The 435,737-nt window shown below is 34.0% G+C and overlaps 2 protein-coding genes across 3 annotated transcripts; one reads left to right on the top strand and one right to left on the bottom strand.

The window, feature by feature from the left end:
- Positions 1 to 40,568: 40,568 nt before the first annotated feature.
- LOC118185457 (sodium/potassium-transporting ATPase subunit alpha-like) lies at positions 40,569 to 404,625 on the top strand. 2 transcript variants are annotated; one of them, XM_085825310.1, is made up of 21 exons: positions 40,569 to 40,723; positions 237,454 to 237,562; positions 240,003 to 240,062; positions 262,380 to 262,583; positions 263,503 to 263,616; positions 276,666 to 276,918; positions 286,364 to 286,632; positions 289,935 to 290,133; positions 291,487 to 291,598; positions 315,597 to 315,729; positions 317,054 to 317,246; positions 318,035 to 318,210; positions 357,695 to 357,831; positions 358,041 to 358,258; positions 364,039 to 364,140; positions 373,300 to 373,454; positions 374,939 to 375,033; positions 385,298 to 385,472; positions 388,728 to 388,858; positions 396,402 to 396,503; positions 400,455 to 404,625. In XM_085825310.1, the coding sequence occupies exons 2-21, from the start codon at positions 237,485 to 237,487 to the stop codon at positions 400,573 to 400,575; spliced, it is 3,027 nt and encodes a 1,008-aa protein (XP_085681436.1). In that variant the 5' UTR covers positions 40,569 to 40,723; positions 237,454 to 237,484; the 3' UTR covers positions 400,576 to 404,625. The 2 variants fall into 2 exon arrangements, with proteins under 2 accessions (XP_085681436.1, XP_085681435.1); XM_085825309.1 differs by lacking the exon at positions 40,569 to 40,723 and adding an exon at positions 140,847 to 140,994.
- Positions 207,742 to 208,797, bottom strand: LOC118188969 (CXXC-type zinc finger protein 1-like). The gene has a single exon (XM_035359498.2). The coding sequence runs from the start codon at positions 208,795 to 208,797 to the stop codon at positions 207,742 to 207,744; it is 1,056 nt and encodes a 351-aa protein (XP_035215389.2).
- Positions 404,626 to 435,737: the final 31,112 nt, after the last annotated feature.

Here is a 435,737-nt window from a genome sequence, read left to right as displayed (position 1 = left end):
TGATTTTCGGGAAGCGTCTGCAGGATATCCGCTGCGTCTGCTCTCAGAGAAGCGGCGAGATGACAGGCCTTAGCTTGGGAATCCCATCCATTCGCATCCGCAACGATAGAAAACTGGGTCTTATACACTTGCCAGGATGTCTTCCCATCATATGTGGATAGTTTCAGAGATGGACGAGCAGACATCGATAAAAATTTGAAACCTTCAGAATTGTTTCCTACCGTCGCTATGCACTTCTTTAGGCTGTCAACTTCTTTGGCGACGGCAGCAGAAACCCTATCATCAATTTGTTGTTCGACGGCAGAAACTCTTTCTTCAATTTGTTGTTGGAAGGCCGAAACTCTTCCTTCGACTCGTTGCTCCACAGCCGACACTCTATCTTCTATTTCATCTTTGACAGAAGAAACCTTTTCTTCAATTTGCCCGACTTTATTTTCGACAGCTCCTATTCTGTCTTCCATAGCCTAAAATTTACTTTCTATTACGCAGGTTATTTCTCTTTTCATTTCGTCTTGACCTGCTTCAATCTTTTCTTGTACAGCTTTTATGTCTTCTTTAAAAGTTACTTGACCAGCTTCCAACTTTTCGTGAACGGCTTCCATTTCCTTTTTAACGGATCTCATCTCTCCTTTAACGGAATCTTGGCCCAATTTCATTTCTTCCTTAACGGATTCCTGGCCCAATTTCATTTCTTCCTTAACGGAGTTGACGGCCCCTTCCATCTTTTCTTGGAAAGCAGCAAATGCAGTCATCATTTGCCTGAATTGTTCTTCCATCGCTCTTGTTATTGGCATTCAAATCCCACTTCTGACACCAAAAATTGTTGCGTGCGTACGGGTTCGTTATGAAATGAATGCACAAGTCCGATGAAAAATGAACAAAAATTTATTACTATCACAACAAAAATGCTTAAATTTTCTCAAATTATCATGCAGTATTACAATATCTCACAGTAGTTATCTTTTAACTACTCAAATGTCCAATAGAACGTAATTCAAAACAGCTAAAGAACGCTAATCCGCGAATTCGCTACAATCAACAACAGTAGTTTTCTAAACAACAACAAACTAAGCAACTGCTACAAACTGAGATGTTTTCCTCCTTTTATAAGATTTTGAAATCACGCGCTAGAATTTTCCAGCACTTTCTCGAAATCAGAAAGAGATAATTATTTATTTAACGCACGCGCTCTTGTATTTTTTAATTTTTCCGGCTTAGCTTTCTTTTAATATTCGTCACGCGCTGCACTGCGCGAGAAATAAAATCATTTAATTTATAATTGAACTAACATTAGCTTTTTAAATACCAAATTCGTAACACTGCCCCCTTCCCAAAGACTGCACGTCCCGGGCAGTACAATCCCTGGACAGGAAGCTAAACTTACAACTGTGGCATAAACATTACATTACAATATCAAACAATATAAACAATAAATGCAATAACTAACTTAAACAAATCAAATGCTATCAAATACTAAATACAAAACAAATACTAAATACAAATCAAATCAAATACACATTTATAAACAAAAAGGACCATGGTCTGATACTATTTACAATTATTTACATCATGTACTATGGCCATAGTAATAAGCTAACCTGTCGTAAGAGTTCGAAGACTCACGGATCCGAACCACGACGTCATTCGTGTTCAGCACTGTATATGGACCATCCGAAGGTGACTGTAATTTAGGACTCAGTCCTTTTCGTTGAATTAGGTTCCACAACCACACCTTGTTTCCTTTGTTGGATCTATGTCTAGTAGCTCTTGTGTCGCATCTGGTCTTCATTTTCTCCGTCGCCAAGTAGACTCGCTTTCGTGCAGAACGGTGCATCCCCTCAAACCGGGCCTGGGCATCTTGGATGTGTTCCTCATGCGATGAAGGCGCATCCGTAGGGCGACTACAGGCGGTCACAAGGTAGACGAAGGTCTCGACCGAAGAGCTTCTGGGATGGAGGATAGCTGGTAGTCTTGAGTTTCTTTTCGACCCTGGTATGATTTCGGCAGCTTCCCGAGCTCGATCTTTCGGACAAGGCGTCGACATTTCCAGGCGAGGATCCCTTTTCAGGATGGATAGTTATGCCATCAGATGCTGAAAGCAGCTTATTGTTTTTGAAATCTAAGGAAAAATTGTATTTCCTTAAAAAGGCCAATCTGAGTATGCATGGATCTGTAATATCCGCCACATATGCCGTGTGATGGTAGGCGGCACTTCCAAACGTGATGTTTACGTTTAACTTCCCAGTTATGTCGATCTTGTCACCAGACGCAGTCTGAAGGGTAACACAGGATGGCGTCCAAATAAGTTTATCTTTAAACTGTTCAGCTAAATCTTTCCTAATGATGGTAACATTAGCTCCTGTGTCAATGATCATATTGCAAGGAACTCCATCGATATTCCCATTGATGGACAGTCCGTTATTGTTGCCACTCACTATAGAGATCTTAAGCGCTTTAAAACAGGGTTTTTCATTATCTGGAAACCTCCGTTCCTTGATATGGTCATTAATTTGTTTCCTGCGTCGTTGCTCAGAAATTGTCTCAATTTTCGTACCCTGGGGTGTTCTGCAATTCTTTCGTACGTGGCCTTCAGCTCCACAGTTCCAGCACTTTGGTTTCTTGTCAGTCCTTTTCCTTCCCGTGGCATTTAATTGTCTGTTTAAATCGTATGCCTTATTTTCCGTGCTCTGGGGAGTTCTGCAGTTCCTTCGTAGGTGGCCTTCAACGCCGCAATTCCAGCACTTTAGGGTCGGTTTTGTTTCACCACTATTCCGTCTTAAAGCATTCACTGGTCTTGTCAACTCATCCGTTTCATTATTCGTGCCCTGGGGTGTTCTGCAATGCCGTCGTAGGTGACCTTCAGAACCACATCTCCAACATCTTACAGCCACTTTGTTCTCACTGCTACTCCGTATCAAAGCATCGACTTGTCTGGATAAATCATCTAAACGAGCCATCAATTGGTCCACTGGGTCGTGGACTCGCACAGCTCTGACTGGGTAGCGATCCCTAAGAGTTGCTTGCCGGGCTGCCTCCAATTTCACGGCGTACAACAGAGCGCTTTTTACATCCTTTACATCTGCCATTCTCAGTGCTTTCTGTATTTCAGGGTCCCGGATGCCATCGATGAAATATTGCAGCGACAGAATTTCCCTCGTTTCTCTCGGGCACTCCGTAAATGCGAGGTGGGACAGCCTTTCAACATCCTTGGCGAGTTCCTGGAGTGATTCGGTGGGCTTCTGTTGACGAGATTTTAATTGGAGCCTGCTGTAGTCTTTTAAACATTTCTCGCCGAAGCGCAGCTCCAAAGCGCCGGATAGAGCTTCGAAATCTAGCCTTTGATTTTCGGGAAGCGTCTGCAGGATATCCGCTGCGTCTGCTCTCAGAGAAGCGGCGAGATGACAGGCCTTAGCTTGGGAATCCCATCCATTCGCATCCGCAACGATAGAAAACTGGGTCTTATACACTTGCCAGGACGTCTTCCCATCATATGTGGATAGTTTCAGAGATGGACGAGCAGACATCGATAAAAATTTGAAACCTTCAGAATTGTTTCCTACCGTCGCTATGCACTTCTTTAGGCTGTCAACTTCTTTGGCGACGGCAGCAGAAACCCTATCATCAATTTGTTGTTCGACGGCAGAAACTCTTTCTTCAATTTGTTGTTGGAAGGCCGAAACTCTTCCTTCGACTCGTTGCTCCACAGCCGACACTCTATCTTCTATTTCATCTTTGACAGAAGAAACCTTTTCTTCAATTTGCCCGACTTTATTTTCGACAGCTCCTATTCTGTCTTCCATAGCCTAAAATTTACTTTCTATTACGCAGGTTATTTCTCTTTTCATTTCGTCTTGACCTGCTTCAATCTTTTCTTGTACAGCTTTTATGTCTTCTTTAAAAGTTACTTGACCAGCTTCCAACTTTTCGTGAACGGCTTCCATTTCCTTTTTAACGGATCTCATCTCTCCTTTAACGGAATCTTGGCCCAATTTCATTTCTTCCTTAACGGATTCCTGGCCCAATTTCATTTCTTCCTTAACGGAGTTGACGGCCCCTTCCATCTTTTCTTGGAAAGCAGCAAATGCAGTCATCATTTGCCTGAATTGTTCTTCCATCGCTCTTGTTATTGGCATTCAAATCCCACTTCTGACACCAAAAATTGTTGCGTGCGTACGGGTTCGTTATGAAATGAATGCACAAGTCCGATGAAAAATGAACAAAAATTTATTACTATCACAACAAAAATGCTTAAATTTTCTCAAATTATCATGCAGTATTACAATATCTCACAGTAGTTATCTTTTAACTACTCAAATGTCCAATAGAACGTAATTCAAAACAGCTAAAGAACGCTAATCCGCGAATTCGCTACAATCAACAACAGTAGTTTTCTAAACAACAACAAACTAAGCAACTGCTACAAACTGAGATGTTTTCCTCCTTTTATAAGATTTTGAAATCACGCGCTAGAATTTTCCAGCACTTTCTCGAAATCAAAAAGAGATATTTATTTATTTAACGCACGCGCTCTTGTATTTTTTAATTTTTCCGGCTTAGCTTTCTTTTAATATTCGTCACGCGCTGCACTGCGCGAGAAATAAAATCATTTAATTTATAATTGAACTAACATTAGCTTTTTAAATACCAAATTCGTAACAATACATTAGTAGTACATTGTTAACTTCTATACTTTTCAAAGCAAGTGCCAATTCTTTCTACATTGAAATAATACATTTCAAAAAGTCTTTCAGACTAAAACTTCTTTCTTGCCAGAATGTTTTAAATAACATTTATACAATAATTTTTTACAATATTAAAGTCTTTACGCAACGCTATTACACATCAACTTTAGTTTTACGCGCAAGTAATTGAAAAACATAATACCAAAATCGGTAACAACTCATTTCTCGCCCTTTTGGCGATAAAGGTAGACCTCGCATGAGGTAAAACTTCTTGAAATCTGCCACTTGCAGTAAGAATGAAAGATTAACTTAAGTTTGCAAAGTAACATAAAATTTTACTTATCTTTGTGATATTCGGACATTCTTTTCTGGGCCCAGTCCTTAAAGGTAGTGAAGATAGTTGTTTGATTTATCCTCCTTCTTGTACGGGCTCGCCCTTCAGAGCCTTCCTCTAGATGCTTTCTTTTTTCTCTAGTTCGGTCACCCTTGAATACCTTCTTTTTCGCTTCTGCCTGTGGTCTTGGTCGTTTGATGGCAGCTGGTCTTGGCGGAACCGGGAAACTTCTTTCGTGTTCCTGCTTGGACCTCGTTGCTGGCCGTTCAAATTTTCCTTGTAACTTTTCCTCCGCCGCTGATGGCCCTTCCGCAGTTCGGCGACATTTGCTGCGGAGAGTCCTGTCGGATGAGTAGATCTTCCGTTTTAGAGCCGGGTTATATTTGCCGTCATTTCTCCTGGCTCTCTTTGCATACGTCGTCCTTCTCCCTTCTTCATTCTGGGGGGTGTTCGTGAGCTCTCTTTTCTGGACGGTGGAACGGTTTCTTTTTCTTGCTACCTTCAATTTTTCCGCGGGGAAACTTTCTTTTCACTTGCTCCTGCCTCTTAATGGCTTGCCCTTGTACTTGTCGTTTTTCCACCTCTGGAGCTTGTGTCTGCCGGGCCGGATCCTGCAAAAGATCTTTAAAAATTTTCATTTTATTACGATCATAGTAGGGTTTGATTTAATCAATGTTTGCGGAGCAGGTTTTACCATTTCTAGCTTTTAACACTACTACAGAGTGAGTTATTTTTTCTATGACATATGGTCCTTCAAATCGTGGAAAAAATTTGGCAGTTTTATCTTCTGGTGCTGAAGAAAGTGAATGCTTAATTTTTAAAACTTCATCCCCTACTTTATAAGTTACTCCCCGTCGTTTCAAGTCATAATAGAGTTTTTGTTTTCTCTGTGCTACTTCAGTATTCTTCTTTGCTTCCCTAATTAGTTTTTCTATATCACCCATTTTAAATTCTGGGGCTCTTTGTTGCACATAAAATAATTTATCTAACGGCGTTATAATCTTTCTGCCTAGAAATAACTCAGCAGGAGTTTTGCCCGTTGTATCATGTTTTGCGGTCCTAAGGGCGAAAGCAAATTCATTGACATAGTTATCCCAGCTTTTATGAAAATTTTTAACATAACTGAGGATAATTTTCACTATATTTCTATTGACCCGTTCCGCTATATTTGATTGCGGCCGATACGGGACCATTTTTAAATGACGTATGCCCAGTTTTTGGCACATGTCTTCAAATACATTACTTACAAATTGAGGACCATTATCCGATATAACTTTTAGGGGCGCCCCGTATTTTAAAATATATTTATTTAAAATAGAATCAGTAACTAATTTCGCGGAGGCTCGTTTTAAGGGAACAATTTCGGTCCATTTACTAAAATGATCAACCATAACAAGGAGATAGCGAATTTTATTTAACTGACTTTTTGGGAAAGGGCCCAATAAATCGATGCCAATTATTTCATTTGGAAATTCGGATTTAATACTATTTAGAAACCCGGCCGGGCGGAAATTAATATAATTAACTGCTTGACATGTTGGGCAGGACTCGACATACGCCCTTGTTAACTTTTGCAGTTCAGGAAAGTAGACTGCCTCGCGTACGCGTTGGATAGTTTTTCTTATACCAGCATGAGAAGCTAAAGGGCTGTCATGGAGCTCCTGCAGGATATTTATTCTAAGACTAGCTGGGATAACAGGTCGAAATTCGTTGTTGGAATTCGCAGTTTTTGTATAGAATAGTAGACCATCTATTAGTTCGTAATGGGCCGCCCTATTTCTTATCGCCACAATATCTTGGTGGCTAAAATTTTCAGGATCCTTTAAATACTCATAAATGCTTCCAAACTCAGGATCCTTACCCAGTTCGGTTATTAAAGTTTCTCGGGAATTTATTGTACATGCTGTGAGCATTGCCACCTTTTCAGTATTACCTTGTTCATCTATTTTAATTCTTGATAGGGCATCTGCTACGATATTTTCCTTTCCGGGCGTATGCTTGATTACCAGATTATATTCTTGTAGCTTGTGTGCCCATCTTATTAACCTTGGGGATAAGTTTTTCCCTGAGTACAATCTAGTTACCGCCGCATGATCAGAGTACACTGTTATTGGCGCCTTTCCAAAAGAAACTCGGAACTTTTGCATTGCTAACAGAACTGCAAGTGCCTCTCTCTCGGTCGCGGAATAGTTTCTTTGTGTTTGATTTAAAGTTCGGCTAAAAAATGCCACGGGCTGCTGATTTTGCAAAAGTACCTCTCCTACCGCATAATCCGAAGCATGCGCTGAAATTTCTAAATTCTCATCCTTTTCAGGAAATTTCAACACAGGGGCTTGCGTTAACGCTTGTTTTAATTTTTCGAAAGTACTATTGGCTTCGGCCGTCCACGAGAATCTTGCCTTTTTCCTTTTTAATTTTAACAATGGCTCAGCGATAGCTGCAAAATCTTTTATAAAGGACCTATAATATGAACAAAGTCCTAGAAAAGAAGAGAGCTTCTTTGCCGTGTTTGGAGTCGGATACTTTTGTACAGCGATTATTTTTGATTCGTCTTTCTCTATTCCTTTCTGAGATATCTTGTAACCTAAATATTTTAATTCAGGGGCTGCAAATTTGCACTTTTCGACATTAACTTTTAGACCGGCCTCATTTAATAACGAAAACACCTGTCTTAAATCCTCTACATGTTGGTCGAGATTATCACTAGTAATAATGATATCGTCTAAATAGATAAATGTGGACTTTCCAAGAACAGGCCTTAACTCTTTCGCATCGAAGTCGCCCGTAACGCCCTTTCATTCAGGCAATGGCAAACCGCCCCAACACCTCATTTATTTTCTACCTAGTGCCTTCCCCCTCCACGTTAGTGTATGGCTCATTGGTTTCGCAAGTTGTTAAGAGACATGTCAATCATTCTTTTGAAGCAACTAAAGGGGACATACGGAAAGCTATTAACGTTCGCAGGTGCAATCCGGCTCTAAGGTGAAACTGCACACAATGGATGAAACCGCAGAAAAAACCCCAAGAGAGAAGCAGTCATTTCACTTAAGTAGGTTATTGTTAATGCTGTAGCTATCTACCAGGTAGGGGGAAAGGAAAACTATTCCAAGACAGATTCGTAAACACGGGCGTTTTCGATGTTTGATGAAAACAGATTTGGTCGTCTCTCGATGCGAAAGAGTTAACACAATGTCCATACATCGCTGAAATGTTGCCGGTGCCCCTGAAAGGCCAAACGGCATACGCAAAAATGCATAAGTGCCAGACTTGGTTATAAAAGCAGTCTTAGTCACGTCCTCAGGCCTAACCCCTATTTGAAAATAACCAGTCGTTAAGTCTAAAGTCGTCATATATTTGGTGGATGTTATGTTCCTTAGAATTTCTTCAATAATAGGTAACGGATATACCGGATATTTAGTTATGGAGTTTAATTTACGGTAATCAATCGCGAATCTCCACCTTTTTGGATGTGTCAAAGGATAGTCATTATTTTTCTTACATAAAACCACCGGGCTAGCATAACTACTTGAGATGGGCGTTATGATCTTTTTACGTAGCATATCGGTGATATGCCATTCTATAATTTTTTCCTTATTCTTATCATACCGGTATGCTTTGTGGCGAACTGGCATTGAATCTCCGGTGTCAATACTATGGTTAGTAATCTGAGTAAATCCTGGAATATCGCTAAATAACGAAGCAAATTCACTTACCACTTGTCGGATTCTTCCTTGCTCGTCATTAGGCAGGTGGTCAAGATTTAACATCGGCGATTCAGCCTTTTCTCCACGAACTGGTTTCATTGTCAGCTTAAGGGACGCTTCATTAAAATCCAGCGTTGCTTGTGCGTCTGAAAGAAAATCTATTCCTAAGATTATATGTGCTTGCAGATTCTTTACTATAAAAAACATCACCTTTACTTGTTCGTCCTTGATACGGACATACAGCGGTAATTTACCTATACACTTACATTTTTCTCCTTGCGCCGCTAACACTGTCGTATTATCCGAATTATATATGCGGTATTTCCGAAAATACTTCCTAAAAAATTCTTCTGACACACAGGAACACTGCGCGCCTGTATCCAGGAGTGCGGTGGCTGGGATATTATTCACCAACACTTCAATCTTCGGAAGAGTCAAATTTTTCACCATTACTGTATTTAACTTGAAGCTTCCTTCAAGTTTTCCTTCAAGCTTTCCTTCAAGGGGTTTTCTTGGCCTTCGGATTTCCGCACCCTCTCGTCAGCAGAAATTAGTTTTAGTTTAAATTATTTTTCATTTCGGTGCTTTCCTTCTTTTTCCACTGGCCTTGAGACTTTTTGCCTGGATTGCTATTGAACTGTCGACGTTCGCCGGCTGTTTTTGAATGCTCGGGTTTCCTTGCCCACTGATTCGCTTTGCTTCCGTAGCCGTGTGCTTGACTTTGCTGTGGTCTTGGCGCACCAAATTGGTTTCTTTGCTCCTATTGGCGTCTTCTTTCAATGTCCGCCGTTCTTCTACTTTCAAACTGGATTGCTAGCTCAAATAACTTTTCCAGTGTAGTCGGATTTCTTAATTCAATAAAGTCTTGCACTTGGGGTAGTAACCTCGGCAAGATCACTTGAATTATCTCAGGATCCGGACGGTTTCCATACAAGAGTTTGAAGACGTGAATTTTTCTTAAAATAAAGCTTGAGAGATTTTCGATTCTTTGCTGATATATACTAAAAAGTTCCGTTTCTAATTTCGCACGATCCCTTACAACAGGGAAGGCTTTTACTAGGGCAGTCTTGAAATTCTCGTAAGTATAGGTGGGACTTCCTGCTTGACCCAAGAGACTTCTGCCTATACATTTGAACCAGTTAAGCGCTTGGCCCCTCAAAGCGCTGATAGCTAAGGTAACTTTTTGAAATTCGTGCACGGGGTAGAGCATGAAGTGGTCATCCAATTTTTCCAAAAACCTGGTTACCGGTGAGTTTCCGGTAACCAGGTTCCGGTAACCAGAAGCAACATTAAATGTTGCTTCTGGTTTCATCGAAGCGTGCATGGTCTGGACGATGTAACCAAATCCTTCCAGGGCGGCAGCTGGCATTTCTGGATTCTGAGCCGTTTCTGCAGGCAGCACAGGTTCTTCTTGAAACTCGGCCATGGTTATTCTTCTTCGTTGGGCGCCACTATCAGGATCAATGTTCCGTCTTACCTTCTTCGGGAACATGCAAGGACCTGACTCGGAACAGAGAGCTTACTAAAGCTATGTTCAAAACTGTGGGAAGTAGACAGGATACACAAGAAGGGTATACAAAACCCTTTATTTTTCTCTATTTACAATAACTTCCGTACTTCGGAATACACGGACCCGCTACTTGGGGTCTAACGTAAAAATTTTAAAAATAGAACTAAACTCTAATTTAACTTTAAAATAATAAACGTGGAAGATTGGCCTTATATTAACAGGAAGCCGTATGTAGTACAGAGAACTGTGAACACTACAATACGTTTAAAATTTATCAAGAGGATTAAAACCTCTGGCCTGGAAGGCAACCAGCAACTGCGTAAAACTTCTAAGGTAAGCGGCCTGCTTCGACTCACTGCTTCCTCTCTCTCGCTTGGCAAAAAGCCACAACTGAAATACTTGGCGTTCGCCAGACATACTTTGTATAAAAACCTTAACGCTTATAATTCTGGCCGGAAGTAGAAAATAAGAAGTGATAGTAAAGATTAAAAAGAAAATAAACGTTAGTAAAACTTAAGATCCTTACAGTACAATGAAAATAGTAGATTTTATTTTACCAAAATAGCTTAGTACAATGATTTTGTCAATGTATTCTTTATGTTTATTTATGGGAAATTAACAGAATGTAACCTATGTTATGAATATAAAGGTAATTTTTATCTCTCGCTAATTAAATGTAAAACATTTACAAAAGTTTGAATATTTGGTGTAAAATTCGATTTTTCATTATTAAGATTAAATGCCTTTTCCACCGATTACTTTTCTTGATTTAATAAATCTCCTTTTGGTCTTTCTTACACCTTATACGAGTTTCACCCACTTTTGTAATGTATACTGTGTGAGAACTCTGGAAAACTTAAGCGACTTCTCGTTATGTTTTGGAAATTACAACAGAGGTTTGGAATATGTGTAAAAACAGAGTGCACTGCTTGTTCATACAGAATCAGCCAGCATTTATGGCGTAAATCAAAAGTAACGAAATGAATTCAACTAAGTAAATTTTAGTTAGTCCGAATGCTACACAGAAAGAAACTGCACAAATTATCTCAGACCTAATAATGTAGTATGATATTCAAATAGATTCTACCATCTAAAACCTATTCCTTTCAATACTACTGCTTTCTACCTCATTCGAATACACTCAAAATTAGCATTCTGGCAGGAAAATGGAAAGGAAGAAAGAAAAGCTAATTATCATAAAATAGCTGGTTAATAAAAATAAATGAGAACTCTACAACCTCAATTCACTATTTTAATTTAGCCATTTTCATTTTTATGCAGCCTTTATATCGAAGTATGCATTTGTTTTGGTGTCAATAAACTTAATTCTTTCATTTTTTATCCAATTACATAACATCACATGCAACAGCTGTAAATATGAAAAACACATGCATATATCCAGCAGCATGTTAATTTCTTTTGAATATATGGTGTCTGTCATCTACAAAAGAAAACTCTAAATTCAAAATATAAGATGTAAACATAGGTCTCCTGTTGGATAATATAAGAAAGTCACAATTTCTGGTATTACTATTATTTTTTATTATTTGTAGGACCTTAGGTCCTACAAATAATAATTAAAAATTAAACACTGTGTAGAGAGTAAAAAGCATAACGCAGAAACTTGTTGAAAAATTAACATGTATATCACTTTGCTTAAGTGTTATGGTCAGAATCCCATTCTGTATAATAATATATGCATTTGACATTATTAGGTATTGCTAATTAAATTAACATTTAAATACTTCAATGAAATATTAAGAAAATGAGAAAAATTATGAATACTACTTACTATATGATATGAATTTTTTAAAAGTGAGCTAATTAATAAACAAAGAGCAAAATATATAGTTCCATATTCTTTATGCTGAAGTCTACTTCATGCTTATTATATCATCATTAGTTATGAGGGCAGAATATTTGTTGTCTTCACCTTGCAAAATCATGAGGAACATTTTGATAATATAGGAAAATTTCATATAATGGCCAGTAGCTGAACTGAATGAAATGAGTATTTTAAATTCATTAGAAATTTAGGGTCGTGTAATGTTTAAATATTTCAAGTTTTTGGAAGAAATTATTTAAAATGTCTTCTTTTTGGGGGATGGGTTGCTTTAACTGCTTTTGGGCTACAGATTTCAGCCATATAATCTCATAAATAGCATTTAAAGATTAATTTTTTAACCCAGACAGATCATATTTCCTCATATGAAATTACTGTTCAAAATTTATTCACTGCCTTACTTATTCATTACACACAATATACTCATATACTAATTAATCATATATTAATACAATATTCAAATACTAATAATTAAATCCTTAAAAAATGTTCCTCTATTAAAAGGAAAAACATTTTAAAATGTCCAATTGAGCAGCATTTGTTTTACCTCAAAATATGTCACTATTGTATTATTTTTCAAATTCGTTATTAATACATGAATTAAGTAAACTCAAGTATTATTTAGAATCGAGGATTAGTGATATGGGATGTTAAGAATGTTCAGGGTTTTATGGAAAAGTACTACTGAATGGTAAAAAGGTTTATTAAAATTCAAATATAGTGATTCAATGATGTAATATATACATAGATAATTAATATGCACAACAAACGATTATTGTATGAAATGCATGACAGAGCAAGAATGAAAACATACATGAATTTACAATAACATAAGCTGCAAAATAAACAGAATACAAGAAAACTCACATAAATTTACAATAATATGAAACAATTAAGTAATAATATTAGTCAGATTTTTCCTTATAGTTAAATCTTCATTTTCATTGCTCTTTTAATATCTTGTGTTGGTGGTTGGCCTGCACGTATTCTTTAAGCGATAATCTCTGTGGCACTTCATCAAACCCTAAATTGTTGAAACAAACATTACCAAATGCTAACTTGTAATGACATTAATACATGCATCATAACAAATACACAATGAATATTAAGAAAATGTTAATGTACCAATATTTCTTGTTTCAGTAGTATCAATTCTTGAAATATCATAAAAGAGGAATTAGACATTTTTTATTAAACATTCAATTATACATCTATCAATTTAAGTGTTATAGTGTGGCACCAGGGTAACTATGCGAAACACACTAATCCCTTCGAAGATTTCTGATTTACAAAATAATTTTGGCAGTAACTTGTAAAGGCTAAAAAAATATTATCAAAAAGATACAATTCTTAAGTAATTACGTATATTTTGCAGAAATACTTCGGAACTGTTTGAGCTGGTATTCGTGAGAATCCTTGAGTAATTTTTTGAATGCAGAATAGTTTAACTGAGAAACAACAGAATGCAGCCAAATGATATCCCTAAGTATTATTTCATTTCACTTTCTAATGCATGCATAATAGCATTAATTAAGAATTTAATAAAAACATTAAAAATAATTACATGAAGCAAGATCTCTAAAATTTCAAAATTGCATATAATTAAAATCTAGTTTAATATCTGCAATACATTTTTAACTCATCATATTTTCATAAATTTAACTTTACAATCTAAGACTAATTACAATAAAGCATACTTTATGACACAAGAATATGAACTTCCAGATAATGTGTATCATTTAGTCTGAGATTAAAAACTATGGTAGGAAACATTCTAGAAAACCACATTTAATATGTTTTAAACTATTTTAATTTCCTAGATAATCTCATTAAAATTATTAAATGTTCATCAATCTTTTCGTCAATTTCTGTTACCTGCCAGCGAGGTAGAATGTATTCACCAAAACACAAAGCGTATGTATTACATACATGTAAAACATAGAAAATACAGTGGCTTTGCTCTGCGCGAGCATGCAACCTATAATTAACTTACTGCAGTTTCAGGATCTTATCCTAGACCAGTACTTTCGAGAACATTCTGGCATGTTATATAACCGCTAGTACACATACTGAATTCGTCAGACTGCTTTCTTCTACCGCTGCTACAAGACCTTGCAGCTGCTCCTCCCATCTTGTTCTTTCTTTTGTTAAAGCAGATATGACGTAAAGTCTAAATTTAATCTTACTTAGTTTAAATCAATATTGAATATATAATTTTGAGAATTTCATCTAAAAACAAAATGATCTGCTGGGAGAATTGAATAAAGATGTGGGATCTAAAAAGCTAAATCCTTCTTTGTCGTCATTTTGCAACCTTCTATTCAGCCATAACAATGCCCGGCCTATGATGTAGTTATATTGTGAAGCTTTGGTCATTCCTGTGCCTGCCAAAATATAACATATACACGTATGAAAATTACAGTCAAAAGTCTTTAATTTGGACGTCCATAATCCGGACCTCAAAGCTACAAACTTTCTGCGCATGCGCATATGCGTTTACTTGCGCGCATAATACGTTTACGCATGTGCGTTTAATGTATAACGGATGGTACAAGCTAAGCTAAAATTATCTAATTATCTATTTCAGTTAATGTTGCAGATTGCATTGTTCCTTAATCTTCTAATTGGATCCAGCTTATTATTTTTTGAAGACTGTTAGAGCAATTTTATAAAAGTAAGCTTGAACTTTCGATTATGTCAAAAAGAATTTCCGATTCTGGAGCCGCCAAAGGATCTACAAAGCGAAAGCATGTTTCGATGTCCATCAAACAAAAAGTGGAATTGCTGCAAAAAATGGATAAAGGCATATCCTTTGTGTCTCTAACTGTTCTGAAATCTTTTTATCAATTTCACGCTGCTCTGCGGGGGAAGGCAACGTCGCGGCGCGCAATGAACTGGAAGTTGACCTGTCAGCACTATCCTTATCTTCAGGGCAGATGTTTTTATTTTATTCGGCTTATAATTCCTTACGAAATGTAGTATTTCATCTCGATGTACTCCATCTTTGATATGATTTAAATCAAATTCATCGTCATTATAAATATCACGAATACACATCAAATAGTTTTCTGGTTGCAATTTTCTAATTTCGACTATGCGTAATGTATGTTTTACGCATGCGCGCGTTGAAAGAAATGTTTAATAAAGTAAACAAATAAATATTAAGGTTTTTTCTGTAAGTTTTGAAACCTTTTAGATCATAATTGCTCTTTATTTCATAAATTACTGTTTCATATTTTTAATTTTATAATTTCTGCATGCCATCTTACCAGATTTAAATTGATGATCTATAATCCGGAAAAACCGATAATCCGGAATCGCCGAAGTCCCGACGAGACCGGATTAAAGACTTTTGACTGTATTAGTATAAGCTACATAATGTAATATACTACGATTGATTTGTCACAGTAATTAGAATAAAAGTCTGAAATATTGCCGTGTCTAATGAATTTTTTTTAATTTTATCTCTTTGACCTTTAAAATGAAGAGGTAATGTTTCTAGTTGATATTATGTGAAAACCTGAAAAGCAAAAAAAAATTACACTAATTCTAAAAATGTTTCCAAAGTTCACACATCTGCAAGAAACTAATAAGGTCAACAATGCCTGATTAACTGAATTTGTTGGCAGATGATGATTCAAATCTGAATATAGAAGACATGTAAACAGTATAAAAGTATACCAAATTTATATCAGTGTACGAGTCATCATATGAGTGCCTACTATAAATTAAGTACAAGTCTTACTCTGAACTACTTAGTATGCTTATACACTAATTTTTGCATTTTCTTAATTCATATTTTTAATTAGCATTATTACAAAATTAAATAATATCTGTAATAATTATAACTGAAACAACTGTACTTGAAATTTCACCTCTTTCATAATAACCACAATTGCCTAGTACATATTCATTAGCAAAGCATACAATTAAGTGCTTCACAGTATTATTAACAGTAAGGATGCTATCACACGTCGGTTTGTTTTGGAAGAACAACTGTTTGGAACAATTTTTCTGCTTTGTCACAACAGCCAATTATCATAGATCACTTTGGGGTTAACATGGGAAACTGATTCCCCATTACAAACAAGCTGATAGCTGATTGATTGAAAACGAACAATTTGCATTTTTTTAGAAAGGAAGGAAAAAGTCGCATGTCTTTCTTTTAATAGTAAACCAGGCAGAAAAATTGTCCGAAACAAGTTGTTCATGTGAAACAAATGCCGTGTGATAAGGGTCTCAGACATCATTACTTACATCTAACATTTCACTTCCAGAAACAAGAGTCAAAATTTTTCAGCTGCCATTCACTGTGCCAATGCCTGAAATTAAAAAAAAATCATTTTATAAAAATCTTTAAAAGGATAATTCAAGTATTGAAAAATCTTAGATCATAACTTGGTCATACACACAAAATATATAATTTTTTATACCAATAAAATAATATGTTGTTCAGTGCTGAATGAATTATTTAACAATAGGAGAGGGTCAATGGTTGTGAAATCACATCATAATAATAAGAGAATTTTTAAAAAAATGAAATAAGGGGTTTTATTTTTATTTTATTTAAATTTTACTATTTAGTTAAGAATAATTATCCTACTAACTTTAATTCATATATTCAACTCTGAAACACACTTTCTACAACTTATCTTTGGCTACTATAGTCTGTGTAGTCAGCTTGAGAGATACAGTCAGCAAATGATGATTGACAGTCATAATTGTTATCTCGTCTTCCTGGTACATGTGCAGTACACGTACATGTTTTCCTACAACTTGCATGATCGCATACATACTTTTTCACTGCAGAAATATACAATTTTATGAAGAACTAATTTGCAATAATATATAGCACACATGAAAACAAGCCAAGCATACTTTACATTAAAGTGCAATGTTATGTAATCATTGATGAAAATTACATACATCAAAATATACTTTATTGTTGACTTTACTATTACTTTAGGATTATTAAAAATCATCATCAATTCCTACATGCTGTACAATCATCTGCCTTTTAAAAATAGAACATGTTACATTTAATATTTCAACAGGTTTTTTTATTCAATAGATATTTGATAATATAAGGAGTTAAGTAAATTTGAACTAATTATATTTTATTTTTACCAATTCTTTACAGTTATACCACAATTCATTACATTACGAGCTCATTACATTATTTTATATCATATTAACTTCAACCAAAACATTTCAACACATTTGAAAATAAAAGATTCAAGTACCTTGCATCAATTTTAGCTGTAATAAAATTACGCTGTACATACTAATAACTTTCTTCTTGAAGTTTCTCGAAAATGATGTTTCTTTTCGAAAAAATTAAAACAGTAAGGAAACAAATTATTTCTCAAAACATCTTTCTTAATGCTACATTATATAGAAATTTTGGAAATGTTAATGAACTGTATATGTGTTAAAATACAATATATCACATATTGCACACATAACATCAAATTTACTGAAATGGGAAAATATATACATACCTGAAAGCAATCTTGCAATAGCATTTGGTTTGAAGCTCGCGCTATCCACTGGAGCATCTGCATTTACGCTGATTTCCTTTACCAATTTTTTGCACTCATCAATCGAATTTAAACTTGATCGTATCATTCAACTTTCCAGTTGTTGGAGCAGTACAGGAAAAAAATCTAATTTTACACAGTAATTACTTTACATTGCACATATATTCTACGAAGACTTAAATGCCGGATTTGTTTACAATCAGATGGCGGTACATCTACCACATACCGTATTTATCCTCTTTCCAAATCGCGCCAATATAATAATTACGCCAAATTTGTTTCTGGGCATGCGCAGTATGCGACATTCGTTTAACACTGTTCAACTCAATGTGCGGTCTGCCATTACGCCACCCGGAGACCCCGAAAGCAACCAATCAGAAAGGATCAAGGATCAAAAAAGTTAATTTACGGAGTGCGCTAGGCTAGGCCTTTAACTCCACATCATCAGAGATGAAATAATTACATCAAAAGAGGGGTTCATCTAATAAGGGAAAATTTTGAAGCCTAATTATAAAAATAAAAGCTTTTCAGATAATGCCTTCCGCATGAGAAAAAAGGAAAACTAAGCTTTTCAGATAATGCCTTCCGCATGAGAAAAAAGGAAAACTCTTAGAAAGTCTTTAAATTAAATTTCGTGTTTAAAAAGGGCCAGGAATAAATTTTGAGAGAGGAGTCGACATTCAAAAAGTTTTGAAAAGAATAAAAAGGTGCAATACATTTCCTTGATTCTTGATATCAACAGCAAAATAAAATCCTTAGGACAAGCAATCCGGAGAGTTGGGCAAAAAGGGCTGGGGGCGAAACCTGTTGGGCGAGTTCTAGTAGCAGTTCAATGTGATACAGCTGAAGGAGGAGAAGAAAATTTTTGGTCGCTATTTAGTGCGACGTTAAAAGGTCCCCTTAGGGGGTCGAAAGCAACCCGTTTAGCGGGTGGAAAAGAAGCTTTTAAGAAGCTATTGAGAAATTAAGTGCAGTCGCGTGCGGCTGCGGAGATAAGTTGTCCATTGTTAAAGAAACGTTAGAAGACTCTTCTTAAAGAGTTAAAGAACAGGGTTCCTCCTGTCAATGCTCTTACGCATTGTTAACGCGGGGACGGTTGGGGTTTAGGAACGAGAGGTAAGCATCCACTTGGGCGTCTGTATTCCAATACCGACGCCGTTTAAAAGGTAGTTGAGCATAATCAGGTTGTAAGATTGCTCTGGGTCGCTTTTTAGAAGAGGCAACCGCAGGATCATATACCGGCAGGGTATGTAATACTGGATTTCCAACAAGATGGATGTTTTTGAAAAATCTTTCCGAAAGTCGCTGTATAAAGCGATTAATGGGCATAATTTTGAGGTTGTTATGAATGTCATCGTTCCTTATGAACCATGGAGCGTTTAATATCTGCCGTAAAAATTTTGATTTGAAAAATTTGGATGTGTTTACGGTTAGTCAGAGCAGCTGAGCCCCAGATGGGACTCGAGTAAGTGAGAATAGGCCTTATGATAGATTTATAAAGCAAGATCTTGTTATCAAGTGACAGGTCGCTATTTATAGCGAAAAAGGGGCGCAGGTTGGCTTTGACAGCTTCCGCATTCGCAATAATTTTTTGAATGTGAAGTTGCCAAGTTAATTTTGAGTCTAGTAAAACACCAAGGTATTTGTAAGCAGTAACCCAGGGAATAGGTTGCCTTAGAACTCTGGCTCGGACTGTATAAAATCAAAATTAATGTCGCTAAATGTGCTGCCACTTTATTCATCCGAAGAAACATCCCTCGTTTAGACAATCAGAAAGCCGGCACCACTCCAAGCAACCGCAACGAAGCCTATTTCGCCCAGAGATGATCCCAGCACTGCTGAATCCATAGAAACAGCACCCATTGATGATGGGAAAATTGATGCGATTCCACCGGAATCAGTAAATCCTAACAACAACAAGTAAATCCTAACGGACGGCTTCCGCCCTTCATTCTAAGAGATACCAACTTCAGCTGGAATAAAGCTAGAGCGCTCTTAAAGAAGCATGGACTCTGAAAGTGACTACTTCGGTCTGCAAATCCAGGACGGATTTAAGATATTGGTAAAAATACCTACTATTTTTAAACAAGTCCAGAAAATTCTGAAAGATGAAGAGGTGAGTTTTCACTGTTTTGAGCTACCTGCACCCAAAAATTTAAAAGTAGTAATCCGGCATTTACCAGCTTACATGGAGATTAATGAAATTGCTGAAGAATTAGTCGCCAAAAATTATGACGTCATCCGTGTCAACCAATTGAAAAGACGAAGAAATGGTGATGTAATCAACCTCCCCCTCTTTCTCATTACTGTTGTGAGAAATGACAAAAATAAGAGAATTCATCATGAATCTTTCCTTATGGGAATGAAAATCAAAGTTGAGGATTACAACGGCAGAGCGGGACCCTTGCAGTGTTATCGCTGCCAAGGGTTCCACCACTCGCAAACGAACTGCAATCACGAGCCGCGTTGTGTTCGTTGCGCTGAGGCACACGAAACTTTCAATTGTTCAAAAGATAAATCTGAACCTCCGAAATGTGCCAACTGTTTGCAAGTTGGACACACAGCCAACTATAGAGGATTTGAGAAATTTTCACAGCTAAAACGTTCAATGAACGTATAGTGACGAATAAATTATGTGCTCAGGCATTAACTACGGGACTCGCTCCGGAAGCTATGAAAATGATGACAGAGGCCAAACAAATGTTCCAACAACTAAGTATGTTGGTCACCTTCATTAAGGAATCTGGAATTCCTTTTCTGTGCAAGAAATTAATTGATGAAAACTCAACTACACATCAGGAACGAAATCCGGACTCCCAAATTCATGGATAATTACACCAGACGGCTGACAACTAACCGTTTCGTTTTCTGGAACGCAATGGCCTCCATAATCGAATTGGTGAATTCCAACAATTTTGTATTGATCACGATATTGACACTGGCATGATAACTGAGACTCGTGCGAAACCATGCCATCGTCTCAAAGTTTCGAACTATGTTTCATACAAATGTGACTGTACCATCCATAGAGGAGGGGATGTTATGATTTATGTGAAAAGACAATACCCGTCGTGTCTCATAAATTCATGCACTGGTTTTAATTGTGAAACTGTAACTGTTCAAATTACTTTACCGGTGTATAGTGAAATAAATTTCTGTGCAGTGTACAGCCCACCACGAAATCGACTCTCTCGAAACTTTCCTAGACTCTATATTGCCTGAAGACTTCCCTACGATTGCTGCTGGGGACTTTAATTCTAAGCATACAGCATGGAATTGTAGAAGAGGCTATGCCAACGGAAAAATTTTACATGAGTATGTCACAAATCATCCTGTAGTATTGCAGAGCCCAAGTGAATATAAATATCGACCGGACCGACTAGAAAAATCAGATATTCTAGATATTGTTCTAGCGACTAAATCGGTTCCAATGGCATTAGATGTAGTTCACGAACTCGACTTTGACCATCTACCTGTAATTGCTACGTTAGTAATTCCTAAACCCTCGACTAATACGACCAGAACTTACACAGACTGGAGGCTTTTTGAAAATTTGTTGAAAGACTGGACTTTCCCTCAAAAAAGCCCAAGTACTGTTATTGATATTGAAAATGAAATTTCTTCATTAACCAGTAAAATTAAAACCGCCACTGTAGAGGCAAGTGATATAATTAATGATAGAGAGAAACTTTTTAAATTACCCTCAAATATTCGTTAGCTAATGCAGAAGCGAAATAGGTTAAAATAACGTTATCACGTGATCTGGTCTCCACCAATCAAGAGGGAAATTAATAAGATCAGTAAAGAAATAAAGAAACTTATTAAACAACATAAGGAGGAATTATGGCAAGAAAAAATGCTTAATTTGGATGCCAAAAATGGTACATTTTGGAATTTCATCAAAAATCTAAAAATTACGTACACCAGTAACCGACCACTGCACTTCAATAATAAGGTTGCGACTTCAGACCAAGAAAAGGCAGCCATGTTTACTTCTCACCTAGAAGATCAGTTTTCGCAAATTGCTGGCCCATCGATGCTGATTTTGAACTGCACGCGCTCTCCAAAGTGAAGGACTGGCTTAATTCACATACAGCTAATAATTTAATGAAGCTTGCAACTCCATCCGAAGTTCAGTCCCTTGTTAAAAAATTGAAGACCAAGAAAAGACCCGGGGCTTGACTGCATCACAAACACTGTCATGAAAAACCTGCCTATCAACGTTATATGCAAGATTACTTCTATCTTTAACGCTTGCATGACTCACTCTTACTTTCTACAACAATGGAAGACGGCCAAAATTATTATGATCCCCAAACCAGGAAAGATCATATGCAAACAGATGCTTTCCGACCTATCAGCCTCCTGCCTGGACTATCTAAACTTTACGAAAGAATTTTACTTGCCCCTATGAAATTGCACCTCCAAAAGCTACCACCGGAGTAATTTGGATTCCGTGAACATCTATCGACCACCAAGCAATTAGTAAGAATTACTGACTTTGTGGGGCAAGCACTTCACAATAATTTGAATACAGCTGTCCTCATGCTGGACGTGGCGAAGGCTTTCGACCGCGTTTGGCATGAGAGGCTGTTAGCATAAATTTAGGTATTTTGCATAACAAAACTCGAAAGGCATACGAAACGAACGGTGCGCCAAGATATATATTGGCGAGAGAAAGTAATGTGCGCGTGCAATGCAGTATATTTGACTTTCACCTTAGCTACGTATATCACGGCCAAACGTCTAATTCAGTTAGTACTTTCTCTTTTCGGGTACGGTGTCAAAGTATGTTCCTGTTTTTTTCTTATTGCCTAAATAGGTATGCTTGAAGATGTATGACTTATATTTGTGTGTAAGTTATCACCTTTTCGATAATTCAGTGTTTTAATGTCTGTGAAGATTATTACTTTTTGTTATGCTTAAGTTAAGCAAAATTCTTCTATTTTATTAAATAAAGATTTCGTTGTTAATTTTTTGACTTATGATTCTTTAATGAAAACTGCGCCTGAGGAAACTTACTCATTACGCCTTCAGTGCTAATGCACAAACCAACAAAAGATTATGGGACTGAGTAGGGTAATTGCCTTGTGGAAATGCTTATAAAAAATCTAAAATTGAAATTTTGTAATGTTGTAAGATTTCAGGGGCATAAAGTGTTAAAACTCTTTGTTGAAAATACTATTTACAAAGTTTATAAGAATAATTGTAACAAATAATAATGTCTATTCTAAAAGAATCAATTTGTATAGAAAAGTTAACAGATGAAACTTACTCAGTGTGGAAATTTAAAATAGAACAACTTCTAATAAAAGAAGGTTTAGATGATGTTGTATTCGAAGAAAAACCGGGAACTGTTACTAATATTTGGTTAAAGAATGATCGTAAAGCTAAAGCTTTAATATGCCTAAACATTTCGGATTCGCAAATTATCCATGTTTTGCATAGTAAATCTGCAAAAGAAGTTTGGCAGAAGTTAAAATGTGTCCATGAACGTGTAAATTTAACAAACAAGTTATTTCTTCTTAGAAAACTATATTCCATTAGATATAATGAAAGTTCTAAAATGCAGGAACATATCAAAGGAGTACTAGAATTGGCTGAAAAGCTGCGTAGTATAGGTGAAGAAATTAAAGAAAATAACTTAATAGCAATATTACTATGTTCTTTACCAAATTCATACAACTCCTTAATAACTGCAATAGAAAGTAAATCGGAAGCTGAATTGTCGCTAGAATATGTTAAAAACAAACTAATAGATGAGTATTGTAGACGTGTGGAAACTAAGAAAGTTCAAAAATACGATTCAGTTGCTTTAAAAAGTAAAAGAGAAAATAAATCAAAGTATGTTACACGATATTGTACTTATTGTAAGAGAAATAACCATATGATAAATGACTGTTTACATTTAAAACGCAAAGCTAGAACTTCCCCGAAAACAGATGTAAATAACAGTAAAGTAAGAAATAAGTAATGAATGCCAAATAGCAAATACGCAAAGTGTAAAAAACATAACAAAACTTAATAAGTATCTTAAAAGTATTGAAACTGAAAATTCGCAGATTCAGTTTAATCAAGTTCTAAAAGTGGAAAATAAACTTGAAAACACGCAAATGCAAGGATGGGTTATCGACTCTGGAGCCTCAACTCATATGACGAGTGATAAGAATTTTTTCTCTCAGTTAAATGACTCTAATAAACAAATAGTAACTGTAGCGAATGGTGCTAAACTAAATTCTTATGGTATTATTGAAGGCTATTTTAAAGCTCAAAACTTAAAGGGTCAGGTTACACAAATAAAATCAGAAAATGTATTGTATGTACCAGGTTTAGATAGTAATTTACTTTCTGTTCAATCTGTTACGAATAAAGGTTGCATTGTTACATTTGATAGTAATAAATGTTACATAAAGCGTAACAATATACTCGTAGCCGACGGCAATGCTCAGCAAGGTTTATATAAATTGACCGTAAACTCAATTGAAGAGAAAGCATACTTAGCTAATGATGTTTCATGTACTAATACGAACTGTATACTAAAATGGCATCAAAAATTAGGCCACAGAAATAGAGATGCTATAAAAATACTTGAGAAAAATGATTTGGCAGACGGCATTAAACTTGGCAAATGCACTCATAGTGTGGAATGTTCTACTTGTGTAAAAGCGAAAATAACTGAAAAATCTTATCCCAAAACTGGTTTTAGATTTAAAAATCCACTGGCTTCAGTGCACACAGATGTGCGTGGGCCAATTGAAGTCAACAGCTTAGGAGGGAAAAGATATTTCGTAACTTTCATTGATGACTATTCGCGTTATACTCAAATTTATTTTATTACTTCAAAAGATGAAGTATTCAACAAACTTAAACAGTATGTTGCATCGACAACAAATAAATTTAGAAAGAAAATAAAGGTTCTCAGATCCGACAACGGTACAGAATACTGTAACGAAACTACTGAAAATTATTTAAAGAAACTTGGTATTTTTCGTCAAACTTCGGTTCCTTATAGTCTGGCACAGAACGGCGTCGCAGAAAGGAAAAATCGCTCTTTAATAGAAATGACAAAAGCTATGCTAATAAACTCTAAATTACCGAAAGGATTCTGGGCTGAAGCCGCAGCTACTGCCGAATATCTTCAAAATAGGTTACCAACTAAAGCCACAGATAGAACACCATATGAATTGTGGAATGGTAGAAAACCAAACTTAAGTCACTTGCGAGTATTTGGCTGTAAAGCATTTTATTATGTGAACAAACAAAAACGGCGTAAATTCGACAACAAAGCTAAAGAAGGAATATTCGAAGGATACGATTTACGAAGTAAGGGATACAGGATTTATGTAGGTGGAAGGAAAATAATAGTAAGTAGAACTGTTAAATTTTCAGAAAACGCGTCTTTACTGACAAACATGCAGAAAATAATGAAGATTTAGAATTAATTCACTTCAATAACTCGCAAGAAGATGAAGAAAATAATGAAGAAACATCTCTTGGCGATGATTTTACAGAAGATTCAGAAAGTTCTGAAGAGTTAATTAAATGTGAAAAAATGTAGAAAGAAGGGTTTCTAGCAGATCAACCAAAGGGGTCCCACCGGAAAGATTTTCTTATAAAGCAGGAGACGAAGAATCAATCTCACCTAAAAATAAAGATTCAGAAAGCTTTGAAGAAATTCTAAACTTACCAAAACGTGAACAAGAAGCTTGGATCAAGTTAATGCAAGAAGAAATACATTCTCTAAAAGAAAATGAAACCTATACACTTATAGAATTACCACGAGGAAAACATGCAGTAGGCATCAAATGGGTGTTTAAGACAAAATATGATGAAACTGGTAAAAATATAAAATACAAAGCACGCTTAGTAGCCAAAGGATTTACTCAAAAATACGGCAGTGATTATGATGAAACGTTTTCACCAGTAGTGAAACACATTACGATAAGAGTTTTCCTAGCATGGGCAGCGTATAATAATGCCAAGGTACATCAACTAGATGTTAAAACAGCTTTCTTGTATGGCAACTTAAATGAAGAAATATATATGGGACAACCAGAATCGCGTATATGATGAATCGATTTGAACCATTCGTGGTTCCGGAAGAAAGACAGAAGTCGATTTATGGTCTCAAACAAGCAGCTATGTGCTGGAATGCAGAAATTGAAAATACATTGAAGAATCTTGGGTTCAGTCAAAGCAAAGCAGATCCGTGTCTTTTCACAAAAGTGGTTCGTGATAAAAGAATTAATTTAATAGTGTATGTTGATGACATTCTAATAAGTTCCACAGAAAAAGGACTAATTCTTCAAACAATTAATGATTTAAAGAAACGTTACCAAATAACGCATCTTGGTGAAGCTTAATATTTCTTAGGCATGGAAATAAATCGCAAGGAAGATGGAAGTGATCTCTTATCACAGAAAAATAAAATAAATCAACTTGAAGAAGCGAAACCCGCTAGCACACCAATGGAAACAAACTATTATAACCTAAACAAGGAAGAAAATCTCCTAACTTCAAATGATAAATTTCGCCGAGCTATTGGAAGCCTTTTGTATATATCGTCTATCACAAGACCAGATATCACAGCTTCAACTCACATACTCAGCAGAAGGTGTAATAATCCACGTCAAAAGGACTGGAATGCTGTTAAAAGAATCATTAGATACTTAAACACGACAATCTATCCTTACAAATTTCGTCGAGTGAAGAACCTAATATTACAGTTTATTCAGATGCTGATTGGGGACAAGATATTGAAGATAGAAAATCTACATCAGGAAGTGTTATTTTATTAGGAAAAAAACTGTATTTCGTGGTTTTCAAGAAAACAAACTTGTGTTTCTTTATCCCCAGCAGAAGCTGAATATGTTGCACTGTCGCAAGCTACGCAAGAACTATTATGGCTATTAAAATTAACAGAAGATTTCGATCTACCCCAAACTCTACCGATAAAGGTATTTGAAGATTATCAGTCTACTATAAGACTTGTAGAATCTGAAAAATTCAGTTCGCGCACAAAACATATTGTTACAAAAATTCATCATATACGCGATTTGAATAACAAAGGAATAGTAAAACTTGCTTATCTTTCAACAGAGCAAATATTTGCTGATGTTATGACTAAACCAATTCCTAAAGCTAAATTTCAGTTTTGCAGGAATGAATTGCAATTGGTATGAGTTTCATTAGCAAAACAAGGGGCAATGTTAGCATAAATTTAGGTATTTTCCATAATGAAACTCGAAAGGCATACGAAACGAACGTGCGCCAAGATATATATTGGCGACAGAAAGTAAAGTGCGCGTGCAATGCAGTATATTTGACTTTCACCTTAGCTACGTATATCACGGTCAAAGCTCTAATTCAGTTAGTACTTTCTCTTTTCAGGTACGGTGTCAAAGTATGTTCCTGTTTTTTTCTTATTGCCTAAATAGGTATGCTTGAAGATGTGTGACTTATATTTGTATGTAAGTTATCTCCTTTTCGATAATTCAGTGTTTTAAGTTATTAGTTATTAGTTAATTTTTTGACTTATGATTCTTTAATGAAAACTGCGCCTGAGGAAACTTACTCATTACGCCTTCAGTGCTAATGCACAAACCAACAGGGGCTAATTTGCAAATTGATCGATCTTGATTTTGAAAGAGAACTCATTCTTGTGCTACTTTTTTTTTCATATCAAATGGGACTTTTAAAGTCTCCGTTGGAAACTCCCTATCTACTAAAAGAATCATGCTGAGTGGTATTCCTCAGGGATCGTGTTTAGGTCCGATACTCTACTTGTTTTACGTCGCAGATTTCCCGAAAATCCACTGCAATAATAATGCAATACTTGCATGCTATGCTGTCGCAGTGAAGTCAGCGAATCTTAATCATGCAATTAAAAAACTGCAGGAAAACGTCCCTTACATTGAGAACTGGTACAAACGCTGGAAAGTCCGGATTAATGCACAAAAATCCCAACTCCTCATTGTCAGAAAAAGAAAGAGGAATGCCCCCCTTAAAAAGGAACTGTTACTGTTTAACGAACCAGTGCCAATTGTCAATAAAGCGAAATATTTTGGCATAACTACAGTAGACTTTCGATTATCCGCGCCTGCCGCACAATTTTTTTTTTTTCAAGCGTAAACCAAAGAAAATAAAAATGCTCACAAAACTGAGCGAAACGTTAAATTTGCTAACATCGTGCTTGTTTATAGCAAAAATATCCCAGGCCTTCTCGGAACCTTCCCCTCTGATAAGTAATTGATTTCTTACTCACCCTTGCAGAGTCCGCTCCACTGCCCTCTCTCGTCTTAATCTTGGAATTCAAGAAATTGGACTTCATGGGGAGAAACTTAGTGGTGACCAACAAGCAGCTGACGATTTCCACCATGAAGTTGAAGGATTTGTTTTAAAAGAACAGCTATCTTTTGAACAAATTTACAATTCCAACGAATCGGGACTTTTGTGGAAATGTCTACCCACTCGCTCTTTAGCATTTGAAAGTGAAAGTAAAGCGGCGGGTCATAAAAGCAGCAAGGAAAGGATCACTATCATGTCTTGCAGTAACGCTACCGGTAGACATAAACTTAGACTTGTTGTCATTGGAAAGTCAAAAAAACCGAAATCTTTCAAAGGCACAAGGATAGAAAATTTCCCCGTTGATTACTTTAACAAAACAAAACAAACAAACAAAAAAAAAAAAAAAAAAAGGATAAACCGAAACATTTTTCAAAAATAGTTCGAAAAAAATCTTTGTTCTTCAAGTGCGTAAACATCTTAAATCGAAAACCCTGCCTGAAAAAGCTGTGCTATTGATCGACAACGCACCTTCTCACCCAGCAACAAGCGTGCTAAAGTCTTCAATATATGTCTTAAACATATGTTTTGCACTGTATTTAATGATGGACAAATTTTTGCAAAGTTCCTCCCCCCAAACGTTCCTGCGCTAATCCAACACATGGCCCAAGGAGTCATTGCAAGAATGAAGAGAACATACCTAGTGGCGTAGCGAGGGGGGGCAAGGGGGTGCATGATGCCCCGGGCGCCGCTCGTAGAGGGGCGCCAAATGGTCTCCAAACAAGTGTTTCCGAAAAATTTCAGTTTTTATTTTGATCGATTTCTGGAAAATATATTTAAAATTAATAACTATTGTAATATAATTAATTATTTATTTTCTTGATTTGTCTGGTAAAATGTGTAATAAAATGTTTGCAGCACATCAACCAAAACGTTCTTCCTGACCACTTTATTTCTCCAAAGCAGAGATATATTTTTATTTTTTAAACGAAATGCACGTATATCTCCCGCTTTTTATTTTAAAACGATAACACGACCTTGTCCCGAATTTCTCAAACATATCCAGTTTCCAAAATCCGATTCCATAATCTGGAAATGACATTTTGGGAAAATCCTAACGCTTCCGCTACAATGGAGTGAGTTTGACTCTCCTGTAAACGACTGATGGCCTTCCTGGCTACCGATTCAACTAAGTCATCTTGCTGAGACATCGTATATTTACTGCTACGAAGCATTCAACGCATGTGAATTGTTTTTAATCTCCTATTACAAAAGGAATACCGAAGGTCGCTCCTTACTCCTTATCTAAAACGCATAGTTTTCGACGTCACAGACAAAATTTGCATATTCCCATCTTTGTAAACGTTATAATTTTCCTTTATAATCTCTTCTATTTCCTTTTGTTCAAAAAGGTTGTCGATTATATGGTTATTTCATACCGACCCCACAATATCCCCTAATTGTTTTGAGCAGTGAATGTGACTGCATGACGTTACTCCGCAGTAGAAAAGAAGCGGAACCTAAAACTCCACTATAAACCTATAGAGAAAATGTTTTTCCAAACCTAAGAGTCGCACTTCAAATACTACTTACTATTTCATTATCAACTGCTAACTATGATAGTTCGTTCAGCAAATTCAGCATCTTTGATTGTAAATATTTTCACATATTTACAATCAAAGATGAGACAAGATTTAAGTCATCTAGCATTTTTAAGTGTGGAAAGAGAAAAATTTGAAAGGATCGACTTTGATGAAGTAAATAATAAATTTGCTTCATCCAAGGTAAGAAAAATGTATACATAGTAATTAATTGTATTCATGTATTATATTATTATTAATAAATATAAGTGCCCGACCAAGTCGAGGTGCACGTGATTGAAGCGAGATGAGGGCAAATTAAAATTTTTAAGTTTTAAGTTGGCTGGTGGTGTGTCTGACAATTTTAGATCTTTGGCACTCCAAGCACGAACATGCCCAGTTGGCTATGTCCTTTGGCATGCTAGGCCATACGAAACGTTGCTTTATCAGTTTCCTCGAAGCCTTGATGCCAGGATGTGACAGACAATGTAACTGACTAAAAATGGCATGGCGAAATCCGGAGGGAACATAAGGTCGAAATCTTGAATCCTGAACATCACAATAAAGTGATTTTTCAGGTGACAGCTGCATAGGCTGCAAGTTGAGATTGGTGGAAGATTTGCTTTTCAAGGGGGTTTGTAGTTCTGAATCCCGGTGTTGTTCATCCGCAAAGGCAGCAAACTTTATTGGCGAAGGAACGGCTAGTTCTTCAATACGAGACAAAGTGTCTGCAACAATATCCTGTGAACCCTCAATATAACGGATAGCTGTTGAAAATTGCCCTATAAGTCTAGGTGTCTCATTTGACGATGAAAAGCTTTATCCGAACGCTGTTGAAAAGCATAGGTTGTGATCTGTGAAGATCATGAAAACGCGTCCCTCTAGCATATGTCGAAAATATTTGACAGCTTCATAAATTCCTAATAATTCACGATCGTAAGTGCTGTATCTGGTTTGTGCTGGGTTTAGATGCTGAAGGATACTGCAAATTTGTTGCCGACATTAAATCATTTTTGCATTTTTGGAACGTTTCGCGGGATTTTGCGGTCCAGGTTAAAACACGTTTATCGTTTTTCTTGCTGCCAACCAAAAAAGAATTTAGAGGTGCTTGTATCGTCTCTGCATGAGGTAAGAAACGTCTATAAAATTGAGCATAGCAAGCAATCTTCTTAATTCCTTCACTATAGATGGTTCGGGCGTATCTCGGATAGCGGTGATTCTATCTGCAAGGTGTCTAACGCCATCAGCGAAAATTTCATGACCAAGAAAGGATACTCTTGGTTGACGGAAAACGCATTTGGAAGAATTAAGACTGACACCGTACTTTTGAAAACGTTCAGAAACTGTTCGCAAATGTGATAGGTGTTCTTGCTCAGAAGAGGAGGCGATTAAGACGTCATCAAATCATAAGGTACACGAAAGTCGAGGCCCATTCACACCTGATTCATGAAGCGTTGGAACGTTTGAGCAGCACTGCATAGCCGAAAGTCATGACTGGAAACTCAAATAGTCCAAAAGGCGTAATAACCGCAGTTTCAGCTGGATTAACGGGTTAACAGCTGGGAATATCAACTGGGTTAACGGGCACTTGGTGATACGCCCGCTCAAGATCAAGGATTGTAAAAATAGTTTTTCCCTCTAAAACTTGTATACAATTCTGAATATGCAGGACTGGGTAACGATCAGGAATTGTAGCTGCATTTAAACGGCGATAATCGCCACTTACCATTTCGTTTCCAAACTAGATGAAGAGGACTGGCCCATGAACTTTTTGAAGGACGGCAAATTCCCTGTCCCGTCATGTATTGAAATTCCTCTTTGGCAGCTTTAAGCTTGTCCGGAGGTAAGCGTCTTGGTTTAGCAGCAATTGGACGTCCGTTAATTTCAATATAATGTAGTACATCGTGCTTGTGTAACTGGGCGCATGATTGTAGGAAATTCACTGAGAAGTTGATGCCATGGGGAGTTGCCTGAAATCAGTTTAATGCTCAAATCTTGATTATTGCGAATTACTCCCGGATAAGTTAAGTTGGTTGTGGAATCTATCAAACGGCGATTCTTAAGATCGACAAGCCAAGAAAATTTTTTGTAAAAAGTCAGCGCCAATAATAGGACAGTAGTAATAATGAATGGCCATTGGAAGTTGCGGCGCAATCCTAAATCAACAGATATCAGGCGTTCACCAAAAGTTTGAATAGGAGTTCCATTTGCTACATAAAGTTGTAACTTGATAAGGCGCTTTTGTTCGTGAAAATGTGGTGGAAGGACAGAAACATCAGCCCCGGTGTCTACAAGAAACCTTAAGCCTGAATTCTTTCCGATGACGAAAAGGCGTGCAAAATTCCGGCCGCTGTCATTCACGGCTTCGAGCAACGGGCCTTCTCATTTCCCTGGTCGTTATAACGACACAAGGTGGGTGGCATTTTTTTGCCTTGTTTCCAAATTTGTGGTGGTAAAAAACAAATACCCGGAAGAGGGCTTTAATAACGTTTCCTTAGTGGACTATGACGTGTATTTCGACCACGTGATGTGGAGCGGTTACGCTGAAAAGGTTCAGCTTGGATGGCTACTAACTGAGCAACCTGTTTGGACAAATCATCAATTTGAGCCTCTAACGCCACAGTACGTGGACCAGGAGCCTACATTGCGTGTATTTGCGTAGAAATGGCCAACTCGTGAATTTTATCAGCGATTTCAGGAAGATTTTTAAGTGGCTCACTACTGGCCGCTAAAATGGTTTGCATGTTAGATGGGAGTCTATTCATCCATAATGTTTTAAGAGTGTTATCCGTTAGGTTACCGGCGGCTAAGTCTGACATTTTAGACAGCAACTGAGAAGGCCTTATATCACCCGGCTGTAAATCGTGCAACAGCTGCTTGATTTTAATTGTCTCGGATTCTTCATAAACAGAAATTGAATTTTTTTTAAAGATTTGTATTTGTCCGTCGCCGATGGATTCAACATTATTTCACGAGCTGATTGCAGTACCTCTGACTCTAACGCGGCGATCGCTGTATAAAACTGAGTTTCGTCGGCAGTAATGTGACTCAATTTAAACTGCGCATTCAATTGAATGAACCATAACGATGGGTCTCGGCGACAAAAAGGTGGTGCCTTAACTGCCACTCGCGCCAATTGTGAAGCAGCATCGTTGTCAACCACTTTAGATCAATCAAATATGCACAGTAATAATATGTATGGAAAAGTAATCAATATGTATATAGTTACACAGTTTCTTGGTACTTGAAATCAGAGAAATTGGCGGCTCAAATGCAGCCGACGATACATATATCCGCTGAAATTATGACAGAAATATGTTGACTCACCGGAATGCGGCAGAACGCTTGAAATCGCAGGTGAAATGTGTTACTTGCATCTCATCACACTGGATAATTTACTGGTGCTCAGAATTTTGATATATAAACTCCTTATTTGTGCAACATTGAAGGTTGCTATTCTATAACAATTGAATAGAATAAATATTATTTTGTCTTTGGTTGCTATGGGTTACCAGACTGGCAGAGTTGAGTTGTAATAGGCAAGTTGTCACATATCTATTTATCTATAATGTATATTAAACTTTTAATTGTTTAAAAATTGTACTTTTTAAAATCACTTATATAAATATGTAAAATAAATAACACCTCTTTAACAAATTCTAGATCACCGTATGTCTAATTTTTTTCGCCGACACACATGCATTTCCGAATCCAAGGCTTGTGTAGTTAGGTAGTGACTATTCTTAATATATTTTTGAGTATTTTAGGGCAGATTCAACATTTTATTATTATTTGCATTATTTTCTTATTACGTATATATTCTATACATTATATATTGAAAGTTTTTTTTTGTTGGGGGGGCGCCAAAAAGGTATTTTGCCCCGGGCGCCAGTTATGCTCGCTGCGCCACTGAACATACCAAACCAAGCTGCTAATGACCAAAATTGAAGAAGGCTATGATCTGAAAGAGTTTTGGAAACACTACACAATCTTGGACAGCATCTACGATATTGCATCTGCATGGGACTCGGTGAAACCGTCAACCCTCATAAAATCATAGAGAAAACTCATGCCTAATGTTGAAGCCAACAACAACCTAACCTCTTTGAGTTGTGAAGAAGTAAATGAAGATGTAGACACGCCCACGGCGACTCTTGTCCATATGGTGAAAACAGTTCCGGGTGGTGAGAACGTCGATGCTGAAAACATTAACGTGTGATTGGAGTGTGACGTCAACGAACCTGGCTTCGAACGCTTGACAGATGACGAAATTGTGAAGAAAGCAAGGGGAGAGACCGATAATGAAGGACAGCAAAGTGAAGGCGAGCCCACTGTGCAGATGCGGAAAGCTCACGAAGCGGCTTTGCAACAAGTCGACGGACTGCTGAGCTATTTAGAAGAACAAGACAACGCGGAGTTGGCCGAGAAACTTATGCTACGAAAAATGCAATCTCGGATCAAAAGAAAATGCTTCCAAAGCAAGAAGCAAACACAAATGACTGATTTCTCCAAAAAGGTGTATTTTTACAGTTATGCTTTTTGTAATTACATAATATATTACAGTATTAAAACAGTACATATGTATTAATTTTTTTGTGTATCCTTGGCGCCTCTCGTAAGTACAAAGCACTTTTCTGTTTCATTAACAAAATGCATTTTAGGTTAGTTTTCAGTGATACATTAAAATATTAAGCGTTAGTTAAACATTTCCTGCTGTTTATTTTACGTTTTATTGTACATAAAACGAATTTTCAAAGTTGGAATGACTGTTTTCTCTTTTTCAATACCCGTTTTTAGCTTTTTTTCAGATTATCCGCGATTTTTGTTATCCGCGGCGGCCGCGCCACCCAATTCCGCGGATAATCGGGAGTTTACTGTATCAATAATCGACTTACCCGGACTGCACATATTGAGAATGTTCGTAACCATGCACTAAGAGTCATGAAATGTCTCTACCCAATTATAGGAAAATTTTCAAAATTGGATCTGAATAAGAAAAGACTAATTTATCTTAGTACCATCAGACCAATTATGACATATGCCGCGCCAGCTTGGGCTACCGCCACTGAAAAAGGTACAGAGAAACTCCAGAAAGTGCAGAACAAGTTCCTTAGAATTAGCACAAATGCCCACTATTATGTCAGAAACGAAGTATTGCATAGAGACATGAAAATTGAACCACTAAGTCAATTTATTCACAAGATTAATGCAAGTTTCTTCAATGGTGCGGTAAATTGTGAACATCTTATGAACTTTAACTTGTTTCACTTCGAGATACTTGCTGAAGATAGGTTTCTCAGGCCTTATGCTGCTTACCTGACTAAGGAAAATCAAGACTAAATTAGTGTCTATTAAATAATGATCACGACAGTATCTACTTTCACTGACACCAAACTCAAGCAGCAAGCGTCTGAGCCTCAGCTTGGGTGGGTGACTACCCATGTGACTTACGGGCTCTTCTTCCCGTGCCTTGTGTTTATCTCGTGACGAACTTGGACTAATATGCATATGTAAATAATTTAGAAGACTGATTTATGTAATTAATTTTACTATTTCTACTTTCATATATGTTTTGCACTGTATTTTATTGCAATTTTAGCGAGGTATTCCTCAGAAGACTCGCAACCAATAATAAGTCAGCTTGCAGCCCACGTGACAACTGGTCACGCCCCTTCGCCATTAGCTCCTGCCCTTCTGGACTCACACTTCGAACTTATTCTCTTTTCAGCGCCCAAAGAGCAAACATCTGATGACAGCCGGAACACATCAAGCAGAATGCTTGATAATCTCGGCATAAGTGTAACTTGGAGTCAGTTAGTGTCTCAGAGAGTGTGCCTCATCTAGAGTGCGAGATAGTTGGTGTCTCGCCTAGCGAGTCAGTCCGTGCGAAGTCGATCGAGTTAACAGCCGGGCAGCGAGTGCCGAGTGCATCGAAAAATCTTTTAGTGTATCGCGGTTAGTGCACCGTCGAGAGAGTGGGTTAAGCTCCGGGATCGACTGAACCGAAGAGTCGGGAGCTGTGCTCTGTGTGTCGTCGAGTACATCGCGAGTTGTAGCGTGGAGAGTCTCGAGAGTACGTGGAGTTCCGAGAACGACCGAGCAGAGTCGGGAGCTGTACTCTGGTGCTTTACAGTGAAGCTGCCTCCACCGTCATTGCCTGGCAATGTGAAGGCTGTGACGCTGATTGTTCCAGCGTGTTTATAGTAGATCTTCGACGACTGTAAAAAGTGACTTTGGGGTTATTCTGATTAATACCGGCCAAGAAAGTCTGTTTTTAGATACTTCATCAAGTGTCGTCGTTATGTACTCCAAATCCATACGAACCCTGTACGAACGTGAAGGAAGAATATAACGTAACAACTGATGTCAAAAAAGAAAAACGCAACAAATGGTATCAGAAGCAGGATTTGCGAGTGAATGCCAGCGACCCGCCTGCAGAGGAAAGCCATGGCGGAGGAAACAAAGACTTTAATGGACTTCTTAGCCGAGATAAAAACCGGATGTGCTGAGATAAAAGCCGGATATGCTGAGATAAAAGGCGGATATGCTGAGATAAAAGCCGGATATAATATTGTACCAGAGGAAAACATGGCCAAGTCCTAGAAGGTTCTGAGACCTCCCTTTCAAGGTTTAATCCATGCCTCCGGGACTGTACTGAGAGGGCGCCACCCCTCCCGGTCGCTGAAGAGGGAAAACCTCCCTCATAAGTTTTGATTCATCTAGGCAGAGACCGACGGGCGACCATCACGAAGAGATACACAGGGCCGATCTCCACCCAAGCCGGATATGATAGGATGAAATCTGGACGGGAAGAGATAAAAGCTGGATATGAAGAGATGAAAGCTGAAATCAAAGCCGGACTGAAAGAGATGAAAGCCGGACTGCAAGAAAGCCCGACGAGAAGAAATAAATGTCGGCCAAGAAAATATGCGAGAGCAACTCCAACAGCTGAAAGTGGAGCTTACACAAGAAACTGGAGCTATAAAAGACGATGTGGAAATGAGAGAAGTGGCATCTGAAGAATCAAAGAATGAAGAAAAGGAGGAAATAGTAATGAATTGTCTGAGAAAGATCAAGAAATTAAGGATGAAACATCTAACGGGATTGAAGAAAAAGAACGAAAACGTGAAGAAATAAAAGACGGGAAAGAAGCTTTTGATTCTAAAGTGCCAGAAGTGGAAGTGGAAGGAAGGGAAAATGTGACTGTTAAGTTCGTCAAAACTGATAGTGAAGTTACGAAGTCGCAGTTAGCAAGTATTGAACCATTTGAAAATTCATGTGATGCTGAGGTGGAAAAAGACCGATGTACAGCTTACGCAGAGTGCTCCAGTATTGCAAAAAAATTCACCCACTTTGCAAACTATGTGTGCGTCTCATAGTGCAGGTTTTACAGACAAGGACATGATTCTAAACCTGAATACTTCTTCTTGTAAAGGGCCGGATTCTATTCACGGCTATGATGCAGAATTTGGAACTGGTTGCCAGGAAACGGAGGTAAATGGGCATATACCAGCGGCTGAAAATACCGAGGTGAACTATATACATGGGGGGAATAAACTACAGAGTGGCGAACGGACTGTTTTAGATTTTCCTCTGGATGAAAAGTCTGAAAGAACTGAATCTCCAGACTGTGATATGCAAAACAGAAATACATCTGCGAACTGCTGTGGAAAAGTATTCAACCCGGGTATAAATTAATGTAAAGATTGAGACTGAATTTCATTATGAACTTTAATTTGTAAAATTTAAAATTGTTATGTGTTTAATTTGTGTGTATAACTTGTACATAGTTTAAATATTTGTTTCTTTAGTTATGTTATCTGTATGTTTTAAAATGTTTCGTTTGTATCGAATTTGGCTTTTGACTAAGGGTTGTACTGCCCGGGACGTGCAGTGAATGTGATATAAATTATGCTTAGAAGGCAGAATAGGGACTGTAACAGTAATTCATATTGTTAAAGGCAAAAAATGAAGAAGTTGAACCATATAAAAATGTTTGGAAGGAATTGCTTTTCACTGTTATAATCATTAACTGGAACTAATTATCAAAATGAAAAATTGGCTTTCACAACCCTTTCATTATTTTTCTGCACGCTTTATGTGACATAAAGTGTGTTTGCTTTTTATTTTTAGATTCAGTTCAAACATACCATTTGTACACCTCTCTTGCGAAAGAAGGCGGAAATGAAATTTCAAACTCTGTGTTTAGGTGTATAGGTTCGTCCTTGATTTTTGTTTGCCTTTGCGGAATTAACCATTTAGCATCGAATTCCAGAAACTGCCAGTAATTCTTCAAAGACTACGCTCTAAGCATCAATTATGTATCTTGAGTTAAAATAGTGCTGGAAATTTTTAATCCTAAAAAACAATTTCCTCAAGAGAAATCTACATTATTTAAACTGACATAAATTCTGTAAATTTAGTTGGTAAATCAGAACAAACCTAAAAGTGGTTCATCTTCATACATTAGTTTAGCATCAAATAGCTAATAATTGCATTTCAGAATAAGTGGAAAATAAAATCATATTTTATAGATTAATAATGATGATGCGTCGACTCGATCAGTTCAGTTTCATGAAATGATGACTTCAGATTATTCTCTACTGAATCTTTAATAAATTCGCTAGTATTTTTCAGTTTCGCCGATTTTCATGCTTTCCCTGGTAAGGTAATTATGAAAGGCTAACTTCCGCATCGTTAAGATTGGGTTCGAATACCGGGTACAGATATTTCTCACATACCCTCTTTGGTGCAATATCGACCTATGCTGTGTGATGCATCCTGAAGGAAGTTCCCAGTAGCTAGGAAGGGACAGAAACATCAGGTTCAATCATTTACTCATAAACGCTTAATCTACAAGTTTCTGGCTATTATGGAAGGGGATTTTATTAACTTCATCTGTTACTTTAAGAAACAGTATTTCTTCAACTGATTACACAGATAATAATGTTTAGCCTTAAGAATTTGCTTTAAATATTTAATGCGTCTACAAAATTTTAGAATTCAATCCTTAATAAATTGAGATTAGAAGAAATCAACTTTCATACTGTTTAGCATACATTCCATCTAAAGTTATAATTGTCTTATTATGTTCATAGAACTTCTAGATGTCTTCGAAGTTAATTGTTACAAAACTATTTTATTTCTTTTGTTATGCTTCCTGAATTTCCAAATGATCTGAAAATTGCCCTTCAAGATTTCCTTCAAACTTTAGGGAAGTCGCCTGGAATTGGTCCAGTCTGACAAGTAAGGATGTGATTAAAAACTGTTACACCTTTTTTTGGAATAAACTGCTCGAAGATCGTCGACTGCGCAACGTAAATCTTTATTGTTTCTCAGTCTTTTAATCCCATAATATCTTAAGCATATTAAATATTAACAGTACATAAATGGTATAGTGATATTTAATTTCAATACCTACTCTAATAATAAGTCTGTTAGGAATAAATCACACAACCTGTAAATGCCTGTGTGATTCAGTTCTTCAGATGGTCAAAATTACTAATTCTTTCACTATAAACCTTACTTTTCTCAGAGCTACAGAGTAATATGTCTTGTGGACTGAGCTCAAGACTACTTGCAAGCCATGGGATAGGTCCCTTTCTGACTATAAACCGTCTTGGAAATCGACGCTTCAGCTCGTCTAGCACAAGATTCGCAAAGTGGAATGATGCTCTGTTTTGAGAAGATCTTCAACTTAACGTCTTTCATTTCTATGTGCACGAATTCGGAGAATAAAAATATCTGCCGAAGTTGAAGTGACAATGAAAATGATTAGTGGTTTCAATCCCCCCCCAAAAAAAAGTCTTGTTACTTATTAGGCCGGCATCAGACATTGACTTTAGGGGAAATGTGTTCATGCGTCATATGCTGATTCTCAGAGCCTCAAATTCGGCAACAGATAGAACATTGCCTTGTCCGAGAAGAGGAGAAGTTTTAACAAATTCTGGTTCTTTGTCAAGTCTCTATACCATACCAATAACGCACGTACCCTATTGATCCCTAGTGCGCAACTCGATTGAATTCAACATATGAATTTGATGGGGATATAATCTCAGTCTCTTACAATTGGTGTTACACACGACAAAAACACATGAACTAAAACTTAAGTGTTGAATGAAATTTAAGTGTGACCCTACTGCATCTAATGAAATATAAAAAATAAAAATTAAAAAAAATTTTTAATTTCTTTCTGTAAGCAGTAGCGATTTTATAAAAGTAAGCTTGTAGAGCTATAAGGTTATTTTGAAGCATGCGACATAGAAAATAAGAAATGCCCTCGCCGGGACTCGAACCTGGACCTCTCGAATACGCGCCTAGTGTGCTACCACCGTGTTACACCACGAACGCATGTTAGAAAGAGAGAGAAAATACCTTATAAGCTGAGGTATCGCTTTCCTTAATGCGCATTTGGCAGTTTCGTTGGGATAAGAAGAAAAATATAATATTTAAATTCTGCAGGCGCCCATTGTATCTGCTGCACATTACTTGAGTATCTTCAAATTAAGTCTGGAATTGACAAAAAATTTCTCAAAACAAAACTATGTTTTTCTATTATAATTTCTTCTATTTTTAATCTTTTAGAGTTAAGCTGTTTCACTTAATACTCTAATTTAATTAAACTTTTTCATACGTAAACTCTGCATTATACTCTTCTGGTGAGTAAACTTAACAGCATCAGTCATTTGTTCAAATCATCATTTAAAGCCTATTTATTTATAGTTTCGAGTTGGAGGACGATCTATTTCTCAAAACTCTCGTTTAATCTAGTATTTTATCTGAACGTTCTAAGCAAGTGATGTGAAAGCAACCTATCGATAGAATGTTTCATGTATGTTCTATATATAGATTCATTTGTAGCGTACGTTCTTATGTCATTCCTCGAAACTCCCTCTCGTCTTTTGCTTTGTATGATCTCAGCACCGTAAGGATGGAAGGAAAAAAGAATTAGAAAATGCAAACAAAAGAAGATTAAAAAAAAGATTGCCATTTAGTTTTTTCCCCCATACCAAGCACCCTCATCCTTTCAGCTAAAGCCAAGGTAAATTTAGAACTGTCTGAAATAGGACGATCGCAGTTACCCTCTTCACTCTTACGTTCACAAGAGATGGAATTTTTATTTTCTTACTTTCGTCAGTAACATCGTTTGGTTGTCCTTTGCTGAACTCTGTGCAGTCTCGTTCTGCCGCCATCACTGATGATCTCCGTGTTGCTTTCCGCTAGCATTGGATAACCTCTAAATTCAGGTGAGATTTCTTTGTACATGCTTACATCCAGTGTAAAAATAATGTGTACCTTTCATGCTACAGATATTTTTGCAAAATTTATTTGTGAAAATCATCCTCTAGTTTACAGTGCTATAATAATTATTTTAATTTTTATACTATCAAATTTTAAGGTAGTTAGATACCCTTCTGAAACATTATACTTCATATGAGTAATTCATCAGATATCATGAAATGAGCTTAGTTATGTGTTGATATGAGTTCAATATTTTATGTAAGCAGCGATAATATATAAGCATTATGTATTATTACTTCGCAATGGTTGAAAGTGAGTCATCAGATAGTTAAAAAGCACTTAGCAAAACCTATTTGTAAATTTTTTTTTTTTTTTTTTTTTTTTTTTTAATCCTATGAATTATCATCAAACAAAAAAATATTCAGTAACATTTTTCCTTCTATAATACGCGAAAGGGAAACGAATCGTATGAAATTAAAAATTAGGAAAAATTCAGCGTTAGACTAACGCTAGTTTTCTAAGAAAACGAAAGAAATTCTCTGATGACTAGCATTGGATCTTTCTTTTTTTTATCCCTGTAAGCAAAATTATTCTGCACCGTAGGCATTCAAATGGGCAATTTTTTATTACTATTGACGTATTTACCATCTGTATATATGATATATTTCCTGCTTACATGCAGAATGAAAAGCCGGAGCCGAAGGAGAAGCAAACTAATTTGAGTTTAAAAATTTAGTCCAAATTCCAACGTTAAATTAACATTTCATTCAATATGATGTATTTGGAGAAGGAATATCTCGAATCTTTTCTCTTCAGAGAACTAAGACATTCCACACCAGTTAATCGGAAACAATCATTAAATATAAAAAATCAAATAAGAGAAAGAACAATGAACAAATATAATTAAATAAAAATATATGAAAGCTATCAGATTTTATATTATGCTCAAAGGGCCGTTATTTTTTTAACGTTTTGTGTGTTACCTTTATTTATTAAATATCATGTTCTTCACACTTGAACCATAAAATTCAATTCAACAGCAATATCACAAAATATTTGAAAGTGCATATCTTTAGAATTTCCGATACACAGTCTCGCGCGTTGGAGATAATTTTTTTTCTTTTTATTTTTTACCGTACAGTAAATGCTTTACAAAATATAAATAGATAATAAAACAAATTCCAAATTCCAAATTTGGGCTTTCAGATGCCCATATTTGGGTGGAAACGTACGTTATTCAAAACTGGATGGCTTTAGGTACCGTTGTTTTATCACAATGCGATAAACATACATACATTTATTCTTTAATTTCTTTAAATATAATACAGGGTTCTAATATTTGATGGCAACAATTTAAAACGTGATTCGCCGTTTATAGTGAATCAACGCAAAATGCCGAAACGAAACTAATAGCCCTTCTGGGCTAAAAAGTGGCATTATCTTTTAAACAAAATTGAAAATAAATTATTAAAAAGCTTTAATATAAAAAAACTTTAAGCATTTAAAAACCATAATAATAATAAGATTGATTTTGATGACCAGGGAAATATAGAATATCTAATTCACGAAATGAAGAAGCCTTTTCGAATAATTTTAGCGAAACTAGCTTTAAAAGAACAGTTAAAAGATCAACAATAATTAATGATGGAAGGCTAATTATTTTTTCTTTCCTTCCGTTAATGATAAATTTTAACTTTCTTTTAGTTTGGTTGATGTACGTTAAATACTTTGGCAAAAAGTGTTAAATATTCGCTTAGGAATTAAAATCTTGAGATAAGCTTTTAAGGACTGAATAACAGATGAAGAAGTAAGTAATTTAAAAGTTGAATTTATGAAAAGGCAGGGCATCCAGATAATTAACTAAAGGAGAATATGGGATGAAAATGAGATTGTTGGGATTAATTTTATGAGAAATTAATATTTTTATATAGCATTGGTCCTAATAAAATAACAAGGCGTTCAATAAACATGCACAGGGATTTAAAAAATCTATTGATTGTTTTTGCACTCGAGCACATAATCATATTATACTCGTAGTTTTACTTTCTACTCGCTTCCCTCTATTTTATCTTATATAATGAGCGTTTTTCTTCATCAGTGATAAATATCTTTATTATGTCCAATTTTAAAGTTAAATTTAAATCATCGTGATCACGACGGCTAAAATGCATAACTACGGTAGTGAAAACATTTTAAAACTTTCTAGAAATTTTTTCATTACATTCCATTTAGTTTTATCCAGTATTTTAGAGCTACTTAAGTAACCTTCGCAACAGTATGCTACTAATATTCCATTAATTTCTAAAAAAAATGCTCAATAAAATTTTTAAAATGCTTTGATAATAAAATAATAACACTACATAGTGTTAGTTATTAACGTATTTTTTAAAGAATGCAGTCGTTTATGCTTTCGGTCTTTCTCAAATTTTGGAAAATTCCATGACTCGATTTTGTGTTTTAGTAGATACTGGTAACAATCTTCTCTTTTTAAAAATGTGTCAAAAATTCAACGACAGCTAGGGAAATTCTAAACAAAAGCTTTTTGGATTCTAGACAATTTGAAATGATCTGTAATTTATAACAGCGGTCGCCAACCTTAGAACTTCATGGGCCACTAAATGTATAATTTCGTATTTGGCGTATTTGACTAATATGAGTTTAGAAAAAAATGGTAAATACATTTATAGTAATAATAATCAGAAACCTTTTATTTTTTTATTGTGAAATGCACCCATTAAAGGTAACGGAGTTGTGTGATATTTGTTCCTGTTTGTTTAAAATCACTTTATGGATTTTGGGTTATAATAGCAATATCACTGCAAGACGAAGAGCCACGTTTATTTCAAACCGAGAGCTGTAGCGAGTTTTAACAGCTGCAGAAGAAAATGTCTTTTCGCACAAATATATTGCTGAAAATTGAATTAAAATTTTCATAGCTTTTCCACTCAGTGATGAGTATTCATTTTTTATAGCCAGGCAATGATGAAGTCTTTATAAAGATGATTAGAATTTAGTTTTTAAACTGTCTCGCAAGACAGATCTATCTGGCTTTCTTCTTATTCATGCTTAATTTGCTATCGTCACTGTTTGCTGAAAATTTATTATCCACATATTTCCATGCCTAGGATCATCTAGCTTTAGGTAATAAAAACCAAAACATTCTGTCAGTGACTGGAAGTGCTGTTGGATAATGGATACCACTTGCTAGTTGAGATCGTTCTCTCAAACATTTTCGTTAAAATTTATAAGCATTTGTAGATTTCCTTCTACAGCGCTTGCCACAGTGATATTTTTTGAAAAGAATCTATTTTACTTGTACTGTAAACAGGTTCTTAAGTTGTCCTTGCTTATGTTTAGTTCGTTTAACAGAGAAAAACCATCTGGCGGGTATGCAAGCTTGGCTACCCACTCAAATCGATGGACAAAAGTTCTTGAAATTCGAGATTATTTTGCTGCTGATAAACAAAATAATCTCGAATTAGATTTCTTCGCGCAGGACGCATAGTCATGTCAGTATTTTGCCCCTCGAAAGCCATCTCACCTCAGTTTAAAGAAGGTGAGTATACTGGGAACCTTTTTCTTCACGAAGTGTTTCAAATAGTCGAGAATTAAGCACTTCGTGTCGAATTTCATTTGTGATATTAATAACATCTGGTAATACTTGGTGTAGTTCTGGGGACATTTTGTTTCACCACAAGATGCTCACTATGTGTAATGCAGTATGTAGACAGAAAGTCTGGATGCCTAACATTTTTCATCTTTGCAACAACACCTGAGCGATTTCCAGTCATGTTTAGACATTTCTTCAAATTTGTACAGTGTTAGCAGACTTATTACCTTGAGTTAAGAACTACTTTCAGTTTCTGTACAGCTTTTTTTCCCAAAATCTCTTTACAGGCGTGCAATACACAAGGCTTGAATAATTTTTCTCCGATCGTATATGGACTTTTGTTTTTCTGTATTTGAAGTGCTATCACATACAAAGCCTTTGATACGGACTTATGTTTAACAACCATATTTTTAAGGTACCTACTTCTTTTTGCATATTTTCACACATTTTTTGAAAATATTCGAGTAGTTTCTTAGCTAAATCTGGGTGATTTTACTTCAAGTGTCTTTCGAGATTTGGAGGTTTCATTAGACAAACTCTGAAAACAGATAATACAAAAAGGCCGTGAATTCAGCTAACCACCGGATTCCGGAATAAATCACATTTTCTTGTTATTTTGGGTTTTTCGCCTCCAGTTTGAACTTACTTTCGAATACTGTCTGACAGCGACGAGGAATGTGGATGCTTTGATTCATTGATCACCTCTCTGTTCAATGAAGTAATACTATTTTCGTTAGTTTTTCTATCTTCAGTTTTACTAAAGAAATGTATAATTATAAAAATATTCGCTTAAATTATAAAAAATATTCGCTTGCTTTTTCTCGCTCATTATGCGTTTATTATCTATTTTATTTGAATCTGAAAACCATAAAAAATTAAAGAAAATTATTAAAGAGTGAATAATCTGGCTATATGTCAACTATATATCTTAATTAACTATATGTCTGTAAATTATTTTAGTTAATTAACTATTATTATTAATTAACTATATGTCTGTAAAAATGCATAAATTATGTCCTAATTTTTCTGCGGAACATTAAAAATTTTTCACGGACCACTGGTTGACCTCTTAAGTCATCTCTTAAGTGGTATTCGACTTTTTACTTAGTTCTGTATTGATATGTATATTTTCATTTTGTTTATTTTTTTAACAGCTACCCATATGTTTAGATGTTACGACCCCCTACATCAGCTTACGCGCTAGCTGCAGTTTAAGGTTGTTCATATAACTCTGTTACAGTTTTGTCTTTCTCTGATTGCTCAGATGATGCGTGTGATAAAATCTTGTGTAAATCAAAGTGTTCTGTCACATTAATACGTTTCCAAGCGTATATTCGGACAGTAAACAGAACTCAACTCACTGCCTTAGCTCCAATTTCTTCAGATGAGTTGGCATTTAAACTTCGTATAAAAAAATAAATATAAATATAATATATAAACTTCGTAACCTACACCTCGGTTGTAGGCCAGTTCGACCGGTGATAGTGTTCTTTAATTGAGTTCATTCATTCATAATTTCTAGTTACAGAGCTAATAAAATTATCATTTGAGCATTTGCCGAAATCATCAGTAATTATTGACAATGCTTTATTTAGTTGAGGGGGGGAAGAGAGAGAACCATCACTAAGCAAGAGTGATTCATGCTTTGATCAGTTGACGCATCGAAGTCATTCACTTATGTTCTCTAGGAGAACTCTTTTCTGCAGATTTTAGTCTAGTGTATTAGCTTTTAACCCCTTAACTGCCGCGGGCGTATATATACGCCTTGCTCAGCCGATGCGTTAACTGCCCCAGATGCGCAGCCGATGCGTTAACTTTGCGAATAATTTTAGGTGTAGCAGCGCAAAGCAAATGATAACAGTTTGGAAGGACGTATATATACGCCTGGGGCAGTTAACGCATCGACTGAGCAAGGCGTATATATACGCCCGCGGCAGTTAAGGGGTTAATTCAGAGAATGCAAATTTAAAAAAAATCAATACTTTGTATTTTCAGTCGTCACAATTTAGTGTTATATTTATAATTATACATCAGTTAAATTATTTCACAAACACCTCTCCTTAATTTTCATCTTATGTAACAAATATACCGCGTTGTTAGAATTAAACTTCCCCTTTTAACTAAATTTTTGTATGGGCTATAACGAGATGCGTTCACGGAATTTCGAAAAATAAAATTGTCCCAAAATGTCCACCAGAGAGCGCCTTTTCAGAAAAAACATGATAGTTAATACAATAAACGACCAAAACGGAATACAGAAACAATATTTACAATCCGGAAATGCGAAATAGGGTAGGGTATAAAACGTTTGCAGACGTTGTCATGTTTAAGTCGATATTTCCGGGTGTAAAAATAACGGTCTCTTTAGTTGAACGTGCGTTACTGGTTAAGCTGTTTTACGAAAACAAGGGGAATGCTTCTGCTGCAGTTCGTGAATTTCTTCGTAGGAAGAACCTATGGCGTGGACCAATGTCTACAAAACGTATCCGGGCCATGATTAAGAGATTTTAAGAAACAGGGAAATTAGGAGTTCAACCTGGAAGAGGACGTAAATGTGTCACATCGGTACTTGTTGATGCCTTCAAGACAGCTGGTGACGCGCAGTCACAGACATCAGAGTTTGGGGGCAGTAGCGCGCATGCAGTTTCTCAACAGACAGGCTATTCTTACAGCACCATCGGAAAAGTACTCAGAAACATAATGCACTACTTCCCATACAAGATCCGCCATACCAAGTAGCTACTTGAAGCCACAACGTCCCTATCAAGTAGCTTCGGCCGCAAAACAGCGTATATCAAGCAGAGCTCATAGCCATACTAAACAGCATTATGCAACTTAATGACTTACATACAGATACCATCCACGTAATCACCGACAGTCAGTCTTCCATACATGCCATCAAAAAACAGCACACAAATTCTCCTATAGCCCGGCAAATTCAAGACATCATAAGCACAAGTAATAAGAAATTTGTCCTGTGATGGACCAGAGGGCACAACGCCTGTGAAGGCAATGAAAGGGCCGATTATCTAGTAAAACAGGCAGCTCTAGAACAAACAGAATCTCAAATTCATATCCCATGGCCTAAATCAGCATTAAAATACAAACTAAAACAAATGCCGAATGAAAAGTGGCAACGTCAATGGGAACAAGGACCACAAGGACGACGTACATTCGAACTAGTACCCAAGGCTGATGAAAATACCACAATTTCAGCCTACTTCCTCACCCAGTATATCTCGGGTCACGGTCCCTTCCCCAAGTACTTTTATGATCGCAATATGGCTACGTCGGATAGATGCATATGCGGGGAATGCGGAGACCCTGAACATTACATGTTTCAGTGTCCGCTAATGTCAGCCCATCACATTCGCCATCCCACCGACACTGGAATAGAATTTTGAAGATTCATTATGAAGCACCGTAACGTTTTCCAAAACATCAAAAATATTATTGATTTCTTACACCGCCAAGGACTGGACCTATGTCATCCATAGCTTACAACCCCAAATAATTCTCTAAGTTCATAAAACGCAACAATAAGAATATCCACTCTCACCCTCATACTATACAGGAGTGCCTTTATAACTTATAAACTGTGAATCGTGTAACAAAAAAACCAAACAAACAACGAACTACATACCACAAACACTCCTCCCCACCAACAAAGCTCCAAACCGGAACACAAAAGAAATATGTATATACATCTGTAAATAACTTATTGTAATTATCCATTGTAATTATTGTATCAATCCATCCAACTGCAAAGTACTCGTGTAAAAGTATACCTGGGACAATATTGTCTGCAATGCAAATTATGCACCATTAATATATAACAGTGTATTATGAATGCTGCTTGCTGCAATGTAAACTAATTCCCGAACATGGTGTTAGCGTGCCCGGTCAGGGTACACTTCTATAGATGATTAGTGCAGTGGGGCATTACCAGTTTTGCCCATGGCGATGTTTTGGCGCCTCCTGTACTTCTTTCTTTCTGTCTGTCTGTCTGGAATATTCTGTGGAGCGACAAGGCTCATTTCTACTTCAATGGGACAGTCAAGAAACAGAGTTGCCGCATTTGGGCTAAGGGAAATCCTTGATCCACACTGAAATGCGCCTACAATCTCCAAAGGTCACTGTCTGTTGTGGTCACTGTCTGTTCATCCTTGGGCCTTTCTTCTTTGAGGAAATCGGTGAGCGTGGGCCTGTCACGTGTTCCATTGCAGGACGTCTGTATCATGACATGCTGCAGACGTTTGTTGTGCCGCAACTACAGCGAAGGCGGGTTCTTACATCGATCATTTTCATGTAGGATGGTGCGCCCCACGTATCCATGAGTCCGTGAAGGTGCTATTGCTCCAATCCTTCACAGGTAACAGGTGACGGAGGACGAGGGCGCCTGATGTTTAACATAGGTAAACAGGCATATGCCCGCGTCCTCCACTATCTAGTGTCAACAACACCCTGGAGCCTCATCAGGCTGCCTCGGGAGTATATTTGAATCTTAATGAGAAAGTTACATGGCCATACAAGGGCGGTTGACATAGTCTACATTACGAGTGATGTGTATGACATTTGAAAGTTTTAGGATTACAGTGGTTACAGGAAATCTAAAAAAAAGGGGAAGGTGGCATAATAATGTAAGACATAATACACATAACAACATTGAATAACCTGAAACACATAACACCCATAACATTTAGACCATACAGTACACATAAAAACACTTAAAATACACAGAACATACTCACAGACTACTAAGTAGAGTACTAATAATGCATTCATATGATGCTGTTAGAACATATAATGCTGGGTAGATGTAATACTATGTGACATATAAAAACGTGTAATAATACTGGTAAGATCACAGGATGCAGAGCAGAGATAAAGCTGTGATACTAGTGAAAACACATGGTGCATGCCAGATATAAAGCACATGTGTAACATTGCCAGATATAAAGCATGCGTGTATACTAATTAAAACACATGATGCAGGGCAGTTTTAAGACAGATAATAACATACGTTGCAAATAATTATTAGCAATGAACTTTTGGTTTACATATGAAACAGATGGTAGTATATGAGTAATAATACTTATGGGGAGACAATTCATAGTGCATGAACCTAGGCTAACACATGATAGGAGTACATGATGCAGAGCAAATATGTTAATAGTATATACACATTATACAGAGCAAATATAGAGCTAATTAAAAGACTTGATTCAGGGCAACTATAATACTGATAAAAACACATGACTTTGGGCAAAGATGATGCTATTTAAAAGCACATGATGCAGGACAGAGATAATACTAATGACAAACACATGATGCAAGCATATTGGCACACATGGTACAGGGCATATGTTATACTAATAGAAACTCATGATGCAAAGCAGATGTAATACAAATAGGAGCATATGATACAAATAAATATTAGGGTAAACAGTTGGTGTTAGAGCATATGATAGTATGTGTGTAGTAATATTTTAATGAGACAACTGATAGTGCAGGAGCCTAGGCGAACACATGATAGAAACACTTTATGCAGAGCAGGTATGATGCTGGTATATACACATGATGCAGAGCAAATATAGAGCTAATTAAAAAACGTGACATAGGGCAGATATAATACTAATAGAGATACATGAAAATACATTATGCAGTGCAGTTTAAGTTCTAATGAACACGTATGATGCAGATCAGATATGAGAAAAAAAAAAAAAAAGGCCACATGCCGCTGAGCAGGTATAGTACGATTAAAATCATTTGATGCAGGACAGATATGATACTAATGAATATACATGATGCAGAACAGATAAATAGCTTATAGGCTCATATGGTACAGAGCATATGTTGTACTAATAGGAACGCATGATGTAAAGTAGATGTAATACAAATGAAAATATTTAATGCAGATAAATATTTGGGGTAAACAGTTGGTGTTTCACATAATGCATATGATAGTATATGTGTAAAAAAAAAAAAAAAAAAAAAAACTTATGATTAGACAACTCATAGTTCACGAACTTAGGCTGTCATACGACTGAAACACATAATGCAGTGCAAATATGATATTAAAGTATATACATGATGCAGAACAAATATAGAGCTAATTAAATGACATGGTGCTGAGTAGATGCAGTACAGGTGAAGAACGAGTAAATACACTTGGTACAAAGTAAATATGATGCCAATAAATACACATGGTGCAGAGCTGATATGATACTAATAGCAAAGCAGATATAATACGAATAAAACACATTGTGCAAATAAATATTAAGGTAGACAAAGATACATATGATAGTATATGAGTAATAAGTGCTAATAGAAACATATGATACAGAGAGCTGATATGATGCTAATAGGAAGACATACTACAGAGTAGTTATAATACTGACAAAAGCACATAATACTGTGCTTTCCAATCCTTCACAGAGGATCGTGTTATTAGTCGCTTCTTTCCTAATCCATGGCCACCACGTTCTTCGGATCTAACTGTCTGCGATTTCTGGTTATGGCGCTATTTAAAAGGTCTGGTGTATCGTCGAGGTGTTGCGACGTTGAATGACTTAAAGAACACCATAACGCTTCATGTGCGAAGCCTCACAACTGATCAGTTACGATCTGTTGTTGAACACACTGTCCACCGACTTGAAAATCTGCAATGAGAGTGGTAACGTGGAGCACCTTTCCCTACATAGTCCTGGACACGATTAACAACTGCTCCTCTTGTGCAATTTCGTCCTAATCTGTTCTTGCTTCTGCAAACTGAACTGTTTTTGTTTCTCCCTTACCTTTACTTAATGTGGTTCGATGACAAGATGATCAGAAACTACCTAATAGATGTTAATATTGTTTCTGCCAATGCCAATGATTATAAGTTACGGAGTGCCTATGTTCAACCGTTTTGGTCCTTTATTGCGTTAAATTTCATGTTTTTCCCCGAAAAGGCGCCATCTGGTGTACATTTTGGAACTAAAATTTTGTTTTCGAAATTCCGTGAGCGCATCTCGTGTATAGCCCATATACAAAACTTCGTTGCATTCCGTACACCCGTTTGTGCTGTAGGATGCCGTTTATAGAGGAAGTTTAATTATAACCACCTGGTACATCGTATCGGGGGGAGGGGGTGAAGAAAAGAGAAAGAAAAACTGCTGCAATTGTTTTATGCTTTAGCAGGTTATTTGAAAAATGAATTGTAAGTTTTTTAATGTCTTAAGTATATTCTTTTCTTTATATTGTATATTGTACAACTCAAGTTTAATTACGAGAAATTAGTGATACCTTCTGTTGTCTTTATTTAATATATTATTTTTAAATTAATACAAAAATACGCCTTTTCTAATGACCTAATTACTTCTGAAAAAGAAGCTTCCTATAAATGAGTTTAAATAAATAAAGAAAGAAAACGGACAAAAAATATGCGATCGTATATAATCTTTTATTTTCTCGTAACTTCCGCTACCAGAACATAAATTTTAATATCAAGCGGGAAACAATGGGAGGACTGCCAACTGTTCCAAAAGTCACGGTTCTTGACCACCTAAAAATAAATTAGTCATTGTTTTAATTTTCCAAGATTAATGGGATAATTTTAAATTCTGGATAGGTAGAGAAGAACTTTTATTAATAACATATTTTATCTTTTTGCGAGTCAGCCAAATAATAATGTATCTAAATAAATCTAAAATTATCACTAAAAATATTACCATCTCTAAAATTGGCTTAGGATTATTTAGTTCCTCATTATTGTATAGTATGATTTTTTTAAACTGAAACCACATCTTATTTAAAAACTACAGATATACTTATTTAATTTCAGTTTTTCTCTTTAAACCTAAAATTTTGAGTTTCCCCATAAATCTACAGTTTTAAAATTTAAACGAATAACATCTGCTCAGTTTTGTAACTCTCTAGTACAGTCAGATTCTGTAGTACAGTGGTATTCGGATCCAGTGGGACCCCATAAAAATGCAAATAACCCCCCAAAATAATTTCCTCACTCCAAGCAGAGCATCGATCCTTAGCTATATATCATCAAATCAGACTTTTTAAGGTTTTTATTCACCTTGTGAACCAACCCACTATAAAATTTCGCGAACCATAGTTTGAATACCACTGCTCTAGTCTCTAGTAGAATTATTTGTATAACCTATAGCACTTATACATTTTGCTCGACGTAATGTAATTATTAGCTAGTAAAAAGCTAATGTGTTATTCTATGTAGTATAAGTCTTCACTTTCTCTGAATCATTCAATATTTCGGATATATCATTGAGATTCAAATAAATTAGAAAAAAATCTGATGCGTACACCACATGACTTCCTTGTATTGGAATATTAAATTATACGCATTTTTTCTTGCATTTCATTTAAACTTATTGGATTGAATTAAATCTACTTCGACGACAGCGCATAAACCACAATAGAATAAATGCATTCTTTAAAATTCACTCTAGTATTTGTTTACCATAGCGACACTCTGACGCTAGATTCACTTAACAGTATTAATAATTATATAACAGTTAACTTATATAATAATTTTATAACAGAAACTAAGTTAACTGTTATATAATCCAATAATTATATAACAGTTAACTTATATATTTTGTTCATATTATAACTCATAATGTACAAAATTTATATCATTTAAAGAATAGAATTATCTAATCGTTGCCACATGTTCTATTCAAATACTATAATAAAGCTAGAATGATGTATAAAAGAAATTAAGCAAACAAAACAAAAAAGGAACAGTTTTTCACAGACGATTGAGTATTTCTCATTTAATTAATTCAGTTCTCGCTTCGCGAGAAGGCAAAAATACATAAAAACTCAAAATATCTATATTAAAAATTACGAAGTAAATCTTAAACGCTTATTTCCTGGAAAAAATTACAGAAAGGATTAATCATGATTTAAATAATAAATGAAGGCGTTATCTTTGTTTTGCGAAGCTAAGTTTCTCTAGATTGGCAACAAATCCACTAGTCTCCTGTTTCAAATGTAAACATCAATGGCCGCCATTAAAAAAGGCTTAGCGGCAATTAAACAACTTTAAAATTGCTGATAATTCTAAAAATATTGCACACAGATTTACTAAAGGCATAAAATCCTTAACTGGAAAATAAAAACAACATAATTCAATCATTTTTAAAGCAAAAAATGTACAATTTACCAACATATAAGAGTAAAGAAACTGAGATTACTGAGCCGGGTAACAGAGTGGATATATATATAAATATATTTATATACGTTTGGTGCGGCCGATTGCAACCAAAATATGAGGTGCACATCTACATGTTATAGCAGTCCTATATACAAAATTTCAACGTTCTGAGGCTACTCTTTTTTTGAGTTATGCGAGATACGTACGTACGCACGTACGTACATACGTTCGTACCGACGCCGCCACGAAAAATTCTCTTCAGAATTCATTTTAAAGCAGTTTTATAATTTTTTTGAAGGAAAAGAGTATTTTATTCTGTCCTTACGTACAGATATCAGGCAAAAAATCGTTAAATTGCATTCGATAGCGGTCAAAATGGATATTTTCGTTAAAATATGCTGCCTGAAACTTTTCGCGATTACAATACTTCCTTTTTACTTCGTACAAGAAAGTAATAAAACTGTATGTTATTAAAGCAGAAATCTATTTTCATTTTTAAATAAATCACTCTTTACCTTAGATAATTGCATTTTCGCATTCCATTTTTTTTCAAAGCAGTATCTGACAAGTTTTACTGATGTCTTTGGCAAGAAAATTTTCTGTATTCATTTTTGTTTATTTGTTTCATTTTGCTGGCAGCAGTTCAGAGCTGCGAGGGTCAGAAGCAAAATAGCAGCAAAGCTATTAAGTTTTCCAACCGGCCGTAGGATTCTGTTAAACTGCCATCTGTCGGAAACGTGGGTAAAATTGATATAAAATCTCTAGAACTAATGTCAAAAGTCATTATTAATTTTATTCCGAACTAAAATTTTATTTTTGAAAATGGTCTTACTAAAATTATCATATGTATTCATGCTAGGCGTCTCTTACGTGATATAATTTCGATATACGTAATGAAAATGCAATTTTAGCTCACAATATCACCGTAGGGGAAGGGAAAAAGAACTCTAATGCCGGAAAGTTTTGTTAACATTCTTCGAATTGAGAGAAGTAATAGATATTTTTTAAATGACAAAAATTGTCTGCAGCCTTTATTATCTAACAGCGAATGGCTGTGGAAATTAGCATCTGCCATAGACATCGTTCTATATTACAACAAATTCAATTTAAAATTACAGTAATGCCTAAGGTGTAGATACCAATGCGAACAGACATTTTCGAAAATGAAGTTTGTAAAGTCGCAATTTAGATCATTATTAGCAGATGACTATTTGCAAACTAATTTCGAGCTTCATTAAGATAAAATATTATCTCAGAAAAACAATTAAACAATTACATTTTCCGCATTAGAAATTGTAATCTATATGTGTGTGTTAGTAAAAATGTGCATAAATATTATGCAATAATTGTGTTGTAAAGTAAATAATAAATAATAATAAAATAATAACTAAAAAAATCCGAACTCTTTTTGTTCTATGAGAAAAATTACACATTCATATTTTCATGTTTACTAAGCACGTCGAGCCTATTTTTTTTTTTTTTTTTTTTTTTTTTTTAATCTAGCCCTTTCTAAAAATAATTTGACGACTCCTATTCTAGAGGAAAAAGAAGGAATGTTCATCATTAAATCTTTGCATACATCAAAGATAAATTTTGTCATGAACTTGATTTCATAGTAAACTTTTTCGAATATTTCTCATGTTTCTTTAAAATTAACAGAAAAAATTTACAGAAATTTGTCCCGATTGTCATGTTTTAATTACAATAAGAAATCTTGAAAAATTCTTTTGATTTTTTTAATTTTTGATATCATTTGCAATTACATGAAAGGGATAAATATTCTACAACCATTCACATTTCAAATCAGATGTGTAAGTAAAAGATGTCATTTGTTGGATGCATTAGTCCCCCCTCTTTAATATTCGGTTTTTAGAAATTAAGAACATTAAATAACTTATTTATTTCCTCTTCCTACTCCTCTTTTGTGTCTTTATTTTCTTTTACAACTTCCTTTCTCTGGCTTCTTGAGTTGTTTAATTCAGCAAGCCTTTGTTACATTTTATTTATAACTCTTTTTGATTCCAGAAGGCAGTGTAAGAAACTAAGCGGAAGTGTCTCATTAATTTAATCTAATAATTTTTAGTCTCAAGGTAAGATCTGGTAGAATTTACGGCACTAAGTACAGTTCTAATTTCTGTGTTAAAACATGCGATATGTTTACACATTTTTCTCCGACCGGCTACAGTTTTAATGAGTATTTTTCAGCTCATATTTTTCTCCCTTCTTCAAATACTTAATCTATTTATTTCTTTTGATAAGTATAATAAGTTTTCCTTTACTTGTTATATTTTTAAATGGTGATATAATTGAAAGATCTAAAATCTTGCTTTACTCTTTAAATGAAGATATTATTTAAAGAGCTATAATATAAGTTTTTAAATTGTTTTATAATTATTAAATAACTTTAAATAAAGTAGTGCGACTATTATTTTATTTGCATTGGATTTTTATTCATGCAACCTTTGAAGGAAGAAATGAAATTGGATAAAACTTATATTGTTCAATAATTCAAGCAGCTTTTGCAATCCGCATATTAGACAGCTGTCTGGACAGGTTAAATCAAATATCCCAGTATATATGAATTAATGAAGAAGATAGTATTTCTGCGTAATAAAGCAATAGTGATTAAAAATATTATTTATTTAATATTTTATTTTGTTTTTAATATTAAAGCATTTTTTATCGATAACTTGCTACTTCAAAGTAATCGATTAAATGCTTATGTTAGTCATTTCATCTTTTTGTGATATAAGAATTTTATTTCATTATATACTGTTTAATTTTTTAAATACAATTTTTCAAATTATTGGAAGAAAATATATACATTTTCATCTAATAATTTGAAAAGTGATTCCTAGTATGTTACTCTAAAGGGATTCCTTAGAATGACATGTACATGGAGAAAGCCTATTTTTTACAGAAAAATGTAGTTTGGTTATATAGTAAGTTTCCAAAAGTACTATTCTTTTGATTGGTTTTGTTTAGTGCTAGCAAACAACATAATAATGTGAATACAACACGAAAGCATAGATACTAGAGGTAAAGTGTTCAACAAAGCGGGGTACGATGTTATTTCAAAGGCTTCTTACCCAGTAAAAGTTTCACTAAATTCATATAGCATATGCTTCGACAAGTGCAAGATAAAATTTTATTCATGCCTAATCGAACTGCAATCCCTCAGAAATCTGTATCACAGGAATCCTTTATTTAATTTTTCAAAAACTTAAAAATCAATTTAAAGTTTAAAATTTGTAATTTGCCATGTGCCAAGAATGTCGTTTACAGTAAAATATGTTATTTCAGGTATTAAATTCCAAATACTACATAAAATGCACAATAAAAAGTATTTTATTTGGGGGCATTATAATATAAAATATAAGGCGCCGTGCATCTAACAAAGATTTATTGTTTATGCCGCTCAACCGGAAAGATAATGGTTAGCGACACTGCCGTGCCGAAGGTCTCGGTTTCGAATCCCGGAGAAGGAGTGGATGTTTGTAAATGCATAATATCTGTGTAATGTGCAAGCATGGAGGCACTCTAAATATGCGGGGAGCGTGAAGGTCCTCTCGATAACTTGCTGGTAGAGGAATAGGGATTGGAGACCCTCGGACCCGTCCGAGGGTGAATGTCCGCTCTCCATCAAAATTGAGGGCGGAACTGAGAATAGTCGTAGATGAGAATAGTCTGTATGGTACTCAAGGCTCTTGCCGGGGACATTCTGATGTTACTGTCAGACAAGTGAGATAAGTTACAACAACAACATTTATTATTTATCGAGACATTAGGTTTATTTTGATGCTGTAGAGATGAAAAATGAGCAATGCCCTCGCCGAGACTCGAACCACAGACCTCTCGAACTCGTGCCGAGTGTGCTGAGCACTACGCCACGAAGGCATGCTAAGAAGGCAGGAGAAATACCTTATAAGCCTCCTATTGATTTTGCTGCAAATACACCATGTGTGTATTGGGTTATGTGTTTTCATCCGTGCTCTATCCTAAGGAGGGGAAGGAATAGATTCCTTCGTCTATGCCGTAACCGATCTTCGCCGAGTCCGATTTATACTAATCTGAGGCAGAATAAATCGCCCTGAAACTGTAAACGTCTTCTTATAGGAATTACCCCCCCCCCACACACACACACTAAGAAATTTAGGTGCATTTCCGTATTCTTAAGGCGCATTTTTAGAATTATCTATGGAGTTTTGTTTCAGTCATCTCATGTTATACGAAAATAATACCTTCTTAATACACGAACTTTCTTAGTTAACTGAACATTTTGTTTTTAAAGTTCAGTAGAATGTTCGAGTTTATTGTTAAATCTGGATAGACTTTATGAAAAAATATAAAACCAAGATTCCCCCTCTCCTGCCAGAACAGTGTGATTCAACAAAGAACCCCAAAAAAATCAGAAAATTCAACAAATCAGAAATAAGCTGTATGTGAAATAAAGGAAAGCAAAAAACTAGAGATTTTAAGGTGTATAAAGAACACTTATTTCAACCCGACTCTATTTGAATATCACATAGTAACTCTATTTGGCCGTTAGTTAAAAGAAATCTATTTTTGTATATACACTTCAATATTCTCTTCCGCTATGAAACGAGCTGTTTGAAAAAAATTGCCAGTAAAACAATGAATCTATTTAATTGAGAACTGTGATAGAAATATAAATTATTGATTTTCATGAATTTTTGGAAGGTATCACCAGCACATTGACATTACCTAAACATTGTCTGAACACTAAGTTAAAAAGGCAGATCGTCAATGTGATCAACATTTCATACGTAATTCACAGCCATGTGACTTCCGATACTTTTATTCGGATTTAGTTTAGACCCGGAATGGGAAAACTAAAAAAGAGCCTTTCTTACCTACCTTATCGAGAGAGATTGAAATGGGAGAATTTTTTAAAATAGAATTTGAGAGCTGGGAAAGCTTGAAATGAAACACAATTCGAATTGTGTTGCATCCATTCATAAGGCCGCAAGTTGCGCTTTATTAACCCTCCGACCGTTACGGTTTAGCCATGAAATTTCAAAGTTCCTCAAAATGTCATGAATAAGTGATATTTTCTTGATTTTAATTAAAAAATAACTCTTACATTTTAAAGCTTTTTTAATTATCTGGTAAGAAAAGGGTACTGGTCACTTAAGGCAGTAATCTCAAACTGTTGACCCGTGGGCTGCATGCGGCTACCAACTTAATTTTACATGGCCCGCGAACAAATTTCATTTATGCTATTTGTTGAAATACGATGCTTATAATTTTAGAAGCATACTGACTGAGCTTATGCACCCAACTGTTGTGCCGTACAATACCCGATTTGTCATAAAAAGCCGTCCGGGTGTCCGGCCCTGCATTCATTTGTTGAATGTAAAGTTACTCAGACGCTATAGTGATTAATGGCACTGACTGCCGCACAGCCCTCGGGCATTCCCCAGGAAAATTGCATGGATTCCTACCTCCATGGAAAATTGGGGGGGGGGGGAGCTGTGCAGCTAGTGCATGGAGGTAGGAAGTAAGAAGGAGTCGCCCTAAACAAGTTTCTCCGTACCCTGCTCTGAAGCACCGGCGATCCCTACGTGGTGACCAAAACATTGGGTCATTTACCATTGAGTTCTATGGGATTTGACGCGTTCGGGTGTAAATATTTTGTAATTACGTCGCAAATATACATATAAATGTATATATTTTCTTTTTCTACAACACTTCAGAGTCCTAAGTATGTGAAAACAACATATTTTTAAACAGCATTTCATTCTGAACGGAATTAAATGCTATACTTTTCTCAGAATGGTTTAATTTGAATGAAATATTTTCACAAGTTTTCGTGAATTACATTAGAAAAAAAAAAAAAATTGAGGTAATTCGATTTTATTCGGTTAAGGTACAAAAATTAGGATCAAAGTTTATTGTATTATTAATATTAAAATTATGCATTATTTCTTTTCTATTTATAGAGCTTCTTCCTAAAATACTTTCTTAAATATGACATGATTTTTTGGATTCTTTTAAATCGAAAAATGTAAGTCAATTTATAATTAATGCTCTATTCGGTTCATTTTAAATTAGAGAGTTATTAGGAAAATAGTATTTGACTTTCTCTGAACATTTCTAAAAGAGAATAAAATAAGTTTTTTTTTTTTTTTTTTTTTTTTTTTTTTTTTTTTTTTTTTAAGTATTATTTAAAACTTGTAACTGAGTTATTATAAAATGTAAAGGGAATAATTCTTTTAATTATACTTATCAGATTTTTTTTTTTACCCTTCATTTCAACAATACATATTACAAAACTCTTTATTACGTTCTTAAGTGCGCATCTCATAGCATTTGCTTTACAATACCTTTTAACAGATTGCTTTCCAATACGAACAATTCTTGCTTAAATAGTTTTATAACGTATTTGTCATCAGGATTTCAATTTATGTTTACAATTCAATATTAAGGTTATCAGGTTCAATGTTCCGTCTTACTTTCTTTGGGAACATGCAAGGACCTGACTCGGAACAGAGAGCTTACTAAAGATATGTTCAATAACTGTGGGAAGTAGACAGGATACACAAGAAGGGTATACAAAACCCTTTATTTTTCTCTATTTACAATAACATCCGTACTTCGGAATACAAAGACCCACTACTTGTGGTCTAAACGTAAAAATATAAAAATGAAACTAAACTCTAATTTAACTTTAAAATAATAAACGTGGAAGATTGGCCTTATATTAACAGGAAGCCGTATGTAGTACAGAGAACTGTGAACACTACAATACGTTTAAAGTTATCAAGAGGATTAAACCTCTGGCCTGGAAGGCAACCAGCAACTGAGTAAAACTTCTAAGGTAAGCGGCCTTATTCGACTAACTGCTTCCTCTCTCTCGCTTGGCAAAAAGCCACAACTTAAATACTTGGCGTTCGCCAGACAAACTTTGCACAAATACGTTAACGCTTATAATTCTGGCCGGAAGTAGAAAATAAGAAGTGATAGTAAAGATTTAAAATAAAATAAACGTTAGTAAAACTTAAGATCCTTACATACTTCCCGCCAGAGTTAATTAGTTTGAAATTGAGGTCTAAAACGACCTTGTTGAAAACTTTTAGCTCTAGAATCTAACGCGAGGCCAATCTTTTACAAACATTTTTCGCTAGAAACTAGAAATTGAAAAGAAAGAAATTTGTTTTTACAATAGCAGCTCCCAGGACACGCAATTTTTTCATCTGTACTGCATCTAAACAGGAGCTTTTATTCAAATCTGGTTCCTTCCAGAGATCTGGAAAGAAAACTAGTTTAATGAAATGTTACACAATGAAATGGCAAGTAACATGTATAATTATATTTCTCTTAACATTCTTATTTCATTCATGACTATTTTAATTATCTCTCCCCGTGCTCTCTGACATGTGTTGTAAAAGAACACCAAACACGAATGTGTTTATGTCTATGTGTTCAACACTTCCTCCTACAATCAAAGCACTAACGTGTTAAAAATTCAACATACCAAGACCTCGTAACACACCCTAACTTCAACTCTAAACCCTGAGGTACTATTCTGAAAGTGGCTAACTCTGAAGTGTAGCGTCAGAGAGCCTAACTACATTCATTCAACCTTTAACACATATTCATCATAATTTAGTCTTTTTACAGTCACACGAATAAAAAAAAAATTTTAACATTACTTTCACTTTTACCATATCACGGTATTTCTTAACATTTAAAATAACAGTTCACATTGTATATAAGAACATATTAACATGCCGTTAATTTTACGCATTTGACAACATACATTAGTAGTACATTGTTAACTTCTATTCTTTTCAAAGCAAGTGCCAATTCTTTCTACATTGAAATACTACATTTCAAAAAGTCTTTCAGACTAAAACTTCTTTCTTGCCAGAATATTTTAAATAAAATTTATACAATAACTTGTACAATATTTAAGTATTTACACATCGCTATTATACATCAACTTTAGTTTTACGCGCGAGTAATTGAAAAACATAATACCAAAATCGGTAACAACTCATTTCTCGCCCTTTTGGCGATAAAGGTAGACCTCGCATGAGGTAAAACTTCTTGAAATCTGCCACTTGCAGTAAGAATGAAAGATTAACTTAAGTTTGCAAAGTAACATAAAATTTTACTTATCTTTGTGATATTCGGACATTCTTTGCTGAGCGCAGTCCTGGAAAGTAGCGTAGATTGTTGTTTGATTTATCCTCCTTCGTGTGCGGGCTCGCCCTTCAGTGCCTTCCTCTAGAAGCTTCCTTTTTTTTCCAGTTCGGTCACCCTTGAATACCTTCTTTTTCGCCTCTGCCTGTGGTCTTGGCCGTTTGATGGCAGCTGGTCTTGGCGGAACCGGGAAACTTCTTTCGTGTTCCTGCTTGGACCTCGTTGCTGGCCATTCAAATTTTCCTTGTAACCTTTCCTCCGCCGCTGGTGGCCCTTCCGCAGTTCGGCGACATTTGCTGCGGAGAGTCCTGTCGGATGAGTAGATCTTCCGTTTTAGAACCGGGTTATAGTTGCCGTCATTTCTCCTGGCTCTCTTTGCATACGTCGTCCTTCTCCCTTCTTCATTCTGGGGGTGTTCGTGAGCTCTCTTTTCTGGACGGTGGAACGGCTTCTTTTTCTTGCTACCTTCAATTTTCCCGCGGGGAAACTTTCTTTTCACTTGCTCCTGCCTCTTAATGGCTTGCCCTTGTACTTGTCGTTGTTCCACCTCTGGAGCTTGTGCTTGCGGTGTCTGCCGTGACGGATCCTGCAAAAGATCTTTGAAAATTTGCATTTTATTACGATAATAGTAGGGTTTGATTCGATCAATGTTTGCGGAGCAGGTTTCACCATTTCTAGCTTTTAACACTACTACAGCGTGAGTTATTTTTTCTATGACATATGGTCCCTCAAATAGTGGAAAAAATTTGGCAGTTTTATCTTCTGGTGCTGAAGAAAGTGAATGCTTAATTTTTAATACTTCATCCCCTACTTTATAAGTTACTCCCCGTCGTTTCAAGTCTTAATATAGCTTTTGTTTTCTCTGTGCTACTTCAGTATTCTTTTTTGCTTCTTTAATTAGTTTTTTTATATCACCCATTTTAAATTCTGGGGCTCTTTGTTGCACATAAAATAATTTATCTAACGGCGTTATAATCTTTCTGCCTAAAAATAACTCAGCAGGAGTTTTGCCCGTTGTATCATGTTTTGCGGTCCTAAGGGCGAAAGCAAATTCATTGACATAGTTATCCCAGCTTTTATGAAAATTTTTAACATAACTACGGATAATTTTCACTATATTTCTATTGACCCGCTCGGCTGTATTTGATTGCGGCCGATACGGGACCATTTTTAAATGACGTATGCCCAGTTTTTGGCACATGTCTTCAAATACATTACTTATAAATTGAGGACCATTATCCGATATAACTTTTAGGGGCGCCCCGTATTTTAAAATATATTTATTTAAAATAGAATCAGTAACTAATTTCGCGGAGGCTCGTTTTAAGGGAATAATTTGGGTCCACTTACTAAAATGATCAACCATAACAAGGAGATAGCGACTTTTATTTAACTGACTTTTTGGGAAAGGGCCCAATAAATCGATGCCAATTATTTCATTTGGAAATTCGGATTTAATACTATTTAGAAACCCGGCCGGGCGGAAATTAATATGATTAACTGCCTGACTTGTTGGGCAGGACTGGACATACGCCCTTGTTAACTTTTGCAGTTCAGGAAAGTAGACTGCCTCGCGTACGCGTTGGATAGTTTTTCGAATACCAGCATGAGAAGCTAAAGGGCTGTCATGGAGCTCCTGCAGGATATTTAATCTAAGACTAGCTGGGATAACAGGTCGAAATTCGTTGTTGGAATTCGTAGTTTTTGTATAGAATAATAGACCATCTATTAGTTCGTAATGGGCCGCCCTATTTCTTATTGCCACAATATCTTGGTGGCTAAAATTTTCAGGATCCTTTAAATACTCATAAATGCTTCCAAACTCAGGATCCTTACCCAGTTTGGTTATTACAGTTTCTCGGGAATTTATTGTACATGCTGTGAGCATTGCCACCTTTACGGTATTACCTTCTTCATCTATTTTAATTCTGGATAGGGCATCTGCTACGATATTTTCCTTTCCGGGGGTATGCTTGATTACCAGATTATATTCTTGTAGCTTGAGTGCCCATCTCATTAACCTTGGGGATAAGTTTTTCCCTGAGTACAATCTAGTTACCGCCGCATGATCAGAGTACACTGTTATTGGCGCCTTTCCAAAATAGACTCGGAACTTTTGCACTGCTAACAGAACTGCAAGTGCCTCTCTCTCGGTCGCGGAATAGTTTCTTTGTGTTTGATTTAAAGTTCGGCTAAAAAATGCCACGGGCTGCTGATTTTGCGAAAGTACCGCTCCTACCGCATAATCCGAAGCATCCACTGAAATTTCTAAATTCTCATCCTTTTCAGGAAATTTCAACACAGGGGCTTGCGTTAATGCTTGTTTTAATTTTTCGAAAGCACTATTCGCTTCGGCCGTCCACGAGAATCTTTCCTTTTTCCTTTTTAATTTTAACAATGGTTCAGCAATAGCTGCAAAATTTCTTATAAAGGACCTATAATATGAACAAAGTCCTAGAAAAGAAGAGAGCTTCTTCGCCGTGTTTGGCGGCGGATACTTTTGCAAAGCGATTATTTTTGATTCGTCTGTCTCGATTCCTTTCTGAGATATTTTGTAACCTAAATATTTTAATTCAGGGCCTGCAAATTTGCACTTTTCGACATTAACTTTTAGACCGGCCTCATTTAATAAAGAAAACACCTGTCTTAAATCCTCTACATGTTGGTCGAGATTATCACTAGTAATAATGATATCGTCTAAATAGATAAATGTGGACTTTCCAAGAACAGGCCTTAACTCTTTCGCATCGAAGTCGCCCGTAACGCCCTTTCATTCAGGCAATGGCAAACCGCCCCAACACCTCATTTATTTTCTACCTAGTGCCTTCCCCCTCCACGTTAGTGTATGGCTCATTGGTTTCGCAAGTTGTTAAGAGACATGTCAATCATTCTTTTGAAGCAACTAAAGGGGACATACGGAAAGCTATTAACGTTCGCAGGTGCAATCCGGCTCTAAGGTGAAACTGCACACAATGGATGAAACCGCAGAAAAAACCCCAAGAGAGAAGCAGTCATTTCACTTAAGTAGGTTATTGTTAATGCTGTAGCTATCTACCAGGTAGGGGGAAAGGAAAACTATTCCAAGACAGATTCGTAAACACGGGCGTTTTCGATGTTTGATGAAAACAGATTTGGTCGTCTCTCGATGCGAAAGAGTTAACACAATGTCCATACATCGCTGAAATGTTGCCGGTGCCCCTGAAAGGCCAAACGGCATACGCAAAAATGCATAAGTGCCAGACTTGGTTATAAAAGCAGTCTTAGGCACGTCCTCAGGCCTAATCCCTATTTGAAAATAACCAGTCGTTAAGTCTAAAGTCGTCATATATTTGGTGGATGTTATGTTCCTTAGAATTTCTTCAATAATAGGTAACGGATATACCGGATATTTAGTTATGGAGTTTAATTTACGGTAGTCAATTGCGAATCTTCACCTTTTTGGATGTGTCAAAGGATAGTCATTATTTTTCTTACATAAAACCACCGGGCTAGCATAACTATTTGAGATGGGCGTTATGATCTTTTTACGTAGCATATCGGTGATATGCCATTCTATAATTTTTTCCTTATTCTTATCATACCGGTATGCTTTGTGGCGAACTGGCATTGAATCTCCGGTGTCAATACTATGGTTAGTAACCTGAGTAAATCCTGGAATATCACTAAATAACGAAGCAAATTCACTTACCACTTGTCGGATTCTTCCTTGCTCGTCATTAGGCAGGTGGTCAAGATTTAACATCGGCGGTTCAGCCTTTTCTCCACGAACTGGTTTCATCGTCAGCTTAAGGGACGCTTCATTAAAATCCAGCGTTGCTTGTGCCTCTGAAAGAAAATCTATTCCTAAAATAATATGTGCTTGCAGATTCTTTACTATGAAAAACATCACCTTTACTTGTTCGTCCTTGATACGGACATACAGCGGTAATTTACCTATACACTTACATTTTTCTCCTTGCGCCGCTAACACTGTCGTATTAGCCGAATTATATATGCGGTATTTCCGAAAATACTTCCTAAAAGAATCTTCTGCCACACAGGAACACTGCGCGCCTGTATCCAGGAGTGCGGTGGCTGGGATATTATTCACCAACACTTCAATCTTCGGAAGAGTCAAATTTTTCATCATTACTGTATTTAACTTGAAGGAAGAGGGGTTTTCGTGGCCTTCGGATTTCCGCACCCTCTCGTCAGCAGAAATCCGTTTTAGTTTAAATTATTTTTCCTTTCGGTGCTTTCCTTCTTTCTCCACTGGCCTTGAGACTTTTTTCCTGGATTGCTATTGAACTGTCGACGTTCGCCGGCTATTTTTGAATGCTCGGGTTTCCTTGCCCACTGATTCGCTTTGCTTCCGTAGCCGTGTGCTTGACTTTGCTGTGGTCTTGGCGCACCAAATTGGTTTCTTTGCTCCTATTGGCGTCTTCTTTCAATGTCCGCCGTTCTTCTACTTTCAAACTGGATTGCTAGCTCAAATAACTTTTCCAGTGTAGTCTGATTTCTTAATTCAATAAAGTCTTGCACTTGGGGAAGTAACCTCGGCAAAATCACTTGAATTATCTCAGGATCCGGACGTTTTCCATACAAGAGTTTGAAGACGTGAATTTTTCTTAAAATAAAGCTTGAGAGATTTTCGATTCTTTGCTGATATATACTAAAAAGTTCCGTTTGTAATTTCGCACGATCCCTTACAACAGGGAAGGCTTTTACTAGGGCAGTCTTGAAATTCTCGTAAGTATAGGTGGGACTTCCTGCTTGACCCAAGAGACTTCTGCCTATACATTTGAACCAGTTAAGCGCTTGGCCCCTCAAAGCGCTGATAGCTAAGGTAACTTTTTGAAATTCGTGCACGGGGTAGAGCATGAAGTGGTCATCCAATTTTTCCAAAAAACTGGTTACCGGTGAGTTTCCATTAAATGTTGCTTCTGGTTTCATCGAAGCGCGCATGGTCTGGACGATGTAACCAAATCCTTCCAGGGCGCCAGCTGGCATTTCTGGATTCTTAGCCGCTTCTGCAGGCAGCACAGGTTCTTGAAACTCGGCCATGGTTATTCTTCTTCGTTGGGCGCCACTATCAGGTTCAATGTTCCGTCTTACTTTCTTTGGGAACATGCAAGGACCTGACTCGGAACAGAGAGCTTACTAAAGCTATGTTCAATAACTGTGGGAAGTAGACAGGATACACAAGAAGGGTATACAAAACCCTTTATTTTTCTCTATTTACAATAACTTCCGTACTTCGGAATACAAAGACCCACTACTTGTGGTCTAAACGTAAAAATATAAAAATAAAACTAAACTTTAATTTAACTTTAAAATAATAAACGTGGAAGATTGGCCTTATATTAACAGGAAGCCGTATGTAGTACAGAGAACTGTGAACACTACAATACGTTTAAAGTTATCAAGAGGATTAAACCTCTGGCCTGGAAGGCAACCAGCAACTGAGTAAAACTTCTATGGTAAGCGGCCTTTTTCGACTAACTGCTTCCTCTCTTTCGCTTGGCAAAAAGGCCACACTTAAATACTTGGCGTTCGCCAGACAAACTTTGCATAAATACGTTAACGCTTATAATTCTGGCCGGAAGTAGAAAATAAGAAGTGATAGTAAAGATTTAAAATAAAATAAACGTTAGTAAAACTTAAGATCCTTACAAGGTTATTATATATTTAGATAACATTTATAATCATTATAAATTAGATACATTTAATCATTAGATTTCTTCACAGTACTATCACAGTTGTTTATAAGTGAATAAATTCTTCATTTCAAATACATTTATAAATAATTTAATGAATATTTAAGTATTTTGTCAAAGGCAGATACATGCTTTTTGCAAGCACATGCATAAATACCTATACATATTTCCTATTTATCATTTCCGGCATGTGCAAATCTTTAATGTCTGTGCATTCACTATATTTTTCGTGTAAAGTAATTTACACTAATTTAGCATACACCCGAAAGTTTTACATAAAAAATATATATGAATATAATTTGAATGAAAATTATAAGTATTATTTTTAATACCCACTCAAAGGTCAGTTTTTCTTCAAAATTCCCCCACGATGGCATCTCTCTCTTTAGGCAGATAGCCCTTGCATTCGTTACTCTATTTAATAAAAACTTAATCTGACCTATGTGCCTAATTACAAATATTTTAACATACATAATTTTATATTTACATTTAGCCATCAAGTTTCAAACTTTTCAAATCTTCTAGAAAATAAATTTTGGCAGATCTCTTTTAGCAATTTTCTTAAAATCTATATTTTTGTAGTGCAACAGATTAGAATTTTATAAAACAAATTCATAATCAAAATCGCTGTTGTTAGTTATCGAAAAATAACCAAGATGTGATTTTTGCGTAAATGTCAGTAAACTATACAAATTGCTATTATCCATCACACTATGAATGTTTCTTTCATGCGAGAGTGTCCCTTTTTCGATTTCTATGGGACTGTCGTGTGTCGAAATACTATCAGAATTTTGTCAAGCGAGCTTCTGAATGTAAACAAAAAACACCCCGTCTGGTGACCCAAGCTTCAAAGCAGTGCTTCACTTCTAGCGCGGAATGGCCCCTCCTCCCTTTCCTACCTCAATGAGCTAGTGCGATGGGACTGTACCTGTACAACCTTCTGGTGTCTCGTCCTCTTGTATCTGTTGAATAGAGAAGAGATAGAATGAATAGGTTGGGGCTTCGTAACTGTTATGCTTCTTTGCCAGGCTACGTCACTGGGGTAAGGTGTGAGATCTTCTCAGGTCGGTACAATCAATAAATTTAGTTGGCCAGTCGACAGTTTGTTGTGCTCCAGTAGTATTCTGCAGTTTTCGATTTCTCTATAGAACTAGTATTTCTGATGTATACTTTTCTTGAATCAGTTACTAGTTGGGTTGTTTGTAGCGCAACTGCGCAGTTCATGTTTCTATATAGACTGAGGCAGACTAAGGCAAAACGTATAAATCCTGTTTATTGTGCTTTTTGTTAAATCTACCTCATATCAGTACCTATGTTTAGAATTGTGCATAACTTCTGAATGTTGCTTTTGAACGAGTTAAAAAAGTAGTCAACAGAAATTTCTTGTAGGGAGCAACTATTAGTTTTCAGACAAAAAATAAACATAAATTTCAATTTTTCCTTTGCTTTATTATAATTAATATTGTTTACACATTTTTCGATATAAATTTAGTAAGTGAAATTAAAATGTAATTATATATCTTTTTTATTTATTAAGAAAAAACATTTCGTTTATAGAAAAAAAGTAAAAATTTTAGGCTTATCAGCTGCTTTCAGAATGGACATTCGAAATTGAGACCACTGAATTAAGGTAGTTGATTTAAACCATATTCTTCAGGCACTGGTAAGAAAGGATACCTGTACTTATTCAAGTTGATTGCGAGAGAATTTCTATCTGATGCTTGCACTTGCAAGCAATTATCAACAACGTAAAATTTCTGTTTGAGGCTTTAGCTTTTACTACACAAGAGTGTTATAAATAACTTTCTCAAGAAATAGGACTCAGTTGCAAAAGTTAAGATGAAATTGATAACACCGTTGGAAGATGAGAAAAAAAAATCGACAGAGTGAATAATGTATGTGATGAAATATTTATTATATGCGAAATAATCAATAGATGACCGAGTTAAGTAACGTATCTCTGTGCTGCCCATCACGCAATACACATACTTATAAACATAATGTTAAAAGAATAAGGGAGAAAAAAGATAACAGTTTAGTTCATGAAAACAAAAAAAAAAAAAAGAAAGAGAAAAAAAAAAAAAAAAAGAAGACTAAGCCAACTGTTGCAAACTGAAGCTGTTCTTTCTTGGCTATTAAATAATGTTAATCATCTTTTTGCAATTCCCTTTTCACTTATTTGTATTTATTATCATTTTCCTTCCTTTTTCTATAAAAAGATTAAAAAAAATAGAGATTATTAACAAAAATCAATCATTTGTTTCAGCTTATATGGAACCTGTGTACTTCAGGTTAGCTTCTGGCTCCATTGTAAATTAGATCGCCCGGTCTTAACCTTCCACAGAAATAACCATAAACTCAGAAGAACGTTTAAAATAAACCTTTTTATTATAAATTCAACTTAACAAACTACATAGCTCGTGTAAAAGAAAATAAGTTACCGCTGCTTGCAGAATATAACAGAATATAAAATAAGTAATTCGAAGTATACAGTTCCCACTGCAAAGTTCTATTATAAACTTTGGCTGAGGCCCTCTAATCACGTTAGCAAACATTGCTAGCAAAAGGCTAAAGCTGAATGAGATAACTTTAAAAGCTAGATGTAGCTGGTTCGGAGAAGGTCAGCGTTTGTTGCCAAATCTCTTTCTTAACTTTAAGAACTCTCTTATTATATACGCTACTTTTGCACCCTGGAGGGAGCCGGAGAAAGTAGAAGAGATGGTAAAAATGAAAGTAACAAGATAATGGGTTAGTAACTATAAAACCTTACAACTTAAGAGAAAAGAAATTGCATTATCAATAGTACGTACTTGTATGGCCCTATATTATTACTATTTATATAATATAAATGCCTATTGAATTATCATGAATCTTTTCTTCCATTATTACAACCATGAATTCGATTAGGAAATTTCATTTGGCGATCTGATTTAATCGTAATTGTATCGACAGCAGTACTGTAACAAATAATAAATTTGCACACTTTATTAAACATTATGTAGGAACACATTCTTCATCAATTTCTGCTAAGATAATAAGCCAGATTTATGTATGATAAGTGTATATGAATGTAAATTTTTCTTAGTAAATTTTTCTTTTGCGTATTTATTAGGCAGGAAGACTCTCTTAACTAAGTCCTACTTAATTAAAATAGTAAAGAAAACTATTACTGAACAAATAAGCCAAACAAATTAGAATTTAGTTTTAATTTCATATTTTTTTTTATATGTCAGCCGCCTTCCCCCCCCACCAGATGTGCTATTAGTCTTCAAACTCACTTTTTGTTCATATCACTTTTCAAATTGTTGCAACCAAATGTGTTATTGAAATCTATTATTCAAAAACTTTTTTTTTTTCAATTAAGAATTTGTATGCATGTATGTTCCTCTTATTGTGGGAAAACGACGGCACCTAGAGCTAACGAATTTTTCATGCACATAGTCCTCCACCCGTACCTTTAAGCCCAAATTTTGAAATTCGAATTTGTTTTTGATTAATTTCATATTGTATAAATTAAACGAATTTTTGTTTAACAAATTCAGCGATATGAAAGTGAGAAGTGAAAACTTTGTAGAGTCATTAGGTTTTTTTTTGAAGCAGAAGAGGCGGAAAATTACAATGCCCTAGCTGGGACCGAATCCTGGACCTCTCGAATGCGCGTCGAGTATGCTTCCAATTACACCATGAAGGAATGCAGAAAGGAGGGAGAAAATACCTGCTTTTAAGGGGCGACTGGAGATTAGGGAACCAAATTACCAAATCCTGCTGATAACGAATTACCATCCTTTCAGTTCGAGCGCCACTTGTAGAGTCATTAGGTTTTTAGGAGCTGGAGACGTGATAAATGTGCAGTGCCCTCGCTGGGACTCGAACCCTAGAACTCTCGAATACGTGTCGAGTATGCTTCCAATTAGACCACGAAGGTATGAGGAAAAGAGGGAGAAAATACCTTATAACTTCGTTCGAAACACCACACATTTTCATCTCCATTTCGCAAGACTGTGGCTATTCGGTAAAACGTAAAATATTTATCATTCAACTTTAATCTAAAAAATTCGGCTATTTGAAAACAATGTGTTGACACTGCCTCAAATGGAATTCTTATTATCTCCACGCACCAGCGTGTTGCCAATTCAGTAAGGCGTAAGGTATTTAACTTTTAAATTTAATTTTTCTGTTACTGAGTAGCAAAGCAAGTGATTGAAAAGCAGTAGACACAGTTCTTAAAAATATTTTTTCTACTTTTTAATCTGATTTATTTAAATAAAAATTCATTTAAATAATGAGATGTCTAATTAAAAATATTAAATACTTTAATGAAATGACACTATCTGGACTCATTAAAATCATTATATACGTTTTCTTTTTTATGATAAATCTTTAAGGCGGCTGGCCATTTGAGCGGCTAGTTTTCAAAGAAATAATACTGCAAATCTAAAAAAATGTATGGCAGCCCCTAACATTCTATCGGGAATTCTAAAGATACGCTGTTTTTAACTAGTTTATTATTCTGCTTTTGAATTTTGCGTGGCGTAAGTACGAAGAAAATGATGCTTTTAGCCAAGATAAAAAAACAAAAAAATTGTGTTCATAGGAGGGAGTGCAAAACCAGATTGGTAACCTGCAGTGTTCAGCGATAACATGAAAAACCTTAACAAGTCCCCTGGGATAAAGCTGAAATCCGAATCCTTTTATATTTTCTTCTAAAAATCCTTTTAGATTCTCTCTCTTTCTTTTCTTTTCTTTTTTTTTTTTTTTTTTTTTTTTTTTTCGCTTTGTGCAGTGACAACACTTTCTAAAATCTGCGAATAATATAGGGCGTCTCAAAAGGTCGTCGCCAAATTTAGCATGCTGATCTGTCGTATCATGACAAGCGAGATTTGCATAAGAACTTGTGTCCGAAAATGGACTTGGGTCCGAAAATAGCTTTATGGTCTATTTCCCATCCCAGATGCTCAGGTGACTTTCGTCTGCCTTCCGGATGCGCCTGGTGGGTACGTTCAAGATCTCCAGGCACGGTTTGAAGTGATGCATAGTTTTGCGCGAGAGCGAGTCAGCTTGACGTTGAAGAAGATGAAGACCCAATACGACACAAGAGCCACAGGACATCAATTCAACCGATGGTGATAATGTGTGGAAACCATTTCGAAGGAAAAAGCTTTCTCCGAATCTATACTCATCTTGGGAGGTTCCTTACACAATCCTATCATACTAAGCGACGTCGTAGTTCGGATCCGTAAGTTATCTAATTCTAAGTCTAAAATCGTTCGTTACGACAGGCTAGACCATAGTACGTAGCCCTCATAGTGTATATAACGTAAGTTTATATTAAGACCATGATCCTATTTGTATATAAAGATATCAATGCATGCATTTATTTATTGATTTATTACTGTATTTTATTTGTTTTATGTTATTTATTGAAATTAGTGTTTTAGTACTGCATTGATATTTCCTCCTCAGTTGTAAATTTGGCTTCCTATCCAGGAATCGTACAGCCCGGGACGTGCAGTTCTTGGGAAGGGGGCAATGTTACGAACTCTGTATGAACCTAAATAATTTTAGTGAAATTGTAATGTTTTTGCATAATGTAACATGAAATGCTTGAAAAAGAGACAAAGCTGCGCCAGAAAAATGAGATAACAGGAACAAGTCTGTTAATTATGAGTAAATGGCTATCTCTCAAAATTGGCGAGAAGATGTCAAACTTGGCGAGTATTTGGCGAAATTTTGATCCAGTCCCTGTATAACTGTAATTGGTGTTGTAATTAGATAAATATTATTGAGTAACTATAACCGTATCCGCCTTTCATATGCCTTCCAGTAATTTCGAGATATGGAAGGTACTACGGATTTCTCGGCGATTCGGGGAAAACTGTATAGGATCGGAAAGAGCTTCGGTTTCTCAATTAGTTCAGAACTGAAAATAAGTACTGAGATATCTGTATGAGCTTCGCCTTTTAGATGCGCTTTGCATTCCTTTGTGTTTAACATTCTTAGTACTTTGAAGTGTAGCTACTGCTTATGCTCTGTTATATTGAGTAGAGCTGTATGAGTATTTTTTGTGGAAAGGTCTAGAACTGTAAGATGTTTCGTTTGGTAAAACAAATTTTATCAAGGTATCATAGGTTATGTGTGTTTTCAATCTTTTACGAGTCAATATGCACGCAACAATACAGATATTATTTGAATGCTATATATGCGTTTTGATAAAATTGAGATCATAAAGCCTTGGACATTTATGAATTTTTATTAGCAGACTATAGAAAAAAGCAAAGCACATTTTGGGATTTTCAGTGTAAACGGCCAGATAATTTTTATTAGTTTACTACCGTGCCATTTCCGATGCTGAAAATTATCTGTTCAATTATTAACATAGGAAGTTGTAATATCTATGCAATTAATGAACTCGCACGTATTAAACAGTACTTTTTAAAATTAAATATTTATAATAAATTCTTTACTATCAACTCAGATATTTAGTCCTTTTGGAATTTTATTAAAAATGTTGTAAAAAACAATGAAATGAGAGACTATATTTAAACATTCTTATAAAATAAGTTCAACAAAATTTTATTAATAGGATCACACATACTTTATTTAATAGTCAATGAAACAAATATAACAGTATCATATTTATAATATCGTTAAGCATTGATTTTTTTAGTAAATGTAAGTAGAATAGAGTATAAGAACTCTAATAACAATAAAATATTTCAGTTTTTCAGAGAATTTTGAAAAAGATATGCTCATTCCTCTGCAACTTACTTGACATTCTTACGATGTTGATGTTATCCTTCGATTAACAAGTTACATGCTTTTATTTGAGTATGCGCGATTTGAAGATTCTAATAAATGTGCGTGTTATTGTCTGTGTCTGATGCTATTGCTAATAAAATACTCTTGGTCGTCGAAAAGTCATAAATATGATAAGTTCAGCAACATGGTTCCCAATTCTCTAAGCAAGTACATATATAGGATTCTTAAAATATGTCCGTAATGTTAAGGTAGCATATCGGGGGAGAAAGAAGTTAGGTTAAAATATAGGGATAATTTATGAATTATGAATCAGAAAACACGTATTTCTCATGGGCTTTATGAGAACTTCACTGGCAATTTCTTGAAACAAGAAAGAATTAAATAACTTGTCATACTTTTAAAGAAGAAATTTTCTATGCAAAAACATAATAATGAAGTGATTCTATAGACTTATGATAATACATCATTTTATAAAAATGTACTTTCGACTAAAATTCATGTTTTTTAAGAGTGTAATTAACTAACATACGCGTTCTGCAAATTATATCTGCTTTTTATGTGCGAACTGATAAGTAAAAAATCTGATGTAGACATCACATAACTTCCTTGTATAAAATATTAAATTACACGCAGTTTATACTGCATTTCATTTAAACTTATTTCCTCGAATTTCATTAGTTATATTTCTCATTCAATTAATTCAGTTCTCTAGTTCTTTGCGGCAAGGCAAAAATACTTAAAACCTCAAAATATCTTTATTAAAAATTGAAAAATATAGAAATATATAAAACACCAAAAACAGTTAAAACAATTTAAAAAGAAAATTTATACAATTAAAATTAGAGTTTCTATGCAAAGCCAAGCAATTAGGCCAGCGGACAAGAAGGCAGACTTTTCGGTGCAGAAAACTGAAAGTTTGCTTTAGTCCCACTCGGCATAAAAGACACTGAAAATGCAGAAACTTAATTCAGGTGCAAAAACTGACTTAATGACTTAACTGTAAGTTTCAAATGTAACTAAATATGGCTGCTATGGGGGAAAAAAATTAGGCTTAGCCGCACATAAACAACTTTCAAATTGTTGCTAATTCTACAACTATTCCACGCAGATTAACTAAAGGCATTAAAAACTTAACCGGAAGATAAAAACAACATAATTTACTCATTTTTAAAACAAAACAAAAAAAAAATGCACAATTTACCAACATATAAGAATAAAAAAACTGAGCTCACGCAGCCTAGTAACAGAGTGGGTATATATATATAGATAGATAGATAGATAGATAGATAGATAGATACCTTCGGTTCGCAACCAAAATGGGAGGTGCACAACTGCATGTTATAGCAGTCCTATACATATAAGTTCAACGCTCTGAGGCTACTCTTTTTTTAGCTATGCAAGATACATATATACATACGTACGTCACGAAAAAAATCTCTTCTGAATCCATTTTAAATCCTTTTTGCAACCCGTTTTGGGAAAGAGTCCTTTATTCTGTCCTTACGTACAGATATCAGGTAAAAACATCGTTAAATTGCATTTTCTTCGAAATTACGCTACATACAGTTCAACGACGAAACCACAAAATTTTTAAAAGTTACATAGCAGCATATGTTTCAAATTCTCGATGCAATTTTAAGTGTCCGCACACGTTTTTTTCTAGTTTTCTCAGTTTTTTCCGCTTTCATCATATCAATATTCACTTTTCTTAGTAAGATGGCTGGCAAATTTTTGTTTATATATTTTTTATTTGTTTATTTAAGTTTTCTCTCCCTATGCGCAGCTTATAATAGGACAAAATCACGATGAAAGCAGTGAATTAAAATACAGAATAGAAAGCATAAGAATACATGGGTTGTGAGATCTAGCTGACAAACAGTATAACAATTAAGAGTATCAAATTAAATTTTATGCATTAAAATCAAACTCGAAATACACAGAAGGAGTGGTGAAATCCGGTAATCACAGATACTTATTCCTCTTTGCTGAGCTCAATTAGTATTTACGTCCATCAGTTCAAAAGCATGAAATATTTGTATTAAGCCCTTAAAAGCTATTATGAAAGAAACTACGTCAAATCAAGTCATTATAGTCAAATATCTAAGTAACCTTTTGAAAGAACGTTAACGATATATTACACTTCGAAAACTGATGTTATTAATCCTAGTTTTACTTTCTTGTACGAAGTAAAGGAAATACTGTAATTGCGGAAAATTACCCTTTTTTACAAAGTGAATTGTAAAGCGGATTCAAAAAGGATTTGTTTTCGTAACGTCTGTACGCACCATCATTCTTACTTAAAGAAAAGACGAAACACCTTCGCATTTATTAATTATTGTTCATTGAACGGGAGTTGGTTTGTTCCCCTTGAAAAGTCAACTAATTTCCGATCAATAACGATAATTACTTGTTTTTTACTTTCTTTTCAAAGTTTGAAATTTTGTTATTCATGGTTTAAATTCAAGTCCCCTTAAAAGGTTTTTTTCATGATTTACATTCAAATTCTTTTAAAACATAATTTTCGGAATTAAACTTCCTACATGTGAGTTCCCTCTTTTTGATACATTCTACTAAATTTATATTAGGAGATAATATAATCAATATTTTAGTAAATAAATTATTATTAGCTTATTTTGCAGCTATAGCGCAAGTATTAGAAAAACTTGTCTTTGAATTCAAAATATATATATATACCCACCCTCTTACCACCTAAAAAACAGAGCTCGGTAAGCTTTGTTTTTTTATTCTTATATGTTGGTAAACTGTGAATTTTTTGCTTTCAGTGTGGTTGAATTATGTTGTTCTTATGTTCCGGTTCAGGCTTTTGCACTTTAGTTAATTTGCATACAATAGTTGTAGTATCGTCAACAGTTTAAAAATGCAAGTGGCTCTATGCTTAATGGCGCTAGGCGGCTATTTGCTTACATTTGAAATTCTTAGTAATATAGTGTATTATGTCAGTTGATGCACCAACTCAAGTGACTTTCGGTCCAGTGGGCCTAAAAATAAACTTCAGATTTTTGTGCTCAGAACACTTTGTCTTTCTGTCCGCTGGCCGAATTGCTTGTTTTTAAGTAGAAACTTTAATTTTAATTGCCAAATATTGTTTTTTGACTGTTTTCAGCTGTATTTGGTGTTTTAGGGTTTTCGGTATTGTACAACTTTTAATGAAGATACTTTGAGTTTTTATGTATTTTTGCCTTGTCATTCAATGAAAACTGAACTGATTGTATGAATGCAAAAATGAAGTGCAACAAAAATTGTGCATAATTTAATAGGCCGCTCAACGAAGTCATGTGGTGTTCCCATCAGGTTTTTTAACATCATTAAAAGAAAACTCGTTAGAGATGAAACTTCACCTGTTCTAGCTTTTAAGGGTTAAATTTATTGAAAGGACAGATTTTAGCATTTTAATAGTCCAGGAAATTTTAAATGCTGCATCCCTCCCACAAATGCTTTGGGATATAATTTTTATTCTTTTTGATAAGATTTTTAATTTTTATGTTGTTATAGAGTGCTTTAATTTAAAGCTTAAAAGAAAGAAAGTTTTCTATAAATTTTTAAAAGAAACTATGTTTTTTCTTTTAATCAAGATCTGCCTTTTTTTACAAAGCACGATTTTTTAATAACTGTCCGTTTCATTTTGGAGTAAACAGAATCTTTATATATACATAAATAAATATTGTATTTAAATTGTTTTCCAATTCCTTTTTACAAATGAAAAATAAAAGATTTTTGCTTCCAAAATATTTTAAATAGAATATTATAATTCTACATAAAAGTTTTTCATATAATACATAGACTGGATTGACCGGTAAATAAACTGAATGATAAGTAGATAATGGACACTCGCTGAATTTCATTACAGTATCAGAATTACTGTATAGAAACAACCACGAATGTGAAATGCAGCAATTTAAAAATGTGAAATGCAGCAGTTTAAACTTAGGTTAATGTTTAACCTACGCTTCAGTAGCTATAGAATAGTGTTCTAGCCAATATTGTTTCTCTTACGTCATAATAAAGTCCCATCTCTGCATCCTCAGCGAGCTATATTTAGAATACACACTTTTTCCAGTCTTAGATGCATTGGCGCGCAGCCAATTCGGTCACCCTGACACAGTCTTCAGTATCCGAATCCCTCTTCGTAAACCATCATAAATCGGCGTTGATGTCGCACAGTTTTCTCCTTCCTCTAATTACCAACTATTATTATCTTTCTGATTATTAAGGTATAAGACAAAGCTCTTTGCATCTTTTTTCATGCTTTGAAGAAGATTTTCCATTAGTTGCTGGCTCTTCAAAAAACTTTCCTGTCTCCTGTCTGGCTATAACATGTCTGTTGAATGGATTAAAGATGCAAAGGCTTAAGAATGAATCAGGTGTTGTTTCATACTATTATAGTCAGATCGATTTAGTCCTTCGCGGATCAAAACTATGTTTTCATACGTACAGAATAAGTACGATGGAAGGTTTGTTTCATTGCTTCAATATCTTCATAAAATAATAGTAAAAATTACTCTAACTGATGTTCTCAGAGTATTTTACTTAGTCAAATGAGAATGAATTTTTGTTTCCTAAGCAAATGCTTCTGGGAAAAATTCATATGTGCGGAAAGTATTGCACAAGCAGTAAAACTTGGGTTTGAATTTCAGAGACCGAAAACGTGCAGGCGTTGACAAAACAACAAATATAAAAACTGCCTTCCTTTAATTTCTAGAGTGTGCAAATTTTCAGAGCTTCTTCTGCTTACATGCTAACAAACATGGGTCAAAACTACACCGTCTCAAAAGGGTATACATAACGCACATAAACAAAGTATTTATTAACAATATAGCAATGTTAATATTGCGCCTGATAAAATTATAGATATTTTTTAATCCAAAATTTATTAATTAAGAAAACAACATGAAGATCACATTTTTTAGGTGAATGCTGAGCCTTTATTTTTTAATACTTACTGCAGTCTAAAAGATGTATGGTAGTCAGTTCAGAGATAATTTTAAAAGTATTGTCTGTGGATTTTGCTCTTATTTTACCTTCTGTATATTTCACACGAAAGAATATTTATCTGAAATGTATGTGCTTTCGAAAAGAGATGTCAAGAAAAGTGAATATTCGTGAAGTGTTATGAGTTAAATATATTGAAACTAATTTGATGTTTTCTGAAATCAGTGCTAAAACACATCTGATAAAATTTCAATCAATGCCAAATATGCTTCGTTGTTTACATGACATTGCCAAGTAAATATTCCAAAGTGAATTGCGTTGATGCTGTAAGTATGAAATTCTCATGGTTTCAATTTAATTTCGAAACTAGCAAAATTCATCTTCTATTGATCAACATATAGGCTCGACGTGCAAAGAAAAGTATGTTTCCTCTTTTCGACAGCTAAATCAGCTTTGATGAATTCTTATGTTAAAATGTAATTAGAGTTAATATGAATAAAAAATATAGCAATTCCTTTCATAGAAAGTGAATTTTTGCTATTGATTAGAAAGCTTTTATATTCTCATCTCGAAATGTTCTCCAACATTTTGTAGAGACATTAGGTATTTTTAATGCTGGAGGCGTGAAAAATGAGCAATGCCCTCGCTGGGACTTGAACCTCGGACCTCTCGAATGCGCACCGAGAGTACTGATCATTACACCACGAAGACGTGCTAAGAATGCGGGAGAAATACTTATACACTCCCCTTTTAAAGAGCGACTGGGGTTTAGGGGTCCCAGTCGCCAAATCCTGAGGGTGAAGAATCCTTATCCACCACCATTTTAGTTCAGGCGCCACTGTAGCGACATTAGGTTATTTTGAAGCAGGAGACACGAAAAATGAGCAATGCCCTGGCCGAGACTCGCACCTCGGATCTCTCAGTATGCGCCGAGTGTGCTGACCATTACATCACGAAGGCATGCTAAGAAGGCGGGAGAAATACGTTATAATATTATGTCGTATTAACGTCAATTATATTTGAATACTGTAATGAATTTATTAACATACTTTCAATCAATGATGAACTCTGAAAACTTTGACAAAAAGTGCGTCCCTTTAAAAACAAAATAACAACTTAAATTAAATTAAATATTTTAATTTTTACAAAAACAGGAAGCGCAGACAACTGTGAATTGGAAAAAAAAATAATTTAAAAACAATAACTTGAAAATTTTAAAAAATCAAAAATGGAAAAATATCATAAAAATTACGGGCTCGTACAAGCCCTCTATAGCTGACCACTGCTTTCAGTTTAGAAACGATATGAAGCTTTATGAAGTAAATTTAGAAATTTCGCTTCATTATTCCATTGAACTCAAGCAAGATATAGCGGTACACCTTATTCTGCTAAGTTTCGAAAAGCTTTTGCTATATTTGGAAATATGATGAAAATATTTATCTGTAGGATCTCTTGTTTGGAGTGTGATCTTCGTTTCAGGTATTTCATCATTTTAATAAAAATCCGTTATTTTTATGCAACACGTAGTTGATAAATTAGTTTTAGCTATACGGTTACACTGTTAATTTTAAAGTACTGACTCAATGTTTAACAGCCGTAGGAGACTGTTTGACGACGTTTCGTCCTGTTTGTTGTATTTAAGGTATCCAAAGTAAAAGTTTAATAATACTATTTATTACTTGAGGTCTCACAAATTTAATATTTAATTGGTATAAAAACACTGTTGACTCTTGAGTATACAAACAGCTTTTAACATAAGTTCAGGTCAAAGCTAATGTAAGCAAAATATTAAAAAAAACCGAAGTCTAAACTTTAGTTTCCTTTGAATAATCGCTCGTGAAGGAAACCACAGCAGGCAAAAACCTTTGCTGGCAAGCTAATTTGCAACAGCATAAAATCTAATGTAGAACAACTGCCAGCCTAAGTTGCCATACGCTTTCTGATAAATTTTGAAATAAAACACTTATTCTTAGTTCAAAATAATTTGCATTCCTGTAGAAGCCGAAGAAAGTAGAAATTTTATAAAAGCCCCCAAAATAAGGTGAACGGTTAGTTAAAATAAAATTTTGCAGTTCTCCCTTCTTAAATTACTTAATTCGAAAGCGAAGATCTTGATGATTTTGGAAGACAACTTTACTAATATGGAGACAACATTTCTATGCTATTCGAAAGTTATTTCAAATTTAAGTAAAAATAGCATCTTCGTTAACCAGAACTTCCTTAACGTTTCCTTGCTGTAAAAATTAATAAATTTAGCAGGAATTGAATTTTTTAATTAAAAGGACAGAGGCCTGAAATTTAAGAACAGTCACAACTCATAACAAAGCAAAATACACAACGATATTTCTAACTCTGGTAGGGATATTTAGGAGCTCATTTCTTAAAAAATAGCGTTGAAGATGTCCGATTCCCATTTAGGAGAGGAAGTGTTGCAACGGAGTAGAAATGCATGAAGGAGTCTAAGAAGTTCTTACGTTTCCCTTCTTACATTTTGATAATCTGATAACCTTATTTACGACTGGATACTGACTCACACTGATAGGATTATTGGAGCTTGAGAAGAGAGTTGCAGAAAAAAATTATTCTTAGACGAAACTGAGCTGTTGCTGCCTTGATACCAAAGCTGGTGGCCAAAAAAGGAAACGGTTCTTCTTCAAAACTATAAGCAGATTATAAAAGAAAGAAATAGCTGTTGTAGTAGACATGTTGTAAACAGCTGCTTTGCAGCAAGTCTCGGTTATTAACTGGAGTTGGGATATAAACGTAATATTCTCTTTGAAAACCAGTTGCGAAACACAGTTTTAAATTAGACGTTTTCCCTTTAAGTAAGTTTTGATTACAGTCACATAATAATAATAATAGCAATAAAAGGTGAATATTTTATCTGTTTAACCCAATTTAATAGCCCTATATAAAGGTGAATAGTAAAATTGGTTCATAAAATTGTTCCCAGTCATTTCCTGGGTAAAACGGGATCCGAATGTTTTATTAACCAAACCACTACGTTTTTTTCATTACTGTAGAATAATCAGTGACTAGAAATGCATTTTAAAATTAAAATTTCTGAAGAAGTATGAAAGGGAAAAAACTGTAAAATTTGTGGGTGTGTATTAACGTAACTGCAACTTACAGAATTTTTTTTTTTTTTTAAATTACTAGGTGCTGTAAAGCAGGGGCTTCCAACGGGGTTGGTATTGGCCCCCTGCGGGTCGATTAAATTTTAAATTAATTAATTTTAATAAAAACTAAGTTAAACAGTTTTATGCCAAATCTTAAAAAACAAACTTGCACCAATACGTTAAGCATAACCATCACATCAACTAAAATTGAACTTTTGTGCAATTAGAATCTGTAATTTTGTTTATGAAAACTTGTGTATATTTATAAAATAAAAAATAATAATAAAACATTTATCCTATGTCCATTTGATTTTATTTTTTTACTAAGCAACTTACTTCCAAAATGTTAATTAACATTTTTATATTTTAATTTATATACTTATTTCAAGCTTATAATTATTCTGGCATTTTATTCTTATAAAGAGTTAATTTCATTGCCAAACATAGATAAAACATAAGTATATCTAACATTCTTGTCACTAATGGTCTGTTGGCTGGGGTTATTAATATTTCTTTAAGACGAGCTGTATGAAAGGGAACGGCATACATGCTGTTTAAGTAATTAGAAATGTAGGCGTGGTTGTGAAATTGCCCATCCACGACAGAGCTTGAATCTGCAGCAAATTTATATCATGAAAACAGAAACCAACAGTAATGCGTTGCAAGTCAGTGTAATGTACAAAGAAGGTAATCTATTCCGTAAATGAAATGAACGGTGTTTTGTACGCTAAAATAGATTTTATATAACTAACTACATTTCTCTAAAAACATATTATAATTTAATTGTAATATCATCAATTTAGTGCTTAAACGCCGCCTGGTGACATTTTACACTTATTTAATAAAGAAAAAATCTATTTATTAATTTATTAAGATATAGTAGATGCTGTTTTCTCTTAGTCGCTTGCGGATTAAGCTTTCAGTATAGATTTCTCGCAAGTGAAATGAAAGCAATATTTGTTTTGCCAGGACAGGAAATTCATGTGAAAATAATAATGTATTCTTCGAGATGTTAAAATATTATTTGCAACACGGGAAAGTAAGAACTCTTCAAAACTGAAAACTACAAAAATTACAGAAATATTTCTCTTCTTTTATTAAATAAAAATAATATCTATCATTGTCAACTCATAAAATTAACTCTTGAATAAAATTAAAACTCAGAAATAATTTCCACTTTAAACGCTCAGAATTTGTCTTTGTACTTCTTCCAACGTAACATAATAAACGGAAAAATATTAAAAAATATATTAACATTGAATACAAATGATGAAAGCAGTAGAGAGAGAAGGAGAATTTAAATCTGTACGTTTCTACAAAATTTGATTATCAGCAGATAGAGGTTATGTCGGAAGTAGATATTTCGAGGAAGAAGAAATATGTTACAAATTTTGCAATCGCTGAATTAATATACAATGGTATAGTTCCGATCGTCTCAAGCGCAACCCTGGTTAGCATTCTGCCAAAACACATAGACTCGTCCAAAAGGAGCGTATTGCGTATTACTTGCTGCGACGTGAAAGGTCTTCTCTTCTCCGGAAAGAGCTATGTTGGAGGGAAAGGAAGTCCCATCCTTCCACCCTATTTTGAGAATAATTCGGTCCGAATGGCGCATGCGTGTTTGCGCTCATGGTCACGGATGAGGCGGTCGAACTATAACTCCTGTATCATATGCAGTGGTATACGTCCGCTTTTGAAACATATCCTACTTGGTATACGCCCTATTGGACGCAAAATGTATGCTTGGCATACGATATTTGTTCAGAATATGACTCGAATTCTATCAGTCATGACTGCGTACAGTACAGTTGTTTACATCTTTCGAGACAACGTCTACGACTGCCCTAGCGTCTAGATTCATGTTACTACTATTCAGTAAAGAGCCCGTGCTATAAATGGACGTATATCAAACGAATTTTCAAGTGGTTGTGTACTTTTTCGCATGAATATTTTGTAAATTCATTAACAGTGAGTTTTAGAAAAGTCAATGAGAAGAGTTAAGCAACGAATAAATGGTTAAGAGCACATCGCCATGGAGGTGATTGTTGAAAAATAGTAAGAAGATAGCATGACATGCGTCTTCAGGATTTGGCTATTGCATTCGGAACAAAGATCAGAGACGTTAGAGGAGATTGTAAAATTGCTTTTGATCTGGATAGCAGAAAAACATTTGTGTGCGGTTTCACGTGCAGTGCTTCATTTATGTACACTATAGATTTCATCCACTGCATTTGTATGTTAATATAAAAGAGTATAATAATAATAATAGGATTTTTTATACGAATGGATTAATTAATTTATCTTTCTTATCGGAAAGTTCATTTGGTATACGTCCAAAGATCTGGAACGGATTAATGACGGATACCGAGGTACCAACTCTATTAGAAACGTACTTACTTTCCCAAACTTTTTGTAATAACACATAATGCGAAATGTTTTTAAGTACAGATGAAATAACTTTTAGATGATTCGCTTTCTAAACTATTATTTTAGAGCACAGTTTTGTAACACTAATTAATCAGTTTACTACTATTGTGTATTTCATTTGAGTTAGCTAAAAATTAAGTTTATTTTAGACTTTTTCTTTATCCCTCGTTTCGTAACATGCTCGCTCAGTCGAGAGGTTTATGGAGATTTAATTGCAAGTGGCGTAGTTTAAACTGAGAGGAAGAATCACAATCTCATGACTTGTAATAGAGAGGCACGTTTGGTTGCTATTTCGTCGCCAATCCCTTGCATCAGAACCCGCCATCTGAATAAGAATGTTGCCGGGCTCAGCAAAATTCCAAGCTAGTAAGTATGATTTAAATTTCGGTTGCACGACTCAAACCTTGAGCTGAAACACTAGTATTATATCCAGTTGAGTTGTATGTTCCAGCTATTGCTGAAAAGTCGAGGAAACTTAGATTTTGTTTTGTAATATTTTAATCTGATACTCACAAGGAGTCACGTAAAATAAAATCAAGATTTTACTTTCCTGCGTGCTTTTGATTTAACAGTTTGTTTAAGCTAAAGACAGAAACTCGGACTATAGCTTTAAAGTAACTTCTAAGAGATAAGTGTTTGATACAGTACTTAGTTGACAAGAGCCCTCAAGAGTTAGATTTTTATGTTAAACGACTACTGTTTTTGCAACTGTTATGTTATATTATTACTGTTATGTTAATATTTTTACTGTTATGTTTAAAGGTCTAATGCGGCGTCGAATCGTGATACCATGTTTTTGTGTCTCTGATTTTCATTTGTAACTGAAAGTATTAATAACTCTTCGAGAAATTAAAAAATAAAATGAAAGTTTTTTTGTTTTTTTTTTTTTAAATTCATATATTATGATTTATCTCACCGTTCTTTTTCTTGGTTTCTTCTTTTCCCTTTTTATTCGAAAACGGGTCCTTTAGTTGCATCTGGAACTGAAACATATCTTCTTAAGATCTAACTGTAATGACGCTTGATAGAAAACTCCATTAAATAGAAAGACTTGTTAGCTGTGAAAATGTTTGAAGTATCCCATTTCATAGCGTAATATGAATTTGATGCATCAAGAGAGTTTTAGAATTAAAATAGAAGAGGATGAATTTTTGTTCGCTCGTACTTTTTTTTTTTTTTTTTAATTTGTTACGTGCTCCGCCATTAGGTACTACACGGAAGTGAAGGGATGCCCCGTGGAGGACTTTTTAAGGAAAACTGGCTAATTTCCACGTCACACATGGGGCAAGCCGCACCCTTGTAGCCAGCCCGTAACGATGGAACTCGAACCCTGAGCCGAATTACCAGTATTCAGTTGCTTTTACCGTCCGCCGCTGGTGTGCCCTCGTAAATGATTTAAAGCAACTATTTCTTCTAAGCACAATAACCTAGTCACAAATTTCACCTGATAACTAAATTCGGAACTACTCTGATATGCGACCTCAAGGCGCCAAATTTCTCGCCAAATATTTTTGGTGAGAAACTCCACGCTGCCATATTGCTATCTAAATTTTTTGTCTACATTTCGAACTTTAAGCCTAAAATGTCTCCAAAAACACGGTTTTCGCGAATGCAAAAACCACGTTTTGAACACACAATTTAAGCTAAAAATCCGAAACAAAAACAAAAAATTTAGATAGCAAAACCGTGAAGTTTCTAACCAAAATTATTTGACAAGAGTCCATGTACACAGCGATATGTTTTAACTTAAAAAAACATCTACGAATGGCACCATCTAGGCAATGAACGAATTTACGAACTACGCACACCTCGCTTTAATAAATTAACAACAATAAATTTCAAAGAATACCATGCACACAGCGTTCTGTTTCAACTTTAAAAAACATCTACGAATTGTACAATTTAGACGGTACGCACTAATCAACAAAATAACTAAAATAAATTTCAAACAATTCAAAAAAACAACAATAACGACCGAAATTCATACTAAAAAAAAAATGAACATAACATTCTACAAAATAAGAACAAGAATAAAATAAAATGCACTTACCATTAATGCTTTTTCGAACAGCAGAAATACCAATTTCATACCGCCTTTAACATGCCGCCACGTAATCACTATCGTATTTATATGACAGCCAGACACACTATCCAGAAAATTCATACTATGGTTCACAAATAAATAAAATAACAAATAATCACAAATCCCTACTTCTATCACGCACAGCCACTAAAAATAATCTCCCATACCTTCTTTCCACACCTCCAAATACCCATTGCCCCTCAACAGGATGGCCACGACGATATTTCCTTATGCCGAACTTCAATTCAACAACTTTCACCATTAAATCTTTCCCCCCTAGCTTCTCAGACACAAAGCATGGCGGGAACCAACGAACTCCAACGAAAGATTTTTCAACATCACCAGGGTTACCATACAACACGCAATCGCTCCAAAAACCAGCGCAGAACACATATCGCCACATTTGGTGAAATTAGGGCGTATATCAGAGTTGTACCCTAAATTCGAAGTTTCCATTCTGTACTCCTTTTAAAAAATTATCTTTGTTTCTTTTGATTTTTCTCTTTCGGTCCTCTTTTTTTTTTTTTTTTTTTTTTTTTTTTTGTGAAATGACAAATTAGTAATATTTTTATGCTCTGGTCAGCAATTTTACTGAAGTATAATGTTATGAATCTGTAAAGTTATCGTTGGAATCCTAATTTAATTACACGGAGCATGTTATTTCCAGACCTCTTAGCGTGAATAAATTGATGATTTAAATATTCTTAGTTACCCCATTTTTCAGTTCTTTTCTAATTACATAAAGTATATACCTCCTGAGTGAAACAATAAAATGTACGAATTCATGTAGTAAGAGGAAACTGGCGTTTCTAAATGGTTACATGAATTCGTACATTTTAATAATGTTAACGCAGTAAATTAGAGATGACTTACAATTTGGTCAATACGAATGAATGAGCTCTGTATTTTTGTAGACATCTAAATCGACCTACTTCGGTTTGGAAAAAGAACAGTCTTGAAATGAAGTGAAAGACCATGAAGCAGTTCTTCATTTCGTGTACCTGATTTCAATCACACATATATCTTTCAAAATTGAAATATTTTTGTGATTATTCGGCTAATATTATAACTTTGCTGCCAAAAAATCTTTCATTTTTCGAGCATTTGTTATCAAAGTCAGCTTTTAGCAAGCACCTGTAAGACATTTGAATTTTCAAATGCAGCATAACTATTAAACTAACCCTATTACCAGAATATAAACTGTGTCTATAGAAGCCCTTATCCGAGCTTTATTTTCACAACCGTTGGTCATAGACATATGCTTCCGATTACAAAAATTCCTTTTTTTGTGTGTGTGTGTGCATGTGTATTTTAAATTTTAAAAAACTACTTTTGTATAAATTATGAAATCTAACGTTTTTGCACGTTCCTCCGGTTTCTATACTTTTATTCAAGGAAATTTTGTAATTAACCTTGGGGATATTTAAGATAGCTAAGAAATGCACTGTTCAGTGCGACAGTTCTATAGCTATCATTCTACTGGGCCGATTAGCGACATTTAACTTGCGTTTATCATGTCTCGAAAGAGAAACTTTGACTATATATAACGTATATGTATATATAATTATAAAAATACAAATTTAAAAAAAAAATAGAAAATAGTTGGAATTTTATTTAGATTGAGCCTAAATTTCGAATTGTGAAAGAAGGAATCAAGAAAGTTCGATTAAAAAAAAAAGAGGTTTTAAAAATATATATACTCAATTCAATTAACACTGAGAAGCTAAAATTTTGAGAGCTTATTTTTTAAAAACTACTCGTGTGCCTTTTACAAAACATTTTGGCATTATTTGAGTGGTAGAATCGAAATATATATATATATATATATATATAAACCCCATCATTAGTCATTTCAGAAAAGGTCCGATTTTACGTTAGAATCCTGTGTTAGAACGATTGTTATATATTAATCTAATATACATCTTAAGTCGCGCTTTCGAAGCATGCAAAACGCAAGTTAAATTTTGTCAATCGGCCCAGTAAAGTGGAAGGTATAGTGTTTTTTTTTGGGGGGGTGCAAGGTGCACATAAACCTAATAATTTGATTTTGACATTTCATAGTATTTCAATCCATTTCATGTTTCATGTATATCTAACTTTACTTAAATTAGAAATTAATTTCGCAACTGGGAAGTCGTTGAACATTATCTTCGATCTGGATGACCTCATGCACTTTTTTTCCATCCATCTTTAGAGGTCGATAGTTCTTGTTTTATTTATTAGCTGATTAGATAGATAATTCAGATCTACTAGGTGTTATCAGCTGCGTAAGTGCATGTGATGAAATATAAAAGAAACAAAGCCACATAGCTTAATATTTCTGAAATTAAGGAACAGTAAGACTACTCTGTTTTGAAGGGACTCTTAGAATGATTATCCAAAATACGTATACTATAACACAGGATTGCAAAGTGCGAGTCATTGAAATTTGTTTGCAGTGTTTAAGCTGATTGCTATATTATGTTGATTAAAAATATTACTTTTATTTTTTGTCATGTAACCTCTCCCCCCCCCCAAAAAAAAATAGAAGCAAAAGTATAGAAAACATCACTAAGATGTATTTCGGGGCAAAAATACTTATTTTCAGTAAATGCGAAACACTTTTTCATTTATAAAGCAATGTAGTACATAATTGTAAATTTTAACATTGTTCGATTTTTACAATGCCTTTTCTTTTTATCCTGAAATTGCCCCTTAGAGCTTTTCTTATTATTAAATAAATTGCAGCCTTTTATGTCAGCGCTATCTAAAGGTTTCACTTCTTTAAGATCTTAATGAAATCTTTCACTTTCTTGCTCACTTAAAAGTGCAAGAAATTTTAGGAGAAAATCTGAATGGAAGTGAACAAAGGTGCTCTTTCAAGTTGACGAAAGACTCGGAACTTCGACTTTCATTAGCCTATTTTACGCAGAATGTTCCTATTTAAATTTGAATACTCTAGTCTTTACAGTTCTTTTTGCACCTTCTTTACAGCTTTCTATACTTGCTTTGTTTTTATATTTCATGTGTTTGCTTCAATAAATTTCACCTTACATCAAGCTGACGAATATCTGTTGAGTGAACGAAACCTTTTCCTCTTGTTTTATTTTTGAAACTTATTTTTCGGACATTTAAACTCTCTTTTTGTTTTGAAATAACTTTTCTTAACTGCTTCATCATTCTAGTTTAAGATGAAGTCAGTTTGTCATAGTAAATGCGGCGGATGATAACAATATAAGTAGGCAATACACAGTATTGAAAAACTAAGACTTCACCGAGATCGTTTACATGTTTCTTCATAAAACATTCTCTTTTGCATGTACCCACTAGTAGCTGAGCTGTAAGATTATTTAATGCTAACAGCTTATTCTGGGTTCGGGTCTTCGTCAACCTGGTCCTGTGTGAGGCTTTCCACATCAAGGCGAAATCCTCCTCATACGCAATGGCGGATTGGCCAAAGAAATCAGCACTGGAAGGATAAAATATGCCGGCCCTAAGGTCCCAAATGAAATGTCCCTATACATACAAGTTACAAAAGTTATAAAGTCATAAAAATGTCACAAAAAGTAATTTTATAAAATAAAAATATAGCTTTGTGAAAAAGTAACACTTTATTCATATATATATATGCAAATAAACTACAAACAACAAATAACAGTGAATAAATAATTATATATACAAAATAGCGGTTGATTCATTCCATTTAAATGTTTTTTTTTTTTTTTTTTTTTTAATTCCAGGCGCCTGGCAAATATTTTCTCCATGATATCTTCAATTTTTTTAGCCAAAATACCCTTCTCTATGTTCATAAATAGGAATGACTCCAAATTAGCTTGCTTCATAGTACTTCTTAATCTACTTTTTACAATTTTTAATTTTGGAAAAGCTCTTTCACATTCAACTTGAGCTATAGATAGGGTGAGTATAAACATAAAAGGTAAAAAGACATTGGCACACGCGTTTCTATGTAAATTATATTTTAAGAGTAATTTATATGCACACAAGACTCATTTTTTCCAAAAACTGAATTTAACTTTGGATGAATGTTCATTAATAGATAGAGCAGTCTCCTTTTGACTCGGCATCAGATTCAAAGTAATGATTTTCAATTGAAGTTTTTAGTATTTCCCATTTATTTACTAGGTCCTGATATTCATTATCAATCAATCCTGATAATCCTGATCAATTGTTACACCTTTTTTAGTGCCCTAATAATATAGAGAAATAGTCAAAAATGTTCGGTGACAATGGCTTCGAAAGGTTTTGGGGATGTCTTCATAACAACTACCTATGCCCTTTTAAAACTACTTTCCATCAACGAAATGGTGTTATCCATTATCAAATTAAAGACAGTAACTTCGAATGGTTTGAGAGGGCAATTGAAATTATAGTCGGACAGTTTTTCGTCGTCCACTGTTCGGTATTTTCTAGCAAGTAGTTCTTCTACAATTATATCACAACTCAGCGTTTCTAGTTTATTTTTGCAATCCGTTGCAAACGATTTTGATGCGTTAAATATTAAATCAAAGTTTCTAGAAACGTCTTTTTAAGAGCTTCTAACCTCCCTCATCATATTATATGCTAGGATGTAATCTAATCCTTTAGTATACAAATATTTCTTTACTGACTAGTATATTGAAATATTTTTTAATGTACAATGTGAGCTGACAAAATTGCCCTAAAAGCTGGTATTTTGTCCAGAATAGATTTTGCCATTTGTCGTATCTGTGCATTTTGTATATCATTGGAAGCAATACTTTTGAGTGCAACTATTGATTCTACGTATAAACAATTATCTTTGCAATCGAACGTTAAGAGGAATGCTCACACGCTTTCCTCTCAGGCAGTTCTTACGTGCTTTGCCTAATCTGTTAACCTACTAATCAATTAACCTCCTCACGACTACTATACTACCCCAATATTTATTTTTGAAATACAAGTGCAGGCCTCCCTGCTTTATAATTCCCTTTATGTCACCTGGCTTTTATTAAAGATCTTGATTTGTGAAAATTTTTGCGGTTTTGCAGCTGAAGATGATGGTTCGGTAAAACCATCGAAACTAGTCCTGTGAAAATTTTGTGAATTAACGCTGATTTTTGTTGTTTGACTTCTGAATCAGTAACCAAAAGAAATTCGAAAGCGGGATTTTTGTTATTAAAAGCTAAAATGGCAGCAAGCATTCATAAAAAGTGGGACTTTTAACTTCAAAAAAGCAAGAAGGTTTAAAGTAATTTTAATTTCATATGAAGAAGTAGTACAGTTAAAAATATGTGCTGTTATAGGCAGTTAAGTATTATCTCATATTAAAAGTGTTTTGTATTATCTAGGTCGAAAAAAGTCGACAACTCCGATATTCCGATACTTAGGCAAGCAAAGCGTAGATGGGGTGACCTGATAGATACAAATGATGATGACGTATTAAATTGATGTGACTTTGTCCTCTCCCGTCTATATTTTCAGTGCCCTATATCTCTCAACTTCGCGTTCTCCGGCATTTCACTTTAAAGCACCATCGTCGTTCCCATTACCATTAAATCTTGCAATGTATGGCTTCCGGATTTCAGAAAGTGGAAAATATGCTCGATTTATATTGCTTCGATTTTTTATAGACTTATATTTATCATTTTTGCTTTAAGTGTTAAATTTTATATGCAATTTAGTACAGTTTTATGGTTTGCTTTTAAAGGCTTGGAAACGCTTAAAACTAGCTCCCATGTAAATTAATGGTAATGCCTTCTTCTATCTATTCCCTTTCGTCTTACGAAAACTTTAAACGGGGAAGTTTTACTTTCGAAAAACAAAGAAAGCTTATATAATAGAAAGAAAACTTATATAATATTATAGAATAGAAAGAAAACTTATATAATATTATATAATAGAAAGAAAACTTATATAATATTATAGAATAGAAAGAAAACTTATATAATATTATATTCTTTGAAAGATTCTTCAGAACTGCTTGTTAAAATGGTGGGTCATTTCTTGAATTTTGTATTCTGGATAAGCTTGATGTTAACACTGCATGTGCTTCTGATCCTGATGTATGAAATCATATAGTTATTGCAATAATGATTATATTTTTCGTAATTGGCTGTTAGTTAAGTAATAAGTAAGCGATATCAGGTGAATTTCAGGGTTGGCAAATAATACACTAGTTTCGGTAATATTTTGCACGGTTAGAAGCAATGCTTCCTGTTTTTACTTAAAACAGCTCTGTGTAAGCATTTAATCTCATGTAGTCGATTGTGTGTGTAAGTAGTGAAACTGCTGCACTGCACAAAAATCAATGCATTGTTTGCTTGCGTCAGCAATTTGAAGCTATTGTTTCTTGGCTAACTGTTCCGGCTCTTTGTTCCGTTGCAAAAAATAATGAAACCCCTTTGAAGAAATAAACTTTACCTCTCTGCTTCATATCGCTTATATTGCACAAGTGTCAAATTTTTTTTTATCAGACTTCGTATATTTTACTTTATAATATGTAGGCTATAAATTACAATGATCGCCAAGATTCGTACAAAATACTTACAGTATATAAAAAAAATATTTTTTTCTATGTTTGTCGCCCTGACGATATAATGGTTAGGGGAGCCGACTGCGATACCGAAGAGAGGCATGATTGTAAATTCTCTGTCCCCTCATAAGAGATAACGATGGAAGCCTATTTCGGTACCTCCATAATAACATAACTACCACTCCTGGCCTTAGTTGTGGCGAAAGCCTAAATATGGCTAGTGCCCGCCATTAATTTTCTTTTTCTGCGTTGTTTTTTAAAGAAAAATTCACAACAAATGTAACTAAAGTATCAGGTAAATTACGACTATCCATGGTAACCACGCAGATATTTTTAAACAGAATAAAATGTAAATAAAAGCTTTTAAAGAAATAAACAAGGAAAAGAAATTGAGTAGAAACTGCAGAAAAAAGAACGAAACTAATTGTGGCAGAACATTTCCACATAAATATCTAAATATAACTGAGAAGAGTTAGGCGTGTAGAGATGGAAGACAGGTATGTAGTGTGTATGTATCACTCATTGTCTGACAAACTGGAAAAAACTAGATTATGCTGGATTCCGTAATCCTGTCTCTTGAGTGCTTCTGACTAAAGCATTGAATTGACACTGCCAACGTTTCTGCTTAGGTTAAAGAAAATAAGAATACATTTATATTATTCTTGAAATACCGAAATTAAATATTTTAATTTCTAAAAAAAGAAGTATGCCATACATTTTGCCCGAGATAAGTACTTAAAATTAAATAAAAATCAACTATTTACTTTTCAGCTAATTTTTTGATTGTCAGCCAATTAGAAACTAATTCAAAACCTCTGTAAATTTTAAAAACATAGATAACTAAATATAAAATGTATTATTTGCTTTACATTCATAAAGCATACTAAATATGTAATATTTTAATCATTTTAATATATACACACACATACATACATATATATATATATATATAAGTAGTCGTCTTACGGAGATAGCTGCCATAAAAAAATTCGCTATATATTATATACAAATGAATGTTATGTATATATATAAACAGCATGAAACGGAAGCAATATTAAATTCTTGCTGCTTTTTTAAGGTATCCAATCATATACATAAATCTTTTCTATAATTTTAAAGCTGTTGATTTTGTAGAGACAACAGAAATTGCCACTGAGAATTCAAAGAATGTTTGTCAGTTTTCTTTCTGTGTAGGCAAACTGTATGTTACACATTTGGGCTCTAAATTTCAGCTTTCACTGTAATATGTTTTTAAAAAAATTATTGCTTAAGTTTTATACCTTTTTTCCCTAAGATGATGAAATTAATCACTTGTTTAACAAAAATAAATGAGTACCCTGTTTTAGTCAAACCCTAGATATTATTACTCTACATTTTGCACTCATAGGAAGAAAATGATCGCATGCTCTTTATTTTCCAATGATAATGGATAGCAATAATTAGCATTTTTTTCAACTGCATTAATTAAATTAGCCAAGTGGTCCTGATTAACATATTTAATTACATTTTTAAGTATGCTTAAATGTTATTGCAATAAAATGATAGAAAAAACTCTTTATGTGCGATTTTTCGTGAAGTTTAATATTCTGAACCATCTCTAAAATGACAAGCCACAGCTCCAGATGATTTTGGTTTGCTGCGAGTTATAAAGAAGTGATAATCAATACCGATGTTTACTTATTTCTGATATTCTCAGAAGTACTTGTCATTTTAAAAAGTAGTCGTCTTACGGAGATAGCTGCCATGAAAAAATTCTCTATATATTATATACAAATGAATGTTACATTTTTTTATTTTGACAGAGTTCGTGTTTTAGAATTTATAATGAAGTAGCAAGCATCTGTGCTGAATTAGATACCTTTACAAAGATTTTTAAGTATAGAATTTCAAAAATAAACTTCGCAAGTATTTTACTTTGGAGGCTGAAGGGAGAAAAATAATTGTTCCAAATAAGATAAATAAACAGTTTAATTCGCGTTAGAGAGATTTTGATGTTTATGGTGTTAGTTTTCGCAATTTTTGCATGATGTTATATTATGATGTCTTAGTAATTATTAACCTCATGGCTTCGTAAGCGCTAGTCTTGAGGGAGAACATCTTTAATTTATTTTTCAAAATAATTACAGTGTACGTATCAGTGAAACAAACTGCGAATTTGAAAACGACATGTACACATCTCAATAATTTTTTATCTTTAACGGGCATAATTTAATATTTCGTCAGCATTACATTATGCCATATTAATAGACATTTGCCCCATGACCTTACAAATTATCAACTCTCAAAAAGGTATTTGCTATTCAAGATTAAAATTAAAAATTATTTAACTAACTGAGTGTTTTAAAAGTACTTAATAATTTATATTCTTTATTTTATTTTCATAGCGGATTTAATTGGTGTAATTTATAACGCATCTATCTAGCTCTTTTAATTTAAAATATATCAAACTGATTTTTGTAAACATTTACATCTTTATTAATTATAATAAACAAAACATGTATTTTAACGACATATATAATGCCTCTTTGCAGAGAGTAATTGTCTTTTCAAGGCGACTTACCACTGAGTTCCTTACGTTTTATAAATATATTTATTTGAAACAATTTTTAGCATAATCCTTATAAAAAGTATTTCTTCAGTAGGAACGAGTAAGAGATGTTTTTAATGTCATATATTATGTCTGTTTCAGTCGACTTGGGTTAAGCATATGAAATTATTTGCCTAAAGAAAGAAGTGATTCATGGAGAAATTTCTAACGGAAACTTACTGCTACATACTATATCCTCGGTTGTAGAATAATAGCTTGTCCGTCGCTTAACAAGGAGTTTGCTATATTCTTTTAAATAAATATCTCTGTGTATCCTAAAAATGTTTCTTGAGTTATTGATGCATGCATATGAAACTCTCTACTAGAATACTCAACAAGTCAAATAAAATTCAGGAAATATTAAAAAAATCTATTTTATTAGAATTTAAAAGTCAGTATTCTTTATTGCACTTTAATTTTGAATTGGGTTTTGGTTTATGAAAATGAAGTTGCCTGCATATTCAATAGATACGGATTATTTATTTCAACTTGTAAGGATCTTAAGTTTTACTAACGTTTATTTTATTTTAAATCTTTACTATCACTTCTTATTTTCTACTTCCGGCCAGAATTATAAGCGTGAAGGATTTTATGCAAAGTTGTCTGGCGAACGCCAAGTATTTAAGTGTGGCCTTTTTGCCAAGCAGGAGAGAGGAAGCAGTGAGTTCGAAGCAGGCCGCTTACCTTAGAAGTTACGCAGTTGCTATTTGCCTTCCAGGCCAGAGGTTTTAATCCTCTTGATAAATTAAACGTATTGTAGTGTTCACAGTCTCTGTGCTACATACGCTTCCTGTTATTATAAGGCCAATCTTATTCTAAAGTTAAATTAGAGTTTAGTTTTATTTTTATACCTTTTACGTTAGACCCCGAGTGGAGGGTCATTGTATTCCGAAGTACGGAAGTCATTGTATATAAAGAAAAATAAAGGGTCTTGTATACCCTTCGTCTGTATCCTGTCTACTTACTACAATTAGTGAACATAGCTTTAGTAAGCTCTCTGTTCCTAGTCAGTTCATTGTATGTTTCCGAAGAAGGTTAGAAGAAACATTGAAGCTGATAGTGGCGCCCGACGAAGAATAACCATGGCCGAATTTCAAGAAGAACCTGTGCTGCCTGCAGAAACGGCTCAGAATCCAGAAATGCCAGCTGCCGCTCTGGAAGGATTTGGGTACATCGTCCAGACCATGCGCGCTTCGATGAAACCAGAAGCAACGTTTAATGGAAACTCACAGGTAACCAGTTTTTTGGAAAAATTGGATGACCAATTCATGCTCTACCCCGTGCACGAGTTTCAAAAAGTTACCTTAGCTACCAGCGCTTTGAGGGGCCAAGCGCTTAACTGGTTCAAATGTATCGGCAGAAGTCTCTTGGGTCAAGCAGGAAGTCCCACCTATACTTACGAAAATTTCAAGACTGCCCTACTAAAAGCCTTCCCTGTTGTAAGGGATCGTGCGAAATTAGAAACAGAACTTTTCAGTATATATCAACAAAGAATGGAAAACCTCTCGAGCTTTATTTTAAGAAAAATTCACGTTTTCAAGCTCTTGTATGGAAACCGTCAGGATCCTGAAATAATTCAAGTGATTTTGCCGAGGTTACTACCCCAAGTGCAAGACTTTATTGAATTACGAAATCCGACTACACTGAAAAAGTTATTTGAGCTAGCAATGCAGTTTGAAAGTAGAAGAACGGCGGACGTCGAAAGAAGACGCCAATATCAACAGCGAAACCAATTTGGTACGCCAAGACTACAGCAAACTCAAGCACATGTCTACGGAGAAAAAGCGAATCAGTGGGCAAGGAAACCCGAGCATTCAAAAACAGCCGGCGAACGTCGACAGTTCAATAGCAACCCAGGAAAAAAGTCTCAAGGCCAGTGGAGAAAGAAGGAAAGCACCGAAAGGAAAAATAATTTAAACTAAAACGGATTTCTGCTGACGAGAGGGTGCGGAAATCCGAAGGCCACGAAAACCCCTCTTCCTACAAGTTAAATACAGTAATGGTGAAAAATTTAACTCTTCCGAAGATTGAAGTCTTGGTAAATAATATCCCGGCCACCGCACTCTTGGATACCGGCGCGCAGTGTTCCTGTGTGGCAGAAGTCTTTTTTAGAAAGTATTTTCGCAAATACCGCATATATAATGCGGATAATACAACAGTATTAGCGGCGCAAGGAGAACAATGTAAGTGCGTAGGTAAAGTACCTTTGTACATCCGTATCAAGGACGAACAAGTAAAGGTGATGTTTTTTATAGTAAAGAATTTGCAAGCAAATTTAATCCTAGGAATAGATTTTCTTTCAGACGCACAAGCTACACTGGATTTTAATGCAGCGTCCCTTAAGCTGACGATGAAACCAGTGCGTGTAGAAAAGGTTGAACCGCCAAGGTTAAATCTTGACCACCTGCCTAATGACGAGCAAGATAGAATCCGACAAGTGGTAAGTGAATTTGCTTCCTTATTTAGTGATATTCCAGGATTTACTCAGGTTACTAACCATAGTATTGACACCGGAGATGCATTGCCGGTTCGTCAAAAACCATACCGGTATGATAAGAATAAGGAAAAAATTATAGAATGGCATATTACCGATATGCTACGTAAAAAGATCATAACGCCTATCTCAAGTAGTTATGCTAGTCCGGTGGTTTTATGTAAGAAAAATAATGATTATCCTTTGGAGCATCCAAAAAGGTGGAGATTCGCTATTGATTACCGTAAATTAAATTCCATAACGAAATATCCGGTATATCCGTTACCGATCATAGACGAAATTTTAAGGAACATAAAATCAACCAAATTTATGACGACTTTAGACTTAACGAATGGTTATTTTCAAATAGGGATCAGGCCTGAGGACGTGCCTAAGACTGCTTTTATAACCAAGTCTGGCACTTATGCATTTTTGCGTATGCCGTTTGGCCTTTCAGGCGCCCCAGCAACATTTCAGCGATGCATGGATATTGTGTTAAGACCTGTTCTTGGAAAGTCCACATTTATCTATTTAGACGATATCATTATTACTAGTGATAATCTCGACCAACATATACAGGATTTAAGACAGGTGTTTTCTTTATTAAATGAGGCCGGTCTAAAAGTTAATGTCGAAAAGTGCAAATTTGCAGCCCCTGAATTAAAATATTTAGGTTACAAAATATCGCAAAAAGGGATCGAGACAGATGAATCAAAAATAATCGCTGTACAAAAGTATCCGACTCCAAACACGGCAAAGAAGCTCTCTTCTTTTCTAGGACTTTGTTCATATTATAGGTCCTTTATAAAAGATTTTGCGGCTATCGCTGAGCCATTGTTAAAATTAAAAAGGAAAAAGGCAAGATTCTCGTGGACGGCTGAAGCCAATAGTGCTTTCGAAAAATTAAAACAAGCATTAACGCAAGCCCCTGTGTTGAAATTTCCTGAAAAGGATGAAAATTTAGAAATTTCAGCGGATGCTTCGGATTATGCGGTAGGAGCGGTACTTTCGCAAAATCAGCAGCCCGTGGCATTTTTTAGCCGAACTTTAAATCAAACACAAAGAAACTATTCCGCGACCGAGAGAGAGGCACTTGCAGTTCTGTTAGCAGTGCAAAAGTTCCGAGTCTATTTTGGAAAGGCGCCGATAACAGTATATTCTGATCATGCGGCGGTAACTAGATTGTACTCAGGGAAAAATTTATCCCCAAGGTTAATAAGATGGGCACTCAAGCTGCAAGAATATAATCTGGTAATCAAGCATACCCCCGGAAAGGAAAATATCGTAGCAGATGCCCTATCACGAATTAAATTAGACGAACAGGGTAATACCGTAAAAGTTGCAATGCTGACAGCGTGTACAATAAATTCCCGAGAAACTGTAATAACCGAACTGGGTAAGGATCCTGAGTTTGGAAGTATTTATGAGTATTTGAAGGATCCTGAAAATTTTAGCCACCAAGATATTGTGGCGATGAGAAATAGGGCGGCCCATTACGAACTAATAGATGGTCTATTATTTTATACAAAAACTACGAATTCCAACAACGAATTTCGACCTGTTATCCCAGCTAGTCTTAGATTAAATATCCTGCAAGAGCTCCATGACAGCCCTTTAGCTTCTCATGCTGGTATTCGAAAAACTATCCAACGCGTACGCGAGGCAGTCTACTTTCCTGAACTGCAAAAGTTAACAAGGGCGTATGTCCAGTCCTGCCCAACATGTCAAGCCGTTAATTATATTAATTTCCGCCCGGCCGGGTTTCTAAATAGTATTAAATCCGAATTTCCAAATGAAATAATCGGCATCGATTTATTGGGCCCTTTCCCAAAAAGTCAGTTAAACAAAAGTCGCTATCTCCTTGTTATGGTTGATCATTTTAGTAAATGGACCGAAATTGTTCCCTTAAAACGAGCCTCCGCGAAATTAGTTACTGATTCTATTTTAAATAATTATATTTTAAAATACGGGGCGCCCCTAAAAGTTATATCGGATAATGGTCCTCAATTTGTAAGTAATATATTTGAAGACATGTGCCAAAAACTGGGCATACGTCATTTAAAAATTGTCCCGTATCGGCCGCAATCAAATATAGCGGATCGGGTCAACAGAAATATAGTGAAAATTATCCGTAGTTATGTTAAAAATTTTCATAAAAGCTGGGATAACTATGTCAATGAATTTGCTTTCGCCCTTAGGACCGCAAAACATGATACAACGGGCAAAACTCCTGCTGAGTTATTTCTAGGCAGAAAGGTTATAACACCGTTAGATAAACTATTTTATGTGCAACAAAGAGCCCCAGAATTTAAAATGGGTGATATAGAAAAACTAATAAAAGAAGCAAAAAAGAATACGGAAGTAGCACAAAGAAAACAGAAGTTATACTATGATCTGAAACGACGGGGAGTAACTTATAAAGTAGGGGATGAAGTTTTAAAAATCAAGCATTCACTTTCTTCAGCACCAGAAGATAAAACTGCCAAATTTTTTCCACGCTTTGAAGGACCATATGTTATAGAAAAAATAACTCACGCTGTTGTAGTGTTAAAGGCAAGAAATGGTGAAACCTGTTCCGCAAATATTGATCAAATTAAACCCTACTTCGATCGTAATAAAATGAAAATCTTTTCAGATCTTTTGCAGGATCCGGTACGGCAGACACCGCAGGTACAAGTTCCAGAGGTGGGAAAACGACAAGTACAAGAGCAAGCCAATGAGAGACAGAAGCAAGTGAAAAGAAAATTGCTCCGCGGAAAAACTGAAGGTAAAAAGAAAAAGAAGCCGTTCCACCGTCCAGAAAACAGAGTGCACGAACACCCCCAGAATGAAGAAGGGAGAAGGACGACGTATGTGGAAAGGACCGGGAGAAAGGACGGCAACTATAACCCGGCTGTGAAACGGAAGATTGACTCATCCGACAGAACTCTCCGCAGCAAAAGTCGCCGAACTGCGGAAGGGCCATCAGCGGCGGAGGAAAAAGTACAAGAAAAATTTGAACGGCCAACAACGAGGTCCAAGCAGGATCACGACAGAAGTTTCCCGGTTCCACCAAGACCAGCTGCCTTCAAACGGCCAAGACCACAAGCAGAGCACAAAAGGAAGGTGTTCCAGGGTGGCCGTACTGGTGAAAAACGGAAGCTTTCTGAGGAAAGCACTGAAGGGCGAGCCCGTACAAGAAGGAGGATCAACCAAGCTACTATCAGCTATACCTTTAAAGACTGGGCCCAGAAAAGGATGTCTGAATATTACAAAGATAAGTAAAATTTTATGTTACTTTACAAACTTAAGTTAATCTTTCATTCTTACTGCAAGTGGCAGATTTCAAGAAGTTTTACCTCATGCGAGGTCTACCTTTATCGCCAAAAGGGCGAGAAATGAGTTGTAACCGATTTTCTTATTATGTTTTTCAATTACTCGCGCGTAAAACTAAAGTTGATGTATAATAGCGATGTGTAAAGACTTAAATATTGTAAAAAGTTATTGTATAAATTTTATTTAAAACATTCTAGCAAGAAAGAAGTTTTAGTCTGAAAGACTTTTTGAAATGTAGTATTATTTCAATGTAGAAAGAATTGGCACTTGCTTTGAAAAGAATAGAAGTTAACAATGTACTACTAATGTATGTTTTCAAATGTGTAAAATTAACGGCATGTTGATATGTTCTTGTATACATGCGAACTGTTATTTTGAATGTTAAGAAATACCGTGATATGGTAAAAGTGAAAGTAATGTGAAAAATTTGTTATTCGTGTGACTGTAAAGATTAAATCATGGTGAATATGTGTTAAAGGTTGAATGATGTAGTTAGGCTCTCTGACGCTACACTTTAGAGTTAGCCACTTTCAGAATAGTACCTCAGGGTTTAGAGTTGAAAGTAGGGTGTGTTAAGAGGTCTCGTATGTTGAATTTTAACACGTTAGTGTTTTGATTGTAGGAGGAAGTGTGGCACACGTAGACAGAAACACATACGTGTTTGGTGTTCTTTTACAACACATGTCAGAGAGCACGGGGAGAGATAATTAAAATAGTCATGAATGAAATAAGAATGTTAAGAGAAGTATATTCTATATGTTAATTGCAATGTCATTCTGTAACATTTCATTAAACTAGTTTTCCTTCCAGATCTCTGGAAGGAACCAGAATTGAATAAAGCTCCTGTTTAGATGCAGTACAGATGAAAAAAAAAAAAAAAAAAGATTGTTGTATATCCCGGGAGCTACTATTGTAACAAATTTCTTTCTTTTAAATTTTCTAGTTTCTAGCTAAGTTATGATTGTAAAAGGTTGGCCTCGCGTTAGTTTTTAGAGCTAAAAGTTTTCAACAAGGTCGTTTTAGACCTCAGTTTCAAACAAATTAACTCTGGCGGGAAGTATGTAAGGATCTTAAGTTTTACTAACGTTTATTTTATTTTAAATCTTTACTATCACTTCTTATTTTCTACTTCCGGCCAGAATTATAAGCGTGAAGGATTTTATGCAAAGTTGTCTGGCGAACGCCAAGTATTTAAGTGTGGCCTTTTTGCCAAGCAGGAGAGAGGAAGCAGTGAGTTCGAAGCAGGCCGCTTACCTTAGAAGTTACGCAGTTGCTATTTGCCTTCCAGGCCAGAGGTTTTAATCCTCTTGATAAATTAAACGTATTGTAGTGTTCACAGTCTCTGTGCTACATACGCTTCCTGTTATTATAAGGCCAATCTTATTCTAAAGTTAAATTAGAGTTTAGTTTTATTTTTATACCTTTTACGTTAGACCCCGAGTGGAGGGTCATTGTATTCCGAAGTACGGAAGTCATTGTATATAAAGAAAAATAAAGGGGTCTTGTATACCCTTCGTCTGTATCCTGTCTACTTACTACAATTAGTGAACATAGCTTTAGTAAGCTCTCTGTTCCTAGTCAGGTCATTGTATGTTTCCGAAGAAGGTTAGAAGAAACATTGAACCTGATAAACTGAACTCTTTTTCTGAACCTCAAAGTTCCAGCGATAAGTATATCTTTGAATGAAATCAAAAAGAAAGTTCAAGAAAATCCCGAAGCCTGTTATCTTATAGAGCAGTGTCCTTATTTCTTTTTTATCTCGTAAATGTTTGTACTACCCTCACTCGACCAATCTGTAATCGATCTTTTATATAAAGCTCACCCTACTTTCTACTGTCAGATAATCTCGATATGAAAAGATTACTAATTCTTATTGCCTTTTTATTTTATCATAGTTTCGGCATGCATTATATCCCCGCTAATTGACAAGATGCATTCTTAGAAAATAAAGCGACAAGCGAAAGTGCTCGAAAGAGACGCTTAAATGAGAAAGGCGTGTAATCGTACCACTTTAAGAATGTGATAAGTATATTTTAGACACATAATTTTAATGCTCCTACTACACTGCTACTAAAGACTTAACTTTTAAAATTAGAAATGCTGGAATCATATTACAGGCCATCAGGATATTTAATCAAAAATAAATAAAGTAATAAATAATTAAAATGAAACAGACTGCAAAATTAAAAAAAAACTTATCAAATTATATTAAATAAATGATAAATAGTTAAGTAATAAATTAAAATATCGGAATTAACCATGTTTGAGGCTCCGACTGATATTGCGATTTCCCTTAAAAATTAAGAAATACTGGAATGAATATCTCTGTGTATCTTAAAAAATGCTTTTTGAGTTACTGATACATACATATGAAACTTTATGCTATGACGGACTGTAGCTCAATTTAAACCCTGTAACTACGAACTTAAATTTATCATCCTAGTTTTGAAAAACCTTTGTTGAACTACTTTTGCTTAAAATAATACCTGTGTAGAGTCATTAAGGTTTTTGATAGCAGGAGAAGTGAAAATTATGCAGTGCTCTTACCAGTACTCGAATACCGGATCTCTCGAATACGCGTTGAATATGATCCCAATGACACCACGAAGGCATGAGGAAAGGAGGGAGAAAATACCTATATAAAATAGAAATACCTTAATATAGAAAGATATAGAAATATTATAGGAAATACCTTAATATTTTAAGAAATTTAAAATATATTTTTTAAATCATAAGAAAATAAACTACATTATATTTAATATAAAAATGAGCACGATCATAATTTTATTTTAGCTACTCATCTTGGTCAATATGTAGAGATATTTTAATACAGATACAGATTTTAGTTTTTCTTTAAAAAAAAAAAAAGTCTTAAAATATTATTTGACGCATCGTCTTATTTTTCAATATTAAACAAATTAAAAAGAGTTCAAAAGGCAAAGTACAGCCCAGTTAGAAAAGGAATGAAGTGTCTCCCGTCACAAATTTATCTGATCAGTTGAATCTATTTTCTATTCTGTACCTCTAAACGACCTCCCTGTCACCTACATGCCGAATTTTGAGCCCTATACTGCCTGAAATATCTACCCCACGTTTTCCTTTCTCTTCCTCATAAGCCGAAATACAGCTTCCTTATGCTATTGAAAGAAAAGAATGACCTTTCGGAAAAGTGCTTGACCTTCGAAAAGAAACGGTGCATAAATCAGTGAATGAACAACGGATAATCGAAGTTATGCGTCCTATAGAGGAAATATTTCGTTATTAACATGAACAGGAATGAATCGAGACAGAGATGAAACGACGAATCAATGAGAAGCTTATAAACGATGTATTCCTGTATATAGTGATGCGACAAATACTTCCGAAAAGTAAAAGCATGTGAAAAGTGTGTTTCAAAATACTTTTGTTGTTTGAAGAAGAGGGATCATTGTTGCATGATTCTTGAAATCTGTAGAGTTTTCTGATAAATCAATGCCAGATTTTAGATTAAATATTTTCCCTAATTTTAATAAGTGAGTTATTGATACTGTTTTTCACATTGTACTTCGCTAGGTCCTGTTTAACTACGCTGCTCTTTGAGAATAACTTGTACATAAACAGATCACAGAAACAAAGGGAGGGACGATTGCCCTTTAAGAAGGGAATATTGCGTTCCCACCATTGGTGATGTGATATGGTGAACGTTCCTAAATTTTAATATTGCCGAAAATTTTAGAACTTACATTACGTAAATTACTCATTAATAATAAGAAGAAAGGTGTCACATTTATTACCATATTTAGCAATGCATCGGCCCATTTCCATTTTAACTGTGTCAAATGTTCGCTGCTAAGGCCCTTGCTGTAGCAATTGTGTTGCTGACTGTGTGTAATACATATCAGTTTTCCTCGCAAAAGCCTTAGAGGAAGATACTCTTTCTTGAAGTAAATGTATAGCTCCCGAGGCCTTCCTGAATTACCATCTGATTTCGCTGCTATTGCATTTTTTTCCCCCCCGCTTAGATTGAAAATTCTATCAGATTATTGATAAATACTAATAAAATTTTTAAACATTTCAGAATTAAAGTATTTTAACTCTTTAAATATTACTTCTTTTAGTTTTCTACTTTAAGCTTGATTCTTCTCTGAATTAAGTTTTTCTCCCTCTTTTTAATAACTAATATTTTTCATAGAATATTTAGAATAGAAGCACGTGTATGATGTGATTGAATTTAAGGTAACTTGGTTGTCGTGATCTTCTATTCAAGATCATACATTTTTTATTTTAAGCGATATAACTTACCCATACATTATGGAGTACATTTATTTTTAAAATTCAGCACGAACTGAGTAAAAATTGTGAGGTTTTTAAAACATATCTAAATGTTATGTGCTAAATTATTTAAATGTTTTGTATATTTATGTGCTAAGTTATAGAGGATGTATAAATTGGCTCTGAAAACTGACTCAGGAAATAACGTATAAAAATTAGCAGCCATTAATTTAAACTGAAGCAAAATGTAAATAGGTTTAAACAGGAATAGCAGGAAACTGTTTTAATATTGCTTCTTCTTAAGCATTCCTGAAAGAAATGCAGAATTTTTTATTTCTCATTTCTTAAGAAATCCTGCAATTTCTCTAGATATTATCCGAAAAATATTCTATAAAATTTGTAAACTAACTTCAATGTTTTCATTTATTTATGAGCATGTTAACGACGAAATCCTACTTTAAATCAAACATGGGAGATAAATACAAATGCTGGGTCCGAGTTATCGCGAAAAAATATTTTTTAGCCTGCTTTCTAGAAAAAGAATTCTTTCTAGAAAGAATAACGACAACACTTGATGAAGTATCAAAACACACTTTATTTAGCCACTATTAATCGGGACAGCTCCAATAACACTTTTTACAGTCGTCGAAAATCTACTATAAACACGCTGGAACAATCAGCGACACAGCCTTCACACTGTCAGGCAATAACGTTGCTTCACTGCAAAGCATCAGAGTACAGCTTCCGACTCTGTTTGGTCGTTCTCGGAACTCCACGTACTCTCGAGACTCTCCACGCGATGCACTCGACGATACACAAGAGTATAGCTTTCGACTCAGCACAGTCTAAGACAAAACTTGACGATGCACTAATTCTCGATGCTCTAAAAGACTCTCTCGATGCACTCGACGACCAACTCAACGTAAGACTTCGAGACACTCGCTCAGTGACTGACTATCAGCTCGCTAGACGAGGCACACACACTGACTGCGGACCAGCAGGGTTTATATAGCTTTCGGCTTGTGTTCGAGAACATTCTGGGCTAAACCGGTAAGAATTCGTTCCAGAAGGTTCTCCATTCGTCCATGGTATATCGCCAATATTGTCGCCAGATGGACGATTTCTCGCCAAATGTGGCAATCCTGCCTTCCCTTGCATTTTTATGGCAACTCTAAAACTGCTTTGCGGGGAAGCTATCTCACCGCGCCTGTACATTTCGTAACAATATATAAAATTATTAAAAGAATAGGCAATAGTCGGACCTTAAATGCAAGTTTACAATTTCTTTCCTATGAAGGTCCTAACCATTTTGTATCTCGAAGATAGTAGTAACCAAGTAAAAAATTACAAATATGGATACTACACTGAAAGCATTACACAATAAAATAAGTAATAAACATGAAAAGGAGAAAAAATGATGTATTATTTACATATATATATAAATTACTATACCCGTGCCTATAAGGATGACGAAACAATTATTGAGTAATTGAAGTTAGGTTTGGAGGCAACTTCCCTTGATAAGATCTGTCTCCTACCTGCTCAACAATTATTCACCTATGGAAATTAATTTAGTCTTAAATTTTTTTTTAAAATTTTTTAGATTAATTTTTTTTTTTTTTTTTTTTTGATTATATATTTTTTTATGGTTTTAGATACTTGCATTTAATTTACATATGCTCTCAGAATTTAAATGATATTGTAAATTAGTTCGTAGCAATAATTAATCTTTTGTTTGTATGCAATTAAAATTTCATAATTCAAAATTTAAATTAACTTTAAATTAGCTTTATACGAATAGAGAATATTTGTTAAATTCAAATTTCATTCCTTGCAGCATTGGCGCAAGAGAATTATTTAAATTTAATTTAACTTTACTCTTTATTATTAAAGTGAAACTTATGAAATAAGTAAACAAAGATATATATATATATATGTATAGTATTATTTACTTTATATATATATATATATATAATGTAAACAAAGATCTAGATATATATGTATATGCATATATATATGCATACGTACATACATGAAGGGAGATGAAAAATTGAAGACTATTTAAGTAAATTCTATTTATGTCGCCAAATGCTGAGAAATTAATTAATAAATTAAAAAAAAATTAAAAATCTATAAAAGTGGCAATCTACCTAATATGAAAAAGGTACCAATAAAAAAACAGCATGAAACAACAATTTGGAAATCAGTTCTTTTACAGTAGTAAATTAATATAAAAACGAAGCAATAAAATAAAATCGCAAAATTTGACAATTCCTTGGTGTTTGTCGTGTAGCTACCGAGTTAATTAAAGTCACGTTTCTGATTAATTGCAAAATCTGGATTAATTGCAAAAAGAAAAAGAAATAAACCAATGAAAATTGACTAAAATTTATTTTGAATTAATTTCTTTTTATTTTAAACCTTAAATTAAAAAAAAAAAAAAAAAAAAAGCATTTGTCAAGATATAACCCGCTTTGACGCTATTTGGAAGAAAATACATTACATTTTACAAAAATATATACAAGGTAACATAGCGTCTCAGCAATTTTTTTAAAGCAGAATGATCCAAAACAAAGCCTTTTGAAGTACTTATAGATGCTCATATACAAAAATGAAAGGAGAAATCTGATCAATGGCTTTCAGATTCCTATAGTAGGTTGAGAAGGGAAAATGCTGATACTAGAGAAGGTATCTTAAAAAAAAATAATAATAATAATAAATAATGGAAGAGATGTTCTGAAAGGAAAGTGAAACTTAGGGAGTCTTAAAGATAAGAAACTTGTTAATAAAAAGTTAATGGCACTTCAAGAACCTTTCCGCTTTTGTGCCTTTCTTGCAATTTTCTCTTGGTCCTGGTACATACGCAACATCTGATAGATTTCATTTCAGACGTACTTAGAAAATAATGGCATGCATCTGAAATTTTATGTACGTCATTCTCTTTTTAAAGGTAAGATGGGGTCTTTAGGGAGGTAATACCAGTTTTCCAAGCTCTGCACGATTTTTGGAACAACTATTGTTAATCCATATCGCAAAAGATCGCTTCCCTCTTTTCCAAACTATAACAGTGCGTTACTTATGAGCATAACAACATGCGAATTATTGTGACAAACATGCTTTTTGATAATATTTCTTTAATTTTCACTGGCAAGAATATATTAATTTGTTTAGTGAAATATTTTAATAGATTAATTTATAATAATTAATATTTCAATAAAATGTTTTTCATATAATAGAAAAGTTTTAATAAACTATTTTTCTGTTTGGAATGGGCTTTAGTACTGTTGATTTCTGAAAAGTATGAATTTTGAATACAAATATTCAAACATATCTCTTGCGCCACATGTTATGTACCAGGAATCACAATTACAAAATTACAAAATTTCATTCTAACCTACTTCTTGTACATCTTCAATATATTATTGTATTATTACAATATAAATACAATTCTTTGTGGATTAGTAGCTGCATACTTCTGGTCCAGGTTAAAAATTAATCTAGTTAATTTATTTACACTGTTTATCAAATGGATCTACTTGTTAATTTTATTGTTTTTGCTGATTTAAATAGTATAGAATAATAGTATAGTAATGTAATTTTTAAAGAACTATTAAATTAATTTAGATGAATTCGTTCTATAAATACTAAAATGAATAAAAGAACCTCTCGAACACACGCCAGCTATGCTTCCAGTTACCCCATGAAAGCATGCGGAAAGAAGGGAGAAAATACTTTTATAAGCTTAGTGAAAACTTTAGATAATTCGGATAGACAGACTGTGGTTCCTGTTCATTGAGCTATCTGAAATTCTACTGCAATTCGAAGATCTGAAGGAGCACTCCTGCTTAGAGGTCGAAATCTTTAAAAAAAAAACGCGCTCATGAAATCAAACTATTAAATTGAAACCTTCGATGGTGTATGGTGTATTTAATTATGGCAAAGCACACTAGGGCTATCTGCCTAAGGTGAGGGATGCCTTTCGTGGAGGACTTTCTAAGGGAAACTGGCTCGTATGCACGTTACACATGAGAAAAACCACGAAACTACCCATGCATCCAGCCCGTTCGCGGGATTCGAGCCTCGGACCGAACTACCAGTGTTCAGCGACTTTACCGCTCGGCCGCTGGTGGGCCCCTGAAAACTTCGAATTCCAGTCTTTTGAGAAGACACTTTTATTTCAGTTTATAGACCGTCATTATTCATTTAATTAACACAGTTGTGAAATCTAACATTTAATATTTCTTATTCAACTCTGGACTTTAAACTGATGAGTTAGAATTCTGATACAGTGTACCCATTCATAGTACCAACCTCCTTTAGATGATCAATTTTGTAAATGACTAGTATTTCTAAGAATGTAAATAAACATCACAGCCGTGTCAAGCTCATTTTCCACCTGTAAAAAAGGTATATTGTCTTCCGTATTTACACTACAGTCAAATTAACTATCTTGTACGCTTTTATATTTACCAAGAGCAACTATATTAAACTACGATAGCATAATTCTTATAATACTTTCAAATTATAGATTTATATCTTTAGTAAAATAATATTGTTTCATAAGAATAAATTGAGTTTAATTAAAAAAATTAAATTTAAATACATATTTAATTAAATATTCTTTGCTGCAAGGAATGAAATTTAAATTTAAACAAATTTAAATTCTAAACAAATACGTATAAAAGTAAAAAGTAGAAAAGCAAATTTAAATTCTAAAAAAAGGAAAAAAGCCAAAATAATTTAAAATAATTTAAAAATATGCAAACATGTAAAAGATTTAATTCTCGAACTAATCTACAATATCATTTAAATTCAGAAGCATAAGCAAATCAAGTGTAAAATCTATCCATGAAAATAAATCTACTAATTTAATAAATTTTAATTAAATTAAACATTTTTTTTTTAAAATGCATATGTGAATGATCGTAGAGTAGGCAGGAGACAGACTTATCAAGGGGAAGTTGCCTCCAAACCTAACTCTCCAATCATTCAATTCGTGTTTCGTCATTCATGCAGGCAAGGGTAAAAGTCAAAACCAAAAGTAATTCCAATAAAGTGGTACCCTTAGAAATTAACATTTAAGTATTAACATTTAAGGATTAAAGTTTAAAAAGGAAAATACTAATTAAGTCTTTTGAGAAACAAGCAAGTAAAGTCAAGAATTAAACTTTTTCTTAAAAAATTAATTTTTTATAAATTAATAAAAATCTAGAAACCAATGTATTTTAGAAATCCTTGTCTGCAGAATTAAAACTTACTATTTACTTGCTTTAAGTATTTAAAAAAAAATATTTATGTAGTATCTATCTTAGTAAGTATTTTCTAAATATGAAATTATATTTTTAAATATATATTTATTTTAAAAATTGTGAATTAGTTCTTTTTGTTTCTTTTTGTTTTTATTTCTTATTTGTTTATATGGATTATGTATAGTTCTTTTATAGTTTCTTTTTATTGATATGCATATTCGTGTAGGGGAAGTTTCTGTAGACAAGGATTTCTAAAATACATTGGTTTCTAGAATTTTTTTATTATTTTATAAAAAATTAATTTTTAAAAAATTTAATTTTTTAAGAAAAAGTTTAATTCTTGACTTTACTTGCTTGTTTCTCAAAAGACTTAATTAGTATTTTCCTTTTTGAACTTTAATTCTTAAATGTTACTTAAATGTTAATTTCTAAGGGTACCACTTTATTGGAATTACTTTTGGTTTTGACTTTTACCCTTGCCTGCATGAATGACGAAACACGAATTGAATGATTGAAGAGTTAGGTTTGGAGGCAACTTCCCCTTGATAAGTCTGTCTCCTGCCTACTCTACGATCATTCACATATGCATTTTTTAAAAAAATTGTTTAATTTAATTTTAATTTATTAAATTAGTAGATTTATTTTCATGGATAGATTTTACACTTGAATTGCTTATGCTTCTGAATTTAAATGATATTGTAGATTAGTTTGAGAATAAAATCTTTTACATGTTTGCATATTTTTAAATTATTTTAAATTATTTTGGCTTTTTTCCTTTTTTTAGAATTTAAATTTGCTTTTCTACTTTTTACTTTTATACGTATTTGTTTAGAATTTAAATTTGTTTAAATTTAGTAAAATAATATATACAATGATTTATAATTTTTAAACAAAATCTGTATTAATTAACATCAAATAACATTGAAGTAACATAAACTTATAAAATGCTTTGCGTTAATCTGCAGATTATTCATTTATGATCCAAAAGGGCTATTAAATTCGAAACACGATTTTGCGCTGTTTCACTTTAATGCGTTGAGTTTTCAATCGATTCTACTGCCATTCGAAATAAAGATATTATTCTTCATATTTAATCTGCCTGTTATTAATTAATAAACTAAACTATTTAAAAGTAATAGATGCATCTATCTATTTTTTACTTTTTAATCTGATTAATTTTAGTAAAAATGCATTTAATTCATGATATATCTAATTAAAAGTATTAATATTTTTACCGAATTACATTACATATTTCTTCAATTTTTAAAGATACAAAAGATGTATAAAGTTTCTATATTAGGTATAAGTGTATATTCATATAATATCATATAAAATGTTTCGCTGTTTCACATGGGTCATCTTTATCGATAATTCCTATTGATAAAACATATTAAACATTTTAGGCGATGATTTAAAACTTCCTTTCTTTCTGAGCGATCGTCTCTGGCGATCTTCCTTTCTTTCGGGGCAGTCGTGAAGAACTGAACTATTTTGGACTTTTTTAAATTTCTTTTATTTATTTATTTGTTATCGTAATTTAGTTTCTCTTGCTTTTAACACACCAAACTCCACCATAATTCTTTTTAAATCTACTTTATTACTCAATTCATGTTCTACAGAAAGAGCAGATATATTTGAAAATTGTTTGGGACTAAGTGAAGATTTTGACTAATTTTTGGGGTATTTTGAGTTTGTTGAAGTTTTTTTTTTTTTTTTTTTTTTTTTTTTTTTTTTTTTTTTTTTCCACGCTAACGACAATAACTGACAAAAGTCGTAATTTCCTAATTCGCAAACTTCAAATTCAGATACTATTGAAACAAACCGTATTCCTGAATTGTATTGAAAAGATCTAATCATTTTTGTGATTGGAAGAGTTGAAATACGTAATGTTTTAAACTAAATATTTCTGAAACATTTACAGTGTCTCACAAACGTGATAAGACACTTGTGCTTTACAAAAGGAAACTGTAATAAAATAAATTAAAAAAACATGTAAACATTTTTTGTGGGTGTGTTTCATACTTAAATTTAGTAACAATTATTACATAGCATACATTTTCTCAAAATATTAAAATATTAATTTAATAAAAATTCAATTGTTTAGAACGGAGCAAAAAAATGGCTCACATACATAAGTGGTGGGACACCATTAGATACTACTACGTACTACAATAAAATATTTTTGGGGGTTTTTATTTTTACTCAAAAGCAATTGGCAATAATTTATAAAATCGTCTACAGTGTTTCTCTCCAGTCTGTTTTGGAATTTTTGTGTTTTGTAGCTCTGTGCAGCCATGAATGCTAAACGAAAAGAAACTTTGTCTGAAGTTCAAAAATTAGTTATTAATTTGCATATTGAACGTGGAAAATCTATAAGAAAAACTGCTGAAACAGTTAACTTGAGTCATTCAACAGTTTTCAAGATCATTAAACGATATAAAAAGAATCATATCATTCAGTATAAAAGAAGACCTGGCCGACCATCAAAAGCTATCCAATGGAATAAAGCGAATTTTCGTTCGAAATATTAAAAAAAAAAAAAAATCCAAGAATGAGTGCTCCTAAAGTTTTTGCTGATTTACAAGCATTATATGGAGTAATTGTTAATCCTGAGACTATTAGAAGACTAATTCGATCTGCTGGATATCACGGTGGAGCGGCCGGGGAAAAATTCTTCGTAAGTGAAAAGAATAGAAAACTCAGACTGGCTTTCGCAAAATCCAACATAAATAAGAATTCTGGTTACTGGAATGAAGTTATATTTGCTGATGAGAGTAAATTTAATATATTTGGTTCTGACGGTAGAATATTGGTGTGGAGAAAACCCAGGGAAGAATTTCGTAAACAGAACTTGGTGCCAACAGTAAAACATGGTGGAGGAGGAGTTATGGTATGGGGGTGTATGTCGTCCGCTGGAGTTGGGAATCTTGTTTTTATTGACAGTATAATGGATCGGTACAAGTATATTGACATTTTAAATCAAAATTTGAAATCTTCAGCACGAAAATTGAACCTTCATAACGATTTTAAATTCTACCAGGACAATGACCCCAAGCACATTGCTTTCAACGTTAGACTCTGGCTGCTATAACTATCCTGAAATAATAAAATCACCACCACAATCTCCAGACTTAAATCCCATAGAGAATATTTGGCAAGAATTGGATTTAAGAATTCGTAAACACACCATTTCTTCAAAACAACAATTAAAATCTGTGCTTCAAGAAGAATGGGGTAAAATTTCTCCAGAAATCACAAAAAAAATTAGTCGAATCCATTCCAAGAAGATTAAATCATGTTTTAAAAGTAAAAGGAAATCCAACAAAATATTAAAACCTTTTAAAAAGTAAAATTTTTGGATAAATATTTGATGGAAAAGTAAGTGTCCCATCACTTATGTGAGCCATTTTTTGCTCCGTTCTAAACAATTATATTTTATTAAATTAATATTTTAATATTTTGAGAAAATGTATGTTATGTAATAATTGTTACTAAATTTAAGTATGAAACACACCCACAAAAAATTTTTACATGTTTTCTTAATTTATTTTACTACAGTTTCCTTTTGTAAAGCACAAGGGTCCCATCACTTTTGTGAGACACTGTATATCATATGGGTATTTAAGTATTAAATATTAAGTATTTAAAATACCTAAATACAACGACATTAATTTTTCCCTAGTTAGAATCTGGAAATCGAAATTCAATGTGAGTATGAAAAATCCCAAATTTTTCATATTGCCATCTTAGTTGTGAAGTTAAAATATCTATCACTACAAAAGTATATTTTTTTAAGCTTTCTTTTTCGTCTCTCTTCAAATTTTATTGAAAATTCCTTTCTAAAGCTAAATTGTTAAATCTTTCGAGAATTTTTTTAATAATGAAATAATCTTTCTGTTTTTTTTTCCTAAGTTGAGTACATCTAAACATATGAAGAATATCTGCCTAAAAGGAGAATTGCGTTCGTGTAAGACTTTTTGAGAAGATCTCATTTATATCTATGTTACATATAGGGCAAACCATTAAAACACTCATGCAGTCAACTCATTTGCCAGGATCCGAAATAAGAATATCTCTATATTAAGCATGTATCTTTATACACACAGCCCTCCTCAAAAAAAAAAAAAAAAAAAAAAAAAAAAAAAAAAAAAAAAACTGAAAGGTTTCAGATTTTAAATTACGTCCAAAGGGCAAGTTTTTTTTAACATTTTCTGTGTTACATTTTGTGTGTTATTAAATATTATGTTCTTCGCACTTAAACCATAAAATTCAGTTCAATAGCAATATTGCAAAATAATTTTAAATCCAGCATATCTTTAGAATTTCTGATACACAGTCCCACGCGCTGGAGATAAAAATATTTTTTCTATACAACGTTGCCATTGCTCGCTTTGAAATCCTTGAGTTTGTTAATCAAAAATTCGTTAAAGTTTTACAAAATATGAAATCGATAATAAAACAAATTCCAAATTTCAAATTTGGGTGAAATACCCATATTCGCAGTAGGATTACGTTATTCAAAATTTGATGGTTCTAGGTACCCTTGTTTTATCACAATGAGAGAAACATACATATATTTATGTATATTCTTCATTATTTAATTTCTTCAAGTATAATACAGGGCGATAATATTTGGTGCAAAAGTTTGAAAGGTGAAACGGACATTCAGAGTGATTCGACGCAAAATCGCAAAATGAAAATAATAGTCCCTCAGGCACAAAGCCCCTTTGGACTATGAAAAAAAGTGACAGTTCTATATCTCTCGTTCTACTGGGCCAATTGACGAAATTCAAATTGCGTTTTCCATCTATCGAAAGCGCGACTTAGGATATATATTAGATTTATATATAGAATTGCTCTAACATAAGTATTTTGACATAAAATCAGACTTTTACTGAAATGATAATAATTTTTTGTTCATATTTTGATTCTACGGATCAAATTATGCCTAATTGTAATTTTTGATGAGAAATTTCTGGAGAAACTTGGCGAACTTCTCACGTTTGCATTTTTTCTTTGTGACCAAGCGGGGGAAAAAGGTCTCGTTCATATTTTCAAATAAGTTTAACCAAGTGCGTAAACCACATTTTCGTTATTATCGCTTATAATGCACACGCCAAATTTCAAAACGCGCCAAAATCTAAATTCACGTATATCTTAGAAAATTTTGAATAAAAAACTGTAATTTTTTGCAGGTATGCTTAGAAATACATTAAGATGATGGCAAAAAATGTTACAGGTTATAATTCAAAATTTTTTCGAAAAATTTGTAAAATTATTTAAAAATATAAATTTTTAAAAAAATCATAAAAAATTATCGAATTTTGTTTGGCATGAACCTAAATGTCGAAATATGAAAGAAAGAATCAAATACGTTTAATAAAAAAGAGATATCAATAAATATATATCAAATTCAATTAACATTGAAGATTTAAAATGTTGAGAGCGAATTTTTTAAAAATTACTCTTGTTATTTTTACAAAACTTGGCATTTTGGCATAATTTGAGTCTTAGAATCGCAATATGGAAAAAAAATTGTCATTTCAGAAAAAGTCCGATTTTGTGTCAAAATATCTATATTAGAACAATGCTATATGTAAATCTAATACATATCCTAAGTCGCTTTCGAGACATGAAAAACGCAAGTTGAATTTCGTCAATCTGCCCACTAGAACGGGAAATATAAAATGTCCTTTCCCCTTCCCCCCGCTGTGTACCACTACGGTTTTTGAATACAAGACTTTATTTGTCTTTTTTGATTCTTGAAGTATTAAAGTCCTGGATAGTATATCTAAAATTTAAAATTGTTTTGCTCAGCTTCAGATTTATATCACTCCTTACAATTACTTATATTTTGATATAGTATGTGGGGAGGGGGAAAAGTTTTGAGCCTTTCAAGGAAGAAGTAATATTAAGTAGATAAAATTTTATAGAATGTTAGGTTGGAACTTTATGGTAACTGTAATCAAATTTAAGAAGTTGGCACGCTTTCTTTCCTGTGGAAAACGAATGAAGTGTCAAAGACGACAATGGTCACACACGAACGTGAATTAACGACGAAATGGATATCCAGTGAAGATAACAACACAGGAAAACATCAACTCTTTCTGGATATGGTCATGGGCGGTCGTCCAGTGACGGTGAAAAAATGCTTGAACATCTGCAACTGTCTACCGAATGTGTGTGACATATCATTCATCAAGCACTACCCATTAGGAAAATGTTATTTCAAAATGTCCTCAGAAACCTTACTCCAAGAAAAACGTGGCAACTGGTATTCATAGTCCTTCTCTAGCTGATGGAAGCTGACACAGGAGCCTTCAAAAAGTGCTTCACTGGATGGGGGTCTTGAGCAATCCTTTTGAAGATGAAACAAAAAACCCACCCCGATAATGACGCCACTCCTCATCACCGACGCCCAAAAATTCGAAGTGGCTGTAAAGAGAACTGAGAATGTTTTGGCTTGAAAAAGAGATAAATTTAGCTCATTTTGTGACTAAAGGCCAAACTATTTTCTGACTATTAACGAGGAATGTCATGCTAATCTGATACCTAAATTGATAGATGCAATGGAGGATAAGATGCAGAGAAAACTGAGAGAGAAGTCCTGCAACATCAAGACAATACACCGCCTCAGAATGTTTCAGATGCACCATTTTGAGCGACTATGATTTCACCTTATTTCTCCAATTTTGCCCTGTCAGATTTTCGTCTCTTCCCTGATATGAAAAAGACTTCACATCGAGGACGTCTTTTAACACGACTGACTATAAGGTCATTGAGGCAATCAAATTAAATGGTCTGAGATACGAGAAAAATCATTTTATAAGATGACTGTAAAAATCTGCAGCACAGAATCAATAATTGCATTGATACAAAGATGGTTATGCAGAGAAATCGTAATGAAGATCTGTAGATCAAACGTGTGCTTCACCGTAAGGCTCAAAACTTTTCATTCTTTCCTCGTAAATAGGATGCATCATACATATAAAAAGCAGTAATAATGAGTTCAATCTCATATAAATGATTATATATTATGATAAGTGGTAATGATTTCTTTCTTTCACCTTTAAATAATTTAAAATCCTTAAAAAAGAAGTTTTTGATTTAGTTTATTTAATTCATTAAAGAAACGCACGTAAGCATTATCTGCCTAAGGAAAACGGACGCCTTTGTGGAGGAAGCTCTAAATACTTGGATCGTACAGAAATGATTGACACAACGACTCTCACAATGAAACTATTACACTATGCGAAGGGAAAACAAGTGACATAGACACAAGGGGGCATGAGCTACTCAGAATGTGTAGATGGAGCTGGCCGCAAACCCCCCGAACAGTATAAGTCAGCACCCGTCCCTTTCGCCGTCGTCATTGAGAGCTTGGACAGCAATGATGGAAAGTGGTTATCACGATCAGCGTTGGATAGCGTGATTCATATGGAAGGAAGGGATTACAGGGTAGTGACATCCATTGTCACGTGGTTTCGGTTTGCAGGAACAAAGCACCCTCAAGGTGTACCGTATCCCGTTGGTTGGCCAAATTCAGCAGTGGAGTGGAGACCGCAGCGGAAGGTATCAACGCGGGACGACCAGCAACATCGCATACAGCAGCAAATGTAACAGTCTTGTCGGATTTGATAATGGCGAACAGGCGCATAACGTTCAATAAGATGAAGAGACAGGGCTTGCGCAAGGAACATTCCAGGCGAATGTGCGTGGTGATTTGGAATTCACATATGTGTGTGCAAAGTGGGTGGACCTAAGACCTGAAACCAAGACCTCGAATTGCGCCTTGCTTGAAAACAGGAAGGCCGCAGTCAGGGGACAACATGTTGAATCTTCTGCCGAATTGCATGCAGTTGTCCATAGGTGGTGCACGAACACCCCCACAGACTGGTTTACCAGAGCACTTCGGGACCTCCCATCCAGATGGCAGAAGTGTATTGAAATGGACGGGGATTATTTCTAATTAATGTACTATCCATTTTTTGTTAATAAATTGCATTCTGCTCTGTGGCAGCATTTGTGTCATTCATTTCTGTACGACGTAAATAAAACTGGCTCATGTTTACATTATGGGGAGGAATGAAAATTATCATTCTGCCCGCCCCTTCGCCGGATTTCAATATGGTCTGATTGGTGGTTTTATCTGCTCTGCCACTAGTGGGCAAATAAGTCTTTGATCACAGTTATTTCACACAAATCTTAATTAAACTTTTCCTGACATATATGTCCAAAGAAATTTAGTCCATTATTGAGATTTAAATTTTGCTACTTAGGGCAGAACCTATTGATCTGTTTTTTGGTTCTTTGCTGGCTGAATAGCTGACATATGGATTAGAGTACGTGAAATTTAGCCTCTATACATGAAAAATTAGACTACAATAAGCAGGGTTCTGTTGTAACTAGAAGCTAAAGTCTTGGAGACCCTATAAGACTGATAGTGATTTATCGCTACGTTTTAAACAACTCACAAATACTGAAAAAGGTTAAAATAACCTTTTCTATTTAGTCTTAAATTGAAGAGAACAAGCACAGTTTGTGTTACAGCGAGCCTCATTACCTTGCGGGCATTTAAATTAACGTAACAGAACATTAAAATTGCAATGAAAGTTATATAGTTGGAGACTAGACATAATATAGACCAATTGAGCTGGCTCAGAATTTTACTAACGCTCATTAAGCGGCGGCTAGCAAGGCGCTAAGGCCGATTTTAATGAGAGCTGGCAAGAGTAAATAACAAGACGCGATTACGCACCTTCAGTTCATAAATTTGTAAAGCTACTTATTGCGAACCGGAACTAGTCTGAACTTAAGTGGAATTTCTTATAAGTAAATAATAACTATATTTGATACTGATGGGCGATAATATAAAATCACTGATGCCGGCAGCAACGCATTTCGTGGGAAAGCTGTCTTGAAACCTATTCCATAAATGTAAAGCAGCTTCAATACCTTAGTTCCAGCAATAAAGTTTGATGTTAGAAAATGCAATAATATATATATAATAAAAATTTGAATTTAACAAATATTCTCTATTCGTATAAAGCTAATGTAAATTTAAAATTTAATTAAGAAATTTTACTTATTGCAGAAAGGTAATAAAGTAAATAAATTAGCTCACATTTAAATAGTTTTGCTACTAATTACATTAAACTGTACCTTGTCAAAAATATGTTGAGGGATATCACGCTAATCGAGAAGACGGCTACGAAAAATGATTAATAGGAATCAGACAGCTGAAATACATGGCACTTAGAATAAAAGCAATATAGAGAATATAATGCTTTCAAATTACCGTAAGTAATGCTAGCAAAGTTTTACCATTTTAAATATGAAATTTTACAATTGCGTTTCTTGGTGTGTTTTGAAGTTAACAATATAATTTATATTTTAAAATGAATTCCTAACTTTTCATAACCAGTTTAACTCCCTTTTTAGTTGTTCCCCCTGAGACAAATGCCTCATCCTTGTTCTGGCTCTGTTTAGCATCATTTCTCAGAACCAACACTGCAGAAGACTAAAATCACCTGGACCTGTGGATGGTTGTCTTAGAAAGTATTAATCGTACCTTACTTAAGGTGTAACAAACAAGGTACAGTGAACCTTCTCTTAGGCGGCTGCTGTTTCAGATGATTTTGGTTTTCAAGCAACGTGGTCTTCTTTGAAAAGCGATGTTAACTATTCATGTTTCTTTATCTTATTAAAAATGCTGAATAAACTGTGATTTAGTTGCAGACTATGTAGATGTTTAAAAGTAAACAATACAAGCATATCTTGCTTCACTGAGCATTTTTATAAACATGAAGATTTGTTAAAAAGAAAAAGGTTTGTAGAAATTCTCTATGAAGCAAATCACTTTTGTTAATAACATATTTTTGCTTTGTTCAAAGCCGTACTAATAGATTTAAATTCCTGGAAAAAGTGTCAAAACTGCACCGCCTAAATACGTTTTAATCCCTCTTTATGTCGAAAATACTTACTTAATTTACTATATTTTAATTTTCGCTTTCTCTCATGCTTCACTCGAGGTAAGTACATCATTTGCTTCATACCTCGGTACATCTCTGCCAGAAAATACAAATGCAGGACCAGTGGAACAATTATAAAATAAATTAAACTTGTTTTCAAATTATAACTAGAATGCATTTAAATTAATAATTTAATATGATACTCATTTTTTCGACTGAAATTATTTATTGAATGTAATCATTTTCTTTTGCATATAAATGTATATTACATTTGAAGCAACCCTTTAACTCGATTAAAATGTTTTTCTTAATAATACGCATTGAACAAATTAAGATATTTTGATATTTTATAAAAAATTTCATTTCTCCACTTCATCATACCGTATTTGTAGTTCCCCCATATTAGTTTATTTATTTAATATATAATACATGTCGTAAAAAATTCTCAGTGAAAGAAGCGATCATGTTTCGATGACATCACCGCTGAATTGCTAGAGAAAATGCCCTCACTTCGTTGCCAAGGAAACAAGCTCTTTCTTTTATATACGTAAATCCAATTAATTTTATTTCTTTATATCTATTTTTGGAAGTCTACGAGAAAGCTATACTGAACTGTCATCGTTATATTAGAATTAACAAGGAAGTTATTTCAAAACGTCGATGTCAATCTAAGATGACTTTCGCTCCAGTTTAAACCTACAGAACAGCATTGCAAGAATTACGGGTACACTTATTATTCCCTTTACAATTGAATAGTGTCTTAAAATTCAAAACTTCAGTCAATTTGAAAGAAACTTAAGAATTTTCTCCAACGTAATCTTGTGGCTGACGGTCAGTACGTAAATTTTCAAAACTCCATCTTCAAGGGCAAGAAAAATGAGACCCTACAGTGGCGCTCAAACTAAAATATGTTAGACGATAACCCATCATTATCTTAATCCAGTAGAACGGTGCTAAATTAAGGTGATGCAGAATGGTGTTAAATTCTGCCATCAACTGCCCCTTCAGAAGGGGTAACGGATATTCCTTCTGTCAACGAGAACATTATGCTGAGGGGTCATCTTAGTAATATTAATATTGAGAACTTGAATACTTGAAATCTACGGTATTACTAATAAAAATACTAATTAACTAACTTTAAAAATACACTTTGCAGTTTTTCTTGTATAAATGTTAGCATTTGCATTATATTTGTTAACTGTTTCATTTCTTTAATGATGTGATACATCAATCATAAAAATAATTTTAATAACAATCTTAAATAAAAAATCGAAACACACTGGTGTATATAAAAGGAAGAACAATATGAAAAATACTACATAACACAAAAGCCTAATTAATATTCTTTGAAAGTAAGTGACTTCAACCTTGAATCTACCTGTAAAGTTAAAAATTTATCTGCATTTCCATTGACGCAAGAAATTCGAAATAAGGAGAAAATGAACGTATAATGTGCAAACGCTTACTATAATTCATCTGTATAAAAAATTCCAGCTCTTAAGTTTACGAGTTAGTATGTATTTAGATACTACTAACATGTTCTGAAGATATCATTTGTATACATATCAGTGCAGTAATTTAACTGGGTGCACTCGAACATCTTTTTAGTGATCTGAATACCTACAATACATTATCTCAAAAATATGAATATATGGAAAATGTTAACGTTCGGCAAGGTTACGATCTTTCAAACTTCTACCACGCATTTGATCAGGAACTGAATTTATTAGTTTATTGCAAAGCATACCAAGATTACCTGCTTAAAGATAGAGAAATTTTTGTGAAGTACTTTTTACGGAAAGCAGTCATTGTGTTTCCATTCACGTTTTACATGGAGTAAACCAAGAAGACCCCCATATAACAAGCCAGTTCGCCGGGATTTGAACCTGAATCAAACTACTAGTTTCAGCGGTCTTATCCGCTTGGTTTTTGATGAGTCCCCACTCTCAGTTGAAGATCGTTATATGTTTCCTCTCAGAGACATAATTCTTCTGCAGCTAAACATTAACTCACATCTAAATTCTTGCCAAAATAATGTAGAGAAATGTCTTATACACAGGATGACCAAAACTTTGTGTCCTGTCTACTTCATCTTGCACAGAGAATGCTTAGAATAACGTCGTTTGCATGTCAAGGGAGTCTAAATTGTTTTGAGTAAGCCCTTTTCATTGATGAATTAAGATTCACTGTAGTGTTTTATTTGCCAGGTATCTTGAAATCTACTGAAGTACATGCACGAAATCATGCATCGCAAAGTCTAATTTAAGAGGCTTGCTGTATGTCCTGAATTTCTCCTGATGGACATTTGAGCCTGAGCTTATGGATAATAATATACTATATAAATACTTGAAATTGAAGACAATGTTCGATTGCTTTCGTCAGCATATGCCTTGGATTTCAGTTCCACTGTATATATGTTAAACGCCTTAGAACTCCTAACCACCGTAAACTAACTTCTTCATTGGAATTTCCAAAGGCTGAGATCAGTATTCAAAAAAGAATAAACGTTAATGTTACAGGAGTTAGCATACTTGTGAATAGCATGCAAAATTATGATAGAAATATATCACCGTATGTGGAGTTATTTAGAAAAAGGCTGTTAGAAATTTGCCAATGCGATAAATATTTCCAAGTTTTATTTCAAAGGTGAGAGTGAAGATTAGAAAACATTTTGTTAAAAAATCGGAATTCTTATTGTTTATAGCAGTAAAATTTTGCCTCTTCCTATACTTCACATTTATTTGCCAACGATTTTCAATTTTATGCATATGACACTCATAATGAATGTATGTTAACATTACTGCGGTGTAATAATAATCATAATAATAATAATAACAAAATCATCCCTATACTTAAACTCATTCTTTATTTTAATCGCGCCAATTTATATAATGCTGAAATCGTGTTTTGAGTTAACTTTATTCAATAATTTTAATGATTCCTTGATTAATGTAGTAATTATTTGATCAATTAACAGGTATTTTTTGTATCCTGCGTAAGTTTCCATATGAAACATAAAACAAAATCCGTTTTCTTAGAAGTTTGCCAACATATATAAATTTCATTTTTAAGCATATGACTTCAATGACCTACCGCCGATGAAGACAAATACATTTTTAATTTAAAGAACTGTATCAAATTAATTTTTTATTTTTATTTATTTATTTGTTTTAATTTTTATTTTTTCTGCATTTCATTCTAAGGATCGCATGGCTTAAACCCGGAAGACACTAATAGTTCATTATGAAGTCGTATTACCCCTCTCCCTCTAATACCGAGTCCGGCTACAAGTAGTTTCATTGTCTTCGTGTAAAGAACATAAATACGAACTAGTTTTCTTTAACCAATCTGCTACGAAAACTCCTTACCCTTGAGGGGTTCCTCCCTTTTATCTATTAATTTAGTGTTGAGGAACTTAGTGAACAGCTAAGCGAATAAACGCTTAAGTTCAGAAATAGAGACGTAAACTCAAGAAGGGTTAATTACCCTTTTTTGCTCAAAATAAAGATATACAGTCGGCCCCTTTCTCAGGACGTACCGCAAAGCCTCCACTTGGGCTTAAAAAGTGTAATAAATAAGAACTAATTAATGAATAACTAAAGAGAGCCGAAGCTAACAAAAATCTAAACTAGTTGGCCTCTAAATAAACGAATTTAGCGAAGCTGTCAAGAGCACGCAATACGGCCGAGTGCATTAACAGATTAGAGAGACGTAGCCAAGAGGCAAACTCGCGCTATTCAGAAACTCTTGATTCTCTCTCTCGAAGTCAGTAGAACTTCGACTTAAGTACTACTCCTTCTCATTTGCATTAAACGCGATTCTAAAAACTCATTCTGGTAAGGAATTGTAATTAGGAGAGAGAGGAAAAGTGCTTAACTTAAAAATAACTGTTATAAACTTAGGAATCTTACACACTTAGGTAGATGGCCTTCGAGTATTTAGCCATTTTAATTTTTCTGAGTTTTATTATGGGGATGAGAATGATACACAGCAATTCAGAATACTATTTCGAATCAATGGTAAGATGATCTCACATTTTGAAGGTGTGTTTTACAAGTGAAAAAAGGTGTTCCATATGAGCCAATCTCACATAATGGGCTTTATAGTTGAATTTATTCTGCATAAAAGATAACAAATGTCTCGATTGTTATAGCTTAAGATAAAATTAAATAAATATAGAATCAAGGACTATGTAATAAATTACCTTATTATACTTTTTAAACTTTAGACTGCGCATATAAAATGCGCAGGATTTCCAAAAGCCCGTTTTAGGGACAGAGACATTACTTAATTTTAGATCAATTTGGTGATTTTTGTTAGCAGATTTACAAAAACGGCATGTATTAATATTACTGGCATTCAACAGCGGTTTTCTGGAAGTCTTTAAACTGAAAAATTAAAGAAATAAGAAAAATAACATAAAATATAAACCATTTTACTAAAATAGTTTTTTAGTTACTATTACGACTTTGTCTTCACTGAAAATTGGTTCATTACACTCAGGTAAATACTACATTTTTTTTCCTTTGAAATTTACCTCAAATTAGATTTAGAGTAGAACTTTAGACTGTCATTTGCAATAAACTCTTCCACCTTTATATACATTCTTTAGTAGGTGAAAGCTGTATATAATCATCTCAGTTGGCGATGCATTATTGTAGGAAATAAGAACTACTTAAATAACAAATAGTACAATGTTATTACTTCCTAACTTGATTTGAGAAAATAGGAAATATGAAGGCTAAATGTGTATTTTATCTTGGGGCCTCGACTACTGTAGCCTCAATCAGTGAGACGAAACGGCGCAATGATGGTTATTTAGATAAGAAATAAACTTAAAGATATCTCTATCTGTGTGGAGTCTCGTATCAGAATTGCTCTTCTTTAGTGTGAGAAGTTTGATCATGCTTCATGTAATACCGTACAGAGATTTACGGCAAAAGCATTAATTGAGATGCTGCTGATAATTCCGCCTTTGATAGTTGCAAGAAGGATATGAAATACTCAAGTGCATAGGAATGGTTGATGCAGTGTTTGTAATCTTTGCACCTAAAATTACTCATTTTCCTAGTATTAAAGTCGATCTCTTTTTCAGACCACTCTGTCTAACCTTAAACTACCAGCGCGAATTATCGCCTTTGCAAAGCAGAAGTGCTAAGTAAACACGGATGATACAAATAACACGACACAAACAAATAAGATATATAGCATAGCTTTTATTAACAGAATCTGGCTAAAATTTGGCTAGACTTTTTTAGCCAAGTATCAGCGAATATTTCGGACTGGGTTGGTTTAGTTTATTAAGGTTACGACAAATCACACTAGAGCTATCTGCCTAAAGTGAGGGATACCTTCGTGGAGGATTTTCTAAGGGAATTTGGCTCCTATACACGTTACACATCAAATATTCCGAGAAGAAACGCTGAAATAGGAGGAAATTGTGGGGTTCAAAATTTCACTTGATGTTTCCCTGCACTCGATAATTTAGTTCTATTTAATTGATTATATGGCAAAATACACGATAACTATCTACCTAAGGGTAAAGATTCCCTTTGTATCTAAAGGGATTTCTAACAGATGCTGGTTTGTAACCATTTATGCTTTCGGAAAACCATGAAAGCGTCCATGCAGATAGCCAATTTGTTGGAATTAAAATCCGAATTAAACTAAGAGTTATTAGCAATCTTATCCATTCGGTCATTGATAGACAATTTAGCTTTGGGATGTCCTAGAACTATCGCAATTTTTTTTATTCACTTCTTTCACCCTTCCATATTTTAGCCTTTTTGTCCTCAAATTTTCATATCTGGATGAGAATATCTGCTTTGTGGATGCATTATGGCAACTTAATGCAAATGAAAATATCCTTTTGCTAAAAGACGAGTTAACAGTTATCAATTTTCAAAAATGTGTAGACCAAAATGTGTTTAAACGTTCAAATTATAATGTTCAAAAATCAATAGTTAGGATATTTTTAGAGTATTTACATTTTTTCCTGTTGGCTTTACACAAATTTTAATTTATTATTTAAATACAACGCTGAATGCTTCAAAAATTTTTCTACTGAGTCAAAAGAAAAATATGTAATTTAGCTGAACAAATTTATTATCTATTAAATTATTTGAATTAGTTACACAAATTAGTTACCCTAACTCACACTAATCCTCTTAAATTCGGTTATTTAAGGTTATCTTATATTTTGGTGATTACGACTTGAAGTTACCCATTAAGAATATTTACAGCTTGCGTCTTGGTAGTAACAAGAACTTCAACTATAATCTCTTTCAAGCTGAAACATCGATAAAACTTCAAAAGTTTAGCCTAAAGAAATAAACACCTCGATCCAGTCTTTCACCAATTTTTCAACTGAGAAAATGTTTTAACGATTCCTTTCAACTTGTAGTGAGCACATTTTCTACTGTGATTCTTTCAACTGTGGTGAATTCATAATTTCTTTAATGCAGTTCGTGCATTTAATTGATTTATAGTTCATAATTCATTTAATATGATGTGAGAAAATTGTCGTTGAAGAACTTCCTTCTAATGCATTTTTAGAGTACCTGAAATGATGCACTGCTAGAAGATGTAGACCAGTACAGATTTTTAGTGATTGTGGCACTAATTTTAATGGAGCTGATAGAGAGATCCAGAAGTGTTTTTCAAAATATGAACAAGATGAATCAGTTCGAGGTTATATTGACTCCGAAAGTATAAAATAAATCTTCAATCCTTCAGCAGCCCCTCATTTTGGCGGTTTGTGAGAATCGGCCGTCAAGTCAATGAAACATCACCTTCGTCAAAGTGTAGGATCTGCAATCCTAACATATCCAGAATTCACTACACTCATCACTTAGGTCGAGTTCTGCTTGAACTCACGTCCATTGGCAGCAATGTCTGAGGATCCTAGAGATTTTGAAGTTCTCACACCGAACCACTTTCTGATTAGAGCTCCAGTTTCTACTTTACCAGAGCAGGAGTTTTCTCAAGAGCCCATCTTCTGTAGATAAAGATGAAAATTGCGTCAATCCGTCCTACAATATTTCTGAAAGAGATGGTGAAGAAAATACTTTTCCCACTGCAACAAAGTCCTAAGTGGCAAAGACCACAAAGAGACTTTGGGGTCGACGATCTTGTTTTACTTGTAGGGATTTATATTTATATTATAACTAATAATTTAAAGTTTTATTTGAAACTTTCCTATAAGCCTTCATTACCCTAATTGTCAGTTCCAGAATAGTTAAATGTTGTAGCGCGCGTGAACGAATGCAATTTTTCTGTGCTGAACGAAGTAGTTAAAAGCCGAGTTTCGGTAGGAGAAAGAGAGAGTTCAGCTGCCAGCAATAAGCAAACATACCTACGTCTCTGCCGTAGGTATGTTTGTTTATTGCTGGTTCAAGTGGCTTAACTGCATTGCTTTGCTGCCACTAGCTTAGAAGGGGGTTGAAGTTCGGGATCTCGCTGAGCCCTGTAGGCTAATTTATCACTTGTTAAACATTTCAACTTTTAATTTCAATTATCTGACTTTCAGTTACTGCCCAAGTAGAGGCGAAGTTTGTTAGCGTCGAGTTGACGCATTGTAAATTTTAAAGAGTATAAAGGGTTTGAACCCTTCTTCTGTGTAGTTTCCTGCTACTCCAGTATACAGATAGAAGTTAACCCACCTGGACTCTACATACTCAAAGAAGAAAATGTTTCACTACTGCTGTTGCGTATGGAAAGAGTCATTAGACTCCATCCTGGAAGTGACGGTAAGATCTGTGTGGTAACGGTACGAACTGCATACAGACAACTCAAGAGACATATCGTTAAACTTTGTCCTTTACTGAACTATGAAACAAACTCTTAAGTATGATACAAACTATTAGTTGATATAGACTCTTGAGTATGATTTTGATTAGAAGCTCCGAAAATGTTTGCATTCTGTCATGTTTGAAACGTTTGTGTTTAAAACTGTAATTAACTGAAACTGTGTTTCAGTGCTCGGCGGCATGTTTAAGCCCACATTTTCAAAACTAGATAGCAACCACAGGCAGATACAAATTAATTTGCTCGAGCTATATGGCGAGAGTAAAAAAGATCTGCGTTGCCTTTGGTGATTTTTTTTTTCTGTTCTTTCATTTTTTAATAAATATATTTTTATTAATACAGTCCACTTGAAATTTTACTTTATTACATAGGTTCTACACTTTTAGCTTGTGTACCCCCACGATCCACGCAACACTTTTCTAGGCTGCTGCTGCTTGAGTAGACCACGTTAAAAATGTGAGTGCATATTTAGAAATTTTGGGGAGCCGATCGCCCCACTTATACTGTTTTGGTCAATATGATATTTGAAGAGCGAAATCATTAAGTAATAAGTAGTAATTACATTGTACTTATCCAAGGATACTTATCCATTAAGTAATTATATTGTACTTATCCAAGGATTTTATGGTTCTTCTAAAAGTTCACGACATCTGTTGCGGCATCTGCATTGTGTGTTTACCGCTTCGACCATGATCAATAAGTTTATTGGTTTCATCTTCTGTAAAAATTACATCTCCTATGTATATATAGTTGTAATAAAATGACTTGGAGTAAGCTGTAACGGATTGACAATGGTTCTCTCAGTTATAATTCTGGAGAAACTTTACTGCGTAGTTAGTAAGATGACACTCGAAGGAGAGACCTTGAAGACAGACGTGGCCGAATTGAATATAATTTTTATTTCTGCACATGAACTAGTAATCGAAAATACATTTTTTTGTCATACATGATTACGGGCGCAATACGCACCACAAAATTTTATACAGAGTATCACGTTTTAGATAAGAGAGTAGTTAGCAGCACGATAAAGTAAAGAGAGCGAAGTATGTCTTGACTGCGAGAGAGCTGAAGCTAAAGTGCGCAGTTATCCAGTATGGAAGCTCATCAGGAGAAGGCTTTGGTACATTAGAAAGGCTTCAGTTCTCGAAATTTTGAGTTCAAGTTCCGAATTAGCTACGTCACCAGAGTTACACAAGCCATGAAAGATGGACTGATCTAGAAATGACACAGTCCAATAACGTTTTTGCGATTTTTAGAATTATGGTGTTTTAACTAGTTCAAATTATAATTTTGATATACATATTTTTTATCTTACTTATATACACACATTTTGTACTTCTGATTGCAGTGAAAAAGGGAAGCACCCGAATAGATGTTATAGCAGTCCCATATACAAAATTGCACCGTTCTACGGCTAATCTTTTTGAGTTATGCGAGATGTATGCGTAGAAACGTATGTACAGACGTCACAATAAAAGTCCATTTTGAATAAATTTTACAATCCGTTTTGGAAGGGTGAGTCCTTTATTCTGTGCGTACGTAAAGACGTCACTCAAAAAAATAGGCGAAATGGATTCAGGAACGGTCAAAATGAATATTTCCGCTGACATCTGATACCCGAAATGTTTCCAGATTACAGTACTTCCTTTATTTCGTACAAGAAAGTAAAAAAATGGTAAAATGTGTTTAAAAGTAAGTTAGTAAGTTTCTGGAAAGTGCAGTAAATGTATGAGCTTGCTTTCCATTCTGCTTCAGGTACATAAATGCTCTACAGTAACTAGTGTGAAAAAGAACACTTGAAAATTAAGATTAGTAATTTTTTTATATGTATTTGAGAATGGAGTTAATATTGCAGTTTTCGTTGTAGGACTAGTAATATTTATTTCTTTTCCATTTGCAAAAAATAATCCAACAAAACAAAAAAATTAAATAGGAGTTTAATATACCATTTTAGTTTAAAAATTTATGCTTTGTCGATGATTAAAAACTAGTTATATTTTTTTCTGTATGTATTAAATAAAAATATTGAGTGCGTTCCAAAATGATTGATACGTTTCCAGATATGAAATACGAAAAAGCAGCTAAATATGTTCAAATACCACCCGTAAAGTCGAAAGAGAATTTTTTTTAGTGATATAAAAGTTTTTTTGAAGGAATTACTACCGATAATCTCCAAGCTGCCGATATTCCGAACTGGAAAGAGTTATTAAATGGTCGTCTTGCTTTCCAGTCTCTGCATGATATTTTTTGTTGAGAATCTATAAAGGATAAAGCGTTAGTACTATCATTTTCATTGGATAGTGACATCCCCCATAATAATACTGATGAAATTAAGTTGGTAGTCACGGCGTGTATTAAAACGATTGCAAAGGCGTGTTGGAGAAAATACAAAATAAGCTGAAGTAGAAACTGAGCATTTACTAAAAGGAGCTTGGACTGAGCATCTTTAACGTAAAAATAAATCTTCAGTTATAATAATATTAGTAACAATTGTATAACTATAATACTTAACGTTGAATAAAAGTTGAAAGCATGTCAATCATTTTGGGACAGGATGTATAATTTGCTTTCTTAACTGCTGTAATGAATTGTCTGTTTATTATGGAGATTTCATTAAACTCGATATCTAAAAAATAAATTATGTTAATTAAAGCTTCTGTTAACCAAAGAGATTTTAACTACTTGGAAGTCATATGTTGAATTAACCTGAGAAAAGCTGAAAACAATACTTTGAATTAACAAGAAAAAAACCTGAACTAACCAAAGAAAAAATAATTTAATTAATTAAACAAATCATACTTTAAATTAATCACAGAAACAAATCAAAAGGGCGCGGAGGAAGGTTTCAGGTTTCAAAAAGGCAGCAGTATTGACAGTAAGTAACTCTCAAATGATATTATAGTAATAAGATAATATATGCAACATATTTTAATCAATCGTCTTTAAGCTGTTACACGAAAAATAACATTACATTTTGCACTTTTCCTCAAATATCATTCCCAGCTTCATATTTTTAAGGCTATTTTATTTATTTACGAAAAAAAAAATCGCCTACAAATTGTTGAGTCTTATACGAAATTATGCTAGTAACTCTTAACAGTGATATGCCATTAGGGGTGTACTCCAACTGCGCGAATGAAAATCCTCCCCGGGTCCTGCTATAGTCCAACTGCGCCAATCAAAATTTCTTCCCCCTGTTGCCTACAGGGTTAAAATTTAACTTTTCGAAGCCAATTGTAGCCAATAGGAAAATAAAAATAAAGAAATAGAATTACATATCACAAGAACAAATAAAAAATATCTAACAAGCAGGCTAATTACTTGAATAACAGTAATAAATGCGATAGCTAACAAAGAAAATAAAAGGTATTTATTGGTAAACATACATATTAGCATTACAAACAGCTTTCATTTATTATAATAATATCATAAATTAAATAATTATAAAGCATATCAATTATATAAATTACATCAATAATAGTCAAGATGTCTGAACTAGACTGGGAAATTTAATAGAGCTCACTGGCGTGCAAAAGATTATTCCATATCAAAGTGTGTTAAGGTGTGCTAAAAATATTTTTTGTTAATTAAAGTAATCATGTAAATGCTTGCAGAAATTAATAGTTAAATTTAAAAAAAGCTTAGCAAGAAATCTATTATAACAACATTACTATGCGTTTGGAACACTGACGTATAAATTGTCAATACATTTAAATTATTATGGTAAGAAGTTTTTTCTAAAATTTATCTAGAAGAAAAGAATTAGATAAACAATACTATAAATTAATATTGAGAGGCAATCAGGCCTCTCAGTAAGCAAGAGTTTATTTTTTTAACCAAAAATTAAAAATTGGGATGCAAAAGTTTGTGTAATATACTTGGAAATATCTGAACATATAATTAATTAGAAATGTATAATTAAATTAATAACAAGCTAATTAACAGTAACATTAAGCTTAATTTCATTCAATCTAAAACAAGCATTCGATCAGGAGCTCCGCATAACTGAAGTTTTATTGCTATTTTACGTAAATTTACGTATAAAATAAATATTTGCACTTGTGAAACAAGTGAATAATGTACTGATAGTCAATAGGAATTAAAAAACATTGATATAACTACTTGTCAGGAGGTATGCAAAGTTGCCATGGATAGAGAAATTGAATGATTATAGAAAACTCATAAAGTTAAGCGCTACAGTGGGAAAAGAAAATTCTGGAATAAACATGTTAAGAAAATTAGGTGGAGAAATAATTCTTAATTTATTGATATCCATATAAACTCTATGCTTTTGGAAAAAGTTACATATAATTTGCACCGAGGAATCAATCACCGAAAATGAGTTAATTTCTTTCCTTATTTTTTTTTATTAGAGGGATTTGTAAAAAGGTATGCCAAGGTGAAGATTTTTGCAATATTTTTAAATAATAAATTTTAAAAGTATTTTTACTTCATGAACTGAAATTTTTACGATACATTTTTACACAGAAAATAAGTACAAAAAAGGAAGAGCTGGGAGATCTCTGGGATTAGAAACTCGGATCGAACTACTAATGTTTAGTGACTTTTCCGTTTGATCATAAGACCTTTTGGAATTAGGCTGAACAATATATTAACGAAAATAGAAGATACAGCACTTTTGTTCTAGAAAGGCTGAATTAGAGATTTACATGTTTGGTGAATGAGTTAAACTTATCTGTATGCCATTATGAAATATTAGGAATGTAGCATAAAAGCATCAGTGAAGAAGGCAATGGCAAGCTAAATCATTGTAATCTAAATGTATAACATTATCAGTATCTGCTATTAATTTCAATACTGCTAAAAATTATAAATGAATTATATTATAAATCACATGAACTCGTTGCACTATAAATTATAACAGTTAGAAATATCATTAGCGTGATTTAGCGACCATCTTTGTTAACAAATAATTAATTTTACAAATAATTCAATCTGAAACTAGGTTAGAAAATAAGCTGCATGATGAAAATTAAGTTTTACCAAGGTGTTAGAAATATCTTCTCTTAACTAGAGTTATGATGCAAGAATTCGTAAAAATTATCATTTAAATATATTGGCATAAATACAATACAAAATATATAAATTGTACATACATGAAAATTTGAATACAGTGCAACAATATCCGAAAAAAGAATGGATTAAAAGAGAACTGAAAATCCCAAGATATTAATATAAGGGAGTTCTATTTTTTTTTTTTTTTTTTTTTTTTTTTTTTTTTTTGTTATTTATGAAAATTTTGCAGATACTCATAATTATCAATTTATTAATTAAATGTGTATTAGAAATGAAATGTATGTCAAAGTACATCAGGTAGAGTAACTGGAGAACAGAATAAATATTTAAACGTTTCTAGTATTAAAATATGGAATTTGTAAGAAAGTTATATAACCTTAAAATAACTAAAAATGGAAAGCTTAATACGGCATGTATTGCAATAGTATTAGTGTGAATTAAAAAATCGAATTTAGATTTAATAAAGATAATTTTTAAAATTAAATTAGAACTGTTTACCAAAATGACGTTTTGACGCGAAATTTGAAAATTAAAATCATTCTGCAATCTCAGAAGATTTTTTAATATTTATCTAGACAAGAAAACTTATTTAACTTGCGGTACGAATCCGATATTTGATAGATTGATTATGTATCCGTTTTATGTATGCCATTAATCTACCAATTTTATTATTCAAAACTGATATATATGCAGCTAAAATCTACAACTTGTAAAGTGTTTAATTCTTACAGAGAATAAAAAAGATCTGGCTCATTATTCTTTTAAGCATCATAAAACTTTAAAATGAGTGTAAAAGAAATTCATTTTTACTTTAGCACACGCCATATTTTAAATTAAAACGAAAATAGATAGGCTTGCAGTCTCAATAAAATGTCTCATTAATGGCGATAAATGACTTTTTGTAGCATCCATCTTCTTGGGAATCCAAGTTCTTAGAAAGAGGGGGGCAGGAAAACGTCGCGCAGTTCGTGGATTAGATAAGAGAGGGGGAGGGATCTTCCATCAAATTTGGCGCAGTTCGTACCCTACCGCTATTAGTTTTCCATCAAGCCTATCAATCCCAATGACTGAGAATTTTAAAAAAAAACTTGCCACTATTTTATTATTAATAATATTGCCTTGATTTATTATTATTATTATCCTATGCGTGTATATAAGTACCTTACAAAGAAATTTAAATGTTTATTACTTATTCTTTATATTGGTTATTTTTTGTAGAGAAATAATAAATGTTAAATCAAGCGTTCATTTTAGATAATTTATTAATGTTACTAATTACATATGTATAAATAACAAAGATAATAATTATTAATAAAAATAATTTTTTGATATTAATTATTTTTATTACTTTTCCTGTATCTATATGCTACTGTAAGTATCTATATGCTACTTAAGCTCGCTGTACGAACACCTTGCATCATGAAGATAAAGATTATGACGAATAATCACCGTAAAGAAAGTTAATTTAATACACTATCATCGGTTGTTCTAATACAACGGTCGCTACAATGAGAGGTCATTATAACAAGCGCCGATTATGTTTACATATACATACATTCATATACACATGCTAGATGATAAAGAACTTTGCTAATAATAATTCAGAGAAAAAGGCGATGATTCAAAATTGTCTACGAAATATTGATATCAATATAAGCAGAACGAACTTATTTCTTAATATCGCCTAAAAGGAGGAAGAATATTCCTTTTAATATATCCTTGTTTTCTTCGCTCCATTTAGAGACAAATACCAAATGAGATCGATCATTCTCAAGTTAAAGTCATCGCGAACCTAACGAATGCTTTTCTTCGGATGCCAGAAAGGAACGTCTTCACGAGAAACTACTTGTTATTTGCTATTTATTAGTCTCATTGCACATGAAGAAACGAACTAATTACAGCCTAGCTCGTTTCACTGCTATCGTCTCGCACACGAAAAATGGCCAGCTTAGCGTGACAGAAATCAATTCCAAAGCAAAAGAGCTCGGGCTGCACATGCGAAAACAATTGAATCGCTCTTGCAACTAGCATTTTTTGCCGCCATCAGGAATAGAATTTAGGATGAAAGTACCCGCGATTTTAACCATTTGGCCATTAACAGCTCAGAAATTTCGTGCCTTGGTATACCAGAATGGTAATATAATACTAATATATGCTAATATAATGAAAAAAATATACGAAAAGAGAGCAACTGGATTTTCTTGTTTAACAAAACATATATGATTTTGGAGGAATATAATTATGAAGATAGAACTCGTCAGCTGAGACAGCTATCATATAAAAAGAAAATTAGATCATTGCAAACAAGTAAAAGGAATTAAATGCATAATTTAAACGATTGTTCCTATAAATTAGTAAGAAATAGTCAAGCGATTGTTTCTAGAAATTAGTAAGAAATAGTCAAACGATTGTTCCTAGAAATTACTAAGAAATAGTCAAACGATTGTTCCTAGAATTTAATACGAATATCAAATAGCAATCAAATAGCATAATCAAATAGTCAGTTAAATAGCATGAAATGACAGTTGTAAGTTTTTGTCGGCTAAAAATCCCGTCGAATGACTTGCCTATGTTGGCTAAATGTGCCTGTAGGCTAAATGTCCTTTTGGCTCACTGCAGTCGGTTATAAAGCCCATATCACACGGCGTTTGTTTCGTGAACAACTATTTCCGACAATTTTTCTGCCTGGTTTACTATTGAAAGAAAGACGTACGACTTTCCTTTCAAAAAAAAAAAAAAAAAAAAAAAAAAATTGCAAGTTGTTCGTTTTCAACCAATTAGCTTCGAATGCTATCAGTTTGTTTGTAATGGGGAACCAGTTATCCCTGTGTTAACCCCAAAGTGATCTATGGTGATTGGCTGTTGTGGCAAAGCAGAAAAATTGTTCCAAACAGTTGTTCTTGCGAAACAAACCGACGTGTGATAGCAGCCTATTAGTGTCCGCTACCAATAATTTTGTATTTATTTAGTTATCAGTTAAACATGTTTTTGAATTAAAAAAAGGAAGAGAGAGAGAGAAAGAAAACTTCAGTTTCGTGGTGTTTTTTTTGGGAGAGGGGGGTTAACTCTGTTAATTACTGACAATACTGAGCAAGAAACGTTTTGCATACAATTGACTCACAGATACTGAATATTTACAATATTTACATTATATTACAATATTTAATACATTGCAAAATATTTGTTACAAAGCTTGACCAACTGTATAATCCTAAGTGATTTAAAATGTGCAACTATCTATCATGCTCTCACCTGACAATTTTAAAAATTATCTTTAATTTTATTTTAAAAAATAGTCTCATTTTTTTTTTAAATTTCTTTTTTAAGAAAATTAATTTTTAACGTAGAGCATTTAACTGTGCATTATTTTTCTTATTGGGGGGAAAATGGCTAAGACTAGAGATTTGTTTTTATCCATAGTGCTGCATGCTGTATATATCACAATATTATGTGGAAGATAAAACGTATTTCAAATATTTTAATGTTCGAAACATAGAATAAAAGCAGCAAATATACTATCAAGGCCATCGAAATAAGTATACAAAATTTCACACTTATACGTCTGTTAGTTATAAAGATATTGAGCCTTAAAGTGTGTTACATTTTTGGAATATTTGATATTTTAAAGGTACTTGACTCTGTAAGGTATTTATCATTCTTTACACATTTTATTAAGATCTGTATTTACGTAGTCCGGTAGTTTAAAATTTTGTAAAACAAATGAATAATTAAAGTCGCTGTTAAAAATTATCGAAAGATTATAGTTTCACTCTCTTTGGTGACATAAACTGAGTAAAAACTCGGCAGACTTAAGCGACTTCTCGCTATTTCTTGGAAATTAGAACAGAGACTTGGAAACGGTGTAAAAGAGCTTTCATTAACCCGAATAGTTTGACAGAAAACACAGCCTGTGCTTGCAGAAGCAGCCAGCCTTTATTGGAGTAAATAAAAAGTAACGAATTGAACTTACCTAATTAAATTTGTAGTTAGTCCAAAGGCTACACAGACAGAAAACGCGCAAGTTGGCTCATATCTAATCGCGACAAGCCGAGAATAACAAAACGTCGCTGATAGACTGCTCTGAAGAGAATCAACTACCAAAGTGGCCTTCAGCAGGTGGAACTCACTCTGATTCTACAATCTAAAATCTTCCTTTAAATACTCTCTCTTTCTACTTCATTTGATTACACGCGAATTAGAAATTATCATTCTGGCAGGAAAACGGAAAGCGAGAAAGACAGTAAATATCATTAACATAAAGTAACTGGCTAATAAAAATAAATGAATATTCCACAAGATATCCAAAATGTGATTTTTATGGTACTATTCAAATTTCTATTAACCATCCAGCAATGAATGTTTCTTTTTTGTGTGTGGAAGTGTCTTTGCTTTTCTGGAACTGTCGTATGTGTGGAAGTGCCACTGAACAAAACTGTCAGAATACCATGCGCTGGATGTAAACAAAAGTTCTACATCACCGTAGACATGAAAGCTCGGTAACATTATGTCAATCGTGGTGGAGCGAAGGTTTCTTCTTCAGTTCCTGAGTGAATATGAAAAAAAATTTAAAGATCTTATGTTTTGCCGAATGGTAACACTAATGAAATTATATTAGTGAAGGCTTCGTGAATATAATTTGGAAAATTATATCAACGAAGTCTATTAAATTATTAAGACGTTACCTTTCCCTCAGTGAAAATAACAGATGATATTCATGATAGCTTTATGAATTTACAGGTCAAAAATTTTTAAAGATTCCGTTAGTAAAATTTTAACATTAAAATAAAATAAAATGTTTAAATGCGAAGCAGCCTTTCTCTCTCTGAAATCAAATATAGTTATCAATTCTTTCCTTTTCTAAAATATTGATGCAGTTAATTTCTTTAAAAATACAGTGGCTCACGCTTATTTTCGAACACTTGTGTTGTCCAGTTTTATTTGCATATATCAGCAGCTGAATACTAGCGAAATAACTTTAATTTTTTTCACGTTTCACGCTTTGATCTGAAAATGAACCCAGATTAGTATTCGGACTCTTTGAGGAAGAGTTTATCTTTAATAAAAACACGAAAATAACAGGACATTCAGTGCTTTGTTAGATAGCCCCTTAGTTAAAACTACACTCTTCCTACTCTTTGGGATGGATTGAACTGATTTTTTTCGTGTAAAAATGTTCTGTTTTGTACTATTTCTAGGTCAGAATTATTTTTAGTATAGTTTTCGAAGAAATTTCATGTTTTCTGATTTTTTTTAAACTCACTCCATACACGTTCGATAGAATTTAAGTCCTGATAATATGAAATAGCTCAGAACAGCTGTATAGTAACCACAAATGAATACTTACGGCTGTATGTTTAGTACCGTTATCCTGACAGAACTTGAATATATTTTGCATTCCAAGTTTTCTTGCCCATGCTTTCAGGTTTTTGCAGTACAAGATTTACGTATGAGCTACACAAACTATAGCTTAGGGCCCCTCTTCCCCCCCCCTAAAAAATTAAATTAAAATATTTTATAAATATAGCACAACAGACTTATAATGGGCCCCATATCTGAAATAGCTTAGGGCCTTATCAAGTCTAAATACGGCTCTGGATTTTCGTTAAGAATATTTATATATTTATACACATCCGTATTATTTTCTGTTAAACTATATTTCCCATCTCAGAGGCAGCGAAATATCTCCAAACTATTATGGCTTCGCCCTCATGTTTAATAGTTTACAAGTTTTTCGGATTAAATTTTTTTCGGCTTTTACCAAGCAGAAATTCATCCAGCCTATTTAAATGTATTAAACTGTGATGCCTTTTGAAAATATAGCGTTATTTTAATGTGATAAATTTTTATTTACCGTAGGTATTGTAAACGCCAGACGTATATTCCTTGTTTTTTTGTTGATGAAAAATTTTCTTCTTGCCGATCGCCCACTGTATCCATATGCTCTAATGATTCTCCTAACAGGTTCAGGGAAACTTTTATTGCAAACTGTCTTTCTAAGTCCACTGTGAATCTCACAGTATTAATACTTGAGTTTGATTTTATTTTTTGTAGTGCAAACTTCCGACTCCTTTGTGTTAGCCTGGAATGTGGTCTTGACTCAATGTACTTTCAACACTTCTACGCAATTTCCATCGTTTTATAACATCAAAGGTAGCTGAATGCTTTACATCAAAAATTTTATTTTTAAATATGTCGAATATTTTTAGTATCTTTAAAATGATGAATAATTAAATTTCTAACAGATCCTGCTATGTTAAATATTTTGCTAAGTAATAATTTCCAAATGTAGATGATAATTCTTGTGATGTATTTTAATTTAAAACAAGAAGTAATGACAAGAAACTTTATATGCCAAAACATTTCAATAAAAGTTTTAAGTGTGCGAATTATTATGTGAGTTATCGACTAATACGTTCTCAATAAATTATCCTATTACAAAGAGTATTTTGATGATATTCATTTTATGAAAAGCAAGGCTTAAAATGGAGGAAAAAAAAAGTGGCGTTTGTGTTTCAAAATTTAGTACAAAGTCAATGCAAATAAATTTAAAAAATACAAGAGTCCGAAAACAAATGTGAGCCACTGTATTTAACAATATTTCGAATACATATTATACAATTCGCTTTCATGCAATCGAATTTAGCTAATCGCAATGTTAAGTTTATTTCCTTCAACTGCAGATGCATTTTAAAGAACGGTATTTTAATGCATAAAATTGTTTAGCTTTCGAATTTCAAAGACGATTTAAGAAATAAATAATTAAAATTCCTTTCTTAAAGATTGTCCAAATAAGAAAAAACAGGAGCCAAATTAGAGCCGTTTCCTTTCACCATAAATCCAAATCATCATCATTTAATTTTTCTTCGGCATAAATTCAGCGGACTGAAAATATCGCTTTCTTCACACCGAAAGCGCTCTTTCTGGCTGCTGGCGTTCTTTCTGACGCATGCGCGAAAGCCTTTGCGCCTATTAGGCGTTGGCTAGCGATTTCATTTTGGCGAGGAAAAGAAGTTGCAGCTCGAACGATCACACTTCCCAGATCTCCACCAACAGTTTGCGCAGCTGGTTGCAAAGAACACGTGGGATTTGTATGCAGGCGTCGTGAGTGTAAAGTAAGCCAAAACATCGTTACTCACTACTATCCTGTCCCGTGTTAAAAAAAAAAAAAAAAAAAAAAAATGACAGTTTTTTTTAATAATTTTATTAATCTACTTTTTCTTATTTTATTGTCGCATTCTCTGGATGTTGTATTTCGCATTTTGTTGAATCTTTTTAGTTGTGTAATATACTGATACACTGAAATTATGCTTAATTTTTTTAATTATTCGTTAATGTTTTATATTTTTCTCTCTCCCCCTTGTCTTTTTTTCATTTATTATTTTCTAATGCATTTATTTCAGAAACTATGAAATGCCGGTTTTATAAAAATTTTCACGATTATGCTTTAAACACCTATTAGTTGTAACGTATGAACCCAGTGCAATAATATATTATTGATACTAGTTAACCTTCTCATGGCGATCACCTCTTTAAGAAGGCCATCTCTGAATCGGGCCAGACCAGTGGTATTCAAACTTTATGGCAGTGCGACCCCATAAAGTGTTTGTGATCCCAATGCAAAGCATCGACCCTTAGTTACACACCGACAATTCAGATTTTTTAGAAGTTTTATCTACCTTGCAATCACACTATAAATTTTCGCAGCACCAAATGGGCTCGAGACCGAAAGTTTGAATACCATTGCTGGGGATGTTTGATATGGAATTTCATATTTCAGATAATCAATATCTGTAAAGGAGCTAAATTTAAGTAAAAGTAATCATTTAAAATATTTTGACTTTGAATATTTCGAAACTGTATTAAAAGTTTCACCTCCTACTCAGCCCCCCATAAATGCGAGTTTGATTGCCCAACCGGCTTCACTTTAAAGCATCTCTCCTCTTCTTTATCAAAATTATTTAATCTAATGTAACATCAAATTGTAAATTAAATTTTGCCAATGTTTCCGCGATTCAAGAGTATCCAATATGATGTATGATTAACTGATCATTTATCTTTATTCAGTAATAAAATTTTTCATCAGTTAACTTTATGAAGAGTAGTTTTGTTCTGCGTACAGTAAAATTTTCGTTTTATATTTTATTAAGAATGCAGTAATAGCGCATAAATCCGTGATAACGGGTTATCATTTGAACAATTTTATGGTATAATTTTGCGGAATCCATCAGTTGCTTCCTCCTCTTCTTTCCGAGTAGCAAACAATTTTTTGAAGAACGACATATATGCATATTTTATTTATAAATGAGTTATAATATTTATTATATTTATAATGATATTTTATTTATTTTAATAAAATGAGGAATTTTTAATAAATTCTTATCTCACATATGTTATTTTTTTTTAAAACTAAATTAAAAAAGTGTCAAATGTATTTTATTCGATTGTCTTACGCACCATCGGTGATATATCGGTTGAAGCCGAAGACATTTGGTTAGTCTCCGATTACTGGTTGCTGGCTGCTTGGGGTTTTCATCACTTACCGCATGTATTAACATAAAGTAAATGAATTCTGTTGAGAAAATTTTTCATTCATCTATCCCTTTCACCAGAGAGCCTTCTCGTATTTTACTATAATTAGTTAACCATATTCGTTTGTAATGCATCGGAGAGCTGTTCAACTCATGTCAAAGAAAATGTACTTCACTGCAAGTATAAGAAGATTGTTAACGAATGTTTTCTATAAACGATCAAGAACGAGTATTAGTATTAATATAATGAATACGCAGTAAAGCTTCCCTAAAACGATCACCCTTGATCTCAGACGATTTTGATATACGCAGTCGAGTTAGAGATGACGCTCGTAATTACGATGTTTTTGTTCATCGAATGATGCTTTATTTTCATTCTGTACCGAGAGGGGGCGACCATGAGAAATTTCTGTGTATCTTCTGTCTGTAAGGTTTTACGTGATTAAGGCAAGCCTTAGAGCTATCTGCCTAGAGGGGGGACGCTTTCGTGGAGAACTTTCTGAGGAAAACTATGCAGCCAGCCCGTTCGCGTATTCGAAACTCTGATCGAACTACCAGTGGTCAGCGCGACTTGTACATTCTGCCGCTGGTAAGTTGCGATGTGTAAGATATCGAGCAATATGACTGGTGTAGGTGCCGTTAGTCACAATTGAATACACTGCTTTTGCGTACATTTTGTTTTGTAACAGTTGCATCGGGAATTAAATTTAAACTTTATGAATATTCTGGGTTTTTTCTTTATCAGCATTTATTACAATACTTTGTTTTCTGTCATTACACATAATATTTTCACGTAGTCCTCTCTGACTGTGCCTTCAGGTAACCCCCACAGGTACGTGCACCGCAGTTTGGAATCCGCTGCTCTAAAGAATCGTGCATATTTCTAACATTTTTAAACGCAAGACGCGAAATAAATTAAAGAGAAAAAGTTTATGCAAATATTTTTTAATTAATTCAGCGGCACAGCATGTAACGCACTCCAAAACAGGTTAAGCGCGGATCCGAAGTTTCGTAATATTACTTATGCTATCTGAACTGAAAATTCGAAGTACTAACCGAGTGGAAGAATTTATTCCCAGTGCCTTCATTCTGTTCCACTTTCGAGTAAATTTAATGGCGCTAAACAGTGTGGAAGTAGCATAATAAATATTTTCTGGTTTGTTTACCGCTTGCGCATTGTAGGTCAATTTTTTTTTAAGTAATGATAAAGCTATGTATTTTTTGAAAAGGTTTCAAGTTTGAAAATCGTCGCTGTATGAACGTTTCTCGAATTTTGTGGCAGGAATTTGAATTCGCGTATTTTCATAATATGCATAATTTTGCTTTGGAAAATAGAATTTTCATGGGGATTTTTATTTTTCTTTTAATTTAAGATGCGTTAAATTTTAATGTTACTTAAGAGAAAAAAAAAGGAATTCAAATGCCTTATTAATCTTTAAATATTCCGTTGATGTTAAAATATTCTAATTTGATAACATGCTGTGTGACTATCATCCCAAATGTAAATCAACGCCATGTTGTTCTTAATTTTATTGCGATACATTTAAATATATAAAATAGTGAAGAGATATTTTTGCAAAGCAGTTTTCTAGCTACCTGTACTTTGTTAAGACGAAAGTAGCTTTAATTTTTCTAATTTCTTTTTTCCCCAGTTGCATATTCCGCAGCGAACTTGGCGCGGAATTCGGAGCAAATGTTTGGAGGTATTTGCATGTACGATAACCTCACCTACATATATTCGATATATTGAGGGCTTTGTTTGGTTTTATTTGATCACGGCAAAACACACGAGGGTTATCTGCCTAAAGAGAGGGATGCTTTCGTGAAGAACATTCTAAGGGAAACTGGTTCATAACGAAAACACCCATGTAGCCAGCCGTTCGCCTGGAATCGAATCCCGGACCGAATAACCAGTGTTAAGCGATTTAACCGCTCGACCGCTGGTGGGCATTTTCGAACCATAAATTGAACTAAAATACAGTGAATTGAGCTAAGCTTTTTTTTGTCTAACATAAGTTACTGAAAAGTTGATCCTTTATATTAATACACTTAATAAACATTAGGTAGTGCATATAAGACATGTACGTTTTATAAAAGAACATTTTAAAAATCTAAGAAAAACCCATTTTATGTTAGGATCAGTAATAGCAACTGATTAAAAAGCGTTGTGTACTAAATCTCTGCATTTTTTATACGCGTCACTTGCCCCATTGACTGAATTTGCTGTATGATACCTCAAGGCCTTTTTCAGCGCTTTTTCCACACTGCCTCTCTTTCCTCGTTCTCCCTCGCCCTTTGACCTTACTCGTCACTCGTCATTTTATGGCTCACTTTAGACTTGAGATAAGTTTTTACCCCGGAGAACTGAATTGTCTTTCGCAGAGTTCAGCCAAGTCACAAGCAAGAGACAGAGATATTTATTATATGTTATTTCTAGACTGAAGTGCGATGAATAAATTTTTAATTATGCCGTCGGGTGGGAGAGGCACATACTTGGAAAAATGTATGTAAAATACTTTCAGATTACAATTTTAGCACTAGTTTTATTTTTATTTATTTTTGTATTTATATATATATATATATATATATATATATATATATATATATATATAAACTCCCATGTTTAAAAAAAGCTCACAAAATTGCTTGCGGGGCAGTTGCATTTGAAACGGAAATTTGTTACCTCATTTTCGAGCCGATACCCATCATAACCGCACACTTATTTTAACGCGCCTGCCATTTGTAGAATCATCAGCTTCCCTTCAAAACGAGTCCAAGGAAGGAGATTACCCGTATGTCGTTTTCGGGGGGGGGCGTTTCTCATAAACAACAAATAAATAAAGGCATAATTCGCTTTGGATTAATAATGTGTTTAATTTATACGGGGTACTAAGTGTAGTGATTGCATAAAATGCGCAAATGCCTGAGCCTTGCCTACTTCTCTCTCTCTCTCTCTATATATATATTAATATTCATTAATACTGTTGTGGATAGCTTTAATTTGCCCCAAAGATTTGACCCAGCAGAACCATTTTGATGAGGGAGAACTCGGTCAAATAGTGAGAAATCTGGAATATAAAAAGATTTTGATATGGCATTAATCTATTTTTAACAAACTCAAATTTCTTCTTTCGAACGAACTTTGCTCAGAATATGACATCGGTGATTTAACTTCGTTTGTACTGCAGTATGATGGACCAAAAAAGTTATTTATGGTTTGGAGCAATGGTATTCAAACTATGGAAAATTTATAGTAGGGTCGCAAAATGGATAAAAATCCTAAAAAGTCTGCGTTGATGATATTAAATGTCGACTCTCTGATTAGGATCGCGAAATTGTTTTTGGGGGTCGTCTGCATTTTTAATGGGATCGCACTGCCAAAACGTTTGAATACCACTGCTTTAAAAAATTCACCCACCTAATTAATTCTTAAGGTTCCGATGCTTTCGTTCTAAGTGTTCTAAGTGAAGAACGTAAAGAAGAAGTGTAAAATGATTTTAGTGAAAATATGACTTTCTTGCTGTTTCTGCTGTTGTCACCTTTTTTTTAGCAGAAAATAAACAGGACATTATACAATAAAACCTCAGGGAAAACTAAACTTCTGTGTGTTTATATGTCTTTCTTAATTATTTCGATAAGGTATAGTTTTAAATTAATAAATATTATCATAAAATAGATTTGTAGAAGTAAAAACAGCTGCACATTTCAAATAAATAGAATTTAAGAGTTTAAAGAAACCTTCGTATAACAGATGAATAATAGAAAACATATATAATTTTAGTACATACTTATGACAGTTTAAAAAATATGTAGAGTTCAAGGGAGCATATGAATTAATGTCTTTTATACTTTCATTATGAAATATTTCATTCCATTTTGACGTTTTCACTTTTTGTGTTTCTGCCTCATTTTGTTGTACTAGCCACTTTTTCTTTAAAAATGCTTTGAATGACTAGTCAAAAATTTGAGGTACGTAATTCAAAATATATACTACTTTTATTCTTAAATTTTCACTATATACCAGGGGTGGCCAAAGTGCGGTTCGCGAGCCTAATATGGCTCTCGTAGGCAATTTATGCGGCTCGTGCATATAAAATATATGTATTAAACTAAAACTATTCAGTGTCCAAAAAGAAGTAATTAATTAGTTTAGAATCTTCCTACTAAGTTATCAGGGATTTCTTTCTCTTTAAAACCTCCTCCACTACTTCTATAATGATGTAAATTTGAACTCGTGGCTTTTAAAAAATCTAGATGCGGTTATCGCACATTCCTGAATTCAAACGTGCGGCTCTTAATGACATGAAATTTGGCCAACTCTGCTATATACTTATACTAAAACCTGTTAACAATGAACACCTAGAGGTTTGAAAAAAATTTAGTCTGTAGTTATTTTCCAGGAGAAAATTTGGTTAATATTTGAATTATGGTAACTTGGCGATTTTTCGGCGAAAATTTGGCGACCAACCCTGCTACAGCAACCTGCTAGTTTTGTTTTGGACGCCATTTTGTTTTCACGAAGTAAAGGCATTTTTTTTTTAACTCAACATTTTTCCAAACAATCTGGTAGCCGAATTACGCTTATGCTAGAACTTATATGGAACAAAAGTGCTTAATCATGACGAAGATTAGGTGCGAAATTGGGAGAAAGTGCAGAATCGCGCACTGCTTGCCGCGTTTTTAAGAATTGCACATACACGGTATCATCCATGTACACGTCGACCTGTTTTCACTTAAAAAAACATCCCAGAATTGCACAAAAATGGCATTGTGCACACTCTTGACTTTATCCATGTACACTGCTAAAGTGCTAGCAAGTAACTTTTATCGCCTTACCAAAATGTCGCCAAACTACCTGTTACCATATTCCAAAGATTAGCTGAATTTTTTTTAGTTTAAATCATAATGAATGCACAACGTGCATTTTATTATAAAAATAAGTGTGAATGAAAAAGAAGTAATAAAATAAAAACTGATATACTTGTAAGTTAATTCAAAGTTCTATAAACGGTTGTTTGCTTTCAGCATTAGATGCACCTAAAGAACTTTTGGCTAATCTTTGGAATATGGTAACAGGTAGTTTGGCGACATTTTGGTAAGGAGATAAAGGTTACTAGCTAGGACTTTAATAGTGTACATGGATAAAGTCAAGAGTGTGCGCAATGCCATTTTTGTGCAATTCTGGGATGTTTTTTTAAGTGAAAATAGATCGCCGTGTACATGGATACCGTGTATGTGCAATTCTTAAAAACGCGGGAAGCAGTTTGAGATTCTGCACTTTCTCCCAATTTCGCACCTAATCTTCGTCATGATTAAGCATTTTTGTTCCATAAAAGTTCTAGTATAAGCGTAATTTGGCTAGCAGATTGTTGGAAAAAATGTTGAGTTAAAAAAAAAAAAAAAAAAAAACATGCTTTTACTTCGTGAAAACAAAATGGCGTCCAAAACAAAATTAGCAGGTTGCTGTAGCAGGGTTGGTCACCAAAAAATCGCCAAGTTACCATAATCCGAAGATTAACCGAACTTTTTTTTTAAATAACATTTTTGTAAAACCTTCAAATAATATGCATATTGAATATTTTTTTAAACTTTGAATGTAATAATAAAAATTTAAATAGCAATTTACAGCTTTTTATTAAATATTTTAAAGATTTATATTATTCTGAATGAAATAATTAGAATAAAAGCTAGTTTTCGGTGGAAAGTATGTTTTGTTTAAAGTCTCTTCCCCCCCCTCTTTTTTATGGGGAGGGGAGAAAGAAATACGTTTTCAATCAAATTTTTATTCTCTCTTTACGAGGTTAACCTAACTAAATAGTCCTTAAAAGAATATTATTTCATGTAACATTTTACCGACTTCAGCATCGGAAGAGAAGCAGTTTCTCGACTTTCTTTCTTTCTTTTTTTTTTTTTTTCTTTTTTCTTTTCTTTTTCTTTATTTCATTGCTAGAGGCATACTCGGTTTCATTTTCTTTGTTAAAAATTTCATCAGCGATATTTCTTAAATTTTTGGATAACTGTAGCTTGCTTGATGGGACATCACTGTCAACATTTAAAATCATTTAATATTTACAACCCCATTACGTGAATGCGGTTGATCGATAAGACGGTATGTATCAATATCGAGATTGCCTTCAAGTGAAGCACCATCTCTAAAATCGTGAACTTTATCGGAAAAAAAAAAGTGTGTTAAAAACACTTTCATGTGTGCACTTACTTGAAAGCTTCTTTTATCGGTATTAGGATAGCCAGAACACAGACACGACAATGGTATTTGCAGTTTAACGTCTTGATACCGCCGACTAGATTTAAGATTTCTCGTAATAAAATTAGGACAGTAACAAGCAGATGAAATATTGGAGAGGTAACGTCTTCGCTATAGGAAACCGAATTATGACAATAAAAGCATATTCATTGTGTTTAAACATTACATTTTTTCCTATAAACAAAAGTCTACTTTTTCTCCACTTCATGTGCTTGTTACTACTGTCCACATCTATTTGGCTGTTCTCATCTAGGTACGAATCACGTAAATTAAGACTAATTCTGCAGTGTGTTATCTTTTTGTAGAAAATTTGCGCATGTTCTCCTATAAAGGAGAAGATCCATGCGTTTATATCCGTATTATAAACCCTTATAATTTAATATTATGCAAGGAACTTATTTGGTATTAACCATGGATAGCCAAGGTGGGCTATCCATGGTTCCATGAAAGTTGATTTGTTCCTTAACTTTCATTCTACAACGGTAGGGTGTACGGTTTCATTGTCCTATCGTTCGTCCATGCAGTTAAGATTTTGCATCAAAACCATAAATGTGGCTGAAATGATAGATTCATATGGAAAGAATCTTCATGTGATCTGTTTCATTACTTAAACTGTTATCCGTTGAAGTGAGGCAAGAGTACAAGGATATCTTTGCTGACTACTATCATAGTAGTAAGAATCGCCCAGAATAGAAATAATTAGGTGCCAGACATTTGATGAATGACTGCTTTACAGATCGCATCAACTCATGACTGGTTGGTTTCAAAAGGCTTTAAACTGAAATGTCAGTAACTCTTTTGAAGTGGCTGTGCTATCTCTTGATTTTCTTAACATTTGTTAGCATATGCTATCCTAATGCATTTATCCTTATCTAACGTATTTTACCACAGATAATAGAGATTTCAACACGATGTAGAAAGATCCGTAGGACCTTTTAACAACACTTGGATTGATAGTTGCCTGGCCTATAGTTGGCGCCATAAGAGCAAATAAGGTAAATTTCTTAAGATTTTACCCATCAGGCGACATAATTTAACATTAGGCGATTATATTTATTAGTGATATAAACTTAAAGGGAGTGATTCCGATTTTCGGTTGATCGGTACACTTAACATCCTTGATACTTGTCCACAGTAATTTTGAATTATTATAAATAATACAGTTACCTAAGTTAATTTGACGGTTGTGATTGGTCTTAATAGTTGTTAGAATTAAGATGCAAATCAAATTCAGATTGCGCTAGTAGTGCTGGTCGAACTAGCTCGCCCAAATATTACAGTAAAATAAAAGGAAGCAAAACTTTTCTTTCATTGTTTTATAGAAGTGGGAGTCTGATATTGTATACCCTTCGAAAGGACGATAATAAAGTGTCTATATTTTTCTCTTATGCCAGAATCGATTGACAAATCTTGACAGTTAATTTTATTCATTTAAAGCTAGCCCATTGGCAGTTTGTCTTCTGTTCATGCCCCCCCCCGAAAAAAAAATCTGTCACTGAAATGGGAACAGATGCGAAATGAAATATTGATTGATAAAGGTTGCGAGGGCTATCTGCCTAAGGTGAGAGATCCTTTCATAGAGCACATTCTGAGAGAATTTGGATTGCATTTATTTAGGGAAAACCATGAAAATTTTGTGCAACCAGCTCGAATGCCCACCTTTGAATAGGGCTGGAACTACCAGCGTTCGCAGAGCTTGAATTCAGAGGGAATCCACTGGAGCTTGGCTCCGACAACTTTGAGAAAAACTCCGGTCTATGAAAAACTCCGGTCTAACTCCGGTCTTTGAGAAAAATATGATATCTCCTTGCAGTACGAAATAACATGAACGCTGGCATTTTAATTTACTGTTTGTTTTTAATTAATGTATTTAAAAATTTTGTTAATTTACTTTTGTTTACCTTTCCTGCTGTCCTTCTATAAGCCTCCGGTATTTCTAATTTTAGAAACTAAGCCCTGAATACTCAACGTTCTTATTAACTTGGGGAGTGGTAGTCATTCGGAGGGATTAGGGAGACCCTTGGATCCCTTATTGTCTTACATCAAAATTCGGTTGGTATATCAAATTTTTAATCTTTTTTTAAAATTAAATTTGGTCTCACTGTCGTACGTCTGAGCCCATCAAATTTTGATCAAAATTTAGTCCCACCCCTGCACCTATGAGATTATATAGTCGTTCTAGTTATAGCGTCTAGTTCTTCTTGTCCTCTTAAGTTTGTAACACCTGTATGTAAATACTTTATCTAAATTTCAGACATTTTAAATACTTTATCTAAATTTCAGACATTTAAATGTGAATATGCGGATTTTCACAATTGTAAGCATAAGATGATTACAATAATTTATTTTCTTTAAGTGAAGATTGCCAAAACGTAGTTTTAATAACAAAATCCTTTTGCTTTGTCAATCTCAAACACTCATTGTTTAAAAATTTATCATTCTAAATTCTTGTTATTCTGGTTTTTCTTATTCAGAATATAAGTTCATTTTGAAGCTCTACTAGTATCAACGCTTTAAATTTACAAAATCAACATTCTGTAGTATACAGCAAAAAATTGGCATTCTTGGCTGTCGTAGATTCAAAAGCTTTTTCAAGTAACTTCAGCTTAGTTGTTTTTCTTTTTACAATATTTATCGTTAAAATGTAAACTATTTAACTTATATCTAGATAATAATTTGTAAATATTGCTTTCATCAAACAACTCGACAACTTGTTTGAAACTTACGGGCATAAAATTTGTTTTATTGTGACTTATCTCACTTGACTGACAGTAAAATCAGAACAAGCCCACGAAATTCATCGTGGTAAGTAGTGCAAGATTGGACCTGTCGTTGACTAGAACCTTGAGCACCATACAAGTGACAATACGACTTCATTCATATATATATATATTCCTCAGTTCCGCCCCCAATTTTGATGCAAAATATCCCGGGGCCGAGAGTCTTCCGCCCCTCTTCCTCTACCAGTAAGTCAGCTTGCTATCCTCCCGGGTTAGGCGGTTGGGCATAACTTTTGCAAATGGAATTATTTCCCATTTAGGATTTTTAAGAAAAGATTAAATTAAATTAGCATAAATGCTAATTATTTTTCACTATATTAAAGTTTACTAAACCGTAGTAGTTCGTAAATAACCGAATGAAATATATATAAATTTATTAATATTCTCATTCTCAAATATTTGAAATCCTGCTGATGAGTGAAATTACATGAAGAAATTTCAGTAACAAAAGACTATTTTTCCCTTCTTATAAATACTGAAATTCATAATTTTTATATTCGACAGCAGTAAATTAGTTCATAATATGTTGGTTTACTAATTATTAATCTATAGACATCTATAATTTTTTGCGCATGATTAGAAGTTTTCATGCTAAATAAAGCTGTAATTTGTAAAATTTAGTGTAACTCTGTAACTGAATCTATCTTTACACACTGCAGTGGTAATATATATATATATATATAATGATAGTTCACGAGTATTTGAATAGTCGATATCATCTTTTAGAATGATGAGATTGCAGATACTATTTTACAGGAATCCAACTGATGAATAAATGTTCCATTGAGGTTAGTAGCACAAAATCCAATCCTGTCGAGCTAATAAAAGTAATATTAGCACAATTTTGGAAGCATTGATGTAGGAACACTACCTACGTGGAAACGGAGAAATACTAATGGCGTGGATACTTGATGCTTAGAGCGTCCATCCATTCTGAGGCATATGCAGTCGAGTATTTATTTAAATTCGCATTTTGTGGCCACACTTAACACTCCACTCGTGCCCACTTCCAGGACATTCACAATTTTGATACCATACCAGTAGAAACTATCATAGCAGCCCATAGATGATCGCAGCAAAGCGTCTTAACAGAATGAAAGCTCAAGCGAAAAGAGCAAATGTTCAGAATGAAATCTTTATTCAGACAGAGTTAGTTTTGCTTCTCAATGCATTTTGATTGGATAGTTAATATTGCTGTAAAATTACTAATGTCTGTTTTAGTTCCATTTACATCACCAGATTTATGTAAGAGTTATATGACATGGATTAATCTAGAAATGACGCAGTGCAAATAGAGATTACTATTTTTTAAAAGAGAGAAGGAAAATTAATTTACACTGCTAATTTAATCTTTTACATATTCCTTATTTTTCTTACACACACACACATATATATACACTGTACAACACTTTTTTATTTCATATAAGTACCAATAATAATAATAAAATTCTGCGCAGCTATTCCGTCTTCATATAATTCATCATAAATGTATTTATTGAATTTTCATTTCATTTTTATGAAAATTGGTATTTTTTTTTATTTAATCCTATAATTTTGCTACTCTTCTAGAGCTTAAAGGTGTACTGCCTTAAAACTAGTCATTTTATACATGTAAGACATGTATGACGTCCACGTCTTTGAATACGCTAGCTAGGAATTTAGAAGACTATTGATGCTTGCTGTTGCAATACTGAACGAGGGGTGAAACTTCGCAATCGATCCAAAGCAATTTACGTCACTTGAATAGACTATTGTTAACTTTGTCACTCTAGTAGCTTACTTCCTACGGGTATTAAGGAAATAGGAATTTTTGTCGAACAAAAATTCTTAAGCATGGGCGGTTTTGATATTTAAAAAGAGTATATTTTTCTAATCTGTTGATATGAAAAATAATCGGGATTTGAGTTATAGATAAGTTTTCGATCTCTGTTAATATTAATTTTATGACATGATATAAAAAGAAGAATCAAACGAAGTTACTCGGAAATAGGACAAAAATTATCAACGAAGATTGGCTTAATGTATGTATGCGCCAAAACTCTTAATTACTTTTCGTCGGTATTCCAATTAACTAATATAATAAGCTAAACAGAATTTCAAAATTGAAGAAAAGATCTATATTAGACTAGTTGTGGTTACATATAAAGCTCTTTTTCTCAAAGATCGAAAATATTCTACGCCATTTTGCTAAAAATACTTCTCGTTTACATAGGCAAAAAAATAATAATGACAAATTAGTAATACAGAATTCCCACTTATTAATAATTTGAGAAAAAAATATAGCTATTGAAGAATAGTTTTAATCAAATGAATTCACTTTTGTAAAGCTACAGAAGTGGTTTCCCTTCTGCCAGGCCCTAGTGCTTAGATTTTAGCAGACTTTCAAATCATCCTAAAATATCGAGTCATAAAAGTAGGAAAGTGAACACCAATTTCTTTAAAAATGCTTATAGAGATGTTGGCATTTGGATCTCCTACATCGAAGCTGTGTATGAGGCTTCAGAAATTACGACTTATTAAATCATAGGATTACCTAATTCAGATGTTCGGAAGGTAATGCTTTTCATACAAAGGATATTTTCCGTCTTCCTATGAAAATTTTCCGAATGAAGGAATTTTTTTTTAAAGCTGTGTGAATCATCATTTCTTAAGTTTCTCTTATAAGCTGCAAGCTACCTCTTTAATTTCATGCTAATGTTAAATTCCATGCTTAAAAGCTACCTATTTAATTTCATGCTAATGCTCAATTCCATGCTTAAAAGCTACCTTTTTATTTCTATGTCTAAAATGGAAGGGAAGAAATGTGTCCACATTTACAGGTTCAAGCATTTAGCTTGCAGCTCGTTCTTTACAAAATATGTAGGTGATCGCTTTAGGAAACATTTCTCGTACAAACTACTCGTATATGAGCCCACTAGCGGCCGAGCTGTAAAGTCGTTGAACACTGGTAGTTCGGTACGAGGTTCGAATCCCGCTAACGGGCTTGGCTGCATGGGCGTTTTCGTTGTTTTCCCCATGTGTAACGTGTATACGAGCCAGTTTCCCTTAGAAAGTCAATTCTAAAATATGAATGAAAGCAAAAGTCATCCACGAAGGCAACCCTCCCCTTAGGCAGATAGCCCTAGTGTGCTTTGCCATAATTAAATAAACAAAACCATACAAACTATATATTCAGTCTTCTTATGAAAATCTTCCTGGTGAAAGAAAAAAAAAATGTTTAAAGTAGTGCCATTTCTTAAGCTTCTCTTGTAATTGCTGAAATTATAAAGGGTAGCTTAAAAGCTCACTTAATATGTTTAAAATGGGAGCGAAGAAAAAACATGTCCCCATTTGCAGGTTCAAATATTTAGCTTGCAGATTATTTCGTTGTTGTTCACAAAATATACAGGTAATCGCTTTAGGAAACATTTCTATAATTATTTCTTATATGAAGTATACTATAAATAAAGAATCGGGTGGCTACTTTAACCAGCTGGTAAGGTTTCCAAGTTTTAATGTATGCAATTTATTTAACAAGGCCCGATTAAGACATTCGAGGACTTCTACTTTATTAGTTTTTATAAGGCAAATTATTTTTTATGTAGGGTTACGAGGAATTTCGGGATGTTTTAGAGTCGCTTAAATTCTTGGAAAATAAAGAAGTCGGTCATTAGAGGCTGTATGTTCTTTTAAATTTGAATGAAATTTATTGCTGTCATACCCTATGGAGAGGCGTTTACTATGGTAGATACTTTTTCAAGTATAATTTTTAGAAATAACAAACCAATATTAATCTTACATGTTCATTTCTAGATGCTGAATCCATTTTCCGTAAAGCAGTCTGATCAAAATGAACTTAGCATTAAAAAGTGTCACTGAAATTATAGTATTCGGTCATCTATAAGATATTTGACGATAGGTTGTAAGAAAAAAAATGTGCTTTATATTGCAAAATTGATCTCCAGCTTTAATGTCAGTGGCAGAAATGCTTTGGTTTTAGTAAATAAATTAGAAAATCGGAAATATTTCTTTTGATTAATATAACGAACTGCAATAAAACACTGCTATCAGTTCACTGGAATCGTAACTTAAAAAAGACTTTTCCTTAATTTCAGCTAAAATAAAGTTATGCTTGTCAAATTTATGAACGCATTGCAATACTTTCAGATGCATGTTGCATTAATTGATCTTTTATTTTTCTTAACTTGAGGCTTTTAGCTATTTTTTTTATTTAAAATAAATGTAACTGATATTCTGATTTGAATAATCTTTAGAATGATGTGATTAAATTGAATATAATTAATTCTGTCTTACTGTTGTTACAGTAGCTTATATAATATAAAATGATAAAGTCATGCTCTAGGACCGTTTAACTGACGATTGTGCTGTATGTCTAAATTCTATATAAATGTTAATAATATGCACAGCTTTAAAACAAATGGCAACTAAATCAGGGAACCAAAAAATAGAGAATTTTAATGTACTTAATAATATCTCAATAATTTGCTTTCTGCAGTATTTTAATTACGTAATTTCTCTACTATTTGCCTTCTGTAGTGAGTGTAGTGTAGAGTTCTAACATTTTCCATTCAATAATTCCATTCATTATTCAATTTTAATGTAATTTCCTTTCATTAACATTCACTAATTGCGTGATTTAATTTTAAAAAGTTTATAATTTTAATCTCATGAGTAACAGCTGATTTAATTTCTGAAAAGAATTTTGAGGATCTTTCTAAATTGTGCATTATTATAAATATCTTGCATGATGTATTTATAACGATGAAGGTTCCAAGGGGCTATTGAATACCATTTTTTCCATGGTTTTTCTACCCTTATATCTAAACTAGTTATTCTTTCAGTTATTATATTTCTAGCAACTATCCTTCCGCTAATTCTTAGATTTTATAGAATTTATTTCTAGAAACCTTGACGCGATGATAGCCGAGCCCATCACAGTCAGTTCTTTGCCGAAAACCAAATACAATTTGAATTTTAAAGTCATCCCGCCTCACAGACAGATTATTCTCGTGCTCTTTGCCATATCCAGTTAACTGTAATCAATGTAACAGTGAGAGACTATGGACGCAAATTCCTGTTTTGACAACTGCTAATAATTTTAAGCCGTCAAATTATATTCTATGTATGAAGTCTTATCATTGTTTGAAAAGACACTGCATGCGGCATGGTAATTATTTGCGAATGAAGAAGTGCTACGATATGCCATTAGAATACACAGGCTGAACTCGATGGGAGTTTGACCGGTGTTCTAATTTTGGCCAATTTGGTTTTCCTGTTGTTTAATATGAATAGGAGCATATAGTTTCTTTTCTCTGAAAGTGCTCCATGAAGCTATCCATATCGTGAGGCACACATTATAAGGTATTTCTCCCGCCTTTGTTAGCATGCCTTCGTGGTGTGGTGGTCAGCATGCTCGGTGGTTCGAGTCCTGGTAAGGGCATTGCTCATTTTTCATCTACTCCTGCAAAGAATACCTAATGTCTCTAAGTCTTTGTCATATTTAATGACGGCTACCAACGACTGATTGAATAAAACCGCAGAATCCTAGCCCGGGGTTCGAATACCTGCAAATTAAATGGCTGCATGAGTGTCTTCGTAATTTTGTTTATGTGTAAAATTTAAATAAGAGCCAGCTTTTCTTAGAATGCGACCTACTAGCTGCCGAGCGGTAAAACCGCTGAATACTGATAGTTCGACCCAAGCTTATATTCTGGTGACCGCCTGGCTGCATAAGAGTTTTCGTGTTTTTTTTGTTTTGTTTTGTTTTGTTTTTTTTTTCCCCTTTCCATTGTGTAAGGGAAATAAGAACCAGTTTCTATTAACTCTTTGAAATCCAGACTCTTCGCTAATCTGTATCCTCAAAATACCGAACCGCCCGAAATACTTTTCCAGTTTTACAGCAATTTCCTCCCCTTACCGTTCATTAACACAGAAAATAGGTGTGAAGATTTCGAATGGCATCCTTTGTACTTTCTAACAAAGATTCCATTAGCCTTTGACCCCGTTCTTAATAAACCTATACTAAAGGTCGGACCAACAAGCCTTTCTGGCTTTGTTATGATCACGACTGAGATTTTGTTTACTTCCCTTATTTTTATAAGAAGGAATAAATTGATTCAAAGTAAATATAATCCTTAAATTTTTAAATTGCACTTTTATTGCTGTTTAAAATTTATGATAAAATAGCTAAAATGGTTTAAAGATTAGATATTTTGTCATAATTCTGTCAAGTACCGAAACATTCCTGGGTTTTTATAAAGGATATAAAATGGACCCCGCTAAGCAAAGTACATATATTTATTATTATCACGTGTAATACGAGCCAATTTTCATTGGGAAAATCACTCCCATGCCTTCGCCAATCCTCTTGTACTTTGCCACATACAATCGGCTACTTTAACACCCCATGATGAATATAATATAAATAAATAATTTTCTTTTTTAAAATTTCATTTTTACAGGAATTTCTTGTTTTTTCTTTTATTGAATAGAGATTTAAGATTTCACTTCATGTACTTTCTTTTCACGTTAAGTTGCTATTTTTAAGTTAATGTGGTGCGTTATTGTTTCATTTTAGTTTATTTCACTTTGTTTTTCCTTTTGCAAAAATAAAAATAATGAGCGTCTTTCCATTTGTTGATCAGTTGTTTGATCCCATCTTTGTGAGGAATAAACCTTAGTTAGAAAATATGAAAACTTACATTTGGTAATGGCGAATCACGTAAGAAACTATGAAGAAATCGATGATAAAATTAGATATTTACATATATTAGCTAATATTCATTAAGTTTGTAGAGATATTAGGTATTTTGGAAACAGGAGATGTGAAAATTGAGTAAAGCCTTCATCGGGAATCCAACCACAGACCCCTGGAATACGCGCCCAGCGTGCAGACCACAACACCACGAAGGCATGCTAAGAAGGCGGGAGAAATACCTTACAAGTTTATGTGAAATATGCATGATTTATATATAACAAGGTATTTACGTAATTTAAATAAAATAATTATTTCTATTTGCTTATTCTTCTAAATGTTTATATTATAAAATGTCTAACTTATACTTACTACTATTTTTTCTTAACAATTAAAATTGTAACAATTTTTCACTGTATATTCTGTTTCAGTTCCTCCTCTCTTTTTCCTAATTCAAAACGGCCCATTTGTTAATCTTATATAGCAACTAAATCTACACATAAGTTATACAGTTTTTGATATATATATATATATATATATACACCATAGATGTTTTGTTAATTTAAATAATTTTTCTTCGAAAAATTCAATTAGGTGTACGATGTTCAAATCGATTAATTATCGATTGATTAATGTAAGGATATTTCTACGTATTTTATTTACCAGTGGGCTTATTTCCATGTGAGCATATATCTATGAGCTTATTTCTAAGTGAGCATTTTTCTATGTGGGCATATTTCTGTGTGAGCATTTTTCCTGTAACCTTTTTTCCTGTGGGCATTTTTTCGGTCACCCATCCATCCATGCATGCATTTCTGAATCCGGTCCTGATAAGTGAACTGTACCTGAAATTGTATGGCCCTGAAAAGCTTCTTTTTCGTATTTTAGCAGCTGAAATTCGAAATCTAAAAGCATGTTTTGCACAAGCACATTCTGCATATATCACCTCCCAAGAACTTTCAATATACCTCTCCAAGTTTGTCTTTTTCCCTAATTCTTTACATCGAGCATAAGTGCGTTTACGACCATTAATTTTTCGACGTTCTTGATCATGAAATGCAGTAGGCGAAAATATACCTGAGGTTCGTTTTCGAAACATTTTGCGATGCGGATTCTTCAATCAGTTCTAATTTGAAGTCATATAGCTACTTTGGTCGCTTTAGGATTGGATAGTTAGTGACTCTATGAACTATAAAGGCGTTATTCACTGCTGTGTCTAAAAGGAACCAAAATTTATACAGAAGCTGAGTAATATTTTCGACGCAACTCCCATATTCTTATTGTACCTGACAAATGCGAGTGGACATGGTACTACATTTTTTCGGAGCCTTTTCTTCTTGTAGTAAAACATGGTTCATTTTTACAGTTTGTGGAAATGATATGTATCAATTTTTTATCAAGCCAGAATGAATAAAGTAAATTCGGCAGACTTTTGCATTGCATAACAACGCTATCGTATTGATTTCCCAGCTTCATTTGCTTGATGTTCTCGGGCATGTTTTTTCGATTTGTCATCACACTTCCACATGATAATTGTCCAGATTTATATAACTCGGACATCAAGTCTACGCTGGTGAAAAATCTGTCAAAATAGATTTCATGGCCCTTTTTAAGTGCTTTTATCAAGTGCATAACTACGTCATATACTAAACCCATTCCTGACCTTGGTGTCTGATCTTTTTTACCACAATAAAGTTCAAAGTTGTAAGTATATCCTAAGCGAGATGTGCAGAGCATCTATATCTTTAACTGGTTTCATAGGCATATATTGCATGATTCCTAATCTACCTTTAAATTTAATTGGCGCTTCGTCAATTGATACTTTAGCATAAGGCGCAAAATGTTGCTGAAATTTGTTTCTGAAATATGAAATGACGAGCTCTAATTTTTGTGCATATGTAAAGTTCTCTTCGCTATTTTTAACTTCAGTTTTCCTGTCAGACAAATGAAAATAATGCTTGATGATTTCCAAAAATCTCTTTCTGCTCATCATTTTTTTCACCATTTCATTTCCAAGCATTGCGTTATTTGACCACTAATCACTTATTCTTGGTAATTTTACAGCACTCGTTATGAAAAGAACTGTAATGAATGCCCATATTTCTTTTATGGATGAATTTTTTTTCTCATTGACCTTAAAATTTCAAAGTCATATCAATTATCGATGTCCTTCCTTGCTCTTGAGTAGTTTGTGGGAAACAATCCCTCGCTTGTTAGGATGTGTAATTTTCTGTATTGATCTTCTTGGTATACCTATTTGGGATCAGATCTTTGAGCAGTAACCGCTTTAGTAGAAGTTACCTTTGTCTCAAATTCCGAACTACATTTCCGTGGAATTGTGACACTAATTCGATTACTCTGAGTACATTTTGTTATAAAATACCCATTTTTCATGTTAAAAATTTTCATATTAAAAGTTTTGCAAAATAAAAGAAACTCTTAGATTTTAACAGATAAACTCTTAACAAAATTATTAGTTTTAGAATGTTAAGTACAAATTTAAAAAACTGCAGTCGTTATATTAAAATGCGTTATATTATCTTATCTTTGAATCCTGCATTTTTGTGTAATAATTTAGTTCTGAACTATTTTCTGTCAATGTCCGTCTTGATGGCAGTATATCCACTGCAAGTACACTTAAGTACTCTTTCGCTATCCATTACAACATTAATGAGAGGTTATTAGTTAGCTTCAGCAATAGATAGTTTTTGTTGATTTAATATATTTTTGGATTGTTTTTATCTGCTTTTAATTACTGTAGGAATTTTTTAGAAAAATTGCAGTGAACTTTCTATAAGTCAACCATCTTTCGTTCCAAATGATTTTAGTGTTTTCAAGGGGATGTGAGTCTTAGATAAGTAATAATCAATACTTATATTTGTGTTCTCGAAAATAATGGTTACTTTCAAAGAGGAAAGTCTTAAAGTGGTAGTAATCACGAAGAATAGAGAATATGTTAAAAATTCGCTTTATTATTCCTGAACACATTTATATTTTTAGCTTAAATTTGGGGAAAAGAAAATGTTTAAATCTGCATGAAAGTTTGTGCTGATGCTTTGACCGAGATCGAAGTAAGGGTTGTCGCATGAAGTACTTAATTTCGTTTCTACGAATTTTATATATTTTTAATATCCTGTGAATATAAGGCATGAAAATGTCAACGAAAAACGTACGAGTAAGGTAAAATTCAACAGTTCCTACTACTAAATCTTTAGTTTTATCTAGTGTTGGCAAGAAATTTTCGTTTTTTTAGTGTGAAATAAAATTCACTTTTTACTGTATAAAAATGAAATTTAATCTGTCAAATACCTCCATTCTGTTCGATGACATTTTGCCATCTTTTTGGTAACTTCATGGTTCCGCGGTATGACATGGTATGACACCTTTTAAAATCCCACTAAACTGACAGCACGATCATTTTCTGATGTAATTTAGCTTTCGATATGATTTGTGTTGATTCATCTTATTTAACTTTGTTTTTTTCGGTTACATCATCGTGCCTGTGTCTTTTTCGATTAATGTTATTGTAGACGATCCATTTTCCATCACTTATGATAATTCGCTTCAAAAAGAGTCGATTGCATTATGTTTGAAATGCGTATTTCAAATATTAGTTCTCTGTGTTAAGTGAACTTGGTTCAGTTCACGCGAAACCCAAATATCGAGCTTCTTAACGAGTCCAAGACATCTTACGTGATTTTCAGTTCTTACGTACTATACATTTAAACTTTTTGGAATTTCTCTTATAGTTATATGATGATTCGATTTATCTGTGCTTTAATTTTGTCATCATCAACTTCAGAATGTCGGCCATAACATTCGTCATCTTCCAGGGAGAAATCTGTAGAATGGAAATTTTTATAAGCAATCAACACAATAAACTTCACATATGTCTTTGCGAGGCTCAGCCGCTTGCTTGCCTTAGAAAAAATAAAAAAGTTCAAATATGTCGAAATGGTTTACTTCTCACTCCATGTTGAAATAGACCATAAACTAACAGTTGTAAAACAGTACACGGAGTCTACAGCAACCTAAAAGTGTAAGCTGCCAAATCTCAAAAGAAATGAAATTATAAGATTGACAGAAGAATAACAAAACGAACATAATGTTAATCTATATGCGCAAACCGAAATTACTTTCTTGCCAACCCAATGTAATCCAGTCTAAGTTAGTTATATGTTGTACCATAGTCTACACCAGGGGTTCTCAACCAGTGGTACTCAAGAGAAAAATAGGAGGTACGCAAAAGAAGCAAAGTATTTTTAACTATTAAATTCAAAAATTAAAACTCCAACATCCTGATTGAGTTTTTTCTCTAACACTCGTAAATTTATGCGATCTGAGCTTTGTTCAAGAGTGATGGTGGGAGTAGTACTTTGTAGTGGTAGTACTACAGGTGTTCAGATTTTGTTTTAGATGGTAGCGTTAGTCAAAAGGTTGAGAATCGCTGGTCTACACTAATGCCATTCTTCCTCTGCTGAACCTTGTATCTATGATCTTAAAAACAATTTTTGAGGTGTTTGCACCTCGACGACATAAGTTCTGTGGAATTACTGTCATCGTTTATGTTAATTAGAAGTTATATAATGAGGACTAGAATTTTCATGTTGCCTGCTGTATATGTGATTATGGAATTTTATAAATCTTTTTTATCTCATGTATTTTTATGCGTTTGATTACTAACTATCATGATGTCGATTATCTACCATATACCGCAACAATTCAAGCAGCTTCCCTAGTATATGAATCGCTTCCGTTTTCCTATTAGAAATATGATTGATTTTCATTTTCGCGGAAAGTTCTTTTTACATTTATCATCTTTGTTGCTGTTATTTGAATCCAGTTTATGTAGCTTTTTAAAAACTGTTAATTTTAAAATTGTTCTGCCAGTTCAAATTAAATGATATCCTAGGATATGGATTTAGATATTTAAATGCTTATGATTTTGAAAGTTCAAGTATTTTGTGAAAAAATTAACACGTTATGTGAAAAGGATTCTGCGCACTATGTCTTTCAGTATAACTTAACAATTTAGCTAAAAATTTTTCAAAAATTAACCAATTTTAACTATACCCAAAATCTTCACTCCCCTCCCCCCACATCTAATATTTAAATAAGCGTTGTTTTTTTCACGTGTGATTTGTTGTCTATCGTAATATAACTTAGTAAATATTTCTGTCGGGATAAGAATTAAATTATTAAACCGCAGTATCTAAATCCGCGAACATTTGCTAACGAAATTGATCAAATTGATTAGAAGGAGCTGGGAGATCAGGAAGAGAACGTTGACAGCAGGAGCTGGAAGATCTGGCATGCGGCCAAGCTTTTAAACAGATCTTAGATAATGCCGCAAGATGTTTAGTTTGCCCCTTTTTTTACAAGTGATGAGATAAAAGCTTTTTAAAATTTTTTGTAAATCTTCTGACTGAAATCTCCTGTCAGATGGAGAACATAACAAAGAAGCTGCTCAATAAAATTAAAATCGCAGTGAAAGGCATTTTATGTTTATTGCCCTAAAGTCTGCAATATGGTGGCAATATACTTTAAAATAGAAAACGGTACTCAAACGAGTGTCTGTATCAAGGTGTTTAATACATGGCGTTACGTACATGTTTTATTAATTACAATAACCCTGTAGATGTTACTAAAAGTCAGTCGTTCACTATATTATACATATTAAAAGCATTATAAATTATGTAAGTTAATTGTGTTATAAACTAATATCATTTAGGTATTGTTTAAAAAATTAAAGATAAAAATTATTTAGAAAAAACTTTTTTTTGCTTTTAAGTCGCTTAGTTTATTACACAGAACTGAAACAAACTGAAGATCCTGCGAAGAGTTGATCTGCAAAACTTTTGAAAACTGTCTATTTGCCAGGCCTCATGAAAGATAAATTAATGATTATCTCTTATTTATAGATATCGAACATTTATCAAACCGCGTGGGTGATAAATGTTCGAATAGGATACAATTAAGGGCCCCCTATACACACACTAAAATATGAGCCAGTTTCCCTTAGAAAGTTCCCCCACGAAGGTATTCTTCTCCATAGTCAGAAAGCCCTCCCACACATTGCTATATTCAGGCAACCTTTTCCAAACTGAGATATTATTTTTAGCTATGTACAAATACAAACATTTCGCATTTCAGCATGTGTACGGCCCCTCAACATGATTTAATTTAATCCGAATTTAATATCAAATATCTCCGTCAATTTTTGTCGTACTGGAGTCACACTTTTTGTGTTGCATTTTTTATAATGCCCATAAAAGTTTCTTAAATGTAAGTGTAGGGATCTAAAGAACGTAAAAATATTTAATTTTGTAATTTTTACAAAATTTAGCCCTTTAAATTAAAAAATATCCAAACATGAATATTTGCATAATTTAAAACATTTTTGTAAGTATATGTCTACTACTAACGGTCGCGAAAATCAAGAGCGGGTAAGGACATTTGTGGACGCGCTGTATATACTAAAGGGTAGTTGTGTATCTGATCGATCCTTCAAGAAAAGGCTTTATCAAGGAAGATCTTGCTTCTCGAGTGGCAACATTTTGTAGAAATCGTACAGAAGTAGTGCTAAAAATAATTAACTTTTTCGCATCGAGAGAGGACCAAATCTGTTTTCCTCAAACATCGAAAACGCCCGTGTCTACGAATTTCTCTTGGAATGGTTTTCCTTCTCCTCCATGTCTTAATAAGTTGCTACAGCATTAACAATAACCTACTTAAGTGAAATGACTGCTTCTCTCTTGAGGGGGGGGGGTTCACCTATTGTGTGCAGTTACACTTTAGGACTTTGCACCTGCGAGCATCAACAGCTTTCTGTATTTCTTCCCAGTATTTCTAATGATTTAAGTACTTCATATTTATTAAAATAATCAGTTTTAAGATGAGATAGCTTTAATTTTGAGAAAAAATTGTATATATTTATGTGATCAATAAGATTTTTCATTGTATAAATGAAAATGTGGTGTTTCTTATAATAAACGAACATACATAAGGAATTGGTGTACATAGATTTTTTTTTAAATTTTAATTTAGTAATGATTTCTTTGATTCTTATATAAAATGGAAAAGTATGGTACTTTAATATCTATTGTGACTGCAGGAAGAAAAGAAATATTTAGTGCAATAGATTAGTTGTGCAAATAGATTAGTAGATAAAGTGCAAATAGATTAGTTGATAAATGGTGGTTTGATAGAAGTTAAATATTATCAGTTATGTCTTACAACCATCTGTCACGAAAATTAGAAATGTTTTATATTTCCATTATTGTATGCTAGTAAACAGCACATTTTCATTCAGAAAGTTAGTGCTACCGAATAGAAATTTACATCAAAATAAGTGCTATAGAAAATCATATTGCTGTCTTGTATCTTATCTATCAATGGTTTATGAATTAATATAATCTTAGCAGGAAAGTAAACCTTTACTTGTATATTAAGAAATAATTATTAGTGGCACATATTTGAACGTTTAAAAACTCCTGTTTCAAAAGAAATATATACTTTAATATGGACATTTTAAATGATTTTAACATAAGAATTGTAGTTATGCATGAACACTTATAATTATTCAAACTCAAATAACCCTTATCCTTCCTTGAAATTTCAAGTCTAGGATACAAAAAGAGATAAAGGAAAGGATAGTTAAACAGTTTGTTTCTTTACATAAATGGGAATATTTGAATAATGTGTGAAATAAGAAAAATTAATTTCTTTTTACATTTTCTGTTACTTTCATACCAAAAACATGTGATTTATCTTTAAATGTATATAGGTTTAGATAGCAGACAAAAGCTTCCCTTTTACATTTCTCATATAGCAAGAGAGACTGGACTAGTTGTTTATCAAAGCTGCCTTAGCAAAGGCACATCTTGCAGATTTCGCATTCCCATGTGCTTTGGATGGACTTGTGTGCTGACGTTTAATTTCTTTGCTGCCGACATCTAACACAAGTTCTTTTACGTCGTTCGATTTTTCTTCATTTATAAAAATGACTGGGAGTGATTTCAAATATGTTGATGTGTGCTTTGTATGAGAGTACACATTTACTAATTCTTGTGCGAGTTCCAGCTTGAAATCATACAAAGGTTTTAATCGTCTTTGATGGGTATTATTCGTACTAAGCTGAATTATATCGGCGGCATTGATATTGATGCCCAGAAGGAACCAACATCCACCATTTGGATGATTTTCTAGCAACTGTTTAATATTTACGTCTCTGGTCTAAATCTGCTCCTCCCATGTGCGTGTTATATATTGCGAATGAACTCCGGCAAACGACTTCAGTTTTCTCTGCTCCTTTTCTTCTGTTCACATGACACAGCTTATTTGGTGTTGATAGCATAAAATTTTATTTTTTTTTTCTACCCAAGACAGGCGCAACAAATTTGGAAATTTTTGATTCTGAGAAGTCCGACTTTCATATGGGATTTTGAATTTTAATGTTTTAATTTCAATTAGTAAGTGCTTTCTGTTCGGCATAACAGTTCATAAGCATAAAATTTGGATTTCAATAAATCAGCCATCAGCTGAGCGCTGGTGAAAAATCGGTCAAAACAGATTTCATGTCCCTTGCTTGCTAAGGGCTTTATCGAATGTGTGACAGCATAGTACCTCAATCCTTTGCCTAATCTCAAAATTTTATCTCGTTTTTGGTAATGAGAATGAGATGTGCGCAACATCAAAATTTTAAGCCCGCGCATATCTGGTTTTAAAGCTACAGTATAGTACACTTCCTAAACGCCCCTAGAATTTTGCCATAGCGTCATCAACGGAAAGATGTTTTATATGGCTTAAAAACAATCTGAAAGAAGCCCTTTTCTTGAGAAATAATAGGCTCTAATTTTTGGAAAAAATTAAAGTTTTTATTGTTTTCCTTTGCCTCTTTTCTCTATCAGAGATATAAAAATAATATTTACTTTTTAACAATCTATTTCTAAACATTAATTTCTTTATCACGTCGTTGCCAAATATAGAGTTCTAGGACCAATAATCATTCATTCTTGGTAAACGCATAATGCTCATTGCGAAAAAAAAAACAGTTTTAAGAGTTCATATCTCATTTACGGAAAGTATAGGCTGCCAGCTTCACCACGTTTTTTTTTTTTCCACAAAACTGCATATTTATTTGTAGTTTGTCTAATTACTTCGCAGCGTTCATCGGGTAAAAGTAATTTTAAATAATCTAAAGCAGATGATCCAGTTGGCAAATCATAAGATGCTCCATGTGAGGAAAATGTAAAGATCCAAATTTCATGTCCTTGTTATTTATGTTGTTCTTTCAGTCTGATTCGAAGGTATCACAAGAACCAAATTTTCTTCACTTTCTAAACACAGATTGACAGAACAGGATATTCATTTTGTATACTGAGCCAGAAGTCAAAGATTGATCTTTAAAAATTGCTTCTAGAGAACTGTCACAAGATAACTCTGAGTTTTTCTTTTTCCAGTATATTTAGAGAGGTTTCTGAACTTAAATATCCTTGAAATGGATTACGTATCCAGTTGTTTGAGATGGATATGTTGCATCTGTTGAAAAAATAGTCATCGAAAGTTAATCAAAGATAGTTCAGATGTTCGCGTATACTCCTTTTAATGTTTTCGTCAAGTTTAATTGAATTTTCTGATAAAAAAAGTGCTGACAGAATCGAAACATCCATACTCATTCATCTGCAGGCATTGAATCCAAAAGCTGATCTTTTTCAACATAGCTTCAATTCTGTCATGTACACTGAAAATGGTGACACCGTCGCCTTGTAAAGACATATTTAATTCATTCAGTTTACAAAAAATGTCAGCTAAATACGCAAGCTTTTGCAGCCAAAGAACATCGGATATACAAGAAGACAAATGAAACGGATGATCAATAAAAAATGCTTGAACTTCAAACTTCAATTCAAACAAACGCGTCAAAACTTTACCACGGGAAAGCCATCTAACTTCTGTGTGAAGTAGTAAAGAAACGTGAAACTTCCAAAATCCTCACAAAGCCGTACGGAATAGACGGCAATTTGTAGCACGCCATTTTATAAAGTTCACAATTTTCACAGCATCACTTAAAGTAATAGATAACTCTGCAGGAATACGCTTACATACTTAAAGCTTGTCTAAGAATGGAATATCCAGTCCTCACCTCAGTGTTGAGGTATCACCGGAGCCATAGGCTAAATTAATTTATCGATTCAGCAAAAGCTAAAGATATGAATTAATTAATAAAATTCTTGAAATTTAAATCCTAGCAAATTTTGAGGTCCGCTAACTAGAAGATGTGTTGACCTCGCCAACGCCTTTATTAACATAAAATACAAAGATACAGTGATCAAATAATACGTCAAAAAAACAAATATAATACACATGCAATATACAAATACCATTAGTCAGAATATGAATAATTATTAGTTACTTTTGGAACATGATACAAGTTATAGGAATAAACTTATAATAAGATACAATCTATAAAGATAAGTAAACATTAGCAAGCCATAATTATTGAATGTTAAATATATATTGTATTTTCATTAGAATACAAGAATTCCATTAGTTTGGAAAGTAGATGTCGACTTTTATCTAATAGGATGAGTTTACATAATAGGTCGAGATTCAGAGTTTGTGGAAATAGTTCTTTTTCTGTCCAAGCTTGGGCAGTTTAGTATCATATGTAGTGCGTCTGCTGTTTCTAATCCACATATACAGCGACTTGGAGTCTTGAGTTTAAATCTGTTAAAATAACAGGGAAAAGCTCCGTGATTCGACAGAAGCTGGTTAATGAAAAAATCATTGAAGTGTCTTTTCTCAGAAATTCTAGGAAGAACTTTGAAGGTTGATCTGCCAGTTTCTTCTTCTTGCCATCGACGTTGCCACAAAAGAAGAGCTTGTTCTTTAGCTTTACGTACAATATTACTCAGTGGAATTTTACAATCAATTCGCACTTCAGAAGATATTCATTTTTTGACAAGTTCGTCTGCTTTCTCGTTACTTCTGTAGCCGCGATGGCCTCTTATCCAATGCAGTTTGGCTTTAGTACAATAAACGAGCTTTTTAACTTCGATGATTTCTGAGTTTAGAATATCGAACTTTGCCAGTGATTTCAACACTGCTTGGCTATCTGTGTATAAGTGGGCTTTATACTTGTGATCTATTAGCCATTGTAGAGCTGATTTCATCGCTTGTGTTTCCGCTTGATATACTGAGCAATTTCAGTCCAGTTGAAAAGAGTATTCAGCTTCTAAGGTGCCATTCCAATAGACACAGAATCCTGCTCCTGTGCCAACATCATTTTTTGATCCATCCGTGAATATTTCATAACTTTTATTAGATGGAAGATGATCGTTCCATTCACATGTCTTTATCCATGCTGGATGGGTATACCATTTATGCTTGGAGAAATCGAGAGCTTCTTTAGAAAAGTTGAGATTTTCAAATGAGAAATCTGACCAGCCTCTTTTAGTTCTTTGAATTGCACTTTCTTGATCCAATTTAATATCTAAAGGTATCAAACTATCAGGTTCAGTGTTTCTCCTTACTTGCTTGGGGAACATTGAGGAACCTGACTCAGAACAGGGAGCTTACTAAAGCTATGTTCAATAAATGTGGGAAGTAGACAAGATACACAGGAAGGGTATACGAAACCCTTTATTTTTTACTCTTTACAATAATTTCCGTACTTCGGAATACAGAGACCAACTACTTGTGGTCTGAACGTAAGAATATAAAAATATTAAATAAACTCTAACTTAAATTTGGAATAATAAACAAGGGCCTACGTGGAAGATTGGCCGTATATTAACAGGAAGCCGTATGTAGTACAGAGCACTGTTAACACTACAATACGTTTAAAATTATCAAGAGGATTAAACCTCTGGCCTGGAAGGCAACCAGCAACCGAGTAAAACTGCTTAGGCAAGCGGCCTGCTTCGACTAACTCCTTCCTCTCTCACGCTTGGCAAAAAGCCACAACTTAAGTACGTGGCGTTCGCCTGACAAATTTGCATAAATAAGTTAAAGCTTTTAATTCTGGCTGGAAGTAGAAAATAAGAAGTGATAGTAAAGATTTAAAATAAAAAAAGTTAGTAAAACTTAAGATCCTTATATACTTCCCGCCAGAGTTAATTAGTTTGAAACTGAGGTCTAAAACGACCTTGTTGAAAACTTTTAGCTCTAGAATCTAACGCGAGGCCAATCTTTTACAAACATTTCTCACTAGAAACTAGAAATTTTAAAAAAATTTGTTTTTACTATATCAGCTCCATGGACAACCAATTTTTCATCTGTACTGCATCTAAACAGGAGCTTTTATTCAAATCTGGTTCCTTCCAGATCTGGAAGGAAAACTAGTTTAATGAAATGTTACACAATGAAATGGCAAGTAACATGAATATTTATATTTCTCTTAACATTCTTATTTCATTCATGACTTTATTTTAATTATCTCTCCCCGTGCTCTCTGACATGTGTTGTAAAAGAAAACACCAAACACGAATGTGTTTATGTATACGTGTTCAACACTGCCGCCTACAATCAAAACACTAACGTGTTAAAATTCAACATAACAAGACCTCGTAACACACCCTATCTTCAACTCTAAACCCTGAGGTACTATTCTGAAAGGGACTCTGAAGTGTAGCGTCAGAGAGCCTAACTACATTCATTCAACCTTTAACACATATTCACCATAATTTGGTGTTTTTACAGTCACACGAATAAGTTTAAATTTTTTTTGCATTACTTTCACTTTTACCATATCACAGTATTTCTTAACATTTAAAATAACAGTTCACATTGTATATAAGAACATATTAACATGCCGTTAATTTTACGCATTTTAAAACATACATTAGTAGTACATTGTTAACTTCTATTCTTTTCCAAGCAAGTGCCAATTCTTCTACATTGAAATACTACATTTCAAAAGTCTTTCAGACTAAAACTTCTTTCTTGCCAGAATGTTTTAAATAAAATTTATACAATAACTTTTACAATATTCAAGTATTTACACATTCCTATTATACATCAACTTTAGTTTTACTCGCGAGTAATTGAAAAACATAATACCAAAATAGGTAACAACTCATTTCTCGCCTTTTTGGCGATAAAGGTAGACCTCACATGAGGTAAAACTTCTTGAAATCTGCCACTTGCAGTAAGAATAAAAGATTAACTTAAGTTTGCAAAGTAACATAAAATTTTACTTATCTTTGTGATATTCGGACATTCTTTTCTCAGCCCAGTCCTGGAAGGTAGCAAAGATTCTAGTTTGATTTATACTCCTTCTTGTGCGGGCTCGCCCTTCAGTGCCTTCCTCTAGAAGCTTTCTTTTTCCTCCAGTTCGGTCACCCTTGAATACCTTCTTTTTCGCCTCCGCCTGTGGTCTTGGCCGTTTGATGGCAGCTGGTCTTGGCGGAACCGGGACACTTCTCTCTCGTTCCTGCTTGGACCTCGTTGCTGGCCGTTCAAATTTTCCTTGTATCTTTTCCTCCGCCGCTGGTGGCCCTTCCGCAGTTCGGCGACATTTGCTGCGGAGAGTCCTGTCCGATGAGTAGATCTTCCATTTGGGAGCCGGGTTATAGTTGCCGTTATTTCTCCTGGCTCTCTTTGCATTCGTCGTACTTCTCCCTTAATCATTCTGCGGGTGGTCGTGCGCTCTCTTTTCTGGTCGGTGGAACGGCTTCTTTTTTTGTTACCTTCAATTTTCCAACCGGGAAGCTTTCTTTTAAATTGCTCCTGCCTCCTAATGGCTTGCCCTTGTACATGTCGTTGTTCCACCTCTGGAGCTTGTGCCTGCCGTGCCGGATCCTGCAAAAGATCTTTGAATATTTGCATTATATTACGATCATAATATGGTTTTATTTGATCAATGTTTGCGGAGCATGTTTCACCATTCCTGGCTTTTAACACCACTACAGCGTGAGTTATTTTTTCTATGACATATGGTCCTTCAAATCGTGGAAAAAATTTGGCGGTTTTATCATCTGGTGCTGAAGAAAGTGAATGCCTAATTCTTAATAATTCAGCTCCTACTTTATAAGTTACTCCCCGTCGTTTCAAATCGTAATAAAGTTTTTGTTTTCTCTGTGCTACTTCAGTATTCTTTTTTGCTTCTTTAATTAATTTTTCTATATCACCCATTTTAAATTCTGGGGCTCTTTGTTGCACATAAAATAGTTTATCTAACGGTGTTATAACCTTTCTGCCTAGAAATAACTCAGCAGGAGTTTTGCCCGTTGTATCATGTTTTGCGGTCCTAAGGGCGAAAGCAAATTCATTGACATAGTTATCCCAGCTTTTATGAAAATTTTTAACATAACTACGGATAATTTTCACTATATTTCTATTGACCCGTTCCGCTATATTTGATTGCGGCCGATACGGGACCATTTTTAAATGACGTTGCGGCCGATACGGGACCATTTTTAAATGACGTATGCCCAGTTTTTGGCACATGTCTTCAAATATATTACTTACAAATTGAGGATCATTATCCGATATAACTTTTAGGGGCGCCCCGTATTTTAAAATATATTTATTTAAAATAGAATCAGTAACTAATTTCGCGGAGGCTCGTTTTAAGGGAACAATTTCGGTCCACTTACTAAAATGATCAACCATAACAAGAAGATAACGACTTTTATTTAACTGACTTTTTGGGAAAGGGCCCAATAAATCGATGCCAATTATTTCATTTGGAAATTCGGATTTAATACTATTTAGAAACCCGGCCGGGCGGAAATTAATATAATTAACTGCTTGACATGTTGGGCAGGACTGGACATACGCCCTTGTTAACTTTTGCAGTTCAGGAAAATAGACTGCCTCGCGTACGCGTTGGATAGTTTTTCGAATACCAGCATGAGAAGCTAAAGGGCTGTCATGCAACTCCTGCAGGATATTTAATCTAAGACTAGCTGGGATAACAGGTCGAAATTCGTTGTTGGAATTTGTAGTTTTTGTATAAAATAATAGACCATCTATTAGTTCGTAATGGGCCGCCCTATTTCTTATCGCCACAATATCTTGGTGGCTAAAATTTTCAGGATCCTTTAAATACTCATAAATGTTCCAAACTCAGGATCCTTACCCAGTTCGGTTATTACAGTTTCTCGGGAATTTATTGTACATGCTGTGAGCATTGCCACCTTTACAGTATTACCTTCTTCATCTATTTTTATTATGGATAGGGCATCTGCTACGATATTTTCCTTTCCGGGGGTATGCTTGATTACCAGATTATATTCTTGTAGCTTGAGGGCCCATCTTATTAACCTTGGGGATACGTTTTTCACTGAGTACAATCTAGTTACCGCGGCATGATCAGAATACACTGTTATTGGCGCCTTTCCAAAATAGACTCGGAACTTTTGCACTGCTAACAGAACTGCAAGTGCCTCTCTCTCAGTCGCGGAATAATTTCTTTGTGTTTGATTTAAAGTTCGACTAAAAAATGCCACGGGCTGCTGATTTTGCGAAAGTACCGCTCCTACCGCATAATCCGAAGCATCCGCTGAAATTTCTAAATTCTCATCCTTTTCAGGAAATTTCAACACAGGGGCTTGCGTTAATGCTTGCTTTAATTTTTCGAAAGCACTATTGGCTTCGGCCGTCCACGAGAATCTTGCCTTTTTCCTTTTTAATTTTAACAATGGTTCAGTAATAGCTGGAAAATCTTTTATAAAGGACCTATAATATGCATAAAGTCCTAGAAAAGAAGAGAGCTTCTTCGCCGTGTTTGGCGGCGGATACTTTTGCACAGCGATTATTTTTGATTCGTCTGTCTCGATTCCTTTCTGAGATATTTTGTAACCTAAGTATTTTAATTCAGGGGCTGCAAATTTGCACTTTTCGACATTAACTTTTAGACCGGCCTCATTTAATAAAGAAAACACCTGTCTTAAATCCTATACATGTTGGTCCAGATTATCACTAGTAATAATGATATCGTCTAAATAGATAAATGTGGACTTTCCAAGAACAGGTCTTAACACAATGTCCATACATCGCTGAAATGTTGCCGGTGCCCCTGAAAGGCCAAACGGCATACGCAGAAATGCATAAGTGCCAGACTTGGTTATAAAAGCAGTCTTAGGCACGTCCTCAGGTCTAACCCCTATTTGAAAATAACCAGTCGTTAAGTCTAAAGTCGTCATATATTTGGTAGACGTTATGTTCCTTAGAATTTCTTTAATAATAGGTAACGGATATACCAGATATTTAGTTATGGAGTTTAATTTACGATAGTCAATCGCGAATCACCACCTTTTTGGATGTGTCAATGGATAGTCATTATTTTTCTTACATAAAACCACCGGGCTAGCATAACTACTTGAGATGGGCGTTATGATCTTTTACGTAGCATATCGCTGATGTGCCATTCTATAATTTTTTCTTTATTCTTATCATACCGGTATGCTTTGTGGCGAACTGGCATTGAATCTTCGGTGTCAATACTATGGTTAGTAACTTGAGTAAATCCTGGAATATCACTAAATAACGAAGCAAATTCACTTACCACTTGTCGGATTCTTTGTTGCTCTTCATTAGGCAGGTGGTCAAGGTTTAACATCGGCGACTCCGATTTTTCTTCTCGAACTGGTTTCATCGTCAGCTTAAGGGACGCTTCATTAAAATCCAGCGTTGCTTGTGCCTCTGAAAGAAAATCTATTCCTAAGATAATATGTGCTTGCAGATTCTTTACTATAAAAAACATAACCTTTACTTGTTCGTCCTTGATACGGACGTATAGCGGTAATTTACCTATGCACTTACATTTTTTTCCTTGCGCAGCTAACACTGTCGTATTATCCGAATTATATATGCGATATTTACGAAAATACTTCCTAAAAAAATCTTCTGCCACACAGGAACACTGCGCGCCTGTATCCAGGAGTGCGGTGGCTGGGATATTATTCACCAACACTTCAATCTTCGGAAGAGTCAAATTTTTCACCATTACTGTATTTAACTTGAAGGAAGAGGGGTTTTCTTGGCCTTCGGATTTCCGCACCCTCCCGTCAGCTGATATCCGTTTTAGTTTAAATCTTGTTTTTTCCTTTCCATGCTTTCCTTCTTTTTCCACTGGCCTTCAGACTTTTTTCCTGGATTGCTACTGAACTGTCGACGTTCGCCGGCTGTTTTTGGATGCTCGGGTTTCCTTGCCCACGCTTTGCTTCCGTAGCCGTGTGCTTGACTTTGCTGTGGTCTTGGCGCACCAAATTGGTTTCTTTGCTCCTATTGGCGTCTTCTTTCAATGTCCGCCGTTCTTCTACTTTCAAACTGGATTGCTAGCTCAAATAACTTTTCCAGTGTAGTCGGATTCCTTAATTCAATAAAGTCTTGTACTTGGGGAAGTAACCTCGGCAAAATCACTTGAATTATCTCAGGATCCGGACGGTTTCCATACAAGAATTTGAAGACGTGAATTTTTCTTAAAATAAAGGTGGAAAGATTTTCGATTCGTTGCTGATATATGCTGAAAAGTTCCGCTTCTAATTTCGCACGATATCTTACGACAGGGAAGGCTTTTACTAGGGCAGTCTTGAAATTTTCGTAAGTATAGGTGGGACATCCTGCTTGACCGAAGAGACTTCTGCCTATACATTTGAACCAATTAAGCGCTTGGCCCCTCAAAGCGCTGGTAGCTAAGGTAACTTTCTGAAACTCGTGCACGGGGTAGAGCATGAAGTGGTCATCTAGTTTTTCCAAAAAACTGGTAACCGGTGAGTTTCCATTAAATGTTGCTTCTGGTTTCATCGAAGCGCGCATGGTCTGTACGATGTAACCAAATCCTTCCAGGGCGCCAGCTGGCATTTCTGGATTCTGAGCCGCTTCTGCAGGCAGCACAGGTTCTTCTTGAAACTCGGCCATGGTTATTCTTCTTCGTTGGGCGCAACTATCAGGTTCAGTGTTTCTCCTTACTTGCTTGGGGAACATTGAGGAACCTGACTCAGAACAGGGAGCTTACTAAAGCTATGTTCAGTAAATGTGGGAAGTAGACAAGATACACAGGAAGGGTATACGAATCCCTTTATTTTTCACTCTTTACAATAATTTCCGTACTTTGGAATACAGAGACCAACTACTTGTGGTCTGAACGTAAGAATATAAAAATATTAAATAAACTCTAACTTAAATTTGGAATAATAAACAAGGGCCTACGTGGAAGATTGGCCGTATATTAACAGGAAGCCGTATGTAGTACAGAGCACTGTTAACACTACAATACGTTTAAAATTATCAAGAGGATTAAACCTCTGGCCTGGAAGGCAACCAGCAACCGAGTAAAACTGCTTAGGCAAGCGGCCTGCTTCGACTAACTCCTTCCTCTCTCACGCTTGGCAAAAAGCCACAACTTAAGTACTTGGCGTTCGCCAGACAAATTTGCATAAATAAGTTAAAGCTTTTAATTCTGGCTGGAAGTAGAAAATAAGAAGTGATAGTAAAGATTTAAAATAAAAATAAACGTTAGTAAAACTTAAGATCCTTACAAAACCAGCTAAAATCTGCAAAGCTGAGGTAGGGACTGTTTTGTAACATTTAGTCATGGCTAATAAGGCTACTCTTTGAATAGTATTTGCTTTGTTACGCATTTTAACTGTTGGTGGAAACCACCATGCTGCGCAAGCATAAACTGCAGTCCTTTCTATTGTTCGTTTATAGAGTTCCTTCATAACTGCTTTTGATAAGCCAGGAAATTTCATGAGCCGATTAATGGTCTTGCAGACTTTAGTTTTAATATAGTCCAGATGAGGAAACCAAGTCAGACATTCACTAATTATAATTCCTAAGTATTTGATATGTTTGTGTCGTTTAATTGTAGTGCCATTCAACTTTATTGTAGGGGCAGAATATGCTGAGCCCCTCTTTTTAACTGCAATAAACATTGAACTTGATTCCTCCGGGGAGAAGCTTAGTTTGCTTTTCTTTGCCCATTCAGTTATTTGAATTAGGGCGTTATTAGCTCTATTTTGAATCTGTTGGTGGGTCGCTCCCGTAACTATAAAAAGCACATCATCTGCATATGCTTGAATCTGTACGCCTTCTCCATAGTCTATTTGTAGTGCTGTATTCATAACTATATTCCAGAACAAGGGTCCGGAGTTTGACCCCTGAACACATTCTTTTTCTTGAGTATGAGAAAGAGATGCATTGTTTACTTCGTAAACGGTCTATTCTCCAGCATTGATACAGTAGAGATTAATAGGACATAATAGAGTTCTTAATTCTTGTAATAAGAAAGGCCACCAGATATTATTGAACGCGCTTTTAATATCAAGAGATATGATATTCGTATAACAATTATTTCTTCGGTTTTCTTCAACCGTATTAATAATATCTTTGATAGCGTCCGTGGAGCATAACTCCAGCTGTAAAGCCATATTGTTTATGACTGGAATTTATTATTAGAAAACAGATAAAAGTTTAGTCTATTAGTAATCAGTTTATCATAGACTTTGCTCCATATGTTTAAAAGACATATTGGTCTCTATGCTTCGGGTAGTTCTGAGTTCTTACCTTCTTTGGAAAAGAGAACACGTTTTGCGGTTTTCCAGCATTATGGGAAGATACCGCGTCGTAGAAGTTCATTAAACAGTTCAGTGTGCAACATTGGGTTAGCATAGAATGCTTCTAAGATGTTCTCTTTAGGAAGATTATCCAGACCAGGAGCTTTACCAGAATTGAATGATTTAATTGTATATTCTACCTTCTGTTTAGTAAACGGGAGATCCTTTTTGGCTCCGTATCGAATTTTGATCTGTGTCCTGATCAAAGTATGCTCTGAGGTATCTGTGCTCCGGTCATCAGCTGGGAAATGATGTTCTAGCAGCAGTTTTATAGTCTCATCAATATTTTGGGTCTTGGTGTTATCTGGTTTGGGTAGTGGTTTGAGTAGTATTTTGGGTATCTGGTTTGATATGGTATCTGGTAGTATCTGGTTATCTGGTTTGATCTGGTATCTGGTACTGATTTGATCTGGGTATCTGGTTTGATCTGGTATCTGGTAGTATCTGGTTTGAGTAGTATTTTGGGTTTTTTTATTTGGAATGGTAAAGAAATACTTTCTTTCGCCATGTCATAATGTATGCCGAATGGAGATTTAGGACGTAATAGTTCTCGTTTGTATTTGGCTAAGTCTTTCTTATATATTTTCTTATAGATGGCTCTTAAGTTATTGTCTTGAGTACAACGCTGATAGCGTTTTTTTTCGGCTAAATTTCTTTTCCTCATAATAGTGAGGGATTGTGTCTACCATGGGACTCCTTTGTGCTGTGCGTTAAGAAATTTTTCTTTTGCTTTTATTGCCATTTCACAGATATCTTGTATCTTTTGAGTCCAATTTTTAATTAGTGCGTTCAAATCAACGGTATCTTTTATATATTGTGAGTTGAAAGTGGAAAAATAGTTTGCGAGCTTTTCTTTAAATAATAGCCAATCCATTTTTTCCAATTTATACTTCCTTCGTATAAGCTGATTTGTACTTTTGTCGTGAGAGATTCGAAATAAACGTAGCAATAGTCACTTAGCGAGGGATCATCCAACCGCCAGTCACGAATTACATTTCCTCGACATGCTGTGATGTCTATCCAGCTTTTTCCTCTGGAGCAATTGTAAGTTGGAGGACCATTTGGATCGTTTTCAATGATGAATTGTCTTGACACCAGAAATTCTCGAACCATTCTACCTCTATGGTCTTCAAAAGGAGAACCCCATAGTTCACTTTTGGCGTTGAGGTCACCCAGTATAATGTTATCTGTATTGTCCGATAGATTTCTCTTAATCTAAGAGAAAAGTTAAATCTGTGAGGTCCGTGATTGGTGGGCTATAGCAATTAAAGATCGTTAATGATCTTTGTTCAAATTTCAAGTTTATAATGTTCAAGGTTGGAGTGGTCAGGGTGATAAGAACCGTTAGATTAGGATTCACGACCACTATGGCCGTCTTTGGAAGTCCTTCAGTTGTTGAAATAACTTTAGTTTGTATTGGGAAACCAACTGGTTTGTTATCGATGCAATATGGTTCTTGCACGAAGACCAAATCGTAATCAAAGATGTGCACTTTTAGTTGTGCAGTAGCAACATGAGATCTAGCTAAATTTATTTGTAGTGCTCTTATAAAATTTGTTTGATTAGAACTAGCCATAATTAATACGTTTTCTAAGTTCTTCTATTTCTAATATTCGACATGGACAATTTTTATCAAAACTTGAGTGTCCTTCATCATATTGCTGCTCGTTATTTGCATTGCGTTCTGCACATTTTATGCATTTAAGATTTGAACTGTCACAATCTTTGTGGGAATGGCCCACTTCACCACAGTGACCACAAGCTTCTTCGGTTTGGCATTGTTTCGAAATATGCCGAAATTGGCAGCATTTAAAACATTGGGTAGGTCGTAGATATTCTTTTAGGCTGAACCGTTCCCAATTAATACAAACCTTTTCAACTTTTAGAAGTTGAAAACGTCTGGGGTGGTCTCACACACCCAGTGATTTTTATGTTTTTGCTTAATTGGAAATTTAACTTGTAATCCATCGTCCTTCATTTTGAGCCTTTAGGGCTACCAATAGCTCGTCTTTTGCGATATCCTTTGGGATATCATAAATAATTATTCTAGGAGACCGTTTTAATGGCCTTACTATTTTTTGGAGTTCCTCCTTCAATTCTGGAGCAGAACTGATTTCTTTTTCTAGTATCTCTAAGTCATTTTCTTTATTAGTTTCAATTAGTAGACCTCCTTTTGAAACTTAACTCGTTTAACTCCGATGTGGAGTTTAGAAGGATCAATGGACTTCAGCACTTTTTTCTTGAGTGATTCAGTTTTATCCCCTTCCTTTGTGGGATAAAGAATGGTAATGAATTGCTTTTCTTGTCTTTTTCTTGATCTAGAACGATCTCGTGTTGAGCGTTTTAGAACGTCCGCATATGAGTCCTTTTCTCGAGTTTTATTTGCTGAGGCTTGTAACTGGCCTTCTAATTGGGTCTTCTCGACGCATTGTTCCGTGAGTAACTTGAACATCAGTTGAAACTGATGCCTAATATCTGCGGCCACATTTCTATTGAGTCCACTGGCCTTATTTTTCAGAATAGTTTCGAGGTTGGCTATACAAGCTTGACCTTCCTTAAGAATGTCTTTTGAATCCATGAGGCTGGATTGATCACTAGATTTATGCAAATATTATAAAGTTCGAATGCTAGGGTGGTAACTGACTTTGTACCCTGAGGTTCACACCATGTCAGTTAAGTAGTAGGCTCGTATAGCTCAGGATTCCTCGACATGCTGTGATGCATGACCCTCTGAAAAGAGGGAGCCCCCCGACCACGCTAAGGTACCCGAGCTCCTGGGAAAGCACAAGAAACTAAGAAAAAATGAACTATAATCGTAAATTTACGATTTTATTTACAAATCATAGTAAAAATCGCATTTCTAATCGCTTTCCCCGGGGGATCTATGAATACAACAATGAGTCCCTTGAATTTTCTCGTTGATCTTCTTCTCCCGTGCCACAAAACCAGAAAATTTTCCTATCATTGATTTTGCACCATCTGTACACACACCCATACAATAAGACCAGATTATTCCATTCTTTTCAAAATACCCATTGATCATATCGAAAATCGCTTTTCCAGTTGTGTAGGTTTACAAAGGTTTTGCAAATAGTACATCTTCTTGAACAATATTCGTAAAAAGATATCTAACGTAGACAAGCAAGACTGCGGCATTTGTTACATCCGTCGATTCGTCAAGTTGAATTGCAAAATAATTCAAGTTTATTCTTTTTAGAAGTTCGTTCTCCACATAATTAGCCAAGTCATTGATTCTACGCGACACCGTGTTGTTTGATAAGAGAACTAGCTCAATTTTCTTTGTTGCCTTTTCCCCAAGCATACATTTGGCGATATCTTTCGCACATGGTCCAATTAAATTTTCTGCTATTGTATACGCTTTTCCAGATCTTGCAATTCTATAACTTACTCGAAATGATGCTTCGAGGGCCATTTTACTATCTTCGTTTAAAGTCAAGAAAGAAGAAAGGCTACACTTTTTGATATCTGCTAATTTTCTTTTGAAATATTCAAGAGATTTATCTCTGTGTGTCGGATGTTTTGTTTCAATATGTCTACGAAGAAGTGATGGTTTTAAACTGCTGTTGGCAAGAACTTCGTTACATATAACACAAAGCGGTTTCGGTTCCGACTTATCACCAGTAAAATGAAAACCCAATTGTAGATAGTCGCTGTCGTATTTTCGCTTTTTCCCTTTTCTGTCATCATTTCCTTTGTTTTTCGTCTGGTGAAACGGTACCTCATTACAGCTTTCAGTACTATCATCTCAAATGTCATGTCTCGTTTCTAAACGACGCGTTTTTAACTATCGATCCATAATAAAAATAAGCTATAATAATAATTAAATTAATAATTATTAAATTATTTATACGAGAACTTGACAGTCACAGTATCACTATCACTCAAGCTTTACAAGTGCTAAGTCTATGTATGAACGTCGACAGACAGACAGACAAAATAGACATTTAATACAACACTACTCTCCCAGTTTCCGGTTGTGAACAAGTATCTAATTCTAAAATATGTTGTAAACTGCCTTAATTTGATATTTATTTCCAATTGTATTGTAACAAAAAAAAAAAAATATTACATAGAAGGGAAAACTGCTGCAATGATTTTAAATATAAAGCAGATCATGATACTAATCACATTGATAAAATGTTTTAAATATAAATAAATGTTTGTAATAAAAAGAGAATAGTATTTGATTACTTGAATAAGAGAAATAAATTATAACGTATAAAATTGTTGATATAATTTGATATTGATGAAGTAATTTTGAAAAACAAATAAGGAAAAAAGAAATGAAAATATTGAAATTTATTAGATTTCTTAACAAACAGGCAGCGAACAACCTTTTACAGTCGGTGTGTTCTTTAATTTTTTTTTTTTTAATTTTAATGGCGTTTTAAAAAATCCGCCATTACAGTAGGGGTTCGCGAACCACCGGTTGGGAATCACTGCTCTAGACTAATGGTATTCAAACTGTGGGTTAGGATCCACCCCATTTGTGGTTGCGAAAATTTAGAATGGGCTCGCAAGGTGGATAAAAATCCTAAAAAATCTGAATTGATGATATATATAACTAAGGGTCAACACTCTGATTGTGGTCGCAAAAGTGTTTTTTTGGGGGGGGGGTATTTGCATTTTTATGGGGTCGCACTGCCATAAAGTTTGAATACAACTACTCTAGATTATTATTACACCTTAAAAAAAGTATATTTTTTACTTAAAATATAAAAAATCTTGTACTGTCAGAATAAACGAATGAGAAGAAAGAGAAGTATCTAGGACTAGACCTTTGAAGAGTGCTCTGCGCGAAGCATATCTACCACGCGCCTTCACACATAGCATATTTCTAGAAGGTTGTCAATTTGCAAAATGTAAACTTTGTAATTTATCTTTTAAAATTTAATCAATGTGTTATCAATTACAAACAGTTTTAAAAAAAATTATTTAAGTATCGCTTGCTTGCATCAGCGATCGCGGCATGATTCACAGAGGGGGGAAAAATTGATGCGGTCACTGCATGACTTCCTTGTACGGCAAATTAAATTATACACTTTTTTGCTGCATTTCATTTAAACTTATTTCCTCGAATTTTATTAGAGATATATATCTCATTCAGTTAATTCAGATCTCACTTCGCAGTGATAAATCATAAAAATTCATAAAATGTAAAAACACCTTCAATAAAAATCGTAAGATACAAGAAAACATAAACAAAAAAGCAATTCGGCCAGAGGGCAAGAAAGCATATTTTTCGGTGCACAGAACTGAAAGTTTTCTTTTGCTACCACTCGGCTAAAAAGACACTGAAGATTCAGAAGCTGACTTGATTCAGTATTCTATTAAGAGTTAAACAAATGGCTGCTTCGTTAGTCGTAGTAGCACTTAAACAACTTTTAAATTGTTGATATCTACAATTATTGCATCGAGATTAACTAAAGGCATAGAAACCATAACCGAAGCATAAGAACAATATAATTCAATCATTTTTAAAGCAAAAAAGGCACAATTTACCAACATATAAGAATTAAAAAACTGAGCTCATTGAGCCGAGTGGCAAAGTGGATGTATAGTATATATGTCAAATATAAAAAATACGATGGATTTGCTCTATGCGAACAGGCAACCTCTAATTAACTTTCTGCAATTTCAGGATCTTCCCCCCTAGACCAATACTTCCGAGAACATTCTGGCATGTTATATAACCGCTATTATAAATGTAGAGTTCGCGACATTCTTCGTCAGACCGTTTTCTCTCTCTGCTATAAGACCTTTGCTGCCGCTCTTCCCATCTGTCTTCTTTTATTCGAACAATATGACGCAGTAAATTTAAAATTAATCCTATTTAGTTTAAATTACTATCGCATATGTAATCTTGGAGAATCTAAAAGAATTATGATCTGCCATTTGAACTGAATAAAGATGTGCAATTAAAGTTAAATTCTCTGTATCGTGATTCTGCTGTAACCCACTCAGCCACAACAATGTCCGAATTATGATGCTAAACCTTTACTTCGTATAAGGAAGTAAAAAAGCGTATGAAGAGAGAGAATATATATTACTTGAAAAGTATGAAATCTGGCATCCTATAGAATGCCTAGGCATTTATAGAATGTCGAAAACTGGCCGGCAATGTATGAAACGATTAAACATTTCACACATTGTCTGGGCATTTTATAGAATGCCAAATGATAAACCGGCAAAGTATGAAATACGTCTACGATTCTTTTCGAATTATAGAAACTACTTACCAGAAGTTAACACATGATGTAAAAAAGATAAAATTACTGCTAAGAAGGAACCATGAGAGTGCTGGTTCCTGAATCATTATGATGTGATTTTTGTGGAAAACAAAAGTAAACTTATTTATCCTGTTCAAGAAGGCGTCAGTTATTTCACGTACTTCATGAAATTATTTGGCTGTTGGGCACGGAGGACGTGACAGAATGTTAAAGCCACTTTAAACCAAATAGTACCACGGAACGATACTGAACCTTTATGATCCCTGCCACCTATGCGAGCCCTACCAAAAAAAAAAAAAAAAAAAAGTATTAAAGAGGGTGTTCGAGAATAAAAGTACTCATGAAACACAAACACTAAGATTTAATGGACTGTAGCTTTATTTCTTTTAACTTCTGTTTGGATGGACACTCTTGCCATCGCATAGGTGCACCTCCCAGCACGCCATCAAGAACAATAATGGCAGCTAGCTAACCACGTTGTCGTTTTCTCTCATCGTGGTTGCCAGATCACTTCTGCCTTAACATACTGCCCGGGTTGGGCATTTGTTACATAGTTAACAATGACCAAAATTAAACAGTTTTAAATCACCATACAGTCCAAATCATATATCACAAAATTTAAATTGATACACATGAACAAAAGCAATAAACATAATTAACCACAGAACATGAAATGCACAACATCTAAATTAAAATACAATGCATATATATAACAATTTTTTGAACTCAGGAAATATACATGAAATTATGTAACATCTACTGGTAGTACAGCTAATTCAGTTATTGGTCTTTTTAAAAAACATGACTTGGTTCTTACAATACAAACTCTAACCTTTTTATCCTTACCATAAATTATCTCTTCTATTTTACCCAGTAACGAAGTCGAAGTGGGCATGTTGTCTTCCTTTACTAAAACTATAGTGCCCTTTTTAACGTTATCCTTAGAGAAATACCACTTAAATCGTTGCTGTAAATGACTGATGTAATCATTTTGCCATTTTTTCCATAAATATTGCGTTACTTTAGTAGTGCGCTGCCAGCGCTTTAAAGAACTATCAGAAAAATCAGTTAAATCAGGCTCTGTTACTGATGTTAAAGGTCGCCCGACTAGAAAGTGTGCGGGTGTAAGAGCTTCTAAATCATTGGTGTCATTTGACAAAGGGGATATGATTGGACGTGAATTTAAAATTCCTTCAATCTGGTTCAAAATTGTAAGAAACTCCTCAAATGTAAAAATCAATCTCCCAACTGCACGCTTAAGATAAAACTTAAACGACTTAAGACCTGCCTCCCAGATACCTCCAAAGTGAGGAGCCCTGGGAGGGATAAACTTCCAATGAATTCTTTCAGATGTCAGATGTCAGATATTTGGTTAAGAATTCATCAGGGTATTTCAACAAATTGTAGAGTCGCTTCAATTCATTGCTAGCCCCAACAAAATTTCGAGCGTTATCGCTAAATAAGGTTGCGCATTTACCCCTTCTAGAAATAAATCGCTTCAAAGCTGCAATAAATGATTCTGTAGACAAATTTGAAACGATCTCGAGTTGGACTGCACGAGTTAAGAGGCAAACAAAAATTGCAACATAAATCTTGTGCACTACGCTCTTCTTCTGAGTTGTATACTTTATACCAAAAGGGCCACAAAAGTCAACACCAGTATGGTTAAAGGGAAAGGATGGGTTTAGTCTCTCTAACGGTAAATTTGCCATCTTTTGATCCAGCAATACTGGTTTTACTTTGGCACACGTAACACATTCTCTTACTATCTTTCTAGCAAGATTACGCCCACTTATCGGCCAAAATTTTTGTCTCACACTATGCAAGAGCGCTTGTGCTCCAGTATGAAAGTTTCGAATATGGTAGTGTAACATAATTAAATGAGTCAGTTTATGATTTTTTGGCAGGACAGCAGGGTGCTTTGTGTTAAAGGATAAGTTAGCTTCCTGCAGTCTACCACCTACTCTAATAACTTGAGATTCATCTAGAAAGGGACATAAAAATTTTAACTGACTATTTTTACATACTTCCCTTCTCTTACTTAAGTTCTTGAATTTTTCAGGAAAGTTTTGACATTGGACTAAGGAAAGTAATTTATTTTCGCTTAACGAAACCTCATCTACTGTCAGATGACCTACTTGTTTTTCCTTGGATCTACAATTTCTTATAAATCTTAAAACATTAATTAATTTAGCATAACAATTAGTAATACTCAAAACATAATCCAAAAGAGAATTTTTAACAGTTACTGTCAAATTTACATTAGAAATAAGTTTCAGTTCGCGCACATAGTTCTCATTTGAATTTTCAAAGTTATTATTAACACTATAATTAATGACCTGTTGATGCAGAAAATTTGGTCCTTGAAACCACAAAGAGTTGTCAGCAATAATTTCCGGTCTCATACCGCGAGAAATTAGGTCAGCGGGATTGTCTGCTGTTCTGACATGTTGCCAGCAGAAATCCTTGGTTAGCTCTTGGATACGAGCTACTCTATTTGACACAAACACTTTTAGAAGATGAGGAGATGTAGCAATCCAGGCTAACACAATTGTTGAATCTGTGTACAGAATAACTTTGTCAACATATAAACTCAAAGATGTTATTACCTTACACAAGTTTGGAAAGGAGCTCTGCTGCACACAACTCCAGACGAGGAATGGTTATTACCTTGAAAGGCGATACTCGAGATTTGCTGCAAAGTAAAGTCACTTTAACTTCGCCAATTTTAGAGACACAGCGCAAGCAAATTACTCCACCATATCCAAACTTTGAAACATCAGCAAAACAGTGGAGCTCAATTTCTTTAATTGATTCTATTAGAGTGTAACGAGGGACTTTGATTTGTTTCAACTCTGGTAGGGCCTTTTGAAATGTCTCCCATTCTTGTCGCTCTTTGAAAGGAAGTGGATCATCCCACTCTAGATGTAAAAGCCACAGCCTTTGCAGGAATATCTTAGCACGTATGATTACAGGCCCTAGGAAATCTAAAGGATCAAACAGTTTAGCAATATCTGCCAAAACCGTGCGTTTTGTATAGATTTTTGACGAACTAGACGCAGTAAAACTAAAAGAGTCTTCTTCTGGATTCCATCTTAAACCCAGAGTCTTTACGGTGCTTTGTGAAGATTCTCCAAAACGATACTCTTGTTTTTCGAATGGAACTTGTTCTAAAAGAATTGTTTCGTTTGAGCACCACTTGTGCAATTCCATTTTCGCAGATTGTAGCATGTCTATTAACTGCCGCTGCAATTCTACAGCAGAGGTGACATCTTCTGCACCCGACAAAATGTCATCAACATAAAAATCGTTGAGTGTCGTTTTAGAAGCCAATGGATACTTATCCTTTTCATCTAAAGCTAACTGCTTCAACACTCTTGTTACTAAAAAAGGCGCTGATTTTGTTCCATATGTTACCGTAAGTAATTGATAAAGTTTAGATGCATCATTCAACGTATGTTTCCAAAGGATGCATTGAAGTTTGCGTTGCTCAGGATCTATACGAATCTGCCGATACATTTTGCATATATCAGCAGTGAAAGCCGCCTTGTGTTTTCTAAATAGTAGCAAGATAGCAAACAGGTCATCTTGAACTACACCTCCATTCATCAAACAGTCGTTTAATGAAACACCAGACGATGAAGGAGACGATGCGTCGAATACCACTCGTAACTTAGTTGTACTGCTGTCTGCCTTATAAACACCATGATGAGGCATTATGTATTTAGGAGTTTCCGTCACACTCTGCATTTTTTGCATATGCCCTAACGCTTCATATTCACTCATGAACTCACAATACATCCTAGACATGTCAGGGGTTTTGTCTAGTCTCTTCCACAAATTATTTAACCGTAGGGTGGCTAATTGCGAAGAATTACCCAAATGAACATCTTGCCTTAATGGTAGCGTCACTACATATCTACCCTCAATATCCCTCTGATGGGTTTTTCTAAAATGCTCCTCATATTCTACTTCTTCTTTATTTTTTATTTTGAGAGATTCTGTAACAGCCTCAATTTCCCAAAAGGACTTGATTAGTGAATTTATGTCTTCTTCGACTTTCATAAATCCGCACTGAATAGTATTGCCTGAATTTGAACCTACATTTACACCGGTAGCAATGTATCCAAATACGGAATTTTGAAGAGTTAAATGAGAATTTCGTGGATGAATTTGATCAGCCTTCAGTAGTTCATAAAAGCATTCTGCACCTAACAAGGCATCTATTTTCTGGGGCTTGTTAAAATGAGGATCCGCTAGTTTGATCTTTTGCGGAAGCTGTGAAAATGAAAATTTAAAATAATTCACTGGTACCAAATATTAATTTTAGGTACAACAAAGAATTCAAGAGCTCTATGGTAATCACGCTTGTTTGATATCACAGCAGTAAGCTTGGATTTTACCGATAGAGCTTTTCCATTTAAACATGAAATTGATATGTTAATTTTACTCCCTTTTATTCCAAGCCTATTAGCGAAATCATAGGTGAAACACGAACACTGACTTCCGCAGTCAAGTAAAGCTCGACAAGCAATCAAATTCCCCGCAAGAATCTTTAACATAAATAATAGCAGTAGATAGTAATACCTCCTTCGAAATCACTTGTGAAGCAGATACAGACGAACCAATAAATTCCGAATTGTTTATTTGGTTGCAATTAGATAACATTTCAAAACATCTGGCGTCAGGGTTTAGATTCGAGTTGTCTACTAAAGGAGGGTCAGAATTATTAGCCGGTGCTTCCTCCTTCCCCACACAACTCGCTATAGTAGCAGGTGAATGCGAAATGTCTTGATTGGGAAAATGCAGTAAACTATGGTGTTTTTTCATGCATTTTGAACAACTGAATTCTGAACGACAGTTCTTTGCAGAATGAGTCGGATTCAAACCCAAGCAATTAAAGCATAATTTATGTTTCTTAACAAATTCAAGACGTTCACTTACAGTCATTTTCAAGAAAGAATTACATTTATACAACTTGTGAAAATTGATACTTTTACAACAAATACATTTAAAATCTTGACCTTTAACATTTGACACTAAGGCAGTCACCTTTTGAATAGGTTGACCCTTTTTCGCATTAAATACATTAGATGACTTTTACGACTGCAAAGTTCTAGCATGATTTTTTAGAAATATAATAAGCTCAGATAATTTAGGTAACTCACTTGTTTTTGAATCTCTTTCCCACCAAAGACGAGTGGAAACATCCAATTTTTGCAGCAAAATATATGCAAGAAATGTTTCTGCGAATCCCTCTATTTTTTGGTCTAATATTTCCAAAGACCTTACACTTTCATTCACTGTGTCTACTAATTTTAAAATAGAAGACGGGCTTTCATTTCGTATGGGAGAAATTGACATAAATCGCTTTATCTGGGCGAAAACCTGATCACGTTTATTGGAGTATCTCTCTTCTAAAAAATCCCAAGCAATTTTATAGTTATTGTCACAAATTGTGACTGATTGAATAATCCTAGCTGCTTCGCCATGAAGCGATAACTTCAAATACGAGAGCTTTTGGGAATCCGATAATACATTATTATTATGAATGCTTGAAATGAAAAGATCCCGAAAGCTTAACCAATCTTGGATATTTCCACTAAAAGACGGCAAGTTTAATTTAGGTAATTTCATACCTTGTGCACTGGTATTTTCAATCTTTACGTTACTTGCATCTTTAGCACTAAATTTTGACATTTGCCGTTTAACCTTAACCCACAAAGTATCAATGCTGTCTTGAACAGTTTGATGTTCAGTTACATATTTGTCAAACTCTTTTTCATCTACTACTACAAATAATTTATCAAAAATCTCTGAACATTCATTATTAAATTTTGCACATTTATTTTCAAAACGTTGTAACTGAAATTCATCACAAGTATATTTTTCGAAATCTGAAGTTGCTTTCGTTATATTTGACTTTAAAATTCTTTTCTTAATTAAAAATGCTTCCATAATTAACGTTAATTAATAATACCGAACATATATGAGCAAATTCACTTATCTCTGTTTGAGGTAATCCAAATGAACCCGAAATTTGTAAATCCAAACACACACTAATTTTTAATTATCTTGTCGAATGCGAAGTAACATATCATACTTTTTTATCAATTTAACACTTCACCTTTAAGCTTTTTAACCAGCACTTTATCCATAGGCACTAATCTTCCTACCGGGTTGCACGGACCACAATATGTTCGAGAATAAAAGTACTCATGAAACACAAACACTAAGATTTAATGGACTGTAGCTTTATTTCTTTTAACTTCTGTTTGGATGGACACTCTTGCCATCGCATAGGTGCACCTCCCAGCACGCAATCAAGCACAATAATGGCCGCTAGCAAACCACGTTGTCGTTTTCTCTCATCGTGGTTGCCAATCACTTCTGCCTTAACAGAGGGCATTATTGTAAAACCTACGATTGTTCTGAATTCAAGTCCCGTTGTTAAGTAGATCTTATTGATTTCCAATCAGATAGAGAATATTAAACTGGTGTGCAAAACTTAAGCAACAATGTAAAAATTTAGCAGATAGCCATGAAAGGAGGTCTGGAGATCAGTACAATGAACACGTAAGTCAGTAGAAACGTCATGCGTATGCAAATATCAGGAACGAAACGTCAGAAGCGACGTGAGCGTACACAAAACGCGTGATGTCGACGTGCGCAGGTCAACAGTAGAATAAAAGAAAGGACGGAGACGCAATTCAACATATTCGCTGCAAGTGCCAGTGAGACAGTTCGTAAAATATGGCTAGAAGAAATCACCTGGACGACTTCACATGTGGAAGAATGATCGGAAAGCTGGAGGAGGGGCGTACTGTCACCAGTGTAGCTGCAGAGTTCGGAATCAACGAAAGTGTCGTTTCGCGCGCTTGGAAAGCTTTCCAAACCACAGGTACAGCTGGTAGAAAGGTTGGTGGTGGCCGCCCGAGGACGACAACTGCAGGGTATGACCGATATATCGTCTTGCAGGCGAAACGAGGCCGACAGCAGTTAGCAAGCGCCTCTGCTCAGCAACTCTGTACAGCAACGGGGTGACAAGAATCGCGGTTTACTGTGGCCAGACGCCTCCACAACGGGGGCCTATTCGCCCGCCGTCCTGAACGCTGCCCCCCGTTGAAAGTTGGCCACCGACGCCACCGTTTACAGTGGTGCAGAGAGCACAAAAACTGGACAACCGATCAATGGAGTCGTGTCCTCTTTACGAATGAGAGTCGGTTCAGTACCAGAAGCGATTCTCAACGCGTTTTGATTTGGAGAGAGTTCGGAACCTGGTTTTATCCCAGTAACATCAAGGAAAGACATCGTAACGGTGGTCTTGGAGTTCTTGTCTGGGGAGGCATGCTGAACGGGCGAACTGAGCTCCACGTTTTCAAAAGAGGGTCTGTAACCGGGATCGCTATTGTGAGGAGCTACTCCTTCACCATGTGCGTCTGTTCCGAGGTGCCATTGGCCCAGACTTAATTTTTATGGATGACAGTGCACGGCCACATCGAACTCTTGCTGTTGAGGAGCTACTGGAAAGTGAAGATATCAGTCGAATGGATTGCCCAGCGTACTCCCCAGATTTAAATCTCATCGAACATGTGTGGGATGCTTTGGGGAGACGCATTGCAGCACGCTTACATCCTCCGGTGAACACCCAACAACTCAAACAGATGCTGATTGTGATTGAGGAGTGGGCACTCCTACCGCAAGAAATGTTGCACCAGCTGGTTCTGAGTATGCGGAGACGGTGCGAAGCAACCTCTGCAGTGAGGGGTGGGCATATCCCATATTAAGGAACATCTGCTTGTTGTTCTTCCTCTTGAATAGAAAATCATGAGTCACAATACTTATGCGTTCAATAAAGCTTGTTTTTGTTTGATTCCATACCGTATGCATTGTATTCCTTTTTCAGCTCCGATGCTTTCGTCATCCTTTACGTATATAATACTCTCCTTCATTTCTGCATTTCACGTCTCTCAGTTGATTTCTCGTGGAGTTATGGCAAAAAACCCTGCTGTTGCTTAAGTTTTGCACACCAGTGTATTTTTATGGTGTACCAAGATCACCGCACAATATTCTGTTAGCCCAGAAGGGCTATTAATTTCGCTTTGCATTTTGTGGCGTTTCACTATAAACAGCATTTCACTTTTCAAATTGTTGCCACCAAATATTAGACCCCCGCATTATATTTACAGAAATTAAATAATGAAGACTATGCATGAATGTGTGTATGTGTCTCTCATTGTGAAAAAACAGTAATACCTAAAGACATCAAATTTTGAATAAGTAGTCCTCCATTCGAATAGGGGCATCTGGAAGCCCAAATTTGAAATGTGGAATTTGTTAGACCAAAGGGGCAACTTGCCCAAAAGGACTATTTCGTTTTGGCATTTTGCGTTGAAATGTTGGTTCACTTTTCAAATTGTTGCCACCAAATATTAGAGCCTACTATTATATTAAGAAAATTAAATAGTGAAGTATCTGCATGTTTCTCGCATTGTGATAGAACAATGGTACCTACAGCCATCAAATTTTGAATAACGTACGTTTCCACCCGAATATGGGCATCTGAAAGCCCGAATTTGGAATTTGTTATATTATCTGTTTCATATTTTGTAAAAATTTGTCGAATTTTAACAAAATCGACGATTTCAAAATGAACAATGGCAACATTGTACGGAAGGGGGCTTTTTTTTATCTCCAGTCTGCGAGACTGTGTAACCGAAATTATAAAGATATGCTCTTTTAAATATTTTGTGATATTGCTGTTGAACTGAATTTCATCGTTTAAGTGCGAATAACATGATAGCTAATAAATAAAGGTAACACATAAACATTAAAAAACATCCGTTTGGATGTAATATAAAATATGAAAGCTTTGAGTTTTTTTAACGTATTTAGAATAAAAGGTTTTCAATGGCAGTCTTTCATTGTTTTTTCAAAATAACATTTGTATTTTTCATTAATGAACATCTTTTAAGTAGTAGCTTATCATGATCTTTTTTCATACTTTGCCTAAAGCGCATTCGTCATTCTACGTATAAAATGCCTAGGTAGAGTATATAATAATTCTCATATTTCATACTTTATCTGAAAACGGCAGGCATTCGATAGAATTCATTCATTATCAGAAACATAGATATTGTTTGGGAAAAAAAAAAAAAAAAAAATTCTAGATAAGCATGAATTTTGTAATTAACTTTTTTCTTTTTCTCATTACACAAGCTTTTCTTTTTCTTTTTTTTTTTATTTAAATTCTTGGTTTTTCAGTATGCTTTAAATATTAAACATCACATTCATTGCAAATTCAAATGTGTTACCAATCATTTCTTTTCGTACGACTCAGGTTGATACAAAAGTACAAAATGTTCAATATACAGTGAAGTCCAAAATTTAGATCATATCATACACTACCGAGGCTGAAAGAAGTAATTAATTTTTGTATGTGGGGGTTATAATCGTTTCCTCGTAAGAGCAAGAAAATGACTTTCATGAATTACCTACCTCAGTGTCTGTAAATATTAAAAGGAATCGTCAATTATTTTCAGAGAGCATATACACTATTAACTCGTTACTATATTTGGAGTTTAATTACGCCTACAGTGGATATGAGCTTTAATTTAATCTATTTAGAGCATTTCAATGACCTTTCTGTGATAATAAATTCCAGTATTGTTTAGTTAATTATGTATAGGGTATTCGAAAAATGTTAAAAAGTTTTATTTCCTGAATTTTATCTCATATACTGCCGCTTACGACGTGCAAAATTTTATAGAAACGGTTTCAAAACTGAGCAATGAGAAGTTCTTATAAATATGAACAACTCTGGACATTTCATATGGGATATTTCAACTGTGGACATGCGGAAAACCTAATGAAGATAATGATAAAAATTCAGTCACGACACACAAACAGCAGTCTTCTTTATGTTGCACTTGTCGAATGTACGGCTCTCAGGCCAAAATACGCTTTTCCAAAGGTTTTAATGTGTCCCACTTACTGCTATTTGAAATTTTAAAAATTTAAAAGTTTAAAAATAAAGCGTTTTGAATAATAAAATCTTAAAAACCAGTAAAATATTAATAATCAATGTGATGAAACCGTACGATATGTGCTCATTCTGAGCAAAAGTGTTAAATATGTCTTCACACAAGAAGGTTGCACACTTATGGTGTGGTGTTTTTTTTTATTTAATGAAACTAAAGTTCTTTTCTTGAATGTCTAGTTGGTAGTTGATGAAAAGGAAAGATTTCGTGCTGGTCTGCGTTTCAGCTGATCTTCTATAGCACTGAAATAATATACTGTTCAGCACATGTGTACACGGCCTTCCGTATCTTCAAACTACTATTAAGCCCACCAGAAGCCGAGTGGTAAAATCGCCAAACACTGGTAGTTGGGCCAGGAATTCAAATCCCGGTTAACAGGCTAGCTGCATGGGAGTTTTCTCCACGTGTAACATGATTGCGAGCCAGATTTCCTTAAAAAAGGGCTTCCAAAAAGGTATCCTATTTCTTAATCACATAAGCCTTTGTATGTTTTGCCGTCATCTAAAGAAATCCATTCCTATCTAGCTATTGTTCAGCTCATGCGCTCACAGCTCTAGCTGTTAAGCTGCAATCTAATAGACCAGACTGCATTAAAAAAATACGCTCTTTTTCTTTCAATTGTAGCTGGCTAATCTCTTCTAAAATTTAATTTTTTTTTTTGCTTAACTTTTTTTTTTTTTTTTTTTTTTTTTTTTTTTTTTTGCTTTCACCCTTTTTATATATGGATCGTTAGTTTTACCATTAGTATTTAGGTCTGGGAAGTAAGAAGTATCTGCTGTATGTGAAATTCATATTTACTATTTCTATATTTGCTGGGAAAGAGAAAGGAGTTGATTCTGCAAAACATCTTGACCGGGATAAATGGAGAAAGGTTCTTTTGCGGATGTTGCAATCAATGTAAACAGGAAGTGATCAAAAGCTATCAGCTTAGGATTGGATACTTGCCAAATTTGTTTTTTAGCATCGTTCCCGAGATAGAATAAATAGGATGAAAAATTTTTTAATGCTTTTATCAGTAAATGGATTTCTTTCTTCCCCCCTCCTACGTACGAGATTTTAATTCCTTGTAAATTAAAAAAAATAAATAAATAACATTAATGAAGCAGGAAAGTAAATGCATCGCTGTCTCTCTCTCTCTATATATATATACACATATATATAATCATTCATTGACATAGAAAAAGGTATAAATCGATTACTTAACGTATAGCGTTAAAAAAGTCGTAACTTTCTATTAACCCTAGAACGCTAACCTCACACAACAATGAAATGCACGCATAACTTCTAAACCTTGCACACTAGCTCCAACCTCACTCAGAATATACTACTTACGTATTTAAGATGCAGTTGTAAATGAATGTGGGACATTTTCTGTGTTTTCAGGAAATACCTTTACTAAATGTAAAAGGTTAGTATTCTAGGGTTAATCAGATTTATAATAAAACGTGCATTTTTGAGTACATGAAAGAGGGAAAAAAATTTAACATTGTAAATTATGTCAAAATTAATTGCTATAAAATTATATTTTACATATAATAATAATGTAAAATTGCTCTAAGTTACATGCAAAATTTTTAATAATTTTTATATTAATAGGATTCTGTTAACTACAGAAAGAATAAAATATTCATTCTCAGTTTAAAAATCAGAAAATACTTCAGCTGACTTCGAACTCATAATCTGCTGATTCACAAAAAGTTTAACATCTCGGTAAATGCGTCAAGCGCTCACTCCTTGCACCCCCCCCCCCCCACTCCAGCTACGCCACTGAGCTAACAAAAGATTGACCGCATTTCCGTCCTGAAATTATAAAATTACCGACTTGCTGAAACCCTTGCTCAACAACAAAACAAATTATTCTATAGGTTCGTATCATGCAAAATAGCCTTAATTGTTTTAAACGTGTATTGAACCTGTCAGGCAGATTAAAAAAAAGGAAAGGAATATTTTTCCGATAAAGAGAGATCCCTTTAGATTTTGTTGAAGTTTATGCAGTTTTCTCATTTAAAATCAGTGCTTTGCATGCACTGATAGGTCAGAGTTGGATTTTCTCTATTGTTAAAAAATAGGCATGTTTTGTTACATCAATGTATGAATCAATTTTTGTTAAATATGTGTACAGAAAAATCAGTATTAAGTGCTGTAAAATTTATAAATTAAAACAATTTTTAACGGAAAAACGAACTTTTAATAAAACGATCGGGATCATAAAAGCCTGAAAATTGTCTTTTTTACCAGTAAATCCTAGCTTTTGCCATCAAGAAATTGTAAAATCCAAAAACTGCTTGTGAAGAAAGACTATCATTTCGAGCTTTTACCAAGCCATTTCAGCAAATATCGACGTCTACTAACATCAGCCAAAAAGGCCTGATGTACGTTTTTTAATTTTTAATTAGTCTTTGAATATGTAAGTTTTAAAATATGATAACAGTTATTTATCTTGCTTTCTGTGAAACTCGATTTTTTAGTATATCTGTTGCACTGGGCTCATAGTTGTCACAGTTCAAAACTGAGTTAATTCCATTAACACAGTTAAATTAAGAAATTAAATTAACATGTTTTATGAGATAAAATTCTATTATTTTTCACTATTAAATTAAAATATATTACAATAATTTGTTTTTATAATTTTATCTTTGACACCTAGTGTTGGAGTTTATTGGAATGGTTTAGTTAGAGCTCGAAGTCGGAGCGTTTGCAAGCATTTTTGAACTTTCACCGTCTTAGTATGGTAATTTTACCAATAAAATTAAAATTAACAGTTTTCAAGCATTTACGGTAGCGTTTCTGCAAAATGGAATTTATTGAGATCTTCTTTCCTCTTTCAAAAGTTGAGAATGAGCGCAAAATGGAAGGGTAATTCTCTCAGCGATTTTTGCTATAGCATTTCCATTTGACCTTAATTATATGCATCATCACGCATAGGTTAGTGAGCAGGGTAGTTTCAGAACATCATTTTAAACTCATAAAACATTCAGTTTTTTCTTTTTTTTGCTCATAAATATTCCTAGTCATAACTCTGTAGTATAATAGTATTTTCTTTTTATTTTATTGATGGTTAATTTAATTTCGAAAACCAGGGAGCCTTTCAACAGTTCTCTTACAGAGCGGAAATTATGACATTATTTCGTTGATGTATTCTTTCGCATATTTTTCCCCCATCATCAAAATACCAAACCTTTTCCAATCTTCTCTCGAACATTGTTTACTTGAATATCTTTCTACACATTTTTTTTTTCTTCTCTTCGCACAGTTTCCCTTAATTGTTTTTGTTAACTCAATTTCCGTGTAAAGATTTTTGTCAGTAAAGTGTTCTTGTAGGATAACATTTTTTTTACGTGTAAAATAGAAATTAAATAACTTTGAAACTTGAACTAGATTATAGCAGTTACCTTTTTATTTAAAAAATCCGTACGTGGACCAGACGTCCCAGATTGTACAGGATATTCGCAAATTCTAAATGTGGTGCCTCACTTCAGTGTGCACAATGTGTCTACAAAGTTTTATGACTGAAAAAGGGAAACTCGTAAAAAAAGGGAAACTTGTATTTAAATAAAAGAAATGAGTCACTATCTTTTACTTTCTGAATTATCGTTACACAGTTTGTGTTCACACAAAACTGACAGTGTTATTTTGATGGCTTCTTTCAAAGGCTTCCTGCATCATTCAAAAATTCTGCATGAAACTCATTGGCTACAAGTTGCTACGTGTTCAACTTACCATTAAAGTCTTTTATCATAAGTTAACTTGGAGATTTATTAAATAAAGGAAATAATTATTCAAGACATAGCTGGGACATAGACATATTTATTTCACTCGATCGCTTGTGCACAAAGCTTGTAACAAATATTTTTCGTAAGCTGCATTTGCCAAGATATCAGATTTGCGAACTGGAATCAAGAAACTTATCAAGAAGTTTCGTCTAAGGTGTTTACTAAAAGAAAAAGTTACAAATGGACCTTAAAGTTATATATTGTTAATTTACACCCTAATACTGTTGTAATATAAAATTATCTTCTGTGACGAATTAAATTTCTTTTTATTAGCCCAACGCTAGCTTGATGCTTTGCCTTAACATTAGTAGTCAGTTTGTGCTCCTACACTTAATGCAACGATGTCTGGATGTAAGATATTGTGTCAGAAAGATTTATGCTAGACACTTAATTCTTACTATATGGGGCAGAAGGCAATACAACGCCCATTCTTACTAAACATTACAAAATGCTACAGAACAACATCAAATGCGTCACTCTATGCGCTGGCAGGAATAGCTCCTCATTCATAAAGGTAAAAATGGAACACACCAAAAACACGATTTGAAGGCTCAAAAGGAGCTGTGCTGTAAAAGAATCTTCGGCTCAGGCAAACTCGATGAGTTTATCGCAAAGAGGGTCCCCGCGTTACGACGCTATCCCGGCATAAGAGGTGTGCGATTTTCGAGTCTTTGAACGTCGAACAGTTGGATAGAAAATTCGAAAGCACAATGAGCTTCGGACATTTCAAATACGAATCTCTTGTAATCTATACAAACCGCGTCGAGCAGTATAGAGACTACTACGCGTGCGCATACATAGACAGCTCCAAAATGGAAGGAGGAGTTGGATGCGCATGCGTCATTCGTACTAATTTCCAAATTAAAATAATACGAAAAGCTAAACTCGGAAATTAAAATAGTATTTTCGAAGCGAGAATTATCAGCAATAATAATGGCCGTACAATATTGCACGGATTCAGACTCTGAGAAGTTCAAATATATAAGCCAGCCCACGATTCTAGCCATGAAAAATATCAAACATAATTGTCTGATCATCCAAGATATCTATGATATCTCTATCTCGAATCCCGATATACACCCCACTACTTCTTGGGTTAAATCCCATGTGGGGATTTCTGAAAACGAAGAAGCTGATGAGGCGGCAAAATCTGCTATTACTGACCTGAAGCAGATCTATTTAACTCTACTTTGGCCTAAATCCTAACTAAAATATCAACTGAAATGTTTACGGGAACAAGTATGGGAAGAAGAGTGGAAAAATAATGATAAAGGTAGAAAGAAGCCTCTTCCAACTTATACCTGATGTTAATACTGACGGAACCAGTACGAAACATCTAATTACTTGGTCAGGACATGGCCTCTTCCCCACTGATTTTTACAAAGGAAACATAGCTCATTCTGAGCAATGTATATGTGGGGAAGGAGGTGATTCTAACCCACTACATGGTCAAATGCCCGTTAACAGAAAATTATCAATTTCAAACTGCCAGAGACTAATATACATCAGTGCCTGCAAATAGCATTAAAAACCAAACACCTAAGAAGAAAAAGAACTCTTAAATCACATTCCTCAGAGAAGAATTCATAATCAGAGAAGAATTGTGCTGTACAAGCTAAGCAAATAATGAACACTCTCGAATTTCCAATAACTTAAATTAGAATTTTCAAAATGACCTGTTTGACGAAAAAAAAAAAAACTGATAAACAAAATCGACTGTCAAAAGAACAAAAGGATCATACAACAAACTATTTGCATGCCGTCCCCCCCAAACAAATTATTAAAAATAATTTACATGCAAAATGTTCTCTTCATATGTTTGGTAAGTACTCTCTGCACGTATGTGTTAAACCATTGTTATGTAGTTGCCATTATATATGCAGCACTTCAACTTGAACCTGTCAGAAATTTTTTTTTTTTAATGATTCTCATCCTTGACGTTTGTAGCAATATGTGCTCAAAATACTGAGTGGAAGGGTGTGTTCTGAGATTTTTTTAGTCCAAAGGGATTTGAATCCCGAAGGACTATTAGTTTCGTTTTGGCATTTTGCGTCGGACGGATAAATGTCGGTTCACTTTTCAAACTGTTGCCATAAAATGTTAGAGTCCTGCATTATATTTGAAGAAATTAAATAATGAAAATCTGCGTAAATGTATGTATATTTCTCACATTGTCATAAAATAACGGTACATAGAGTCATCGAATTTTGAATAACGTAATCCTCCAACGAATATGAGCATGTGGAAGACCAAATTTGAAATTTGAAATTTGTTTTATGATCGATTTCCTATCTTTTAAAACTTTGACGAATTTTTGATTAACAAACTTAAGGATTTCAAAGCGAGCAATGGCAACGTTGTGCAGAAAAAACATTTTTATCTCCAGCGCGTGAGTCTCTGTATTGGAAATTCTAAAGATATGCTCGTTTTAAAACTATTTTGCGATATTGCTGTTGCACTGGATCTTATGGTTTAAGTGCGAGGAACATGATATTTAATAAAGAAAGGTAACACACAAAATGTTAAAAAACGCCCCTTTGGACGTAATTTAAAATCTGAAACATTTCAGGGTTTTTTTTTTTTTTTTTTTTTGTTTTGTTTAAGTTTCTGGGTTAATACAATTTTACTTCCTTGTAGGAAGTATTGTGATCGCGAATTTCCAGTATTATATTTCAACGGAAATATTCATTTTTACCGTTTCCGAATCCATTTGAACGATTTTTTTTTTTTTTTTTTTCCAGAATAAAGGAATAGTTTTTCCAAAACGGATTGTAAAATGGATTCAGAAGAGATTTTTTTCCGTGATGTCTATACGTATATATGTATTTCGCATAACTCAAAAACGAGTAGCCGTAGAACGTTGAAATTTTACATATGCTTCTGCTCTAAAAATCTATCTGTGCCTCTCCTGTTTTCGTAGCAATCGGCCTCACTAAACGTACATGAATATGCACACATATATATATTCCCTCTGTAACTCGGCTCGTTGAGCTCAAATTTTTCATTCTTATATGTTGGTAAATTGTGTATTTCGTGTATAAAAGTGTTTGAATTATGTTTGTCTTATGTTCTCGTTAAGCTTTTTATGCCCTTTAGTTAATATGCATGCAATAATTGTAGAATTATCAACAGTTCAAAAGTTTTTAAGTGGCGCTACGCCGCCATTTGTTTACATTTGAAACTCTTAGTAGTCTAGTCTTAGTATAATGGATTAAATCAGTTGGTGCATCAACTTGAGTGTCCTTTTGCCGAGTGGGACCAAAAGTTAACTTATTTTTACAATAATTTAACAATTTTGTGCACCGGAAATTTTGTCTTCCTGCCCGCTGGCCGAATTGCTTGTTAACTCTAATTTTAATTGAAAAAATTGTTTTTCACTGTAAAGTTTTTCTGTATTTTACAATTTTTAATGAAGTTGCTTTGAGCTTTTAATTATTTTTGCCTTGCCGCAAACTGAGGACTGAATTAATTGAATGAGAAATGTATCTGTAATTAAATTCGACGAAATAAATTTAGATGATGCACAGCAAAAATGTGTATAATTTAACCGGCGGTACAAGGAAGTCGTATGATTTCTATATCGGATATTTTATTATATAAAATATTAGCAAATTATTCTGTATGAAAGTTCTTTTCGGTGCCACTTTGGACCTATATTAGTTCCATCTGCAACATATTATGTTTATAAATCATTTAAGTTGCAGTGAATCTAAAAACAATTTTACCATTATATATATTCCAAAACCTAGCTTTTTCTTTCCTTGAAATTCATTATCGATATTTTTCTTGTCTCTTTAGAAAGGATAGGAAAATTGATAACTTCTTAAGTTGCCTCTTAACCTCTTTCTTAAGTTGCCTTAAGTTGTAACTTTTCTTATGTTCTTAACTCATGCACGAATGCTTAAACAATGCTTGTATACCTTATTAATAAACTGGTACTCTCCTTGCAGTTTCACTCTTTTGAGGGGTAGACAGTAATTTCGTCTGCTAGATACATATTGTGATAGCTACTAAAAAGACACGGTAAATCCTTTTCATGCTTAAATGATTAAAAGTCAATTTCTGCATTTCTGCAATATATATATATATATATATATATATAGCTGTGCGCGTGTAAGAAGATTAAAAATATGTAAATCAGCTTTGTAATGTAATTTCGCAATGGCCTCTTAATTCCCCCTCTTTATTCTAAAAAAAAAAATTAATAAGATTTCTGAGCTGCGTTATTTATAGATAAATCTATGCCAGAGCTTGCGTAACGCTAATGACGTAGTTGATTTGAAACCTAAACTCTGAGAACTGAAACCTTTCTAACCAAAACCCATCTCGTAACAGACTGCCATACTGGATAAATGCGCACTTTAGCTTCTCTCTGTGTGCTGGTTGTACGCAATTTTGCTGTTCTCTCTTCCTATCGCAACTGTATCAAAAATGTAAATGTTCTGGAAAGAGGCATGATTAGGGTGTCAAGTGAATTGTAGCCACAAAAGTCAATTTAAATAAAAATATAATTAATCCGTCTCGACTGCCAAGTTTCCTAGTCCTTAAGGATTTAACTTTTCTACGCAATCAGAATTCTTCCTCTTCAATATGGATGTACTACGTTATGTGAATTCTGCGTGCTACGCGGTCAACCATTGCTACTACGTCTTTTTCTGTTTTTTTTTCTTTTTTTCTATTATATATATTAAGTAATGAAAATATTTATTTTTCCAGTTTGTTCTGCTATGAATTCTTTCTTTAATTGGATTTATTTTGATACTGTGATAAACCTCTTATACACGGTTGCAGTTATTATATTATAGAGGAATTGCCTTGCTTTTCCAATTTAATTTTAAATTTAGATGTTTTAAGTTTATATATAAATTTTATAGACAGATTAGAACCCATTTTACACAAAGATCCCCTCCCCCCCCCAAAAAAATCAGTGCCAATAAATTTCAAAATCTGCTATAAATATGCAGGATATTTTGAAATTTATTGCTATTAAATTTCCTTTTTTTGGGTCTTCGTGTAAAATGGGTTCTAAAAGAAGCCTGCCAGTCATAATCGATTTTACTATTTCTTTTTATTCTCGTTGACAAACATTATTAAGACAACACAGATAACCTGGGGCAATAAGTGTCTGTTCTTGAAAAACTACATCGGTACCGTTTTCAGTTTTTAAATGCTATTGAAGAAAACGGGATATTGGCAGCAGAGAAGCGATGAAGCGAATCATACCTCTCGATGCAGTGATAGAGGGGTTACGTAGGTTTTGTTGCGACTTCTGAACGCAGGAAGAGCAGCGGTTGCATCTGATTGATGAAGATAAAACATTTCACAAATAATGTTGCTCTGAGGTAAAGTGAGATACTTGTTGAACCCAGCTAACATTAGAAATGCTTTCAGTCCTTTTGAAAATAAAGCAATGGCTTATGATAGAAATAATAAAGTTAGATTTAATTTTTTTATCAACCTCATGTTAAGCTAATGCAAAATAAAAATTTTGGAGAAATAATAAATTGATTAATGATTTTATTTACTGTGCGCAGCAGCGCAATAAATAACAATTTCATTCAATAATGTTTTTTCCAAGGTAAAAATGTATGTTTGTACATATAATATTTATAATATACTTTATTTTAAAGTACTGAGGTTTGACGGTAATGGGTAAAAGCACTTTGAAAAATTTCATTACTGTGCTAAAGAGTTAATTAAATCGATGAAGCTAGAGGTCGAAAAGAATTTTTATATGACCTATATAAATTCTTCACTATGGCAGATGTCTGGAATCTTCGAACAGCTTTTGTGTTTTTTCAGATCTAGACTATATAAGAAATTTCGAAGTTTAACGAGAACATATTACACATTCTTCGGCTCAGCTATTAAAAAAAATTCAGTTCAATCCACACGCCATTAAATGTCAAAAGCGAAAATGCTGAAGACTGTCCATAGCATTCACCTAAAATTCCTACCAAACAAAATGAGAATTAGGAACATGAAAACTGAAGTGCTGCATTCGCCCCTTTCCCTGTTTAAAAATTATAGTAAAACAACAAATATTCAGACTAACTGGAGCTACAGCTCATCCGCATATTCAGGCAATTTCAAATAAGTAGTCTTTTTTTTTATTCCCCTGGTAGCTCGTACCTATTTCATGTAATCCAAACGAAGGTTTTTTTTTTCTCCTGTTGTTGTCACTCACAGTATTTTCAACAAAGATATTTTAGTTATAAAAATCTCCAAACCAAAATACAAAACATTTTTTTCGTCAAAATTATGAAATTTTTATTTGCCTAAACATACAACCTTTTTTTTTTTTTTAATTTCAATATAGATTTTGAAATATAGTCATTAGAACGTAATAGCATTTTCATCAATTTTTATAAAGGCGTATATGGCCTCGGCCTTCAGTGCCGAATAATGCGGCCTGCCTCGTGCAACCGAAAAATGAAAATTCATGCGAAGCTGAATTTGAAAATCCAAGCTGGTCGGATAATTTTAAATGGACGTCTACTAACTTGAATGAAATCGTAAACCTTTAAGGTCAAAAGCTACTAACAGATACGATATTTCAAAAAACACTCTCTTATAATTTAGTTGTTTTTAATTGACGGTAGACTGGTTTATACCCTTGATAAGTCGATTAATTTGCGATTAATGACAACAGCTACCTTTTCATTACTTAAAAAGTTTTACTTTTGATTCTGGTATTTTTGCGCCTAAAGATTTTTCTTTGCAGATTTTTGTGTACTTAAAGCATAGGAGGTCTTTAAAATACTAAATTAAAATTCTAATTAAAATACTGACAATTTTTTTTCTTTGGTGGTTTTAAATTGAATTTCTGTATCGTTTTGGGGAGGGGGTTTGCGAGATACATATATATATATACGTACATACAGGGTAACGAAAAAAATCCCTTGTGGATCCATTTTAAATACATTTCACAATACATTTTTGGAAAAAATAATTCTTTATTCTGTTTGTACGTACAGCTGTTAGGAGGGGGAGGGGGAAACGCCTAAATGGATTCGAGGGCGGTCAGAATAGATATTTTCGTTGAAATATGATACCCGAAACTGTTCGCGATTACAATACTTTCTTTACTTAGTACAAGAAAGTAAAAAGATGTGCTTATTAAGTAATTACTCAGTGTTATAAGCACTCATAAGTAATTACTCAGTGTTATACGTTATTATTACTTGCAGTGTAGGCCGAAATAGGAACAAATGGGGAAACATTTTGGTCGTTTGAATTTTTGGGGCAATTCCTTGTCAAATCCGTTTTAATTTTTAATCAAAATAACGTTTCATGTTTCGAGCAGTAAAATGTTATACCTTTCGAACCTTTTGCTTTACAGTATACTTAAATAATGTTTAGCGGCAATTTAACATGAAAAGAATTTTTTTTCGAATCATTTAGTTCATTTCTACAAAGCAACAATGCCCTTTATTTTTGCCTTTTTTTCCGTTGTTTCATTTTATTTCTCTTATATCAGAGTTACTAAAACTTTATATAAATACATATCTGAAGCACTAAAGTAACCATAAAAATGCAGAGAGCAGTTTTAAATTTAGAAACGTAATTTTACTTTTGAGGCTGATAGACAATAAATCTTAAGATATACATTTTCCGAAAAAATGAAAAACGTGCATGATAAATTGCTTAAATAATGAAATGCACATACTAAATTAATGAACTCCGAAGTAGTATACTGAAAAATCATCGTGCGTTTAGGTTAAAATGGAGTAACATTCTACTGTGTTAAAACAATTTATTGATGTAAATCAAACATTTAATATATTCTTTATATACTCAGAGATATCCAAGATGTTCATCCGTTTACAGATGATAATGAAACAATAATTATTCCTTATAAATACAAATATTACAAAAATTCTTGGGCAGCTTTTACATTATGAAGTTATTACTTTTTGTACTAAAGGAATTTGTATTTACATCGAAAATTTACTCGAACTACATTATTTTCACAGTTTTAAGTTAGAAAAGAAACTTTTTATACTTTAATGAATTTTAATACTGTGCCTTAAAAGCCATAGCAATATTTATTCTACTCGCATCAAAAGGGATGCTGACCTATAATTACCAATTCTGGGTTAATTCCTCGTCATTTAAAAATTGTAATTATTCCAATTGTATTATGCGTAAGTAAATATTAATTACGTGGCTTTTAAAAGAGCGGGCAACACACAACGGCATTTGAGGAATATTGCCGAACAGCCGACAGGTGCTTAGCTTATGCCAAAACTGGATATCATCGGTGATTGTAATCTAGAATTTCGCCTAGGTGACTCCTATAAGTACTTTTTTAATGTGTATAATTAACGCTTGTCCGTTAATGTGTCGCTATTTGACAAACACTTAAGCTAGTCTCTGGATGCATTGATTCATTCAAGTTCATATCTCCTTAAAAATAAATGATTTAGTGTATTGTTTTATATTTATATCACCAGAAAACTTAAAACGGTAAATAACTTGATAAAAAGCTTCGAAGAGCAAGCTATCAGAATAGCTACAGTTCTACTGTACATTAATTGATAGCTCTAAAGTTGGCACTCAGTTAACCTTCTGTAACATGTTAACAAAAGTATGTTACATTATTATTTGTATTAATTTAACAGCAAACTTTGTATTAAAAGAAATATTCTCGTAAGCCCAAGAAAAAAGGAATTAGAATTTTTTTCATAAAACTTTTACTGCATATTTATGAATATTTTATTTGAGCAATTACAAAATTATAGTAGTACTATTCCTCAGATTTAGACCAAGTAGTTGCGAAGGTGAACGTCATTGCAAGTTTAAAGCGGAAAATGAGATTATTTTATTACAATCAGGAAGGTTATTCGCCGTTAGGCTTCTTTTAACTTAAAACGTCCAAAAAATTGGTGACACATTTTTTTTAAAACTTTAGCCAATTTTTATTGGTTAAGAACGTAATAAAAAATTTGGTTCTTATACGGAATAATTACCAACTGGATGTAGTCAAAGAAGACATAATTTTTGGCAGAAACAAACATTTCTACTACTCAGCATTACTTTTAAATTAGTGCAACATTAAAATTCAGTAGATACACGTTTCAAATAAAAACACAATCCCTAAAAGTAATTGAGAAAATAACAGTAAATCAGAAAAAAGCAGTACTTTTGGCAACATTAGTTATATAGCATACCGAAAACGAAGTAAACCGATCAGTACAAGTTAGTTTTGAAACCAGTAGGGAAATATCAGACTTCATATTCTTCTATTTATAAATTTCGTAGGCGTACAACATGAAGACTATCTCAAAATAACTTAGATATACTTTAGCAGCGAAAATTGTCTCTTGATGTAAGTGCAGTCGTTTGAGGTTTCTACTTCTTGTTGATGTACCTTTATATAAATATATATCTGCCTCACTAAAGTAACCATAAAAATGCAGAGAACAGTTTTAAATTTATAAACGTAATTTTACTTTTGAGGCTGATAGACAATAAATCTTAGGATATACATTTTCCGAAAAAATGAAAAACGTGCGTGATAAATTGCTAAAATAATGAAATGCACATACTAAATTAATGAACTCCGAAGTAGTATACTGAAATCATCGTGCGTTTAGGTTAAAATGGTTTTTAAATCAAACAGTATTCATGAAATAAACGCCTTGAAGATTGGAATTAAATACGAGCAAACCAAATGTAAGATGGAATACATCTTAAACTATTTAAAGTTAAAGATACGTTAACTAATGTAGGGATATTTGCTATAGACATATATACTTACATTTGCGTTTCTTTCTACAAACGATAAATGAAAGATTTATTGTTCAATGAACATGATATACAGGTGTTTTTCTCTAGATATTAGTTGCGAAGTTTGAATTTATTTAATTGCTTGTTATAAGAAAAAGAAAATACCTGGTGTTGCCAGAATTATGTGGGAACTGTCTTTTAACGCTGCAGACGAATACCTTGTTAGGATATCTAATGGGCAATTGTCTGGTGACACATCAAACTAAGCAAATTACCACGAGTTGCCATTGCTGTTCTAAGTTTCATTTCCTCCTCTTCCAATTCATCTAACTTAATTAACAGCTGTAGTTTATCCATGTCTAGTTCAGCTCGACGTATTTCTTCCCATCCTACATGTTTTAAACAGTTTTTCTTAAGATGACCACAGAATTTTCGAGAATGGCTTTCTGAATCCGTTAGATTAAGCAATGGGTATCCACATATTTTATCTGCAGATGTAGATTCTTTGAAGTGCAACGGACAAAGTACGCGCAGCTGCTTGCAATAAACTTTACGTGATACTTTGTGATTGCAGAAGATATTCCAGTGCATGTCATTGGACGGTGAAGTTGTACTAATTAACTGGAGTCGTCTTTCCTTTCGCCTATAGCAGTTTTCCATATGTTTAATTGCTACATTTATTAATATTTCTCTACCACATATTTTGCAATAAATCGTGGAAGTACTACTTTCATCGTCAGAATCTACTGTGATCTCCATATCTGCCAAAGTTTTAGGTTTTTGAATAAAGTTAATGAAATGAGTAATTTTTTCTTCAACTGCTTCTAAATCACTTTCAATAGAGCGCTTCTTTTTGCGTATTTCGACCAGCTGTCTTCTATTTAGTTCATCAGCAGAGCTTGGTATTATTTTCCACTGTTCAATTCGCTGAGGAAGAATGGTTAGAATTCGGTTGGTGGCCAGTTTCATTCCGCAACTATCGCTGCAATACTTAGAATGCTTTCGTGCACCTTTAACACAACCTGGTCCATAACACTGCATTGACCTGTTATCTGTTGCCATTTGTTTAATTTTTGGAAGGTTGATTTCTTTATCAACTGTTATCATTTCTTTTTGTGATGCTTTTTTGATATTTTCACTAGCAGCCATCTCTGCTGTTTTCTCTATAGTGTTAACGTCATAAATTCTGCTTCCAAAGATCATTGATGAATTAGAATGAGCCCTTAGCATGCTTGATAGTTGGGTAGATTTCATAATTTCAGTACTTAATTCCTTCATATCATCCATTTTCGTTTTTAAAGGCTAATTTAACACTTTTATTTGTGGTTCTTGAATTACGTCGGGTTTGCTTTGGGGTATTCTGAAAACCGAAAGCTATTTTCTTCCTTTGTTTTTAATCTTCCTATTCCGACTGGGCATATTTCAACGTTTAAATCACGTTTATTGCTCCTAGAACTTTTACACTTTTCATCTTTTATAGATGAAATCCGCAACTTGTATGTATCGCTAAATAGTTCATCAGTACTTTCTCAGATTCGCAACAAACTTTCATTATCAGGGAATTACGATTGCAGTGCCATCTGTTGAATGACAAAAATAATGCACTTGTCTTTCATTTCCTGTTTTTGAAAATTCAACCTTTCAACCTTATTAACGTTTTCTTTCAGCGTTCTGATTGGGTGACAGGTTAAGCAGATGTTCTCAGGAAAAAGAAAGTATGTATGTGTGTGGGGGGGGGAGGATTCATCCAAGGTGCTGCAGTTTAATCCAACGAGATATATACTGTTATATGAAGTCATTGGTTTAATCCCGATAGCCGCGACCATAAGCACAAACACGCATGCACCAGTCGGAGTGATTTATTCACGATGTGCTAGGGTGGATGGAGCGGAAATTACGTACGGCTTTTTCTTCTTTTATTCCTATTTTAATTGCGTTCAAAGAGCGCAGACTTAAGAAGGCAGAAAATCACTTTTAAGCAATCTAATATGCTGATCATCAAGACAGAAAAGAAATACGCCAAAGTAAAACATAAAATTAACAAAACAACAGCTGTATGTAGTCAACCAAATCTACCCCAAAGTTTGTTGCTTTGTTAATTTATATTTATTTTACGCTGATCATTATTTGTAATTGTTTACATTGTATTTAATTTTGCGATTTTATTTATATGCTGGCAAAAATACGAGTTTTTTCATAACGTAATTTTTCTATGTATACATAATTTTATGATAAAGAATTACTATTATTATATAATAATTTTTATTATAACTATTTAATTATATTTTATTGTATAATTTTCATTGATATATTATTTCAATGAGTTCAAACATAATTTTTATAATAATTTTATGATAAGAAATAACTGTTATAATCATATTACAATTGTCATATATTTTTGTGTTCACCAGCGGCCGAGCGGTAAAGTCGCTGAACACTGGTAGTTCGGTCCGAGGTTCGAATCCCGCGAACAGGCTGCCTGCATGGGTGTTTTCGTGGTTTTCTCCATGTGTAACGTGTATACGAGCCAGTTTCCCTTAGAAAGTCCTCCACGAAGGCATTCCTCCCCTTAGGCAGATAGCCCTAGTGTGCTTTGCCGTAATTAAATACACCACACCATCATATATTTTTGTTTATCTTTGAGCTAAAATGTATGTACACTGCGAAAAAAAGGGGGGGGACAGTTCTATATCTCCCGTTTTACTGGGCCAATTGACGAAATTCAAATTGCGTTTCTCATGTCCCGAAAGCGCGACTTAGGCTATATATTAGATGTATGTATAATCATTGTTCTTATATAGGTATTTTGACTCGAAATCGCACTTTTTCTGAAATGATAATCCAATTTTTTCCGTATTTCGATTCTACGACCCAAATTATGCCTAAATATTAAATTTTGTAAAATTTGGTGTGAAATTAACGGAGAAATTTAAAAATTTATCTTGGCGCATTTTTTTCCAGTTTGCGCCAAGAATAATTCTCTTAGCGAACTTCTTAATTTATAGCAATCTATTTTCCCTTTTTTTTTTTTTTTTTTTTTTTTTTTTTTCTCATTGTAACACTAGCGGGAAAAGGGTCATTATCGCTTATAGCGAATAGGCCAAATTTCAAAATGCGCCAATATGTAAATTCATGTCTATCTTAGAAAAGTTTGAATAAAAAACTAATTTTTTGCAAGTGTGACAAAAAATACATCTACTTTAAGATAATGTTAAAAATTTTAGTTATAATACAAAAATGTTTTTGAAAAATTTATAAAAAATGTTTAAAAATACAAATTTAAAAAATAAATCATAAAAAAATGTACGAATCATATTTGGATTAAGCTTAAATTTTGAATTCTGTAAGAAGGAATCAAGTAAATGTAATAAAAAAAGAGTTATTAATAAATATACACTATTTAAAAGTGAAATTGCAACACCAAGAAAGAATTCGCGTAACGTCATGCAAATTGCAGGAGCGAGAGCTGTGAGGTGGATATGCAAATGATAAAAATTATGCACGCATTGGATCACGTGCTACGCATATGCGGGCTTTAAAGTTCAGCCACTTTCCCTTCTCTAAAACAGCATCTGAGGGTTTACGGAGCATTGGAAACTTTAGAAGAAGCATAGAAAATGCCTCTGAGACATCGGCGAGCTCAGTACCATCAGTTAACGACCGGGGAAAGTGACCATATTATCGAAATCCATGATTTTGGTTTGTCGCTGTGCAGAGTAGTCACTCGTGTTGGGCACAACATGAGTACCATCCAACGTTGTGTCACACGATGGATTCAGAAAGGTGTACGTGTACGTCGAAGAGGAAGTGGTACGCACAGGTGCACGTCAGAGCGCACAGACCAGCGTATTCGGCGGTCAACTATTGAAGACCCTTTCTCCACGTCACGTAACATCCGAAGAAGCCGGTTGCCTTTCGGAGCAGGTGGATCTGTGTCCACCCAAACTATACGCAAGAGACTGCATGAAGTACACTTACGTTCACGGGTACCAGCTACAGGGCTACCCCTGACTGCTGAACACAAGACTGGACGCCGTGTCATCGTCATAGTGCGTGGACCATCGAATTACATCGGGTTTTGTTCACGGATGAATCTCTGTCTGTGGAGGAATGACGGCCGTCAACGGATATGGCGGCGACCCGGAGAACGCTACGAAACAGCCCATTTCGCCGAGCGTCATACCGGTCCTGTATCGGAAATTATGGTTTGAGGTGGTATAATGTTTGATCACAAGACGCCCCTGGTACACATTAACGGCAGTTTGACCGCTACGTCATGCAAGTTGTAGAGCCTGCTGTTCTGCCCTGGTTGCAGGACGCCGCCCCCCCCACACGGTATTCCAGCAAGACAATGCCAAGCGGCATGTCTCACGGCATACTCTTAACAGCCTGACCGGATTTGACATCCTACCCCAGCCGGCAGCCGCTCCAGATCTGAATCTCATCGAACACCTGTAGAATGTTATTCAACGTGACATTAACCGAGGACCACGACCGGAAACCCTGAATCTGCGTACAGCAGTAAATGTAGCTTGCAAAGGCTACCTCAGGCAGCCATCAATGAACTCATAGCATGCTCGCCAGATTGCGGCCTGTATCACTGCCCGAGGTAGGCACATTAGGTACTGAATAAATTGGTTTATATTGATTTTATGTGTCTTTTTATTTTAATCATTTGCTTATTGATCTTACAACTCTCGATATTGCGATTTGCATGACGCTACGAGCATTCTTTCTTAGTGTTGCAATTTCACTTTTGAGGAATGTATATCAAATTCAGTTAACACTGAGGAGCTAAAATTTTGCGAGCTAATATTTTAAAAACTACTCCTGCGATTTTTACAAAACTTGGCATTTTGGCATAATTTGAGTTGTAGAATCGAAATATGGAAAAAAAGTTGCATGCCATTTCAGAAAGAGTCCGATTTTGTGTCAAAATACCTATATTACAACAATGCTATATATATAAATTTAATACATATCCTAAGTCGCCCTTTCGAGACATGAAAAACGCAAGTTGAATTTCGTCAATCGGCCCTGTAGAACGAGAGATAATAGATCTATTCCTTTCTTTTTAGCAGTGTACATTAATACACACTGTAAAAAGAAATTTCTTAACAATTAGGTATAATAATTGTACGATAATAAATTATTATTGTAGTTTAATAATAATAATTATCTTATAATATTTTTTCCGCTAAAATGTATGCTTTATTATGCATTCGAGAGAGGGGAAGAAATTTATTTTAGAAAAAGAGAAAAAAACTCTTGCATAAAAAGTCGCAATATTGACAAATGTCACGTTAAATCTACTACAATTAGGGTAGATCCTCCCAGATTGTTGGAAACGGTTAGGGTAGATCCTCCCAGATTGTTGTGTTAACCTATATATATATTTTTTAAAACTGCAGAAAGAATCTGATATATATAAAGAATCTGATATTTGACTTCTGTATAGTTCCCGTATTTTAAATTATCTTGCTTTTAAAAGTAAGCAATGAAATATACACTGTTCACGTAAAATTTATGTATTATGGAAAAAATGTCAATCAATATTTTTAGTTTCTAGGGTTGCAAATAAATGTGAATCTTCGAATTTCTGCTACGGATATGAAACAAAGACGCGAAAGACAACTGACGATCGGATCACCCGATGACCAGGAACTTTCCGTTATTCGGTAGTAAATTCTCTTTACGGCTAACTCTCATGTGAGCCTCTACCCCTGCGGCACGTATAATTAACATCTCATCTGGACGATTCTAAATGTTTCGCAGAATGTCAGCAAGGTTGCGTTTGCCATGATCGAACTATAACAAACAATGTGTAATTTCCTAACTTGAATATCTGAAATTTTTTGCAGTGATGCCATTCCATTTGTTTAAAATATTGCTTATGCTTGGAACTGAAATATCTGTCTCTCTCTCTTTCTGTGAATTATAAATTCTATACTAGCATTCTGTTATTCGCTATCAAAAATCAATTTTATTTATTATTTTTATTTTCAAATGTATTTTAAGTGAAAATTTTATGAACATTTCTTAGCATGTACGCAAAATTTATTAAACTTTCTAAATATTTTTGAGTTATAACCAAAATGCAGTCGTTAGTGCCTATGCCAGATTTTTAATGTAATAAAAATTTTGTTTGAGTTAATATTAAATAATTGAATATTAATAATATTAAATAATTTTGTTTGAGTTAATATTAAATAATGTGAATTTGACATACGGGTAATTTAATTTTTTTAATGCGTTTTGTTTCGTACGCATTATTTTCTGCAAATTAAAGAAAATGTTAAAAATTCTGAGTAGAAAAGCCACCACTATTAAAACTGTTTAATTACTTTTTTTCTGCAAATTTCACTTAATGTGTGTTATAGAAATGAAATAAGCTTTTGCTTATTAAAATTAATCTTCTGAACATGAATATGCACTTTATTTTATTGTTTTGAAGTTACAGCAAAATTCATATTACCTTTTAACATTCATAAACAGCATTTTGTTCTTAATGAGGATTCAGCATAGTTGATACAAAGAAACTAAATAAGCTTTTTCTCACTAAATTTCCTGAACGCGAATTTGCGCTTTATTTTCTGAGACTAATTCTTGTTTAGAAATTAAATAAAATTTAAAAATCAATATTTTTCTTGAACAGTTTTGTGAAGGAAAACGCAGTAGACCACAACGAAATACTAACGAATTACTGTAAGTTTATCTTGTGAAGAACGAATATTTATGTTTTTTTTCTTCAGACCTTAACAAATCTTTTAGCTTTTTTTACAACTCACTTTGCCATCATTCGATGTTCTTAACACAGTTCTACAAAGCAGAATTCCATTAATTCATGTTTTGCAATCAATCAGTGATTTATGATTTGTTTAAAGACATCAAAGTTTGTAAAACCAGTCTGTGTTGTGTCTTGTAATTCTATGTATGCTGTGATTTATGGTGAAATAGAAAATCAGAAGAAAGATGAAGATTTGGTAATAGGAGCTGCAACTACAAAAGTAGTGGAAGAACTTTCAGCAGAAGACAAAATAAGTTTTATCTTCATGTTAGAAATTACTTCTGTCCAGTATGTGATTACACACTACATAAATTTCCAGTCAACGATGAAGTGATTTTGCATGCTAAAGTTGCCGATGTTTTTGCTCTAGCAAATGCAGCTTTTTCTGATATAAGGTACTTTTTGAACAGATTTCCTGTGTTACTTCTTTTAGTCATGAAAGATGATAATATGGATATTGCAGCCGCAATTTTGCAATTTACAATTAGAAAACTTGTATGAAGTTATAAAATCAGCTAGGATTGACATCCAGTGGAGTTTAATTGGAAAACTGAAAGGTGCTGATGGAATTTTAAAATATAGTGAACTGTCTAGAATTATGCTAGCCATTTTGACAGTTCCCCATAGTAATACAGAATGTAAGAGGATTTTCAGTGTTGTTGCGAAAAGGAGGACTAAATTTAGATCTAATAGTGATGACCAGAGGCGTAGCTAAGGTTTTAAGCGCCCAGGGACACCTAAATATTTTGCGCCCCTTTCTGTGTTCCAAGAATAGAAAATAACATTTGTACATAACATAACATTTCATAACATTTGTACGAAAACTGGTTTAAAGTTTTTTTTGTTTGTTGTTTTCATAAATGATGCAAGTAATAAAAATGTTTTTTATGTGTAAGGTATTTTTGTGTTGTTTGTATTTAACAATTAGTAACTATTTAAAGTTAATTCATTATTAAAAACTATATTTTTATCATTTAAAAAGTCTTTTTTAACATTGTGAAAAATCTCCTGATTTCTTAAAAAAAGTCTCCTGATTTTTCAGTGTCATAGGCTGGCAAGTATTCTTTAAGAATTTTATGATAATTGAGCATTGGACTGCGTTGCTATTTCATGTTATATAATGCTACTGGATTAAGTTCACTTTCTTAATATTACGCATCAATTATTTTTAAAAAATCTTTTTAATTTAAATATGTGAATTGGAAGCAGAATCGTTCCTGAATAATATCTAATAACGGAAACACATTTAAATATCTACTTTGTTGTATTTAAAACTAAGTAAAAAGTCGGCTTGTACAGAGAATACTATATTCTCTGTACGAATTTAAAAAAAAGAACTATGCGTAATGAAGTTCTGACTGATGTAAACTGTGTCGCCAGATTTAAAATTATAACAACTAGAAACAAAATATCAAACTTGTCCTGTTCTTTATCAGCATCGAAGAACATTTATCCTAATGTTGAAATCATTCTGAAAATATTACCACTTTCGTAACTTTTTGAAAATTTCGGTGACTGAAGCTGCTAGACCATATGGCATGCAAATAAAATTAAATTTTGCACCTGTGTTACATATCTACCAACATATTTCGATCTAGAACCACCTGTTGATCCCTTCTGAGAATTAGCTTTTGGTGTTTTAAATGCCTTGCATAATTCTTGTCCTATATGTACTTGATATAAAATTTGAGATTTTCTTTGTAATAATAAAAATTTTATAACTTTTAGTAATATGTAGGAAAAGGAGCAGGTTTTCCTTAAAGATCATACGTTGTAGATTAATAATCTGAATATTAAAATACTGTTTTAACTTTAATATATTGATATATTTCATTAATTAATTTTTAATAATTAATTTAACTTTAATATAATAATACTTGTCTGGTCGAGCGTTTGGAATTTGAGAGAGGGTCTGTCTAGCATAATTTTCGCGGATTACAGACCAACCTATCAAGAATGTGTTATTATGTAAAATTCAAAAAATTTCGCAATTAAAAAACTTAAATTTGTACAAAAAAAATAAAATCTCGGAGAGAGGGAGAGGAAAAATCCAGCGGAATAAAAAACTTCGCGTTGGCCTTAAATATATAAATTACTGTTGAAAATGCCAATTTTATTCTACTTTAGTGTGTGTCATTTATTTATACTGCAGAATGAGTTTTTTTTTTTTTTTTTTTTTGCAAAATGATTCACCGGCTCTTCCATGAAATGTTTAGGCAGAATTGTTCATAGAATTTTTACTATGCAAACACTTGGTTTAATAACCAACTTCTGTTTTCATTTTTATTTTGTGCCTTAATTACATATATAATAATTTATATATATATATGTTAGAAATGTCTTGCGAAGTTTGCCCGAAATGTTTTGCCTGTTATGTTAACCTTAAGCTACCATTCCTATATATCACGCATTCACCTTGGCAAATGTTGCGAATTCGGGAAAGGTGGAGTTTTTTTTAATCTTCTACTTGGCCTTGCGTATTGCAGTATCTTAAGACTGCTGCCATTGAATCTTTCTGCCAACTTTAATCAGTCTGTAATTTTCTTAACAAAGTGAACGATTTGAAACTAATATTAAGCGGAATGTAAATATTCGACGTAAAGTGTGATGATCATGAGTGAAAAATACAACAATCTATTATAACATAAAGATAGCCCTAACACAGGCAACTAACGTACGCTTATTGTTGTTTGATATTTTAAACTATGCGGAACAGTTTAAGATTACTTTATCTGAATTATATTTATTCATGTAATTTTATTGAATCTCCATATAGAAAATATGTACAATACTAAAAAATAATCTTGCACTTAAAATTAACTTTGCATGGAATCTGTACTGTCTCTGAAAACTTTTTTAATTTCTATTGCGGCTGCGTAATAAATACATTCCTTAATATTAAATTTCTTTTGATTAAATGTGAACCAAAGTGTGTTTAATTTATAATATCTCTAACTGGTAACTTTTATGGAGCATTTCCGATCTTATAATAAATGAAATAATAATCTAGTATAATAAATGAAATAATAATCTAGTATAATAAATGAAATAATAATCTAGTATAATAAATAATAATCTAGTATAATAAATGAAATAATAATCTAGTATAATAAATAATAATCTAGTATAATAAATGAAATAATAATCTAGTATAATAAATGAAATAATAATCTAGTATAATAAATGAAATAATAATCTAGTATAATAAATGAAATAATAATCTAGTATAATAAATGAAAGATATCTCTAACGTCATCTGTTTCGTACTTTGTACAGAATCGTTAGGTTTTTAGCTTGATTTCCAGTATTAGAAATAATAAGGTCAGTAATAAGTGTGGAATAGTATATCGATATTTATACTTTAAATTTACTGAAATATACAGTAGCCATAGATTATTCTACTACAAAATACTAATAATTTGATAGTAATACATTCAAATCCAATTACTGTAAAAAGTCGCCAGTCATTTTTCACACTTAGGCGGGTAGATTTGTGGAAATTAAAATCTGCTATACTTCTAATATTTTTAGGAAATCTGCTCATAATATGGTAAAAGCATCCGTGAACCTCGAGAGTTACTTTCTAAAATAAGATTGAAACGTCGTTATTCTTCTCTCAAAATTGATTACAATAATATCATAGAAATCGTCATTATATAGAACAGCACTTTTCTGAGTGCTGTTTTCTTTCTAGCATTCATAAGTAGAAGGTTCCTAAGAAATTTTCCGTAAGCTGAAATGTTCTGTAACGAAGAAGCAGTTATCAGTTTATGTGAAAAAATTTATTATGTAGTTTCATCTTCCAGAATCAAATCAATAAGCCTCTGGTGGTATGAGGGAATTTTCACAAGTTGAAGATTAGTTTGGATATTATGGCAAAGCACACAAGGACTATCTGCTTGTGGGGGATGCTTTCGTGGAGGTCTTTTTAAGGGAAACTGGCTCGTATAAACGTTACACATAGGGAAAACCACGAAAATGCTCATGCAGCCAGTTCGTTTACGGGATTCGAACCTCGTACCAAACTACTCGTGTTCAGCGACTTTACCGCTCGGCCGCTGGTGGGACACAAGTTGAAGATAATGAGGATACAAAAGAAACGGGTTTATGTGAAGGTACAGACGAACAAAGATTATCTATTAACATCTTATATTTGTTTAAATTCACTTGAGTAGGCAGGCTGCCAACGAATGTATGCAATTGTTTTTCATGTCTGCATTTCTCAAGAGTAGAAAGTCGTGGTTTCTCATCTTTGAGTGGTGTAGATGACGTGAAATACAGAAGTATATTTGAATGCTTAAATCTCGCTCATTTTTATGTATAAACATATGGAACAATATGCCAAGCACTGAATATTTTACAATTCGAAATATTTACTCTGCGGAGATCATGTAAAACACAGGTTAGATTTCATTTTTACAAAAGTGTATCACTGACAGTGTTGAATTTATTTTTGTAGAAGTCTAATTTAAGAAATTGTGCAATTAGTAATGTGTGTCTGTGATTAATTGTGAAAGGCCAAATAGTAAAAGTGGTAAAGGGTTAAATACTAAAGCGCGAAGCCACCTTTTCTGTAATGTGCTGTTAAAGATATTTCTTATGACGATATGATGCAAAGAAAACTTGCACAAAACGAACAGGAAATGTTTATAGCAATAGTAAGAAAATACGAATAATATTTTAATTTCTTAATAAAATTTCTAAATACATCTTGGCTTTGTTTGAATAAAAAACTTCTTAAATCAGATTAAATCAAATAAATCAAAATTTCATAAAGGAAGATTATTTCATTTGTATTACATCAAAATATGACGGAAATTTTTAACAATGGTCTACTAAAGCTTGAAAGAATTCCAAACGTCCAACGTCTGTGATAAGCATAATTTTTAAATACATCCATTCTCTTTTACAGTCTTTGGAATTTCATATCCAAAAACGTGAAAGCATGACTTCCTGTTGCCACTTTATCGTTTCAATTTAACATAAAACTGTTGTTTTAAATGTTAAGACTACGTGTAACTTCTGATATTCTACAAGAATTCGGCGCCATGAAAGAATTCTACTTGTTGCAAGAAGGAAAACCTGCCATAAATCCCATACGAGGAAATTATTGAGAGAGAGCGTATTTTCGTAGCACGTGATGTTAGGCGCATTTCCCCGTCCAAACTTTCACAGTTCATGCATGGATCTTCACAATTTTTATTTGCTTTAAACGACAGATTTTTTTTTTCAATCAAACAATGAACAAGAATGGTTCTGAATAACGGCCGTATTCGAATGTCAAGAAGCAATCGGGAAAAATTCTGAGAAAATAATTCTGATATGTTTACGATTTTTTTTTTATATCCATTCAATATTTAAGAAAAAAAATCTCTTTTCTCTTCTGTGATGAGGAAATTTGAGTGATACAGAAATAATCGTGCAGAATAAAGGAGTGTCTTCTATATTGGATATGAGAAAGATGTACAGGAGTAACAAGTCATTTTTAAACCTTTTCTTAAAAATATAATCTATACTGTTTTAGCATAGTCGGATAATTTTCGTGTATTTTAAATATGACCTTTTCAGTATTATTGCATAATTAATTTGATAAAATATCATAAGATCTCAATCTGTAAAATATTTTCAAATGTAAAATACTATTCCCTTAAAAATATATTTATCCAATTAATAAATTTTAGCTTAAGATTAATTACCTCTTTAACATTAAAAAAAGGTTTATCAGCTTTACATTAAAATATGGTTTTTAAACGTTTAATAATCTTTTTTGAGGAATTTTCTCAAAATATATAGAACCGCTGTACTAAGTTTTTGCACCTTGATGAAAAGAAATTAAATAAATAAATTAGAATGAACTTTCAATATAAACATAATTCAGGCTTTGGCCATCCTAGCTATCATGGAGTCTAGCAGAATATGAATATCTCTGCTCTAAAGTTTACAGGAAATAATTTCACACGAACCCCACAACTCTATCGTACGTACAAACATATGTATTTTTATTTTAGCGTCGAAGGAATATCTAATAAATAAGAGGTAAAGACTGCATTGTCATTATTTATTTTAAGTTTTGTCCCGCATGAAAAATTTTGTTTGAAAGTTTAGAAAGTTTTCACAACATTTTTACCTATAGCGTAAATTGAAGTAATTTATTTAATGATTGATTGCTTGCTTTAAATAAATATCAGTGTGAAAATGCAATATTTAGCTGATCAGTAGTTTGAACAAAGTGTAAACAACAAAATCATCTTTAGATTTCGGATGCAAAATATAAATGCGAATATTTTTTCTTTGGAATAATATTATTATTGCTTATGTATGCTTTGATAAGTATTTTGTAAACGAAATTGAAAACTTATTTAAAATATTTTTCATTTTGTTAATAAAAAATTTTCATTTACTTATTTCTTTTTTTAAATCGTGCTTGTGAGCTGTCTTCAGATGGTTCATTCGATCTGCATGCATTTGAGTTTGAGAGCGTTGCTCTAGGGTGCTTGTATGCACCTCTATGTATCGTTTACTTTTTAGTCAGAAATGCATAGAACAGAAGTGAGTGAACAACATATCAGGATGTCCTCATTAGCGGCACAAGTATTGTTCTGTCGGACTACTCTATTGCAAATAAATAAAGCGAAGGTTACTTTTTTCTGGAGTACTGTTGTGATGAGATGACTTCGGATATTGAATCACTGAATCAATCTAACAGCACCTCTATAATGGAATACAGTTATGAAGGCCCGACTCACCTGCTTTATCAATGTGCTCAGGAGCACAGGTCGTGGATCTTGCGGGCAAGATCTCTCTTACCTTCATCTCTCCTTTTGCCTCGTTTCGTTCCGAGCTCGCTCTTTCCAGAGATTATGCAGATTTGAGTAAAGAGCAGTTTAGTATAAAGTTAATGAATAGCTCGTAACTGTGTGAAACCTTGGATTAACGTTTGCTGACTGTCAGTCCAGGCTGTCATTATTGCCTCGCGTTAAGACTAGAATGCCAATCTATCTTCCCTCTTTTCTCGTAAAGCATTTTTTAATTTCCCGGTTCATCATTTGGGGCATTACAGCTGTTATTTTTTACAAACATATGAATTCATGAACGTACTTTATTGGCCTTTCTTCGACAAATATGTAGTGTTTTCATCAATATTTTAACCAATACTATTTTTAAAAAATTGTTTTAAAAAAAGTAACTTTTATTTGACCGATAGAAACCACACGTTCAAATCCGTTCAAATTCGTTATTGAAAATAAAAGTAAATGGCTACAAGCGAAAAACTCATAATGGACAACCAGCCAGTTCCTTCGTACAGCTTTTAATGAGTCTGGTCCATCACTGGGGGCTATTCCGTCGTAGTTGGAAGATGGCGAAATGCAAATTGTGAAATTTTAAATGAAATGAAAATGTTAAGTTGTGAAGAAGCTGGTGAAGGGGGGATGAAGAATAAATCGGGCCGCATATTTCACAAGTGCACATCAGCGTAGCCACTGAGGGAGGGGTTTCCAAAAATGGACCAATGAGCTTCTACTGCTCTTGTGATGCTAATTCTTCATGCATGTGAGCGTATGTTATGTTTTAATTTGTATTTGTTTCGTAGTTATAAATAATACTATAGTACAAAATCTCGTAGTGCTTTCGTTTTATGAGTTTAATTAATCGCTGGCATTTCACTTTCGCGATTTTTGTCGCGCATTAATATTTGGATTGATGTTCACGGCATATTATCGCTCTCGAGAAAATGACTCAAGTTACAATTAGCCTCGAATATTATGGATTTACTAACACCTGCTGATTAAGAGAATTCAAGTGTATAGTTTTGTTTTAATTGAGCTGAGAAAGGCTGGAAGTGTTACAATGAATCTAGTGTTTTCTTGTTTCAATGCTTGCATTCTTTTTGTTTGTATTTATTTCAAATTCTTTCAGCCAGGTAGTGAAATCTTCACAGTTGCTTATATTTGATCTAACTTCGCAATGAAAATTTTCAGAAGAAATCGACGATGCTTTAATTATTTAGTACAGAAAATTGCGTGGCAGAATATTTTCAACCATCTTGTTTAAATCTTAAAGCACGCGAAAGATCATGACAGAAATATTACTGGATGCCCATTGGTCCATCCTAGAAGCCACTCCCTCGGTGGCTACGCATATGTGCATTTGTGAAATATGGGCCAAAGTGAATAAAAAAAAATTACAAAGGATAAATCGAGTCAAAGTGAAAAGCGGGAACATTTAAAGTGTGTCGAGAAAAGCAAAAATGAGATTGCTAGCATTTTTTTAACATTTAAGATATCCTCGCAGATTTAAGAATGAAAGAAGGAGCTCTAGCAGAATGCAGAAGAAAGTAATCAATTTCTTTACAACAATTTGGCAAATGATTGCATAAACAAATTCTCTGAAATACCGAAGAATTTTTGTTATTTTTGAATTTCTGTTATTAACGACATAATGTATTATAATAAACTGGTGTTTTGTCAAGTAATTGAAGTGGTACAGGTTATGAAATTTTGGGACATAGTTTGAAATTTTCGCGATTTTTAATACTTTTGCTGTACTTTTAGATTATTTCGTGTAATCCATTAATCCGTTTAGTACGTTTTTAGGGAATAATAGAAACTAATAAAATTCTACTATATACGATACTTAATTTGCCACTAGATTGTGGTCTTCAGGAAAATATGAAAAGAAAATTAGTTACAACAGAACACAAGAAAGAGAAATAATGCAGAAATGTCACCAAAATATTCGATATACTCAAACTTTATATTTAAAATCTTACCTAAAAAGTAGAATTCTGTCCCCCCCCCCAAAAAAGGGGCAGTTTGCCCAGAACGGCTATTAATTTCGTTTTGGCAATTTTCGACGTTCACTATAAAACGGCTTTTCACTTTTCAAATTGTTGCCACCAAATATAGCACTGCATTATATTTAAAGAAACTAAATAATGAAGAATTCTGTATGAATTTATGTGTGTTTTTTGCATTGTGAAAAAACAACGGTATCTAGAGACATGAAATTTTGAATAACGTTGACCTCCACTTGAGTAGGGTCATTGGAAGCCCAAGGAATTGGTTTTATTACCTATTTCATATTTTGTAAAACTTTAATGAATTTTTGATTAACAAACTCAACGATTTCAAAGCGAGCAATGTCAACGCTGGGCGGGGCAAAATAAACATTTTTATCTTTAGCGCGCGATACTGTGTTTCGGAAATTCTAAAGATATGCTCTTTTTAAATATTTTGTGATACTGCTGTTGAGTTGAATTTTATGGTTTAAGTGCGAAGAACATGATATTTAATAAATAAAGGTAACACACAAAAGGTTAACAAAAGTACCTTTGGGCGTATTGTAAAATCTGAACGGCCATTAGTCTCGAAACGCGATTATGCGTTAAATCACTATAAATGCCTCTTTTCATTTGCGTCTGTTGCCATTCCGCGAAATGTAAGATATTTATATTTCATATTGAATCTGTTTCTTGTGGATTAACAAACTAAATCCTTTTTGAAAGTAAAAGATGCAGTTCTTGAGAATATTCTTTGCATTTGAATTGGATTGATTTAAATAATAATTTAAAAAAATCATTAAAAATTTACCGAATTTAAATTACTTCCAAACAGGCGTTTATTTTAACATTTCCTGTGTTACTTTATTTATTAAATATCATGTTTTTCGCACTTAAAGCATAAAATTCAGTTGAAGAGCAATATCGCAAAATAATTTTAACATGAGCATATCTTTAGAATTTCCGATACACAGTCTCGCGGGCTGGAGATAAAAATGTTTTTTCTGTTCAACGTTGCCATTGCTCGCTTTGAATTCCTTGAGTTTGTTAATCAAAATTCGTTAAAGTTTTACAAAATATGAAATAGATAATAAAACAAATTTCAAATTTGGGCTTCCAAATGCCCATATTCGCAGGAAGATTTTGTTATTCAAAATTTGATGGCTCTGTGTACCGTTGTTTTTTCACTATGCGAACGCATTTCTGCAGATTCTTCATTATTTAATTTCTTTAAACAGGGCGCTAATATTTGGTGGCAGCAATTTGAAAAGTGAAACATCGCTTGTAGTGAATCAACGGAAAATGCCAAAACGAAATTCATAGTCCTTCCGGGCAAATTGCCCATTTGGACTAAAAATGCATTTAATTCATGATCTGACTAATTAAAAAGATTCAATATTTCTATAGAATGAACTTATATTTTTATTATTTATATCATATATTATAAAACTGTAAATAATTTTTGATTAACAAACTCGATGACTTTAAAGCGAGCAGTGGCAAGACTGCACAGAATAAAACATTTTTATGTCCAGCACGTGAGACTCTCTATCGGAAATTCTAAAGATATGCTGTTTTTAAATATTTGGTATTGATTTGAATTTTTGTGGCATCAGTGCGAAGAACATGATAGGTAATTAATAAATTTAACACGCAAAACGTTAATAATAAAAAGACATTCCTTATTATAATGGCTTCCAAAATTTAATCGCTATTCGACCAACATGTAATATGTTAGCAAGGTATACACATACTTGATATCTCGGTTGATTAGTGATTCAATCTTGGGGAAGGCTATAATAATAAAGAAGGGAAAAAAAAGGTTTTGCAAACCATCTTACTAAGGAAACTGAACTTTGATATGAAAGATTGATTTGAGAGATGATATATGATGATTGATATGATGAGAAAAGATTGATAACAAATATCGTAAAAAATTATATGCCAACATTTAACACTGCATCGGGAATTCTAAACATATGCTGCTACGTTGCTTTTAAAATTGTCGTAATTTTGTTGTTGAACTGTACATAATAATGCGAAGAAAATTATGCTTGATAGGAAAGCTGAAAAGACAAAAAGAAATGGGTTAGCAGAAGTGAGTGCGATAGAAGACTGGTAGACTGCGAGCTCAGCGGAAGCGTAAAAAACCTTAACTTACCTTTTTGGACCATCGTTAAACTTTGAAACCTTTCAGATTTTTTTTGGTTGGGGGGGGGAGGTAATAACAATGTAACGAAGAATAACCGCGTTTAACGGTTGTATTAAAGAATATTTTTAAAGTCCCCCCTTTTTTTTTCATTCCTTACAGACAGTTGTTCCGTACAGACAGTGTGAATAATACTGTTGATAATGTCGCATGTGCCTTCATGAAATGTGACCAAAATGAAAAAATTCTAAGTAACCTGAACTTGAAGTTAGGATAAACGCAACTTTTGCTTGCAGAATCGCATGGGGAATAGTGTTTCAAGTGTTATCTACTGCACCAGTTTTTTATAACATGAAAATAACTCGTAGTAGCCATTTTTAAAACACTTTTAATTTAAATTATTTGAGATATTTTTGAAAGCTTGGTTGCTTCTTCTAATCCTTGCTTTAATCGACCTTGAAAAAATAAACCATGTTTTCTCTCCATTCGCACGGGTGATAAATGATGATTTCGTAACCTTTGCTTTTGAAGTGTGAGAAAACGAAAATACGTATATATTATTTTAAGTTTACATCACGAAATAGAATAAATATCCTTTGGATGATCAGACTTTATTGGTGCCAGTTCGATAGTGTTGATGACTTGCAAAAGTAAATAAATACGCACTGTTTGGCATACTTTATACTCCATAAAATAACCAAGTGCTCGAAAATAACATCTTAAAGCAGCGTTTCCTAACCAGGGTTCAGTGAAATATTCTTAAGGGTTCCGAAAGAAATGGGGAAATAAGAGGTATGTCATAAACGGAAAAAAAATTTTTTGTCTTGATTCGGAATTGTACTTGGGTTACTTCGGAGGGGAAAGCGGGTGTGAGTGGGACAAATCTAGCCGATGATAATTTGAAAAGTTGACTTTGGCAATTCGGCTATGCTAGGTTAGACTCGTCCGAAGTCGTCAATAGTTGTATGAATTTCTTTGTTACTTGCGTTACCCAAAAAATTAATACAATATTTTCAATGGAAGGAGATAAACTTATTCTTTAGCTATTTTTAATTATACACTAGCATTGCAAGGCTACATATAAGGCATTGCAAGGCTTTGATTAAGTTTAAATAATAGTTTAGTTTTTTTTTTTTCCAGTTATTATATCTTAAACAAGTTGGCTCCGTGTATTAGATTCACAGATTACTAGGGTCAAATTTATGAATTAATAAGTGGCATACGTAATTATATATTATTATTATATTGCATTATATTGCTCGGTAAATAAATTGTTCATAACAATATGGCGTCCTGTGATTACTGAATTTTGCACGAGTTTTTAATGGAATTTTTTTATATAATATTATTTGACAGAAATAATACAGTATTCTTTATCATCCTAACCATAGCACTATCTCGGTGGTTCATAGGTATAAGAAGTTGACGGTTGCTTGAATGATGGATAATCGAGCTTTGCTTGTATTCATGTTTTGCAGAACTAATTTTTTAAAAATTTAAACGTTAAGAACACAAAATGTCAAATTTACAAAAATATACTGGAAAATTTTTAAGGAATTAAAAGAAGAATTATAATTTCATTTTTTTATATAATTTTAAAGATAATCTTCCGGCCAGTTTGAATTTTTCAGAGTGATGGATTATATGGTCTTTAAAAACTGATTACTCTACTGGCAAATTACTTCTTTAAGAAAATAAAGGAAGTTGTTTGATTTATTTGTAATTAAGTTTATTATTATTATATTTAATAATTTATTATAGACGTAAGTTTTATTGACAAAATAAGCAAACGTATCTTGTTTTGATTCTATTGACAGAATTTCAGAAGTAAGTTGCTGCTTAATGTGTACTGGTCTATCAATCTCGGAAGTTTCCTAAATAAAAAGATTAGATATTTTCCAAGTGTTTTGGGGGTAAGCTATCTCTCGCTGTCGGTAAAGAGTCAATAATGCTTTTAAGCTGTATTTCGGGAAAGACGTTCGTATCTCAACTAGGCAAAACTTGCCTGAATTTCCGTTTTAAAACTTTTGGCTGTGTATTAGAAAAGTAATAAATAGTTTCCTCGCAACACTTAAAAACCTTTCTTTTCCATTCTAAGAGCCTCTTAAGTCAATCCCTCATCTTTAAATGTAGACTGTGTATAAAAGCATATATTAAATATATTTATGAAATTTCTTCGTAAAAGTGCAGCGTTTATTAACAGTAATTATCGAGGTTTTATGTTAATTTAGCTGTCAGTTTTCTAAATGAATGTCTAATGTACGTTACAAAATCAAAGCAATTTAGTTGATCATTCTTTGAAAGCTTTTAAGCTATAAATAACGTATTTATAGTACTGATTTTTATTCATTTGAGTGAAGAAAATAAAAGCTATCTGCAGATGAATTTCTAAATGTATTAATTTGTATAAGCAACTGCTAACCGGCTTACATGACTGAAATAAATTATGGAACAAACAAGGTGGTCAACAGTCTAACATGAAGACCACCAAAAAAGATTGTGGTCAACAATCTAGTAGCAACAAATCCAAATTGGATCAGAAACAAAAACAAATCAATAAAATAATACAAAAATAAGATAATATAACAGATAGTTGAATTTTTTTCCCCAGGAAGCAGCCCAAAAATTTTCAACAGAGCGGTGTTTTTTTATTCATATCTGAATAATTATAAAAAATGCAAACATAACAGATTTAAATTAATTTAAAACAAAAAATAAGGTAATTAAATTTTTAAATAAAACTAGAAAAAAATGTTATAGAATAAAGTAAAAATTAAAAGAAATTTTTTTTCATCAATCATCAAGACATCATCTACAGACTATAGCCTAGCTTTGAAATGAAATATATTAATGAGTTCATGGTAAATATGCAAAATTAATTTTCGTGATGGATATTTTTGAATGAGACAAAGAGTATATTTTAAAACGAAAAGTTTGCGATTTATCTTGCAAAATTTCATTGATGCTGCGCTAAAAATACTAAATGTTTCTCAAGGATGGCTTGTTGAAGCAAAACTACTTAAAAAGTCAACAGAAACATGAAATCAGTAGGCAAATGCGTTAAACTCGAAGTTATAGGAAATTACGTTTTAGTGAAAATAACTAGTTTTTAAACAAATTTTAACATTGTATGGTATTCACTAACAATTTAAATTTTTTATTATGCAAGACAGCAGTTAAACTGTTTGGAAAGAATGATTAGTGTATGCAAATAATATACGAAGATTATTTGGCTACGAAAATATGTTGCGTGAATATCTCTACAGACAAACACAAAACACCAGAAAACCATGTTTTCTGTATTAGAAGTTAAAAAAAGAGATGAACTGAAGTTTTCAGTGTACTTATTTTTCAGGCCTGTATCAAAAAGTCACAGACGAAGGCTCGCTTAATTTCTGGGTCTAATATTTGCAACAGTTTTATTCTATATTACAGTATTTGATGAATTCGAGACAAAAACTCACAGGGTTCTGCAATTCGTCTGAAGTGTTAAATTATTTAGCATTTGACCAGGAAATCCTCCTCAGATCTATCGTTTTAAATTTTTGCTTTTGTTTTTTGGCAAATGAATGGTAATGTGTAGAAATCATATTGTTTTTGTTGTTGTTTAATAATACGCATTATTTATAAAAAAAAGACTGCATTGTCCTGTGTTTTTAATCTTCAGTACTAGAACCGTTTACCGAATTAGAAAAATGGTGAAAGATATGATAGTTGGGACATTACATCAGGTTTCAAGAATAAATTCGCAAATAACAGAAAAATTCAATTCAATTTTAAATTGCTGGGAATCTTAATTACTTAGCGCTACTTTTCACAATGTCCGCATTTATTTGTAATGTTTGGAGCAATTATGTGTATTGCAACATGATTTCTATGCTTTTATGTAATATTCTTTGGTGTTCATTTGAGGTTTGTTGTGAAATGTGCTCATTGACGTCACATGCTCATTGACGTCATTAGCAGTCTGAAGTAACGTATACATGTCATAGATTTCAACGCCAATAAAAATCCCGTATCAGTGCTAGCAAGAAGATAAGAGCAATCTTTGTGACGTAGCTAACCTTAAATATAATTTTTGTATTAGCATTAGCAATTCGTTTTATAAGATATCTCAGAGCAGGCGTTGAACTTGGTCTAGGAAGATATACATCTGGAAGTAAGTTAATAGTATAATAAGACGATGCGTTGCTTGAAATTTGAATCGTTTTTCTAAATTAAAATTTTGTATTATCTAGAGCAGGGCTTCTCAACCGGTGGTACGCAAGAGAAAAATATTTAATAAGCAAAGAACCAAGTAATTTTTAAGTATTAAATTCAAAAATTAAAACCCCTAACATCCTGACTGAGTTTATTTTTTCTCCAACACTCGTAAATTTTTGCGATGTGAGCTTTGTTCAAGGTCAATAGCCGTTTACAGACTTAAAACAAGAGGCAACATAGTAATAACAAGAGGCAACATAGAAGAACCACGAAAATTGCCATGCAGACAGATCGTACGCCTCTGTCTGCATGGCAATTTTCGTGGTTCTTCTATGTTGTACGTTTCACAAATATTTTTTTAGCCTTAGACATAACAAAATTTGCCATAAATGATGTTTAAAAGGATTGATAGAAACTGATGCTGTATTTAATAGGAAATAAAAATAAGTTCCTATAGAAAAGATAATAGCATCTCATTAATTCTCTTAGGGTTTATGGCTTTATTAGCATGTCAGCGCTTTATCTCGTCGCTTCCGGGCTCATATTGCTCCATTTTCAATGAGAATAATTTTTTACGTCGGTTTACTGTCTCTAACAGCAGGTATTTGGTCTTCTTGTTGCTTTGTATTCCTTACTTTTCTACGTGATTTGAGAATATCGTCGTCTGTTTTTGAAGAACTCGTAATATATTGTGCATTTAAATATTTTTGAAAAAATAATAAAACAAACCAAGATTTTTGAAAATGGAAAAATGGCTAGGATTGGCTAAGCAGAAAAGTGACGGTTTACAGGTGATGGATCCATTTTACAATCATCTACTAGCACTAAGAATATTGAAAAGAAAAGAAAAATTGTTTCTAGAAAATATAATGAAAGTTATTTATGATTTGGATTTACTTGAAATGGACCCTCAGTTTCAGTGTGTTATTTGCGGTACTCTGTTATCCAATCAAAGTATGAAACCATCGTTTTTTAAAAGACGTCTTGAACCTAAGCATGCCAATTTAAAGGATATATCTGAAGAATATTTTAAGAGGAAATTATCGGAGTTCAAAAATAGTAGACAAGTAGTGAAAGGTTTTGTAACTTCAAGTAAAAAAGCTTTGGAAGCTAGTTACGAGATAAGAATTGCTAAAACTGGGCAGGCTCACACTATTGAAGAAAACTTTATATTACCAGCATCTAAAGATATCATTTTAACACTATTAAACGAAAAGCGGCTAATGAACTTAGTAATATTCCGTTATCAAATAATAAATACTGTGAGTCGACGAATTCATGAAATAGCAAATTCCATAAACGAAGCGATATAGGAGCAGTGAGTAAACTAATTTACTCCTCCATACATCGTGAAGCTTTAGTTGCCAAAGCAAAGTCTGAAAATCGTTTTAAATTAAGCTGTGAAACTTGTTAATCTTATTAAAAGTCGATCTTTAAATTCAAGAATATTTAGGATTTTATGCCAAGAGATGGGCAGTGAACATGAAAAGCTTTTGTTTATATTCCGAAGGAAGTTTGTTATCCAGAGGCAAAATTTTAAATCGTCTTTTTGAACTTCGCTCAGAAATTCAAATTTTCCTCTGTGATTCAAAATTTGAATTGCAAAATTGTTTATTTAGTGAATTATGGTTGGCGCATGTAGCATATTTAGCTGATATTTTTGAAAAGTTAAATGAATTAAATTTAGGATTAAGAGGACAAAATGTGAATTTTATTACCTTTAGAGATAATTAAATGATAAAAAAAACTCGAGCTAATAACCAAAGAATTGGATAATAATATTTTAAGCTTTGTGCCACTTTTAGAAAGTTTTCTAACAGAAAAAAAATTTGGAAATTGAAGAAGATTTAGCATCCGACATTAAAAATCATTATTTTTCATTGATAAATGATTTCAACATGTATTTTCCCGAGGATTTGAAAAAGAAATTGGATTAGAAATTCATTTTGTTCAAATATATCTGAATTTTTATCTCGCGAAGAAAAAGAGCAATTTACAGAAACTCCCTGACTCCCTGTGATCGAACTCTAACTGAAGATTTCAAAAATAACACACTTGTTAATTTTTGTCTTAACAAACAAACAAAACAAAACAAACAAACAAAAAAAAAAAAAAAAAAAAAAAAAAATAGAAGAATTTCAAATAAAGCTATTAAATTTTTATTGCCTTTTTGCACAACCTATTTGTGTGAACAAGGATTTTCTTCCGTGCTATATTTAAAACTAAATGCAGAACAAAATTAAATCTGGATTCTAATTTACCCTTCAAACTAAGCGAAATAAGAGCAGACAAAAAGAAATTGATTTCTCTTAAACAGGCCCAAATTTCGCACTAAATTTGACAATTAAAGTATTAAAGTTAAATTTTGATGTAAACTAATTTTTAATATTTTATGTGTGTATATTAATTCAAATAGTCTATATATAATAATATAGGTTGTGCAAATGGCAAAATATTTTTAGCCAAAACAGCATTTTGCATCGATTCGCTTTTCGAACTGTTGCCAGCAAATATTATCGCTATGTATTATATTTAAAAAATTTAGATAATGAAGAATCTGCATGAATGTTTCTCGCACTGTGAAAAAACAACGGTACCTAGAGCCATCAAATTTTGAATAACATAGTCTTCCAACCGAACTTGACCACTTGAAAGCCCGAATTTTGAATTTCGAATTTGTTTTATTATCTGTTTAAAATTTTGCAAAACTTTAACGAATGTTCAATTAACAAACTTAACGATTTCAAAGCGCGCAATGTACGGAAAAAAATTAATCTCCAAGGCGCGAGACAGTGCATCGGAAATTCTAAAGGTATGTTGTTTTGCTGTTTTTAAATATTTTATGATATTGCTGTTGATTTAAATTGTATGTATTTTAAGTGCGAAGAACACGGTATTTAAGAAATAACGGTAGCACACCATACGTTAAAAATACGGCCTTTGGGGCTTAATATAAAATCTGAAAGCATTCAGATTTTCTTTTTTTTTCCCCCCCCCTTTTTTTCTTTCTTTCTTTTTTTTTTTTTTTTTTTTAGTACAAAGGCCGTTAGCCTAGAAGGGCTGTTAACATTGTTTTGGCATTTTGCGTTGAAAACTTAAATGTCCGTTTCACTTTTCAAATTGTTCCACCCAATATTATCGTCCTTTGTTATATTTAAAGAAATGAAATAATGAAGAATCTGCATAAATGTATGTACGTTTCTCGCATTGTGATAAAACAACGTACCTAGAGCCATCATATTTTGAATAACGTAATCCTCTATCGAATATGGGCATCTGGAAGCCCTAATTTGGAATTTGTTTTATTATCGATTTGACATTTTGTAACACTTAACGAATTTTTGATCAACAAACTCAACGATTTTAAAGCGAGCAGTGGCAATACTGTACAGGAGAGAGAAAAAAAAAATTCGTGCGAGACTGTGTATCGGAAATTCTAAAGATATGCTCTTTTAAATATTTTGTGATATTGGTGTTGAATTGAATTTTACGGTTTAAGTGCGAAGAACATGATATTTAATAAATAAAGGTGGCACACAAAACGTTAAAAAAACAACCCTTTAAGCGTAATATAAAATCTGAAAGATCTCGGTTTTTTTTTTCTTTTTTTTTAATATTTCTATTCGTAAATTGCAAAATAATCATTGTAAAATGTAATAGTAGTACTACTAAATGTTTTCAATTTTGGTTTTGACGGTACGCGTTTGTCAAAAAGTTGAGAACCGTTGAATTAACGCAAAGAAACTCAAGGGCTTTCTGCCTGTGTGGAGAAATGCCGTCGTGGAGGACATTTTAATGGAAACGCTCGTATCCATGTTTACGCGTGGAGAACACCACAAAAACTGTCATGCAGTCAGCCCATTCGCCAGAATTCGAACTCGGCATGAACTACCAGTGTTCGGCGATTCTATTGCTCGGCCGCTGGTGGGCGAGCCACAAACTATATACCGATAAGTGATCATATTTGCTATGCAAGTTAACTTTTTCTTAACTAAAAATTTGGAAATAGTTTTGGCTCCATTTAAGAAACGGATACTTTAAAAATAAGGAAGAACCGTAGTACGCTCGTCCTCTATCCGTAGGATAAGATCCGACTAAAGAAAAGTTTTTACTGAATTTTTGCAAGGGAAAAAATGCTAGTTTTACCACTGTTATAGGGCAATTTCCTTCGACGAGATTCCTGTGTGTTTTTAAGATGGCAATTATAACAAAGTTTCTAAAAACCAAAGAAATTAGACTTAACTGCAGGTTCTTTGTATTAAAGAAGTAACAACACGTATAAAATATCTATTTATTTCCCTAGTAATTTCACAAAATGCTTTTTGTAGTCTTGTTCAGCTTATTTTTCAATAGAACCACGAAGTAGTTTTGGTTCAGTCACAGCTGTGTGGCAATATTTGTTTTATAGATCCTCATTCATCTCGTGTCAAGACAGCATGCACGGTCATATTTAATAATGCGAATTGGTGCTGTTTTATACCTCTTCTCTAACCACTCTCTTCTCCCCGTCATCGATCAGTCCGGCGAACTTAAATTAATTGCAGCGGACAGTTAACTTGTGTAGAATGCTACTCCCAACAGTAAACAAGTTAACCTCCTTTGCTGTATTACAGAAGTCGGCATATGTAATGCTGTAAGACTGTAGGGTTCTGGCCCACTGATGTTGTATGAAGTCTGACGTTTGGTTTATTTTATTTCGTTATGATAAAGCAAAGGAAGGCTACCTGACCAAAGAGATGGATGCCTTCGTGAGGGACTTTCTAAAGAAACTGTCTCGTATCCACGTTACACATAAGAAAAATCACAAAAACATCTATATAACCCGCCTGATCGCCTGAAATCGAATCCAGTTTGAACTAGCAGTGTTCAGCTACTTTACCGCTCCGACGCTGTTTGGCCAAGTCTAGCGTCTTGATACGGTTTTAAAGGTCAGGGCTTTGATGCAGTTTGAAACTCAGCCATCCTGTTCTTTTTAACGTAATGAAAATATCTTAACAAATTTAAGATAAAAACCTGTAAAAAATACCTTTAATTTTCGAAATTAGTCTTTTTATTGATATTTTATTTTATCGTCAATTTAAGCACTGTCATAAATTTACATTAAAAAAAAAACATTATTATATATTTAAAAATGAGCGAAAGGCCTCGCTACTAATCTACTATTATTTAATAAGTATAATATTGACACATTTTTATATTCCTTTGTGCTTAGTTCTTTCTCTAACAAATTATGTCTTTCTTTTCGTATTATTTTATTCCATAAAGATATAAAAAAAGTCTCTTTTATAGTATTAAAATACTTCAGTGTTTCATTACTGCAGCAGCTGTAAATGTTATTAGAGTTAATATGTGCGGGCTTATATGCCGGACAAACTGTGTCTGAAATTTAAAGTTGCTTGTGTATAGACTACTACTATAACCCTTTAACTGCATGTTTGAGTTATCTAGGGTTTCATCAGCACTATACTACATTTAACGGTTATCGGCATTTAATAAAAACTAAAGTTAAAATCCTTTTCCGTTTTTTTTTTTCTTCGATTTCATTTCTGTTTTAAGATGCTTGAATGCCAGGGATGAACTGTGTTGAACCGCCGCTGAATGTATGCATTAATTTGACGGCAGCAATGAAAAATAACTGCTTGGAAAAATATGGATATGTATTCCATGTAGTAGAATTATTCCCGTCATCGATCAGTCCGGGTAGTCGAGTAGTAATTTGACATTCCCCATATCCCATCAAATTTTTCTAAAGGTCTGCTGGAAATTTAAACAAACCCTGGTATTCTTCTGTTATTGGAACCGAATTGAGAAATATATGTATAAATGCACGTGGTGTAACATATGTGTGTGTCTATACAAATCATACATACGTATGTGCATGCCTACGTTTCTCCGGTTCCGATAACAGAAGAATACCTAAACCCTTTTCACACTGTAAGAATTTCTCTAATGACATTTTGTACTGGAATTTTAAAGACTATCTTAGTACTTGTTAGTAAACGTACTGAATGATAGAACTAAATATTTTTCTTTAGAGTGTATCACAGTCTAATCATATCACTCCTATGTTTTCGGGTCGAGAAATTCGGAGGTTTTAGCCTAATTACTTCAGTATTTAGATAAAAAAATCTGTTTGTTTGTAAAAAATTGGAAACCGTAAAAAGAATTTCGTGTCATGTTGTGAACGTTTGTACGGTATCTCATTTTTTATACATATTTTTATGGAAACTTATTTCGCATTTTGATCCTTTTAATCAAAGATGAATATGTGAATGAGCTAGATTTTAATTTTTAACCTTTGAGCTTGAAGAAATCTCCTTTTTATTTGGGGGGAGGAGGGTATATATTTTTGTTTGTACCTTAAATATGTTTTACAAGTTTTGTTTTGAATCATGACTTAAATAGAGTGATTCGTTTGAATGAAGATATCGAATATCTTCCTGTTTTCTAGCTGGAAAAGGCAATCATCAATATCGTTGTCAGTAATATCTAAAAAAGTTTGCAAAACCTTATGCTACGAATTAATGTTGTAAAATTTAAAAAATTGTTATTAGAGTAGGAACTTCAATTCAAGTAAAATTTATAGAGCCTTATTTTTATTATTTGTTCAGTTTATGCCACAAATCAAGTCAACAATCAGAATGAAAACGTTGATTTTTTAGGATAATCCATAACATATTTATAACGCAGATTCTTGCGCTTGCATGTAATAGGATTTGTAAATCACAACCCTTTATTAATTTTTAAAACCAAATGTTACCGAAAATTCATTTTGATTTGTATTAAGTTATTCAAATAATAGTTTATTGCTTTTTATCCTAAAAACAAAACTAAAATTTCGAATTGTTTTTTATGAGCAGGTCTTTGAAAGTAAACCAAACTTTAAGATGAATCAGTGTATGAATTCCAGAAGCTGCCGAATAATTTTCTTGATTGCGAATCCAAAAAACATTTTGAAGCTTTAGAATTTTTCGACGACTCGAGAGATTCGATTCATTATATAAAAAATAAAAATAAGAAAACAAAGGAAAAAAAATTGCGTAACAGCCAAAGCCAAGTTTGAAATCTGCTAATAAGCAGATTTAAGAATACAGTTTTGTAAACTACATCTGTATTCAAGTGGATGACACAAAGGATGTTTACTAAAAGAAGTACTTAATTAAAATTCTTTAAACTTGAAGTATATTTTCTAAATCTTATTTGACATAAGTTATTTTAGTAGCAGTTCACATTTTTTACGTTTTCCCGGAATGATTTTGAATCGAAGTTAAGTACAAGAGGACTTTTTCGAGTAGAATATTAGCGTAGAAGAATGCTGGACATGAACTCTAAATTCGTTCCACAGAATTAAAATTATGGCACTCAGGACTGCCACGAAGTAATATTAATAATCCAAATCTTCTGAAACTTCACGAATCACGTTATTTCGGAATAGATGCTTTTACTAGAAGTCAATGAAACCAACCTTTCTAAAGCTTTTGAATTGAAACGATTAACGCGTATTTCAAGTTAGGATTCGAATGACGGAAAAAAACGCGCATTCAAGTTTTCGAACCTCGAATTTTTTGTAAATTCGGTAAATTCCTCAATTTAAATGTTTCATCCTTAATAAAGTCAAAGATTTAAGATTGCGGGATGTTTATACGGTTATTGAAATATTTTGTTTTCTGAATACTTGCTTGGGTCTTGACGGATAAATAGGCTTATGTTCCTTTTTTGTAAAAAGGTACATAAACTAATTCCTTTGTTAAGATGAATTCTATTTCTATTTATTGAAAAAAAAATGCATTTTGCTTTTATTTATATTTAATAAGGCTTGTTTACAATTATATCATCATAATCTAAAATTTCGACCAGTCTTAAATATTTTGCGAAGAAAGGATATACGAATAAAACTGAAATTTTTATTAACACTTTCTAACCTTATTTAATGTGTCTAAGTGATGTACGGAAATTAAATTTAAATTGTCTACTAATTTTAATAAACTATTTTGTGTTTAAATAATTCATTTTTCTTTTTCATAGAAAAGTGTCAGCATAGAAGGGCGGAATAAATATGGTGCAAGATGGAAAAGCGAAGGCGGTCAAAAAGGGAAAACCCGACTTGGATGATCTCAAGCAGGAGGTCTCTATGGTGTGTACCTCTTTTTAATCTTTTTAGTATTAAAACAGTAATTATAAAAGGTTATCTGTTAGAAATAAAAAGTTTTCTGTATTATTTTATGTTCTTTTGTAAACTTCATGGGAAAAGGTCAAGATCATTTAAGCGTTTACCTCAAAAACTGATAAGTGCCATCATCAGCTGAGATTATTCGATCGGCATTTGCTATCTCATATACTCATATCTGTTGAGAGATGCTTGTTAAGCTGTTCCATATCTTCTGAAGTTTTCGTGTCAATAATAAATAAGCTATATTAAAGTCCTTTTCTTTTCGGTAATTTTAGCAAGTTAATTGTCAAATAATTTCAAATATCGCACTCGCTAATTGCATTATAGGTAGGTATTTTACGAAGAATACTGAATCGGATATAAATATGTTTGAAAACCCTTTTCCATATTTTTTTTAAAACGTGATTCAACTTTAATGCAGCGGACGGGAAAACAAAATGAGAACAATTGCAATTCCATATATTGTATGCGTTGTCATTCTATGGAAAGGAAAATTTAATCTATTTAAAATAATAGTATACGTGATAATTTTTTTATTTGTAGTCGTTGCTGATTAATAGACGTATGCAAATTTGAATGCAGGATATTTATAAAGCGCCTGGACAAATTTAAATGCTCATGAAATTGAGGGCACTCTAAACTACATAGAGGAAGTTTTACTACAAAAGAGCTCATATTTTTAGCATTCAACATTATCATTGAACAAACTGTTTTTCAACATATTGGAAACATTCCTTAGTTATTGCTAAGTGATTTATGGTTTACTTCTAAAATCCTGACCCTAAGCACGTTTAAAAAAAGTGATTTTGATGACCATGCAACTGCTTGACATAACCTCGTAAAAAATAGTCCAATGGTATTCACCTGTACTTACCTAGAAAGGCGTCATGCGCGAAGCATGCTATTGCATAAAAATTGTATAATACTGTATGCAGTTAACATTGTAGTATATTCTTGGCTATTGGTATTTAAAGATTCACGTGGACTTCTAGAACAAGTATATGACTTTTAAGATAGATTCAGGGTATAGGTACAAATAGGTTTTCTCACACAGTTAACAGCTAGTATGTAAAAAAAGAAGAGTGTTTCTTTCTGTAACTTTCTTCTAAGAGAATTAATAATTTAATCGTATCTTTAATTTAAATAATTCAATTCGACAAATTTAGTTATTTAATTTCGATGAAAAATCTGGTTATATTTAAGAAGGTAATACTACCGGGCATTTCCATGTTAATAAATAATATTTGCCTAGTTAAAAATTTAGACGTTATTAAAAATGGGACCTTTTCCTTTAAAGAAATTTTAACCCTTATAATTTTGATCTACCGTATTTACTCGTGTAATAGTTGCACTTTTGGGCCAATTTTTCATTGTGAAATACTAGGTGCGACTATTATTGGGGGGAGGAGTTACTACATAGTATTGTACGATTTTTTTCTGCTTCAAAATGGGGGTGCGACTATTACGCGAGTAAATACGGTATGTATGTTTTCGAGGCTTTGGAATTAAACGTGAAATCTCTGAATAAATTTAAATATTTAATACAGCATAATCCTATGTGTGTAATTTCATGAATAAATTTGCTTATTGATTGGCCATAAAAAGTTAGCTAATCAGAATATTCTCTATCTTTATCTGATATCTTACCTCATTTAGACAGGGTACTAATTAAGACAGGAAACATAACCATTAAAGTAGTAATAATAAAGAACAAATAACTTCCAGGTGTTGCCATTTGGGAAGTATTTAGCGTCGGGTCTTTGGGTAGCAAGCAGCGGGTTTGCATGAAGTAGCTTTTGGAATTAAATAGGTATCCAATTATGACTGTGAAAAAAAAAAAAAAAAAAAGCATTATTTTTTGTAAAATACCTCAAAGTTTATCCCAGCATAGCAGTGAAAGCGCTACAAGTGTACTTGCTGTTTCCAAGCGCTTATTTGTGCGAAAGAGCGTTTTGAGCAGTTGTAGCAATAGAAAACGAAGTATTAGAAGCAAACTAAGTATTGCTAGTGATTTACGTTGCACGCTTTCTTCTGTCCAACCAAGAACTAAATATCTTTTCAATAATATGCAAGCACATCCGTCTCATTGATTGATCTGCTTTTTTTTCTTATCATACCTATGTTAATATAGGTGTAAATCTAAAACAATATATTTCTATAACAAAACCTTTATGAATTATGTTTATTCTTACTACCCTTATAATTAGATAATATTATTATTATCATTAGGAAGGGGGCGGAGGGAAGTTTCATTTTTGGCAGTGTGGGGGGGGGGCTTTGGAAACTCATGGGCTAAACAATGGAAATACTGATATGTTTTAAACGTGATCTATTTCCATTGCCTTAGGCCTAAAATATGAATGTACAAATTTATTTTGTTACTTACAAAAGTCTTCTTTTTTAGGATGAACATACCATTCCACTCGCAGATCTCTATACAAGGCTAGGAACAAACCCTGAACGGGTATGTATACTATTTTATAGTTACTTTTGTAATACAATCAATCCCGATCGGTTATGACGATCATTTCAGACTTGCACCAATTTCAAAATTGGGCCTGAATGAGGAAAAATAATAAAAATTAGATATTTTATCCGAAACTGTTGCTGTAAACCGTAACGATAGTCAGTTAACTTTTCCAGGGAAATTAGAAAAAGTCCAGACCTTGAAAATTTCGTTGCTTCTCATTATAGCTCCAATTAGAAAGAACATATGAACATTAAAATTAAATTGACAGTGACTAGGAACGAAGCCATTTTGTCAGGAGTTGTTTTAAAGAAACTTTGGCCCCATTATCACTAAAATCTTAACAAAAAAGCTGCTGCGAAAAAGAATTATCGATTGTATCTTTACTAGGGCATCTAGGTCCTTAGGTTCCAAATCATCATCATCATCTGGGAATTCAGCTAATTCGGTATTTCTGTTTATAAAAATATGAGCTGTCAGCCCTCATTGCTAGATGAAGTTCAACAAGCTTATTTGTTATCGGATGTCGCTTCATGCACCATTATTTAGAAACATCTGTATCGCAGTCTTATATAAACGGCAAGGGATTAATTAACTATAGACAAATAATATTTTTATAATTTTAATCTAAAAATATTCTCTATTAATTTTAGTCGTAAAAATTATTTTATCATGTTGTAATTAAATACGGACAGTTTACTCCTATTCTACTTTCATTTCGAATGCTGAGTCAAAATGTTTTAACAGAAATTCAGTTTTATTAGGTATTAAAGCTTTTTCCTGCATGTCTGATTTACAGGTGCGTTCTTTCACATTTTTTATGCTTGCATCAGCTTGTGTGGAGATGACGTAGGTTGAAACCATTCTCTGTTGGATGCCCGCCAGCACGGCCCTCGTTCATTGCACTTGTTCTATGAAACTTTAAAATTTGTACTCTGCATTTTTACTGTTATTTAAACAATAATGATGTATTTGGTTAAAATATGGCTGAACTATGTATTCTAAATATAGGTGTAAATATAAAACCTAAACTTGCTATTCTCACGAATTTTTTTCAAGTTGTTCTCATCCTCTCCTTACGTTTTAAGACTTCAAATGCCTGAATCTAATCTTTTCATTTTTTGTAATCATTATATTTTTTGCAGTTTTTGCGGTCTACATTGTCATTTATCACCCACTCGGAATGGCGTGGTTTACACACACACACACAGATATATATATATATATATATATATATAATGATTTAATGCGTAGAAGGAAACACTGGAACTCACAACTTACGATATCTGTCATGTCATGATGATATCTGTCATACCGATGAAGATAAGTGTTGATTTTTCCCGTTAAATTCTATGTAATATATCTGACTTCGAACCTAAAATTTCTGAAGAACACAAAACCTTGTCTAAATCTTAAAGGTTTATTCAACTAGAACTTCAAAAATGATGAAAAACTTAACATCATAAACGAAAACGTAACATCTTAGGTAGAAACATTCAAAATTTCCAGGCAATGCTTTAAACTGTCAGCTATTCCGACACGGTGAAGAACACTCTCTTTAAAAGGACAAAATCCCTCGGCCCCTTTCGGCATATATCGCCATTTTAGTTTCGCTGGATTCAGACTTCAGCTCCTACGTGTTTTGGACTTAAACGGCCGGACTGGAACCGGAACAAGACGGGAATCGGAACAATCATCCCCTGGCTTCTCCTCCGGGCAGGTCTACTCTGGCTCGAACTGAAAATGAACTGCGCCGCTACCAAGGAAAGCACCTCCTTTTATTGACGGCGGTTGCCGTTACTACAGGCGATTATGCAAAATATTTAACAATAATAGTAGATTTTCATAAATCACTAATCTTTATTTTCACACATATCCAATTAATTTGGCAGACACTTATTCAATCATAATTAAATTCCTATGTACGTTGCTTTTTTTTTAAAAGCAAGTACATAGGCATTTGGGACGGGGAAGGAAAGCAGCATGGATGTTGGCATGGCAGAAGCTAAGGAAAGGAAAGAAGTGATGTAGTTTATTGTGCCAAGAATATTTAAAGTAAGTCTGATGTAATTTTAGAGACAAGATATGATTGATTAATTTGAAGTTGTTATATGGCATAAAATGATCTCGAATTTGGGAGAACAGATGAATTTAGGGGGAGAGTACCAAATCTAGAATCGTTAATTTTGAGGTAGCTAATTATTCTTGAAGCAGCTATCGTATTTTATTATATTGTTACGAATTTGGTATTTAAATAGCTAATGTTAGTAGAATTCTAATTAAAATTGTTTTAATTGCCCGTGCAATGCAGCACGTGGCAAATTTTAAGAGAAAGCTACGCCGGAAAGGTAAAAATACAAGAGCACTTGCATTTAATATTGAATAAAAGTTTATCTCTGAAATTGATATTTAATTTGAATAAATGTAATTTATTACTATGTTAGCTGTAACCGTAATTCTACTCTTTTTGTTTTTCAGAAATTGCTAGCACTGTCTCGCGCGGCCGATTTTAAAAAGCTATAAAAGCCGGAGAGAAACATCTCAGCTCAGTTGTTTACTAAGTTGTTATTGAATGTAGCGAATTCGCGGCGAGATCGGATTAGCTTTCTCTGCGCTTTGGATAGCGTTTTATTTAACGTTTTAGTAGTTTAAAATATAGCTGCTGATTATATTGCGTGCTTTTGTTATAAGAATATCTCTGAGGAAAAATTTCAGTATTTCGTTTTATTTCTTGAGATAAGAATAAATTTTATTAACTTTTTATCGACTTTTGCATTCAATCCATTACGAACCCGTACGCACGTAAAAATATGTTGATTGTGTACGCGAAGTAAGTACTGTAGTACAGATTAATCCGATTATTACACGAATTTCGCGTACCAGAGATTGAGAACCTGTGCCTTATTCCATAAAATCAGCTTAAAATTTTAAAACTTTCGACTAAAATAGATTGTAAACTAGAATGAAATAGTGCAAAGGCACTCCAATGGTGGGGTATATGACGAATTTGGCCTAGGGAAATAAGGATAGAAAATGCAAAACTGAAATGCAATAAAACTAGATATTAATGTAACAGCGATTAAGTGCAGTTTTGAAATTTTGTTTAGGTCGTAAAATCTTTTGGCACTGTTCAGATATGAGGAATCTCAATCGAATTGTATTAAGTATTTATTAAGTTATTATTTCACTAGCAAGTAAACCTCTTCAAATGCTTTAAAACGGTAATGCTTTTTTTTAACTTTTCTGCGACTTACCACAACTGAATCGAACCTGGGAAGAAAGCGATTTTAGCTTAATTAGTTTTAATCTCTTTCATATTTTTATCGAACGGTGCAATTCTGGATGCATCATTATTGGTCAGTGCGGGTACCGCAAACGTATAAGGTTAGACATTCCTGACTTAAAGTATCAGAATATTTGCTATAGTATTTGAAAAATTCTTTTTGTTAATTTACCTTATTATGCGTAAAACTGCAATGCTTGCTTGTGTATGAATGCATGTCCAATATTTGAGAGATATATCATGTCTTATTACGATCTCAGATAATCTATAGTTTGAGATCTTAGATTCCGAAGACTGTGTATTATTGAAATTCCTATTCATGAACGTGATTTAGAGGATTCTTATGTATAATTTTTAAGTAATGTTTAGTTTCATTGCTGTAAAATTGAATTTTAGAGGAAGAATATTTCAATTCTGCAGAACTGTAATTTATTCTCCATAGGCTGTTTGATTACATTTTATAGATTATAACTCTTATTTACCGGACTCAATATATTTTCTTCGTATTTTCGGAAATGGAAATATGCGTCATTGAAATCTATAGTACTTCACATGCGAAACGAATGGAAAACTATGTCGAAAGTTTACTGGAAGAGAACAAACGTAAATTTGAAGCGTGCGGAGTTTTTTTTTCTCCCACGACGAGGGTACTGTCTACCTTCTACAATTTAGGGTATAATTTGCAAATGGTTGCAGTGCTTTCTAGCGGTTGTAGCTGAGATAATTAAGTACAGGGGGGGGGGGAATTCCTTCTTCACACCGATACCGAAAGATTAATGGTAAAGGATTTTAAGAAAGAAAACAAAATCAGATCAGGGAAAGTAAAGAAATTTTAACATAAAAACGCGTAATATTTAGCATTTTATTGAGGATTTTGTAGTGGCGAAAGTGTCGTGTTAATCAGGAAACGAAAGCTTAATACTATAAGCTAGCCTTTTCAGCCATCAAGAACTGAACCGACTCGAGTTCGGTTTCTAGCAAACAATATTTTCTGGTTTTAGCCATTTAGGCACCGATGAGCCATGTTGTTTTCATGTAAATATTGTTTAGCTATTTCAGATGTTATCCCTCTGTATATTTCAGGAGAAAAAAAAAATTAAGTCGAAAGATAGCACTTTTCTTGCGTTTTCTGATTGTCACTAATGCTATCGCGTATCGCTATCAATAGAACAAGTTTGCTTAAGCGCAAATGCGCTAAGTAGTTCTTCAAATAGCGTGTCATCTCTTGCACGTCATTTTGTATACTTTGGCTTGGAAAATAAATGACGTTCCCGAAACGTCATTTGACGCTCACAGGTTAACAATGAGCTGATTAAATAAGTGCGCCCTTTCGAAAAACCTTTACCATCTAGAATTTGTTTTCAGCACGTAAACTTTTAGTTTCGCTTTTCTATGACTTATTCTAAATATCTAAATTTTCCAATACCAATTTTGATGTAATTTTTATTTTAACTGAACTTATCTTATGCTAATATCATCATTCTTTTCTGTGTCTCTTTTATTTTCACCGTTAAATTTTGTTTTATTGGAATTAATTTTGCGCTTATTAATGGCCAAGTAGCTAAATGGCACGAAATTCTTTTCACCTTCGGTAGAACAGCTGCTGGTCCACTGGGTTAGATGCTTGTTAGCCCTTGGATCCCGTCGATGGGATGGAGAAAAAAAAAAAAAAAAAAAAAAAAAAACTTGAGCTTAATGTAATGTCCTCTAGGATACAGGGTGTTTCATAGATCATGGGACAAACTTGGAGGGGTGGTGAAGCGTACTAAAACATGCATTTTTTTATAGGAATGTAAGATCTAAAGTGACGGGTTAAGGCAAGAACGCAAAAAAACGACACGATAGGAAAATGCGTTTATTTACAAAATCAACGCAAAGTGCTTCTTTGTAGCAATATAGTATTCACAATAAATGTTCGAAATTGCCACCACCAGCTGTAATACATGCTTGGTAACGTCGCAGAAGGGATTGACGAACATTTTGAAAAACGGCAGGCATTTCGCGCACGCTTGCAGCCGCAATGTGGATAGTCGTGCAACGAGGTCCTCCGGTGAGTCAACGGGAGTCTCGTAAATGATGCTCTTCAGAGGGCCCCATAAAAAAACTGGCGAACGGGGTGACCATCGAACGGGTCCACCACAGCCAATCCATCGGCCTGGAAATGTCCCATACAAGTAATTGCGGATCCGCACATGGTTATGGACTGGTGCACCATCATGTTGGAACGACAGCCGGGTATATCCTGCAGCAATTCCGGTAGCAACTCTTGTAGAAAAATATGATAACATAAGCCATTTGTACGTGCAGGTAAGAGGTATGGGCCTATGAGGTAGTCGTTAACAATACCCGCCCACACATTCACGGAGTAGCAAGTTTGGAGTGCATGTGGATTATGAGTTGCCCACACGTGCATGTTGTGGCTATTGAAGATGCCGTCCTGTGAGAAAGTTGCCTCGTCCGTGAATAGCACATCCGATGGGAAATCCGCCTGCACCGCACACTACCTACAAGAACCAATGACAGAAATGAACTCGAAGAGGGTAATGTGTCTCTTGCAAGGCTTGGACTCTCTGCAAATGGTATGGGTGCAAACCATTTTCATGCAATACTCTCCAAATGGTGGGATGACTCAGCTGCAGACGACGTGCAAAATCTCTTGTACTTGTCTAAGGTGATTCATGCACAATGTTCAAGACAGATTCTTCAATGCGAGGTTGTCTTGCACTTCTTCTTCCACTCCTAGTGTCAGAGCTTTACATGCATAGCCCTGTGTGGGGCTATGCATGTAAAACCAGCATTAAAAATTTGCAAGTTGCACAAAATATTGTACTTCAGCAAGCGGTGAATGGCCGGTGGTTCATTAGGTACTCGGAGATTCACCGTGAGCTCGAAATCCCTGAGATACAGCTTTATATTGCTGAACTTGGTGAGAAATTCTTTGCAAATATTCCTGATGTTAGAAACAGAACAATTCCATTTCTGAATTATGACAATGATAGCCACTCAAACAGAAAACAATCCCTTACGGTCTTAAGGCATCTCACTGCCAAATTTACTGTACCTTGTCACTATTCTTTATCTAATTACTGTTATCCCACTCTGTGGTCCCTTCACATTATTGTTTTTCCTTATGCTGTAAATAACTGTATATATCTTATCATTGTATTATATTTATGTATCTACTGTTAGTATGATTAATTGTATCAGAGTGTTCTGCGTAAAGGCATAGCTTTATACCATCGATAATGCCATATAATTTGTTATGCACGCACTTACTGTTCAACTTCGGCCTGCAGAGCAGATGGTGTTTCTTTCGGACTCCTTATTTGTACCCCGCATCAAAGACTTTACTATCCTGTGAACTGTTCCTTCTAATTCTTTGACACTATTAGGACTTATCATGTGTTCCAAAATCGGCAAATGACTACACCGGGCTAGCGATAACACACGGGAACCCTTTTGCGAACGACTCGAGTTTGCCTGAGCCGAGGTGGCTTCAAATGACCCGTTTTCACAAAAAGACCGATGCAACCTCTCGAACATCGTGTGCTTCGGCATACGCCTTCCTGGTACAACCGTAGCGCTGCTCTGCCGTTTCCATTAGCAGCACCATACATGAAATGCATGTCAGATTTTTCCCTGTGTGTAAATACACCCATCACGCTCGACATCAGAGTTGCGAATGATCTTCTGATGCATCGGATCGTGATTTGTCCGATTCACTACCGCCCTCTACCGCTGCATTGCCAGCCAATCACAGCTGTAGTTCCTATTACTGTTAGTGTTCCCTTTTTTGAACATTTATTGTGAATACTGTATTGCTGCAAAGAAGGACTTTGCGTTGATTTTGTACATAAACACATTTTCCTCTCGTGTCGTTTTTTTTTGCGTTCCTGCCTTAACCCGTCACTTAAGACCCTACATTTCTATACAAAAAATGCATGTTTTAGTACGCTACCCCACCCCTCCAAGTTTGTCCCATGATCTATGAAACACCCTGTATAAAGGGAGGAATATTTGAAGGATCGGAACAAGGAGGGAAAGCAAGTTTTAAAGATTTTTCTCGTATGTAATTTAACAGCGGGCAAGTTACCCGAAGAGTGCCCGTAGAAAGACATTTTTTCTCTTAGGCAGGTAACCCTGGTGTTCTTATACATAATTAAAATAATTTGGTCCATTTGATCTCAGTCTCAAAACTGTCGAATGTCTCTTAAGTTCATCATTCATCGAAAAGTGAATTTAAAGGATTTTGCAAATATACTCATAGCGTTCTTTCAGAAACTTCTTTCTTTTTAGAACCTTTAGTTCTCACTTTTCGGACTTTTATGAAGGGAAAACAAGATCATGAAAATTTTAGGTTTACATCTTAGGCAGTAAACCAGGATCCTATCTAAGGTGTCTAAAATTTATAATTAGTATCAATGAGCAAATTTCTGGATCTTAATGATTATTACGTGAAATGCAAGAATTTATAAAAGGAGGAATTTAAGAATTTAAATATTTTTAAGAATTCCTTCTCAAATAAATATATGAACCCTAATCAAAAGTACTCTAAAGCTTTTCTTTAGTTCCTATTATGTTTGCATTGACTACATTCAGCTAAAATGTATGTTGTACTTCTATTTTTATTTGTAATTATCAGAAGGTTTTATTTAAATACTCCTCTACAATTAAATCACTTTACGATGACCTCCCACAGACTGGATAATTTTGCTCTTCTATAGAGAGACTCAACAGGGTTCCTTGTAATTGAAGTTTTGAGCTCTAATTTTAGCTTGTAGTTTAGTTTTAGAACTATGAGCTCTAATTGTATATTTTCACTTTAGCAAAAAAGTATTTTGACCTCATATTAAGTTTAACAGTGGAATTTAGAATAAGGCAAAAAATGCAACCTATATTGACGTAGCTGAATAAAAACTTTATCGGCTTCAAGAACAACCTGTCATACGGATCTCTTTTTCAAAGGGAATACCGTTTGCTAAGGTAAGAACTACTAATAACCTAAATTCCTGGGAAATCGATCGGCAGAATAAAGAGAAAGAGAAAAAACGTAACGCCATTTATGGAATAAAAGAGTAATGAAACAGGAAAAGAGCTAAAATATTAGAATTTTTGAAAGAAATGGTTTGCGATAAACGTCATTATCTCTAAACAGTTTTATGCTGGCATGTTTCTCTTCCAATTAGTAGAATTTAGTTTTGTCATTAGCCGTAGTTCCGTTCTTTAACCTCTTTAGGACCAAACCTTTTTTAATAATCTGCCAAAAATTTGCTGTTTTTTTTTATTGTCGATTCGGGAAAAAAGAAAAGGGGAAAGAAAAGAAAAAAAAAGGAAGAAACAATGTGTCTAATTATAATTTTTCCCAGTAAGGACCAAATTTGGCAAAAAAAATATTTAACCAAAATCTCAAAAAATCGATAACTCAAACTAGTTGAGTAGGGCAACTCGTTAAGTTAGGTTAAGCAAAACTGTTAAGGTGGGTATGGCAAATATAGCGCATAAAACAGTTTGCTTATTATATTTTATTTAACATTCGTAAACAATTTATATGGTGGTGGTGGTTGATATACGCAAAAACAGGGTACGGCACATAAGGGAACATAGCAGTGCTTGCTAAACTATTCACTTTCAATAACATCTAAAATTTCATCATCCTACAGAATATTCATGTTCAATTTTGTCATCCGACATTTTGTTTTGGTTTGGTTTATTAGATTACGGCAAAGCACTCGAGGGCTATCTGCCTTAAGGAAGGGATGCCTTCGTGGAGGATTTTGTAAGGGGAATTGGCTCGTATACACGTTACACATGGGGAAAACCACGATAACCACCCATGCAGAGAGCCCGTTCGCGGGATTCGAACCGCAGACCGAACTACCAGTGTTCAGCGACGTTACCGCTCGGCCGCTGGTGGGCCCATCCGAAATTTTGAACGTATAAAATAACATTGTGTAAAGAAATGCGCGCAAAAACTCATAACCTAACCAATATTCGTAGTTTAGTGGTACCCATCACTTACCTAATGTCTGTTGCAAATTTGAAATATTTCGAGGATTGTGAGGGAAAATGATTGTTTCTGTAGGACGCCGACTCGCTTCAAGGTTTTCCTTTCAACTGTCCTACAATAGCAGGTATACGGGCTAGGGCGGGCTGAACTCTCTTACCCAACGTAACCCACGATTAGAAATTACCGTAACTTTATTTTCTGACTTTTGGCAGCTTTTGGGGATTTGGCCCCACTTTGGACGTAGCGAAGCACGAGACATTATTCTAGTCTAAAATATTCTGTCGTGCGCTAGAAAATCCCGCGAATTATTTTCGAGTATACTCGGTTACCCGTAATAATTGCACGTCTCTGCTCGAACATAAACGGGTTCTACAAGATTGATGTGGTTAAGACAGCCCCAATTATTTCGGGATAATAGAAATTGCACATATTGCGTATAAGGAATTAACTCGGGTTATGCCCTTAAGTAGTTAATATTTCTGCTAGTGTAGTGAATCCTATGGCGACTTATCTCCTTTCGACGATGCTTATGAAAGTGACCATTATTTCTAAGAAGAACAAACAAACATCGATATTGAACATCACAAATCTGTACGGTGAGGACTTTCACATTACACAGCAGCCACGGGTTGTCGTCTTAAAAAGGTTACATCACATTTAGACTGTTGCTATTTTTTAATATTTTAACTGTGGACTGTTATTTTATCCAGTAAGCTGAATAATATTTCGTACAATGTGATGTTAAAATTTAATTAAAAAGATTCTAAAATATCAGTTTTTGCACTCTCTAAACGATAAAATTTGCTGCTTTAGTATGTTACCAGTCGCAGTATATGCAGCTTGAAAAGCCAAATCGTCTTTTTTTTATATTACTCTTTTACACAGTGTAATGTAACTCTCAAGTCTTTATTGATCAACTATAACTAGGGAATAACTTTATCGTGGCATAAATTTCCGCGATTATTTTAACTAATTTTAAAAGGATTTTCTGTTTTGTGAATTTCGAATAAATCTGGTAATTTTAGATTTTTGCAATTGTTTTAATTCCTGTTATAGCTGTTAGATTATTTTTTTTTTATTTAAATAATTTCTACGCTAGTTTCCTTTGGAATTTCTGTAAATATTTGTTGGAAAATAACCTTATTCCAGAATTCCCAGAAGAACAGGAGATTGAACTTTGAACTTCCAAGTTTGCTAGACTTCTGGAATATGAGAAAGTGAACTTCTCAGGGGTACATAAAGTGGTCCCAAATGAAAGATTGCTGACAAAAGATTTCGAAGACGAATGATCCTTTTTCTTTTAAACGAGTGAATGAAGGAAATCTTTGCATGTATTGGGATGGGGCATTTGAAATCGGTAATAGGTGACTGACATCTTTCCTCATAAAAATAGTTTAATAAATTTAAATAATATTCTGGATAAAGTAATCACTATTGGCATTCAAGCGTTTCTACCTATCTTGTGCGAAATATGCGAATCCTGTGCTTAAAAGAATTGTTATAGCTGTGACCTCAGGAATTTCTCTTCTGCCTGACACACGTCTTTGATTGAGACCGCTGACCGAAAAGAAAGCTGTCTAAATAGTAGCGAAAAAGTATGATCTTTTGGAGATATATTTAGTAAATCTGATGGGTGAGGAAGAGCTTTGTAATACAACTCGTGTAATTTAATACTTACGTAATTTTAGCTGTGTTATGTGACACGTGGGTGCGAATGTTGTCATAAAAATAAGAGCACAGAAAGTCTATTCATGAGTGCGAAGTGCATCAGGTGAAGTTGTTGAATAATTATCCGATATCGTGTTTTATCTTCTCTGACGAATACGTGGTAAATGATGCCGGTTATAGCTGTGTATAGCATGCAAAAGCATCCTTAGGGGAGGGAGACTGCTTGTACCTTTCCATGATTATCATACTATACCAACTTCGACTAATAATTCGATGCGTAATCCCCTCTCTGTTGTTTATGAATATGAGGGAAGTTGTCACCTCTCTCCGACATGTTTTATTCAAATGAGTAAAATCAGGAGACATCCACGCGCTCAACTTCTTCATGTAGCCTGTTGCAACTAAATGCCGAAGACAGTTGAATAACAGATATTATTTAATTATCTCATCTAACATTCTGGCACTTTGTCGGAGCTCAGCTTTTCCATCTGCCTTGGAAGACCGACATGTCATCTTCATAGAACTTCATAAACCAATAATTAATGGTGCGTTCACTAGATTTATGTGGCCCAAACGCGTATTAATATTATATGCTGCAGAATCTATAGAATAATCCAATTTAAACTTAAGTTAAATCACCAATTAAAATCACCATCAATCGTGCAGAGTCTATAGTTTACTATGACTTCTTGTTGCATAACTTTCTGTTCACAGTCAAAAGATCAGCAGACCTTATTATTTACATACAGCTACTGAGCATACGATGTCATCTATGTGACGTAAGCGTTTACTTCATACTTGCTTCAGTGTTTGTTTGAAACGTTACTTGAAATCGTCCATTTGGAGTTTGTACTTACACAATACGATGTATTATACAACACACCGTCCAGATTAAGTGATAATCTTCTAAAATGTAATGCTAAATCCGTTTTCAGAAACTGATAGGTTTACAAATGTAAATGTTAGTTAAAAAATGTCAAAATGTGTGTCGGGCATAATTTTTATTTAATTACATGCTATTCATTTACTATAGTTTCGTTTTTAGTACACCTCTTTGTCCCAAACTATAATGTATATTTTAGACCTTAAAATTGCTAGAATAAATCCCATTCCTTTAAAGTTTCGCTAATTTTGCCGATTTATTTCGCTATCGGCCCCCTTTACTGTTTGTTGATAAAATTAGTGCTTTAGCTATGACTAGAAGCATGCACTATAAATTTTTACGAAAGTCTGCTAAAACTTTTGTAAGACTTTGTATTGGTTTCACTTACATGCATTTCCATTTCCTTTTAACAAATTGTTTTCAACATTCGTATGCGAATGACGAAGGGTGTACTCCAACTGCGCGAATGAAATTCCCCCCGGGTACTGCTGTAATCCAACTGCGCGAATCAAAATTTCTTCCCCCTGTTGCCTACAGGGTTGCAATTTAACTTTTCGAAGCCAATTAGCCAAGAGAAAAATAAAAATAAAGAAACAGAATTACATATCACAAGAACAATTAAAAAATATCTAACAAGCAGGCTAATTACTTGGATAACAGTAATAAATGCGAGAGCTGACAAAGAAAATAAAAGGTATTGGTAAACATACATATTAGCAGCCGCCCAGATGGTATAGTGGTTAGGGGAGCTTGATTGCTATACCAAAGGGCCCGAGTTCGAATCCCGGAGAAGTCATTGGATGTAAAATTGTCTATCCCTTCATAGGAGGTAACGGTGGCCGCCTATTAGGTGCCTCAATAATAAAATGGTCACCGCTTCTGGCCTTAGTAGTGGCCAATGCCGTTATAGGCAAGTGCCCGCCATTTGTTAATATATATATATATATATATTAGCATTGCAAGCATCTTTCATTTATTACAACAATATCATAAATTAAGTAATTATAAAGCAATAATTATACTTTTTATAAATTACATCAATAATAGTCAAGATGTCTGAACTAGACTGCAAAATCTACATACATGAAAACTTGAATACAGTGCAACAATATGTGAAAAAGGAATGGATTAAAAGGGAGTTCGAATTTTTTTTTGTTAGTTATGAAAATTCTACAGATGCTCATAATTATCAATTTATTAATTAAATGAGTATTCGAAATTAAATGTATGCCAAAGTACATCAGGCAGAGTAACTGGAGAACAGAATAAATATTTAAACGTTTCTAGTATTAAAATATGGAATTTGTAAGAAAGTTAAGTAACCTTAAAATAACTTCAATGACTAAAAATGGAAAGCTTAATACAGCATGTATTGCAATAATATTAGTGTGAATTTAGAACCACTTAAGAAATCCAATTTTTTTATTTAATAAAGAGAATTTTTTAAATTAAATTAGAACTGTTTACCTAAAATGGTAAATCTGAAAGTTAAAACCATATTGCTATCTAAGAACATTTTTTAATATTTATATAGACAAGAAAACACTTATTTAAGTTGCGGTGCGAATCCGATATTTGATAGATTGATTATGTATCCGTTTTATGTATGTCATTAATCTATTAATTTTATTATTCAAAACTATATATCATCACCTAAAATCTACAACTTGGAAAGTTTTTACAGAGAATAAAAATATCTGACTCATTTTTCTTTTAAGCATCATAAAACATTTTTACTTCAGCACACTCCAGACTTTAAATTAGTATTTGTTTTGTATGCACAATTTTTACGATATTAATTAACGAAAATAGAGGCTTGCAGTCTCAATAAAATGTCCCATTAATAGCGATAAATGACTTTTTGTAGCACCCATCTTCTTGGGAATTCAAGTTCTTAGAAAGAGAGGACAGGAAAACGTCACGCCTTCATGGATTAGATAAGATGGGGGAGGGATCTTCGATCAAATTTCACGCAGTTCGTACCCTACCATGACGAATCCGTGTTTATGAAATTGCAGTACCTGTGAGACGCACACTGTGTTAAGTGAAAATAGGTCTTATAATAAGCATTTTCAGTCGCTACACATCAAAACAACGTATGCGAGCTCCTTGCTTCTGAAAATGGTTGCTATTCCAGTTTGAAATGAATCCCCAACGCAATTCGAATCCCAACTTTCCGCAAAGAAGAAAATTTAACATGCGGAAGTTTCATGAAAGATTTATTTCATCCCAGCTGCCTTACTTTGAAACTTGCTAGCTTTACTTCTGAGGAAAGAACTGTCAAATTGGGTAGGAAAAAAAGAAATCTACGAGCAGCTTCTTTCTTATTATTTAAGGCTGTGTTTAAGATAAGGAATCATACGACTGTTTTGGTATATCAGTGGCAGAGAATTTGCTTCTGAAGTACAGTAGTTTTCGGAGTTTTTAAATGTTTAGTTTAATATCGCTATTTCTTTAGTTTTATGGCTAATTTTGTAACAAAATAACGTCAGGCAACCTTCTAAAGTAGCTAAGCTTTTAGCAAGCATATTAGTAATGTCAATACGTAATTCAAAATACACGTATTTCCTCCCAATGTTTTACTAATTTTATCGTACGAAAATCAAGAGGAGAAAATCATGTGAATAATTTAAGTTTCGAAGGATGCAGCTACAGCTAGAGTAAAACAAATGAAGTATTCATAAATAATGTATAGAGAACTATCTCAGTATTGTTTCTATAAAAGAAACCTACATTCCTTACACAGTAATAAATATTACACTATCTAATAAGGTATCTTCTTTCTACTTTTTCTGTATCTTATATCTATCCCCACTTTTATTATAATCCACTGCTTATATTCAAGCTTCAAACCAATTAATGCTCCTGGAATTATGCGACGATTCATAAAGTCTTGCATCGCCCACCCGTTGTCGTCATCTTCATCACCATTCAGTCTGTCTTCGTACAATGATCATCAGAATCATGAAGATCATTAGATGTTTCTGTTTTCTTGAAGCCGTTCACTATTATTGCTTCATCAGAGGACATGCACTCAAATTTCGCAAGCAAATCAATTGGTAATACAAAACCAATCACAATGTGGACGAATTCGTTTTAAAATATGGGGGCACTTGCTTTCTGTGAACGTCTTAAGAAAAGAAAAATTACATGAATACTTGAAAAATTTTCAGGTGCTTGTACCAAAAAGGCTAAGGAGAAAAATACTCGAATAAATATGGTAATTTATTTTTATGCATATTTTTAAGAGCGTCAGTGAATAATTTAAAGTAAATATTTTGCTTATTTGAGTGGTTGGTTCTCAACCTGTGACAAATGCATCGTGTATCCTTTCGAGATACTTCGTAAGAGCTCAGAAGTATCTCGTATCAAAGTTACTAAATTGAAATATTGCTACGGATTAATTTCTGAGATTAAATTTTCATCTGAATTTGCTGTAGTAAATAAATGTAGTAGCAAATTGGTTGTTGAATATAATTTATGACTCTACTCTAACAAGACAACTCCAATCACTGATGAACTGTGCAAGTGCAAACAAACGCTATGGTCGCATTAATTATCAACAGAATATTTATATTATTATAACGGGTGGATTTGTTGAATATTTAATTATTTTTGTATTTAATATATGTAATTTATGAATGCTAAATTTAATGTGTGTGTACACATACATGTTTAATTTCATTTCCTTTGTCGTTTCCTTCTCAAAGGGGTACGTGAAGCGTGAGTATTCAAAAAAAAAAACCACTTTCTTAATTGTAATATGTTGTATGCACAAGTAGGCATTTATGATTTATTGTTATATTAGTGAATAACAAATTGGCACATAAATTTATTAAATTGAAAAACAATATGATAATGAAGTTTGGATTTACAGTAGCTTAGCTAGAGGGAGATAGAGAAGCTGATTCGCCCACGCAGCCATTTTGGGGAGCGGAGGGCATTATGTTACGTATAAGGGTTAGTTAATATGGATCGTTGAGGCAGGTGAGGAAAAACAAGATTCCGAATTGCCATATGGGAATAAATTGAGAACGAAAATAAATTTTGCTATAGATGAGGCATTCAGAGAAATCACCGCGAAATTTCTACCTGCTAATATATATTTTTATCTCGTGAAAACGTTCGACTGAAAACTACGGATATCAATTCATTTTTTATCCCGGTGGCATTCACCATGAAGAATTCTTCATTAAGAGAGAAGTATTTGGGAGTTTTATTTATGTCATTGCTAAGGAAAAGAGAGCAGAAACGTGGATGAGCCTTTTGAATTTTTGCAGTTTGTTCTAAAATACAAATTTCCGAATTGTTTATCAAGTATTTAATAACTATAATATTTATTTTGTATAGAAGAAATCTTTCTATCTATAACGGTGTACATTATATACATTATACTTTCTATATTGTATTATCTACGTAGCAGCAGCTGGAGAAATCAATAACCGATAGTTTTGCGGAAAATTTTTTCCCAGTTTATTTAGTTTTAATTTCAGTATTAATTTAATTTCATAGTATTTAGTATTTCATATTATTAGTCTGTTTACATTTTATTTAATGTTTATATATTATTTTAATGTTATTTATATCTATGAGTTTTTTGTTTATATTACCTAACAGCCTTTCACGAGGCTGTGGAACTTCTAATTTTAAAAAATTAAGTCCTGTTATACCTGTTTGTTTCATTTTTGTAAATTTCAAAACTTTGAAAACTTATGAAGTACCAAGTACTTTTAAATTAGGAAACATCATTACGGTAAAAGGGCGAGTTCCAGTATTCATATTTAGTAAAATGAACTGAAAACATAAAAAGTGTTTTAACTTACGCGTGGTAGAGGAACACACTGATGTGAACATCAAAATTTTGCAAAATTTGACCTTTAAATTTGCAACGATTTTATAGAGAAACTCAGTGCATCACGAAAAAGATTGATTCCTCGAAGAGCAAACTTGGCAGTACCCTTCAAAATAGTTATATGTTATAGTTAGACTCTAAATAGTATATTTGTTCTCGTGTGTATAAATTTCTTAATATTAAATACATCAGAACTATTAAGAGCTTTAAACATTATTGATAAATTTTATTCTTTTCTATAAAATAAAATATTTGTCTTATCTAAAATGTCTGAAAGAATGTGCAGTTATGTTCTTCGGATCCTTTACGATGTTAAAATATTACTCATGAGCTCATTAGATAAACGACATCCATGAAATCTTGCACGTATACTGTATTATGCAAATCAAATTATCAGTCGTTGCTGAGATTTCCTTCTCTCATAACTCATTCATTTAAAGTAAGGATGGGAACAAAGCTTTTAATTATATTGAAATATAATCCTTGTAATCAAATAATAATTTTCTAGAATTATTAATGTATTTTTTTCCGTTCTAATGAAGGTATGTTGTAAAAGGAAGTTCTTTATGTGACTTTTGAAACATAGGCTTCTCGTTTTTCCTTTTGTTACTTGCGACAGACGCTGGAATCAGGAAGTAAAGCTGAATAACTTAACGTGAATTTTTATGCAATAAAACTTTCTCATACTTTCACTTGAAATAATATCTCAATTTAGACAAAACAAAGTGGGTTTACAAAATCACATAAATCTTCTGTTGGCTTTTGTGTATTTTTTGCCCTTCACGGTTACATTCCTTCTGTAATAGGTAAATCTGAGATACTTTCCCATTATGAATTAAACGTAACCGTTTTCCGAAGTAGTGTCTGTCGTTCATTCGTTTGAGTTGTACGGATAAGTCTTTCATTTCTCGCCAAACGAGCGATAAGTTAATGTATTATAGATTAAGGGTGGCCGAATTTGTATACATATTAGCGACCCCTTTTTTTAATGATGTATTGCGATCTACCTACTAATCCTTAACAGTTAAAGCATGCCAGCTCGTGTCTTATGTACTTATAAATGACAAGGAAGAAACGGCGATTAAACCAACGTGGTATTTTGTTAACGATATTTATTATTTGAAATGAAAACAGCAAAAAATTATAAATTAAATTTTATTTTATTATCTTTTATCATTAATGAGAAGTCTGCGCCTATATATCTTCAACCAATCTGTCATAATGTGATGTGCAAGCAGAAAAGATAATGAATCGTCAGTATGGAAATCAGTAAATGGGGAACGATGTCTAGCCTTCGTGAATTTTAAAGATCTAAGGCTCTAAGAATAAGATATACTTACTTATCACATAGGTTATAGATCCAAAACAAGAGTTGATATATTCGCTAGGTTTGGTGACATTGGAATATTTTTCTCAAATGACATATTGCCAATGTCTCTAACTTGTAACGCTAGATCAGTTTGCGCGTCAGTGAGTTTTTAACGTGTCTTTTTCAGTATCAAATGTGTCAAAACATTTTCAGCGATACCTTTAATATTTAAATTCTTTTTGAAAGAAAAGACAGATACTGCAAAAGATATTTTTCAAAATCATGAAATCCGACTTCATAATGTTCATTCACCTTTTCTGCAATATATTTTTCAATGTTATAATTACATTGAGGATAAGTAAGTGATCAGACGTATTTGCAAAGTGATTCAAATTGTTTTGTTGAATATCTTATTAGCAGAATAAATTATGTTTATTATGCGTTTATGCTACTGATCATTTCAATTACTGTCTTGTTTTCTCCATGCAATTTTAAATTTAAATCACTTGATTTCGATGAAAAATCTTTACGAAACGTTTAATCACTGCGCCAAGTTTTATTATTTAAATTTGTATATTCTCAATTTCGCTCTTCGAGAAAGATATTTTATCTCTGGTAATAAATCACGAAATCACTACAGAAATTTACTTTTACGTGGCCACCTTACATCGGTTCATCATGTTGCAAATGGAAGAGATGCCGTTTGAGAGATTTCCTCGAATGAAATTAAAAACTTTGAACGTTTTGTCTCTATTTCTTTCGTATTTAATCTTTTACTTGCTAACACTTACTGGTGAATTATACAGTGGCTAACTCAACTTTGGAAATTTGTCATCATTTTGGTATTAGAGTTATAAAACCCACTTATGCGGCCTGTCATTGCTCCTGCTGCTGTCTGTTGATATTGAAATTAATTTAAAAAATAGTAGCTTCAAATTAGTAAGAAAGTTTTAAGAAAGTTAAATCTATCGAGACAGGGCAGACAATATGCGCAAAAAATAATTACTTCTTAGATGTGTAAATTTCAATTCTTTTTATGTCCACAGATGATAATTTATGCCAATAGTTTCAGTTTATCTACCGTTGTATGTATTTTGAAAGAAACAAACGTGGAGCTGACGCGAGAACGTTATAGCGCTATGATTCTCTAAGATTTATAAATTAAATCAAGAGGAATAGCTTCAACGCCTACGTTTAACAGATAGAAGTGTGTAATAGAAGTAATCTTTATCTTGTGCCGCTGTATTCAAGTAGCCTACAGAATTTCGTAGAGGTCGAAATTCTCTCCTGGATGAAGAATAAATATGAAGTCTTTCAGTTGTAATATCAGAAAATGTATCGGCCATAGGAAAAATGTTAATCTATGATAATCTGTTCCTACCAAAAAACTTAACCTTGGATCCGTAGCTATACATAAAATTATTCATGAAGAAATGCATATGAAAAAATTAGTTTGACGTTAGTTCCCACTTAAATTAACAGAAATCAAAAACCAGAGTGACTCCACTAATAAAAAAAAGAACCAAATTCAGTGACCCGTTTTGAATAATTTCATTTAACAAAAAAGTAGTATAAGAATCGTTCATCTCTACAACACAGTACTAATAGCTTCGAATTGAATTAACACTTTTTAAGTATTTTTATTGACTTAAAATACTCGTATATGTATTTTTAATTATAAAAATTCGAATAAAAATATATATATTATGAAATGAAACAAAAGAACAAAAATACACTTTTTGAATAAAGTATTGCTGAACTCTTACAAGGGGGAGGGGAAGTTTGTGTTTATAACAGAGGAATAGCTCTGCCTAAAGACACAGATTCATGTTCTAGGAATTTCATTTTTCTTTTTTCATTTCTTTACTTGAAATTTTAATTTCAATTTGTTTCCTGTACATTGGCGTCTCCATCCTTTTGAAAGCATTGCCTTTGGCTTATCCTTTGGTTTTTGCTGTAGGTCGTCTATCCTTTGACATTAGTGCATCTGCGCTTGTCCACCCACGCCAATTACGATTTGTATAAGATTAAATGAATCGCACTTTTCAAGGTTTGACTGCTCTTACTATCTGGGGTACGTCCTATGGTTTACTTTCTTCAATCTCCTTTAGTTTGTAGAAATCATAATTTTCAAATTTTATTTTTGCATTTTATTGTCTGAAATGACTTTTTTAAATTCAAAGCTCTCCGATCGGGTAGATCGTATACACATGTCCAAGAATATTTTTACTGATACTTTTCAATAATTACATGTACGAACATCTTAAGATTGGTCCAAACAATTAAGGATGTTTATTAGAAGAGAAAAAGTTCAAGCATAAAAAAATAACAGTGGCATTTGAGAATTATGATCAAGAAAATACCTTACGTGATAACGCATTTTTTGAAACTTTGGACTTTTCGGGATTTGAAGGGTTAAGAAGAAAGTTTCGTGTAACCTACTTTAAAACTTCAATTGAGAGACTGATAAGTGAGCCACTTGTAGAATTTTCACTCCTCCTCAAAGACCGATACATTTATTGCTTTGCAGGAATCTACGTTATCCCTTTTAACAAAATCATTAACAGATTTTGGATGTAATAATAAAGGAAATTTGAACACTGATTGTCTTTCACTATTTTTCTTTAAGTACATTTTGAATTAAAATATCCATTCATTTAATATGTTGTATAAATAAAATTTATGTATTGTCATATAAAATATAATTAATTTTTCAGCAATTACAATCATTTTTCTGTAATTCTGTAAAAGTCATGTCTATATTCTGTACATGTTAAGTCATTCATTCTTTTCTTCTAATTTGGACCGTGAAAAAATAACATCACGTAAAATTTGTGGATATTAGAACATGTATGATTATATATGGATATTAGACATATATATATGGATATTAGATATGAAAAAGGTATTTATAATCGAACGTAGCAAAGTACTAAATAATGGGATTAATAAATTTTGGGTGACCCGTCGTAATAGTGTGCATAAGCGAAATATAAACTCGAAAATAATATTAGGAAATAATATTAGAATTTCGAAAATAATATTAGGAATTCATCAGATTATGTAATAAATGTGATTGATAAATATATCTTCAACTTCGTTTGAAGTGATACAATATTGGAAATATATGAGTGATGTTTTAACACTTTGAGCTCGGCGCCGGTGAACTTGCTGTGTGTGGCCTGCGTTGGTCCCTGGGGACAAGCACTGGAATTTTCGTTTGGCCGACGTTAGTCCCTGGGTACCGGCACTAGAATTTTCGTTTGGCTGGCATCGTTCCGCAGGACCGACAGTATTAACATTAGCGACCACGAGCTTTGTCACGCACAGACAGGGCTTGTATGTCTGTAGCCGACAAAGCTCACCAACAGATAAGCTCTACTCAGTGCATGTGTTGCTAGAGCATTTCTCCATGCCTTCATCAGCGTTACAGGTTCATTTCAACAATTCATCTGATACAGTGTGTTTGTACATTTTGGATTTTATTCACCATTCGCCTGGCGCATAACAACCTTCAAAGTTTTGTGCCATTAAAAGTCAACCGACCAACCAACTTACTCAGAGCATGAAGTCGCGGATCACCATGCAACATTGCACCTCTTGATCGCTCGCCCCGGCTGAACGGGAAGGACCGCAAATTCGGCGCCGGGCTCAACGTGTTAACAAAGCGAATAAAAAGAAGCAATTTTTATATCACTTCATTCATCTTAATCCTTTAAATCGCCTATTACGTCAATACTCTTTCCCCTTCCATTGGTGGCCAAGTGGTTAAAACTAGAAAGTTGGTAATTCATTACCAGTTCGATTTTCAGCACTTGTCGAATACGCTGGTTTCATATACAATAGTTTTCATGATATTCTTCATGTGTAAAGTAATTAGGAATGGCTGGCTTAAGAAATTACTTTAGAAAGACATCCCGTCAAACAGCTACCGATCATATGCTTTTCAGTAATTTAAGTAACTAACCAATGTCGTAATGTGTCTTAATTTATTTTAAATATTTATTTTCTGAAAGATGCGTGATAGAAATTTAATTCCTTTCTTTTTCACCCTTATTTGATCGTTTACTTTTAATTTTGGTACGTTTAATACTACTGATGTTCCATAATTTAACTTCTGACGTCTTAAGAAACTATTTGGGAAATTTTATTGCAGTTTTATACGGAAAATTAAAAACTTTTTAATTTAATAACTCCAAACAATTATTCGAACTTTTTGATTATAAAATACGGCCTGTCGTTTATATAAAAGTGCTTCTATTTTGGTAGGCCTTTTTAACTACTCTCCTGATTCTTTTCTTTCCCATTTCAGGGTCTGACGTCGAATAAAGCCCGTGAGGTGTTTGCTCGGGATGGTCCAAATGCTTTAACGCCTCCCAAGAAGACACCTGAATGGGTGAAGTTCTGCAAGAACCTCTTCGGGGGTTTCGCCCTTCTTCTGTGGATCGGCGCCGTCCTTTGCTTCATCGCTTACTCCATCCAAGCATCCACCTTCGAGGAAGCTCCCGACGACAATGTAAGATATCCAATAAAACAAATGCTAAGTAATTTTGACAAAGGAATTGATTTTCAATGTAGAATTAATATTTTGATTACTTGCTATTGAAATTTTCTTTTTTTAAATTCTTTTTTATTGGAAGAAATAAGTATACCACATTCTTTAGAATTTATAGTAATTTCGGAGACTAAACCTACTTAGTCACAGACCAGACCAGACTAAGAGAAGCTGTTTGCCTGTTTACTGATTTTTAAAAGCGAGAAAAATTATTTTTCAGTTGAGAATTACAACTGAAAAACATAAAATAAGTACTCTAAATAAATATATAAATACTGATAATATAAATTAAGTACATAAAATAGGTATACAAATAAAAAATACACTGTATATTTATGTTGTGTGTTATTTTCTCTTTTGTAATAGTCGTCTTATGTATTACAGTTCTTTTGATCTTACTACTGTTTATTAATGTATAGGATATAATTATTAAATCGAACAATTATAAAACTTGTATAGTTTGGCCCCAGTATATATTATATACTCAGTATGGAACGAATTAGCAGTTTAGGATCTTTGTGCATAGTTATGAACCATTTCTTCTGTTATGTCTTTCTGTAAAAATCTTCATTCTGCAAGATAATTTATATGTATATTTGCGTGAATTTTAGTGAGTGATATCAAATTAAGGAAATGTATTTTTAAAAATGCAGTTTGATACTTATATTTAAAAAGCACTTTTTCAAACGCATAAGATTCATATAAACCATCTTAAAAGAGAATGAATGTACTAAATTTCCCTTGAGGTGATCATAAAAACAAGAATTGTCTATTGAAATTGCCAAATATATTCTTCTGATAATCAAAATTTTGTATTGAATGCAGAAAAACATTTTTATAGTTAAGAAAAATTGAATTTTTATTATGTTTTCTTTTATAGCTGTATTTAGGTATCGTATTATCTGTTGTGGTCATAGTTACGGGTGTTTTTTCTTATTATCAAGAAGCTAAAAGTTCTAAAATCATGGAGTCTTTCAAAAATATGGTTCCTCAGGTAAGATTTATGTTATTGCATTTATATTTTCACATACTTTATATAGTGTTGTGTGCATTATTGATTGATTGTTAATAAAGGTTATTTAAAAAGTAACTGAAAATTTGACTTTTCCTTCCATTTTTTGTGTTATAATTCATTAAATTTAACATAAGCATTAATTATATTTTCAGTCATTTCCTTTATGCTAAAGAAATGTATATAAACCGCGTAATTTCAAGTAAAAAATGAAATTCGTATACTCTGACTACAGGAATAAAAATGATCATTCAAGGGAATAAGGTCTTGAAAATGCATCATATTCATAAGAAAACAGTTAATATCTAAAATAAAGTACATTGGAATATTCTAACAATGCAATATTGGAGGAAAAGTTCATGAATATCACAACTTAGAAGCATAGCAATTTATCAAATAGAACGGTAATCTCAGAAATCAAACTGAAAAATTTTTATCAACAAAATAAAAAATACTTTTTTAACAAAATTTGGAACTTTTCTTACTGTATATTTATCAAAGCATACATAAACAGTAATAATAACCAAAAGGAAAAAATTCAAATTTATATTTATTTTCTATCTGAAATCTAAATTTTGGTACCTGCAAGACAGTTTTGTTGCTACACTTTGTAATTTAAGCATACATTTAAGCATTAAAGCTAAATATTAATATTTAAATAGCTAAATATTAATATAGCATTTATTTCAAATAATTTTAATACGTTTAATTAATCATTAAATAGCTTATAAATCTTTGCAACATGCAAGAAATATATAGTTGAAATGTATTCGCTGGTCGCATAAAATTGCTTCAAGAATCACGTGCCGGACTCAGTTTAACACCAAGATAAACAATTCTGATTCTTTATCTCGAGGTTTCTTAAACTTTTTTTCAGTCGCGACCCCTTTTTATCATGGAGATTCTTTCGCAACCCCCCAGAACCTCATAATATTCACGAAACTTTTGTGGGACCCCACAAGCATTGCGTAAATTCGACACACGCGTGTGTGAAATTGTCAATTTTTTCATTTGTACTGTAATATACTATTGCAGTTTTAGGTCATTAACTTTAATTTCTAATTTTAAGACATAGAATAATGTGAACATTTTAAATAAGTAGCAGACGAAATGACAGCGTCACGTGCAAAGCAAGTAAAATGAACATTTCTATTATAAAAAGAATGCATTGAAACGTTTTTCTTTGTCTGTATTGTCTTTATCTATTTTCAGATACCTTGTGTAAAAATATTTGGTAGTTGTAAAATTATTATAATAAGATAAAGAAATATCAAAATCGCTAAATGTTTAGGCGACCCCCCTGCTGCAGGTTCCGCTACCCTCAGTTTAAGAAACGCTGCTTTATCTCATCAATTTATTCACTGTATAGATCTTATAGCATAGGTGTATGTCATTAAGTAAATATTGTGCTTTTGCAGAGTTTATTTATATTAAGCTGGCAACGATTTTGGTGACTAATTTATGTCCTCAAATCGCCAAAAGTCTACAAACTTGGCCACATTTTGGTGCGGTCCCTGTATAACTGTAATGGATATTTTAACTGAATAACTGTAATTATATAACTGTAATTATATATTAATAACTAACTGTTAATATATTACTAAATAACTGTAATTATATATTAATAACTATGTGTAACTGTAACCGTATTCGGCCCTCACATGCCTTCCAGTAATTTCGAGAAGCAGAAAGTACTAGAAATATCTCGGCGGCCGGGTTAAAAACCCTATAAGACCGGAGAGAGTATCAGTTTCTTAGTTGTTTAGTTCAACGTATGTTCAGAGTATTGAGATATCTTTGCTTGAGCTTTCTTGTTAGATGCGCTTTGCATTTCATAGTGTTTACGTTCTTAGAAGTTTGAAGAGTAAATATTGACTGCAATCTGCGATACTGTGAATAGCTATACTACTATTTTTCTAGGAATTTCCACAACTGTCAAGAGTTTCTTTGGATAAAATAAATTTTATCAACCATCATCGGTTCTGTGCGCATTCAATCTATAACTAACTCGTACCCATACAACAATATATATATATATATATATATATATATATAATATAAAAAAATACGATGGCTTTGCTGTACGCAAACACGCAACCTCCAATTAACTTTCCGCAATTATTTAGGGTCTTCCCCCTAGACCAGGGGTCGGCAACCTGCGGCTCTTTTGATGTAAACTTGCGGCTCTCCAGTTCCATAAGGAAAAACGAATAATTTATTATCAAAACCCTTAATAAATAACAAAATATATTTTAAGTACCTAATTTCTCAATAGCTTCTATTTTCATAATCGTTAATTAGGCTTAACATGATCGTAATGAGATAAATTTGAACCATTGTTACTGTACTGTTAATTTAAACTAGCTCCGCCGTCAGCATGGCAGATGGTAAAAAAAAAGAGAACTGAAGAAGAAAACAGAGAATTCAATCAGGATTGGGCGGAGTCATTTGCATTCATATGCAACACAGATGCCTTCCGAGTTCTCTCATTTGCCATCAAAAACTCGCACACATTAAAAAGTTGAATTTGAGGAGACACTTCACTACAAAAGATACCTAGCTTGCTGGTAAATATCCAACTGGGGACGCACGAAAAAAGCTCTTGAAGAGTTAAAAAAAAAGTTACGTGCTAAGTAACTGGATGCAATCTTCCAATAATGTAAATCTGCCAAGCTCTGCAGTATCATTAGAAATTGCAAAATGAGTAAAACCCTTCATGTTAAATACGTCAAAGATTATTTTATATGTGCATCTAAATAACTGTTTCTTGATATCAAAATCAAAGCAGAAATCAGGAAAAAAAATCAAAGATTTGCCATTATTTGCAAAAGCAGTACAAGATAGAACTGCTAAGATGTTTTCAAATGTAACACATATGCAAGTGAAAGACATTCAGCCGGCTTCTGCCTTATCACTTGCTATAGATGAGTCTTGTGACATAAAAGACACGACACAAGTTACCCTTTTCGTAGGGTATATGTCCAAACGAAGAACTGTAGAATTGCTATCGCTCTCAGGACAAATTCTCGTGGAGAAGATATAGGAAATGATTGTGCAAAAATGCCTGGAAGACAATGGAATCGATATAAATAAAATCGTTTCGATAGCAACTGGTAGAGCCAGAAGTATGACAGGAATACATATAGGGCTAGCATCAATTCTTCAGAAAAAAGTAAACCATGAAATTCTAACGTTTCACTGTGTAATTCACCAAGAAGCGCTTTGTACCCAAACATTTCCGGCCGAAATAGTTGAGATCATGAACTTGGTAATTAAGATTATTAACAGCATTTTGTAAAAGCATTCTACCATCATCAGTTCAGAGATTTCCTTGAGAGATAACCAGTTTTCTGACCAACTTCTGCACAATAAAGTGTGGTGGCATTCCAGAGGTAAGTTATTGCAACGTTTTACTTTGTGCTTGTGTGAAATAAAAATATTCCTCAATGAAAAAAGCATTGACCATCCCGAATTGGAAGAAGGCAAAAGTAACCACAATGAAACTAAATGAGCTAAATCTAAAACTGCAAGAAAAGGGCAACCCAGTCTACGTCTTGCTTGAAGAAGTAGTTTGTTTCGAAAACAAATTACTTATTTATGTTTAAGACATGGAGAGCGGTAAATTAATTCATTTTAACCAATGCGACTATTGACACGAATTACTTCAACATAGTTTTAAATAACATGAAGGATGGATTCGTTGAGAGATTCGAACAATTCAAAGCAAACAAAAGTACTCTTGAGTTCATAGTAAATCCTGACAACGCAAATACAAATGATATCAACAATGAGACATTTGGAATTGATGCTGGATCGCTTCAAATGCAACTGCTATATTTGAAAATTAAAGACTTGTGGAGTGGCATGTTCACAGAACTCAAGAGCAAGTTGGAAGAGTTGGAGGTCCAGAAATGCATGCACATCGAGCAGCACAAGAGGGCAGCTCTAAAAAAAAATTCCGCGAGTTGAGGCCCTCATATTCGGGGCATGGAATAGTCTTCCAGAATGGTACAGTGAGGTGAAGAAGTTGGCATAAGAAGTACTGACGATCTTCGGATCGACATATTCGTGCGAGCAAGCTTTCTCTTGCATGAATATAATAAAATGTAACGCTTGAAATCAACTAACAAATAAAAATCTAGAGTTGTGCTTGAAACTTAACAGGTTACAAGCCAGATTAGTCAATCATTCAAAAGGCATGCAAAGCCAATGCTCTAATTGATGTAACTATCTATATTTGTGTTTATATATATATATATTATTCCGTTTTTAAAGCCGTTAATTTGAAGTAAAAAATCAAATACATATAATCAAAACTATAATATTGAAACGAAACTTTTTAGTGGCTCTTTAAAAACTGGGAAATTTTGTAAATTACAACGTTTGGCTCTTCCGTTTCAATAGGTTGCCTACCCAAACACACACACACACACACATATATATATATACATATATATATATGTATATATATATATGTAAAAAAATAAACAATATGTAAAAGATAAATTATAATTTAAATAGCAGCATAACACTGTATTCTAAAAATAATAATCTCTCTCCGCATTACGTCATTTCGAAATTAATCCATGTCATATGATTCTTACGTAATTATGCTGATGTAAATGGAAACTCAAACAGCTAATAATAATTTTACAGCAGTATTAATCATTCAATCAAAATACATTAAGAATCAAAACTAACTCTCTCTGAATTAAGATTTTATCCTGAGCATAACGTACTTTCTTGCTATTCTTCGGCCTAACTGGACTGCTGTCTGATGCTTCATTCTTACTTCAAAGTTATCAAAAATGTAAACATTTTGAAATAGTCACAGATAATGTGCCAAGTTGTTTGTGGCCGCAACATGCTTACTGAAATAAAATGAATATTTTGTCTAGTTCGGCTGCCAGTTTTCTATACATTGTGGATCTTGAGCTAATTTGACGCTGAAAGGTAGGAGTGTCGTTGATGCCGCCGGCGGTGGCAGAACTTGTAGTGTTGGCTGGAGTCACAATTTCCATCACAACTCGAGGAATGAGACTAGAATGTCGTGAGTTTTCTAGTTAGTGTGTGGAGCTAATTCCTTTTTACTAAGGGTAAATATTAGATGGCTCCCTCACTTCTACATAACATATACATTGTAGTTCGGCATTTTCAGTATTCTATGCCATCAAAATTCATGCTGTTCATTACGGAGTTTACCTTCAATGTTCTACACCATCAATATTGCAAAGACCTCTTTTATTGCACATATATTATTTTTCAGTAGGGTACGTCGTAGTAAAGTCGACACAGCAGAAAAATTTACTCAAAATTTCACGTGAATATAGAGTATTCAATTATTATTTATGAATAAAAAATCTTAATAAATAAAGCGTATGTAGCTACATTTATTACAATTTATACATGGAATTTATTTATGCATGAAATTTGTAAATGATTGGATGTACAAACGAATTAGACATTTGTTAGCCGAGAAAATAATATTTACAATAAATCTTACCACTACAAGAAGACACATAGGGTCAACACACACAAAAACGAATAAAATTTACAGTTAAAAAAATTGCAGAACATAAACTAGCAAAACTTTGTAAGCCACAGTCTGTAAAACATTATAGAGCAAAATAAGTTTAGGCGTTAATAGCCTTCAATATAACACGTATAAAAAATATCGTCTGCATTAGTAATGAAATTCATTAATATTTGTATGCGAGTATAATATTGAAATGTAAGTAGGAAACTAAATTTAGTAATGGATGTGAAATCTTTCTGATGTTCATACACACTCTGCTGCAAGGTTCCGTACCTTTGGTTGTAGTATCAAGCATCTAGGTGGGTAATGGGTAATATTTTCCATTCTTCTAAAACGGCAGTTTCTAACTTTTTAGGAATAACTGGACTGAGACGGCATGTTCAAGGGCATCCTAAAGATTTCAGTGGTTGAGGTTGGGTGAATATTGTAGCCATTTCGAAGGAGCCTTTCTTTATTCCCAAGATGATTATCTACAGGTAAAGTTAAAAGTATGGAGGACACCAGCGATGTACCATAGGTCAACTTGTAATGCCTTCCCATACTAACTCTTTAAGAGAGAAAAAAAAAAGGGGGGGTAATTGCAAGTTTTATAAGAATTTGCATAGACTGAAGCTTTTCAAAAGGTCTAAAGTTTACCTATTATGGTACATCGTGCAATTCCACAGTACGCCCCCGCATCCAGTATTTATTAAAAATAATGGTGTAGAGCATAAGTAGATTACAAAATAGTAGGAATACAATTTGAGATTCACAAGATAAATTGAACATCTGATTTGGTGCAACAAAAATAGGAGATAAACATAATTAATAAGCAAATAAACATAATGAGATAATTATAATTAGTACTGGCAACACAATGTTAAATGAATTGTTATAATAATGCTAAAGAGGTTGGTGTCCATGGGGTATTTCAGATATATTGGTTTATTGCAGTTTATAAAGTTCACGAGCAGATCCATTTTGTCCATAATCACAGCATGTAAAAGTTCACCAAGTTTAAACTGTATGTGGATTTACACTTGACAGAGATCTAGGCCGTAGGAAGAGAGTCGTTGCATAATTTTCTGAAACTTTGAATACTGATGTTTATCTTTAATTAAAAACCTTTGGAATGCCAGGAGGTCAGTTCTTGGGGATTTTATGTGAATATCCTCAGTTAAGGGGCATGAGAAAACGTAGTGATCAGGAGTTCCCTGTTCCCCACATATACAGATATCAGAATTTGCCAAATTTCTTGCGTAGAAATATGTGGGGAAGGGTCCATGTCCTGTAATAAAGTAATTTAGGGAAGGATTCGAGTTCAGAGATGCTAAGCTTACATTGGGCATCAAGTTATATGTGCGTCTTCCCTGTGGAGCATTGTTCCACAAATCTTGCTAAGATTTTGAAGCAAGTTGTTTTAGTTGGTACTTGAAATTTGAGCGAGGCCACGGAATGATGATTTCAGTACCATCTTTATTAATAGCTGCTTCTTTGGCTAGTTCATCTGCCTGATCATTACCAAAATGGCCACTATGTCCTTTGATCCATGAAATTTGAATTTTGTAGTTTGGGATTTTGCCAAGAAGAGAATTTATGTCGGATATCAATGGAGAGGAAGGTAAGAGATTTTTAATAGCTAGAATAGCTGCTTGGGAGTCAGATTTTATGCTAAATTCGTTGAGATTTTTGAGAATGGCTATTTCAATCGCTGCTTTTATAGCTGACAATTCCGCTTGGAAAACACTATTATTATTATGGAGATGGCCTTTCCATTTGATGATATTTGAGGGGGTAATTTGACAAAAAGACTGCGGAACCAACTTTTCCTTCAATTTTTGATCCATCAGTATAAGCAATTGGAGATGAACTTAAATTTTCTTCAGACGTGAGGAATATTATTTTGCTGAAGCGAAGCGCTGAATGGATAAGATTGGGGTTAATTTTCTTTTCATAGTTGATGGCCAAAAGGTTTGGTTGTTGAATTCTGCGGCTTGGTTAAGTTGAAGGACTTTCATATAGGTGCATTCCATTTCTGCACTGATTGATAACGGAAGAGTACCAGCTAGAGTATCAAGTGCTATATTTGAAGTTGTGCGATACGCCTGAGTAATGCAAAGAGTAAATAGTCTTTGAATTGAATTTAAACATTTCATCTTTCTCACTGTCATTGGTTGTGCCCAAATTCCGACTCCGTAATTTACCATTTTTGAGATGACTGTTTTTAGAAGAATACGTGTTATATGGGGATTTAAGCCCCAGTTATAACTATGCATACGTCGTAGGCAGTTAGCTATTTATGTTGTACGAAGTTTAATATTTTGTAGATGAGGAATCCAGAAGAATTTCTTGTCGATTGTTAAACCGAGGTACTTGATTGTGTTCACAGATTTAATCTTTTGATTATCAATTTTTAGAGCTAAAGCTTTAGTTATATTTTGTCCTGGTTTATGGATCACTAAGACTTGGGACTTACTATGTGAAATTTGTAGTTTTTGAATTTTGCAAAGTTGGTTAAATAACTGGAGTGTTTCGTTGCAATTATTCTGTAAAATGTCTCTGGTACGGCCACTTGTAATAAAAGCTACATCATCTGCAAAAGCTACAATTTTTGAGTGATCTGGCCATGGATAGGCAATGATGTTGTTGAAGCTGATATTCCAGAGATCTGCACTCATGCAAGACCCCTGAGGACATCCTCGGACTTGATTACGCACAATTTCAGTGTTGTTGTAAAGAATCATACTTTTCCTGTTTCTGAAGTAATCTTGAATAATTAGAAATAAATTTTGAGGGCACTTAAAGGAACGCAGCACTTGTAAAATTGCTGGCCACCATAAAGAATCAAAAGCTGATTTTAAGTCGAGACATATTATTGCAGAATGAAGTTGGTTGATTTTATTGTTTCTGACTTGTTCAAGAGCTGAATTAATTGCATGACGTTTTGAAAGTAGGCTTCGAAATCCAAACTGGTTATTGCTTATTAAGTTTTGCTGTAAACATGAAATTTTAGACGACCAATAATACATCTTTCCAAAACTTTTCCCAGGGCTGGGAGAAGATTTATCGAGATTAAGATTTAGGTTCATCGGAGCTTTTATTCTTCTTATTGAAGAGTATTATATTACCAATTTTTCAGGCAATCAGGAAAGGTAGAGAGCTCTATACATCGATTGCAAAAACTACAGATTATGGCAGGATGGGCTTGATTGATTAATTTTATAATGTGGTTATCGATGCCATCTGGACCTGGTGCCTTTTTTAAAGCTAGGTTTTTAATTATTTGCTTTATTTCTTGTTTTGAGAACGGAATATCGTTGTCTGTTTGTGGAATGTCATCGCAGTTACGGATTCTGGTTTGAGTAGGCGAATCTTCAGCTGGATCATCTTTTAGAAAGACAGAGTCAAGAATCTCATTTAGGGTTGAGAGAATGGCATCCTGAATTTCAGCAGAACTTGAAAGCAAATTTGAGGGAAGTTGGATTTGCGACGGTTAAAATATTTTACTACTGGCGATCTTGTATAAGGTGCCATAAATTTCTTTATTGTTTGAACAATATTTGCGCCAACTTTTTAATTTAGATTCGAGAATCATCTTTTTGTAGTTTGCATTTTCTTTTTTGAATTTGAGCCAGGCTTGGTGTCTTAATTTCAGTAATCGATTTCATTTTCCGTTTCAATGCTCTCGCCTTATGCTTTTGAGCGCGTAACTCTTTAGTCCACCAATTTATATGAAAGTAAGGTTTTGCAGATCGTATTGGAAAGGTATTTTCACATATTTCTTGAATTTTTTTTATAAAATCTTCTGTAGCTTTATTTAGATCTTCTTTTGTTGCACTTAGTTGGAAGGAAGAAGTCACTGGAAGTGCGGATTGTTGAATTTGCTTAATAAAGTTCTTTTCTTTCTTTTTAGTAATTTTAAAACGTTTCATTAAAACTGATTCTGAGTTCTCTTTGATTTCAAAAGTAATATATTTATGATCTGAGTGGGAGTTGTCTTCTTCAATTTTGCGATTTGAAATCGAATTAATTGTTTAATTGAATTGAATTAATTGAATAATCCCATACATTGTTTCGAAAGAAGGTAAATCCGAGGCTTGGTTATGAATGACAAGATTATGTGAATTGAAGAATTCCTCAAGGGACCTTCCTCTTGGACTTGTGGAGTTGTAGCCCCAAAGCTGGTTTTGTGAATTGAAGTTTCCACAAATTATGTGTGGACCTCGGAAGGAAAACAAGATGGATTCTAAATCTTGAAGCAAATGAGAAATATCCTCGGAGGGAGATGCATAAATACTTGAAATAAGAAGTTGAGAGTTGGAACTATTAAGACTGATTGTAACTAGGTCTCTTTTGGCTGTAATTAGAATCGGGTGCCGGCTATGATTAAAACTAATGATAGCTGCTCTGGGATGTTGATTAGGGGACTGAGGAGAATATTGAAAGACATTCCAAGACGTTGGAATGCTACTTACTTTCACCTTCGATACAATAGGGTTCTTGGATTAAAACAAAGTCTTTATGGTTAGGAGTTAAGAATTCTGCTAGATGATCAGAAGCCGTTTTTGCCCTTTGTAAGTTGATTTGGAGAAAACGAATTGAAGAAAATGGTATCGAGTTTTTTAGTAAGGTTGGGGGTAGATTATTTTGTACATCACTGTCCACGTTATAATCTTGAGTTGAAGCGTTGTTCTTTAAATTGCGCTCTTGCATGTTAGTTACAACTGAAGAATTTTTAGTTATGGATGATGGCAACATATGAGGTTGTGGCTTTGTCCGGGTACAATAATTTGTTGAGCTGACTCCTGTAAGTGTGGCATGTTCTTTCATGAGCACCGTGATCAGTTGGCAACGAAGAACCAGTTTCTTGGTTACTTCGCACACAATTTACATAGAGTTTTACGTTTGAGGTACACTGCCTATGGGAATGTTGTTTTGCGCAGATGGAACAGCAGGGAGGATTTTGACAGCTTCGACTGTTATGTCCAAGACCCTGGCAATGAAGGCAACGGGGAAGTGAAATGTAGGGACGGAAGGAACACGAGTTGAATCCAATGAAGACTCTTGACGAAGTAAAACAGTCACTAGAATCTGAAGAAATTTCTACAATCCATTTATTTGTATTTTCAGATCGATGAACTGGAGAACACGAAATATCAAGATTATTATTTGATGTAATTTTCAATACCTTGCAGAACCTCTTGTAAAGACCTGCTGGTCGATGTGGTAGCGAAAGAAAATCCAGCTCATTTTTGGGATTTTCCCAGCCTGAAAGCTTAGTGTTCAATGCTACCACTAGGCTTGTTCTTCGTTCCTCTTTCCTAACCCCCAAAGTTCAATGCAAATCTTAAATCGTTCACTTAAAACATTCAAATGCTTTTCAAGTCGATGCTTCACAGTGCTTCTCTTGCTTTGATGCTTAAAGGGACACAAACTATGGTCCCGAGCATTATAGTCTTTTCACCTGTAATCTTTGCTGCATAGTCACATGCATTAATATTCCAAATATTTTTAAACCATTTCTGCAGTAGTTTACCAATTGTGCTTAACTAATAAGACTATATACTCGTCATCAGAGGTTACGGTACCCGTTGGATTACCGGAAAGAGTTCTTCAGTCAATAACTGAGCCACTCATTGAAAATTGTTTTCAAAGGCAAGACATTGCAGAGTGGTCAGCACGAAAGAAAATAACTTTTGTATACCGCCCTACTTCTAACCGGTTAACAGCTCTCCAGCGTTGAGAACCATATAATCGTCGTCTTTATTGATCTTGTCTAACCATCGTCTTTTAATATTTTTCTATCAACTCAAAGGTTTCAAAAACACGTTGTATGCAGCCAATGCCTGATTTACATATTTATGAGGAGTGTATTGTAAATTCTCACATCATATAATATTTTCATCTTTCTTTTTACAAATAAAATGAGTTTTCTCCAAGAAATTAAAGCACGCATTTCGAAGTTCAGAACTTACATGGCGTGTTTAACTTTTGAAAAGTGATATGAAACCCAGCTGGCAAGTGTACACATATTGATGCAATTCATGTTAGCGCTGTTTTTTCCGAATTTTTCAGAATTGCCGCCATCCACATGCATAGCAATTTCTTATAAAGGCTGGACTGAAAGAAGGAAGGTTTTGCAGAGAAATAATGCAGAAAAATGTTAATGAAGTTTAGCTATTAAACAATAATTTTCATTAATAACTATAAATGTATGTAATTAATCAAGAAAACAAAAATTAAAACTTCATCTTTCCATGAATCATTATTATCTCTGGATCTAGGGATGCTTAAGGAAACATTGGTGTTAATTCCTTGTGTTAGTCATCCTTGCGGACTGTGTGCTAGTTAACGCAGGATGTTTGTTTCTTGTTCTGTTTGGTCTGTGTTTGATAAGGTATGAATATATGTACAGCAGAAGCAGCAGATGTTTCGAAAATAACCTCAGCACTGGGAGTCGCAATAATAAGCTGTGGCATATGAAGCCTGAAGAAACTAAGTATTGGGTCGCGAGCAAAAACCGAAAAGAAATCACTATCATACGCTTATGAATTAGTCATTCTCGGGTTACCCATTAGCACCTGCTAAAAGGCGAGAATGCCCCAATCTGTGCAAACTGTAATGCTATATTATCTGTGGTTCATATTTTAATTGACTGTCGAAGTCTTAAATCCCTTAGGTTAAAACATTTTGATTCGTTCACCTTATCTCTGTTTAAATTAATTGGAGTCAATCTTCATTTTAATCTGTTCGACTTGTTTAAAAGATACAGGCTTTTACCGAAAAGATCAAATAATACACTCTTTTCTGCGTTAAAAATATAATTGTTTTTAACGCTATACAAATTTTAAAGTAGGATAAATTGTTTTTAATTTTTTACACTAGGATATCCGATATTTTGCTCTGCATTTTTCTTAGACAGTTTTCAAAATTTTTGGTTCCAACTTCTTGTTTCTATTATCATGGCACCTCTCTTTTACTCCATATACTCTAATCAAATGCTTGGAGCATTATGACGCAGCAGGTTATAACGCCATAAACACCATCGCCTTCCCTGAGAACTGGTTCTTAGAATTTTAAATTGATTTTTTGTTAATGAAATTATTATTTATTTCTAATCGGAAGAGAATTGCAGGAAGGAAAAACATTTTTAATTTATTTTAAGCATCTTCTGTCACATTTGTTTCTTGGTTCTGTCATTTTTGCTTTCATATTTGACTCTCGCTCGGAATCCAGTTACTATCGATCATGTGAAATGTGTTGATAATTCACATATACTTGACTCCTTTGCGTTTCAGAATGATAATACTGGATTTTTATTTTAAGTTTTTAATTTTTAATTATTTTTAAGGAAATATGCCAAAATAATACTGGATTTGAACTTTTATCATGTATTGAAAATAATGCGTGCAACATTTTGGTTTAGAATTCTTGCTGCCTGTTCAAGTATTTGATATCAATAACACGTAGTTAAATTGTAATGTAATAAATTAAATATTTTCATATTTATTCGTAGTATGCTATCGTTATTCGAGACGGTCAGAAGCTGACGATGCCTGCTGAAGACGTTGTAGTAGGAGATATAGTAGAAGTCAAGGGTGGAGATAGAATTCCTGCCGATATGAGAGTTATTTCATCTCAGGCATGTAAAGTTGACAACTCATCGCTCACCGGAGAGTCCGAGCCACAAACCAGAACACCTGAAGCGACAAATGACAATCCTCTGGAAACTAGGAATTTGGCTTTCTTTTCCACCAACTGCGTCGAAGGTCAGTTGCTTTTCTGAAATTTTCTAACTCAAAGGTTCTTACTGTTGGTGAAACTAGAAAGAGAACACTGAGCACAAAAAATATCAAACCTTGATAAAAGCCTGGTTTTTGACATTTTAATGAGATGAAGGTAATGTTATTAATAATCAGATTTTAGGAGATTTCTCTGCAGCTTTCCTTTTAAGATTAACATCATCTAATGTGTAAAGGTACTTTCAAATTAAAACCATATGTGAAAGGAAATTTTCATCTGCAAAATATGTTACTTAGCTGTTATTTAAAAATTCAGCTAGATGAAACTATGTAGATAGATAGTTTTTAAATTAAATTTATTTTTCATAATGAAAATGTATTTCTGAATTTTAGATCTTTAAATGTGGTTTTTTTTATTTTCAAGTTCAGATTTTACATGACGTGCTTAACTTTTGAAAAGTAATATGAAACTTCCCAGCTGGCAGTGTACACATATTAATGCAATTCATGTTAATGCTATTTTTTCCGAATTTTTCAGAATTGCCACCACCCACGTGTATGAAAATTTCTGATAAAGAATGGAATGAAAGAGGGAAGGTTTTTGCAGAGAACTAATGCAGAAAAATGTTAAGCCTGAAATTAAGTATTGGGTCACGAGCAAAAACCAAAAAGAAATCACTTCATACTCTTACGAATTAGTCATTCTCGGATACAAACTGTAATGCTACGTTATCTGTGATTCATATTTTAATCGACTGTCGAAATCTTAAATCCCTTAGGTTAAAACATTTTGGTTCGTTCAACTTATCTTTGTTTATATTTAATTGGACTCAATTTTCATTTTAATCTGTTCGACATGCTCAAAAGATACAGGCTTTTACCGAAAAGACCAAATGATGCACTCTTTTCTGTGTTAAAAATATAATTGTTTTTAACGCTATACAAACTTTAAACTAGGACAAATTGTTTTTAATTTATCACAGTAGGGTATTCGAGTTTTTGCTCTGCATTGTTCTTAAGTCAGCTTTCAGAATTTTTTGATTCAAACTTCTTATTTCTATTATTATGGTATCTACCTTTTATAACTCCATCTACTCTAATCATACGCTTGGAGCATTATGACGAAGCAGGTTATAACGCCATAAGCACCATCACCTTCCCTGGGACTTAGAATTTTAGGAATTTTAAATTGATTTTCTACGAAACGGCATCGATGGAAGAAAATTGTGTGAAAAATGTTTTTGTGGAGTCGTAAAATTAAATCATTCGTCAACAGGTGTTTAGAAGATTGTTTCGACGCAATCCTCTGTATATTAAGAGCATCAGGAATTGGTTTGAAAATTATTTTAAAGAAACTTGTAGCATGGGTAATCTTTCAAGAAGTGGTGGATCTACTGTGAAAAATGAGACAGTTGACAGCATTTATGAATCAGACAAAAACATATCAAGGACCGAATCATTGCGTACACTAGTTGGTGATGTTATATTCTGAAGGCTAAAATAACTGATGCTGTGTCAAGTGTTACAGAGAAACGTGGAAGAACACGTAGAACTAGAATACCCACTTCACATTTTTCAGGCTGTAAAACTTTTTGAAATTTACGAATGTAGCGCTACTTGTAAAATTCTTAAGTACTACATTTATTTCCAAAAAATCATATAATCTAATTTTAATCCTTTTCACGCAAAAAAATTTTGTTAACTGAGAAAAATGTATATACATATTAATTATAAAAGTATGTATTGATATTATTACGAATTTTGTATATACGCAAATAATTTTAGTGAAATTATACGTGAAATTGCCGCACGTTTTGCAAAATGTAACAGGAAAGGTTTGAAGAAAGGTGATTCGACTAGATTTTGCTTTGATTATCACCGTTTGAACGAGGTCACGAAGAACGACACTTACCGTCTTCATAGAACTGATGACACAGACATTCTGTCTGGAAGCAAGTGGTTTTCGAGACTTCATTTAAAGAGTGGATATTGGCAGGAATACATCCTGATAAACGAGAAAAGACGGCATTTATTACCGAAGAAGGACTTTGGCAGTTCAAAGTGGTGCCATTTTTATTATGTAATGCGCCGCCAACATTCGAACCCCTTATCAAGAACCGTGCTGATAGGTCTTTCCTACGAACCCTGTCTGATATACCTGGATGACATCATCTCCGGAAAAGTTTTGAAGAACATTCGGAAAATATTAGGAAGGTGCTTCAGAAAGTGAAGGAAGCCAATCTAAATGAAGTCTTACCAAATGTACAGACAGAAAGTGACTTACCTCGGATATGTGATTTCCGACGATGGTGTGTCTGTGAATTCAGAAAATGTGTCGGCAGTAAAAGACTAGAAACTCCTTTAAAATATCCATCAGATGATGGATATTTTAAAGGAGTCTGGGGCCACCTGGGGCTTTGCACAGATTATACGAGATTTGTAAAGGACGTTTTCATTGCCTTTGACTTCCTGCGATCTCTGCCATAAGTTGTTGATGGCAATAAATACATACTTAATAATACATAATCTATGATATTCCGTTATCATAGATTACTTGACAAACTAGCTGAAGCTTATCCTGTTCCTGATCACGGGGTTGTCACGATAGCAGAGTTAATGATACAGCATTGGATTTCCAGGTTTGGAGTGCCTTTTCAGTTGTATTTCGATCAATGAAGAAATTTTGTTTCGGCTGTTAATGAAGAACTCTGCAAACTATTGGCATCGACAAAACCCAAACGACACCTTTATATCCCTAGTCAGACTACTTGGTAGAAAGGTTTAATCGAACCATCCTTAATAACTTCTCTTTGGTGGTTTCTAAAAAACCAACAGGACTGGGACAAGAAGTTACCTTTTTTTACTGGCCTATCGTAGTGCTGTCCACGAGACTACCAGCTGTTTACCGTATCAGATATTATTCGGTCGGCTGAGGAGTGCATTCGAGATCTCCAGGTACGGTTTGAAGTGATGCACAATTTTGCACAAGAGCGAGTCAACTTAGCGATGGAAAAGATGAAGACCTGATACGGCACAGGCTGAACGACGTTGTAGTTCAGATCCGTAGGTCATTAAATTCCAAGCCTTTGGTCATTCATTACAACAGGCTAGCTCGTTACGATGTCCACAGCACGTACCCTCCATAGTGTATATAATGTAAATGAACTAAAGCCTTGGTCCTGTTTGTATATAAATTTGTAAATTCCTGCATTTATTTATTGATTTAATATTTGATTAGCTGTATGTTATTTATTGAAATTATTGTTTTAGTATTGCATTGATTTCCTTCGTTCTAAGTATGGCTCCTTCTCCAGGAATTGTGTTGCCTGGGCGTGTAATCCTTGGGTAGGAGGCAATGTTAGGAATTTTGTATATACGTAAATAATTTGTTAGGCTTATCCTAAGTTTATAGCAGTTATTTTGTAAGTTAAAGCTTCTTTCTTATCTCTCTTAAATTCAGCTTATAATTTCCTTACCAGATTAAATTCAGCTTATAATTTCCTTACCAGAATATGTTTTTAGAATTGCTTTTAATGCAAATGAGATTGAGTAGTATCTAAGTCGAAGTTCCACTGACTTCGGCAGAGAGAAGCAGATCTTCTGACCAGGCCCGCGCCGACAATATGTGCAAGGTCGTGTGGCGCACGGCGGCGCCGAGTCAAAAAGGCACCAGGTAATCATTAAAACAAGCATTTTGTCTCGCTGCTTTTATGAACAGGAAAATTCTTGTCTTATTTTATCACCCCTTCCGGCCTCGACTTAGGTAAACTACTGATTAGGGTCTGTATCTAGGCAGTCTTGGCCACGAGTGTTTAAAATCAGTCTCTACAGGACGGCGATGACTACTGTTCATCTACTGTTTCAGGCTCGTCAGGAACCATATGGTACTGTCTTGTGCGTTCCGTTCGTTGTGATGGAGCTATATAGTCACATAGTCATGGTAGTTCGGGGAGAATCACCCCCGTCGATGGAGGTGGCGAATTCAGCAAGCCTTTAAACTGCTTGAGGCTTCCAGTGGGCGCTTGGAGCCTCAAAACTAAATATTCATATCCTTTCCTTGGTTTCTTTCCTGGGGGGCGCCTAAAGCCGACGTCTGTATACCATGAAGTTGCGTTAGCAGGCCGTATTGGTGATCCGATCTGTCTGACAGTGTTTAAGTGACTTCGTTCTGCTGTCCGCGGTTGGAGCTCTTGTTGATGGCAGATGTTTTTGCCTTCCCTCCAGAACGGGAACTTAGAATGTGAGTTGCTGACTATTCCTGTCGACTCAGGTTAGACTTGGCTTGTCGGCTCGGCCGATAGGTTAGCGGCTTCTTGGATCGCCTTTAAGGGTTGGGGCGTTTAACATTGTTAAGGCAGCCTCGACCTTGCCAAGTCTGAGTGCCCCTTCCTCTTAGCACACTGTCTTACTTGATCGAAAGTTATGACCAGGGCAAGAGTTCGTCTCTGGTCTTCTCTTCTGTCTTATTTGACCGTAAAAATACTTGCTGCCGATGCCTCTGTAAGAGAACATGCATTCGATAAATTGCTTAATCCTTATTTTGTGTCTACTGTTGCAATTGAAGTAATTTGTAGCAAAATTTATCTTTTTTGTGATTGATTATCTTTACTTATTGTTTTTCTATATAAAAAAGAGCAAATGCAGTTACATATTATACTAACCCGCGAGCACGCGCTCTGGGTCCAAAAGAACCGATTCGGGATTTTTGAAGAAAAAATTCTAAATCTTCAGAAAACATGTTACATCTGTGCCAACAGTAAATTTTAAGATCAACCATGAAAAAATATGCACATTAAATTTTTTAATTTCTGAAAATGCATTTATGGAATAAAATTTCTTAAAGGAATAGAAATTTATATTATATATTAGCTTATTAAAAAATAATCTCTGTGTCGATTTTTTATTTTCTTTATTAGCACTAAAGGTACCGAGGAAAAAATGCAATAACAAATGTTAGCAGTACTTTATACAAAGTGTTGTGTGTTCCACTTACAAATTTTTTCACATACTTTCGTGTTTTGTGTGCGTTTTCTCTGGTCAAAATCTTAATTCTTTTTTACCTGATAATTTTTTTCTGATAAAGCAATTTGTGCCATTCTCACTTTCGTTTTCAGAATCTATATCAGTTTCTGAGAATCATTATTATATGAACTAAACATTCATGATCAAGTCCATCCTCATTTTCTTGAATATATTTATTCTACTCCAGTTAATGCATCTAAAAACCTTTAAATCTGTTTAAAAAAATCGAGTATTTATGCACAAATCGTCGCTTTTCTGAATTAAAAGGCTAACCTAAGTTTAACAAGTTTAACATAATATGTAACTGCACTTATTATGTAGAGTAACAAGAACAACAAGGAATCACCAAAACAAAAAATCAGAGAGAAGATAAATGTTGCACAAGTTACTACGATTGCAACAGTAGACACAAAATAAGGACTAGGGAGTTTGTGGAACGCGTTTACGGCGCCCCCTGTACCCTTGCATACGCATCGGCATTAAGTATTTTTGTTTACATATCTTTTCAAGATCAGCTCATCTTATGTGTCAAAAACTGCAAAAAGCATTAACTGATAAAAATAAAAGCGATATAAATAGTATAAATCTTATGCATGAACTGAAGCGTTTTGAAACTTTTGGAGGAAATTTAGTATCGCCGGTTGAAATTACGCTATATCGTTGTCAACAACATAGCGGTGTGTAAAAAAGAATTTGGAATATATCCCTAGATATCAGACCCCTAAAGCATTTTTTTGTGCCTTGTTGTAATCATGTCCTGCTGTAATCATATTTTGAACCTTGTCGTAAACTACGCTGTTGAACAACAGTTTATTCAGTGCAAACTTATTAGATATGGATATGAATTTGTTTTTAATTTTAAGATAATAAATATTCAGCGATATATTTGTTATCCAATGCATTTAGTATATTATTTCGCTTCGTTTGTTGCTTTTTTATAACATGTTGTTGTTGACTAATGCTCACTCGTATGACCTATAGTCAGCCCACGAAACTACTCGTGGCAAGGAGCGCAAGATATGCCTGTCGTTGGCAATGGCCTTGAGCACATTACTGGTGACAGTGCGGTTTATCTGAGTTTCGCCTCCAATTCTGATGGAGAGCACCCTGCGGGGACGGATCCCAGCGTCTCCCACCCTTCTTTCTCTACCACCAACCTTTCGAGAGGACTTTCGCCTCGCATATTTAGAGTTCCCCCATGCCGCATAGACACTATACATTTACAAACATCCATGTCTTCTCTGGGATTCGAACCCGGGCTCGTCAGCACGGCAGTCAGCAACGTTAACAACTCTACCGGTTGGGCTGTTTTTTATAACATAAGTGTATGTATCATTCTTCAATAAATATGTCTGAGGGTGGGCACAAAACACAAAAACAAAGCACAAAATGTTTGCATATTTAGACAAAAAATGCAATTTTTTGGTTTTTCATATTATTATGTGAATAATGCTTCATTTTAAATGTTAACCATAAGAAATGTCCCTTTAATATCGTCGCTCCGTAAAGGCGCGCGCTAGACATTTGCACGACGGCGCCGATTAGGCTTGGCGCGGGCCTGCTTCTGACTAGCGCGCGTTTTCCTTTTGGCCACATCTCTGTAAGCTGTTACTACGTTCGGCCGTAGTACAGGCCATTGATAGCTTCGCTAGCTAATTCGATATATAGGACCAACTACTTACAATTGTGTTAGCTTCGGCTAAATATTTTTAGTTGGTCATTAGTTAAGTTCTTATTTTTTATCATTTTAAGGCCAAGTGGAGGCTCTGTGTACGTCCTGAGAAAGGGGCCATCTGTTAACCCTTATTTTGAGCAATAAATTTAATTAACCTTTCATGAGTTTTACGTGTCTGTTACTGAACTTAAGCGATTATTCGCTTAGCTGTTCATTAGGTTCCTCCACACTTAGTTATTAGATAAAAGAGAAGAAAACCACAAATTTTAGTCAAATTGTAGTAGATAAAAAGGAAGAACACCACAAATTTTAGTCAAATTGTAGTATCTTTTGCATTATGCAACTTGATAAGTGTGAAGAGAGCGAAGCTCTGCCGCAAAAATAGAATTACAGAGGTAACATCAGACGCCTCAGAAATTGAAAGCTACGCCAAAAAAAGGGGATTACAATGGTAAGTCCATTTAATATTGAGGTAAATGGCTATCTCGCTAAATTGGCCAATTATAGCGAAGTTGGCGATGTGTTGGAGACTATTTGTCCTATCCCTGTGCAACTCTAATTGTTATTGTAATTGAATAACTATAATTGATCCCTGTATGTAACTGTAACCGTATCTGACTCTTATATGTAACTTTAACCTTATACGCCTTCCACTAATTTCGAGAAATGGGAAGTGCTAGAGATTTCTTGGCCGCTGCGGCAGATTTATATAAGGCCGGGGAGAGAATCATTTCTCAGTTGTTTAGTTCAGCTTTGAGTTCGGAGTACTGAAAAATCTTCATGAGAGCTTCTGCTTTCAGATGAGCTTTGTGATGCATTGTGTTGAAAGTTCTGAATAATTTGAAGGGTTGCTACTGATTGTGCTGTCTGATACTGAGGAGAGCTGTGCGAGTTGTTTTATGGATAGTACAAGAACTGTTAAGTGTTTCTTTTGGAGGGAAAAAAAATTAACTTGCTATTATCGGTTCTCTGTGCATTCAATCTATTACGAACCCGTATGCACGCAACAATACATATCTACGATAACTTTTTGGACTCACACGTTTTTTCCCCAAACCCTTTAAATTATTATTATTTTTTTTTATGCGAATGGTGGGCACTTGGCCATAACGGCATTGGCCACTACTAAGGTCAGAAGTGGTGGCCATTTTATTATGGAGGCACCCAATAGGCGGTCACCGTTACCTCCTATGAAAGGACAGACAATTTTACATCCACGCCTTCTCCGGGATTCGAACCCTGGCCCTTTGGTATCGCAGTCAGGCTTCCCTAACCACTATAACGTCTGGGCAGCTCCCTTTAAATTAATTCTAACATCCCTTTCATTCGATCCAAGAGGCTGAACATCAAACTTTCTTTGTACCATTGAGCCTTCTATAACTCCGATATTTGATGGATTTAACCCTTTTTTTTTACGAATTTTTGAAAAAAATTACCCAGTTTTCTATCCATATGAACAAAATATGTCATAAGGTAAAATTAACAATTTATATTTTTTTGACAAACAGTTTTGAAGCCAAAGGCTGAGACGCATATGTCCGAGCGGTAGTTAATGGTGGGGTACATACTATGTCCTACACGTAGCGATCGACTTAGCGTAGTACCACACGTATCACACGTAGTACCACACGTAGCACACCTTTTATTCTGGAAAACTTTATTATATGAAATAGATTTTACATCGTATGGTACAGGGTAAAGCATTCGTTGCATAACTCAGCATTACACATTCGGCAACTCGTATTTATTCTTTTGTCTGTGTTCATTTGTGTGCAACGAGCACAGTGGCGTCTTAATTTTGCAACTTTTGAAAGGTGATCAAAGACAGATCATTTGTGTGCAACGAGCACAGTGGTGTCTTAATTTTGCAACTATTGAAAGGTGATCAAAGACAGATCATCAGAAAGATCATTGCAAATATTGGAAGATGATGCTCAATGTTCAGGAGCTTCTAAGTGCTTTTTAACCCAGTAGTCATTTTTAAACTTTTAGTGGGATGTGTACGTACCTTTAGTAGTCAAAGTGTTTTGTAAATCCTTTGCTTTAACAACTTCTGTAATTCTAAAGCAAAATTAGTAAATCCAAAACCGTATTCACCTAAATCATGTAATGCGATGTCGGGCAAAAGTAAAGGTGTTTTCCGAACGAAATGTTTAAATTGCAGCTGTGATTTCTCGACCTTCCCTCTGTTTAATGGAAAATGAAACACTGTTACGCATTAGCTAGTCTGCTTATTTCCTGCGAATTTTGAGGCTATAGATTTCATAAAATATCACTTTGTTTTTATTCTTGTGATTTATTGTTATTTCACCTACAGAAATATGTCGTCTAACATAGCTCTAGAGAAAATCACCTTTCGAACAGAGAGCCGTAAACACTAATTTCTTGATGAAGTGTTATGTATTTATTTGCCTTCTTTATACGATATTAATTTATTTAAAAGTTTGCCGTAATCTGCGTGATGGCAGTGTCTTTCATGAAACCGCAAACACGGTTAGTACATTGTTTCCCAAGATTGAGTCATATTCCAGCCGTAAGGAAGGAGGACATTTTTATGGGTCATCAAAAGTTTTAAAGCGCTCGCTATCCCGCCGTAATTATAGCTGTATTGCAATGTAATAAAGCTAACAAATTTCGTAATCACTCTTCGTATGTAATTGGTATTTCTGCCTCAAATAACATATTTTTCTAAAATGTAATTTTTAATAACACTAGTTGATTAATTTAATATATTTTTTTCTTTATTGCATTCACTTAACCTATTTTCTTTTTCAGGTACCGCAAAAGGAGTTGTTGTGAATACTGGAGACCGGACTGTGATGGGCCGTATTGCTAATCTGGCTTCCGGGTTGGAAGTTGGTGATACACCCATAGCTCGAGAAATAGAACATTTCATTCATTTGATCACGGGTGTCGCTGTATTTTTAGGACTTGCTTTCTTCGTTATTGCTTTCATTCTTGGGTATTACTGGTTGGATGCTGTCATCTTTCTCATCGGAATCATTGTTGCCAATGTGCCTGAGGGTCTCTTAGCTACTGTGACGGTACGTGTATTTGTGTTTTGTAAACACTTACGTTGTGTTGTCCTGTTGTTTTAGATTTGCCCCATGTTTCTTTTAGTGCTCCCTCACTGCTTACGATAGTAGCATATTCAGCAATAGCTAAGGGTTTCTTAAGGAACTGCAGCAACATGGCGTGTTATGCTTGCTTCGAAATCAAGCAGAATTCATATGCCGGAATCTCCGCAATCAGAAATCACAGGGATTCAAGTCCAGAGAACAGCGACGACAGACATTCAGAAAACTTCTGGAAATTACTCAGTATTAACTGCTGTATCTACGGCAAAGTGCTCCTCGTCTGACTGCAAAATGTTCCAAGGCCATACATTGTCAGCAAATATTCTTTCCTCAAATTGACAAGCACAATCAGTGTGTTGATGCGATTCTTGAGAGTGCAGCTTTTACATCTCGTAACTCCTGTGCGAATACCACTTTAAAATGAATAGTAAAACCTTTCGTACCCATAGAATGGGATAGACAAGTTGCGGGACTCCGCCCGAGCGTTTGTCAAAAAATATCGAACAGAACGCTTTGTCAACTACAGCGAAAGCAACTTCTTTGGCAGTTTCATTTGAAATCGCTTTCTGCCATCTCTCTAGCAGCGCAACAAACTCCCCAGTCTCTTCAAATTTAGTAATCATCTTTTTCAATTCGTACTTTGGCATAGGTAACGTTTGGGACCAATAAACCTCGACCTTTCTTGTGCAAAATCATGGTAAAGTATAATTTTATGACATTTAAAGAGTTCCTAATTTGCATTTGTAAAATGTATGCGCAAATAGAAAAATATGTTGTCTAAGTTAAAAAAGAATATTACTGAAATTGACAGGTCCATTGAAATATTTAATATGACGATATCAGTGTGTCTTTATATGTACTTTTTAATGCGCTAAGTTTATCCTGTAGTATATCAGGTACACCTCTGTAGTGTACTAGGTGACTACAGACGTTGTTATATTGGAAGAGAACTAATTTTCTAAATACTGCATGCAAGCAGGGCAGAACTACTCTACTCACCGAGAATACAGTTAAATAAGTACAAAGTAAATAATAGTTCAAAAGCTCAGTTACGGTAACTGCTTCAGTATCCCCTCCTCCTTCCCCAAGTACTGTAGGTACTGACACATCATATACAGTGAAGATTAAATATTTCTACTCTACCAGAAAGAGTAGTTTTCTTCGGAGGCAAAGGGGATACTTTGCTTGATCATTCTGCTGAGCTAGTGGTCGGGACTGGTGAATTATCTTTAGGAATAACTGATGCTGTTGATGAACTGTTGACTATGAATAACTGGGTTTGTTGGTGATAACATCGTACTGAGTGGTGATAAAGTAATAGGTAGGTGCTGAGTAGCGAAGAAACAATAGAGAGGCAGAAAGCAATAGATAAATTGGGACTAATAAGATTCAAAATGTAATTTCAAAACGAAAAGAAAATCTTTGTTGTCAAAGAGTTGCATTCTTATTCAGTAAATGTTCGAAGGCTATATGTTAGCCTGTGTGAAACTCAAGAAGTGACTTAGGCAAATGAGTACTGAAATCCAGAATTAGATTTCCTTAGGGATGGGTTGTCTACATCACCAGTTATCAAATTTGTCTCATAATCGAGTAGGCCCAGAATTTTTTTTCGTGATGTAGTGCAGTGTTTAATGTGGATAGTAACGAATTTCTCTCGGAAGTTCCCAACTAGAGTATACTATAAGGCCGACAGTCTTCGTTTGCTTTACCAGGGGCGTAGCTAGAGGAGGGCAAGGGGGGCATCTGTCCCCGGGCGCAGAATCCAAGGGGCGCCAAACTGATGTTACGACATTTTAGAATTAAATTTTTCCATCCTTGGCAAGCAGTAGAGGGCGCGAAATCTTCAGTTGTCCCTGGGCGCTGAAAACCCTAGCTACGACTCTGTGCTTTACTATAATAAATTACTTAGCTATGCGTACCCATTAAAGGATTAATATGTTGTTCATTGAAATACCAGAAATTAGAAAGTTATTACCTTCTGTTGCAAGGTTTAAGTCATTATAATTTGATTACCATTCGGAAGAATGTTAAGAAAACAATATTTGATGAACTCTGTTTAAAAAATAGTTACATCATGCTACTGCGTTATGACATGAATCGAATGAGTTGGATTTAAATTCTCCGATTCATGGAATATCAGTTTTTGAGTTAATGTTCATCATTAATAATGGTAAATGAAGTGATACGAATAATATGACGTACATTTACTTCAATGCAAAGGCAAATCCTGCAGGTCCTTTTAATCCTGAATGTCGAGAAAAATGTGGACTAGTTTTCTTCTTGCTATGATGATACTACAAAGTTGCGCTATGAAGATGTAGTTTTTGTCAGTGTCATGCGGACCAGATGACAGTTCTTTCACAAATCTTATTTTTATTGATCTTCTCATCTTGTATATATTCGAACTACATCGAGCAGTTTTTAATGTGCTTTCCTTTTATAATTACGGACAGTATATCCCTTTTCATCCTAGCATATGGATAGAATTTCCCGCGCTGTGATGTGTTTCTGCACTTACCTAAAATTTAGAAAAAGATCGAGTGTGATCATTGTGTATAATTCATATATTGCGTGAATACTGAATGTGCATTAACTTTCCAACTTTAATAGTTCGCATACTACATTATGAATAAAGATCATGTAACTTTAATGTCCAGCCACTTTTCATAATGAATAAATAGTGCTGCAATACAAATATTCTTTTATAGATTAAACTGTACTTTTAATAAGCAACCTAATTTAGTTTAATGCTTTCAAACTATTTTCGTTATCATTTAGATTTCTATTTCAAATTTATTTCTGCAAGAAAATGGGAATTCTCTATAGATTTTAAATGTATAAGGAAAAAATGTTGTTTCTCTACTCTATAAAATGCATGAAAACTGTAATCCTGTATACAAATTTAAATATACGGTAAGGAAGTATAAAACATGCTGTCCTGCCTCTTAGAAAATCACCTAAATAGCTTTCTGGCCTACAGCAAATCTGCGTGATCGTCCTAATAAAATGAAGCTCATAATGATTTCTTTATGTAAACATCAATATCATGTTTAAAATTTAACAACTGAAAAGAAAACATGGGAACTTTATCGAGGAAAATGCTTAAATTAAATTTGAAAAAGTCCAATCTTTTTAATAAAACTGGAGCTACCATTATGTATTATGTAAATCGTTTTCCCTATTGTAATTAAAACTGAGATAATGATCTTACACTAAAAAGAATCATAATACCTTTCCAGTTCGTTATAACTTACAACATGTCTATCTAGGTATGCTTGACATTAACAGCGAAACGTATGGCCTCGAAGAACTGTCTTGTGAAAAACCTAGAAGCCGTAGAAACTTTAGGTTCGACGTCCACCATCTGCTCTGATAAAACAGGAACCTTAACTCAAAACAGAATGACAGTTGCTCACATGTGGTTTGACAATCAGATAATAGAAGCGGATACCACTGAAGATCAATCAGGTAGGTCTCCTTCCTAACCATTCATGCATTCTTTCTTTATTGTTTCTTCAGTTATCTTTATTTTTCGACAGATTTCCTAATTTTAGAATAAAATCTGGAAAGCGTTTTTTCAAAGCCTATTTCTATATATGTATGTTCTGTTTTCTAGCTTATCAACAGAGAAAGAATGTGGATTCTCTAAGATAAATTTCATTATAATTTCATTTAAGGATATTAAAATATTTTATTCTCGAGAATTTTTTTATTTGAGCGTAAAGTTGCTGGATAAAGGAATACATTTTCTTGCAGTTTGCATCATGCTCTTGATTTTTAAAATTTCTATGGGTACAAGTTTTTCCTATGGATACCCATGGATGAGGAGATTATCAAAAGTATTCCTTTATGTAAACCAGAGATTTCGTACGTTGATCAAGTAGAAAATATGCACCTAGCAGCCTTTTGTGTTGGGAATTTTTTCAATTCTACATTAACGATTGAATTCTCAAGAGAAAGAGTGAATATAGTAAAAACACCATGCCAATATAAAATATGTTAGAAAGAAAAATACTAACAACCCATACATTTGCATTTAACCGTAAAAGACCACAGTCATTTCCGTGGTCGGAAGCCATCTCGGGAGTGCATTCACACACTCACTATCCATGCAGAAGAAGGCATTAGTTTTGAGGTTCATTTAAATCTTTAGTGCTTGTATTACATGCTGTAGTAAAAGCCGGTCTCTACAGTGTTATTTAATAATCATATACTAAAAGCACTAGCCGTCTTCCTAGTTTTACTTAAAATTGCTAAATAAAATATAGTGAATTGCATTACCTCAGACTTCTCTAGTATTTGATTTTGCAGTCTGTTGTATAGGACTGTAATTGAGTATTTCTCTTGATGATAAGTTAATTTCGTTCTACACATCTTAGTATACACCGTGTTGTAGCTTTTTAAATGTGTGATATACCTTAGGAATCATTAGGAAATTTACCTGGAATATTCACAAAAGTTAATGGATTTGTATGAATTTATGTAATAATAGTAATAAGGCAGAACTCGCCCGTGTTTCGCTCTTCTTTACGATAAGTACTACCAGTATCTGCATATCATAGTACTTCGATATTATGAGCATTTTTAATATAAAAGATAGTAAAGAAAAAAGTTCCCTTATTTTAATGCGTATTTTCTCTGATATAATCCCATATACGATAGGTAAAATTAATTTTAAATCTCGACTTAAAAATAGTTTGCAGTGTTTACATTAATCTTTCAAAGTTATCATTTCAGTAGTAACGAGTGAAAAGCTTACTGGATGTAAAAAAATGTGTATGCTGTATTTCTGTTAAATAACAAATAAAATTTTTCTTCCAGGTGTTCAATATGATAAAACGTCTCCAGGATGGGCAGCTTTATCTCGTGCCGCATGTTTATGCAGTCGTGCAGAATTCAAGCCAGGACAAGATAGTATTCACATTCTGAAACGGTACTTTTTTGCACCCCTATTACAGCAAATTTATTGAACGCGAGCAATTCAAATCAGCATCAAAAAACCGATTTTATATTTTAAGGTGAAAAGTAATATGAATGGAAAAAAAATTAGCAATTCAACGATATCTTTAACAAAATATATATATTAAAGAATAGCTCGATTATTGTTGAAGATATTGTAAATAATCCTCAGACGCCAAAATAGCATTTGATTTGTCAGCAATCGAACGCATAAAAGCCGAGGAATATTAGTAATTTGTTTGTATTCAGTTTCGGGCATTTAAATCAGCTGCTGTAGTTTTTATGGTTTTTCTTCTTGTATAACTTGAATTCGAGCTGAATTTTCTTCAGACGTTTTCTTTTGAAGATAGTCTTTGAGGACTATGATAAACCAATTATAATAAATTCCTTGATAAACTAGAGTTTTCTGTCATGCAGTAATGATGTGAAAAACGTCTAGTATGTGCATATGTTTTTCTTTTATATGGCAGTCTGTCTTACAATATGGTCACACCATAATTATACGCCGTTGATAGTTCGGCAGCCTTCTATTAGTAGTATCCTAACTTGAGATAATTTTAATATGGAGCGAAACTGGCAGTTTTGTTGTGAGCGGTTTCAGAGCTTTCAGCGACTCTTCCTCTCCCAAACCATTAACAAATTCTGGGGTGACTACGTTTCTGGAGTCTCAGTCTAGAACGCTGAGGTGCATGTGTCTCTCAGTGTCACTACAGAATTCATGGAGACCTTTCGTTTTCACGTCTTCATTTGGAGTATTTTGTAATCTCTGAACCGATGTTCTACAAAACATTATTTCACCGCACAATATTGCAAAATCCGCTCTTTCCTTTGCTACTTGTAATATTAGAGAAGCATCAAAAGTTTATCGGAAACCTATGGTGTTAAATTAAACGTAGTTTCAAAAATGATGTTTGTTGAAGTTTTCAAAAATCATGATGGTAGTTTGTTTTTCTATATTTAGTATCATCGTAGTTTTTACTGAAGACAGCTTTTACTTTGGCGAATCTGTTTATATCTGCTGTACAACCGCAACTTCAAGACGAGAACGGTTTTCAGTATATTAATGATAGTAACAATCATAAATTCATTGGATTTCGTTCTGTAATCGCACCAATAGTAGCAGGTGATTGGGTTTTCATAGCGGACTCAAGTGTGTCAGCAGTTGTCAAATTCCGATCATTGGTGATCATATTCTGTGTAGCTCTCACATGTCAATCCATTTTTAAGTCAGAAACACTGAAAGAAATAGCAGTATTTTGAAGTTTGCGACCTTTGAGATTAAATGAATGAAGCTTGCAACACGAGTGAGCAAAACTCGGGGGAAAAAATGTAAAACTTCAGAGAAAAGAAAAAGTGAAACTTATTTTCTTGTTACTTATTTCTTATTATGTTTTCATTAAATTTATTTAATTTTTAAATTTTAAATTCAAAAGGTATTATTTCTGATCGTCTCGTTCCTACAATGGATCTGATGTCTAAGATTGATTTGATCAGTAATTGCGACAAGGAACAAAACATTCAGTGCGATTGGATTGGATTGGATTGTTAATTAATGAAAAGCACAAAAGACTAGACATAATATTTGATTGAGTTCTTATTTAAGAATGTAATGCGATTCGCACATGTTTGACGATTTACTTTTTTGGTATAATAAACTTACAAATTAGTCACCATCTCAAAATAATCAATCTGAATGAAGATAAAAACTTAAAGCTACAAGAACTTTTACAGATGAAAGGGGAAAATGCTGAAATTAGCTCAAGGAAGGAAATAGATAATGCCGAAATTCTCCATGCATGGAGAATATCACAAATTATACAATAGCTGACATAATAACGTGACTGAAATCTCTTGAGTTGTCAACAAAGTAAGTATATCATTCCAAGCAGACTCTCAACTAACCGTCCTGCTGTTCTTATTCCTTGCAGCCTGCTGTTCCTTCTCTATCGAAACATAGTTAAAATGAAGAGTTTTTCCCAGCTTCCCTGTAGTTTGAGCAGGATCCCTTGATGACGTTTGATAACCATATTTGACTTCCAACTTCCTGTCATCCATTTTGCTGTTGTGTCTGGTCATCATCTCCTCAGTCATTGTTTTTTCCTCTAGTGGCGAGAAAAATTTACATATTTTAAATACGCCTGCAAATCCTGCTAGTTGAAGACGGCGCATCGGATGATTCTTGGAATAGTAGATCACACAGCCTATGAAGATCACCGCCAAAAATCGTCTAGAATATTGCAAATATTGTATTCTAATGAACTCCTATATACTTTTAAGAAAAAAGATAGTTCTTGGTTCTAGTCCAGTTGATTCCGAGATATGAATAATGAGAGATGATGCAAGATATTTGACTAAACTTATCTAACTTGCCATCTTAATGTAAGTGCAGAAATTATTTCTGGTTTCTTTTCATTTTGTAAGCTTTGCGTGCTTCATTAAATTCGCACAGAAAACCGCGCGCTCATCGAAGAATTTATATCTGTTTCACATATCTGCTTAGTTCTTTTTCTTTCATTCAGCCAGGAAATTTTCTCGTACTTTATGGATTAATCACCTTTACAACTTAAAATGGCCTCCATAAAGATTACTGCGAAGTTTTGTAAAAGCACTAAGAATCTGAAACCTTTAGAAAATGAATAACTATTTAAAAGGTCGTCGTGAGCTTCTCATTTTTCATTTAAGCTTACTCCAAGGATCGGTTTGCTAGTTCTTTTCTTGAAAGAGCGTCAACATTTTCGTGCTGCTGTGTTTCTGGAACTACTGTAAGCATCTGGGTACTTTACTTTCTGATCTTTGAAACAGTAACCTAACAGTGAGGTACGTAGTTGGTACTCGGCAAGAGTTTGCGGAGATAGAAGGAAGGATTAAAATGTTCTGTTTCCTTTAAAATATCTAATAATTCTTTGCTAGTGACGCAGTAAATTATTTCAAGCTTTGAGTGATTTTTATTCAATTTGGCAATTGTTCTGTGTTCCGAAGCCAACTTTTTTTTTAGACAAAACTTCAACTTCTTTTTACTAGATTGTTTTTGTTTCCAGTAGTCTATATAAATACCTTGCGATATTAAAAAACTCTTTAACAAATCTTCGTTAAAGTTTATAAATAGAGAAAATCGTTGTGTTTTTAAGCACCTGTGCGCACATTTTCTGGGAAAACCATACATCTAAAGTAGCTAACTTTTTGGTGAAACTACATTTCGAAAGGTCCAATTTTAAATTGACTTTACTGTTTCAGCAGAAATTTCCTGATGTTTTCTAAGATGCTTCTCGAAAGTTGACCCGATGGTTATAATGCCATTGAGTCGTATGAGAAAGACTTCATGTAGTAGTTATCTCCAAACTGTGCATCAGATGTTGGAATGAAAATAAGAGTTTTGTTCAGCCTGAAAAGCTTAACTTTAAAATTGCTCTGAATCTTGTTCTGTTAAAAATAAAGTGTTTGCACAATCTTCAGAATCCTTCTACTTCCCAGTAGCCACTTTTCAAGTCATGTTTGTTTACCTTCAAATTTTATTTCCAGCTTGACCAAATTGGCATCAGTTGTTGGTAAAAGAAAAATGACTTTTTAGTCCAAAGGGGCTTTGTCCCTGAAGGACTATTGTTTTCGTTTTGCGATTTTGCGTCGGACTCATAAACGTCCGTTCACTTTTCAAACTGTTGCCACAAAATGTTAGAGTCCTGCATTATATTTGAAGAAATTAAATAATGAAAAATCTGCATAAATGATTGTCTATTTCTCGCATTGTGATAAAACAATGGTACATAGAGCCATCGAATTTTGAATGACGAAATCCTACTGCGAATATGGGCATCTGAAATCCCAAATTTGGAATTTGTTTTATTATAGATTTTATATTTTGTAAAACTTTAACGAATTTTTGATTTACAAACTCAATGCTTTAAAAGCGAGAAATGGCAACGTTATATAGAAAAAAAAAATACTTTTATCTCCAGCTCGCGAGACTGTGTATATCGGAAATTCTAAAGATATGCTTAATTTAACATTATTTTGCGATATTGCTCTTGAACTGAATTTTATGGTTTAAGTGCAAAGAACATGATATTTAATAAATAAAGGTAACACTCAAAACGTTAAAAAAAGTCCCTTTGGACGTAATTTAAAATCTGAAACATTTAAGATTTTTTTTTTTTTTTTTTTTTGTAACGTCATTTAAATGTAGTTAACAAAGATTCGTATGGAGCCCTCTTCTTTTGCGAACTAAGATGATAGATTGATGTTCAAGAAATGCAAAAAATCACCATCTCGCATTTCTTTCAGAAACATGTAGACGTTACGTTTTGCTTTCTTGGTCACAATTTTCGGCAAATGAATGATAGTGCCTATAGTCATTGGAAACGATGATTTCATTACTGTACATCGACATTTGGAAACAGTTTTTTTACAATATTACAAGCCTTGGAAGATCCACAAGAAACTTCTTAGTTGATGCAAGATGACGACTGCTTAATGGAACCACGTTGTATTTGCCATCTTTAAAGAATATTATACTCTAGTAGATTTCTTGCCCTCAGTTATTTCGATTAGCCTTCACATTCACCAGATCTCAATCTAATCCGTTTATTTTTTCTAGCACAAGTGAAAGACGATTTTAACAGAAATCTAAAAACACTGGATAAATTGGAACTGCATATTTGTGATGTATGCCTGTCATTTTCCTGAATATCTTGTTTTAAGTGAACGGAAGTTTCATTCTTTGGTTGGGACATGTAACTGCTGCTAATGTCAGCCGTTTCGAAAATATGTTGTGACTAGCCTTTTTTGATTGGTGACAAAAGATGTTTCTCATCGATTGGAGACCCATCTATTATCAGAAATGTGAACTGTTCTAAAAATTACCTTACATAAGTTTTTACTGTCTGTCTAATAAACAGAAGCATTATTTCACGATTTTACTTGCGTTTATATTTCAAATTCTGGGTGCTGAATTTATAAAAATTTTTTGTTTTGTACGTTAACTCAGAGATTCTTTAATACTTCTGTATTTGTTTGCAGTAATTACTTTTCAAGTCTGCATGCAAATTAATAATTCACTTGAGCAAAAACGTATGTATATCATAATACAAAAAAGTCATAATTTTAATTATTGATCTTTAATAATTTTAATTATATTTTTCAGCTTTTCATAAGTTTCAAAATGTAGTTTTTAGTTATAACCTATGAACTTAATCACACCGGTTTAATAACTTGAGTTATTGGCATTATATGTGGTATTAATCTCTAAACCCACTTTCTGTCTGTATCATTTCTATGTCCGAATCACTTTTCAAATTGTGGCCACGAAGTATTATCGCGATGTATTTACAAAAAATTAAATGTTGAAGAATTTGTATATATGTCCCTCGTATTGTGGGAGAACGACGGCATTTAAAAGCCACCCAATTTTTCATACCTGTAGTCCTTCACTCGAACGTAGGCACCTTCAGAGCCGGAATTTTCAATTTCGAATTTGATTTATTTCATATTTTGTACAAATTTAATGAATTTTTGTTTAACAAACCCAACGATTTGAAAGCAAAACATGGCAACACTTCGAAATAAAACATTTTTATTTCCAGCGCGCCAGACTGTTGCCATTTGAGGAAATGTAGGCTATTTATGTTTCAATTTTAATAGACAAATTCGCTATTTGAAAGCAATGTGTTTCACTGCCTCAAATGGAGTACTTATTAAATAATAAGTACTCCATTTAAGTACTCCATGCACCAATCGTAAGATATTTAACCTTCAGATTTAATCGTTCTGTTTCTGAGTGGCAAATCACGTGATTGAAAAACAATAAACTCAATTCTTAAAAATATTTTTTGAACTTTTTATTCTGATTGATTTCAATAAAAGTGCGTTTAAAACAAGAAATATGTATTAGAAATATTAATTATTTTTTATGCTATGATACGCGCTGAACTCATTAAAATTATAATATATATTTTTTTCCTTTATTATTATAATCTCTTTTAAAGAAATAATGTAGTAAACATAAAAAGAAATGTACATCATTCAAACGGAAACTCTAAATATATGCTATTTTAGAATATTTTGGGATTTTGTTCTTGAAGTTTATATTGCGTAAGTGCGACGACAGCGATGCTTAATAATAAATCTAAAAAGACAAAAAACTTTATGGTAGCAGAAATGAGTTCAACAGCAGATTGGTAGGGCCTGATATGCTCAGCGAGAGCATTTAAAAAAAAAAAAAAAAAGCAACAAATCCTGTGATGTGACGTTAATATCTGAATCCTGTAGATTTTCTTTCTTTTTTTAAAAAGTATTTTAGAACAGTTTTTACGGTTATTATCGATCCACTCTGATTGGAATATCTTAACAACTGATAACATATTAAACACGACTTAAGACACTTGTAAAATAAGCACTCTCGAACAACTTTATACATCTTTATTTTAACAGCATATTTATGTTGACGTGACCATACCCATTCGTTTTCGATTTTTCTCTTCGTGCACTTGGTCGGGATTAGTTAGAAAAAAAGTAATGATTTTCCGCTTTTGATTCTTGGCACATAGAATTCACATTGTTAAGTTTCTAAAAAAAATAAAACATCGAAATGATATAAACCGAACAAATAATTATAGTTCACATATGCAGGAAAAAGTTTTCGAGCTTTAAAGAGAATTGCATACTACTTTCCACTCACAGATTTCGCCCAAACTTGATTGTGATTAATTGATTGATTGATTAAGGTAAAACACACTTGTGATCCGTCAGAGGAGTGCTTTCATTGAAAACTCTGAGAGGAACTGGTTAGTATTTTACATTGCATACGGAAAAAACTTCAAAACTAATTGCAAGCAATACGTTCATCGAGATTTGAATCCAGATCAAGCTAACAGAATCCAGCCGGCATTGAAGTAAGGGGCTTGGAAGTTTCTTCATAATTATGTGAACCTTGTAGCATCATAACGTTTACTTTGACGTAGAAGACATGAAAAATGAGCAATGCCTTCGCCGGGACTCGAACTTGGACCTCTCGAATACGCACCGACTGTGCTAACCGTTACACCACGAAGGCAAGCTGAAAGGAGGGAGAAACGACTGGGGATTAGGAGATCCATTCGCCAAATCTTGGTGGTGAAGAATCATCATACACCACCTTTTCAGTTCGAGCGGCATTGTAGAATCATTAGGTTATTTTAAAGCAGAAATAGATGAAAAATGAGCAATGCCCTGGCCGGGACTCAATCCTGGACCTCTCGAATACGCGCCGAGTGTGCTAACCGTTATACCACAAGGACATGCTGAAAGGAAAGAGAAAATACCTTAATGTATTATGTGGAAAGAAAGTATGTATCCTGGAGGAAGTGAGGATTAGTGTTCTAATGCTCACATTATTTAATTTCCTTCATTTTCTATAATCCCTGATAATGTTGTTGGTATGGTATGGTACTGCAAAAGAGAATTCTTGAATTTAAATCTGTCAGCATGTTTTTTAATTAGTAGCATATTTTAAACATTATTATGTTTTAAAAGGAAATTTGCTCGTGAAAAATATTTTTAAAAGAATAATTCTAAAAATGATGCGAAAATATCGTAAAAAATCATTCCTTTAACAAAAGTTTAACTTGTTATTTTTTCAAAACGTGATTTACAATTTTTTTACGTATGTCACGGAAACGTTGGAAACATGCGTTACCAATACTGGGCCTCTTGAATAAATGACATTTTGTCACTGTTTGAACTTTTTTAAAATAAAATTTCTTTAAAATCTAAAGAAAAGAGTAGATTTTATCTCACTTTAGCAGAGGGAATTCTTTATTCTAGGTACCATTTTCTGTTGTATCGGATAGAGGATACTCGTGCGGACACATGGATACCATTTTTATGCCATTGTGATCATCGGTTGATTAGTTACGAACTAATTAGTATTTGTGTACAGTGAACAACGTGGTTGCGCCCAGCAGATGTGCTTTGTGTAATCGCCGTGCAGCCGTCGAAGCTCGCCACCTTTCGAAACTTATATCATCAGAGAGAGGACTTTTTCAGCTTTAAATAGACACCAGTTACAGGTCAGTCCGATTAAAAGCACGCGAGAAATTAATTTTTAAAGTTAATTAATCTTCCAGCCACGAGGTCCGGTGACCTCTGACCTTTCCAGCCTGTTCAACGGTCGCCGCATTCCAGCGACCCCCCGTCGGCGGTGATTCCCTGTCACCGAACAAAGGAAGAAAGAAGGACTGCAGATAAGAAGTACAAATTGCTAATTACGCATCTAATTAGTGTAACTCATTGGGACCTTTAGTTTTAGCATCTACTAGTGACAAGGATCACGGCGATATAATTTTTGTAATTTACGGATGATTATTTCTGGAGTTATTAATTTCGCGTTAATTAGGACTTAGATTTGCGGTTTTGCAGCTGAAGATGATGGTTCGGTAAAACCATCGAAACTAGTCCTGTGAAAATTTTGTAAATTAACGCTGATTTTTGTTGTTTGACTTCTGAATTAGGACTTAGATTCTGTTTATTCAACGGTTTGTGTTTACGTGCGAGTTTTTTTTTTTTTTTTTTTTTTTATAATTTTTTAAATAAGTGTCTGCATCTTAATCTGGATTACGCCGTTCCTGACAAGCACAGAAGAGGAACAGATGATGATTTAACGGCCAAGGTAGGCACTTATTGTTTTATTTCGAGATTTAATTAGTAGTGAGGTCAGCTAATTGGCAGGCACTTTCCCTTTCAAAGTGTGCCCTTTATTCTGAATTGGTCAAGGACATTTTGTTGGTATTTTGACAGCTATAATTATAAAGACAGTAAGCTACTAATTTACTGGTTCCATCACACCTAATATTTTAATTAATTAATTTCCTAATTTATTTTTAATTTCTAATTTCCATGTAGTACAATTACAATAGCGTAAAGTACAGTGTTAAAGTTACGGTAGAGACTCTAATCTTTCAATTTACAGTATTATTACTATGTTCTGGTTTTTGTAATTACGTTTCTCAATTAAATTAAATAGCAGTTGTATGTGACGCAGCTCCTGTGATTTACTACGCTGCGTAGGTAGTAATTGATAATTTACAACAATAATTAAGAAGTGCTGTTACGTGTCACATTTTGCTTTGATTTAAGTAATTATTTTTCTGGTTAATTAAGTCTTATGTAATTATTGTTTAAAATTAGTATATATTACATTTTTAATTCTCAATGTGCTAGTGTGAATTGTGTTATGTGCTTATATTTTATTCAAATTGTCTTAGCGCGGTGATATTAGTGTTGGCATACAGTGTTACATACCGATAAGTGCCTTAGTAGAGGGTTTTCTAAAGAAGTGACCTGTGTTTCTACAGTGAGTGCTAAGCCAAGTGTGATATTAAAAGTGAAAGTTAAGCAAGAGTGATATACAAGTGTGATAATAGTGTTATTAGTGTCTCTAGTGAGATCATACCAGTTGTCTCAATATTACTGGTATTCTCACTTTCATACTTTGCCACTGCAGTATTGTCAAAGTCTACTCAAACTGAAGAATATATGTCACTTGCCATAGCATACTCATATTGTATTATAACTTTTATATGTTTGATTAATGTACGTACCGTGCCCTATATCTTGTAACCAGTTGGTATCCACTTCTCCCTACGTGTCCCTACCACACAGTCCTATCTCTTAGCGCTGCTCAGCATCATTTATTTGCTGCGCACATATCCTAGTGCATCACCAACAGTGTTAGTATTGCACTATTAACAGTGCACCGCCATCAGTGTACACTTCATGATGTCTATTGATGCAGCCACGCCAGCTTACCAACGTAAATTTGACGCATCTAATTACCAACCAAAACTTGATGCAACTTCAATCCTCAACTCAGAGGACTTAAGTTACGAAGAAAAGATCAACTCACTCTACGCAGAAGCTTCAGAAATTGCAGTCTCCTATAAAAGAGGCAGACACTTGCTTACATTAGAACTGAGGGAGCAATTGCTAAATATCCTGGAAGCATTCAAGGACCTAGCGGAAAGAGGCCCAACAGACATCACTCCGCCTCACACCACCAGCACAGCTACCAATACTGACTCTGTACTCAGTACAGTATCTGCACCTTCTGCCTCTGCCATCTCTAACTTGCCCTCTGCAAGTACAAGAACCTATGCACAGGCAACTAAATCGTTGCCCAAGCATACACTCCTTCTGTACCCAAAGGAGAGCACGAACCTCACACGCAAAGAACTCAAGGATCGTCTGAGTGCAGAATTCCCGCTCCCTACATTAGGGGTAAAGATCACAACACTCCTACCCATCCAAAAAGAAGGCTTGGCTGTTGACTGTGCCACCCCAGAAGACGTGGAGAAGCTTAACATAAAACTGCAAAGCACACAGGGCAAGCAACTAGTTACCACTAAACTTCCTCTTACTAGACTACCCAAAGTTGCTATACACGACATCTCACCAGACGTCTCACAGGACACGATAGAAAAGACATTAGGCTCAGAACTCCATTTGAGCAATAGCGCGTTTAAGGTATTGTACAGACTCAAGGACCGGGGCAATGGGGTCAAATGGGTCCTGGAATGTGCCCCCACCACCTACCACCAACTTATGCAATCAAGACGGCTACATCTCGGATGGAGAGCCCACCGGATATCTGAATTCTTCAATACCCGGCGTTGCTACAGATGCCAAGAATTCGGGCACCAGAACTGCCGTAATAAGACCTACTGTGCGTACTGCTCAGGCAGTCATACAGTCAAGGACTGCAATGCCCGACAGGCAACTTGTATCAATTGTGCCGACTGGAACTACCGCAATCATGCCAGGAGCCCATGCGCACACCCTGCATATGACTTAACATGCCCCACATACGGAAGATATGTCGCCAGACTCAAACGAAGCACTAAGTATGAATAATGCTCCGGCCAACTACCCCACTGACGCAGCAGGCCACAACACACGTCTTGGTGATAAAATAAATTGCATTCAAATCAATCTACAAAGGGCCCAAGCAGCCACCTCACAACTAATTCAACATGTTATCACCCACGATACAGACATCTTACTTATCCAAGAGCTCTACACCAGGGAGAGCGAAGTCGCCAGTCTCCCCATAGGTTGGAAACTTTATCAAAAGAAAGCAGACCCACAAGACCAAGCTCCAAGAGCGGCCATTGCATGCAGCAACCCCACCTGGAGCCCTCTGGTTATCCATCAGGAGCGAGACGTAGTAGCCATCCTGTTGGCCTTCAAGAACATCCAATTAATTTTCATTTCAGCCTACTCTTCTCCTTCGGACGCCGCCGCCAATCTACTTATCACACTACATGGCATCCTACGCCGCAGTCCCACAATTCCAATTGTTGCTGGGGGCGACTTCAACGCCCACAACAGCATTTGGGGCTACGCAGACACTAATGAAAAGGGTCGCACTTTGGAAGACTCTTTAGCCTCCCACAACCTCCACCTCCTCAACACCCCAGATGCACCACCCACATATGACAACTCATACAACATTGGTTGGTCAGACATTACCTTTTGCACAACTAACATAGCACGAACAATACCGGGCTGGACAGTCAGCGAAGACGAGAGCAGTTCCGATCATAAATTTATACACTTCACTGTACTTTGTGACACGACCATTCCAGTCATAACCAGATTCAAACTCCCAGGCAGCAAAATTCGTCGCCTCTCCTCCAGCTTCTCTATTATCCTCCATAACGAAGAAGACACTATCAATAGCCTTAACACTCGAGAAGAAATGGAAATCTATACAGACAACCTGCTTTCAACCTTAAAAGAAGCATGCAGCAGGTTCTTACCCACCCGCTCAGCCAAAAAACTTCAAGGATTAACATGGTGGACAAAAGAACTCCGCGCACTGCGGCAAAAGTGCAGAGCTCTTAGACGCCGGATACGCAGCACCACAGATGATAATGAAAAACAACGAATCCTGCTGAGTTACCGAAGAGAGAGGGCCATCTACAAAAACAATATCCTGGCAGCAAAAATCAACAGCTGGCGGAACTTCTGTTCGACCAACACTAACCCATATGGGATACTTCATAAGCTCACTACAGGCAAAGTCTTCCGCCCGGCTCAGATACACATACAGACACCACCTCCAGCCGCTGACATCACCATAGCCGAGCACACAGCTATCTACATCCTGGACGCCATCTTCCCAGATGACAACATTGAAGAAGATACGCCTGCTCAGCGTCGTATCAGAGACAACATCAGCACCCTTAATACGCCATATGATGTACCATTCCAGGACAAAGAAATTCGACACATCTTCAGAATCTTACCCAATAAAAAAGCACCTGGTCCGGACGGCTTGGACTACGCAGTCATTAAAATAGCCCATAAAGCAAGACCTTCCTTCTTCCGCCTGTTTTTCAACAGACTTCTATCCCTTCAGATCTTCCCTCAAGCATTCAAGCAAGGACAAGTGGTTCTCTTCTTGAAGAAAAATAAGAGCTCACAAGACCCGCGCTCCTATCGGCCTATCTGCTTATTATCTACGATGGGGAAAATTTATGAGAAACTACTTGTCCAAAGGCTCTCATATCATCTTTATTCAACTAACTTCCTCAGTCCAAAGCAGTTCGTATTCCGTCCCAGACTCTCCACAACACATGCCCTCTGCACCATCAGACATAATACAAGCTAACCGCACAGCAGGTTACCATACTGCATTTATTTCCATTGACCTGCAGAGTGCATTCGATACACTCTGGTGGGCCGCCATAAAACAAGCACTTCGGAAAGCACTCTGCCCGGCAAATCTCTTCAACATCTTCTGCAGCTATCTAGAGAACCGGAGCTTCCTGATAGTCAATGACAACGGCACTACCATCAAACGCCAGGAAAGAGGATGCCCTCAGAGCTACTGTGCCGGACCGGTTCTCTGGAACTTAACATTCAATGCCGTTCTGGAGTCAGACTGGCCACAACACACCTCCGTTGTGGCATAGGCCGATGACGCTGCTCTGCTGGTCAAAGGCCGTACGCGGAAGGAGCTGGAGAGTAACAGCACTACAACATTTTCTATCTTGGACAATGCATGCTTTGCCTTAAAGCTCAAAATCTCTACAGAAAAAACCACAGCCCTCTTTATTCCAAAAGCAGGCACCAACTCATCGAGACGCCCCTGCATCAAACTACAGGGGAAAAACATTAAATTTGTCAAGGCATTGAAGTATCTGGGCCTCACCTGGGACTCTGGCCTCACCTGGCTCCCACATGTACAAGAGCTGAGGAATAAACCCTCAATTATTGCAAGAAAAGCACGCACATTCCAGGGAAAGAACTGGGGCAAAGTCACCATATTCAAAAGCTACTCTACCATACTGTAGCTGAAAAAATAGCTACTTATGCTGCTGCCACATGGGCCCAGCCAATGAGCGTCCGGAAAATCAAGCTGCTAACAAGCCTACAAAGACCATTTGCCCTCAATCTCACCCGTGCCTATCGGACCACCGCCACCAGCTCAGCGACTGTACTTGCAGGACTAATTCCACTACACATCATAGTGGAAATGAAGGCAGTCTACACAAAAGTAATACACTTGCGAAAGGACGCCTCACTTTCCAACACAATATATTGCCCCATACAGTATGAAACTCTTGGCCATCCCCTACACACTCATCCGGCATCAAAGGTAAAGGTGTCAAGATAGACCTTTCACGTCATTCGAATGCCAATGAAACCCAAGTTCCCACGCAGGGTTCCCACTTTTACTCGGATGGGTCCAAGCAGGAGGACGGCGTAGGTTGTGCCTATGTCTACTACCAGGACGGACAACGTCGACAAGAATGGAAGGGTCGCCTACAACTACAGAACAGCGTTTTCCAGGCTGAGGTTCTTGCTATCACGGCAACAACTCAACACATCATCCATCAAGACATCACGCATGCAACCCTCCACACGAACAGCTTCTCAACACTGCAGGCACTACTAAACCATCAGCACACTTTACCTTTAATTATCTCACTACAGCATCTTCTACAACGGCATGCACACATTAACTTGCTACTGAAATGGATAAAGGCCTACGCGGACAACGAGGGCAATGAGGCTGCGGATCGCTTAGCCAAGCAAGCGGTCACAGACTCAGACGCCCAATTCAACAGCCTTCCAGCACCACCCTCACATCTGAAAAGTATTCTAAGAAAACAGTGTCTTCATCTATGGCAGGGAGAGTGGAACCTCAGCCCCACAAGAAGGCGCACCTTTGACTTTATACCCAAAGTCAGCACAGAAAGGCACTTCGCCATTGCACCCCTTACACAATTCATAACAGGTCATGGCCCATTTCCCAGCTACTTCTTTCAACGCAACATATCTCTAACTGACCAATGCGTCTGCGGAGGTCACGGCACCCCGGATCACTACCTCTATGAATGTGAATTGACAACTGCTCATCATCTCCCCAGTCAAACCTCCAATAGAGAAGCTTTTAATAGATTTATTATTACACATAAGCCTGCAATATCCAAAATTTGTCAAATTGTCAGCATCACTAGGGCGATGGGTCAGGACATCTGCTCTCCTCACTGAATCCGCCAATCGCCTCTCAGTTCGTCATTAATACACCAATAAATGTATTTTACCATCAGTACCCAGTAGTGCACCGATCCCTCAGTGTCTCAGTTCTATCAGCGTCCATCAGTGTCTCAGCGCATTCTTCCTTCAAGTATTAGCACTTGCACATGTAAACAATGTATCTGCATTCATTATAACATTTGTTCCTGTAATTTATACGAACTGCGCAAATTCTATAATACTCAAATTATCTTTGCAATAGCATCTGCGCATTATGTATATATCCATTGTACTTAAATCTTTAATGCACTATCTTCTGTTTTGTATTCTGTTAATACCTTTGTATACGTATTCCGCTCTGTATATCATATTTTTAGTGTTGTGTACTATTTCTAAAGTTGCATCATGTTTCATGTATTTTATCAATGTATTTCATGTCTCTTGTATTTTATCAATTTATTCCGTGTCTCATGTATTGTATCAATGCATTGCATGTTTTTTGACCTGTATTTTATCAAGTATCATGCTTTTACTAAGCTTTTGTTCACTGTCTGCACACCCTGTAGTAAGTATAGAATCTCTAGATACCTCAGTATTCCCAATATACAACACTATCACGCATTGGCAATATGCTTAAGTTTATATATTGAGTGAAGAGTATTGGTATCTAATTACGCCTTATGTTTATGTGATTAATGTATTGTTTTCGCTGTTTTTTTAAGACCCTTTCTCTTTATGTCTTGCACTTGACTATTTATGACATGCTAATGTATCTTGAACTGCAATGTAACACAATCACTCATCTGCTCTTGTTGCACTGTAAATACTTTTATTGATTTAAATAAAGTTGCTGCTTCTTTCTACACAGGGAAAGGCGTGGGACATATGCCTGTTTACCACTGTTAAACACCAGGCGTCCCCGTCTTCCGTCACCTGTCACCTCAATGTTTATGGAACTCTCCGGTGTCCGCCGATAACATCGCGGCAAAAACATCGCGGACGAAAACGTCGCGGAGAAAACAACGCAAGGCGAAAATGTCGTGGGAGAAAACATCGCAAAGAGAAAAAAATCGCAGTTCTAAAACATCGTGGTACAAAATATCGTCGTCAAAAATAAAGCGGTTCAAAAACTTTGCAGCTGAAAAACATCGTCGTCGAAAATATCGTGGTAAAAAATTAAGTATCTACAAATCATCGCATGACGATAACATCGCAGACATGCTTTTTTCAGGCTTTAATAATTGTAAATGGATGTTCCCATAATGATTTGTGAGCGCAAGATGGAAAAATGGACAATTTTTACTTTCATAGTTTTTATTAACTAATACATTTTTGCTGATAAAGTAAGAAGAAAACTTAAGCATAGAAAATTAATGCAACTTATAGCACTTATTTAAACCGACATAGTTAACTAGTAAAGGTAATTAATAAATTATTTTTTATAAAGTTTTTACTGGTCATCTTTCATGAAAAGTATAATCTAAAAAAGATTAGAAAAAGGAAGGTAAGTAACTGCATGACCTTATCTATTATAAAAAAATTGTTAATTTAATTGTGAGATTATTTTCTTCACTTTTGTTAATCTAATACTCTTATAATGAAAATTATTTCTTGTTTTGCTTCAGTTTATTTTTAAAGTGTTATTAAAATTTCCATGCACAGCGTGCAGTCAGTTACTTGAATGTCGATTAGTTAGTTATGACGAAAGTCAGCTACATAATATTTTAGTTGGGTTTGGATTTACTAGATTATGCCAAAGCACACTACGGCTATCTGCTTAAGGGGTGGGATTCCTTTGTGGAGTACATTCTCAGGAGCTGGTTCATATGCACATTATAGTTTAGAAAAATCCCGAAAATCTTCACGCAGCTTTTTGTTTGTTTGTTTGTTTGTTCTTTTGTTTCTTAGAAATAATGTATACTTGCAGTGAACCTTCTTGGTAGCTATCACCCTAAGACGAACAGTGTTTTTGAAATCAATTAAAAAAATACAGCATTTTGAGTGGTCGCTTTAAATTGGATTGCTTAAATTTAGTTTTAAATTTAGACATTTCTTATTAGCACTTTAAAAGTATTATTTAATTTTTCATATACATTTTATTCGAAAATTTCGTAGTTATTTACTGAACTTACAGTGACCAACTTCCTAAGACAATTTTAATGTTTTTCTTCGGTGTTTCTTAATATTCAGAACATCTTAATTTATGCGCTCGAGAAACCTGTAGCGAAATTAATATTTCGGAGTGAGCTTCTATTTTGCGGCGATTCTTTGTCCTCGGAATTCTTGGCGCTTAGCAACTTTGAAGCGACTAATTTTTCTTGTAAATTTTTAAAGATAAAATTTAATGAAATAAAAGATTAATCTCCCTTAAATTGTTTTCAAGGATTAAAAACTGCACACATTTTACATTGACTTTTATTTTCAGCGACTGAAACGTTTCAAGTACAGTTTTTTTGTAGTTAAATGACAAACTGTTTGGAATAAGAAAGTATGATATTTTTATGTATCATTTTAAATGTTTTATAAACATATGATTTTGAATATCAACCATAACTAAATTTTAAAATTCGTTTTCGCTTCGTGCATGATTATTTTTTTATTAAAATAATCAGAAGGAATATTTTTAAATAAGATGAAAGTATTTAGTGTTCTATGCATTCAGCTAAAAGTATTTTAACACATTTTGGAAAAAGATATCTCTAAAGAAGCATGTTTTCCATAGTTTACGTTTTAAATCAAACAGAAATAAGGTATCTTTAAAGAAGGCATGTTTTCCATAGTTTACGTTTTAAATCAAACAGAAATAAGATATCTTTAAAGAAGGCATGTTTTGCATAGTTAACGTTTTAAATCAAACAGAAGTATCTTTTTCATCTTTATACTTCATGGAGTTAGCCATTTCTTATACTTTGATATGCGTTCTCTTTAATATACATGCAAGGCTTAATTAGTATGTTGGTTGTGATTCATACTATATATTAATACTTGTATATACTCGAATCACTTTTTTTATTTTATTTTATTTTATTTTGAGTACTGTATTGCTCAGACTCCCACATTTTTGTTCATTTTATTGGTGCAACATGTTTAATTTTTATATAGTGGCCATGGTGTGGGAGTGTGAGAAGATGTATATAGTCCTTATTTATTTTAAATATTGTTCTCATTCATTTTTGTAGTCTTTATTATATTGTACATTGTCCTTATATATTTTGGTAATAACCATGGTTTCTTACTGATACTGTGACTCAATTATTTTAATGCATGTTATATGTTAGTGCATATTTTCCACTCAAAATATGTTATAAAACTCTATTAATATACGTTTTTAACATATTAAAAACAATTAATACAAATAGACCCATGAATCTATGAATTTTTATCAGCAAACATTTATAATTTTACGTGTGATATAGTGCAGAATATCAAAAACAAAGATGTACAAGTTGTCAACATGTAAAATCTTTAAATGAAAAGAAAAATACTTTTTTGAGGAGTTAAATACATTTGACAAATGGCATTTGGAGAAGATTATTTTACTGCTTGAAATCTGAATAACTAAATACTGAAAATTTAAAAAAATTGTTCAATCCTTTCAGTCCCAATTTGTTTGTTTCAACTGACTTGATTTTTTTTTTTTATGTATTCTTGGTAATTATCACAAATGATACAAATGAAATTGACATAAATTGACAGGCTGTCACGAAGCCTCTATAAGAAGAGGCGAGCGACAATTTTGTAGTAGGCATGTTAGAAATGATGCCACCTACCAGCGGGACATCAACTATGTAGTAAATTGATGCGTGTAATTCCATCTAGGCTTCTTTAAACATCTACTGGGAGTTATATAACCCACTGGGACTGAAAGGGTTAAGGGAAAGGATTAAATGCTGTATTTCACCGCAGTTAAAATTTTCAGAATATTGATTTATGAGTTTTTTACAAAAGTTCATTTTTTAATAAATGATTTAGTTTCACATTTTGTATTCAGTTATTATTTTATTCATAAAATGAAATTTTTTCTTTCATTAATAATACAGTCAAAAGTCGTTAATTCAGACACCTATAATCCGGAATGATCTATAATCCGGACTTCAAAGCTAAAAACTTTCTGCGCATGCGCCGCGTCGTACACATGCGCATAGGCGTTTACGCGTGCGAGTAAGACCTTTACGACTGCGCATATGTGTGTGCGCAAGTGCAGAATACGCTTTCGCGTGCGCGTTTAATGTATAACGGACGGTATAAGCTAAAATTATCTAATTATCCATTTCAATTAATGTTGATGATTGTGTTGTTCCTTAATCTTCGAATTGGATGCGGCTTATTATTTTTTGCAGACTGTATGAGCAATTTTATAAAAGTAAACTTGAACTTTCGATTATGTCAAATAGAATTTCCGATGCTGGAGCTCCCAAAGGATCTGCAAAACGAAAGTATGTTTCGACGTCCGTCAAACAAAAAGTGGAATTGCTGCAAAAAATGGATAAAGACATGAAGAAGGTGACAGAGAGGTTAGTGAAAACGAAAAAATTTCGATTGACAAGTTAGTCGGTATTCTCGGCACATCAATTACGGGACTTGAACAGCGGAACTTTGTAACTGAACAAAAAATTATGTCTGTTTATAGAATTAAAGAGAAAGTATTATCACATAAAACGAAGCAACTTAACTTACATTGAAAGAAATGTTTAATAAAGTAAACAAATAAATATTAAGCTTTTTTTTGTAAATTTTGATACCCTTTAGATCATAATTGTTCTTTATTTCATAAATTACGGTTTCATATTTTTAATTTTAGAATTTCCGCATGCCATCTTACGAGATTTAAACTGATGATTTATAATCCGGAAAAATCGATAATCCGGAATCGCCGAAGTCCCGACGAGTCTGGATTAACGACTTTTGACTGTAGTATATATTTGTTTGAAAAGAGAAGTGAGAATCCGGGTTTGGCTGGAAACTGTAGTAATCTGTATGCTAGATGAAAGCAATTAGGAACTTTCGGGAAACTAACGCTTGGAGCTTAGTTTTGAGAATTGCGTTGAAAAACAAGCTAAGCGGCTGAACTCAGAGGGAAGGGGTGAATTAAGCTGCTAAAAAGCTCGGCGGAGGGCAGGAGGGACGAATTACAGCTAGGAGAGTCAACCGTTAGAACCATAAGGGTGTTTTGATCAAGCTTAACTCCTGGGGATCTGTCTCATGCCTTCCTACCTCCATGATCTGTCTCCTCTAGCCGCTTAAGGCTATTTGGTTAATAAAAGACAGCTGAAAATTTCAGTCACTACTGATGATACTCCACGTACAGAACAGAAATAGCATTTCTTATCTTATTAGTATTTGTATGTTTTACAGCTATTACACAGTTTAAAAAGAAAAGCTTAGTTTAGAGTTTACCAAACAAGGGAGCTCCTTGTTACCAAACATGATTATACCTCCCTTCCTTGTTTGGTTTTGATAAAGCCCTTTGCTTCTTTTCCATATATGTATTCATACATATAGATTTATTTAATTAACGTATAATTCCATCAAAGAATTATATTAAAAATATAGATTTAATTGGCATTTTTTCCTTTTTTTTTTTTTTTTTTTTTTTTTCTTTCTTTCTTTTTTGGCCAAACTTCAGTAATACGAATAATGAATAATACAACATTTTAATCTCTTTCCAATAAAATGACATATCCATGTAGTTCGATTAAGGAGGCGAAACTTCCTGATTATACGTATGATAAAAACATCATAAATTCAAACTTTGTCCCTGAGAATGGAAAATATTTAGAATCTGAGTAACAAGATTTTCCAAAATTAAATATATATATTTTTTTAATTATATAAATTTTAAGCAGTGCGTTTTTAGAGCTGGGCAATATGCATTTTTTTTTTGTTTTTTTTTTTTTTTTGTTTCTTTATTATTAAATATTTCTTCAGATCAATAAGAGAAATATACAGATTTTCCTGAAACATGTTTTAACTCTGTCAAAATAACGTTAAAAATTTGCTGTTCGTTCTTTACACGCAAAAATTATAAATACATTAAATCGTAAAAGCAAATTTTAAGGCATAAAACTTTATGTAAATAATAGCTTACGTAAATAATGAGAATAATATACAAAAAAGAAATGAAAAAATATAAGTGCTTTACAAGTAAATGAAATTGATATAATGTTTTAAAAGTACTGTGTTTTTTTGTTTCAGTTCAATCATCAAAAATCAGACAAGCAATTAATATATTTGTTATTTACAGTGGTTTACATGGATAAAATGAATTCTACATTTACCTCATAACACATCTCTCATTGATTTAGCTAATTCATTGTATATCTTTGTTTATTATTATGAACTGTGAAACTAAAACTAGTTCATTACAGAAAAAAAGCTAAGATTTGTAAAATTATTAAAACGGAAAGATACTTTTGTTCGATTTAAAACGTAAACTATAAAAATTAATATGCCTTCTTCCAAGATATCTTTTTCCAATAGTTTAATGCGTAGAAGCACTAAATACTTTCATTTTATTGAAAAAATATTCTTTATGGTTACTTTAGTTAAAAAATAATCATGCAACGAAGCGAAAACGAATTTTAAAATTTAGTTATGGTTGATATTCAAAATCATATGTTTATAAAACATTTAAAAGGATACATAAAAATATCATAGTTTCTTATTCCGAACAGTTTGTCATTTAACTACAAAAAAATTGTACTTGAAACGTTTCAGTCGCTGAAAATAAAAGTCAATGTAAAATGTGTGCAGTTTTTAATCCTTGAAAACAATTTAAGGGAAATTAATCTTTTATTTCATTAAATTTTATCTTTAATTAAAAATTTACAAGAAAAATTAGTCGCTTCAAAGTTGCTAGGCGCCAAGAATTCCGAAGACAAAGAATCGCCGCAAAATAGAAGCTCACTCCGAAATATTAATTTCGCTACAGGTTTCTCGAGCGCATAAATTAAGATGTTCTGAATATTAAGAAACATCGAAGAAAAACATTAAAATTGTCTTAGGAAGTTGGTCACTGTAAGTTCAGTAAATAACTACGAAATTTTCGAATAAAATATGAAAAGTTAAATAATACTTTTAAAGTGCTAATAAGAAATGTCTAAATTTAAAAAAAAAAAAATTAAGCAATCCAATTTAAAGCGACTACTCAAAATGCTGTGCAAAACTGAAGCAAAACAAGAAATAATTTTCATTATAAGAGTATTAGATTAACAAAAGTGAAGAAAATAATCTCACAATTAATTTAGCAATTTTTTTATAGATAAGGTCATGCAGTTACTTGCCTTTCTTTTTCTAATCTTTTTTAGATTATACTTTTCATGAAAAATGACCAGTAAAAACTTTATAAAAAATAATTTATTAATGACCTTTGCTAGTTAACTATGTCGGTTAAGTGCTATAAGTTGCATTAATTTTCTATGCTTAAGTTTCTTTCTTACTTTATCAGCAAAAATGTATTAGTTAATAAAAACTATGAAAGTAAAAATTGTCCTTTTTTCCATCTTGCGCTCACAAATCATTATGGGAACATCCATTTACAATTATTAAAGCCTGAAAAAAGCATGTCTGCGATGTTATCGTCATGCGATGATTTGTAGATACTTTATTTTTTACCACGATATTTTCGACGACGATGTTTTTAAACTGCGAAGTTTTTGAACCGCTTTATTTTCGACGACGATATTTTGTACCACGATGTTTTAGAACTGCGATGTTTTCTCCCACGATGTTTTGTAGCACTACATTTTCGCCTTTCGTGGTTTTCTCCGCGACGTTTTCGTCCGCGATGTTTTTGTCGCGATGTCTTCGGCTGTAACCAACTCTCCCATATATATTATACAGTGTTCAATGGATCCGCATTGTCCTCCATTGTACTTTTTTTTTACGAGTACATATTCAAGTAAAAATAATCAACACATATTTTTTAACTTCTTCAAATATTTGATTGTGCGCTACGTGAAATGAATCTAGATTAAACAAAATGCTTATGTTTAGGTTTCAGAGTCGAAGCAGAATACTGGAGGCTGATGGGGGAACGAATTTTCAAGACAACAAAATTTTGTCAGTACTACAACTTTAGGCAAATTTTAAACACACTTACCATGTAGAACTTTCTAAACGATAAATTTAAAAAGAATTTTATAGCAGTCATATTGCTTGGAAAAACGAGAACCTTAAAATGAACACAACAGTGTAATTTCTTATTATAAAATATGAGCTTATTTCTTTGCATGGGTAAATAACTGCTTGGATCGTACAAAAATGATAGACACAATGGCTCTCATAACGAAACTATTACACTATGCGAAGGGAAAACAAATGAAATATACACAAGGGGGCGTGAGCTACTCAGAATGCCTAGATGACGTTGGCCGCAAGCGAAACTGTTTACGTCAGCGCCCGTCCCTTTCGCCGTCGTCATTGAGAGCGTGGACAGCAATGATGGAAGGTGTCACGATCACGATAAGCGTTGGACAGCGTGATTCATATGGAAGGAAGGGATACAGGGTAATGAGATGCATCGTCGCATGGTGTCGTTGTGCGGGACCAAAGCACCCTCAAGGCGTACCGTATCCCGTTTTGATTGGCCAAGTTCACCAGTGGAGACCGCAGCCAAAGGTGTCAGCGTAAGATGACCAGCAACATCGCATACAGCAGCAAATGTGGCAACCGTGTCGGATTTGATCATAGCGAAAAGAAGCACAGCGTTCAACAAGATGCAGGAAGAGACTGAGCTTGCACAAGGAACATTGCAGGCGATTGTGCATGGTTATTTGGAGATGACAAATGTGTGTTCAAAGTGGGTGGACCACGATTCAAGACATCGGACTACGCCTTGCTTGACAACATGAAGGATGCAGGCAGGGGCCAACATGTTTAATTTTCTGCAGAATTGCGTGCAATTGTCCATAGGTGGTGCACCAACACCCCGCAGACTGGTTTACCAAAGCCCTTTGGGACCTCCCAGCTAGATGGCAGAAGTGTATTGACATGGGCAGGGATTATTTCATTTTTTTTTTTTTTTTTTGTTGTTGTTGTTGTTGTTGTTGTTAATAAATTGTATTCCGCTCTCATTTGTGTCATTCATTTCTGTATAACCTAAATATGGTGGCAGAGAACAGGATGCATCCATACAGCTTAAAGAATTAAATTTCATATTTTTACGCATAAAAGTCGGTATAAATAGATAAACAGTTAGATAAATGATATTTTTTTCTGAACTGGCTTCTGTTTCTGCAGAAGAGCGTCATTATTGCATTGATTTATTGGTTATATAAAACCAACAAATCAATGCAATAACCGTCTTAACCTTATAGGATCAAGCCTGAATTTGGCTTTGAACCATTATACCGGCATTAACACATGGATTTTTTTTTAACGTGCAAAATTAATTATTTTCATTTAAACTGTTGAGCCGTGAGGTAATACATATTCCATCTTTCTGTTCTCTTTTTTAGAGAGTGTACAGGTGACGCATCAGAATCTGCAATCTTAAAGTGCATGGAATTAGCTGTAGGTGACGTAGCAGGTTATAGGAGACGGAATCCCAAAGTTTGTGAAATTCCTTTCAACTCCACTAATAAGTATCATGTAAGTATCAATTTAATTAATTTCTTTTATTTTCAAGTTTACTCTTTTTTCCCCTAATGGATAAAGCCATTTTTTTATCATACATTGTGCATAGGTTGATTTATTCTGAAGTACGTAAAACTATCTGTATTCTGCAGATTGTTACAGCTGCTTTGACAGACGTACTACACAGAGAATTTTAAGAGTTCTTTAAAACTTAGCACTGAACAGATTTAGTTTTACTTCAGATTGGTGATATTACTATAGGAGCCTCTTAATAAAAACTTTTACTATTAATTTATTTTTAAACGTGCTTTATGTGATATTAGAAACTTTTTTAGAGGAAATATTCGTGAGTGGAGAAACTTCAAATGGTTATTGGAGTTGATCTTGAAAGTGATGATGTTTGGTGTTATGCAATTAGAGTTGATCTTGAAGGTGATGATGTCTGGTGTTACACAGAAGCAAACATTTTTATTTCAGGCATTATTATATGAAAACACAAATTGTCATGTAAGCTATAACAGAGCGGAAATGGGTGAATCATAATCTATATAACAGAGACAAATGATTACGTTCTGTTTCTTTGTGCATTATCAGAACACTTTTCTATAGTTCGTAGTTTGAATTAACAATTGTAATAATAACCTCGGATTCATCAATTTTTATCATTTAAAAATTTCTACTGTTTGAGAATCTTAATATAATGTACTTCGTAATATTCTATATACGCCTTTTCAACCCAGTTATAGTTAGCCTATTATTAATGTCACGTATTTATAACAGAATAAGAAGGCAAAGGGAAACTATTAAAAACAAACTTCAAATGCGTTTAGTTTGGTCGACAGAGTTATTCTTATTAAAGCATAAAAATATGAGCTAATCAATCAAATTTATTTACCCACTCCTGCTAATTAAAGTAACTTTGAGACAACCCTTTACACTCAACTTCATGCGAGGCAAAAGAAGCAGATTTATCAAAAGTTTTCCACGGAAGAACATTAAAGGCCCGAAGCCTTGTTAACCTGTACCCAGTTTAAGGAAGGCTGACTTCCTCAGCAGCTCACTAAGCATAGGAGGAGATTAAGTATTAGACTGGTTCGCCGCGCAGCGTATCCAAAGGATGGTAAATGGAACACGATTCGGGTATACTATGTCTCCAGAGCCAAGAATGCCAGAGTAGAGATCTTAGCCAGTACAATAAACGACCTTACCCCGGGGGGGGGGCAAGAATAAGCTAGAATCTTTCTGCCGAAACTTAAGATTAATTTCCGTTGTTTAGATATTTTCTAGCCATTTTTGAGTCCCTCTATATAGTGTAGGTAATAATTAGTGTCCTTTATAGGTAACAGTTCATGAAACAAGTGACCAAAAGGATCCCAGTTATCTCTTATGCATGAAAGGAGCTCCAGAAAGGATTCTGGAACGTTGTTCAACTATATTCATCAATGGAAAGGATAAAATCTTGGACGAAGAAATGAAGGATGCTTTCAATAATGCGTACCTCGAATTAGGAGGACTTGGTGAAAGAGTTATTGGTGAGATTTGTTAAATATGATTTGTTTCGAACATTTCTCTGCCTGTTTTAGTAGGGAATTTAAGTAATATTCTTAATGTGCTGTTGTAAAAGTTAGTTTTTCATTTTGTAAATATTTTTGTTAAATTATGTATTATTTTTATGAAAGAATCAAAAATCATTATAAGAAAATAACCAAAATTCAGCCCTCTGAATTGCATTGTGCAGTGCATAATTATGCATAATTATTCAAATTAATGAGAAGCTGAGTTGAAGTTTGGTGGCAGAATTTTGTTCTTTCATACTGTAATCCAATCAATAACTCATCGTTTATTGACAAAAATCTTGATAATACAAATAAAAAGTAAAATTAATGAAACATTTTCATGCTGAAAGTAAAATTCATGATATATTTCATTCATTTAGAAGCGGGGACGCGAATTTTGTGTATCTAAATACAGCCAATTAACTTAATTTTTCATTCATTATTAGCCAGTTTATCTAAATACAGCCAGTCTGAAGTAACGATGTTCGTAACTTTTGCTTTTGGAGTAACCAGGGAACACAGTATGGTATAATTTAATTCATTTTAGAAATTGTTTTATTTTATTATAATTATATAAATGCGTGCAGACGATTTTGTATCCCTTGCGCAATAAATAAATTAACAAATTAATGAAAATGACATAAAATAAGATCATCGCATGTAAAAATCGTTTTCTGACTACAAATTTAGTTTAAATTAATAATTTTTCAGTTCTAGAGCATAAAATTACATATTTGGCAATTTTTTTTTAATTTGCCGTTTAGGATTTTGTGATCTTCCTTTACCTTCTGAAAGCTACCCTCATGGTTATCCATTCGACGCAGATGAGCAGAACTTTCCTCTGAACAACTTAAGGTTTGTTGGTCTTATTGCCATGATTGATCCCCCTAGAGCAGCTGTACCTGATGCTGTCGCCAAGTGCAGAAGTGCTGGAATCAAAGTAAGTTTTACTTTATGGCATAATTTTTCCTAAAAATATTTCTGTAATGTATTTTTGTTTATTTTGACGTAATTCTAGTTTTAAATTAGCAAAACCCTCACAGACCTGCAGAATTATGCGACTATAGAAACGTAGTTAAAAAAAAAAAAAAAAAAAAAAAAAAAAAAAAGATTAGTATTTGTTATAAAATCGCTTGTAATATGGCGACCTTTTACAATATCAGAGCTGTTTCAAATGTTATGGTACTTTGTAATTATTACTTTTGAAATTATGCTAAGAATATGAAACTCTAGTCATTTATCAAATAATATTTTGTCTTTCCATTTAAAGAATTTTATGTACTTTTGAAAATTCTTAATCGCCTCAGCTTTTTCCTTCTGGTTTTTCAAGCATTTTAGTGGCGACGTAGCTAAAGCTGCGTTACATTGGTACTTGGTATCGTCTTTTATTCCTGATCGTTGAACAGGCTGGTTGTATGAGTTTTTTGCGGTTTTCCCCCACGTGGAACAAAAATAAATGCAAGATTAATTTTTGCAGTCCTCTATAACAATCTCTCTTCCTTAAGTGTGACTTCCCATAATTAACCCTTTCCGTTACGCTACCTTTTAAAGTTGGAGTTTTGATGATAAAAAAAAGGTAGGCAGTCTAATTAGGCCTAGAGAAGTACACAAGTAAAATTTTGTGAAAATAGCACTTATCGTTTTAATTCTGTGGGTGTGCCCGGAGCGGGTACACTGATTGAATAGAGCTTCGAAAAGAGTGCTGAAAAAAGCCTTGTTGTCAATGAACTGACCGATGAGATGCGGAGAAACAAAGAATACAGACTCTCAGTTGTCCTAGATTATCGGTCTGGGCACGCCTAGGGTTCGCCTTTCGATTTTAGACAAGATTTCAAGGTAAAAATTTTAAACTAATATAGAATAAGGCGATTAGCATACATCCAAAAAATAACATAGAAATTTCTTTTAAAACAATTTTTTATACCCTAAAAAAATCTGGAAGATTTCTTTGAAAAATGAGGGTCTTAAAAACTAAACATGGCTAAAACATATGGACTGGTTCATGTTGAGCTGCCATTTAGTATAAATAAAGATGGTTCAGAGAAACCTATAGTAACCTATAAATCCTTTTTCATTCAATTTTTCTGTGCGTACAGAAGGAAATTTTTAGGTGTGTCCAGACCCGACTCACTGTGCCGCAAAGGATTAAATAATCCAGGTCAATCGTTTTCTGACTCTCAGTAAAATAGAAAGTACATGTAATTCATTTAATGTTTAGTTGCGTAATATATACTTTTTCTAGTTCTAACCATCTAATTAAACTTGATTATTCAAAAAGCATTAGAGTAAATTAAAATGCATGATTGATGACCGGCTCAGTGTTATCAGTTTAAAAGTAATAAATCGAAATGGAAAGGCCTTTAAGATTGTGGTATATTACAATACAATAACTTGCTTTTTTAGGATTTCTTCAAAATTTGTATTCTGTGGTGTAGTGGCCGAAACCGCTACACAAACCCCGGGTTGTGAACTTCAAACTCAAGTTTTGAAATGAACTTCAAACTCAAGTTCTAACAATAACATGAATTTTAATAAGATAAAAACATTAACAGTTGCGATTCTTGACAGTATGGGACTTGGATACATTTAGCCCCGTAATTTCAGAATTTTGTTACAGGAAAAATGCTCTATCGCATTATACACGAGGAATGATCGTTCTAGCAGGCCAACATGCCCATAGCTCCAAACAGGAAAGCTGTTCCCTCTTCTCAGGAAACCACCTTACCTCCCTGTGTTTACTTGCGCTGACTCCCGGGGGGGATGATTCTTTCACTATACGTAACAAAGTGTCCATCTCCTGACCCTGATGAAAAGACTTCTTTTACCTCTTTGTTCACTGGAGTGACCTTCGAGGCTGCAACCGGAATTATTAACAAAGGCGCAGGATTTCACCACTGATATGAAAACTATTGCATTCTAAAAACTCATCCTAGACAAAGAACCTTTATGCTACCTTATCATAATACTATAATTCGTATTATTTTTCAGGCCCTCCAGTGTCCGAGCGGTAAAGTCGCTGAACACTGGAAGTTCGGTCGGAGGTTCGAATCCCACGAACGGGCTGGCTGCATGGGCGCATGTGTAACGCTTATACGAGCCATTTTACCTTAGAAAGCTCTCCGCAAAGGCGTCCTTCCCATTAGGCAAATAGCCCTTGAGGTTTTGCCGTGATCATATAAACAAACATACTGTTTTTCAAAGAAGAAACGGTCGTACATAAACTTGTCACTATATGCTGTGATTCCTAAACAGGTACTATGGAGAAGATTTTCAAAACCAGAGTGCTAAGCTGCATGCTGAGAATTCAAAATGCATTTCGTTGTAACAAAAGTGAAGATATGTGTTTGTTATGTACTAATAAAATTAAAGAATTCTTGGTATAATATCATAAAGAAAGATTTTGCAATTAAGGGAAAGAGGCAACAGAAACATAACTAATGGGTTCAAAAGTCCAAAAGTTCCTCTCCTCTTTTGAAGGATAATCTGTGGTGTTTGGTACCAACAGTCACAGGTAATAAAATTGTATATACAGTGTACTCTCGATTATCCGGCCTAATGCCGGGGAAGCAAGTCACGGATAATCCGTCAATTTTCATGCATATTGCATGTGTTTATTTCTTTAAAAAAATCAATAATTTTACTTTGAGAACGTTTAAATATTTATCGAATTTCACTGAAGTGTTATATCATTGTATTCGAATCCCCTGTGGTCGACGAAGTCCAATATATAGTTTCTACGTCATTGCTGTTACGGAACTAATTGTCAGTAATTTCTTCGCTTGTATTTTCAATATCATTTCAGTCTCAGTATTTTTGCCTCTTCTGTTCTTGTGACATTTGAAATGATATCCGCATCGCTCAAGCATTGAAATCTCGACTCAATCGAATCATTCTTCGATGTTTTCCCGATCGATATTTGCGCACAACAAGGCAAAATGATAAGAAGTAAAATTTCCATTGATCAACCGAAACGATACCTTTGACTATGCACATGGCAGAACGAAATGTACGAAGTAATCGTTGAAACTAAATTTAAAGACGCAGTTCGGCGGTTTTTTAGAGCATGCTCCGAGTTGTTCGTTTTGTTTTTTTATACACTTTTTTGTGTATCTTTAAGTGTTGCATGCGTGGCCGAAGCCGCGCGTGGATAATCCGCAGTCGGATAATCAAGAGTACATTGCAACTAAAATTAGAACATAAATTTAAATTGTTAATCCCTTATTCAGTACAGCAGTTGTTTTATGTCTTGAATCTACTGTAAATAACTCAGTGATACGGGTATATATTATGCGTATTTTGCGGAATTTTTTTTCATTGAAAAAAAAAACGGTTGCGAAAAATGTATGATTTACAATAGTATATTCTTTGGGTTATTGGATGCTGCCCAGAACACATTAAACAAAACAAAACCTTCAACCGTCCATTTTCCATATCGTGTTCATCAGCAGGTCTGGTGCGTGCCACTGTGAGAAATGTAGCACGCTGAACCCCATGTTTTATATTAATATTTGACGGTAACCTGAAATGAAAACATCGGTGTTTATTTATTTTAGAGATGTATAGTTTATTGCCTTTATTGCATGCGACTCTGAATAAATTGAATGTCAGACAGGTGGATCTGACATCCAATTTATTCAGAGTCGCCTGCATTGATGCGATAAACTACTTATCTATAAAATAACGTATCTGAATGAAACCTGCAAAGAGAAATGAATGAATACATTAACATTAGGGCGAAAAGGGAGTTTCTCTACCGTAGAGTTTCCTCTACAGATCGATTCTTCTCGAAGAGAAAATATATTATGTATTTGATCATAGGCATGCTATAAATAATCAGAGATGTATAGATTTTCAGTTAAATTACCTTTATATAATACAGAAATTTAATTTTTCTGAAAAGGAATGCTACAATTTTGAGTTTTACTGGAAACACAAGGTGGTTTTCAGAACATTCAGCTCAAAGATATGTTACAGTACTGCTGGAACAACGTTCTTGAAACATTTAAAAAATTGATATGTTTTAAACTATTGCATGGCGTAGGGCGAACAGAATCATACTTAAACTGCGAAATGGCTGTTGGTATTATAGTTCCAAAGATCCTATATGTAAATCTTGAGTAATGGATTTATATCTTAAGTAATGTAATATTATCAAGGACTTGAAATCCAAATTCCTTCATGCTATGATTTATTTGTCTAATTAAAAAAAATAGAGAAAAAAAAAGAAAGAAAGAAGCTGCTTGTGATTAATAAAGTATTTTAATATGAGAAACAAGTGAAATACTATAGGAAAATTTTCTTTTTGTAATTGATAATTTTTTTCGTGAATGCGCACATGAGTGCATTTGATATAATAGGTTTCATTTCCAGTCGCGTATCCAGAAATTAATTTGGGGGAGGGGGGACATATCGTCATTGCTATGAATGAAGCAATTTCATTTGTTTAGATTTACCACTTGATATAAAAACTAAAGAATACGCTGTATCAATCTTATTTCTCCCAATTAAAACCGTTCAAGGGTTAATATAATTTTTATCAAATTATAAAAATTTCACAAATAAGGAACATTTAAAAAAAATAATAAGTATACTCTAAGAACAAAAATTCCTATTTAACAGAATCGGTGAAATCCAACATTATTGAAAAACTGATACCACTTAATGGTTGGAAAAAAAAAAAAAAAAAGTTTAAAAAGGTGCGAGGAGTACAATGAAAAATTCAGGACTTATTAGTTTTTACAAAGTTTTTAAAATTCTCCTTTTGTTTTAATTAATAATTTTCTTTATTTTTCTTTGTTAAAACATTTAAAACTTCTTCACTTATAGATATATTTTTAATGTGTATAACAAAGAGCTCATTTAAACGCATTTCAGATGTACTGTTTCTTAAGTAGTTTTTAATATTTCATAGTTGAAAATGATCTTTCAGCAATACATGTTGTAACAGGCAAGGCGACTAAAATGTTTAAAAGTTTATGGATATTCGGAGCAGTATCTATATTGCAGTCTTGTAATGTTTCCATAGCAATTAATCTAGTCTATTGTGCTAGTAATTTCTTTTTTCCGTAGCTGATATTTTGCAGTCAAAACGCTAATACTACAACCTGACAAATCGGAAGAAAATGTTTTCGACAGTATTTCTAATTTATTTTCATCTGCAGATATGAGGTTCAGGTCATTCTCCGGTATGATTAAAATATTTAATAAATTCATAACTGCTTTGTGAATCTTTCTTTAAGATGTAAAATTACACCATCCAAAAATTTATTAAAAATCGTTATCCTAAAATAAGATTCAGTTGATTCTGCTGAAATATTAGAATGATGAGTTGTTGTTTTGCTAGTTAAAAAGTCTTTATCTTAAAATAAAGTTTGATTAAATAAATTAAGCATTCAAACAATTTTCGAGTTTTCTGCTGAAAATATTCAACTTTGATAAATTCCCACCAGAGGCCGAGAGGTAAAATCGCTGAACACGGCTAGTTCTGACCTAGGTCTCTTCTAGGCGAATGGGCTGGCTGCATGGTTGTTCTCGTGTTTTTCCCCATGTGTAACGTATATACGAACCAACCGTAGAAAATCTTAATCGAACGCATATCTTCTCATAGGCAGATAGACCAGCGTGCTTTGCCATGATCAACCAAACCAAAATAACTTTAATAAATATGTTTATTGCTATCTCTCGTTATGAATCTATAGTGTACAGTGAGAAAAGTCAGATTTTGTAAAATACTTTTTAATGAATGTTTATATTGCAAAAATACATTTCTTGTGAAACTGTTAGAATATTTTGTCAATGTGGTTTAACATATCAGTCAAACTGAAAGCAAGTTAAGGTTTTGTTGAGAATAGAGCATTTAATTGATGTTATGTGCAGATTTAGTGACATCATTGTTTTGTTGTATTATTATGTTTTATGCATCTGGCATCACTGTTATGTCTGTCATTCTTAAGTTTTTATGTAATCAATAAGACGTACGTAAAGTTTCTTTAATTTTTTTTTTTTTCTTATTAATGTCCGAAATTCATTTAGCCATCACTCTGTTTCATTAATTTTATAACAGGTTATGGGTTTTAGCGACGTTTAACTGCGCAAATAAAGTAACGATGGCTATGTTAACGTATTTGAATCGTGTATTTTTGATTTTCGGTTTTGATTTCAACACTTCCACCTGAACAGTGTGTAGGTAGACGCTACAGTGTACCGATAGCTTTTTTTTTTCTTGCGTATTTCCTGGTGATGACGACGTAATATGGAAGCTAAACATTTTGTTCAGTGTACCAAACTGGAAGGTTTATCCAACTGGACTGATCGGAAATTTGAAATAAATACTTTGTTTGTGCTCAACGACTGTGCGGGCATCTTCGATAATTCCCTTGTCGAGCCAAAAGCGCCGGCAGAAGGCGCGAATGAAAAGACGATATGCGAGTACAGCGAAGCCGCAAAGGCGTATGCAAAGGCGAATACGAAAGCTGCTGTGATCATTCTCACAAATGTATCACCGAATGTGTTAAATTTGATCCGTATGCATGGTTGTTCTGCACTAGCTGTAGGAAATGAGTTGTTAAGTAATTTTGAGAAGGTGTCAAGCGTGCAATTGGGGTCTCTTCTGCAACAGTTTTTCACCTTTCGGATTGAGAAAGACGAAAGTGTAATGCAATCACTCGCACGTTTACGTACACTGTGGGTGGATCTTCAACGTGAGCAAGCGTTGAGCGGCGAAGAAAGGTTGCCGCAGAACTTGTTAACACCACGAATCTAATCTATTCTTCCTGACGACGAATATCTCGAGTTCAAATCACAGTGGGTGGTGTATTGAGAATACGGCAAAGCACAATAGGGCTGTCTGCCTAAGGGCCTTCGTGGAGGACTTTTTAAGGGAAACTGGCTCGTATACACGTTACATATGGTGAAAACCACGAAAACACTCATGCAGCCAGCCCGTTCGCGGGATTCGAATCTCGGACCGAACTACCAGTGTTCAGCGATTTTACCGCTCGGCCGCTAAACATCACAGTGGGACTCAATGCCAAAGACGGAAAAGTCACCTCGAACAGATCAACATGCGGCTGCAAAGAAGAAATCACGAGCTTAGAAATAAAAGTACTATAACATTCGTGGCAAATGCTAATTATGACGCAAAACATAGTGAAAAGAAATAGAAGAAGGGAGGTAAAAAACCTCAGACGGTCGGCCAACCCCAACCCTTGACAACAAATAATGCGAAAACGATGAACAGTCGTAGTAAGACCGGTGATGGTGTGAAAGGTTTCAAAGGCATATGTTTTCTTTGTAATAAACCCGGGCACATTGGTAAATTTTGCCCAAATTTCCGTGACATGCCAACCACGACGAATGGCAAAACAGAAACCTTTGCAAATACTCAAATGCAGTGCGTTTGCTTATCAAGAAGATGATTGTGGCCGAAATGTGTGGCTTAAAAACGTTAGAGCTACACACATTACAAATTCAGCCGAGTATTTCAAGACGTACCGTCACTTTAACAAACAAGCAGAAATCACAGTTGGTAACAAACAGACAATACCAGCATATAGCTGCGGGTACACTGATATGTGCGCGACGGTTGGAAACGTACAAAAATCTATTGAGCTCACTGATGTACTGTACGCACCAGAAATTGGAAAAAATTTGTTATCAGCCTCGAAGGCAGTGAAACGAGGAATCTCGAACTTTGGTGATTCAGACGATATGATTTGTCATTTCTTTCGCAAGGAGACCCCAGATAATATACTTTTAGAGGACCCATGTTCATCAAATGGACTCTTTGAACTACGTGCAAAACTAGTCAAGCCATAAGGGGGTTCTGCTGCTGTAGCCTACTTGATTGACAACGAAATGACAACTCCTTTTTTATCACTTTGTCATCCACGACTTGGGCCTCAAGGAATACAATACGTGAAACAGTACCTGCACCAAAATGGTATAGATTTCATCGACAATGGACTATTTTGTGAGACATATGCGTATGGTAAACAAAGTCGACGAACATTTAAACCAAAACGATTCAAAACAAAAGAGTATGGTTAAATAATACGTGCAGACTTACTCGAATCACCAGTCTTATTAAGAGGTGGAAAAGAAGTACATGTTAGTGATTAAGGACGATTACTCTAAGTTTCGACATGTAGAATTTCTGAGACATAAAGACGAGGCTGTGGATAAAATCAAGCAGATTCTTGTTCTGACCTACAAAGATGGTATAAATGTAAGAGAACTGATCACAGACGGTGCTCGTGAGTTTGACAATGGTAAATTGGTGAAACTGACTGATGATGCAGACATCAAGCTGCGAATCACTATGCCATATACACCAGAACAAAACGAATTGGTTGAAAGAGAGAATCGCACAATAATGAATGCAGTTCGCACTATGATCAAGGATGCAGGCCTACCACAGTTCCTATGGGCAGAAGCAGCGTTACAGCTGTCTATGTTCTCAATCGAGTCGGACCAAGTAAGACCACGAGAAAATATCCGTTTGAGGAATGGTTTGGACGCAAGCCGGCAATCAACAGAATTCGAGTTTTTGGATCAGCTGCATTTGTACATGTACCAAATGTCAACTGAGGTAAATAAGATGACAAGGCTATAAAGGGCTATTTGGTTGGTTATTGTGATGACGATGGGTATCGCATTTTCATACCATCAAGGAATGATACAGTTGAAAGTGCCAATGTAGTGTTCAATGAACAGCAAATCGGTCCTACTTCACAAATTTCAGAAACAGCATCTAATACCGGTTTAACAAGCGGTATGAAGTTTATCTTCGAGGATATACACGATGATGCAGACACACAGGTGACGGAAGACGTGGGCACCATGCCTTTACCATTATGGTTAATTGGTATTGCACCATTGCTTAGAGAGCCCCTACATGGTAATTGGGGGCCTACGTAGGCGGCTTGCATCAACCGTAGAGACCCAGCATCTAATGCCCTACAGCCAGCTGTCCCTAGTGATAATTTATTGAAAATTTTGATATTATCATACTGTGAGATACATATAGTTATACAACAGCATACATATACAGTCTTACACCTATAAAACAATGAAATACATATACATATATACAATAGTATGGTGTGTTTAAATTTACATGAGAATTTTGACAATAATTTTTCTGGTTTTAGTACATCTATAAAGTATACACCTTATAGTAAAGTAATAAATATATAGTATAAATAATATAACATAAAAGTAGTGTAGTACAGTCAAAAGTCGTTAATCCGGACTCGTCGGGACTTCGGCGATTCCGGATTATAGATCATCAGTTTAAATCTCGTAAGATGGCATGCACAAATTCTAAAATTAAAAATATGAAACCGTATTTTAGGAAATAAAGAACAATTATGATCTAAAGGTTATCAAAATTTACAAAAAAAGAAGCTTAATATTTATTTGTTTACTTTATTAAACATTTTTCTTTTAATGTAAGTTGTTTCGTTTTATGTGATACTACTTTCTCTTTAATTCTATAAACAGACATAATTTTTTGTTCAGTTACAAAGTTCCGCTGTTCAAGTCCCGTAATTGATGTGCCGAGAATACCGACTAACTTGTCAATCGAAATTTTTTCGTTTTCACTAACCTCTCTGTCACCTTCTTCATGTCTTTATCCATTTTTCGCAGCAATTCCACTTTTTGTTTGACGGACATCGAGACATACTTTCGTTTTGTAGATCCTTTGGGAGCTCCAGAATCGGAAATTGACATAATCGAAAGTTCAAGTTTACTTTTATAAAATTGCTCTTACAATCTGCAAAAAATAATAAGCTGTATCCAATTCGAAGATTAAGGAATAACGCAAACATCAACATTAACTGAAATAGATAATTGTATAATTTTAGCTTATACCGTCCGTTATACGTTAAACGCTCACGCGAAAACGTATTCTGCACTTGCGCACACGCATATGCGCGTGCGCGTAAAGGTCTTACGCGCACGCGTAAACGCCTATGCGCATGTGTCAACGCGGCGCATGCGCAGAAAGTTTTTAGCTTTGTGGTCCGGATTATAGATCATTCCGGATTATGAGTGTCCAAATTAACGACTTTTGACTGTAAAATAATAAACATATAAGGTATGTATGTATACATAATTTAACTAAATGTTTTGATATTTTTCTTAATTTTTAAATATATTTTAAATATAGTTTTTAATGTTCGTAAAATTCATGAGTTCATAGTTCATGAGTATAATTTTAAAAGTAAGTTTCATGAGTATAAGGTCATGTATTTCATAAATTCATATAGTAAATGATGTTCCTTATGGTGATCACACGAAAGTTCATTTTGGTTGAAGTTCGTATTCATAAAGTTCATAACGATGAGTAAAACTTCGTATTCATAAAGTTCATAACGATGAGTAAAAAATTTCATACTGATGAGTAGGCCATATATACTTCATGGTAGACTATATAGAGTTCGTTAAGATTCTTGATAGACTTTATAGAGATCATAAATTTCGTATTGACACTGTTTAGATTCAGTTGCATTTCAGAGGTAAGTATACTTTCAAAGCGGTATCACTTTGTGGATATGCATTTAATAATTTGGATTGACTAGGTTGTTTGGCATAGATCAGTTCCCAGATCAAACAATTTTCCCGTAGTGCTGGGGGTGTCCACCTCCCCACAGATGCACATATCTGAGTTTGTAGTGGCGTGCTTTTTGAAATACACAGGGAATGGGCATGACCTGTGATAAACGTATCAAATGTGAATTGGTAATAAGGCGGGCTTCGTCTATGTAAGTAATGTGGTAGTAGGTAATGCGTCCTGTGTCGTTGGTGTCCCACTCTTCTTGCCATTTCGTATTTGCAGTCAATGTCAGACACATTTTAAGATAGGATATTGGCCAAGGTAATATCACTGGCGTCAATATTCATGGCAGCGATCTTTCGTAAGATCTCCTTCCTCATTGCCTGTGTTTCCTGTCTGAGCTTTTGTCCATTCCAAACGTACGTGGAAGTGGCTGATGAGGCATAGATCTTTCTGGATGGACTTCATGAGAGGGAAAGTATGACCTGGATTGAGCAATGCGTGGAGTACCGAAAGGCTATCCGTGACTATAGTGCTATTGGATAAATTTGTTCGACGGATGTATTTAATGGCCTGTGTTATTGCAGCTGCTTCTCCTTGAAAAACACTATTGTTGCTATGTAAATGACCTTTACAGTGATGTATTTTTGAGTTACAATTATAGACTGCAAAGGTGCAGCCTACGCTTTCGTTAATTTTGGAACCATCTGTAAAAATGACAGTATCTGTAGTTGTAATAGAACTTATTATCTGTTTCAAGCTGATATTAAGGCCCATTCCTTGGAGAGCTGGATGTGTCTTAAGACGATTGTATGGTTGTTCGTAGTCCATTGGTTGAACGGTTTTCTAATCGAAACTGGCATTTCTGTATAGGAGCTTGGCCTGCTGCTTTACAGCTTCTTGTTCAACTCTGATGTGCAAGGGAAAAATACCAGTGACGACCTGAAGTGCAGTATTTGAAGTTGTCCTGTAGGCTTTGGAGATATAGAAGAGGAAAGGTCTTTGGACGTTTTGCAGGTATTTAATTTTGCGAACTATCATTGGTTGAGCCCAGATGGCCGCACCGTACGTTACTATTTTTTCATTCAATAACTGTTGTATATAGTATTTTTTGAATGTGGGGATTCAAACCCCACTGATAGCCTTGCATCTGACGCATTCTGTTGGCAATTAGGGCTGTTCTCTTCTTTGTTTCCATGATATGTGCTATCTAATTAAGTTTCTCATCGAACGTAAGGCCTAAATATTTAAGTTGTCTGACAATTTTGATTCTGTGTTCATTCATAACGATCCTTGATCTGCGAGCTAGTGATCCGCTTTTTTTTTTTTTTTTTTGTATAAGTAGAATTTAAGATTTGTTATTTGCTATTTGAAGTTTAATTGTAGAGCATAAGTCATAGAACTGTTCACATATTTCTGTGGAGTTGCGCTGCAATTCGTCTCGTGTTTTACCTCGAACAACAAACGCAGCGTCATCAGCGTAGACGAAGTGTCTCGTATGTATTGGCCAGGTGGCTGTAAGAACTTTATTAAAAGTCAAGTTCCAGAGATCAGGGCCCGCGCAGTAACCCTGTGGGCAGCCCCTTGTGCGTGTATTTATTATTGTGCGTGTATTTAAGTGAGCGATCTTCTAGATAGTTCTTAAATGTACTGAAGAGATTACTGGGGCAGCGCGCTTCTCGGAGAGCCTGTAGAATTGCCGGCCACCACAAGGTGTTAAACGCACTCTTCAGATCGATACTGAATAGTGCTGTGTAGTAGCCGGAGTTCCTGTTGGTCATGATTGCATCTCTGACATCGATGAGAGCATGTAAAAGTCAATTTACCAATTCTGAAGCCATACTGTTTGTTAAAAACGATCCTTTGACCAATTCATTTTTTTCGGTTCGTTTCCATCCACTTATGAATGTTATTAGTCAACTCTATTTACAGAAAATAAACTGGGACACTTATGAAGGTTTAACAATAACGAGCTATATTTTTAATTTTGTAAATACACATTATCTTTTCACAAAGTATTGTTTTTATTCACAATTGCATCAAACGCACACGTACATTGCACCTTTCAGTTCTTAACAACAACAACAACAAAAAACTCCACTCTCCGAATACAGAAAAATTAATTAATAATTTTTTTCCCATGAGCATGCCGTCCTTCTCGCATCAAGCATGCTTCTTCTTCTCGTTGCCATATTTTTTCTCTCTTCTTTCAGCTATAAGTCGTTGGCTTAACTGTTCTTCCGGCAGGCTTGGTCGGTAGCATCGCCTTACCGAGTATGTGCATGACACTGTTGATCGCTGATGAAGTTTTTTCTATGAAGATGGTGTTTAAGTCTATTGACTATAAGCTTTTCATATACCTTGTCTAATGCTGAAAGAAGACAAATAGGACAGTAGGAATCTGGGAGCGCTGGATCCCTATTCTTTAAGAAAAGGACCACTTGACCAATCTTAAATGCTTGAGGAAAGGTACCAGTGCTTAGTAATTTGTTGAAGTATTTTCACCAAAAGTAGATATTAGAGAGGACAATGACTTGACAGTGCTAATGATATTGTAGTCTATATCATATGGGCCCGGTGCTTTCTTTGTTGGAAGATGTTTTACAATTTGTTGTATTTATGGCATGGTGAAGGCTGCATCCTGGGTTGTGAAGATGGAGGTGGGAGCGTTTCTAGTTTGTGTATGTATTGGGGTGTCTTCCGATCGATCGCCTGTGGTGAAGATAGCTTCTAGAATTGCTCTGAGCATGAACTCTGTAGTGCAGTCTTGACTTTGTGCAGGCGGTTGCAGATGGAGAGAGCTGGCTTAAATATTTTATTGGTGGAAATTTTGTGGTGTAGACCATGAATTTCTGTATTCTCTGTACAAAACTTTCTCTAAGAGCTTATTTTGGCATAAATCATCATGCGTTTATATCGGGCATGTTCTCTTTGATAGGTTTCTAGGAGTCTGTTGGATGTTCCTTGCCGTCGGGTTTGTTTAAGCTTTTGTCACAAAGATATACGCTTCTGTTGTTGTACACGTAAATCTTTATTACACCAATTTAGGACCTGCAATTTTTTAGTCTGTCTTTGTGGAAGAAGATTATTACAGGTGTTCTGTATAGTTGTCAATAGCACATTTGAGAAATTCTCAAGGTCTGTTGATTTTATGCAGTTGTTGAGTTTAAATTCGAGAAACTTAAGTGGGCTATTAATATTTCATGTGAGAGCTTGAATCTTTCTTCCAGGAAGACCGTAACGTTTGATGATTGTAGTAGTAGTCATTTTCTCAAGCTGGAAATTATTATAATTTTGATCGGAGAGACTAATTTCATCTTCCACAGTCCAGTTCTGTAAATAAGATGTAGTTGTTGTGATGTGGAAAGATCAGGCCAGCCTTTCGCAAATATTCGATCGAAGGTAGGAGGGGCATTTGTAGTGTTACGTATTACGTAATTCCTTGAGGAGAGGTAGTCTTCTAAGAACTGGCCTTTTGGATCTGTTATGCTGTATCCCCAATTGGTGTTATGGGCGTTAAAATCTCCAGTTATTAATTGTATAAATAATGCGATAAAGGCGGGTGACGGTGTCTAAGAAGTGCTGCGTAGGCTCCAGGGACGCTGTGGATGGGGAATAAATAGAGATAAACATTGTAGTAAGGCCACCTACATCAAGCAGGACTGCAACTTGGTCCCTTTCGGCGCGAAAGAGAGATGGTGTCTAGTTTGGATTGCAGCATACAATCACCGACTGTGGATGCTGTAACGGATCTACCTTCTGATATATAGTCCATTGTAGTGGAAAACCTGTGACCTTTTCATATTTCATGAAAGGTTCTTGAAGAAATAAAATATCTGCATTGTAGGTGATGACATGTGCAGTAGCAGCCTGGTCCTTTTGGAGGTTAATCTGTAAGCAGCGAGTGGCAGGAGGTTCCGCTGTGAGGGCTATATTGATTATGGCCTTATTTGAGGGATGTGCTTGTAGCTGAGAATTATTGTTGGTTGAAATCGAAACATTATTGTTTGTTCCAGTGGAAACATTATTGTTTGTTGCCGTGGAAAAATGAGCACAATTAATTATCCGCAGCTTATTCATAGTAAAGAATTCTTCTGTAAGGATATAACGTATGGAGTTTTGTATTTAATTGTATACTAGAACTGATATGAGGGTAAATTAGGCTTCTTCTGTGTAAGCAATTTTGGTTCAGACTTTCTGAGTGGCCCACCAGCGGCCGAGCGGTAAAGACGCTGAAAACTGGTAGTTCGAATCCCGCGAACGGGCTGGCTGCATGGGCGTTCTCGTGGTTTTCCCCATGTGTAACGTATATACGAGCCAGTTTCCCTTAGAAAGTCCTCCACGAAGGCATCTTTCCCTTAAGGCAGATAGCCCTTGTGTGCTTTGCCATAACTGAATAATCCAATCAGACATTTTGAATTTCTCGTTGATATGTAGGGCAGGTATAAGCATAGGCTGGGTGATAAATGTTGAAACTTGTATTACTGGCGTCATTAGTTAATTTGCAAGTTATACATAGAGAATTATCAGCTTGACGATGTGATTTTCTCCCGAGAAGGCGCAATAATGTCTATGTTTACAAACTTTCGGAAGAATGTTAGAAATCATGGCAAATGAAGCACCTCCGGACGTCGTAGAATTCAGGCTTCTCGAGCCACTGTGGAAGGTACCGTCAGTGGTGAGTATTTGAAATGCTTTCGGAGAGCATTCAACAATTCACTTAATTCCGTGATTTTGCTTATCATATATTTTAAAGATAGGTTTGATGTCTTGGGTATATATTGGAAAATTGTCCGTTCTTAGGCTTATGATGTCGTTTTCTGTTGTATTACTTGCTAGATTATTAATCGCACACTTTGGAGTTCTTCTTGTAGGCATTTTAAAATTAACTACGCTGTTTATTTTCTCATTTTTTCCCAGAACCGAGTTAATTTTATAGATATCTTCCTTTGATGTACATGTGACAGCAATCCCTCCTTTTTCATATGTGAAATCTTTTTAATTGCAGATTTGAGATCGGTTTAAATTTCTCTAGTTTTTCTTGTAGTTGGTGTTTGGTGTATTTAATTATGGCAAAGCACACTAGGGCTATCTGCCTAAGAGGAGGGATGCCTTCGTGGAGGACTTTCTAAAGGAAACTGGCTCGTATACACGTTACACATGGGGAAAACCATGAAAATGCCCATGCAGCCAGCCCGTTCGCGGGATTCGAACCTCGGACCGAACTACCAGTGTTCAGCGACTTTATCGCTCGGCCGCTGGTGGGCTTTTCTTGTAGTTGCTGGTTGGACAGCATGTCCAACAATGTCTTTTGGAAGTATGATTAGGGTAGGATCTTGTTTTGGTTTTGGATTATCCGTAAATCTCGGAACATCTGCATAGGATTTGGAAGCTGTGACATGCTCATGATTGCAGCATTTAGGTAATGGTGGTAAATTATTAAGTGCATGAAGATTTGAAGTTATCGAAGGTATGCCTTGATTATGAACTGAAATATTAACATGTCTGTCATATCCTGCGAAGAATTACGAACGAATGGTGTTGAAATATTATCTCGAAAATTTGAAATAGGAACTGAATTATTCAAATGTTGATCTAAGTGGTTTGAGGTATTGATATGGCTGTTATCTTGAATATCATTGCAACAGAAAGGTGAAGTAGCTGCATCATTATAATATCTTGATGGAGGGGTATTAGAGGTTCTGCAGAATTTGAAGTTTTCAGCATTATCTTGAGATGTTGTCAATAACGGTAGATAACTTGATGTGTCAATTCGTTCATTAATTTTAATAGAAGCTTCCATTGATGTATCTTTAAGGAAGTCAATTAGGGGTTTAATTTCTTCGAATAATGCAGTTGTACGATTTTTTGCCACTTCTCTGTGATGTAAGAAGAATGCATATACATTTATCATATGCCTTTTGAATCTTGATTCTAAAACCAACTGTACAACATTCATTGCTTCACTATTCTGTTGTTCCATATTTATCATAGTTTCACTGTGATTAGATGATTGATGTTCAGGCAACGTTACGTCTATTCTTTGGATGTGAGTTTCGGGGTCCATAAGCTGAGAAGAATTAGTTTCTGTAAGATCCTTTAAGGATACGCTTGAAATGCATGATCTTGACATCATTTTATATTTGAGAATATTAGTCAGAATGTTTTATAATTCAGAATATAAAGTAAATAAAGTACAATAAAGTTGCAAAATGATGTCTTATTTCCTAATTGAGGGAAATAGTGATGTTACCGCATTTTGAAATCCAGATATTATGCTGAATAAGAATGTGAAAATTTTATTCAGATAGATCAATTAGGAACCGAGTTAGAAGTATTTTTATATTGTTGAACACAATTTGTAGTCAATATTTTGAAGGCAAGAAATCTTTTATTCCGTTGTTGTTCTTTATACTTAAAATTTAAGCTGATCTATTGTTGTAAAACAAAGTATGTTTATATATTAATACTCAGTCTTAAGCATGACGCCAAGGCAATGATGGAAACATTAAGTTTAATATTTTGAGGCTATAAGTATCATAAAATCAATGTGATAAAATAATATTGTATATTATATGGCATATAACAATATAAAGTTTCTTATATTAAAATGTTAAGATTTATTTAATAAATTTAGATCATTTATTTATTTATATTTTTAGCATGTGCAATCTTAAGTAAGAGCATGAGGATGGAAAATGGTGTTTTTATGAATTCAAATATTAAAAATAATTATGAGAATATTGTAAATTTGAAGGTATTTCAAGAAATATAATAAATTTTGAAATTAAACCTATTTCACATGAAAGATACAAATTTTCTCTATAAGATTATTACAAATATTAAATATTTTAAATAAGATCCTCTGAAATTTTAGATAAGTTTTGAATTACATCAGTTAATATATACCAGGGGTGGCCAAACTGCGGCTTGCGAGCCGTATGAGGCTCTTTGAAGGATGATTTGTGGCTCTCTATAAATGTACCAGAGTTCCCTTTTCATTTTTGTCTTATTATATTTTCAAAAATTATCGTTCTATATGTGTTTCAAAATGTCTTTTAAATTACTGACAACAAATATGAAAGACTAAGTGCAACGTTGTAACAAATTTCTTTTCCGTCCAAGTTAAGAATGGTATGACTCATCAAAAACTGCGCGAACGAACATAAACAGTGGCATAACAGTTACCGTTAGTCGGATTTTCTTTGGAAAACAGCTATCATCGCACCGATCCTAAAACCAGGAAAGGATCCCACCCTGGCCACATCGTACAGGCCGATAAGCTTATTATCGACCTTAAGTAAAATAGCTAAAGCTGTCATACTGAAGAGAGTACAAGATTTCAGTAAAATAGCTGAAGCTGTCATACTGAAGAGAGTACAAGATTTCAGTAAAATAGCTGAAGCTGTCATACTGAAGAGAGTACAAGACTTCCTAAAAGACAATAACATCCTCATCCCTCAACAGTATGGGTTCCGGAGTAATCATTCCACCACGCACCAACTCTATCATGTCACCCTAATGATAGCACAGTGATTCAAGAAAAGACTCATCTGTTATTCCATCACCTCAGTTTCATTTTCAGAAGAAGTTGATTGGTGTAAAAACGGTCAATAATTAAAGGTTAACCTACACTCCTTAAAAGTGAAATTGCAACACCAAGAAAGAAAGCTCGTAGCGTCATGCAAATTTCAGGACGTTCAGGAGGAGTTGTGAGATGGATATGCGAATGATTAAGAAAACAGACACATAAAATCAATATAAACCAATTTATTTAGTATCTAATGTGCCTATCTCGGGCAGTGATACAGGCCGCCATCTGGCGAGCATGCTATGAATGAGTTCATTGATGGCTGCCTGAGGCAGCCTTTGCCAAGCTACATCCGCTGCTGTACGCAGTTCCAGGGTTTGCGGTCGTGGTCTTCGGTTAATGTCACGTCTATTGATATTCTGCAGGTGTTTGATGGGATTCAGATCTGGAGAGGCTCCCGGCTAGGGTAGGATGTCAAATACGGTCAGGCATGTTAAGAGTATGCCGTGCGGCATGCGGACTGGCATTGTCTTGCTGGAATACCGTGTTGGGGGCGCCCTGCAACCCAGAGCATAACAACAGGCTCCAGTAAGACGTAGTGGTCCGCTGTCAAACTGCCGTTAATGTGTACCAGGGGCGTCTTGTGATCAAATATTATACCACCTCAAACCTTTATTCCCGGTACAGGACCGGTATGACGCTAGTGGAAATGGGCTGTTTCGTAGCGTTCGCTGGGTCGCCGCCATATCCGTCGGTGGCCATCATTCCTCCACAGACAGAAAGAGATACATCCGTGAACAAAACCCGATGCCATTCGATAGTCCACGTACTATGACGATGACACTGCACCAGGCGTCTAGTCTTGTGTTCAGCAGTCAGTGGTATTTTTGTGCCTGGTTCTCGTGAACGTCTGTTGCAAATAGTTTGGGTGGACACAGATCCATCTGCTTCTGGAGGCAACCGGCTTCGGATGTCGTGGCGTGGAGAAAGGGTCTCCAATAGTTGACCGCCGAATACGCCGGTCTATGCGCTCTGACGTGCACCTGTGCGCACCGCTTTCTCTTCGACGTGCACGCACACCTTCCTGAATTCATTGTGTGACATAACGTTGGATGGTACTCACATTGTGCCCAATACCGTAGCTATTCTGCGCAGCGACAAACCAAGCTCATGGAGTTCGATAATACGTTCACGTTCCCCGGTCGTTAACTGATGGTATTGAGCTGATTGAGCTCGCCGACGTCTCAGAAACATTTTCTATGCTTTTTCTAAAGTCTCCAATGCTCCGTAAACCTTCAGATGCTGTTTATGAGAAGAGAAAATGGCTGACTTTTATAGCCCGCATATGTGTACCACGTGATCCAATACGTACGCAACTTTTATCATTTGCATATCCACCTCACAACTCTCCCTCCTGCAATTTGCATGACGCTACGCGCATTCTTTCTTGGTGTTCAAATTTCACTTTTGAGGAGTGTATATGAACAATGACTGTTTTCATGGTCGAAGGAGGCTGTTGAGAATCAAGCATTTAATTGATGTTATGTGCAGTTTTAGTCGCATCATTGTTTTGTTGTATTATTATGTTTATGCATCTGTCATCACTGTTATTTCTGTCATTCTAAAGTTTTGTGTAAACAATAAGACGTACGCACAGTTTTTATTATTATTATTATTATTATTTATTTATTTTTTTTCTTTGCTTATTAAAATCTGAAATTCATTTAGCCATCACTCCGTTTCGTTAATTTTATAACAGGTTTCTTGTCAACAAACATGAATGTTTTGTTAGGAAAGTAGAAATAAATAAATTTTCGTTACCTATTTCCCAGCTGGACACTTATTCATAATTTAAATTTAAGTCTGCGAAAATTATCCATAAAGCTTCGTCAGATAGGTAATTGAATTTTCTTGAACCCTTTCACCTTAACAACAGTTTTTTTAAGTGAATGACCTTAATTCTTGTCTGGTTCTTGCCGTTGCTTTCAAAATTCTCATATCATTACTTCACATTTCATTACTGTTTTCCTCAACAGATAACTCAATGCTCGTTGTTGCTTTGCTTTCCATGTAAAATCGTTTGCTTCTCCAAATGCTGCAATACCCCCATCCCTTTCTGAAAAGATATCTACTGATCCTCCTTGAAATCTATAGAGTTTTTTTTTTCCTCCCCCAGACTCGGGGCTGCCTTAATGTGTCTTTTCTTCTAATTTTAAAATCTATAAGCTATCTAAAATTAAATAAAGACAAAAGTGTGCATAAGCTTTCTTGTTGTGTACCATGGAAATAGTCTTTGGTTAGACAAACTTTGCTAAAATGTTGTCTCATGTTTTCTTACAAATGTACGCTTTATCAGCGAAATGTGATAAAGCAAACACTGTGTGTTGTTGGTTAAATGTCCTGTCGGCTTATGGTTCTGACTGAGTGTCCAACTTTCAAACCAGATGTATTTATGGTGTAGAGTCATTAGGCTGTGTGAAGCAGGATCTTGAAAAATGAGCACAGCCTTCACCAGGATTCGAACCTGGCCCTCTCGAATACGCGCCGAGTATGCCTCCAGTTACACCACAAAGGCATGCTGGAAATAGGGAGAAAATACATTCGGTAATTTTTTATTTGTATTGTCAGACGCACTGTGACTATTTGATCGCTTGTTATGAAATTCTAAATGTTAAAAATTGTTATATTATAAAAAAAGATTTATTTATGTATTCATTTTATTTAAAAATGAAAACCTGAGGCTTTACTGCATTGAATAACTATATTTTAAATGTGTCTTTCGTTTAAATCGCATAACCTTAGTTGCTGAATTTGAGCTGGGAGGCGGTTATAGAATAGTACAATAGAACCTATATTAAACAGGGTTTCTGTCACTGAGCTGGCTATAAATTCAACGAAATAATTGGAAAAATGTTCTAACATTAGAAAGAGTGCAGCAATATCAGTATCATTTCACTAATAATTAATCTTGTAGCCTTTCTCATCAGGATGGAGCATCAGGGGTTTGTGCATAGTTTGCATGTGATGAAAGCAAATCTGACAACTACACTGGTTATCATTAATTAAGGAAAAAAATCACAAGAATGATGATTACTCAAATAGTTACATGTGAAATTTAATGAAACTGACCCACAGTGTACAACACATAGTAACGTATAAAATAGCTTGAAAAGAAATTACCAGACGCTTATGGTGTTACAGAAATTAGCATAAATATAAAATGAACAATTCGGATGTGGTATAGGAGAATTACCTTCAATATGGAGTATGATCTCCCCTATAAACAATAGAGCACATGCAGCGATGTATCATGCTGTCAATTATGCGGTCTATCAGTTCTGTGTGAAGTGAGAGCCACTGCTCTTGTAAAGTATTTGCAAGTGTGGTAAGGGTCTGAAGAGGAGGATTAAGAGCAACTATACGTCTCCTTAGAGCATCTCAAACATGCTCGATAGGATTCAGGTTCGGTGATAGAGCTGGCAACTCCATGTGCTGAATTATATCATGCTGAACATAATCATTCACGATGCGAGCCCTGTGCGGTCTGGCGTTGTCGTGCTGTACCACCTACTGCCCCGGCATAAAAGCCACATAAGCATCAAGGATGTTATCTCTAAGGTCTGAGCATTCACGGTTCCACGTGGAAAGACATAGAGGTTTGTGCATCCACCCAAAGAAGTATCACCCCAAACACAGACACTGCTTCCTCCGTATGCATCTCTTTCACGAATGTTTGATGGATGAAAAACGGGTTCCAGGTTCTATCCAAATCAAATTACGCCTTCTTTCGCTTTGGAGGCTAAAGTAAACTCATTCGTGAAGAGAACAGCCTTCCATTCATCAGACGTCCAGTGGGCATATTGACGTGCCCAACTCAAACGTTCCCTTCTGTGATGTGACTTGAGCGACACGCAAATGGCTTGTAGCCTCATGTGCAGGCCTCTTTTATGAAGCCTACGTAGGGTTGACGATGACACCAACCTTCTGGTGGCTTTAGCAAGGGGGGGATCTGAAATGAGGCTAAGTTGCTGATTTATACTTTCATGCGCATAACAACAAATATCGGTCGTCAGCGCTCCTCGTAGCCATTGGTCGTCCTTGACTGAACCACCTCGATGCCGAATCTGTGGTTAGAAATTGTTGCCAACGTCTATGAACCACATAAGGACTCACACTGAGTCATCTGGCCCCTTCTGTATGGTTTTGCCCTGCCTCTAATCTCACAAAAGCTCTCCATTGCAGTTTTTCGGGCAAATGATGCCTGGAGGTTATTATTAAAAATTGGCTATCCCACATTTCTTATCTCAGCATCACAGCGTAATTTGCAGACTTTCTCTGAAGCATTCAATTTTATGCTCCTCGCAGAGGACATATTTCGATTGCAGCACCACTAATATGGGTAATTTACTCAACAACTCTTTATTTGACAACATATTCAAATTTTATACGCATTTTTTTTTTTTTTTTTTTTTTTTTTTTTTTTTTTTTTTTTTTTAATGAGTTATCGGTATTTTTGTGATTTTTCCTTAATTTTTGGAAACCAATGTAATTCATAGGCATACTTCAAAACATGAGAGGATGACTTTTCGAGAGGTATAAAGGTAGAAAACAGCAAATCATTTTGATTTGCTGTTTTCTACCTTTGAGTATTTGCTGTTTTCTACCTCTTTGATTTGCTGTTTTCTACCTCTGAAAAAATTTCAGGTTTTCAGTGACGAAGATATTTGCGCTGCTGATACGAAGAACAATAAAAATTGCAGTGAACCTGAGGATAGTGAAAGAGAAAATGTAAAGATATGCGTGGCTAATTCTTACATTTTCTCTCTTTGCACAGTAGGCGCCTCTATATGGGGTAGCGTTTGTCCATGGCTATTTTGATAACCAACCGAATAACAACATTAAACGGTGACGGGGGGATATCCCAACAATATCAGTGGAATTAAATTGAATATAAAAATATCAAAGAACATATAAAATAGGCATTTTAACAGCCTTTTGATTAGGCAAAAGGGCATAACTTATCCGGGCATAGGTTGTTTGGTGCCTCACACGGGGGCATAAAGGGCATAAGCGGTTAAAGCCAAGCTCCGCTGCCAAGGCAACCAATCTGTGCTACGTCACATAATCTGGTTTAAGGCTCGTGGCACAAGGTTCTAAGTTTTCAACTTTACGCCGAGTTTGGGATAAGCGTCGACCAACAAGAGCGAAGCTAAAACGAAGCGGCTTTCTTTAGACGATTTCCCTGTCACAGCAAAGGCGACATTTTTTTAATATGGAGCACTTCGTATCCGAATGAGTTGTAATCGTATCCGAACGAAATAATGAGTTGATCTCGCAAGAAATCTACGATGATGACATGCATTTTTTAATAAGTTTGCGCAATAAATTGAAAAATATGGATGAAACTCATAAAGCGAAAATTAAGCTCACGATCCTGTGGATGATTGATCCCATCCATTATTTTTCATTTTATTATGAAAATTGCTTAAAAATGCACGCTTACAAAAAATTTATTTTATCTGTGTAAATTATTATTATTACTTTCATTTTGTTTATTATTTTTGTATAAATTATTGCTATCATTTTCTTCCTGTTTAATTATTTTTGTGCTTAAGAATAAATTTATTAAAAAAGCTGGAAATATTGTATTGCTATTTGCTCAAATGCTGATTTTCTTTCTAAACAAACTTCATGAATTAATTTTACTAAAACACCAAATCAATATCAAGAATCTGCTGTTATTTTTTTTTTTTTATTTTTTTTATTATTTTTTTATTTTTTTTATTTTTTTTTATTTAAATATTACTTAAAGAAAAAGAACAAATTATTTTCACTTATTTAAGTGTAGTCACAATAGTCAATTCAATATGTAAGCTTTTTATAAGTAATAAAAGATTAATCTTTTGAGAAAATGCTCTTATGAATTCCAAGAAGGAAAAAATGTAATGAAATATCCTTAAAACAACAATCAACAGTCTAGACAGTTTTGTCTCCTGTTGATGTTGTGTTTTTTAATTACGTTCTCCATGAAAGGAATTTACTTTTAATGAAACTGAATAGCACACGTAATTCATTACATGGACTATAATTTAATGAATAGTGTTTGTTATTATTATCGAATCTTCATTACTATCATTTGAATGGAATTTTGATCATTAAATTTGTGCTATTTCTCTGATAGAAATTCCTGGATAAGGTATGAATGGTTATAATTTTGTTGTTTGAAGACTTGGGTACCTAAAATTTGTCAATGGGAATTTACTTTTGAAATATTGGTCGTAAATAGAAATGACAGCATATGTTGAAATTAATCTCTTTTTGGTGCTTTAATATGCATGTCTGCCAGTGAGTGAAGAATTGTCATAATCTGTCAGCAAATGAAAAATCATTAAAAGTAATCACTTCTGACAACAGACGTGGATGAAACTTACATCTATGACATCTCACAGCAGAGCAGAGTTTAATTTGAATTACTCATATGATGTAAACATACCAGTTTGCAGAATTATCCACAGAAGGTCCGGAAATTCCTGAAAGTTAGTGTTTACTATGAACTGTAGTCTCTCGAGTGTAACCCCCCCTTTTTTTTTTCCAGAAAAAGCATATGAAATTCAGGTGTGAAGCTTATACATGCAAATTATTAGAAACAGATGTATACAAACAGCTGACAACTCAGCAAAATGTATTTAATGACTGAGCATAAAATACATTGTTGGGTGAACGTTTCATAGTATTGTACTAGTTGTGGTTGCTGGTTATGGTGACCAGTTGTGGGATACTAGTACTAGTGATAATTGATACTGGTAGTGTAGTCAACTACTGTAGTGATCGACAGTGACAGTGAATAAGAAGTGCTAAGCACAGAAACATATTCCTTTTGATTGAAAATTAAAATAATAATAATGTAAGCACCGTTTTCCGCTTAACTGCTTTCACACCTGCAAAATAGAAAAATATTATGTACAGGCTATCTGTCACTTATCCTCAAAATTTTTTTTTAATTAGGCATATTTAGAATATCTTATTTTTCCTAAGAGAAATTATATATAAAAATTGAAGAAGGTTTTATATATATATATATATATATAAGTATGCATGTGCATGTTTATAGTATAGAGAGTACTACAGTACAATGCAGAAATATTCCATACTGCTTTGATCAGAAATATGTGCCAACCAAGTATTGGTCTTTCCAAAAAAATATCTTTAGACCATTTCGTTCTTTTTCTTTTTCTTTTTTTTTTTTTTCCTTCTTCCGTTGCCTCTTGGCTTATAAGAAGGGCAGATAAAAGAGCATTCTGTTGAACCAGTAAAACTTTGCGGTGAGCTAAAAAACATTCTCTGCCAATTGGCAATTTTTATAGTCTATTTTGAGCTTATTTAATAAATTAAACTTTTTCTATCGCGGCATTACTTTATTAAAAAATTATTATTTTAATAGTTTGATTATATTAAACCGAATTGTTGATCACAATAAGCGATGTATTTTCCATATATCCTTTAAAAAACCGGCGTGACTTTTGACATTGATGAAAGGTACATTGATGAAAATATCCGAATGATAACATTAATAACATTAAGCGGTGTCTACTGTATTTTGATTCAGTCGTGGACACTTAGCCGACGAGACACTTAACCGACACCAGTTAGCCGACATGGACCCTTAGCCAACAGGATATTTAGCCGACACGGACATTTAGCCGACGAGGGTACTTAGCTGACAGGACATTTTGCCGACGCGGACAGTTAGCTGACAGGACATTAAGCCGACAATTAGTATCACTCTTCACAATGCTTTAAGATTTCTAATACTTTCACATTTCATTACTACTTTGCTGAACACATCATGCTACATTTATTCCCGTATAAAGTCGTTTCGCTTCTCCCATTAATGAAATTTCCTTTCCCTGTCAAAAAGTACAGTGATTTGCCCTACTCCTCGCCACATTGGAACTACAATTTTTTTTTTTTTTTCTGAAATGCTATTTACACCCTCAGAATGTTATTCGCATATTAGGCATCGTATATTTATTAATCTGGGATAAGGCTCCGGCCCAAGAATTCGTGCCTCGTGGCCAGCGGCCACCTAACAGAAGTAGGTTTGGTTTCTGTAATTACGGCAAAGCCATAGAGTTATCTGCCTAAGGGGGAGGAATACCTTCGTGGAGGACTCTCTAAGGAAAACTGGCTCGTATATACGTTATACATGGGGAAAATCACAAAAACACCCATCCAATCAGTCCGTTCGAAATTCGGACCGAACTACCAGTGCTCAGCGACTTTATTGCTCTGCCACTGCTGGGCCTAACAGAAATAATGACCGTTTTACTTAATATATAACCAATCTATTCCAATGAAAATTGTTTTTTGGGCTAAACCTTCATAAATACGTTGCTAGAAAATGAGAAGGATGTTCTAAATCTGAATACCGAAGTAAAACTCACTATTATTAATTTACTATTATGATATATATATTCGAACACACACACACATACAATTATGACTTTTTTATAAATAAAAATTTTGCAATTGTTCATCTGTCTCAGTACAGCGAAAAGTATTAAGTAAAAGTGTTTACAAATATTGGTCCAACACCGATTACAACTGAATGTATAGCACTAGCGCGACGTTATCAGTTCTGTCTGGGTGGCTTTTTAAGTTATCAGTTCTGTTCTGGGTGGCTTTGTAAGAAAGATTGGCTTGTATTCATGTTACATACAGCCGTAATTGTCACATGATTATATGGCATATTGGTAAAAGCTGTATTCCGAAAAACGGAAACAATGCAGAGGTGACCAAAAACAGGTCAGTTACCGTGACATATGAATTGTTTATTTTTATCTCAAGAATGGTGGCATGAACTGCCTATTACGAGGTCTATATTATAGAGGTCTCAAATAATTTAGTGTTTTGCTTGTCTTAAACATTCTCTTTTTTAATTGTTTGTAATAACAAGATAAAATATATTTGCTAAACTAACCCTTCACCGGCAATGTTTCTATAGAAAGTATAATTGAAGAATAACAATAATTTTTATTGCACCATTCAGATTTTTCATGACAGGGAAAGAAAATTTCAGTAGTGGGAGGAGCAAAACGATTTTATAAGGGAAGGAATGTAGCATGATGTGTTGAGTAAAATAGTATTGAAACGTAAAGGTATTAGAAATTTGAAACCATTAGGAAGAGCGATATTGGAAAATTAATGTCAGTAAGTAAACAAGAAAAAATATTAATGATGTGAAGGTTTTCAAAGGAACCCAGTTGATTAAATGAAGAAGCTGAAAAAAATTTATTTTTCCTTTCGAAAATTAATTTATATTACCTGACGAGAAATTTCAACGTTTTTTAAATTTGGTCAATATATACCAAACAGCACGATATATATCAAACTATGCTAAATTACACAAGAATTAAAATTACATATGGGATCTTTAAGAATCGAGAAAGGATTTTTACTGATAGGTGAATAAAATGATTTAAATATTGAATTTATGGAGAAGTCGAAAAATTTTGTGATTGATAGTAAGTTTAAATAGTTATTGGGTACGTGTCAGCTAAACGTCACTGTCGGTTTAACGTTCTGTTGACTAAATGTCCTGACGGCTAACTCTCTGTATCGGCTAAATTTCTGTCGGCTAAGTGTCCATGTCGGCTAAATGCCCTGTCGGTTAAATGTCTTGTCGGCTAAATTACCTGTCGGCTAACTGGTGTCGATAAAGTGTCACGGACCCATTTTGATTATGGTACAAGGACTGTCATGTGGCCAAAGGAAGGGATGACTTTAAGGGTGGCTTTTTAAGAAAGGTTGGCTTGTCTTCATGTTACATACCGGAAAGAAAAACTCCCATGCAGCTAGCCCGCTTACCGTGATTTGAAATCGGGTCAAACTGTCAGCTGATATCGATATATTTTACCGCTGACTGCTGATATCAGTTGTTAATTGGATGAGAAGCCTTTAGCAAAATTCTTTAATATTTGAAGGAATTACTGATAATTCTATCATGATCTTCTGTTGATAAAAAATTGTCATGATCATGGGATGGCTGATAGAATTATAGAACTATCTCAAAAATCGCGGCACCGATTTTTTTGTAAAAACATTAATGTATCATAAAAGTGCATGAAAGAAATAGTAAGAGAATTTCACAATTTGCATCATTTTTTTTATTTCAAATTTTATACGATTTTTTTATAATAAAATAAAATCTAGTGTGAATTATTTCTTAATTAAAGAAAATAAATTTTATCCAATAACAAAAGATTTCGTTAAAATGTTAATCATAATAAAGTCTTATAAAAAGGAGAATTGGCATTAATCAAAATTTAGTCTCTCTTAACTGCGTTTTCGATTGTCTGAGTTAACTAGGATCCCAGTTAATTACGATTCCGAGTTAATTTTACCTCAGTTAATATTTACATCGTTTCTACGATACATCCCTCTGATTTACCACTATATATCGAAATACTTTATTTTCCGTAAAGTATCGCAACGTTTAATATGCATATGGCTTTTTCTGAATAAATCAATGCAATGATTATTAGTTACGGAGTGCCTGTGGTTCAAAACCATGTACCTCCACATCAGAAAAATATCTAAGTAGTGAGCAGAAATAGGAAAATTGCATAATTGGTTATCATGATGCACACTAGAGGGAGCTGCATTAGCTCGAGACAGTTTAGGGATAGGAAAAATCAAGTTTTGATTTTTTGTAAGTTTTATGATTTTAAACTTTTTTGTAATTTTTCATTTTATGTATATATATATATTGGGAGGGGGTATTTTTTTAAATTTTATAACACGTAAATATGACACTAAAGCAAAAAGCGGAAAGGAAAGATTTTGCAGATTAATAGGCTCATTGGCATATGGCACTAATCATAGTGAAGTAAAGATTAAATTTTCGCAACGAAATATCCAGGGCAGAAATTTATTTCTGCGAGCATGATGTAATTAAATAGTGAACCGATTGATAAGAATGCAGAGGTGGTCACTTTTCAGTAATATTGGAGTAGGAGAATGGCAGAGCAGTTACATGGTAGTACGTCCTTCATGGGCCGGACGCTGGAACTGAGAAGAGAGTTGTTTCTTGTTTCCTCTCAAAGCTGCTTGAAGAGCTTGCATACAGCTTTGGTTGCACTTGTATGCCGCGATTATTGTGCGAGAAAACACGACGTGTTCCGGCTCTCTGATGTAATGTCGATGCGACACATGACGATGAAAACTCCGAACTAATGATCCATGGCCAATGCCACTGATTTCAAATTACGGAGAACCTATGGTTTAAGACCATTTACCTCAGTGCTTAAATTGCGCCGGAGCCCGGCTCCGGTACTTTTCAATTTTTAAGATAAATTACAATTTTAACTGGAGAGCACCGAAGCTCTAAATAAGATGAACTCCGGTACTTCTTTTTATAAAATGAACCACATTTTAAAGGGAAAAAAATTAGAAACCCTAACGTTTTAGTTTAACAATAAGCAGACTTTGCAATACTTTATTCCCCTAGAAATACGAACTCATGAGAACATGAAACGTTCAAGTAAAGTCCCCTCACTCACATGCGGAAACCTTTCCGTTTAGGGACGGCAATAAATTTTGGGGGATTTGTTTAGGAATGCGTAAATTTCTCGCTATGCCATCGTAGCTACTGTATTTTTATCAATGCTTACAGTTAGTTATCCTCCCAGGAAGGAAAATTTGTATTGTTAAATGTGCGTTAAATGACAGCGAGTACAATAAGAGTGAAATGCTAAGATAAACTGCTCAACACGTCTTATACATCGTCTTCCCGCAGTATCCATTAATGGGGGGGGAAGCGTAAGCAGCAACTTGACATTCATCCTTTAGGAGTCAGATTCAGAACTCATTTTACCCCTGACGTACATCTGCTTGATGGCTATAATTATATCAGCAGAGAGCCGCGGTCAAAGAGAACGTTCTCTCTCAACGAAATTCCACTCATTTTTTGTTTCGACCCACTCATACCCTCATTCTGTTTCGCCCTGGAATTTTCATCAGCTATATTTTAAGTATATTTACTTTTTGTGATGATGAAAGAACTCCCCCCCCCAATCAGAGCTTAAATTGTGCTGGAGCCTATCGGACCTCTGCTCCGATGCTTCTTAGTTTTTGTAAATCATAATTCTAGCCGGAACGTACCGGAGCCCTGAATAAGAAGGCTGCGGCACTTCTTTTATGTAACTGAATAACAATTTCAGTAGAAATTTTATCTCTAAAATTTTATCTTAACAATAAAATTATATTAAAAATCGCTTATTAAATTTCAATTTATCTCCTTACATTTTATTTAATTGCTTCAATCTTTAATTATTTCAGTAAATAATAATTAATTATCTAAAAATTATCAAATTATAATTAATTAATTATATAATAATTATTGATAAAATAACAATTTATAAACATTAATTAAATAGTTATTAATTAATTTGATAGTAATTAACTGTTTAATTAAAAAATATTAATGAGTTTAATAGTCATTTTATTTATTTATTTACTCTTGTTCCTCTTTGCTGACGGTCTTTCATAGGGCTCCGGCACTTCTAATCTTAGAAATTAAGCCCTGATTTACCTCCTCATCAGAATTAAATAAAGTGAGCAGAAATAAAAAAATTGCATAAGTTAGTTTACTTGATGCAAGCTAGACAGAGCCACATATGCTCGAGAAAGGCTAGGGATAAGTATAAACAATTAATAAAATGAAATTATAGTTTTTATAATCATTTTACAAAATTTTAAACTTTTTTGTAGTTTTATATTTTAAGATTTTTTGTGTGTGAGCAGTGACTGGGCGTAGAGGCGAAGGTAGGCAAGAGGGCGTGACCATTGTCACGTAAGAAGCAGCAGTTCTATTTCAATTCACTTTATTGGTCCGCGAAGCCTGCAGGTTGGTGTGCACTGTCACGTGATGAGAGAAGTCATCTGATAGGATCTTGCATACTTCTTGAATTGCAAAAGTTCAAACTAAGAGAAAGTTAAGCTATGTACAATATTTACATTATTTAAAAATTTCCTGAAGTTTCAGAAAAGTCCATTAGCAACTACAGTATCCATATCAGGTGGGAACGTTCTGGTTCAGCACATGAGCTGCAAAGGGTCGAAGGTAGCAGTCTTCGCTAACTCATAACGAAACGTACCAAAGTAGTTCAGAGTTTCACAGTTCATGGATTTAGAGAAGAACCGCTCGTTAGCCTTTCTCAGGAATCTGTCTGTATACCGTATATACCCGCGTATAAGTCGATACCGCGTATAAGTCGACCCCCCCCCCCACTTCGACGTAAAAAATTTGTAGAAAATAAGAAACCCGCGTATAAGTCGACCCCCCACTTCCGAAATCGATCGAGAAAAATTTTTTTTAAGTACTACATTTATTCAAAATCATCTGAGAAAAAAAAAAGTAAATATACGATAAAAAAATACCCTGGTAAATAAACAAAATCAAAATCCTTCAACGTCCGATTCATGATCAGATTCGCCAAACATTTCATAGAACTCTTCTGTCGTCATTGGCTCGTCATCGTACATATTTTCAGTCTCGAACTCTGTATTGTTACAATCACTACTAGAGCCTTCGTCGTCATTTTCACTTTCAAAAACAGCATCATCTTCCGTGCCGTCTAGTTCGTTGCTAATACAACATTTTTTAAATGATTTTATAATCATTTCAGAGGGTATTTCGTTCTAAGCATCTTTAACCCACTGAGCAATTAATGTAATATCGGGCTTTTTATTGTTCGGGGGCCGAAAATTCTTTGGTTTAATCGAAGCTTACTCTAGTTAAAGTATGAAACTCTGTGATTAGTTCGCCACATAATTTAAGTCATGAAATTACTTCAAGTGACTTATTTGATAAGTCGTCCAATTTGAGTGCGGGAAGAAAACAACTGCATTATATAAAGACATTTTTGAACTTTTGAACTTCCGATTCTCTTAATTTTTTATGGACTCGCGTATAAGTCGACCCCCCACTTTGAAGTCTTTTTTTTTTTTTTTTTTTCAAAATATCTCGACTTATACGCGGGTATATACGGTATGTCATATTTTGAGCGAATTTTATGGCAAACTCGCCTGCCAAATCAATTTTTAAGTCAGAGTGAAGTTGATCATTTCTCACATAAAAGTGAGCATCTATCATTAGTCTGAGGAATCTGGACTGCACAATTTGTAGCTTGCGTATATCCTTGTCTGTTGCAGTCGCCTAGGCAGGAGAAGAATATGTTAGGATGGGTTGGATGGTAGACGCATGAATCAATTTCTTCTTAGCCAGATCTAATCTCGATAGTCTGCCAATTTTCTGAAGTATACCAATGAATGGGTATAGGTAACTCATGACGCGGAGGGCGTCTTTTCTAACATAATTAATATGACCACTTCATGTGAGATGTTCATTCAGTAGAACTCCGAGATATTTTGCCTGTTTCACAATAGGTACCGTTTCTCCAAAGAAAAACAGCTTGTATTTCAGAGCAGCATTTCGGTTTTTTTCCTTCTGATAATCAAGAGCTGAGATTTTTGCGCATTAATGGCTACCTTCCAGTAGCGGCACCAATCTTCGATCAAAGGAATCTGTTCTTGCAGTTTACGAATTGCATGATTAATGTTAGCCGATTTGACAGCTAAAGCTGTGTTATCAGCGTAACACGCTAGCATGTATGCACTGTCTGGAGGCTTGGGAAAGTCTGCCACGTAATATACGTAAATACAAAATTGGCTGAACCGCTGAACCTTGCGGCACTCCGGCGGAAATGGGAAATTCACCTTAAGTGGCTTTTCCAATTGCAACATGAAACGTTCGATCCGATAGAAAGGAGTGCAGGAGCAGAATAAGTTCTCGGTTGAATTGCAGGTCAATCAGTTTACAGATGAGTCCCTCATGCCAGACGCGGTCAAAAGCTTTGGCCACATCAAGCATGAGGAGCACAACATTGAGCTTTGAGTGAAACGCAGCGCCGGAAAATTCTGTGATTCTTATGAGTTGCTTGGCTATCGATAGCTTCTCCATGTAAACCTTTTCATGAAGTCTCAGTATACTCGCGGTGCACCCTTGTGGGACCCCAGGGAGTTATTGCATCTAGATGGGGAGGGCGTGGGACATATGCCTGTTTACCTCCGTTAAACAACAGACGTCTCCGTCATCTGTCACCTGTCGATAGCTGCTGGCGGAATCCAAATTGTTCAGGCGGGTGTAAGTGAAAATATTTCTGCTTTCTATGCAGGATCACTCTTTCGAAGATTTTTCCTAGCCGCGGCAGGAGGCTGATAGGACAGTAACTCTGAGTCTTACTGTGATCTATGCCGGGTTTCGTGATTATTTTTGCTTGTTTCGAATCCTTAGGAAAGTACAAATTGAAGAGGCAAGGATTGATGATGGAGGAAAACTTGGTAATTGTGCTCAGTGGAAAATTTTTGATATCTGAGTTGGAGATTCCTTCTGTACCAGGAGCTTTTCTAATTTAAGGCATTTTATTAATTTTTTAATTTCTTTAGGCGATGTCAGAGTTGGGATGTTACAGGCAGTAGGAGCATTCAGCCAATTGCAGACCTTGAAGAGTGTGCTTGATTCTGATTGGCTACCAACAGGCCAGGAGTTGGGAGAGAACTGCTCTTACTAGAAATTTTGCAAAAACTTTAGATTTTTCCTCGTTAGTGATGAAAATTTGATCATTACTGTAGATAGATCTATTGCAGGAATATTTCTGTTTAAATTTTTAAATCTTGCTCCAGAAGGATCCATCATTGACACATAAACTTTCCATGCGCTGTTCCCAGATATACTGCTTATGGCTTTTGATTAGCTTTTTAATTTTCCTGTTAAGCTTGTTGATGCTTCGAAGCCAGTTTCTTTCTCGAATCTGATCAGGGAGTCTGAGAATTTTTTCAGAAGCCCGTACAACTTCCGATGCTTCCTCAAACGCTTTCTGTATTGAAGTAGTAAAAGTTTTAAGTGCATAGTAAAAGTTTTAAGTGTCCAATCAGTGACAGTTTTAAGTTCACGTGATTCAGGTTTGGAGACTCCGAGTACTGCAATTACTGGTACGTGATCAGAGCTTAGTTCGTGTTTTACTTCCATCGCTGTTGGAATGGAAGTTGTTGTAATTAATATATCCAAGATATCCGAATAAGTGGGGTTTCCTGGGCAGTAAGTGTATATCCCTGGTACATGGAGAGCCACGGGGTTATTCAGCACAAAGTTGTGGAGAGTATTTCCGTTAACATTGATTTTTCTGCACAGCCAGTCTCTGTGTTTGGCGTTAAAGTCGGCAGCAGCGATGACAGGGATGTCGTCTGGTAGAAGTTTTGCTAGAAGTTCAAGTGTGAGCTTGCTTTTAGGCGCATTGTATACAGCACGAAAATAGGCGTTGTTGAAGGAAGGGAGAGTGATACAATTAAGTAACAATTTCCAGTCCTTGTTCCCCTTTAATTAAACAGGATTGGTAGCACCTCTTAACATAGATGAGTACTGCTCCGCCGCGGTGCGTGGTTCGGTCGCATCTGTAAGACACATAGTTTTGGATTGCCAGTCTCTGTCCAGCGGAAGCATGTGTCTCGGTAGTTATTCCTATGTCTATATCATAATCTATAAAAACGTTTTGAAGCTCTTGAACTCTGCTGTGCAAACCACAAGCGTTCCATATCATGATGCGGATCGGGTCACATCTAGTTGTGAGCTGGTCCGTTATTTTCTGTACTGGCCGAGTCTTCACCTGAATCTGTTTTCATAATTAAGTTGATGCTAAGAATTTCCAATTCTTGGATTGTCGAGAGCAGATCCGTAAGGCCTTTTAAAACCTGTTTGGCCTTAGTAATTTTTTTTGAAAGGAAGTCCTTCTGATACAGCGCTTGCATAAGATTTGTTTGTCACAAATCTGTCTACGTAGGGCCTGTTTTTTGGAGTGTCCTTTAGTTTTGGAAACTTCTCACACCCACGGAAGTTGGCTGTATGTGCTTTTTGACAATTTGCACAGGTTGGAGAAGTGCCGTTCTTTTCACACTGCGACGTTTCATGTTTTCGTCCGCATCGGACACATCTCGATTCATGGTTACAGTTCGTCTGGGTGTGGTGGAACCCGTGACATCTGTAACATTGTAGGGGTCCCTTACGTCCTTTGTAGGGCTCGACTTTAATTCTCATCTGAAGGAGGTATTCCACTTAGTTAAGTTCTTTAGACTTCTCAGTCCTTGGAAGGGTTATAAGGAAGAGCGGGATCTTAGTTATATCACCATTACTCCTTCTTGTGAGCTGATGTGCATATTATACTTTGAACCCGAGTTCAGCTAGCTCGTTCTGTATATCCTCTGTCTTGATGTAGTTGGATAAGCTTCGAATAACCGATTTTATATTTTTACTTTTGGGTAACGGGAATGAGTTAAAGTAAACTCCTCTATCTCTGAGTATTTTTGCCATTTGTTTGTAAATGATGGGATTTGGCACTCGTATTTTAATCCCATCTCTAATCATTTCAGCTTTGTATTCGTTCTCACTCAAATTGTGTGACTTGAGTATTTTCATCAAGTCATACCAGGTGTATCGGTTGTCTTTAACTATGATCGGAGTTTTCTTTGAGGATTTTCCTGCATATTGTGTCTGCGGTGGAGACAGCTGTCCGTCATCCTACGCTTTCTGTGCAGGTTTCTGACCAGTCTCGCTGATTGGTTTTTGAGAGGCAGTGTCGATCATGGCAGACGAACCGTGTGGGTTTTCTTCCTGAGGGTCGGGATTCAGAGGTTTCTCTTCCTGAGGGACAAGAGTCACAGATTTTTCTTTACTTTTTGGGTTTATAGCCGGGGTATGGCGTTTCCCGTGCGTTGGTCTAGTTTTCCGGATAGATTGCTTAATTTCTGTGTTATTTCCATCGTCCGAACTGTCCATGTCCAGTGGAGTTTCTTCTTCAGAGAAGGAAAATCTCTTATTTTAGCGACTGTAATATTGAATTCAATGGTGGGACTGAGCGGGCGTTTACTACTAGTCCGTGTCTCATCCACTGTCATAGCTTCCGCAGCTAAGTTGGCCATAGATTGTTCAGGTTCTGGTTGGTCCCTGGCAGGTATATTTTTCTTAGCGTCAGTGTTTTCAGATCCTTGGAGAGTCATTTTCTGGAGTGTGACTCTGAAACCGCGAAGTACTCGTTGTTCCATACGCTCCTAATCAGTGAGTGGCTTGTTATCAGGTCTCACTTCGTTCTCCATGGTTAGCACTCCGAGAAAATCAACGAGCTTTTCCATCATTGTTCAATCGGTAAAGAGCAGAGGTCGTAGAAACAACAGGCACGTGGCCGTGCTGTTAGGTTCGTTCGTTTTACGATGCTCGTAGCCGGGACCAAAGCACCAACCTACTATTAGCCCCTAACAGCAAAAAGAAGTACTCAAATTAAAGTGCAGCGAAAAACAGAGCGAGGGGCTGAAGCTCCTTCACGCTCCGAGTTGAACTTGAGATCTCTCACGTGGCACAGGTCAAGTCAGAGTATAAGAGACAGGGAACCTTCACATATGAAATCCACCTCCCGAATGCTGAGAAGAGAGGGGCGTGTCTACGACTTTCAGCTGGAAGATAGATGCCGTACTTGCGTCCCATTATGGAGAGAGGTCTTTTCTGCGACCTGCAAATAGCAGGATCGTAGGTGGTAACTGTTGGAGTGCACGGTTATCAATCTGTTCAATTTTAAGGAATAAATTTTGACTACGTTTTTTAATAACAACGTCTATGGGTTTACTGTTAAGATCCGAATGAATCACATCAGTACGGACATAATAGGCTAAAGGACTAAACGCAGGGTCTTACTTTGAAAGCCTTGAAGTTTTTTCATGTATGTTTTTGCAGCTGTACCCGCAGATGGTGCAAGCATACAAAAATATTGGTCGAATGATGGAAGTATAGCGAAGAGCTTTGTTTTTGATTGACAGAGGGCTCTTTCGGCCTAGAAGTATGTAAAGTTGGGTTCTGAGGGTCTTCTCTCTATTGAGTGTATAATCAATATAAAGACGCCAGATTAATTTGGAATCAAGTATCACTCTTAGATACTTATATGAATTTGGCCAGGGAACATAGTCATCGAAGAACTTTAAATTAATGGTAGGGTACGGGATTCGGGAGCGTGTGAATATCATGGCAGCACATTTAGCGACGTTAACTTTGATTTTCCAAGTAATGAGCCAGTGCTCAAAGCTATGGAGATAACTCTGAAGATTGCGAACCAGAACATTCAAATGTTTGTGTTTTGTTAGGATGGCCGTGTCATCTGCATAGAGTGCTAGAGTAACACTAGGTGATTTTGGAATGTCGTTGATAAAGATGTTGCATATAGTCGGTCCAAGTAGTCTACCTTGAGCTACGCCACTTAAAATTGGACGGGGAGCCGAAAGGATAGAATTAACTCGTACTGAGAAAGAACGATTAGTGACATACGAGTTAATTATGTGAATGAGTTGAGCCGGAATACCAAGTCGCATGAGCTTGATAATAATACCCGTGAGTCCAATCCGGGCGCTTTCTTAGGATTTAATTTAGCGATATATTCGCTAACTTCGTGCATGGTTGTATATTGTATGTCTCTCTGACATGAAGAGTTTAGAAAACTTTCAACATCTAGTTGGAAGGAATTTGTGACATTAGTAAGAATCCCTTCATTATGTGGTGTGAATTGTGTTTGGACAATGTCTGCAATTAATTCATCTTTCTCCGTGTCTGTATGAGCCACCACTGCGTCCTTAGCTAAGGACAGAATGTGAGATTTGTGTTTGCAAAGTCTAGCAGATGCACGCCAAAGACTGTTATCTGTAAGTAATTTTAAGTCTGGAAGTAATTTTAAGTCAGAACTTCTAATTCTTTGCCAAAGCCTTCGTACTTTATTCTTTTCGCGAATTTTGAGTTTGATTTCAGCTGGAAGTTTTTTTTAAATTGGGGCAAAGGGTGGGTTTTGATACTTCTTTAAAAGTATCTGCTAGGATAGAAGTTAACTGATCAACAGCCTTGTCAATATTATCACTGAATTTAATTTCGAGGGAGGGAAAATTTTTACTGTTAAGTTTTTATCGAAAATAGGCCCAATTTGTAGAGACGAGTGCCAGAAAATCTTGATTAAAAGAATTACAGTTAAGGTCGATGAGTACGAGATTGTGATCTGAGGATAGACAAGTTTTCCATCACGTGATAGTCAAAAGGAATATTTCGAAAAAGAGCCAAATCAATATAAGAAGGAGCTCCCCATACATCGTATCGTGGGGGTGAATCCGGCGGAATAATTTTAAATTGGGCCCACTGAGCCCATTTTAGAAGGCCGTGACCAGCAGTGTTGGAATTTTTACAACGCCAAGCCTTTAAGGCTCCTCTAGTATATAGGAGCCTTACCAAGCCTGGGGGTGACAATTTAAATCACCAGCGATAATGATAGGAGCCTTACCGAGCCTGGTGGTGACAATTTAAATCACCAGCGATAATGATATTGGTTGATAAATTGAGCAGTTTGTTAAAATCCTCCCAGGAAGTTTGTCTCTTGTTCTGGATAAAGATGGAAGATACGCAAAGATCAAAACTAAGGAAGGTGAATTTTGAATAAAATTTCGATAATCGTCGCCTCGAGTTTGCTCAGACTCGGTGTGTCAATTCTGCGATGGGGAATGTGATTTTTAATAAAGATGATAAACGGCACAATGATCCGGTGCTTGTTTGTCATTTTTATAAGTAAAATAATTCGCAAGTTTGAGAACTCTCCCTGGCTGGAATCTGATCTCTTGGACAAAGAGAATGGCAAAGCCCTTCTCTTCGACATAATCACGAAATACGTGATATTTACACATAATGCCATTAGCATTCCAGGTACATAACTTTAAGTACTTCAAACCTTTCAAAGTATTGAATTTTAATGTGAGGGGGAATCAGAAAATTGTAGAGTAACAGTCATTGTGACTGTTAAGATTATAAGGTGTCTGATTAGATGACTGATTTTGTGCCTGTCTAAAATGCATGATTTTTAGATTATATGTAGAATTATTATTTGTCATATTTTCAATTTAGTGCTTAAGAAAGTTTATGCAAAACGATTTACATTGAGTTAATTATCCTAGAATAGTGGTATTCAAACTTTAAAGCAATGTGACCCCATTAAAAAGGCAAATGATCCCAAAGAACAATTTGTGACCCTAATCAGAGCGTTGAACGTTAGTTATATATTCTCAATTCAAACTTTTTAGGATTTTTATGTATCTTGCGACTCCAATATAAATTTTCATGACCCTTAAGTTGTCTTTGAATTTAAAGCTATTGAATTTTATCACCTGTGTAATTTTGATAAAATTATACTTGATATCCATCTTTAGGTAATTATGGTGACTGGTGATCATCCAATCACTGCTGCAGCTATAGCCAAATCAGTAGGTATCATATCTGAGGGAAATGAAACTGTGGAAGATATTGCTATGAGACTTGATATACCTATTGAAGAAGTTGATCCAAGGTAAATTAGCCCACAGTAACTCTAATATTCCTCAAACTGCTATTTTATATTTTAGTAATTTTAAAATAGTGATATAGCTATAGCAAATGAATAGAACACAATTCATTGAGTATGTTGTGTAATTTGTGAATAATAATATTAAAACTGTACATAATTTATATGTTTTGTTTTTCATGCTATTTTCTGTGTGTATCCTTTTCATACTCTAGGGATGCAAAAGCTGCAGTAGTTCATGGAGGACAACTCAGAGAAATGACATCAGAGGAACTTGATGAACTCTTAAGAGAACATACAGAAATTGTATTTGCCCGCACTTCTCCCCAACAAAAGCTAATTATTGTAGAAGGCTGCCAGAGACAAGGAGCTATTGTAGCAGTTACTGGTGATGGTGTCAATGATTCTCCTGCACTAAAAAAAGCTGATATTGGTGAGCAGAGAAACTATGCATAAATATAATCTTGCAGATAATAATGTTAACTGACTTGACATGTGTATGTGTAAGTCTCGTTACTTATGTATTTTTTATGTAAAACAAGGAAATTTCAAAATGATTTATTTGGAAATTAAAACTCTATTTTTATGCATTAGAGTGGGACTGAAATTATATGATTTCCGGTTTTTATCATGGGGAAAAATAGCACGTTAATATGACCAAAATTTTGTTTCGAACAGTTTCAGGATTTACCTGCAAATGCTACAGTTATTTTCTCTTTACCAGATAAATAAAGCATTTCACCATTAGAACAGTAAATTATATTTGCATCAAACTTGCTGTTTATATTGTGATGAGATGTTTTTGACTTTTTCCTAATTCTTCTTAAACCAGCATTTCTTCCATGAGGGGTTCATATCATTTTTCATAAATACTAGCCATTTCTTCTCCGAAAATCTTTCATAGAGGGACAGATGTTACTTTTATGACACTTTTTGTGCAATTCTGCAGCATGCTCTTCACTTTTAGCTTAATTTAGTATGCGGGAATGAATAGTTTTCCTGGTTATTACATTCTGGTCATGGGTTCATATTTATTTCTTTTTTTGCTCTTAAAATACATTGCCCTTCAAAAGTTAAGGAACAACATGTTTTCCAAACCTCACCATTTCAAAAATGTCAGTAACATTTAAGTTCATAGTTTGTAAGCATGATAGTAACGAAGTTTAAGAATGTATATGCAAAAACAGTAGCTACCACATTTATTTTATAGAAATGACTACTTATATAGAGTTGCAGAAAAAAATGTAAAAATTGTAAGTTTTGTTCAGGCGTATTGATCTTTAGTTTTTATTAGAAGTTTTGTTGACAATATCCTGGAGAGTATCAATATCCAGAAAAAGTCATTGGCCCGATTCGTTGAAAGTGCGGGCAATCCAATGGATGGAAATGGGCATGTCACAAGCTGATGCTGCTAGATGTCTCACTGTGTCTCGTAGTTTGGTTCACCGACTGTGGAATCAGTTTGAAGAGGATTCTGTGTCTAGAAGACATGTTCTAACCAGACCTATAGTTAAAACACCTGCAGAAGACCGTTATTTAGCTCTTTTGGCCCAAAGGAGGAGTAACATTACTGTGCCTCACCTCATGGCAGATCATATAGTGGTAACAGGAACAAGAATCTCAGCTACTAAAGTGCGCAGGCACCTGCACAATACAGGTTTGTAAGCAAGACAACCAGTTGTTTGTGTCCCCTCGACTCGAGGACACAGAGGTGCCCATTTATGTTGGGCAAGAGAATCTATCTTCTAGACCAGTCAACAATGAGCATCTGTTCTCTTCACAGACGAGTCCAGGTTCACATTGGAGACTGATTCAGGTCATCAGCTGAATGCACCAAGGAGCAACACACCAGATACAACCAATACCACATTGTAGAAAGACTCAGTTAAAGAGGTGAATGGTTTTGGCTGGATTCTCTCTCCTTGGTCACACTGATCTGCATGTGTTCCATGGATGAACTTTGACCAGTGTGAGATATTAAGACAAGATCCTTGATCAATGTGTCCTCCCATATGCCGCTGCTATCACTTCAATTCAGTAAAAAACAGATCATTCAAAATTCTAGATAAGCAAATGAAGATACCTTTATGATCCGCGTTCTTCGATTCTGCTCCTCCGCTTTTGTAGACTCCGATTTGGTTTCAAATTCATCTAAAATTGGCACTATTTTATATGAATCACTTTATTTGACATTTTACACAAAAGAGAAACAATTTTGAAATCATTACAACATCAAAAAAGACTTCTAACTACTTAGCATCATTCTTATTCATATCTAAAAGCGTCATTATTCTAAAAGCATACACTCATCGTTGCCAGTTCTCAAAAAGAAACTTTCTTTTTTAATTCTCGTTGGTCTGAAGGCTCAATCCATTCCCCAAGAGCGGAGCGTGCGTCGTTCGCGACAGCTGCTATTGGTCCTGGATTTCTTATGCTGGACGACAATGCACGTCCACACCAAGCTCGGTATGCTGAAGTATATCTTGAGGGTCACAGTATGGAGTGGATGAAATGGCCATTTCAATTCCCAGACCTGAATCCGATAGAGCATCTTTGGGACTACCTTGGGAGACAGGTTGCTGCTTTAAGTTCTCCTCCAAGGGTGTTAGGACTCCAAGGTTGTTGGAGCTTGAACAAGGATTATCACTGACCAACAACTTAAGTTACCGCATGGAACATTCCTGCTGCCAATGTTTTGCAGTTAGGGGTGAACACATTCCTTATTAGAACCCATTTTTGTAATGTTACCACCCCATTTTTCCTCAAAACACTGTGATCTACTGTTTCTTCAAGACTGGATTTCTCTGCCAAGAATGCAATTTTTTATTGTAATTCATGTTTGTGTTGAACTTTAGAAACATTCTATGTCACATTCATTAAAGGACTGTTTAGTGAACATGTCCTGCAAGTTTGTGGTTTCTGTGCTGCTTCATTCTCAAATTAGACACAAAAAAACATGCTGTTGCTTAACTTTTGGAAGGCAGTGTATAACCGAGATATACTTTTCCGTATTTCTGTCCATTGATTCTATCTTAATGTTAAATAATCTTTATGGTGATTTAAAGTTCAAATACTCTATGTAAGGATAAAAATGATCTAAGGATGAAAAAAAGCTAATGGAAGTAGAGAAATTTAAATAACAGGAATGATTGCTGCTGGTATTCAAACTGATATTTTCCCATAGTTACCCAGAGATATTCCTTCGAGATTCTTCTCCTTTCGGAACGGGACGGAGACTGTGCTTACAGGTAGGGTGGTTTAATCTTGTGTAACCTTACTGAAAGGCCAGAATTATATAATGACATGTCTGATATGATCTTGATTTTCCATAGTACATAATTCTTAAATGTTTGTTGTGATATCTGGTGCAAACATGCTGTTGTTAGAAGATCCTCTGATTCCTTTAAATAACTGTATGCAGTTTATTCAAGACAAACTGTATTTGCTGTTTGAATCATACCAAAGCTATTCAACTAATTCTGAGTGTAAGAAATTTTAAGATTGAAACTTCGCCTCATATTTTGTAAATTATTGTTAAATCATCGGGCGTTAGCCAGCTAAAAAAAAGCATTTCATATAGAATATTATTGCTGTAAAAAATGGCTTGTCAGAAATGATTTTGTAAACAGTGACAAATAAAAGACTTGGGTTTTCTGATGGAATGCTATTGCAAAAATGTGTTTCTCTTTCTTCAGAATTTATCGTTTCCCACTGGTTTGTGGTGCCATTTTTTAACTGAGGCAAAACGTTTATATCTTTATATGCAATAGGAAAAAGTTCTTTGATACTAAACACATGTAGATATAACACAATTGTATGCAAAGAGGCCTTTTTCAATCATTAAAGTTTTAATATTCACTTTGCTTACCTTGCAAACTTTCAAGGCAAACTGAGGTTACTAAAAAAAGACCTGGGATTATGCAATCTCATTTTCAGGGGATTTTGATGTACTGTTTATTGTGATACTTTGATATCATCACTAACATTCTAATTATGTGTGGGCTTCTTTATGAACAGTATTTGTAGGAGAGTTGTTTACACAGTGAAATGTGTAATGCTTTGGACTATATTTCATGATTTAGACTTGGCCTTATAATCCTTCTCAATTTTAAAACTGTGATGTCTACCAAAGCATTTTGGAGATTAACACAGTACAGATTATTGGACAATGATTTGCTTTTATCATTACAGGTGCAGCAGTTATTTATTATTTAGTACAAGCACACAATTTCTGGGAATGGGTAATTTGTGCACCTGCTGCCTTCCTTGGATTTGGTAGTCCTTTCTCAGTCTCCCTTTCTGGATTCCTGATTCCCTGTCGCCCGTTACAGGCTATGCGCCCTGTCAACCGTAGGCGCATATCCTACCATCGACAGTTGATAAGGCAGACACTTGAAAGCTATGTTGTGGGGAATGAGCCCATACGTTCAAGCCGCATGTACTTAGACATGCGTGGTTTAATCTTTGAGACAAACATATGACTACTGACAGGATCAACCAGGCAGCTTCCTTATGTTCATAGAACATTCGAGCTGTATGCAACTCAAATCTGCCAGTGATAGCATACACCTTGGTAATGTGCTGGGAGCCTCTGCCGTACAATGGCTCTCTCTTTTATTTGGCATGCATTAAATCTTATCTCGTGCTTTCAGTAGCATTTCAAAACCCACTATGTCCTCCATGGTATTAGTGCCAGAAGGTGAGCCTTTGTCAGCATCAAGAGGTTTTTACTGTGTGGGACACACAGATGGGGGGGAAACCTTGTTTCAGTTTTTATTACATTTTTTCAATGTGCAGCAATGGTGCGGAGGCCGAGCTGCTTGCATATGTGCTGCAGAAGTCTTCAATTGTCAACCTCTGTTGTGAAGTTTTAAGACTAGTTTTAAGACATATAGATGAAAGAGCTTGCATATGGAGTTATCCGAAGATCTTATCTCAATCATTTCTGTGCTTGTAAAGTGAACTAAAAGCATAAGTTTGTCACCAAAATGTGTAGAAATTGGGAACCAGTCATAATTTATTCATTTATTTTGGAAAACCTGCAGCAATTTACCAGCACTTAAAAGAAAGCTTGGTTTGATCGGTTTTAGCCATGATTCTTTCAAAGAAATGCCCAAGCTCTTATAAATAATATACCTTTAACCTTTAAGGCATTAGCAGATCATGTAGGCTACATAATAAACATATAAATGCAAATAATATTATACTTAAAATAAACAGAACTGGCATTTGTGGAAATTTTTCTTGGTCAAAAATTTCAACAGTCATAATCATGTCAATTATAAAATAAGTCTTTGAAATGTTCTTATAGCAGTTTTAAATTAGAAATACGATTTCAATTAGGTTGTATTAGTAAGATTTTATTCTGCTTGGTAGATGACTTGAAATACTCTTTTTATTTTATTATTCATTAACCCTTTGGGTACACATTTATTTGAAAAGTTTTTTGCACTTGGAGCACATTTAATTTTGTGGGCAAGCAAGAACAATAGATTTTATGCAAGAATTAATTTATTCCGTATTATCCCTTATATATACTTCTACATAATATTGAAATAAATTTAGGCAGTTAGTATTACACAATACTTTTAAACAAACAAACTCTGGTTATAATAATTAGCAAATTGTCAATAGTTTTGAAGCGTGTGATACTTTTCTAAACAGGTTGGTAAATGCAGTGGTACTCTGCATTCTGTGCACTGCCAGGTAGTATCCTAATTGGGTGTTGTCGTATCAGATGACATATGAGAATGTCATGTACGTCTTTGCCCAAACAAATGCATGACATACTGATACATCAAATGTAGTCAAGGGGTTAATTGAATCAATTATATAATTGATGCATCTTTTTCAGCATGTTATTTAGTTTTAGAGAATTTATGAACTGTGGGTATCATTAAGCATTATATTTCAGTATATTAATTAAGAAAAGTACTAAAGTAAATTTAACCATTTTCATCTGTATTTTTCATTTTTAGAAATTAATAGTGAGCACTATTTAAATGATACTAAATGAAGTACCAATAATAATAAAATTCTTAGGTACATCATTTCATATAAGTATTTTCTCCATGGCTATTTATATATTATGTGTTTTCCTGTGAAAGTTGATTTCAGTATCTCATCATATATGAGTAAGCTCCCCTTTGAACTGGCACTGATTTCATATTTATTTGCCAAAATGTTTTCTTTAAGTTTGGGTATTTATTGCAGGTGTTGCCATGGGTATTGCTGGAAGTGATGTCAGTAAACAAGCAGCTGATATGATTCTACTAGATGACAATTTTGCTTCTATTGTTACTGGTGTGGAAGAAGGTAAAATAAATCTGAAAAACCAATCAAAGTTTTATACTGCTATAAACTTAACATTCTATTGTAATTATGCAAAGTCATTTGTTTTGAGTTTTTAGTTTTAATACAAGAAATTCTTAAAAGTATGTAACTTGTCACATAAAGTCACTTGTATATGCAATATCTATAGTAAACCTAAATCTACATTAATTTCACATCATATTAATTGAAGAGAGTGAGTATATTAAAAATAATTCTTAAATCTTTGTTTTTGATACATTTAAGGCAATCCTTGGCACCAAATTTCATTGATTCACCAAATTTTATATGCTTGCGAAATATTCTTTCACAATTAACTTGAAAGTTAAGTTTTGAACTATTCCTGTATTACCTATTAACCTCTCAAGAGCCAAATTCATTCTGTGGTGTAAGTTTTTGAAATCTACTTACCAGTAAAACAAGTTTCCACATTTTCTGTACCCTTAAAAGAAAAATAAATAGCACAAAACAAACATTAAAAGTGTTCAGTTATTGGATGTTAATGATTCTGGAGAGAATTTTTTAACACTTTTTAAAAGGATATATTTATATCTAGTTTTAATTTACTGCATACCAATTGACAGTAAGTTAAAAAGAATAAAGCTATCTGAATTTGATCAGCAAGAAAGCAGTTTAATCAGGTAAATGACAAGGCAAAGGAATCATATTTTGTTAATAAGTATTCATCTTGATGAATAGCTGATTCATTGTTCAGCTGATGAATTTAATCAATTTTTATTGGATCTTTTATTTGTGTAAAGGTAATGCAGATTAGTGAAAACTGCTAGAATATTTATTAGCTTAAAAAAACCTAATGGGCTTATAATGGAGTTTTCATATGGTGATCTGTTTGTCATTATTGTCATAAGTATAGTGACTATGTTTTCTGTGGGCCAATGAGACATTGCTTACCCTCCTCCAAATCAACCAAAAATATTTTGATCAATAAATTTTAAAAAAATGGTAAAAAAGTACAGTAACAAAAATTAAAGTGTAAATAATTCATAGGAATGATTATGAAACAAAATAAACCTTTTTTTTAAGTAGTTCATCCTAATTTCAATTTGTTCTTTGAATTCTTCACACGTATTGCACTAAAAATTGCCTTTAGTTATAAGTATTGCCTTCATGGCATCAACATTCAGCTATGATTTTTCAGTTGTCCACAAATTATTTATAATAGAAAACACCCTTTCATTAGCTGCAATGATATCAGGTAAATAAAATGCACATTCTATAGCTGTTGTAAGATACATTCAATGAATATGATTTTCTTTTAAATAATTAAAATTGTATCCCAATGCTTATTGGTGGGTATTTTGTCATTATTCCTTTGTTGAAGTTTTCAAAGTTTACATATCTTTTCAAATATGATATTTCATCAAATAATTCATTTTCCAGTACCTTATTTTCATTTCCAGGCAAATAGTTTATCATGAAAATATTGTTTCACCTATTTTCATTCAATCTATTTCTAATTAATTCATTTAAGATAAGTAATTTCCCCAAACTGTTCACCCCATAATCCTGGATAAGAAACAATATTCGTATCCAAGATTATAATGTGATTACTAAACAATTTTTAGTCTATATTTCCAATTTCAATTATATTGCTTAAAATAGTGTTTTAACTTGTCTGTAGAAATGTAGAATCGATTTTTTTTTTAAACTTAGAAATAAGACCATTATTTCTTCCAAAATTCTGACAATTATTCGTTCCTCTCCTTCAATTCTTTTTATTGAATTATGAAACATTAATACTTGTGTTTAGAGGAACTAAAGCCAAGGTTTGGCTTGTTCATTTAAAAAGAATTTTTTCAAAACATCGTACACTTAACAATTGAAAGAAAATATGATTTTAAAGTATTAAATAACTGTAACACTCTTTTAGCTGTGGATAGTAGAGCTAGACATCTTGTTTTGGATTGGATATCCTTAGTAATTGCTTGAATTCTACCTCTGCATCAGCGCAAAATTCCTTCAGTTTTTCTGTTCAAACTGTGTAACTATAAAAGTGACCTTGGATTTTACCAGTTATTCGTGAGAAAATGAAGAACTGTTAGGCTCTGCTGTCATTCATTGATCCCTACCATGTCACCAGAAACTAAATTTCTTTTGATAAATCTTTGAATCCGAGACATTTTCTGGGATTCATATACATGTAGGACAGAGTGCTGGAATCTGGGACTGTCCTGGAAAATCCACAATGAATCGTGACCCTAGTTACACCTCAAAGGTGAAAAATTTTTGATGACACTCACAACTGTGGAAAAGGGTCTAACCAGAGAAGTAAAGTTGTGCATGCAAGAATGTGTAGTTGACTCGGTGAAGTTGTCAATTGAATGGGAGTTCATGTTTCCTTTACTGTGATTGGTCAGTCCTTACCCCCAGGTTAGCATTGAACAGTTAGAACATTTAGATAAAATACTTAATCAGTTTCTCTTGCAAAGCCCTTATGGGAATGCTTCATAATACGAGGGCCATCCAGGAAGTAGATTACGTTTCCGTCTGTGTCCGCTAGGGGCGGGGCTAGTGCGGCCATCTTGGGGTCAGAGCGTTGCGCAGCTCAGTCTGCATCTAGCCGTGCTAGTGAGAGGTTCGTGCTGTGCTCCGTTCAGATACTGTGACGGTTTGAAATGTCTGCGTTAATTGAAAATCCCGCGAGGTGCGCTCAGTAATAAGGTTTCTGACTGCAAAAAACTGTAAACCGATAGAAATCTATCGGCAGCTTCGTGAAGTGTATGGGGACAACATTATCACTGAAGGTGGAGTGCGTCAGTGGGTCATAAGATTTCAAAATGGCCGAACCAATGTTCACGACGAAGATCGAAGTGGGAGACCCAGCATAGTGACCGCCGAACTTCTCGAAAAAGTCGATGCTAAAGTCCGTGAAAATCGAAATTTCACAATAACGGAACTTTCTTTGAGTTTTCCACAAATTTCGCGAAGTTTGTTGCACGAAATCATCAGCGAAAAGAAGAAGAGGTAACGAAGTGATTGAAGGCGCAGGCGGCCGAATTTTTCGACGAAGGAATTTCCAAGCTCGTACATCGCTACGATAAATGCCTTAATTTGTATGGTGACTATGTAGAAAAGTAGTATTTGAGTGTGGCTTTCATCTGTATATAATAAAATTTGTTTCCTATACTTTGTTAATTTTTTATTCCAAAACGTAATCTACTTTCTGGATAGCCCTCGTAGACTAATTGAACTAGCTTATAGAAGTTAAAAAAGATGATTAAAAGTCTTTAGCTAGACTAACAAATATTTAAAAAATAAGCTGTTAGATACTGCATATTGGTTTTGAATGCTATTTTAATTGTAAAGAATTGCCCTATTGTATATAAGTCGCACATATAACTGCTGAAATTCGGAGATATTTTATATTGAATTAACTGCAACAAAAATATTGCATTGTATTGATTTCCATTGAGTTATCATACATTAATAAAAATGCAACAGTATAAAAAAAATGTCCCACATATAGGATTTAGCAAAAGTAATGCCCTCTTTTATGCAGTGCAATCACGCAAATTTGAACATTTCACAAAAAATGTTGTACAATATCTATTATTATTATTACATGCTTGTGTTTGGTTTCCAAACATCTATAATTCTTATCAAGTAAGTGATTTGTTGTAGACTATCAGAGTGATGAAAAATACCAAGGTTCTTTAAGTAATTTTCAGTAGTTTCATTACAGTACTCGGTATCATTGTCAGATCTGATTTATTTGTTGTCAATGCAACATACTGTTTTAAGTTTCGAATACTTCACGCTATGAAGCAATAAAATTAATCTGAGTATAGTCATCAAGGTAAGTTACAAAATATTTTTTCCCTCCTAAGCTGTTAACTTCAGTTAGCCCCCCATACATCTGTGTGCACTAAATTTAGTGGATTTTTATATCTAAAACCCGTTTTTGAATAAATTTCTCTGTTTTGCTTTTATGCAAGTAGAACATTGAACACTATGAGTGCATTTACTAAGTTTAATGCCATCTGCCAAATCATTTTTCTCAAGTGTTTTTATCGCATCTATATTTCTGTGGCTTAAATTTTGATGCTATTTTTGTATGCAGTTTGTATTGGATCATGAAATAGCATTAGCTAAGTATGCTTTCTCCTGAATTTAGCTCGCAGTCGATTTATATAAACCTTGTTCAGCATTGCCGTGGGTTACGAGTACATTGTTACGCTTTATGTAACACTTATTACTATCAAATGTAACAATACAACCTTTATTCATAATAGATTGAACAACTTGATTAAACTGAGCTTGTGAATTTCCAGTTTCAATACTTTTAAGATACTTATTTTCTTTAAATTCTTTTGTTTTTATGTTTTCTACACTTTGCGTATTTGCTATTTAGCATGCATTATTTTTATAATTTAGAGAGTAATTTCTTACTTTACTGTTATTTACATCTGTAACACAATGCTTTGATTTATTTTCGCTTTTACCTTTTAAAGCAATTGAGTCGTATTTTTGAACTTGCTTAGTTTCCACACGTCTACAATACTCATCTATTAATTTATTTTTAACATATTCTATTGACAATTTGGCTTCCGATTTACTTTCAATTGTGGTTATTAGCGAGTTGTGTGAATTTGGTAAAGAACATAGTAATATTGCTATTAAGTTATTTTCTTTAATATCTTCACTTATACTACGCAGCTTTTCAGCCAATTCTAGTACTTCTTTGATATGTACCTGCATTTTAGAACTTTCATTATATCTAATAGAATATAATTTTTGATGAAGAAATAACTTGTTTGTTAAATTTACACGTTCATGAACACATTTTAACTTCTGCCATACTTCTTTTGCAGATTTACTATGCAAAATGGGGATAATTTGCGAATCTGAAATGTTTAGGTATATTAAAGATTTATTTTTATGCTCATTTTTCAACCAAGTATCAGAAACAGTTTCCAATTTTCCTTGGAATACAACAGCATCCAAACCTTCTTTTATTAGAAGCTGTTCTATTTTAATTTTTCAGTCTGAATAATTTTCATCAGTTATCTTCTCTATATAAACTGATTCTTTTAGAAAGACATAATTATTCGTTACAGTTATTCTTTTAAACTTTGTAACTAGTACTTTCAACAACAAGTTTTAATACTTTACCTGGAATTTTACAACACTTCAATTCTAGAATTTAAATTTTTAGAAGCATTTCCACATGGGAATTTTCTCAAACTTATTAACTTACTCAGTCTCATAATCAGCTGTTGTATTGTGCATTAGCACGTAAGGCGTATTGAGTAAGTTTACTTTATTTAGCGCAGTTTTAATCAAAGACTCATAAGTCAAAATAACTACAAAATCATTATTTAAAAAGTATGAGAATTCTGCTTAAGAAGAACACCAATTAAAATAACAATCTTCACAGACATTAAAAATTTAAGTATTGAAAAGAATAACTTACAAAGAATCATCATCAATCCTATTATCATCAGACTTACGTATTTAGGCAATAAAAAAAGAAAACAGAAATGTACTTTAGCACAGTACCTGAAAGAGAAAGCACTAACTGAATTAAACCTTTGTCCCTGATACAAGTGAGAATTGAATGCCCCCGACGTTCGCTTTCTCTCGCCAATATATTTTGGCGCACATGCCTTTTTTTATGCTTTTGAGTTTCATTATGCAAAAATACCTAAATTTATGCTTACAGTTTGATCAATATATCTCGAATCACACTGACAAGATATGCTTTAAATTCCCTAATAATTGAAAGTTAGTTTAGTTAATGATTTTAATCCAGTCCTAGCTTAACGCTTTTAAATCTCTATCATCCTAATTTTTCAATTTTCATTATTATTTCTACCAACAGATGGCGCTACTCTCTCGACTTCTTAGAGTATGAATATGTTCGTAACTTGGTTTTTCAGTTGCAGATTTCTTTGCTCTTGATGAAGAGGACTTTGTTCGCCCTAGAAATCCATAGAATTTTTGTGCCAAAAATCTACGTCTAACACAGGTTGTTGGTTCACTTTTTATGATTTACTTGGGGTGTGTTTCTCTTCTGTCTTGTAAATTTGTGCTCTGGCAAAACAAAATCCTCAGTCAGAAATGGACAAAGAATTGTGATTTTTTTAACTGGATTCTTTTTCTTCTAAATTGTTGCCTTAATAGTTTGGTTGCATTTCATGAGCATATATATGTACTTAACTAAGTATTAAAAAATATTATTGAATACATTATATACAAATTATGTGGCTTAGCTGGCTGAAGAGTGACAGTTTTAATTCTGTTATTTAAATAATGTATCTAAGTCATGCAAATTAAAATACAGGGTGTTGTTTTTTAAACCGACGGAACTCGGAGACCTCTGTAGCTTTAATGATCAGCTGCAAAGCCATGAAATTTTGTACGTAGACTATTTGATGATATGGGAAAAGGAATCTTAAAAAAAAAATTAGTTTCAAAAGTTGCCGATAGGGAAAAATGGGGCGCTTTACACTTTAAGACAGCTAAAATTTTGCATAAAACGTGGGGGAAAATTGCAAAATGCAAAAGTTATTTTTTAGAATAAAGCAAATTTGTGGAAAAATTAATTTTGTTATTCATTTATCTATTTACTGTAACTTTTTAAAGTGGTCAGAAATTTTATCGTGCAGTTAAACTTAAAATTTAGATCAAAAGCAACATATTCCCCCTATCGGCAACTTTTGGAACTAAATTTTCTTTTTTCACGGATTCCTTTTTCCCATGTTCTCAATAATCCCCGTACAAAATTTCATGGCTTTGAGGCTGATAGTTCAAGCTACAGAGGTCTCCAAGTACTGTCAGTTTAAGAAAAAAAACACCCTGTATATTTATCTTATAATTTTATGAATGATAATTTTATGAATCTCTGTTATACATAATAAAAAATGTTCATACTGTTATATCTTATGTTACTGGCACACATAATATAATTTTTAAATGTTTTATTATACAGTGTACTCTCATTAACATGAATCCCAACTGATTGAAAAATCAAGAGTTCAAGTTAAAAAAAATCAGGTTAACTGAGGAATAAATTTTATTTTTGGAATGTTTTTTACCCTCGCCCTAAATATTTACAGTATATAAATACATATATAATTAAAACAGTATATTATGTATATCAGTCTAGAAAACACTACAGTACTACATTAATTACTGTACTTGCAAAATTGTACTCCCTAATCATTTGCTGGTGAAAAATACCTGTTTATTGTGCTGTCCCAGACAAAAATGAAAATGCATGACAACTTCATGATAAATTTGTATCCATGTTTTTCACAAAACTAGTGGTTAGTTCGGTTGTAAGGTTCGGTTAGTTCACTTTATTCTAAGTTTTTAACAGTTATCTTTCATAAAGCTACTTTCCTATCCTTCCTAATTTCAGCTTACAATTTCCTACCAGAATGTGTTTTTAGAATTGCATTTAATGCAAATAAGTAAGAGTAGTACTTAAGTCAAAGTTCCACCGACTTCTAAAGAGAGCCTGAGTTTCTGACTAGCACTCATTTGCCTTTTGACTATGACTCTCCAACTGTTAAATCTTATTTTGAGCAAATAAAGGGTAATTAATCCTTCTCGAGTTTACGTCTCTGTTCTTGAACTAGAGCGATTATTCTCTTAGCTGCTCATTAGGTTCCTCCACATTTAACTGTTAGATAAAAGAGTGAAACCTCACACGGTTGTTACAGAAAAATGTTCTAAAGTGATAAAGGCATGTAACACTTCCTGGCGGTGGGTGGAATGATATTGTCCTTACTTTCTTCTGATGACATTTGTTGCACCTCAGACACAAATTATTTCACTGGAGCACACACAATTTCATTATTACTTGTGCTAACAAACCATATACTGTATATATTTTTTAACTTTTTATATTTAGGTTTTTGAAATGTTTTATGATAAACACTCCCTCTAGGTGTAAAGCTGTAATATAACTTTCTTAGAAAGGAATTTTTTGAATGGTATAATGCTTGATGGATACATTAACATATAAAACTGAGTGGTGTATGATTTAACAGAAAAACGGCATTGTTTAGATGCCAATATACACTAATAATCATAAACATTATTCAATTCTGTGCGAGAAACAAGCATTTATATACAAAACATATGGCCGAAGTTCAATTATAAACAAAATAAACTCTAAAACTATTATCTTAAAAGTAACAAGCAGACAAATAACAATAAAACAGCACGCAAACACGAAATGAAATCAAATAAATTTAAATATTTTCAGATATTTACAATAATATATTTATGGAGGAATGCCAACTGTACTAGTTACCTGGGGTACCAAAGAGGAGCCTGTTCTATTGTTATATTGATTAATGAAAAATGTAACTAATATTTCAGTTTCAATCTTGCTAATGATTTGTAAACGTTTCATCTTCGTCAGATATAAATTCAGTTTTGAGAAATAATTTAATTCCAACCAAAGCTTAGTAGAGCCCTGAATTACATTAAATCCAACATTTTGATATTTTGAATATTACTATCAGTAACAGGAAATGAAATATAACATTATACCCATAAAATAAAAAATAAAAAATTTTTTCTTTTATGGTTATGATTTTTCATAACTGAATGAAGAACTTGCATTCTCAAACAAAGTGAAATGCTGTTCAAAATTTTTGCTTTTCTTTTATTCTGAATAGCATGTCTTGTTACCATTAATCTAGTCAGTCACCTTCCATTTGTTATATTATTTCATTTAATGTGTAATAGATATATTTTAACTACATTATTTTTTTATAATTAATTTATCAAGTTATATATCTGTACATTTTATTTGTATTAAATTTCTCATTATCTGTTGATTATATTCATTATTTTTTCATTTATTTTTGTTTTTCTGACAGCCTTCTATAACGTTTCATTCTTTTTAAGAAATTAAGCCCTGGTTTTTATCTATTTTATTTAACAAATGATACAGGGTATGGCTGTTTCAAGCAAGTTTGCCTCGTAGGCATATTGCTATTCTTCAGTTATCCTTCCTCTTTTCTAGTCTTTTGGTCGTTTTACCTTTATTAGGCAATTAGTTTCATAGAAACCCTTTGTAATTTTGCATGTAAAATAAGTGCTTTTAATACTGGCAGAATTATAATATAAAGGCATGATTATTATATAATCTGTTTTCTAATACAGGACGTTTAATTTTTGACAACTTAAAGAAGTCTATTGCATACACTTTAACCAGTAATATTCCTGAGATTACTCCTTTCCTTGTCTTCATCTTGGCTGATGTTCCACTGCCTCTAGGTACCGTAACAATCCTCTGCATTGATTTGGGCACCGATATGGTAAGTTTCTGTTAATAACTTGTTTTAAAAATATCGTAAAAATATTTTGAATTTTAAGGTATAATTTTCCATTTAATTCTGTGTTTTAAGTTATCAATTCCTGAGTCAAAAATTATAACAATTATCGGTTTAACTGTATGTAAACTTATGGAATGCAATTAAATACCTATACAGTACAAAGTCTTTAAACCGGACTCGTCGGGACTTCAGCGAATCTGGATTAGGGTTTTTCCGGATTATAGATCATCAATTTAAATCTGGTAAGATGGCATGCAGAAATTATAAAATTAAAAATATGAAACTGTAATTTATGAAATAAAGGGCAATTATAATTTAAAGGGTACCAAAATTTACAAAAAAAAAAAAAAAAGCTTAATCTTTGTTTCCTTTATTAAACATTTCTTTCAATGCGTGCATGCATAAGCATACATTACGCATAGTCGAAATTAGAAAACTGCAACTAGAAAACTATTTGATATGTATTCGTGATATTTATAATGATGAGGATTTAATTTATATCAAAGACGGAGTACATCTGAAATGAAATACTACATTTAGTAAGGAATTATAAGCCGAATAAAATAAAAACATCTGCCCTGAAGTTGAGGATAGTGCTGACAGATCAACTTCCAGTTCATTGAGCGCCGTGATGTTCCCCCCCCCACAGAGCACTGTGAAATTGATAAACAGATTTCAGAATGGTTAGAGAAACAAAGGATATGCCTTTATCCATTTTTTGCAGCAATTCCACCTTTTTGTTTGATGGACATTGAAACATGCTTTCGCTTTGTAGATCCTTTGGCAGCTCCAGAATCGGAAACTCTTTTTGACATAATCGAAAGTTCAAGCTTACTTTTTATAAAATTGCTCTAACAGTCTGCAAAAAATAATAAGCCAGATCCAATTAGAAGATTAAAGAACAATGCAATCTGCAACATTAACTGAAATAGATAATTAGATAATTTTAGCCTAGCTTATACCGTTCGTATGAATTCGCATTAAATGCGCATGCGTAAATGCATATGCACATGTGTAAAGGTATTATGCGCATGCGTAAACACACTATGTGTTTACGCATGCGCAGAAAGTTTGTTTGTAGCTTTGAGGTCTGGATTATATAGATCATTTCGGATTATGGAAGTCTGGACTAAAGACTTTGTACTGTATTACATACTAAGTCTGAAATTTAAAATTGGAATGTTTTGCTTCTTTTATAAGAGATTATTAATTCTCCTTGCAAGGTCCTGTGTTTCTAAAAAGTTAACTATTGCTAAAAGCAGGTTTTATTACCTGAGCAGATAGAATGTCCAAATGCTAAAAATTCATTTTTAAGTAATTTTCCCAGAGAACATAATTAAAACTTGAAAAACCTATAAATACATATCTCAATTATTTTTTATTAAAATAGTTAACTGTTTATATTGGAGCATTTGTCTGTTTTTGTCAGCTATCTGTAAATAAAAAATGTACATTTAATATTTTAGGTTCCTGCCATCTCATTGGCTTATGAACATGCTGAAAGCGATATAATGAAAAGGCAACCAAGAAATCCTAAGAAGGATAAGCTTGTCAATGAAAGGTTTTCATTTGTTTATGTACTTAATGTATATAAAAGTTCGTCATTACTGAATTATTGAAGTATTTCAACTTCAGTTTGCAATGAAAACATTTTACACTTTTTAGCAAGGGAAAAAAAAAAAAAAAAAAAAACACAATTATTTTCCTTTTTCTTTTTTTCCCCCCTACAATTTCATGAATCTAGTTTTCTAAGTATTATAATCTTTTCTTGCATTACTTTTCTGTCTCCTGTTTGTGTCAGATATAAAATATTTCTGATGAGAATTCTCTCCAGTATTAAATAGTCCTAGATCTCCATGCAGTGTAACAAATATACACTCACTTCCAAAATATAAGCACGAAGATGTAAAATGCAAAAAAATCAACAAATACTGCTTTGATTGACACAAAATTTGGCAGGAAAGTAGCATATATATTTATGCATAAACAAAACTAATAATTATATACAGAAATGAAAACAATATTAAATTTTTGTAAGTTATCAGACAATGACATACTGGAGACTTAAACAGAATTATGTATAAAGTGAAAATAAACAGCATAAAAGGAAAAAAAGGACATTAATAGGGTATGTGATCCCCCCTCATCTGTATACAAAGTTTACACCTTGTGACCATGCTTTCAATTAGGTGTTCAACCACTGCAGATTTAAGCAATCGCCATTCTTCTTGTAGAGCAGTTTCCAGCTCAAAAAGTGTGGCTGAAAGTGGGAAACGTGAAGATACAGCATGGCCAAGAACATCCTAAAGATTTTCAATGGTATTAAGGTCGGGCGAATATGCTGGCCACGCCATATGCACAATCCCTTCACTCTCCAGGTAGTCATCGACGATGTCAGCTCTATGGGGACGTGCGTTATCGTCCATTAAAACAAAAGTAGGGCCAACTGCTGCAACGTACAATCTCACAATGTGTTCTAGGACTTCATCTCGATACCGGACAGCCATCAAAGAACCCCGTTTAAGGATGTGCAGGTCCGGTGCGGTATCCTAATGAAATCCCTGCCAACACCATAATGCTTCTGCCTCGGAATACGCGATGTTTGGTGATGTTTTGGGACTGATTGCATGTTCGTTGTCCATGCCATATCCTTATACTGTTGTCATCTGGCTCCAGAGCAAATCTTCAGTAAACATGACATTGCCCCAGTCAGCTTAGGCAAACACGAAGAGTTTCGCAAAAATAAGTCCCTGCGTTATGTCGCTATCCCAGCATAATGCTTCCAACTTTCGATTTTTTGAAGTTTCGAACAGTTTATAAAAACGTATCAAAGCAAATAAAAGTTCAGAATGATGAAACTGGAATAGTAGGATAACAGAGTCCAACGGAAACAACCCCTGCAGTGCAGGCCGTGACGAAGGTAAGTACGCATGATAAAGCAAATGGCATGGAGATAAAACAAAAAATGCCTGAAGCTCACTGAGTGAGAGTCCTCATGTGTGTAGTAGACATAGCAATGGTAATTTGCATAAAATATTATAAAATATAAAACATAGTGGGAAGGTAAAAAAATGAAATATATACAATATATACAGGTCAGGAATGTACAGTAAATACAGCAACACAAAAAAAAAACAATCAGTATAAGAAGGTGTACAGATATATTTAAATTGTAATAGTTGGGTGGAAACAATAGTTAACAGGAAAGTTACTATTCAAGATACCTGAGGACCGCAAGCGATCGTTTTCTATTGCTTACAGTATTGTAGTCATAGTTGGGCACTGGAATGGTGCTTTTGATGACATTAGGTATATTATTGTCAAATTTTTCTGAAAGGAGAGCAAAGTAAGCATAAATTTTTGGAATCTCAAGCTCCTTTTAAACTGCCGTGTTTCTAATGAACCATCGACAGTTCGCTGCTTGTCGAAGTATTATGTTTTGCAGTACTTGAATCTTCTTTACATTAGTACATCTATTACTCGCATACCCCCAAACAGGGCAGGCATAAGAGAGTATGGGACGCAAAAGGGTCTTGTAAATGAGCAATTTGTTATCTATAGAGAGAACTGAATTCCGGCCAATTAAGGGGGTAAGTGTTCGTTTACGGGCACGGAACTTGGCAATAATCTGTGTAATGTGTGGGGTCCAGCTGAGTCGCCTATCCAAAGTAATTCCAAGATATCGGGCATGCTTAGTCCACTGAATAGGGGTGTTGTACATATGAATACATTCTTCATTATTGATGGTGGTCCTTTTTGTGAACCATATGGCCTCAGACTTTTCAACGTTGATCTTGACTTTCCAGGCATTGAGCCAGGACTCAAGTGTGTGGATGTGTGTTTGAAGTGCTTGTATAACCGGGCCAGGAGATACATTTTTTGAGAGGATTGCTGTGTCATCGGCGTACATTGCCAGGTTGGTGTGTGGTGATTGTGGGATATCATTCGTGTAGATATTATAGTAAATGGGCTCAAGGAGGCTCCCTTGCGGGACACCAGCCTTGATAGCCCGTGGGGTAGAGTGTGTGTTGTTTACACGAATGATAAAGTGTCTATCCTTAAGATAGGAGTAGGTGATGGCTGTGATATACTGGGAAACCCAGGGTGATGATTTTGTACAGGAGGCCCTCAAGCCAAACCCGATCAAAGACTTTAGCTACATCAAGGAAGATGCCACCTGTAGTTCATCAGTCCTGAAGTCCTCGCGAGATCATTTCAGTGACTCTGTAGAGCTGGTGGACAGTTGAGTACTTCTTACGAAACCCATGCTGCTGTGGGATAATGATGTTATTAAGCTCGGTGTAGGCAAGGGCTCTCTGTAGAATGATGTATTCAGCTACCTTGCTGAGCGAAGATAGGAGGCTGATGGGTCTGTAAGAAGGTGGCTTTCCAGGCTTTGGAACTGGGGTTATGTTGGCTGTCTCCCATGGTGTAGGGTAGTGGCCCAGGCGAAGCATTTAATTGATAATGGCAACCAGTTTGAGTAGCATGAGGATCCCTATACACTTGATCATCTTATTTGAGATCTTGTCCAGTCCTGGACTCTTGTTGACATGTAGTTTCTTGATGTAGCCATAGACCTCTGAAGGTTTGACAGGAGTAATGTTGTTCGTGTGTGGCTTTGAGAGGAATTCTGTTAGTGTACTGTTAACCAAGTGTTCTGTTGGAGGGTGGGAGATGTTGTTTGTGCAGAATCGAGAAGCATAGTGATCAGCTAGTGACTCAGCTTTCTCAATTTCGGTAGTGGCAATTTGCTGTTAGCCATTTAAGGGCGGAATGTTGGTGTAGCATCTCTTTAATTTTGCATTCGGCTTCCAGACGGAGCTTTTCTCTGCTGAAAGAGAAGAGAGATAATTGGCCCAGTCACGTTGTGCATATTGGTGTGTGAGAGCCCTGACCTGGTGGTTTAGTCAGTTAAGTACAGTCTTATCCGCAGGATACCTGTACTTTTGCCATTCCTGTACTTGCAGGCAGCATTTCTTTCTTGGATGAGTTTTTTTAGTTCTTGGTCTGTAGCATGTTTGCTGTGAGAGACAGGAGTGCTATTGCCATCAAGAGCATTTATCAGTTCAGTGGTGAAGCTGGTAACCAGTGCATCTAACTCATCACCTGTGTGTGCTGTTGGAATGTGTAGTGTGGTATTGTTTAAAGCTTTGGCATATCCTGCCCAGTTGGTAATAAAGGCCTTTTTTGTGTGGTGTGCTACAGACAGAGGTCCCCACTTTAATCATGACCAGGGTTGTGGTCAGAGGATAACTCATTGAGAGTTTGAATGAATCTTGAGTGGCAGCCTTTGAGAAGGAAGAAATCCAAAACATTGGCTGATCTGTCGTTGTAGCGTGTTGGGGTATCTGGAGCTGCAACAGTAATTCCTGCCTCATTGTCAAAGCGGTAAATTACAGCACCTAGGTATGTGGAGAAACTGCAGTTCCATGTGCGGTGGTGTGCACTGAAGTCTCCGCCTATTATTGTTTTTTCTGTTGAGTTGGAATAGCACTTCAAAGTCACACAATATTCACTTGAGATCTTTTTTTGTCTGGGACATAGGGGGAGATAACTGTGAGTGGGTGTGGTGACTGTGATAGCTAGGGCCTCGACGGCTAAAAGCTGTGGCAGTGTTGTAAGGTGGTGGGTGATGGAGTGTTTAATGAGGATGATAAGTTCTCCTCCTCGATGTCTGATACCTGTTCTCTCACAGTCATATCTGTAGAGGCAATAGTTTGCAATCTGAAAAGTAACATGTGAACTAAGCTTGTGCTCTTGTAGGAGTAATATATCAGGGCAATGCTCATTTACAAAGATACGAAGTTTGTCTAGTCTGTGGAGTAACCTGTTAGCGTTCCATGTTGCAATTACAAGAGCATTATCCATAATTAAACATTATTAGCTAGCCCGTGAATTTCTTCAAGTATCATATGCAATACTTGAATTTTGTCTAATATATTATGGCATTTGCAAAGTTCGGGTAGTTTGCTTTTATAAATGTAAATAATTTGGCTGATATTACATCCAAATATATTTTCAACTTCTTTCATAACATTGATTAATTCGAATATGTCATTTGGGCTATTTTTTTCTTTTTTTCTTTCTTTTTTTTTTTTTTGACAGAATTTGGGTTTACAGAAGCTAAATGTTGGCTTTTAGCATTTGCAGAAGTACTGGTACTCTTATTAGCATGAATAGGAACAACATTATTTTGTACAATTTGCTTAGTAGTGTTACCCGCATCCGCAGAGACATTGGTGGCAAAAGCATTGCTTGAGTTTGTTAAAAGTTTAATTGCCTGGGCATAACTGACTCCTGGCTTGACAGTAGATGGTTTATTAGTCTTTTTGTGGGTGGAGAACCTAGGGCACCCCCTATAAGAAGTGACATGTGGCCCAAGGCAATTTACACAAACTGGGTTATCAATTCAAGAAGTTATGCCCCAGTCAGACACTTTCCAATTGACAGGTTCCCGGAACCACTGTAATCGTGCCCCTCTTGATTGGACGAATAGAGGAATACAAACGCGAGGTATCCGGGCGTACTACAATCAACTCATATGTAATCTTCGGCGTACAGTAGCTGCAGATATCGCCTTACCAATGGACGCTGCAACCATAGATGTCACACCTGTGGAGGTCACTCTGCAATTCCGCTTGGCTACAATAACAATATATCGATCTTCCACTGGGGTTGTAACCCTTGTGCGAGTGGCTACGGGCGTTTGGACGACTATCTGTGTGGTTTGGAATTGTTTCCATAAATTAGAAATTACAGAGTGATGAATGCTGAAGAAAAGAGCAACATCTGTGATCGACTGTCCCGCTTCAATGCGCCCCACTGCACGCCAGCGCTCAGAATCTTCCATTCATCTTCTGGAAGTCTTAGAAACACATATGTCTTGAAAATAAATTGTACAAAAGTTTTAAACACCTTCTATCAGCACTTACGATCAACTTTTGTAATCCTTCATAAAGCTGGCTTCTTATAAGACTGCTTTTTTGCATATTTCTTGACATGAAAGCGCAATTGGTTGTTGCCTAACATATTTGCATACCTCCATCTACCTCTGCAGCGAATTGCATCCTCTTCAATTCTGATTGGCTTCCGGAAATTAGCATTTTCCTCTCCATGCTTAACTTTTTTGGAAGTGAGTATATTCCACCCTAATTTGTTGAAATTATGGAATTTCTTATATTTCTGTATCTGACATTGTTGCTTTTCATGGGTTGCTGAGTGTTGAGCTCGGTATTCTTGCTCAAACGTTCTGTTGCATTGTTTTATTAAATGTATAATTTTAAGAAGTGATATAAAAAGATTTTTAACTGAATCTCTAACTTTACTAAGGAATATTCAAAATGTTTTCTTTTTAGATTATTCTTACTTTTGATGTTAATGAATATTGAAGATATCAAAAATTCTTCAAAAACCTTAAAATTTAAATTCAACACATTAAAATCAATGTTTAATTTTTTAAATTACATGTTCCTCTAGGTACCTCCAAGTCCTCTAGCATCAAAAGAGTTGTCATTAAAAAACTTTAAAACAATGGGGCAGTTCTTGAGATCACCGTCCATGTCATCCTGATAACATAAAAGGCAACAAGCTGAATCTTTGATTCCCATACGACATCAATGGCTTTGTAAATAATCATGTTCAGTTAGCATTCAAAAACAAGCAACTCTAAAAGATTGAGGCAAAGAATTGGGAAATTTATTCTTTTTGTTATGCAGGATGTTCCACCTCTTACCTACAGCTGCATCTCTGTATAAGGACTTTCTATTATTCTTAATTTTATTCTTTACAATCCTTTTAATGTTACACAAAGGCAGATGAGAATCAGGCTGAGTCAATAGAGAACCAGCTTTAGCAAGTCTTATCAGCCTGCTTATTACCAAAAATGTCACAATGGCTCAGAATCCATTGAAGGGCAATGTTGTCTCTAGAATTCCAAAGTTCAAAAAAGCCTTGCTGTAAAAGTATGGATATGTGCATTTTCATTGTATTTTGAATTCACAAGCGACAATATAGCAGGTTGAGAATCAATGAGAAACACAATATTGGGATCAGGACTGTCTTTCAATTTATCAATTGCAAATGATATTACCACTCTCTCTCCATCCAAATTGTCACAGTATTTCCCAATAAGGATAGCTAATACTGGAAGTACTTGAATATGCTCCAGCACCAGCATTTTTATAGCACCTTCTGCTGAACCATTAGTGTACACTCGGAGCCAACCATCAGGAGGGTACCAACTACATATAGTAGCCAAAGCAGCATTTTTTGTAAAGAGGGCTGTTTATTGACATTCCAAACAAGACCCAGGTGGCCTTCCAACATGGTTTGATCTAGAACAGGATTTAATTCCTGAGGAAAAACCAGACGATTGTGTGTAGGAATATCATAGGTATCGTAAAGTGGACAGTAGAAAGGAAGGAATTGTGGGTTTTTAATCTTTCGTTTGCTGGTCTGTAATACTTAAGAAAGTTATTTTTTTCTTTGTGAGATTTTTTTCAATGAGGTTTATGGCTCCTCTTTGGCATATTTCACTTAACGGTTCGAGTTCAGTCTGAAGTTCTAAAGCAACTATGGGGGTTGATTAAGTGTAACCGTTGATCCATTGCAACATGTTGTTTTGAAATAAGTCAAGCTTGTTTTTAACAGATTCTGAGGTGGTTACCAACGCCTTGTTTCCATATTCAACAACAGGACGAACGTAACTTTTATAGGCTGCACACAAGACATCTTGGGTTAAGTCCCAAGTGACACCAATTCCAAGTAACCAAATGGTGTTCCAATAGTCTTGATCTGTCATATCCTTTATCAACAGCTGAATCAACACATTTCGTCCAAGTTAATTTTAGGTCTAAGTGAATACCCAAGTAGATAATATCATAAGTTCTATTCAAGTTTTTGTCATTAAACTTAAGTTGAATGTCGGGATGTTTTGCACTGAGCGAAAACAATTGAAGGTTTTTTTTAAATTTATTCATAGATAAATGAGTGATAAATGTATCATAAAAATTAAAGGAAACAAACAAATGAAAAACTATGAAGTATGATTTTTATCCAAGCACTTCATAAAAAATACAGCCGTCATGGTCATAGATGGAAAATTTAATTTACATGAAAATTGTTTATTAGTCATAGTAAATTTTTATTGATTATTTGTGTTAAAAAGCTTGCATACATTATGGATAGCTATTTAAAAAGTTAAATGATAAAAAATTAGTTTTAATATCTAACAGTGAAGGACATATTTGTATAAATGAATTATTTATTTGTCGTAAAATTATTCTCCATGTTTTTACTTCCCATCCTTTTAAAAATATCTTTATCAAATGAAAAAAAAAATATGTTTCCAAATTAGAATATTTCATTTTAAGAAGCAAGAAGTTGGATTTTTGCTGCCATGGTATTTTGACTCATAATAGTATTTCGTATAAGAGATTGGTGCATATGTCTTTGCACAGGAATCTTTCTAGCTGAATAATTGGACTTGTGAATTTTGTCATCCTCTCTCTGTCAAATATCATTATACTTATGGCATTTATATTATATCATTCTATTGATGGCAGAATACTTTCGTACTGCTAATGCATCATGGTTTTACTTTTACAGCAGTTATTAGCAGTTGAGTGAATCCACTTTAATCTAAGAAACGTCCAGTGATGTTAGGCTATATAGTAACTAACTCCCTTATTATATTTCTGTAGATTAATTGCCATTATGGTAAATTATCAAAAACTGGATATCAGGGTTTCATCTTTTTATCCCATTTGTATAAATGAAGTATAAATTTAAAAGTAAAAGTATATTCGCAAAAGTTAAGTATTATTGACATTTCATGCTGTGGAAAGCAAAGTCAGTTCTTTCTTTAAATATATGTTTCTTCTAATTTATTCTTATCTGAAGTTTTTCTTTAAAGTTCATCAGATATTTGCTGTCATTTCATTGCATATCTTTTATATACGTATCTTATTTCAAATCAGCTTGGAATTCTATAAAATAAATTATCATTTAGGAAATGTATGAATTCTTGAATTACCGAAAAACTAAGATTTCAAACTAAATCATTGTTTATAATTACTACAATATATATAATGGTGTGTGGATGCTGTTAAGAAATTTACATAATACTGAAGTTCAGGTTTTGTATTCAACTGCAAGATGACTGAAAGAAAAGTTCAATCATAAATATTCACGTATTTTGGGTTGAAACATAAGTAATGGCCGCTTATGTTGGGTTTAAAATTACACGGTAAAAATAAAATGTATTGGCATAATGTTTTGTGTTATTCAAAAGAGAATCTTTCCCTCTACAAGATGGCATATTTGATTTTTTTATCTGAGCTCATTTTTGTTATGTTTCAGATCATTAATGGAGTGTCAAGTTGACAAAATAAGCATTTCTGACACCCACCTTCTTTTTGTGTTTAATCGAGGCGCCTATGCTGCAGAAGCTGCCTGAGAGATTTGTGAAGTGTATGGAGAAGGTGCAATGCCTGAACGAACTGCAAGAAATTGGTTTGCCAAATTCAAAAATGGAAATTTCGGCCTCGAAGATGCTGCTCATTTCGGATGATAAATGAGTTTGATGAAGAACGTTTGAATCAACTTCTGCACGCGTCAAACCACTCGAGAATTAACCAAACAAATGGGTTGTAGCCAAATGATTATAGTTTAACATCTTAGATATATGAGGAAAATCCAAAAACTCGGATATTATTGACTAATTTATTGTTTTTTGTTTTTTTCCCCTCTTTTTTTTATGCATGTGTGTGTAAAAATAAAAATTTTTAAATTAAAAAAACAGCTATTACTTATGTTTCAACCTAATATATAAGACGTCCGACACCAAAATCCTTTTTTAACTTCTAAATCATGAATGCTAGAAAAATGTTTAACAGACACATTTCACAATTCTTTATTTTTTATTTACTTTTTTTACCAACTATTTCACCATTCACATATGGCATTTAAAAGTTTAAAAAAAAGTTTTCAGATTTTATATTACACCCAAAGAGGCCTTTTTTTAACGTTTTGTGTGTTACATTCATTTATTAAGTATCATGTTCTTCGCATTTAAACCATAAAATTCAATTCAACAGCAGTATCATAAAATAATTTAAGAAGAGCATATCTTTAGAATTTCCAATACACAGATTTGCAACACTGGAGATAAAAACGTTTTTTTTTTTCTTTTGTACAGTGTTGCCACTGCTCTCTTTGAAACTCAAATGCTTTACAAAATATGAAATAGATAATAAAACAAATTTCAAATTTGGGCTTCCAGGGGCCCATAATCAGGTGGAGACGTACGTTATTCAAAATCTGATGGCTTTAGGTACCATTGTTTTACCACAATGCGAGAAATATTTACGCAGATTCTTCCTTATTTAATCTCTTTAAATATAATACAGGGTGATAACATTTGATGGCACAATTTGAAAAGTGATTCAGACTTTTTCCAATGCAAAATGCCAAAATGAAATTAATAGCCCTTCTGGGCTAATGCCCTGTGGGCTAAAAAAAGAACTGGGATACGGTTTTAGTGTGCCTGCCATCTTACAGTTAAAAGTGCAACCTAAACACAAGTATCACATAAAGAAAAGTGCAGCTTCTTGAAACTGCAATGACAAAATGTAATTTCTTATTTTATATTATAGTTGTGTATCTTAATTTTTGATATTATTTATTTTTGATATTATTTGATATGATGGTTTCTTATCTTAATTACCTTTTGCTGCTGACTACACAACTCATAATAATATGAATTAAAAATAGTGTAATTTTATGCATTCTTTTTTTTTTTTTTTTTTAAATTTGTTATGCAGATTGATATCTATGGCTTATGGACAGATAGGCTTTATGCAGGCTGCTGCTGGATTCTTTGTCTATTTTGTGATCATGGCAGAAAATGGTTTTATGCCTAGTCATTTACTTGGACTTCGGAGCAGATGGGATTCCAAATCTGTTAATGACCTTCAGGATAGTTTTGGCCAAGAATGGGTAAATTAGATCCGCATATGATATTTTATATTCTGTGCTTAGTTAACATGTAATAATTGTTGAATTTGGTAATTTTAGTTTTTCTAAAAGTACATGTTCATTATTAAATAGTATAGATCAAATTTTACCAGATGGTCACAATGGAATGTATAGATATCTAATAACACTTTTTAATTAAATAAAAGGCATTACTGAGTTTGAAATTTCATATTTGCATTATATAGAACATTGATGGCTAATTAAAATTCTTATTGATTATCATACATATCTAAACATATAGGTTATCATGGGAGAGGCAGACTGTCATTATTTTGAAACAAATTTCATGCAGTATTATATATACAAATTTCATGCAGTATAAATACAGTCAAACGTCGTTAATCGGGACTCGTCGGGACTTCGGCGATTCCGGATTATAGATCATCAGTTTAAATCTGGTAAGATGGCATGCAGAAATTACAAAATTAAAAATATGAAACCGTAATTTATGAAATAAAGAACAATTATGATCTAAAGGGTATCAAAATTTACAAAAAGATAAAGCTTAATATATATTTGTTTACTTTATTAAACATTTCTTTCAATGTAAGTTGTTTAAGTTGCTTCGTTTCATGTGATAATACTTTCTCTTTAATTCTATTAAACAGACATAATTTCTTGTTTAGTTACAAAGTTCCGCTGTTCAAGTCCTATAATTGCTGTGTCGAGAATACTGACTAATTTGTCAATCGAAATGTTTTCATTTTCAATAACCTTTCTGTCACTTTCTTCACTATCGGAAGCGAATTATAATGACGAGGAACTTGATTTAAATCATATCAAAGACTGAGTACATCGAGATGAAATACAACATTTAGTAAGGAATTATAAGCCAAAAAAAATAAAAACATCTGCCCTGAAGATAAGGATAGTGCTGACAGATCAACTTCCAATTCATTGCGCGCTGCGGCGTTTCTCCCCCCCCCCTGCCGCAGAGCAGCATGAAATTGATAAACAGATTTAGGATTTCAAAACATACTTTCGCTTTGTAGATCCTTTACGCATTAGTAAATATATATCAGAAATTCTATTTGACATAATCGAAAGTTCAAGCTTACTTTTATAAAATTGCTCTAACAGTCTGCAAAAAATAATAAGCCGGATCCAATTCAAAGATTAAGGAACAACGCAATCTGCAGCATTAACTGAATTAGATAATTGTAGCTGAGCTTATACCGTCCGTTATACATTAAACGCGCATGCGTAAAGGTATTATGCGCTTGCACACACACACATATTCGCAGCCGTAAAGGTCTTACGCGCACGCGTAAACGCCTATGCGCATGCGTCGACGCGATGCATGCGCAGAAAGTTTGTAGCTTTGAGGTCCGGATTATGGGTGTCCGAATTAATGACTTTTGACTGTATAAACAAATTTCTTGCAGTATAAATTTCATGGAAAATTGGTCATATAAATTTCATGGAGAATTGGTCATATAAATTTCATGGAGAATTGGTCATGCAGTATAAATTTCATGGAGAATATACTGCATGAAACTAGTGTCACGAATTGATTATAATTTATTCAAATGTCAGTAATTTAACCCTTATTTAAAGTATTTCAAATAAAGTTTATTTTTTAAATGCACTTAAATATCTTATTTCATTTCAACTGAGGGTTATATCTTCAGTGAATTGAAATCCACTTTTGTTTCGAATACTATTATCCCGAGAAAATTTCATAGCGATTTAGCAATTGTTCCAAAATTCTAGCCAGTTATTTATATCTCCGTAGAATTTCGATAATTTAGGTAATTTAATGCGAACAGACTCGTTATATTTTGTGTCATTTTTGACCTTCAGTACTGAACTATTTATTTACTACTTCAGTAGATTTGTGTTTTAATTCGTCGATTCTTTTAGAGATATGGATATTGCATTTAAGGACCTTTTGACGATATTCTTCAGCTGTTGTGAAATTCACCATCAAATTTTTCAATTTTTGAAAAGAGGTTCTAATTTTGTATCAACAGTTTTAAGCTATTTGAAATTATTCGTTTATATTTTAAAATTTTCTTCCAAATCCTTAACTTTCGGATAAATTTCCAAAAGCTGCAATTCCAACTCTTTAAGCGAGTTTGCTACTGGCATTCGGAGAGCTGTGCGCTTCTTTTTTAACTTATTTAAATTTTCTTCAAATATGTTCTCAATAGTTCAAAAATGAGAGCTACATACTTCTTTTTTAATGTCTTTTTTAATTAATAATTTTTTAAAAATTCTCTTCAGACATGTTCTCAACAGTTCAAAAATGGGAGCTGCGTGCCTCTGTTCTAACCTGTGTAAATTCTCTTCAGAATTGTTTCTGAAGTTCAGTTCAAAAATTCAAAATCAATATGTAATCAATAATTGTGTATTTAAATCTTTATTCTTAACCCGGCCGTACTGGACAGAGATGCCAAACAATATATCTAGACTCTCACCACAGAATTAATGTTCTAAAGTTTTTAATTATAAAGGAAAAAAGAAAATATCTCTTTTTCTATCTTCGGATGCCAAGTATACATCTTTTCTGTTCTGTAAAATATAGCTTAGAAAATTCAAACACTCCCCAAAGAACTTACACTGAGGCTTCTGTTAATTATTAAACATATTATATAGCAATAAATTTATATACACAATTATGTTGCATTATATTGACATTATGTATTCTCCTTCACTCAGCCATTCTAGTCCTGGTTCTACTCAATTAGATTTCTAGTTACATTTTTATTAAGATTATTTAAGTTCACTAAATGGCTTTGGGAGTCCAGATTTTAGATGTAACAGCAATGATAAAAAATTAATTAAATAAAAGAAGATCACTATGCAGGCTATAATAAATATATTGGCTAACCACAAAATTTCCACACTATAGATATTTCAAATTGTTTATCTTATCTATATATTCTACAATAATAATTAGTAAATTTCAGTGTATGCTATAACTAAATTTAGTCAGATATGGAATATGAAAAGCAAAATATCCCTCGTCAAATCTTTAATATTAAGATTTATTTTTCTCTCTTTGAGTGAATTATTTACATAATTTTGCTTATTTTTATACTTCTAATCATTAGTTTTTCATCTAAATGGTACTTGATCTTAAAATAACACCTGTATCATATTTTATTTCAAATGTATGGTGTACTTAAAGTATGAACTGTGTTAAAAATCATTTCCTTGAATATTTTGTAATATAATCTAACATATCTAACGATCTTACTCTATTTTTTCCAGACTTATTTCCATAGAAAAACTCTGGAATATACTTGTCATACTGCCTTCTTCGTATCAATTGTTGTCGTACAATGGGCAGATCTTATTATTTGTAAAACTAGGAGGAACTCCATTATACATCAGGGCATGAGGTATGAGAAAATCATTTAAGAATTTCTTCTTTTTTCAGTCTTCTTTACCAACCAATGCAAATGGCAGTGCCTAACATCACTTTCAAAAAAGAAATCTACTAACTTTGTAGAATTATTCTATTAAAGTCATCTTCAGTTATTTACTTTAGTTATCCAGTTTATATACAAAAATCATTTAAATTAACCAGATATTTTTCACAGCTGGTTTCTTTTTTAGGGTATTGCTGTAAAACTAGTATGTAACATTTTAATTAGTCTTGGAAATATAATGAGAAGCTAATGATTAATCACAGCCAGGAAGGGGGTAAGCAGTATTTGTAGCTAAAAGACAAGATACATTTTCTGAAAATATACCTTTATATGGAATATTAACCTCTTGACTACAAAGTAAATTCTTTTTATATGTCAATCTGCCAAAAGGAGTTTCATAAATTTTAATGGCATTATGTTAATTTTCAAAAGTTCTATATAATTTTTCAACTCTTTTAAAATTAGATCACAATTTAAGAAAATATGTTATACAAATTGGAAAGTCAAGCACGATTAATACAACTGCTAATTGTTATTTAATGTGTATTAACAATCCCAACAATACGGCACGTCGCTGCAACATTGCAAACGTGTCGCAGTAACGTTGTAGAAATGGCTTAATGTCCGCTTTTTTGCGACGTTGATGTGAAGTCACATTGGGACTTTGATGTGAAGTTACACTGTAATATTGTTGTGAAGTCACACTGCGACACTTTAATATTGTTGTGAAGTCACACTGCGACATTCATGTAACAACTCATTTCGACTTAATATAAAGTCATAGACTGACATGAAGGCAGCATAATAAAATGCTATGAATATAATGTCACTAAAGATGTAACTGGATGTCACGCAACACTGGATTACTTTCTAAATGATTAGAGTGATGAACTCCTATTTTAGAGAATAGATAACTACAACAATGTTTTAATGATCCAGTAAGGTATTATACTTTTCAAGGTATTAAAATACTTCCGCAATATTCGAAATTTTTAAATAATTGAAAATATCCAATATAATCATTTGAAATTTCCTCATCTTACTGAGGTTGTATCTCACCTTATTAAGGTTATGTAACTGTAATCCATTTATGTTTATTACATATCTGTATAAACTTTGTTTTTAACAGTTTGGCTTTTAATAATGATTTCTTTTCTCCATTTCTTTTTTTCCTTAATTGCTTTCCTTCCAGAAAAAGAGCTAAATTATTTTGATAACTGGATGAAAGAAAAACTGTTTTAGTACTATATTTTATAGGACATTTACCTATTTTACTATCTTGTTATATAATGAAATGTTTCGTTTTGAATTAAAAGCTTTTATAAATCAATACAATCACAGACCCCAAATTAGTTAATTACAATCTTCGTTTACAAATTAGCCATTTGTTGCTTAACCCGGCGGAAGTCACACCAAGAAAAGTTACTAGAGTGGGCATGTGGGGTATCACATACCCCAACATTTAAAATACAATAAAAATAGTATTATTTAGTTTTAAAACTGTTTTTGTTTTGTTCTCGTGTATTATGAATAAGTGAATAATAATTGGGTTTCAAAAAATTAATTTCCGAAATAATCTTAGAGTTAAAATTAAGATAAATGAAAATAATAAAAAAATAATCATCATGCCTCTAAGTTTCATTGCATCTCTAATACACCATGCTTATTTTATTTCTTCACACTTTGAATGAAATACATTCATGTGTTCTTGGCACAGAATGTTTTCACATTTTAAACATTGCATTTATGTTCTTCTGTCCTTGGCGCGAGAGCAAAAAATGTATCGCATCTTTCATACTTAGTTGTTTCGAATTTCATGTATTCGTTTTAATTCTTCGTCGAAACTTGTGCTTTTGTTTTGCATGCAGAACATCAGTTTCTTGGAAAGGTATTAATCTCTGATTCTTTGTTCAGTACTTTTTTTCATTAATTGTAATGGTAAGTCCTTCAAAAACAGACTTCTGTTTCTGGTTGGGGGATTAGCAGTTGAATGTAATATAATTCAAGCATTTATTACAGCAACATTCAGTGAAGGAAAGAAAATTACCATTAGCCACCTCCTTGTTATTCTGGCAATTGAATAATTGGCTGACATTTCATCCCCTATATCCACTGCTTCTTTAGTCATATTATTAAAACATATAATTCCTGACGTTTTATTTTCTTCAATAGTATCATCTATAGCATGATCGTTATATATGTTGAAAGCATAAGAACAGTTTTTCCTTTTTTAGGAACACTAGGAATCAATGTTATCTTTTTCGAAACCAAAACATTGTAGAAAATATTCTTAGTTTCACCTTCAGTTTCCGAAATGCAATCTTCATCACTTTCAAATATTTCTAATAAATCTCACATGCATTGCATCTCCAGTTCATAGGGACTCATTCTTTTTACCATAATGCAGTTAGAAATTTTTAAGAATTTTATGTCAAGTACTTTAAAATCACTTGCGAGTAGAAATATTTACTGTTACACTCTAGAAATAAATTTCTGAACTAAATATTCAGTCAGAAAAACACTTACACGGACAGGCACGTGGGGTGTGTCATACCCCAGTTCCAACAAAATACTAATAAATCTTTTTCTGAAACACACAGGCAAAGATAAAGTGGTTCTGAAAGTCAACCACAACTAGAAACTCAGATACTGAAAGCAGCACAGAATTTCAGTTTCACAAGTTAGGAATATTCCACTTTTACGTAGGGTTGAAGTATGATGCACTCCACGTGCTTTCCCGCGGGTTAATCTATAATACTGAACATAGGTACAAAAGTCAGTAGCTGGGAAATGTGGTTATGGAAACTATATTACAGGAAATAAATATTTATACTTAAGTTATATTAGTTATACAAAACAAGCATTCTTTTTCACCATTATTACTCCATTGACAAATGACAATTTTATGAGATTTTTAAGCTATAAATTTAAAATAACTGTCTTACACTGCACAGCTTCAATGTATTTAAATAAGTGTATTACGGTAAAAATATCGTATAATTTGTTTCATTTTGATGATTAAGGTGAATCATTTGTTTTAAACATTTCAGCATTTCCTAGACGCATTTTTCTGTCCTCTTAACAAATAGAGTATTATGCAAAAGCATAAAAAATTTGCATGAATTAATTAGTCCAGTTGACAAAACGATTATTGTTACCAAAGCTGACTTAACAGCTTAGTGAAATGAAATGAAGTGAGAAATACAGATTTACCATAGTAAATCTGTATTTATCACTTCTGAGAATATACCCTATACAATGACCTTCACAGCAATGCTTAAATACTATTCATAGCTCATGTGGTAAACTGAATGAAACTCGGCTGTTTATGCATTAAAATATGCAAGCTCCTTTATTTAATCAACACATATGGGGAGTAAACACTTATTGTATACTGACTTGAATGATAGCAGTAATAATTAATATATAATAATTGAAAATAAATTTTAAAATTATTTTTAAAAATGAAGCAATTATCGACGAGAAAAATACCAGAGATGCATGAACTTTATAGAAGCATGCGAGACAAATCAATGAAGATTTTTTGCTATCCACAAAGTTCTACAAACAGACAGTGAAATCAGAGCATTTGGAATTATTTTAATATGAGTTTTCAGAACAAAGATGAGGATTCAGAAAATGTGTTGTGCTGTAAATATGAAGTAACATGAGATATAGGCATTCATTCTATCCTTCTCCTGTAATATAAACACGATTCAGTTTTTTATTTAATTTAACTAATATGAAAATATCATGTTTTACAATGCATACTTTCAAAAAGTTATTAATTTAATCTAAATGAATCTGTACAACACAGAGCCATACTTTTTTTTTTTTTTTTTTTTGGTGAATCAGGCATTTGAAAATAATGGGGCGCATATACTGTATGTATAAGAATTTGGAACGCAATAAAAATGTTTAGGAGAAGCAGTTTATGAGATTAGTTTCAGATATTAAAATCTGATGATAAGACCCTGATGCTTTACTTTCTTTAAAGTACTTCATTTTTCTTTAAACTGGACTTTCTTTAAAGTTTTCATTTGATTTCTTTATTGAAATCAGAAATGATTTGAAACTGTTAAAATGTCAAAAAGTCATCAATACATGTTTTAGCAATGATGTTATAGTTTTTTCACTAGACGGGCATTAAAGAAACAGTTTCCTTAGTATACTTTTAAATGAAGAGAAATAAATTATTTGATTTCTTTAATATAACAAAATAAAAACACAATGTGAAATGAAATATGAAAACATGTTTATGTTTTTCATTTTAGAAACTACGCAATTAAAACTTAATTTCAGTTATTTACTTAAGTTCAAATTGAAATTGGCTGTATATATGAAAATAAAAGTAATTCCACTAAATTTTGTAGGAATAACTTTACAACTTTTGTTAAAATTAAAACACAACGAAAATACAAAACTCCTCCTCTTACATTAAAAGAAATATTTGTTTGTCCCACGGTATAATGCAGCGCAATTATATGGAGATTTCAGAACCTTCGATTGACTCTCCAGGAATTGTCTTTCTGTTATGAAATTTCCAAACAAATTTATTTGCTTATTTAAATGCGGCAAAGAACTGAAATCTGTCCCAATAAAAAGAATTCCATGAATTTATATTTTAGCTTAAAATCAGTTTTTCTTTCCCTGTTTGGCAAAGACTTTACTTTAATTCATCAGTGTTTCATAATATGTGAATTTCCAAGTTATCACAATGAAATTTTTAAATTCCTTTGTGAAAGATTCCTTTCTTAATTTTTCTAAGCTTTTCAAATATGATTGCTGCAGAAATTAATATCTTTTCAATGTCTGTTTCTGCAAATGATACATTAAAGCAAAACTAGATGTGATAAGTTTAGATAATTAAATTAGATGTAATTAGAGGGTTAGATGTAATTTTTAAGTTTATAATAACAAAATAAAATATCTTGTTTGCAGAAGTGAAATATATTAATTAAAAATAAAATTATTATTTCAAATAAATTTTATCGGTGAAGCTTTAAATATACATTTCATTTTATAGTAATTTTCAGTACATTTATAAAATTGTCTGCAATAGGTTAAATTTTCTTAAAATACGATTTGAAATTCGGTTTCTTTATAACATGAAGTAACTTGTACTTTTAGAGACAAATTACTATTAATTTATCTCTTTTGTCACAAGTGAAGTTTTGACTTCCTTCATATATAAGTAACGATGAAATGTAATTTCCTTATTTTTTAGATTGTTATCATTTAAATAATTTATGCATCTATTTAAAAAATTAAGTAAATTAAAAATTAGTAACAAATACTTTTGCACAGGTTTTCAAGTTTTTCTTAATATATAAAATGAATACGAGTTAGTTTCCTTAGTCCTTCACAAAGGCAGTGTCCTTAGAAAGTCCTCCACAAAGGCATCCCTTCTCTTAAGTAGAGAGCCCTCGTATGTTTTGCCGTATTCAAATAATTTGACCTAAACTAGGAAATATTTTTCTCTAACTAAATCTCTTAATAAGGAAATTAAGTTACTTTAACAACACAAATATGTTATACATAAAAGTGTGACATAATTTGCAAAAAGAAAAGATCTGACATAATAAATTTTAAAACTAATCTCAGAAATTTACATATAGGAAACATGTAGAAAAGTTCAGTGTTTTAAAGTAATACACCATTTGCAAAGTTATAATAATTAAAAAACATGTTCTATATTACTAAAACGTGGTTATGGAAGTATTGCATCATCTATAATGTGCCGTTAAGTATCACGCATGGAAATAAGTAATTATTTTACAAATAATTTCGTAAAATAGTTAAACACAATGTACTGTAGTAAAATGGATAAAATCAATTCTTTTTTCACATTATCTTTTAAAATTAAAAACAACAAAAAGTGAATTATATCTACCAAATAAACCTGACTCCCTAAATTAAAATTTCTAAACAGTGAGGGAAAAATAAGATGACTTTTGATAATGGCCCTTGCTTCCGCACTCTTTGTAATGCAAATAAAAGTTAATCTACTGCCAGTATTTCTTTTTGTTCATAGCACTTAAATTATGCTTTTATTATTACATATTAATTATTACTGATATCATTCACTTCAATGTACAATAAAAACAGTGCTTACCTGAAAATGTAGCACAGACAATGTGTTCAGTGAACAGAACTAAAAAAATGGTTGTGAAAATCCTAAAGACAAACAAATGCAATGCAAACAACAAACTCTTTTATCAGTCTCCAGATACAGTAGAATGTGAATCCATTCACCACAGAATATAGTTCAATGATTTCGAAGTACACGCTAAAAATAAATTAATAAAGACATGCTAAAAACTGTTAATATTTTTAATAAAAAAGAAATAACTAAAATTGCAAGCTATTAGCATAAAAGAATCATTTATTTAGAAAGGTTAACTGAAACACATAGCAATAAATCGGGGGGGGGGGGAGGTCAGCGTGCAAGAATATCTCCTATTAAAGAAGAATTGCACGAGCAAGGTCAAGAAAGGTCAGGGTGGGGAAGACTGGGAATTTCTTGTCACATTAAACATTTGCTGTGACGTGTATGTGACTTCAGTATGACATTCACATCCATATCACAATGCGACATTTCTGTGATGTTGTATCGTGGTCACAAATGTAATGTGAAGAAAATGCAACATTGAGAGGTCACTGCAATGTTATAGCAACTAAGTGTGCTGTAGGAGAATATGTTCCTTTAAAAACCGTGACATGTATTTCCTTATGACATAACAAATAAAAGATTTATGTATTTTGTAGTGATATTATATCAACCTTTCTTCAGTATTGGTGAAATATATAGCAATCAAAATAAAATCAATAAGAAAAAAAATCTGAAAGGTTTCAGATTTTAAATTACGTCCAAAGGGGCGCTTTTTTTAACATTTTGTGTGTTACCATTATTTATTAACTATCATGTTCTTCGCTCTTAAACCATAAAATTCAGTTCAAGAGCAATATTGCAATTGCCATTGCTATATTACATGAAAAATACAACTAGAGTAAATAAAAATTAATTACTGTAGTTTATGTAATTTATGTATTTAATTTAGTATATGAACTCTAGCACTTTCATTTAATAAATTAATAAAACATTCAGAAAAACTTGTCTAAATGAAGCTATCATGAAAGGTTTCACAAAGAAATCACATGTATTGCTGCAAATCAGATGCGGGGAATAAGAAAGTACAAAAGCAAGATAAACAAAATGTGATAAACAAAAACACAGTATTTTAAAGTGATATGCATGCTTCACGTATAGGTGAATCACACTGCACAAAATGTGTAGTTGCTGCAGCAATATAATCAAATGCACAAAATGTATAGCCCCTGCAGCAATACAATCAAAACTCTAAATGAATAATTGAAGAGTTCAAAGCAGGAATAAAAAGGTGATATATGACTATAAATATGAAGTATGCAATCTGTTTGTCTGCAGTGTAAATGATATATAATTTATATTTTGTAGTAAGTAATAGCTTTAATTCCTGCTATTTCAATTTAGAAATCATATATTGAATTTTGGTCTTGTATTTGAGACTGCTCTTGCTGCCTTTCTTTCCTATTGCCCAGGAATGGATAAAGGTCTACGAATGTTCCCTCTAAAGTAAGTGTTTAAACTAAAATTGTGAAATTCTTTACTTTATTTTTATAAAGTTAAATGTATTTTTATTATTTCTCATATATTAGGTTATGTTTCAAAAATCTCGCAAGTTTTTGAAATCTTGTAAAAAGCTGATAAAAACTCTTCGAAATTCTATTCTTTAAATTCTAAAATGTCATATGTTCTGATTGGGATGTGTATACATTGTTAGAAATTTATATATGTGTATAACTATTGTTCTCTGTTTTAATTTAAAATTTATATATATACACGTAACAAAAACTGGGAAATTTCAATTGAGATTTGTTAGGAGTAGTTTGTAATTTTGTTTAAAGATTTCAATTTTTAAAAATTTATACCATGTGATTTGCTTCAAGCCTCTTAAAGTCAAGGTTTTAAGTTGCACTTTAGAACCATGCTGTGTCCCTTTATCATCTCTTCTTTTATTGTCTCTGTTCTTGAGCAAAAATATCAGATTAATGGTATAAATGATTGTGCCTTCCATCAAGAAAAGAGACTTGAGAAATAACTGACAAATGAAAAGTAAATGATGAAAAAGAAGAAACTTGTTGATGAAAACAGCAAGACCTATTGTGGTGAATACCGAAGCCAATGTCTGGAGGAAGCTAGTATTTCTCAGCTTATAAATAAATAAATAAATGGATTTTGAATTTTGATTGTGTTCCGTAAAGACAGAGATGATTTGTTGTATTTGATAAACTGTATTCAAAAAGGAATTTTTGTATTATATATGATTTTTACGTAATCTAATTTTAGAAAAATTAGTGCATATTCCCCCTTTTTATGTATACCTTTTATCAGATAACTGAAAAAACAGTCAAAACAGAAACCTTTTTTAAGATGAACATTCATCTCTGGAGGGAAGTTTTTTTATGGAAGTGATTGATTTAGAGTAGAGATGTTCAGTGGCATTGTTTATATATGTTTTGAGAAATATTCCCCCTTTTAGTGGAGTTATCACGGGGAGGTTAAGCATTCATAACTTTTTGTTCTGTATAATTTTCTTGTACTATATAATTTTCTGGGTAATTCTTTCTACAGAATTTCTCCCTCCTTCTCATTCTTCTATTGTTTTTTCCAACTTCCATGTACAAGTAAGAGGAACAAAAGTTAAAAATAGGATAACAGTGGTTTCAGCAGCTGGGAAATTTTCAAGAAAATATTTACAGTTAACAGATACTTTGACTTGGGAACTGGAGTGATCTTGCAAACAGTAAAATTATTTCAAATTTCTGTTGCAATCAATTAACTTAAATACTGAAATGGTATGATTCAGTCAAGACTTTAAAATATGTGAAACTGTAATTAGGGGGGCTTTATAAAAAGGCTTCATTTAATTATTGAAACTGCTTTACCACTCTATGTAAGGTGCTATATTGTTTTGGGGAGGAAAACATTATTATTATAAACATAATTATAATACTATAAACATAATTATTATTAAACATATTATAAACATAATTCTAATTTAATTTCCCTGGAAAATTTTGTTTTTTGGTAGCAATGTTATTTTGCTACATTATTAATGTTAAAGAAAAATTGCTGTATTTTAGCTACTCTTTATACACTGCCTAACAGAGGAATGCAACATCATGAAAGAGTGATTAGAATGTAATAACATATAGACAGAGAATGCATGTATAAATAAATTATTTTAATTTAAAAAAGATAATGCGATGCTGCTATTAAACATACAGGGTGATCAGTAGCAAGTAGAACCATCTCTTACAGTTATACAAAACACAACTCTATGAAGTACAGGTGAAATTAGCTAGCAGATAATTTCCTGGGATGGATAACCAAATGCTTTCAACCATCCTGTACATTTCATCCTCAAATTAAGGCTGGGGCAGATCAAGCAAACAACGGCCAATCATGTCCCACAAATGCTTGGTTGGTGCAAGATCCAGAGATCTCTGTACTTTCAAGCATCATCCAAATTAAGGCTGGGGCAGATCAAGCAAACAACTACCAGTCACATCCCACACAGTGCCATATTTATAAGCTGCACAAGCTATAGCTTGGGGCCACCCCCAAAAATTGTACATTGTGCAAAAAAGAAAGGAGGCAGTTCTATATCACCCATTCTACTGGGCCGATAGATGAAATTCAACTTGCGTTTTTCATGTTTCGAAAGCACAACTTAGGATATATATTAAATTTATATATATCATTGTTCTAATATAGGTATTTTGACACAAAATCGGACTTTTTCTGAAATGACATCCCATTTTTTTTTTCCATATTTAGATTCTACAACTTAAATTATACCAAGTTGCCAAATTTTAGAAAAATCTCTTGAGTAGTTTTTAAAAAATTAGCTCTCAAAATTTTAGCTCCTCAATGTTAATTGAATTTGGTATATATTTATTATTCTCTGTTTTTTTTATTAAACTTATTTTATTCTTCCTTTCACATTTCAAAATTTAGGTTGATTCCAAATAAAACACGCCCATTTTTTTAAAATTTATTTTTAAAATTTGTAGTTTTAAATAATTTTTATAAATTTTTGGAAAACAATTTTGAATTATAACCTATAAAATTTTTGCCATCATCTTACAGTAGATGTATTTCTAAGCATACCTGCAAAAATTTACAGCTTTTTATTTAAAATTTCTGAATTTGTTGGTGCGTTTTGAAATTTGGTATATTTGTTGAAAGCGATAATAACACCAAATGTGGTTTAGGCACTTTGTTAAAATTATTTGAAAGTAGGAATGATGTGACTTTTCTCCCACTCATGCACAATGTAAAAAGGTAGGAACGATGTAACTTTTTTTCTGCTTTTGCACAATGAAAGGGAAAGGAAACTAGGTTGTAATATATTAAGAAGTTCGGCGAGTAAATTATTCTTGACTCAAATTGAGAAAAACGTGCGAAGATAAATTTTTGAATTTCTTCGTAAATTTCGCACCAAATTTTACAAAATTTAATAGTTAGGCATCATCTGAGTCATAGAATATAAAAATGGAAAAAAATGGTATGTCATTTCAGAGAAAGTTTGATTTTGTGTCAAAATAACAATGTTAGAACAATGCTATATATAAATCTCATATGTAGCCTAAGTCGCGCTTTCAAGACATGAGAAACGCAATTTGAATTTCGTCAATCGGCCCAGTAGAACGGGAGATATAGAACTGTCCCCCTTTTTTTGGCACAGTGTACTATATTGCATGAAAAAAATTGACTTATATCCCTCGTAAAGGGCCCCATATTTCAAATAGCATCTCGTCAAATCTAAATCCGGTCGTGATTCCACAAGTACTTGATTGGTGCAAGCATATATCATCATTGTACCTCTCGTACAAAGCAAAGATGACCAACTATCTATGGTGATGGTGTCTCAGACCATGATACCACATGCCTAGTGATAGAGAAGCAAGATTCTTCACTGTGCATTACCTACCTTGTGGCATTCATTCATTCATCCAGGAGGCTCAGTCCTGACACCATTACAGTCAATAACCGTGGTGACATTGCATCAGTGGCAGTCTTCATAAAGAACAGCATGAACTTGTATGGAATGATATATAACATCATAACTCATAAATACAAAGGGAAAAATTTAAGAGCACTGCATATGATATAAAATTGTAGCATGAAACGTTTAAAATGATAGTATTTCACAAGGAGGGTTCATTAAAAAAATAACTTGGAAAAAGTTAAGGATTATGAATTTAATACAGAATGTTATTGCCTCCAACACACTGTAATGCCTTGCTTTGCATATCAGAAACCATTTGATCACTTTTGACTGGATAATGCTATAATGAGGTTTGTCATTCACACATTCCCTGCAAAAAAATGTATTACATTGATTGCATATTTCATGCAATATCATTATTTTAGGGTATGTGAAGATAAATTTGAACATGAGCGTATGTGAACACTTCATGAAGTATATCTGTATATATATGTTTTTTTTCCTAATAGGTTCAATTGGTGGTTGCCTGCTATCCCCTTCTCCTTGCTTATTTTTGTTTATGATGAAATTCGTCGTTTGATCATTCGACGCAATCCAGGAGGATGGGTGGAGATGGAGACTTATTATTGAGAAAATAATCTCAGTAGTATCACAGTCTGTAATATTGTTCTTCATCGGGTTTCACTGCTTTAGAACATTCTCATCATCAATGATCATAAGACTTTTATTTCCTTTTTTTTTCTCCTTGTATTGAATTGTTTAAATGTATAGTAAGACTAGAAAAAAAAAAAAAAAACTATATGTATGTACTAAAATATTGTTAAGGTAGATTTCATTAAATAAAGTTTTATACGAGGGTTTCTTTTCATAGAACAGCATAAAAATTAGAACACAGGAGGTTCCACACTTCTAAGTATTGCAGAACCTCAGCATTTATATCTGTTATCAAGACTAAATGTGAAGGGTTTTGCTTTGTGGTATAGCTGTCACTTTGAACTCCAGTGTATTTTATTTTTTTTTCTCTTAGTAATTATAATCTGCTGACACTCTAGCGTCTCTGTTTACAAAAAAAGTAATATAGAAACAGCTTAATATTCATGTATTGAATTTTTTAGTCGTTTTGTTTTTCATTAATTAAAAGTACACATTAATAAAGTGATACATGTGTGAGTATAAAACGGAATATCACAAAGCATAAATCAATTTTATAGAGCTTGTGTTGTATATTTTTAATATTATTTAGTTTTTATTTTGGTTTTTCAAAGTGCATCTTGGTGATAAAAGTCTGCTCTCTGCTCGAGAAAACTGTCTCTATTCAGGTAGCTGCCAATATGTACACATATATTTTTATAAGCTATACCGCCTTTCCTAATACCTATTTTAATCAGCTGATAAGAAAATTTTAATTACTTTGGTCATAAAATGTACATCAAAGTATATATTTTAATCACAATTCTTAATTTTTACATAAAATATTTTAAGCCTATGTTTCCATATAGCTAAAATACTCGAGTTGTATTATATAAATATATTATATGGTTTTTATTTTGGCCTACGTTAAATGAAGTATTTTTCAAACATATGATTTAAAATAAATTTACTTAATTTTCAAGTTAATTCTTTAGCTGCCTTTTAATATGTGCTCATACAATAGTCATATTTGTAAATATTACTTAAATATTAGTTTGAGACTATTTCTGATACTGTGAAATGGTAGAAAATGTATTTGTATCCATGTGCTATTTTCTTGTCCTATTATCATAAGTGCTGTGTAAAGATGTCTGACAAATTGCTAAATTAATGCATTTATGTCATTTGTTAAATAGCAAATTCATTGCAGAAATTTTAAGTATGATTAGAGAAGCAACACAATTTTTAAAATTTTTTTTTTCCTTTCTTTCCCTTTTTTTTTTTTAATTGTCAGATAAATATTTTATACATGATTATTCAATGAGTGAGGAATATTTGGATATGAGAATTGTGAGGGGGCAAGAAACATATATTGAATTTTAGTTTGGTAACAGCAAACCAAAATTCAAAATATTTTGATACTCATTTTAACTTTTAATAAAATTAAACACGCATGTGATTATTTGGGTTGTAATGTGTCTGTTATAATAAAATTGTTCTTGTAATTGTTTCTATGCAGTATATGAACAATGCTCTAAAAACTGTTTTTGAATTTCAATTTATTTTTGTAAATGTTTCAATGAATCTGAAAAGCAGCTTGCAAGAAATATTTAGTTTCAGCCACTTATTTTAAATATTTTTGCACTTTTTATAACAAAATATTAATGTATAAAGTACGAGGTTATAAGTATAGCTGATTTTAGATAAACACTATCTATGCCTTGGAGAAAATAATAATATTGTAAGATTTATTATATTGTCTAATAAAACTTTGAGTATACTAATATTAAATCATATTTGTAAATTACTATTAAACAGTTTTTGCATATAAATGATCCTGTCATGAAAGCAAATTAAATTATAAAACATATTTTAATGTATCAAATTAGACACCATTTTCTTGCTTATGGGTGGGTATAAGTATTCATTGCTTTTATGTGGATAACATAAATATATCAACATAAAATTAACATTTAATAATTAACTATTTAGTAATGTGCTTTGCTTTGAGATGACAAGTTTAAAATGTTTAAGTAGGAATTTAAATTGTTACTGATCATTAAACAGTATTACTTCTATACCAAACTGTGTGTTCTACTGACAGCATCTATCAATAGAATACACAGATTGTTACGGAATCAGTGCTATTATTTACTAAAGAATTAATATCCTATAGGTATAAAAAATGCAGATTATTTTAATTTGTCATGCTATATATTGTTTAATTGAACACTGTTTATTAAAGAAAAAAAATTAAAATATTAATTTTACCTTCATTTTGTCCAAAAAATGTATTTTTACTTTTGACATAGTATAATAATTGCACTTATAATCTATTTTCTGTCTGGTTACGAGCTGTTACTGATTTCTTTTACAGCTCATTGTGCATTATTCAGTTAAGATTCTGTTTATGTAAAGTAAATTATATGGAGCTAAAGTTTTCATTCCTTACAACCGAAACTTGGAATATTTTGTATTATCTGTTTTCAGTTTTTTAATTGATTTACTTTGATACTTTATATGTCAAAATTTTTGCAAGTTTCAACCTTTTTTTTTTCCATGAGTAATTCCAGACATAAAATTTTAGTGAACGATTTAATTTCCTTTTTATGAATAAACTTTTGTAATTTAAATGTTTGCAATGTTTTATAATTTAAATCTGTCTTAAATCCAAAAAGCCATTGGCTCTTTCTTCAATAACTTGACAGTAGCAAAAATCTTTAGCCACCATACAATAACATCCATTCAGTCATCATACAATAAATAATTTTTAATAACAGTTTTTAAAAGAATAACATTTATATTTTATGGAGTAAATACATAAGTCTTAATCAATTTCCTTTTTCCTTTCAATTTACATAATTTGAAAATATCAATTTTCCTTAAAAAAATACTGGAGTTTTAGCATTTTTTATTGATTGCAAACTTTGACATTAGTTTCGTGTTTGAATGTAGTATAGTAAAATAATGATCTGGATTATACATCAATCTTGAGATTTTCAGAACCATTAAATTATACACATGAATAATCAGTAGATTCTTTGAAGTTTTTGACAATAGCAAAAGTTATACATGAAAAATTTCGCATTTGTGTTAGAGGAGGGTATTTATTTTTTAAACAGGTTTCAGGCATATAATTTTATTTGGTTATTAAAAGTAAGCTTACCTCCCAGAGCACTATTTCCCAAACTTAGTATTGTGACCCATATACATTGAGACTTATCATGACCCACATATGTATTGCTCTTGGGAGTAAAAGGCGGGAAGAAAGAAAAAGAGGGAATTAGAAGAATATAATGGACTAATAATAACTATAATAACGTTTATAATTAACAAATTCATAATCTATACATTGGCAACCACAGTTCCATGTAGTAGGTTTTCTACAGTGCATATTTTTCTGAATAAAATAATTTCGATGTGCATTCTTCACATTGCGTTTTGAGGATACACCTCTTTTAACAATTTAATCTTTGTGTGCCTTAATTTTATGCATTATAAGCTTTAGGTTCAGTGCATTTATCTTGTGAAAAATCATTTCTCATATGTTTCTTATACAGTACAAAGTCCGTAATCCGGACTCGTCGGGACTTTAGCGATTCTGGATTATAGATCATCAATATAAATTTGGTAAGATGGCTTGCAGAAATTATACAATTAAAAATATGAAACCATAATTTATGAAATAAAGAGCAATTATGATCTAAAGGGTATCAAATTTGACAAGAAAAAAGCTTAATATTTATTTGTTTACTTTATTAAATATTTCTTTCAACGCGCGCATGCGTAAAATTTGTCGCTTTGAGGTCCGGATTATAGATCATTCCGGATAATGGACGTCCGAATTACGGATTTTGTACTGTAGTTAGCATTCCTGTTTTTAGAGACATCCCAGTTTGCATTTTTCATTCAGTTATGGTGTCACCTTTCATAGCAAATAGTTTTATTTTAAATACAGACCCCCAATTTAAGACTGCAAATGCTTTGTGACTGTAAATGTTTTAATGACAATTATGTTGCTACTAACTATTAATAAAATATAAATTTTGATTTTGCCTCTTTCTTTTTTGTCACCTATTGTGAATAAATCAAACTTTTTATGTATACACATACAGTTTATGGAATTCTTAAAAGCTTGTTACACATATTTTTAAACTGATAATGTGTTGCTACAAATGGCTGAATTCACATGCATTTTAAAAAGAAAAGCAATTAACACAATTTATCAAATTGTTTGCCTTAGCATGAATCCTTTGTTGTCAGCAGAGTAAATATTTTACATTATGAGAGAGTAAATTCTTCAATCCTCTGATATATGATGATTCCTTTGTAAAATGTACTAAATGCTACAAAAATACAATAATCTGGTAACTAAAGGTCCAGAGAATAAAAAATATATGATATTTTATGTATGGTTTTTAGACCGTTCTGGTAAAGTTGAATGAACATTTCTTGGATTAGTAAAATAAATACATTCATTGACTTTTGCATTGCAGTGAGCATGCTTGAAAATCCTGCAGCTGGAAATATAGAGATATGTGCATTGTCTCAATCAATTTGATTTGGATTCTCAGTTCTTCCAAATTTCTGCACTTTTGCAGACAGTGCACACAGTGTAACTGCACCAGACAGCAAAATTTAGGAGTGCTGAATGTGGAATTTCGAGAAATTTTTTTAGAAAACATGGGAATTTAACCATACACTCCCAGCGGCCAAGCGGTAAACAGGACCGAACTACCAATGGTCGCTGAACACTGGTAGTTCGGTCTGATGTTCGAACCCGCGAACGGGCTGGCTGCATGGACGTTTTTGTGGTTTTCCCCTTGTGTAATGTGTATACGAGCCAGTTTCCCTTAGAAAGTCCTCCACGAAGGCATTCCTCCCCTTGGGCAGAGAGCCGTCGAGGCTTTGCTATAATCACACACACACACACACCTATTTAATATACACTCATGCTAAAAAAATAAGCAACAAACTCTAAAAGAAAAGTACAAATGTTAAAAAGGGGAATTAAAACATATAATTTGCATATGAGATAAGAGGTTGCATCGCTAAATGCAAACAGGCAATCCTCGCAAGTGGCACGCTGGACTTGTGCATCATTTCGCAAGTAGGGATAGTTCCGTGTAATACACAATAGTTGAAGAAACCATATACACGGTGAAATGCGTTGGAGGACTGTCGGGATGTTGGAAGCTGGTGCAAGACAATCCGCTGCTGCGAGAGAGCTGACCGTGCATCGTAGTATCATCAATAGGCAGTGGAATCATTACCAAAGGGATCAAAACCCATGTAGAAGACATGGGTGTGGACACCGGAGGTTTACCCCAATGGCAGATGATCCTCTCTTGTTGCTATGTGCAAGACACCGTAGATCATGAAGAGCACAACATCTGCTGCTGCTGTAGGACGGCCAGACTGTGTCACATTGACTGCATTAAGGTAGACTGTACGTGCGGCCAACTGTGGTTTGTGTTTCTTTGTCCCTATTCCATGTGAGAGCGTGGTTGAATTGGGCCCGCGAACATCGCAGTTGGACACCAGAGCAGTGGGGCTGCTTACTCATTACCGAAAAGTCTCGATTTAACATCCTGAACGATTTCCAAAGGATAGTGATATGGCAAGAGCCAAAGACACGCTATCAGAGGTATATAGGTGATTTTCATCTTGTATATGTGAACAAGTGGTTTTCAACTATGCACCTTAGAAAGAATTATTTCATAAGTAGAGACTGACTGATGGGCATTTAGCCTCGTTCCTTAGAATCAGTACATCTCACTTCGAACCTCGATATAAGGAACTTTTAAAAATGAAATTGCAATTTCATTCATCTCATTAAAATGTTTAAATTGTAATATTTGTATGTTGTTTTTAAAATTTTAGAAAAATTTATCGTGGCCCCCAAAACGTTTTTTTTTTTTTTTTTTTATTTTTGGCTGACGACCAAAAACGTTTGCCCATCCCTACCATAGAGCATGCTTAGGGCATGTTGAGACGATGGATAGCAGGTTGCAGTGAGCTACCAGGTACCCTCCACGCACTCCAACTTGCATTACAACAGGAATGGGTGCTATTACCACAACAAGCGATCAACGACACAATTGCCAGCTTGCCTCACTGTTGTCAAGCATTTATTTCAGCTAGAGCAAGGGTTCTCAACTGGTGGTAACCAATATAACATCATAGCAGCATAGGTGGTAAGCAAAGTATTTTTAACTATTAAATCCAAAAGTTAAAACCGCAACATCTTGATTGAGTTTTTTTCTCGAACGCTCGTAAATTTATGCGATCTGAGCTTTGTTCAAGATCAACAGCTGCTTATAGATTTCAGGAAGAGGCGAACGATCTGTCTGCATGGCAGTTTTCATGGTTCTAAAAAAAATTTGGTATAAATTATGTTTTTAAAATGCGTCATAGAAATGGATGTTGTATTTAATAGTAAAAAAATAATAGTATCTCATTAGTTCTCTTAGGGTTTATCGATTTATTAGCATGTCAGCGTCGCAATTTCCGGGCTGCGTATTTCCAAATCCTACCCCACTTTTAGAATTTTTGATGTCGTGTAAAAATCGACTAGTTTTGCCTGTATGGTAATTCTTGAGCATGCGCTGAAGGGTGAGAAGCAACATAAACAGAACTTTGGCTTGCGCTTGTAACCAGTATTTATATAGTCTGAAAGTGCATTTGTTTATGTAATTGCATAATTTAACTGTTTCTGTAATAAGAAAACTTCATTCAGATAAAATTTATTTTAATATTATTATCTGGTTATAGGACTATACGAAATGCTGAATACTGTAGGTACTATCGTAATCTTCACATAACCTTTCACATTGGATTTTGCCTTATCATTTTAAAATATATTGTATTATAAATATTAAATCAAAGCAAATTACTTTGTTAGAGATGTGAATGTTCTAACTGAATTTTCTTTTTATCACTTATTATTTATTTCCTCTTTGAAAACACGTTCATATTTGACAAATAATTATCTCCGCTGAAAATTTTTTGATTGTTTAAAAACTATATTTGTCAATAATGTAATAAAAACTCACTAATCTAGTGCTTCATAGATCAATATGACAATGAATTCAAAATGTTTTAAAAACAGTTCTTTAATCTTTATTTTGTAGTAGATGCAACTAATGTCACAGAGAAAAAAATATTTCAATAAAAAAGTTCTCCATGTTAATTCAATAGCAAAATTATTTCTATTTCAGTGAGCTATCCACTTTCAATGCTTACATAACAGAAAAATGTAACATAAGCATTTTAGAAGTTTTAAATAGAAGCTAAAGGTTTACTGTGCAATTTTATGTAAGAAATGTAATAATTTACTTTCATTCCTTTTAAATCGGCATATTAGTTTCCAATCAACTAAAATTTTTGGCAAGTTAGAGACTTAACACACAGTATTCCGTCACTTAAAATATCAATTAATTGTTCTTTTTCATTTAGAGATACATTGGAATTGAAAATGCTGTGATACTTCTTTGGCGAAATGAAGCAACTCCAATGATGGAACACAGCAATAACTTTTATTTAACACTCAAAAAAATGGCGACATAAAAAAAAAAAAAAAAAAAAAAATCTTCTATAAACTTATTTAAAAAAAATAATTACATGCTTCCTGCGAGAAAATGCATGCAGCTCTCGAGCCTGCATTTCAATATTGCCAGTAATCTGTACATTATTTATTATTCATCTATTTCAAATGCACGAGAGATTAATAACGATATTAAAGCTGTTACAACCTCTCCCCCAACGGAGAGACTTTTTCCGAAGGGAAAAGTTCTGTAAAATTTGACAGTTTAATAAGCTTGGCTTGCTCATTTGCTTAAAGAGAAAAGGTAACTTCTCTCATTTGCTTAAAGAGAAAGGTAACTTTGGCTTGCACTTGTAAACAGTATTAAATATATTGTCTGAAAGTGTATTCGTTTATGTAATTGCATAATTTTACTGTTTCTGTAAAAAGGAAACTTCATTCAGATAAAATTAATTTTAATATTATTATTATTATCTGGTTATAGGACTATACGAAATGCTGAATACTGTAGGTACTATCGTAATCTTCACATAACCTTTCACATTGGATTTTGCCTTATCATTTTAAAATATATTGTATTATAAATATTAAATCAAAGCAAATTACTTTGTTAGAGATGTGAATGTTCTAACTGAATTTTCTTTTTATCACTTATTATTTATTTCCTCTTTGAAAACACGTTCATATTTGACAAATAATTATCTCCGCTGAAAATTTTTTGATTGTTTAAAAACTATATTTGTCAATAATGTAATAAAAACTCACTAATCTAGTGCTTCATAGATCAATATGACAATGAATTCAAAATGTTTTAAAAACAGTTCTTTAATCTTTATTTTGTAGTAGATGCAACTAATGTCACAGAGAAAAAAATATTTCAATAAAAAAGTTCTCCATGTTAATTCAATAGCAAAATTATTTCTATTTCAGTGAGCTATCCACTTTCAATGCTTACATAACAGAAAAATGTAACATAAGCATTTTAGAAGTTTTAAATAGAAGCTAAAGGTTTACTGTGCAATTTTATGTAAGAAATGTAATAATTTACTTTCATTCCTTTTAAATCGGCATATTAGTTTCCAATCAACTAAAATTTTTGGCAAGTTAGAGACTTAACACACAGTATTCCGTCACTTAAAATATCAATTAATTGTTCTTTTTCATTTAGAGATACATTGGAATTGAAAATGCTGTGATACTTCTTTGGCGAAATGAAGCAACTCCAATGATGGAACACAGCAATAACTTTTATTTAACACTCAAAAAAATGGCGACATAAAAAAAAAAAAAAAAAAAAATCTTCTATAAACTTATTTAAAAAAAATAATTACATGCTTCCTGCGAGAAAATGCATGCAGCTCTCGAGCCTGCATTTCAATATTGCCAGTAATCTGTACATTATTTATTATTCATCTATTTCAAATGCACGAGAGATTAATAACGATATTAAAGCTGTTACAACCTCTCCCCCAACGGAGAGACTTTTTCCGAAGGGAAAAGTTCTGTAAAATTTGACAGTTTAATAAGCTTGGCTTGCTCATTTGCTTAAAGAGAAAAGGTAACTTCTCTCATTTGCTTAAAGAGAAAGGTAACTTTGGCTTGCACTTGTAAACAGTATTAAATATATTGTCTGAAAGTGTATTCGTTTATGTAATTGCATAATTTTACTGTTTCTGTAAAAAGGAAACTTCATTCAGATAAAATTAATTTTAATATTATTATTATTATCTGGTTATAGGATTATACGAAATGCTGAATACTCTAGGTACTATTGTAATCTTCGCATAACCTTTCACATTGGATTTTGCCTTATCATTGTAAAATATATTGTATTATAAATGTTAAATCAAAGCAAATTTGTTAGAGATGTGAATGTTCTTACTGAATTTTCTTTTTATCACTTATTATTTATTTCCAGTTTGAAAACACATTCATATTTGACAAATAATTATCTCCACTGAAAATTTGTTTAAAAACTATATTTGTCAATAATGTAATAAAAACTCACTAATCTAGTACTTCGTAGATCAACATGACAACGAATTCAAAATGTTTTAAAAACAGTTCTTTAATTTGCAGTAGATGCAACTAAATGGCACAGAGAAAAAAATATTTCTATGAAAAAGTTCTCCATGTTAATTCAATAGCAACATTATTTCTATTTCAGTGAGAAATCCATTTTCAATGCTTATATAACAGAGAAATGTAACATAAGCATTTTGGAATCTTTAAAATATAAGCTAAAAGTTTATTATACAATTTTATGTAAGAAACGTAATAATTTACTTTCATTCCTTTTAAATAGGCATACTCGTTTCCAATAAATAACCAAAATTTTTGGCAAGTTAGAGACCTTAACTTAAACACACAGTATTCCATCATTTAAATTATCAATTAATTGTCCTTTTTTATTTAGAGATACATTGGAATTGAAAATACCAAAGGAAAATGGGTCACGGATCCAACCTAAATCCTTATTTGGAAATTTTTCAAAACGTTTTCTGTCAATTTTATCATATGTTTTAAACAAGAAATCTATACAATTTTCTTTAATAAATTCTGAAAAACATGTTTCTGTTCAATGCTCCTTTCCAAAGTGTTAGCTTATTTTGAAAAGCTTCAGTATTTGTGCTCAGTAATAAAATGTTTAGGTTTTTAGAAAATGTCTACTATGTAACTGAGTTTTCCTAACCAATCATTATTAATGAATGAACTTGCTGATGTAGGATTATTTTCTTCCAAAAATATGTAAACTGTATTTCTCAAATCGAAAATATGTCGCAGTATTTTTCTATGTGAAAGCCAACTGACTTTGGTAATAATGTCTCATGCACAGAACTTGTCTCATTACAGCCTATTAAAAAGAGACAACTGCTTAGGATCTTGCCTTAGGATGTTTAGGATGTAATTAATTGCAGTAATAACCCTGCAATATCTTGTGCAATTCTCCATCAATGTCTTTTGCAACAAGAGCTTGTCTATGTGTGATGATGATGGAATATTATATGGGGAGCAATTTTCATTATTAATTCTCTTAGTCCTTTATAATTACTTGTTAATGCTGCGGCATCATCAGTACAAACTGCGACACAGTGTGTCTAGGTAAGATCATTCGTTTTAAAATACCTGTTAATAATTTCAAATATTATCTTTACAGTTGCTTTTCCTTCCCGAATATTACAACATAAAAAATATTCTACTGCGTCGTCTTCAAAAACTTATTTCGGATAAACAATGAATTGAGACATTTTATTAATGTCGGTAATTTCATCAAGTTGTAAATGACAGGATTTTGTATTCTCTAGTGTCTGATATGACAGAAATTTGGCAAGAAACGGTATCTTTTGATAATGCTATTGTTTTTAAATCATTACTGTATAAGGAAAAATGAGAGATTCTCCAATTGCATGAGGTTTTAAATATTTTGCGATTAAATATGAAACTTTTAAGGATGTTCGTAAAGCCTTCTCGGGAACTGTTGTATATTTTTTTCAAAAATGCATTTTAATTTTTCATGTTCTCAGCTCATTTCTTAAAAAAATTCTTTAGATTTATTTACTAAATCTTTATGTTTAGTTTCTAAATGTTCCATTTTCCAAGTTTTCATTGCATTTAACACACAATGGATATTCATTTTCTATTGATAAGGCAACGTGTAAAACAGTATAAAATAAACTCTTCTTGATATTTACTCAATTTTTTATTAGAAAGAGAGCCAGTGGATTTATTTTTGTTTGCATTTTCATTAATAATAAAATCATTAAAAATATCTTCCAATTTAAAAAGATTTTACTAATCTAAAAAGAATATTTGATATTCTACATTTACAAGATTTTATCAATTTGAATTTAAATTTTTAGTCTTTATGAAAATTGGTTCTAAATTTCTTTACATATTTACTGATTAATTTTTAGCAGCATAATGCATGAAAATTCTTGGAAGGATTTTAAATTTTCCTTTTAAAAAATTATTTGTATATACATAGTCCAAACACATCTGTATGTATCTATTGCACATAAATCCCTTTCTTACATAAAATATATATATATGTATAAATTAACTAAATAAATTGTAAAGGAAGTCAGGATAAAAAATATCCTGTTCTGCTCGCTTAATTAGCAACTTTGAAATCTTAAAAAAGTAATATGAAATTTATAATGGCAAACATTAAAATAGATGAAAGTAAATAAAATTTAAATTATAGAATGTACTTTATAAAATTAATAACAAGTGGTTAAAAATATATATTTTAATTACTTAAAACATGGAAGTTATTTGGCAGAGATTGTTGGATATAAAATTACTACTTCAAATTTTCAGATTAATATTGTTCATATTTAAAGTTTCAACTTGCACTCTCAATCCACCTAACAACCATTGCAAAAATCACTCATTATCATATTCCAAAGATCAGCAGCATACATTTTTTTTTTTTTTTTTCAAAATCGTGCATAATATTAAATATTGGCTTTTGATAGTCAAGTTTATACAAATAAGATGGGCTCATTTCGGAAAACCGGCTCTTAGCTGAATTTGGCAGTTTTTTGGCCGCCATCTTGGATTTCAAAAATGCGCCGACAAGAATGTGGTTTTCATATTGTTATGATATGTACAGGCACGGTAAGATGGCTTCCTCGCAAAGCAGTTTTAGGGTTGCCACAATTGGCGACATACCATGGACGGAGGGAGAATCTTCTGAAACGAATTCTTACCTGTTTAGCCCAGAATGTTCTCGAACACAAGCCGAAAGCTATATAAACCCTGCTAGTTCGCAGTGAGTTAGTGTGTGTGTGTCTCGTCTAGAGTGTTAGTAGTATCGAGTTAGTAGTATCTAGTTAAATAGTATCGAGTTGGTGTCTCATCTAGCGAGTCAATCCCTGCGGAGTCGATAGAGTTGACAGCCGGGCAGCGAGTGTCGAGTGGATCGTCAAGTGCACCAAAGGAGTCTTAGTGCATCGTTGAGAGAGCGTCTTGAGCTCTGGGAACGACTGAACCGAAGAGTCTGGAGCTGTGCTCTGTGTGTCGTCGAGTGCATCGCCAGTTGTAGCGTGGAGAGTCTCGATAGAACGTGGAGTTCCGAGAACGACCAAGCAGAGTCAGGAACTGTACTCTGGTGCTTTGCAGTGAAGCTGTCTGCACCGTTACAGCCTGATAACCTGGAGGCTGTGGCGCTTATTGTTGCAGCGTGTTTATAGTAGATCTTCGACGACTGCAAAAAATGAATTTCGAGCTGTCCTGATTAATATCGGCCAATAAAGTGTGTTTCGATACTTCATCAAGTAGTATTGTCATTATTCACTCCAAATCCTCACGAACCCCGTACGAACGTGAAGAAAGAAAATAACGCAACGAACTGGCGTCAGAAAAAAGAAAAACGTAACAATATTATATACATTTCATAATAATTTAACAAATTTTCTCATTCATACAAAGCTAATTTAAATTATGAAGACTTAAAATGGTATACAAGTAAAAGATTAAGTATTGCTGTGAACTAATTTTCAGAATATATAATTCCTCTCACATTTTTGAGCCAAAGAATGAAAGTAACAGCACTGTGTATAAAAATGTAGAACAACTACATTGTTAACTCAATTAATAACTGAAATGCTATTTTGAAGAAAGGTTTAGAGAGTTTTAGAGCAATTAGCATAAATTATTAGACTTTGATGCTACTAATACAAATTAACTACAGGTATAAATGTGTGAAATAAAATAAGCAGCTGTATAACTTCAAGCTCATATAAGTTGGGATACTCCATGCTGAAGCATTCCCGAATTCATAATTAAAACAGTAAAAATAAAGTTATAACTGAAAATCAAAACATTGCTGCATATGCACTGTATGCTAGTTCCTTATTAAAGCACACAGAGCCTTAGAATATTTAATAGTTACATGTTACAAATTTGGCAATTCAATCAGCTTATTTTGTTATGGTGGCCACTTTAACATGTGGATTTGATGAATAAGTGAAATCGAAACTGATCAGCCAGAGCATTTCATAAGTGAACTAAAGGCTTATTTTGGTCTTAAAAGAAACAGCATATCTATTTTTACAATTTCCATTTTTGTTTACAACATATTACTTATTTTTTACATAAAAATATAACAAACTTTTAAGAAATAATGCTTACGAAACGCTTATCAAAGAACTCTCCAAGTAACGAAGTTTTTAGCTCGATTCGTTGTTGACGCACGGTGAATCTTAATAACTGCTAGCGGGCAAGCCCACCAGCTGAGTGGGCTGAAGCTCGCTATTCATTATTCTCGTGTATAAGAGTTCCCATTGTAATTTCGCGGGCATTCGAAAGTTGGACTGAACTTCAAGTATTCAGCGGTTTTGCGCGAGCTGCGCCCGCTCTGTTCACGTATGCATGGAGAAGATATTGCATAAACGATAACATGCGTAAGATAGGGAAAACACCCATGGAGCCAGCCCGTACGCCGAGATCGAAATTTGGACCGAACTACCAGTGTTCATCGGTTTTGCGCGGGCTGAGCCCACTTTATTCACATTTTCATCCAGAAAATTGCATACACGATACACATGCGGAAAATCACAAAAACACCCATGCAGCCAGCCTGCTCGCCGGGACTCGTAAGTCGGACCGAAATACCAGTGTTCATCTTTCTTGCGCGGGCTGCGCCCGCTTTATTCACTTATGCATCCAGAAGACACTGCATACACGATACACATGCGGAAAATCACAAAAACTCCCGTGTAGCCTGCCTGCTAGCCTGGATTTGAAAGTTCGACCGAACTACCACTGTTCAGCGGATTGGCGCAGGCTGCGCCCACTCTATTCACGTATGCATCCAGAAGATACTGCATACGCGATACACATGCGGAACATTAGGAAAACACCCATGCAGCCAGCCCGATCGCTGGAATTGGAAACATGGACCGAACTACCAGTGTTCAGCGGATTTGCGCGTGCTGCGCCCGCTTTATTCACGTATGCGTCCAGAAGATTCTGCATACACGATAAACATACCTAAAATCACGAAAACACCCATGCAGCCAGCCTGATTGCCGGTATTCGAAAGTTGGACCGAATTACGAGTGTTTAGGGGTTTTGCGCAGGTTGCGCCCGCTTTATTTACGTATGCATCCGCAGTAATATACGGAAAATTACGAAAACACCTATGAAGTCAGCCCGTTCGCCGGGATTCGAAATTTGGACCGAACTACCAATGTTCAGCGATTTTACTGCTCAGCCTTTTTACCAAGTCTAATCGCAAAAATTTTCGGGTATAATATTCAAACAGTAGATTCGTTATTAAAATTCCTTTTGATAAACTTAAAAAATAATCACACCCAAAATTGCATCAATATATATATTAATGTAATCAATCATAATTATTTATAATAAAAAAACTTTCCATATACCATGTCCAAGCAAAAGAAATTCAATTTAAAACCCTGAACGAAAAAAAAAAATTAGTCAGAATTTAAATAAATAGTTTAGTTATTTATATATATATATATTTTTGCAATTAAAACTTCTTAAATAAAATTTAATTTAATATTAGCTTTATTCGAACAGAGACATTTGTTAAATTCAAAATTACAACTATATATATATGTGGGGATTTTAAACGATGAACAAATTAATTAATGAAAGACGTTTTAATTACACAAACGATTATTACATAAATTTAACATTTAAGAGAATTAAACAAGTAATTATTCGTCAAAGTTCTTTTTGGCAGCGTCTCTGCTCCCACGTCAATCGTCTATCATCTCAAAACGGTAATTCCCCTAATTTTTGCTTGGCGCCTTCGGAGCTCGTAGTATGAATGAGAGAATGACGTCACGGCATCTGCTTCATGGTCTGGTTTTCTTCGCAAGCGATCGGCACTAAATTTTCGGCCATCCGAGGGTGGACTGGCCCTCCAGGACACTGCAAAATACAAAAAAAAAAAAAAAAAAAAAAAAAAAAAAGCAACAAGCAAGGATATACAATAACAGAAATAAGTGTTCGAGAAAAATTTTAAAGCTCCGTCCATTTCTTGAAGAATTCGGCACATGTGGTGGTGCATATGGGCCCCTCATGGCACCCTTCCTTTATTACGTCATAGGTGTTGCCACCCTTAACTTTCGTGATCTTATAATGTCCGAAATCTTCGCTCTTAATTTTAAGTGTGGTCCGAATTGAGTCCTTTTGATTGCCACTAAGTCACCAACTTTGTACGGCTGTGCTTGTCTTCTTTTGGCATTATATATCTTTTTATTTTCCTGTTGGACTTGGAAAATTTGCCTCTTGGCTTGCTTTCGTAATTCTTCTCTTTGAGACTCGAATTGAGATTGAAACTCACTTTCTATCAGTTCTTTGAGCTGATCGGTGCCCTTACTGTTCATTTTAGTACCGAAGAGTAATTCGAACGGAGTGGTATTCATGCCAGTGGCGTAGCGAGGGGGGCAAGGGGGTGTATGATGCCCCGGGCGCTGCTCGCAGAGGGGCGCCATATGGTCTCCAAATAATATTTTCATCATATTACTGTGTTTTTTTTTCGGGAGAGGAGAGGCGCCAAAAAGGTATTTTGCCCCGGGCGCCAGTTATGCTCGCTACGCCACTGGTTCATGCTTTTTTGATATGTTGAGTTAAGCGTCCTCTGAACTTCGTGTGTATGTTTATACCATTCGGTTGGTTTTTTTAAAGACAGATTCGCTAATACTGATATAATGACTTGGTTGATTCGTTCGACTTGTCCATTTGCTCTCGGCAGGCCTGTGGTGATTAGATGATGTTTAATATCTTCTTTAGCACAGTAGTCAGAAAACTGACTGGATGTGAAAGCCGTTCCTCTATCAGAAATAATTTGACAAGGGCTTCCGAAAATGACCTTCTAAATCTCTAACTTCGCTATCACCTCGGCTGAGGTTGTAGATTTTGTTCGATAAATCCAAGTAAATTTAGTAAAGGCGTCGACCACTATTAATATGTGCTTGTAGTTTTTATGGGTACTTTCCAGAGGACCCAAGATATGCAATATGATAGGTATGCAACGGAATGTCCTCCTTGAATCGCGGATGTAAAAATACTTCCTTTTTCCCTGCTTTCCGATTTATTAAGATGCAATGAACGCAATTGGCGATAACGTTTTCTATCTTCTGCCGAAGTTTGGGAATGAAATAGTATTCATCCAGGTGTTTCTCTGTATGTTTGATACCGGTGTGCCCTTTCTCGTGAACATCTTTTATGATTTCAGTCTGCATACTTTGCGGTACGACTATCAATTCTTTACCGTCAATAAACTTGTATAGTACGCCATTTCTATTACAATAATTTTCATAACTTGAGGTTTTCAATAATTCCTTAATGGTTTTTATTTCAGTGACATTTTCTTGGGCACGTTTTAATTTAGGTAAGATATTTTCAACAGAAACACATAAGAAGTTTACAGGAGCACTACTTAGAGCATCTACATGTGGCATTCTAACACCTTTACGATGCTTTATAACATAATCGAATTCCTGTAACAACAGAGCCCAACGAGCAACACACGTCGCTAAATCTCTTTTTTCCATCGTCCGTTGAAATGCTGAACAGTCCGTCACTATCTTAAATGAAATTCCCAAAAGGTAAACACGAAACTTTTTCAGTGCTTCTACGATCGCGAGGACATCCAACTCGTAACTTGTGTACTTTTTCTCTGCATCAGAGGTTTTCCTACTCATAAAATAAGTGGGGTGAAAACTGCTATCACCTGGGGGTTTCTGCATTAGAATCGCCCCATATCCTTCTATGCTGGCGTCTGTGTGTAGTTCGGTTTCATAATGATGGTTATAAATTGCAAGTACGGGCTTCTCAGCTAGCGCTGATTTCAAACGATTGAATGCGATCTTTTGTTCTTCACCGAATTCGAACTTATTACCCTTTTTTAGCAGGACGCTAAGTGGCTTGGAAATTATAGAGTATTTAGGAATAAATTTTCTGAAATATCCTTTCAGCCCAAGAAAACTTTGAATCTGTTTTAAATTAGATGGTTCGGGGAAATTTATAACAGCTTGCGTCTTCAAGGTGGATGGGAAAATTTTACCCTCTTCTATGACATGACCTAAAAAGTCAATTCGTTTCTTTAAGAACTGGGATTTTTTAAAATTTATTTCCAACTCGTATTCACTCGCTAGATTTAAAACTTGACTCAGCCTCTCGATTCCCTCGTCGTATGAGGCAGACAAAATGATGATATCGTCCATGTACGGCAAAACGATGCCATCGTTAACTAACGGTCGAAAATGGTATTTATGAATCTCTGGAATACAGCTGGTGAGTTACAGAGTCCAAACGGCCCTTTCAAAAACTGGTACTGTCCTTCATGCGTAACAAATGATGTGTACTTCCGACTTTCCTTTTCGACGTCCACGTGAAAAAAAGACATTTTTGAGATCAATAGTGCTGAAAACACGTGCTTCTTGAAGGCGGTCTAGGATATCCTCAATCCGGGGAAGGGAAAATCTATCCTTTACAACAACTTTGTTTAAACGACGATAATCAACGCAGACTCTTGGTGTCTCGTCTTTCTTTCTAACGATGACCAATGGGCTGGAATATTCCGAAGAACTCTGTTCTATAATTCCTGACTTTAGCCATTCGGATATTTGGGTTTCAACAATTTTCTTTTCTGCAAATGGTAATCTACGCGGTTGATGCGATACTGGTTCGTTATTTTTAACGCAAGTTTTTAACTGTATGTCCGTAGATTTGGTCTTACGTGGCATATAGTTCGAAACTAACTGTTGAACAATCTCTTTAAAGTAGTTTGGAACACTAGGTGCAATGTTTATTTCGTCTGCGTTGCTAGCTAGGTCAACAGGTAAAACAGATACAATATTTACTTCCTCTACACTCTGTGACTTATTTTTTATGGTAACCCCATTTTCGTTTATTAATATTTCACCTTTTAATATTACGTTTAAGCCTAAAATGGCTTCATGTGTCATTACATTGTTGTCTACAACACAAATATCTGCAGTACACTGGAAATCATTAATTTTAATATTACCTTTAAAGAAACCTAGAAGTTTTACTTGACATTTACCGAACCCACTCAGCGTTGAACTTGCGGGCACGAGGCCTTTGATATTCAGTTTATCAAAAAATCGATCTACGTAACAAAGTAGTTTGACTTCCTGTGTCTATTAACGCGGTTACATATACATCATTAATTTTTACTTCTTTGGTCAACTTCGAGACTACATCAATATTCACGGTTGATACTTCTGGTTTCGAATTCGTACTTGAGCATTCGAAACTTCGGTGCCCAAATTCTTCACATTTAAAACACTTGACTCCCTTATCTTTATGAATACATTGTTTGGAAATATGACCGCTTTCACAGCAGTTGAAACAGGTTGCATTACGTTTAATTTCAGGAATTGTTCCTCGACTATCGGTTACGTTACGCTTTGTTTGGTTAACAGAATTTTTTGAGTCATATTTATGTCTAGATTCAAATTTTTGTTTACTTTCAAATTTTGATTTTGCCGCTCGCGACTTTTCTTCATCATCACATATCTGTTGATAAAGCTTCAATTTGTTCTTAAAATCAGTTAATGTTTGTGACCCATACAAGCAAGATTTTTTAAACGCAGAGCCTGGTATACAATCTATAACATATCCTATTAAAGCAACATCTTCAATTTGACCATTTTTAGCAATTCTTTTCATATTTTAAAAAACTCATCAAATGTTTCATTGCTCTTCATTTTTTGTTTTGATAATAACTCATGCAGTTCGCCCGAATTGCAGCTGGACCGGAATTCATCAAGAATAGCATTCTTAAAAACCTGCCATGAGTTCAACTTTGGTTCACTAAGAACAAATAGTTTTGCTTTGCCTGTCATCAGGCGTTTAGCAGAAATCGGTTTTTGTAAATCATTTAACTGAAGAATGGTAGCTGCATCTTCAAAACTTTCGACCCAACCATTGACATTTTCGTGGCTTTGGCCATCAAATTGAGCAACAAAAGATTTGATGTCTTTAATAGTAACATTTATACTACAGTTATGAAGTACATTCGACTTGTTTTCAATTGTACTAAGAATATTATCATTAGTACATTGGGAAGGAAGTTGTCTCACTGTGGCACCAGAATTGTTTCTTAGTTTCGTTTCATCTCGAACATTATCATCTACTTCATTTTTATCCCCACCATCCACACCCTCTAAATCACTTTCGTTTCCACTTTCTTGTAAAATTACATTATTTTTAAGCAGTTGTAAATTATTCAGATAAGAAACAATTCGGGTTGCTAAGTTATCCTGTGTGCCAGAGCTAGAAATGCATAAAACATTGGCAATGGAAATTAATTCATAAGCCTGAAAATCTTGTTGGATTTTTTCTAGTTTTTCATTAAGTTCTTTACTATTCTCTGCTAAAGAGAAACCACTAAATTGTCTTAACCTTCTTCGATTATTTCTGTCGCCCACATCGTTAAATATTATTTTGTGTAATAATTTTATATTATGTGCTTTTTCACTTTTCAGGACATCTTCCATTCCCGGCACATCAGTTAGAAACATAGTTAATAAAATTGAGAAAAATCACTCACTTCATATAATGGTAATCCATGATGTTCCTAGCTCTATAATCGGAATAATGAAACAAATAAGAAATGAATATATAATAAGAAATGAAAATAATAAGAAATGAAACAAAGTACTTCCATACCATCCAATAGATCACAAATGGTGTCCACAAAGCTCGAGTGCAAACAGGTTATGTCCGATGGGTTTTTTGGCCGCAATTCACGTCTTGGCACATGACATCTAGTATTATTAAAATTTATTCCACAGTCTTTAACCTTCTAAAACTGGGCCGAAATTCTCATAATATAGCCTTCAGACCGGCGCGATCCGAAACAGTTTTGCCCCCTCTTTAACATTTTCCTAACGAGAAAAGTCGTTAGTTCCCCTCCTTGGATGATGTAAAATTTACATGTTTGTCGGACGCTTACGTCTCATAGTAGAGGGGTTGCTAGATTTGCAATTTTTTCGATGATTATTTTGCTTTCATTTAAATGAAGTTCTAAATAAATAGTGCATAAATAAATATACAGTACTGGATGCATATCCAGTGCACACTTTATTTAGAACAAAATGTATGCAATGTTTATATTTCACTCACTATTTCTAATCAATCTCGTAAATAATTTGTGAATTTTTTAACTTTGTTTTCACTCTTCATTTATATTCGCGTATTTTCGTATTAGAAATCAAAAAGCGAGAACAAAATTTAACAAAATATAGTAAATACGGACTAGATTTGTAAGTCTGCAGGCTGGAATGCGATTTTTAATAACATATTTTCATTAATAAAATAATGGTAATGACTATTTTAATGAAATAATAATAATATTTATTACTATTAGATGATTAGAATCAGATTCAATACAATTAGATTTTGAGATGAACTTACAGCAATAATAAAGCTTTACATAACAATAACAGAGATTTAAATCTGCTTTTTTCGATAATTTTGTTATTATAATATAAAAATCAAAATCCGAGATACATTGGTTGCGTTTAATCATTTAACTTTAACAAATATTACATTGGACTATCAGGCAAAGAAGGTATATCTTTAACGAGAATTTTTCTTTGTAAAATTGGCTTTTGTTTATGTTAGCAGAGAAAAAAATCCGTGACCTATACATGCAATCATCAAAAGAATTTTGAGAACAGTTTTAAATGTTCATGAAGAATTAATTATACGTCAATTTCTTTTCATAGGTAGAAATTTCGTCTAAAACCATCGTTATATCCAAAAGTTGAAGTCTATTTCATTTTCAACGAATATTCTATTTGTACATAATATATTTTCTAATTTATTTTAGAAAGAGTAATCTTTCACGTTTTCAAAAGAATAAGGAAATACTGGGTGTTGACACAATGTAGTAAATCTGTTTTTCATATTTCTTCCAGTAATGAAAACGATTACCCTGGAATATTTTCAAAGCAAAATTAAGAAAACCATTTATGCAAAATGTTGCATAAAGTATCTTCTCGTGAATTTTTTTATTTAAAGTGTGGAATTTTCTCTTTGAAAATATCAAAAATCATGAACGCAGCAAAATTAAATCACGAGAAATAACTTTGAAATGCAATAATTCCATCGTAATATGAAATAGTGGAGAAAAGTGCAATACAGTTTATTTATTCACAAATAATCCCCCTCATATGCGTAATTTATGTACTGTTGATTGAGAAATATAAGTTAGTAAATTAAACCGGTTATTTCAATACTTTTCCTTTATCAATATTTTTACGGGCTCTTCAGTAGAGCGGTAAAGGTGGCTGAACACTTGTACCTCGCTTGGGTTTGAATCCCGGCTAAATAGTTGGATTCACGGTTTTTGTGTAACGTAAATGCAAGCCAGCTTCTTCTTAGAAAGTCCTCCGCGAAGGCATAACTCCCCTTATACAGGTAATTGTTGTGTGCTTTGATGTAATTCAGTAAGCGAACAAAATTAATCCAATCAAACCTGAAGAACGGGTTGATTACATGGGGAGTTTTACACCAGGAACGTAAATGCGAGCAATTTTCTCTTAAAAAGGTTTACAGGAAAGCATCCATCCCCTTAAGCAGATAGCGTTCGCGTGCTTTTCCGTAATCCAATCCTAATTTTCATACATTTAATAGTAAATTGACATACACCTTATTACAGACAAAATAAAAACCTTTAAAAACCTTTTTTAAAGATATTTTTTTGTCAACTTGTCTGAATTCCCTTTATCTCTTGAGGAGTATAAGAATTTCAGCAAATAAAACTAGCCGAAATTTTATAAAATGTAACTGATGTTTTGATTCAATTTAATAGTAACGTGAGCTTTACTGATATTTAAATACTTTTTGGCAGATCTCATCCTAAAAGAGGGTCTAAAGATAAATTGATTTTATTTAATTTACAATCAATGAAAATCATTGAAAGCAATCACTGAATTAATGAAAATCACAAAAACTATTATGAATACAATTGTCTCTTATTTATCTCCTCATAAATCAGACAAAATTGCCTGCATAATAGAAGCACACTGAAAGAGTTAGTGAAAACACTCTGAAAGAACACACAGTTCTTAAGAATTTTATGCAATCCACAAAAAAATGTCAAAATAAAATCTTATTATTCATAAGTATGAAAAGGAAATAAACAATAAAAGCGGTTTTACCTATTTTCTAGAAGGGCATTAAATCTAAAATATTAATCTATTCTTATTTGTTATGATTAAAAAACATTAAATATGGTAAGCTTAAAGAGCGTGCAAAATCGCTGACGTTTTAATCATAGCAAAAGTCAGTACTAAAAAAAATTAGCATTAAAATTATGAGGCAGATTGAGAAAGAGATGGCCTCTATTTAACTTTCAAGTATATTGGCGCGAGACGAAACCTGCGGTTTTTGCCAAAATGTAGCCAAACTGATAAGAAGAGGGAAATAATGCGTAGCCAGCGGCTACTCTGAGCAGCGACAATGGACCACCCAAAGATCTACAGATAGGCGATTCTCTAAAATGGGGAGGGCATGGATGGTACCACAGTTGTACCAATGCCGGCGTCTGAGAAAGTCATTCTCCTGGTACAACTGCTGTACCAGCCGGCTTCGAGAGGTTAATAAAGCTGCACACTCTTTACTCACTATTACGCAGTTTCAGTTCAGGTAAATCAGCATACATTCCTATGAGTTTGACGAGGTTTTTGTTCGAAACACAGTTCATTATACATCGTAAAGTAGTCCAGCACAGCAAAAGTAAATCTTCAAAACCGGTAGTAACCCAGGAAAGCAGGTAAAATTACAGTTCCTTCGAGTGCTTAATTGCTATCCCACTTCTGAGAAAATTTTTGAACCATTGGCTAATACAAACCACCTGACCTGATGATTCTCAAGCCTTCTCTCCGCCCATCGACGCCGCCTTCAACTCTACACCTCATCGCATCGACCTGATTCCTGGGAATTAGCCTCCGAATACTTCTCCCCAAGTGCATGTGTCACCAACTCACTATCGATTGAACTCTATGCCATATTTTTTTGCTTACGGACATCTTTTTTCTGCCTACTGTCACTCTGCATTCAACGTTCGGAAAGAGATTCAGCATCGATAGGGATAGGACTCTTCAGTCCAGGAGCCCTTCGAAAGGAGCCTGAAGGTTCATGGATGATAGTATGAATGAGAGAATGACGTCACGGCATCTGCTTCATGGTCTGGTTTTCTTCACAGCTCCAAGCGATCGGCACTACATATATACTAATGGAATTATATATAATAACAAAAGCAGTAAATGATTACGTAGCTCAGTAACACAAATGAGCACGTTGATTTAAGCTATTAGAAATATTAATTTGTATTGCTCAAAGTTGCAGTTCAAAAAATCGCGAATTATCCGAAAATGCACTAAAAATACTTATCTCGGCAACCAATAATGCGATCGGCTCGAAATTTAGAATCTTACAATTGACAGATTTTGAAATGAGGTTTGGTCTTTGTTCTAGAGAGATTGGTAAATTAGAAGATTAATTAGCATAATGAATAAAAATGCTCCACTACGTTAACCCACCGGGCGGCTCGCATTCAAATCTATTTACGTCTCGAAAACTGCAGTAAAAATTAACCATGTTTACAATTTTTTTTTCATTTAGTGTGAACCAAAATTGTCCTGAAAACGGCCTTTGTTAGATTTTCTTCCCCCTTCTTTTAGGGCGATCAACAAGTCGTTTCACTTAAGTGATGGTTTCCTACTGTCCTTTGATTACCGCCTAGAGGATGGGCTGCTTTTGCCCTTACGGAGAAAGGAACACGTTTTGTGTCCATGCTTTGGTTAGACGAAAAAAGATATTTTTTTCTGGAAATCCAAAACAGAAAAGGAAGTTTTGTATTGCCTTGTTACTAATTTTGTGCATATTTCTAATCTTAAATGCTTATCAGAGCCGTGCCAAGATAATTTTTCACCTGAGGCAGAAAGGTCAATGCGCGTCCATATAAATATAAAAATAGCTACACTTTTATTAAGCAAAAGTAATTGTATTAATTCAAAATGTCATAACTCTTATAGCATAATTATACCATAATTCTTAAAGTATTTTTAATCGTAGTTTTATAATTTCAGAGAAATAATGTAGCCAATTATTTATAATTTTCAAATGAAAACGTTAAAAAATTCGTTTTTGATAAATAAGAAATAACACTGAAATGCATATAGCATTAATTTCCAGGTTTTCTTGCAATTTTTTTGGTTTGTTTTATTGATTTAAGTTTGACGAAGCCTATTTCCTCTAATAATTAAAGTAATTTTCGAATTCGTATAGCCAATTTGGCGTCTCTTCTAGTGATTCACATGAGCCCGGCTTTGTTGCTTTTTAAGTATAGATGTTATTGATTTTTATTGCGTTTCGGTATTTTAATGTACGTTTATAAAATGTTAATTTGTTTTTATATGCATATTTCAGTAATATAATCTTACGACTAGTGAGACAGTGTAGTTTAACTAATTTTCTGCTTTTGATTCATGTTATCGAGCTTTAACGCTAAGAAAAAATTTATAAGAGGCTTAAAATACCTAATTCCTATTGAAAGCTACATGTAATTGATAATTAAATTACTATTAAAATAACAAACACATGCTCAGTGTCAGTTATTTCGACATAATGTTTGTAATTCATTTTACCACAAATTTATTTCGTTTATCTTGTTTCATATTTATAAAAGGGGAGTTTACCTTTATCGCATTTATTGGTTGATAGAAGTTATGAAATATTGAATATTTTGAAACAAATTTCAGTTATAATAACCTTATTAAAAATTTTCTACATATAGACAAGATACCTCTCATATCACAGATATCACATATATCATATCACAGATACCTCTCAGTTTCCGAACTAAATTACATGGTACTGAAATTCGGTGCATTTTCATATGATTATTTTTGACAGAAAGAGTTACCTTACGTAAATCACAAAAGAACATTGTTTTAATTCTTAATTAAATATAGCACTTGTATTAAATTGCTAAAATTCATTGTTAGGAAAATCTCGCTCTAAAAAATTAGACACTTTTACCTTTCAAAGTGGAATTTTTGTGGTTTTCTCTGTGCATAATGTGGGCGCGAGTAAGTTTTTCTTAGAATGTCCTCCACGGAGGCATTCCTCCCTTTAGGAAGATAGCTCTCGCGTGCTTTGAAGGAAAAATAAAGCAAACCAAAACAAAAGCTTCAAAATTGGTGTTTAACATTTTTTTGGGTTCAAATACGCAAATTACTTAGAAATCTCAATTCACATTATCAAATGTTATTATTTAAATAAATAAAAGCAAGCTGAGAATTTCCATTTAAATTGTTTGTTTTAAAATAAAAAATAAGAACAGTAAGTTTTGAATAAATCTTGTCAACATCAAGCAGGGACAGGAACATGCCAATGTAAAATTTAATATTAGGCCAAAAAGAAACGCTTTGACGTAGATTTTGGATAAAACTTAATCAAATTCGCAGGTAGTCAGAGACAGGCCTTTCTTCAGTAGAGAGAAAAAAATGTTTCTGAAGTATTTGTGTATTTATTACATAAATGTTTTAATGCTTCCAAAGCACTGCTAATCGATAAAATTTATTTGATGAAAAGTAGGAAGTTTGCTTTTAAAATTCCGATTTTTCAACTTTTTCAGTGACATATGTGGCGTCGAAAAACACGTCTGGCCAGGAGGCAGATTAATGGCTGAAAAATTCTTAGAATTTAAAGAGGCATCGAACAAGAAAATTTAGGGATGGCGAAATTCTAAGAATTTGGCACTTGACAACGGCAAAAGTTTTAGAATGTAGAGAGCTACAGAATTTAGGCAGGGCAAAATATTTTAAATTTATAGAACATCGGTCAGTAGAATTAAGACCCCACAGCGATTGCACTGAGAAACAAATCGACCTGCTCCTCGATTATGCGGATGGACGCAGATTAACTTCTGAAAGCTCAGCGAAGCAAGAGCTATACATAATGCAGCTATTTACGATTTCTGCTATAATAAACTGAAATTTAATATAATAATTTAACACTATATATCAGTTTACGAAAACATGATGATACTTTTGAGAAATTTTCTTTAATTCCCCAGTACACTAAGAAAAAAAAAAAAAAAAAAAAAAAAAAAAAGTACAATAGATTATATAATGATATTACTAACAAAATGATGCCGATGACGCATTTAATTTTTATCTTTTTATTAATCTAAATAAATATGTCATTGAGTTTTCCATAACTTATAGTTTTGCAAATCAAAAATGTTCTATAATATAATATGTGATTATGGTATTATTGGTATGGTGCTGTTCAAGTCAAAGCACACAAGGGTTATCTGCCTAAATGCTTTCGTGGAGGACTTTCTAAGGGAAACTGGCTCGAATACACGTTACACATGGGGAAAACCACGAAAACGACCATGCAGCCAGCCCGTTCGCGGGATTCGAACCTTGGACCGAACTACCAGTGTTCAGCGTCTTTACCGCTCGGCCGCTGGTGAGTAATATATGATTGTGAAAGCTGTGTAAAAGAAGAAAAATTCTTGCACGTTCGTCAGGCAGCATACGATGGGCACCTGCTTGAGGAAAAGGATGCGTTTGTAGATGACTTTTTCAGGGAAAGTGGTTTGATATATTCAACCTAAAATTCACCAAAATACCAAGCAACGAACGCATTCGCCGGAATTCAAACTTACCAGTGTTCAGTTGCAAAAGAGAGTTAACAACATAAACAGGCAACATGTCTGAAATTAGTATTTATTGCATCCATCAGTGATACGATTTTCTGATATAATTTAATGGAATATCACTGTAAAAAAATGGGAATCTTTTTTTTTTCTTTTTCTTTTCTCTTTTGTAAGGAGATTTTTTCCGTTTTGTTTTCAACATTTGGTTGAAATTCAAATTAAATAAATATTTACAAATGCAGAATATTGGATAGTTATTGATGATTTCGAGATTCAGTTTCTGAAATCCATTTCATGTGTCATTTCCTTAAAAAGGTGATACTGAAACCAACTTTCGAGGAGTAAAATGATTACTAGAAAAGAGTTTCCGATTTCTTTCATTCTTTTATTCCCATTATAAATTTGTCCCGTAGTTCTTAGAACATTCTTCTATCCGTAAGTGATGATTTGCTTTCCGAGAAAATTTTCTGAAAGGAATAAATTACTTAGTCTTCAAACCATGGGAAAATCTTGCCATCGCCGGTACTTAATTCCCTTCATTTACTGAGATAACCTCCTTTGTTATAAGTATGGTACTTGTTTTCTGATTTTTACTGAATTTGCATGCTCAAAGCTATCTAAATAAAGAAACGCTATTGTGAATATCAGGGTATGAGTACATATATTAAAGTGTTATATATTTTTCAGAATTCCCCTATGAGCTGTTTATTCTTAGGGCAGAAAGAGGAAAAAGCTTGCATACATCGCCATTCCCGGAAACTAGACAGTACCGAAAACATTACTAGACAGTCCGGTTTACCAGACAATAGAGTTTATCTGATTCCTAGTTGTAAAAGCTGACAGTTATAAATTGTTATGTTCATGGCGACCTTCAGAAGGCATGAAATTACTTCAAAAGTTCCGCTGCTATAAATTTTCAGACTGCAATTTTGTTCCTTTAAAGTTTCGAAAATACCTATTTTTTAAGTATTTTTCGGTACTTATATTAATATTGATACAAATAATATAGAAAGCACCAAACGTAGCTATGATGTATTTCAATTTGTCCTTAGTATTTTCTCACATATAGTATTAACACTTTGTCTACACGTTTCTAATGTTTCACCATAGTAAGCCTTCTCTTTCCGAATGTATTCAGTTCCTTTTCGCTTTCGTTTTCTGCTTCTTCTTTTTTTTTAATTTTATTTATTTATTTATTTAATGTTACCATATCCTGAGTTTTACTCTAGCTATTAACCAGAGTAGCTACTAGGTAGCATTCATTATAGTACATTCATTATATTCATATAGCTACTAGCTAGCATTCATTATAGTACAAAAACTAATATAGCTTGTCAATATCAACACATTTTTATCTTCAATAAAATCCACTAATTCGATTGATGCTGTAAAAATTACAATTTAATACTTTAGCCAATTATTCTGATTATAGTGATTTAAATTCGATTTTAGGCAACATATGCATTCTTTCAGAAAACGCGATATATTGAGCACCGCTGTTACAAGTAAATACTGTACATTCAACCGTTTCATAATATGTAAATGTAGCATAACTTCTTTTCGAGTGCTTGCACTGAGAGTCTCCTTCAAGTAAACTTAAATGGAACTTTATTTCATAAAAATTTAGAAGTATTATAAAAGCCTCAGAATTATTTCCATTGCAAACATTTATGAATTATGCAGAAAAATATATAAGAAAAACATCAATGAGAAACTATTATCGAATATACATTTCATGACAGTAGTAAAACATTTTTTCAGTACCGACGGTATTAAAAAGCTCAATATTGTGATAAGCTAAATAAAATAAAACGGCATTAAAAGTTTAATATTGTGATAAGTAAAAGTATACTAATCTATAACACTCATTTGATATTTTTGCCATCAGAACTATAATGTAATTGTAACCGTTAAAGTAACATTGTATTTGTATTAACTAAAATTATAATTGTAATTTCAATTAAATTTATCAGTACTTGTTGTTTCCTGCACCTTGAGGGAGACGCATTATTATTAATTTTTTTTTCTATTATATAAAATACTGTCCTCAGAAAAAAATGTCTCTAGACATGATTCTGCTCCAAAATTAATGGATGAGGTGAACAGAAATAATCTTGGAACAGCCTTTGGGCAAGTGCTGCGAATATGCGAAATGTAAGACTGTAATTAAACTTCGACCATCCTGGAAACTACACTTTCTTAGAATATTGCCATTCGACAAATTATAAGACCTTCCATTTATCTTTAAAGTTTAAGCTATCTGTTATTGACTGAGAAAAGCTGGTAATTCATTGTAGTTAAAACTACAACTAATGCGGTTATAATTGTAATTGTGCCGCCCAGATGGTATAGTGGTTAGGGAAGCCTGACTGCGATATCGAAGGGCCTGGGTTCGAATCCCGGAGAAGGCATGGCTTTAACTGTTCGTCCTTTCATAGGAGGCGATGGCGGCCCACATATTAGATGCCTCCATAATAAAGTGACTGCAACTTCTGGCCTTGTATAGACTAATGGACTGTGTTGCACTGTAACTGTTCACAATCTGCCATTGGGGAAAAAATAATAATAATAATTGTAATACAATGATTGTTCGAATTACAATATAACTTCAAAAGCAGTTAGATTTTTCGCTCAGCAGAGTAATAAGTCGTCTTTTGAATACTACTAGTTCAAATCGGATGCCCATTTTGGCAAACAATCTAAATGTTTAGATAGCTCCGTGGATTTCCTTATGTGTAACATGAATACAAATCATTTTATTTTAGAAAGTTCTCAATGAGTACATCATTCTTCTTAAACGTTTCGTTGCATTCAATTAAATAAAGATCTTTTTCTGCTTTTATTAACGGGTGATGTGAACATGAGCCAGTTTCCCTTAGAAAGTCCTCCACAGAAGCATCTTTGCAGTCTTTACCGTAATCCAAATAATATGACAATCACAGGTACATAAGAAAATTGTACTTTTATTTGTTCTTACGTGAAACAATGATGGAAAATAGTTCATGCAAGTACTTTCACTTGTAACTGAATAAGGCATTTTAACTATTTATGGAAAATGTGGGTTATGTTGAATAAAAGACCAATTCGTAAATTTTTTTTTCCAATGGCAGGTAGTAGCCGTTTATAGACATTGATCACTACTAAGGCCGGTCATGTTATTAAGGAGGGAACTAATACGTGGACCACCGTTGCCACCTATGAAGAGGACGAAGAAATTACATTCATGCCCTATCCGGGATTCGAACCCAGGCTCTTCGGTACGGCAACCAGAGTCACCAACCGCTTTACTGTCTGGGCGGAAATTCATAATAAATGGATTTAGTAAAATGTCTAATACACACAGCAATTAAGCATACTGATTGCTGATCAGAATCCTTTTCTACCAGCTAAAGCAATAGGTTGGATAAAATTATGAGGCTTAGTTTAGTCCTAGATGATCTCCTTTCTGAAAAGAGGCCCACCAGCGGCCGAGCGGTAAAGTCGCTGAACACTGGTAGTTCGGTCCGAGGTTCGAATCTCGCGAACGGGCTGGCTGCATGGTTGTTTTCGTGGTTTTCTCCATGTGTAACGTGTATACGAGCCAGTTTCCCTTAGAAAATCCTCCACGAAGGCATCCCTCCTCATAGGCAGATAGCCCTAGTGTGGTTTGCCATAATTAAATAAACCAAACCAAACCTTTCTGAAAAGAAAAGGATAAATGTAATTTTTATGATTTATTTCTTGTGTAATGTAAACAAGACAAGCGTCCCGTAACAAATCCTTTGCGAAAACATCCCTTTGCACTGGCATAAACTCTTTGCTTGCTTTCCCTTAATCTTGTAATTTAAGTTCACATGTATATCGAAGATCATAAACATGCATATTTGCTTACTAACGTTATGTGCATTTCGGTCTATATAAAATATTTCCTTTAAATAAACTCCTATTTATGCTGGTATCACAAACTACAATATATGTAAGATGATTCAGAAGACATGACAGAAAATATTAATATTTTTCTTATAGGTGATTATCCCGTTGTATTATTTAAAAACTCATTATCCAAAATGCAGAAACATTTCGAATATAATATTATTGACTGTAATTTTCAAAAATTATCATGATTTCCTTAGCCTATGTCACTGAAATTATAAGGGGCAGTTGTTTTTCTGATTAAATAGTTACAATCATCTGCTGCGCAATTTTAATTAAGAGGTCATTACAATTGCATTGTAATTTTTATTAGATTATATAATTACAGTTATACTGTTTATTCAATTAGATTTCACAATCAAAATGCAATTATAATTAAAATGCATATGAGTAAATTGTATATGTAATTAAAAATTGTTACATTGTAATTACAAGATAATTGCATAATATTATTCCAGTTACTATGTGTTTTCAATTGCATTCTGCAATTACATTTGCAATTAAGATCATGATTTTCCTGGGCTACGTAACTACTTTTATCAGAAACAATTGCTATCCTAATTACATTATTATAATTACTTACTGGAGTTACAATGACAGTCTAATTGTAATTAGATTATATGATTGCAGTTGCATTGAATATGAAATTGGATTTCACAAATATAGAGTAATTGTAATTTAAATGAAATTACGTAAATTGTAATTGTAATTAAAAAAACAGCTACTTTTTAACTATAACTACTTAGTAATTGCATAATTTTATTACAATTGCATACTACACTTAGAATTACAATTATGATCATAATTTCATTATGTTAAGTAATTCTAATTATCAGAGACAATTACTTTCCTAATTACGTAGTTATAATTACCAACTGCAATCGCAGTTAAAATTACGTTGTAATTAGCTAATATTACCGTAGTTGTGATTAGATGCAATAAAATTTTTAATTGTAATTAGATTATATAATTATAATGTTTGTGATTATCATTGCATTGTAATTGTAAGACTTAAGAATTAAAATGCTATTACATACATTATTGTTGCATTTAAAATGTACTTACTTTCTAATTGTAATTGCGAAGCTAATTACAATTGCAATATAATTGAAATCACATATTTCAAAATATTGTTGCAGTTTCTTGCAATTTTAATTCCAATTACATTTTGCCAAACTGCATCTAAAATTTGGAGAATAATTAGGCTGGAAAATGAAAATTCTCTTTACATTTATATATAAACATTTAAGTTTACTATAGCTGGTATAAGCACAGAACAGCTGGAACAGCTGGAAGTTTTGAACGAGCTATTTATTTCGAACTGTTATTCAAAACCTAACGATAAAACCCATTTGTCCCTAGCGAATAGATAGTTTCCTATCCTCAATTACCTCCCGCAGAGAAAAATTATCACCTGTCAGTTTACATTAAGAGCAGTGAGGGGAGGGCATTCTGAGACAGGCCGTATATATGCTGCTTTGCCGTTTCGTGCCTAAATTTAGGTTTACGTATATATGCTGCCTTGCCGCCATGAGGACCAAAATATTTGGACGCATATATGCTGCCTTGCCGCTATGAGAGCCATTATTTTCGAACGCATATATACGGCCTTGCCGCCTGGAGGGTTAATTTCATTCCTGGCGAATGGCCTTGACGATTCCAACGGTCGAACGGAAACCAGCCTTCCCCCCCTCAAAAATCGCCGCTTCCGAATTGCAGTATGTCAACAAAGAAATCCGAAGGGAAGAAAAACCGTATTAGGGCGTTTTTAATGACCCTGCTAATTATGCTCCTAATTCGCAGAACAGTGTGCAATCAACGGCATCCTTCATTCGAACATGTATCAAGTCAAGATTCAAAATTTGGAAGAAATCGAACTATTCGTTCAAAAGTTACAAATTTTTTGTGCATTTTTCCGGCTGAATAGTCTAATTAAGAAAAATGCACTAAAAATGTGTAATTGGGAAACCAGTCGTCCGATTTTCTTGAAATTTCAAAATTTTCAACTCCCCGGATGTTAAAACGACGGATGGCTTTTGTTTCAAGCCGATCGGCAAATTAGACGCTTCATTAGCGGCATGATTAAATTGCTCCAGTACCTTAATTTCCTCTTGGCACTTCAATAGGAATAAATACTAGAAGAAAAAAAGTCGAAAACGTAGGGAAATGTAGGGTAAAAATTAGTTTTTAATTGATATCTCGGCTAATTAAAGTGGCACGAAGATGCCAATGGTCAATATGGCGAGCCACGGACCTGATAGTATAAATAAATAGACTGGGAAAAGTAGAGTAGATATAATAGAGCTTTATTTTTTCAATTGCAATTAACTCCCGATAACGATTTGCGAAAATATGAACTAATGATTTGCGATTTTCCAACATTTATTTTGTCTTACCGTAACCTTCCGTAAATCTATGTAAACAAAAAATATCCCTTTTCGTTCTTCAGGAAAATTCCCTGTGTAAGTTGCAGGGTTGCTTGTCAGGGTTACCATAATCTGTCGCCAGTGCACTCTCTTTCGATATGTCAACAAATCGCCAAGAGCTGGTTATCCGAAAACTGCCAACATGTCGCCCGAGGAAATCGCTACGTGTAGACGGGCCTTAAGATTCGGCTAACGGGTTCCCCCCCCCCCGCCTTTTTTGGCCAGCTACTCTCGTGGGTGCGAGTTCAAATTTATTGACCTCGCGCTAACTCTCTTCCTTTCGGTCTGCTTTGTGACTTGGGATATTTGTATTTATTGTTGATATATACAAGGAAATCTTTTGCACCTTTTATTTCTATTCTAAATTTATGAATGATGACTGTCCCTATCAAAATTGATTTCTGGCCCTTATCTAGACGCGAACTTTGAATAAATAGACCTTCTTGAGTTTTTACCTTTTCTTTCTCATGCAGAAGGTATTATTTGAAAAGCTTTTATTTATTTTATTTTAGGCTTCTAAATTTTTGCCGTAGTAGATGAACCGTTCTGTTGATGTAATTATTATATCTTTGATGATGTGGAGTTAAAAGCCTAGCCTATCGCACTCCGTAAATTAACTTCATTGATTCTTGATCCTTGAGTAGATGTATCTTCGAAACCAGTTTTTCCCCATAGGGCAGCGAGTTGAAAAATCTGAACTGTAGATATAGCGGAACTATGGAACTGACTCCGTTAGCTCAGATAAGCCCCAGTGTGAATGGTCTTTTAAAGGGTTCTTCTAGGTATCTATAGTAGCTGTGGTTTACCCAAGTGAGCTAACCTCTTTAACTACGGTCTTTGTCTGCTTTCCTTCATAACCTTTCCTTCATAACCTAAGCTTGATATCTCTCCCTGCGACTCACCTGTATGGTGTGGACATTCCCTGGGTCAAGCAGGTCCCTTATCTTGGGGTGATCCTCAGTAAATCTCTTACATGGAACCCACACGTTACACATATTCTCAGGAAGTTTCGAGCTAGTAAAGCTTCACTCTTCCTTTTAATTGCTCGAAACAGTGTTCTATCTATTGATAATAAGTTGCTCATTTACAAAACCATGTTGCGTCCAATTCTTAGTTATGCATGCCCCGTCTGGGCATACTCGTGCAAAAGTTTGAGAAGGCAGTTACAAGCTGCCCAAAACGGGGTATTGCGTATGATATGTAATGCCCCCTGGTACATTCGGAATAGCCAAATTCGTAAAGAGTTAAGAATAGAGGATCTTTTTGATTTTTATTGCCGCCTATCTAGGGCATTTTATGATAAACAGGAACTTCTGGACAATTCTGTGGTTGTTAACTATTGCTATGATACTAGGGACCCCAATTTCAGTAAACGCCCAAGGGCGATCCTAAATGTTAGTAATGTTTAATTTTGTATATGTGTTATGCAAATTGTTGCTTAGATTCTTTATTGTATATTGTTCTTTTTTCTTTCTTTTTGTTTTTACTAGTGGCACTAAGGCGTCGCACTTAGTATTTTGTTTCTCTTGTGTGTACATGTTCTTCTGTGAAATAGTTGTTAAAAAAATAGTTAATTATGTATGGATTA

The sequence above is a fragment of the Stegodyphus dumicola genome, chromosome 10 (genome assembly GCF_044657685.1).
Source record: "Stegodyphus dumicola isolate Sdum_Otavi_A_Nest chromosome 10, ASM4465768v1".
NCBI classification, from domain to species: Eukaryota; Metazoa; Arthropoda; class Arachnida; order Araneae; family Eresidae; genus Stegodyphus; species Stegodyphus dumicola.
This window is presented reverse-complemented; position numbering and strand designations above follow the sequence as displayed.

Excerpts from the sequence above, each read along its gene's own strand:
- LOC118188969 (XM_035359498.2), bottom strand. The coding sequence starts at position 208,797 with ATGGATGATATGAAGGAATTAAGTACTGAAATTATGAAATCTACCCAA.
- LOC118185457 (XM_085825310.1), top strand. The coding sequence starts at position 237,485 with ATGGTGCAAGATGGAAAAGCGAAGGCGGTCAAAAAGGGAAAACCCGAC. Across the intron at positions 262,584-263,502 it reads AGGAAGCTCCCGACGACAAT|CTGTATTTAGGTATCGTATT; the intron begins GTAAGATATCCA and ends TTTCTTTTATAG. Across the intron at positions 291,599-315,596 it reads AGTATTCACATTCTGAAACG|AGAGTGTACAGGTGACGCAT; the intron begins GTACTTTTTTGC and ends TCTCTTTTTTAG.